General features: G+C 38.8%; 2 protein-coding genes and 2 non-coding genes across 4 annotated transcripts; 3 read left to right on the top strand and 1 right to left on the bottom strand.

Annotated features, from left to right (window-relative positions):
- Nucleotides 1–28,690: 28,690 nt before the first annotated feature.
- GABRB1 (gamma-aminobutyric acid type A receptor subunit beta1) lies at nucleotides 28,691–463,388 on the top strand. Its single transcript, XM_052642080.1, has 9 exons — nucleotides 28,691–28,770; nucleotides 28,949–29,040; nucleotides 29,477–29,544; nucleotides 188,465–188,685; nucleotides 354,346–354,428; nucleotides 441,621–441,758; nucleotides 441,858–442,010; nucleotides 445,072–445,316; nucleotides 463,044–463,388. Exons 1-9 carry the CDS (start codon nucleotides 28,691–28,693, stop codon nucleotides 463,386–463,388), a joined length of 1,425 nt encoding a protein of 474 aa, XP_052498040.1.
- On the top strand, nucleotides 295,240–295,311 carry TRNAC-ACA (transfer RNA cysteine (anticodon ACA)). Its single transcript has one exon. It is a non-coding gene; the product is annotated as a tRNA-Cys (tRNA).
- Nucleotides 391,999–392,105, top strand: LOC128050135 (U6 spliceosomal RNA). Its single transcript, XR_008199644.1, has one exon. It is a non-coding gene; the product is annotated as a U6 spliceosomal RNA (small nuclear RNA).
- Nucleotides 463,389–493,864: 30,476 nt separating the features above from the next.
- On the bottom strand, nucleotides 493,865–508,627 carry COMMD8 (COMM domain containing 8). The gene is made up of 5 exons (XM_052642074.1): nucleotides 508,562–508,627; nucleotides 503,952–504,107; nucleotides 499,684–499,836; nucleotides 496,966–497,121; nucleotides 493,865–495,938 (listed from the first exon to the last, which is right to left on the bottom strand). Exons 1-5 carry the CDS (start codon nucleotides 508,625–508,627, stop codon nucleotides 495,918–495,920), a joined length of 552 nt encoding a protein of 183 aa, XP_052498034.1. The 3' UTR covers nucleotides 493,865–495,917.
- Nucleotides 508,628–538,302: the final 29,675 nt, after the last annotated feature.

The raw sequence follows: 538,302 nt of genomic DNA on the forward strand, positions 1-538,302 counted from the left end.
ATAGCATTTTACACCAGTGGTGTGAAGGTTGATTTCCTGTGTCAACTTGGCTTGGCTACAGTCCCCAGATATTTGGCCAAAAATTATTCTAGATGTTTCATGAAAGTACTTTTTAGATGAGGTTAACATTTAAATTAGGAGTTTTGAGTAAATCACCCAATCAGTTGGAAGCCTTAAAGAAAAGAAGACTGAGCTACCCAGAGGAAGAAAGGATTCAGCCAGGAGACCTTCAAATTTGAAGTGTAACTCTTGCCTGGATTGCTAACTTGCCAACCCTATCCTACAGATTTTGAACTTGCCAGCTTCCATTATTGTGTGAGCCAATTTCTTAAAATCAATCTCTCTCTCTCTCAGTTCCTATTGGTTCTGTTTCTCTGCAGAACCCTGATCTAACACAAGTGGTATGGTGATATAAGACTAAATGCTTGTTGAACCTTTGGGGTATGAGAAATATTTAATGTTGTGTCCATTCAACAAGGAAACATATTCTTGCCTTTAAAATGCCACTAAATCCTTTCCCAAATAAGTACTATGAAACGATTTTAGAGTCCTGAATATTATCTAATAATAAGATATCTTATTGCCATTGTTGTTCTTAGGATGGACAGTTTTTTTGTGATGCAAGTAAGGGTTCACTCGTGATATGTGAACACATATAAATCTTAAACATACATGAGTCATAATTGAGGCTTTAGATAAATCACTCTATTTGAATTTTGTCTTTTTGATTTTTAAATCAGTCAAATAACACATGTTCATCATAAAAATTTTAGAGAATACAAAAAACTAGCAAACCCCCCAAAATTATGTAAAATACAATTATTCAAATAAGGCACTTCTTAACTTGATTTAAGGGAAAAAAAGGGCTTAACTCTTTGAAAAAATTATTGCCATCTGCTTTATAAACTTTAACAAAAACTGAATAGAGTGAATATATTTGGCAACTTAATAAGTCCAGGTAGTAAAGATGTGGAATACATTGTGTATCTTATGCAATTTATTGTATGTACTTACATTACTTTTATTTTATCAATTTTTTACTAGTGATATGAGGAGACCCACTACTTAAAATTTATTCATAATTAGAAGAAAAATGAACCTAAAAGATGTATTTATTTTCCCTAATCATTGTAGACACAAATATTTTAGCCTTTTAAAATGCTTAATACCAAAAACCTTTGAAGACAGGCATAATGTCAGATATTTGTATGTCTTTTTTCAGTGCTTTTTTAAACTTCAGTACAGAATCTAACACATAAATCAGATACACACAAAGTAAACAATTAAAGTATCACAGGTGTATACTGACTAGCCATCAACCCAGCATTTGGAACTAAATTTTCCAAACAAACCTAGGAACACATAACATAACACAATAGCAATATTACTACATTTGGTTCACAGAAGACTACGAAGCTAGACTGCTCTTCATTACCATCTGGTGGCTACTGCATGGAGTGGCATTAACCATAATTTTAAAAGAAAGTTAGAAGAACTAAATACTTTAGAATAGAGAAAACCTTAGTATTATTGATGAATATTAAGAATGAATGAGGATAAAAACCAAAGAAGGACTTGGAACTTTCTTTACAATAAAAAAGTATACCATAAAAAGTTATTTTTGGAAACAATCGATAATGGACAAAAGTTGAATATATGATAAATAATACTTTGAACAGCATAAGAACTGTGTATCACCCAATTGTTTTACAACACAAAAGACAATGTACTTTTTTTCCTTCTAGTGGTAAATTAGATGTAATCATTTTTCTGAATTTACTAAATATTTTGGTCATCCATGTATCTTCACATGCCATTTGCCAAGAAATACTCTTCTATTTTATCTACCTGGTAAACACTTGTATACCTTTAGAAATTTAACTTAAATGGTACCTCACTTTGAGAAGTCTCTCTGTGTAGTCCTAGTTGAAGGTTCAGTTATCCATCCCTAGAAACTGTGGTTGCTAGTCTGTTATCATTTACATAATGTTTTTTATTCATGACCGGTTGAGTTCCTCAGGAGAGGTAATGGTGCCCTCCTTATCCTTTTAAGATCTGAGTTCTAAGCATTTAATATATATTTAAATAAATATATCCAGGAAGGAATAAATATTCCAGGAAGGAATAAATCCAGGAAGTTCATTGTTCTTTAGAAAATTTAAACCAAAGGAAACCTTCCACATTTTACACTCAACAGATGAAACAAGGACAGAAGGAGATTTTGGAGAAAGTAAATGGCCTTATTGACAGTTTAAATTTCCCACTTCCATCACAGAATCACAAAGCCAAACTAGAACCAGAAAATCACCTAGTTATGCTACAAAATTTCAAGTATGAGACTGAGGCTTAGAAAGAATATTGGACTTTCCCAAGTTTCTACAACTAATAACCACTGGAATTAATATTTGGACCCCCTATTAACTGACACTTCATCAGTGAGGTTTTTACTCTACTGGCTTAATCCCTGACTTCTTTCCGGAGAAATCTTAGTTCTAGAGAACTGGATTGTATAAATTAAACCCTCTTTTAGGGATCTGAAGTCTGTGCTTGATCCATGACCTGCGCTGTGCTGTGCTTAGTCGCTCAGTCGTGTCGGACTCTTAGCGACCCCAGGGACTGTAACCTGCCAGGCTCCTCTGTCCATGGGGATCCTCCAGGCAAGAACACGGGAGTGAGTTGCCATGCCCTCCTCCAGGGGTCGAACCCAGGTCTCCAGCACTGCAAGTGGCTTCTTTACCATCTGAGCCACCAGGGAAGCCCTGATTCATGACCTAAACTATACATATTTACAGGCAGCTTAAGAAATAGTTGATTATGTTATACGACAATATGAAATTCAGCTGAACCTTGAACAATATAGTGTGAACTGCACAGATTTTATGCAGATTTTTATACATTCTATAGTTCTATAAGATCCACAGTTGATTGAATCTGAAGATATGGCACTGCCATTAAGGAGGGCTTACTCTAAAGTAATAAGGGAATTTTTCACTACATGAGGGTGTCCATGCCTCCAAGCCTCTCTACCTCATCTCATTGTTCAAAGGTCAACTGTATATTTAAATTTCTTAAAGTGCTTGATTTTGTGCCAACAGTTCTGGAAATTTACCCTAAGGAAACAGCAAGTCATGCATGTCAAGATTATGAGCACAATAAGCATTAGGATATCATCATTATTAATACCTTTTTTTTGGCCACACTGCACAGGATGTAGGATCTTAGTTCCCCAACCAGGGATTGAACCCATGGCCTCTAGAGTGGAAGCATGGAGTCTTAACCACTGACCCTCCAGCTAAGTCCCCATTATTAATAATTCTGAAAAGTATAGACTCTCTAATATAATTTCTGATATCTTTCTTTGACTATTTGTCCTTTAGAGCTGAATAGGAGGTTTTTGAGATTCTCCAAACATACCTTGCATTTGCTGTTTTTTTTTTAAAATTCATTTATTTTTGGCTGCACTGTGTCTTCCTTGCCACATGAGGGCTTTTTCTAGTTGTGGCAAGCAGGGGGCTACTCTCTATTTGCAGTGTGTGGGTTTCTCCTTTCACTGGCTTCTCTTCTTGCAGTGGAGCATGGGCTATAGGGTGCTAGGGCTTCAGTAATTGTGGTGCACAGGCCCAGCTGCCCCATGGCATGTGGAATCCTCCTGATTCAGGGATTAAACTTGTGTCCCCTGTATTGGTAGTTCCTAACCACTGAACCACCAGGGAAGTCCATACCTTGTTTTTTAACCAAATCCACAGAATGTCACTATAAAAATAAATGACATAGTCTTTTGGAATGTGTTTTTAATAAGATACACCAGTTAAAATCCTGAATCCTCTTTGAATGTATATTTGCCACCATATCATCCAGTTTGTTTGTTTGTTTGTTTCATCTTCAGAAATTACATTTCTAGGGAAAAAATGTTTTGGCATTTTCAGCCTTAAAATTTATAGTTTCACTAATTTTGGCATTTCCCATGGTGTCTGGCACACAGTTATTTGTAACTTCTGTTAAAGCATAAACATAAATCGTGGATGCTGAGAGGCCAGGAAGCAGGCAGAGCCAGTCACTTTATTGGTCTAAGCCAAGCATCGTCCTCAGCTGAGGCCAAACACCATCTGATTTTGTGGTGCCAAGGGTTAATATCTCATAGACAGAAACACTCCCCGGGTGATTCAAAGTAAAAAAGAAAGTGGTTCTTGGTAAAGAATAAAATCCAGAAAGATTTTAAATTTTAGTGAACGCTAGAAATGTAGCAAATGTGATTTGAGCAGAATCTCTGGGAAGGAACCCTTTGATCCTAAAAGAAACAGGAAAGCGAGAGCCGGAAGCAGCAGAAACAATTGGTATTGATAAAGTAGAGACCAACAGTGGTCTCTCTTAACGTATGCTCTGTGTTGTGCTGCACTCAGTTGCTCGGTCATGTCGGCCTCTTTACGACCCCGTGAACTGCGGCCCTCCAGGCTCCTCTGTCCAAGAGATTCTCCAGGAAGAGTACTGGAATGGGTTGTCATTCCCTTCTCCAGGGGATCTTCTCAAACCAGGATCAAACCCAAGTCTAATGTATCTCTTGCATTGGCAAGTGGATTCTTTACCTGAACTCCTATCTTACCTTATAGTCAGCTTTTAAAAGGCTTTCTACAAGAACTAAAAGTGCCTTTTTAAATTTTCCGTCAAAGAGAACTTTACTTCTCCCTCTGCGAATTTTCTAAAATTAGGAGCCAGTGTCTCTGCGATGACTATCAGTTCTTCTACTGAAATCTGACCGTGGGTGAGCGGTAGCATATAGAGCTCAGTTAAGGGATGTTGTCATTTAATTTGCCCTCTACTCAACTTATTTGGGGCTTCTCAGGTGGCGCAGTGGTAAAGAATCTGCCTGCCAATGCAGGAGGCAAGAGACATGGGTTCCATCCCTGGGTTAGGAAGATCCTCTAGAGTAGGTAATGGCAACCCACTCCAGTATTCTTGCTGGAAGAATTCCATGGACAGAGGAGCCTGGCAAGCTACGGTTCCTGGCATCACAAAGAGTTAGACACAACTGAGGACACACACAACACACAAAACTTATTTACAACTGCATTTTGGTTTTCTAAGAGTAAAGCTGGCTTATAACTCAACAATCAAAAATCTAAGATCATGGCATCTGGTCCCATCGCTTCATGGCAAATAGACGGAGGAACAATAGAAACAATGACAGACTTTATTTTCCTGAGATCCAAAATCACTGCCGATGGTGATTGCAGCCATGAAATTAAAAAGACGCTTGCTCCTTGGAAGAAAAGTTATGACCAACCTAGACAGCATATTAAAAAGCAGAGACATTACTCTGCCAACAAAGGTCTCTGTCTAGTCAAAGCAATGGTTTTTCCAGTAGTCAGGTATGGATGTGAGAGTTGGACTATAAAGAAAGCTGAGCACTGAAGAATTGATGCTTTTGAACTGTGGTGTTGGAGAAGACTCTTGAGAGTCCCTTGGACTGCAAGGAGATCCAACCAGTCCATCCAAAGAAAATGAGTCGTGAATATTCATGGGAAGGACTGATGCTGAAGCTGAAGCTACAATAATTTGGCCACCTGATGCGAAGAACTGACTCCTTGGAAAAGACCCTGATGCTGGGAAAGACTGAGGGCAGAAGGACAAGGGGATAATAGAGGACAAGGTGGTTGGATGGCATCACCGACTCAATGGACAATAGTCTGAGTGGGCTCTGGGAGATGGTGAAGGACAGGGAAGTCTGGCGTGCTGTAGTCCATGGGGTTGCAAAGAGTCAGACACGACTGAGCGACTGAACAACAACGAAGAGAATAAATGCTCTCTCCTTTCTTCTTGCTGTTTTTTAAAAATTATTTGAAACTTGGAAATATCTGATTTGGGGAGACTTTTGTTATGTTTTTTAAGTCATCTAATAAAAAAGTAGTGATTTGTTTTTGTCTTCTCCTTCCTGGGTAAAATAAAAACTATTTTTCTAACTCCCTTAGATGTTCTTTGAAATGGAGTCCTTTCAACTAAGTTGTTTACAACAGAATTATAATAAAAACTGTGCTATTGCTGTTCCCTTCCATATCGAATAATGACCATACATTTTGATTTGATTTGATTTTTTTATTTATTTTTATTTTATTTTTTTTAATTTTAAAATCTTTAATTCTTACATGTGTTCCCAAACATGAATCCCCCTCCCACCTCCCTCCCCATAACATCTCTGTGGGTCATCCCCATGCACCAGCCCCAAGCATGCTGTATCCTGCGTCAGACATAGACTGGCGATTCAATTCTTACATGATAGTATACATGATAGAATGCCATTCTCCCAAATCATCCCACCCTCTCCCTCTCCCTCTGAGTCCAAAAGTCCGTTATACACAGCTGTGTCTTTTTTCCTGTCTTGCATACAGGGTCGTCATTGCCATCTTTCTAAATTCCATATATATGTGTTAGTATACTGTATTGGTGTTTTTCTTTCTGGCTTACTTCACTCTGTATAATCGGCTCCAGTTTCATCCATCTCATCAGAACTGATTCAAATGAATTCTTTTTAATGGCTGAGTAATACTCCATTGTGTATATGTACCACAGCTTTCTTATCCATTCATCTGCTGATGGACATCTAGGTTGTTTCCATGTCCTGGCTATTATAAACAGTGCTGCGATGAACATTGGGGTACATGTGTCTCTTTCAATTCTGGTTTCCTCGGTGTGTATGCCCAGCAGTGGGATTGCTGGGTCATAAGGTAGTTATATTTGCAATTTTTAAAGGAATCTCCACACTGTTCTCCATAGTGGCTGTACTAGTTTGCATTCCCACCAACAGTGTAGGAGGGTTCCCTTTTCTCCACACCCTCTCCAGCATTTATTGCTTGCAGATTTTTGGATCACAGCCATTCTGACTGGTGTGAAGTGGTACCTCATTGTGGTTTTGATTTGCATTTCTCTAATAATGAGTGATGTTGAGCATCTTTTCATGTGTTTGTTAGCCATTCATATGTCTTCAGGCTCTACTACAAAGCCACAGTCATCAAAACAGTATGGTACTGGCACAAAGACAGAAATATAGATCAATGGAACAAAATAGAAAGCCCAGAGATAAATCCACACACCTATGGACACCTTATCTTTGACAAAGGAGGCAAGAATATACAATGGAGTAAAGACAATCTCTTTAACAAGTGGTGCTGGGAAAACTGGTCAACCACTTGTAAAAGAATGAAACTAGATCACTTTCTAACACCGCACACAAAAATAAACTCAAAATGGATTAAAGATCTAAATGTAAGATCAGAAACTATAAAACTCCTAGAGGAGAACATAGGCAAAACACTCTCAGACATGAATCACAGCAGGATCCTCTATGATCCACCTCCCAGAATTCTGGAAATAAAAGCAAAAATAAACAAATGGGATCTAATTAAAATTAAAAGCTTCTGCACAACAAAGGAAAATATAAGCCAGGTGAAAAGACAGCCTTCTGAATGGGAGAAAATAATAGCAAATGAAGCAACTGACAAACAACTAATCTCAAAAATATACAAGCAACTTATGCAGCTCAATTCCAGAAAAATAAACGACCCAATCAAAAAATGGGCCAAAGAACTAAATAGACAATTTGATTTTAGGTCAGGATTGGCTTCCAGCAATTTCATAAGGCTTCCTAACCCTCACAAACAGCCCCCTCATTATATTATACTGAAATAGTCTGGCTCTTGGAAAAGATATTTAACATATTATAATTTATTTCATTATTCCAGAATGTATATTCCCACAAAGTTTGCAGTAAAAAATGAAAAACGTATAAAAATTACCCAGTTATAATCATAAAGATAGAATACTGCAATTTTATTGGTCTGGCACATCTACTATATCCATACTTTGTCTTAGATCATGAATACAAAATCAGTCCAAAATCAAATCGCTTCACTTGGTTCTGATTACAATGACTTTAGTTATGATAAAGCCTGTATCCTGTAGGCAAACTTCTTCTAAAATATGGAATTATAAAAGCTAAGTGTTGAAAAGTACTATATATGTGTTTGGCAGAAGATTCTATAATTAATATGTTGTTTTCAGCATATTTGACTTTGCTTGTAACACAAAATTTTGTGACATGTGAACTCAAGCAGAAACATACAATATGTGAGGCAAATAGAAAAGGTAGTAAGATGTTAAATTTTAACCAAATATTCCAATAATTACATTAAAATTTTAAGGTAAATGTTGTAACTAAAAGACAAAGGTGCTGATTCATGTTGATGTATGGCAGAGTCCATCACAATATGTAATTATCCTCCAATTGATACAAACAAATATCTCTTAAAAAAAGATAAAAGTTGTTAGACTGAATAACAAAAAGAGCTTAAGTATATGTCACTTAAAAAAAAAGCTTACTTTGAAGGTAAAACACAAATAATTTTAAGGTAAAGTATACCCCCATGTTTTCAAGTGTTGTTATATCAGATAAAAGAAACCTAATCTCCAAGAAACATCATTAGAAATAAAGGTGCATGTCTCATATTGAAAAAAGACATATACACACCAGAATGATATAAGAATTCTGAATTTGTTTGTAATTCAATCTACAAGCTTAATAACACCATAGGAAACACTGACAAAATCAAGATTTCGAATCATAGTGGGAGATTTTAACATACTTTCTCTCCAAAACTAATGGAACTGACAAAATACATAATAAGCATGTAGATGATTTCAATAGCACTATTAAGAAACTGGATCTTATAAACATGGGGACCGTTTCACCTAACAACTGCAAAGTATATATTCTTTTCAAATGACATGGGACAGCACCCCCAGTGGCCACATGCTGGGGTTTAAAGCAAACCAAAACAAATGTCAAGAGACTGAAATCGTATCAACTGTACTCTTTGATGGGTATGAAATTAAGGTAGAAATTAATAGTAAATAGACAACTAGAAACTTCATCTAGAGAAAGGAGAAAAATTGTGGAGATGGAACAAGAAACCAGAGAGATGGGCAGAATCTAGATTCTAAGAAGGCTTAAGTCATCCTAAGGTGTTCATATCCTAACAGCATTGGGAAAGCAATAAAGGATATATATCTTGGGATTGATGTAATCAAGTTTGCATTTTAAAATAGTCATTCTGGTTATGTCTGTGTTGATGGGAGGTGAGGAGGGTTAGACTGAACAATGGTTTGGAGTAAGGAAATGCTAGAGGCCAGGAGGCCTGTTAGGGTGTGCTTGCTATATTATATTTAGATGAGGCTGGTTTTCTGGACTAGAACAGTGGCATGGTACAGCTCTCAGCATGACAGCTTGGACCTTTGATACTGTTTGCTTTTCAGCCTCACAAGGATGTGCCCTGATCACTTGTGTGAGGACACTCTTCTTGATGTTAGATTTCACTAAGATGCTTGGCATTACTCTTCACCAGGACTAATTTGTTCTTTACACTTCCCAGTCTGCTTGTTCTCCTCCTGGTATCTGGGTTTTCTTTCCATCTCTGCCCATAAGCCTATTTCCACTTCCAAGGTTTCTAAGATTTGATACTTCATTGCTGCCAGGTGAGCTGTTATTAGCCCTTTCTTCTGGCTCCAGATGCCTCACATCTGTATACACACTATTTTTTCCAGAACTGAATCAGATAGGAGTCCCTCGGGGGCTCCAAACTCACTACAGATGGTGACTGCAGCCATGAAATTAAAAGACGCTTGCTCCGTGGAAGAAAAGCTATGACCAACTTAGCATATTAAAAAGCAGAGACATTACTTTGCCAACAAAGGTCCATCTAGTCAAAGCTATGGTTTTTCCAGTAGTCAGATATGGATGTGAGAGTTGGACACTGAGCACCAAAGAATTGATGCTTTTGAACTGTGGTATTGGAGAAGACTCTTGAGAGTCCCTTGGACAGCAGGGAGATCCAACCAGTCCATCCAAAGAAAATCAGTCCTGAATATTCATTGGAAGGACTGATACTGAAGCTGAAACTCCAATACTTTGGTCACCTGACGCAATGAACTGATTCCTTGGAAAAGACCCTGATGCTGGGAAAGATTGAAGGCAGGAGGAGAAGGGGACAACAGAGGATGAGATGGTTGGATGGCATCACCGACTCAGTGGACATTAGTTTGAGTAAACTCCGGGAGTTGGTGATGGACAGGGAGGCCTGGCGTGCTGCAGTCCATGGGGTCGCAAAGAATCAGACATGACTGAGCGACTGAACTGAACTAACTGAACCATATTATACTTTTTATTTAGCAAAGTTCTTGTTTCTTCTTCCCCAGAGCTGGAATATTATTATCTGGAATTTTGTAATCTTGACTCCCCCATTACCTAACTGTTGACCTTGGGAACATTGCTTCACTACTCTTGGCTTCATACTTATCATTTGCAAAATAAGGACAATGATAGTGCCTATTTTATTGCTAACAAGGATTAAATGTGTTAATACATGTTAAAACAATTCAAAGAGTGCCTGGAACAGAGCACTAACAAAGTGTTAGCTATATTAATAACTGACATATTCGATTTTTGAAACTGACAGGTTTTTTAACTCATTGCCACTGATGGAGAGAAAGTCTTTCTATAGCTAGAGGTCAAAAGCTTAAAAGTGTTAAAGCTTTAGGGAGTTAACACACTGGTGTGAATAAGTTTTAGTCAAAGTGAAAATGAGGGCATTAGACAGCTTGCAGTTTCAATGGTATACGGAGTTCAAAGGTGGCCGAGACACCTACAAAATGAAAGGAAATGAAACCGGGTGGGAAAAGTTTCCAAAAGAGGATGCAGGAGGCTCAGGCAAACTCCAAAGACTTTGCAACTTTTTTGGAGGAGGTCATAGAGATGACAGGACCACTAGTTGACCCAGGCTCCTCACCCCTTCCCTAGCCTTGAAATGTACATTCTGCTCACTATGCCCACACTGGGAGCTGTTTCAAGGACATAGCATTGAGAGAGTAAGGGGCTGTTGAGACCTTTTGATGGAATATGTACTGAACCCCATTAAGAACTCTATATAAAGCTTTAAGATTCTCAGGAAGGGGGCCAGTATCTTGTATGGAAATCTACTCATTTTGCAGCCAGACAAGTTTTGCAGGTAAGTTCCCCTGCTTATTCGCACTGTCATCTATCAATCTGAAGTGGTCAGCATTTTCTCCAGTCTCTCCTTGCCCCCCTTGTAGGGGGGCCATGAACCAACATGATTGTATTCATTGCTGCTGCAGGAATAAACCCAGAGGTGTGATTAAGGTACTCCTTTCTGACTTTATTGTGAAAACACACCAAGCCTGCAACTTTGGTCCTGCCCTGGATCTGAGGAGGCTGAGATAGACATTCAGCCCAGCTGTGAAGTGTCTGGGCAGCAAATACTAAGAAAACTGGCAGCAAGACAGATGTGGGGCTGAGCCAAGGACACCTGTGTTTTATGCTGCTTGCCGGGGGCTAAAAACTAGGTGCAGGAATGGGTGCGAGCAGGTTCTAGATAAGACCAGATGGTCAAGCTTGACTGGAGAGCAGAGATGTCCCAGACACTGGGGCCAGACTGTTCCCAGGGAAATCTGTTGGGGCATGCATACCTCTTTTGTGTGGTGAATGTGTTCCAATAACTTGTGTTGCGGTTTATGAATTTGACTCATGGTTGCTTCACTTTGTATTTTCAAACTGTTCTAACTCTGAGGCAGCTCACAGGTTTATATTTAATTTCTAAGTAAAATACATTCCTCAGTAAAGGGAAAAAACATCGCTTTTTCAAGTTTTTTGCTTAAACCTAATTTTAAATGTTTGATGAATATGTGCAAATTTATGATTTATAGACTTCTGTCTAAACTCCTCACAATCATTACATGTTGATTTTTTGATATTTCAAAATATAGGGGGAAAAAATCACCAAAAAGTAGTATAACAAACAATCTACTGTACTCAGCTCTATTCTAGCATTTTGTCAAAATAGATTCAAAACTTGTAAAATAAAAACAAAATATTACAGAAATATTCAAAATTTCCTGAGTACTTCACCATAGTAGTTCTTCCATTTTTTAAATGCAGTCATCTTTCCACAAATATTTGTGTATTGTTATATATGTATGCAAAATAACTATTATGCCTTTAACATTTTATATATAGTAAATTATGTATATAAATTTGCTTTTATATTAACATTATGTTTTGGAAATTACTCATTTTTATACATTTTTATGGTAATTAACCCGAGTTTCTATAAGAAACAATACTCAGCATAATAAGACAAAAGTTAATTTCTTCCTCAGGTAAGGTCCAATGTTGTTTACTCGTTTAAACTCTGAGTAGATTTTCTCCAAGAACTGACAGGGATCAGAGCTTCTTCCATCATGTGACTCTTCTATCTGTTACTTCTGCTTTCTCTAGCTTCACTGAAGTGGGAGAAGGAGAAAAGAATGAAAAGCACACAATTTATTTAGCCATCTTGGCCAAAAAGTAACCCCAAACTGTTTTTTCTTGACATTCTATTGCACTGAACATGTCACAGTCACACTGACTTCAAGGAAGACACTGAGTTGTAAAAATGACAATAAATGGTTTCAGAGCATTAGTCAGGAAATGTTGCCATGAATCGTGGCTTTAATTTATAGAGGTCTGTCTGCTATTTATCAACATACTATTATTAGGCATTGGTTAGTTTTGCAACATTTTTACTCTCTCTGGTTAAAAGCAGAAGAGTACTCTCTCTCATAAAGTAGAAAAGCTTATTTATTAATTCCATTCTTCATTTGATCTCCTGCAATCTAACAGGATTTTATTTTTGCCATATTCTATCCCAGATAATTTTCCTAAAGGACACACAGTAGCAGAGAAAATTTATATCCAGCTACCTATAGAACTATGGGGAAAATGTTCCAATAGAGGTTTTAAGCACTGCTAAAAAGCCTGGAGTATTAGGGAGAATTACATCTTGACTTTTTCAAGGATGAGATGGACAGAGAAGTGCTGCAGTGACAGAATCCAACATGAAAGTCTTGCTTCTGTTTATACAGAAAATGGGAAGAGTTCAGCATTAATTAAATATCAAGTACAGGGTGATGAAGGGCAATGAAAGTAAAACCATTTAAATAATATGGATTAAAAGGTTGTGCATGCAGGTATAGCATGTGGCCTTCAGTGAAATATGCTCTGGGTTGCAAAAGTCAAAGATTCTTTGAAAACACTTCACATTTTGCCCTATAAAAATTCACATTCCTGATTACCGATTGACAAGCCAAGCCTATTATTTCTAGTATTATTCCTCATTGTTAAAAATTTTCAAACTCTTTAATAATGGTTTAATAGAAATTTTTAGAAAATCATGATCAATTCAAGCCACTTGAATTGACCGCTAAGGTAACACAGTGACATTCAACGAATTACAAAACTGCTTAACGGTTTTCTGAAGAAATGGAAAGCCAAATTCAGAAATTTATCTTTTTCTAGGTGACAAAATTTCTATTATGCAGGCAATTTGATGCACCAAAAGATGTTTCCTGGTTGATGTGAGAATAGAATCAGTTTTAAAACCAGGTGTTAAAATATCTGACCTATTATTATTAGAAAATTTAAATCTTAATAAATAGCATGTTCAGTTTTAAAAGCAAGATTGAGAAATACCAGAATTAGTACAATTTTTGACTGGAGGAAGATGTCTGGAAAGAGTAATGACTGAAATTAACTCATCTTGAATGAAATTCTAGGTCTACAATTTACTAGAAGTGTGGTTTTCTGCATGTCATATAGCTTCTATATAGCTCACTATTTCTGACCTTAAAAAGAGAATGTTAGGTCAGACTCTTGAATTCCCTGCTGGTGTTAACCTCCAGTGAATCTAAAAGGAGCATTTGGCATCATGTTCTAGATATGACATAATAGTAAGAGAAAAGTTTTATGACTCTGGCAACTATTCAACATTATACACATCTTCAATGATACTTTCATAACTATGATGCTTTGCTGATGGTTGCATTATTCATGCATTTACTCAAAATCCTAGGAGAATTGTACTGTGAAAACCACTGTAGGAATATACCTAAGGGCTAAATACAAAGAAATAAATAAGAAGCAACTAGACACAAAGAGTAATATGAATATGTAAAATAGAAAAGAATAAATGTAAATAGCAAAAAATAAAACGCTTTCAGTTCAGTTCAGTTCAGTCGCTGAGTCATGTCCAACTCTTTGCAACCCCATGGACTGCAGCACGCCAGGCCGACTTGTCCCTCACCAACTCCCGGAGTTTACTCAAACTCATGTCCACCGAGTTGGTGATGCCATCCAACCATCTCATCCTCTGTCGTTCCCTTTTCCTCCCACCTTCAATTTTTCCCAGCATCAGGGTCTTTTCCAAGGAGTCAGTTGTTCGCATCAGGTGGCCAAAGTTTTGGGGTTTCAGCTTCAGCATCAGTCCTTCCAATGAATATTCAGGACTGATTTTCTTTGGAATGGACTGGGTGGATCTTGCAGTCCAAGGGACTCTCAAGAGTCTTCTCCAGCACCACAGTTCAAAAACATCAATTCTTTGGCACTCAGCTCTCTTTATACTCCAACTCTCACATCCATACATGACTACTGGAAAAACCATAGCTTTGACTAGACGGACATTGGTTGGCAAAGTAATGTCTCTGCTTTTAATATGCTGTCTAGGTTGATCATAACTTTTCTTCCACGGAGCAAGCGTCTTTTAATTTCATGGCTGCAGTCACCATCTGCAGTGATTTTGGAGCCCAAGAAAATCAATTCTCTCGCTGTTTCCATTGTTTCCCTATCTATTTGCCAGGAAGTGACGGGACCAGATGCCATCATCTTAATTTTTTGAATGATCCAATTTAGTCTGTCCCAAACCAACTTAACGACAAAACACCCATTCCCAAATTTTCCTTCCACACCTTCCCTGTGTTGGATAATGGCAGCTCTTCCATCCTCTCAGCTCAAAGACTTTGGAGTCATCCTTAATTCCTCTCTTTCCCTCACACAACATATCTAATCTGTCAGAAAGTTCTGTTAACTCTAGCTTCAAAATGTATCCAGAATATGACCACTTATCACCACCACTACTACCATTTATTTTCCACCTGGATTAGTGATGCACCTCGTTCCACCCTTGCCCGCCAGATGTCTACATTCCAGAGTAGCTAGAGCGATTTCATTAAAAAGCAAATCAGACTATGTTATTCTCCATATCAGATTCTTCCACTGACTTTCTGTCTTCTATAACTCATCTCCTGTTGCCTTTTCTGCCTCTCATTCTGCTCTAACGGCTCTGGCCTCCTTAAACATACCCAGTACTTTTTACTTCCGTATCCTTACACTTGCTATTCTCTGTTGGAAATGTTTCTCCTCTCTAGATTTACATCTGGCTCGCTCCATCTCTATCTATAGCTCTCTACCCAAATGTCATCTTTTCAATGTGATCTTCCTTGACCACTATTTCTAAAGTCTCAGCAAACACTCCCCCTCCCAAATTTTCATTTCCTAGTTTACTGGTTTTCCTCCTGTAACTGTCTACATATACAATATACTGTATATTTGCTTTTTTTTTTTGCTTATGATCCATTTTCCTCACCAGAATATAAATGTTAAAATAGCTAAGATGTATTTTTATCTATTCAGAGTTGTACACCCTGTATTTAGAATAATACTCTTGGATCATATTAGACAGTCCAGAAATATTATTGAATTTATTTGTTTATCCATTCATTTAGCAAATATGTATTCAGCAAATATGTATGTATATATATTTCATGCAGACAAGATTCTAGATAAGGGATATACATTGATGAATTAAAGAAAAAGCTTCTTTTCCTCAGAGACTGGTACTGTAAGAATGGGCATCATAGAAATGAATACAGAAATCTCAGCCACAATACTGGGCCATGTGAACATACAGGAAATGTTGAAATCCACTAGTAATAGCAGATACCCTAATGAAGTTGGAAATGGAAAGAATTCATGGCAGCTCACAAGTATGGCAGTATTTTCAGTTCCTCTGCAGGTGTGTAGATCTTCAAACACGTGCAGGCTTATCTCACTGTGTCTTACCCTCACTATTACTCAACTACTATTTCAGGTACTGCTCATCTTTTACCTGTCTGTCTACCAACTTCTGGAAGTTTCACTATCTAAGCTCCACCTTTTCTCCATCAAAAGCAGCGAATGATACTGGTTTTGGATTTTGACTTTATAAGCTTGAATCCTGGCTCTGTCATATCTAAGCTATGCGACCAACAGCAAGTTGCTTTTCCCATCAAAAAAAATCTGAAAAATGAAGACAGTTTTACCAGAGTTTAAAGATGTCAGGTATAAATGACTTAATATAAGACTTACCACAGTGCCAGACACATAGTAAGCATTAAATACATAGTAAGTTGATTTTAATTTATAATTTTTTAAAATGAACCTTATTCAAAATATCTACTCCTTCTTATTTCATCACAACCAGTCAATGTCACAGCACCTTCTCTAATTCATAAGTGTTTAATTTCTGTACCTTTTGCCTATAGCTTCATAACAATTTCATAACAATTGCTTTCAATTTCACTGCATTTAACTTAAAAATTAAATAATTTGTTTTATTCATTTATTTGCATATCACTTAATTTTATGTCTTAATTGCCTTATATTATACTGATGTTTTTCTTTGCTGTAGTAATCCTTAGGTAATTTTTGCCTAAAGGATTTGTAGGGAACAAAATTATCAGTCTTTTTACAACTAAAAACAAGTTTATATTCTCAGCACAGCTGAACACTAGTTTGTGAGAGTACAGAATTAGCACTCGAAAATCATTTTTGTTCAGAATTGTAAAAACATTGCTTCATTGATTTCCGGTACTAAATTTGTTGATAATAATTTCAGATGTACAGGTTAATAAACTTCATTTTTATCTTATCCATTAAGAATATCTGGTACTAAATTTGCTGATAAGAATGACAAGTTATTCTCTTTTCTATGGAAATAATATTGTTTTTCTTAAGACAGTTTTAAATTTACCCAAGATGTTCTGAAAATTCACCAGAATATGACTAATTAATACTGTTTAACATTCAATAAGCTTGTTCAATCTTAAAACAAGTAATTTTTCTCACTTCTAGGACATTGCTATTTCTTTAACTATTTGTTGCTCTCCTTTTTCTCTATTCATTTCTTATGTAACTTCTGACTCTCTTTTCAATGATTCTTTTGTCTTTTTGCAAGGCAGTCTTGATAATTACCTGATTATATTATCTAGTTCACTAACAAAATCTTCAGTTGTGTCATTCATCTATCAAATTTTCTTTTAAAATTTGAAATTACATTTCAAATTCCTAGAACCTCAGTTTTCGTTGTTGTTATCGTTGTTATTGTAGACGTTTGTTTTCACCTAACAGTTTATTCATTTTATTGGTATTCTGTCTATACTTAAAACTTCTCAAGCTATTATATTATAGTCTTACTGTCCACTAGGATTTAGTTTTCTGCTTATGGAATTTATTCCTTTTCCTTCATGGTGTTGATTTCGTTAAGGATGGGCTGCCCTTTGATTATCTGTCCACAGTTATATGTGAGGGTCCATATTAAACAGTCTTTCATTTCCGAAACCAACATTAGAACTGTTTCATGTATATAGTTAGCACATTTCTGATTACAGGAAGTGAAGGAGCCCTGCAACCTCCAAATACCCATCCTACATTCATTCAGTTTTAGCATAGAGTTGAAGAGACTTTTTGACTGAAGAAATCATTTTGTTGCTTAAAATGTTGAATGATTTAGACTTTATCTCCTAGAGGGAAGGAGTGAATGTGAAAGTGAAAGTCACTCAGTTGTGTCCGAGTCTTTGTGATCCTATGGACCATCTAGTCCATGGAATTCTCCAGGCCAGCATACTGGAGTGGCTAGCCATTCCCTCCTCCAGGGGATCTTCCCAACCCAGGGATCAAACCCAGGTCTCCCACGTTGCAGGCAGATTCTTTACCAGCTAAGCCACCAGGGAAGCCCAAGAGGGAGGGAGGGGTGTTGTAAATTTTTTTTTTCACTCAGAAAATGATCCTTTAATTCACAAATGACACTGTCAATATATCATTTGATGATTAGCCCAAATGTCTAGATTTTCCCAATTTTCCTTCAAATTCCTCTTAAAATAATTGGAAGAATCTTGATAGTAACAAAATTAAAATGATAGGTTAGTTATATTTTGATCTCCATTTAGTAATGGCAAGTGTATTTAATATGGGGCAGAAAAATAGCTTTATTTTCTAACCATATCTCCTTTTTTTTCTGGTCTCTTCTTCCTTGCTTCATTATTCCTCTTGTCACTCTACTCACTCCACTCAATGTTCAAATTATCCCTGAAATATTGCCAGTTCCTTTACTGCCATAAGTTGTGTAACTTGAAGCCTTTGCTTTTGTTTTCCACCTGCCTTAACTTCTCCCAAGAGCTTAACTCTGTGAATTCAAGGTCTAGCAGAAAGTTTCAACTTCTTTAAAGTGTCTTCCCTAACACTACAGGGTAGTATGAAATGCTCTTTTCTCATTTATAGCGTTTTTGATATTATATACTGGTAATTCATATGTGTTTAACTTGTTAGTTTTTTTATCTTGTATTGTTTTATCATTCTGAAAATATTTTTTGTGTGAATAAATGAACCTTAACACTATACATTTAGGTAGAAAATTGTTCACCTGGATAATAACCTCGCTATTTATAACCCTTTTGTCCTTCAGTTAATTCCAGATACATTTAACCTATGAAATAAGTAAGATGAAAAGTATAAATAGTTCCTACTAAAAAAAAACTTGTAAAATCTCTACATATAGCAAAATTATGAATGACAACATTTTTAAATGATAGTTTACTATAAGGTAATATCTCCCTGGTAACAACTTAATAGTAATTCTCTTTGACCTTCTTCTACCCACAGACCCACATTAGTTAGTCAGAGCTCACAACATGCCAAGCACTTCCAGCTGACACTTTACAATATACCACTTGGGGAGCACAGGTCTGTGGTGCTTAAAAGAAAAAATGTCTCTAATTCTGGCTTGTTCTAAAAATGTAAATCACTCATAACATAGAATAAACCCAAAGTGCATTTAATTACATAGCAGAATTTGCCAAAAAAAAAAAATCATGTAATTATATCAACAGGTTAAAAAAAGCAGTTTACAGTGGCAACATTTTCTTCATAATTAATAGTGTGCTGGTAAAAAGTAGTATGAGGGCTTCCCAGGGAACACAGTGGTAAAGAATACGACTGCCAATACAGGAGACACAAGAGATGTGGGTTCAATCCCTGGGTTCAGAAGGTCCCCAGGAGAAAGAAATGGCAACCCACTGCAGTATTCTTGCCTGGAAAATTCCATGGACAGAGGAGCCTGGTGGGCTACAGTTCATGGAGCTGCAGAACTAGACACAACTGAGGGGCTAAGCTGTCATCAGACTACCTAAATTTGAATCCCGTCTCTATCGTTTCATTGTTTGACCTTGGGTATATTAATGAACTTTCTCTGCCTCAGTTACTTTATCTGTAAAATAGAACTAATCATAGTATTACTGCCTCAGAAGAATACCTAAAATCATGGAAAATGTCCAGTGTTTAAAATAGGATTGGTAAGTAATAACCCTATAAAACTGTTTAACTATTCTTATTAAGCATATAAAATTAGTGTTTTAAACAAAATCAATAACTTGGAATAGCTCTAATAATAAGATTTTTTAAAACAAGAAGTCATATATTTGAGTAGAATTCCTTTTAAAACAAGAAAGGAATACGCTTAGAGTATTCCACTCTCAATACTGGAAATAGTAGAAATATTGGCAATCTGAGAAGAAATTTTTTAAAAGTATAAGTGTAATAAAAGGGTAAAATATTACTTTATTTACAATAGCATAATTTATAGAATTGTTAGGACATGATTAAAAAGTAAAATGAAAACGAGATAAAAATATACCTGACTGTATCACATGATATAAGATTTATTTTCAGAAATCCACATTATAATATATGAATAAGAAGAGTGAAAAATACAAAGTAGAAAAAAAGACATTTTTCACATTAGCAGCTAGAAATCTGTTAAATAACTGGCTACTAATATAGCCTGAAACACAAGACATTTTTATAAGACAATAATAAACTTTTACAGAATAAATTCATATGCAAAAATGAAATGAGACTATCTGCATTAGCACAGATAAAAATGATACTTGTTAGTTAATAGGTTTATTGTAATAACAATGTTACATAGATTTTATAATCTTAATAAATTGATATGTTAATCTACAAAATAAAGTGTGAATGCATAACAAGGGATATATATTTCATTAATAGTGTGACTACCTTATTATTGTTGCTCTGTCACTAAATTGTATCCAACTCTCTGCAGTCCCAAGGACTGCAACATCCCAAGCTTCCTTGTCCTTGACTGCCTCCCAGGGTTTGCTCAAACTTATGTCCATTGAGTCAGTGATGCCATTTAATCATCCTTTGGAGCATGATGTACTCAGCATATAAGTTAAATAAGCAGGGTGACAATATATAGCCTTGTCGTACTCCTTTCCCAAATTTGAACCAGTCTGTTGTTGCATGTCTGGTTCTAAGTGTTGCTTTTTGACATGCCTACAGGTTTCTTAGAAGACAGGTAAGGTGGTTGGTCTGGTATTCCCATCTCTTTAATAATTTTCTACCATTTGCTGTGATCCATATACTCAAAGGCTTCAGAATAATAAAGAGTAAAACATATTTTATAATCTTAATAAATTGGGCTTCCCTGATAGCTCAGTTGGTAAAGAATCTGCCTCCAATGCAAGAGACCCCAGTTTGATTCCTGGGTCAGGAAGATCCTCTAGAGAAGGGTTAGGCTACCCACCCCAGTATTCTTGGGCTTTCCTTGTGGCTTAGCTGGTAAGAATCCACCTGCAATGCAGGACACCTGGGTTCGATCCCTGGGTTGGGAAGATCCCCTGGAGAAGGGAAAGGCTACCCATTCCAGCATTCTGGCCTGGAGAATTCCATGGGCTGTATAGTCCACGGGATCACGAAGAATCACAAAATAAAGTGTGAATGCATAAAAAAGGATATACATTTCATTAACAGTGTGACTACCTTATAATTGTTTTTCAGTCACCAAGTCGTGTCCAATTCTTTGCAGTCCCATGGACTGCAACATTCCTTGTTGCAGTCCCCTGCAGGGCCCCTAGTTGTCCTTAACTGCCTCCCAGGGTTTGCACAATCTCACGTCCATTGAGTTGGTGATGCCACTCAATTATCTCCTGAACATAATGTACTCTGCGTTTAAGTTAAATAAACAGGGTGACAATATATACAGCCTTGTCGTACTCTTTTCCCAAATTTGAACCAGTCCATTGCTTCATGTCTGATTCTAAGTGTTGCTTTTTGACTTGCCTACAGGTTTCTCAGGAGACAGGTAAGGTGGTTGGTCTGGTATTCCCATCTCTTTAAGAATTTTCTACAGTTTGTGGTGGTCCACACATTCAAAGCCTTCAGCATAATAAGAAAGTAAAACATTTTATAATCTTAATAAATTAATGTTACTTAACCTACAAAATAAAGTGTGAAAGCATAAAAAGGATATATATTTCAAAGGCAGTGTCTACCTTAGCAAACCTTACGAATAATAATTGTGATAAAAATATATCATAAATGAAAATTTGGACCCTTTCACCAGTTGTAAGATGAGAAAAATCTGGGAAAACAATGTACGTCATGGTGATTTGCTGTTGTTACTCTTTAGTCGCTTAGTTGTGTCTACCTCTTAGCGAAGCCATAGACTGCAGCACGCCAGGCTGCTCTTGTCCTTCACTATATTCTGGAGTTTGCTCAAACTCATATCCATTGAGTCAGTGATGCCATCCATCCATCTCATCCCATGTTACCCCCTTCTCCTCCCGCCCTCCTAGCATCAGAGTCTTTTCCAATGAATTGGCTCTTTGCATCAGGTGACCAATGTATTGGAGCTTCCTCCTCAACATCAGTGCCAATGAATATTAAGGGTTGAATTTTCTTTAGGATTGCCTGGTTTGATCTTCTTGCTCTGCAAGGGACTCTCAAGAGTCTTTTCCAGCACCACAGTTTGAAAGCACCAATTTTTTGGTGCTCAGCCTTCTTTATAATTCAACTCTCACAACCATACATAACTACTGAAAAAATCATAGCTTTGACCTTTTTGACTATAAGGACTTTTGTCAGCAAAGTGACGTCTCTGCTTTTTATTTTGCTGTCTAGGTTTGTCATAGCTTTTTTTCCAAGGAGGAAGTGTCTTTTAATTTCATAGCTGCATTATAGATAATAGTCATTGCATATATAATAATAATCAATATAGATAATAATCATTATCAATGATAATCATTCAATAATCATTGAAATCTAAGAGATTATATTTTAAGTGTTTTCATTACACCAACGCACAAAAAGGTAACTATGTGAGAGGATGACTATATCAACTTGGTTGTGGTAAGCATTTCATAATGTAGACATATATTAAATAATTATTAAATATTGAAATTGAACATGATATATGCATGCTGCTGCTGCTGCTAAGTCGCTTCAGTCGTGTCTGACTCTGTGTGACCCCATAGACGGCAGCCCACCAGGCTCCCCTGTCCCTGGGATTCTCCAGGCAAGAACACTGGAGTGGGCTGCCATTTCCTTCTCCAGATATATGCATAATAAGTTAATATATTATATATGATACATGTGTGTGTTTGTGCTTAGCCACTTAGTCATGTCTGACTCTTGGCAACCCCATGGACTGTAGCCTGCCAGACTCCTTTGTTCATGGGATTCTCTAGGCAAGAATACAGGAGTGGGTAGCCATTCCCTTCCCCAGGGTATTATATGATATATACATATTATATATATATGTACACACATTAGGTTAAATCAGAAACACTGATTAATTAAACAGAATGCAAATTCCACAGGTAGATTCAGAAAATTGCATATTGTATGACAATATTACAAACTGTCCTTTGAGATAGATTGTGGTGATTCTGCCCCCAAAGTGTATGAAATTATATTTCTCCAAAACATTCATGATAATTGAGGCTAAATCTTTTTTAAAATAGCAAACTAGTGAATAAAAATAGTACTTCATATATTTTTAAAAATTGTATTAATTTTGTTATTACCAAGGCTGATGTTTTTTAATATTACTTTTGAAACTTTCTTTTGTGAGAGTCCTGTTAAAATCGTTTGCCCATTTACTTATTAGGTTTATTTCTTTCCCTTATTGATGTGTTTCAATATTTTAATACTATATGTTGCAGATATATCTTCCCAATTCATAATTTATTAGTCTTAATGAATTTTTATAGAATATTTTAAATACCTTGAAATATAGAGAGAGCAGAATCATATCTATATATATATCTCATGTTTTGATTAATTTGCTTGAGATTTTTTTTTTCTTGGATTAAGTATTATAGATAGAGTTGAAGCATGTTTTATATTCTAAAACTTAGTACCCTTCCTATTTTGTTATTTATCTTTACAGTATCTATTATCCAAAATCTGTGTTATATGCATGCTGCTGCTGCTGCTAAGTCGCTTCAGTTGTGTTTGACTCTGTGCAACCCCAGAGAAGGCAGCCCACCAGGCTCCCCCGTCCCTGGGATTCTCCAGGCAAGAACATTGAAATGGGTTGCCATTTCCTTCTCCAATGTGTGAAAGCGAAAGTGAAGTTGTGTCTGGCTCTTAGTGATCCCATGGACTGCAGCCCACCAGGCTCCTCCATCCATGGGATTTTCCAGGCAAGAGTGCTGGAGTGAGGTGCCATAAAGTAATATATATTCTGATTTTTTCACTTAATGTTTTTAACTTTACTTAATGCTGTCAATTTGTTTCATTCCATATCTAGCTCTTTTTATTTTGTCTTGTTATGGTTAATGTTTTATGCTGGGATTTATCTGTGTAATAGCATATAGATTTTTTATATATTGAGTGTTTTATTGTGTTATATAACTATATATTTATTCTGAATAGATAAATATTTAGGTTGCTGCCAGTTTCGTACTATTAAAAGCCACACTGCAATCAACATTCTTAGACTGCATGAATATATCTCTAGGGTGTGTTCCTAGTGCTGGAAATTCTGAGCCAAATGGTTTGTGCATCTTTGACTTTATGAGACATGCACAGATTTCTTTATAAAGTATTCAGATCCATTTATATCCCTCCTGAAAGTACTTATATGAGCATCTCTAACCAATATTTGACATTCTTAAGTTTTTCATACCTGATATATTTAGAATGGTATATCATTGTTTTAGGGCTTCCCTGGTAGCTCAGTTGGTAAAGAATTCACTTGCAATGCAGCAGACCCTGGTTCGATCCCTGGATCAGGAAGATCTCCTGGAGAAGGAGATAGCAACCCACTCCAATATTCTTGCCTGGAGAATCACATGGACAGAGGAGCCCGGTGGGCTACAGTCTATGGGGTCACAAAGAGTCAGACAACACTTACAGACTAAACCACCACCACCACATTATTGCTTTATTAGCAATCCTTCATTTAGAGAGGCTCTTTGTCTTTTTTATTCTTTCTTTCTTTCTCTTTTATTGACTTCTAGAAAACTTTTTTTTTTTTTGATAATTTCTTCATACTAGTATTTTGGCAATTAAATTTGCTGAAAATACTTTTTGGTTGACTTTACACTATATTAAATGATCTTTTAATTTAAAGGTTACATTTTCTGTAGTTATCACTACTAGTCTTTCCTTTTATAATTTATATTATACTTTCATTTATCTTTAAATCTTTGTGCTCAAGTGCTCAGTCGTTAGCACTCTTTGTGACCCATGGACTATAGCCTTCTGGGTTCTGCTGTCCATGGAATTTTCCAGGTAAGAATACTGGAGTGGGTTGCCATTTCCTCCTCCAGCAGATCTGCCCAACCTAGGGATCAAACCCATGTCTCCTGAGTCTCTTGCACTGGCAGGCAGATTCTTTTACCACTGAGCCACCTGGGAAGCCCCTTTTAAGTCTTTCCCTGAATCCAAATCGTAAATATATTTCTTATAAGATTTTTCTAAAGTTTTGGTTTTATATTTCAGTTATGTATCCACCTGTAATACATTTTTGTGCATGCAATAATGTAAAGGTTTACTTTTTTCCCCCTTTATGAATAATAAATTGTCCCCATAGCATTTATTGAATATCTCATCCTTTCCTATCTTCCCTAAAATAGAAGAATATTTTATGCTATTTATTTGGCTGTGCTATTTTCTGTTTTACTATATCTAAATGAATTTCAGACTTAACAGAAACTGTTTTAATTTCAATGTCTCAAAGATCTTGATATCTATTTCTTATTTTCTTCCAAATTTTGTCTTTTTTTTCACTCTTTACTCTTATGTTTTTCACTCTTTACTCTTGCATTTATATTTTAGAACTGATGTCTTAATTTTCACAATAAATGTAGGAGTTTCAATTCAAATTGATTATATTTCTTATATTGGATAGAATTAATATCTTTATAATATTGACTCTCCCCAGCCACATAGTTTTCATTTAGCTAGGTCTCATGTCCTTCAAAAATATTGTATAGATTCTCTACAAAGCTCTTACACTTTTTTCTGTTATTCCTAGATATACTAGAATTTTTCCTATTATTGTAATAGAATGTTTCCCATTTTATGTGTCTTTTTGGTAGGAGTTACGTACAGGAATACTACTAATATGTACTTAACGTTATTTGATTTTGAAGTTAGAAGTCTCGTTTAACTCACTGTATTCTTATATGTTTGGAGACCTCATTGGATTTTTCTCTCTAGATAAATGTAACATATGGATATAAGGATAGCTTAATTTCTTCCTTTTTTATTCTTTTAAAAAATTATTGTCTCATTGCAATATCACACTTCTACTATAATTAGATTGCAATATCATACCTCTATATAATTAAGTAGTCCTACACTTCAACTGAAGTACCTCATAAGTATCATGATTAATTACTTTACAAGTATATGTTTTAAAAATAACTCTAAAATGATATATTCAGCTCTATCAACATTTTCGTTTAATTGTTCAGCTTTTGTAAGCATACATCAAGAGAAAAGATGTTTAGTAATCATTTTGTAAATGCTGAATTATTATATTATAGGTACTTATCCATTATTTTTGACCTTTTGGCAAATACTGCTAAATAAAATCCTAGTTATTATTCAAAAATAATGATTGAGGTTTATAACCAACCGGAGAACATATATCCCAGTAAAAGCTATATAAATTTTAAAAATATAGCAAACATCTAACCAATAACATCTTTTACAAATTGAATTTGACTACCAAGGATAACAATTTGCAATTTCCAATAGATGAGTCAGTTAACAAATTCCATGTGGAAGGAGACTCTGTATGCTCTTTTCTGCTGTTGTACCACCAGTATAGAGTCTGACACTTAGTACAGTGTTCAATAAATATTTGGGGAATAAATGAATGAAATAAACTCTCCATATATTTTATTTTCTCCAGTACAGCTTTTGCAAAGAGTTGTGCAGCACAGAGAGGTTCTATGCTTCAACAAAGACCTGTAGCATAAACAGATCTTCTCCTTTACCCATTAAAAGCAGATCCACATGGATTAAAAAAAGGTAGAGGACATACTTTTAAGTCAATTAAGAAAATTGATTGAGTTAATGCTGGTCCCAGAAGAAAAGGCCATAGTGTTTAAAGTTGTCATGAGCCTCAAAGAAAAAAATGAAATTAATGTATACATTGAATGTCAAGATCTACACATATGTAAATGTATGTATCATTGTTTAGGACACTTTCAAAAGTCTGCAGATCCTGACCTTCACAACTACTTGATGATTCTATTATATTTCTGGAAACTTGTACTGGTCCATCACCTCCTCTCTATGCTAAACACTATCTGACTTCATTTCTTTTTGCTTGGTGTTACTGTAATAATTCTTCTTCCTTGTTTTCAGTATCTCTGGTTCTTTCTCTTGGGATCTATGCTTCATAGAATACAGCAGATAGGTCCATAGATTCGGAGTTAAAATGCTGATTTCATCATTTATTAACAGTTTGATTAAACTAGTTACATTATCTTGATTTGTTCTTAGTATCATCTATAAAATTATAATAATAGTAATATCTAATAATAGTAATAGTAATAACATTTGGATTGCTACCAGGTTTAAATGAGATCATCTATGTAATGTGCATGATAACCAGCAAATAGTCCACAACTGATGAAGGTTAATCACTCTTACCATGTTTATTCTATCAGAACATTCTAAAACCTAAATCTGACCCTGACCATTGCTACTTAAAACTCTCAGTGATTTCCAGAAGCTTAAAAGTGCATAGTGGAGAATGTACCTTTCCCTGTAGTCTAGCCTTGGTTTCCCTTTGCACCCTCACCACCCTCAGGTCCTCCCTCCCTCCCTCCTTCCAGCCTTTTATATTCTGCTCAGTCATTTCAGGGTTCAGCTACTTAAGCAGACCACAGGCTTTCAGGTCTCATAGTCTGTCAAAGTCTCTTTCAAGTCTCTTTGGCATATTCTCTTTCCTGCTTCTGGAATTACCCTCTTTCTCTGCTCTGGCAAAATACTTCTTTCTCCAGAAACCCTACCTACCTCACTTTGGTAGAATTAACAACCCTCTTGCCACTATGTAAACTATATAGAGATATATTGAATTTACATATATTTACATCCATCTTCCCCAACAGCCTGTGAATTTCCCAACGTCAGAAATCCTTTTAAAGTTGTCTTTGAGTCCCAGAATTCCTAGAACATAGCAAAAGATTTAATATATGAATAAATGCCTAGCGAAGGGATTCCTGCCTAACATATGCTCAGTGACTTTTATCGAATTGTATTGACTGAATTGAATTTAATTCAAATAGCTTTTGTTCCTACAGAACCCCAATCTACTAGTAAACAGAGGTTAGACCCTCTCGGTGTTTCAGGGTCCTATTTTGGGTTACTGACACAAGCTTGACACTTGGCAATAAAAAATATATTTTCTTTACTAGAACCTAGAAGAAAATGCGACCAATGACTCTGGAAAAAGAATTTCCTGTCCAAGGCGCTGCCTCATGGCCGGCTTCTCTCACCTCTCTTGCCTGGTGAGACACGAAAGGGGGAGGGAAGACAAGTGGGGAGAGCAACTGCAAAAGTCGACCAGCTCCTCTTCCTCCTCCTGGGAAAGAGAAAGAGGACGCTAAGCCAGACATCCTAAGAAGCCTTTCAAGAGAACCTGAACAAATAAGCCTGAGTTTCTTTCTCTGGCTCTCCCTCTCCACTTCGTCCCCCTTACTCCCCTCACCCCATCACTCACACACACGCACACAGAGAACCACCTCGCCTCCAGACGCCCAGTTCTAAGATTACCGTGACTGTCAACGAAATATGCCAATCACAGGCAGCCTAAACCAGATCCTTGGGAATTGAGTAAAAAAACCGGTTTGGAGGCAGAAAGGAAATGAACATAGCCACCTCCAATGCACAAAGAGAGATTCCTATTCATATGCACGTAGGATCCGAAGCAAAGAAACAGCAGGATATCTTTTACTATCGGAGAACGCGGAGCACCACAAACAGGAACTTTAAAGGAATTGAAATCTGTTGCCTGTTCCACTAGGAATATTGTTTGCAAGGCACAAGGTGTCTTTTGGTAGTGAGCACCCTCTGCGCATGCGCAGGTCCATTCGGGAATTACTGCCCTGCCGCCGACTAAGTTGCATTCCTTGAATCTTCGCAGAAAAGACAATTCTTTAATCAGAGTTAGTAATGTGGACAGTACAAAATCGAGAGAGTTTGGGGCTTCTCTCTTTCCCTGTGATGATTGCCATGGTCTGTTGTGCACACAGGTGAGCAGCTGTTGTTGAATCTCTCTTTTTTTTCCCTAGGTGTTTTCTTTTTACTTGCTTGCTGGATCATGTAGCTCGTTATTTAGGAGGGGTGGGGGGTGTAGGTGTGCCTGCCTATTTTTATGTCTGGTTGCAGTTTGTGCTCATTCTGAATCCGGTCCCTACTTCTTCCCTTCAGCGCCAACGAGCCCAGCAACATGTCATACGTGAAAGAGACAGTGGACAGATTGCTTAAAGGATATGACATTCGCTTGCGGCCGGACTTTGGAGGTAATGCTTCATCTTTTTTTTTTTTTTTTCAACCTGTAACCCATATCTAGTTCTCCTTTCCTGTCGAAGACACATGTCAAAAAAATTAGAAGGAGAAGCGTGCCATTTTCATAAGCGTGCACTACGCCCTCTGCTCTGGCCGAACACGCGCGCGCTCGCACACACACTCACATTCACACACACGCCGGACCCCTAGGCTCAGGTGGATGAACCCCAGGCAAAGCCGACCTTTCGCGGCTCCACACACCCTCTGCATAGTCACTGCATCATGCGTGTGCCCACACCTGTTCTCTCAGGCTGTACCCTGCAACGGGGTGGAGGGATGGGGGTGGTGGGAACCCATTCAGAATGTAGTAAGCGCAGGGAAGCCCTTTGCCCCTCCCCAGCCTGTGGCCGCTCTGAGATTGTGTCCACAATGTGCCCCTGTCCCCCGCAGGGCCTCCCGTGGACGTCGGGATGAGGATCGATGTCGCCAGCATAGACATGGTCTCCGAAGTGAACATGGTGAGTGGCCCCGCTACTGGCCCGGCGGCCGCGCTTACGCAGATGCGAAACGGACCGGTCCCCGTGCCCTCTGCGTTTGGTTGGCGGTCACCTCGCCCAGCCCAGGGATCCCGCTCCAAGCGCGCTCCCTACTCTGGCACACACGCCCTGCTGGCCCCGGTTTGTATTTTCAACACACACACGAGCTACTGCGGGTGTTCAGGAGGAAACGTGCTCGGCACTATTTGGGGAAGGACGGGTGACTGTGGCGCCGGCGGAGCGGGTGGGGCCGAGTCAGCGGTACTTTCGCAGGGTTTCCTTGGGTGTTGCGAGGCGCAGGGCACCATCTGCCGGCAGCCGGGTGGCCTGCACCCGCGGGCCCCCGCACCGTGGTCCGCAGCCACCTCCTCGCCAGTCGCGATTCCCGCAGCGGACAAGCCAGACCCCCCCCCCCCCCCCCCCCAACCAGGGGCCCGCCACCAAGCACCCAAGCACAAACATGAGGTTTCCTAGTGTCCTCTCCCTTTCCAGGCCCTCGCACACGGAATGGCATGAGCAACAGGCTAAGATCACGGTCCCTGCTGGCTAGCTAACACGAAAGTACTCAAGCCAGCTTCTGGGGAGAGGCTTGTATTGTTCCCACGTGGGGGTTGATGAATTTGTCTTGCTGCATCTTGCGAGCTTAAGTTGAAATCGAACGGTTCGAGTTATTGCTTTGTTTTGCCTTAGACACCGAAGCATGCGGAGGAAAGCCTGATCATCAGTTACGGTGGAAAAGGGAGAGAGCAAGGGAGAGGGCCATAGTAACGTGTAGTGAACCTAGCGCAATCTTTGCATTGCGGAGTTAACATTCTTTTATTTCATATTGCCTCCTTCCTTCTGAAGCTGTTTCAACATCGATTGAAATCATAGTGTCTCTTTCTCTATTGGCTGTTTCCAACCACTGTGGGGTAGCAGTTTTCTAGTTAGAGTTTCTAACTGTTGCTTCTTATAAGGCAGGGGGAAAAGCCTGTTGCTTTTCTAGAACAAACCACCCAGCGAACAGCTAGATCTACCTGAGAAAAATGCCATTTTCATTCCACTTACGGGAAAAAAAAATGTATTGTGGCAGTGGAAATGTAGATAGCTTTAATAATTTAAAGACTAAAGCCTTGGGAATTTTATCACTGTGTAGCTGTAAAGGCTATAGAGTGATAGGTTAAATGAATTGCCAGTTCATTCCATTTCATTACTATTGTGTCATTTTATTTTAGCATGTTAAGGCTTAAGAATTTCTTTTTTTAGGGTATGTCAGGGAAGAAATACGTATATTTAAAATATATTGAGTTGGAGTAGATTAAAAAGTGTGACTATTACATTTTGTATTTTATAGTTGTCCCTTCCCCTGCTTTAAGTAGCTTATTTTAAACAGTATTTTCATCTGATGGTGGTATTAGAAAGACAATTTTGAAATATCAATGCACAATGAATATTCTCTGACTTGAAAAAGGTTCTTAATAGCCGCATTTATAATATTCTCTCATATACATGTCCCTGCTAGAAAGCAACCCAAAGGAACTATTTACAGACACTGGGGAATGTAATAACATGGGCACATATACAAACCATACCCAATCTATGTCATTGTGACTGGATAAACTAGGCAGTGAATTAGTTTAACAAGCTGTTTGTATCAGGTAGGTAAATGATGAAAATATTTTCCTTTTCGGTCATTTATTTGGCACCTTGTAAGTACCCACACAGATAATTTATAAAATAGGAGAAGACTGGGAAAGCTTAAAAGGCAAACAATGTCTTTGCTAGCGGTCTGCTTTTCAGAGTACTATGCTTTTCAGAATTTTTCAAGTGTGTAATTTTGTTAACTATGTTTACAAACAACTTTTCAGTTTAAAAACAAACAAAACTGAAATGAATAGGAAGTTGCTATTTAACCAAAACAACCACCATAACAAAAAAGGTCTGTATAATCAATTGTTCAGTGGAATTTGTACAGAGGCTCAGAAAAAAAAAATATTGAATTTAATTGCTTTACCATTGGAAATACCTCTTTATTATGGAATAATATTTTAAGAAAATCTATTTATTCACTGTACCATGTGTGTATGTACTTGATTTTTAAAAAATATTCACCCAACAGATAAACCCTTAAAAAATACATTCTACCAAATTACCCATTACCTTTCCACAATGGTGTTAGAGACATGATAGGAAAATAGAAACCACTGAATATAGAAAAATAAACCTTCATTTACTTAATTTCTCTTCTGTCATCAATGACAAAGCATTGAAATTCATAGATTGCAAATAACTCCAAAAAAAAAAGAAAAATGGAAATAAGGAGGAGTTTAGGACCAAGCGTTCTATAGAAACACAATCTGAATAGTTAGCCCTGATTAAGAGCACTGTCTGTGATGTGTTTTGATTTTTAGACAAGACAGTAGAGTTGAAAAGTCAATGAGCAATAAGACTTATTGCTTTTATATTTAGCATGTTTCAGAACCCTGATAGGCAATAACTTATGAGATTATTTAATAGGGAATTTTCAACAAAATTAACAACAAATAAGAATGGATATTGCATATAACAAAAATAGTTTTAAAGAAAATTCAGATTAAAATCCATTGCTAAAACATTACTCATTTTTATATTTTTTATTCATTACCATTATTACCCACCCATTTCCACAATTGGGAAAATGGCATAACTGTACATTATATTAATGCTTTTGAAAACTATGTTCTGTTTTGAAAACTAGGTTCTTTTAACTTTTATTCTTTTCATATGCTATACTAAGTGAAATATAATTCCAGATTGGTTTCTAACATTGTCTGTTTTATTAAAGACTAACGTCACATCAAGAGTATTTTTGATTCATGTCCTTCAGGATTTAAAAATATTTTTCCTAAATTTAAAAAAGAGAGAGAGAGCCCTGTTAGTCAAGAATCTCTATAATCAAGAATTGTTGGTTTTGAACAGTGAATGGAAAACCTCTGAAGAATAATTCTGATGCAGGGGAAAAAAATCTATATTTGAGAGCAAGACTTTTCTTTTCAGGCAAAAATATTATTGATTAAATCAGGAAGGACTTTTTCTTTTGGCATCATGGGATAGATTGTGCTTGTGATAGCAACTACAATACTGTTATTTTCTGAACAGTCATCTTTAAAAAGCTACTGATTTCCATTAAATTAAATTAAATTTAATGTTTTAAATTAAATCTCTAAAACCTTCTTTTTTTAACAATTTCTGCGAAATTGTATACCTACACACATACACAAACACATACACAAATGGCTGATCAACAGTTGGAACAAAAAGAGGCAGTAGCCCTCAGAAACTGCCTTTAAGTAACCACTAACATTTACTAATAGAAGTCCAATAAAACACAGATAATAATAAGCAAGTCTTAGAGCAATTGACTGGAAGGAACATGATATTAAATACCTGTAACAAAAGGTTGCACCCTTGTATTTGATTCCAATGACTAGCGGTTCCTTCTTATTAAAGAGGTAGCCCCTAATCATCAAAGAGGAGCTTCAACCACACAACTCTCTGTCTCCCATTGAAAGGCATGGTGGTCTGAGAGTGGCCACCCCCAGAAGATTTGACATCTATTGAGCTCTAATCCAATGAAGGTCTCAACCCAAGCTGTTCCCAGAATTGGCTCCCTATCGTGTGTTCATTGCTTCCTTCCTTCATACATACGTAGATGCCACAGTGAATGCTCTTATAGGCATTAAAATTGACATAAGAACACCTGCTCAAAAAGCTAAAATGAGTTTAATTGTCTAAATAATACCCCAGAGAAAAACAAATCTTTTTTATGAAATACCCTCTGTTGTTAAATCCCACTGTTATTTCAATAGTTGATTCCAGACATTTCTGGTATACACTTTATTTATGTCTCACGTATGTCTAGTTACCACCCTCCTGATGATACCCAACAGGAACCACCTATCAGAAATCTCCCGCCCCCATTTCTCTAAGCCAGTGCTTCTCGTTCTTTAATGTTTATCTGAACCATTCTGGCATCTCAAAATGCTAAAATGCAGTTTCTTATTCAGAGGTCTGGGGTGAGGTCTGATATCCGACATTGTTGACAACTCCCAGATGCTGTCAATTGCTGGTACATAGACAGCACCAGGATTTCCCTGGTGGCTCAGATGGTAAAGCATCTGCCTACAATGTGGGAGACCTGGGTTCGATCCCTGGGTTGGGAAGATCCTCTGGAGAAGAAAATGGCAACCCATTCCAGTACTCTTGCCTGGAAAATCCCATGGATGGAGGAGTGTGGTAGACTATAGCCCATGGGCTTGCAAGAGTTGGACACGACTGAGCAACCTCACTTTCACTTTCAGACAGCACTTTGAGAAGCAAGATTGCAGGACATTATTCCAAGGCCTAGCATTATTAAGAAATGAACCTTTTATTTTCTCTTAAATTTCTCTAAGGATGGTATTTTCCCAAGGTTTCAAATTAAGTTTCAAATTAATTTCTGGGTAGTCAAACAGGTAGCTGTGCTCAAAAGCAAAAATTAGTGTAGTTAATTGATGATAAGGAACAGGATAAAGACAAGAGCATTGTTGGTAGGGCTCGACTTAAAACTGATACGCAGTCCTGCTGTGTCAGTACTTCTGAGTCATCCAACCTTAAATGATGGCTATGAAAATGTTACTAAGCAGAGCAACTTGCACAACACTATCCTGCGACTTTACAGAGCACCAATGACTCTTCTTTTTCAGAATAAAGAACATTGCAAACTGGGTTTCCCCCCACTAACAGCCTCCAATAGCTTTATAAAATAGCTTAAACATACTCTTGCTGCTGTCGGTAAATTTTCTGAGGTTATAACAGAATTTCTTTGCAAATAGAGTAAATAGGTCAGTACTATTTAAAGGCATGAACAGATATCAGCAGTTAAAGATATAAATATGTTTTTCTCATATTAACGAGGTCTCACTTTTAGGTGTTGGGTTACAATATTGTACCATCTAGAGAAGTTCAAAGAGGGAAAACTTCCCTTTACCTTTCTGTTTGGAGATAACAGATCTTTTTATTCTCTAAGCCACATCAAAGCAAACCTATCCAGATTTTTTAAAGTTTGAAGTTACATTTGAAATACTATATTCCTAGTGATACATGGCCAGACTAGGAATTAAAGTGTGTAGTACGATGAAAATAAATAATGGCATTTGTTGAATGCTATTTGTTGAATATCTTATGTAGACGACATGGTTATCAAATCCTTTTATTAGTAACTCATTTTGTTATTTGTTGTTCAGTTGCTAAGCCATGTCCAATTCTTTGTGACCCCATGGACTGCAGCACATCAGGCTTCCCTGTCCTTCACTGTCTCCTAGAGTTTGCTCAAACTCGTGCCTGTTGAAGGCTCTGTAGTCACCATCCCCTATTATAAAAGGAGAAACTGAGGTTGAGGAAGGGAGAAAGTTAGGTTGAAAGAGGTTAAATAACTGTAACAACTCAGAAGTTGCAGATCTAGTCCGTGGCAGAGTCAGGAACCCAGGCAGCCTGATTCCAGAACCTGGCTCCTATTTGTGAGGCAAGTGAGAAAACATTGCTGGTATTTAGCTTTGGGACTTTGAGTAAGTCCCTTGACTTCTCCAGTTCTCAAGTTTTTCTTCTGTAAAATGAAGGTAAATGACCCAGTTACTAAATCTTTTCCAGTTCAAATATCTACTGTAGAAACTTAGACTCTGTCAAAATGCAGATTCTTCCCTTCCTCTGTATTCTCCTATTAGATTTCATCTTATTCCATTTTGTTCTTCTGTTAGATGTGTCAGTCAACAAGCATTTATTGAATTCCACTGACTGCAGACTCCAGATGTCTCCTGGGAACATTGCTGTAATGATTGTGTGCAATCCGGGGCCCCTTGGATTACCATTTTAATCGGTCATGACATAATCATCCATTTTTTTCCTAGTTAAACACATCCCTAAGACAACAACAAGAAATGTTGAATCAATGGCATTCAAAATGAGATTTGAATGATGCTGGGTTTATATTGTATTGCACTTTGGTGCCCAGAGTGTATTTGAAGTGTTTCCATCCAGTGCTGTCCATTGTATTCATACTGGGAACTTTGCTCAACTGTTGCCAAACTAACAAATGTTTCAGCACAATGTGAAACAGAAGAAGAGCTTTACTTTCCAAGATCTGGGTATCCCAAAGGATTTACCCAAATCATTTAAAATCTTTCCATCAGGTGGTCTGGGAGCAAGAGGTGAAGCCAAGATGTCACCTGAGCTGAACATCGCTTGGTATCAATTCTATAAATATTTGGTGTTTTTGTCATGGCAGACCCCCTAAGTTCTTGATAGCACTCTCAAAACACACATGAATCAAATCTTGCATTATCAGGGAAGGTAAAACATGTCAAAAGAAAAATATATGATATTAAATGTTCTTAATTGATTTGAGTTTTAACAACTCAAATGAGCATTATCATACTTGAGGATAGTGGAAAGATAAATGCAGTTGATTAAATGTTAATACAATTTCCCCATGAACCTTTTCAAAACACTGAATCCTATTTTTCATAATAGCAGGATTGACTTTTTGCATTTTAGAATACATCTGTTTTCAGAAGATCATGCATTTCATGAAGTCTCTTGACTTCTGGTTGTTGAAAGTAGTTATAGTTAGTAGCATAAAACAATCTATTACTCAGCACTTGACAGAAATGCTCAAGAAAGGTTTTAAATTAATTCCTATCATTGATGATAACTTAGGAAAAAAAAGACTGGTCATAAGATGAGTGAAAGATGAATAGGTTTTCTTTAGTGACCTCAGTATCCCTTTCTTAAAATCCTCATATTCCTCTCTGTTTTTCTGCTAATAGTTTTTTTTTCTTCTTCTACACTTCCATTAAGTGCTGAGTGTATTTTGTCTCTTACAATCCCAATAAAACTGTCATTGTTTTGCATATTTAAGATTAAACGCCTTTTCCCAAAAGCACGCATTCAACCATTTTAGTGATTAAAGCAGATAAGGTCTCTGTCTTTGTGGAGTTTATAGTCTTTAAAAAACAAACAAACTAAGATCTCTATACCTGAAATAATTTTTTTTTCCTTTTTGGAAGATGTTGAAACACTCATAGTTACCTTGATGGTGGGCTGTTTTGGTTCAGCACATAGAGAACAGTTAGTCTTTTATCGTGTCATGAACTCAGTATTAGGAATGGAAAAATGACTAAGATGTGTTCCATATCTTCAAATACTTTCTAGTGTAGAGAAGAATGCAGAAACAGTGACTTTAAAACAACGTGGTAGGGGCTGTGATAGAGAAGTGCATGTCCGTGTCCTATGGAAGCATGGAGAAGTAGTTTCTAAGGAATGGTGAAGGGTTAATACTTGGGGTGAATCCTAAAGAGGACTAGTAGTGAGTGGCCTGTGTAGGCTGCAAATGAGAAGAAATACTTTTCAAGCAAAAGGAAGGGCATAAGCATTGGCAAGTGTGTCTGCAAACACCATGGAGTGTTCTGGGAACTACAGGTCATTCACTATTGTGAGAACTTAAAGGGCACAGGGAAGATTGTCAAGAGATAAAATAGGATACTCAAAGCAAGATGTAGGACAGTGTTATTGAATGTTCTCACTTCTGTAAAAAGAAGCCTCTTTAGAAATGTGTGTGTATGTGTGTGTGTGTGTGTGTAGTATATGCACTGACCCCTTCTGGAAGAATGCTCAGGAGAGTAACAGTGTCTGCCTCTTGCAAGTGGAACCAGCACTAGGAGTATGACTTGGAGGGATACTTAGCGTTCTTTATATGCCCCTTTGAATTGTTTGACTTTTAAAACTTATACACGGTTTACATTTTCACTTTAAAACCACAGAGAGAGAGAGAGAAAGAGACAGAGTTAGACAGACAGAGAAACAGAGAGAAATGATGGAATGTGCGCATTAAGGAAATGAGTCCTAATTCTGAAACAGAGGAAACCTGCTACAGATTTTAACAGATAGCTACATTTTATTTTCAGATAGATCATTTTGATGGCTTCGTGGAGAGTAAAGTAGAGAAGGCTAAAACAGGGGCAAACATTTCTAATTAAGAAGGATTAGAGGGTGTTTTAAACTTCATATGAGATGATAAATGTCTCAAATAGAACACTAGCTTTAGGAATGGAAAGGAAGAGAAAAAAAGATTCAAACAAGTCAATCAGAGGGATTTTGTGACTGGTTAGACATTGGAAGTTAGAGAGGCAGTGAGCCTAAGATGCCCTGTGGCTTCCATATTGAATGATGGGCACATATGGCACCATCTGCCCAGGGAGGGAAACAGGAAAGGAAGTACCAGCTATCTTGTTCACTAAAGTAGAAGTCTTTACAGATTCTTTTAGAAAAAATATCAGAGCATATTGTTACAAGATACCGTGGGAACGTGCTAAGTCACTAAGTCGTGTCTCCCTCTTTGCAACTTCATGGACTATAGCCCGCCAGGCTCCTCTGTCCTTGGAATTTCTCAGGCAAGAATATTGGAGTGGGTTGCATTTCCTCTTCCAGGGGATCTTCCCAACCCAGAGATCAAACTCGAGTCTCCTGCGTCTCCTTCCTTGGTAGTCTGCTTCTTTACTCCTGAGCCACCTGGGAAGTCCCTCTTGTGGAAATATAGAGGTAGAGTATTTTGGAGGTTGGCCTACCCTGAAAAAAACTAGTTTCTTGGTGACCCTTCCAGTTCAGTTCACAAAGAAGGCAAGTTCTACATGGAAAATTTCTGAGCCTATACATGTGGTGGCTGAAATGACCTGGTTAGAGATGAGGAGAAAAGGTGCTGGCCAAAGAGAGAATGTTCAGTGCAGTCAACTTTAATCTGTAGCAACATTGTTCTTTATCTAGGAGGACCCAGACCCTGATAAGATTGAGAACTTACTTTTCAAAATGCCCTAAAGAAGTGACCTTTGTATGCTGTTTCGTTTGCTTTTATAAACCCTATAGGTGGGGGAAAAAAGATTTGTGCGGAATTCACTTACACAGCATCTGCTGTCTTCTCCATCGAGTCCCTGGAATGATTCAGAGTCCTTCTGGAACACTGTGTTTCCATGGGAAATCACATGAAAGCAGTGTGAGTTCTTGTAGAAAGTGCATTTGGCACTGAAATGAGACGGGGTATAATAGACAGCACAAGTGGGGCCAGCAGAAGTGAAGCTTAGCTGCCAGAAAATTCAAAAGTGACTCCCAGGAGCTTTTCAGAAGAGCAGAAACATTTAAATGGTTTGGTGGGGTTGATTTTAAACAATCTTGTTGAAACAACGTTTCAACAGAGCCCTATCCCCACAAATGGTCTCCTGGCAAGTGGATACCTATTTAAGCAAAGGTGTATTCATAGATTGCGTCATTGAGTTCAGAGAAAGAAGGCAGAGGAGCAGATAGAGAAATAGACTTAAACAGAAGAGGGTTCAGACGGAAGGCAGCTGTTAGCAATCCCTACCGCAGTGGAAAGAGTATGGGTTAAGGCCCTTGGGATGCAACCAGAGAGTTAGAGGCCCGGAGTCTTGTTCTGGTTGCTGAATGGATTCATGAGGGAAGTTGCTAAGAGAGAATCTGTTTGAATGAGAAGGTTTATTTGGGAACCTTCCTGAAGGTAGAGGAATAGATTTGTTGAAAGTTCAGGGTCTCTGCCTACTCTAACCCTCTGTGACTCATGGGGAGGTTGTTTTTTTTCCTTTCAATCTATTTTTTTCAAGAGAACACTATTCAATTCTCTAGTCAAGAGAAACCCCTTTGTGGTTTCCATAGAGACAGTTCAGTGACATTTATTTGAAATCCTACCTGTGTCTAGAACATTTTCTCATGTCAGATGCCATCATTTTTCCCTTCTCCCACCTGTAATCTCTTTCCACACAAATGCATCTGAATCTACTTCAGAATCCATAAGAAATCATCTTTCTTCTATAGTCTTGTCTGTAGCCACACGGAAGAGGAATCTACTGGAGGAAGAATGTCTGGGGCATAGAAGCAAACCTCTGAAAAGTCTGAGACTCTGAAAAGACAAAAGACCCAATATAACATAATGATTTTCTTTCAGTTCATATACAGTTTTTATTAGCCTTGTCTTCCACCTCCTACCCTCCTCCTCCTACCTATGTTAGCTACAGGAAGTTTAGGATTATACTCTTTATGCTCTGTATATAGTTCTTAGCATTTAATAGAGACTTAATAGCATTTATTAGGATTATAAAAGAATTTTTCTAGACATAAAATAGTAATAATTTAAATTTAAATTCAGCATTTAAATTTTCTAATTCAGAAATTAATATTTCCTCTGTCAGGTCTACCTTTTACTTTCATATGTAATTTTCTTTTATGTTGATCGTGAATCATGAGCCATTTCCATAGAAACAACTTTATCAGGTGGCACAGCCCGTTTTAGAGACACAAAATCATTTCATGACAAATCTCAAAATACATATATGTGCATATATATGTATACACACTTAAGTATTCATTGTCTTTAAAAATTACTGAATTCATTTTTCAAAATGTAATCTGTATGTTGGTACCTGGACTTTCAATATTTCTGGAAACATTTAAGAAGTTACAAAGAATAACTGGATTGATGACTACAAAGTGAATGGCATTTAAATAGAAGAAAAATAAAACATAAAAGGAAGCGTATGAAAAAGGTTTTCTCGGGCATTTGGGGTGATTTTGGAGGAGCCAAATTAAATTTTAAATGATAACCAAGGAATTTAATCAAATTTGAAAATATGAAGTAAATGATATACCTAATTCAGAAATATATATTTACTATGGAAGCATATGATATCTATTATATTTCTTATCTAGTCATATTTGCTGTAAATGTATCCTTACCCTAAACATGAATATTTCCTTTCAAACATCAACTTTTGTCTGAAACTTCCACACCCACACAGTCATTTGTCATAACCAGCAAATGTGTTAAATCAACTACCACATTAAATGGAGATGAGAGATTTTTTCCCACTGACATCGCCACTTTTCTGCTCGCCCCCACCTGCAACACACACACACACACAATTCAGCACATCCCAAAAGAACAATCTAGAGAACAAAAATCCTAGTTCAAACTGACCATGGAGTTGAGGCTGATGAGAGGAGACAAAGAAGATTCACTATGAAGATTCATGTTGGTCAGCTGAAAACTTTTGGCTAAATGTGGTGGGAACTGATTTTCAGATGTTTCAAAGTTGCAAACAGAAGGAGGAGGACAGGATGAAAAGTTTGAAGAGTAAAAGATACTCACAAAACTGGAAAGTCATATCCAGTTTTTGGTGGGTTATTGGTGCATATCTCCTATATCCATGTCTACCTTACTTTGGGAAACACCCCTACAAGCTGTGCTATCATGAAGTATGAAGAGAACTTCATAACTTGCTTCTCTGAATTTGTGGAAGGGAAAGACTTTTGAGATATTACAGACATCTGCCCTACTGTGTTCAAAATCCCTGTCATAGGACATAAGCATAACTTGCTGAATTATAGTTTTGCCTCATTCAGTTTCAGTTCAGTGGCTCAGTCGTGACCGACTTTTTGCAACCCCATGGACTGCAGCAGGCCAGGCCTCCCTTGTCCATCACCAACTCCCAAAGTCTACCCGAACTCATGTCCATTGAGTCCGTGATGCCATCTATCATCTCATCCTCTGTCGTCCCCTTCTCCTCCTGCCCTCAATCCTTTGCTGCATCAGGGTCTTTTCAAATGAGTCAGCTCTTCATATCAGGTGGCCAAGTACTGGAGTTTCAGCTTCAGCATCAGTCCCTCCAATGAACACCCAGGACTGATCTCCTTTAGGATGGACTGATTGGATTTCCTTGCAGTCCAAGGGACTCTTAACAGTCTTCTCCAATGCCACAGTTCAAAAGCATCAATTCTTCGGCGCTCAGGTTTCTTTACAGTCCAACTCTCACATCCACACATGACTACTGGAAAAACAGTAACCTCGACTAGATGGACCTTTGTTGACAAAGTAATGTCTCTGCTTTTTAATATGTTGTCTAGGTTGGTCATAACTTTCCTTCCAAGGAATATGCATCTTTTAATTTCATGGCTGCAGTCACCATCTGCAGTGATTTTGGAGCCCCCAAAAATAAAGTCAGCCACTGTTTCTCCCTCTATTTACCATGAAGTGATGGGGCCGGATACCATGATCTTAGTTTTCTGAATTTTGAGCTTTAAGCCAACTTTTTCACTCTCCTCTTTCACTTTCATCAAAGGCTCTTTCGTTCTTCACTTTCTGCCATAAGGGTGGTGTTATCTGCATATCTGAGGTTATTGATATTTCTCCCGGCAATCTTGATTCCAGCTTGTGCTTCATCCAACCCAGCATTTCTCATGATGTACTCTGCATATAAGTTAAATAAGCAGGGTGACAATATACAGCCTTGACATACTTTTCCTTTTTGGAACCAGTGTGTTGCTCCATGTCCAGTTCTAACTGTTGTTTCCTGACAGGTTTTTCAAGAGGTGGGTCAGGTGGTTTGGTATTCCCATCTTTTGAAGAATTTTTCACAGTTTATTGTGATCCACACAGTCAAAGGCTTTGGCATAGTCAAGAAAGCAGAACTAGATGATTTTCTGGAACTCTCTTGCTTTTTTGATGATCCAATGAATGTTGGCGATTTGATCTCTGGTTCCTCTGCCTTTTCTAAAACCAACTTAAACATCTGGAAGTTCACGGTTCACGTATTGCTGAAGCCTGGCTTGGAGAATTTTGAGCATTACTTTACTAGCGTATGAGATGAGTGCAATTGTGTGGTAGTTTGAGCATTCTTTGGTATTGCCTTTCTTTGGGATTGGAATGAAAACTGACCTTTTCCAGTCCTGTGGCCACTGCTGAGCTTTCCAAATTTGTTGGCATATTGAGTGCAGCACTTTCATAGCATCATCTTTTAGGATTTGAAATAGCTCAACTGGAATTCCATCACCTCCACTAGCTTTGTTTGTAGTGATGCTTCCTAAAGCCCACTTGACTTCACATTCCAAGATGTCTGGCTCTAGGTGAGTGATCACACCATCGTGATTATCTGGGTCATGAAGATCTTTTTTTGCCTCATTACCATAGAGCTTTCACACATTTTAAAGGATGTGTACTTTGGCTTCTGCAGAATGGACAGAGATATGTGAGCCCAACCTCAAACCAAACAAATACCAGTATTCTTTTTCAATATTATTCAATCTCACTGAGCAGAGGTTTAGTTTTGAGTGGAAATGTGGGACTCTTTCAGTAGTTCGGTAGGGAACAGCTATGGAAGGTGGTTTCAGAAGCTACCTGCTTGAAATACTGTCATCAGATCTCTATATCCTCTGTTTTGATTCCTGATGAAAGGCAAATAACTCCCAGACAGGCACTAATCATGCTAGTTTTTATTTCTTGTATTTGCACCAATGTGTGAATGAATGATTGAATGACAGAACAGGTTTGCTTAAGAGAAAGATTAGAAAAGAATAAGAGAAAAGTGAGGAAACAGAACTTACTTCATACTTTCCCAGAATCAGCAGTTTCCTTACTTTGGGAACCAATACAAAAGAGTTCAGCACAGTTGCAGAGTGAGATGTGCTGACCCAGCATTTGTGCTGTCCGCTCCGCACTCAGAAAGAATTGTGCTTTATCTGACAGTGATACTCAACATTCTGTACCCCAAAATGTGAAATCCACAAATTCACTTCCATTGTCTGAAGGCTTAGTATCTATGCTGATGGGGCCAGGTGGCAATAACATCTTACAGTTTTAATAACCTGATGAATTGCATAGTTAAAATCAGTGTCTAGTGGGCAGCACACTGGCAATTTTTTGAGTCCAGACACTCCCCATCTGGTGTACATAATTTTGGTTTTTCTCCTTCAGTACATTCCCCTTGAATATGCTTCTGTCAAGTTATATTTAAATAATTTAAATCACTTTAAAATGTCAGGATGAGATTGTATTCTAATTTATACTCTCAAGTATGAATTTCATGACTTACTTAAGCCTTTTGATTCTCGGTTCCATGTAAAATGGAAATAATAGTGTCTGTTCTACTTATTTCAGGGAGCAGGAAGAATCAAAAGAGATTAAATCATATATAAATATGTGCTCTGTATATGTGATGTAAAACTGTAAACTATTATGAATGTTAAATACTGGTGTTTTTATTGTTTTACTGTTATCTCTTAGGCTGGTAATGAATTTCTCCTGCTTTAATGCTAGTATATCAAGAATAACATTAATTCACATCTTGCATAATCAAATATGATGATATTTTTGTTCAGTGCTGGGATTTTCATCAGGCAGTTGAAATTCACAGTACTACCTCTAATTGTGAAACTATTCTGTGACATCTGACAGAAAAAAAAAAATGGAAAGAGTTTCTCACACCTTTCCTCCTGATCATATTCTCTTGGTGCTCACTCTAAGACCTCTCACATTTTAAAATTTCAACCTGTGTATGGTCCCCCATACCTCTCTAACTTTCACATTTTGTGTTACTTCCTGGTCTGTGAAAGAAATGGGTTATGTGGTTTTCCATGAGCTTAGCCGAGACAATGAGGGTTCTGGAGTTGATGTGTTTTAATTGCAGCCCCTGCACTTACAGGCCCTGTTACCTTAGTATTTTTAACTCTAGAATAATCATATAGTTGATTGTCCAAACATGAACCATTGAGAATGAAAAGGAGCACTATTAATAATACCTGGATTAAGAAGTGTAAACTGACACTGTCTTGGGAAAGCCAGGATTTATGATCACCCGCATGCTACTCAAAACCTGAATTTCTTCATCTTTAAAACGGGGATAAATTATATTTTCTTCTTAAGTCATTAAAGGCTTAATGAGATAATATGCTGTCTGATTTGGGGAAAATATCAGTTATTTTCTTCTTTCTCGTTTTCCTTTTCCTCCCTCTTTACTTCTCCTTCCCCTTCCTTCACTGAACACATATTATATACCAGTCACTGTTATAGGCACCTTATATGAACTTCAACAATGGACGTAAAGTAGAGTAGATAACCTAATAAGAGTTTTTATACTAAAGTTTGAGATAATCAAACAGATAAAAATATCATCTATCAGCTCACCTTTGTTTATCAAGAGTATTATAAGAGCAAAGAGACTTGCTAGGAATTGGGAAGTGTTATTAAAAATTGTAGGATTTACTTTATTCATTCAAGGAACAGCCAAGAATATCATTGAGAGAGTAGGTTATTAAAATATAACAGTCTTCATGGGGTCATTATTGACCACAATTAACACTAAAAAAGGGCCCTAATGATGAGATCTTAACTTATGACATCACAGAGAAAGTACTACCAAGCTGAGATGTTCAAGAGGAGAATAGGTAGGAAGGTGATGATTATTCCACATAGGGAAAATAGTACAAAGAAGTTTGTAAATATAGTATTACCAAGACTAATCAGATGTGAATCTTAAGGCCTAGAAAATCATCTTGGAGTCTTCAGTTCAGTTCAGTTCAGTCGCTCACCTGTGTCCGACTCTTTGCGACCCCATGCATCGCAGCACGCCAACCCTCCCTGTCATCACCATCTCCCGGAGTTCACTCAAACTCATATCTCTTAAGTCGGTGATGCCATCCAGCCATCTCATCCTTGGTTGTCCCCTTCTCCTCCTGCCCCCAATCCCTCCCAGCATCAAAGTCTTTTCCAATGAGTCAACTCTTCCCATGAGGTGGCCAAAGTACTGGAGTTTCAGCTCTAGCATTATTCCTTCCAAAGAAGTCCCAGGGCTGATATCCTTCAGAATGGACTGGTTGGATCTCCTTGCAGTCCAAGGGACTCTCAAGAGTCTTCTCCAACACCACAGTTCAAAAGCATCAATCCTTCGGCACTCAGCTTTCTTCACAGTCCAACTCTCACATCCATACATGACCACTGGAAAAACCATAGCCTTGACTAGATGGACATTGGAGTCTTAGTAATAATAATAATACTTACTGAGTATTTCTACAAAGCAGGTATCACTCTAAGCATTTTACAAATATTAATCCACTTAATCCATAATGCAGCCATATGAGGGGTGTATCATTATTATCTCAATTTACAGATAAAGAAACTGAGGCATAGATAGAAAAGTAAAAAAAAAAAAAAAAAAAACTTGCCCAAAGTTGTACAACTAGTAAATGATAGAGCTGTGCTTTGCACCCGGGTAGACTGACTTCAGGGTCTATGTGTGGTAGTTAGGTCACTAAATCAATTAGATCATAAAACACTGTTATTTCTGATAACATTTAAACTAGATAAGTTTTGAAGATTAGGAGGCATTAATACTTGGCAAAATGGGTCCTAGGATGAAATGTATTAGCAATTAATATTATTTAGTCCAGAGTTAAACTTTGTAAAGCTTAAAGAGTAGCTTGATTAATGTCTTCAGGTTTACCAAAGCATTGGATCCATTAACTGGTTTAAATCACATTCAACCTATTTGCATGCAAGATATTACTTAAAGTGCTGTGTTAGGTGCTCATTGAAAATAAGAAGAGAGCATGGATTTTATGCCTCTTCTGAGAAACTCTTAACTTGAAGAAAGAAGCAAAGTTTAAATTGGACATAAGGAAGAACATCTTGACTGTAATGAGTGAGAAGATGCTGGAAGCAGCTATAGAGAGTATCTGGGAAGTGTCCATCCTTAGAAAGCTTCAGAACAAGAAAAGATAATTATATCTGTCCTACTTGGCATATAGAGCTCTTCTATCCAAAGGCAAGAGGGTGACCAGAGAAATAGTGCTTCACTAAGACCCTTCCCAATTAAGGGATTTGAACTGCTAAGACTTTTACTTGATATTAACTATCTATTGTAAGATATTCAAAAATCCCCACATTTTGATCACCTGCTTCCCTGGTGGCTCAGATAGTAAAGCATCTGCCTGCAATGTGGAAGACTTGGGTTCGATCCCTGGGTCGGAAAGATTCCCTGGAGAAGGGAATGGCAACCCACTCCAGTACTCTTGCTGGAAAATCCTGTGGACAGAGGAGCCTGGTAGGCTACAGTCCATGGGGTCAAAGAGTTGGACATGACACTCAGAGTATATATAATTCAAGAAGAAGACTACAGCCGTACACTTAGAGATAGTGATGGGGCACTTGACTAGGCTATCATTAATTCAGTGGCTCTTTCTGGAGTAACCAACTTATTGACCATATACTGGGCTTCCCCTTGGCTCAGTGGTAAAGATGCTGGCTGCCAATGTAGAAGACACAGGAGACTCGTGTTTGATTCCTGGGTTAAGAAGATCCCCTGGCAGAGGGCATGACAACCCACTTCAGTATTCTTGCCTGGAGAATCCCATGGATGGAGGAGCCGGGCGGGCTATTCCATGGGGTCACAAAGAGTTGGACATGACTGAAGTGACTGAGTGCACACATTGACCTTACCCTACTCACACTTATAGCTCAGAAAAATTTGCCACGTCTCTAACCTTCATGGTGGTTAGTGAAGAGGAGATTCAGGAGATGTTAAATCCTCAAATGCCAAGGGTGTTCTGTAACGGGAGTGTCTTGAAGACTTTGCCTGATAAGTGCGTTTTGCGTGGGGTAGGCTGTGTAAAATCATGTTGAATTGAATTTAAATGCAATGCATTCAATTCAAGTCTGTGTATACTTCTGTACTTCTTATAGGAAAAAAAAATCCCTTAATGTCAAGAATAGAAATAGTTATTAAAATATAATGAAATGTTTTATGTATCAGGTTCCAAAATAAATACTTGACATCAGTTTTTACAAGAGCCACCTGGGTTAGGAATATCTAATATCTCTGTTTCACAGATGGGACTTCCTTGGTGGCTCAGATGGTAAAGAATCTGCCTTCAATGCAGGAGACCCAGGTTTGATCTCTGAGTAGGGAAGATCCCTGGAGAAGGGAATGGCAACCCACTTCAGTATTCTTGCCTAGAGAATCCCTTGGACAGAGGAGCCTGGCAGGCTACAGTCCATGGGGTCAGATAAAGAACTGAGACCAGGAAAGCTGATTTGTTTTAGAGTTGTTTTTAGAGATCAAGCCTGTTTAAGAACCACACATCTAACCCCTTTTGGGTCCTGGGACTTAATTCCAATGTGTGTGTATGGGGGGAGGGGACTGGAAGGCTCCCCAACACATACAACAAGCAATATTCTGGACACTAGCTGAGTGTGGTACAACACAACTCAATTCTGACACTGTTTATCCAGAGACAGCATCAGATTCCACAGGTTAAGTGTTCAGGTCTATAAGATGTCCCCTTCCCCACTTCAGATGCCAGCTGCAAGACTAGGTTGTTACCTGTACTCATGACTAACTGGCTGTAAATCAGAGGTTCCCACAATCTCCACCTCGGGTTTGATTATATTTTGTTAGAGCAGCTCACAGAACTCAGAGAAACATTTTACTGACTAGAGCACCAATTATTATAAAAGGATATAAGTCAGGAGCAACCAGATGGGAGACATGTATAGAGCAAGGTGTGGGGAGTGGCCACAGATCATCCACACTCTCTCCAGGTCCACTCCTCTCCCGTTTCCAAGTGTTCACCAACTGGGAAGCTTTGAATCCCTTTCCTCTTGGATCTTTATGGAAGCTTCATTATATAGGCAGGATTGATTAAATCATTGGCTGTTGTAGATTGAACTCAATCTCCAGCCCCTCTCCTCTCCCTGGTGGTCAGGGGAGGGGACTGGAAGTTCCAGTCCTCTAGTTACTCAGTTGGCTGTGCTGGCCATCAGTCCCCAGCTTTAGATACTTTCTCAAAGTCATCTCATTAACATAACAAAAGACAGTGTCCCTCCCACCCCCCCACCCTTCCCTAGGCTTCCCTGATGGCTCAAATGGTAAACAATCTGCCTGCAAAGCAGGAGATCCTGGTTTGATTCCTGGGTCGGGAATATCCCCTGGAGAAGGGAATGGTAACCCACTCCAATATTCTTGCCTAGAGAATTCCATGGATAGAGGAGCTTAATGGACTCCATGGGGTCCATGCATCCATGGGGTCGCTAAGAGTCAGATATGACTGAGCGACTAACACTTTCACTCTTCACTTAGAAATTTGAAGGATTTTTTTTTATGAGTTGTTCGATAAAAGTTGAGGGGAGTGGGGAATAGGAGGACCAAGTATATATTTCTTATTATAAATCGTAATATCACACTCGCTTTATCTTTTTTTTTTTTTTTACTTTTTGGCATGTGGGATCTTATTAGTCGGTCCCCAGCTAGGGTTGGTACCTGCGCCCCCTGCAGTGGAAGCCTGGAGTCTTAACCACTGGATCCCCAGGGAAGTCCCTCCCCGTGTCATTTTATCTAGCAATCATTTCTTTCCATTTCAGAGTTTACTCTGGTCTGAATTGTGCTGTTAAGAGATATCTTCTATTTCTTTTGAGAAGGATCCCACCAAAAAGAATTGAATTTTGAATTTCAGGCCTCAAAACAAGCAGGAGCATGAGGGGTAGTTGGTATTCTTGCTCCAGTTCTGTGGAATTACTTCCCTGGCCAGAACTTTACCTCTTCATTTTTTTGTGAAGGAAGATGAAAGAAAAAAGATGACTCTCACCAGAGGAGAGGGTTGTTTGGTGGGAGCCCAGGTTCTTGTTTCTCCCTCCATTGCTCTCCTTGTCATGGTCCATAAAGCAGGCAACACAGCATTTTTCCTGTCAGATTTGCTTGCAGAGGGGATTTGTTTGTTGGAGTCCAAGACAAAGACTCAGAAAATCTAAAATCTGTTATTTTTCAATTTACGGGATTTCCTGCCAGTGAAAAGAAAGAATTGCCCTCCACTTCAGAATTCTCTAAATGGGAGCAGGCATCAACCCCTGGAAGTGGGAAGCATGCCGGTTGTTTCTTGGTGGGGAGAGTAGGGAAGCTAATTAGACAACCCATTTCTGGGTAGAAAAGACAGAAGAGGCTCAGGTATATTTAGCTTTTCTTATTTTTCCGACTGAACACTGAGAGAGAAATCAAACAGCAATGTGTAAAGGTCACATTTCATCACTGTCCTTTCAGAAATGGGGAATTACATTATGAAATGCAGATGGCATCTTGAGGTTAAAATAGCAAGTTATTATTATCACATCACTTACAGGAGAGATTTTTCATTTTTCTGTCTCTTGAAGGAATATACATTTTAAAACTTTATTTAAAAAAAATTAAAGGCACACGCCTTTAAAAAATTTTAAACCTCTGTTTCTTCCGGCTTGGTTGGAATGATGCAATATAACAATCACTTAGCTTGCTTCTATAGAAATATAAAGCAGAGGATTTACTGCTGAAGGACAGTATATTTATAAAGTACAAGACATTCATGGGACATAGTTTAGGGAGAAGCAACTTGCTTGAAATAAACTATCTTGCTGTATTTCAAAAAATGCAAAGTGAGGCTGAGAGAACACTAAATTCTGCTAAAGCCATTACAGGCTTGATTTTTTTTTTTTTTTTTTTTTTGGTGTGTACTACATAAGGCATGGTACTGCTGATCACCAACATAGATCTTGCTGCATTTCTTCGTCCCTGGGGCTTCCCTGGTAGCTCAGACGGTAAAAGAATCTGCCTGCAATGCAGGAGACAGGGTTTGATCCCTGGGTTAGGAAGAGCCCCTGGAGAAGGGAATGGCTACCCACTCCAGGATTCTTGCCTGGGAAATCCCATGGACTGAGGAGCCTGGTGGGCTACAGTCCATGGGGTCACAAAGACTTGGACATGACTGGGTGACTTTCATTTTTTTCACAGGTAAAGAATAACCTGCTTTTACATCTCAGTGGGGAGTTAAGCAGTTAACCATCTTTGTGCTGTCACTAAAGACTGGGTCCCACACAGGCTCAGCCACACACAGGTCAGGTCAAATCAGAACTTTATTATCTTTGGTTTAAGGATAAGACTAAGTTCTGGATGTAGAGGGGTGAGTGCAACACAAAGTGGGCTTCAAGAAAAATTGCAATTTAGCATCATGTACTGTGGGGTTTACTGAGATCTGAAAATACATAATTTCAGAATGCCTTCCATAATTGAAATCATCAGACCAATACATTGTTTTGTAACTTCTCAACCCCTTTAACTTCTGATTTTATTGGAGATTTTGTAGAAAAGAAAGATTCATGTTAGTCAGTAAATATATGTATTTTTAAAAAGATGCTAATTAGAAAGCCCCAAGAGGTTTGTTTGTTTATTATGGAAATTCAGATACAAAGGGAAAAATAAAGGCCAATGAAAAAAAGTTCAGGGAAGCAAAGAATAATTTTGATGAAATTTAATTTCAAGAAGAATCTAGAGACACTTGCCCATCCTCATTGTTGGCAAGCTGCTTTGGAAATGCCTTGCCAAAAGTAGAATATCACTGGGATAAAGACTGTTTTTCCCCAAACTGGCTCTTTTATGTTGAGGAGCAAATTAACAGCAAATGCACCATTCTATCTCCTGCCTCCTCACATTCTTTGCTTCTTACTATACATTAAAAAAATTAACATTTCCATCACAAACTCAATTTCAAGATCATTGATAATTCCTCTTTCTTCTACCTTTTCTTCCCTTCTATCCTCTTCTACCCCATATTTCCTTAATTTAGCAGTGAATAGAGACTTCTCTGGCCACCATCTGTTCTGGAAAAGCAACATGGTGGAAAAGGGATGGGTCATTACCTGGCATGCCCTGGTATGTATGCTCTGTTAATATCCTTATCTCTGATGTTGGATCAATTAAAAAAAAAAAAAAGCATTCACACCTGCAAGCCACCTTCTTTCTCAAGCAGGGAGACATACTTTATGTTGGTAGGAAAATAAATCTTTGGGCTGCTCTTTGCACTTGCTGAGAACAGAGGGGAGTAGGGGAAGAGGGATTGGGATTTTAAAGGCTCTACCAATTACTCCCTGGTGGCTCAGATCATTCAGAATCTACCTGCAATGCAGGAGACCAGGGTTCAATCCCTGGGTTGGGAAGATTCTCTGGAGAAGGGAATGGCAACCCACTCCAGTATTCCTGCCTGAAGAATTCCTGGACAGAGGAGCCTGGTGGGATCACACCTGAGCGACTGACACCAATTACTCTGTGATGTTAAAGGATAAGACCCAGAATAACTGACTCTTTGTTTAGGGGAAATATTAATGACTTTTAGGAATATATCAGATGTCTAGATTCAAGAAGGGAAAAAGAGCTAAAATTCTCGGTGTAATAAGTAATAAAAGGAGAGTTGAGGACAGAATAGATAATAGTGGACGAGGATGACGAGGAAGACCGGAACCGAAAATGCTGAGAAACTAGACAAAAAGTTGAAGTTCTTAGCTAATAATTCTCAGAATGGCTGAGAGACTCAAAAACAGAGATTTTATTATTCAATAGTATACTATTTTTCATTATTTTGATAGAAAACCTATTTTTCATTATTTTGATAGAAAACCGTGTTGCTTCTTCACTTTTTTCAAAAAATCCTATTTGTAGAAATATTTTGTTGGAGGATTTTATAGTGCTGAGTTCCGCCTCTGGGTCAACATGGAGTACAGGGAAGAGAACAGCCAGGTACTTAACAGCAGAATGATGATAAGAGTTCAGAGGAAATGAGATCTGAGCCAGAGGTGACCATGAAAATGTACCTGGACATGTACAGAAAACCCAGGGAAAACACTGGACTTTGAATAGTACAAGGATAAAGGGCTTGGGTTAATTGATTTCATTCTCAAAGGATGCCAGCTGACACCTAGCTATCCAGAAAATGTCATTAAAACCACCATATGGGAAGCAGAAAACCTGCTATCTAGTGGGTGCTGAATAAACCTGAGGCCCCTTCTTTTCACAGAAACAATATGGAAACCATGCCACTATGGGGAAGGAATATGGGAAGACTTGAATTAAGGGCAAAGAAGGACAAGAGCGTGGTAGTAAAGCATGATCATTGTTTCCTCCTCCAGCTTCCTACCTGAACTCCCATGAAGGCTGCAGACTCGTGGTGAATATGGATGTGCCTATTCGGATGTGGGGCTGAAGGGTTAGGGAGAGGGGCTATCCCGCAATTCAAACCCTGTAGCATATGCACAATTCATTCAAAACATACAGACCACCAATTAAAGTTGTTTTGCAAAATTCTCAGAAGCATAGAGCTTCTATTCCCACAATATGCCTTAAGACTCAGGGCTTCCCAGGTGGTGCTAGTGGTAAAGAACTCACCTGCCAATGCAAGAGACAAAAGAGACATGGGTTTGATCCCTGGGTCAGGAAGATCCCCTGGAGGAGAGCATGGCAACCCACTCCAGTATTCTTGCCTAGAGAATCCCGTGGACAGAGGAGCCTGGTGTGTTATAGTCCGTAGGGTCGCAAACAGTTGGATACGACTGAAGCAACTTAGCAGGGCACGGCACGGCCTTAAGACCCAGTTTGTGCTGTGGTCTGGTACTTAAAAAAGTACCAGTGGTGGTGAAGCAGAGGATTCTGAACTAATGAGTGCTTTGAGCTCAGCAGAGGCACGAACCCTGTTCCTGGCCTCTTGCTGGTTCTGCTGATCCTTCTGATTGTATTCTGTGCTTTCTCATGTTCAGCTCAGTTCTCTCATTCTCTTCTCTGACTTTATCATAGCATTATGAATCTTCCTGTGATTCAGGAATACCATGTGATTAAAATTAGCTATCCTGGTGGAAATATAGCAGCTGCCCAGTGCCACGTTTGTTGCTGAGCGCTGAGTCTCCTAGCCAGACAGACTCTATTTGACAAAGTGTTTAGGATAAAATAGCTTGCATCATTCGTTAGGGGATGCGCATGTGGACAGGAAGATGCAAAATGTTAAGATAAATCCAGGGAGGCAAATGAGAGAGCTAGACAGAACACTTTCACATATAAACTGAACTAAATTGAGATGCTGGGAGCAGCCAAAGAAGGGGAGGCAGAGAGAAATTTGGGACCAGGGTGAGTTTAGAGGGTGCAGTTAACTTCTGTGGAAATCAGAAGAAATTTGAATATGAGAACAAGAAGAATGAGAGGAGTAGAATGTCACCCTGGTGCAGGTTGGGTTCTCCTGAAACAAGGAAATAGAAATTTGTTTATGGGATGTATTGAAGATCGCTCCCAGGAACAACTTCTGTTGAGGAGTGAGTGCAGTAGCATTGATCAAAGGGGGAGCTGAAACTCTGAATTGAATGAAGATGTCATTGCTACAAATGGGTAACTAACCCCAAGGAGAGCTCGGAGGCTAGAATTATCCTTCAGAATGGTCTAGAAATGAGTGGCCTGGGTCTTCATATCCTACCCCCAACCATGCACTCCAACATCAACCAGCCATATGATATGGGCTGTCCGTGAAAAACAGATGTGACCGACAGTGAGAAGGGCCAGTCTCCAGCTGGGAGACTGCTGAAGAGGGACTCGACTAAGAACATCGGCCGCCACTCCTGGAAGCTGGAGGAATGAATGTTTCAGCCCTGCAAGGGATGTGAAATGTAAGCTGAGTCTCACAGTATCTCTCTCACAGCCCTAGAGTCAGAACACAACTGAAAAGGCTGACCTAAAGTGAATTCCCCTCTGAGACCCTATGGAATTTATTCTTGTACTGTTCACTGATTGTTTCATGTGCATTGGTCTTGTCTTTTTACCGAAATTCTGAGCATTCTGAGTGCCGGTATCACATTTCACATGTATTTTTTTCCATCCCTTAATAATTCCTTTAGCAGGGTAATTGGCCTAATCTAAGATTGATGGAAAAACAAGCCCAATGGCCTGTTGTGTAATAAAATGATACGGAAATAATAAAAAATTATTTCCTCCATATTTTGGAGAAAATAAGGTTGACCTCTTATTTACCACTTTTTTCATTCATTCCTATAACTGTTTCCTGGGTGAACTGTTATGAAGGTCTGTAACAGTTACAGGCAGTCCTCATCTTGAAAACTTGAAAGACAAGGCAGGGAAGACCTACAGAATGTGGGTGTAAAAGTAAGAATCTAGGTAATTCAGTGGAAAAGGTACTGGGCCAGAGTCTGCAGACTGGCTTCTGTTTCTTGCTGCCCTGTTCCTTCCATGTGATCTTGAGAAAAATCAGTTGAGCTCTTTCAGGTGCACTTCTTTTTTCGTGTAATGATTAGGCATAAATTGTTTGTTGCACCTTCTTTAATAGAAGTGGGTATTGTAATGAAGGACTTGATGGGAATTGATAGATAATGCCTGCCTTGTAGGTTTGATGTCTAAAAAACCACTCAAAAGGAGCTTCATTTTTTTTTCAGTAATTACCTTTTTATTTCTAGTACATTTTTATTATTAGCAGTTTATAGATGACATTTCTAAAATTTGTTTCACACCTTGTATTGTACTAGGTGATTTGGCTTTTTTTTTTAATCAATGACTATAATAGAAGAAATATACATAATTCATAATGGTTGACTCTGAATTGTTACACTGGCATTTAGATTCTTCATGTCTATAGTGAAGGGTGGGGTGAGTAAGATGATCTCATATATGTTTGGTTTCTAAACTTCATAAACATGTGTTTTCAAAACTGACGTTCCCACCCATCAACTAGGGGAAATGAAATATTGATACTTCTTGTGTCTGTTTAAAAAGTGATTTGTTTGTCGGGAAAAAAAGTATTATAGATGAATATGAAGCATAGAATCTGGAACAGAAATGTTTGGGAAGAATTTCAAAATGTTCAAGGAAGAAAGGCTGACCTCAAATAATTTCAGGCTGCCAAACTTAATTATGGGTTGGAATTAAATGTTCTCCATTAATGCAGTTATCCATCAGTTGATATTGAAGAAGCTCAGTAGTGGGCTTTTTAATGACCTGTTTTGGTGTAGATGGCACTCAAGTGGTAACCAGACAGACACCATTTACATGGGCATGTACTTTCTCTAAATATTGTTTAGAATACTAATTACTTTCCCAAAATGGAATAACTTTTTTTTGCTGATTTTAAGTTAAAATACCCATCCCCCATCGCCACAGTCACATACCCCATAGCAAAGGCAGAGATGCAGGGTGGAAGGTGAGAGTCTCATGGTGGCAGAGCTTGGCATCATTGTTAGCATCCTAACAGATACCATTTGCCACAAGTCAGGAAAAATACCAGCTAGAAATCAGGTGACCCTTGAGCACAATTCTCTTTTTATTCCTACTTTCTGTTATCTGAGCTTGCTCTTCCCATCCTTCTGCGGGCACCCAGAGTTTTCATATTTTTATACCCAGTCTTCTATTAAAGAAAAAATAAAAGCCTGCTTCCAAGATTGGATATGAAACTCATTTATAACCATATTCAACCCACTGAGACGGTTTATTCTATGAGTCCTCCTAAGGGCATTTGGCTCTGACACAATGCAAAGGCTGAAGTCCAAGAATGGGATTTTAATAGTGAAATTTCTAATATTATTGAATTGTAGGCCAAGGAATTCAAATCACTGATGAACACATCTTAAGTATCTTCCAAGGGGATGGCATTGACTATGCTTTGTTGACACATCTAGAGTCCATCTCTTATTCCATCCATGGCTAAGTCTGGGAAACAATGGTGGCATTTTAAAAAATTCTACCTGATCCCTACTCTTATTGAAAAATAGAGTTTAAATTGATTGGAAACAAAGCCATAGAAACATAGGAAGAACCATTCCCTCAGAGACCTTCAAGTCTGTCTCCTTTATTTGTTGAAGAATATTTTAAATCAACAATTTTCATTGTGTTCTTTTGGGAAGTCACCCTCTAACTCCTTTTAGAAAGCATTTCTTCAAAATCAGTGTTTTTACTTCACTTGAGTCCGCTTGGACCAATCGATACTGCATTTCCCAACCTTTCACAGTTGGGTTTCTGCAAGACTCCTGAGACCCTAACATGTCAGGGGATTGAGTGAGGAAGGGTGGAGTCTCTGATCACAGATGAAGATACACATGCCAACCAATTCCTTTCTCCTCACTTTAATCATCCAAGGCAAACATGATGAGAAAGAAAACCAGAGGAAAACACATTCAAAATGGACATGTTTCTTGGGATCAGTGCCCTGGACACTCAAGCTTCAGTATAAGCCGATAAGAAGGAAGGTTGCTTAAACTAATTCACAGAGGACTGAAAGGAAAGAAAAAGATTTGAACTGGTATTCTAATGTGGTCTGAACCCGTTCTGAACTGTCTGAAATGAAAGCAGAAAGGAGAAAGAGGGAGATGGAGTAGAGACTGAGAAATGGTTTATATGAGTGTAAGGCATGGTCCAAAACATGATTATTTGTTCTACATTTATCTCCAATGTAAGAAGAGAGAGATGAAATGAACTAAGGAACATCATTCTTTCCCATTGTGTGTCTGATGAGTGTTCAACCTGGGAAGAAAGGATATGATTCCTTAACGATTCCAGCCCACAGATTTTTCTATTAAATAGTGGTCATTTGTGGACTTTTGAAAATACCATGCAATTCATTGAAGAAAGTTATTTGTTTGTGGGGAAAAGAGGTAATATAAATGAATATGAAGCACAGAATCTGAAAAAGAGATTTTTTCAAAGAATTTCAAAATGTTCAGGGAAGAAAGTTTAGCTTCAAATAATTATTAAGAACATGATTATTACCACTTAAAATGATTTCTCTAGAATGTTGAGGTTAGATGCAAAACAAAGGATTAAATACGAACATCTTACATAAACTTAAAACCATGAAAAAAGAATCTAGATAGGACAATTCTAGGACATTTAATGCTTAGGCTAATGATGAATTCCTTTGCATATTAACATAATGGGAATTTTTCTGAGAAAGTAGCATACACAGTGGACATCCAGTGCCATTGAAATCCAGTAACTAGTTTAGGTATACAATTTGTCAACATCTTGCACAACCACCCTGGCTAACTGCATCATAATTAAATTTCCAGAATCAATCTACATTCTGTCCTCATCTCTTATGATGAGCTGTGAGTCTGAGGCCACTCCTGAGAGAAGTGAGTACCTTTGTGCAAATAAGGTCAGCAGTTTGGCGATGGCCTCACCCAGCAAGTGCAGTCACTAAGAGGGAAGCTATGCATGGTGTTTTGCACGTGTGCCACCTGCTGGAGATCGTACGCAGAATATCAAGGACTGAAGTAGGTTCCTGATAGGGAGTGACTAGCTCTGGTGGGAAAGTGACAAGATAATGATCAAAGGCAAAAACCTGAACAAGAGACAGCAGTCTGGAACCCACACAATGCGCAGCACAGATGTGTCATGAAAATAAGCACAGCAGTGAAAACTACCACCTGAACGAACTACACAGAGCTGCAGGCAGGTGACTCATGGAGGATATAGCCTGTGAGGGTAAAAAAGGCTGAAGGTTCGTGAGACATAAAATGCTGGTAGGATCTAGAGTTTCCATTTAGAAAACAAAACATTCATTTCTGTGCAGAAGGGTTCATCCTCACTCAGGAAGCTCTTATTAATCGTTGACCCGTACATAGAAGCCAGTCATTGAACAAATGAGCAAATAAGACTCTATCAGGAAAAAGCCTGTACAGTTTCTATAAGCAGAAATCACACATGACTAAAAAACCTGAGTTTTTCTCAGGCATAAGCAGATCTTTTAAAAAATAAACAGATGCCTTGGAGACAAGGAACTACCAGTGGAAGTAATTTAATTAGACACATAGAGCCTTTGGCAAGGAAGACCTTGAGAGATATGTCACTAGAGGGACTTACAAAATGTTGGCTGTTCATGCATCCATGCTGGGGGATGATTCACATGTCCAGTAGAAGGTAATATTACCTAAGAATGTTCAAACTACATCCTTTGAATTTTCGTGGATTTGGAAGGTAATGGTGGATGCTACTTCAAAAGGGCAGTTCTAGGCTTATTTTATATATTCCAATTTCTACTAAGCTTTCATTCCAATGGCTTGAAAACAGCTCTATCAGATTACCTTTGAAATCTCTTCTACTTTTATGAAGAATCTGTAATTGTCATTTTTATCTATCCCAATGGATATACATTTTTATTCACCAAGGAACTTGGATAAATTTCTGAAACAGAAAGCTGTATTTAAAGCAGGAAACAAAGCGCAGTAATAGTGGCATATTTTCTAGAGAAAATAAATAAATAGTGGTGCCTCCTTAAGGCCAATGCCGAGGTCCCTCTTCTTAATTGATTAATCAGTTGTTTGTTGTATAGTTGCTAACTCATGTCTGACTTTTGTGACCCCCGTGGACTCTGTCCATGGGATTTTCCAGGCAAGAATACTGGGGTGGGTTGCCATTTCCTTCTCCAGAGGATCTTCCTGACCCAAGGATCAAACCTGTGTTTCCTGAATTGCCAGGAGGAGTCTTTACCACTGAGCCACCAGGGAAGCCCAGATTACTCAATTCACTTGTATTCAATATGAAGATTGCAATATTCAGTTTTGAAGGTGAAAAAGTGACCCCATGGGCTATACAGTCCATTGAATTCTCCAGGCCAGAATACTGGAGTGGGTAGCCTTTCCCTTCTCCAGGGTATCTTCCCAACCCAGGTCTCCCGCATTGCAGGTGGATTCTTTACGCTCAGCTGAGCCGCAAAGGAAGCCCAAGGATACTGGAGTGGGTAGCCTGTCCCTTCTCCAGATGACCTTCCCTACCCAGGAATTGAACCAGGGTCTCCTGCATTGAAGGCAGATTCTTTACCGACTGAACTATCAGGGAAGCCCAATTCAGTTTTGAAGTTGAGTTTAATTTATCTTGGATAAAAGTGTCAGTTAAGTCCCAAATAAATGCCACTTTAATATTTATGCTAAGCAAAATCAAGCAAGAGTGCTAGGAGCTAATTAGTAAGGTAGAGCTTAAAGTTCCCTACATTATGGAAGATTTAGAACTACTCTAAATAGGAATCACTTCCTAGTACTTCCACAGTGCAGTTTTATTCACCTGTGGCTGATTGGGGTGAGAGAGCATACTATTGACCCCTAAGTTTGCTTTGCAGTATCTGACATCCTGTATTAAGACTGAACATTTTTCCTCTGTTTTGTGTGGTAAGTTCCTAATGTGTGTGTGCACGCTAAGTCACTTCAGTTGTGTCCAACTCTGTGTGACCCTGTAGACTGTAGCCTGCCAGGCTCCTCTGTCCTTGGGATTCTCCAGGCAAGAATACTGGAGTGGGTTGCCATACCCTCCTCCAGGGGATCTTCCTGACCCAGGAATCTAACCCAGGTCTCCTGCATTGCAGGCAGATTCTTTACTGTCTGAGCCACTAGGGAAGCCCGAGTTACTAGATTTTACTTCTATTAGTGTAGTTTCCTGCTGTTTTAGATCTAAAAGCTATTTAAGTGTAGAACTTTTTGTGTTGTTCTAAAAATATTTTCTCAGTGCAACATAAAAACCCAAGAAAACATATAAGAAATATCATGTCAAATAAAATCTATGATACGTCGAGTCCAGTTTTCCATCTCTGATAGCCAAAGATAAGTTGTGGAAGGCTAAGTCACCCCCCTAAAATATTCATTTTAGTTATCACACCCAGTTGAAAACTTACAATAAAATCTGTGTGCTGGTGACTTACAATTATGTCGCTCTCACCCTGACCCATCCTTCATATATTTAGTCCTTTTTTCAGTTCCCTGCTAGTCATTTCCAATTGTAAAAATGACCAATTCTCAAACGCGCTAGTCCACAAATGGACTTAGAAGCCTTTTTTTGTTTTTTTCCAAATTAGCATTTCCAGTATTCTGTTTCTGTTAATGCACTGATCAAGCACCAAAGTGTGGACTCATTACTGATTCCTCACATATGTTTTTTCTACTGTCTTCTGGTGAAAGAAAGTGAAGTCACTCAGTCGTGTCCGACTCTTTGTGACCCCATGGGCAGTAGCCTGCACCAGGCTCCTCCATCCATGGGATTTTCTAGGCAAGAATACTGGAGTGGGTTGCCAGTTCCTTCTCCAGGGAATCTTTCCGACCCAGGGATCGAACCCAGGTCTCCCACATTGTAGACAGACGTTTTACCATCTGAGCCACCAGGGAAGTCCTAAGATGGTTTCTACTATCTTCTGCTGTCTTCCAATAAATACACTTCAATGACAACTCTCTGGGGTCTTCCCCTTAGGAAATGGTTCACAAACTCTGTGCTCTATAATTCATGAATTTATATTTGCCAGAACTTTCTTTAAAAAATAAATATGACCTCACTGGTAAACCTATATTCTACATAGGTGGCAGTCTATAAACCAAATAAAACACCATGCAGAAAATAAGGGAACTGGAATATAAATACAGGCCCACCAAACTCTGAATGTAAGACTACCCCTAAAGTCATCATCACATGCTGAATCTCAGAGCAAAACTGTTGTTTAGTTATCCAGAAGTGAAAGGGGAAAACAAAAAAAAACCCACAGGAATATCTCAGCTTCCAGGGGTTTGCCTTATAATTACAGAATGAAATCAACCCTTTGAACATTTCTGCATATACAATGGTGAGGATTATTTGTTTTTCTCTCAGTGGAATTTATTTCCATATGTCATTTTCAGTTATAGTAAATACAAGAATTGTAAAGAGGGTTTGCAGTTTGGTAGGATGCATTTCTTCTTTTGACTTTTAGGTCTCTCCTGAATCCAGTGGCATGCTTGTGACCCTTCAGAATTTCCCACCTTAACACTCATCTCTAGAGAGGGCAGATTGCCAGGCTGGCATTAGTGGATTCAGCACCTTCAATTAATTTCCAGTATGGAAATGCCTTAGAATGAGTAGTGTAAGCTGCACAAGAAAGATGGCACTTTAAAATGAACGTCCATGGTTAGCCCTCACCATTTTCCCATTTGTTCTTCATTACATTATTCATAGTTGGTTGGATAAATCATACTATTATTCATCTTAAGCATTTTGCTGTTAAAAGTAAATGTCCAATTTCAGGATTTTATGGTTTCAATCGAAGAATTAATGTCCCATGGTGAATCTACAATAAACATATTTAATCTTGTCTCCCATCATTATGAAACACAGATTACTAAAACATAGCTATAAAATCCATTTATTCAAAAATATTTTTCTAACAATATAGTAATGTTTCACGTATGCCTATTTTTCAAAAGGCTCTGACATGTGATTTGAATTTCCCTTTGGGTTGGAACTCTGTCCATCTGTAATTGAACTGTCAATTCTCCAGGGTAATATTCAATTCTGAAAAAAATGACTTTTTAATTATTTTTCCCTATTCCATTCATTCTAAGGAAACTAACAAGTGAACTACCTGTATAGAGCTTTATTTGTTGCCTTATTGGCCTCTCCTATGAAAATAATTCAAAGGTTTAAGAAGTCTTGTAGGCAAGACAAACAGTTGACTAAAATTGTTACTTTTTGTCTGCTAGACTCACACTGTAATGGAAAAGGGAACAGGCTGGAATTTGGAAGCAGCTGGGCTTTCTTAGTAGATCCTACCAAGAAAATAAGTTGTTTTTCTGCTACTAGCTGGGTGGATTATCTGCAGTTCCTCAAACAGAGTTTTGATGAATAAACGGAACTAAAAGAAATGTCATGTCTTGAGCAATGTATGCATGCATGCTAAGTCGCTGCAGTCGTGTCCAACTCTTTGCAAAGCTATGGACTGTAGCCTGCCAGGCTCCTCTCAAGGCCAAGTATAAAATGCCTTTTCTTCATTCATTCAGGAGCTACATAGAAAGCATTTAACCCAGTTCTGGAAAACACCTCATCTTCAGAGTAATTCCTCTGGAGAGGTGGTCATCTTAGAGTCTAATCTATAAACCCATGGCTTCTCCCCAAAATGGTCATCAGTCTGTGACTACGTTGCAGATAATTTCTTCTGATTCATTTTGTAATGTGCGCTCAGTAGAATTTGTCACAGGAGACTGGTTTCAGTTTAGCCCCTCTCAACTCTCAAATGGTAATATCCATTCTTATTTTTCTTTCCCACGTTGAATTCTGCATTCTGTAATAGTGACAGATATGATGCTGCCAAGGTAGATCAGAGTCATATTTATCTCCTCCTTGGAGACCTTATTGCATTAGTATTATGAGGTCTTTTCATTTCTGCTGCTTTGCCCCTTATTGAGTCTCAAAGTCTGGGCCAGTTCACCCTGATCTAATGTGACACAGCTGATAACATTTGAACTGCATCACATTAAGGGGCACTCATAAGCGATTTATACCAAATTCCACTAAGGATGGAGCAAAACCCAGACAGGGTCGTTTTCGCAAAAGGATTTTTCCAGTCCTGAGCTATCCCCATCAGATTTCCAGTGACTCCTTCAGGTCAAGCTTAAAGCAATGTCTTTTTTTGACAAGCCAGAGATTAATTTAATGCTTGGTGTTTTTGCTGACATGATGGAAACCTGTTTCCACCAGAAAAAATTACAAAGACTTTCTTTGGAAATTTGGCCTACCTAGAATGTTCTTTGATGGCATGTATATTTTAAATGTCCATTTCTGAAAATAGATGAAACAATTTATTATAAATTAATTATGTGACAAGTGTGCTCAGTCCAGTTCTTTGTGATCCCATGGACTGTAGTCTGCCAGGCTCTTCTGTCCATGGGATTTCCCAGGCAAGAATACTGAAGTGGGTTGGCATTTCCTCCTCCAGGGGATCTTCCTGACCCAGGGAACAAATGCATGTCTCCTATGTCTTGCTCATTGGCAGGCAGATTCTTTACCAGCAAGTCACCTAGGAAACCCAGATATGTGACATAACTTGATTTAAATATTCAAGCATTGTATATCCTAGGAAGAGTATAATATTTTACTTTTCTTCCTCTAGTGCAAGATATTCTTTTTCCATAACATTCAGGAGATTTCCTTTTTATCTTTCTAATTATCATAGAAATTGTGTATAGAAAGAGTACTCTGCTTGAAGTCAGGAGACTTGGTATTCTCCTAGTAAGCAATGAGTCCATTCCATATTTCTTCAACTCTGTACAGGTTTCATCACCTACTGATAGTCTTATCCAGTCCATGTCTTGAAATATCAACAGTAGTACACTGATGACAAAATTTATGAAACCAATATCTTTTGGGTGTATGGAGAATATTTCACATTTTATATACACAAAATCTTGAGTTTACTCCAAACTTCTTCCTTCCTTACTTCAACTTCTTCCATTTGAAATTGTTTTCAATTTCAAAATACGGAACCACCATTGGCTTTGTGACCTAGGCCAAAAATCTTGGAGTAATCTATGACTCTCTCATACTTCACATCTAACCTGTCAAGAAATTATGTCGGGTATGCTTTCAAATATATCTCACATTTGACCACTTTCACCACATTCATGGCTATCACTCATATCAAAGCCGTATCATATCCTTCCTGAATCATTGCAAAGTCATTTAACTGGTCTCCCAGCTGCCAGTCTTGCCACCCTCAAATTCATTCCCTATATAGAATCCAGAGGGCCATTTTCAAAACGCCATTCATCATATATCACTTCTATCTATTTTTTGGGAGTCTCTTTTTATTAAATGAAAGACTTTAAATTCTATACTGCTTTACAGTCTTCAAAAGTTTCACACACATGATTTCTTATAATCCCATAATAACCCATTTTATATCGACCCTTATACTGCCCCTCACCTTTCCCTCTCAACACTGGTAATCTCTGGTTTATTCTCTATATCTGTGTCTGCTTCCTGTTTGTTTTATTGTAGAATGAAGGAAATGTTGCCTTTTGCAGCAACATGGATGCACTTGGAGGGCATTGTGTTAAGTGAAATAAGTCAGATAGAGAAAGACAGATACTGTAAAATGACATCATACAATAAGTGAAAGTCACTCAATCATGGCCAACTCTTTGTGACCTCATGGACTATAGAGCCCATGGAATTCTCCAGGCCAGAATACTGGAGTGGGTAGCTGTTACCTTATCCAGGGGATCTTCCCAACCCAGGAACTGAACCCAGGTCTCCCACATTGTAGGTGGATTCTTTACCAGCTGAGTTACCAGGGAAACCCAGTATTTAAAGACAAATACTGTAAAATAGTATCGCTTATATGTGCAATCTAAACAATATCACTTCCCTATTTAAAACCCTCTAATGGCTTACTCTCTTACTTAAACCAAAGCCCAGAAGTTTTATACTACTTTCTAAGACCCTAAAAGGAATCTCCCTGGCAACCTCTCTCACCTCTCATCTTTCTCCCTCTTACTCACTTTTCTCTAGCCCTGTTGATCTCTCTTTATGTGGGTGTTCAATGTGCCAAGCACACTCCCCATTCAGGGTCTAACAAGTGCCATGGGCCTGACATGGACAATTTGGGTGATGCTTTTTACTTGCTTTTTGTTTAAGAAAAACCAAAAATAAGACAAAAAAGTGAATATTTAGAATAAAAAATAAATCGCTGCAATTTACAAATTTGGATAAGCTGACGAACACCTTATCAGTGTTTTTATTAAGTACTGGCTGCTATCCCTCAGTACAATGGATGTAGACGTTCACTTGGATTCCTACAGGGGGAAGTTAAATATAGCTTATATCAATAACTTAAATCAAAAGTGACTGCAAACCACACGATCCCACTAAAATCAGGCTAGATTAGTCTCCTCAGGATCCCAGCAATGCTAGGGGCTATTCCAACATGACCTGACAGATAGGAGGGAAGGTAGGAGGAGAGCTAGGAATCCAAAGAGACAGCACACATAATCCATGGGATCCGCATTCTGTGCTGTGCAAATCTCATAAGAAATATGCGGCCCTGTGAACAGGAGGCTAGGGCCCTTCTCAAAGCTTTGGTGGTAGTATAAAGTACTAGTCGCTCACGCATGCACACACGCTGTCGCTTCAGCTGTGTCCGACTATGTGCAACCCTATGGACAGCAGCCCACCAGGCTCTGCTGTCCACAGGATACTCCAGGCAAGAATACTGGAGTGGGTTGCCAGTCCCGTCTCCATAATGGTATCAGTTCAGTTCAGTTCAGTCATTCAGTCGTGTCCGATTCTTTGCGACCCCATGAATCACAGCACGCCAGGCCTCACTGTCCATCACCAACTCCCAGAGTTCACTCAGACTCACGTCCATTGAGTTGGTGATGCCATCCAGCCATCTCATCCTCTGTCATCCCCTTCTCCTCCTTCCCTCAATTCCCCCAAGGATCAGGGTCTTTTCCAATGAGTCAACTCTTCACATGATATGGCCAAAGTATTGGAGTTTCAGCTTCAGCATCAGTCCTTCCAATGAACACCCAGGACTGATCTCCTTTAGGATGGACTGGTTGGATCTCCTTGCAGTCCAAGGGACTCTCAAGAGTCTCCTCCAACACCACAGTTCAAAAGCATCAGTTCTTCAGAGCTCAGCTTTCTTCACAGTCCAACTCTCACATCCATACATGAAAACTGGAAAAACCATAGCCTTGACTAGACAGACCTTTGTTGGCAAAGTAATGTCTCTGCTTTTCAATATGCTATCTAGGTTGGTCATAGGAGAAGGCAATGGCAACCCACTCCAGTACTCTTGCCTGGAAAATCCCATGTGCAGAGAAGCCTGGTAGGCTGCAGTCCATGGGGTCGCTAAGAGTCGGGCAAGACTGAGCGACTTCACTTTCACTTTTCACTTTCATGCATTGGAGAAGGAAATGGCAACCCACTCCAGTATTCTTGCCGGGCGAATCCCAGGGACAGATGAGCCTAGTGGGTTGCCGTCTATGGGCTTGCACAGAGTTGGACATGACTGAAGCAACTTAGCAGGAGCAGCAGCAGGTTGGTCATAACTTTACTTCCAAAGAGTAAGCATCTTTTAATTTCATGGCTGCAGTCACCATCTGCAGTGATTTTGGAGCCCCTCAAAATAAAGTCTGACACTGTTTCCCCATCTATTTCCCATGAAGTGATGGGACCAGATGCCATGATCTTCATTTTATGAATGTTGAGCTTTAAGCCAACTTTTTCACTCTCCTCTTTCACTTTCATCAAGAGGCTTTTTAGTTCCTCTTCACTTTCTGCCATAAGGGTGGTGTCATCTGCATATAAGAGGTTATTTATATTTCTTCCTGCAATCTTGATTCCAGCTTGTGTTTCTCCAGCCCAGCGTTTTTCATGATGTACTCTGCATATAAGTTAAATAAGCAGGGTGACAATATACAGCCTTGACATACTCCTTTTCCTATTTGGAACCAGTCTGTTTTTCCATGTCCAGTTCTAACTGTTGCTTCCTGACCTGCATACTGGTTTCTCAGGAGGCAGGTCAGGTGGTCTGGTATTCCCATCTCTCTTAGAATTTTCCACAGTTTATTGGGATCCACACAGTCAAAGGCTTTGGCATAGTCAATAAAGCAGAAATAGATGTTTTTCTGAAACTCTCTTGCTTTTTCGATGATCCAACAGATTTTGGCAATTTGATCTCTGGTTCTTTTGCCTTTTCTAAAACCAGCTTGAACATCTGGAAGTTCACGGTTCACATACTGTTGAAGCCTGGCTTGGAGAATTTTGAGCATTACTTTACTAGCGTGTGAGATGAGTGCAATTGTGTGGTACTTTGAGCATTCTTTGGCATTGCTTTTCTTTGGGATTGGAATGAAAACTGACCTTTTCCAGTCCTGCGGCCACTGCTGAGTTTTCCAAATTTGCTGGCATATTGAGTGTAAAAAGCAATATTGCATAGGAACCTGGAATGTCAGGTCCATGAATCAAGGCAAATTGGAAGTGGTCAAACAGGAGATGTCAAGAATGAATGTTGAAATTCTGGGAATGAGCAAAATGGATTAGAATGGGTAAATTTAACTCAGATGACCATTATATCTACTACTTCAGGCAAGAATCCCTTACAAGAAATGGAGTGGCCATTATCGTCAAAAAAAGAGTCCGAAATGCAGTACTTGGATGCAATCTCAAAAATGACAGAATGATCTCTGTTCGTTTCCAAAGCAAACCATTCAATATCACAGTAATTCAAGCCTATGCCCCAACCAGTAACGCTGAAGAAGCTGAAGTTGAACGGTTCTATGAAGACTTACAAGACCTTTGACAACTAACACCCCAAAACTATGTCCTTTTGACTATAGGGGACTGGAATGCAAAAGTAGGAAGTCAAGAAACACCTGGAGTAACAGGCAAGTTTGGCCTTGGAGTACGGAATGAAGCAGGGCAAAGGCTAATAGAGTTTTGCCAGGAGAATGCACTGGTCATAGCAAATACCCTCTTCCAACAACACAAGAGAAGACTCTAGAGATAGACATCACCAGATGGTCAACACTGAAATCAGATTGATTATATTCTTTGCAGCCAAAGATGGAGAAGCTCTATACAGTCAGCAAAAACAAGACCAGGAGCTGACTGTGACTCAGATCATGAACTCCTTATTGCCAAATTCAGACTTAAATTGAAGAAAGTGGGGAAAACCACTAGACCATTCAGGTATGACCTAAATCAAATCCCTTATGATTATACAGTGGAAGTGAGAAATAGATTTAAGGAACTAGATCTAATAGACAGAGTGCCTGATGACCTATGAACAGAGGTTCGTGACATTGTGCAGGAGACAGGAATCAAGACCATCCCCATGGAAAAGAAATGCAAAAAAGCAAAATGGCTGTCTGAGGAGGCCTTACAAATAGCTGTGAAAAGAAGAGAGGCAAAAAGCAAAGGAGAAAAGGAAAGATATAAGCATCTGAATGCAGAGTTCCAAAGAATAGCAAGGAGAGATAAGAAAGCCTTCCTTAGCGATCAATGCAAAGAAATAGAGGAAAACAACAGAATGGGAAAGACTAGAGATCTCTTCAAGAAAATTAGAGATACCAAGGGCACATTTCATGCAAAGACGGGCTCAATAAAGGACAGAAATTGTATGGACCTAACAGAAGCAGAAGCTATTAAGAAAAGGTGGCAAGAATACATAGAAGAACTGTACAAAACAGAGCTTCATGACCCAGATAATCACAATGGTTTGATCACTCACCTAGAGCCAGACATCCTGGAATGTGAAGTCAAGTGGGTCTTAGAAAGCATTACTACGAACAAAGCTAGTGGAGGTGATGGAATTCCAGTTGAGCTATTTCAAACCCATAATGGTATATTAGTAAGTAAAAGTAAAAAGTCATTCAGTCATGCCTGACTATTTGCAACACCAGGGACTGTAGCTTACCAGGCTCCTCAGTCCATGGAATTTTCCAGGCAAGAGCACTAGAGTGGGTTGCCATTTCCTTCTCCAATATGTCCCTCAGTCGTGTCCAACTTTTTGCATTCCCATGAGTGATCCCGCCAGGCTCCTCTGTCCATGGGATTCTCTAGGCAAAAATATTGGAGTGGGTTGCCATTTCCTCCTCCAGGGGACCATCCCAGCTCTACATAAAGGAGACTTCATTAATGTGCATTAGAGGATACCCCAGGTTAAACTGTCATAGAAAACTGTCTCTTGAGTCTCTAAATTTTATATCAGTTCTACACCTCTGGTTGTCCTATTGTTTGTTTCTTTATATTGGTTTTAAGGTGAATGTTCTGGGGCTATTTGTTTCCATCAACCTGATTGGAGGATTCCTATTGATATATGGTAAAACCAATATAATATTGTAATTAGTGTCCAATTAAAATAAATAAATTTATATTAAAAAAAGAAATGTCTATTTTTCTTGCTATCCTCAGAAGAGATTTGCTGCAAATCTACTCTATGATTTTCATTCTTTTCAGTTTACAATACAAATAGCTTATTATTTTTTGCAACCTATGTCTTATAATAAAGCAGTGCTGAAAAATTAAATAGAAGAAAGTTAGTTGCCATATAGGCTACAAAAATGATTTGCTGGTGGTGATTTTTAAGTTTGATTCTAAATAGATTTATGAAGAAGGGCACTTGGAAGACATGGTTCAAATTTTGTTATTTAAAGTATCTTGAAATTATAGGCTCACTCTCCCTAAAATTTCAAAAAGTGTAGAGCTTAGGCTCTTAAGGGTATAGCAGGATAAAAGGCAACACTTCATAGTTTTCTCTCTCCAGTGGTTCTCTAATATACTTGTAGAAGGAAGGCAACAGAAAACCAAGAATAAAATGAGGGGTCTTAAAGCTTCAGCTCATTAGCTTGAAGGTGGGTCTGCATCTGGCCTCGGCATTTGCTTTTTTCCTTCTTGGAATGGAATGCCTTCATTTAGTTCTCTCTTTAAATTACCCTAGTTAAATAAGGACTTTCCGTCTTCTAACTGAAGCAGCAAGCCCTGTCACTGTCTCTTCTTTTCCTCTTCCTTTTCTTCATAGCATTTACGACTACTATTACTATTATACTATGTACCTACTTGTTTATTCACTTATAGTTTGCTTCCCCTGATAGAATGGGAGCACCAAGACTGCAAAGACATGCTTTGGCTCACAGATGTATCCCCAAGTCTACAACAGTGTTTGGTATGTAATAGGTGTTCAGTAAACATCTATTGAATGAAATAATGGATGCATTATCTTTCAAAATGCTTGTGAAAACCAGTGGGATTAGGGTATTTGAAAATGGTATGAGAACAGAAAGGTCTCATTGTTATAAAGACATTAGTGATTCAGTTTTGGCATTGCCAGAAGCCTGCTTTCTCCCAGAAAGGATATTTAATTGGGAAATACACAAGAAGGACTTTGGCAGTGCAAGCAAAGATTTGGCTGAGTTTTAATTATGAATTTGTTAAAATTGGCTTGTACTCTGTGAAGTGGTTAGAATGCCGTTCCCATGGTTTAACCTAGCCACTAGGAAAAACTGGTGACATTTTAAATGGCAGTAGATCTTGGAAAGACAAATGGCACATTAAAACCCGCACACCAGTGAGCAGTCCTGCCTCCAACCAATAACAACCCTTAGTAAAAACAATGTTTCATCTCTTGCATAATGATGCTTTTTTTCCCCCTTGCACTCAAATGGACACTGTCTAGTTCATGCAGACATGTGATTTTTTTGTCCGTTTAGCAATAGTTGGAAAACTGCTTCCTTGTTGAAGCTATGCAATTTCCCAGTTCTCCTAGGATAGCTAGGCAGCTCGTCACTCATGATGATAGCTCCATTCACAAACTGACATCATAAAAACATGAAGGAAGATAAAGAAAGTATTGTGCGAAGAACTTTAAGCCAAGAGAAAAATAAACCCTTTGATATTTCAGAATAGAATCCCAATGTACAGTGAAAGGCAGTGACTCAAGTGAGATTCTCCTGTTTTAAACTCCTGTTGACATGAGAAATCCAAATTGTTGGGTTCAGTCAAAGACTGCCAGTCTTCTGGTTAGCCAAATACTGAACAACTCTTGCAAACCAAATACCTGAGGGTTTTTCTGCTTTGTTATCTCTAGGCTAGAAATGAGGGAGGAAAGGCTAGCCCCATTAAATTACCTGGAAGAATGAAGCAATTAATGAACCAGGGATCACATAGTCATTTAGGCTTTTAAAACTAGGTTAACCCAATCAACACTGAAAAAGTTATTTGTTAAGTAACTTTTGTAGGGAAAACCACTAGACCATTCAGGAATGACCTAAATCAAATCCCATACAATTATACAGTGGAAGTGACAGATAGATTCAAGGGATTAGATCTAATAAAGTGCCTGAAGAACTATGGACGGAGGTTTGTGACATTGTACAGGAGGCAGCGATCAAGATAATCCCCAAAAAAAGAAATGCAAAAAGGCAAAATGGTTGTCGGAGGAGGCCTTACAAATAGCTGTGAAAAGAAGAGAAGTAAAAGGCAAAGGAGAAAAGGAAAGATATGCCATCTGAATGCAGAGTTCCAAAGAATAGCAAGGAGAGATAAGAAAGCCTTCCTCAGCAATCAATGCAAAGAAATAGAGGAGAACAATAGAATGGGAAAGACTAGAGATCTCTTCAAGAAAATTAGAGATACCAAGGGCACATTTCACGCAAAGATGGGCTCAATAAAGGACAGAAATGGTATGGACCTAACAGAAGCAGAAGATATTAAGAAGAGATGGCAAGAATACACAGAAGAACTGTACAAAAAAGATCTTTCTGACCCAGATAATCACGATAGTGTGATCACTTACCTAGAGCCAGACATCTTGGAGTGGGAGGACAAGTGGCCTTAGGAAGCATCACTATGAACAAAGCTAGGGGAGGTGATGAAATTCCAGTTGAGCGTGAAAGTGCTACACTCAATATGCCAGCAAATCTGGAAAACTCAGGAGTGGCCACAGGACTGGAAAAGTTCAGTTTTCATTCCAATCCCCCAAAAAGGCAATGCTGAAGAGTCCTCAAACTACCACACAATTGCACTCATCTCACACACTAGCAAAGTGCTAATGCTCAAAATTCTCCAAGCCAGGCTTCAACAGTATGTGAACCATGAACTTCCAGATGATGTTCAAGCTGGTTTTAGAAAAGGCAGAGGAACCAGAGATCAAATTGCCAACATCCCTTGGATCATCAAAAAAGCAAGAGAGTTCCAGAAAAACATCTACTTCTCTTTTATTGACTAAGCCAAACCCTTTGACTGTGTGTATCATAAAAAGCTGTGGAAAATTCTTAAAGATTTGGGACTACCAGACCACCCAACCTGCCTCCTGAGAAATCTATATACAGGTTAAGAAGCAACAGTTAGAACTGGATATGTGAAAACAGACTGGTTCCAAATCAGGAAAGGAGTATCTCAAGGCTGTATATTGTCACCCTGTTTATTTAACTTATATACAGAGTACATCATGAGAAATGCTGGATGGGGTGAAGCACAAGCTGGAATGAAGATTACTGGGAGAAATACCAATAACCTCAGATATGCAGATGACACCACTATTATGGCAGAAAGTGAAGAAGAACTAAAGAGCCTCTTGATGAAAGTGAAAGAGTAAAGTTAAAAATTTGGCTCAAAACTCAACATTCAGAAAACGAAGACCATAGTATCTGGTCCCATCACTTCATGGCAAATGGATGGGGAAACAATGGAAACAGTGACAGACTTAATTTTCTTGGGCTCCAAAATCACTGCAAATGGTAACTGCAGCCATGAAATTAAAAGACGCTTGCTCCTTGGGAGAAAAGTTATGACCAACTTAGACAGGATATTGAAAAGCAGAGACATTACTTTGCCAACAAGCTCCATCTAGTCAAAGCTATGGTTTTTCCAGTAGTTATGTATGGATTGAGAGTTGGACTATAAAGAAACCTGAGCCCGAAGAATTGATGCTTTTGAACTGTGGTGTTGGAGAAAACTCTTGAGAGTCCTTTGAACTGCAAGGAGATCCAGCAAGTCCATCCTAAAGGAAATCAGTCCTGAATATATACTGGAAGGACTGATGCTGAAGCTGAAATTCCAATACTTGGGCCACCTGATGAGAAGACCTGACTCATTTGAAAAGAGCCTGATGCTGGGAAAGATTGAAGGCAGGAGGAGAAGGGGATGACAGAGGATGAGATGGTTGGATGGCATCACTGACTGAATGGACACAAGTTTGAGTGGGCTCCAGGAGTTGGTGATGGACAAGGAAGCTTGGCATGCTGCAGTCCATGGGGTTACAGAGAGTCTGACACGACTGAGCGACTGAACTGAACATTTAGTTATCTTTTAAAAGGGGAATTTTGGTTGGGGAGGGAGGCAAAATAGGTTCCAAGGTTCCAAATCATTTCTTAGTAGTGTGTGTGGCACACTGCGATTCATGGGGTCGCAAAGAGTCGGACACAACTGAGCGACTGAACTGAACTGAACTCTGTGTTAGGGTAAGCATGTTAAGTAGTTGTACTTGTATCTCAACAAAGTATCTTCCATTTCGAGTCACCCTATATAATAAATCAGCTCTTAAGATTCATGGGTCAGCTGTCAAGGCCTCTGAGAGCTGTTGCTTAGGCTCCCATAACAAAGAAACCCTAAATTTGGGAAGGTGAAGCAATTAACAACAGAGAGAGATGCTGAGCCTGGCTTTCTTAAAAAAAAAAAGTCACAAAGATTTCTCCAAGTTTGCCTTTTTATTCCTCCGAATTTTTGTTTCAATCTATCTCTTTTCTAAATTTTGTCTTCTTTCCTCTCATCTCTACTTTTGGAGTATGCATAGAATCTTCCCATGTAGGATTAATTTAGATCAGCTTTGAACCAGGAAACCTGGCATGAAATACAACTCCACTCTTCCCAAACCCATATTTTCCTCTTCTGTTACCCCAGTTAAAAGCATTATCAGTCTTCCTAAACCCTACAGAAACATTGGTCTTGTCATCAAACTCCTTCTCTCAAACTCTGCTTTCTAAAATTTTCTCAGATCTGTCCTATTCCTGTCTCCTAATTGAGGCTTCCATTCCTCCTCTTCAAAAATGAAGTCATTTTCTAATTATTTCCACACGTTCTATTCATTCCTCCTATGTACCTTCCAATCCAGATAGTCTTTTAGAGTCACCATTAAAAATGCATACCTGTTGAAAAGTCTCTGCGGAGTCTCATTACATCGCTTACATGCTAAATTCCTCAGCCAATATTCAGTTGTTTCTACAATTTGACCCTCACCTACTTTCTCGGTGTTATCTTTTTCTTCACCCCAGTTCATATCCCCAGGAACCACACTCTCTAGACATTTATGTCGGGATGTTCCTAAAATATTTTTGTGCTTTAAAGATCCTCTTCTGACTAGAAAGTTCACCTTCCCAAGCCTGTCCATCATAATTCTTCATACTGGGACTTCCCTGGCAGACCGGTGGTTAAGACAGGGAGCACAGGTTAGATACATGGTCAGGGAACTAAGATCCCCCATGCCTCACTGCAGGGCTAAAATAAATAAATGAATAAACACATAATCCTTTGCATTGTCACATTTTTAGAATCTTCCATTTCTACTCTCAGGCAGGGGAGGGGGGTGGGGAACTTCCCTTCCCCTATTTTCCATGGTAAATTTTATCTGTAATGTAGTCCCACATCTCCCTTTTTCTTTACAACAAAAATTCTTAAATATATTGACTATACCCACTACCTCCAATTTCTCCCCAAACATTTCCTTTTGAAGCTGTTGAAATTACTCTGCTATTCCCAGACAATTCATATCTGGATCAAGAAAAACATCGACCCTGCTGTACCTAAGCATAAGTTCCAGGACATCTTACTCAGCAAGAAGATTGCATTTGCCCTTCTTCTTGAAATATTTTGTCCATTTGCCTTCCAGTATAGCACTCAACCTAGGTTTCTCCCTACCCTGTCAACTACTTCTTTTCAGTTCCCTTTGGTGTTATGCATTATCTTCCATTTTTCAGATCTTTGCTTTTTTCAGCCTACTGCACCTACTCTGATAGCTTTAAATATCAACTTCACTCTAAGGACTCTCGAAGTCAGAGATTTTAAGCATGAATTCCAGACTTCTGACTCAACTACCACTTGATATCTCCATATAGAAGTCTAATGTGCATCTCAAATTTAACATATCCAAAAACAATCAAGATGCCCAACCCCCATTGTGACCTAGACTTTTACTCCAGTATGAGGCTGAAGCTCCAATACTTTAGCCACTTCATGCAAAAAGCCAACTCTTTGGAAAAAACCCTGATGCTGGGAAAGATTGAAGGCAGGAGGAGAAGGGGATGACAGAGAACGATATTGTTGGATGGCATCACTGACTCAGTGGACATGAGTTTGAGCAAGCTCCGGGATATGGTGAAAAACAGAAGCCTGGCGTGCTGCAGTCCGTGCAGTCACAGTTGGATATGACTGAGTGACGGAACAACAACATTTTTTAATCTCAGAAAGAAGCAATGCCATTCTGAGCAATTCAAGCAATTGCTCAGATCATCCATGAAATGGGATCATCCTTTCTTCCACATCCCATATCAGATCCACCTGCAATTCCTAAATGCTCTATTTTCCTAGTGTGTTCAGAAACTGATTAGTTCCTACATCTGCTGTTCTTGTGAGTCCTGGACTATGACAAAAATTTCTGAACTGATTTCACTGCTTCTATACTAAACCTACTGATAGGTAGGTTGGTAAAGAATAGCTGATAGCTCAGTTGGTAAAGAATCTGCCTTTAATGCAGGAGAGCCCTATTCAATTCCTGGGTCAGGAAGATCCACTGGAGAAGGGATAGGCAACCCACTCCAGTATTCTTGGGCTTCCCTTGTGACTCAGCTGGTAAAGAATCCACCTGCAATGCAGGAAACCTGGGTTTGACCCCTAGGTTGGGAAGATCCGCTGGAGAAGGGTAAAGCTACCCACTCCAGTACCCTGACCTAGAGAATTCCATGGACTGTATAGTCCATGGAGTCACAAAGAGTTGGACACAACTAAGCGACTTTCACATACTAAACCTTCACAATCCATACTACTACATAAAGCAGCAAGAGCTATCCTCTTAAATCCCAAGTCAGGTGATTCTCCTCTTCTGCTCCCACATTTCAGTGATTTCCCTTTTCATTAAAAATAAAATCCCAAACTTTAATGTAGCCAACAAAATCATTCTGGCCTCACCTGATTTCCTGATATCATGTTTTCCCACTCTTCCCCATACCCCTCTGGACCCAGTCGTACCTGCCTCCTTTCTATTCCTCAGACGTTCCATATACTCCCTTCACAAGGCCTTTCTGCTAGTTCTCTCTGTCAGAAATATGTGTATCTGGATTCTTGAATGATTTTCTCTCTCTTTTACTTCAGGTTTCTGTTCAAATATCATTTTCTCAGTGAGGCGTTCCCTAAGTGCCCTGTGTAAAATAGCACATGCTCCCCACCCAGCACCCTCCGAGCCCACCCAGCACTCCTTATCCTCATTATCTTGTTTTTACGATATCAGTGGAACTTACCATCACCTGAAATGTTACATATTTGCATCATTTACCTGTTTTCTTTTCCCATCTCTCCTCAGGAGACAATGCTAGCTCTAAGAGGGCAGGGACTTGTGTCTATTTCGTTCTTTGTTGTATTCCCAGTGCCTAGAACAGTGCAAAACATATGGGTGGTACTTACTAGATATGCATTAAATGAGCTCTATCCCATTTTTAAATTCTTAACTTTCAAGCCAACTAGTAAAAACATAATACACATATAACTGATTTTTCAACAAAGCATAAAATTCCTGTTCTATTTTAATTGGGGAAGATGAAGCTGAGGTTAGACTATCTTGACAACCACTATGTGATTTTAAATTACCTTAAACAGTTCTACAATGTATGCAGGAAGTGAAGTCATAATCTCTCAGTCATGAGTAGTTTTTTTAAAAAAAGCAACTTGAAGTAATATAATACAAAATGTCATCTTGACTGGATAGAAACAGAACATACTTTCCTGCTTTGGAAAAGATTCAAATTGCTTTTTTAAGTTGTACCCTCTCAAACAAACTTTGACTCTCAAGTATATTTATTCAATCAAAAAGATTGCTATTACACTGTAGTACCTAAGGGTAGTATCTTCCTTTGGGTTTACCATTTTAAGTAACTGATGACATTTACCGTAGAGATTGCACACGGACCGCAATTCTGGAAAACAGATTGTCGAGGTTTTCCTTTGGTACCACAGTCTAAGGAGGAAAGTTAAGAGTTTAACATTTTATAACTCACAGTATTTTACATGGTCAAGCTAAACTTGTTTTAGTAACAATGCTTCAAGCTACCAAAGGTTATTGCTACCAGAGAAAAAGAAAATGCTAGTTTGCTACAATTTCCTATAATATTTAGCTAAGTACAACTTTTGTTCAGTCACTCAGTTGTGTCCAACTCTTTGGGACCCCATGGACTGCAGCACCAAAGGCTTCCCTATCCTTCACTATCTCCTGGAGTTTGCTCGAACTCATGTCCATTGAGTCAGTTATGCCATCTAACTATCCCATCCTCTGTCACCCCCTTCTCCACCTACCCTCAATCTTTCCCAGCATCCGGGTATTTCCCAATGAATTGACTCCTTGAATCAAGTGGCCAAAGTATTGAAGCTTCAGCTTTAGCATCAGTCCTTTCAATGAATGTTCAGAGTTGATTTCCTTTAGGATTGACTGGTTTGATCTCCTTGCTGTTCAAGGGACTCTCAAGAGTCTTCTCCAGCACCACACTTCAAAAGCATCAATACAACTTTTATTATGTAATATCATATTTGATAATATTTCTCTGATGTCTACCTGAAAATATAAGTTTGCACAATGATCAGGCAATGCCATAAATTTTAATCTGCTCATAAATTGGTTTCTAAGAATGGTATTTCTGCAGCACTTGGCTGTATACTGTATCACATTAAAAAAAAAAAGAAGATGGATTTAGTAAGCTGGTTTCTGCTTTCTCTTGTGGTAGGTTTCTTGAAATCTGTGTTATTTATGTGTTGTCACCAATTTAATTAAATTAACATTCAGAAATTATACAGCCAATTTGGCAGTACTGTAAATTGATATAAAAATTTATCTAGCATTGTTAATGTGCTTTTAAATGCTGACATGGCACCAATATTGAATATTTATTAAACATTTGTGTTGTTTAGCACACTTACAAAACTTTGTCTTTTTAATGTAGACAGTTTTTATTATAAACCTGTACACTATGACTTATCAGAAAGTATTAAAACACAGATATATACAGTTAATCTCAAGTGTCCAGAATTGAATTAAATGCATGCTCTTGATGGCAACAGCTGTTTTAAACACCTAGACTGTTTCTTTTATCCTTGTTTGCTTTGAAAATAGGTATCTCTGACTCTCTTTTATCTGGGGATTATTATTAATTTTATTATTATTATTAATTATTTCTAAATTACATAGACTATGTGTAAGATAAAACTTTCTTCAGATATAATTTTATAAACAACATTGTTCTTGTCAAAGATCTTTTAATGGTATTTTAAAACAGTCTTTTCTGCAAAAATCAGACAATGAATACATTTCACACAGAAATGCATCTTTACAAGCAATATGCTAATAGTATATTTTTAAAAACAATAGTGTATTTTTTTAATGCTGGTATAAAAAAACCAAATTAAAGAACATATACAGTATGCTCAAATGTATCTTTGAAGCTTGTGTCTAAAAGTGGCACAAATTAAAGAGCTTAAAGTATTTCGTAGCTCCTGGAAAATAGATCCTCTATGTAGCATGCAAGGCAAATGTTGGATTTCCTCACATTAAATTTTATAAAATAGTTCCTGAAAGATATCAAATAAGGAGTCAGGGACCTCCAGGGCAGAGAAGCTGGAGGCAAAGCATTTTCTATAAATTAGGGCTACTAATACTACATTTCTCATAGAATTCTTGTGACGATTAAGCCATATCATGGCTGTAAAGTGCTTAGTATGGCTCTTGGTGCATAAGAAGTGCTCAATAAATGTTAGTGATTGTTATTATTGGGCTTCTTAGGTGGCTCAGTGGTAAAGAATCTGCCTGCCAATACAGGAGATGTGAATTTGATTTTTGGGTCAGCAAGATCCTCTGGAGAAGGCAATGGCAACCCACTCCAGAATTCTTGCTGGGATATTCCCATGGACGGAGGAGCCTGGTAGACTACAATCCGCAGAATCACAAGAGTCACAAATGAGTTAGCAGCTAAACAACAGACAACAAATGTTATTATTACTAGTACACATACAACATGCAAAAAGTCTGTGAGGCAGGAGTAGCTAACAGAAAGAGGACTTCAGAAGAGGTGACATCTAAGTCTCATCTATAACATGAATATGTGTAGTTGTCATGCAAAGATAGAAAGGAGCTAATGCTGGAAGAATTATAATTACCAAAGAGGATGCAATTGTTAATTAAATTTTAAACCACTTATCTTTTCTGTGCAGTGTACCTAAAGTAACTAAGTGGCAGATGTAGCACTGGGAAAATCTCAGGATTATCTTAGCATTTAAGGGCAAATCACTTAAAATAGCTACCTTACTGAAATGGAGGAATTTCCTTCCTCTCTTGCCAAGGTCTGGTGAGGAAGAGCTGTTTTTAGATAAAGTTTCTTCCAAAATTAACAATGGCTTCCATGAGGATTTTTGCTGCCAATATGAGGCTATATAAGTCGTTTCTGTTTCACCGAGGAGCCACTAGCTCATGGAGTGAAATTGGTTGAAATCAGAGAGCAGGGAAAGCTACTTGAGAATGTTCCTCTTGTGGCAGCAAATCAGAAGCATCCTGTGATATTTTTTTCCTACCCGTTTCAACCAAAGCAACACCCAGATTCCACAGGTACCAGCTGAATTAACTTTTACAAATGTTATGAGAATTTAACCTTAACTCTGAAATATACAGAAATTGGAGACAATACATGACGCTGTAATAGTCATTAATTCAGTGGTGCAATGGGAAATAAAGCCTGCAATCCAAGTAGAGTTGTTTTCATGAATGCCAGGGGTCTATGGTTGGCCTTTCTGTCTGTCACAACAGGTGAATCAAACAAGGGAATCATGTGTTAAGTGTCTCCAAATTAATCAAGGAAGGTGTGAAGCTTGCACCCCATAATCTGACCAGCAAGTATGTGGTATATAGACATTTCTTTTGGGTGTTATATTTTATGGCTATTTCAGTAACAAGGGAGTTTATCTTTTGAAAGATGTTTGTTCACAGAAATCCCTATGTGCCACACCAACATGGGGTCCTATGCAATATTAGAAAAATGTGAAAACAGCCTAAGTTAAAATGGAGGGGAAAGTCAGCACTTCCACGGAGGCATCTTCTGGCAGTGGATAAGTAATAAGATTGGGATTGGGACTTCCAAGAGTTTGTCATCTCCCTTTCAAAAAATTCAGGAGTCACTGAGACCTGGCAGCCTGTTCCCCATGGAGCCTGCCTGGGTCAATCCAGAAACTATAGCTGCAGATAAAAATCCAGTAGCCAGTGAGGTCTGAAACGAGTTTTAACTTCTTTAGTCTTTGTGTGGAGGGAGGAGCTAACTCCGTGCTCTTGAGTGTTTCCCAAGCCATAAATTTGTCCTTGTCTTTATTCTGTTTCCTTGATGAGATGCAGCCTTGCATTGCTTGCTGCATTCCGATGCTCCAGGTGGGACTGCCTGTCTCCTTCAACTGACTCCAGCAATGTAATGGACCCTGACCTCGGTCTGGTCCTCCCTTTCCTACTCAAAGGCAGGTGTTGGTCCTTGTTCCTTCAGCCACTGGTGGAAGTGATCCTAAAAAGCTTTTGACCCAATGACCCACTTGTCTGGAAATTCCCATTGCTTTGTCTCCCAATTTAGACTGACTAGATGCCCCTTGAATACAAACCAGTTTAGATCAAATAGGATCTCCACATGTTCTTTCAAATATGAACTCAGGCTTCTCCCTTTGGGATTCATTCCTACGACTGGATTAGTTTACCAGCCCCAGTTTAGGCTGTTGGTGTCCAGCCTAGACCACTGGTTGGGGGTGCTGGTGGATTCACTCCCAAGCAGCCATGAATGTTGCTGTGACGGCTTGCAGCACCTCCTTTCTCTTCTCCTTTCTCAAGGGTAACAGATTTTGCCCTTGCTCCAGTGGGATTCTTGCTTGAGAGGTTACCCACCACCCTCCCTAAAGCCAGCAGTCTGTAATTTTTAAAGAGGAAATTTCCTGGCCTCAAGGTGGGACCAAATGTCTGGTGCAATTTCTGTTCCAGGGTATGGGTCAGACTAAGGCTTTTCTCCACCAGAGATAACACATTTGCTTAGCTATTCTTTTTATCAGTTCCCTGTTTTCATTGCTTCCTTTGTCTAAAAAATGTTTCTTTCCAAGAAGCCCCATTTTAGGTTCTTTGCTTTGGAAGCAGACCAAAGACCACTTTCCTTTCTGTTTGGGCCAGTGCTGGGATCCCAGGCTTGAGATAAAATCATGAGTTAGCCACCTCTCAGGTCATAAGATAGGCTTATAAAATTATCTCATTGTGGCATACCATCTGCCAAGCCCACCAAGCTTGTTCTTTTTCTCTCTAAATATCACCTCCTCTTTACCCACTCCCCAAGCAAACCTTGTACAACATGAAGCTTGTTGTATAAACCTAGATGTAAAATGGAATTCTATCAGAAATTGAAATGTATCTGGGTCCGAAAAGTGTATCTTAACATAGGCATCACTGGATCCTGGTTTAAAGAACTGAGTTTCTGGAGTTAATATTGGCTCACTTATTCCTTAGCTTGTCAGGAGCTAGATTTGGTTTTTGAATAGACTGGTCCTTGAAAGACTTTAGGCCACCAATTGTTCTAAAAAGTTTTACACATAAGATGCATTAATCTGTCCACATTGCCAGGGTGACCTCCTTACCACCCACCTGGAGCAGGGAACATGAACTAATGAACTAAAGTAGAACATAAAATATCCATCAGTTCAGTTCAGTCACTCAGTCGTGTCTGACTCTGCGACCCCATGGACTGCAGCAGGCCAGGCTTCCCTGTCCATCACCAACTCCTGGAGCCTACTCAGACTCATGTCCATCGCAGTGGTGATGCCATCCAACCATCTCATCCATATAATAGTTATTTTCTTATTCCATGTCATCTCTATTATGTCCCTTTGAGGCAAATATATTTTGAGTAGAATGTACAATCAGCAAGTTTTCTATTATTTACAAATTGCTGAATATATCCTGTCAAAACAGTCACTAAAAATACTTCACATTCTCTCAATCATGCTAAGAAAAACACAATCACTCAAGGAAGAGTTTGCCTACAGAATATCACACCCTTCGAAATAAATTTTTAGAGAAACCATGTGAGATACTTTGCTCCACTTTCTCCTTTTGTTAAAAATTAGCTTATCAAAGACCTGCAGAGCAGTTTTTTTTTTTCAAAGTCTTATTGTTTTTTTTAATCAGTCACTGGAAAAATTTAAGAGACGCATGACTAATTGCGTGTATAGGTGGCTCTTTACCTTTTTTTTCTTCACATTTTTCTCTTATCTCATATTCTTACTCTTTCCTATCAATTGCCACTTCCACACCCTAACTTTTCACTATTTACATAGAAAATGATCTTAATTTAAATCCTTTCTAAAATACTGTCCTTGAGCAAAGTTGTAAGGTGGGTGAAAGAGGGCAATATATCAAGCTGGGAAGCCTGACTTTTATTTCAGCTCTTATTTCCTTCCTGCATGTCATCTGGTTTGTTTCTTAGTCTTTCTTACCGCCCTCACTTGGATCATCTGTAAAATGAATTGGTGAGACCAGGGAGCCTGAGAATACCTTCCAGCTCTAACACCCTAGAATACTATAATTTCATCTCCGGAATCTCCTCAGAGAGGAGAAGACTCTTGAGAGTCTCTTGGACTGAAAGGAGATCCAGCCAGTCCATCCTAAAGGAAATCAGCCCTGAACATTCATTGATGTTGAAGCTGAAACTCCAATACTTTGGCCACCTGATGCAAAGAGCTGACTCATTGGAAAAGACTCTAATGCTGGGAAAGATTGAAGGCAGGAGGAAAAGGGGACAACAGAGGATGAGATGGTTGGATGGCATCACCGACTCAATGGCCATGAGTTTGAGTAAGCTCCAGGAGTTGGTGATGGACAAGGAGGCCTGGCATGCTGCAGTCCCTGAGGTTGCAAAGAGTTGGACACGACTGAGCGACTGAACTGAGCTGAACTGGACCTCTCCTCCTTGTCATCCTAGACCCAGCTTTTCTTTGTCAGTGACTTATCAGTCACTTGCTCTGGCCCAAAGTCTCTGCATGTTTTTATCCTCCAGCTCATCTTTTCCATCCTAAGTGTCCAGAGTTCTATTTCTTCAGGGTACCTACTCTCTGTACAGAAAGAGACATGGTCTCTCAATAGAAATCTAGGGCCCTAATTAGCTCCACATAAATGGCAAATGGCAGACACATCCTGCTCCCATGTGTGAAATGAAACTAATAATAGTATCCTGTCAATTTTGAAATGTTAGTTCAGACGATGAGAGAGAGAAATGAGTGTGAAGTATTAAAGTGTCATAGAAAAAAAATAAAGTGTCATAGAAATGCAGTGTATCATGAAAAATGAACACATTAGCAGAGCCTGCTGTGTAATCTCTCCTAGGTAACTCTTGTTCTTCTTTAATAAGACGTTCAAGAGACAAAATTCTTAATCAAAACCAATGACCCTAAAGGTCTTGTGAGTACTCTAGCATTCTGGTGGAGGAGATGTTTAGGCTACTGGAGGAGCTGGGGAACTCCCACCTCTCCACGGAAGCTGTACTCCCATTTACAGATTTGTGGTTAAACACAAAGGAATTTGCCTAGATGTCTGTCTTTATGGATCAAACTGCTCTAGCTATACTTAAAGTGGGTGTGAAACCCACTCAAAATGCAAAATTGGTACATCAGGTGGGTATATCATGATAGTTTGGACTGTATCCAAAAGCCAGGATGAAAGAGAACAGGATTTAGCTCTAATCCTTAAGATTATGTTTTACAATGAATGGTGATCCTGAGGAATGAAATATTGTGAATTAAAAATCATCCCAGCTTAAGATGACATAAGGCAGCCTTTGATACCTCTGAAAAACCGTCCAGAACTAAGACCCAAAGTATTTAATGGATCAGCCATAGCCAAAAATATCAGGTTTTTCTTTCTTCAGATCATTATGGAGATAGAGCCAGGGGGCCATGTTCATGCAAATATTGAGGCACTATTCAATAGATCTTAGGCCTGGCATTTAAATTCATTTTCTTCATTTGCAGAATTAAGATAACCTTCAATGAGGCAATGCATATTAAAGAAGCTTGTAAAACTTGACACAAGGCAGGTGATTCGTCCAATTCACACATTTATTATTACATATAAATATTTTAAATTTTCTTTATTTATTTTTGGGTGTGCCGGGTCTTGGTTGCTGCACAAGATTTTTTCTGGTTGTGGTGAGTGGTTGCTTCTCTCTAGCTGCAGTGCACAGGCTTCTCATTGCAGTGGCTTCTCATTGCACAGGCTCTAGGGCGCACAGGCTTCAGTAGTTGAGGCTACCCGACTCTAGAGCACAGGCTCAATAGCTGTGGCGTGCAGGCTTTCTCGCTCCTGGGCGTGTGCGATCTTCCCGGACCAGGGATCAAACCTGTGTCTCCTGCACTGGCAGCTGAATTCTTTACCACTAAGCCACCAGGGAAGCCCTATTATTATATCTGTTTCTATGTATTCTCTAAATTTTATGCAATATATTTTCTCTGTGCAGTTCTATAAATATTCCAATAAAGTGCATGATTTTTGTGGTCAACAATCATAGGGTGAAAGCCTTTCTTATTATCCCAGAAGTTGTGCTGACGTAGTCTCACTGCCCCTCAGAAGTTGATCAATATCAAACTTCTCCTGTGTGGGGTATGTTCACCTTCTAGAAACCAAGCAAATAAACACACCCAAATAAACCTCCCCATGATGTCATGGTCAGAAAAGAAAAGAATCATGTAATGCTTTAAAAAGTATTGAATATATCTATTCTTTAATCTCCCTCTTACTCAATGGTTGATGAATCTCATTTTCAGCCCATTAAAATCCAATTTTATGGGTTGAGTATTTCAGACAGAATGTACTATAATGTCTAATGGTATTAGACATTAGAACACATGAAAATTCAACCAATAGCTACTGGCCCTTTTGTAGAGCAAACTTCCCATTTTCATTAAGTGATGGGACAAGAGATCTTCTGCTACAAGAATGGGCTATGTGCCAGGCAGAATAACCTCTGGAGAATGTGAATTTAACTTTTCTTGGGGCTCTCTCATTTATTTGTTTTGTGATCATATATAAGCTGTTTTATTTTTCTTCCTTTATAAAATAGAGATGCTAATGTTATGCAAATAACTTTAGATAGTATATGAAGTTATTAAAATACAATAATTTGTAAGTTTAGAGCTAGCAGTATAAATGATATTGACATATATGGTTTCACTCAAGTCATCTGATGTCGCTTTCATGATTTTTACAGTGGCTGAGGATCACTTAAGCTATTATTTACATAATATTTTAAATCAACTCTATTTTCTTATAAAATTAATTTATTTTTAAAAAGAGACTTTATATTAATATTACCATTGTAAATGGAAAATACCACTTGGAGAAATAGAAGATGACTTCAAAAATAAATTTAATAAAAAATAATGTCATTAAGTTCTAGCTAGATGCTGCTGCCTACTATGCCTCTGGGGCTTCCCTGGTAGCTCAGCTGGTAAAGAATCCACCTGCAATACAGGAGACCCCCGTTTGATTCCTGGGTTGGGAAGATCCCCTGAAGAAGGGATAGGCTACCCACTCCAGTATTCTTGGGCTTCCGTGGTGGCTCAGATGGTAAAGAATCCACCTGCAATGCGGGAGACCTGCATTCGATCCTTAGTTTGGGAAGATCTCCTGGAGAAGGGCATGGCAACTCACTCCAGTATTCTTGCCTGGAGAATTCCCATGGACAGAGGAGCCTGGTGGGCTACAGTCCATGGGGTCGCAGAGTCAGATATGACTGAGTGACTAAACTCAGCACACATACTATGCCTCTGACCTATTCTCTTTGTTAAAATTAGCTATCACAGAGCATTAAAATTACACTGGTTTTATACAGAGGCTTTCTACTAGATGTAAACCAGAAGTACTGCAGACTGTTTAAAAAGAGTAATTTTCTGTGTCATTCTCTTCTGTTTCTTAAATGACTTAAAATGATCTTACCACCCATCTGTATGGCATGCCCCTCATTTCGAGGGAAATTAGTGCAGCAGGAAGTGTAATGAGCAATAGCAGTCTGTGCTCTGCCCCAGACCTTGGCATGTCACTAATATCTGTGAGCCTTATTTTCTGAATTTCAAACACAGGCATTGAGATAGAGTATTTCTGAAATTTCCATTCCCTAAAATACTTTGCAGTATCCTTCATTTGTACATGCAGAATAGATAGCACATCATTTAGTAAATATCTGAGAATGTCTAGATTCTCATTACTAAAAGAATGATCTTGTTCATCACAATGTTCTATCTTTATAAATAAGGTCAGTCTGAACTTCTATCGACATCACCAATTCAAAAGATAGTCAAGCTTATGGGGAAATTGGGGAATTCACTTTAATATTGCCTGTAATGGAAGATTAGGTGCAATAGAGTATGTGAAATTATCAGATATTCATGAATAATAGGCTACTCTGATCTCTCCTGCTAAAGTGCTACAGAAAAGTCTTGATTGATAGTACACTATTACAAAGGAAAAGAAAAAAAAAAAAGACAGATACTCCTGCTTCCTACAAGTCTTTTGAAAGCACACCTGTATAAATACAGCCCTAGATGAAGTGAGGAGACCATTAGTCTTGCAATAGATGGATTCCCAGTGATTTAGTAATGACTCAGGCCATGATCCCTGGAGAAGGAAATGGTAACCCACTTCAGTATTCTTGCCTGGAAAATCCCCATGGACATAGGAGCCTGGCAGGCTACAGTCCACGGGGTCGCAAGAGTCAGACATGACTTAGCGACTAAACCACTACAGGCCATGATAATGTCCTCAGTTCTGCACAGCATAGTGGGCAACACCAACTTATGCTTCCCATTGCAAGTTTTACACTTTACATTTTGAAGACTATCACTAATTATACACATGAACACACACACACGAATTATGTATAACTACAAAGGAGTAGTAACTTGTGATTTGTAACTTCCAGCATTTCTTAATGTCTAGTTTTGTGAAATGTATGATCTTCTAAAGCTGATGATTATATATGCCACCTGATTTTCCCAGTGAGTATTGTAGTAAAGTAATGAATGTGCATCAAAAGCTTCACATTTAAGTCCTGAGATTAGAGGCTTACCCAGGCCAGCTGATCAGGAGCTAAAGTGGGGCTGTCCTCTTTCAGATCTTCACTGTATCTTTGGTCAGGCACGCCAGAGTTGGCTAGTGTGGCTTCATCACATTGCTAGCTACCCATCCCTACCCAAGATTCTTCATCTTCTTGCTTGACACCAGAACTTAATAAGAGCTGGCTTACTTGTCCTTTGGAATTTTGAATTCCACCCTGGGAATCATGCTGCCCTGTGCTCACTCTTAGTACTTACCACTCAATAGTTCTGGATTTTCTCTAGGCCTCTATTCATCTAGTCTTATTTTTTGATCAGAGATATACCTCAGTAGGGGCTTTCCTGGTGGCTCAGATGTTAGAGTCTGTCTACAATGCGGGAGACCTGGGTTCGATCCCTGGGTTGGGAAGATCCTCTGGAGAAGGAAATGGCATCCCACTCCAGTGTTCTTGCCTCGAAAATCCCATGGACAGAGGAGCCTGGTAGGCTACAGTCCATGGGGTCGCAAAGAGTCAGACACGACTGAGTGACTTCACATACCTCAGTAGAGTCTGCACAGCCAGCCACCTGCTTTAGGTCTCCAGTCAATTCACTCTTGTCTCCCGAGCCCAGAGTATGGACTGTAACAATGTATTGTCTCATAGAAAAAAAATTATCAGCTGTAAAGGAGAAAAAAAAAATTAGAAAAGGAATACAGTTAGATTCCTTTAAATTAAAACCGATTATTTTTTAATTAAAAGGAATTCTCAGAGTAAGTTATCAATATGAATATAAAGTAACTAAGGTTTCTTTCATGGAGGATAAATTAAATTAAAAGTCTCAGGGACAAACATCAATAACAGCTTAAATAAATAGAATGTGTTGGACTGAAATGTCATGCCGTTTCTATTTCAGTCTTCGGCAAGTATGTTTCTGCCAATATGTGGTTTTGGCTTTATAAGGCAAATACGGGGAGGCTGTTTTTTGTTTTCTAGATCTTTAACTGGTTATCAGTATAACCTAGCACAACTGAAACCTGATCACTGTCTATTTTCACGTTATGCCTTCAAACTAGACATCCCTATTTTTGCATTTCAAGGTCAACATCCCATAAAAGTAAATGCAAGATACGAAAACATCTCTGATGCCTGTTCTCTCTCTCTCTCTCTCTCTCGATGTGTTTTAATGCACTGAATAACCAGATCTGACATCAATAGTCTTTCCCTAGAGTCCGTTTATACAATTCATAGAAGCATTTAGCATAGCACTTGGCACAAAATAGAATTTTGTAATGGTAGCTATGATTAGTTTGGGGCTTCTCACACTGCCTGATTCTGAGCCTCTCATCCCTCAGGCTTTACTGTTTTCTTGTTCTAAGGGATTTAGAATGAGTCATAAATAGCATAGCTCCGACACCCGGAGTGTTCCCTGGCAGAGCCAGGAAAAGTCCACTTCAAGATGAGGCAGGACAGTGACCCTCCATTTGCACCTTTAAACTAGCCTCTGTGCCCTTGGGTTCTACATGGACAAAACTGATTTTAGCTGGCATTGTCAATTACCAGCTTTGGGCTATTTATAAACATTGGGTAATTTATAAACCCGTGAGTCTCTGCTTCTCTTCATTCGAGATGGCTTTAGTAACTTATTAGATGATCTGGGGTGAGATGCCTAGCTGACTCTTCCTCACTTTCCTCATCACTAAAATGGAGTTGGACTTGTCACTATTAGATAATCTCTAAAGTTCCAGCTAGATCTAAAATTTTGTTAAATTTTTATTCACTGCCAGATGATTAAAAATACCTGTAATAAAAACCACTTATATATTTTTCCCCTTTTGAGATTGAAAGTTTAATGAAAATAATCTATGGTAATATTCTGTATTAGATTTTGTGGCTTTTGTCTATATTTTAATCTGTGAACACTTTTTTGGCTTCCAAAACAAGTGAAAATAAGATTCACAAGCAGACAAAATTCACTCTGTATTAATGCGACACTTAATTCTCTGTGTTCCTTGATTCACAGATCTCTTATGACAATAAAAGCACTTTCCATATTGGCACTTGAGAGAGATGGAAACAGTATATTGAACTAGTGTAAATAACAAAATTAGAACAGCAGAGTCTTTGCAAAAAAGAAAAAAATTTCTCAGATCTTATTTTTCAAGGGAAGGACAGATTATACTGAATTATTTTTGTTATTGTTGCTGCATCACTGTCCAAAATTTGGTGTCTTAAAACAATTGTTCTTTCTCTCAAGGTTCTCTGGTGGATTGGTGATCTGGGTAACTCTTTGGCTGATCTAATCCGGAGTCACTCCCTTGGCTGCAGTTATCTGATGACCAAAAGGAAGGCTTCAGCCACATTTGCAATTTGAGTTGGCTCTACCTGTCATATCCAGCTGGCCTGTCACCTCCACAACCTGGTAATCAAGGGTTCTGAGGAGGCTAGAACAGAGGCTGCAAGCTCTCTTAAGGCCTAGGAGAGCTTGCATTGTGGCTTCTGACACATCCTATTGGTCAAAGCAAGTCACAAAACTAGTATGGCAGATACAAGAAAGTGAAGAAATAGACTCCAGATTTTTAAGGGAGGAGTAGCAAGTCACACTGTCAAAGGATGGGACACAAGAAGGAGTCATCTACTGTAACAATCTGTCATGACAATATACTGTTTCCATAAGGACAATTTGGAAAGAACTCTTTTATCCTCATGGTCGTAATACCCTTGATTTTACATACTATGTTAAATGAATAAGAGTTCTTATCATTAGCGAAACTCAACTCTCAGACCACCATATCTGATCACCTTACCTGCCTCCTGAGAAACTTATATGCAGGTCAAGAAGCAACAGTTAGAACTGGACATGGAACAACAGACTGGTTCCAAATCAGGAAAGGAGTACGTCAAGTCTGTACAGTGTCATCCTGCTTATTTAACTTATACGCAGAGTACATCACGCAAAATGCCATGCTGGATGAAGCACAAGCTGGAGTCAAGATTGCTGGGAGAAATATCAATAAGCTCAGATATGCAGATGACACCACCCTTATGGAAGAAAGCGAAGGGGAACTAGTGTCTCTTGATGAAGGTGAAAGAGGAGGGTGAAAAAGCTGGCTTAGAACTCAACATTCAGAAAACTAAGATCATGGCATCCAGTCCCATCACTTCATGGCAAATAGATGAGGAAACCACAGAAACAGTTACAGGCTTTATTTTGGGGGGCTCCAAAATCACTGCAGACTGTAACTTCAGTCATGAGATTGAAAGACGCTTGTTCCTTGGAAGAAAAGCTATGACCAACCTAGACAACATATTAAAAAGCAGAGACATTACTTTGCCGACAAAGGTCCATATAGTCAAAGCTAGTAGTCACGTATGGATGTGAGAGTTGGACCATAAAGAAAACTGAGCATCGAAAAAGTGATGCTTTTGAACTGTGGTGTTGGAGAAGACTCTTGAGAGTCCCTTGGAAATCAACCCTGAATTAGAAGGACCGATGCTGAATCTGAAGCTCTAATACTTTGAGCCACCTGATGTGAAGAGATGACTCATTAGAAAAGACCCTGATGCTGCGAAAGATTGAAGGCAGGAGGAGAAGGGGATGTCAGAGGATGAAATGGTTGGATGGCATTACTGACTCAATGGACATGAGTGTGAGCAAGCTCTAGGAGACGGTGAAGGACAGGGAAGCCTGGCGTGCTGCAGTATCTGGGGTTGCAGAGTCGGACATGACTGAGTGAACAACAGCGATGTATTCAGATAGTACAGAGACATATTAAAGATAACTACTTTCCATTTTTCAGATGTCGAGGATTGTTAGTCAGACGTTTAGTTGCTTCAAGATAAATTTGTGGTCTTTGGGAATTGGCTAGTTGTTCTCTTGTATTGTAAATGGAATTTCCTTCCCTCAAATCTTTTTCAGTTTCCTTCAGGAAGATCACTGGTCACATAATTCTTAAGCTGTGTTATCTAAAACAGCCCATACTTTAAAAAGAAAATTAAATCTTTAGGACAGCCTTTTGTATTAGGAGGCTTTTCTTGTGCTGTGTGCTATGCTTAGTTGCTCAGTTGTGTCTGACTCTCTGTGATCCCTTGGACTGTAGCCCTTCAGACTCCTCTGTCCATGGGGATGCTTCAGGCAAGAATACTGGAGAGGGTTGCCATGACTCCTCCAAGGGATCTGCCCAGGCCAGAGGTCGAACCCAGGTCTCCCACATTGTAGGTGGATTCTTTATCATCTGAACCACCAGGGAAGCCCCAGAAGACTTTTTTTTTTAAACACATGTTTAAAAGGTAAACAATACAGAAAGGATAGTATTGTTGAAAATGATTAGTTTATAAAGATAAATTACAAGCATGCAGCTAATCAGAACTTCGAACTCCATCAGTGAAGAAGTCAAAAGTCATTGAAGTATCAATAACGGATGTAGGGCAGAAATTCATAGCACAGGTCTATGGATTGACTACGAATCCTCCTGTACCTGTCAGATTATACCACGCTTAATTCTCCAGCTCATTACCCACCTCTGTGTTGTGTGATGACCTGCAGTCCACAGGGGTCTCTCACGTCATCACTCAAATAGGTTCTTATTTCTTTCAAGACAGACCTCTTAGTGATCTTTTCAGGAAGGGAGACATTTCCCCTCTATCTCTTGCTTTGTTGTGACTGGACTAATAATAGAATTGACATATGACAGATTAAAAGAAACAAATTGTAATATGTGTGCATGGTGGTCTCCTAGAAATGGGAGCAAAGAAGTGGGCAAAGCAGGAAGCTTTTATATTTTCCAGACAGAGGAACAGTACAGTTGTAGGGAACTGACAGGAAAAAGAAACCTGAGTTTGGGGTAGTTAATTTATGAAGAATGCAAACAGTATTTGGGTTCAGGGTAGTAAACTGAAGGAGTAACAATTTCAGCCCCCAGTCCCCTATTTGTGGTGGTAAGAGTGTCCTTCTGCCACCAGATGTAGGAAGTGCACCTTTCATGTGAGGGACTAATTTCCTGCTTTTAAGGGGACTGGAAGGAGGGTGAGAGTGTCCCTCTTGCATTGGCTCCTAAGTAACTAATTCAAAGTAATCAATAGCCGCTGAGGCACATTTTGGTGGGCAGCCTGCTCTGGGTCCTATAGTCCTCAGTGCCTGGGAGCCTACTGCATTAGCCTCAGTCCTGCTTCTAACATCTCCATGGCTTTCGTATTCAAAATGCCCAAGTGTTCTGAGGTTTCCCTTTGTCCTTATGGTGCTGGGACCATGCTTGATGCCACGTGGAAGTACGCAAATGCTGCTTGCATAGCTCATAAAACACTTTCTGGATTTTCATAGTCACTTCAATTTTGGTTGTATTAATTCTCTCTGAGAGGTTTATACTTAATCCATGAGGATGGCATAGGGTCACTGTATTAGTCATGGTTCTCCAGAGAAACAAAGGAAAGAGGATGTACATACATAAAAGTTAGAGGAGATTTCTCATAGGAATTGACTTGCACATCTATGGAGGCCAAGAAGTCCCTCATTCTGTCATCTGCAAACTGGTTTGGAGACCCAAGAAAGCCTATAGTAGTGTCAGTCTAAAGGCCTGAGAACTAAGGGAGAGCCTTGTGTATGTCCCACAGCTCCAAGGCTCAAGAAACAGGAGCTCACTTATCCAGGGGTTGGAGATGGACAGTGCAGCTCAAGAAGAGAGAGATTTCTCGCTTTGCCTTTTGTTTTCTTGGGGCCCCCAGTGTATTGGATGATGCCTATCCACATTTGAAAGGGCAAATCTCTTTACTCAGTCTACTAAATCAAATGCTAAACTCTTCCAGAAACTCCTTCCCAGCACACCTAGATATTAATATTACACCTTACCAGCTCTCCAGGCATCATGAGCCCAATCAATTTGACACTGAAAAGTAACCATCACAGTAATGAAACCAGGCTCTTGTTCCCAATGGCCATTTTGATCTCTATTTAAGGAAGCACACAAGAAACCCCTTTCCACACAAGCAAATTTTTTTACTAGAAAAAAGCAGGTAGATTCTCCATAAGAAAAGAGACATTGAGGAAAAATGATTACTGGTGACCTCACCAACCCATGAGCTGTGCCAGAGTTTGTCTGAAGTTCATTCAGTTTAGGCTCAGTTAGCACACCAGACATATGACATATAAAACATGATAGCATTAATATTTGATTTTCAGGGTTTCCCAGACAAGAAGGTCAAATTCTATAATGTCCTGTTTTAAACACTGTGATTATTAATCCTATATCATCCCGTAATATTATAAAAATTTCCATTGAGTAAGCTTTTTGAAAGTGCCTTGGAAAAACAGCATAGTATGGTGAAAAGAGCCTGCAGTCAGACATATCTTTATAAACAAGCATTCTCTCAAATTAGCATCATATTTTAAGGCTTGTTTTCTGCATTTGAAAAATGAGGATAATAAAATTTAATGTAGGCTTATTTGAGGGGCTGAAGAAGAAAATGTGTGTAAAGCATTTAGCATAATATCCAATAGGAAATAGCTGACTTTGTTACAAAAAACCTATCATTGTTTTTGAAACTAGGAACCTACTTAGGGACTGGGAGAGAGGTCCTTTCTTGATTTTCAGTTCAGTTCAGTTGCTCAGTCGTGTCCGATTCTTTGTGACTCATGAACTGCAACATGCCAGGCCTCCCTGTCCATCACCAACTCCCAGAATCCACCCAAACCCATGTCCATTGAGTTGGTGATGCCATCCAACGATCTCATCCTCTGTCGTCCTCTCCTCCTCCTGCCCTCAATCTTTCCCAGCATCAGGGTCTTTTCAGATGAGTCAGCTCTTTGCATCAGGTGGCCAAAGTATTGGAGTTTCAGCTTCAACATCAGTCTTTCCAATGAACACCCAGGACTGATCTTTAGGATGGTCTGATGGGATCTCCTTGCAGTCCAAGGGACTCTCAAGAGTCTTCTCCAACACCACAGTTCAAAAGCATCAACTCTTCAGTGCTCAGCTTTCTTTATAGTCCAACTCACATCCCTACATGACTACTGGAAAAAGCATAGCCTTGACTAGACAGACCTTTGTTGACAAAGTAATATCTCTGCTTTTGAATATGCTATCTAATTGGTCATAACTTTCCTTCCAAGGAGTAGGTGTCTTTTACTTTTATGGCTGCAATGACCATCTGCAGTGATTTTGGGGCCCCCCCCAAAATAAAGTCAGCTACTGTTTCCACTGTTTCCCCTATCTATTTTCCTTGAAGTGATGGGACTAGATGCCATGATCGTAGTTTTCTGAATGTTGAGCTTTAAGCCAACTTTTTCACTCTCCTCTTTCACTTTCATCAAGAGGTTCTTTAGTTCTTCTTCACTTTCTGCCATAAGGGTGGTGTCACCTGCATATAAGAGGTTATTGATATTTCTCCCGGCAATCTTGATTCCAGCTTGTGCTTCTTCCAGCCCAGCATTTCTCATGATGTACTCTGTATATAAGTTAAATAAGCAGGGTGACAATATACAGCCTTAATGTACTCCTTTTCCCATTTGGAACCAGTCTGTTGTTCCATGTCCAGTTCTCACTGTTGCTTCCTGACCTGCATACAGATTTCTCAAGAGGCAGGTCAGGTGGTCTGGTATTCTCATCTCTTTCAGAATTTTCCACAGTTTATTGTGATCCACACAGTCAAAGGCCTTGGCATAGTCAATAAAGCAGAAATAGATAATTTTCTGGAACTCTCTTGCTTTTTTGGTGATCCAGTGGATGTTGGCAATTTGATCTCTGGTTCCTCTGCCTTTTCTAAAACCAGCTTGAACATCAGGGAGTTCATGGTTCATGTATTGCTAAAGCCTGGCTTGGAGAGTTTTGAGCATTACTTTACTAGCATGTCAGATGAGTGCAATTGTGCAGTAGTATGAGCATTCTTTGGCATTGCCTTTCTTTGAGATTGGAATGAAAACTGAACTTTTCCAGTCCTGTGGCCACTGCTGAGTTTTCCGAATTTGCTGGCATATTCAGTGCGGCACTTTCACAGCATCATCTTCAGGATTTGAAATAGCTCAACTGGAATTCCATCACCTCCAGTAGCTTTGTTCATAGTGATGCTTTCTAAGGCCCACTTGACTTCACATTCCAGGATGTCTGGCTCTAGGTGAGTGATGATATCATCGTGATTATCTGGGTCATGAAGGTCTTTTTTATACAGATCTTCTGTGGATTCTTGCCACCTCTTCTTAATAGCTTCTGCTTTCTTAGGTCCATTTCTGTCCTTTGCATGAAATATGCCCTTAATATCTCTAATTTTCTTGAAGAGATCTCTACTCTTTCACATTCTATTGTTTTCCGCTATTTCTTGGCACTGATCACTGAGGAAGGCTTTCTTATCTCTCCTTGCTACTCTTGGGAACTCTGCATTCAAATGGGTATATCTTTCCTTTTCTCCTTAGCATTTTGCTTCTTTTCTTTTCACAACTATTTGTAAGCCCTCCTCAGTCACCTATTTTGCTTTTTTGCTTTTCTTTTTCTTGGGGATGGTTTTGATCCCTGTCTCCTGTACAATGTCACAAACCTCCGTCCATAGTTCATCAGGCACTCTATCGGATCTAGTCCCTTAAATCTATTTCTCACTTCCATTGTATAATTGTAAGGGATTTGATTTAGGTTATACCTGAATGGTATAGTGGTTTTCCCCACTTTCTTCAGTTTAAATCTGAATTTCACAATAAGGAGTTCATGATCTGAGCCACAGTCAGCTCCTGCGTCTTGTTTTTGCTGACAGTATAGAGCTTCTCTATCTTTGGTTGCAAAGAATATAATCATTCTGGTTATACATATATTAAAATGTTAATTTCTATATGTCATGATGTTATATGGAAATATTAATATGAGTATCATTTTAATTCTTCTTCACTATGGTTGTTAGAGGGAGTGATGGAGGACAAAAAATATGAATTTCTATAAGATATCCACTCCATGAATGCACTCAAAATTCGGAAGTACTACTTTTTCTACTTTCATAAAAACTTGAGACTTAGCATTCCTTCAGCAGACATTGTTGAGCACTAAGGGAGTATAATCCCTGCTCTCATGGAAGGGGACAAACAATAAACAAATACAATACTGAACATAGGACGCTAAGATAAGAGCATCCAATTCAAAGAAAATGACTGGGGAGATGATAAGGAAGTGACTCAAAGTGAGATCTGGAGAAGGACTCAGTGAGAGTGCCATACATATGACATATTAATATGATCTAGCTGCCGTCTATGGGGTCGCACAGAGTCAGACATGACTGAAGCGACTTAGCAGCAGCAGCAGCAGCAGTCTAAAGACATATGGCATATGATCTAGCAATGTACAGACCAGGAATACTAGGCTAGGAGAAAATCCAATGACAAATCCAAGTGGAAGAACCTGGCATGTTTGCATGGCCAGGCTTAGGAAGAAGAAGAAAAGTGGAAGGAATGAGGCTGGCAAAGCAAAAGCAGCTATGGAAGAACAACGTGGGCTTAGACTTGAACCCCAAAGAAGACCTTGTTTCTTTTCTTTGCAGCCTATGTCATTAAGAAGGTCAGTTGATATTACAAGGCCCCACAGCATGTGGAATTCTTATTGCACTCAATAGTTAACAAATGATGCATTAACCACAGAACCACCAACTGCTATTGCCCATCCAAAGACTAAGGTGCTGACCATCATTCCGTCAGCCTGCATGATTTTGAAATGAGCAAGTAACCATAATCTTTCCTAGCTGTAGCCAATGTTTGCAGAATCTGTCTTGGTAAAAAAAATAAGACATTTGTATTTCACGAAAGAGAAGGCAATAGGGTTATCCCTGCAAAGCATAGCAAGCTTTCTCTGCTCCTCAGCCTCTCAGTCCTTTCCCAGACCTCAGCTGACTTCTTTGCCTTGAATGAAAACCAGAGATACCATTCTCTATTTTGCTTTTCTTTTCTCCTTCTAGTTCCCAATTGCCAAGTTTTCTTTTGTTTTGTTTTGTATTTTTGCCGGGGGTGCTGGGTGGTAATCTTTATCTTCAAGCCTAGATGATAAATATGATCTTCTCTAACTTCTCTAACTTTCTTCACTTAGTATGATAACCTCTAGGTCCATCCACGTTGCTGCAAATAGCATTATTTCTTTCCTTTTATGTCTGAATTATATATATGTAATTATATTATAATTATATATTCATAATTATATTATATTTATAATTATAATATAATTATATTATATTTATAATTATATTATATTATATATATATGCATCTTTTGAATTAGAGTTTTTGGTTTTACTAACTGTATACCTAGGAATGGGATTGGTAGATGATATGGTAACTATAGTTTTTTCTTTTAAAGAGCCTTTATTCTGTTCTCCACAGTGGCTGAACCAATTTCTATTCCCTCCAACAGTGTAGGGAGGATCCCTTTTCTTCATAGCCTATTCAGCATCTATAATTTGCAGACTTTTTGATAATAGCCATTCTGACCAATGTAAGGTGAAACCTCATTGTAGTTTTATTTTGCATTTCTGTAACAATTAGCAGTATTGAGCATCTTTTTGTGTGCCTATTGGTCAATCTGTCTGTCTTCTTTGGAGAAATGTCAATTTAGGGTCTTATGCCAATTTTTTGATTGGGTTATTATTATTTTTTTATATTGAGTTTTCTGAGCTTTTGTATATTTTGGGAATTAGGCTCTTGTTGATCATGTTGTTGGCAAATATTTTCTTCCAGTCTTTTCATTTAGTTTATGGTTTCCTTTGCTGTGAAAAAGCTTGTAAATTTGGTTAGGTCCTATTTACTTATTTTTGCTTTTATTTCTTTTGCTTTGGGAGATTAACCTAAGAAAACACTGCTCTGACTTATATCAAAGAATGTTTTGCTTATGTTCTCTTCTAGGAGTTTTATAGTTTCATGTCTTGTATTTAAGTGTTTAATCTTATATTTAAGTCTTTAATACTCCAGCTTTTCTTTTTGAGGCACAAAGAAATTTTCATGTGATTGATTCACTACTAATCATACTGATTGACAAACACTGGGATGGGGAAGAGGTAAAGGAAAGATTATTAAAAACTTAGATGTTTTTACCCTCTGGAGATCTCTGGTCTCCAGCTGCTTTCTACTACTAAGGTTCTGAGATGATTTAGTGGACTGGGTACTTAGATTTTATTTCTGAAAGTTGAGTTCACCATTCTCCCTTCCTGCCTTAATAAGTCTCCATAATCTTATGGGGGAAAGCTTTGACCTTAGGAATCAAAGAGCTGTGTTCTAAGCCAGTTTCACTTCAAAGTGCCAGTCTGAAGTGGGCTATTTGTAACTATTTGAGACTATTTTCTCATTACAAAAGTGAGAATAGTAATCCCTAATCTTTCATAAAGTTTAGAAGGAGAATATACGAAAATTATATATATATATAGTTATATTTATATGTTAAAATAGATAGCATTAAGAGGTTTTAAACAGAAGGTCTGAAGCATACAATATTTTATAAATAAAGGAAAAAATTATAAATTAAGAGTTCCGGTATTACTTATAATCAGATAGTCAACAATGAGATACGTGATCAATTTTGTCTGATGGATAAAAAAGAATTATTACCATATATATTATGGTTATTTTTTTATACTGTTACAATCTGGGAGGATGACAGAAACTATATGAAAGTAGGTTGTATAAAAATAAAACTGTAAAGTAATTATAGTTAAAAAATATATCTTAGGCTCTTTTCAATCATAATAAGAACAATTGAAAATATCCCAATTGTTATCAAGTTATTTGCAAATAGTGAATTTAGAGAAGAAACCACACTTCTTCCTTTGATAATTCTAAAGAATGATTTCTGCCTAATGTCATTTTAGTTCTATCATATTTGTGACTGTTATTGCTTCAGTACATTTTTTCTCAGGAAACTGCTAATGTTATCAGACTTCTTAGTTGAACATAAAAACAATTGCTGCTATGACTGGGAAAGTTATTAATGCCATACATGACCCATCTGGGGATAGGAAATTGAAAATAAGTTGTTTACTTTTATATCCTGTTAGCAAAGAAGTTCGAATGACATGCTATTAATTTTATGAAATAGAAAATGTCTAATACAATCAATTGTAACCAGCCTTTCCCGCAATAGACTTATCTCATCCCATCTATTTTAAATTACAAAATTGCATAAAATTTATCATACAGAGTCATTTTACAGTGTTTTCTTTTAGTCATCTGAAACAGTAAATCCAGGAATTGTGCAGAACTCGAATCTGATGGTAGGAGGACAAGGTAAAGTGGAGAAGCTGGGTGAAAATCAAACTGATGGATATTTCTTGCAGCTGATCTGGACAGACACAACATTGGGCAAATTATTGAGGCATTACACATCCCCAGTGGCTCAACGGTAAAGAATCCATCTGCAATGCAGGAGATATGGCAGGAGACTTGGGTTCCACTCCTGAATTGGGAAGATCCCCTGGAGTAACACATGGCTTAGTAAACTAACAACAACAAATTATACAGCCATAGCATATTGAAATATTTTGGAGTTGGTATGACCCTGATTATCTTTTCTCTCCCTCAAGAATTAAGGACAGAAACATTGGCTTGTGCTGACGCTTTCTATTTTTTTAGTTTTCTTTTAATTAAATTTTTAATTTTTTAAGAAAAGTTTTTGGCCTTGCCAAGCAGCACATGGGATCTTGGTTCCCCAACCAGGGATCAAACCCATGCCCACTGCATTAGAAGCATAGGGTACCAACCACTAGACCACCAGAGAAGTCCTTGACCCTTTCTGTTAATCTCAAGCCTTCAGGGAAATAAAAGTTCTGTCTCACTAACTATTAAAAATTAGAGAACTTAATACCATAAAAGTGTGGATATAAGCAAATTTTACCAGGGAACCTCCAAAAGATGAGTGGATGGAATTGAAAGTATGGACAGTGACTACTCACCCCTATGTAGTCAAGCATTATAAGTCAACCATTGATGTTGTTGTTTAGTCACAAAGTTGTGTTCAACTCTCTTGTGACCCTGTGGATGGCAGCCCACCAAGTTTCTCTATCCATGGGATTCACCAGGCAAGAATACTAGAGTGGGTTGCCATTTCCTTCTCCAGGGGGTCTTCCAGACCCAGTGATCAAACCCAAGTCTCCTGCCTTGGCAGGCGGATTCTTTACTACTGAGCCATCAGGGAAGCCCATATATCAACTATACCCCAATATAAAATAAAAGTGTTTAAAAGGAAACCTTTCTTGTGACTCTCTCCTAGAACTAGGCTCTTGGCCCAATAAGTGGCACAACTGTCCATTCATTCTGCTTCTCAGGACTACGTCTAGTCACCATGGTCTCCTCTCATTTCCCTATTTCTAGTTCAGTACAAAGTCCTGCTTATTTGTCCTGCTTTCCTCACATCCTACCTACTAGGCATGAATTATTTTTTTCCTCTGGATTTTGGCTGCATTTAGGATGAACACTAAATTCTTCCAAGGTATTTCATGTTATTTTCATGTTCCTCCCCTGCTTCTCCTCTAGGCTCACTGTACAACCCTGGTCTCTTTCTGCCCTCCAACCACATAAGCCTGCTGTTGAGTTCTTGGCCTGGTATTTCCCATCTTTTGGCCTTCCTACACACTCTAGTCTCAGTTTTAGCTTTATTTCCTTTCCCTTTTTTCCCTGATTTAATCCCACTCATCATACCTATCTCTGTTCAATTATTTCTTCCTCTGATATGTTTCCTCTGGTCACACTGAGTCTGTTCTCCCCATAGTCCCTCAGAATCCCTTTCTTTGTAGCACTTGTCACTGTAATTATACCTTAATTTGCATGATTATATTTGCTTTTGCTCACCATTAATCTCCAGAAATTTGGAAGGGCATGGGATGTCTTCAGAATTTATTAAACTTCTGTTGAATGAACAAATAAAGAAAGAAAATAATATGTGAATCTGAGGTCATATTATAGATACCAGTTGGCAAAACCAGTTTCTGACTTTATTTACAGTTTAACTGTAATTGCCCTGTTGGTAGTAGTAGCAGTAATGTAGTAGTTATTGCCCTGTTATTTCCAATAATAATTGAGCAACACAAAAGGAGATCAGTGATCCACCACAGGTCTTACCATTATCTTAAACAACTGGTTTTACAGAGAACTGTTCTCTTTTGAAAATTTAATTCATAATGCACATGCTGAAGTTTGTGGAGAACTTTTTCTTAAAAAGATACATGTTTTGATTTCATTATAGAGAAGCTGAATTTTTTCTCATTTCTGGTGTTAAAGAAAATGTGTAATAATTTACTTGCCTTACTTTAGAGACATGTTAATAAGAAACCTCTGAAATAGATTCCACAAAGTCATCTATTTCTTAATCAAAATCCCCTTTAAATAAGAAATAAAAATACTTCTTAGAGTACATCCTGAATAAAATACTAAAAGTTAAGTCATTTTTATTTATTATATTTTGCTATGGTTGCCCATTGTTTTCACATTACTTTTCAGGTCATCAATTGGCAATGTTCCTCATAATCAGTACTATCATCTCCCCAATGCAAAAAACAACAATAATAACAAAAGGCTATAAGCTTGACCTTTAGTTTTAGTTCCACATGCTTCCATTTGCTAATTGTGGGAAATTACAAAGTTGTAGGCAGTAATTATTTACACCACCATTTTTTCATGTGTACAAAAGAAAAAAAAAAAAACTCATGTGTTACTTATCACAGTTCCAAATGATTACTTAAATGAAAAAAGCAAGGGAATCTAAGACTCAAACATGACTTCCTAATCAAAAACTAGGAAAACTGAAGGAAAAATAATTTGTCTTCTAATGTGTGTATTAGAACCTTAAGAATTGATAAGCCTTTGTAGTGCCACAAATGTGCATTAATGATTATGGTAAAATTTCTCTCAAGATACAGATGAAATAATTCTATGAGACAATTTTATGTCCTAAAATTCCTAACAGTAATAAAAAGATTTCCGTGTAATCTTTTTTTAGTATGGATACATTCTAGTGAAAGAACAGCTTTATACATTTGCCACCATTTCTACCTTGATTCAGAAGCTATTGAAAAGTAATGATCAAATTGCCTTCCATCTGTCCCTAGTGTTTGGCAGTGTCCCCTAGGGGGATGTAGCTCTGGGAGGGAGAGTGGGTGAACACACCAAGCAGGCAAGATCTCTGTCCCAGCCTTACCTCAGCCAGAGGAGTTCAGTGCACTGTAGTTGAAAAAACCTGCTAGGAAACAAAACAATTTTTAAACACTGTTTTGAAAAAGTAGGAATGAAAAAATGTTTTATTCTAACCCCATCAGTGTTAAGACTTCACTGTTTAATTAATCTGAGTCTTTTACATGTATACAGGTCCAAGCTTTAGCCTAAGCTATAGCTCCCAGTAGGACTGAAAGTCTGGAGTGCCTCTGTTGAACTGGTAAAACCACACCTGCTCGTTCAGTTCAGTCACTCAGTCATGAGCAACCCCATGGACTGCAGCACATCAGGCTTCCCTGACTGCTGCCAACTCCTGGAGCTTGCTCAAACTCATGTCCATCAAGTTGGGGATGCCATCCAAGAACACCTGCTAGAGGTTACCTTGAATGAGGATTTGAGAAAATGCTTCAAGGAAAAAGAATATTAAGCAGAAAAACTTAGCCTAGAAAAAAAAAAGTCCCTGATAGATCACAGGGGTTTGTCTGAGGGTTTGGTAAAAATGGGTTGCTAAATGTAAATTTTAAAGTCATTCCACTAATCGAAGTAAGACGTAGGGCCATGCTGTGGAACCCTTGCAAAAAAATATTGAACAGAATTTACATAAAAAGGAGGAATAAATGCAATTTCTTATGTTGATAGAACTCCAAACAACTCTGCTGCTGCTGGCTGCTGCTAAGTCGCTTCAGTCGTGTTCGACTCAGTGTGATCCCATAGATGGCAGACCACCAGGCTCCCCCGTCCCTGGGATTCTCCAGGCAAGAACACTGGAGTCGGTTGCCATTTCCTTCTCCAATGCACGAAAGTGAAAAGTGAAAGTGAAGTCACTGAGTCATGTCCAACTCTCAGTGACCCCATGGACTGCAGCCCACCAGGCTCCTCCATCCATGGGATTTTCCAGGCAAGAGCACTGGAGTGGCGTGCCATTGCCTTCTCCACCAAACAACTCTAGGAACTTGAATGTCCCAGGAGCGGGGCTAGGCAGGTGCCAGCAGAAGTGAGAGACCAACAGAAGCACCACAGGAACCTGGTGGGCATACCTGGCAAGGGCGACAACAGTCTGTGGATGGGACAACACGTGAGCAATTCTACAGTTCCCAGAAAAGAGGACCAGAACAAGAAAAAAGGAAAAGTACTGTGCTCAATAAATGAAGACTATAGCTGAGAAGTCTGGTTCAAGTGCATGTGTGAAAACATTTAAGGGAAGGGGGCTGTCATGTACATGCAAACAGGGAGCAAGAGCCTTTGGAACATGATGACTGCTATGAACCATTTGTACCTGCAGGCTGGCAAGGCCTGGGGGAAACACTGTGAACATTTATGAGTCATGAAATTCATAAACTGATTCTTGATTCATACTTATCCTTCAATCTTCACATTCTTCAGTCACTTTCATTAGCAGTCACTGTTGAGTCACCCTCTCTTGAAATATCACAGATGTGTATATTAATGTATTCTTTGCAAATTATGCTTAGTCTTCAGTGGAAGTGACTATTATCTTTGATAACTTAATGAGAACTTTCATTTCAAAGATCAATCACATGCGTCAAATTCCAGAAGTCATGGGTCATCCAAACCTGGAATTTAAATGAGAATCCTTACTTTATATAAAACTGTATCCTGGGGAAATAAAAACATCTGATAGACTAACCATATGTTTGAGGAACAATGAAAAATCTTTGAAAATATAAAATGTTTAGAGTAGACTAGTGACTAGTACTTCACTATGGAGCCCATTTTTATTCTATTTAAGGGACTTTTGTCATGGAGTCATAGAGCTGGAAACATATCTCCATATGCCATATAGTCTGTCCTCCTGCCTTCACACAGATGGTGGTCTAGCAGACATTCAGGTGTCTTCAGGGATACCTTTCTATGCTCATGCCAGTGTGAATGTAAAAATTCCTATGTATGGAGAGTAAATATAGCCTCTAATATTGATTTTAGACCCTAGAAGTCTTTGTGGTGGCAGTGGTTTAGTCATTAAGTCATGTCCAATGCTTGCGACTCCATGAACTGTAGCCTGCCAGGCTCCTCTGTCCATGGGACTTCCCAGGCAGGAATACTGGAGTGGGTGCCATTTCCTTCTGAAGGGGATCTTTCTGACCCAGGGGTTGAAACTACATCTCCTGCATTACAGGCAGTCTCCTGCATTGCAGGTGGTTTCTTTACTGTTGAACTACAAGGGAAACCCAAAAGTCTTGGGATTCCATCCTTATCTTTTGTTATTGTTATCCATTGTTTTCCCTTCCCACTGATTAGAATGGAAACTCCAAGCTAAGTAACAGTGAGACAGGCTGGCCAAGAAGTGACAAGGGATTGGAAACAAGACATGGATACTGAGGTGAGATAGACCCACCAAGTCTAATCCTGCAGAGAATGAGTGGTTTGGAAAGGGAACAAAGTACATGAACACTTAAGAATAATATAAGCAAAAAGTAGATTGTGGTAAATGTCTGTGGTAGGCAGAATCATGTCTCTCCATCCTGTTTCCTAAGATGGTGAAGTTTGAATCCTTAGAAGCTGCAGATATGTTACCTTAGGTGCTAAAAGGATTTAGCAGATTAAGTTAAGGACCTTGAGATGGGGACATGATCCTGAATTACCCAGGAAATGGAATCTAATCACTGGATCCTTAAAACTGGAGAACAAGAATGATCAGAGTGAGCTATCAAGAGAGATACAGCTTTGCAGGCTTTGAATGTGGAGGAAAGGTCCATGAGCCAAGGAATGAGGGAAGCCACTCGAAATTGGAAAAGGCCAAGAAATGGATTCTCCCCTAGAGCTTCCAAAAAGAACCAGCCCTCCTGACAACTTGACAACCAGCCCTGCAGTGAAATGTATGTGCTCTTCTAACCTACAGAACTGTAAGATAATCAAACTGTACTATGTTAAGCTATTAAGTTTCTTGCCATCCATTTAGCAGCAATAGAAAACCAAGATGACTAATAAGTTTAAATCTCCCTTATTCTGCCCTTGACTGCTTACATTCTGTTCTCAAAACAGCATCCAGAGTGATCCTTTTAAAACAAACAGAGCAAGTCTCTTTTCTGATCAGAATCCTCCAGTGGCTTTCAGTCTCAATCAGAGTGAAAAGAAAAATCCTCATCATGGCCTCCAAGGTCCTATGCCTTCTGTCCCATCATTTACTCTGACTTTATCCCCCACTGTTCCCCCTCTCGCTTGACGGACCACCTTGCTCTTCCTGGAACTCACCTGGCATACTTCTGCTTTAGGACTTCAGGAGTTGGAACTTGGTATCCCTGTGATTGAAAATCTCCTTTGATAGCCACATGACTCACTTCTATACCTTGTTTAGGCCTTTGTTCCAATGCAACCCATTGAGAGAGCATTCTATGATCACAAATAAATTGGATTTGAAACCTCCCACTTTCACACATTTCAATTTTCTTGCTTTATTCTTTGTCACATCACTTTTACAGATAATATAAAAAACCATTCTATGTATATAGTACTTATTTACATTATTCATTACCTATCTTTTTCCATTAGAACTGAAAACCTATTAGTTCATGGAGTTTTTTCTATTGTATTCATTGGTGATCCTCCAGTGCCTAGGATGTTGTCTGGCACGGAGTTGGTGCTTAATACATATTTATTAAATAGATAAATGAAAATGATATTAGAATTAAAAGAAGGAATGACTTTAGATGTCTATTCTCTTCTTGATCTCACAGTGACATTTATATTCGATGGAACATTTATATTCGATAAAAGATTTTTAAAAACAACTTATAACTGTACACAAATCAAGAGCTTTATAGTTTATCTTGGGTTACTTAGATTTAGGATTAGTCTTTATCGGTTTTTCCAGTAGTCATGTATGGATGAGAGAGTTGGACTGTGAAGAAAGCTGAGCGCCGAAGAATTGATGCTTTTGAACTGTGGTGTTGGAGAAGACTCTTGAGAGTCCCTTGGACTGCAAGGAGATCCAACCAGTCTGTTCTAAAGGAGACCAGTCCTGGGTGTTCTTTGGAAGGAATGATGCTAAAGCTGAAACTCTAGTACTTTGGCCACCTCATGCGAAGAGTTGACTCTTTGGAAAAGACTCTGATGCTGGGAGGGATTGGGGGCAGGAGGAGAAGGGGACGACAGAGGATGAGATGGCTGGATGGCATCACTGACTCGATGGATGTGAGTCTGAGTGAACTCCGGGAGTTGGTGATGGACAGGGAGGCCTGGCATACTGCGATTCATGGGGTCACAAAGAGTCGGACACGCCTGAGCGACTGAACTGAACTGAATCCAAGATATCTCAGTACTTCCAGCTTAATTCTCAAACTTATCAATGCACTAGTGACTGTGATTATGAAATTTGCCTTGGCACAGTGTTTGTATCACTCATTTGGTTTTGTCAAATTGGGATATGCTTAGTGGCACATGTGGTGTATTTCCACAGCCTCTTCTTAAATTAAAATACATTGGACACAACTGCTGTAACTCATGTCTCTATCACTAAAAATTAGCATGGTAATCTGGAATGTAGTTTGTCAGCACACACACATGCACATAGAATTGTTTTTCAAGTGAATTTCCTTCTTCCTTCTACCTTTATTTCCATGTAAGCTTCATTAAAATTTGCCAAGCCTTTCCTGGAGTTGTCTCCCCGTCTCACCCTAAATCAATACTAGGTATCATTTACTTTGGGGTGGGGGAGGGCTTATTGATTCACTTAACCTAGTTCAAAGAATTTATTACTTTGAATTTTATCATAAAACTGCTTAAGTGAATGTTGTCATCCTCACAGAGGAATAACCCCAAACTTCTCTGCTATCTGCCATTTGGAACTGTTTCTTTCCCTAATTAGATTTTCTACCAAATGTTATTTTATTGCTTTGTTTATTTTTTTCCAAGTGAGAGGCCTAACAAGATAAGATATTGATACTGATTTTGTAACATAAGGCTGAAGATGCATTTTATTTATTTTTAATTTTTTTTCTCTTTTGGCCACACCACCAGCATGAAGGCATGTGGGATCTTAGTTAGGGATGGAACCCACATGGCCTGCCTTGGAGGCCTGAAGTCATAACCATTGGACCACTGATGCATTATATCCCATAGCATCCAATGGGGCCAGCTTCCAAAATGAGCATTAATATTCATTATCTCACACTGTACAGGCATTGCTGTTGTTCAGTCATTAAGTCATATCCAACTCTTCTATCCCATGGGCTGCAGCATGCCAGGCCTCCCTATCCTTCACTATCTCAAGGAGATCACTCAGACTCATGTCCATCAAGTCGGTGATGCTATTCAACCATCTCATCCTCTGCCATCCCCTTCTCCTCCTGCCCTCAATCTTTCCCAGCATCAGGGTCTTTTCCAATGAGTCAGCTCTTCACATCAGGTGGCCAAAGTATGGAAGCTTCAGCTTCAGCATCAGTCCCTCCAGTGAACATTCAGGGTTGATTTCCTTTAGGACTGACTGGTTTGATCTCCTTGCAGTCTGAGGGACTCTCTCTCTAGAGTCTTCTCCAGCACCACTTTGAAAGCATCAATTCTTCGGCACTCAGTCTTCTTTATGGTCCAACTCTCCATCCATACATGACTATTGGAAAAACCATAGCTTTGACGATACAGACCTTTGTTCACAAAGTGGTGTTTCTGCTGTTTGATATACTGTCTAGGTTTGTCATAGTTTTTCTTCCAAGAAGTGAGCATCTTTTAATTTCATAGCTGCAGTCACCTTCTGCAGTGATTTTGAAGTCCAAGAAAATAAAATCTCTCACAGTTTCCATTTTCCCCTATCTATTTGCCATGAAGTGATGGGACTGGATGCCATGATCTTAGTTTTTTCAATGTTGAGTTTTAAGCCAGTTTTCCACTCTTCTCTTTCACTTCATCAAGAGGCTCTTTAGTTCCTCTTCACTTTGACATTAGGGTGGTGTCATCTACATATCTGAGGTTATTGATATTTCTGCTAGCAATCTTGATTCCAGTTTGAGCTTCATCCAGTCCAGCATTTTGCATGATGTCCTCTGCATATATAAGTTAAATTAGCAGGGTGACAGTATACAGCCTCGACATACTCCTTTCCAAATTTGGAACCGGTCTGTTTTTCCATGTCAAGTTCTCTTGCTTCTTGACCTAGGTTTCTCAGGAGGCAAGTAAGGTGGTCTGGTAGTCCCATCAAAGTACTATACAAGCACATATAGGTTAAAAATTGACTGACTCACTTTGAGTCAGGTTTATTTAAATTGACTAAGGTTAAACAGGGCTTCCTTGATAGCTCAGTAGTAAAGAATTTTCTTGCTAGTGCAGGAAACATGAGTTTGATCCCTGGGTTGGGAAGATCCCCTGGAGAAGGAAACGACAACCCACTCCATTATTCTTGCCTGGTAAATCCCACGGACAGAGGAGCCTGGTGGGCTACAGTCCATTGGGTTGCAAAGGAGTCAGACATGACTTAGTGACTAAACAACTACACAACAACAACAACAACAACAACCACTAAGTTAAAAAATAGTTTAAGAATTTGATGTGATGGTGAGGGGGTGAGGTACTGTGAGGTTGCATTGTATTGTGGCATTTAGTATTGTGATACCAATCTGGAGTTTTCCCAATGGGCCATGTTCTTTTTCTATAATTACCCCAGGCAGATGTCACATAGTATCTTCTTAAACATTTTCATTGACAGACAATGCAGCCCTACAGAAGCAATTCTTTCCATTATTGGTTGGTCTTATTGTTGAGCAGCTTTGTATATTCATGGGGGAAAATGCTAAGTTCCAGTGCTTTTCATTGACTGGTTCTAGTTCTGGCTTCTGAGGCAAACCAAAGAATTAATACTTCCTACTCTTCTTCACATTTGACAATATCAGTAAAAAGACCATATAGGTACAGCCATGTTAAATAATCTCCATCATGGTGTGACAAGTCCATCAAAAAAGAAAACATTTAAATAAATTAGAGAACGGTGTTTCTCAAGTAGTAAGAACATGCCAATATCATGATCTCAAGCCACTCTGCTAATGTGCTCAGTCGTGGCTGACTCTTTGCGACCCCATGGACTGTAGCCCACCAGGTTCTTCTGTCCATGGAATTTTCCAGGCAAGAATACCGGAGTGGGTTGTCATTTCCTGTACCTGGTGGGAAATAGTTTGATCATATTCCTCAGGTGTATTAAATAGAAGAAAGAGTGAGGGTCGCTGCTATAGTGAATGATTTCCATTTCTCCAAGGACAGAAGATGAACTCTATTGGAATCTTCATTACTCTGCTTTTGAGGGCTGTCAGTCATATTTTTGAAATGCTCCTGATAGCAAGGTATTGCTACCCAGTTACTTGCTCTTTCCTTGAATTAGACAAAGATATTTACCTGCTGATGGAATTTCATAATTATCATTAAAACTGTACATCTCCGCTTTTGTTTTCATTCTTATTTATTTATTAATTTGGCTGTGCTGGGCCTTCATTGCAGCATGCAGGCTCTTCACTGCAGCATGCAGGCTTCTCTAGCTGCAAAGTGTAGCCTGCTCCACTTGTGGCTCATGGGCTTAGTTGCCACAGGGCATGTGGGATCTTAGTTCCCCAACCAGAAATCAAATCTGAGTTCCCTTCCTTGGAATGCAGATTCTTTACCAGTGGGCCACCAGCAAAGTACCCACACTTCTCCTCTTAAATACAAATAAAGTTCATGATAAAAATAGACTAAAAAACATTTTTTGAGTGAATAGATTGCTCCTTATCTGAGGCTCTGAGAAACCTTTATCTTTTAGATGCTACAGAAGCAAGAAATATTTCAGAGCTAGATTTAAAAAAAAAATTTCACTCACCAAACCTAATAAAATTATTTCTTAGGGTTTCTGGGTAGTTTTTGAGTAAGAAACTTGAGGAAATCACTACAGGATGAAGAAAGAATTGTGCACACCTCTGCAAGTGTGTTCAAGACTGAGATGTCTAGTGCTGTCAATACTCTGATTTATTTTTAAAAGTCAACCAAACACTTTTATGTAAATAAAATTCTAAGTTATATGCCTTATTTAGTAATTACAAAAAAAAATTTAGTGTAAGTTCACCTATATGGTTTGATTTAATAATATTTGCATTCTATTTGGCTAAACAGTAACAACAAGAAACAACATTCTATTTTACTCTGGAAACCACATTTGGAGATTATAAAAAGATGAATCTGTTAAAGCAAGTGGATTGTAGATATATATTTCCATAATATTTTGTATTAAGATTATATGCTCAAAGACTTCAGAGGCTATTCAAGAGACTGCTATTTATATTTTGTTTTCTATTTTCAGAGAATGGGGACTTATTTCTAATTAAAGTGCAATAAAATCATATAATGATAGTTATTTCTAGATTTCTTATTAAAGAAAACATTAATAACATTTTAAAGATAACTCATGCAGAATCATGTCTAGTGTCTATTATTAATTTATAAAATATATCTAAGAGCCTAAACACACTGATATAGGTTTCAAATATGTTCTTATTTCAGGAAGCTGTTTGGCTCTTTAAGATACAGGATCTGAGCAGAAAAATGTCAAGAAATGGTGGTTCATGAGGAGAAGGGGCAATATAGCGTCATTTTCCTGGTCCTTTAATTAATATCATAAAGGAGTCTGAAATATTTTGATTACCTTTGTATACAAATAATTTTGGATTTGTTTAAAAATTTCAGTGCAATTTTATGTAAAATAGGTCCCTTCCTCTTTGAAATATTTGTTAATTCTTCTTCTAGAATCAATTATTCATTTCTATGCCCCTGTAGCATTTCACTGATTTAAATAAAACTTTAGTTAGCTCTGTACTTTGTTTTTGAACCATATGTCATGGAAATCAGGGATGGGAAGAGTAAAGGAAAGGACCAATTAAAAATAGATATTAAAGAATATACATATAAATAATTACTTGTATATCTATAAATAATTACTTGTATATCTAAATAAATAATTACTTGTATATATATATAATTATAGTAAAGGGTAAGAGAATCAAGTATATATTTATTATGGTACATATATAAATATATATGCATTTTACAGTACTTATAGTAAAAATAAATAGTAGAAAGATAAAAGTGAAAGAGGATAGTGAAAAAGGTGGCTTAAAATTCAACATTCAGAAAACTAAGATCATAAGCATCTTGTTCCATCACTTCATGACAGATGGGGAAACAGCAAATGGGGACTGCAGCCATGAAATTAAGACACTTGCTCCTTGGAAGAAAAGTTATAACCAACCTAGACAGCATATTAAAAAGCAGAGACATTACTTTGCCAACAAGCTCCATCTAGTCAAAGCTATGGTTTTTCTAGTAGTCATGTATGGATGTGAGAGTTGGACCATAAAGAAAGATGAGTGCCGAAGAATTGATGCTTTTGAACTGTGATGTTGGAAAAGATTTGAGAATCCCTGGACTGCAAGGAGATCCAATCAGTCCATCCTAAAGGAAATCAGTCTGAAGATTCATTGGAAGGACTGATGCTGAAGCTGAAACTCCAATAATTGGCCACCTGATGTGAAGAACTGACTCATTGGAAAAGACCCTGATGCTGGGAAAGATTGAGGGCGGGAAGCGAAGGGGATGACAGAGGATGAGAGGGCTGGATGGCATCACAGACTCAATGGACATGAGTTTGAGTATGCTCTGGGAATTGGTGATGGACAAGGAAGCCTGGCGTGCTGCAGTTCGTGGGGTTGCAAAGAGTCAGACATTACTGAGCGACTGAACTGTACTGAACTGAACTGATAGTACAAGTGAAGAGTAGAAAGGATCAAATCTTAACTGTGGGAATACTCAACCCTCGAGGCCAAATCTACCTAAAGATCAAAATCAAAAAAGAAACCTTAAAAGAGGTGACACTAAGTTCAGTTTAGTGCCACATTTCAGATCTTCGTTTTCTGAATGTTGAGCTTTAAGCCAACTTTTTCACTCTCTTCTTTCACTTTCATCAAGAGGCTTTTTAGTGCTTCTTCGCTTTCTGCCATGAGAGTGGTGTCATCTGCGTATCTGAGGCTATTGATATTTCTCCCGTAAATCTTGACTCCAGCTTGTGCTTCATTTAGCCTGGCATTTCGCATGATGTACTCTGCATTTAAGTTAAATAAGCAGGGTGACAATATACAGCCTTGACATACTCCTTTTCCTATTTGGAACCAGTCTGTTGTTCCATGTCCAGTTCTAACTGTTGCTTCCTGAGCTGCAAGGTTTCTCAAGAGGCAGGTCAGGTGGTCTGGTATTCCCATCTCTTTCAGAATTTTCCACAGTTTCAGTCAAAGGCTTTGGCATAGTCAGTAAAGCAGACATAGATATTTTTCTGGATCTCTCTTGCTTTCTTGATGATCCAGTGGATGTTGGGAATTTGTTCCTCTGCCTTTTCTAAATCTAGCTATGTAGGTATTATTGTGGACACAGCAGGGAAAGGAGATGATGGGATGAACTGAGAGAGTTGCACTGAGATATATATACATACTGCTGCTGCTGCTGCTGCTGCTAAGTAGCTTCAGTCATGTCCAACTTTGTGCAACCCCATACACGGCAGCCCACCATGTGTAAAATAGATAGCTAGTAGGAAGCTGCTGTACAGGGAGCTCAGCTCAGTGCTCTGTGATGACCAAGAGAGGCAGAATGGGGTGGGGGTGGGGGGCAAGGCTCAGGAGGGAGGGGATACATTTATACTTATAGCTGACTCACACTGTTTTACAGCAGAAACGAATACAACATTGTAAAGCAATTATCCTTCAAATAAAATAATAATACTACTAATAAAGAAATAGGTCCTAAAATATAATACAGGGGGCTTGCAAGTATTTCTGAGACACGTCAGATTGCATAAAGTTATAGAAGCATATACGTATGAGGGGATCTAAACATCGGACACTGTATCTGTAACATAGATACATACAGAGATGGACTTAAGTGAGGCTCAAAAGTTAGGTTGCACTAAAGTTGTTCACAATTTCACACCCATGTTTAGACGTTTAGATTTAATCCTGCATATAAGGAAAGTTTTACATGGTGTTCACCTCCAGTAGAGTAGACTCCCTTAGGCAGAGACTGAACTCACATATTTTTGAGATCAACACCATGTCCCAGCATATAACACAATGCACAACACATGATTAACACCCTGTGAATATTTGAATTCATGAATTGTGCACAAAATTAGATTATTGCCACAGAGTTAAAAGCTAGATTGCAAGAGCCCCAGAACAGGAGGAATAAAAATGCGGAGTTAAAAGAAGTTTTGCTTTGTAGGTGATTTTTATGTGGAAAAAGGGGGTTATTAGAAAAGGAGCTTTACATGGAAATTACCATTACTTTGTTACATTTTGGTGGAACATGTAAAATATATAGGGGCTTCCCAGCTGGCCTGGTAAAGAACCCACTTGCCAATGCAGGAGATGTAAGGGATGAGGGTTTGATCTCTGGGTTGGGAAGATCCCTTGGAGGAGGGCATGGCAACCCACTCCAGTATTCTTGCCTGGAGAATCCCATGGACAGAGGAGGCTGGCAGGCTACAGTCCATAGGCTTGCAGAGTTGGACACGACTGAAGCTACTTAGCATGCATGCAGAGACATACAATATACAATTTCTGTAAGCTGTATTTAATTAAGATGAATAATACCTTTATTTTAACCTCCTTTCTTTAGGCTAAATTCGTCACCACCACGGAAACCAACAGCTTCATTTAACAGTAGAACTAAAGAAAAAAATCACTTCTGACTGAGATCATCTCTGTTGACCCCTATCTGCAATGTTTAGCAGCTATTGTTTGGTTCTCTCTAAATGCTGTATGTAAAAAAACCAGGCAGATGTCATGGCAGCAAGCATCACAGCAAAATGAAGACACATTTCTATTTTAAGAGCCAAAATAACCAATCAAATGATGGGGAAATGTACAGGTATAAAGTGTTTTATATTCTGGTTTTGAAAATTTGGTCCTTACATGTGGAATGCTTATTTCTGAAAGAGAGTGAAATAGCAGATGGGTAAACTTTTTTTTTTTCTTTGAAGTTAGGAAGGCATTTTCACAAAAGCACCTCCTTCATCTCTGAAGTGTATTTCTAGACAGGAAGAGGGAGAGTGCCGTTCTTTGTAGGAACTGCAAATAAACTCCAGTCTGCCATCTTAATTAACAGAGAACCTAGATTTTACTGCAGAAATGGAAAAAATAAAATTCTCAAGAGACAACCAACACTTGGCAAGTTGTCATAAGGACTTGGCTACGAAGGTACGTGATAAAAGAACTCCACAGTTCACAAACCTTGCTAATCTGCATTTACAAATAGGGTTGGCAGTTAAGGAAAGCAAATAGGGAGGGAGAATTTGGGAATTTAAGTCAAGGTGTAAAATTTTGCTTATTTTGTGTGTTATTCAACCACAAACCATTAGTAACAATTAACCATTAGTATTTACCCTCAAGAATACTCTTCCAAGAGATATAAATCTAAGAATGAACAAGATCTCACCCCTGCCCTCAGGAAGTCTAAGAGATTCTTGTGGAGATGGACAAGTTAATAGGTAAATTAGATTGCAGAGTGAATTACAATAAAAGTCAAGATTATAGAGAACCATAAGAGTCGCTATAAAGAGTCAAGTTACCTCACCCAATCTCGGGTTAAAGAATCAGAGGAAGAGGCAGAGAAGTGAAGTCTAAGCTGAGTCCTAAAGATGGGTTGGGATTATTCATTTGAGGGAGGGGAACGATGGCATAGCAGAGGCGAGTGAGAAAATGGCAAGCTCTGAGACCTTCAAACTGTAGAAATGCGGCAGAAACATAAAGGGTCAGAAAATGTCAAGAGATGAGAGTCAAGGAAAAAGCAGTACATGGAGGACAAGCAGCTTAAAACATCAGAGTAGGATAATCAAATTTGTGCTTAGCTATACTCCTAAAATTGGATTGAAAAAGGCCAAGACTAGGGTCAAGGAGGGTCAAGAGATTATTTCAGTAGCTTAAAGGAAGAATGATGACTCTCAGTCACATCCATGGTGGGGAGATCTTCAAAAATATAAGGGAGGTACCTTGAGGCAAGGGAGAGTAGAAGTTCAAGATGACTTCTAGTTTTGCTTGTTGACAACTGGGTGAGTGGTTGTATGTTCTTAGAGATCTGGAACAAGGCAGATGAGCGTGGAGGCTAGTGTGTGGTGGTGGATGGAGATGAGGAGGGAGGGGATTAGCTGAATTTGTGAAATCTGTGGGATACCTGATGAAGAAATTCAAGACAATGAGTTTAATGTAAATAGCTTATACAGACATACGACTAAATATGTAGAAACAAATGAGGGAAAGGGTATTCTGTTTTTTTCTAGAGTTAATTGACTTATTTTTGGTTGCACTGGGTCTTCATTGGTGTGAGTGGGCTTTCTCTAGTTAAGGTGAGCAGGGGCTACTCTCTTGCTACGCGTGGGCTTCTCGTTGCAGTGACTTCTCTTGCAGTACATGGGCTCCTGGGAGCATGCGCTTCAGTAATTGTGATATGTGGGCTTAGTTGCCCCATGGCATATGGAATCTTCCCAGACTGGGGATCAAATCTGTATCCCCTGCATTGGCAGGTGGATTCTTAACCACTGGACCACCAGGGAACTCCAGGGTCCTCTGTTCTTGATATTCTAGAGTCATTTTTATTACTTATCTGTCAGTAGCAAATGTGAAAAACAAACCTATGGCTTCCAGGAATATTAAAGAGGTATTTTATAGTCTTTTGGTACAAATCTTTTCCAAAGTGGTAGCTTTCTACAGGTATCTTGAAAAACTATGATGCAAATTTATTTCAGCCCAGATTATTTTACTCATTTTTTGTGTTAAAACTGTTGTGTGGTAAGTTTAATACTTACACTCAAAAAGAATTTTATTAGATTATTTTGTTATTCTATTTAGCTATATCATTGTATGTGTGGTTAAAGCAATTATCTTTGCATGATACTGTTTTTATTCAACACAAGACAGTTTACTAGTTCAAGCTGTTTACTGTAAAATTCAAATCATATTTTATATTTCTATATAGAAGCTAGTCAATGGCTAAGACCAAAAATCATATGAATTAAATTGGAGTAGTAATAGAAGTGTTTAAAAATATAATTTGTTTGGGGTATAAAAGAATGCTTGAAGGAATTGTACATAATTACCTTTGCAACTTCCCTGGTGGCTCAGATGGTAAAGATTCCTCCTGCAATGCGAGAGACATGAGTTCAATCCCTGGGTTGGGAAGATCCCCTGGAGGAAGGCATGGCAGCCCACTCCAGTATTCTTACCTGGAGAATCCCCATGGACAGAGGAGTCTGGTGGGCTATAGTCCATGGGGTTGTGGAGTTGGACACAACTGAGTGACTAACACACACCTTTGCAACTATAACATGTAGCACATGTGCAGAGAAATAAGCCAAACTTCTGACTAGTGGTCCTCCTACTCCTTGTTATGTCTTCTATTCTCTGTCACACAATGGTGATTGGTTGCTTTTTAGTAGTCAAAAGACCTTCCTGCTGGAATATTACTGGGGAAAATCCTCCATGGGGCAGGAAAATAAACTGTCGTTTACAAGCTAAAGAGCATGTGTGGAACTGTAAGCTTTGCAAGGTAGCCCGTTGTATGTACACCACAAAATCTGGCCTGAGAACATCAGCTCAACAAAGAGACAGAATATTCCTATTTCTTTTACTTATGATGAATTCTTTATGCAACTGACCCTCACCAAAATTTAGTGATGTACTCAGAATCTTAGTTTCTCAGAGTTGGATAGAGCCCCTAGGAGCCTTACTACACCAGTTCTCATGAGTTGATGTCTGCTGCTGCTGCTAAGACGCTTCAGTCATGTCCAACTCTGTGTGACCCCATAGATGGCAGCCCACCAGGTTCCCCCATCCCTGGCAAGAACACTGGAGTGGGTTGCCATTTCCTTCTCCAATGCATGAAAGTGAAAGGTGAAAGTGAAGTTGCTCATTCGTGTCCGACTCTTAGCGACCCCATGGACTGCAGCCTACCAGGCTCCTCCGTCTATGGGATTTTCCAAGCAAGTGTATGGAGTGGGGTGCCATTGCCTTCTCTGTGAGTTGATGTCTTGTGTCTACCTGATGCCTCTCTCAACTACTCATTGACTTGATTACTTGCCTCTGGACAAATTCCAGTGTATTTGTTCCACTGAGATTATCAAAATATCGATTGCACTCATTTAAATTGGGAAAAATAATAAGGAATAGTATTTTCAGTGGGTTCATTGTTTTCAGCTTAACTATAATGACATCTTGACTATAGTACTCTCTAGTGGTGTAACATTAGGAAAATCACTTAACCTGTATTTACTCATCTATGAAATGAGTCAATGATATTAGTTTAATTCTTATAATAATATTTTAGGTTTGTTGTAGGAAATAAATGAGTTAACATAAATAAAGCCTTTAGAACAATGTTTGGCACATAGTGATTTAGAAGAATCAGCTAATGTTTGTGGAGTAGGATGCAAATCAATCTGGAGAAAAGACAAGTAGCTTTCTATCAGTGATTCCAAATATCCACAGATTTTTTTCTTAAAGCTTAGAATTTTCAAAAAACTGGAAAAACACCAAAGTCCAAAAGAGAATAGCTTTTGGGTAGTATTGTTTTATCTTTGAAAATAACAGAGGAAACTAGAAGAAAGTTAATTAAAGCTGCTAAAGGTCGAGATATTTTTGATCAGTAATATTTTGTTTTTGTTCTTATTTTCCAGTATCTGGAAACCAGAAATTGTGTTTACAATAACCCAAATCTCCTCTCCTTTCCAATTTAAATGAATCCACTTTGAATCCACTTCAGATCCATGGTTTTATAATTTTATATTCACGATATGCTATTCATCTTCTCTGAACTTGCCTCACTACCTCTGACAATCAGAATCCCCTCAGATGAATTTCACAGACACTTGAAAATTAATTCTGCAAAAAGGTTAAGGAGGCCATTGAATTTTTTAAAGAATACTCTTAACTTAGATCTCAATAGTCATCTGAATAATATCCAGGCTTCTTTCCCACTTTTTGAATAATAAGTATATCCATGAAAGAGATGGGAAAGGATCAATGGAGAAAAACTTTGAAAAACTTCTGGAGTAGATGCCTCATGGTTTTATGTTGAAATAATTCTAAAGCCATAAGGTAAATACAAATCTTATAAGAATCACATTGACATAAATAGTAGGCTATAGATTATTGACATTTCATTGCTTCTTTAATAAAAAAAGCATTTATGTTTCTGGCTATTATTTTCAGAGATTCATCCACAGTTATAATTATTAATTACAAAGAAAAAACTAAGAGAATTTTCCATCTAATAAAATTTTAACAAATAATCTGTTACTCTTCAGCTATACTGTCATATTAATTAGTTTAGAATTACATGTTATAATCATTGTGATTATTGCTTTTGGCTTGGATGAGGGACCTTTTGAGTAATAATTAGTTTTTTTTTTGTTTTTTTTTTACAGAAAGTAGTGAAACAATGGCATGATTTCCTTTTAGGTATTACCTTAATAGTCTTATTTTTTCACAAGTTAATATCTGACAAAATAGATGCATTCCTATAGTCAGGACACTAAAGTGGATTCTGTGAAAAATAAACATCATTTCCCACAGAGTTCAAATGATCTACCTTCTCTATTATCTGGAGAGATTAATTTAGCTGCTGGAGTCAAGTCTGATTGGCTTTTTTAAAAGCATTTGCTTTCTGATGTGTCAGGTGTGAAGAAACTGTTTATGTCTTTGAGCTACTTTGAGTATTAAGATTGCTGAGTGAAAATTTCAATGAAATAATATGTGAAAGCTCTTTGTAAACATTAATGCACTAAAAAATGCAGTTTTTGTTGGCTTATGGTGTATCATTAATATATTTAGCAAAGTGGTGATAAAATCAGATTTATTTTTGGATTTATATGAATGTAGGTTAAAGGATGACCTATAGTGAGGGAAGACTACAGTCTGGGTGATGAGATAGAAAATTATTTGTAATAAAAATTACTGGCTTGTGAGCAAATCAATGGCAACGGAAAGGATAGGACAAATAATATGGAGGTAGGGAACTTAGGTGGATATTAAAGTTCCTTTTAACATTAACATTCAATTAGAATTTGATAAAAAAGATAAAAAGATGGATGCCTTGCCATCCATATGCTGCTTCTGCTGCTGCTAAGTCACTTCAGTCGTGTCCGACTCTCTGCGACCCCAGAAATGGAGGCCCACCAGGCTCCCCTGTCCCTGGGATTCTCCAGGCAAGAACACTGGAGGGGGTTGCCATTTCCTTCTCCAATGCATGAAAGTGAAAAGTGAAAGTGAAGTCGCTCAGTCGTGTCTGACTCTTAGCGACCCCATGGACTGCAGCCTACTAGGCTCCTCCGTCTATGGGATTTTCCAGGCAAGAGTACTGGAGTGGGGTGCCATTGCCTTCTCCGAAGAAAAAACTACTCAGATATAAGGAAATGAAATCTTGTACCAACATAGATGGACGTGCAGGGTATTATGCTAGGTGAAGTAAGTCAGAAAGACACATCCTGTATGCTATTACTTATATGTGGACTCTAAAAAATACAACAAACTACTGAATATAAAAAAATAAGAAATAGACTCACAGATATTGAAAACAAAGTGGTTACCAGTTGAGAGAGGGAAGAGAGGACAATATAGTGTTATGGGAATAAAAGGCACAAACTACTAGATACAGAATAAGCTATAAGAACATATTATAAATATTGAGAATATAGCCAATATTTTACAATAACTATAATGAAGTATAACCTTTAAAAATTTTGAATCAACTATATTGTATACCTGTAATTTATATAATATTGTGTCAACTATACTTCAATAAAATTAAGAATTAAAAATAGAGACTTACAAGAGAGGGTTTGGGGTGGAATATAGGGAAAATGTGGTAAATAAGATTTCAGATTTCTTTTTTAAATATTAGAGTCTAAAAGGATATAAAAGGGGAAATATCTATCAGGCATCTTGCTCGGGGCCTTGAAGCTTATGAGGGTGGTAGATTTAGAGTGAACTCTAACTGTTAGAGTCGTCTGCCTACAGAAGATGAAAGTTGGGATTTGAAATCTCCTGGAGTATTTCATGTCTGATCTTATGGAATTTTATTTCTTTCAAACCCAAGAATAAAACAGGGGCTTTGATTGTTCATTTCTAGGTCCTTATTATTAGTGGCATACTAGTTTCCAGGGCTTGTGTTGATGTGCAAGGCCCTGTGAGCTGAATCAGAGCAGCCAGAAGCAACAAAAGAGTTAGTGCTGTAGTGGAAGAAGGAAGCAGGAAATCAGAGGTTAAGGACCAACAGAGAGATTCGAAGTATCAAGAAAAAAGCTGCTAGTTAAGATATAAAAATGAAATTAATTAGTTCAGGGATAGATGGGAACCCAAGGGGTCTGTAAGTTGAGGTTAATGATTCTGGACTACTTCTGGGAACACAGCAGGTTGCTAGGAATCACTTTTTAAAGATAGTGGGCCAAATCTAATAATATAAAATATTTACCCAGATAATTAGCCAATCTTCCACTTCCCTATGTTCCTCTTCAGCGTATCCCTTAAATAGACTGTGAATTATGTACAAATTTCATGAGACACTGCTAACCTTATCTACTGTTATCTCACAGCCTTTTCCCAAAAGTAGCAGTAAATTCATTTTCTTGAACACAGACTATGCTCTTTTGTTTTGTTAACTGAATTATAATACAACAGGGAAGATGTACAAGGCCCAAGTGTACGTATTTCAAATAATATTATTTTTGATACATATTTGTCAAATCTTTACTTAATCAAAAATTTTTAAGGAATCTCCACACTGTTCTCCATAGTGGCTGTACTAGTTTGCATTCCCACCAACAGTGTAAGAGGGTTCCCTTTTCTCCACACCCTCTCCAGCATTTATTGCTTGTAGACTTTTGGATCGCAGCCATTCTGACTGGCGTGAAATGGTACCTCATTGTGGTTTTGATTTGCATTTCTCTGATAATGAGTGATGTTGAGCATCTTTTCATGTGTTTGTTAGCCATCTGTATGTCTTCTTTGGAGAAATGTCTATTTACTTCTTTGGCCCATTTTTTGATTGGGTCATTTATTTTTCTGGAATTGAGCTGCAGGAGTTGCTTGTATATTTTTGAGATTAGTTGTTTGTCAGTTGCTTCATTTGCTATTGTTTTCTCCCATTCAGAAGGCTGTCTTTTCACCTTGCTTATAGTTTCTTTTGTTGTGCAGAAGCTTTTAATTTTAATTAGGTCCCATTTGTTTATTTTTGTTTTTATTTCCAATATTCTGGGAGGTGGGTCATAGAGGATCCTGCTGTGATGTATGTCGGAGAGTGTTTTGCCTATGTTCTCCTCTAGGAGTTTTATAGTTTTTGGTCTTACGTTTAGATCTTTAATCTATTTTGAGGAAACCAGAATTGAAAGAGACATGTGTACCCCAATGTTCATCACAGCACTGTTTATAATAGCCAGGACATGGAAGCAACCTAGATGTCCATCAGCAGATGAATGGATAAGAAAGCTGTGGTACATATACACAATAGAGTATTACTCAGCCATTAAAAAGAATACATTTGAGTCAGTTCTAATGAGGTGGATGAAACTGGAGCCGATTATACAGAGTGAAGTAAGCCAGAAAGAAAAACACCAATACAATATACTAACGCATATATATGGAATTTAGAAAGATGGTAACAATAACCCTGTATGCGAGATAGCAAAAGAGACACAGATGTATAGAACAGTCTTTTGGAGGGTAGGATGATTTGGGAGAATGGCATTGAAACATGAATAATATCATATAAGAAATGAATCGCCAGTCTAGGTTTGATGCAGGATACAGGATGCTTGGGGCTGGTGCACTGGGATGACCCAGAGGGATGGCACAGGGAGGGAGAAGGTAGGGGGGTTCAAGATGGGGAACACGTGTACACTCGTGGCGGATTCATGTTGATGTGTCACAAAACCAATACAATATTGTAAAGTAATTAGCCTCCAATTAATATAAATAAATTTAAATTAAAAAAGTATTATTCAAGCATCAAAAAAATTTTTAAAAAATATTGCTTTAATTAAACAAGTTTATTATAGTCAGTTGTAATAAACCATAGTGATATATTTTGTTCCAAAAGGCATTAAAGGGAATCTGTTTTATAAGTGAGAAATATTTTTGTTCATTGTAAATAAGATAAGATTTAATGTTCATTCAATAAAAAATATTCTAAAGTATTAATGAAAGACAAATTTGGGAAATCATATCTGCTTAGATACTGGTAGAATGATGGTTTATTAAATATAATCAGTTTTATCAGTGGAATCTAAAAGATGAAACAACATTAATTCCTTATTTAGAGAAGCAATTGCCAAAATATGAAAGTACGTGAGTTCCAATTTATTCAACAAATATTTGCTGAGCTCTCACCATATGTCAGGGACTTTTTAACCTATATTTCTCTATGGAAGCTGGGTGAGTGTCAATTATGAGACAAATGAATTCTGACTACAAATGCAAACAAGGTTTACAATAAAGGATACTATAACATGAAGCAAAAATCTTTTATTCTAACAAGAACAAAAATAGATTAATCTAGTTACAGATATTTCTCACTATGATTTGAAAAAAATGATAAATTTATTTCCAATTGTTCCTCAAAAGATTGTATGTCTGAATACTAAAATAATAGAAGAATTTCTAGGTAAAAATTAGTTTTTCTTTTAGTATGTGGTCTTATAGCTCTGTGACTTAAAAAGTGTGGTGGTTCAGTGTTAGAAGAAGGTCAGGCATGTCCGACTCTTATGACCCCATGGACTGTTGCCTGCCAGGCTCCTCTCTCCATGGGGATTCTCCAGGCAGGAATAATGGAGTGGGTAGACATTTCCTACTCCAGGGGATGGTGGTATAACTGACAGAAAAAGAACACTTTTCACAAACTTCTCACAAATGATTTGGCTTTATTAAAAGTTTCTGGGGGAAAACAGTGCAAAGTAAGATCAGTTCAGTTCAGTTCAGTCGCTCAGTCGTGTCCGACTCTTTGCGACCCCATGAATCACAGCATGCCAGGCCTCCCTGTCCATCACCAACTCCCGGAGTTCACTCAGACTCACATCCATCGAGTCAACGATGCCATCCAGCCATCTCATCCTCTGTCGTCCCCTTCTTCTCCTGCCCCCAACCCCTCCCAGCATCAGAGTCTTTTCCAATGAGTCAACTCTTCGCATGAGATGGCCAAGGTACTGGAGTTTCAGCTTTAGCATCATTCCTTCCAAAGAAATCCCAGGGCTGATCTCCTTCAGAATGGACTCGTTGCATCTCCTTGCAGTCCAAGGGACTCTCAAGAGTCTTCTCCAACACCACAGTTCAAAAGCGTCAATTCTTTGGCACTCAGCTTTCTTCACAGTCCAACTCTCACATCCATACATGACCACTGGAAAAATCATAGCCTTGACTAGACGGACCTTTGTTGGCAAAGTAATGTCTCTGCTTTTGAATATGCTATCTAGGTTGGTCATAACTTTTCTTCCAAGGAGGAAGCGTCTTTTAATTTCATGGCTGCAGTCACCACCTGCAGTGATTTTGGAGCCCCCCAAAATAAAGTCTGACACTGTTACCACTGTTTCCCCATCTATTTGCCATGAAGTGATGGGACCAGATGCCATGATCTTCATTTTCTGAATGTTGAGCTTTAAGCCAACTTTTTCACTCTCCACTTTCATTTTCATCAAGAAGCTTTTTAGCTCCTCTTCACTTTCTGCCATAAGGGTGGTGTCATCTGCATATCTGAGGTTATTGATATTTCTCCTGGCAATCTTGATTCCAGCTTATGTTTCTTCCAGCCCAGCAAAGTGAGATAATCTCTTTTAAAAAGTAAGTTGTGGGCTTCCCTGTGGCTCTGCAGTAAAGAATTTGCCTCCAATGCAAGAGACACTGGTTCAAGGGATCGGGGAAGATCCCACATGCCTAGAAGCAATTAAGTCCATGGGCCACAACTATTGACCTTGTGCGCTAGAGCCCAAGTCCTGAAACTACTGATGCCTGTGAGCCCTAGAAGCCATGCTCCACAGCAGAAGAAGTCACCATACTAAAGTCACCCTGGGCACCAAAACTAGAGAGCAGCCCCTGTCCTTCACAACCAGAGAAAAGGCTGAGCAGCAGCGAAGAGACAGTGCAGTCAAAAGTAAATAAATTAATTAAATTTTTTAAAAAACTGTAAGGGCCAAAATAGAAATGTAAATTTCTGATACATAAAAATTCATGTTTTTAAGAATATATATCAAAGTTGATTTCAAATTAGAATTAATCTTTCTCAATCTCAATAAAGAAAGTGGCAGTGAAACTGTACACTTGAAATTGATACCTAGGCTGGCATTCCATTGCCTATCATTTTCTTCTTAGAAATCTAATGGAATCGAACAATCCCAGAGGGTTTCTGCTTATAAATAATTTGAAAAATTATTTGGAATATTGGATGTCCTATTTTCTCTAGCTTTCTTCAGTGAACAGTATTCTACTATTCTATTACTACATAGCAGAAAGTACATGACCTTTGAAGGGTGTCAAGGCAGGTCTTGTTTGGATTGTAAGATCCTTCCTGTGATCTTGGTCCAGTTATTTAAACTCTTGAAGCCTCATTTGTTTAATAAATACTCATAAGCCTGAGGATGAAAAGGAGATAATGCATAGGCCATAACAATGTCTGTCAATTCCTTTCCTTTTCTGTATGGGGTATCCAGTATCCATGATTCATCTATTTAACCAAGGAATTCAATTTAATCAATGAACATTGGTTAAAGGCACTGTATTAAGTACTGATATTTAAAGACTTCCCTGTAGCTTAAATGGTAAAGAATCTGCCTGCAATGCAGGAGACCAGGGTTCGATCCCTGGGTCAGGAAGATCTTCTGGAGAAGGGAATGGCAAACCACTCTAGTATTCTTGCCTGGAGAATCCCATGGACAGAGGAGCCTGTCAGGCTACAGTCTGTGGGTTGCAAAGAGTTGGACACAACTGAGCGGCTAACAGACATTAGGTATTGAGGAGGCAGCAGTGAAATTTAAAAAATCCTAACCTTATGGAACTTATCTTCTTGCAAAATGTAACTGCATCCTTATTAAGAAAGTTAATTGCAAACTTGCCTCTGAATCTATAAACGTATACAATTATATGTTTAAAAATTCTATCTCTGTATTCACCTTTCTTTTATCTCTCACTCCCTTTCCTAGATTTAGCCCTTTCTGTCTTCTCTCCAACTACAAAACTTTTTCCATTGTCTACCTCCACATTAAGTTTAGATGGGGCTGAAGAGGTGCGGGAGCAGGGAATACAGAAGAGAGAATCCGTATCTTAAAAGAAGGTGAATGTCACAGCAAGGAAAGAAAACATAAAATTATGAATAGTAGCCTAATCAATCCACATGATAAAACATAACCATATGTTAAGTGATAAATGGCCATAAAGCCTATGAAAATTCAAAGGGAGAAATAATTCAAAAGAATTTGTCAAAATGAACTTCAAAAAAAGAGGTGAAAATTAGGTCGACTTAAAAGATCAGTAAATTTTAACGACACAAGAGGAAAAAATAATCATGAAAGGGTAACATTTTTTTCTCAACAGCAAATGCCCAAGTTTTTAACTAGTATCATTATTCTAGTTGTGACAGATTTCAGGTTAATTTTTTTTTAACTTGTAAATTTAGCAAAGTACAACCTGCAAATCGGGATTTTTTGTTGGCTTAATCAAAAGTAAATCCAGATTTCCCAAGTACCATTTCTGATTACTTAATTTATTCAGCCATAGAGGAGAGAGATACCTACAGTTGTTTTTCAGTAACAGGATACATAGAGTGCCCTTATACCTCCTGTGGTCAGTAGGATTCACTCTCCTCTACTCTCTTTTCCAAAGAGTAAGGTCCACAGCTTTTTGGCAGTTCATTCTGACGGCCTTCAGTCTCTTCTACTTCAATGGTTAGGGTTGTCTACCTGAGTTAGAGACGCACATGCAGGTTGCAGTTATTTTTTCATTCTGAAATACTCTACCCCATCTCCCCAGCAGCAAACAGTGTTCCCTGTCATCTTTACCCCATCGGCAATGGTTTCCTTAGGCTAAGCCATCCAGGGTGTACCAGAAGAGGTGTCCACAGCTCTCTTGCCACCCTCTACTGCCAACACAGGTCATTCTCAGAATTCTTCTGGAGTACACACAGTGTTTGGGAAAAACTATTTGGCTCAGAAAGTGTAAGCTCTCGCTTTAGTTCATTTTAAAGATAGTTTCTAAATATTTAGGGAAAGAAGGCCTGTTTCTCTCTAGTCTCGTAAGTCTCTTCATACCAAGGTTAAGTACTAAAGTGTCAATGAATCAAAATGTTCATCTCTATCCCTACCTATATTTTTTGTGACCATCTGCCTGACCATAATTCTGGGCATGCAATGTTAGGTATGTTGTCCAAGAACGTGCTTTTCTATTCATCTTCATCAAGGAGGCAGATAATTGAATTTCTGCCAAGATTTTTGGCAGGTGGCTTTTCTTCTTTATGATTTTGTCTCAATATTGCCAGTTTTTTTGTCTGTTTTCTTGTAATCATATTTTCATGAGAATTCTAGGTGACATTGCAGTTGCTTTCCATCCTGGTGGGAAGTTCTTCCAACTTTGCTTTTTGAAACTGGACCAGATACATAATTTGCAAAGGCCCAATGTAAAGTGAAAAATGCAGGGTCCCTTGTCCAAAAATTCTTGCAAAAGACTATGAAAACAGAGTGTTAAGCCAAACAGGGCAACCTCTTAAGTGCTAAGTGAGGCCTGCATGACTGCACATCACATACCCAGGAAGCTGGCCCTGATGGAAACTTTCTCTAACTTCAGGTTTGATGACATTGCTGGCTCCTGAGGTTCCTTTTCTCTTTCCTAGGGCTTCTCTATTACTTGACCGACTTCTCCGATCTTCTTTCTTAAGCCCTCTAAATAAGAAGAAACCAAGATTATGTCTTCAGTTCTCATTCTTTTTCTGCTATGCAATTCTCAGAAATCCCCACTATTTTAGTAATCTCAATCACTCCTTTCTGAAGATGGCTGTCAGCTTACTATTAATATTTCCCATTCTGATGGATCTTATCTTATTTGAGGTACAAACCTCTAATTGCAAACAGACATTTACACTAATAGCTTATACACCTACAGTGGAATCTTTCATCTCATCTCTCAACTACTGACACTTCCATGTGAATTTTCTTTACTCTGACTCTTTGATTATTCCCTCTCCTTGGCTTCACAAATCTAAGTGACAGTTAACCTTTGATTTTTTAGAAATTTGGAGAATTAGCTGATTTATTATTTCCAGACATTTTTCACTTATTTTATTTTTCACATTGTTGGATGCTGTAAATACTTTTAATCTCTCTCTTTTTAAGAAAGGAGGAAGGTAAGACCATATAAATAAGATCTTGACAAAAATGAGTTGGAAAAATAGATTAAAACATCAAAAATATTGCTTTTCTTTAAGAGATGTTTAACTTACATCTTCTTTGCTGCTGCTGCTGTCACTTCACCTGTGTCCGACTCTGTACGATCCCATAGACGGCAGCCCACCAGGCTCCTCTGTCCACAGGATTCTCTAGGCAAGAATACTGGAGTGGGTTGCCATTTCCTTCTCCTACATCTTCTTTCAGTTCAGTTCAGTTTAGTCGCTCAGTCATGTTCGACTCTTTGCGACCCCATGAATCACAGCACACCAGGCCTCCCTGTCCATCACCAACTCCTGGAGTCCACCCAAACCCATGTCCATCAAGTCGGTGATGCCAACCAGCCATCTCATCCTCTCTTGTCCCCTTCTCCTCCCACCTTCAATCATGCCCAGCATCAGGGTCTTTTCCAATGAGTCAACTCTTCGCATGAGGTGGCCAAAAGATTGGAGTTTCAGCTTCAGCATCAGTCCTTTCAGTGAACACCCAGGACTGATCTCCCTTTGGAGAAGGCAATGGCACCCAACTCCAGTATTCTTGCCTGGAAAATCCATGGATGGAGGAGCCTGGTAGGCTGCAGTCCATGGGGTCACTAAGAGTTGGGCACGACTGAGCGACTTTACTTTGACTTTTCACTTTCTTGCATTGGAGAAGAAAATGGCAACCCACTCCAGTGTTCTTGCCTGGAGAATCCCAGGGGCGGGGAAGTCTGGTGGGCTGCTGTCTATGGGATGGCACAGAGGCAGACATGACTGAAGCGACTTAGCAGCAGTAGCAGCAGCAAATCTCCCTTAGGATGGACTGGTTGGATCTCCTTGCAGTCCCAGGGACTCTCAAGAGTCTTCTCCAGCACCACAGTTCAAAAGCATCAATTCTTCGGTGCTCATCTTTCTTCACAGTCCAACTCAAATCCATGCATGACCACTGGACAAACCATAGCCTTGACTAGACGGACCTTTGTTGGCAAAATAATATCTTTGCTTAAATCTTGACAAATACACCTGATTTTCACTTTTGGCATTAAATTCTAGGAAACAACCCTGTTAAAAAAAATCAACTGAAAATTATTTTCACATAATGCATTTTTCATATGTTGAAAAGAAAGGCATAATTTTTATAATATATAAATAGTGAACTGGAAAAGGCTCTTTCAGGTATATCAAAAATTTTTAATCATGCAAAATTACTGTGTTAACAAGATGTCATAAAACAAAGTTATAACAAATGGAAATTTCTCTGATTATTTGGGACAGGAATATCACTTCTCATTTCCTTATATATTTGATCCAATTTCACATTAATGTTGAAACAAGCTACATGGTACTATGCCTTTATTTGTGTTGTACTTTCTAGCTTCTTGTTTTGTTTACCTGATTTTATTTTTACTATGAGTAACCATAATAATTGGTATGTGTCACCTTGCCAAGGACAACTTCAAAACATTTTCTACATTTAACCACTCATAACACTGGTGGTGAAGAGGAACTAAAAAGCCTCTTGATGAACGTGAAGAGGAGAGTGAAAAAGTTGGCTTAAAGCTCAACATTCAGAAAACGAAGATCATGGCATCTGGTCCCATCACTTCATGGGAAATAGATGGGGAAACAGTGGAAACAGTGTCAGACTTTATATTTCTGGGCTCCAAAATCACTCCAGATGGTGATTGCAGCCATGAAAGTAAAAGATGCTTACTCTTTGGAAGGAAAGTTATGACCAACTGAGACAGCATATTCAAAAGCAGAGACATTACTTTGCCGACTAAGGTCCATCTAGTCAAGGTTATGGTTTTTCCAGTAGTCATGTATGGATGTGAGAGTTGGACTGTGAAGAAAGCTGAGCGCCGAAGAATTGATGCTTTTGAACTGTGTTGTTGGAGAAGACTCTTGAGTGCCTTGGACTGCATGGAGATCCAAGCAGTCCATCCTAAAGGAGATCAGTCCTGGATGTTCTTTGGAAGGACTGAGCTAAAGCTGAAACGCCAATACTCTGGCCACCTCATGCGAAGAGTTGACTTATTGGAAAAGACCCTGATGCTGGGAGGGATTGAGGGCAGGAGGAGAAGGGGATAATAGAGGATGAGATGGCTGGATGGCATCTCCAACTCGATGGACATGAGTTTGGGTAAACTCCGGGAGTTGGTGATGGACAGGGAGGCCTGGCGTGCTGTGATTCATGGGGTCGCAGAGTTGGACACTACTGAGCAACTGAACTGAACTGAACACCAGTGGTTTGTCTTGCTAATTTGAGGAAAAGCAAGCATCAGCGTATGAAAATATTTTTGCAAGTTTTTTATTTTTATTTTTTACCTTTTTATTTTATATTGGAGTATAGCTGATTAACAATGTTGTGATAGTTTCGGGTGGACAGCCAAGAGCCTCAGCCATAGGTATATATGTATCCATTCTCCCCTAAACTCCCCTGCCACCCAGACAGCCACATAACATTAACTAGAGTTCCCTGTGCCATAAAGTAGGTTCTTCTTGGTTATTCATTTTAAATATAGCAGTGTGTACACACTTGTCAATCCCAGACTCCCTAACTATCCCTTCCCCTGCATTCTTCCTGCTGGTAACCGTAAGTTCGTTCTTAAGTCTGTGAGTCTGTTTCTGTTTTGTAATAACTGTTAAACTAATCTGAACATTTTACAACAAAATGAATTGACTGGGTTGGTATATTCTACAGCTAGTTACTTAAGGCAGTCTTTATGGTCTACACAACGACAACGGTTTGCTTTGTCTTCCTAAGTACTATTTTTCTGTTCTGCTGGGGAAGTGTTTGAAAGTTCATTTCTAGCCCAAGACATTCATCTCAATTATTTGAATTGGCTCCCTGCAGATAACCCGTAATATGGAGTATCACTCACTTACAAAATAGTTGCCACAGACATGTGCCAGTGCTCAACCTGGCAGCAAAGATGTGTAAAATACTTTTCAAATTATGTTTTTGGACGCACAGAGAATATCACGGTCGTATAAAGTTTAGTGCACTGATTTGTCTCCATTCAATCGCTCTACTTATCTGTTCTCCAAAGTCAGCAGAATTGTCACAACCAAGTATGCTGAAACATGTACTAGTGAATTAGTTTGGTTGGTAAAGTTGGGAGACTAAAAGATACACATTTACTAATTTTTCCTTGGATTTCTAATTAGATATTATGACTCATTGGTCCTATAGTTCTTACTATTTTGATGCTGATGTTCTAGAGCCTTTATCTGGACAAGTAGAATCAAATGTAAGCTGTTCAAAACTCAGAAACTACCGCTTTTGTCTATTTTGGGAGATCACTAACAATTTTTTGTTTTTTTCTTATGAGAGAAGCAAGCTCTCTGAGTTTTATAGAAAAATAGTTGAGTTGCTTTTAAAGTCCATGTGCATCAAAGTATGCACATTAGACATGGGGCTCAGTCATACAAAAGTGCTTACAGACCCCATCTGACCTGCCCCATCAGGTGTCCAGGTCTTCCCATGAGTAAGCCTTTCTGCCCTTGAGACTTTCTGATTGCTGGTGGGGGTGCTGTTTTTCACTGGATGTGTCATTCATCAAAATTCTGTTTGGATACATTCTCCTCTATGCAACCCTTTTGAATATCAGTATCTTTTTATCATCTACACATTCCAACTCTCAGACTTTTATACAGTAATCTATTTAAGATCATCTTGAGCTCAGGGAATGACGATGGTTTTGCAATATCTCTGGTTCTACCACTGAATAACACTAACATTAGTAACTATAGGGTTGCTTTTCGGTGTTAGGCTCCAGGAAATATCCCTGTTAAAGAACCACCTGATAATTCTTCTTAAATAATTAGAGTCGGTTATGAAATACTCTTGTATTATGAAATACCTTTTATATAATAAAGTTTGATTATGAAATGCATTGGGGGGAAATTATTTAGACTACTTATGTTCCAGATTCATCATTTGTTATGTTAACGGGAACATGTGTATAGGATTTGGAATATTTTAGATTAAGAAACAACAGAAAGCTTCTAGCATAATGAATGAATGTTCACTATTGTAAAGTCATCTACCACATAATCTAGGTATTTGTTTCCATTTCTTGTGAAATTCATGGAGGTGATCTATGACTTACCTATATACTCCCTGCAACTAGAACAACACCTGGCAACCAGGTGATGCTAAATAATATTTATTAAAATAAAATATATAAGATATAAATTATAGACCATAAGTAACTTTTTCATTACTGATTATGGGCTGAGTCCCAAAAAGATGTTTTAAATTTAGTCTTGGTATTTAAGCTTATGTGAAAACAGATGAAGATGAGTTCATAGTGAAAAAATCAAAGAGTTAAATGCCAATGAGTTTAAAGGACATTTAGCCCTTTAAAAATGTTAGTCTGCTTTCATGTTCGCCTACTAACTTCAGTGACTATAGCTAAAGAAACTCATCATTCATGGGACTCAATGAACAATTCATTGATGGAAAGGATTCAGCCTAAGGTCATAAAATGCTGTGCTTCTTGCGGTTATGTAAGCAACTTCATTCTCTTTCATGTGATGAAAGTATTTGGCATTTTTAAAATTACTTTTGCTGTTTTTCAAAATGAATAAAAATCTTGTCAAAAATATTATTGATTTTCCAGTTGCTATATTGTTCTCTCAGATGTAACAAAAAATACTTTGTCTGAAATAAAAGCAATATTCAGAATTGTGTACATAACTCTTAGTTATGCACATGTGACCTCTTATGAAATACTCTCCCAACCTTTTCTAAGAAGAAATGTTCTATGATTATTGAAGTAGTAGCCTCAGAATGCATGTAAATACACAAACACACACACACTCACACAATCACACACCCTAAAGTATACATGAAAATATATGCATTTACCTGTTTCCAAGTACATCCAGAAATAAGGATCAGAAACTTGTGCCAACAGACTGACTCGCTGAACAGAAATATGCCAGGTGGATGATGCATTTCTAAGTCAAACACCTGCCTCAGATAATTACCAACCACAAGTTACAATTTGGGCAGGTGTCATATACACTGAAAGATAAGAAAGAGAGAGCGTTAATAAAAATAAACCTGGGACTGACTGGAGACGAAATGGCTAGATAAGTGCTAAAAACGAAGCATTCAATTTTTAGTAACCCTGTAAGATGTAAAGGCATATGAAAACATGTACTACCAGATTTTAAAATTTATAAGATTTCTGAATTAAGACAGTGTGATATTGATCTCAGAGGAGGCAAACCAAGGAATGCAAATATTTGTATATATAAACACATTTGTCTACACATGATTGCAAATTTGTTATAAAATAAAGATAACATTACAAATGAAAGAAAAAAGACTGAGTAATAAAAGATGCTTAGAAAACTGAATATAAATATGAGATAGTATAAAATTATATTTTAATTCATGGTGTGTGTGTTGTGTTTAAATGGCCAAACCAATGCAAAGCAGTCTAGAGATTTAATGTGATCCTTATCAATTTACCATGACATTTTTCACAGAACTAGAACAAATAATCCTAAAATTTATATGGAACCACAAAAGACTCAGAATTAACAGCAATCCTGAAGAACAAAGCTAGAGGCATAATCCTCTCAGACTTCAGACAATACTACAAAGCTACAGTAATCAAAAGAGTATGTTGCTGGCACAAAAACTGACGTATGGATCAATAGAATAGAGAGCCCTGAAATAAACCCACATACCTATGATCAATTAAGCTTTGGCAAAGGAGGCAAACGTATATAATGGAGAAAAGTCTCTTCAGCAAGCGGTTTTAGGAAAGCTGGACAGCTGCATGTAAATCAATGAAGTTAGAACAAAAATAACTCAAGACATACAAATACCATTAAGCAAGATGTACTTAGATATTTATCTATGAAAATATATGTTGCATGTAGAAATCTCATCTCCTAGGATGTATTTGTTGTTGTTCAGTCGCTCACTCATGTCCAACTCTTGGCAAACCCAGGGAATGCAGCATGCCAGGCTTCCCTGTCCTTCACCATCACCTGAAGCTTGCTCAAACTCATGTCTATTGAGTCAGTGATGCCATGCAACCATCTTGTTCTCTGTCATCCCCTACTCCTCCTGCCTTCAATCTTTCCTAGCATCAGGGTCTTTTCTAATGAGTTGGCTCTTCAAATCAGGTGGCCAAAGTATTGGAACTTCAGCTTCAGCATCAATCCTTCCAATGAATATTCAGGGTTGATTTAGGATTGTTGACTGGTTTGATCTCCTTGATGTCCAAGGGACTCTCAAGGTTCTTCTCCAACACCAAGTTCAAAAGCATCAATTCTTTGGCACTCAGCCTTCTTTACGGTCCAACTCTCACATTCATACATGGCTACTGCAAAAGCCATAGCTTTGACTATATGTCCCTTTGTTGACAAAGTAATGTCTCTGCTTTTTAATAAGCTTCTAGGTTGGTCATAGCTTTTCTTCCAAGGAGTAAGCATCTTTTAATTTCATGGCTGCAGTCACCATTTGCAGTGATTTTGGAGTCCAAGAAAATAAAGTCTGCCACTGTTTCCATTGTTTCCCCATCTATTTGCCATGAAGTAGTGGGGTGAATTGTCATAATCTTAGTTTTTTGAATGTTGAGTTTTATGCCAATTTTTTCACTCTCCTCTTTCATCTTCATCAAGAGGCTATTTAGTTCCTCTTCGCTTTCTGCCATAAGGGTGGTGTCATCTGCATATCTGAGATTATTGATATTTCTTCTGGCAGTCTCGATTCCAGCTTGTGCTTCATCCAGCCTGGCATTTTCCATGATGTACTCTGAACATAAGTTAAATAAGCAAGGTGACAATATACAGCCTTGATGTACTCCTTTCCCAATTTGGGCCAGTCTGTTGTTCCATGTCTGTTTTTAACTGCTGCTTCTTGACCTGCATACAAGTTTCTCAGGAAGCAGGTGAGATGGTCTGGTATTTCCATCTGTTTAAGAATTTTCCACAGTTTGTTGTGATGTATATACAAATCAATTATCTAAAGTGTTATTTTATTTAGTTATTTTATGTAAAGTAAAGAAATTTGTTTGGTATTTTACAGTAGATTTCTTATAGTAGGAATTTATAAAAATAAACAATTATGCAAAATAAACATGTCATTTGACTTCAATACATCTCAAAACATTAAATTTCTTAAAGATTCAATTTTTGACAGTTAACTCTAAATTTGTTAAGCATGATCTTTTTGTGAAACAAAAAGAAAAATATATAGGCATTTTTCTTTTCTCTCGTTTTGTCATCCATTTCCATGATGTCTGCATCTTCAGTTCCACTCCTGACTACTGTTTGGCTCATGGACTCCACAAACAGCCTAAAGCAAACCTTCTGGGAAAGCCCTGTCAGCATTTAATATGTGATCATCCTGTCACTGTAATATTGCCCAGAGCTGTACCTCCAAAATCACATAACTGGATTTATGCTTGAAAATGGAATCATCAAAGGGCAAGGAAACACTGTTGTGCAGAGAGGTTTAAAATTTTAGTTGACAATATTGAATCTCAATTTGTTGAACTCTTTCTGGGTGAAATAACTCAGACTGCTTGATTCTTTTCTTTTTTTGCAGTCAAAGTCTTCCTTTTGAGTTTGATAATTAGGCAACTGAAAGAGTAAAAAGAGATTTCTAAGATATTATGAATGTAATAATTTCAGGAGGCAGCTATTACCCTCGTGGTTGGTGAAATACTCAGACACTTGGAGGAGGAGTCCCATGGAACTGAAACTACGGCCTCTGAAGAGCAGTCCCTGTTCAGCTGGAGCTGGTTTCTTGGAGAGGCAGCATAATAAAGCAGATTCTACAAGTGTTGAGAAAACTACAACAGCTGCTGTCAAAGGACAAAACCATCACTGCTGCAGTGAAAAGAATCTTCCTGCCTTGCAGCCTCTTTCTGGCTCCCTCTACTGGCAGAGCTTAAGATGAATTCGCTGGCCAAGCGGAAACATGTTTAGTGGAGTCATAGTGTTAAGCAAGGAAACTTGGGGTGGGAAGCCCACTACATACTAAACCTAATATCTATCATACTGTCTGTATCAACATAACAAAGAAGGAGGCTGTCATTCTACAATGGTCTGAAAGCCAATAGGTGGATTACCCAGAATTCTCCTGACTTCTTCAAATCCTTTGCATATCATCAGTTCAGTTCAGTTGCTCAGTCGTGTCTGACTCTTTGTGACCCCATGAATTGCAGCACGCCAGGCCTCTCTGTCCATCACCATCTCCCAGAGTTCACTCAAACTCACGTCCATTGAGTCGGTGATGCCATCCAACCATCTCAACCTCTGTCGTCCCCTTCTCCTCCTGCCCCCAATCCCTCCCAGCATCAGAGTCTTTTCCAATGAGTCAACTCTTCGCATGAGATGGCCAAAGTACTGGAGTTTCAGCTTCAGCATCATTCCCTCCAAAGAAATCCCAGGGCTGATCTCCTTTAAAATGGACTGGTTGGATCTCCTTGCAGTCCAAGCGACTCTCAAGAGTCTTCTCCAACACCACACTTCAAAAGCATCAATTCTTCAGCACTCATCTTTCTTCACAGTCCAACTCTCACATCCATACATGACCACAGAAAAAACCATAGCCGTTACTAGATGGACCTTTGTCGGCAAAGTAATGTCTCTGCTTTTGAATATGCTATCTAGGTTGGTCATAACTTTTCTTCCAAGGAATAAGCGTCTTTTAATTTCATGGCTGCAGTCACCATCTGCAGTGATTTTGGAGCCCAAAAAGATAAAGTCTGACACTGTTTCCACTGTTTCCCCATCTATTTCCCATGAAGTGATGCACATCATAAGAAACCCAATTCTTTATTCACTAAATCCCAGTATTTTTTCAAATATGTAGTCATTTATTTGGATGCGTCAGGTCTTAGTTGCAGTACATGTGCTTCTCTAATTGTGGCGCATGGACTTAGCTATCCCATAGCATGTGGGATCTTAGTTCTCCAGCCAGGGGTTGAACTAGTGCCCCTGCATTGGAAGGCAGATTCTCAACCACTGAACTACCAAGGAAGTCCCTATATCCAATATTTTTTAATTCACTTTTTAAAATGAAATTTATTTACAACCATTTTACAAAAGACATTATTCTGGGCTAAAGATGAAATAAACTTATTTCCTTTTTTCAGAGAATTTAAAATGTGAAAAGCAAGATAAAAATACATATGTAAAAATCAATAGGAGAATGAAAAGCTATACAGTCTAACTACACAGCCTAAGATCACAAGGGCTTCAACTAGGTCTATCAGTTATTTCGACTAATTAATAGAAGAGTTCAAAAACCTCAGGGATCATTTGTAAAAGACTTTGTTGAAGAGACCACATGGTCACAATGAGTGGGTAAGAGTCTAAAATTAGCTGTTGGCATTAGAAAAGCTTTACAGAGAGAATGGCAGGTTAAATTTGGACTGGCAGGAAAGCAAAATTTACATTTTAAAATGGCAAAAATCGCTGGATGCACATTGACTATGATGTTGATGTAATAGAATATTGAAAGAGAAGTCTGGAAAGGAAATTAAGAGTCAGACTGTGGAGCTTTTTAATGCTATACTAGGAAGTTTGTTATTTATTTAGTGGATAAGCTCCTGGAAATTTTTGAGCAAATAGGTAAAAAGCTTCACAAGATTAAGCTAATGACTGTGTACAGGTTGAGTCAAAGGAGGAAGAGCACACTGGCAAATATTGTAGGAAGATCAGTAATGAAGCCGAACCATCAGAAAGAAGGGAATAAGGGATCTGAACAAAATATGAGTTTTCTTTCCACCTATTTTTTTCTACAGTGAGCTTCCATTTCTGCATAAGCTAGATGAGATGCTAAAAATGTTTTCTATGTAGGTGGTTAGCCTCTGCTTCCACGTTCAGAATACAGCTGTCCCTTTCCATGGTATTTTTTAAGAATTATAAAAATAGGCCAAAATCAGATACAGTTTGAGTAGAAAGAAAAAGAAACATAGGAATACCTTCTTATATTGTCTCATTTCCTAATTACAGTATCTTGTATGGATTAAATATTTATAGTATTAATTCTGAGAACAGTAGACTGAAGAACTTTATTTCGGTCAAGCATATAAGGATGATAGCCATATGTTCATATTGATCATCTTTTATAAAGGTCTAGAACTGGACTGAAAAAAATTACAACACAAATACGTATGGACATATGTCTGAAATAATTTAGTATTAGAATATTTGGCTATACAAATTAAATTGGCCTCAACTAGTTTCTGTGACCAACATTGCCCATAAAAACAAACAGAAATATATTTAAGGAAACGTTTTCTTCATTGGTATCACAGTTTCTAAGACCTTATCTTTTCTTTATGAATTAGTTCATTAGCCATGAAAGTATTTTGCTATGTATTTTCTTTCCTCTAGTGTTGTTTATACATGTTTTCTCACTATCCCTTTGCTTATATTCTGTTCTGCATGTAAATTACCCCATCTAAGCTAAACTCTATATTTCTGTTTCAACATTTTCTTTTCCTCTTGCAAGCTGTATGATCTTGAGCAAGTATATAAAGCTTTCTGTGCCTCTAATCTTTTCATGTGTAAAATGAGACTTAAAATATTGCTTCCCACTGTGACTAATTAAAGATGCACATTATCCTATACAGCATCTTTATAGCAACCAATAAAAAATTAAATGAGGATGACATTAGTAATACAATACTGAAATAAATAAAATACTAAAAGTTTAATTAATTAACCTAATGAAGGCAGGAAAAAAACAAAGAGGAAGAAACAAATAGAAATCAAATAGAAATAAGATTGATTTCTACTTAGCCATATCATTAATCACATTGAATATAAACCATGTAAAAACATGCCAATGAAAAGGCAGAGAGTTTCAGAAAAATTTCTATGAGGAATTTATTTTAGATATAAACATACAAATAGGTTAAAGTAGAGTAATGGGAAAACATTCAACCTTTACACTCTGAAAGTAACAAATCCAAAGTAGTTGTATTTTAGACTAAATACAAACAAAAATTCCACAAATCAAAATTATTAAATTAGCTAAAGCAGTGCTGAGGGGGAAATTTCAAGCTTTAAATTCTTGTACTGAAACAATAGAAAGACCTAGCATCCGTGATCTAGGCTGCCATCTTAAGAAGCTAAGACGAGAAAATAAAATTAAACTATATAAAGTATAAGAAAGGAAATAATAAAAAGAAAATCAGTGAAATAGAAAAATAGTCTGTACCCAAACTAAGCTACCTAAACTAACCAAAATGAAAGATAAGACACACATTATCAATGTTAGATAATAAAAGAAGATCCATTACTTTGTCCCCAAAAGATGCTGAGCAGAAGAGACAACACAAAACCCGGGTATTGTATAATTCCATTTATATGGAATCTAGAATGGGCAAATCTAATCTAGTGTATATAGGAACCATGCCACAGAGCTGATTTCGTGAATATATTTCTTGTTTTATCATATTTTAGATAGTTATCATGTTTCAATGCTTTTTCCCTTCTGGGATGTTCAGACATAACTGGGAAGTGGGGCAAAAATATTTATTTCTTGGAAAGGGGAGCAGTGTCCCAAATTAGTTCTTTTCATCACTATGCGGGACTCACCTTTTCTTTCTCTGTTGATCTTGACAGCTGGGAGTCTTTCATCTGCTGTTTTTAGTCTGTATCACACCAGAGAGGGTTTGATTGTATTGACTTGATTAGGTCAGTTGCTTGAGTACAAAACTTAAATGGCAACTCACTCCAGTACTCTTGCCTAGAAAATTCCATGGATGGAGGAGCCTGGTAGGCTACAATCCATGGGGTCACAAAGAGTTGGATATGACTGAGCAACTTCACAACTTTATGACTGGCAAAAACTAAAGCTATTAAAGAAAAATAAAATAACACCAGCAATATTAATATACTTAATTAACTAAGACTTCTAATGTACCACAAAAATGCTGCAGTACATTTTCCCTAGCATTTGGGAACAAAGATTGAGTCAACTCTTCTTAGACCAGCCATAGAATTAATGATTTTCCGATGCTGGTCATGAATTTCCCCAAGCATAGAATATGCTTTAACAGACTACAATATCATAGTATATTTCTTACATCTCTTATAAATATGTATTCAGTGTTGTTGTGATGGATTTATGGCAAAAAAAAAATGACTGATTTCTCATATTTTTAAAGGGAAAGTCATACATGAATGAAATCTGCCTAACTCCAGCAGAGAGTGACTCTGGGAGTTCTTTAGCTAAATTTCAACTCTTAGCACAATCATCAGTTTTGCAAAACAATCACAACATAGCAACAGCTCTAGTGTATGACAATTAAAGATGGACTATCTCCAGAAGAGCTAATATGTCTCATAAACTTTAAGCCTTAAGCAGAGCTATTGGTAGTGATTGGATTTTCCATAAGGGTACCTTTGCCAAACAGCAGATCACATGTACACAATGTCAGAATCACTCCATAGACAATGAACTTGAAACATCACTTACTTCCAAATATATTATTCCTACCCACCTACTGCTCTCTCTCCTTTCCCATCCAACAGTACAGAAATTAAATATCCTCTTTGATTAACTGTAGGTCCATGCCAGTCTGCTTTCTAGAGTATTCACCTGAAAAGAAGCATGATAGATAATCACCAGCAAAGCAGACTCAAAATAGTTCAGTTAGTAAAGAATCTGCCCGCATGCCCCGGGTCAGGAAGATCCGCTGGGGAAGGGAAAGGCTACCCACTCCAGGATCTGGCCTGAAGAATTCCATGGAGTCGCAAAGAGTGGGACACAACTAACTGACTTTCACTTCACTCACCAAAAAACCAAACCAAATACCGATATTCACTGTCAAAAATCCGGCTATTTCAAAGATAAATGTGGATTTCAGCTCAATTCAGTTCAGTCGCTCAGTCATGTCCAACTCTGTACAACCCCTTGGATTGCAGCAAGCCAAGCCTCCCTGTCCATCACCAACTCCCAGAGTTTACTCAGACTCATGTCCATTGAGTTGGTGATGCCATCCAACCATCTCATCCTCTGTCGTCCCCTTCTCCCACCTTCAGTCTTTCCCAGCATTAGGGTCTTTTCAAATGAGGCAGCTCTTCACATCAGATGGCCAAAGTATTGAAGTTTCAGCTTCAGCATCAGTCCTTCCAATGAATATTCAGGACCGATTTCCTTTAGGATGGACTGGTTAGATCTCCTTGCTGTCCAAGGGACTCTCAAGAGTCTTCTCCAACATCACATTTCAAAAGCATCAATTCTCCAGTGCTCAGCTTTCTTTATAATCCAACTCTCACAATCATACATGACTATTGCAAAAACCATAGCTTTGACTAAATGGACCTTTGCTGGCAAGTAATGTCTCTGTTTTTTAATATGCTGTCTAGGTTGGTCATACCTTTTCATCCAAGGAGCAAGCATCTTTTAATTTCATGGCTGCAGTCACCATCTGCAGTGATTTTGGAGGCCCCCCCCCCCAAATAAAGTCTGTCACTGTTTCCACTGTTTCCCCATCTATTTGCCATGAAGTGATGGGAACAGATGCCATGATCTTAGTTTTCTGAATGTTGAGTTTTAAGCCAACTTTTTCACTCTCTTCTTTCATTTTCATCAAGAGACTCTTTTAGTTCTTTTTTACTTTCTGCCATAAGGGTGGTGTCATCTGCCTATCTGTGGTTACTGATATTTCTCCCAGCAATCTTGATTCCAGCTTGTGCTTCATCCAGTCCAGCATTTTTTATGATGTACTCTTCTTGTAAGTTAAATAAGCAGGGTGACAATATACAACCTTGACATACTCTTTTCCTAATTTGGAACCAGTCTCTTGTTCTAAGTTCAGTTCTAAGTGTTGCTTCTTGACCTGCATAGAGATTTCTCAGGAGGCATGTCAGGTGGTCTGGTATTCCCATCTCTTTCAGAATTTTCCACAGTTTGTTGTGATCCACACAAGGGCTTTGGCATAGTCATTAAAGCAAAAATAGATGTTTTTCTGGAACTTTCTTGCTTTTTCCATGATCCAATGGATGTTGGCAATTTGGTCTCTGGTTCCTCTGCCTTTTCTAAATCTGGCTTGAACGTCTGGAAGTTCATGGTTCACATACTGTTGAAGCCTGGCTTGGAGAATTTTGAGCATTACTTTACTAGCATGTGAGATGAGTGCAATTGTGCGGTAGTTTGAGCATTCTTTGGCATTGCCTTTCTTAGGGATTGGAATGAAAACTGAACTTTTCCAGTCCTGTGGCCACTGCCGATTTTCCAAATTTGCTGGTATATTGAATGCAGCACTTTCACAGCATCATCTTTCAGGATTTGAAATAGCTCCACTGGAATTCCATCACCTCCACTAGCTTTGTCCATAGTGATGCTTCCTAAGGCCCACTTGAGTTCACATTCCAGGATGTCTGGCTCTAGGTGAGTGATCACACCATCATGATTATCTGGGTCATGAAGATCTTTTTTGTACAGTTCTTCTGTGTATTCTTGCCACCTCTTCTTAATATCTTCTGCTTCTGTTAGGTCCCTACCATTTCTGTCCTTTATCGTGCCCATCTTTGCATGAAAATTTACCTTGGTATCTCTAATTTTCTTGAAGAGATCTCTAGTCACTTCACTCACCAAAAAGACATAAACCAAATACCAATATTCACTGTCAAAACTCTGGTTATTTCAAAGATAAATGTGGATTTAGTCTTGTCAAATAAGTTTTATTGTATTGCATTCATTTAACAAATAAATAGTTTTTTCATGTCTATGAGAGGCTATAAGTTTGTAATATAAAACGATGATAAAATAGAGTTCCTGCCTTCAAGCCACTTACAGCTGAATGAGAGAAACTAGAATTAAATGAGCAATTATATGTAAGCCCCATGTCCTATCTGGTGCAATGGGAGTCACTGTGAATGTATTCAGTAGCTACCTTGGATTTTGAGAGTCAATTTAAGGCTTCCTGGAGAAAGATGTCAACTAAAAAATAAAGTCATGACATGAAAGTAGAGTTATTTTATTTGGTGGGAATGTTTAGGACTCTGAGCCCAAGAGACAGCACCTCAGTAGCCCTGAGAAAACTGCTCCAAGGAGGCAGTGGGGAAGATAAGCTATATACAAGTTTGCAACAAAGGGAGCAGGCGTTCTGAACATCAAAGATTAGGCATCAAGTTAAGGAATTTGCATTCTATGTATGGAAAGATGCAAGCCTCTCGGCTCACTGAATTCATTCTTTCATATATACCTCAGCTAACCGGGACCAATCCTGTTTCCTTGTTCATCTTGCTTCTTACATTTCCTGGACTCCTCAGTAATCAGCATGGGGGGGCGGCAGCATCCGCCGGATCTTAGTTTTGGGAGCTCTCATTTGTATTTGGAGGCCAGAAATTGCTGATGGCCATCACATTTCTTGTTGATTAATATGGCAGGAAATATTTTCATTTCACAAAGATATACTTAACAAAGGCCAAGAGGTTTCCCAAGTGGCTGTAGTGGTAAAGAACCCAGCTGGCTACATAGGAGACATAAGAGACTCAGGTTTGATCCCTGGGTCAGGAGGATCCCCTGGAGGAGGATCCATGGCAACCCATTCCGGAATTCTTGCCTGGAGAATCCCATGGACAGAGGGACCTGACGGGCTGCAGTCCATGGAGTTGCAAAGAGTTGTACATGACTGAAGCGAATTAGCACACACCCAGCACACAAAGAGTGGTTCAAAGAAAATTTTTTTTCTGAAAAAGGATACACGAAGTGTTATTCAAAGACTCACTCTAAGCCAAAAAGAGATAATCAACCTTCCAGGAATGGAAAAGCATTAAAGAAAAAAAAAATTAAAGCAGGAAAATAAATGTAGAAATAGGTGAACAGATAGATATAAACAGTCTAGCTTTACTTTTCAAGTGTATAAATCATTGTCTCATTTTTAAGCATCGATTTTTGGAAAGTGTGTTGAAAAGCCTGCTATAATTTTCATATCTCTTGCCTGGATGATTGTTTCCTATATAATCTCTTAACTGATCTCTTATACCTCTTGTTCCCCCACAGTCTACCCCTTCCACACCAAGGTGTGGGTTTTCTTTCAAAAATCCAAATTTGATCATATCACTCCATTGATTAAAAGAATCCATTCCCTCAGGATAAAGACCACAAATCTTAACCAGTCCTGTGTGGACTGGTCCCTGCTCATCTCTGCAGCCTCGAGTCACTGCATGTTCTTTTCCCCATGATGCCTGGTTTTATCTACTATGGCTTTTCCTTCAGTTTCTGGGAAATGCATCGCTCCCTACTGCAACATGGCTTTTGCACAACTTGTCTTTTCAGCCAGAAGCCTCCTTCTGCCTTACTTTTATTTACTCTGCTACTGCTAAGTCGTTTCAGTCGTGTCTGACTCTGGTGATGCCATAGATGGCAGCCCACCAGGCTCCCCTGTCCCTGGGATTCTCCAGGCAAGAACACTGGAGTGGGCTGCCATTTCCTTCTCCAATGCATGAAACTGAAAAGTGAAAGTGAAGTTGCTCAGTCATGTCCAACTCTTAGCGACCCCATGGACTGCAGCCTACCAGGCTCCTCCGTCCATGGGATTTTCCAGGCAAGACTACTGGAGTGGGGTGCCATTGCCTTCTACTCTGGTTCCTGTCAAATATGCCTTCTTTGTGAAGTCTTCCTAACACCCACATCCCAAACCAGGAATGATCAAATCCTCCTATTACATGCTTTTCTAGAGGCATACAGCTTCTCTTTCATGACACCAAGTACCATTTCATTTATCTATTTAGCTGTATAATTATTAATTAGTGCTCCTCTCCTGCAGTAGCTCATGAGTATAATGAGGGCAGGGACTCCATATGCTCTAAGGGCCAAAAGGACAGGGATTCTTTTATGTCTTACTCATTACTGTATCCCCAGCACTCAGCACTGTGCTTAATTGTTGTTCAGTCGATAGGTCTTGTCCAATTCTTTGCAACCCCATGGACTGCAGCATGCCAGGCTTCCCTGTCCTTTGCTATCTCCTAGAGTTTGCTGAAACTCATGTCCATTGAATTGGTGATGCTTTTTCTATGAACCAACAGGTGCTGGCAATTTGATCTCTGGTTCCTCTACTTGGTGCTCATGTTCACTCACTAAGTCGTGTCCAACTCTTTGTGACCCCATGGACTGTAGCCCATCAATCTTCCCTGTCCATGGGATTTCCCAGGCAAGAAATGCTGGAGTGGGTTACCATTTCCTTCTCCAGGGGAATATTCCTCATCCAGGCATCGAACCTGTGTTTTCTGTACTGGCAGGTGATTCTTTACCAGTGAGTCACCTAGGAAGCCTCCTCTACTTTGTACTGTCAATGAAGGAAAAAAAAAAAGTGTTGCCTGGTCTTTTCAGTAAAGACAAGATGTTACAGCTATCAGGCCTTCACATTACAGATGCCCTGAAGGTGAGCCCTGAGGGAAGTCAGGATAGAAACAGGATGCCCACCATCTAGCAATCAAGTACGGCGACCACCACCACCGCCCCCTCCCCAGCCTCCAGTGTGCACCCTGAAGAGACTCATTATGAGAAAGCTCAGGATACTGGCCCCAGATGGCTGAGATACATATCAAAGGAATGATTTCAATGATCCCAGACTCTTGCATCTTCCCATATAAATAAAAGTGCTAAATTCTTTAACATGAGATGTCTGGTTTTCTTTAATTAACAGTAATCTTTGGTGGTCTGACTACATGGTATTTGTTGCAAATACTCATCCTGGCTACTTCCTCCCCTGTGGTATCCTGGGCTTAAGTCCTCAGTTTTGTTGGGTGAATAAAACATTGCCATATTTTTTTTTCTGTCGATAGTATGTAGTTGGGGCTCAATAAATATTTCTTGACTGAAGGAATTAGTGTCATATTCAAGAAAGCTAGTTTTAAGTCAAGTTTTCAATGTCCTTTAGGATAAATTACAGGAAACAAGGTTGACCCATGGCAGACTGACAAGTGGCCTAAAAGCAGAGCTGAAGTTCTATCTATGTTTCTGCAAAACCAGCTCCACTCCCCCGGTTAATGTCTCTGTGTGCTCACATTCATGCAAAAACCCTGCTGTCCTTGGCCCTGGAAGAAAACTGAGAGGACTGTTTTCTGATTGTTTGAGTCCAGTGTTCCTTCTGGAGAGTCTTGCTATTTTTGAGTGCAAGTCAGTTTTATGTAATGTATCCATTACTTGCAATTTCATCATTACCTGTCTCTGAAATGCTAGGGAGGGAGTAAGCAAATTTACCGGAGTTTGGATGTAGAAAATATTTATTATTTTCAAATAGGTCATGTCGTGTTATGATGCAATGAAAGAATCAATACCTGGGGTTTGATGGCCCAGTGTATATTTCCATTATGCCACTAAATCTCCAGAAGCCTGTGCAAATTACTGAACTTTCAGATAAGGTTAACTATCAAGAGGGATTTCAGGTCACTGCCTGTCTTTGAGTTGAAAAGTGCAATACCTGAAAACCATTACTGAATTCTCTGACAGAACAAAACAATCTTATAGCTCACAGAATCAGAATTCCATATTTAGATATAATGGTTTCCTTTTTTCTTTTTTTAAAGTTTATAATTTGATTTGACAAACAGCCTCTGGACTATTGCCTCAGAAATAGAAGTTTAATGAGTTTTCATATATTTGGAAGTTAGGTTTATTTTATTTGCTTCGATTTATTAAATCATATACTTATCGAACCTTTGATTATGGTGGTATTGAATCAGGGTAAAAATCAGTTTATAAAACATGGCATTGAGTTGATTTCATCATTCAGTTTTAATTCTGCTTTTTAAAAAAAATTTGTTTTATTTCCTTTTTTGACAATATGAATCACTGTTTATACATTATATGCTAACTTTCTCTCGATATTTTTCCATTGATGTGAGAGATAGCTTAATGACACAGATCCTCATCTTAGCGTTACTGTTAAATCCTACAATACCCTTAGACTGACTTAGAATTTCATGTAAGTGTTGCCTCTTTTTGGTTCGTTTCGAAATTGCTTTTTAAAAAACGATGAGACCATTTTAAGAGAGGTTATAGGTTTTTAATTTAGTTTAAGATGGTAACTGAGCCCACTCTGTTCCTAAAGAGTTCATTAAAAATTTTTGTAAACTAAAATTTCATGGCAATGAACAAAGAATGGAGTCATTAATGAAGTAAAAACTCACCAAAGTTCTGGAATGAAGGAAAGTACATGAATAAGAATAGCTGATGCAACTAGATGGAAATAGTCACCACCTAGAATACTTTCTGAGGACCCCACCACTGAGTAGGTAATCAGCATGCCTGCACAACTGTAGAGAGATTCCAAGGCAAGAAGAAGTGTCTATAACTCCTTCAAGGAAAAATCCCATCTTGCTTTGCATTCTTGGTCCTATTGCTTACCACATACTTTCTTTTAATATCTTTGTGTCTACCTCATTTCTCTCAAGTCCCTACCCAGTACCATTCTATCAGAGATATTCCTTAACCACTCTATCTAAACAACTATCTCTAGCCTTTCCCTCAAACCTGTCACTCTATATCCCTTCTTCTCTGTTTTAATTTTCTTCACAATACCTAGTATGTTCTAATTTGCTCAATGCTTCTTTTACAAAAAAAGTAACTTTGATAAGAGCAATTTGTCTGTTTAGTTAACTAATTTATAGACCATCAGTACCATTCTGGGGATTGATTAAGTGAATGAATGATTGAACTGTGGCTATAAATTTTTGTTGTGATCCTCACCCCAACTTCATACTTTTCCACTACAATATTTAGAGTATTTAGTAGCCAGATATTTACTCCTAATTTGGTTGTGTGAAGAAAGGGAATTCTCTAAAAAATGAATAAACTATCAAAAGCAAACTGGCCACTGGTGTTGATGTTTGTGCTTTGTGCTTTGTGTATATGAGAGCTTCCCAACACAATGGCCAACTCCTCATCAATTTACCAAAGTCCACCACTGTCCTGTCATCTTACTTACTTCATTCTTAAGCAAAACAGTCAAAACTTGCTGTATAACTGAAGAAAGAATATGGGATAATAGTGGTCAAGCAAAACAAACAGAAACATCTTACTCTAAAAGAAACAAAGAAAATAAATTAAAAAATTTTAACAAAAATCTAACTCATATCCTTAGAGAGGTTTGAGAAGATATGACATCCTCAGAATTAGGACAAAATTCTGTGGAACAGAGAACAAAAGGAACAAAAACAATAAAAAGCCCTTAGTAATTAAAAATAAACCAGCTATAATTTAAAAAGAAAGCCAAAACAAGGAAAAACATAAAATCAAGGGAATCCCCCAAAATATAGTTAAGAAAGAGAGGATAAAAGGTAAAGAAGATTAGCCCAAAAGATTCAAGTTTCAACTTTTAAAGATTCCAGAAAAGAAAATGAAAGAAATGAGATTCTTAATATGAAAAATTAGCATTCTAGAAATGAAGAAAAGCATACACTTTTAAATTAAAAAATACTAATATATATAAAGAAGAAAAAATACAAAAGTATCATATGTTAAAGTAGCATGTGGAACATCACTGTGAAACTGCAAAACAATAAAAATAAAGAAAAATTCTTCAAAGCCTCCACTGAAGTGAAAAACAAAACAATTGCAACAATAACAACAACAAAAAGTGGTCACCACTAGAGAATGGGAATCGTAAGAAATCATAAAATTCTCTGCAACAGCACAAGATTCTGGCACACATAGATAATAGACTGTACAGAAAATACAATGCTAAAATACAATTTGGCACAATTTTGAGTTAGTGGTGCTGTGTTGGAAAGGAGAATCCACTGATCATTCCTTTGAACTCTGGAGATTTGATATTTAAACATGAGATAAGAAAACATAACCATAGTACACGACTTGCCTCTGCTTTTTCTTATACTCATGAAAGAAAAGATACTGTTTTTAATTTTTAGATTCGATACATAGACAAAGGAAAAAGATTTAATGATGTCTATCGAATGTAATGTAAATAGAATCAAATCAGCCCTGTCTAGGGAGAGCAAAACTACAACTGACAAAGATGGGAAGGTAGATAGAGGCGACATGGAGATAAACACAGTAAACACATATCCTTATTTTACAAAGAGGAGTCAAGAGACACTGTGCAGAAAGTACGTAACAGAAATATAGGAAAACATTTCAATTTCAAAGATAACTAATAGAAGAAAACAATTTCAAAATTACATTGTGAGGAAGGGGACACAAATGTGAGCTAAATCTTAATTTACAATAGCAAGAAGTCTGTAGAGGGCATCTAAATTGATAAATTAAGAGAGGAAAAAGATGGGCATATTATTTAGAAATTAGGAAGCATCAACAAAACTAAAAATTGAAATGGTTAAAAATTTGGGAGGAAACAAGACAGGGAAAATGCTTCCATTTTTTTACATGGATACATTTCAAATGTATTTAAATTCTGTTGACAAATTCTAATTAAAGTAAAATACAAATAAATAAAGCATGCAAACGGCTTTCACCAAGTGCTAGACTACTAGAAAAAGCCAACATTCTTTTAAAAATAAAGAGAAAAATTATGATACATACAAGGAAATATATTTGTGTAGTTTTTTTATTTTTATATAATTTCAAACTTACAGAAATATTTTGAGAATACCAAGAATTCCTATTTTGTTTACATTTTGCCTGTCTCTTCTGTTATTTGTTCTTTACACGTACATGCTCACACACTTTTTTCTGAACCATTTGTGAATAAATTTCAAACACTGTGTTCTTTTACTAAACACTTCCGTGTATATTTTTTTAAGAACAAAGATATTTCCTTTCATAGTCACAGTACAACTATCAAAACCAGGACATTTAACATTGACATCTTGTTGTTATCTATCCCAAAGGTCATATTGTTTCGTTTTTGTCACAAGTGTTCCCCAACTCAACTGTCTTTCTTTGCTAACTATATTTTCACATTCTAGTTTAATTGAGGATCATAGATTGCAGTTAGTGATCATGTCATTTTAATATGGGACAGCTCATCAGTCTCTCTATTTCATGACCTTGACATTTTTCAAGAGGCAGGCAAGCTACTTTTTCTCTCACTTTGAATTTGTTTGATGTTTCCTCAATACTAAATTCAGGTTATTATTTTTTTGGCAGAGATGTTACAGAAATAAGATTGTGTTTCCAACAAGCTCGTACTGTACAGCACATGGAATTCTGCTCAATGTTATGTGGGTGCCTAGATGGGAGAGGGTTTGGGGGAGAGTAGATACACATATGTGTATGGCTGAGTCCCTTTGCTGAAAATGTCATAGTTTGTTAATTGGCTATATCTCCAATAAAAAAATATTTATTTTACAAAATTACTTACAAAGTAATTTATTTTAGAAAATAAAAAGTTAATAAAAAAGAAGTCTGTGTTCTCACTGCATCCCATCTGAAGGCACATGATGTTGATTTGTTCTATCGCTGGCAACATTATCTGTGATAATTTGGTTAAGGTAGAGGACTCCAGATTTCTCCAGTATAGATTAGATTTTTCCTTTCTGCAATTGCAGAATAGTTATTTGACACTATATAAATATCTTATTTCTCATCAAATTTTTATCCACTAGTTTTAGCATGAAAAATGTGGTATTTTACATGGAAAGAATGTAAAAGAATGTTTTGGGGAATATTAATCTTTGATTTTTATTTCTGTATTCAAGAACCTTCAGTAAATGTCTCAATACTTCAAGAAAATTATAGGGAGACTTAAAACCACCAGTGTTGATTTCACCCATTCATTGCAATTTGTAATTTTTAAAAGGCATTTCTTCTACATGTATGTTTAGTAATCTAGGATTTTTCTAGCAATAGGTTGATAATCAGTTGTTTCTAATAATACTCCACTGAATCACTGAAAGCTGAAAATAAAGGTTATATTACAAATTTTATATGTACTTTGGAAAGGATTATTAGTGCTGTTTATCTTATCAGTACAAGCACTGGATAATTGTATCCTCTATTTACTAATAATTAGGGGTAGATTTATATCACAAGAAATATGCACAATAAAACCAGTCATAACTTAGCTTGGCTTGTGAAAAAAATAAAGGAAAACAAGATAATAGATTGATGTCACGAAAAGCAATGGCAATTAAAAATAAAATTCTCAAATACCAGCAACAAAACAATGATAGACGTGTTTGGAAAAAAGAACAAACAAAATTTAAATGTATAAAATTAGATTTATTGTCCATACACAATTGTATTAGATTCTTTTAGTAAGCAAACATCCTACAAACTTTAAACTGTTCTTTCAAACTTATAGATAGATGTGATTTGACACCCTAAAAATTTGGAGTTGCCATGAAATAGTGATACAAAGTTTTCCATTTTCCTAGTGTATAACACACTATGTAGAAAAGGGCAGAAAGGGACATTATCAAAAAGGTTTGGCTGGAAATGCAATGAAGGACAACTAAGGCTAGAACGTGTACTAGATGTAATGAGTATAGGCGGGTGTGTGCGTGCTTAGTCATTCAGTTGCGTCAGACTCTCTGAGACCCTTTTGACTGTAGCCTCCAGGCTGCTCTGTCCATGCAATTTTCCAGGCAAGAATACTGTAGTGAGTTGCCATTTCCCGCTCCAGGGTATCTTTTAAACCCAGGGATCAAAGCTGTGTCTCCTGTGTCTCTTGCATTACATGTGGAGCCTTTACCCACTGAACCATCAGGGAAGCCAAAAATAGTAAAAAGAGCAAAATATCATCATTCTGGAAAAATCTAGAGCATGACTATTGGATTTTATTTTTAACGGTAATGGTGAGATGTTACTTTTAGTGGGGAAGGTGTTGAGCTTCATTTTATCATGGTAAGCTTCAGAAATTGGCAGCACAGTCCTGCAAGGTAGCCTACCAGCAGTTGGTTGAAGAGACAGAAAGGTTAGTCTTATTAACACTGAGTCATTTCTGTGTGTGTGTGTGGTTCTTTTTTGGTTTGTTTGTTCCTTTGTTTATTTTACATGTATCCATGCTTTCTTAGATTCTTTTCCCATTTAGGCCATTGCAGAGTTCTCTGTTCCACAGAGTAGGTCCTTGTTATCTGTTTTATATATAGTAATATGTAAGAAAAAGAATATTCACAGTTGTCTGAGATGGCTATTTAAATACTTCTCCCTTTGCCAACTATCTTGGTGAAGCCAAATTTTCTTCAAATAATTCAACCAAAACAATATAGTACAACACACCAAATGCAGAAAAAGAGATGAGAACCCAGTCTTCCTTTATTTAGCCAGAATTGAAGACACAGGCAAAAATGTAAACCAATGTCAGTCTTCTCACTATTTTGGTTCATTTTTTAAAATACAGCTAGTTTTGATTTAAAAAAAAAAAACAGTCTTAAAAAACACTGTCATTTTTCATGCAGACAAATCTATGGCAGTCCAGACAACTTCCAGGGGAAACAGACATAGAAGGAGGGCACATCAGGGATTTCATTTTCTGCACAGCTAGCCTACGTGTAGAAAAAGAAGAGAAACCACTGGATACAGACCAGTGGTTGGAAGAGAAATAAGTCACATCTTCGGTCACTAAAGTCTAAATGATACTCCCTTCTTGTATCTCTCTCATCTGTCTTATTTCTTCATCCCTACTCCCTATTCTTTGGTGTAAGCCTGAATCATCTCCTGACTCAGTCAACTAGTAGCCTCTGCCTGTAGCTTCTTTGACCTCTCTCTCTAATCTATTTTCTGCCCCACTGTGCTACCACAGTGATCTTTATAAAATGTTCAGCCGACCAAAGTTTTCCTCTGATAAAAATTATTTACTAGCTCTCTTATGCCTTCAGTTTAAAATCTAAATTATGATTCAGACAAATTTACTTCTAAAAATTCTCAAGTTTCCTCTGTCATTAAACACCCTGGCTCTTCTAAAAATGCTGGATACTTTACCTGAAACAACATCTCCTCTCTTTCTCACCTTATTAATTCATACTAAATTCCTTTTTAGGCTTCCTTGGATCAAATGCCACCTCTAGAAAGCCTTCCTCTTCCCTAAAATAGGTCTCCTTCCTAAGTGTTGTTGTAACTTTATAGGCTTTCCTCTGTCCTACCTTCAGTCACACTGTGATTACCTTGAGTGACTTGCACAGCCTGAAAAATAATAATTTTCAGTAGCCTTGTTGAGTGAAAGAGGGAAGCTAAAAAATAAAAGAATGGATAGAAAGCAATCTTGGGGGGGTGGGGCTGAGAACAGAGGGTAATTCTGTGTTCCAGAGATTAAAAATAAAGATAGCTGATTAAAACAAAGAGTAAATCAAAATGACTGCTGAATTTATCTAGAAGATCAGGGAAGACTATTACAGCTTTTCTGAAACAGAAAGTATAGCATATTCTAGGGAAATAAAAAAAGGATATATATACAATTGATCTGCATTGATTCATGGTAGAGACCATCACAACATCATAAAACGATTATCCTCTAACTTGAAAAAAAAGTATGCTAAGTTCCCTGTAATATGGCTCAATCATAAAATCTTGTTGTTTAATTTACAGATTCTTTTATACTTGTAATAATATCACACATAGTAGCCATATGGATATGCATAGACCCATCTGTACATACTTTATCTCTCCAAACTAAAATATCAGAGCTATTTTAGTCTGGTCTTCTGTGTTATCAAGCAATTGGAAATGAACAAAAAATGTTTAGTGCCTATATACATATAAGATTACTAAGAAGTACATCATGATAGTAAAGCCTAGAGTGTAGAGGGCAAAGTTTCCAACCAATTTTTCCCCAAAATCAACCACCTGTAAGGAAATAATCTAAAATTATTATGCAAAGAGAGAATAGGATTAACTTTATTATATAAAAAAATGGAGAAAGGGATATAGGAGGTTAACATGCCATGAAGGTTAATTTATAACCAAATCCTGCCCTAGAGTTAACTTGAAGAGCCAAAGCTTGGTGACCCATTCCAAAATGACCTTAAGAAAGATGAGAGAAAGAAAGGTTTCTGATAGATATCAGGAAGCAAAGTATGAAAACGTAGGCTAACCAGGGATCAAAGAGCTGGGGTAGAAGAAGGAACAGCAGGAGAGAGGGATCTGGAGGTTGACTGGTGAGTATCAGGGAGTTTCATGAGTGTCCACTTCAAGCCTCTGCTTGGTTTTTAGCATGGGCTGTGGGCTGTGGGCTGACTTGACCGTTTAAAGAACTGTGATCAGAATGGACGGGTGATGGGGTATCTCAAGTAAAATTTTAGAAATAGTAGATTTTGTCAACTAGAATGGAATGTTATATTTACTATTGTTCACCAAACTGTCCATCTAATAAAGAAGTCTATGTCCTATTGAGATGCGTTAAGCAGGCACCATTAATTAGAAGTTGTCATGAAGATGATCGCCTTTCTACTTTGAATCATTTAATGCTATTTGGAAATTAAACAAAATTCTTTGCTAATAATGAGAAACAACATTTGATTCCTAATTCCAAATAGGCTGTGACATCCACCAAAGACTTGTCAACCTTTCTTACTTAGTGACAAGAATTTAATGCATTTGGTTATTTGACCAATCTTCTTGAAAATCTACTAAAATTTGAACCATACAGTAATATGTAACCAGTAAATCAAATGGAACATTGCAACTGAAATGAAATTAATCTATTTCACTTCAATATATATATGTATAAACAAAAGAATGCAAAAATTAATTTGACTCAGAAAACTACAGGAATAGAAATATCCATATACACCAAAGCAACTGTGAATAAATTAGCCAGGTCCATTGTATTGAAGTAAGTTGTCCAGAAAAAAATATTGAAATGTTCCTGGAACATAAACGGTATGTAGTTAGTATGGATTGAAGTTTGCATGGATAGTAAGTTGCAACTTACTTATTGATTCTCTATGAAACAAAACTGATGAGACTTTATGGTCTTCAGTTTTTAATAAAATCCCTGCTGGGCACTTACAGAAGAAGTAAATTTATGGATTCAGGCCACTGGAGTAACACAGATGATGCTTCAAAAGTAAAAGGAGTGTGTCTATTAATCTGAAACTGATTTGGAATCAGTAGCTTAAGGGTGACCTTCATCGGTTAGTATCATATGATATTGAGCCAGTTCCACTGCAGTTGACATACATGTGTTTATCCAAAACTCCTTGGTCTTAGGGAATCACTTGCCCCTCTGATTTGGTAGTTCTTTTTATTTCATGTGGTTTTAATAGGGCTGACAAAGTAAGGCTTGTCCCAGACCTGACCAATCTGAGTTCTTTCTCAAGCTGATCAGAGTGATTGCTTGAGACATCAGAGTATAACTGAAGATGGACAAGTGAGAAGCTTCCTAGGGACTTTTGCCAGAGCTGTCTGGAAAAACACTCCCTTCTTTGGGAATCACAGGCTATAATGACTTCATATTGCTGGTGTTGCCAGAAGCCATCTTTCAAACATATGAAGTGCTGTCATTTGAGACTGAAGACAAGCAGAGATAAGCGAAGCTGAAAAATGGAGCGAGGCCAAAGTATGACATCATTTGATACCTGGAGCTAGCTGAGGTCTACATAGGAAGAAATTCCTTTTGGTCCTTTCAGCCGAGAAAATGGGTGAATTTCTTTATTTAAATTTAAATGAGTTTGAATTGGATTTCTGTCATTGAAATTAAAGAAGGCCTGATTAATTCACCATAAATGGCTAAAATCAATGGCTCCCAAACATTTATAACAATAATAATAATTCAAAGACCAACTTCCTTGTACTTCATCTTCTGAAAGTGTAAGTCACTCAGTCATGTCCAACTCTTTATGATCCCATGGAATGTAGCTCACTAGTTTCCTCTGTCCATAGAATTCTCCAGGCAAGAATACTGGAGTGGGTTGCCATTCCTTTCTCCAGAGGATCTTCCTGACCCAGGGATCAAACCCAGGTCTCCTGCACTGCAAGAAGATTCTTTACGATCTAAGCCTGACCAACTATTTCTACTCCTTCGTTCACTTGTGCATCTGGTTTCTCTGCAAAGGTAAATTAACGTTTTCAATTGATCAGGATTGTGAATCTATCATTTTCCCCACAGACTTTGAGTTCTTCATGCAGACCTGCAAGTAACACTGAGAATGGATAGTCTTCAAGACAGCAATGATTCTAAAACAGTTCCCAACAGTAAATAAATACATCAGGTCTAACATCCCTCATTTAGCAAATCGTATATGTAGTAAAGGCCTGAGACAATGGTCTCTATCACTTGTAGGGTCCCTATCATCTCAGTCTTTTTGTTACTGAGCCCAAGTTTGTTCTGCTTACCACATCACGAACTAATGAATCAGAGACGAGATGTTGAGGCAAGGAATATGACTTGATTCAGAAAGCTGGCTGACCGAGAAGTTGGCAGACTAATGTCTCAAAACAACCATCTTCTGAGGTCTGGATGCCTGGTTCTTTTACAGAACACAGAAAGGGAGACGGTGAGGAAAGAGAGTAAAAAGGCCATTAATCTTGCAAATATCTCTTGGAATGGCTAGCCTCCGGGGCAGAGTATGTTAATTTCATCCTTCCTGTAGCCATCTACAGGTGGACAAGGTCATGAACAAAGGCATTTTGGCTTAACTCTCAGGCAAAAGAGCAAGGTTCCCAGAGGTAGGCCATTATGGATAAATGGTATCCTTTTAGTAAACAAAAGTAATGGGAAATAAAGTTTAAGTAAAAGAAGCTGATCCCGCCATGGAATCAGTTTTCCTCTGTAGCACTTTTGTTTATAACTCACCACCAATTTATATATTTACATAATTTATCCACCTCTATTTATCCATCTTAGAAAAACTGAGGAAGCATTCTAGTGGTTGACTTAAGTCCTTAAGTGGTTGATGTGATTACATAAGGTATTTTGACAACGTATCCTTGAAAAGGCAAAGATCTCTTAAGGCTTAAGCCTGTGTTTCAATCCCAGTCATCAGAAGAACTTAACAAAATGTAGGCTCCAGGGTCTCAGTCTGGCCCTGCTGGATCAAAGTCTCTGAAGCTGAGGTCTAGTTCATTTTTAATCAACTCCCCACTTGGCTTAAGTCCATAATTTGAAACTACCAGTACTGAAACCAGTACATAACTTTGACCACCAACTTAGATAAATTTAAGTTAGTTTATTCTTATTGCTCTACCCAGATATTTTTTAATTTTAATGTCAATATGAAACAATTGAATCTTGTTACAATGCATGTGCAACAGCTCTGAGGTATGGCCTGAGATTCTGTATTTTCAACAAGTTCCAGGTAATGCTGATAGATTTTGTCTAGGGATATGAAAAGAATCAACAAAAATACATACAATTGAAAAGAATATGTAGCACTATTGTTTGGGATTAACATATACACATTACTATATATAAAATATATAACCAACAAGGACCTACTCTACAGCACAGGCAACTCTACTCAATATTTTGCAGTAACTTATAAGGGAAAATAATCTGAAAAAGAATATACAGATATAGATATCTGAATCACTGTGCTGCACACTATAACTAACACAACACTGTAAATCAACTTTACTTCAGTTAGAAATAAAGAATTAGTAAATCTGGCCTATGGAAAAATTAAAGTAGAACAGAGATAAGAATATCACATGAAAACACAGTTTACCCTCACGCTATGCAGTTGTAGAAGAAGCCTGCGATTCTCTTTTCCTGGCAGCTAAGTCAAATAAGAAAAACCACGTTCTTACATTCTTCCCAGGATGCATAAAAAGCAAAACAAGCCTTAAAAAGAAGCACACATTCTGTGAACACTGTGAGATGCAATGTATATGATAATTCTTTTGTCTGTCTTTTTCTTACTTTACCTTTCACATCAGGTCTCAGAGCATAATAAGGAAATGTAATTGAGAAAGAATAGTTCTTTTGGAGCCAAAAACTTCTGATCAAAATATGTAATTCTCCGGTGGCTTTGCTTCATACAAATGTAAAATTTATAATAGCTAGAGAAATGGATTGGAATGCCTTCCAAGCAGGTTAGGTGCCAGGAAAATTTGGTAAATACCAAAAGGGATCTTTAGCTCTTTTTTTCTACCATGAAAAAGAGGACAGAATTGTCTTAGCACATTTGATCACATTGGCCCAGTAAAAGGTAAAAATAGTACTTTGGCAGTGACACGTAAAACAAAATGGGCAGTCAGATCACCCAAGCTCTAAGTTATTTAGCTCTGACGTTCAAGTTCCCCACTGCTTCTTTTCTTCATTCACACCAAAAGAAGGGACTGCCCTCTCCTCTTCCTCTATTTTGGGTCATGTATACATTCCCCTATTATTTCTTTTATCTGAAGTGTATGATTAAGAGATCTTTTGTTCTAAAAAACCAGAGCCAACTTAAGCTAGTTTATCAAAAAAAAGGGCTATTTTCTATATGAATATAGGGACACATCTGCTATTCAAATTATTTTCACATCCTTGTTCTGTAGGCTATAAAGCAGAGGGTTTAACATGGGAATCATAAGGGTGTAAAACAATGAGGTCATTTTGTCTTGATCTAAAGAGTAGGTTGAACTTGGCCTGAAGTACATAAAAAGCAAGGTTCCCCCAGCCTTCTTTGCCAAGAGACTAAATATTCCTCTAATGATTGTATATAAAATATTTCATCTTCAATTCCTCAGAGTGTTTGTAAGAAAGATATTTTTTTAAATGAGCAAGACTGGAGGGTAGAAAACATTTAAAAAGAAATACAGCATGTGTGCCAATCACTTTGAAAGAACTACAGTCATAAACAAATTGAAATTGATGCACTGGTGTATTCAGGAGAACTCCAGCCTTATGAAGGGATATCAGATACTCACCACGACTGGGCCTCCAGGAAGGAATGGAATCTGGTATTGAAAATCCATCAAGCCTCCAGCTTCATCTCTTGTAATTGTTCCTGTCCACCTGCCTTCTTTTTTTCTTTTCTCTCTGTATAACTTTCTGCTTCTTAGTCTGCAAGACAAGTAGAGGATGAGCATGCACACATTCTCAAATTAAAATCTCCCAAGGAACAATAACTTCTTTATTCAGATACAGAATTTCAGAAGAAAGTAGTTGGTCATCCTTGCTTAGGCCAGATGATTTTCTGTTAGTACAGTCAAGTGTGGCTAGAGATGCTGATCATATTTTATTTTAAAAAAAGGCTACAAAAATTTCAAGTGGTTATCATGCATATTGTATTCTACATACCATGGAATTTATTTCTTGGCCGATTTTTATTTACTTCTTTTATCTTGATTTATTCACAAGCCTATATTGTTATTTTATAAAGTTCTACAATCTTCCCTGATTTTTCTGAAGTTGGTAATATCTGAGAAACACTTCTTATCTTTATTAATAGCTTTTAAGCTAGGACTGAAGAGCCCATTCTCTTGGATACATGTGAATCTCACATGAGATGCATGTTAATTTAAGTAAATACAAATATCTATCACACTGAAAAGCATCCCAAGACCATGTGTAAATAAGTAACGAATCATTTAAAGACTGTCCTGAGCCTATAACTCAGACAACACAGGAACAGATTCTATAGCCATCTGCCCCCTTATAAAATGACTTGTTTTGTTTGCCTGACTTATATCTCAGTTAATTCAGGAGATAGTTCTTGAGGATGATAATTATGAGCTAAGCATTGGTTAGATGCTAGAATGAATGGCAGTAAGGGAATCTATATTATAGACAGAGACATTAAGGAAATAGGTAATTTCAGTAAATGTGATAAATGTAAAATAATGTTAAGCACAGGGTGCTATAAGATCTCCACTCTTGTGAGGTAAAGACGTTATCTCCATCATCAATTTAAGACTAAATGATGGGAGATGGAGATGAGGCACAGACAGAGTGTAGTTTCAGGACTGGGGCACAGTCAAAGAGAAGTAGAAATGCTAAAAGATGTATTCAGAGTGTTAGTGAATGAAAACAGGAGAGAGATGGTATAAGAAGAGCATGGTCCATTCAAAAGATAAGTAAGATTTCATGACCAAAGAGCAGAGTTCACGATGGAGAAAAAAATGAGAGATGAGACTGGGCATATAAATAGATCATACGTGGTCTAAGAAATCATATCAGGACATTTGAATTTACTCCTGAAGGCAACGGGAAGCCATATGAAAAAAGGAGGACCTGATTGATTCTCATTGTAGAACATGATTACTCTGACAATAATGTGAAAAAAGCAATGAATTTGAAAGATGGGTGAATTGAAGGCAGGAAACCGGTTAGAATTGTACAGTTATTCAGAAGAGAGGAGACTCTGGCCTGAATTGAGATTTCGGCAGTAAGGAAGAGAGAAAGGGATAGTTTTGAAGTGTACATTTGAGCTTTGCACAACATGGGTTTGAACTACATGGCTCCACTTTTATGTGGCTTTTCTCAGTAGTAAATGCCGTGGTACTACATGATCCAAGGTTGATCGAATCCAAGGATTCAGAATGTGGATACAGAAGAACCTCGATACAGAGCATGGAATGTAAATTATATGCAGGTTTTTAATTGCATGGAGGGTCAGCACCATGCAGTTGTTATTGTTCAAGGGTCAACTGTGTTTAGAAGTTGTAAATGAAAGGAATTCATAATTAATTGGATTAGTGGGTGACCTGAATACAGGAAAAGAAGACAAAGTCAAGGATGATACTCAACTAAATTGACAACAAAGATGGTGCCTGAGATGTGAAAAGTAAATACCCACCATGGGATGCTTTGATGTTCAGTCTCCTTAGTTAGCATTCACTTATACATTATAAGATAAATACATTTCATCTTTATCAATTTCCTCCCAGTAAGATCATCTCAGCTTCGTAATGACCTATTCCTCATGGAAAGCATGATTTTTCTTTGACCTTCCTGATGGTAGCCAGAATTGTGATGTATTTTTCATTAAAAACTAAAAATATGCTGTGAACTGCATTCAGAAAGTCTGTACCAAAACTTTTAGTAGCAATAACTTGATTGTACTTTTCTATGATGCCATGGAATAGAAGAACCAGCTAAAATTCTTCCTCCACCCAGTGTCTGGCAGGTCAAAACAGGAAGTAAGGAGGATGTCACTAAAAATAAGGAGTCCACATTTTTTCCTCTATTTTAGCTTGTCAATTGAGTGAGCCATACCCTTCCAGCAGTGCTTACCTCAGGCACAATGTGAATTGTATAAAATGTGTCTTCCATAGTAGCACTCATTTTCTTTATATTATTTACTTTCCTTTTAATTTTTCTTTCTTTATTTTTAATTGAAGGATAATTACAATATTGTGTTGGTTTCTGCCACACATCAACGCAGATCAGCCGTAGGTATACATATGTTGCCTCCCTCCCACCTGCCACCCAATCCCACCCCTCTAGGTTGTCACAGAGCCCCAGTTTGAATTCCCTGAGTTATACAGCAAATTCCCACTGGCTATTTATTTTCCATATGCTAATGTATATGTTTCCATGTTACTCTTTCCACTCCTCCCTTCCCTTTTAGAGTGTCCTGTTCTAAAATGTCAAGGGTTTCTTTTGATTGCTCTATCTGGACAGCAGAAACACACTTACATACAAACACTTTTAGGTAAAGATTTTAGAGTAAACCATAGGGACAAAACAATGTAATATTGTATGTTCATATTTACTGCAGTTTTTTCCCCCTAGAATACTACATATAGGGTGGATATACACATGTACATGGCACATGGATGGAGAGAATATGTGGAGATGCTTGCCACATCAGACCCCATAAGCAATCGCCCGGTTCATTGCGGCATCAGACTGACCCTGTTTCTTGGTGTTTGCAGTTGCTTATTAAAAGAAAATTAACATTGGGTTACGGACATGAGTTTGAGCAAACTTAAGGAGATGGTGAAGGACAGGGAAGCTTGATGTGTTGCAGTCCATGGGGTTGCAAAGAGTCAGAAATGACTGAACAACAATGACATTGGGTTTTGGTCAATAAATTCTAAATATACGACTTACATACTAGTTGGGTGAAAAATATTAACAATAACAATAATAATGTCAACTCACATCTATTGAAAGATTTAATAAGAGAGAGGTCTTTTTTTTTGTTCCTCTAGCCCACCAAGCTTGTTTCTGCCTTAGAATGTGAAACTACCCATTGTTTCTCTCTGGAACCTCACTGAGTATAGGGAAGTTTTCTATCTTGTTTATTGCTGCTTTAGCACCTGAAACTATTTTTGCTGCATAATACATACTGAATATATATCCCTTAGAATATGAATGGGTACTATTCATTAATTGTTTTATGTGTTTCATCTTTTCTCCCTGACCACACTGAAGGTAGGGGCAAAATAACTTCTATATTCCACATAGCAGCTAATATTCTAGACCCTAAAACTCTAAGTACTAAAATATTACTGATGAGGCTGACAGAATGACTACATATATTAGTGAATATCCAAAAAATTAAAAAATTCAAAAGAGCAGATAAAGAAGGTATGTTAGTTTCCTATACCTGCCATAATAAATGACCACAATTCAGGTGGCTTGAAACAACAGAACAACCCTCAGTTCTGATGGCCAAAAGCTTGAAATCAAGATGTCAGCAGAGCTGTGCTTCCTCTGAAAATTCTAGGAGAGAATTCTCTCTTGTTTCTTCCAGCTTCCAGTGGCTCCAGGCATTCCTTGGCTTGTGGGTGCATCACTCACAGCTTGGTTTTCATCCTCACATCACCTTTTCCTCTTCTCCCTTGTATCTCTCCCATGTATGTCTCTTACAAGGACACATTGTTGGCTTTAGGGACCATCTGAATAATCTAGAATAACATAGAATGATCTTGTCTCAAGATCTTTAATTATATCTGTAATATCCCCTTTTCCCAATAAGGTTAAATTCTAAAGTTCTGGGAATTAGGAAATGGATATATATAGATATATATATGTATATACATGTATATATCTTTTCATTTGTCACCATTCAGCCCACTACAGCAGAAAATGCACAACCTTGATATCATGTCTGACTCTTTGCGACCCCATGGGCTTTACAGTTCATGGAATTCTCCAGGCCAGAATACTGGAGTGGGTAGCCTTTCCCTTCTCCAGGGGATCTTCCCAACCCAGGGATTAAACCCATGTCACCTGCATTGCAGGTGGATTCTTTACCAGCTGAGCTACCAGGGGAGTCCTGATGTCAGGCATACATGAATTCAAACTCAGCTCAGACATTTACAACTAGCTTGTTAAATCTCTTTTAACCCCAGTTTTCATTATCATTATATCTGCTTTCATGAGTTGCTGAGACCACTATGTGAGATGTTGCATATGGAATGAATAGCTATGTATCTCATCCACTATGAATGCTCCAGAAATGTTCCCATTCCTTCTCACTTTGTAAGCTCCTTAACCAAAAGTACATCCCTAGTTAAAGGCTTTCTTCTAAATACCAGTTGTAGCTTTTACAGTTCTTTACTGGATATTTCTCTTGTCAAAATATTCTCAGAAATCCATTCCCTATTGAATCTTATAATCAAATTTGTCAAATAATACAATCTTACAATGAAGTACAGCAGAAGCCCTTTTATGTATGTATGTATTTGTCACTCAGTCATTTCCAACTTTGTGACCCCATGGACTATATAGCCTTCCAAGCTCCACTGTCCTTGGAATTCTCCAGGAAAGAATACTGGAGTGGGTTGCCATTCCCTTCTCCAGGGGATCTTCCTAACCCAGGGATCAAACCCAGGTCTCTCATATTGTGGGCAGATTCTTTACCATGTGAATCACCATAAGTTTGAAATCTACATTCATTTTCAGATACCTGAAGAGAATTAAAAGTGGTGGGGTTGGGCCATTGTTCCTTGATGTTGCTGAGTGGAAAAAGGATTATAAGTGTACCATAAGTACATCACTGTGTCTTCTAAAGCAGTGTTTCAAAAGAATAGTTTCTGTGAAATATCTGAGATGTTTGCCTCATGTCCTCATTTCAACTATGCCAAGAAGTAAAGTCTGTAGTCTTTACTTAGAACAAAATTAAATGAGTATTAGTGAGGTTAAAAGCTTTAATAAAGGGGCAAGACATGGAACTCTCAGACACATAGAACTTCAAAAATCCTTATGTAAACGCCAAATCAATTAACATAAGAGCTTGGATGGTGGGGGAAGGCTGTGTGTTCACAACTTTATAGCCAAAAATAAGATAAGCTGAATCTTTATAACTGTCTTCAAAAACTTACATGTGTCACTAAGGAATCATTCAGCACTGTTTGATCAGTTTATTCGTCAATGCAAACATCCAAGATTGTTAAATAATATCTATTCTATTTCGGACATTGTGCATGATGTGGTAAACACACACACACACAAACACACACACTAACACACACATAAACACTGCCTTCCTGGAAGGCAGCATCTAGGAAGGGGTACAGATATGTACATAGAGGAATGCCTTGTGGTTTATTAGGTTTAATATTAAGGAACAAGAGGAGCATAGAGGAAAGAGGGAGTCATTCCCTGGGGTTCCAATGCCTATCAGAATGCCTGGCACATAGTAACTATTCAAAAAATACTTCATAGATGAAAGAGTGATTGCCTTCAGGTAAGTTTTAAGTGGTAGACATGTCTAAATCAAAACTTTTGAGATCCTAAGTGAGGAACAGTCAGGCTGTGAAGAGCTGAGTTCCTGTTATTTGAGTTGATAACCTGTGGAGGCATCTATAAGAATTGATAGCAGTGTTAGCACTCACATGGTTGAGCTTCGCTGGGAAACGGAACCCACATCAGGATTATCCCCTGCATACTGCTTCCTCTCTGTGTGTCTGTTTCTGCTCCGTGCTACTACCTGTGTCCCTTTCTGTGTGTCTTAACTTTCAACCCCCAGAGTCTCTATCCAATACAGAGTATACATAATGTGTAGAATGAATATTCAAGGACCTTTCATAGCCCACTGCCCAGTTTTTTTGTCTTTCTTTGCATCAGAGTGTTGTGGCTAGCCTGGGGAAGTCTTGTGATCAGAGTATGGTCAAATAAGTATAAAAAATAATGGCTGTGGACATGACTCACCCTCAGAAGACTATTTTATGCACAGTATGACAAGTACAAAGGGGTATCCAGTGGTATCGGAGAAGGCAATGGCACCCCACTCCAGTCCTCTTGCCTGGAAAATCCCAGGGACAGGGGACCCTGGTGGGCTGCTGTCTATGGGGTCACACAGAGTCAGACACAACTGAAACAACTTAGCAGCAGCAGCAGCAGCATCCAGGGGTATCGTGGAAACAGCTGAAATAAAACAACCTCTTGGGGGTGATCTCTAAGTTATACTTGCAGTAGTTAACTATTTGTTGAATGCATAACTGTATATTACGTGCTGTCATAAACCTTTCATTTTACTATCTCAATTAATTATACACTCATGGGGAGAAAGCAAGACCTCCGAAGATTAAGTGAACTGGAAAGAGAGCTAGTAAAAAATAAAACTGAAATTGAATTCAGGTCTATTTTACTCCAAATCCTATGTTCTTTCAAATAATTGTGATACTACATGACTGCAGTTTCTAGAAGGGCAACTCAGCCATGGATTTTAGGAAAAATTATCACAACTGACAGCTCATCATACTTAACTCAAAAGTGGACTACTCATACAGAGTACTATACTGTATGAGCACTCATAGAGAGTACTCACAGACACCAGCCTATGCACATTACGACTGGTTTGTTATGTCATGAGCAACCAGAACCCCAGAGCTCCTCAGCTGGCTGTTTTCCTGAGTGAGCATTATGTATTCAGTTCACATTAATATATTTAAATCTAGTAAATATCTGCTGGTGTCTACGTGCTAGATACTGTGGGCATACAAAGACGAATGAGACATGGGCTACACCCTCAAAAGCATGGAGTGGGGATCCAGGTGAAAAAGCCAAATTATGACCATTCTGAGTAGAAAAGGTAAATGCTGTCTGTAGTAGAGAACTTAACAAAGTAACAAAGAGCGGAGTAAGGGGAAGATTAGTTTGCCTTGGAGAGGGGATTAAGGAGTTCTTTGTAGAATTCAACTAGTATCAACTTGGGTCTTGGAGATAAGTAGGATTTTGATTTTTAAGCAGAGGAAAAAGCACAACCAAAGACAGAGATATGGAAAAATACAAGAATGTTAAGGAAATAGCCTTTCGTGTCAGCAGGAGGGTACACTTGAGTGGGCAGGTAGTCAAGGGACAAATGATTTTAGAAAAGTAGGTTGAGACAGATTATTGAGAACTTGGCTTGACCGAGTCTTGACTTCTCTTTTAAGAGGAATGGCAACTATAAGCAATTTTATTCTGCCAAACAAATCTTCCCTGGAATATGAATCAGGAAACCTCACAAATGCTTCCCAAGGTGACTCCATACTCAACTACAGCATTATCTGCCTTCATGTACAGCTGTAGTGTGGCAACCTGCTAGTATTTTCAACCACTCCCTTGGAAACTGGAGCTCATGACTACCATCTAAAGTGTCCTCTTTAAATATTTCAAATATGAAGGCCACTGATTGTACACATACATGCACATACACACTTATACCTAAGGAAGGGGATGGAGAAACAGCGAGCGAGAAAGAGATGTGCTGTGAGCACAGGAAGGATTTTTATAAGCTTGTCTTTCATCTTGTAGAAGAAACAAACATGACGTAGCATGTCTATTTATAGATCTCTAAAAATGATTTCTAGTCAGGTAATCTTGCAAAATCAGGGAATGCGTATATAACATAATGAATATTTAAATGTAATGGGAACTTCAGATCCTCTTGAAACTAAGGTATTTCAGTGGCAACATCAGAAGGTACTGATGCTAAGGGGATGAGAATCGTTACCATGGCAACTCCCAGGCTGACTCACTCATAGATAATGCCTTAAACTTGTGACATGAGAGAGATTGCTTGAGGATTTTTAACACTGTACTAAAATACACATTGCTTCATGCAGATGAGAAAATATATCAGCATAGCATTCCCCCGCCCTCCCTAAGGCTTTCTATGACATTTCTAGACAAAACCTATCTTGTCCTTCAGTTTCTCCATGTTTGGGATGGAGAAATGGCTCCAGAGGAGGTGTGGAGAATTGAAGGAAACCTAAACTGCTCTTCAGAAATCAAATTCTGCATTCTGCTGGCAGATATCATTTTAGTGGTCATACGACTTCCTGATCTTTGATTTCCACTCACATCTGAGCTGGGGATTCCACTTCCAATATACTTCAGAACTACATGTTGTAGAAACAAATGTGAGAAGCCAGAAGTAAGTGACTTGGAGGGCTAGGAAAACACACAGTACCAGAAATTAAAGATAAGAGAACTCTCTCTCTCTCCCTATTCTTCTTCTCCTCCTTTAGTATTCATGAAAATGTTTTTATAGGCGACACTAAGAGAAGATTCCAGGTTCACATTCCTGTTGCTGCAGTGGAAAGAGAGGACTGTAGGGAATTGACTAAATATAAAATGACATACATGGAGTCAGGAACAGATTTTATAGAACTAATGAAAATATAGATATTGTTCATTTAGGATTTTGAAGAACACTGAGGGAATATCGAGGTCACTGTTTCTCAAATTAAGATCTGAAAATTAATAGCATAATAATCTCCTTGAAAGCATCAATCAAAAAAATGTAGATTCAGAACTGTACTCCTCAGAAATCAAACTCAGTGGTCCAAGCAGTCGTGGTGGTAATTATGTACATTGAAAGTGAGAATTGTTCATCTAGTCAACCTATTCATTTTATTGCATGTAAAAGCTCCCTGTTTGAGAGTTTGATTTGCCAAAGATTATCCACAGGTCTCAAACTCACTTCTCCAAATCCTCAGATTCATTTTCATTAGTAAACCAAGTTTCCCACATGAATTTTTTAAGGAAATATATTAAATTTAAACATTTTTATTTTATTTATTTATTTTTAGTGAAATATAGTTGATTTACAACATTGTGGGGGCTTCCCTGGTGGCTCAGATGGTAAAGAATCTGCTTGCAATGAAGAAGATCTGGGTTCAATCCCTGAGTCAGGAAGATCCCTTGAAGAAGGAAATGGCTACTCATTCCAGTATTCTTGCTTGGAGAATTCCTTGGACAGAGGAGTCTGGCTGGCTACAGTCCATGGGGTCACAAAGAGTTGGCCATGACTGACGACTAACGCTTTCACACTTTCAGTTTCATTTTACAACATTGTGTTAATTTCAGGTATACAGTAATATGATTCAGTTTGGATAAATAGACGGATAGATGTAAATATTCTTTTTTGAAATTTTTTATTACAGGATATTACAACATAATGTTTTTAATAATATAAAACTTATTATATGACTGCATTAATACCCTTTAAATATCCTTAAAATGAATGCAGTGGAGTGTGATGCCACAGTTTAAGTAGAATTTTGATTGACTGGGTAGTGAATTATTCACGGAGATTTCTTTTGGGGATTCATTTTGTTGCTGAAGACTAACTTTGAAATACATACATCCCCTAGTGGGTGGATAAGGCACACTAAAAGTAAACAAAATAATGTAATTTAAAAAGTGAGTCTTACTAGTCATTTACCTCATATTTTAAGAAAACAGTTTTTACAGCTAACGATTGAAAGTTCATTATCATGGTTTGGGGATTCATCGATAGATTTTGATGCTGAAACTATTCAGTGTCACTAATACCCCATTCCCTCCTTTGTGTGATAATGGATCAATTGCTTGGATTCATACTCTGAAAGAGCATTTTGATTCTCAGCCAGTACAAAAAGACTGATATGCACTAAGCTTATGTCTTAGGCCCTTGTCTTGCCTCAATCTCTGAATTTCTTTGATAACCTCATTTAATCTCATAGCCATGGTGTTGATGAGGATTCATTAATCTATATTCTCTGTATCTTTCTACAACTTTGTCAGCTAATATATCTATATCTGCACTTCAAGCACTTCAGAAAAATATCCAATCCAAATACATCAATTTTCCCCTAAATTCCAGTACTTGTGTAGTGTCTGCATTTTTCCTTCATCTCCCATATGTACAACAACGAGTTTAAATCCATTCTCTTTCCTTTCCACATTTTATCTCTACTCCTCCTTTCACCCTACCCCTACATTTTCTGCCTCCATTCAAGCTCATAGTGTGTTACACTTGTATTGCAAAGTTTAAATGTTTTGTAACTTAGCTGTCTGCCTCAGGCTTTTTCCTCACTCCAATCATTCAAAAAGTAGTTGTTGAGTACTTACTTACCTCCTGGAATAGGAAATGGCAACCCACTCCAGTATTCTCATCTAGAAAATTCCATGGACAGAGGAGCATGGTGGGCTACAGTCCATGAGGTCACAAAGAGTTGGATACAACTGAGTAACTGAGCATATGCTCACTAATCCGCAGGCCCTGTACTCAGCACTAGGGGATAACCAGATAGATATGCCCTCATGAGACTCACAGTCTAGTAGTGGAGGAAATAGACAGGCACCAACTGTGGTGTTGGAGAAGACTCTTGAGAGTCCCTTGGACTGCAAGGAGATCCAACCAGTCCATTCTAAAGGAAAGCAATTCTGGGTGTTCATTGGAAGGACTGATGTTGAAGCTGAAACTCCAATATTTTGGCCACCTGATGCAAAGAGCTGACTCATTTGAAAAGATCCTGATGTTGAGAAAGATTGAAGGCAGGAGTAGAATGGGAAAACAGAGGATGAGATGGTTAGATGGCATCACCAACTCAGTGGACATGACTTTGGGTAAACTTTGGGAGTTGGTGATGGACAGGGAGGCCTGGCATGCTGTGGTTCATGGGGTTACAAAGAGTTGGACACGACTGAGGGACTGAACTGAACTGAACTGAAACCAATTTCCTTGTAGAATGATTCAGGCTACAATGAGAAGGGACTGTGGGAGCAGAGTGGCAAATTCAGACTTCCTGGTTCCTGATTAGGGAGAAAAAGGTGCAATTTGGCTTCCAATCTGAGACCTACATCAGTTAGGGATAGTCAGGCAAAGAAGAGAGAAAGAGTGAGTGTTTTAGGCCCAGAATAAGCATCATGTGTCTGAGGAACTGGACGAGTCAAAGAGGAGTCAAGTTAGAAATGTGGCTGGAAAGAGAGGAACAGATGAGGTACATCATTTGCCTTAGGGAATTTTTCCTCATAACACTGAAGATACATTAAAGCTTAAGTTGGAGCAATATCATCATAATTGTAATTTTTTTAAAAATTGGAATATCCATTTATCAGCCATACAACAAATGATCTAGAGAAGAGCTAAAGGCAGATGATTAGTCAGGAGCCCTACTGCAGTAAATCAGGTAAGAAATTATAAAGGCCAAACTAGATCATGCTGCTAAGTCGCTTCAGTCGTGTCCGACTCTGTGCGACCCCATAGACGGCAGCCCAGCAGGCTCCCCCATCCCTGGGATTCTCCAGGCAAGAACACTGAAGTGGGTTGCCATTTCCTTCTCCAGTGCATGAAAGTGAAAAATGAAAGTGAAGTCGTTCAGTGGTGTCCGACTCTTAGTGACCCCATGGACTACAGCCCACCAGGCTCCTCTGTCCATGGGATTTTCCAGTCAAGAGTACTGGAGTGGGGTGCCATTGCCTTCTCCGAACTAGATCATAGAAAACTATAAATAGAATATAGAGATATTTTTTATGGAATAGAAAGACCAGGTTTTATTGATTTATTTAATGTGGAAAGTGAGGAAGAGAAAAGAATCAAGACTCCTTCTAGTTTCTGATTTGGACCACAGGATAGATGACTGTACCATTCACTAGGAATAACAATGGAGACGGGGGACCACATTTAATTGTGAATGGGCATGATTCTATTGGGGACCATGGATGGTTCTTTCATTCAGCATCCTCTCATCTTGGTGCTGGAAGCATAGAAGTAAACCATAATATCTCTATTCTCAATGAATTTATGCTCCCCTTCTCCTAGAGGGTTATCATGCACAATGTTAAATAAAAGATCCTTAACCTGTAGGCAATACCCATGTTTGCCTTTCATCTTACTGTCACTTAGAAATAATTTCTAATTTGGGAAATATGTTTCTGTTGTTGCTGTGTCCAATTCTTTGCAACCCCATGGACTGCAGCACACCAGGCTTCTCTGTCCTATCTACTGGAGTTTACTCAAACTCATGTCCATTGAGTCAGCAATGCCATCCAACCATCTCATCCTGTCATTCTCTTCTCATCCTGCCTTCAGCCTTTCCCAATAAGTTGACTCTTCATGTTAATTCAACTCAGTCATGTCCGACTCTTTGCAACCCCATGAACCACAGCATGACAGGCCTCCTTGTTCATGAGCAACTCCCGGAGTCCACCCAAACCCACGTCCATTGAGTCAGTGATGCCATCCAACCATCTCATCCACTGTCATCCCCTTCTCCTCCTGCCCTCAATCTTTCCCAGCATCAGGGTCTTTTCAGATGAGTCAGCTCTTCACATCAGGTGGCCAGAGTATTGGAGTTTCAGCTTCAACATCAGTCCTTCCAATGAATACCCAGGACTGATCTCCTTTAGGATGGCAAGGGACGCTCATGAGTCTTCTCCAACACCACAGTTCAAAAGCATCACTTCTTCAGTGCTCAGCTTTCTTTATCATCCAACTCTCACATCCATACATGACCACTGGAAAAACAGGTGGCCAAAATATTGGAACTTCAGCTTCAGCATCAGTCCTTCCAATGAATATTCAGGGTTAATTTTCTTTAGGATTAAGTGGGTTGATTTCCTTCCTATCCAGGGGACCATGAAGAGTCTTATCCTGCACTAGTTTGAAAACATCAATTCTTTGACACTCAGCCTTCTTTATGATCCAATTCTCACATTCATACATGACTACTGGAAAAACCATAGCTTTGACTAGATGGACCTTTGTTGCCAAGGTAATGTCTCTGCTTTTTAATACTCTGTTTATGTTTGCCATAGCTTTCCTTCCAGGGAGCAGTTCAGTTCAGTTGTGTCTGACTCTTTGCAACCCATGGAGTGCAGCACACCAGCCTTCCTTGTCCATCATCAACAGCTGGATCTTGCTCAAACTCATGTCCATTGAGTTGGTAATGCCATCCAACCATCTCATCCTCTGTCATCTCCTTCTCCTGCCTTCAGTCTTTCCCAGCATCAGAATCTTTTCCAATGAGTCAGTTCTTCGTATCAGGTGGCCAAAGTATTGGAGTTTCAGCTTCAGCATCAGTCCTTCCAATGAATATTCAGGATTTATTTCCTTTCTGATTGACTGGTTGGATCTCCTTGCAGTCCAAGGGACTCTCAAGAGTATTCTCCAACACTACAGTTTAAAAGCATCAATTCAAGGAGCAAGTGTCTTTTAATTTCATGGCTGCAGTCACTGTCTGCTGTGATTTTGGAGCCGAAGAAGATAAAATCTGCCACTGTTTCCACTTTTGCCCTATCTGTTTGCTATAAAGTGATGGGACCAGATGCCATGATCTTAGTTTTTTGAATGTTGAGTTTTAAGCCAACTTTTTCACTCTCCTCTTTCACCCTCATCAATAGGCTATCTTCACTTTGTGCTTTTAAAGTGGTATCATCCGCATATCTGAGGTTGTTGATATTTCTCCCAAGAATCTTGATTCCACTTCTGATTCATATATATGGGAAATATAGCTGCTACCATAACTCATGGCTAAGGAGGTTTTTCTTTGAAAGTGGTAAAATGCTTTGGCAGGCTTTTGAATGTGAATGCCATGCCACCAAAAGAAATTTATTCTATTTCCTGTACTTGAGGATTATTATGGAATAAACATGTTGTCTTTCCTTCAGCTAACATTTGAAGACTCATCCAGGAAAGTGAATAATGATTGACTGTATTTAGCATTCCTTGGGGTTTTCAACAGCACACAGATAAGAGTATGGCAGCTGTGTTCATTACCATCACCAACTGATGAAGGGGAGTTCGTGGATAAAACATCAGAGGGCTGAAAAGTCTACATTAGAACTGAATGTTAGTGATTAATAGGTATCCATGAAACAGCAAGACAGAAGTCAGCCTTAGACAAGAGATAAACCTTGTCCTAGGAGCAAAGTTTTTTGTGCTTGTTTTTAAGCCCTTGTTTATTATGTGATATAGTGGAAAGAACTAGGAACTTGAAGTCAGACAGATTTGGGTTCAAATTACAGCTCCAACTTTTTCTGGTAGTCATTTTGGGCATCCCTTAAACTCAGAGTCTCTGCTTTATAAAAAGGGAATATTAATTTCAACTTCATAGAGCTGTTATGAGGTTTCAATAATATAACATGTTGAAAGCACCTAGCAAATTGCTGGTCTTAAAGTTAAACATTTGGTAACAGATAGCTCTTATTATTTGGAGAAGGCAATGGCAACCCACTCCAGTACTCCTGCCTGGAAAATCCCATGGATGGAGGAGCCTGGTGGGCTGCACTCCATGGGGTCCCTAGGAGTCGGAAATGACTGAGCGACTTCATTTTGACTTTTCACTTTCATTCATTGGAGAAGGGAATGGCAACCCACTCCAGTGTTCTTGCCTGGAGAATCCCAGAGACGGGGGAGCCTGTTGGGCTGCCGTCTATGGAGTCGCACAGAGTTGGACACGACTGAAATGACTTAGCAGCTCTTATTATTCAGTATTTAGTGGAGAAAAAATAAGTAACTTAGTTAAAGAGAAGAAAAATATGCATAGGCATTGCATTGTCCTCTAACCTGCTTCAGGCTACTTGATTTTCCTTATTTATTCAATGATAGTTTTACAGTTTTCTGGGACTATTATATACATTATTTCAATTCATTGTTTCAACAATCTTGTTGACAGTTTTACAGCCCATCACACAGGTAAGGAGACTGAGTGTCAGACTAGCTGAAAAACTTGCTCTAAGTTCCTAGGACTAATGAACAATGAATCTTTAACTAGATTCCAACTCTCCCAATTCAGTTTTACTTGCAGACTTAATTGATAGCTCTGTTTGTTTTAACATGGTGTTAGCCTAGAGGTTTTATTTCTGAATGGATCTACTCTATATACTTAATGCAAATCTACTAAGATATGCATATTTGTTATAGGTCCAAGGATGATTTTGAAGCTATATAAGAGGAAAAGTAAGCTTATCAAAATTATTAGCTTTAAAATTCACAAACCGTTTTTTACACACTGCCAAAGGAATTCTTAAAGTGTTTTTTGGTCATTATGCGGTACAAGGTTGCCAGTGTCTTCTGTAGCAATATGTGCCAAGTTACTTTTTAGCCAGATCCAGTCAAAGATTAACAGAAGTTTGAACAGATGCTCAATGAGGTTAAGCCACTGGAGATGGCCAGGATGGATATTTATGTAGCTCTTGGGTTTTATAGACCTGACTTTAAGGCCTTAGTTAATGCTTTCTATAAGTTTAAATTTTAATTCAATATTTAGAAAATTATTGTACCAAAGGAACAGTCTATGATTTTATTTTTATTTCCTTTAGCAAGTTATTATATTAAGCTCCAGAGTATGGTATCATATAATACAAAGGGTGCAGTGAAACACCAGTACTTATGCTATTTATATCTCTTATCTGTCTGTCTGTCTATCTACAAAGAGAGAAGAGTTATTGCAACACTATTCTTAAGTTGTAGAAGAACCTGAAACAACTTCAATTACCATTAACATAATAATGACTAATATGTTATTCTATACTGTGTAGCCGCTAAATGGAATGAGTCATATCTTTACCCATTGATTTGGAGGATGTTCTGAGTTGTCATTAAGAAAAGAAGATGCAATAAGCATGGATTTATTTCAGAGAGCTTTCATAAACATACATTTTAGGGAATTGAATTAATGGCATAGATATCAAAGGTAAGCTGTTTTGATTTAAAATATTTTTTGTCAAACTGGATCAGGGAAAGGAAAGCCAGCTCTCTTTCTATTTTTACCTCCTCCTTGAAAACTCATGGATTCCAGTTACCAGGTCCCAGAATTTAAGGGCATACCATTCAAACATCTCAACCAATTTATGGGTAAATTAACTTTTGAAGACTGACCTAGGAATACAACCACTCATTATTATGTTATCACTACAAAGACATTAATGTCTAAAGTCTACATAATCTTTTTACAAATGCCGTGTAACAATATATAAACAGAGCACCAGGGAAATTTGTATAATATACAGTTTTTGCACTGCACAGATACATCTTGTCCGCTGAGTGAATGATGTGGAAATCTAATCTCTGAGATAGCAGGAGGAAGAAGAGCTATTGTGTAATACCTACAAATCCTTTTTTTTTGTTTTTACAGACTTCATAAAGGTAGATAAATGAGTCAAAGTATAATGGAGAGTCATGGAATAGCAAAAGGTAATTGGGAAAGAAGACAAAAAGAAAATCTATGCTTTTCTGAGGAAAGGCAGATATAGATTATGACGGCCTTAAATCAGTGGTTATCAACAAGGGGGAATTTCACCTCCCCTCCTGCCATCCTGGGGATGTTTGGTAATGTCTGCAGCCATCTCTGATTGTCATGGCTGTGGGGCTGGTCCCGGAATCTAGTGAATAAAGGCCAAGGGTGCAGCTAATGCTGTATCCTAGAATACACAGATGCAGCCTCCTACGTAGAGTAAGTATTCAATCCAAAATTTTAATAGTGCTGCAGTTGATAAGCCAAACTCTAAATGAATACACATTCTACTTAAAAAGATACTAAAATGTTAGGAAGGATTGAAGGCTTGCTAAAGGAGATTGGCACTAAAATTGCATCTTGCCTGATGCATTATTCTTCCTGAAAGTTAAATATTTTATTATTGGAGCCATTGTTTCATGCTTCTCAATCAGCTGCCAAGTAATGTAATTTTAATGTGGAAAAAAAAAAATGTCTCCTAGTTCCAAAATTTTTCTTTCTCAAAAGTGACTTGTTTTATCTGATGTGAACTTTTGTATGCCATTTTCTAAAATTTCTGCACAAATAAGAAATCTAAATCTTTAGAGAATTTTTTCTTGATATTTTGTTCCATCCATTATTTATATCAAATTGTTACTGAGAACTCTTTCCTGTACGTCTAAATTACAAAATATGAAAGTCACAGAGGATGTTGTCCAAAGATTTTCAGTTTCTTGTACAGACACAATGAATGTTTTTTAAAAAAGTATGATTCACAAAAGTGAATATAATATACCGCTATTTTTAAAAACAATGACAAAAGTTCTGGAGTCCCTGGAATAGGAAGAAGCAACTCACTCTGGTATTCTTGCCTGGAAAATTCCATGGACAGAGGCACCTAGCAGGCTACAGTCCATGGGGTCTCAAAGAGTCAGACATGATTGAGCAATTGAGCATGCCTGCATGTATATATGTTCCTAGATAGTTGCATCAGCAAACATAAAATGTTGCCCACCAAGTTACTAATTAGTGAAAGAAAGTACAATGGAGGAAGCAAGATTGCTCAATAATAAATAGGCAAATAAATAAATAAATAAATAGCTGTGGAAAAGGTAACAGTGTTTATGATAAAAAGTAGGTTATATAGAACGATTCTTTTTTCTTTTAAAGCAGATGGAAAAAAAAACTAGATACCAAATGTTGATGGTGATTATCTCTGAATGGAAAATTAAAATAAACAAAATCCAAAGCACCAACACGTTACAGAAAAAAGAGGATGGAATAAAAGAATGAATGTGCTAAAGTTGATATTTGGGCATTATAATTGGCTACCTATTCTATTTTGAGAGTTCCCCAGGGACTCCCCAGAGATCATTACCTACCATCTCTTTAAGATGATAATTTGATGGAAATCAATCTTCCTGTTAGAAAAATCTAAAAATAAGGTTTCTGAGAGTGTGCTAATGATTCCTTTCCAGGAACGTAAATTAAAGTTTTAAGAGATATCAGAAGTGCTTGATTCTAGAGATATTACTGTAGCCCTTTTAAGAATCCCTCTTATTCCACCCTATTAAATTTAAGCTAAGAGTTCCTTATATCTCACTCTCCTCCAACAAAATAGTATCAGACCTAGAATTTTTGCTATTAACTGTGCCCTTTACACTCTCTATATATTACAAGATCACAAATTACAAGAGAAAACTACCTTCCTAGGCTAGAAAATGCTTAAATTTTTTTTCATCTCTTCTAAGTCATGTGTTCTTGATAACATCTTGGTTTAATCCTGATTCCCATATTCTTTCACAGTTCAGCTCAGTTCATAGCTCGACTTTTTCAAGTTGTCATGCATACCACACGTTGATTTCTATTCTGGTCATGGATTCATAGTCCAGCTCAGCGTGGTCAGGCAAATCCACCCCATTCTGCATTAGATCCTCCATGGAACTGATTTTATTTCTACTCTTACTTCAATATTGGGGAAAATAGAAACAGTAATTCTCTTTGAACCTCTGGAACTCAAGAACTTTGAAAAATAGTGTGTCATAACTCATTAATTATGTGGTTTTAAATGTCAGTGGTTTATGAATCATTCTCCTGATAAATTAATCATTAATATAATATTTTATTGAGAATTTTTAATACTGACTAACTTGTGAATGAATTTGAAAGTTGTTCTGAATAGAGATCTATTTTTAAAGCTTTAGTATATATAGGCTTATACTTCCAAAATGACTTGTGATATAATGCAAAATATATCTATTAATACTTTGTAGAAGGTCAATATTAATTCATTCCTAAAGAGTACGTTTGTTTCAAATGCCATATGGTTTTATCATCTCCCAGAAATTCATCAATTTCTAAATTTGTGGGAATTACAGGCTCACTAGGGAAGCTCACTCCATGGTCAATCTCGAATGGTTAGAAAATGGAAACTCTGGGTTATTAATTATTTTGCCTAACTGAGAGTCTCCACGTATTTTTAAAAGATATCCAATATTTCAAAATTTACGATGAGTTTGCACTAACACACTTAGTGCTGATATCAAGTGCCCCAAACAGTACTACTTAATTCATATACAGCTAATATATTTGAGCTCTTGCTATTATTGGTGCACTAAGCTGAAACCTAAAAATATAATCTTTTGCTCTTGGGGGAGTTTAAAATCTAGTGGGACTGAGAAATAATTACAATATAAGTACTACAATCAAAGTAGAAGAAGACTATTCTGAGAACTCAAAGGAGGATTAATCCCAGAATCAGATTTCCCAGGGGTGCTGTCCTCGTCTCACCTCCACTGTCTCCATGGTGCATTGACCCATTCCCACGGCTGCATCTATCTCTCATGACTCACTTAGCTTTGTTCCTCCCGGAGCGCTGCCTTCCTGTATTTTTTGGCTCATAACTACTTACTCGGCACCTTGCATGCAACTGCCACTGACACCCACAACACAAAGTAGCCTGTAAATGAGTAAATGAATCATCCTCAGTCCCAAATCTCCAATTCTTACTATTTTAATCCATGCACTCTTTTGGGTCAGAAACTCTATAGTCATCCTTGATGCCCTCTTCTCTCTGTCCTCCCGTATCAATGTCACCATTTCCATTTTCTTTCCTCCACCTCCCCGTTAGGACTAACTCTGACTTCGCTATTCTCTAAGCAAATGCCAGAGCTTATAAAACTGATAACCTCCTACTCAATAATCTTGTCTCCAGTGATAGGCTGCCAGTGAAAAGAAGTGGAGTTTTCTGAGTATCTGAGGTGGAAGGAATTTCATGCAGGGAGCTGGTTACGGAGGTGATGGAAGGACTAACAAGCCTATGGAGGCCCGTGGGATAGCTTGGAAATGAACGACGCTCAGTCTCACCTCCTGGTTTAGGAGTTCTTTGAGGTAGGCAGGGAAAATGTATTATGCAACATTTTCTCTTAATCATTTGGCATAATACAGTATTTTCAATCTAGTCAACAATGGCAAAATGCTTACAGAATGAATTAGTCATTCTCATAATCTAAGATCTTTTGACTTAGAAGTTTCTAACAAATTTTCCCTGCTTTAGGCCCAACTTTTCAATATATCTTACCATAGAAACAATTTGAGTTATTTGTTCTTCTGATTAATTAGGTTCTAGATAAGACATTTAAACTGTCACTGGATGAAATACAAATTTTATCATATCGTTTTTAGGAAATCGGGTTCATTGTAAAGAAAAAAAGCATTTTCGTTTTTTTAAAAAAATAATTAATCTTTACAGCTTATAAAGTAGATATTAGATCACAGATGCTGAGATTTTTAAATCGTACAGTCTCAGTTTTGTATAGTGAGAGTCTCCTGCAGTTCATTGCATTGGAACACAAGGTCATACTCCAGTTGTCATGTTAGTGTCCTGTGTGCCCATGTGACTTCCTTAGATGACTCCCATTGGTATAAACCTACAGCTCTCAATGTTTTTGTTCACCCAGAAGATCACTTCATTTCCAGATTGTTCAGAACACTACACAAGACTGACAAAAATCTGACTATACAGATGGATAAGCCACATGGGGCTATTAGGATGAGATAAAGATAAAAGAAGATTATGAAGCATAGTACAAGCTGCAGTTGTTGAAAAAAAAAACAATAAAAAGAAAAACATGGGCTTTGAAAAAATGAGATTGTATGTATTTTAAAGATATTAAAACAAAACATGGCTAAGGAGTAAGCACAACAAATATATATTAATAGTTAGCATAATACTAGATGATAAGATGAAAGATCAGAAATGAACAGAAAATCTGGAAATACAGCGATGCATTTCTGCTGCAGAATGTACTTAATGGTGACACTGATACACAAAACATTCATTTAAGCAGGAGTCTCAATTAGAAACAGATGTTGTGCGATTCTTTTCAATTACAACCTAAATTGGCTTATTTATCAGGCAATTTTTCACTAAAGTTTGTTTTTGTGAGATGAGTTTGTTTTGTTTTCTCATCCTTGTAAGAAGTACTGTTCATTGCCATCTTATGCATTTAGTCTCCAGGTTACATTTCTGGATAATTGTCATTGTGTTTGATAGAGAATTGTCTCCATAGAAGTAAATATATCTTCTATCACTTTCCTTGCTCTCTTGGTTAATAAACAATATCAAATATGTCTCTTCCCCCCTTTTTCCCAGTCATTTATCATCTCTGAGTGTCAGATTTCTCATAATACCTCCCTTTTTCAAAATCAGCAAAATGTGCCAGATGATTTTGATTTTCTTGGGTTTTTACAATATGTATAATTATTGCTTAATGAAATTCTCATATGGACATCAATCTGCATAATCATTATGGCTTATTTTGGTTTGAGGAAATAAAGATGAAATCAATTTAGCGCAAGGAAAGTGAAGTTTCTTGTAATAATACAAAGGTTTATAAGAAGTACGGAAGTTTATATATAAACTTTATATAAGAAGTTCATATTGAAGTATAGAACATTTCCAGACCTCAGGAGAGCTAGAAATCAGAAACAGGAAGTTCTTTATGAACTTGGCCATTCATTCTCTAACAATGTCAGACTCTTTCTCCTATGGTTCTTTTCTGCATCTTTCTCCATTTTCTTTCTTCTTTTGCAAGCTGGCTTCTTCTTTTTTATTCAGGCTCCCCTCTCTTTTACTTCATACAAGCAGTGTAGCCCTAGTTCTATGTCATGACCTTTGCATTTGGTGCTACAGCTGCTGTATCAGATCCTTTTGTAGTCACTAAGTCATTTCTAACTCTTTGTGACCCCATGAACTGTAGCCGAGAAGGCTCCTCTGTCTATGGGATTCTCCTGGCAAGAATACCTAGAAAACTATACAAAAAAGATCTTCATGACCCAGATAACCACAATGGTGTGATCACTCACCTAGAGCCAGACATCCTGGAATATGAAGTCAAATGGGCCTTAGGAAGCATCACTACGAACAAAGCTAGTGGAGGTGATAGAATTCCTATTGAGTTTTTTCATATCCTGAAAGATGATGCTGTGAAAGTGCTGCACTCAATATGCCAGCATATTTGGAAAATTCAGCAGTGGCCGCAGGACTGGAAAAGGTCAGTTTTCATTCCAGTCCCAAAGAAAGGCAATGCCAAAGAGTGTTCAAACTACCGCACAATTGTACTCATCTCACATGATAGCAAAGTAATGTTCAAAATTCTCCAAGCCAGGCTTCAACAGTATGTGAACCATGAACTTCCAGATGTTCAAGCTGGATTTAGAGAAGGTAGAGGAACCAGAGATCAAATTGGCAACATCTGCTGGATCATCGAAAAAGCACGAGAGTTTCAGAAAAACAACTACTACTTCCTTATTAATTACGCCAAAGCCTTTGACTGTGTGGATCACAGCAAACTATGGAAAATTCTTCAAGAGATGGGAATATCAGGCCATGTGACCTGCCTCCTGGGAAATCTGTATGCAAGTCAATAAGCAACAGTTAGAATTGGACATGGAACAACAGACGGATTCCAAATCGGGAAAGGAGTACGTCAAGGCTGTATATTGTCACCCTGCTTATTTAACTTATATGCAGAGTACATCGTGCGAAATGCCAGGCTGGATGAAGCACAAGCTGAAATCAAGATTGCCAGGAGAATTATCAATAACCTCAGATATGCAGATGACACAGCCCTTATGGCAGAAAGCGAAGAACTAAAGAGCCTCTTAATGACAGTGAAAGAGGAGAGTGAAAAAGGTGGCTCAAAACTCAACATTCAGTAAACTAAGATCATGGCATCCAGTCCCATCACTTCATGGAAAATAGATGGGGAAAAAATAGAAACAATGACAGACTTTATTGCTCCAAAATCACTGCCGACGGTGACTGCAGCCATGAAATTAAAAGACGCTTGCTCCTTGGAAGAAAAGCTATGACCAACCTAGACAGCATATTAAAAAGCAGAGACATTACTTTGCCAACAAAAGCCCATCTACTCAAAGCTATGGTTTTTCCAGTAGTCATGTATGGATGTAAGAGTTGGACTCTGAAGAAAGCTGGGCACCAAAGAATTGGTGCTTTTGAACTGTGGTGTTGGAGAAGAATCTTGAGAGTCCCTTGGACTGCAAGAAGATCCAGACTCTCAACCCTAGAAGAAATCAGTCCTTCATATTCATTGGAAGGACTGATGCTGAAGCTGAAACTCCAGTATTTTGGCTACCTGATGCAAAGAACTGATTCATTGGAAAAGACCCTGATGCTGGGAAAGATTGAAGGTGGGAGGAGAAGGGGATGGCAGAGGATGAGATGGTTGGATGGCATCACTGATGTGATGGACATGAGTTTGAATAAGCTCCAGGAGTTGGTGATGAACTGGGAAGTCTGGTGTTCTGCAGTCCATGGGGTTGCAAAGAGTTGGACACAACTGAGTGACTGAACTGAACTGAACTGAGCCATTCCCTTCTCCAGAGGTTCTTCCAGGCTCAGGAATTGAACCTGATCTCCTGCATTAGCAGACAGATTCTTTAGTACTGAGCCACCAGGGAAGCCCGTCAGATCCTTTATCCAGTAGCAAATTTCTGGGAGAGGATTCTGATTGGCCCATCTCATCTTCTTGAGTCAGGCATAAGTTTATCATCTGCCTATAAATCATCTGGTCTTAGATTAGATATCTACTCTTCATTCCAAAGGTGGGAGGAGGGCAGAATCCTGTGATATAGAACATGTTCACACTTAGTTAGCAGGAACTGTAGGCAGGGCAGTTTAACCACAGAAGTTTCTGTAGAAGTGATGCACAGCTCGGCTACAATCAGTTTTGGAGGAAAGCAACCTAAGTTTTGGAAAGAGAGGACCTCAGAGTTCAACTAAGATGGCATAAAAGTTTTATAAGGAACAGAGAGGTGTGCTTGGGACCCCTTGTGATGCATAATGTGCAATCAAATCAATGAAATATAAGATACAGATGTGTGCAAGGGCTTTGGTTCTTATATATATAAGTTCTCCCTCTTTGAAAAGGAGTTTGAAAAGGAGGGATTGCTCATATGATCCTTCTGAGTAAATGCAATACTATTAGATGTTAAATCAATATTTTGTCTCTTCACTATTGAATTAGTTTGAGTTGTGTGCTGATTGTGGAGGCAGCTAATAAGAGACTTTCACTTTTCTAGCCCACTATGCAGTCTTCTTAGAGCTCATTTTATTAAAATATATACTTCAATATATTTTCCAAAACCATATAACTTTTTCACTCTTCTGATGCTAGATAATTAAGGAATTTTTGTCAATGATCTCTTATGTTATAGTGGCAAATTATGAACCATCTAGTGTTAGCATTCCTTACACAAAGTTTTAAGGAATATATTAAAAGTTTGAGTAGACATGTTGAAGATATTATTTTACTAATAATACAGTTATCTTACTGATACTAGAAAGGAAGATATTTTCATTTAAGGCAGAGTTCATAACCTTGACACTATTGACATTTGGAGTCAGTTAATTCTTTGTTATAGGGGATGCATAGTGCACTGTTTTAGGCTGGGGAGCATACCTGGCCACTACCCACAGATGCTAGTGTTACCAAGTCCAAGTTCTTACTGGTCGCAGCACAACAAACCAATAAATCAAAAGGTGAAGTATTAGGGCAAGGAATAGTGGCTTCATTCAGAAAGCCAGAAAACTGAGAAGATGGCAGACTAGTGTCCCAAAGAACCATCTTATTTGAATTAGAATCCAGGCTTATTTTATACTAAAAGGGGAGGCAGTGGGACTGGTTGGTGTAGACTTCCTGATGCCAGAATCCTTTGTTTTTTCAGCTGTCAACATATGTCTGGTCACCATGGTTCCTGTAAACCTCCAACAAGACAATTGTTATGCTCTGCTCTGCAGCTTTTCATCTCAGTATAAATGGAAAAGTGTTAAAGCTTCAAAGGTCAAGCCTATGAGGCAGATTATGAAGAAGGGCTATTATGTATGTTTCATGCTATACGAAACAGTCTTTTACAAAGGTGCAGAGCCAGCATGACTCAGCACCAGCAGCAGAGCACAAAGATTAAAGCTGAACGAATAGATCCCGTATGGAGTCAGGTTTGTTCTTCTCTGTGATATTAGCTGCACACAGAGTACTCTCAGTTGTGACAACTAAAACTGTCTTCAGACATTGTGAAATATTCTCTGGCTAACAAAATCATCCAGAGTTCAAAACTACTGCGCTAAAATGAATGTTCCCCTTTTCTATCTGACTCGTTTCACTAAACATAGTACCCTCTAGGCTCATCCATGTTATAAATGGCAAAATTACATTCTTTTTATGGCTGAGTGACATTATATATATATATATCCATATCCATTTATCTGTTGATGGACACAAGTTGATTACATATCTTGGAAAGACAAATGCTGTATGTTGTCACTTATGTGTGGAATCTAAAAAATAAAATAAAGGAATATAACAAAGCAGAAACAGACTCACAGATATAGAGAATAAACTAGTGGTTACCAGCAGGAAGGGAGAAGAGGGGAGGGGCAAGAAAGATAGGTGTAGGGGATCAAGAGGTACAAACTTCTGTGTATAAAATAAATAAGATAGAAGGATATATTGTGCAGCACAGGGAATATCACAAATATTTTGTAATAACCTTAAATGGAATATAATCTATAAAAATTTTGAATCATATGCTGTAAACCTGAAACTAAATTGTGAATCAACTGTACTTCAATAAAAATAAGTATATAAAAGAATATTACCTTTATTCTCCAAAAGGACTGCTTTCATTTATTAGAAATATTTTCTTATTTCTTTAAGCATTTTTAGATTTAAAAAGGATGGGTTTTGGAGATTACTGACTTGATATTGTTTATCCTGCTTTTCTTCAATGAATCAAATTCTTTCATGCCTGAATTAGCCTGACCAATTTCATTAGGAATCTCATACCAGTTAATCCCATTAATTTGCTTCAGTGTCAAAGAATCTCCTATGGCCCATAGTTTCTAAATATGCCACACTTTTGTCAAGGAGTAGCTTGCACACTTGAGAAAGGTAGTTGAACGATATCATACACCTGAAAGAAAAATGATTTTAGAGTTCTTGGCCAAAGTATCAAAACCTTTCATTTCTTTATGAAAAATTTCCATCCTCCCTGGAGTGCTTACACTTTGACCTAATGAAAAATTAGTAGAAAATCTGTTGTATCAGAGAAAAAAAAATACAGCAATTTTAAGCCTTTCTTTTCCATCTAAAAAATAGACTATACCAAAGAATATTTAGGCTTTATTATATGCAGATATGACTGTAAATATTTATACTAAAGTGCAGATAGAAAAAAAATAATTTATTTAAAATTCAGTAAGTAGTTTCCTAGAGATGTAAACATAAATTCTCTTAGGGAGAATTTGCCTATCTCATGAGGTGGTGAGAATGAAATGTAATAATAGATATGAAGCTCTATGGAAACCACAGAGCATATAGCATTTTCTAGAAGGAAATTATTATCATGCTTGTGGTAAAATATGCATAGGAAGGATATATTACTCTGTTTTAAGTCTTTCCACATTGTGCATAATTATCATCACAATTATCATTAGTTTCAAGAAGTTTTTTGAAGGTTATCAAACTCATGGGTCCATATTTGCATTTATCATAGAATCAGGTCCTAGATTAAGATGATAACCCTAGAAATGCATAAGAAGAAAAGTCCTAAAAGGTACTTGTTCTGCATCACCCACTTCCTAGAGTCAACTACTAGCATCCATGGACCAGAAAGAAGGCTGAGCACTGAAGAATTGATGCTTTCCAACTCTGGTGCTAAGGAGAAGACTCTGGAGTGTCTCTTGGACTGCAAGATCAAACCAGTCAATCCTAAAGGAAATCAACTCTGAATACTCGTTGGAGGGACTGATGCTGGAGCTGAAGCTCCAATACTTTGGCCACCTGATGCAAAGAGCTGACTCATTGAAAAAGACACTGATGCTGGGAAAGATTGAGGGCAGGAGGATAACGGGGCTACAGAATATGAGATAGTTGGATGGCATCTTGACTCAATGGATATGAGTTTGAGCAAACTGGGAGATGGTGAAGAACAGGGAAGCCTTGGGTACTACAGTCCACGGGGTCACAAAGAGTCAGATACTACTGAGCAGCTGAACAACAACATAAATTTCCACTGAATGATTTCTCATTGCACATAGAGTAAATTACTGCTTTAATTGGGAAACATGGTGTGATGTTTAGTCAATATTTATTGAAAACAGAGTGAGTTGTATAGAGCAAAGATCTCAGTACATGTGTATAGTTCTTTCCTTACAGAAAACAAGATTTTCCAGAAAGGGAAAGGGAAAAGTACACACACACACATGCATGCACTTAATTTATGCGGAGGTCACTCAAGTTGACGTTATTTTCTCCTTCCACTCGCCATTGTTTACTTACCACAAGAATATTTTAATTATAACATTAGTTAATAGAATATTATGTCATTATAATCATTTGTACTTTACAATAAGTTTTTCCTCATCACACATTAAAACTCCTTTTAATGAAGAGAATGTAGTATAAGGATTTTTCCTCATAGTCTTATTGTGAGGAAATCCTCTGCAGCACTTGAGAGAGCTGGAGGTTAATGAGTCTTCAGCATGAGTAGTGAAACATGTAACCCGTTGCTGGTCATGCTGATGCCTGTGACAATGTTTACAATAATGTATCTTGAGATAGCTATTAGTTGTATTACATTGTCTGAATTACAAACAAGACCCCAACAAGACTTACAACACAGACAAGCGCTTATTTTTATGGTTACTGGGGTCTTTCTGCCTACAAGTTCTTTTATAAACATCTCTTTAAAAGTGGCAGTGCCTATGAAAATAAATATGTACATTACAAGTAGTTTGGAAGTATATTAATCTTTAAACAGCAGTGAATAATTCTGAAGATAATATATTTGTTTAGCATGCTAGTTTCTAAAATACCTGCACCCTAATTTTCCTAAGCAATGTTTTCAATAAGCCAATAAAATGCTATTATTTTTATTTTAGAAGTGAGACATTGGAGATAACAGTGGGTTAAGTTAGTAGCTCATGGTTACATAGCTCTACAAGTGGTAGATTTTGGCATCAAGATGTTTTAGAATCTAAGGCTCAGAATCTGTCCAATCTATTATACTCCAAAAAGGTATGATGTTTACAACTTGAAGAGGATGCAAATGAGAATGTCAGCAATTGAGAAGAGAAGTGTACATAACCCTGTAGGTTCTCTTTTTCTGTTCTCCTTTAAGTGAAGGTAGGGTGGAAGGAAGTTTCAGATCTATAAAAGGGATATTGTATGATTAATAGTGAGCAAATGTCCTTCTCATTGAACATGAAAGCATTAAATTATTGTAAGTTTGTTTCTGACTAAACAATATAAACATTCTCGAATATAGTGGTTAAAGGACATTGGAACTCATTGTCCAGAATAAATATTGAAGACAATATCATTTAGGATATTTCACAAATGCATTAATATCCACATAGGAATCTAGATGAAGTACAGTTGACCCAGATGTAAGACATGAGCAGAGTCAGTGAACCAGTGAAGTCGCTCAATCGTGTCTGACTCATTGTGATCCCATGGACTGTAGCCTACAAGGCTCCTCCATCCATGGAATTTTCCATAGTACTGGAGTGGATTGCCATTTCCTTCTCCAGGGATCTTCCCAACCTGGGGATCAAACCCAGGTCTCCCACATTGCAGGCAGATGCTTTACTGTCCGAGTTACCTGGAAAGCCTGAGCAGAGTTAATGTTTCTCAAATCAGTTCAGTCACTCAGTCGTGTCCAACTCTGCGACGCCATGGACTGCAGCATGCCAGGCTTCCCTGTCCATCACCAACTCCCGGAGCCTACTCAAACTCATGTCCATTGTGTTGGTGATGCCATCCAACCATCTCATCCTCTGTCATCCCCTTCTTCTCCTGCCTTCAGTCTTTCCCAGCATCAGAGTCTTTTCCAGTGAGTCATTTCATCACATCAGGTGGCCAGTGTATTGGAGTTTCAGCTTCTGCATCAGTCCTTCCAGTGAATATTCAGGACTGATTTCCTTTAGGATCAACTGGTTGGATCTTCTTGCAGTCCAAGGGACTCTCAAGAGTCTTCTCCAACATCACAGTTCAAAAGTATCAATTCTTCGGCACTCAGCTTTCTTTAGAGTCCAACTCTCACATCCATACATGACTACTGGAAAAACCATAGCTTTGACTAGATGGACATTTGTCAGTAAACTAATGTCTCTGCTTTTTAATATGCTGTCTAGGTTGGTCATAGCTTTTCTTCCAAGGAGCAAGCGTCTTTTAATTTCATGGGCTTCCCCTGTGGCTCAGCTGGTTTCTCAAAGAGTTGTATGTGTATATATATGTGTGTGTGTGTGTGTGTGTATATATATATATATATATATATATATATATATATATATATATATAAAACAATGGCAGTATACAGAGTTGTGCAGGAGTTATATTGTGTTTTCTTAATTGTTGCTAATGCATTCAGCTAAAGCTATTGACAGATAAATGTCCTTTAAAAGAAAAAGTGAACCATCTTTTTTAATGATATTGGGACCCACAACTTAAGCCTTTATGATGTTATTGTGACCTCATATTCTTTTAATGGACAATTTGCCTGGTGGCTCAGATGGTAAAGAGTCTGCCTGCAATGCAGTGGACCTGGGTTCCATCCCCGGGGTTGGGAATGTCCCCTGGAGAAGAGAATGGCAACCCACTCCAGTATTCTTGCTTGGAGAATCCCATGGACAGAGGAGCCTGATGGGCTATAGTCCTTAGGGTGGCAAAGAGTCAGACAAGACTGAAGCAACTGAGCAAGCACACACACCGCTCATGTGCGTTCTCAGGCCAAATGAGTATCTCCATCCACATGTTCTACATAAACTACTTTTTACGATTGATAGACAAGTCATAATTTGCTATAAAAATCCAGATAATGGAAACTGATAACCTTTATAAGGCAAACAACACTATTCATTCAGAAGGTATTTGCAGTTTAGAGCACATCTTTTCCTTATAAATGCACCCATTTTTGGTTATTATTTAACAAACATACTCCTTCAAAACAGTACTAGAAATACAACATCCAGGGGTAGATATTTGTGAACATAAATCTCTAAGTACAACTTCCCTTAATAGCCTTCCCTGTGATTTCATGACCTTAACTTCAAATGTTAAAATTCAATTAAATGGATTTACTCTATATTGGTACAAATGCTTCTGCATGCTCTAGCACTTCTAACCTGTTGGTTGCCTGATACTTGGAGGTGCAACTCACAGCATATTCAAATGTAACCTCATAGCAGGCCTGAAGAATGTTGAGTCTCTGGGCATCCACAGTACCACATACCATCAGGTTCTTAACAAAAAGGCTTTTAGATGAACTGAAGAAAATGATGATGATGATGATGGTAAAATTCTTTTTTTTTTTTGGTTTCCTTTCTTTTACAGGATTATACTCTCACCATGTATTTCCAGCAGTCTTGGAAAGACAAAAGGCTTTCTTATTCTGGAATCCCACTAAACCTCACACTAGACAACAGGGTGGCTGATCAACTCTGGGTACCAGACACCTACTTTCTGAATGACAAGAAATCCTTTGTGCATGGGGTTACAGTGAAAAATCGCATGATCCGCCTGCATCCTGATGGAACAGTTCTCTACGGACTCCGGTAAAAAGCTTTGTGTTTCATATTTTATTGCTGTTGTGCATGTCGTTAACTTTTACTTTTGGAAATGTGCTGAAGGGAGAAAGGCAAGTAGGTAAATATGTAGACTCTCTAATCTTGATAATAAAATTATATTAAAGTTCAGAAAAATCTCTTTAGAACTATTTGAGCTAAAGCTAGACAACTTTGTCCATCAAAAGTAAATGATTTGTTCTTATCTTTAAATAATAAACATAGTAATAGGAATATGTTTTTGTTAGATAGATTTCACATCTAGTTTATTCTTGGTTACATCTTCTTTAGGCAATTGCTTGATTATCTCAGGTCTACCCAGACTGAATGTTTTCTGGGTATTCTGTGTAGCTACTTGATTATGAAATTATTATGAATTTGGAAACAATATTCTGAAGAAATTGGAAAATATTTTGTTGGTGACTCTGAGAAAATTCAGAGTGATTTCATTCCCTTAAATTTATGTGTTTCCACTTTTTTTTCATATATATGATCCACTTTAAGTTAATTATTCTGTTTCTTATGAGGTAGGGGTTGAAGTTCATTTCTTTTCCATATGGCTATCCAGTTATTCTAGCCCTATTTATTGAAAAGTCTTTGCTTTTCGCATTAGATTGTGTTGGTACCTTTGGCTGGATGAGTGGGGTCTATTTTTAGGTCCTATTCTGTTCCTTTGTTCTCTATGTCCATCCTTAGACAGTATCACACTATTTAATTACCATATCACATCATTTAATTACAATATCTATAAGGTAAGTCATGAAGTCACATAAGTCTTTCAATTTTATACTGACTGTTTAAGATTGTTTTGGAAATGCTAATACCTTCGCATCTCACTATATAACTTCTAGGATCAACTTCTCGATTTCTATCCAAAAAAGTCTGCTGGGATTATAATTGAGATTGTATTGAATCTCTACATCAGTGCAGAGAGAATTGATTTAAAGTTATGAAGCTTTTTAATCCATGAATGTTTCTTTATTTATTTATCTTTTTCTCAGCAATATTTTTCATCACACTGTGTTTATTTTTTTAAGAATCAAGTATAAAAGAGGTCTTGTACACTGATAGAGGTCTATTAGTAACCTTCATGTAATTAAAAGTTTACTAAAATTTTTAGGCTACAATTCAAATCAGCTTCCAGTTTTACCAGAAAATATCTGAATTGTAACTTATTATTGTAGGATATGAAGTGTGCTGGTTCTTTAATCTTTGTTGTCACCTTTTGTGATCCTTTTGAGAAGCTGATGAAATTCTCCTATTGTTTCAGAGTGGTCATAATTCCCCTAAAATCCTTTTATATAGCATCAATGCCAAGGTAAAACTGTACTTAAGGGCCAAAAGTGTATAATTAACGAGTATCTGATATCTGAAAACATGCAAGTGAATAGAATGCATCTGTGATAAAACTTTTCAATTTAACCTAATGGTTGGTTATTTAGTTGATAGCTTTGGTCCTCCTTTGCACAGTGACATAGTATCAATTGATCTTGGCAAAATGATCTTTGGAATTTTCTCACCCTTTCAGTACTCAGTTCAGTTCAGTTCAGTTCAGTCGCTCAGTCGTGTCCGACTCTTTGCGACCCCATGAATCGCAGCACGCCAGGCCTCCCTGTCCATCACCAACTCCCAGAGTTCACTCAGACTCGCGTCCATCGAGTCAATGATGCCATCCAGCCATCTCATCCTCGGTCGTCCCCTTCTTCTCCTGCCCCTAATCCCTCCCAGCATCAGAGTCTTTTTCAATGAGTCAACTCTTCTCATGAGGTGGCCAAAGTACTGGAGTTTCAGCTTTAGCATCATTCCTTCCAAAGAAATCCCAGGGCTGATCTCCTTCAGAATGGACTGGTTGGATCTCCTTGCAGTCCAAGGGACTCTCAAGAGTCTTCTCCAACACCACAGTTCAAAAGCATCAATTCTTCTGTCAACTCCAGTTGAAAATCTCTGACCTAAAGTCTTCTCAGAAAAAATGATGAAATAAACGAAGTCTCTTGAGTGTATTGATATTATTACAGATAAAATCTACTAATGCAAGAGCACAGTGGTAGTCATTAGTGATGGTCATACAATGGAAATCAGGTGTGATTTTTCTATTACCTATGTAGCTTCCATTCTATATAACTAACATACAAAGTGATGAATTATCCTTATAAAATTTTCTGGGAGAATAATTATTTAACCCATGACCCAATTTAGTAGGCTGATGGGCCGCAATGTGTATATTCACTGTATGTGATTTTTCAACTGTATATAAAAAGTTGGTTTTTTGTTTTTTGTTTTTGAAGCAACTAGATGTTTTGCAAGTAAGAATGTGGGTGGCAATTTCAAATTTTTTCTAAATTATTGGCAGTCTCTACCAATGGCAATGCTGCAAAAGAAGAAAAATAGTTGAGAACAATGAAGTTGAATATTTGAACCTCATTTTAAATTAAGATAACTGAGGCCCAGAAGGGGAAAGGGCCTGATCTAAGGGACAACAAATGATAGAATTAGGATTAAAGTCCAGATCTTGATTCCCATAAGAACGGTGTGCTTTTCTCACCCCACTGTCTTTCAGATACACTTAAAGTCAATCCCTTCTTCCAAGTTACATAGCATTGCTTTCTCCTCTTTGGAGCCAACCCATGACTTTGTAGCTAGGAGCCTGACAACAGATCTCTCAAAGAAAACACAAATCCTTCATCTGTTACCTGATCTCCGATCTCTTTCTGGCATCAGTTTTCTCCGTAAAAGCCTCACATTAGTTCTAATATTTTTCCCCTCCTCTGTCTTTCTATCTTTTCCCTCACAGATTAGGTTTTCTTTTCCCTAGAGATTATAAATGTCCTGGAGAAACCATCAGGTATAACAAAGACAGCATGGCCATCTGGAGTCAGAGGATCAAAGCTGGGTTCATTCTCTGACTGCTTGACCTTAAGTTATAAACTGACCCTTACTTAGTTTTATCAGGTGCAACAATGGGCTAATAACATCTGATTCATTATTGGGAAGCTTTTATGAAATAATGAATATGTTGCTGCTGTTACTGTTGCTGCTGTTAAGTCGCTTCAGTTGTGTCTGACTCCGTGCGACCCCATCGACAGCAGCCCACCAGGCTTCCCCGTCCCTGAGATTCTCCAGGCAAGAATACTGGAGTGGGTTACCATTTCCTTCTCCAATGCGTGAAAGTGAAAAGTGAAGTCGCTCAGTCGTGTCCGACTCTTAGCGACCCCATGGACTGCAGCCTACCAGGCTCCTCTGCCGTGGGATTTTCTAGGCAAGAGTACTGGAGTGGGCTGTTAATACATGTAAATACTAAGCCATATTTCGTTAAAGTTATTGTGCCTGATATAGCCTTACTATGTTATAAGCCTTAGTGGAAAAGCTGTATAGTAAGGGTGTTTCTCTAACTCCTGCATGTGTCAGAGACAGAGATACAGTTGTTCAATTAAGAAAGCATTCACTGAGTGCCTAATACGTAACAGTATACCTATTATTTTGTCCCTGGGATTAATTATCCAGAAACTGGGTAGAAATTTGTCATTGTGGCAGAGTGGAGACACCTGGGACTTTGAGTCAAAGACACATGTGGCCTGACTAGTTTGTACTCTTCAATAAGCTATTTCCTCTATGAGTTTCAGATTACTCAGCCTTAAAGAGACAGGGATTGGACAAAATCATTCCTAAATTCTCTTTCAAATCTCAATTTCATTGCTTCTATGATTCTATAGCATGGCTTATTCATTTTCAATCCACTGATATAACATTTCCTAGGCTTAGACAGGACAATCTTCACTTTTTTCTTTGTAGTTGCCTTTTCAGGAATAATTGCCATTGTCACTTCCTAAGCCCATGATGCACCAGAAAATCCTTATAGTATAACATAGGTATTGACATAGTTATGACCATACCGATTCTAGACAAAGAATCAGGAGATTGAAACTTCTTGCCTTATCCATAAGTCCAGCTATAGTCATCATGAATTGAGACCATGTATCACTGGGTTTTTTTTTTTAAGCAATTATGGTGTCAATGGGATTTTCTGAATGTACCTGAAAGGCCCTTTAATCAGGAAATCCAAAGTCATAAGACCATATCATTAAATGGATTCCACATTTTGCTATATTCAAACTCAACGTGAGATGCTATAACTTAGTTTATATAAAGGACACAAGAATAGAGTTAGCTGTTTGCTATTTTTGTGAACTATGTCAAATCATATTGTACACACCAGAGACGGCACACAGTTCTGTAAAACCTCTAAAATAAGAGAGTGGTGTCTGAAGAGGTCTGCTGCTACTGTGCAACAGGCATTCAGCACAGAGAAAAAAACTACATTCTGTTGTGCTTCTTAAGCTCAGATTTCCCTTGCTGCAACAAAATGTGTCACACCAAAAAATAACCCTGCAATCATTATTACTTCCTCTTCCACTTTGCCAGGAATACATATAAAGGATGGAGGTCTGTGATGTGCTGTAAGATATGGCAGGCAGTGGGATTTGTCCATGAGCCATGAGCTCTCCACCCTGCTCCTCTCAAGGCATATAATGTCACTTCCTTTCTTACTCAAAGTGGATACAAAATATCAGCTGCCTCAATATCACACATCAAATCCTTAAAATTCTGTCTGTTCTCCCTTTCTTTCATTTAACTCTGAGGAAGTTTCTCTCTTCTTTCTAAGGCTTCTCTCTCCACATCCGCATTTAATCTTCTTGTTGGACGCTCTTCAGATTTTGCTCTCTTCTTTATTAAATCTTCCCCTGCTGGCACCTTCACTTCTCTTTTGTCTTCAAGCATGACTCCTTGAATAGCTTTGGTTTCCTCTATTTCCTCACCATCCACCTATTCTGTACTCTTCAAAGGCATGGCTCCCACCCGTGTTCCATTCCTAAAACATGTCAAAAATTACCAGAACTATTGCTGGTTCTCAGTCTATAGTCTTGACCTCTCTGGATGATTTTAAGAGTATTGATTGACCCTGAGTTCGGAATTTCCAAGAACAATTTTTTTCATTATTCTTGTTCTTCTGTCTTTTTGCTGTTCTATCAATGTTTTTCCTCCCTGGTTGTGAACTAGAGGGGTTCCTTGAATTTTGAGCAACTCGTTGAATTTAACAGCTTAAATACCTTAAATATGAAATCATTGAGATTAGAAAAATATTTTTGTTTGCCGAGCATCTGTATGTGGAGGCTTGCCCTGACAGTTATTACTGACATGACCCCTATTTTGCATTATCTGTTTTCCCTCAAATCAGCTTTTCCTCCTTACACAACTACTAATAAAAGACATCAGCCTCATAGTCAATAGACAGAGACGTGTAGGCATCTTTGACTCTCGACCTCTTTTGTCCCAAGATCCAGTCTGATGCTTCCTCTCTATCTAGACCATTGCCATGTCCAAACCACTTCCATCACCTCAGTTAACAGCTCAACCCTCTGTTACTTCCTGGCCAATTTCCTATTTTAATTTTACTTGTTCTCATCATTTTCATCATATTCTTCTTACCATGCATGTCAGATCATATCAATCCCACATTAAAAAAAGATAAAAACAAACCAAAATATCTCTGCAGTCCCCATAAAATTAAGTTTTCATTCTCCTGTCCGGAAGCTGAGACCCTCTGCTTCTGCATATGACCAAAATGTCTTTCAAACATTTCCTTTCTTTATGAAGCCTAAACTTTTATAAAACAACTATTTCTCTAAACACATCTAGTGCATTTCAAATTCAAGTAGATCCCAAATTTTTTATAGATCATTTTATACTAAAACTATTAGTTCTTGACTTGAAATTCACATTTAACTGGGCATCCTGTATTTCATGGGACAACCCTCCAGCCCTGCTGAAATGTCCTCATCTTTATTCCCATATAGCTTCCCGTACTCCATCTCTCTTCTTTCCTTAGAAGCCTCTCTCAAACCCTATTTTTTTTTTCATGAGGATTTTTACAGTATTCTCAACCACATAAAAACTTGTTCTCATCTGATACCTTATTTCACTTTAATCTACTAAATGCCCATGAGATTTATAACTCTCTTAGGATGTATTATCTTCCCATGTCTTATTTTCCTGTGATGCAAACAAGATTGTATATTTGTTGAAAATGCAAACTGTATTTCTTTCACCTTTGTATCCTCTTTCTCAAACCAAATAATGTTTGAAAAATTGAAATGAAAATTTGTAAGATGCAGTAACCTAGCTCATGATAGTGGTCAGCTGCAACATTTCCTATGTCAAAATGATGGCTTTTAACCAAAGGGCCATTATCACTATTAATGACCAGATGTGTTCTGCCTCTTGTCCAAACATGATCCAGCTGACTGAAAAGCACAGATTGTCTCTGAGGCCTTGCCCTGTGGGTGCTAAAAGATTGTGTTTATCTTTCCTCAAAGATAGAAGGCATGGAACAACCTAATTCTCAGAAGACGTTTAGTGGAGTATTTAACTGCCTTAAAATGCTCTTTGCCTCCCTCTCCTAACCCTTGCCTTGGCTTTTCTTTCAGACTTCCACAATGTTATTTTCCTGCATCTCCTATCAAAGGTGACCTTTCAAGGGCTACATGAGAATGAGGAATGGAAGGGGTAGTTTAAAGTCTTCCAGCTCAGTGTAGGCTCACACTGAGACTCCATATGTTGCAGAGTGTATGTGGGCTTGTGTGCACCCGCTGTAAGCACATACAGAGTAGGATGTGCATGGCACATCATTCTAACTAATACTGATAACAACTGTATCAGGAATTCGAAGAATACTCAAGTATATAATTGAAATTATCCTATACATCAAGCACTGTGCCAAGTGCTCTACCCATATTTTCATATTTAATTTTTACCATAACACTATGAACTTTGTACTATTGTTATTTTAACTTTACAGATGTCAACAGTAAGAGAGTGAACCTAATTTTTCCTGCCTCATAATTTGTTATTAACTTTTTTAAAGCAGGTCCAAATATGTACACACCTTGCATTTGGCTGGTAAATTTTTCTAAATTTTCTTTTGCTCTAAATGTTTCCTATTCCTTTATTTTCTCCCTAGAAAGTTTTTTTCTTAAAGATGTGTGCTGTTTTTTGTGATTGTTTTCGCTTGTTGTACATGTGTTCTTTTATGCCCCATATATGAGGCTTAATCAGATCCAGATTAGTTATTTTGTTGTGCTTTGGTGAGACTGCTTCATAAGCCAGGTGTATTATGTACTTTTATCAGAAGACACAAAATGCCTGCCTATCTCTGTTTTTATGATGTGAATGAACTTTGATATGCTGATTTAGGCAATGACAACCTGCAGTATCCATTATCAAACTTCTATTAATTTTATATAACAGCATTTGTTTGCTAGGGCTGCTGTAATGAAATGAGTGACTTAGAAATTTATTGTCTCAAAGTTTTGGAATCAGAAGTGTTGATTCCTATCAAGGGCTGTGAGAGATGGATCTACTCCAGGTCCCTCTCCTTGGCATACAGTGACCAACTTCAGCCTATGTCACTTCCTTCTGGTGCCATCATGTCCCTTTTTATATAAGGACACCAGTCATATTGGATTAGGGCTTACCTTAGTGATCTACTTTAATTTGACTACTTCCGTAAAGACCTTATCTCCAAATAAGGTCACATTCTGAGGTACTGGGAATTAGGGCTTCAACATATGAAATTAGGGGGACACAATGCAGCCCGTAACAGTAACAGTTTTAGCAGCCACTAATAATCTTTGCCCAAACCTATTTAGAGCTTACATAATGACTATATTCTACCACTCTTTCCTTATTTATTAACTAGATTATTCTCTAAAGAACTTCCTCTCACCAACTGTTTGACTGTCTGGAGGCCAAGTTGGTTCAGTGAAGGTAAAATCAATGCTTGATGGCTCCCTTTATTTAGCAGTTTTCAAAACAAGTTGTTTCTCTACAACTCCCCACACATGACCACTAGGTGTGGCATTTTGTTGTTTGTGTGTTTATCATTATGAAGTCACTGGTAATAACAAGTATGTCTGTATCAGTCCACTGCAGCTATTGTTATTTTTGATCCTGTTTGTCTTACCTTTGGCCGGCAGAAGCCCCTTTGAGTTGGCACCTGCATTCTTTGAGCATGACCTCAATAGTCGTTGATAGCTTCCTTGCCTTCTAGCACACTGGTTTGTATTGATAATTCTGTGTTCCAGAAGAGGACAAAATACATCAGGAGCTCATATTGATGTTTCTAATTCAAATTTAGAATTTCAGGGCTTTTATTCAGCCTCTTTGATTTTTTGTTTCTTTTTTCTTCATTGAACACATTGATTCTTAAGGTAATAACATGATTATTTATGTTGTCCTGCTAATTGTAATTATATCTATATATGTATGAAAGTGAAAGTTGCTCACTTATGTCCGACTCTTTGCAACCCCATACACTGTAGCCCACCAGGCTCTTCTGCCCATGGAATTTTCAAGACAAGAATACTGGAGTGGGTAGCCATTCCCTTCACCAGAGGGTCTTCCCAACCCAGGTCTCCTGCATCGCAGGTAAACAGCATTGCTATTTACCATCTGTGAATAGCTAATAGTATTTATAGTAGCTTCTAAACAGAAATATCAATTGTTACTGTCCTGTATTTAGCATTTTTTCCTGAAGATCATTTCTAGGAAGACAGTTGTCCATAGAAGATGCTTTTGCTGCTTACCATCATAGAAACGGAAATTATTAGAAGGGGTACACAGCATAAATGGAAATAGTTCTGCCAAATGTGTGCACTTTATGAAATGTACACAGCTTTGTCGGGTTCTCTCATACATATCAATGACTCCAAACTCCAAAGAGATGCTTCTTAAGCTTCAGGTTTCAGAAATGAATCAAATGTTTACCGAAAACTTGTGGCCTGATGGGGATTTTGGGAACTCCATTGCTGTATTTGCTTACTGGCTCTACTCTGAATCGATTTTTGTGATGTTCTTGACACTCCCTGACCATGAGCTGTGCATGAGAGTAAAATCAATGGCTACGCTTAATGAATATAAAAGAAAAACAGGGTTTCTGACTATTCCTTGCGGGATCATCTCTTCCTGCCTTGTTTTTCATGATAAAGCCAAGTGAAAATTAGAAGCAATTATCTTGATAATATAGATTAAAAAACAACAACTCACTACTATTGATTTTTAAAGCAGTTGAGGGGTCCTAAATGTTTTATATTAACTTTCTATATTGATCGTACACCCTGAAAAAAAATCTCTTTCTTATAGAATTTCCGTGTAGAGACAGTTATGATTACATTTTAGACTCCTGGGTAGATCTTACAGGGCTGATTGTGAGATAGGCTGGGAAAAAATATTGTTGAGTCGACTTCAGGGAATAAATATGTGGGCTGATGCAGTGTTTGCAGAGGAGGACTGGTTGATATTGACAAATGCGTTCTGTTAAGAGAAAGAAACGAGTTACTTCAAATGGAAGAGAGAAAAAGCAGGGCATGCATAAAGAACAGGTAGCTCACTTTATTAGAAGGAATGCCTGCAGACTCTATAATTCCCACGAAGGAAGACAGTATTTTTATTCCCCTCACGATGTGGTTGACTTATATTTTAGAATTTCATCAGTGGAGTACAGAGAAAGCTACTTAAAATGTTCTCCAGTGAATAGGCTGTTATTTTTGCCTCTCAAAGTTTTTATTTTTAATACTCTTTATTCACTTATATATGAAAAACTTTATGATTTAATGATTTTTGTTAGGGTCTCCTTTTTAATAAATATGGTATTATGACTAATTCAAATACTAAATGAGCAATTTAAATAATTATACACTACTGATACTATTTTGTGGTCATGTGACCTGTGGATATGCCATTATGATTAAACCTCCATCATTAAATTGATGTAAAAGATTAAGTAAAAACAGTGACCATAAATTATCTAAAAAAGAACTACATCTCCTCAAATTCTTAATCTTGATTGAGTCAAGATTAATGTGGAATAATGTTAAATGTATATGCTCAGGAAAGAAGAAAAAATGAAAGAAAGAATGAAGGAAAGGAGAAGGAAGAAAGGAAAGATGATAAGAAGGGTAGGTGGGAGGGTGGAAAGGGAGACAAAAAAGGCAAGTAAACCCAGTATCTTAGAAATACATCATGAACTTTAGATCTTTGCTATAATGTTACCAATGACACCATTTCCAAGAATGGTGGAATATTAGACTTTGATAATCACACTTCATTTACTTTGGAATTTTCTACCTGGCTTCTTCTATTCTCTTCTCTTAATTCTATCCTGCAGCCCACTAGCAGATTTTTTTTGTAAATAAAGCACCATTGTGTAACACCTCTCTCCTGCTCAGGAACTTATTGACTTCCAATTACCCACCACACCAAAGCTTCTTTCCAGATATTCATGACACTTTACAATTAGATTACCCTTGCCACACAGCCTCATTTAAGATCTTGCCCAAGCATGAAGCTTTACACTGCAGTATGGTTTTCATTTCACTTTCCCTAATTATTAGACTGATTCTTATTTCCTAGCCTCTGGTCAGTTGTTCCCCTTCTTTTTAATTCAACAACGAAAAGTGTTTCCCTTTATTTTTAACTGTATATTGCTCATAGTCCAAGACCCAATTGAGAGATCACTTTTTTTCTTAAAATCTTCGGTACTTTAACCCTCATAGGTGTCCTTCTCCATAGTTATACAGATCTTGGAACCTCTTTCAATATAGCAGTTATGAAATGTCCTCTCCAATTATCTATTGTTTCACATGTGTTAATCTCATCTCCCCCCAAGCTGTGTAATATTTTTTTAAATAGTCCTTTTTTTATATTTCTTTTCCCAAAGTGTATACAACAGTTAGCATATACTGAGGTGGCTCGGTGGTAAAGAATCTGACTGCCAATGCAGGAGACACGGGTTCCATCCCTGGATCAGGAAGATCCCCTGGAGAAGGAAATGGCAATCTACTCCAGTATTATTGCCTGTGAAATCCCATGGACAGAAGAGCCTAGCGGGCTACAGTCCATGAGGTCACAAAAGAGTTGGACATGAATTAAACGACATTAGAGCAAATGGTACACTTACCATTTTACTTATTAATTTTTAAACCTCAATCTTGCTCTTAACAATATATCTCCCTAACTATGGTTTTTATATAGTCAGGTTTGCTAAATTTTAAGGAGAAAGCTTACCCCTTATATGAAAATAGAAACAGTATGAAAATGAAATCTTTACATGAAAAAGGTTAATTCTAACGCTTAAGATTCTGCTGTACCTTATATGTAGAGGGCATCTCTATAAGAGTGAGTGTAAAGCATGTTGAGATATGAGGAATATATACAATATTATGGTGATATTTATTCTCTTATTGCCAGCCAATAAGTATGTGCATGGATGTTTTCTCTCCAGAATATTTCTTTTAGAAAGCTATATGGTTAGTCCATTCTAAGAAAATATTCAAAGTATTTTCACAACTTCTCTTTAGGAATTTAATTTGAACCCTGTCTAAATTTAAAGTAGTAGCAAATCATGACCTTGAAGGTGACTATTAGAAATAAATAAGAGTGGGAAATAAGTGAAAGTGGGGCTTCCCTTGTGGCTCAGCTGGTAAAGAATCCACCTGCAATGTGGGAAACCTGTGTTCGATGCCTGGGTTGGGAAGATGCCCTGGAGAAGGGAAAGGCTAAAAGTAGTAGCAAAGCATTACCTTGAAGATGATTATTAGAAATAATAAGAGTAAGAAATAAACTTATGAATAATATTGTTGGTCAAAGCTGGGTGATACACACACATAACTAATTTTTGTTGTATTTCATCAAATAGCTATAAGTAGCTATATTCCATGGAGAAGGAAATGGCAAACCACTCCAGTACTCTTGTCTGGAAAATCCCATGGATGGAGGAGCCTGGTAGGCTGCAGTCCATGGGTTTGCTAAGAGTCGGACACGACTGAGCGACTTCACTTTCACTTTTCACTTTCCTGCATCGGAGAAGGAAATGGCAACCCACTCCAGTGTTCTTGCCTGGAGAATTCCAGGAATGGGGGAGCCTGGTGGGCTGCTGTCTCTGGGGTCGTGCAGAGTCAGACACTGCTGAAGCGACTTAACAGCAGCAGCAACTATATTCCAAATGAGAACTGAAAAGTGTTTTTAGCTAAGGAAGTACACAAGTCAAATAATATTATATTTCATCAATAAGATCAATTTTTTTCAACTTTTAATTTTGTATTGCAGTGGTAAGGAACACACCTGCCAGTGCAGGAGATGTAGGAGACTTGGGTTTGATCCCTGGGTTGGGAAGATCCTCGAGGAGGGCATGGCAACCCACTCCAATATTCTTGCCTGGAGAATCCCATGGACAGAAGAGCCTGGTGGGCTATAGTCAATAGGATTGCAAAGAGCTGGACATGACTGAAGCGACTTATGTGCACACACGTAGCCGATTAACAATATTATGCCAATTTCATGTGGACAGCAAAGGAACTCAGCCATATATGTACATGTAGTCATTCACTCCCAAACTCTTCTATCCAGGCTGCCACATAACACTGAGTAGAGTTCCCTGTGCTATACACTAGGACCTTGTTGGTTACCCATTTTAAATATAGCAGTGTGAACATGTCAATCACAAACTCCCTAACTATCTCAATAGGATCAGTTTAAGAGTCTAAACTTAACTATATTTATTATACTTATTCTTTGCTTCCCCAGTAGTTCAGGTGGTAAAGAATCTGCTTGCAATGCAGGAGACCCCGGTTCAATTCCTGGTTTGGGAAGATCCCCTGGAGAAGGGAAAAGCTACCCACTCCAGTATTCTTGGGCTTCCTTGGTGGCTCAGCTGGTAAAGAATCTGCCTGCAGTGCAGGAGACCAGGGTTCGATCCCTGGGTTGGGAAGATCCCCTGGAGAAGGGATAAGTTACCCACTCCAGTATTCTGGCCTGGAGAATTCCATGGACTGTACAGTCCGTGGGGTTGCAAAGAGTCAGACACGACTGAGCAACTTTCACTTGCACACTTTCATACTCATTTTTCAGTTCACATGATGTAATATGACCAGAACCAGATAGAACTATTCAACTTCTGCCTTACTTCTATCCAATCAGATAAGATAACTACTAGAAATAGCACTGTTCTAACAGAAATGCAGGGTTCAGCACAAGGTCAGGTCTCATCTAGACTATTTTTTCCAGTCCTCAATAATTCATTTTGAGAACAACATTGTCAATCCAGAGACACAGAACTAGGATGGCAAAGGCTTTGGTACTCTGTCAATATGCAGATGATGAGGTTTAAATATGCTTTGAAAATTATCACTTTTAGATCTTTTTATCTTTAAAGCTATAGATGAAATGCTAATATAGTCACTTGTGTTTAAAAATGCAAAAACACAGAAACTACGGTTTTCAATAATATTTGAAAAAAACAGGAGGAAAACATAGAGGAACTAGGGAGGAAACTCGTTTCACCCATGCTGAAAATAAGCCTAGATAAGGAAGAAATATGATAACACACCTGAAGTATTTGAAAATCTGCTATTTCAAGGAAAGCTTAAATTTACCATGTATTGCTTCCAACAGAAGATCAATGGCCAACATGTGAAAGTTTCAAGGAACATCTCAGTTCTATCTGCCTACCTTGTGAGCCTATGTGGAAAAAGTTCACTATAAGCATTTATCTTATATTCAAAAATGGAATTAATGCCATGTTACTAGTATTTCTTCAGAAGTAGGTAGGCTAGTGGAAGGAAAAGACCTTGAGCTTTAGAACCAGAAGAACAAGCCTCACCACTTACTGACTACATGCCTTAGGACCACTTACCCAACCTCTTTGAATCTCTCAACTTCCTCATTTATAAAATGTCTGTGATGGTATATCTTTCAGATTTTTGTGAGAATGAGTATGTAAGGTGACAAACAGTGTTTGTGTGTGTGTGTGTCTGTTTTGTTTTTCTCTTTCCCTTCTCTCACACTAGTGTCTCCATTACTAAAAATGTTTAGACAGAGCTAAAATACAGAGCTAAAATAGAGTATAAATACATGTCAAAGATACTACAAATGGGGTTCCACCCTGAATGTGAGATTGATTAAGTGGATTACTAGGTGTATTATAACTCCACATTGCTATAGAACTAAGGGAAGCATTATTCATAGAGATTAAAAGCATGGGTGCTGGAGACATGCAGTCCGTGGATAAAACCATGTACTTCTCCTCACTATTCAACCTTGGACATGTCAATCAACTTGTCTATGCCACAGTATATCCAATCGAATTATTATCTAATGGGGCATGATTGCTGATATAATTAAATGAGAAATGCATTTAAAATGCATAACAAAGGGCTTGTCATATAGTAAGCACCCAATGAAAGTGAAAGTGGCTCAGTCGTGTCTGACTCTTTTCCTGCCAGGCTCCTCTGTCGACGGAATTCTCCAGGCAGTTCCCTTCTCCAGGGCATCTTCCCAACCCAGGGATCAAACCCAGGTCTCCTGCGTTGCGTCTGACCCACCAGGGAAGTCCAAGAATACTGGAGTAGGTAGTCTATCACTTCTCCAGGAGATCTTCCCAACCCAGGAATCAAACCGGGGTCGTCTATTGCAGGTGGATTCTTTACCAGCTGAGCTACCAAGAAAGCCTGAAGCACTCAGTAAATGGAGTCTATTCCTGCGCAGGTTCTTCACCACTAGCACCACCTGGGAAGCCCATTCCTATCCTTAGGGACTGCTCCATGGGCTAAGAACCTATCTCTTTACAGTCTTGTCCCATTTCCTTGGGAGGTGCTGCTGCTTTTGTGATTAAAGGGAAAACTCTTTCATGGCTCTAATAGAATCATTTGGATTAACTTTAGTGATATCTGGTCCTGGCCCTTTAGAATCTAGGTTTGTTCAAACTGGACAATGAAGAGGCATTTCATTTTTTTCTATGCTCTGAGTTTTTTGAGTCATTGGATTAGTGGAGCCAGAGAAAAATGAAGCCGTTATCTTCATGCAGGAAACTGTTATTGCTCATTATTTTCAGTATTATGTACTTTTCTCTTTTGTGTCACAGGATAATTCTGTACCAAGGATACTGTATGTGCTGAAAATATAGAGTCACTTTTATTCACCCCATATAAAAAGGCAATGAGGGATGCCATTTTTAGGAAAAGATAATCTTTGAAGATCAGCCTCCTTTGTGTCTTTTATCTGGAAATACACATGCCAAATGAGATGCCAAAAGATTTGGTTTCTGCTAAGAAGCTTAAGAAAAGTAGGCACTATGGTTGAAAGTATACAGCATTTATGGTTTAATAAATACAGAGAAAATGTAGTGTAAGTTGCTTTGTTCCATGCTCCACTTTCATGTTCAATTTTATCTCCAACTTTATTGTCAAGAAATTTAAAATATTACTACTACTTCATGACTGTGAGAAAATAGACCATATTCTTGTCGTTTGCCTTCTCTTAAATGGATGTTTTACTTGTTTTCAGTGTCTGAGGAGGAGACGATAGCAAAATAATTAGCCTATATGATATGCCTTAAAGAAAATAGACAACTAACATTCAGTCAAGTAGGTATGGTGCTAACAGGGTCATCTCTGGAATACCCCAGGGTCTGAAATGGTTTTGACCTTTAGGAGCTGCAACAAATTTGGGAAGAGGTACCTGAATGCTCACCAGTCTGTGCACTGATTCAGTTCCCTGGTTGTCTTCCCTTTCCCTAGCTCTGTTAAGGGACTCAAAAGTTGACATTGGGATCAAATAAGCCTAGACTCTGAATCACGGTGCATCTGCTAGGACTTTGGGATCCATCCACCAAGGGAAGATTATGAATTCCATTTCAGGTTTGGAATTTAAGGAGATCTCAATCCTCCTCTATAAGCCAGAGCCACTGATGAACACCTTGAACACAGCAAAACATGTTCCCCCCTGTTGTATATTCTGTATTTTCTTTCTATTCGAAATGTTGTACAAGCAGAGTTGAAGCTCCTTATTGTTCTAGCAGCACTTCAGGAACAAAATCATAGGCACCGGTGGTAGTAATGTGGCTTCCTCTGAAATTACAATAGAATACCACAACTGGTATGGCAAATGAAGTAGAAGGTAATTCTAATTAAGTTATCTGGGCCTCTGCAGGGGACCATGCCCCTGCTTATTGCTATGTGCCTACTTTTAAGAACTGGGGGGCAGCATTCAGCAGTAATTACAAGCAAACCCTCAGCAGAAGACACAGAAAGGTTTAACCTGGCCCTGCTGCAAGGTAGGTGATCAGCTTTTGGCAATATTCTCAAACTTTATGAATCCCAGCTTTCTGCTTTGAAATGTGGAAACTGAAAATAGCAGCTATTTCATCGGGCTTTCCAGAAAATTAAAGGTGAAAATGCATGTAAAACAGTATATAGCCTGGAACGTTAGTAAAAATTCAACAAATAAGTATTGTTATTATCATTAGCTGGTTCATTATTTCCATCCTAAGATTGTTCAGTGGAAATAAGAGATGCGCTTTATCCATTAACTAGTCAGTTAACCTATGCATTTGTTTAATAGTTCACTCTCCAAATACTGTTGAGAAATCACTGTACTAAGTGCTGTCATAACAAAAAGTTTCAAGATCATTAAAAAGGAGAGGAAAAAAAGAGTAAGGCATCTTGTTACTTGGGTGCCTCTTCATCCATCACCCAGCAGCATAGAAGAGACACTCCTTATGGTTAAATCATCTCTTCCCCACAAGGAAAATGCATTGAAATCCCAAGACTGGCATTAACATCTCTGATGCTCTGAACAGACACTCTACTCCAACCCATGCAGTAGAGGGCAGGTACTTTTATATTATTTTTTCTTGAGAGTTCAGGTGCTAACAAAGAATGGCTAACACGTTTTAAAAGGATCTCCTTTCACAGATACACACAACAATAGCACGGAAGCACAGGGGTTAAGTCACAGTCGTTTGTTCTGCTTAAAATTTTGTATTCAAAGAAAGAGACTGACTCCCTGATAGAGGGAACATACTTTTATACAGGTGTATTGTGGTCACAGAGCTGCTGACCTAGTAGAAAAGATGTCTTCCAGCAAACACTGTTCCCAAGTAAATTTCTACTGTGGATACTCTGCTTTCTCATTGACTTACTTGGCTGGAAATATTATTTTTTGGATGTAGTAAGCATCATGTTAAAATTGAAGCAACACATCAAGATGTTATATGTTCAAATGGAGAAAAATACTTCTGATAAAATAATATTAATGTTAAAAAAATGACTAAGGTGTCATTATAAGAATATCATAAGGTATTCACATCACAAGACAAAAATAATAACAACTATCCTCTAAAAAGTAGCCATTTGCCCCATATTATTTTCATACTGTTTCTATTCTAGAGAAGGCAAACCTCCAAACAGTTATTTGGCTGTCTTTTAAATTCTCTTTGAATCAACTTAGCATTTGGAAGTTTACATTTAAATGGGTTTATCTTTCAGAGATTTCATTTGAGCTTTATGATGATATCTTTCTAAATATCTTATTGAGTTCTCTATAGTTTTGGATGGGAAGTAATAATGATTACAATAGTAACAGCTACTTTTATTAAGTGATATTAATTTCAAAGCATAATTATAAATTTGTTAATATTTGCACCAGTTCTAGGAGGCAATATTATACTTCCTCTTACAACAAATGAAGAAACTAGAGTGCAGATAAGTTATATAACTTACTCAAAGACACTTTACTACAAAGCCCACGAACTTTACCAGAACAGTATCTGGTCTTATATTGGAGGTTTACCTCATTGTCTGTGAAAGTATCATTACCTGGCTATCAGCTAGTATACATCTGAAAGATTACAGATGAATAATTTATCATAGATATCATCTGCTCTCTTTCTAGTTTAGTTATTAAGCTATTGACCAGTATTTTCATCAGAGATTGTTAAGCCCTCACACATTATTAATCTTATCAAAGTTCATTTCATTGAAAGACATTAGCCAGCTTCTAGAATTTGTCTGTGATCAATCACTCCAAATGCTGCTAGTCATGTGTTTGAGCAGTGCTGATTCTTTAGCTTATTCTTTTAGCTCAGAATCCTGAATTAAATTATCCAAAACTAAGTGTAAAGTGTTCAAAAAAAGGCAGTTTATACACTGTATGTCAAACCTTCAATACTCTGACAATCAAGTCTCTTTTGATTTTAGGAAAGTTCGTGAAAATAACAGAGTTTTCTGATGTTCACTTTGTAAGCATCTGTGAATGAGACTTTAGCATGGTAACTGTCCTAAGATCACTGCACATATTTGTTATATTATTACTAATTTATGTTGTGTTCACTCTTGCTTCTTTAAATCCTCAACTTCGCTTTCATCTTATTTTTCTTCTTACTGGAATATAAGCAAAAAGAGTCTGGTTTATACATCAGGGAATATCTTTATTTCATCTGGTTCCTTTGGGTATAGAATTCTACTTTTAAAGATAATTTTACTTGGCACTTTGGAAGTTCTTTTCCTCTGTCTCTTAAATTGTATTACTAATTATTTTAAAAGAAAACCTCATTCTTTTTATTACACTTTAGAATTTTCTCTGTGTCATTGATTCTACACTGCTTTGACTATAATGTGCCTTGGTTTTGGGTTTTTTTGGTGATAATTTATTTTTTTTAAGCATACTCACATTCTAAGATATTTTGTTTGTGTTGAATATTTTATTAATTCTAGTAAGTTTTCAGTTATTTTATCTCAAAGTATTAGTTTCCCACTACTCTCTTCATTCTCTCCTTCTATAACTTTTATCAGGCTTATGAAGAAGTTTCTGAGTTTATTCTATTTATGTTTCTTAATATTTGTATTATTTCTGTGCTCCTAATTTTATACTGAATTCTAGAGCATTTCCTCAACTCAATTTTTCAATTCAACAGTTCAGGCCTCAGTTGTGTTCAATGCTCTTTGGCTCATTATTTGGAACTTTCATTTCAAAAACAACATATCTTTAATTTCCATTTTTTCTAATGATTCTTTTTCATAATAATCTAAATAATTTTTAGCATTCCATCTATCCTTTTTCTCTTTTACCTATTTATGGTAATAATTATATATATACATATATATATATAATATACACTAATTATATAAACTGAAGTCCTTTCAGATTGCAGTAGAACACAGTGGCTAAAAATATGGACACTGGACTTAGAATGCTGTGTTCTAATCTTGGTTCCACAGTTTAGAATCTTTCCCCTCTTGAGTAGTTCTCTTTCAGTTTCCTCATCTATAAGAGAGTGAAAGTACTAGTATCTATCTCATATCGTTGGTAGGACAAGGACACACACATACACACACATTTATATATACAGTACATAATTAGTGCTCACAACTAGCTGCTATTATGTTTATTATGGGGTTGCAAAGAGTTGGACACAACTTGGTGACTCAAGAACAATAACTGTGTTTATTATTATGATTATGGTTACTGTTTCCTCAAGTGTAATCTATTTATACTATGTACACATAGTATTTGTTTTCTCCGTGTTTTTAGTTAAGTTTGATTGTTGGCTCATCTTCCAAGGAGGAATACTCCTTTAGGCATCCTGGGTTTGAATGACCTCACAGGAGAGGCATGTAGAAACTTCAGTCCCAGACTTAATAGAGGGGAGTGGCTATATCCAGAAAGTAATCACATTTCCCTCTGTCTTCTGGACCAGGCACAATCTGCTTCTCCTCTAAAAGCATGGAGAAGAAGCAAATTATTCTTCCACTCATTTCTTCCATGGAACCCCCACCTTTCCTCATTCTCCTAAACTTTGGAAATGGAGGGCCATGTAAATATTTTCATTTCCCCCAAATGCTGCTTATAAATAATTGGATGGCTCCTTTCTTTCAATATCTGTCTATACCATCTTTATTCAGTCCTTACTAACATTGACTTATATCCCCATGAAGTTATGGGTACTTTCCAACACAACTCACATTTTCACAATTATGACTTTTCATTCTAGTCTACCTTCAATCCAATAGGTTCTACATCCAATTAGATAATACTATGGACCACTTTGCTTATTTCTTTGATAGCAATAAGCATGCATAATAAATCATAGCCAAATGCTTCCATGTATAATCAAGTTATATGTAATTATAACTGAGGGTTGGCCTTTTGGATTAATGTTTAATCAATGATTAATACTTAAAAGTATAATGTGCAAAAATGAATTAAGACAATTTTGTTCATTGTTCAGTAGGCATATAGAATAATATACTATACTATGCACAATGAATTATAGGTCTCTCAGGCAATGGCACCCCACTCCAGTACTCTTCCCTGGAAAATGCCATGGATGGAAGGAGGAGCCTGGTAGGCTGCAGTCCATGGGGTCGCGAAGAGTCGGACACAACTGAGTGACTTCACTTTCACTTTTCACTTTCATGCATTGGAGAAGGAAATGGCACCCCACTCCTGTGTTCTTGCCTGGAGAATCCCAGGGATGGGGGAGCCTGGTAGGCTGTCGTCTATGGGGTTGCACAGAGTCGGACACGACTGAAGCGACTTAGCAGCAGTAGCAGCACAGACCATTTAGCTTCTAAGTTCGTTGACCTCCACCTCAATTCATATCAAAAGCATACCAGAAAGTCTATAATTGATCTACATCCCTTGTCACTTTAATCTCTTCATCCAGTTTTCTACAAGTCCTCAACTGGAAATTCTGCCTTAATAGTTATTCTAGTTCTTGGTCCCTTCCTGATTACTCACATCAGACTCTCATTCAGTCAGGATGCCACGATTCTCCACTAAACCTTCTACCCTATCCAGAAGGCTAGTGGCCAACCTTGGTTACTCTAATAATCTACTTCCTTTGTTTCCATTCCTAGACACCAAACCAACATTGGAGGAAATCACTATTTATCATCCACTTTTTCTGTAACTCCCCCACTCTACCAAAACAGGAATCCTTTTACTCATTAGTCATCTCATAATATGTTAAGTCTCCAACTAGATTATCCAGATTCCTGAGAGCAGAGACTCTATTTATACACATCTCTATCTCCTTAAGAATTGGTATATTAAAATGTATATTGCTTTTAATGAATAAATGAATGGTTACATGATGAATGAATGGTTGGATGGACAGAGGAATAATTGGATTTTCCTCCAAAACAATAAGAACTTTGATGTTCCACCTCACCTTGCTTCCACCTCACAGTGAGTCATGCACAGCAGTGGTAGAACAGCTTTTAGCCCTACACAAAAGCCATGTCAAGCCCTGCTCAGCTCAGTCCTTCCTCTGATTTAGTTTGGTTCCTTTTAACAACTTTGGTCGTAAATCTGTGAACTAGATCAGACTACAGAAGCTAGTCCCAGTTCAAAGGGTCAGATAGAAGATAAGCTATACTCAGCTGAGGTTACCTTGACTTGGTTTTGCTCCTTGATCAGCAAACCTTAAGGATACGGTTTGGTATAACCGTGGTTTCCAGGTGTCTCCCTTAACCATTACAATGATATAAAGTTTGGTGGCCTCAATGGTCCATGATGTAGAAAGAAACTTAAGACTAGAGAATCCCAGACATGCAGGGTTTTAAAATATTACATCTCTTAGGCAGTGTAGTTGGAGAGCATGTTAGGACTTGAAGATCCATCCTGTTACCACAAAATAACTACTTTCCTGCACTGTAGATATGTGTTTCACTTTTTACTCCTTCCTGAGCCATAGCTTGTGTTACAGGGCAGACAAACAGACCTGCTTTCATTCCTCTAAGCATTAGATTCATTTTTAATTTAGTTTATTTACATCGTGTCTAAAAGAATGTTCTGCTTATGTTCACAATGTTCTTTTCATTTTCTTTTGCCAAGGAGTCATTTTCTTAATGCTTATCTCTGTGAATCTCTAATGATGACCAGTCCTTAGAACATAAAAGTTAACAAGATCCTTCAATTTTTCCACTGGGCATGATTCCGCACAAAATCATTCACACTGCAGAGCTCCTCCAGCTCTTGCAGGATAAAAAGGATTATCTTCCTTATCTTAACCCTGTTCCTTCCTAAGTAAAGATCTAGAAGGAAGTAAGAATATTGCTTCTTGGAGAATGTTTGTACCTCCATTCCACTGTGGAGTAAAAGATCATGAATTCCATGAGATCAGTCATATAAAGGAATGAATTCAATTTCAGTCTCAAATCCAAAGAGAATCATTAAAACTTTTTGATAATATATGGATATATAAATGGAATCACCCACTGTTCACTCGTCTTGGTATAAGAGACAGTGTAGTGTATTACTAAGCACTGTGACAGAATCACATTAAGCTATGTTCAAGTTTTAATTCTTATTACCTGTTAAACTTCTGAGCACAGGTTTTCCTGCTTTCTGAAAGTAAAATGTTCCTATGAAATTTCTCATAAGCCAGGAAGCAATTACCTTAGGACACATCTTACTAATGGATGCCCAAAATCAATCAAGATAGAGCACAGATGTTCACACACACAGTTAAAAGCGATGGCAGCCTGATGCTGAGATGCGGAGTGTAGTTCCCAGGGAAGGGGCTTGGTGTTACCATTCTCTTTACTTAGATGTGGCTGCCTTTATAGGCTGCTGCAAAACCTTTGCTGAATGCTGTTTTACCTTTTTGCCTTTTTTTGTAAAAGCAAAAATCATCTTCAAATTTATTTTGGTTAGTGAAAATAAGAGTTGATGTAGATCTTTCATGAAGTGGCATAAAATGAACCTTGAAAAAGTGGGGAATACCTGTATTCATTCTCCCAGCACTTCAGTTTTCTCATCTGAGGATGCTAATAACATCAGATCACAAGATCTTATATATCATGTTCCTTAGAAGAAAAGCTATGACAAACCTAGACAGCATACTAAAAAGCAGAGACATCACTTTGTCGACAAAGGTCTGTATAGTCAAAGTTATTATTTTTCTAGTAGTCATATATGGATGTGAGAGATGGACTATAAAGAAGGCTGAGCATTGAAGAATTGATGCTTTCCAACTGTGGTGATGGAGAAGACTCTTGAGAGTCCCTTGGATAGCAAGGAGATAAAACCAGTCAACCCCAGAGGAAATTAACACTGAATATACATTGGAAGGACTGACGTGACCTTCTAATACTTTGGTCACCTGATGTGAAGAGCCAACTCATTGGAAAATACTCTGATGCTGGGAAAGATTGAAGGCCAGAGGAGAAGGGGCAACAGAGCATGAGATGGTTGGATGGTATCATCAATTTAATGGACATGAGTTTGAACAAACTTCAGGAGATGGTGAATGACAGGGAAGCCTGGCATGCTCCAGTCCATGAGATTGCAGAGAGTTGGACATGACTTAGTAACTGAACAACAACAACAATCATATGTAAAACATCTGGCAATTGGTAAGAATTCCATGCGTGGTAGTTATCAACCCCTCTTTTAAAAAAATGTCAAGGGATGAAAACAGTGATCAAAAATTGGCCTGCAAATCCCAGCTCTTAAAATGGCGCAGCAGAATTCCTGAGAGCTGACAACAGCAGCTTGCTGGTCTCTTTGGAACATGGTCCTTCTGTTCAGATGTCTCAGAAAGGAGTATCATGCATGAATATGCCGTACTTAACCAAGGGACAGCATCAACTGGTCATGACTGGCTTATATATAGCTTTTTACAGAAGGTCCCCAAAGTATTTAACTGAATGTCTTTCAAGCACTGCATGAATCCCTAACATTGCACCAAAGCTGGGCATATCTCTCAAAATGTCATAATAAAAGGTTGTTGCTGAGCCATGAAAGGTGTTGGGATTCTTAGCCTCTGGAGGAGAGGAATTCAATCTGGGGCCAGTGATGAGGCTTGATCGCTCAAAGCTTTAGTGTAATAAAGTTTTATTAAAGTACAAAAGAGAGAAAGCTTCTGACATAGACATCAGAAAGGGAGCAGAAAGAGCCCCCCCCACCCTGCTAATCTTTAGCTGGATGTTGCATAGCTACCAGCAGGCTGCTAATTAGAGAAAGGAAATATCTCAAAACTCAGAGTGGCACCAGACCCCTCACCTTCAACGTGCATTTTGAGATAACATTGGCACAAGGTAAGTCATCCCGGGCCATAAAATGATTGACATGAATCTTGAAGAAAGGCAGGTTTCCAAGCAAATATATGGTTTCATTAACATAGATTAGGAGAACAATTGTATGAGTGAAACATACTGGTTAGTCAAGTCTGTGAGTCTTAAGTGGAACCAACTTGAAGACAGAGTCTAGGGTAAATACATAGTTCATTTAACATAGCTTAAGAAAAATATTTCCGTAAGAAAAATGCATTGGTTAGCTCAAGGTTTGAGAAAAGTTAAGTTCAAGTGGAACCAGGTGTCCTCATGGCAACACAGACTTTTAAGAGAAATCTTTTAATTCGTATAGAGAAGAGAAAAAAAATCTGACACTTGTAGTTTGTTTCTTCCTGCTGCTTAAGAGAGAGATTAAAAAAAAACATCTGACACTTACAGCCTATTTCCTGCATTTGGAGATCTCTAGCTTTCCTGCCTGTTACCCTCTTAATGACAGCATTAAATTCTATTCCAACAGTAGAATTTTTAACCAAAAATTCCTGCATGTACCTTCAGTTTTACAAAATCAAATAACTAACTGGTAGGAGAGTGTTTCAAAACATACATCACTAAAGTAAATATGGGAAGTCAGTTCTGACCTCTCCCTTGTAATCACTGTGCTTAGATGATGGTTCAGTGGTCTGTCAGGAAGTCTGGTATCCTGAGCACACCAGTTTACATACTAACCATTGGAACATGGACCCCAAATTACAGAAAGGTCCCTCTTTGTAATTTTCAATTTGGCTAAAATTAGAAAGGTTATTTGATGCAGGAAATTTGTCTGAAAACTTTTTGGTGGCCTCAAGTGTACTTGAAAAGATTTCTAACAATTCTGGGGGTCTCATGTCTAATAACAAGAAACATCACTGAAAATGGTCACAGATAGTTTGGAGGTCTCATGAAATTATGCATATTTCTAATCAAGTTATTTTTATGAATCTTTAAAGAACCCCACTTTTCCCAAAGTGACAGTTATACACAGGCAATAACCATGGAGCTCAGAAAATTATCTATCATGGAAAAGTAACTTAAAAGTAACATCCTACTTAGCAATAACATTTTAACTAAAGAAGACAATATTAACTCTTTTATATTACTTATAGCAAGTCCCCTCATTAGAGAGACACTTTTGACATGGTTGTTGATTGGCTCTTAGAGATGCTTTATCCAAACTATGAAAGCATAGTAGCTAACAACTGAATAAAATATTAGAATTTATAAAATGCTTGCTATATGCCAGACACTATTAAAAAAAAACATTTATTTATTGCATTCTCACAAAATTCCTCTGAGGTGAACTAATATCCTTACTTTAAATGAGGAAATAGAACATATCTATGAAATAGAAACAGACTCACACACATAGAGAACAGACTTCTGGTTTCCAAAGGTGAAGCAGTTGGCAGAAGGATGGAAGGTTGGAGATAGTAGATGTAAATTATTACATGGGGAATTGGTAAGTAGCAAGGTCTTACTCTATAGCACAGAGAATTATTTTCACTGTCCTCTTATAAACCATAATTAAAAATAAAATTAAAATAAGAATGGATATATGTGTATAACTGAATCACTTTCCTGTACAGTAGAAATTAATACATTACAAATCAACTATACTTTAATTAAAAAAATAAAAGAAGTAAAGGTTAGAGGATTATTAAATAGCTTTCAAAGGTTGTACATGTATGCTAAGTTGCTTCAGTCATTTTCAACTCTTTGCAACTTCATGGAACCTTGTGTCCCACCAAGGTCCACCGTCCTTGGGATTTTACAGGCAAGAATACTAGAGTGGGTCGCCAAGCTCTCCCCTAGGGAATCTTCCCGACCCAGAGACTGAACCTGTGTTTCACGTCTCCTGCATTGGCAGGCGGGTTCTTTACTGCTAGAGCCACGTGGGAAGCCCTGAAATTTGCACACGTAGTAAATATTGGAAGCACTACTACAAAGATGTAGGAACTGTGAGATTCCAGTGCTTTCAGCACTGCATTCAACCTCTATACTAAACAACTTCTCCAGTCTACAAAGCACACTTACCTGTAGGGTACACATGTTCCTCATAACAACCTAGTTTATAGTTAAGAAAGTTTAGGTCAATGGATGGTAGGATCACACAGGTTGCCAGGGGTGAAGATGGACCCAAGTCCAACTTTCACTTCAAGTCACTCCAAATTATTAAGAAATTGGACTTTCCTGGCAGTCTAGTGGTTAAGACTCTAAGCTTCCACTGCTTGGGGCTTGAGTTCGATCTCTGGTTGGGGAACTAAGATCCCACATGCCTCACAGTGTGGCCAAAACATTATTATTTTTTTTAATTTAAAAAATAAAAAAAGAACACTTTTAAGAAACAAACAAGCAAAAAAACCAAGTTATTAAGAAATTAAACTAACTAAATCCATAACCCAGGTGTCCTACATCACAGGCAGATTCTTTGCCGTCTGATCCACCAGGGAAGCCCAACTAAATCCATGCTGCTACTGCTGCTAAGTCGTTTCAGTCGTATCCGACTCTGTGCAACCCCATAGACGGCAGCCCATTAGGCTCCCCCATCCCTGGGATTCTCCAGGCAAGAACACTGGAGAGGGTTGCCGTTTCCTTCTCCAGTGCATGAAAGTGAAAAGTGAAAGTAAAGTCGCTCAGTCGTGTCCAGCTCTGTGCGACCCCATGGACTGCAGCCTACCAGGCTCCTCCGCCCATGGGATTTTCCAGGGAAGAATACTGGAGTGGGGTGCCATTGCCTTCTCCGAACTAAATCCATACTAGGAAATAAATGCTTCTTTTTAGTGGGACGCACTGCATATACACATTAAAGATGACTATAAATTAAGTATATCCTCAGTGCATCCATCTACATGTTAACACCTATCTTGTTATTCCCCTCTTGTTGGAACCACTATCATTACTCACCTGAACATGGCTGCCACCCTACAGCTGCACTCCTTTAGAGCCATAGATACCTCTGAGAAGCTAGTATAAGAAATAAACTTTGCCCTCCATGACAATAACTGTTTACGCATTTTCACATATGCAGGTGTGTGCACAATGTAGCATGGCATTTTACAGAGCTTCCCCAGTGGGGAATCCTCCTTGAGGATTTCAGCCCCCCTCCATCATCTATTCGAAGAAGGCCATGGCACCCCACTCCAGTACTCTTGCCTGGAAAATCCCATGGATGGAGGAGCCTGGAAGGCTGCAGTCCATGGGGTCACTGAGGGTCGGACATGACTGAGCAACTTCACTTTCACTTTTCACTTTCATGCATTGGAGAAGGAAATGGCAACCACACTCCAGTGTTCTTGCCTGGAGAATCCCAGGGACGAGGGAGCCTGGTGGGCTGCTGTCTATGGGGTCGCACAGAGTCGGACACGACTGAAGTGACTTAGCAGCAGCAGCAGCCATCATCTATTAGATGCACAGCAGCCATGGTGATGGTTGAAACAGAAGTCAGGTCATGTCGTTTCTCGACTGAAAACCCGCTGATGACTTACCTCACTCAGAAAAGAATCCAAAGCGAGACACCACATAGGCAGACTCCACAGTTCCTCACTTCCTGGTCCTTTCCTTCAACCACTTTGCTCCGGTCACAAAAGTCTTCTTGCTTACATACATCAAGCTGACTCCTGACTAGCACCCTGGTTCTTAGGATTCCTTCTGCCTTGAAGGCTCTTTCTCCAGAAGTCCACAAAACTGGCTCCTTCGTCCAGATCCCCTGGTTTCATCCGATCACAGAGATCCTCTAATCACTTTCTCACAACCATTTTTCAAATCATATCCTTGTTTCATATTCTGATCTTTTTCTCTGTACACTAAATGCTTTGTACCCTGAGTATACAAACTTTGTTTTGCTAACTGCTATAATCCCAGTGACTAGATCATGGTTGGTATATGCTGAGCACTTGTGAAGTATCTGTTGGATGAGTCATGAGCTACATAAACAACTTAATAAATATGACACAAAGTATAAATATAAATAAGCCTCTTCACAACCAAGTTAGCCACATTTTTTTAAAAAGACACTGTTATGTATTTATCTTCAAAACTAGTTCAGAATTGGTTCACAGACCATTCAATGGGGTTGATTTCATTACTTTATAGTCACATTTAGAGTTCTTAAAAAGTGTAAGATGGTATTTTTTTTTTAGATTGATAACCCATTCTACTCACCAGCTGTGTGTCTGGTTGATCTTTCCCCTGAAATCTAATTGACCTTCTAAAAAGAATATTGTATTTTGGGTACCCAGTTAAATGACTGTGCTTGTTGGACTCTGATCAATAGTTCCCTCTGAAAATTCATATATATAAAAAATACTGTTACTCTTCAAGTTTGCTGTTTGTCAGAAATTCAATATACTTTAGAAGGAAAATCAAGAAATCATTCCCTCTGTTCCCTCTGCTATGGTGTGTGACATTGAAGACTTATCCAAGAGTCTTTAAAAAGTATAAAGTATACTACTGAGCCAAGGTAGACTTCATCAAATAATAAAATTTCATCAATTAAACATGCTTAAAAATCAGTGATCATACAGAAATAATATATGCAAACTTCCTTTGTGCTGAGATCAGTAACTTTCTCACGTATATAAATTTAACCCACTTTGTGTTTAGGGGTTACAATGTGTCGATCTATATCAGGGAAATACCCTATGTAGTTAATCTCTGGTTATCCATCCAACCCCATCCAACAAACTTATAGAGAATCAACTGTGTGCCAGCAGCATTACCAGTTGCTAGATATACAAAGCTGAGTGATACACATATTTTAGAGAGAAAGAGAATCTAAAGATGAAATAACTGCAGTGCACTGTCAAAGTATCCTGGAAACGGAAATGTACAATATGGAATGGGACCACAAACAAACAGGAGCCCAAGTCTTCCAAAGGAAATGAAGAAGAGCATAGAGGCTTTTAAAGAAAGTAAAATTTGAGCTTAATTTTGAAGGATGCTGAAAAGCTTCCTCCAAAAAGAAGAGGTCAAAGGAAGGAAACAACTATCCAGGCAATGGAAGTGCTTGGAAAATCTTGGAGGAAATGGAGAATACATTGAATGGGTGAAGTGGAGGAGTTAAGCCTATAAGGAGAAGTGCTGTCCTTACATAAAGTATTATGGCCATGATGAGCAATCCAAGTTGAAGAAATAGTCTAATGACTGTTTCTGAATCATTTTTGAACAAAGTCCTTTCTGGGAGCAACATGGACGATGCAGTATAGGAAGGGCAAGGCTTTGCTGGAGTTTTAGTAGTCATCTTACATTTTGAAGGAGGAAAAGGGGACGACAGAGGATGAGATGGCTGGATGGCATCACTGACTCAATGGGCGTGCGTCTGAGTGAACTCTGGGACTTGATGATGGACAGGGAGGCCTGGAGTGCTGTGATTCATGGGGTCGCAGTCGGACACGACTGAGCTGAACTGAACTTACATCTTGAAATAGGAGTTTTGTTAGGAGCTAGACATTTTTATCCACAGACTCAAAAAGGTCTGCCTCCTGTAAAACATTAGAGGATGAGTTCCTTGTGGTAAAGTACCTGGTCTTATTCATCTTTCTTTCCCCAGAACCTGGCAACAGGAACCACAGATGCTCAGTAAATAATTTTCAGTTGAATCAGACTGTGTTTTGTTAATGCAGCGAGCTTTCAGGCTCTGTTGTATAACACACTCTAATGCAAAGATGGAGACATCCATAAGTCTTTCACTGGTGTCCAATGGCCTATCTTTGGTAAGAAGGTCTCTCTGCTGGCACTCGTGATCCAAGACAGCTGCACTGGAAAATGCAAGAAAGCACTTCAGTCCACCTCACTTTGCTCTCCCTTCTTCATAGGATAAAGCCAGAACAAATGTTTCAACCAGAAGCAACTTTGATTTCCTACTCAAACTGAATTCCATTTATTATGTTCAAGGAATAAAATAGCATGGATATACCTAACAAAATTTCTCCAGAAAAGCAGCTGGAGTCATCATTGGGAAAATTTAGTTAAAAAAATAATTATATGTGTCATATGGCACTTCTTCCAGCAGCTTACTGTAGCTCAACAACTGCAGTAGTAAGTACTGCCCACCCATTCTCTACTAACCCTGTTCAACTCTATTTAAATCAGTTAAATTGATAGTTAATTTTTAATTGATTTAACAAATAAGAGACATTTAACTATCATGTATTGTGCACATGCTGTAAACAAACATACATTATGTGTTAATAGTTTTATGCATGTTATCTTATTCAATCTTTCCAGCAGACTTGATCATTGTCAATGCCCACACATATTCCCCTGTGTGTGCTTTTGAAAGCCATCACAACAATTTTCAAAGGGTTTTAAATCCATTAACTTTAAAGCATAGTGAATATACTCTCTTGAGAATAAAAGAGAAAGGATACGAAACTACAATTCAGAAAGGTTTAGGTGTATAAGACCACCTAGGTGGTAAGAAGTGGGACTAGGATTTAAACCCCAGCCAGTCTGACTCCCAATCCCCCTGGTTCTCAAAACTTACCTTCTTTCTCAGTTTTATTGAGAAATAACTGACATATAACATTATATTAGTTTGCAGTTGGTTTTGTTCAGCCACAAAGTTGTGTCCGACTCTTTGCAACCCCATGGACTGCAGCACACCAGGCTTCCTTGTCCTTCACTTTCTCCTGCAGTTTGCTCAAACTCAAGTCCATTGAGTCACCGATGCCATCCAACCATCTCATCCTCTTCGCCCCCTTTTCCTCCTGCTTTTAGTCTTTCCCAGCATCAGGGTCTTTTCCAATAAGTTGGCTCTTTGCATCAGGTGATCTAAGTATTAGAGCTTTAGCTTCAGTATCAGCCCTTCCAATCAGTATTCAGGGTTGATTTCCTTTAGGATCAAGTGGTTTGATCTCCTTGCTGTCCAAAAGACTCTCAAGAATCGTCTCTAGCAACACAGTTTGAAAGCGTCAATTCTTCAGTTGCTAAGCCTTCTTTTTGGTCCACCTCTCACATCCATACATGACTACTGGAAAAATCATAGCTTTGACTATACAGACCTTTGTCTGCAAAGTGATGTCTCTGCTTTTTAATAGGCTGTCTAGGTTTGTCATAGCTTTTCTTGCAGTGAGCAGGCATCTTATACATGATGATGTGATATTTGAATACACTGTAAAATGATTACCACCATTACTTTACATCCATCAGCTCGTAATGTTGCAATTTTTTTCTTGTGATGAGAATTTTTTACATGTACTCTTCTAGCAAGCTTCAAGTATACAATATAGTGTCATTAACCATAGTAACAATGCAGTAGGTAATATTATTAGGACTTACTTATTTTATAATTGGAAGTTTATACCTTTGACCCCACCAAGAACCCCAGCCTCTGGCAACCTCCAATATATTCTGTTTCTATGAGTTTGGGTTTTGTGCATTTGAATCACCTCAGGATCTTGTGAAAATACACGTTTTGACTTAGGAGTGCTATAAGCTTAAGGCGAGGCCAGAGATTCTGGGGACCATATCTTGGTTATAAATACTAAACCACTATGGTTCTAAACTATACTGGACTTGAGCATAGAAAATTCAGCCTGTGCCAATGCCTGTAACAGATATTTGATTGTTATCTCTGCAAGTTCTGAACTTATACAGGTCTAATTTATACATGCAGGTTTTCCTTGTCCCGACATTGTATATTTTATTCCCTGAATTTTCAGGTTTTTAAAACAAAATTCAGGTCTTTTTGAAGCATTAAACTCTCAGCAAAATATGATCCACTTAATGTTCTTCTACTCTCCTGGAAAGAAAGTGTTTGCATAGAAGACAACTGGAGAATTAAAGAAAAGATGATCTGATAAGCAATTTCACTATTGGGTATATAGTCAAAGAAAATGAAAACATGAAATCCAAAGGATACATGAACCCCAATGTTCATAGCAACATTATTTACAATTGCCAAGATATGGAAGCAACTTAACTGTCCTTCAACAGATGAATGGATAAAGAAATAATGGTGCACATATACAATAAAACATTATATACATATATACATAAAATGCAATATTACTCACCCATAAAAAGGGATGAAATTCTGCCATTTGCAGCAATGTGGGTGGTCCTAGAGATTAAGTACTATGTTTAGTGAAATAAGTCAGACAGAAAAACAAATGCTCTGTTATCACTCAGTGTTAGTTGCTTCTGATTTAAAGAAAAGAGTCATTAACTAATTCATTAACTTAATAAGTGAATATTAATTCATTTAATTTTTATAGAAATCATATGCTGTGAGTATTGGAAAAGGCAATGCAACCCACTCCAGTACGCTTGCCTGGAAAATCCCGTGGACAGAGGAGCCTGGTGGGCTGCAGTCCATGCGGTCATTAAGATTTGCACACGACTGAGCGACTCCACTTTCACTTTCATGCACTGGAGAAGGAAATGCAACCCACTCCAGTGTTCTTGCCTGGAGAATCCCAGGGACGGCGGAGCCTGGTGGGCCGCCGTCTATGGAGTCACACAGAGTCGGACATGACTGAAGCGACTTAGCAGCAGCAGCAGCAGCATGCTATGAGTACTAGTTTTGTTTCTGTTTTACAGATAAGAAAAATGAGAGTAAAAACAGTTAAATAGCTTCCAGTTTACATGGCTGAGCAAAGAAGCTAGAAAGTCAAAAGGAGGTGCTAAGGCTTCAGAGCCCATATGACTAACCATGTATGGAGGAAGTTTGCAATCCACATGGTACCAGCCTGGCATAAAGAAAAACGAACTTTCTATGCAATATGTGATGTTATCCTATTTTACAAATGAAGAAATTAGGACTCAATTCAAGTTCCATACAGTCTGTTAGCCCTGACAATTATTCTCTCAAAGGTTCAGTTTCCTCATTTTTAAAATGAGTTAATCTCAAATAACTCCTACAGTTTGGAAGCAGAATTAAAAGAAAGCATATATATATAAGGTGTTTACCAAGTAATAGATTCTCTATACATGGCCTTATATTGAAGGTGTTATCTGAGTGTCTCCCCAAGAATGTCTTCCTCAGGACCTGGGAGCCATCCCTTTGAAATTGTTATCATCCAAGAAAGAAAGAATCTGCTTGCAATGTGGGAGACCTGGGTTCGATCCCTGGGTTGGGAAGATCCCCTAGAGAAGGGAAAGGCTACCCACTCCAATATTCTGCCCTGAAGAATTCCATGGAGTGTATAGTCCATGGGGTTACAAAGGGTCGGACACAACTGAGCAACTTTCACTTCACTTCACTTTAAGAAAGATAGGAGCCCTATCTTCCAGTCTCTGTGGGAGGGTGAGAGCTTACATAACTTCTATAAGTGTCAATTAGGAAACATCAATAGCTTAAACACCTTAGACAACCCTACCAAAAAGGTCCTCTTGTACTTTTCCACTGATTCACCTGGTCGCTTAAAAAGTCTCCCACCTTTTCTTTCAGTGGAATTATAGTCAATCTCTCCCCCCATTGCAAAAGTATTGAATAAAGTCCTCCTTGCCTGTTTAAAATCAATCAACCAACCTAAGTGATTTTCATGATGAAATAGTCGACATTGAAAGCATTTAGACTATATCAATATAATAGTTTGTACAAAGGGGAAACTGCACGTGTGTGTGTGTGTGTGTGTGTGTGTGTGTGTGTATAGTTAATTTAAATTAAACTATTTACTTATTCCACATTTTTTTCATTAGAGAGTCAGGATTTTCATCATTTGACCACGATAAGGAAAGATTATGCTAAATGTGATTGGTATCTTAGTGCCATTTTTATGACCAAGAAAAAGTCAGCAGCTTCTTTTTATCAGCTAAATTCCATGTAAAAATGCATTATTTCACTTACAATATTCAGGAATGAGATACAACAGATTATTATTTTGAAAATGATAGCATTAAACTGCACTCATCTTCTCTTAAATGTTCACTAGTTTCATTAACTATAAAATGATTTCTTCTTTGACTCTGGCACTCTCATCTCAAGCTCATTAATATACCTCTTTTATTTCTTGTAAAACTCATGTCAAACTGATTACACCAGGACACAAGTTCAACAATGCAGAATAGAATTGACATCATTTTATCAGATGGCCTCCTTGCCTGGAATGAGAAAAGAGCCTGAGCCATATATTCCAAATTTGGGATGTGTTTCATTAGCCAGCCTTAGGACCACACAATATGTATATTCTTTTAAACACACCTACTCTTTTTTCATTGGCTAAACTCTATTTAAAATAAGTAGTTGTGCTAGTCTCCTTGTTTTGCCTTTCCCATCTGCCATTTCTGTTGTTAAAAATGAGTGAAAATAGATACAGCTATCATTTGTATTTATTGTATCTCTTCTCCTCATTCCAGAAATGTTGTGCTAAACTTCTAATTTTCCTTTGGCTTGCTTTATTTTAATAATGCACTGATTCTAAATTCTTACAGCAAATACTATTTTTCCCATAATGAGTCACCAGGTAGGTGTTATTCAAACCAGCACATTCAATGTATAAAAGTTACCAAATAGAAGTATATTCTTAAACACTTAATAAAAGATTTTATTGAAGATTTGCTCAAAGAGGGCCTTTTCAAGAGTCTCTGTAGAACTTAATAAATATACTCCAAAGAGAGAGGATTTGGTGGAAGTGAGAACTTGACCTGTGATTCTTTAATATGTGATATACTTAGCATCTCAAGGATATAGAGATCTTTGAAAAGCCACAGACACAGACTAAGAAGAGGCTTGAGGCTAGGGCAGAGGCATAGCCAGGCTTTAGGAACCCCAAAGTTGTACAACTTGACATAATGCTAGGCTCTTTCTAGGGTGTTAGAAAGGGTCCAAAGAAAGTGAACAACCTTAAGTGATAGTTTCATTAGTTTCACTGAGAACCTATCTCTTGATTCCTTACCATCTGAGCCACAAGGGAAGTCCAAGGTGGGCAAAAGTGGGTGGCAATTATGCCTCACCTACATAAATTAATATCCTAAAGTATGAGCCCTCATTTTTAAATATTCCCATCACTTACTGCTTTAAATTGTCTAAATGTTGGTAAAAATTAAAATTTTAGATCCTAATATTTATATTCAATATCCTATATCAAAGATCTCTATATACCTGAGATGCTAAGGGACTATTCTCATAGAATTCTATATTCACTAGGGCTCAAGCCACCAAATGTAACACAAAGATTTCATATATTTTGCATGTATGCACTTATTTAAGCATACGTGCCAAGAGTGCAAGCATTAAACACTTAGTAGGTTCAAGACATTGTCAAAGACTCTAACAAATTTTTTCATCTAATTCTGTCAGCAATAGATGAAGAAACATGATTTTTTAAATTTTATTGTTGAGAAATTAAGACTAACAATTTAGGTAATTTGCTTATGGTCACCAGTGATTCAATGGCAAACTCTATCTAATGTCAAAGTCTATGGTCATGCCTTCTCTGGCCCAAAAGGCAATAGTGCTTCTGTAGTACAGAGTGAATAATGAAAGTAAACGCAGACGCTGATAGACGTTCCTAGTTGTGTGGAAAGCTCAAGACATGTAACAGTAGTGAGTGTTTTAAGACTTTTAGAACAAAATTGATTGCATTGACAGCTGTTTAGGGCTTCCCTGGTAGCTCAGATGGTAAAGAATCCACCTGCGATGCAGAAGACCTGGGTTCAATTCCCAGGTTGGGAAGATCCCCTGGAGAAGGGAAAGGCTACCCACTGCAGTATTCTGGCTGGCCTAAAGAATTCCATGGACTGTATAGCCCATACATTCTCAAAGAGTCAGACACAACTGAGCAACTTTCACTTTCGCCAAATAACAAATCCTAAGAGATTCCCCACCCCACCTCAAACTGACGTAACCCTGGAAAGCAAGGGACTATGGATTTGAATAATTGGGATGATAAACTATCAAATATTCATTCCCTAAGAGGTAATTCTTAGGTTGAAAGTAGATGTTTTGTCAGAGTGAACAACTCCTAAGTGAAATTTAAGTGAATTCTCATAATCTGAGTTGTAAGATCAGCTTCTTTAACAGTTTATTTTCAAAGACTTTCAGAAGTGTGCAGAGTCTATCTAGACCCAGGTATTTGGGGCTGGGTCTTCACAGGCTTGTACACTAATCACCATGCCCATGGCAGAAGCACCCAGAACTAGTACTGGTTAGATCCAGCCTAGCATCTTGCAGGCTGACACAGGAACGGAGCTGGTGGAGCATGGAGGGCTCTGTGCATATGCAAACAAGAAAGCAAAATGGGCACAAAAGGAATAGTGGCAAGGATCTCCTTTCTGTCCCAGAATAGACCCAGATATTTCCCCAAAACCCCTTGGAATTCTAGCTTAGCAGAGAAAAGAGGTATCTTGGGGAGAAAAGGTGTGTGTATACAGACTAGAACAAAGCTCAGATATGTTATTAGAGTTCTAGGAAAATATATGCCCAAATGAGTAAAAACTGAATATTATTATTAAACATTGTTATCAGAATGCTATTATTTAAGTAAAATTTTAAGTACTTTAAAATTTTAAGTACTTATTAGATTATTGTACAGTCAGAATAAATATACTCTCAGTATTATTTCTGTACTTGGTACATAGATTTTACATAAAGCTCATCGTGGAACATTTCGTTGTTTCTTTGTTTTCACTCCCATGGGAAGTCCTTGAGGGCAATGTTCACAACTCCTTATTTATAGTGCTTACGTCCTTCACATGTAAACTTTCAGTGTGTTCTTGATGAGTTACAGGCAAGAAACTGAGGCCCAGTGATATCTAAGTATATTTATATTTATTGATATTTATTCGAGGTGGTAAATTAGAACTTGTTAGAACAAAGCTTATGACCCTTGGCCTGGGGTTAGAAGAGTCAGATTATTAGAAGATGACCTGTGGAAAGAGCTGGCTGTCCTCTGGTGGTGACCAGATGTCACTAAGAAGAGCTAGCATTATCTGAAAAAAGTGAAAGTCGCTCAGTCATGTCCGACTCTTTGCAACCCTGTGGACTATACAGTCCGTGGAATTCTCCAGGCCAGAATATTGGATGGGGTAGTCTTTCCCTTCTCCAGGGGATCCTCCCAACCCAGGGATTGAACCCAGGTCTCCTGCATTACAGGTGGATTCTTTACCAGCTGAGCCACAAAGGGAAGCCCAAGAATATTGGAGTGGGTAGCCTATCCCTTCTCTAGCGGATCTTCCCAACCCAGGAATCAAACAGGGGTCTCCTGCATTGTTGGCAGATTCTTTACCAACTGAGCTATCAAGGAAGTCTGAGGCAACCAGCATCATGATGTGAAAACATTATGTACTGTCTTCTACATAGTTTGTTTTGCTGCAAAACCTACGACTTTCTGTATTCATGCTTCTTTCATAGTTGGTTTGCATCATTTGAGTGTATGTGTTCATTGGATTTTATTCTTCCTGAATTACTCCACAGGCTCTGATCCCTTCCACTCTGCCCCCAATTCATTGATGGCAACGTGGCACAATAAATATGCCCCATCTGCTGGCAAATTTTTGTTGACCTCACCGAGAGGCTCATTAGATCTGTTGATGGTCCTTAATATTCAAACTTAATCCATTGAAGGCAAATCATGCTAAACTGTTCATTTTCCCAGGCTGAATCAATAGGGCTGCTGCCATATTGCAGGCTCTAGGCTCATAACTCTATCACAGTGCTTTCCAAGTCATATTATTGATACCATATGTCTGAATATAAAAGCTATGATTTCCCCACTAAAATATAAGCTTTCATGAGGTAAGAGATCATGTCCTGTTTACCTTATTATTCCTAAGCACTAGCCTAATGCTTAGCCCATAATATGTATTATGTGTTTGTAGAGAAAAATTAATGTCTTACTATTTTGTCCATTTATATGGTGTGCATGCATTCATGATAAGTCGTTTCAGTCATGTCCAACTCTCCAACCATTTGGACTGTAGCCTGCCAGGCTTCTCTGTCCATGGGATTCTCTTTGCAAGAATACTGTAGTGGGTTGCCATGCCCTCCTCCAGGGGATCTTCCTGACTCAGGGATTGAATCCTCATCTCTTAACGTCTCCTGCATTGGCAAGTAGGTTCTTTACCACTAGCACCACCTGGGAAGCGCTTACATGGTATAATTCAATACAAAAGCCTCCTATAATGTTATGAATGATTTTATTTGTGAAAGAATTTGTGATATTTTTCTCATTCTGGGTATGTCATTCAGTGTGCCTGGCATACCCTCAAGCCTTAATTTTGTATAGCATATATTTTCCAATATAAAATGTCACCATTACTAAACTTTAATTATAGCACACCTCAACTCTGCTTTTTTCCCCCCTTCCCAGCCACCTATTCACATAAATCTGAATATCTGAGAGGACATAGAGAGATGTTATATTGAGATCAGAAATATTTCCTGGACAAGAGGGCAGGATAAAGGATATAAAAATCCCTATCTTTGTCTCACTATTATTCTATTGGAAAGGTTATGTATTAAACTAATACAGTAACAATATTTTGTATAATACATAGGAGTAAATGCTTAGGAGAAACATAAAGAAAGGGAACTTGATGATAGCTAGAAGCATGTTTATTTGCAAATGGCAACAACCTGATTCTGAAGGAAAAACTGAAGATGGAGGAAAAATAAGGGAGTAATGTCTTCAAGGAAAGATATAAGCATCTGAATGCAGAGTTCCAAAGAATAGCAAGAAGAGATAAGAAAGCCTTCTTCAGCGATCAATGCAAAGAAATAGAGGAAAACAACAGAATGGGAAAGACTAGAGATCTCTTCAAGAAAATTAGAGATACCAAGGGAACATTTCATGCAAAGATGGGCTCGATAAAGGACAGAAATGGTATGGACCTAACAGAAGCAGAAGATATTAAGAAGAGGTGGCAAGAATACACAGAAGAACTGTACAAAAAAGATCTTCATGACCCGGATAATCACGATGGTGTGATCACTCATCTAGAGCCAGACATCCTGGAATGTGAAGTCAAGTGGGCCTTAGGAAGCATCACTACGAACAAAGCTAATGGAGGTGATGGAATTCCAGTGGAGCTATTTCAAATCCTGAAAGATGATGCTGTGAAAGTGCTGCACTCAATATGCCAGCAAATTTGGAAAACTCAGCAGTGGCCACAGGACTGGAAAAGGTCAGTTTTCATTCCAATCCCCAAGAAAGGCAATGCCAAAGAATGCTCAAACTACCGCACAATTGCACTCATCTCACACGCTAGTAAAGAAATGCTCAAAATTCTACAAGCCAGGCTTCAACAATATGTGAACCATGAACTTCCTGATGTTCAAGCTGGTTTTAGAAAAGGCAGAGGAACCAGAGATCAAATTGCCAACATCTGCTGGATCATGGAAAAAGCAAGAGAGTTCCAGAAAAACATGTATTTCTGCTTTATTGACTATGCCAAAGCCTTTGACTGTGCGGATCACAATAAACTGTGGAAAATTCTGAGAGAGATGGGAATACAAGACCACCTGACCTGCCTCTTGAGAAATCTGTATGCAGGTCAGGAAGCAACAGTTAGAACTGCACATGGAACAACAGACTGGTTCCAAATAGGAAAAGGAGTATGTCTAGGCTGTATATTGTCACCCTGCTTATTTAACTTATATGCAGAGTACATCATGAGAAACATTGGACTGGAAGAAATACAAGCTGGAATCAAGATTGCAGGGAGAAATATCAATAACCTCAGATATGCAGGTGACACCACCCTTATGGCAGAAAGTGAAGAGGAGCTAAAAATCCTCTTGATGAAAGTGAAAGAGGAGAGTGAAAAAGTTGGCTTAAAGCTCAACATTCAGAAAACGAAGATCATGGCATCTGGTCCCATCATTTCATGGGAAATAGATGGGGAAACAGTGGAAACAGTGTCAGACTTTATTTTGGGGGGCTCCAAAGTCACGGCAGATGGTGACTGTAGCCATGAAATTAAAAGACGCTTACTCCTTGGAAGAAAAGTTATGACCAACCTAGATAGTATATTCAAAAGCAGAGACATTACTTTGCCAACAAAGGTCCGTCTAGTCAAGGCTATGGTTTTTCCAGTAGTCATGTATGGATGTGAGAGTTGGACTGTGAAGAAGGCTGAGCTCTGAAGAATTGATTCTTTTGAACTGTGGTGTTGGAGAAGACTCTTGAGAGTCCCTTGGACTGCAAGGAGATCCAACCAGTCCATTCTGAAGGAGATTAACCCTGGGATTTCTTTGGAAGGAATGATGCTAAAGCTGAAACTCCAGTACTTTGGCCATTTCATGCGAAGAGTTGACTCATTGGAAAAGACTCTGATGATGGGAGGGATTGGGGGCAGGAGGAGAAGGGGACGACTGAGGATGAGATGGCTGGATTGCATCAGTGACTCGATGGACGTGAGTCTGAGTGAACTCCGGGAGTTGGTGATGGACAGGGAGGCCTGGTGTGCTGCAATTCATGGGGTCTCAAAGAGTCGGACACGACTGAGCAACTGAACTGAACTGAACTGAACTGAATGTCTTCACTGTAGATGAGGAGGGCTGGGATCCACTGCTCAAGTCTTAGGTAGCTGACATATGCAGATCATCTGCAGTTACAAGGTGAGATAAAGTCCATGAAACAGAAGCAGGGAAGAAGGATATGTGGTCTGAGAGTGTGCAAGTTCTCTTCTGATGGCTTCTAGTTGCCAGGTGAATAGGTAGGTACATCATCAATTGAGGAAAAGAATTGGAGATGAACTTTCAATGTTGAGAGAATGAAGCAGAAAAAAGTTTCAATCATCCAGAAAAAAATGGAATATACTTAGACTAGATAAAGAGAGGAGGATTGGTTAGGCAGCATAATTAGGCTCATTCTGTCATCATGAATTTGAAAGGAGATTGATCAACTTGGTAGTTGTTTTTCTCTATCCATTTTTTTGCTGCACAGGATGCATGGAGTTAGCAGATAGAAACCTTTAACCAAAGTTCTACTTGAACCAATGCAATTCAACAAAGGGAGACATTGGGAAGAGAATTTGAGACGTATGTAAAGGAATGATTATAATGACTGAGCTTATAAATTAAGCTGAGCAGAGAGAAAAATGAAGACGTAGGGGAAAAAAACATAGTGAAAAGGATCAGGATATTGTTGTCCTGGTGGGGTCAAAGAATTGTTGAGGGCTTCCCAAGTGGCACAGTGGTAAAGAATCTGCTTACCAGTGCAGAAGATGCAAGAGACGCGGGTTTGATCCCTAGATTTGGAAGATACCCTAGAGAAGGAAATGGCAACCCACTCCAGTATTTTTGCCTGGAAAATTCCATGGACAGTGGAGCCTGGCCAGATACAGTCCATGGGTCTCAAAGAGTCAGACACGGCTGAGCTTGTACATCACATCACATCAAGTGGATGGTGGATATTTAAAGAATATGGAATTTGAGTCTGACTTACAAAGGGTTTAATCCAAAATGGCAGTTTTGGGGTTTTCTTTTTTTGGAGGGGGGGTTGTTTTTGTTTTTAGTAAAGGCATTCAACACTCCACAGCAAAATGGCTTATCTTTGATTCACTTTATTTACAATTAGTACAGCCAAAAACCAAGACAAAGCTTTATATCCGTAGACTTTATGTTGCGGGAATGACTGCTGGATGAATACCATTAATAATAGAAGCATCACCCCTGAATTCAGAAGCTCTTTCCAAACAATTGGATGCCCAGAGCTTTACACAATGCCAGGAAGTAGTTATCCAGTGAATATGTGCTATTTTAATAAAAGTATGTCTGATGTACTGAAAGTCTCAACTTTAGCTAAATTTATCTCATGTTAACCACATCTTTAGAAAGTCATTGCTAGTACATTAATTTTACATAAAGAATTTGCATAATGCAATGCACATACTTAATTTCTCCCTGTTACTTGCATTTCAAGTGCTAGGCTGGTTAATAATGTATTAGTCAGCTAGTGTAGTCATTAGTTTTGTCATTTAAAATCATGTCTATAATTAGACATACTGCTGCTGCTGCTAAGTCACTTCAGTCGCGTCCGACTCTGTGCGACCCCATAGACGGCAGCCCACTAGGCTCCTCTGTCTCTGGGATTCTCCAGGCAAGAATACTGGAGTGGGTTGCCATTTCCTTCTCCAATTAGACATACTACATTTCAACAAATATAAATCACTGATATTTAATTAAAGAAATGTTTCTCTTACACTGAATAAAGTTGATAGGTAATCATTCTTTATAAAATACATCTGAAATCACCTGCTCTAAATCATACAATGTCTTTTAAGTATGTTAAATCTTATGAAAATGAAATTATGCAAATTTTGGAAGGATTATAAAATACTGAATAATAAAGGAGACCATCTCATACAGCCTATTATCTTGTATTTTTGAGTTGAATTTATCAAACAGCCAATAGAAAAAAAATTTTAGGTCATTAAAGTTTAAGGAGAAACTCCATCTGCAAGAAATTGAAAATTAAATCTGCTTTTGGACACTAACTGCTTTTGCATAGCAAAGATAACAACATGCTTATCTGGATTGACTGTCTCACCAGATTGAAAAATTGACACTTTCTAACACAGAGCCAGTGAAATACCATTTATTCTTTTGTATTCTTTCCTATAGACCAGAATTATGAGGAAAATAACATAGAACACACTCCTCCCGATAGTTACCTCTTAGGAAGAGACAGTGGATTCACACAGGTGGCTTCAGTCAAATTGCAAATTTGCTGTTTCTTAAGCTAGGTTATGGGTATAGCTGTTTTATTATTATACTAATAATACATAAATGTATAAATAATAAATAAAGTATGGTTTGTTACAAATATTTTAAAATCTATGAACTATTTCATAATTTAAAATTGTAAAAACAAAAATAATGTAACTAAAACCCTAGACATAATAGATCAAAGAAGAAAAATACTAACCAAAAATAGCATATGTACATGTTTTTGGTGGCCTATAATAGTGCCCCTTCTGTCCTGCCTGTTTCAATCTTTTGGAAGAGTATAAGCACCTTCTGCTTCATCCTGTTTTAGACTAATTGGCATAGAAGAGTATCCTTGTAGCCTTGAAGGAATTGACATGGTTCCTCCCATCCTAATCTAACATATAATGCCTTCATTCCATTAAGGCTGCTCTGTCTCTAGTCTCTACTCTCAACACCTTGGGTTCAAAACAGGTGGTAGAGATCATGACTCAATCTTCATCCATTTAATAAATATTTATTGAAAATCTCTCTTTTTTAACTTGATAATATTGTATTGGTTTTGCCATACATCAACATGAATCCGCCACGGGTGCACACGTGTTCCCCATCCTGAACCCCTCTCCCTCCTCCCTCCCCATACCATCCCTCTGGGTCATCCCAGCGCACCAGACCCGAGCACCCTGTATCATGCATTGAACCTGGACTGGTGATTCGTTTCACATATGATATTGTACACGTTTCAATGCCATTCTCCCAAATCATTCCACCCTCGCCCTCTCCCACAGAGTCCAAAAGACTGTTCTATACAACTGTGTCTCTTTTGCTGCCTCGCATACAGGGTTATCATTACCATCTTTCTAAATTCCATATATACCCATTAGTATACCGTATTGGTGTTTTTCTTTCTGGCTTACTTCACTCTGGATAATAGGCTCCAGTTTCATCCACCTCACTAGAACTGATTCAAATGCATTCTTTTTAATGGCTGAGTAATACTCCACTGTGTATATGTGCCACCGCTTTCTTATCCATTCATCTGCTGATGGACATCTAGGTTGCTTCCATGTAAATCTCATATGGATAAGTAAGCACAAGTTTTGAGATCCTTTCCATCATATGTGGATAATCCACTTTGGGTTTAATGACTATATAAACTGTTTTAGCAGCCAACTGATTCCTGCAGAAAAATGGGATAATTGGAATACATTCTGAGAACAGAGCTAGTGACGGAAAAAACAAGCACAGAATTGACAAACTGTGTCAAACAGGTCATTTCCTTTGGGTGAGGCAAGCACTTAATTTCCAAGGAGTGGTCTGCACAGCCTTCTCAACCAGTGTGAATAAAACACTCTCTCAGTTATGGAAACATCCTATTTTAGAACTCTCCCAGGAACTCTCAGTGTTACACCAACACTTGTTCTTTTGAACTGACCACCTCTTCACAAAAAGAGAGGCAGACAATGGCTGACTGGTGGGGTGTCTGTCCATGTGAACAAGACAAGCCCATGGTGTCCATTAGTACCAGCGTCAAGGGCCCGAAGGACAGTTACTCCCCTCATTCTCTCCCTAACAGGACACATGTCATTGGCCTATGAAGTGGGCACACACAAAGCTTGGAACAGAAAAGAAATGAGACCTCTCTCATGTGGACACCCTCTAAGCAGACTTTGCTAGAAAAAACATCTTGTTCCTGTAAGTATGTCATCCATAGGCACTCCTTGGCAGATTATGTCATTTCAGAAAATAAACAATCCCAAACACTCCTAACTACAGATAAATTATTTTCTCTGCCTCCCCACTCCGAGTCATTTAATCAGCTTCAAAATCTACCCCCTGTCCTGCCTTCTCACTATAGGAAGCAATTTTTGTGCTTCTCCTTTTTAAGGAATTGTTCCATCTATAAAGTCATTGTAATGCTTCACATCTGTTGGGCAAATGCCACTAAGTGCCTCTCCCTAAATCTGATCAGGGATGTCTGTCATTTTTATTATTTCAGTCAATAGCTAAGTTCTCCATCCCCAAATCCATTTCTTTGCTGAATACCAAGACATGTACAATGATGATGGGGTGGGGGCAGGAGGATGAGGAGGAATTTTTGAAGCAAGTGAAGCGAGAGAGAGGTAAAGAAATGGGAATGTCTGTTCCCACTGTTAAAACCATCATTCCTTCCCTTCAGTGACTGTGTTGATACAGAGATGCCTTGGTTGCTGGTGGCAACCTTCCTTTATGACACAGTGATGGCATGCAGCGTTATCTTCCCTCCACAGTCTCATGGGCACCACACCAGATTGCCATACATATTGATTTTTCTCTCATCCCGTGGAGACATCACAGCTGCCCCCTCAGAGCGTAGGTTGGAGGCAAAACCTCATTCCCCAGCAAGACAAATGCATGCTCACAGCTCTGCTTTTGGAACATCTCCATGCTGCTCTGAGTCTTTTCCATTTGCTTCTTCTGGGGTTGAGAAAATGAAAGCAAAGGCCTCAGAGGACCTTAGACAGGTCTGAAGCATAAACTAAAACAGCTGGGTTGAAACCAGCTCACTCATGCATCACTTTGGACTCTCCTCTTGAAACTCTGGCTGTGGAAGACACTGAGAAAGAGAAAATGGAGTGTGGCCTTGAGATTAAAGGAAGCAGATGCATCTGAATTTAAGGGGTAAATCACTGTGGGCTTCTTTATGAGATGACTAAATTATCCAAAGTGGATGCTTACATAGTTAGTGTTAGAACATGCCAGGCCTGGATCTGCGGTTGCATGCTGGGCAGCCATGTGATCTTGTGTCTCTGCTCATAGCTGGCTGCATATTGTGATTTCAGTGTCTGATTTTGAAGATCAAGATCAGACACACAGGCAGGGAATATGGTGGCAACTGGTACTGACTGGTCAAGTCTTTTAGCCTTTCCAGGGCTACAAAGTCACAGTGATGTTTGGACCTCAGACCACAGATCAAATATTTAAAATTATTTTGGGGTAGTTTTACCCTGATTAAAAGGGATCTTGAGAGGATAATTCTTCTCAGTCTCCTTCCATGAGAAGTCCCCAAATATATTCAACAAGAAAATTGTTCATTTCATCAAGCACAACAAATCAAACAAGCCCTTCTCTTATCTCAGGCTTTAATCTGTTGATAAATCAGTAACCTCACACATAAGTGAATAAGTGAAGTGAATGAGCACCTGATAGACCTTAGGGACAGTTTCTCTGCCTTTCCTCTACTCACCAATTTCCATGCACATAGATACATGTGTACACACACTCAGGCACACAAAGGCAGTGTTATTAGGTTGCTAGTGTATGAAATCCCTTACCGGGGGCTTCCCAGGTAGCTCTGATGGTAAAGAACCTACTTGCCAAAGCAAGAGATATAAGGGATGCAACTTCAATCCTGAGTTAGGAATATCCCCTGGAGGAGGGCATAGCAACCCACTCCAGTATTCTTGCCTGGAGAATCCCATGGACTGAGGAGCTTGGTGGGCTACAGCCCATAGGGTCACGTAGAGTCAAACACAACTGAATCAATTTAGCACACACACACATACATATGAAATCTCTGTAGTTATAGACTCTACTGTTTATTCCAAGGCTTAACTTCGAAATACTCCTGAGCAAGTTAATGCAAATTTACACTGATTGATACTAGATTGAGTTATAATAGTTTTTATAGAAAGAAGGCTCCAAGATTATCACAGGATAGAGAAAAATGTGGCAGAGAAGATAAAAGCTATTTCCTCATTTTCTCAGAAATAAACAGATCCAAGAAACTATGATCAAGCCACATGTCTAGGCTTGGTTTTATGTCATTTTCATAAAGTATGTTGGCTTGTAAGAATTATGAGACATCTTTGATGTCCAAGTATTCAATTTTTCCTTAACTTTTTTTTCCTTTAATGGTTTTGTATAAATAAAACACTTGAACACATCTTGATACTACTTCAAATTTTAACAAGAGATCCAGTTTAAGGTTTCTGTATGTTCTGAAATATCTTCTTAAATTCTACAAAATGCTTTGTGGGGATGATTCTGGAAGTTGTACTCTTAAATTTTGGTATCACAGCCTCTTGACTGTTTTCAAATCCCATTTACCATCTAGAACAGAGGCTAGCAGTTTGCTTTGTCCATTACCACCCAGTTCTTTTCTTTTTGAGCCACTGCAATTTTGAGACCAGGAAGAGTAATGCTAGAAAAGAAAATATCTTCTAGTGTAGTGCTAGGCCAAACATTTTTAAAGGAGTTCTTTAAGGGAATTTTGCTAAGCAAAAGGTATTTGGGGGAGATGAATGATTTTGATCAGAAATGTCTTTACTGTTCTCCAGATTTTTGCTCACTTTATCTGTGACTGCCTCAAAAGAGTAGCACAGAGCATATTCCCAAAGCTAGCTAAGATCTTGTAGGCTTAACTATAAAAGAAACTTGGGGATTTTCTTTAAAAAGACCACGTGTGAGCATTAGGGTCACTGGATTTAAACAAAACAAAACAAAACAATGTCTTAAAATCATGACTTGACCTAGAGGCTATATAGGCTTTCGCTTTGTCAGGATGGGGCTTGTTCAATCTTTTTTTATTCAGACACTCTGATGGAAAAAAAAAAAAAACAGCTCAGAAAGGATTAGTTAACCTGGCAGGCAGGTGTAAAAGAGGTAAGGTGAGAATGCTTGGTGCTAGGTTTTTGTTCATTGTTTGTTTTAAAATTCCTAGAGGCTCTAAATTCTGTCACAGTCTAGAAATAATTCTAGTACAGAATGCCAAGGGTAAAATGGATTTCTCTACACAGAAGATGGTTGGCATTTGATCCTTTTAAATACACAGTGATCTCACGTGTCTTTTAAACATATATCTATTTCTGTTCAACTTTTACAACTATGTTTTAATACCATGGCCAATAAGATATCTAAAATACATTTATTTAATCCTTATTTTCAAGTGCATTTTCAATGAATATTACCACTGAGAAACAGAGTAGCAAACTGTTTTTACTGCTCCCTGGGCGCTTCCCAGGTAGTGCTAGTTGTAAAGAACCCATCTGTCAATGCAGGAGACATAAGAGATGTGAGTTCGATCCCTGGGTCGGGAAGATCCCCTGGAGGAGGACATGGCAACCCACTCCAGTATTCTTGCCTGGAGAACCCCATGGACAGAGGAGTCTGGCTGGCTACAGTCCGTAGGGTTGCAGAGTCAGATATGACTGAAGTGTCTTAGCATGAACGCATGCATACAAAGCATAACCTTTACAACACCAAAGATCTAGGTTTTTATTATTTTTCTCATTTAACTGAGGAACCTGAAGGATCAGGGTTACTTACCCAAAGCTACAGAGCTAATGAAGAGCAAATATACTGCCCATACAGTCTAACTGACAACCAAACCCACAAACATTTTAACACAGGCCCAAATAGTGCACATTTTAGTGCGCTAAGAGGATAGATTTTAGTTTATTGAATTGTAATTTCTATATATGTACTTCTCAGGTTACAACAGAACAAAAAGTGTCCTGAATTTAAAATTCTGTTCAGAAGCCTGAATGGCATTAAGCCACCACGACGACATCTTCTGTGAGTTGATTTTCCATCTTCCCAGCAACCTATGATTCTTTGAGATGAGTACAAACCTCTTTCCTGACAGGGAAAGGAGGAACAAGGTTTTAATAGAGTTGATTAGAATTCACTAGAATATACCAATTGTTTTTGACAGGACATGCCGAAATTTGTTGCATCCTGACACAATTTGCACAAAGCCCATGTAAGTTTAGATCATTTATCTACATAGGCAACCCATTAACTTGATGTTAATATGGCATTACATTAACTTGTGCTTTTTTTCTCTCTCTTTTCCTTAAAAGGTCAGCTTGTGAGTTTGTTTACTTATTAATATGTGAACCTTGATTAGGTAATAGGAATAAAAAGCTATGCCAAGATAATGATTCTCCCAAAGTTAGTTGCTATCATTTACTTTTGCCATAATATTCTGCATCTTATACAAGTGAGAAGAGCAAGTGTATTTCTAAATTGTATGAGCTTTCACAATTCTCATACTCTTAATGCTTTTTAGGCTCTACATACAACTAAGAGCTTCCCAGGTGGCTCAGTGGTAAAGAATTCGTCTGCCAATGCAGAGACATGGGTTTGATTTCCAGTCGGGAAGTCTCCTGGAGAAGGAGATGGCTACCCACTCCTGTATTCTTGCCTGGAAAATCCCATGGACAGAGGAGTCTGGCAGGCTACAGTCTATGGGGTCACAAAAGATTCAGACACGACTTAGCGACTAACCAATAACAACAGCTGACTAAAAATTGGCTAGCAGCTAACCTTTGTTTTATAAAATCTGGGTATTGCAGTTATTGAAAGCATTTTGCTGATGCTTTGATCCCGTGATTTCAAATGTGTAGTATTTTTACATTATGAAAGTATTCACAGCAGCCTGTTTTACACATTGATTTAGAACGGGTCTCTCTTCACCTACTTGGCCAGAGATTAAACTGCACTCAATTCATGGGGTCACAAAGAGTCGGACACGACTGAGAGACTGAACTGAACTGACACAGCTTTCTACTATAGGTCACATCTCTGTAACACATGGCACTCTAACCCATTTTGCCCCAAAGGTACCCAGGTAAATTTAATTGTGTATTTTCAATGAGGTTGAGAAAGTGGAGTGCAATAGAGATACAGTCTTCAGATATTTTTCCTGGCTATGCCTCTTCAAGGATCTTGAGAGAGTTACTTAACTCTTAACCTGTTGGGCTTCCCTGGTAGTTCAGCTGGGAAAGAACCCACCTGCAATGCAGGGGACCTCGGTTTAATTCCTGGGTCAGGAAGATCCCCTGGAGTACAGTCCATGGGGTTGCAGAGTTGGACACGACTAAGCATGCACACATGCATAACCTGTTAAATCTATACATGTATGTAAGTAATTGGATAATGACTATAAAAATGGATTGTTCTGATCTGTACAACAACATTCATAAAATATTATTCACAAAGTCCAAAAGATAAAAATAATCCAAGTATTCATTAAAAGATAAAATATGCTGTATACAAACCATGGAATATTATTCAGCCATAAAAAGAAATGAAGTTCTAGTGCATGCAACAACATTATGAGCTTTGAAAACATTATGCTAAATACAATAACCCAGGCAAAGAAAGACAAGATATTATATAATTCTATTTCTACATTAGGCAAATAGAGAGACAGGAAGTAGATTAGAAGTCATCAGAGCCGAAGAGAGTTGGTGGTGAGGAAGGCAGACTTAATGCTTAATGAGCAGAGTTTCTATTCGGGATTACTTAAAAATTTTAGAAATAGTGGTGATGGTTACACAAAATTATAAATACAATATTATTGTCACTGAAGTATACACTTTAAATACCTCAAATGATAAATTTTATGTAATGTACAATCTTACATAATTTTTGCCACTCCAAACATTTTAATTTATATTACAAATGTTAATATCCATCACCAATCACTGTTTTAGTTTCAAAATTATGGAGCAAGACAATTAAGGCTTTGGAATTTTCTTTGGTTTTAACCCTAGAGAGTTCATATCACTTTTTTATGTCTCCTTGGATTGGATGTCAGTGAACTAAAATGGACTGGAATGGGTGAATTTAACTCAGATGACCATTATATCTGCTACTGCGGGCAGGAATCCCTTAGTAGAAATGGAGTAGCCATCATGGTCAACAAAAGACTCCAAAATGCAGTACCTGGATGCAATCTCAAAAATGACAGAATGATCTCTGTTCGTTTCCAAGGCAAACCATTCAATATCACAGTAATCCAAGTCTATGCCCCAACCAGTAATGCTGAAGAACCTGAAGTTGAATGGTTCTATGAAGACCTACAAGACCTTTTAGAACTAACACCTGAAAAAGATGTCCTTTTCATTATAGGGAACTGGAATGCAAAAGTAGGAAGTCAAGAAACACCTGGAGTAACAGGCAAAGTTGGCCTTGGAATGCGGAATGAAGCAGGGCAAAGACTAATAGAGTTTTGCCAGGAAAAAACACTGGTCATAGCATAGATGACCCCCTCTTCCAACAAGACAAGAGAAGACAGGGCATGGCTTAGTTTCATTGAGTTAGACAAGGATGTGGTCTTAGTGTGATTAGATTGACTAGTTTTCTGTGATTATGGTTTCAGTGTGTCTGCCCTCTTGCAACACCTACCGTCTTACTTGGGTTTCTCTTACCTTGGATGTGGGGTATCTCTTCATGGCTGCTCCAGCAAAGTGCAGCCGCTGCTCCGTACCTTGGATAAGGGGTATCTCCTCACCGCCGCCCTCCTGACCATGAATGTGGAATAGCTCCTCCAGGCCCTCCTAGGCCTGCACAGCCACTGCTCGCTCAATGGACGCAGGGTTGCTCCTCCCCGCCGCTGCCCCTGACCTCAGACTTGGGGTAGCTCCCCTCGGCTGCTCCTGCGCTGTCGCAGCCTGGCACTCTCGGCCGCTGCCCCTGACCTCGGATGTGGGGTAGGTCCTCTTGGCCACCGCCCATGGGGCATGGGGTCCTCCCGGCTTCTGCCCCTTATCTCAGACGTGGGGTAGCTCCTCGCAGCCGCCTGCACCTTGTGTGCAGTCTCAAAGAATGCTCAAACTACCACACAATTGCACTCATCTCTGCTAAGTCACTTCAGTCGTGTCCGACTCTGTGCAACCCCATAAACGGCAGCCCACCAGGCTCCCCTGTCCCTGGGATTCTCCAGGCAAGAACAATGGAGTGGGTTGCCATTTCCTTCTCCAATGCATGAAAGTGAAAAGTGAAAGTGAAGTCGCTCAGTCATGTCCGACCCTTAGTATGGACTACAGCCTACTAGGCTCCTCCGTCCATGGGATTTTCCAGGCAAGAGTACTGCAGTAGGGTGCCATCGCCTTCTCTGGCGCTCATCTCACATGCTAGTAATGCTCAAACTTCTCCAAGCCAGGTTTCAGCAATACGTGAACCGTGAACTTCCAGATGTTCAAGCTGGTTTTAGAAAAGGCAGAGGAACCAGAGATCAAAATGCCAACATCGGCTGGATCATCGAAAAAGCAAGAGAGTTCCAGAAAAATATCTGTTTCTGCTTTATTGACTATGCCAAAGCCTTTGACTGTGTGGATCACAGTAAACTGTGGAAAATTCTGAAAAAGATGGGAATACCAGACCACCTGACCTGCCTCTTGAGAAACCTATATGCAGATCAGAAAGCAACAGTTAGAAGTGGACATGGAACAACAGACTGGTTCCAAATAGGAAAAGGACTACATCAAGGCTGTATATTGTCACCCTGCTTATTTAACTTATATGCAGAGTACATCATGAGAAACGCTGGGCTGGAAGAAACACAAGCTGGAATCAAGATTGCCAGGCGACATATCAATAACTTCAGATATGCAGATGACACCACCCTTATGGCAGAAAGTGAAGAAGAAGTAAAGAGCCTCTTGATGAAAGTGAAAGAGGAGAGCGAAAAAGTTGGCTTAAAGCCCAACATTCAGAAAACTAAGATCATGGCATCTGGTCTCATCACTTCATGCAAATAGATGGGGAAACAGTGGAAACAGTGTCAGACTTTATATTTTGGGGCTCCAAAATCACTGCAGATGGTGATTTCAGCCATGAAATTAAAAGACGCTTACTCCTTGGAAGGAAAGTTATAACCAACCTAGATAGCATATTGAAAAGTAGAGACATTACTTTGCCAACAAAGGTCCGTCTAGTCAAGGCTATGGTTTTTCCAGTATGGATGAGAGAGTTGGACTGTAAAGAAAGCTGAGCGCCGAAGACTTGATGCTTTTGAACTGTGGTGTTGGAGAAGACTCTTGAGAGTCCCTTGGACTGCAAGGAGATCCAACCAGTCCATTCTAAAGATCAGTCCTGGTATTTCTTTGGACGGAATGATGCTAAAGCTGAAACTCCAGTACTTTGGCCACCTCATGCAAAGAGTTGACTCATTGGAAAAGACTTTGATGCTGGGAGGGATTGGGGGCAGGAGGAGAAGGGGACGACAGAGGGTGAGATGGCTGGATGGCATCATGGACTTGATGGACGTGAGTTTGAGTGAACTCCAGGAGTTGGTGATGGACAGGGAGGCCTGGTGTGCTGTGATTCATGGGGTCGCAAAGAGTCGGACACGACTGAGCGACTGAACTGAACTGGATTGGATGTACAGTTTTCCCACACAAATATTTTTTATCATTGACCACACTGCCTCTATTTTTAAAAGTTTATTCCAGATCTGATTTTTTTTAGTTAATAATGTCATATGCAAATACTTATTGAATTGTACACTTAAATAAATGAATTGTATGGTATATCTGTTGTATCTCAATAAAATGCTTAAAATAGCAAAAATGTATAGTTCTATGGTTCAGGTGAATGTCAGCCACTCAAAGAGTGAAAGGGTGTGAAAGAACTTAGGGACCACATAGAGAGGTCAAAATAGTACTTGGGTGAGAGCTGGTACAGTCATAATCCCATAAAAAACTTGGGTTTGCCTCCAACTCTTTTCTGGGTGTGCTTTATATTCTTGTGGCATTTTCATATCCACCATCAAGATAGGTCCATTCTGGGAAGGCAATCATGACCTAACGGCTTAAGACCAACTACTTTGCCAAACTCTTGGTACCATCCATGTTATACCTTATTAAGAGTTGAGGAACTGACTCAATATTGACACCTCCTATCTCCTCAGATGTAACTGTCCTGAAAGCAAGGATAACATTGCTCAGGCTTGCCTGCCTGTCCCGTCAGTTATTCAGACCTCACTTCAGATCACAGACAGAGTTGACCACCATCGAAATCTTGACAGCATTTGTTATTATTTTTAGACCTCTCCATTTCCCCTCTTAACTGAAATATCCCTGGATACTTTATAACCTGGCAGCTGCAACTCTTTTCACTAAAGAAAGAAAATATCCAGAGCTATTAAGTCTAACCTCATATTTTATGCATTTGGAATCAACTTTGATTCTATATTCCAAGTTGTTCAGTAATCCATTGTTGTTTCTAAGTTAACAACACCTCCTGCCACTCCTTCGTTAGACTATTTCTATATCATGTAACATTCACAATACCATCATAGTATTCATCTCATTGCACAATTTTTGACATATCTGTCAGTCTCCCCTAGTAAACCATGAAATTCACAATGGCAAGGCCCATTTGCTTTTTATCTTCTTACTTGAGTGTAATGGGTCTGTAGTAGATGAACAAAAATAGTGTTAGCTAAATAAATCAGAAATGATCCAGTAAATGAATGGTATTAAAAGAGCCCAGTAAATAAAATAAATTCTTTACTGATTTTTTAAAAAGGCATTTCAGTGACAAATGTGTTCAAGTTTGTGACTAGTGAGACCTTGGCCTCCAGTGCTTATAGTGGGACTTGGGTTCCTAGCCAGAGACTGGGCTGGTTCACAGCAGTGAAGGCAGCAGACCCTAGCCACTAGACCAGTGGTCAGTGACAAGGGCCTTTGGGCCTTTGGTTTTGCAGAAAAGAATTTCTACAAACTGAAAAGTAGGGAAGCAAGTTAAGTATCTATTAGGAGGGAAAAAAGTATAATACGTGTAGATAGACACATGGGCAGACGCAGAGAGTCCCTGAGTTGTGCTCTTATGCAGTTTGAATTACTTTTATGGAGTACTTCTTTCCAGGTTTCCTTTGGCCAATCATTTTGACTTGCCTGGTTTGCAATCCATATTTGGTGTATCTCAGGATCCTCCCATTTGTGTGCATGCTTCTTTTAGCCGAGAGAGATTTACTGGAAAGGCATATGGGTAGGGAACGTCTTTTGGCATAACTCTTCTTTGGCTTCCAAGGAGTTTTTCTGCATATGCGTGGTTGGGGAGATCTCCTGACTTCAAGAATAAGAAATATGTGGTCTGGGCAGGGCCCAGCCTCTTTCCTTAATTGTCCTGCAACTCTCATCTTGGAGTTTCAGTCGGTAGGAAATGAATCCCCAATCACTTTACCCTGGGAGGGCCTGTCTACCTTCTGCCTCAATTTCACAGGACAATCATCAGTCACATCTGTAGAGATGTATATATATATATGTATATATATATATATGTATATAAATATGCTTTCCTGGTACCCCTTGCAGCCTCTGTAGCTACAATATGCCTTCCTTACTGGTTGTGTACACAAATTTACAGTCCAAAGTTTGCAGTCATATTAAGTAAGAGCAAAGCATTGTCTTTCAAAATAAACATAATTTCCTGCTGATGGCATAACAGAAGTGGATCAAAGTCTAGTTAACTACTTTTTGCCAGGTCCATTAATGGTGTTTACCTTACTCATTTAAACTATTACTCAACTGATGTGCCACTAAGTATAAACCAGGAAGGATAGAATGCAGAACTCCTGATAAAATCCTTAAAAATCCTGTCACTCTTGTCTAAGAAATACTGCATATTAACTATGTGCTCCAGATTTTTGGCCCACTTAATTCCAGTAGAAAATCTATGCAAGTTATTCAACCTTCTAGCTTGAACATTCACTAAAGCCAAGAGCTGAGATATACACAGAGCCTATAAAACATGTGAATGAACCAAAGCTGGAATGTATTTATAGAATGACAAATTATCCACATCAAATTTAGATAGCAGAAGGGGAGTCTCTCAGGGATCTACAGATTTTAGATTTCATATGAGCATTTGTTTGATTCTGATGTTGGCCTGTTCCATTTAAGATAACTATTTTTATAATGCGGCATTTCCCCAGTATTATTTTTGTTCTATTGAATAAGACTACTTGGGACTATTAAAAACTGTTAATGTCAACTCCTGAATGGATAAAATTTAATACTGGGCATAGTGATGCTTATTGTGTAAATACTGATTTATGCAAATATGATATAGATTTAACTTTAGATGTTGCTTATTATTCACTCACAAAGAATTTATTAAGTATTTATTGAATCTATTTGCAAAGCAGAAATAGAGACACAGACATAGAGAACAAATGCATGGGCACAAATTGGGTAATAGGGGGTTGGATAAATTGGGATTAACATATACACACTACTATGTATAAAGTAAATAATGAGAACCCACAGTTATAACACAGGGGAAAAAAGAAGGTATCAATACAGTTTGTTCATAGGACATATATTAAGTTAACCTTAAAAATGCATTCCAGTATACATTAGGTGCAGACAAATACCATTTGATTGCACTTATACAAGGCACCTAGAACAGTCAAATTCGTACACACTCAGAAAGTACATTGATGGACAGTAGGGGCCCAGGGATTGGGAGGCAGGGTGGGTAGTTAGCGTTTAATGTGGAAAGAGTTTCAGTTTAGGCAGGTGAAAAATTCAGGAGATGGATGATGGTAAGAGTTGCAAAACAATGTGAATATACTTAGTGCTCCAAACTGTACAGTTAAATATAGTTTAAAAAGTATGTTTTATATTGTATGACTTTTACCACAATAAAAAATTATTTACTGAGGCTTTACTATGAACCAGACACCATGTTAGGTATTAAGGACATGGAGATAATGGACATATTTTTATTCTGAAAGAAAAGAATTCACAATGTACTGGGGAGAGACAGGTAAATTAATAAACAGTTCCAATATTTGATCAGCAAAGTGGAGATAATCACAGGAAGACTAATAGAACATTGCAAGTGGACACCTAATTAAACCTATGGATCATGGATGGCTTCCAGGAGGAGGTGGCAAATAGGAATTAGGAGCAGAGAAGAAAGCAAGGGCATTCTAGATAAAGAGACAGCATGGAAGAAACCCAGAGACATAAGCAAACCATCCCCAGTGGCAGAATATGATCCTTTTGGTCACTCAAGAGGTTCTTAGTGTCAAGCATTAGTTAAATCAGCTGCTGTTTTCTGTGCTTGGGCTTGATTTCTTTTCCACATCATCAGATTAATTTGCCTCTTCAGGTTTGTCCTGAGAGTCTTAATCAAATCTATTCTTGTGATTTGGATCTGGGCCTAATATGAGCAAATGACACCTTTATATCTATTCACTCTAGCTTGATTATCTATTCCAGGTGACTATCCAAGCAAGTGGCACCCAACAGTATGAAGCATGCAAAACATTTTCAGTTGAAAAATCTACATTACTTTATAACTTTCAAACACGTGCTTACCTCATCAGCTCATTTGCCCTCATAGCCATCTTGGGTGATATGTATTATTAATGATCATACCCACTTTTAAAAGTGAAGAAAAAGGAAATTCATAGAGGTTTCTGACAGAAAACATATGGCACATTCAGAATGGGTGAATCAAGATAGTTTAACATAAAGATTACTTATAAAATGTGGACAAAGTTTAGGATCACCAACAAGGGAGAGTGTGCCACCCTGGGCTATTGAAGCCAGTAGGGAGCCTTTATTATCCTAAGCCTGGGTATTAGTATCCTACTGCTGCTGCAACAAATTACCACCAATTTAGTGGCTTAAAATAACACGAATTTATTATCATACCGGTCAAGGAGTCAGAAATACAGTATCATCATGCTAAGTCATGAGGTCGACAGAGACAAGTTGCTTCTGGAGGTTCTAGGAGAGAATCCTTGTTCTGGCTTTTTCCCGCCTTTAGAGGCGGCCTGCATTTCTTGGATCAGGTCCTCACATCACATCTTCTTTTCTCCCTGTTTCCAGGTTTCCATAGTTTCTGTGGTACAGCAAAGTGAGTCAGTTATACATGTACATATATCCTCTCCATTTTTAAATTTCTTTCCCAGTTAGGTCACCACAGAGCATAAAGTTCTCTGTGTTATGCAGTATGTTCCCATTAGTTATCTATACATAGTATCTATACATACTATCTATACATACTATCATAGTATCTATACATACATACATACTATCTATACATAGTATCAATAGTGTACGAAGTCCCTTTTAAGGTACAAGGCAATGGTCATGGGTTCCAGGGAAGAAGGTTATCTTTGGGGGCTGTCATTCAGCCCGCCATGACCAGAGAGACTAGGGAAGGGAAGGTGATCAGAGCTCAGAGAGAGCTGTGTGGAGAGGTTACCTGATGCACGATGCCTGTCTTCTTCAGAGAGAGACAGCTGAACATGCAGACGTTCCAAGGAGGGCCTTGAAGAATAAATACCCTGTCTTCATGTGCTCCCACCTCTGACCTCCTTCCTAGCTCTCCTGTTGGCCAAGCTCAACCAGTAGCCAGAAGGCAGTGAGAGCCCACTAATCACACCTGCGCATGTCGGGCTCTCAGGTGCACAACCCGGTGGAACAGAGTAAAGAGAGGTCCTCAGGGCAAACGAAAGACATCCAACAATCTTCCTTCTGTAAAACTCTTCTTAATTTTTACTTGTTCTTGTAAAAGATATATGTGCTCATTAATTCAAATGCCTAATAGTAAAGAAGGATAAAAAATAAAATAGAAATCCTACCCCCAAACCTACACCAACATCCTCCATACACACTTCCTAACTCAACCTCCAGTTGACAGGAGACACAGATGTCTGTATCAGAGGAAGAGTAGGTGTGAAAAAACTGATTACATACATAAAATCTTCTCTGACCTTTTTCCTGATGCAAAATATGCAACAATGCTATTCTTTCTGCCTGAAACTCATCTCCCTTCATTATTGTCTGCTGAAGTCCTACCCACCTCTCAGGTCTCATCTCAAATAGTGCTTCTTCATGAAAGCTGTGCCTAACTTCCCAATATAGACACCCATCCCTATATACTTTATACTCTTCTTCAGGATCTGGCATTTTCTTTTAGTCCATAAAGGTACTTTTATTTGACTGTTTAATTGATTAATGCAAGTATGTTTATCTCCCCATCGGTTTCTGAACTCTAGGAGGCCGATACCCTGTAGCACCAGCAGTGGTTGACACGTACTAGAAATGAAATGTTTTATTTCTATGTGTATACCTTAACTTAAAATTTCACATCTACAGCAAAAGTTCAAAGTTAAGTACAAGCAAACTCATCAGTATTTCACATATTTTCACATCTGTTCTTTCTCTGTCTGGCTCATTCCCTCTTCCTTTCTCCCTCCCCCATTTTTGTCTCCTCTCTCTTTTTCTCTCTTGTTGATTTATGTTCTAAATATCTTGATTTCTAACTCATACTCTATTTTGACATCTGAAAATGTTAAATAATACTTAACTCAGCCTGGGGAATTTTCTTACTGTTTTCTGCTGCTTCATGGTGGGTTTTGGGGAGACTGTTTATCAGCTGACATTGTATGATTCACATTTCTGTTTTCTTCTTATATTAGCTTTGATTGCCATCTTCTGTTCATTGCGATGAAGAAGGAAATGGCAACCCACTCCAGTTCATTGCGAAATTCTTTTATTTTTCCGGGCCAGAGAGATAATGGTGTGGGTGGCTGAGCTGAAGAGAGCTTTTTTCTGTCAGTCTGGGGAAGCGCAGTTTCTAAAATCAATAGTGCTTTCTTTTGTTCTTTATAGAAAGTTTCAGTGTATCTTCTTACTTTGTGATTCTTTTATATTTTGGTAAGACTCTTGATTTTCATTGTTTTTTCCCCTTTTTCTCTTCATCAGCAAACCTTCAAGGTTGCTCCTCACCTTCAGATAGTGTCTTAATGAGACTCCAGCCTCTAGTCTTGTATATATTTTCAATCTCTTTACCGTCAGTGCTGTGAGCTATCAGGTCTTGGTCCTGTCCTCAATATTCCCCCTCTCACGGTGGGACTCCTTTTGTCCAGAGTTAGTAATATTTGTGTTCTGTCAGCCCTATGCCCCTGTTACCTCCTTCTCTGTTCCTTGCAGCATGGGCTGTGTTGCTGGTCTGGAACTATTTCCCTACTTACGTGTAAACTGTGGTTGCGGCATTCTCTATCTCCAGTCAGATTATAGCCATAGATTCTGAGTAATTTTCTCTGTTCTCCTTGGAAATCTGTATTGCTTTTTGGAGAATGTCTGGAGAAATTTGGATTTAGAAGCACTCCTTATATCATGGGAAATGAGAATTTCCATTGTGTTTTGAAAAAACTTTTGAAAAAATAGATATTAACAGCTGCTTTAATGCCAAATATGACCATGAAATCGGACTTCCCTGATAGCTCAATTGGTAAAGAGTCTGCCTGCAGGAGACCCGGGTTCGATTCCTGGGTCAGGAATATCTGCTGGAGAAGGTATAGGCTACCCATTCCAGTCTTCTTGAGCTTCCCTTGTGGCTCAGCTGGTAAAGAATCCACCTGCAATGAGGGAGACCTGGGTTTGATCCCTGGGATAGGAAGATCCCTTGGAGAAGGGAAAGGCTATCCATTCCAGTATTCTGGCCTGGAGAATTCCATGAACTGTATAGTCCATGGGGCCCCAAAGAGTTGGACACAACTGAGTGACTTTTACTTTCAAATGGCCAGGGAAGTATTCAAGTATCGGATCTTGGATGAACTCTTATTTTTATTAGTAAATTTAAAAAACCCTTTCCCCCAAATTGATCTCTACCTAAAGGCCAGCCACATCAATATCAGCATCTTCTCCGACCCTTATTTTTTCTCCAGTCCTTACAGAATTTTTCTGTAATAGTAGAGAGCTAATCAGTGTTGTTGTTGAGACTTGTAAAAGTCCTCACATATCTGTTCTTTACTTCCTGTTTGTGAATGGAAGCCTGTTTTAGCTAGGCATATGTCTGTGCTAAGTAAAGACTATACTTCTTAGCTTCCCTTGTAGAAACATAGGGTCATAGAACATGTACTCAATGGTATGTAACTGAAAATATCATGGTGTGACTTCTGTAGAGATCCCTAAAAGAAATGGGTACACTCTTATTTAGCATTCCTCATTTCTGCTGGATGGAATACCGACATAATGGTTGGAGCTCAAGCAGCCATCTTAAACTAAGAGGTGAAATCCCACATGTTCAATATAGAAGAATTACAAGATAGAAATAACATGGTTCATTGATAATTGTAGAGCTGTCATATCATTTTAGGAATGCTAAATTGTAAATTGCATTTAAGGAAGGGAAAACTAAGTATCTGTGATTTTAAGCCACTGTAATTTTGTATATCCTGTCATTTTTAGCCAGACCTAATTCTAAAAGTAAGCTGGAAATATAAAAGTAAGCAGATACAGACAACTGCTCTGTATCAAGTGTAGCTGCTAAATATAGTACTAAAATTACCTTTGGCTCATATAAGTGTAGTTCCTTTCTGAGTCATCAAGAATAGCACTGCTTCATTTTACGCATGGAACTGTTTATATTATGTATAAGTTTTCTCCATCTTCTTGTTTATGAAATTGATTCTATATTATAAGATTCAGTTCAGTTCAGTTGCTCAGTCATGTCCTACTCTTTGCGACCCCATGAATTGCAGTACGCCCAGGCCTCCCTATCTATCACCAACTCCCGGAGTTCACTCAGACTCACATCCATCGAGTCTGTGATGCCATCCAGCCATCTCATCCTCTGTCTTCCCCTTCTCCTCCTGCCCCTAATCCCTCCCAGCATCAGTCTTTTCCAATGAGTCAACTATTTGCATGAGGTGGCCAAGGTACTGGAGTTTCAGCTTTAGCATCATTACTTGTCCTATTATCTTTACCTTATAATTACCATAATTTCTCCAACTTTGTTTCTTTAAAAAGCTCATGGATATTTTGTAAGATTGAGTCTTAAATACTTTATAGTATATGTTTCCAGTGAAAATGAATGCTTTTTTCATCTATTTTATAATTACTTATTGCTGTTGCTTTGTATAAGTTGGTTCAATATCCAACAACCTTGTTAAACTTTTATATTAATTCTAAAAGTTGCTTGTAGATAACTCAATTCTGTTTTTAAAGTGTTTAGGAAACATCACTGTAAATTAATTTATTTACTGTGCAATAGCCAGTCCAAAAGACTAAACTAGGTCAATGGAGAAAATTAAAAGATGGAAAAGTAAACAAGGTATACCCTGAATCAGTAAAAAGTTAATACACTTTAATGCACCATAAGATATTGAATTTCTCTATTTCTATAAATTAGCATAAGAATAAAAGAATCAGTCATGTCCTTAAAATAACCATTAATTTTTATTCCTCATAGATTTCAATAAACTGATCAACTTAATTTTTGGAATTCCTTTGGGTCAATATAGAAGCTTATTTATAGGGAATAAGCCCACTTTATAAGTTTTGTTGACACTGGATAGATGATCAAACAGCCTAAAATAGTCTTGGTGAAGGAATGAATACTAGCACTTCAAAAGCCAGCTCAGTCAAATTCTTCATTCATATTGGATGACACAGTTCCTCTAAAATTACTCACACAGGAGATTTGCAACAGCATAAATTATTTTAAGTGGCTGATATCACATTCTATGAAATCTTTTACCATCAATGAATGGCTGGTGTGCCTGTCTGCTTTTGACAAATGAGAATGGAATATATTAGTCATAAAGAGGAATAAGCTCTCCAAGTTAAAAAATGGAAATAAATAAGAAAGGCAAATCATGAATAAATATCAAGCTTTGAGAAGAAAGTTGAAAAACTGCCAGATTTCATGAGAAACTTTTCTCTGTTTTACAGTTCAAAACAAGTCTTTTCAGTGATTCGATTGTTTTTCACCCTTCAACTCATCCAGAGTCCATTTTATTATCTTATATTGTTAATTTAATTTTACTATATTTTATATTTTAGCATTGCTCTAGCAGAGAGGAAAAGGTATCTTTGGCCTGTGTCTGAGACCAATCATAAAGTGACATACTATTGTTTTATATTCCATTAAGAAAAAAAATCATGGTGATTGTAGAAAACATGTGATGGAAAGTAACCACTTATCTTCTAAAACAATTTTCCTTTGAATTAACCTTGGTGATAATGTTGACCTGCAGAGGAACCACCTTGAGCCTCATTCAACATCAGTGTTTTTTGCAATGTATAATGTGTAATCTGCTGCTACTTTTATTCATATAAATAATTAATTATAATAATAACTGTGATCAGAGTCATATCTAGGTCAGGAGTCAAAAATCACTCATAGATTTCTAATGAAAATTAGAGAATTCCAATGGCAGGTGGACACACAATAAAAAAGTCAACCCTGCTGGTAATTGAGGAGTTAACGTTTTATACCCACTTGACAAATTTTTGAAAAGTCTGTCAATAATATGTTGGCAATAGAGACTCTCAGGCATTACTGAAGGGGATATACCTTTGGGACAACCTCTTTGATAAGCAAGTAATTCATACCTAACAAACTGAATTTATGCACTCAACCCATGAGTTCTAGCCCTAAATTTGTCTTCTCACATATGTTTAAGAGCAAGTGCAAAAAAATGCTTATCACCAAACTGTTTAAATAGTGAAAAAAATTGTAAACAACCTAAACATCCATCAACAGGAGACTAGAAAAACAAAAATGTGATATAATCATACAAAAAAACCACTGTACTAAATAATAAACAAGCCTAAACAGATAAAATAAACAAACTAGGTTTACAGATTATGATATGTATAAATATTACTTTAAAAACTCATTGTAAAGAAAATGTTTAATATGAAACAATTTTCATATAAAATTTAAAAGGTGAACAACATACTGCAGTTTATGATTGTATACTTGAAAAACGAAGACATTCTAGAAAATTATAGACACCAATGCCAGCAATGGATAAAGAATAGCAGTGTGATAGAAAACAAGTATACAGGAATTTTCAACTCCTGTAGTATTACACATCTGATATGGCAAATGAATGAATACGTGCCTGTTATTCTCTATAATTCCTCATATTTGATTATAATTATAATAATTCATATAACCTTTATACCTCAAGCTGATAAGAAGCAGTATACATCTCAGAACCCTATACCCCATTGAGTAGGGTATAGGGTTTCTTTTTTTCTAATTAATTTTTATTGGAGTATAGTTGCTTAACAATGTTGTGTTAGTTTCTGCTGTACAAAAAAGGGAATCATCTTCTTTGGATTTCCCCTCTTCTTTGGATTTCTTTCCCATTTAGGTCACCAGAGAGAACTGAGTAGAGTTTCCTGAGCTATACAATATGTTCTCATGATTTTTCTATTTTACACATAGTATCAATAGTGTATATATGTCAATCCCAATTTCCCAATTCACCCCACTCCTCCTTTCCCCTCTTGATGTCCATATATTTGTTCTCTGCTTCTGCTTCTATTTCTGTTTTGCAAATAAGATTAGCTGTACCAGCCTTCTAAATCCACACATACGCATTATTATGTGATTTTTTTTTCTGTTTCTGACTTACTTCACTATGTACGACATCTCTAGGACCATCCACATCTCTACAAATGATCCAGTTTTGTTCCTGTTTATGACTGAGTAATATTCCATTGCATATATGTACAACAACTTCTTTATCCATTCCTCTGTTGGTGGACATTTAACTTGTTTCCATGTCCTGGCTATTGTAAATAGTGCTGTAATGAACATTGGGGCACATGTGTCTTTTTGATTTATGGCTTTCTCTGGGTATATGTATATGCCTAGTAGTGAGATTGCTAGATCATATGGTAGTTTTGAGTTCTTTAATGAGGTCTCCTGAAGACCTCCCCCTGGAAGCTGAGAATTCCCAGAGGAAAGGAGGGGATACTACTTATTTAGACTCTTCTACCAGCTCAGGCCACTCTCTAGAATCTACCTAGAAACTTGACTTAGAAGCAATATAGGAACACCACAAATTCCATGCTTGAGTCCTAAAGCTCAAGCATTACTTCTATAAGTAAATAGTAGGAATTTTTCCCATGCCTCTCTGTATTTCCTCATTTCCATCTCTGGATAACTTGCTTTCATATCTGCTTTACTTACTTTAACAGGAAAGAGTGGCTTTTATTTTCTCTATAGATGTGATATGTTTGGGCATAGAGAAACTTCTGCCTTTGTGCACTCTATTTTTCTAATGTCGAAGGAAAGTAGAGTCGATGGTCAATAGACCTGGTTTCAAAACTTGGTGCTATATGTGATTAATGAGCTGAGTGATCTCTGAAGTTTTTGACAACCTCTTATCCTGCTTTATTTTACAAAGAAGAGTGGGAGACTCTACTCAGTGCTCTGTGGTAAGCTATATGAGAAAAGAAGCTGAAAAAGAATAAATGTATGTATAGGTATAACTGAATCACTTCGCTATACACCCGAAACTGCCACAACATTGTAAATAAACGATACTCCAATAACGTTTTTGAAAACTTAAAAGGAGTAGTATTTGTGGGATTCTTATGAAAATCAGAAGAAATTAAACAAGCATTTATTAGAGAATATATTTTAAAATATTTTATGGTACCTTGTATAGTTATGGTGACCATGTTAAAATCTGATTATATAATATTAAAGTTCAGTTCACTGAACACAATTTTATAAGAATCCAGCTAAGCTAATAGTCATATGGCTTTCCAGAGTTCCACAAATATGACATTCCCATACTCCCTGCAGAAGTTAGGTATACTCCCTGCAGAAGTTAGGTACATAAGTACTTAGGCTACTACCCAATTAGGTACAGAAGTACCTAGCTTACAGATGTATTATAGATATGAAGCACAAAAAGAAGTTATAAGTTATTATTTTCATTCCTCTCACTTGCTCCTATTAACCTGTAAAGCTTGTGAGCTATCATGCCTGAACTCATTCATTACAATCAGCCACTGCAAACTCTTTTGGATTCAGTGTTGATCACTTTTGGCTTATGATCCTCTCCTCAATTCTCTTTCAGTTGTTGTCCTTTACTAATGGTCTTAATGACTTCAACATGTATGTTGTAACCTTCCCTAAACCCTGATCTCAAGTTCTTCAATCTAGTGTCTGTGATCTCTATCTTATTTTATATGCACATCAATATACCTGGAATTACTCTCCTTCCAAAATCAAAACCTAAGAAGTCTCCTCACTGAGTCAACCCTCAGGCTATAGTTTTTATTTCTTTTTCTTGATCTCACTGAATCGACTTCTTATCCCCAGTGTGCCTTTGATCTGGGTCTCTTTCAGTTCTTTCAGACTATCCCATCCATCAAGAATTACTTATCTTCCTACCCCAGCCTCAGTTTCATGATCAATCATTTCAGAATTGCTCTCATCAGAAACATAGAGTTCTTTATAGTCTTCATGCCAACTTTTCACTTTCTAAATCTGATTAAACCCATTATGTTATTCATCCTCCTCTGTCCTTAAACCACAAAATACATCTTCTACCCTGGTTCTGAAGGAGTCACTTTCCTAAAGAAGCTTCCTCAGTTGAGCTGCCATACTGTCTTTTTTATTAAACAGCAAATATTTCTCAACCTGTTGCAATCTGACCTCTCATTCCAGTATTCTTAAGCCCACTTCTTTATGGTTTTCAAAGACCTTGTGCTCATCCAATCTTTCCTGGGTAAACTGTTATAACTTGACACTTTCCTACTTTTTGGCTGTCTTTTACTTTGATGCCTCTATTTCACATTCTCCTGCTTCCTTCTATTCAGTGAAGGCATTCTTTATACATGTACTCTTGATCCTCTTCTGCAATTGCTCCAATTTTGCAGATCATCTGTAATCATGGTCTCACTAACTGCCTCTCAACAGATGGTTCCCAAATCTCTGCCCCCAGCATAACTTCTCCTGAATTTCCTACTTGCTAATGATTCTCTCTTCCTAGAGTTCTACTAGAAACACAAATAGGCATCCCCCTCCAGATCCTGAAACCCTCCTAAAACCTCATCTTCCCAACTTCAGTAAATGCTGAAGTTGAATCTATTATTCAGATAAGCCCAGAGCCTCTTGTTTATCTTTTATTACTCTCCTATTCTACCTTTCATCCTCAGTTTGTGCATTAAAACTCTCCAATGTCTGTGGAATTCTCACCCTTCTTTTGGGTCCTAATGCCCCTTTTATATCTTTATCTGGCTCTTAGGATAATATGCTGTTTGCTCTTTTCCCTGACCCTCTTGTGGAAACTTCTTTCCAATTATATCTAATCCAACCTCTGCCAAAGGGAACTTTTGATCAAAGCATGCCTCTGATTAGATTACATCTCTACTCAGAAATCATCAGTTGTCTATGTATTACAGTTGACTTTAAAAAGTATGGAATTAAAAACCCCTTATGATCAGGTCCAACTCATCTTCTCTGGCCTCCTTATGGAACTCCTCTCTGAAGTTGTTGTTGTTCAGTTGCTAAGTTGTGTCTGACCCTTTGCAACCCCAAGAATTGCAACATGCCAGGCTTTCCTATCCTTCACTGTCTCCCAAAGTTTTCTCAGACTCATGTTCACTGAGTCAGTGATTCCAACCAACCATCTCATCCTCTGTCACCCTTTTCTCCTCCCACCCTCAATCTTTCTCAACATCAGGGTATTTTCCAATGAGTTGGCTCTTCGCATCAGGTGGCCAAAGTGTTGAAGCTTCAGCTCCAGCATCAGTCCTTCCAATGAATATTCAGGGTTGATTTCCTTTAGGATTAACTGATTTGATCTCCTTGCTGTCCAAGAGATTCTCCAAAGTCTTCTCCAGCACCACAATTTGAAAGCATCAATTCTTCAGTGATCAGCCTTCTTTATGGTCCAGCACTCACATCCTTACATGACTACTGGAGAAATCATAACTTTGACTAATGGACCTTTGTCAGAAAAGTGATATCTCTGCTTTTTAATGCACTGTTTAGGTTTGTCATAGCTTTTCTTCCAAGGAGCAAGGATCTTTTAATTTTGGGGCTGCAGTCACTGTCCACAGTGATTTTAGAGCCCAAGAAAATAAAATCTGTCACTGTTTTCACTTTTTCCCCTTATATTTGCCATGAAGTGATGGTACCAGATGCCATGATCTTAGTTTTTTGAATGTTGAGCTTTAAGCCAGCTTTTCACTCTCCTTTATCACCTCCATCAAGAGGCTCTTTTGTTTCTCTTCACTTTCTGCCGTTAAAGTGGTATTGGTTTCAGTCTTGGCTCTACTACTTTACTGTTGTCTTACGTATTGATCATATTGATCAACTCCTTATAGTCCTCCAGAAATTATTTAGAGAGCTGGAAATACATAAGTGAGCAAGAATACAAGGTTCCTGCTCTCACAGAACTTGTACATTCTTTCAATAAGTATTCATCAGGAATCTTCTGTGTGCCACAAAGGTCTATTGCTATTTGGGTACAGGGGATACAGCTGTGAATAAAACAGACAGATAAGTAAATAAATAAATGAATGGCTGAATATACAAACACAACTATATAATGGATAAATAAAAATCATTATAATTAGTTTCAAGATTTGATAGGCCATTTAGGGAAGGCCTGTCCAAGCTACTGACACTTGGGTTGAAAGGTGGGGAAAGACATTTCAGAAGAGGGATTAGCAAGTGCAAATGCCCTTGGCAAGAATGTCAAGAATGAGCCTGGACTTATCAGAGAAATAGGAAAGGATTATGTGAGGGAAGGGTGCTGTGACTTTAGGCAAGTTATACGCTGTCTATGCCTCAGTTCCTTCACCTCTGCAATGCTACTGTACTGAAATGATACCAATACTACATTTCATCATTTTGTAGTGAGAATAAAATGAAATAATACATGTGACATGCTTAAATTAACTGCTCAGTAAGTGGTGACTGTTACCACTTTTGATGCAACCACTGCCCTAGGACTTCATGATACAGTCACCCCTCCCAAGTGCTCCAAACTTCCTCTCCCCATTTCAGCATATCTTTTGTTCCTGATGTTCTTTTCTTAAATACAGAAATTTCATTTCCCGTCAACTTTGTTTATGAAAATACCATCCATATTTCAATATCATCTCTTCCATGAATCCTACTCTGGTTTCACCACCAAATGCATTTCTCATTTCTGGGCTTCCTTAATACTTTGTGGACTTTCTTTTCTAGCCTAGATCACATTCCCTTCTGCGTCACTTCCTTTACTGGATTCTGAGCCTTTTTACGATAAAACCAAGTGTTCAATATTGTCCCTACTCTAACACCTATATGTGACATTACCTTGCCCAATTTTGTAAATGCCTCATAAATATTTAGCAAATTGCTTTGGAATTGAACTAATTCAATTCACTTTGGGCTTGTCACTTGATCTTTTTCATTACTGCTTAATTTATCAAAAGTAATTTATGATTTATACTTTTCTTAGAAATAGTATAAGCATACTACTCTACACTAGATAGGAACGAATACACTGTTGCATATTGTGAATCCTCATTGTTCATGGTGGTTATGTTCTGTCAGTTCAGTTCAGTTCAGTTCAGTCGCTCAGTCGTGTCCGACTCTTTGCGACCCTATGAATCGCAGCACGCCAGGCCTCCCTGTCCATCACCAACCCCCAGAGTTCACTCAAACTCATATCCATCAAGTCAGTGATGCCATCCAGCCATCTCATCCTCGGTCGTCCCCTTCTTCTCCTGCCCCCAATCCCTCCCAGCATCAGAGTCTTTTCCAATGAGTCAACTCTTCCCATGAGGTGGCCAAAGTACTGGAGTTTCAGCTTTAGCATCATTCCTTCCAAAGAACACCCAGGGCTGATCTCCTTCAGAATGGACTGGTTGGATCTCCTTGCAGTCCAAGGGACTCTCAGGAGTCTTCTCCAACACCACAGTTCAAAAGCGTCAATTCTTCAGTGCTCGGCTTTCTTCACAGTCCAACTCTCACATCCATACATGACCACTGGAAAAACCATAGCCTTGACTAGTAAAGTTCTACAAATACCTGGTTAGCAAATACTGAGTCACTGCTCCCAGAAGTAATACAGGGTTAGGTTCTTGTGAATCTCTAGCTACAACTTTTTTGTCAGCCAGTTGAGGCATAAACCTATTTAATGTGGATTGATGATTAAAGACACCATAGTGAGTATGTATTATTGGCTCATTAACATTCAACTCACAGCCAACAACACTATAATGCATGCCTGGATGAAGTTTCTCTAGTGCACCTATTTTTTCCGTAAAGCACCTCACAGCCTTCTTGCATTTAGGATTACCAGACAGCACTTCAGCTGTATGATTGAGGACCATGTTAAACAGCAACATCACCAGTGAAACACAAAAATATGAAAGATATGACACTAAATATATTACCAAAAAAAACACACTTGTTTACAGTATGAGCTGAAATGAAAAGACAATTCATCGACTTATTGAACCTAAACTGGGACTCAAATTTTTCTCTGTTCTGCACCAGTCCACAAATCATCATGAAAACACTGTGAGTTTTGATCTGGGGGTTACAAATTTTTGCAAGTAAGCAAGTTCACAAATACAAAATCCATGAAAAAATGAGGTTTGACTAGATTGCCTCCATGGTGTGTTGTTGCAGTCATGGTCCCACATTAATTCATGTGAGGAAACCAAGACTATTGTGCTAGAGAGGAAGGGCAGCATCCCCCACAAGACCACAACGTGACTGCAGCATGTAAGTCACTCCAGGACACTCAGTAAGAAAGTTGACCAGCTCAGACCATTGTAAATTGCTGAGTCACAGACTGTAAGTAAATAAAATGCTGGGTGCTTTAAGCCACTAACAATTGCAATAAGTTGTTTAAAAATTGTTTCTAATAGATAACCTGTACAGCCTCTATTTTCCTCAAGTTTTTAATTTTAAGAAGATTTTTTAAATTGTATATTTCAAAGAAATCTGAAGTTTATTTGGAAACATCTCAAATAATCTTAAATAATTTACTTCTCTCATATGTTGCATATTAGAATGATTCCTTCTAGATTTTCAAAGAAATCAAATGACATCTTGCCATCCAGATTCATCTTAAGCAATGTGATTGCCCAGGTTTACTATAGTTGTCAAGGAGAGCAACATCCCCAAGGCCATCGCTTGTTCTTCTGATATCTCCCACTGGGAGCATTTCTGCAGTAAAGATTGCATCCATCTTTCTTCCTTCCCTCTCCCCTCCCTCCTTTCCTCTTCCTCCTCCCCCTTCCCATCTCCTCTTCTTCCTTCTACTTCTCTCTCTCTCTTTCTTTCTATCTGCAACAGTAAGCCAAGCCTCTCTGACTTGTAAGAGCATTTCTTTTTTAACTGTCTTAACTCCCATCCAAGTTAGATTGTTAATTATAGACCTAACAATGTCTTATTTTACTATAGGACTTCCTGCAGTGCCTACACTAATGATTTTCATTTGTTATGGATGCGTGTGCATGCATACACAATAAAAGTTAAGAGGAAAAAAGATCTAGGACTTCCTTTTCAAAAATGAAATTTGGAATGTAGGTTGATAAGAGGCATTGTGACATAAAATATGTACATTTATATCTGACCATAATAGTGAACTATTATTTAAAATCTTGCTTGTAAACTGTTCATACTATTTTCTTTATTTTCACTTTTAAAAGTTCTTTTATATTAAGCCTGACAAACTACAAACCATGCTAAAGATTGCTGTGCTTTTATGCTCATTTCTTGTAAAGAAAGGGCTATGAAGGGAATTAAGAAGGACATGATGTTTGGAACGCTCAAGAACAGACTTGTAGACTTTGGAATTTCAGGACTCTGTAAGAAAATGCCCATGGTATAGGAGGTTGGGGTTCTAGCCCATGTAGTTATGAATTCAGTTTTCTTTTAATACTCTGTGTGTTTAGACTATGATGTTTGGAAGTCAACTCATACAGAAAATGGAGAAGAGTGAAAAATTATAGAAATAAAAAGAAATAAAGAAATAAAAATTATAGAAATAAAATAAAAATTATAGAATAAAAAGTTGAGAAGTCTCTTCCTGACAGGAGTTTCCTTTCTAGTAAAGCAAGACATGACATTGTAAACCATAACGAATTTCTTATAAATCTCTCCTCTGTAGTCGCTATCTTATAGTTTTGAGAAGTACATAGGAGACTTAAAAAAAAAAAAAAATCTCCGCATAATTTCTTCACAGATTGGCTAAATGTATAAAACTTGGCTAAACCTATAATTTTGAAAGTTGAACACTCATAGCAACAATTTAAAGACTTCATAAATTGAAAGTATTGAGTGTACGTGAGTCCTGTACTTTCAGAAAAGAACAATCATTGAGAAATCTCCCCATCATCATTTTGCCTTCCAAACTCCTCTCACCATTTTTTGCTTCAGGAAATGGTCAATGATAAATAATCCCTCCCCATGTGACTCAAATAGGACTCACTGTCCACTCTTTCCCATGACTCCCTAAATAGTCCAGATGACTCCTTGTTTATCTGCCTATTTTTAAAGAAAAAAATTTCTTACACTTTAAGATAAGACTTTATCACAATAGGTAAGGAAGAGAGATTGTGCTCAACTCCAATTCCAACAAGGATAAAGGGAGATTTGTAGCAAACAAGCAGGGTGAGAATATCAGTAGATGTAAAATTACTAAGAGGAAATATCAAGGGTAGAGGGACTCATGGGGAAAACTGGCCTAACAGTATTCTTGCTAAAAACAAAACAATGTCTTATGCATCAGAGGTGGGATGAAAAACTTCATCAGATATCAAGGGTGCTCTGATATCCAGGTTGAGATATTCTGCTTTGCTGACTTAGCAGGATTCTTACTAAAACTGGACTCAACAATAACAAACACAGAGGCAAAGGTCAAGAGTCTACTTAAGAAGAGGGCTCAGAGGAGCCTAATTCAAGTTTGGTCAAGAAGTATCTTTGACACCATACAAGACTCCAGACTGCTCTTCCTTTTCTTTGGGGCATATCTCACTAGTGAAATTTCTCTACAGTATCATAACCTGAATAAAACCATCTCCCTGATCTGTCCATTCACTTTGTCTTTAATGATAACATTGGCATGTTTATCTGTTTCTATTGGAGCTTGTTCTCCTTGAAGCAGAGGTTCTCAACTCCAGCTCAGGGATAGGCTTCAGGAGTCCATGGCTGCTGGAGCTGGAGACCTGAATGATGTGAAGATGCAAATTTGGGGCAGTAAAGTGTCGTGCAGAGTGTTCATCAAATTCTCAGACAAAGTGTGTCTCCATAACAATTTCAGAAATACCAATAGATGTTTTTTTTAATGTTTTGGTTTGAGTGTGGGATGGAATTAGTTCTCTGTCATTTAACTCAGAATGGAAGAGATGGGTTCCCTTTCTCCTTCAGTTCAGTTCAGTTGCTCAGTCGTGTCCGACTCTTTGCGACCCCATGAATTGTAGCATGCCAGGCCTCCTTGTCCATCACCATCTCCCGGAGTTCACTCAAACTCACGTCCATCGAGTCGGTGATGCCATCCAGCTATCTCATCCTCTGTCGTCCCCTTCTCCTCCTGCCTCCAATCCCTCCCAGCATCAGAGTCATTTCCAATGAGTCAACTCTTTGCATGAGGTGGCCAAAGTACTGGAGTTTCAGCTTTAGCATCATTCCCTCCAAAGAAATCCCAGGGTTGATCTCCTTCAGAATGGACTGGTTGGATCTCCTTGCAGTCCAAGGGACTCTCAAGAGTCTTCTCCAACACCACAGTTCAAAAGCATCAATTCTTCGGCACTCAGCTTTCTTCAGTCCGACTCTCACATCCATACATGATACTAGAAAAACCATAGCCTTGACTAGACGGACCTTTGTTGGCAAAGTAATGTCTCTGCTTTTGAATATGCTATCTAGGTTGCTCATAACTTTTCTTCCAAGGAGTAAATGTCTTTTAATTTCATGGCTGCAGTCACCATCTGCAGTGATTTTGGAGCCCCAAAAAATAAAGTCTGACACTGTTTCCACTGTTTCCCCATCTATTTCCCATGAAGTGATGGGGCCAGATGCCATGATCTTCATTAGCAGGGCTCAAATTCACAGGCATCTCTTCTCTTTTATGGAGGAAAAAAATTGAAACATTGGGTAGGAAAATAAGTTAATTGCATAAATTCTAGGTGTCTCAGGCACAGAATTAATGCATATGCTTAGTCAGTTGTGTCCGGCTCTTTGTGACCCCATGGACTGTAGCCCATCAGGCTTCTCTTCCATGGGGATTCTCAGGCAAGAACACTGGAGTGGGTCACCATGCCTTCCTTCAGAGGAATTTTCCCAAACCAGGGATCAAAACCAGGTCTCTCACAAAGTCAGGTGGATTATTTACCATCTGAGCCACCAGGGAAGCCCAGAATTAATAAATCTGTGCTAATATTAAGAGGCTAAATAACCCTCATAAAACAGTTTAGATGAAGTAAAGGTGAAAGTAGCTCTCTTCAGGATGCTAGACAATAGAATTTTATTCCATGTGTATGAATGAATGATGGTCATCATTATGAATGAATGGATGGTTATCATCACCCATTTAAATTCTCACTGGCCCTGTTAATTCCTGTGAACTCTTTCAACACAATTTAATAGTTCATGCAAATTTATTTCACCCTTCCACATAAGGTTCTTCAACTCAATGTTTATGCAGTGGGGTCTCAGTATACAACCACAAATCTTAATCAACAAAAACTGTCAAGTATTTCATTTTCTTTAAATCAGGATAAATCTAACTCAAACCCCCATCCCAGTGGACTGGGTGAGGATTCAGTCTTGTACATTTCCAGGGCCACGCTCACTCCCCAGGAATGGACAACAGTGCAGGGATTATGTCCATTCATTCAATACCTGCAATTAAGCCTGCTACCAAATATAATGTAATCCTCACTATCCAGCATTGCATGTTCATGAAATACTTTTTCTCCATGGTATTCATTTATTTTTATGATTTATTTCCCCACTCTTGAAATGTAAGCTCTTGAGACCAGAAGTGTTTCTTATTTTACTCTCCATTGTATCCACACTACTTAGTAGCAGGCTTAATAGCAGATATTGAATGAATGGGCATTACACCTGCATTGTTGTCCATCCTTGGAAAGTAGAGATAGCCCCGCAAATGTAAGAGTTTGAATTCTTACCCAGAATCTGACTACAGATTCAGTTGCAACAGAGTAATGAGTTCAGCTCAAGGAGCCCTGGAACTGAGATGGCCCTGAGTTCAGATTTGTCCAGAGTCATGCCAATGGGTTTGGGCCTTTGTACCTCCTGGTAATTGAAAGACAGACAGTGTCTTAGTTTGTTAGAACTGCTATGAGAAAATACCACAGACTGAATGGTTTAAATATCAGAAATTTATTTTCTCACAGTTCCTGAGGCTGGCAGTCCAAGGTCAAGGTGTTGGCAGGTTCGGTTCTTCTTGATGCCTTTCTCCTTGGTTTGCAGGTGGCCACCCTCTTACGGCCTCTTTCCGTGGTTGTACCTCTTATGTACATACATCTGTGTGTGTGTGTGTGTGTGTGTGTGTGTGTGTGTGTGTATTATAATCTCTTCTTCTTTGGCCCAGATTGGATTAGGGCCCACCCTAATAGCTTCATTTTAAAATGATTACCTATTTACAAACCTGACCCCCCCAAAACAGTTACATTCTGAGGTACTGGGAGCTTAGTGCTATGACATAAGAATTTGAATACAACACAATTCAATCCATAACACTCAACCATGTGTACTTCCCAAATTCACATCCTTTGCACATGAAAAATAAATGCATTTTATGCCAACAGCCCAAAATCTTAACCCATTCCAGCAACACTAGGTCTGAAATCTCACCTAATTATCTAAACGGAGGATGGAAGAGATCCATGATTCCTCTTCAGGCAACATTCTCCAGCTGTGAACCTGTGAAACCAGACAAGATATCTGCTTCTAAAATACAATGATGGGGCAGGCATAGGAGAGACAGTCTCACTCCCAAAGGGAGAGACTGGAGAGAAGAAAAAGGGGCATGGGTCCCTCGTGTGTGGAATATGCCACCTCCAGAATGCAGGAAAACCTACCAACTATTTCCCTTCTTTCTCAGTGATGAGAAATGTGAGATGGATAATCCCTCTTGGGTTGGAGGGGATGTCCTTGCATACTAGACTAATAGGCCTTTAAAGCTTCACTGATGTAGTAGCTCCCTGGATATTTGTAAGTCTGCCAATGACCCTTTGAAGGGTATGTATCTTATAAAAGTCTCCAAAGTACTCGCTACTTGTCACTGGTTAACATGATATCATAAAATAGGACTGGGCAGAGGAACAAGTTGAACTGTCGGGCAGTTGCAAGAGTGGCTTCAGCTAATTCCACAGGATAATCAGTGTTGTATGGGCTTTCAGAATTGACCTTGTATCTCCCCATGGTGTTGAGCAGTAATTAGAGGCTCCTGGTGAGGGTGGTAGAACCTTGGGTCACCCAGTTCACTTTCTGAAGATCAGTTCCTGGTGGGGGACCTGTGGATGAGTCCCTTGGTCCTAAAGGAACATCTCTGTGATGCAAATGTATCCACTACAACATGGATTCATGCTCTTACTCTTTATGGTCAATGTGAGATAACAAACCATCATTTTAGCGAGGCTAAATAATTTGTCCCAGGCTATGCAACTAGTAAATGACAGCTGCATCTCTTGCATGGGCAGATAGTTTCTTTACCACTAGTGCCACCCAAGAAAACTCTCAAGGAGGGTTCAGGTATTTAATTGGGAAAAAAAAAAAAAGAAGACAGAATATTTTCTACCTATTCCCACCATAGTGTTTTCACTATGATGAATTTTTTTACATTATTTCTCCTCCCACCTCAAACCCAAGATCCTTTTTCAGATTGTGGCTTAGGGCCGAGCTAATGTGTTTCTGTTGTAGACACAGTTTTATTAAGCAGTATCTCAAGACAGAGAACACTGGAGATCAGAGGATCTTCCTTCAAGCCAAGAAATCATCTGAATATCCAAGGCCCTTGTCCACCCTCTGGAGCAGCCAACACTTTAAAGATAATATTTAAATGTTCTACGTCAGTAAACAGCACATTCAATATAGGTTATTTGTAGAGTTTAATTGAGGGACTTTTCAAAGATGAGGCAGAGTTAAGGAATGTGTTAGTTGCTTAGCTGTGTCTGACTCTTTGTGACCCCATTGACTATAGCCTGCCAGGCTCTTCTGTCCATAGGATTTTCCAGGCAAGATTATTGGAGTGGGTTGCCACTCCAACTGGAGTGGGTTGCCAGTTCTTACCACTCCAATTGGAGTGAGTTTCCAGTTCCTTTTCCAGGGGATCTTTCCAACTCAGGGATCTTCCTAACCCAGGGATTGAACCCAGGTCTCCTGCATTGCAGGCAGACACTTTACCATCTGAGCTACCGAGGAAGCCAAGAGTTAGGGAAATGTAAATAGTGCAGTGCCTGGGATTAGCAGCAGGGGGGACCCTGACACTTGAAGGATGAGGTGAGGGAGAGAGTGGCTTTATAAGGGGGCCGCCTGATGCCCTCAACCAAGGACGCCCACAGGGAGGGAGCTGGAGTGACCCACACCTGGCTTCCCTATCCGCTTCCAGTCTCCTGAGGCTGCCACCCCTTAACCAGCACCAGAGAGACCCTCAAGGGGCGTGGGGGCCCTCTGAACAGTTCATACAGGGTAGCATCCTGGAGCATGGAAAAGGGTAGCAGCTGGGTTTGGAGGAGCAAAGTTTTTAACTCTATGATAATGTGCCTCAAATATCATCAGTTTGGGCATAATGGATCTTACAAGCCTAGTCCAAGTGGAGACACACCTAGAATTTTCTTACGGCCAGCATAGGTGTGTGTGTACACAGTGTGGTAGGGGAGGGAGTGTAGGAAGTATGAAGGAGATGAAGAAGAGCAAAAGGAGACATCCAAAACTCGAATACACTATACTAAGAAGAGAACTGAGATCGATGTATGCTTAATTCAAGAACAAATGTCGGATAGGTTTTTTTTAAGGAGTTGTCCTTGACCAGAGATATTTGTGTCACTCTGTGATATTATATGATATAATATAGGTTCTTCTGGTTCTTGGACTGCAACCCACAGAAACACTCTATCAGTGATGTTGAGTCTTAATGAGATTCTTCTGGAGTGATGCAGTGAACACAGCAAAGGCTTAAGGTAGACACCTCTGGTAAAAATTTTAAGACAAAATTAAACAGATCACTTAACCCCTCAAATGAGCCTAATTCCTTCTCCAAATGAGTGTAATAACAGCAGTCACCATTAATACGGCATAGCTAGGCACTTTGCTGGAGAAGTGGATGTTCATATGTTCACCTTACACATGAGAAAACACACTTGGAAAAGTGAATTAATTCTCCCCTGGCTAGTAAAGGGTGCAGCCAGGATTTGAATCCAGTCTGTTTGACATCAAAACCTTAGATCTTTTTTTTTTTCAACTGGAAGCTTATTACTTTACAGTGTTATGGTGGTTTTTGCCATACATTCACATGAATCACCCATGGATATACATGTGTTCCCCATACTGAACCCCACTCCCACCGCCCTCCCCATCCCATCCCTCAGGCTCATCCCAGTGCACCAGCCCTGAGCACCCTGTCTCATGCATCAAATGGGACCTCGTTAAACTTAAGAACTTTTGCACAATGAAGGGAACTATAAGCAAGGTGAAAAGACAGCCTTCAGAATGGGAGAAAATAATAGCAAATGAAGCAACTGACAAAGAATTCATCTCAGAAATATACAAGCAACTCCTGCAGCTCAACTCCAGAAAAATAAATGACCCAATCAAAAAATGGGCCAAAGAACTAAACAGACATTTCTCCAAAGAAGACATACAGATGGCTAACAAACACATGAAAAGATGCTCACCATCACTCATTATCAGAGAAATGTAAATCAAAAACCACAATCAGGCACCATCTCACACCAGTCAGAATGGCTGCTATCAAAAAGTTTACAAACAATAAATGCTGGAGAGGGTGTGGAGAAAAGGGAACCCTCTTACACTGTTGGTGGGAATGTAAACTAGTACAGCCACTGTGGAGAACAGTGTAGAGATTCCATAAAAAACTGGAAAACCCTAGATCTTAATCACTACGCTGAACTCTGGTTCAAATGGCTTTGGGAAAGATTAAGTGAACTAAATTTTTTCAAGTGTTTGACTCAAACCTGACATGTGACTGATGTTCAATACGTTTGCGAAAAGAAATTTAATGAATGAATGGAACTCATACTGAAAGCCCATTCAGTTTATTCAGTAGGAAAGGCCCAATGCATGAAGAAGAAAATGGGTAAAGAAAGTAATGTTTACTTGGCACTGATTGTACCACATGCATTAGATATGTGCAGTTTATTGAAAGGTTGGTGTGACCCAAGTGTCAAATAATTCTGTATTGATTTCTGGCAAGAAAATGAGTATGTCCAAGTAAAAATGGACTTTTGGTAACCATAATGTCTATGGTAGGCTGCAAGTAATGCCCCCTCAAAGATACAGTCACTTCCCAATCCCCCAACCTATGAATATCACCTTATTTTGCAAACAGTATAACGAAGTTAAGGATCCAGAGAGAAATTGTTTATCCTGGATTATCTAAGTGGGCCTAAAATGCTATCACATTGTAGCCTTATGAAGAAAGAGACTGGGAGTTTTGAGACAGACACACAGAGGCAGTGTGAAGAGAGGGTGATGATACCACAAGTTAAGGAACAGTTGACTCTAAGAGCACCAGAAGCAAGAAGACATAGGGAATGAACTCCACACTAGAGCCTCAGGAGGGAGTATGGCCCTGCCACCACTTTCATTTCAAGATTCTGGCTTCCAGAAAATGTAAGAGAACAGATTTCTGTTGGTTTAAGCCACCAAATGTGTGGTAATTGGTGATCACAGCAGTAGGAAACTAATACACTGTCTTTACAAGTGATTAGACTGTGCTAGCTTTCAAAGGTAATATTTGGCAAAATAAATTATTGTCACTATAATAAAGACTGAATTCTTCAGAAAATGTATTATTAATTGCTACAAAACATAGACAACCCAAATATTTTGTTGAACAACTGCTTTTCATTTCCCCAAAGCTTTGAGGCTAAATGAGAGGAAGACGATGCTACCCATGAATTACATAAGTGTGTGGTGTCGGGGAGGGTTAGATGATAGAAAAGAAGGAATTTGAGTCTTAAAGTAGGCAGGGCCAATGGGGAGCTAAATGGAGGGGACTGAGCATTAAATCTTTCCATAAACCATGGCCAAGAGCTCAATGCTGTGGTTATCTGTGGAAAGTGACAAAAAGATATTCGTCCATAAAACCAGAAATTTCCTGGTTGATATCTGAAACTAACACCCAGACATGGTAGGCAAGGAGAGACCAAAGAAAGAAAGAGGCAGACCACTTCAGATTGGTAGGTGACAGTGTTAATAAGCAAGGAAACTTACTTATGAAGCTTGTCCTGGACAGCCACGTCTGCACCTTTCCACCAGAGTCTTAAACATTTGTACAGAGGTCTTAACTGGGTTCAGTAGTATATTCAGTCCAGATGGTCCCAACAACTCCTTGCTCTCTCAAGGTTGCATCTGTGAAAATGCAAATGGTGAGAAAAAAAAGCATTTCAAAGATGGGGAGGGGGAGGAGTCTCTGCATGCCTGGGTCCAGTTCATGGGTCAACCAGCAGCCACATCCTCTCAACAACTTCCTCCAACAGAAGATCACCCAAATTCATGCAAAGAGATAAGAAGAATCTCAAGCTTTTCAGTGATGGGGGATGGGAGCTTGGGGAGATACTCTGTCAGTGACTCTGATGACACACTTTTAATTCTGATCTGAACAGAGAGATACCATTTGGAAGAAGTTGACCAGGGGCACAGTTTCATGGGTCAAATCAAAGAAACCATGTATACCAGTGCTTAACATTGAGCTTGCTGAGTATTTTCTCTCATGAGCCTCTTTATCCCATATCAATGTGAGGAGACTGCTCTACATTCCACTGATTAGACATAAAGTGAAGTGAAAGTCACTCAGTTTTGTCCAACTGTTTGCGACCTCATGGACTGTAGCCCACCAGGCTCCTCTGTCCATGGAATTCTCAAGGCTAGAACAGTGGAGTGGGTTGCCATGCCCTTCTCCAGGAGATCTTCCTGACCCAGGAATCAAACCCAGGTCTCCTGCATTGCACATGGATTCTTTACCATCTGAGCCACCAGGGAAGCCCTGGTTAGAAATACCAGTGTCTAAAACAAGGCTTGGAACCTGGAAGCATTCATTAATTATGCATTGATGGAATGAACTTCCAATGGAATCCATCTGGGGAATTTGTGTTACTGGGATGGGGAAGGAGGTTCTAAAAAGAACCTCGAATGAGGGACCATTATCTAGAATCCGGCCTTTATTTTCTTAAGAATACCTTCTGAATATTCAATGGAAGGCAGTCAAAGTGCTGTCCAATTTTATATAATGGATCCTCATTTTGAGGGTTTTGTCAGACTAGGACTCTTATCAGGGCTATATTTATAAGGTAAAAAGTGTTTAAGATTTCCCATTCCTACCAGTTCAGTCTACTGTTAAAAAACAGAATCTCTAGAACTAGGGATAAGCATCGGAAGGCTGAACCAGAAGCCAAAGTCCTTGAGTCTCAATCCTTCACTCCACTACAGCCACACTGGCATTGGTGAGGCTCCCGGAAAATTACTATCATTTTACTAATAATTATGTTAAAACAACAGGGCATGATGTTTAATAAAACTAATTTTTTTCCATAAGAAGTTTAAAATAAATTAGGTATTTCAAGAGACTTATAGAAATATTGTACACTTAATTCATATCACAGTAATGCTCTGTGTTAGTCATTTGATTTCTTTGGATCTCAGTTCTTTCATCTATAAAATAAGGAGGTTGAAAAATAATTGTAGCCATGTTAATAGTTGCCAATGTCTAGAATCTATGACTCAATCACTAAAAGGTGGAAATATTCTGCTTTTATGACGATAAATCACTTCCCTACTGCTGTAAATATACTTAGAAGGAAATCAGAGAAAACTATAGTTTCTTACAAATTTTTGGCCTTGTATCCATGCACCACTCTGTTCTAGCTGTAATAAAGGTTTTTCATGGCAACACATAAGGTCTTCCCTGGTAGCTCAGCTGATAAAGAATCTACCTGCAATGCAGGAGACTCCGGTTCAATTCCTGGCTTGGGAAGATCCACTGAAGAAAGGATAAGCTACCCACTCTAGTATTCTTGGGCTTTCTAGGTGGCTCAGCTGGTAAAGAATCTTCCTGCAATGTGGGAGACTTGGGTTTGATCCCTGGGTTGGGAAGATCCCCTGGAGAAGGGAAAAGCTACCCACTTCAGTATTCTGGCCTGGAGAATTCCATGGACTGTCGCAAAGAGACATTGATGATGGTCATAATTATAGTGCATTGTATTTTTTAAATATTGCATCCAAGTTCCAAGTATCTTCAAGCTCTGTGTATAGAAAATCTTATTTTTCCAACAATTACCAGGAAAGTAATGGGTATTATTCTTCTAGTCTACAAAAATAGAGGAATCAAGCTTCAAACAGAACTGTGAATTTAAGGTTTGTCCATGGTGTTGAAGTTAACTGAGCTCTCATCTGTCACAAAGGCATCAGTACTAAAGGCCCTCCTGGTGCTTTCACCAAACGTTCAGCTCTAAGACCCCATAACCAGAACCACTTTCCTCCAACCTTCAACATAGTAGTCACCAGCTTGGTCCTTAAAATGTGATAAGACTGACTTCTGATAATTCTTTCACTGAGGTCACCAGGGGCTCTTAATTTCCAATCCAGATAAAAATTTTTAGTTCTCATTCTTTTAGGCATATTTTAGACATTTATATATTTATCTATTTTTACCATTCTTTGGCTTTTGAGGTAGAACTTTCTTAATTCTCTGCTTTACTTTATTGCCTATTCCTCATCCTCATGGCTCAGAGGTTAAAGCAGCTGCCTGCAATGTGGGAGACCTGGGTTTGATCCCTGTGTTGGGAAGATCCCCTGGAGAAGGAAATGGCAACCCGCTCCAGTATTCTTGCCTAGAGAATCCCATGGACAGAGGAGCCTGGTAGGCTATAGTCCACGGGGTCGCAAAGAGTGACCTCACACTACTGAGCGACTTCACTTTCATTTTCATCCTCTAACAATCCCTCAACTGTTAATCTCCAGGTGTCTTACCAACCCTCTTATCTGAGCCCTCTACAATCACTCACTTCTGTGACTTTAAGAATCACCTTTTTCCTAAGAATTCTGGTCTGTCATATGAACCCCAAACTTAATACACTTATCCCCATCTGTACTCCTTGCATGCATTTCAGATTTAGCACTTGATGTACACTGTAAGTTCCAAGATGGAACTCTTAAGTTTCTCCTGGAAGCCTGCTCCAGCTCCAGCAAAATACACTTCTATGTGAGTAACCTCCTCTATCCTATCTTCCAGACATCTTCATCAGGAAAACTCAACTCCTCATGGCACATCCCATGGATACTCAAATTTTTCAGATTCTACCTCAAAAATTCTCAAATTACTCTTATTGTCGCCATTCTCACTTCCTCTGCTATGACTCAGATTACCATCTCTGTTTTTATGTTTTGATAATCCCTGTCTTCTTCCCATTCTCACGCTATACTCTTGACAGTTCTCCACACTGCTGACAGTCACCGTCCTACAAAATGAAGCCAATGGCATTAGTCTGTTACTCTAAAACATCATAGAACCTTCAATAATTTGGAATAAAACTCTTCTGCTCTTGACGTGAGCAGGTTGGCAATCCGGCCCCACCTCTTTCTAGCATCTTCTTTTGCTGCATTGTCATACAGAACTACTAAGAATGAACTTCTTTAACTTTCTACTCATATACAAACTTTTTCAGGGTTCTACTTTTTTGAACAAAGTCTTTGTTCATGATGCATCTAACTTCTCAATAGAGCATTTTCTTATTATTTGGGAAATGATCAGTTGCTCCTCTAAGTTTTTGGAGATATTTTTAGCTCTTAAATATATGTAAGTGCTAACTTACCAAATTTTACTATAATTTCTTCATTTATGTCAACTCCCATGACTAAATACTGTTAATTTATTAATGTCTATGTACAAGATTCTTGACAAATCTAAAAAGTGAAACCTGATACGCAGTATCTTTTAGAAATTACATGCTAATTACATTTTAGGATGTGTTAAAAATACTATGGTTTCAAATGGGACCTGATTGAACTTAAAAGCTTTTACACAGCAAAGGAAATCATAAATAAAATGAAAAGGCAGCTCACAGAATGGGAGAAAAATATTTGCATACAATATAACCCATATGGGTTAATTTTCAAAAGATACAAACAGCTCATATAATTCAATATAAAAAAAAGTGAAAAAAATGGCCAGAAGACCTAAATAGACATTTTTCCAAAGAGGACCTACAGATGGCCGCTAAGCACATGAAAAGATGACGAACATCATTAAGTATTAGAGAAATGAAAATAAAAATCACAATGAGGTCTTACCTCACCAGTGAGAATGGCTATCATCAAAACATCTACAAATAATACTTGCTAGAGGAGATGTGGAGAAAAAGGAAACTCCCTATTTTATTGGTGACAGTGGAAATTGGTGCAGCCACTGTGGAAAACAATATGGAGGTCCCTTTAAAAACTAAAAATAGAGCTACCATATGATGCAGCAATCATACTCCTGGGTACATATTGGAGAAAACTATAATCTGAAAAGATTCATGCACCTCAATGTTCATAGCAACACTATTTACAATAGCCAAGATATTGAAGGAAACTCAGTGTCCATTGACAGATGAATGGATAAAGAAGATGTGGTGTGTATATATATATATGGAATATTATATTGGAATAGTCAGTCAGTTCAGTTGCTCAGTCATGTCCAACTCTTTGTGACCCCATGGACAGCAGCATGCCAGGCCTCCCTGTACATCAACAACTCCCGGAGTCCACCCAAACTCATGTCCATTGAGTCAGTGATGCCATCCAACCATCTCATCCTCTGTCGTCCCCTTCTCTTCCTGCCCTCAATCTTTCCCAGCATCAAGGTCTTTTCCAGTGAGTCAGCTTTTCACATCAGGTGGCCAAATTATTGGAGTTTCAGCTTCAACATCAGTCCTTCCAATGAACACCCAGAACTGATCTCCTTTAGGATGGATTGGTTGGATCTCCTTGCAGTCCAAGGGATTTTCAAGAGTCTTCTCCAACACCACAGTTCAAAAGCATCAATTCTTCAGCACTCAGCTTTCTTCACAGTCCAACTCTCACATCCATACATGACTACTGGAAAAACCATAGCCTTGACTAGACTGACCTTTGTTGGCAAAGTAATGTCTCTGCTTTTTAATATGCTGTCTAGGTTGGTCATAACTTTCCTTCCAAGAAGTAAACATCTTTTAATTTCATGGCTGCAGTCACCATCTGCAGTGACTTTGGAGCCCCCCAAAATAAAGTCAGCCACTGTTTCCCCATCTATTTGCCATGAAGTGATGAGACCAGATGCCATGATCTTAGTTTTCTGAATATTACTCAGCCATAAGAAGAATGCAATAATGTCATTTACAGCATCACGGATGGACCTAGGGAATATTATATTTAGAGAAGTAAGTCAGACGAAAACAAATATGATATGACAGTTATATGAAATTTAAACCATCTTATTTACAAAACAGAAACACTCATAGACAAAGAAAGTAAACATAAGATTTCTCTGGTAGCTCAGTGGTTAAGAATATACTGCCAATGCGGGAGACACAGATTCAATACCTGGTCTGAGAAGATTCCACATGTTACAGGGCAAGTAAGTTGTGCACTACAACTACTGAGCCCACATGACCCAGTACTAAAGCCCATGCACCCTAGAGTCTGTGTTCTGCAACGAAAGAAGCCCCCTCAATAAGAAGTCCATGCACCAAAACTGGAGAGTCACACTTGCTTGCCACAGCTAGAGAAAGACTACATGCAGCGACAAAGACCCAGCATAGCCAAAAATAAATAAATAACTTTTTAAAAGAAAACAAATTTAAGATTACCAAATCCGACTCTGGGTGACCCCATAGACAGCAGCCCACCAGGCTCCCCCGCCTCTGGGATTCTCCAGGCAAGAACACTGGAGTGTGGTTGCCATTTCCTTCTCCAATGCATGAAAGTGAAAAGTGAAAGTGAAGTTGCTCAGTCATGTCCGACTCTTCGTGACCCCATGGACTGCAGCCTACCAGGCTCCTCCGTCCTTGGGATTTTCCAAGCAAGAGTACTGGAGTGGGGTGCCATTGCCTTCTCCGCTACTACACACTACTATATATAAAATAACAAGGTCCTACTGTGTAGTCCAGGGAATTATAGTATCTTTTAATAACCTATAATGGCAAAGAATCTGAAAAATAATATAAAACTGAATCACTCTGCTGTATACCAGAGGCTAACTCAACATTGTGATTCAGCTGTGTGTGTGTGTGTGTTCATCCAGCTATATATCAACTTAAAAAATACTATGTTTTCAAATAGTGTAATTAATTTATTAGACATTTATAGCTTATAAACCTCAGACAAAAGTATTTAATGGTTAATCAGAAATTACATTTAACATTACTAATGTACTCTTAAAGAATAAACTCCATTATCTTCTTTTTCCCTGAAATATTTACTTTTTAAAACCTATAATTGCTACAAAATACTACTTGAAGTGTGACTTAATAATAACATATTAACCATAGAACATCTTATTCCCTGGTTTTAATAGATTTCTTTAAGAGTTATAAATTACTTTGAATGCTAACTGCAGTTATTCATAAGAAAATAATAAAACTAAAAATGCTGAAGCATAATGCAATGTGTCTTTACTCTAAAACATGACAGAAACTCCATCATTTAAGGTTTGCTTTGTTTCTCCAAGTTCAAACACAAATGCTATATTTAATTCATAGGCTTCATTTTTTTAAAAGAAGTCCATTTTCTATTTCCGCAAAATTTTTCTTTGCTTTTTCTGTTTTGAATGACATTGTTGATGATAAAATTGCTGGTTTACCCTTAAGTTACCTAATTCAAAGTATCTGAAAAGGAAGAAAAAATTTTCCCCTTACCCCCATTAACATCTTAGATTGGAGAATGTATTTTGATATTGCCAAGACGAACATCCAAAGTCACCCACAGATGATTGATGATAGATTGACTCTTAATTTTACAAAATATCTCAATATTGTAATAGAACCCTACATGCTGTTAGACTTTTAAAAATTAGGAGGAAATGTTTAATGGAATAAGAATCAATATTTTAAATATATTCATTCTTTTATAAGCATTTTAGCAAAATTGACATAGCAGTGAATAATATTACTTTGCAGTTTTGTATAATTGAATATTCATATGGAGAGTAATTAATTTGGATTCATATTTCACATTTTACATTACAATAAATAACAACTGAATCAAAAACATAATTAATTTTGTAAACTATAGAGGGAAATATAATAGCATACTTAAATGATATCAGAAAAAAGAAAAAGTCTGTTCCAGACATGAAGATTATTAGAGGTAAAATTTATATGACTGTACATATAAACTTTTTGTAAGGCAAAATGCCATAAAATAAAATAACAAAATGAAGAAATCATAACAGGTAAACATAGTTGGCAAACTTTCACTATTCAAAGTATAGAGAAAACTGAGATTAATATGTGTGGTAAAAAAAATCTATTTAATAAATAATCAAAAATAGTACATTAATGAGAAATACAGAACTGTAGCTTATAAATTACCTATGACAGCATGAATAGAGCCAACCTTTTAGAAGAGATATAGCATTAAAACAGACTCTCAGAATCCACTTATGACCTTTGTCTGAATATATACCTAAAGAGATAAGCAGAGAACAGAAAACCAATGGCATCTGTTTATTCTGAATGAAAAACTGAAACATTCTAATGATAGAATGGTCAAATAATGCATAAGAATGTGTATGTGTGTGTATGTATGTGGCATGTACATATGTAGGTATGTAGATATAGGTATCACACACATATATGTATATAGATATACATATATATTTGATTTGGGAGAATGGCATTGAAACATGTATACTATCATGTAAGAATCGAATCACCAATCTATGTCTGATGCAGGATACAGCATGCTTGGGGCTGATGCATGGGGATGACCCAGAGGGATGTTGTGGGGAGGGAGATGGGAGGGAGGTTCATGTTTGGGATCGCATGTACACCCGTGGTGGATTCATGTCAATGTATGGCAAAACCAATACAGTATTGTAAAGTAAAATAAAGTAAAAATAAAAATTAGAAAAAAAAAAAGAATGTCTATACACAGAAATAAGCTTCCCTGGTGGCTCAATGATAATAAAAAATCTGCCTGCCAAGTAGGAGATGTGGGTTCAATCCCTGGGTCAGGAAGATCCCCTGGAGAAGGAATGACAACCCACTTTAGTATTCTTGCTTGCAAAATCCCCTGGACAGAAGAACCTGGCAGGCTACAGTCCATGGGGTCTCAAAAGAGTTAGACACGACTTAGCAAAGCAACAAAATGACATACAGACAGTAAAATGCACACATACAGTAAAGCCAATATCAAGTATTTGACGTGAAGCAGTTTTCCAGATTCAAATGTCCATATATCCACACTCAGATCAAGATATTGAATATTTTCAGCACTGTAGAGCATGCATGCCTTGTAACCCTTCCCAAACAATACTCCACCCAAAGAAGTATCCACTATTTTGACTTCTGGCGCCATCTGTTGGTTTTGCTTGTGCATGAGTTACTTAAATGCAATCATATAGTCATTAGTCCTTCGCATTTGTTTTCTTTCAAACCAGCACGTCTATGAGAGTTATTCATATTATTGAATGCATGAGTACTTCATTCTTTTTCAAGGCTGTTTAATATTTCATGACTGTGTATGAATATACCACATTTTAATAATCCATTTTACTATTAGTGAACATCTCTGGGTTAGTTCCAGGTTTTGGTAATTAAGAGTAAATCTGCTTTTTAAATGGCTTTTGGTGAACATAAAGACATATCTCCTGGATATTCACTTGGGATATGCTTAGGAAAAGAATGGCTTAAATGAGAGCTAGGTGTATGTTTTGATTTAGTAGTAACTGGTACATTGTTTTAGGGGAAAGAATTAGCAATATTGCTAATAAATAAATTTCTAATGGGACCCATTGCTAACCGGCATTACTTTATTTATTTATGGGTTTCTTTTTAATAGTTTACTTATATTGCTGAATCAAAAAGGCTTTGAGCTTGCAATTCCTAATGGAAAAATAATTTAGCACACTGATTCACCTGAAATTATAAGCATCACATTTTCAGTGGTAATGACTTGTAAGTACTTCAGTTTGAGAAAAGTGAATTTTTCCAAATGTGCTCAGTCCATCTTCTCAGGAGCCAGGTTACCTCAAAGACAAGAGCAATGGTTGTTTTCACATTCCCAGTGATGTGCACAGCGTGGATGCAGTCGTGTGCTCTAGAGCCAAGCCTTCCTGTGGCAACGCAGCCCTGGTCCTCACTCTGTACTGTGGCACAGCCTGATGAGCCAGCCTAATTGGCCTTGCTCAGTCTGTACTGCCACAGGGCTCAGTGCTTAGGCCAAGGCAATCATCTGTGTGCACATTATACTGCAAGGATCTTTCCTTTTCTTGTATTTGACTTAATAAAATTAGTCACTACGTATGGTGGATTATCAGCAACAGCAGCTCTGCTTCCTTGGATTGACATGAATTTATTCTCAGTGGAGAGATCAAGAAGCAATTTATTCAGTTCTTGGCCTTGTTAGGAGCTGTCATCATCCAACCCTGCAACTCTGTCTGAATAGCACGTTTGTGATTATTTATTATGTGGAATGATGATTCCCACTTAATCAGGCAATCATTCCCAGATCCTAAAATTTTCTAAGCTATTTTTATCAGAGGAAGAGGGAGCAAGAGCATAAGAGGGAAACATTTTAAAGAGTGGGCTAAAATGTCAAAAATCTGATCCCAAAGTACTTCTGGAAGTCTCTATTTTTGCCAAAGCAACTATCAAGATATTTCTCTGAGTGATGGCAGCTGTTTTCAAATACACCATGTCTATACCCCGTGCATGAATATTTAATAAATGGGAAATTCAGCTTTTCAAGAATGGCAGATGTAAATATTGTATAGCTAAAGAAGGAGCAGCCTCCCTGAATGCCTACAGCAGATGAGAACTAGACGGGAAGGAAAAGGTGATAGAGCATCCCTCTCCTCTCCTCTGGCACACCTAAAGATATTTCTGTAGTGAAAAGAGCTGAATCCAGGACCACCAAGGACTAGATTACAAAGGTGCCTCTCCTTTCACAACTTCAGAATATACAGAAAGGCAGGCATGTAATTTAAATTTTGGTGCCTTAGTCTTCTCACGTATGTGTATAGAAATAAGACCAACCTTATAGAGCTGATGGAGATTAGATGGGCTCAGGCCCTTCAGGGGCAGAGCACAGGCCCTGGTGCTTAGTATATTCGTAGTCTAAGATTCAGTAATGTTAGCTATCACTATTCTTGTGACCATAACTGTCCTTGCCTTTCCTTCCCATCCCCCTCCTCCCATTCCTGTTCCTCCTCTTCCAGTCTCCAGTTCCTGCATAAAAGAACCATGAATTGTACATACTCATTAGAGAGGTCTGGATGACTAGAAAGAACCAGATATATAAACTCTAGCTTTGGGGGGTATATAACAAATCCAAATTCTTCATATCCCTTCAAACCAGTTTCAGACTTTCGCAGTTCAGAAAACTGTTACTTCCCTTCTTGTGTTTTAGCTCTACAGCATTATTTATGGTTTTACAGATTATCTTTCTAGTGAAAGGGACTGAAAATCTGTGTACAGTGATTTCTGGTGGTGGGTGGCAACAACAGAGCTTTCGTGTTGAAAATGACATCTTATTTTTCAAAAGTAATTTGGGCTAAGAGGAAAAGTGCTAAAATGTTGTGGGATGGCACTGGCATTTTCATTCCTTTTCCCTTCCCCTTAGAGCGTGTTAACCAATTTAAATGATTATTGTGTGCTTAGCCCTGGCTAATGAGAGGAATGTTCAATTGTACGGTCTTGGCCACAATTCTATGGAAGGCCACATATGTCCCCACCTGACTGTGAAGTGAGCAGACTGGCACACGATAGGTATGATCTCACCTTGATGCACACCATCTCTCAGGCTTCTTCTTTAATCTTCATTACTGTAAAGTATATTTGTTTAAGAGTACAGAATCTGAATCCACACAAGATCTAGCTTCAAATCATGGTTCCCTGCTTCCCAGCGGTGTGATTGGAGGCAAGTTATTCAACCTCTTTGTGTATCACTTTGCTCATATGTAAAGTGAAGACAGTCATTGTAAAACTTTCTGAGGTTACTGTGAGGATTAAATAGTCAATGTATATTGACTATACTAATATATACTGAGTGCTATGAAAGTGTTTGCTATTATTATTTTTTTATGACATTGTGTTTGAGTTTCTCCAAGTGATTTCTAAAAATCTCCCTTTTTAAATTGTCAAAAAAAATAGTATGTGGACACTGTAAGCAATTTGAACAATAAAGAAATATGTACAATTTAAAGCAAAGGCAGCTACTGGTAATAGTTTCTCAGATATTCTTCTGGAGTGTTTCTATGCTACCTTTTTCTTCCTTCCCTCCTTCCTTCTTTCCTGCCTCCCTACATCTTTCCCTTCCTTGCTTCTTCTTTTTTTTTTCTTCTCCTTCTCTGTATACTGTACAGTAATAAAGATAAAAGAAGACTGAAAGGTGGCGATTTTCATCCTTATGCACATGAAGAATTTAAAAGGGAAGGAAAATTTATTGGCTGTTTTTGTCCACAGAAACTGCATTTGTAATACATGAGCTCTAATTAAAGCATAAACAAATGAATTTTATGTCTGAAAGAACTTGTCAGTGGAAGAAACTCTGGAATGGCAAACCAAGAAGGTGACTTTGAAAACATAGCATTTTTATTATTAAAAAAAAAATCTCTGTAGAGTAATTGCGGTAATTAAACTGCCCATCCTCACCATTATCATTGTCTTTTGGGGGAAGCAATGTGCCTCATCTTCAAATTTCATTTCCTTAGTTTTATTTACAAATTGTTCCCCTCCAATGATCAAGTATATTCAAATGCCTTAAGGGATAACATCTTGAACACTATCCACCTTACTTTATTATAGAAAGAATTTCATTTGATTGGTCCCATTTCTCTTGCAAGGATGAAATTAAGATGATTAAATAAAACATGTAAAACAAAATCATTAGGGTATCTATGTGAAGTACACACAGGAAAACTAATAAAGGGATATTTGAAGCTCAGTTTTTTAGGACACAATTTTCCAGTACATAAGGAAATGGCTACAATAGTCATGTTTTCAAAAAACATGTCATAATGAAATTTATTTAGTAAAAGAGCTAATGGAGTGGTCATTGTATGCTTTATTGAATATACTTTTCATTAATGTGAGCCACAATATGAATAGTATCTGACTTTATTGAGATTTGAGTAGTGAATGAACTAACAATGTTAAATAAAAACACAGACTATTGCATTGACAATCAGTTCAGTCACTCACTTGAGTCCAGCTCTGCAATCCCATGAACTGCAGCATGCCAGGCCTTCCTGTCCATCACCAACTCCCAAAGTTTATCCAAATTCATGTCCATTGAGTTGGTGATGCCATCCAACCATCTCATCCTCTGTCGTGCCCTTCTCCTCCTGCCCTCAATCTTTCCCAGCATCAGGGTCTTTTCAAATGAGTGAGCTGTTTGCATCAGGTAGCCAAAGTACTGGAGTTTCAGCTTCAGCATCAGTCCTTCCAGTGAACTCCAAGGACTGATCTCCTTTAGGATAGATTGTTGGATCTCCTTGTAGTCCAAGGGACTCTCAAGAGTCTTCTCCAACACCACAGTTCAAAAGCATCAATTCTTCAACACTCAGCTTTCTTTACAGTCCAATTCTGACATCCATACATGACTACTGAAAAAACCATAGCCTTGACTAGACAGACCTTTGTTGGCAAAGCAATGTCTCTGCTTTTCAATATGCTATCCAGGTTGGTCATAACTTTCCTTCCAAGGAGTAAGCATCTTTTAATTTCATGGCTGCAGTCACCATCTGCAGTAATTTTGGAGCCCCAAAAAATAAAGTCTGTCACGGTTTCCACTGTTTCCACAATTACTTGCCATGAAGTGATGGAACCGGATGCCATGATCTTAGTTTTCTGAATGTTGAGCTTTAAGCCAACTTTTTCACTCTCCTCTTTCACCTTCATCAAAAGGCTCTTTAGTTCTTCTCTTTCTGCTGTAAGGGTGGTGTCATCTGCATTTCTGAGGTTATTGATCTTTCTCCCAGCAATCTTGATTCCAGCTTGTGCTTCTTCCAGCCCAGCATTTCTCATGATGTACTCTGCATTTAAGTTAAATAAGCAGGGTGACAATATACAGCCTTCACATACTCCTTTCCCAATTTGGAACAAGTCTGTTGCTCCACATCCAGTTCTAACTGTTAGGGGGCATCTTTTTTTAGAAAGAGGAATGCTTTGAAACTCTAAGGTTTTGCTAACATGATAGATCATTTCCTCTTCTGATTTTCTCTAGAGCCCATGATCAAGATGGTTGAGTCATGCCATTTCTGCACCAGAGAAGGTACTATCAGAGAATCTCCCTGCCTTTAGTGAGAAAATAAAACTGAGCAAGGTTTTCTCTATAACCCTGACATCCCTGACCTCCACCCTATTAAATACTAACTGGTTCTGTAGCATCATGCCTGACAGTTTTCTCTTGCTAGAACAAATAAATGATGGATTATCCATATCCATAGTGATGGATGCTGTTCCTACGCCCACAAATTGGCTGTAATTTTTGCACGATACTTTACCCAATACCTATACTGCCAACTTCTCTTTCTTCCCTTTACAAAAGCATATTGAAATGCAATAATCTGGGAAAGACATTATTTTATAGATAACCTTGAATCCTTCTCAGTGCATACAAGGATAAGTCATAAACAAAATCTTTTATTTTAAATATTTTGTGTGGGAAATCTTATATGTAATCATTTTAAAGAACTAATCTGTCATGACATTAAGAGAGAACTCACACTAGACCACATCTTAACAAGTCACCATTTGCTTAGTGATCAGCTGGAACTATAATCCATTGCCTGCAAGAGAACAATGTTCTTTCTCTCTCTACTTTGCTTGAATTAAAAAAAAGATGCCTTGAGAGAAAAATGGAGGCAATTTCTCTCTCTGTATTTCAAAGACAATGTGTTTAAATACCTGATCTTGGAGGTCAGAATACCTGAGTTCCAGTCCTAGCTCTTCTGCTTGTTAGATTTGTAATTCTGAACAAGTTACATAACCCCTCTGAGCTTCAGTTTCTTCATCTATAAAATAAGGCCAATTAAATAGAGTTCAAACCATTAACTGTTATTAGTAAGAAAAGGAGTAGTTATTCATCATTGTCTGGCATGTTTTCAGAAGAAACCTGATTACATAAAAGCTCCTTCCTTTTTTCTAACAAATGTATCAACCCTTCTGAATAAATATTTGTACAAAACTATTTGCTTAAAAAGTTACCATAAAAGCTATGTTCATTCTTTTTAAGCACAAGAATTATCTGAACAAATTATTTCAATTCAAGGAAACTAACATTAATTTGTTACCAACCAATGAGTAAGTCAATCCTGGAGTCTTTGATATCTGAACTAAGTCTTGAACCTGGAGTAAGCAGAATAGACATACCAAGAAGAGATTACGAGCATGATCCAAGACTAAGAGGCATGGCAGAAGCTATTAAACCCAAAGGTACACCAGAATCACCTGAATGGCTTCTTAAAACACAACTTTCTGGGCCTCCTCTCCAGAGTTTCTGATTTAATAGGATTCAGATAGAGTCCAAGATTTTACTATTTTAACACTTTGTAGTTGATTTCGGTACTGCTGGTGGGGACAACACTCTGAGAACCACTGGAACAGGATGATGCATGGGGAACTGCTGGGACTGTGTTACTAATGAAGTAGTGCAATAAGCACTTAGCCAGAGATGAGCTAGAAAAGAAAGGACCCAGAGCATCAAACAACTTTCTGAAATGGATGTAAGTTTAATCCAGTTTAAAAGGATCAGTACTATAGGAATGGATTGGGGAATGGGAAGTTGGAAATCCAGTTAACCCATTGAGAAGTGGGTGTAATAATCCAATGGAGAGATGACAAAGACTTGAGTTAAGTCAGAGTGGGGATGAAGAGGAAAAAGAACTTGATGAAGTAAAAGGTCGGAAGAAACATAGCTTGAAGATGCTCTTCAAGGATTCATAGTGGACTCAAAACCTATAATAAACCATATTAACTATAAACTTTCTAATATACATTATGCATTAAAATTGTGTTTAATTATTTCCATATTTGAATTCATAATAAAATAGAACAGGTTTGAAAGAATTTATTAAGCTCCAATCAACTACCGACCACTTTGATAACATTTATCCATTTGGTAAAGAATTCCCAAAGAATAAGAATGATAGTTAATGAGAATTCAGTACTTGCTTTGCACTAAGAACTTGTACCAAATACTCTAGTCTTAGTATTTTACTTAATTCTCATTTCATAATGTAGGTCCTATAGCTAGCTCCACTTTACAGACAGAGGGATTTCCCTTTTGGCTCACCTGGTAAAGAATGTGCCTGCAGTGGGGAGACCTGGGTTCAGTCCCTGGGCTGGGAAGATCCTCTGGAGAAGATAAAGGCTATCCTCTCCAGTATTCTGGCCTAGAGAATTCCATGGACTGTATAGTCCATGGGGTCCCGAAGAGTCAGACGTGAATGAGTAACTTTCACTTCACTTACAGACGAAGAGACTTGTGACTCACAGATTAAATCATTTGCTGTTTCTTCCATTTGTCCTTCCAGATATATTTTCCATTTTTTTCTGCCTGCTTTCTGTCCCAGGAAGCTGACCTGTGTGGTCTAGCTTCCAGCTGGATATAGCCAATGACAGAACCCAGCAAGAGACTAGAGGTAGGGAACAGAGAGAGGTCAAGTTTTATTTCCTTCTCAAATGTTGTCTCACGCTGGCTATGTTACTCAATAAAATGTCATGGAGCCTCTGTATATGGCCCCGTCTACACAGCTTTCTCCTTCCTAGTTCCAGGAACCAACTCTTCCCCTCCAGTGACATCTCTTCTGTTACTAGGACTGGGGTACTACACTATCTCTCATAGTTTCCTTACAAGATACTTACACTTTTAATATCAGTCCCTTTATGAATTTCTCATCACATTATTCTACTTTGAGCTTTGAGTGCATTATCTCTTTCCCACGGGAAGCCTGCCTGATGTAATTGCTCAAAGAACACAAGGAATGGGTAGGGGAGGCAGGAATTAGAAATCCCACAATCTGACTCTGGACACCAAGCTTCCAGAAGTCTGAATGGGGGACGGGGAGAGGAAAATTAGTAACTCTCCCCTCTTTTGGATTGAGTACAGAGGAAGGCAAAGAAGGATCATCTAGCTAAATGGGTTTCTGCAAATTAAGAAAATCTAAGCTTCTGGAAAGATACTGATGAAAATCCTCTTTTTGACCTCTTGACCGGTTCACCCTAATTGGGAAAAAAAAAAAAGAAGACGACTCTGCTCAGTCCTCAACACCTTTATATGAGAATAACAGCCTATTTAAAAATAGATAGGGTCTAAAGTACTGCCACTGGGAAGATAATAAGTGGCAGCCCTTGCTTTTTTCCATCTCACACCTTCCTCGGGTGCCTGCCCCTTCCATCAGCAAGACAAGCAATTAAAATAGTGTGGTGAGCAAAATGAGGCAGGGTAGAGTCAAAGCTTCTGTGAGGTTTTGAAAAGGCTGTTTAAACTAACAACCTGTATATGATGTAGGTGACGATTTTTTAATGGGTGGAAGTACAGTTAGAGGATGAAAAGAAGCGCTCTGGAGTATATCCTTTTATCCTCTCATGTTCATGTCCTGTTCAGCTCAAAGAACTCATTTTCTTCCAGTGTGTGGCATCTTATTCTCGATTATGGAGCATCACATAGAGTGATATATACAATTATATGGAACAAAAGTTAATATACACAAAATCATCAGAAAACAGATCAATGTTCAATTTTCCAGAACTGATTAGAACTGTTCATCAGAGTTCAGAGAGGAGTGAGGGCAGTCTCAGCCAAGATAACAGTTCCACAGGTTTATGATAAGTTTCTTAACAATATAATCCTGTTCGAGCCATAGATAAGTTTAGGTTATGTGCCTACCATTTTACATTTAAATATATTAGTTCTTTAAGCTATGGGGCTGTTGCTGTAACGTTAAAAGTTAATATCGAAAAATGGCAATCGTGACCACCATTGAGGAAATGATAAGGACTTGAGAAAATGAGAACAGATGAAAGTTACTCAATGCAGATAATCTAATTTTTCTAGGAAAATTGTGAAGTGAAAACATATATATATATATACGAAAGAATTTCAAAAATTAAAAATTCAAAAGAATGGCAATTTACTAGTCTAAATGATTTCTTAATGAGTTACAATATTTAGCATATTTTTGTGCACAAAAAATTCAGCTTTCTACAAAAATGCTGTGAGAATCACTATACATATGTATACACAAATGGTTCATTTTTTTTCCTCAGAAAGCATCTTGTTAAGTTGGAAATGAGTGATAACCAGTGCACCATCAGCATCTAGATTTAGATCTCTTGCTTTCTATTCTATTTCTATTCTAACAGATAACACAGAAACAATTAACAGAACGTCTTTGTTTCCGTATCTTACTTCACTTTCTGCCTGTTCCCCTAGTTCTAATCAAGTGAATCTATTCCGTGTCATGCCCATATGCAGCTAGCTTAAGTGGACCGCAGCCTTGAACTTGACTTTCATTGCTTTCAACACTGTGATCAGTTCAGTTCCCAGAGCCAAACTGATCATGTAGCAACGGACATCCATCTTTGAGACAGTCACATTTAACATCTCTAGTGTGCCTCTCTTTACTCTCAGCCACAGATAAGTCTGACCCTCACATTGGGCAGGAGGTTTATGTAGGCAGGAGAGATGGATGCAGAGTTACCCCCAAACTCTGAGGTTAACAGTTTGGATGATCTACCATGTTTATAAACATAAACATGGCAAATGAGAGGGAAAAACACAAAAACGATAAGAACAGTGAGCAAACCAAATCTGGTCTCTGAAGTAACAAGTAATTTTTTTTCTGCAAAACTTGTAAGGTATGTTTGTACATTAAAAATAGCTAATATATAATGTACCCTTTGGGGGAGTTTTGTCACTTATAATCTTATTCAATTTTCTCAACATCCTAATGTTTTTCATTATTTCATTCAGTGTGCTCAACATCCTACAAAGGAGGTATTATTAGCACCAGTATATGTTGGGGCTAATGGAAGGTTAAATAATGTGCTCGAGGTCACATAACAAGTGACTGGAACTGGATTTAAACCCAGGTCTGAAAAGTGCCAGAGCAACATTGGGTTTTAGAACTGCAAACCTCCCATCATAGCTGAGGTCACCATCACTCTCCCTTGTGGTGACATACACACCACTGTTTGTGGCTCACCTTCTTAACACACTCAACTCCAGCTCCTACCAAACCTTGCAGAAAGGTTGGAATTTAATCCAAATTTTAAATAATGGGGAGGAACATAAATGATCAATAAGATTCAAATTTTTAAGGCAAAATTAAATCTGATGTGAAGCATGGTTAGAGAGCTTTAATGGAGGAAAGGAGGATATCCTTGAACTGTTAAAATGCCCCATTAAGTGGTCTTCTCTGGTATGAGAACAAGTAAAAAGGTCACCGGGAAGGGAGGATGATTAATATTTTCTTGGAAGGACAGAGACCAGAAAATGTATGTTTGACTCAGCACTTCACTTTGAAGACGTCCTAAATATCAAACTACTTTTGCTGTTCTTCAGTCACTCAGTTGTGTCCAACTCTTTGCAACCCCATGGACTGCAGCACTCCAGGCTTTCCTATCCTTCACCATCTCCCAGAGCTTGCTCAAACTCATGCCCATTGAGCCAGTGATGCCATCCAAGTATCTCATCCTCTGTCATCCCTTTCTCCTTCTGCCTTCAATCTTTCCCAGCATCAGGGCGTTTTCTAATGAGTTGGTTCTTAGCATCAGGTGGCCAAAGTATTAGAGCTTCAGCTTCAGCATCAGTCCTTCCAATGAATATTCAGGATTGATCTCCTTTGGGATTGACTGGTTTAATCTTGCAGTCTAAAGGACTCTCAAGAGTCTTCTCCAGCACCACAGTTCAAAAGCATCAATTTTTTGCACTCAGATTTCTTTATGGTCCAACTCTCACATCCATACATGACTACTGGAAAAACCATAGCTTTGACTAGACAGACCTTTGTTGGCAAAGTGATATCTCTGCTTTTTAAAACACTGTCTAGTTTGGTCACAGTTTTTCTTACAAGGAGCAAGTGTCTTTTTGTTTCATGGTTGCAGTCACCATCTGCAGTGATTTTGGGCCCCAAGAAAATACTAAATCATTTCAAAAGTGTGGATTTTTCTTTCAAATTCTGGTGAAATATGGGGAATGAATACTTGAATCTACTTTTGCTTGCTTTTTTAATATCACCAAAATGAAAGAGGAGAAATAAAAGAGTAAAATTCTTCAATGACAATGCAATAAAAATCTGGAGAGGAAACAACAGCAGGAAGGAAAGAAAGACTATGGACAAATATTTTGTAGATAAGAAGGTTGATAAAAGATAGCTTACTGGCTTAGCTGAGAAGAGAAAGCTAAACTCTGTGTGTCTATACAAGGAGATAATGATGAAGCAAAATATACAAGCCCTCAGAACCCAAAATGGAGCTCAGTGTTCCATTAAATGTCAGGTAAAGCTTAGGGCTGAAGAGAGCAGAGTAGGTGGAAAGCCTTCATAAAGAGTTAGACCTAGATTTCTTCCTGCAACTTTTGCAACCAGTCAAATATTCATTCTCAACTCTCAAAGACCAGAAGAGTTTTAGTCTAGTCTCTCAAGAAAAGGAACCAGAAAATTTAAACTCAAGATCGCTGTGTGATGCCATAGTGATGTACCAAACAGAAAGCAGGGAACTAAAATGAAAGTCTCCATAGCTTCATGCTAGAACTCCCAGCTCCATTCTCATACCTCTGCTCATAGGCCATTGGCATCCCAAAGTATATATACTGCTTAAGGATTTGTCTCTGAAAAAATTCAGAGAAAACTTACAATTAGTAACATGTAGAATGATGTCTGAATCCAAAAGGCAAGTCTCATATGTAAACCATCTGCTGAGAAGCCATGGTTTTAAAATGAACAAGCAGCAAATAATAAGAGAGCAATATAAAGAAATTCTTTTTACATTAGAGACAGAAAAGAGAAATGGAATTTAGAAGAAATAGGCAGCACAAAGGACAGAAAATAGTTACAAAAAGAGAGGTATTTAAGAAGAGATTGTACTCATAAGACAAGAATTGGGGAGCTATTTTTTAAAGAACAAAACAAAAATAGCTAATATAAACATTGTGCGGCTCTTGGGGAAAAATACCAGCAAAAGAATAGAAAGAACATTCATGAAAACCTCAGAGAAAGTGGAATACAAAGCAAAAAAGAAAAAGGAAAAAGTGGACAATGAGACAAAAAGAAACTCAAGTGTTGAGGTCAATCATCAAAACAATTGCTCCATAGAGAATGAAAAAATAATGGAATGAAGAAAATTATCAAATTAATTCAGAAAAGTTTCAAAGACTAGAAAAAATAGTTTTCAGTTCTTCCAAATTCCCAGATCAGTAAACAAAAAAAAAGATGCATTCCAAAGCCCACAAGATTGAAATTACAGCCTCCTGAAGCTAAATATAATCCCTGAGAGTTCCCATGAAGGAAGTTTAAGTCATATGCAAAGAATAAGAATCAGAATGACATCTGATTGGTATAGTCTATGCGGTCGCAAAGAATTGAACACGACTGAGCTACTAATGCTTTAACTTTCTTTAGACAGTTGCTATAGCTGAGAATCCCAGGGACGGGGGAGCCTGGTGGGTTGCTGTCTATGGGGTCTCACAGAGTTGGACACGACTGAAGTGTCCTTTTCCAAATAGGAAAAGGAGTACGTCAAGGCTGTATATTGTCACCCTGCTAATTTAACTTATATGCAGAGTACATCATGAGAAATGCTGGGCTGGAAGAAACACAAGCTGGAATCAAGATTGCCGGGAGAAATATCAATAACCTCAGATATGCAGGTGACACCACCCTTATGGCAGAAAGTGAAGAGGAGCTAAAAAGCCTCTTGATGAAAGTGAAAGAGGAGAGTGAAAAAGTTGGCTTAAAGCTCAACATTCAGAAAACGAAGATCATGGCATCTGGTCATATCACTTCATGGGAAATAGATGGGGAAACAGTAGAAACAGTGTCAGACTTTAGTTTTGGGGGCTCCAAAATCACTGCAGATGGTGACTGCAGCCATGAAATTAAAAGACGCTTACTCCTTGGAAGAAAAGTTATGACCAACCTAGATAGCATATGGAAAAGCAGAGACATTACTTTGCCGACTAAGGTCCGTCTAGTCAAGGCTATGGTTTTTCCAGTGGTCATGTATGGATGTGAGAGTTGGACTGTGAAGAAGGCTGAGCGCTGAAGAATTGATGCTTTTGAACTGTGGTGTTGGAGAAGACTCTTGAGGGTCCCTTGGACTGCAAGGAGATCCAACCAGTCCATTCTGAAGGAGATCAACCCTGGGATTTCTTTGGAAGGAATGATGCTAAAGCTGAAACTCCAGTATGTTGGCCACCTCATGTGAAGAGTTGACTCACTGGAGAAGACTCTGATGCTGGGAGGGATTGGGGGCAGGAGGAGAAGGGGACGACCGAGGATGAGATGGCTGGATGGCATCACGGACTTGATGGACGTGAGTCTGAGTGAACTCCGGGAGTTGGTGATGGACAGGGAGGCCTGGCGTGCTGCGATTCATGGGGTCACAAAGAGTCGGACACGATTGAGTGACTGAACTGAACTGAACTGAACTGAAGTGACTTAGCAGTAGCAGCAGCATAGCTCCATGCATGGGTGCCAAGTTGCTTCAGGCCTGTTTGACTCTGTGCGACCATACCGACTGTAGCCCGCCAGGCTCCTCTGCCCATGGGATTCTCCAGGCAAGAATACTGGAGTGGGCTGCCATGTCCTCCTCCAAGGATCTTCCCAACCCAGGGGTCAAACTCTCATGTCTTAGGTCTCCTGCATTGGCAGACAGGTTCTATACCACTAGCACCAGCTGGGAAGCCCTAAAGCTCTTGCTATGGTGAAGTGAAATATCTAAAATAATAAAATAGAGTGCTAATGATAATATAATAATAGCAATAGTGGTAAAAATGATAATAATAATTTAAAAGAAACACATGCAATATAAGTGAGATAATAGACCCTGATAGGAAAGACTAAATGAAGTGTGAGAAGTCTGAAGATGACTGGTTTGTGCCAAACCTGGAAAGCAATTGGCCTACACTGAAACAGAAAGAGCTGTGAGAGGGACTGACTGGGATGTGGGCATGCAGAAGGAAGAGCTATTTGAGTGTTTAAAAATAGTATAAATATTCATGGGACAAATAGTAATGGAATTTTAAAAAATATAAAAGCAGAAGAATTTTTTTTAATGAGGCAATTAATAAAGAAGAACACAACTTGTACAAGTAAAGAAGTGAACAATATTTTTATTACTTATAAAAATAATAATAATACAAACACTAACCTCTAATTTAAACTGGTGTGTATATATACACACCAGTTTAAAAATAATGGAGGTGGGTATAAAAGCTAAACAGTCAACTATGATACAAGGAAAGAAATGGAAAATCAAATAATATAAATATATAAAATATATTATACCATGTAAATACATAAAATAATAGATAAATATGTAAATATAAATATTCAGCCAGTAAAGTATCCACTGGCCAGGAGACCCTGGTTCGATTTCTGGGTCAGGAAGATACCCTGGAGAAGGGACAGGCTTCCCACCCCAGTATTCTCGGGCTTCCCTGATGGCTTAGATGGTAAAGAATCTGTCTGCAACGCAGGATACCTGGGTTTGATCCCTGGGTTGGGAAGATCCCCCAGAGAAAGGAAAGGCTACCCACTGCAGTGTTCCTGCCCGGAGAGTTCCTTGGACCAAGGAGCCTGGCAGAATATAGTCCATGGAGTCGCAAAGAGTCCGACATGACTGAGCTGAGCCACTGTTCACTTCAAGTGATAGAAGTGTCTTTTGTTTCTCATATAAAGCCTTTTTCATTCATCCCTGAGTTTATGCTAATTAGACAGATTTCCTAAATAGCTTTGAGATGGGGCTGATTGGCATAAGAAACAGCTAAGTAACTAGAGCACTAGAACTTTCATTCCCATCGCATGACCTCCAGAAACAGTTCAATCACATGACTAGTGACATTAACCGATCATGCTTCATAAGAAAAATCTGATAAAAACTCTGGTCAGTGAGGCTCAGGGAGTTTCTGGGTTGGTGACCACATGGATGTGCTGGGAGGGTGGTATGCACAGACTCCATTAGAAGAGGCCATGGGGCCTCTGGGGCCTCCCTCCACAAGACTGTATCCTAGTCATCTCCTCCATTTGGCTATTGTTGAATTGTATCCTTTATAATAAAGCTGCAATTGTAAGTATGACGCTTTCAGTCAATTCTATAAGCTCTGTTAACAAATTTTCAAACATAATGGAGAGTTATGACACTGTCAAATTTGTGGGCAAATAGGAAGACGTGCAGGGGACTTGGGGACATCTGCACGTGGGAGCAAGTGAGAGCAGTTGTGTGGGACTGAGCCCTTCAACCTGTACTAATTCCAGATTTAATTGAATTGTGAGACATTAAATCAGTGTCAGAGAATTTCCTTTGGAAATGCAGTGGTAGAAGTATATTGTTTAGAATATGAAAGTTAGCACCAGAAGGAAAAGACAAAATGGTTCAAAGTTATCTCTCTAAAGAGCTGAGCTAAAGGATGGAAAAGAATGGGCAGAGGCTGCTTTATTTCCTTAAAATCTTTAAATTTGTTTTTACTATTGTATGTATTACATGGATAAAAAGGAAGTTTGATTTGAACAAGAAGTGAAAGTATCATTTCTAAGAAGTAGGAATATCATTTTATTATTCACTAAGCTCAAATCATAATGCTTATTACATAGCCCTTCATTCATTCATTCATCATACCATATTTATTACCTTACATTCTGTGCTCAGTGGGAATAAGGAGATTTGAGGAATGTGTAGTTTGATTTAGAAGAACCATGTGAAAAAAGTAAGAGAATAAGTGCAGAGTATATAATAAATGATATACTATAATATTATAAAACATTAATACCATTAATTATTATTATTAACACATTATCAACTGCCAGGAGCAGGCATTTTTTTCTACCTGGAAAACTTCCCTAACATATATTGGCATAGAATGATTGATTAAGTCATGAATAAAATTTGTATTATACAGATTATAAATTATTATTATGCAAAAGTCTTCAAAAATTATCAAAATGTGTTTATGAAAAATCATTTTATAAGACAATTTATGTTTCATAAAAATTATGAACCCAGGCTATTTTATTTTCATGCCTAGCTCCTCATTTGGCATCCACTTTTTAGTTTTATGGGCTTCCTTCATAGCTCAATTGGTAAAGAATCTGCCTGCAATGCAGGAAACTCCAGTTTGATCCCTGGATTGGGAAGATACCCTGGAGAAGGGAAAGGCTACCCATTTGAGTATTCTGACCTGGAGATCCCTTAGACTCTATAGAACATGGGCTTGCAAAGAGTCAAACACGACTGAGTGACTTTCACTTTCATATTCTTTTAGTTTTATATTGAAATTGTGATTTGTGTTACAATTTGTTTTGATGGTTTCCAAAATCATTGAATTTGATCCGGTTTTGTGCATTCTTCAAGGTTACTTAGTGACATTTATGCTGCTTTCTTTTTTATCCATTTGCATCATTCAATTTATTACTTTTAGCTTGCAAGAATGTACAAATGTATTTTTCTTCACTGTTTAAACTCCCAGAAGAAATATAATTCTTTTATGATAAGGCTGAAACTCCCTCATCCCAAATCTCTTCTGCCCTATTGAAACAAGGGTTTTTGTTATGCTCTTCTTTATCACCTCAAGGTGTCTTTGGCAAGAGTACAGAACAGGGATTCAAACATTTAGGAACACAAAGCAGATAATGAAATAATGGGTAATAGATAATGAAGACCACTGTGTTAGTCCAACAAATTTTGTCAACTTGTCTCATTTAGTTGCATCCAGTAAGAGATGGGATGCAGTTGGGTCTAGAGCTGGGGCAGAAATTTGCGCAACATCCAATAGCTGAGGTACCTGGTAGTGATACTGCCTTATGGCAAGATGCACCTCATTCCTCTATGGTCCTTTCCCTCTCTTTGTTTTCAACACTATCTTTTATTCTTCTTTGTTTCCCATTACTCCCTATCCCCTATACCTTTATCCTGCCAAACATTTCAGTTCAGTCACTCAGTCGTGTCCGACTCTTTGCGACCCCATGAACTACAGCACGCCAGGCCTCCCTGTCCATCACCAACTCCCAGAGTTTACCCAAACTCAGGTCCATTGAGTCAGTCATGCCATCTAACCATCTCATCCTCTGTCGTCCCCTTCTTCTCCTGCTTTCAATCTTTCCCAACATCAGGGTCTTTTCAAATGAGTCAGCTCTTCGCATCAGGTGGCCAAAATATTGGAGTTTCAGCTTCAACATCAGTCCTTCCAATGAACACCTAGGACTGACTTCCTTTAGGATGGACTGGTGGTCAGGGCTGATAAGGAGTATATATGTATTAACTTATTAATCTTCACTACAGCCCTATGGAATAGGTGTTATCGATTTTCCATTATACTGATGAAAATAAGAGATTAGATGAACTCCCCAAGTTCATGCAGCTGGAAATCTCACTTTCTTGATTATCATGTGTGTGCTCAGTCATGTCTGACTGTTTGTGACCCCAGGGATGGTAGCCCTCCAGTCTCCTCTATCCATGGCATTTTCCAGGAAGGAATACTGGAGTGGGTTGCCATTTCCTCCTCCAGGGCATCTTCCCGACCCAGGGATCAAATTCGTGTCTCCTGTGTCTCCTGCATTGGCAGGTGGATTCTTTCATTGTTACTTTATACACTGCTTAACAAGCCCGATATTGTAAGGTACCCTTTCAGCTCCTTCCCCCATATATACATAAGGCTTCTGTGTCTGGTGACACTTACAGAAACCCAACAAATTCCAGCTTTAACTAGTTCACTCAAAGTGGTCAGTCCTTTCCTGCAGTGCAGTTGGTTTTCCAATGTGTCTCTGGATTCTTAGACCACTTCTATCTTCTAAAGCAATGTGATGAGCTATTAGAGACAAATAAGAAGTCAGGTTTGCTGAATCTGAATTTACCCATGTGACGTGGCTGTTTTGGTTTTAGCCTTAGGGTGCCTACTTCCTAAAGCTTACCTGTGCTTTATAAGCTAGTGTGGGCAGACGGTTGCTCCTAAAATAAGGAATAATTCCTGCCTATTAGCAAGTGAGTTTACTCCAGGAAACCACTGAAAGTCAGTACAAATCAGAAGAGTTTCAGCAGGAGTCTAAATTAACCTGCAGGAGTCTTTGAGAGCCGTGAGCAGTATTACTCCCAAGCACAACAAGGTCAGCCCAGTCATGATTTGACTCTGCTTCTCAAGTGGGAACGATTTTTGAAAGAGAGCTTGCCTGTTGCTTTATGTTGTAGAAAAGAAAGAAAACATTAAGAATATGTGACTAATCAAGGGCTAGAAGACTTGAAAACAGAAGTTTTCTGATTAGTAATGCAAAGCTGGGATCATGTCTTTCTGTATTTGTCAAAGTGGGGAACATAAAATCCTGATAACCTATTCAGCTAGCTAAAAAGGTTTCCATGACAACTGTGGGAACGTGGAACATTCGGTACTCTTGTCTTCAAAAATAACCTTTCCGTATAGGCAAGAGATTGTTAAAAGCACTAACCTGCTTCACCTTTCTAGTCCAAGGTAACTACCTGACCATTACATTGGTCTCTTCCTACCCTAGAAGAACTTCAAATGTTCTGTTTGCCCTATAGCACAGGGATAAAAATTCAGATAAGTAGCCCAGGATAAACTGTGTTTAATCTCAGCAGTTATAGCCTGTTATAACGCACTCATTAGTTTTTCTGGGGGAAGGTGAACTTACATCTGTGCACGGTATTATAGATATAAAGGTTGTTCTTTCTCTCCTTTTAAAGTCAATTAAGTTGAAAATAGAAAATATAGTTATCTTTTATAAAAACTTTTTCCTGAAAAACCAGCAATACATTCTCATGATAGATAATATAAGAAATATAGAAAAAAGCTAAGGAAAAAAAAATATTCTCTCTCAGGGCTTCCCTGGTGGCTCAGATGGTAAAGCGTCTGCCTACAATGCAGAAGACCCGGGTTCGATCCCTGGGTTGGGAAGATCCCCTAGAGAAGGAAATGGCAACCCACTCCAGTATTCTTGCCTGGAAAATTCCATGGACTGAAGAGCCTGGTAGGCTACAGTTCATGGGGTTGCAAAGAGTCGGACACAACTGAGCAACTTCACTTCACTTCACTTCATTCTCTCACAACCTAGAGAGCCTAACCATTGCTAATTTTTTTTTTACATATTTTCTTTTAGCGTTTATATCATATCTCATCTCTATTTTGTTTGTTCACTGTTTTAATGGAACTGTTCTTTAAGTTAGACCCACAGAGATAATGGAGGGTTTATTGCAAAAACAAAAAGAAACACATAATAGATGGTCACTTGGGTGGCAGTGCCTCTAAGACCGACTCCTTAAAAAGCCAAACCAATAGCTTTATGAATACTCAGATGTAAGTAACATATCTTATCTGAGAAATGGCATTCGTATTTCTCTAGAAACAAGTTCTAATGGTCCATTGGCTCTTATCCAGTATGGACTATCACTCTCTTTGGTTTATTCCATCCTTGTCCAGGTTACATGTTTAGTGTCAGATATCATAAATGGCACAAGCTCCAGACAACTCATGGACCATCTGAGACTTCCTTATGCAGAAGGGAGACTCCAAGGCCCCTTACCAGTATATATTATATACAATTTTATATCCCTTTCCCCCCTGAGATTTATCATCAGTGGCATTTCAGGAGGGGAAGTATAAAAGTGGTTCACTCCAGATGCAGGTAACAAGGGAGTGGGGAGGGCATAACAGAGAGATTAAAATTAATAATTAATAAATAAAAGGGCTTCCCTGGTGGTGCAAAGGTTAAAGCGTCTGGCTGCAATGTGGGAGACCTGGGTTCGATCCCTGGGTCGGGAAGATCCCCTGGAGAAGGAAATGGCAACCCACTCCAGTATTCTTGCCTGGAGAATCCCATGGACAGAGGAGCTTGGTGGGCTACAGTCCACAGGTCGCAAAGAGTCTGACTGAGCGACTTCACTTTCACTTTCTAGCAATGATTCAAGGGTGGGCTTGTTGATAATATTAGGGTGTGTGCACTGCCAACAAGGGAGTGGGGAGGGCATAACAGAGAGATTAAAATTAATAATTAGTAAATAAAACCTACTAAAGTTTCAGTCAGTTCACTTGCTCAGGCATGTCTGACCCTTTGCTACCACATGGACTGCAGCCCAGCAGGCTTCCCTGTCCATCACCAACACCCAGAACCTACTCAAACCCATGTCCTTTGAATCGGTCATGCCATCCAACCATCTCATCCTCTGGCATCCTTTTCTCCTCCAGCCTTCAATCTTTCCCAGGATCAGGGTCTTTTCAAATGAGTCAGTTCTTCGCAAAAGGTGGCCAAAGTATTGGAGTTTCAGCTTCAGCATCAGTCCTTCCAATGAATATTCAGGATAGATCTCCTTTAGGATTAACTGGTTTGATCTCTTTGCAGGCCATGGGACTCTGAAGAGTCTTCAACCTCAGAGTTCAAAAGCATCAGTTCTTCAGTGATCAGCTTTTTTTATGGTCCAACTTTCACACCCATAAATGACTACTGGAAAAACCATAGCTTTGACTAGGCAGACCTTTGTCAGCAAAGTAATGTCTCTGCTTTTTAATATGCTGTCTAGCTTTGTCATAGATTTTCTCCCAAGGAGTGAGCATCTTTTAATTTCATGGTTGCAGTCACCATCTGCAATGATTTTGGAACCCAAAAAAATAAAGTCTGTCACTGTTTCCATTGTTTCCCCATCTATTTGCCATGAAGTGATGGGACCAGATGCCATGATCTTTGTTTTTTGAATGGTGAGTTTTAATCCAGCTTTTTCACTATCCTCTCTCACTTTCATCAAGAGGCTCTTGAGCTCCTCTTTGCTTTCTGCCTTAAGGACACTGTCATCTGGGTATCTGAGATTATTGATATTTCTCCCTGGAATCTTGATTCCAGCTTGCGCTTTATCCAGTCTGGCATTTCACATGATGTACTCTGCATATAAGTTAAATCAGCAGGGTAACAATATACAGCCTTGACATTCTCCTTTCCCAATTTTGAACCAGTCCATTTTCCCATGTCCAGTCTAACTGTTACTTCTGGACCTGCGTGCATATTTCTCAGGGGGCAGGTAAGATGGTCTGGTATTCCCATCTCTTGAAGAATTTTCCACAGTTTGTTGTGAATCACACAGTCAAAGGCTTTGGCATAGGCAATAAACCAGAAGTTTTTCTGGAACTTTCTTGCTTTTTCTATAATCCAACGGATGTTGGCACTTTGATCTCTGGTTCCTCTGCCTTTTCTAAGTCCTTGAACATCTGGAAGTTCACAGTTCACATACTATTGAAGCCTGCCTTGGAGAACTTTGAGCATTACTTTGCTAGCGTGTGAGATGAGTGCAATTTTGCAGTAGTTTGTTTCTGTCCTTTATTGTGCCCATCTTTGTATGAAATGTTCCCTTGGTATCTCTAATTTTCTTGAAGAGATCTCTGGTCTTTCTCATTCTATTGTTTTCCTCTATTTATTTGCACTGATCTCTTAGGAAAGGTTTCTTATCTCTCCTTGCTATTCTTTGGAACTCTGCATTCAGATGGATATATTTTTCCTTTTCTCTTTTACCTTTCACTTCTCTTTTCTCAGCTATTTGTAAGGCCTCCTCAGACAACCATTTTGCCTTTTTGCATTTCTTCTTTCTGGGGATGATTTTGATCACCGCCTCCTGTACAATGTTATGAACCTCCATCCATAGTTCTTCAGGTCCTCTGTCTATCAGATCTAATCCCTTGAATCTATTTGTCACTTCCACTGTGTAATCATAAGGGATTTGATTTAGGTCATACCTGAATGGTCTAGTGGTTTTCCCTAAAGCTTAGCCTGCTTTATATTATCACAATGATTCAGCAATTCTAAATATCAAGAATAAAATACTTCTCCCAAAATATGTTTTGTTGGCCTAATTTCTAAAGAATTAGTGAAGGCAAGGATGGATTTTGCTTATATAATATATACTTAAGCTTCAGATTAGCACATTTTAGTTCTTACACTTTAATTAACTTTGTGATCTGGGAGTTAATTCAAAGGATTCCCTGTGTGGTGTGACAGAGAATTAGCTACTATGTTCCTCTCCTCTCAAAAATAAGTTTCATAGTGTTCATAATCATTCAAGCTCACTTGGAGGGCAGTTAATGTATTCAAGTCTTATGCCTTGTACACTTCTGGATTCAGTCAATAGATTTAAAGTTAAAAGTGGTAGCATAGTCGTAGCATAGTGGCTGTAAAAATAAAGTAATAAAACTTAAGTTACTTCCAGTCTGCCATTCTATCCTCTGAAACAAGGAATTCAACCTTCTGGAAGTATTTCTCCATATCTTTTGCCCACTTTCTTCCAAAAAATAGAACTTTAAAATTATTAATTTATTGCTTTTTCTTCTTTGTACCATAATATTCATTTTAAATTATACTTTACTCTGCTTTCCACATTGGGGTGTAACCATATAAATGTCAATATTAGAAGAATTTTACTGTTCATATTTCTGGCCATTGTTACTGTTTGCTACACTTGATGATTATTACTGAAAATAATTTTGTCCTATAGAAGAGGAAAGGTATTTAAAATGATTCACTGCAGATGTCAAGATAGTCCATGGTCTATCATATTTTAAGCATTTAATCATACTAGGTTTTCATTATAAACACTATTTTATTATAATAGTATTCCTTTATCCAGAGATGCCAAAAACTTATTTATTAATAACAATTAATTTGTTATTGGATAATTTAGCTTGTCCAGGTTTCACTTTTATAAATAGTGCTATATTGAATATCTCTGTACACATTTTATTTCTACCTTCTGCCTTTGCTTCAGTCTAATTTTATGGACTGCTTATAGACAGTAAACAAAGCCAAAAACCAGGACAAGAGGCCCACAATCGATTATCCTCAAACTAGATGATATGACTCACCACTGCGGTGAACTCTAGCTTATTCAATAGTTAATTATCCACAAGTCTAGTATTCATAATTCATATGACCTACCTACAGCATCCTAGAAAACAGCAAAAATACAAAAACAAAAAATCTGATGGTGTATTGTCTTTAAAAACCCTTAAGAATCTCCCTTTTTTTGTACACACATCTATTATTTATGTGCAGTATTCTTGAACATTTCCATCTATCATGTTATGCAGAGATTCTCCTGAATAAAATCCTCCCAGGCAGCTCCTAGTCATCTAGGGCATCCTAATCTGCTCTATTTATTCATGTTTCGATGCACATGCTAAATAAGAAACTGGCAAGATGATGCAAGAAGCTATGGATACTTGGCTTTGTTCTTATGCTCAGAATCAGGCAGCATTTCTCTGGGTAATTTATTCCCTACCAAACTTATCTGAAGAATATAAGGGGAATCTGATTTACATCCACACCAAAGAAGTAGCCATGCCCTAAAATCACTATTCAGTGCGTTCAGGAGAGGATTGTTCTGTAAGAGACATGACAAAGTCATGGGAAAGAGTTTGGCTCTAGTGCGAGATTGCCTGAGTTTGAATCCCATTGGCTGCTTGGGTGACCCTGGGCTGGTCAGGTGCTGTACTAAGCTCTGGGATAAAAGAATAGACAAGTTATACTCATTGCCTGATGGAAACTTACAGTTTGGAGAGAGAGTCAGACAATTAAAAAGATCATTATATAAGAGATTGCAGTCATTTCATCCCTCTAGACTCAGGACATCTGCCGTTATTATTATATTGAGATTGATGTTACCTTCCACAGAAGATTAAATCTCTTTGAAAGCAGACCATAGATTCACAAACACTGAAGATAGCTCTCCTCTCTCCCTCTTTCCATGTATATGCTGTGCTTAGTCACTGAGACTCTTTGCAGCCCCATGGACTGCAGCCCGCCAGGCTCCTCTGTCCATGAGAATTCTCCAGTCAAGCATACTGGAGCGGGTTACCAGGCCCTTCTCCAGGGGATCTTCCCAACCCAGGGACTGAACCCAGGTCTCCTGCACTGCAGGCAAATTCTTTACCATCTGAGCCACCAGGGAACCCCAAAACTATTGTAGCTTATCCCTTCTCCAAGGGATCTTCATGACCCAGGAATTGAACCAGGGTTGCCTGCCTGGCAGATGGATTCTTTACCAGCTGAGCTATCAGGGAAGCCCAAACTGGAGTAGGTAGCCATTCCCTTCTCCAGGGGATCTTCCCAACCCAGGGATTGAACTCGGGTCTCCTGCACTGCAGGCAGATTCTTTACTGTCTGAACCACCAGAAAAGCCCTGAAGCTCCATGTATATATATTTGTATATACACACACACACATATATATATATATATATGTGTGTGTGTGTATACAGACATACATATAGAAGATAAAGTCTCTCTACACATGCGCATACACATGTGAATTTTCATATACATATACACATTTATATGCATACAAGTATGTACACACATACAAAAATATATTTTTTTTCTTCAGGAAAAATGGATGGATGCTCCCACCATCCCCCTTTAATATGTGACCTTCTTATTCATTATTTTTCTCCTTCTTGCTCAACCAAGAATACCTGACTCAAATCCAAATTCGGCCTCTGGCCAGTTTTATGACTTCTGCTAAATTTACATGACTTTACAAAGCCTCAGTTTCTCCATCTATAAAATGAAGATTATAAGCAACATCATCTCATAAGGATTTTATGGCGATTATAAGCAATCAGTTCAGTTCAGTCGCTCAGTCGTGTCCGACTATTTGCGACCCCATGAATTGCAGCACGCCAGGCTTCCCTGTCCATCACCAACTCCCGGAGTTCACTCAGACTCACGTCCATCGAGTCAGTGATGCCATCCAGCTATCTCATTCTCAGCCGTCCCCTTCTCCTCCTGTCCCCAATCCCTCTCAGCATCAGAGTCTTTTCCAATGAGTCAACTCTTTGCATGAGGTGGCCAAAGTACTGGAGCTTCAGCTTTAGCATCATTCCTTCCAAAGAAATGCCAAGGCTGATCTCCTTCAGAATGGACTGGTTGGATCTCCTTGCAGTTCAAGGGACTCTCAAGAGTCTTCTCCAACACCACAGTTCAAAAGCATCAATTTTTTGGTGCTCAGCCTTCTTCACAGTCCAACTCTCACATCCATACATGACCACTGGAAAAACCATAGCCTTGACTAGACGGACCTTAGTTGGCAAAGTAATGTCTCTGTTTTTGAATATACTATCTAGGTTGGTCATAACTTTTCTTCCAAGGAGTAAGCGTCTTTTAATTTTGTGGCTGCAGTCACTATCTGCAGTGATTTTGGAGCCCAGAAAAATAAAGTCTGACACTGTTTCCACTGTCTCCCCATCTATTTCCCATGAAGTGATGGGACTGGACGCCATGATCTTAGTTTTCTGAATGTTGAGCTTTAAGCCAACTTTTTCACTCTCCTCTTTCACTTTCATCAAGAGGCTGTTTAGCTCCTCTTCACTTTCTGCCATAAGGGTGGTGTCATCTGCATATCTGAGGTTATTGATATTTCTCCTGGCATCTTGATTCCAGCTTGTGTTTCTTCCAGTCCAGCATTTCTCATGATGTACTCTGCATAGAAGTTAAATAAGCAGGGTGACAAGCAATAATCTATATAAAATGTTAAGCATAATGCCAGGCACATAGTTAAGAATTCAATTGATGTTAGCTACTTTTACAATTAGTATGTAAATTACCTTAGTCAGTATAAGATCATCCGTAGACTTGGGCTCATTATTATTACCCTCCCTCTGGGACATTACACTTATTAGAAAATAATTATTGAACATTTAGAGGGAATATAAAATTATCTATGCACGGAGGGGATTATCCTCCATGATTGTTTATGAATAATTAGATGTTGCACACTGGTTCCAATCACTGCACATTGCCTAGAATAGAAGTTTGTTTCTCCAAGCAACTTCATCACCCCTGTGAGTGTCACATGATGTCAGTGCTCAATTCCAGCATGTGGAGAAGATTTTCACCCACTCAGTTCAGTTCAGTTAAGTCACTCAGTCATGCCCGATTCTTTGCAACCCCATGAACCACAGCACACCAGGCCTCCCTGTCCATCATCAACTCCCGGAGTCCACCCAAACCATGTCCATCGAGTCGGTGATGCCATCCAACTATCTCATCCTCTGTTATCCCCTTCTCCTCCTGCCCTCATTCTTTCCCAGCATCAGGGTCTTTTCAAATGAGTCAGCTCTTTGCATCAGGTGGCCAAAGTATTGGAGTTTCAGCTTCAACATCAGTCTTTCCAATATACCCAGGACTGATCTCCTTTAGGATGGAATGGTTGGATCTCCTTGTAGTCCAAGGGACTCTCAAGAGTCTTCTCCAACATCACAGTTCAAAAGCATCAATTCTTCTGCACTCAGCTTTCTTTATAGTCCAACTCTCACATCCATACATGACCACAGGAAAAACCATAGCCTTGACTAGATGGCCCTTTGTTGGCAAAGTAATGTCTCTGCTTTTTAATAGGCTGTCTAGGTTCATCATAACTTTCCTTCCAGAGAGTAAGCATCTTTTAATTTAATTGCTGCAATCACCATCTGCAGTGATTTTGGAGGCCAGAAAAATAAAATCAGCCACTGTTTCCACTGTCTCCCCATCTATTTGCCATGAAGTGATGGTACCAGATGCCATGATCTTAGTTTTCTGAATGTTGAGCTTTAAGCCAACTTTTTCACTCTTCTCTTTCACTTTCATCAAGAGGCTCTTTACTTCTTCTTCACTTTCTGCCATAAGGGTGGTGTCATCTGCACATCTGAGATTATTGATAGTTCTCCCGGCAATCTTGATTCCAGCTTGTGCTTCATCCAACCTGGCATTTCACATGATGTACTCTGCATATAAGTTAAATAAGCAGGGTAACAATATACAGCCTTGACGTACTCCTTTTCCTATTTGGAGCCAGTGTGTTGTTCCATGTCCAGTTCTAACTGTTGCTTCCTGACCTGCATACAGGTTTCTCAAGAGGCAGGTCAGGTGGTCTGGTATTCCCATCTCTTTCAGAATTTTCCACAGTTTATTCACCCACTCAAGTTAGCCAAATGGAGGGGTGAACACATCTTAGGGACATAGACAGGCATTGCTCTAACAAGAAATTTAAGACAGTGCACTGGCTGTTCTCTCTGTGGAATTCTCACCAGTGGGAGATGAGAAGAGGAGCTGAAAGCCTGGGTTTTGTCCATGTCCACTCACAAGGCCATGGAGTCTCATCGCCAGTGTTGCTGGCCAACAGTACCCACTATGCAGAGTTCGGCGATCCTTCCTTTTGGACTGACCAAATGGGTACCCTCATTCAGCCAAAGAAGACTGCTTTCTCAGTCTGAGGAAGAAGGTCCGAAACTAGATTATTGTTTTCAAATAAGTTCTCAAATTGTTTTGATGTCTTACTTGAGATAAAGTCTTTGAAAAGTCCAAGAGCTAAAATATGCAACTTTGTTCTCTGGATCTATTTTAACAACTTCCTTTAAAAAGCAATGAGTGGTTGACATCCAGCTACCTGCCCAAAGAAGTGAGGAAGGACTAGGCTACAATTCAGTGAAGCATGAACAGAAGAAACCACGAAGGGTACTATTGGCGTTTATTTCCTCTTCACATCTACAGTTGCCCTTTGTGAGAGAAACAATCGCTCCAGAGTGGTCGAGCCCCTGCACCCTTAGTCCAGCTGCAAATGCAGTACCTAAATAGTCACAGCATTGCTGGGGCAGGGAAGAGACATAGGGTGAGATTAGGAGAGGTGGTCTTTAGTAGTGGCTAAGACCATGTACTTTCAAACCAAAAAGATCTGGGTTCTAATCCTCCTTCAGCTACTTACAAACTAAGTGACCTTGGGCAAATTACTCAACGTCTCTGAGCAACGTCTCTGAGTTGATAAAGTGGTGATAGTTCTGACTTCACACGGTTATTCTGAGAACTAAATAATAATAAAATCTTGGCATAAAAAAGCCATCAGCAGATGCTAGCTTCTGCTACTCTTAAGGGAGGTGGAGGGAGGTTAAGTCAAGAAAACTTTACAGTATCTGTTCTTGGCTGTGTCGACTCTGTGTCATTAAGTTTCTGAGATTAGGAAACCACTGGATGCCTTGTCTAATGTAAGCAACTCATTTTTGTTGTGCAAAATTCACATCTGCAGACCTCCCAGAAAACTTTACAGAATGAAGCACATAAAAGATTCATACGCATTCGGCAGTTACCTCCCCAATAACACTTCTCAAGGGATTGATTAAGGAATTTAATTTAAACCAACAGAACCAGTAGTATTTCTGCTGATCCCTATGTAACTGTGTTAGTGAACATAAATATACATGGACAGGCTTTGGGTAGTCTGTGATTCTTACAATTATCTAGTTCATAGGAAAGCAAACTGATTACCATATGCATGAAAGGGAGAAACAGAAAGTTCTGTTCTGTGTCAGCAGTAGGGGGAAAAGGTGGTTTTGAAATATGAATGTCTTGCTACTTTTATTTGATGTGTTTCCAGAGCTTGTAAAAGAGAATAATCACCAAAATATGACACATGGAAGCAAATTCAGAGAGTAGTTTTCTTCTCAAGTTGCTGTGTTCAAACTTTGAACAAAAGGAACGCTAGCTAACGTAACCTTTGCAGTAGTATGTGCATCCAAGGGATTAAATGCTAAATAAATGATCCTTTTCTTATATTTGGTTATCATGATTTATTTCATAATTATGTCTATGTTCTATGGGGCTTTCCTGCACATCGTAGAATACTTAGCAGCATCCTTGGCCTCTACTCACTGGAAATCAGTAGTCTACTATTCCTGAAATCAAATATGTCTCCAGACATCACCAAAGGTCTCAGACACTGGGATGAGGGGACAAAATGGCCCCACTGGAGAACTAACGCTCTTAATCTAGTGTTCATGGACCCTGGAAGAGCCCATGGATAGGACTCTAGGGGTCCTTGAACTTGGTGGGAAAGATTTGAATTTCATTTTCACCAACCTTTATTAGAAATTTAATATGTCTTTCCATAATATATGTAAGTAACAGACCTTAATTTTGAATTATCAAATATAGAATTACCAGTATATGGTAATTTTTAACCAGATAAAAAGCACTAATACACCAGATTTTCTGTCTAACTTCCATTAGTACAGGTAATTCAAAATATCATTGAAAATTGAGGTAAATGTCATGACATATTCAGTGTAAAAAGCAGTTTCCAAAGTATACTTTAAAAGCATTTTGTTAAAAAAAAGAAAATCCTAGCTGGTTATATAGCAGAGTGTTAATAGCTTTCTCTGAAAGATGAAATTATAGATAAAATTTCCAACTTCAAGATTTTTGCATTGCTTGAATTTTAAAACAAGAATGTATTAAGTGTGAAAAATCGGTAAAATGTTTTTATTTTTTTAAAAAGAAAATTAGGCTTAATGGCTCTAATTACTAGTTCAAAATTATGCTAGATATTTGACCCTCTGCCTGATCTTATTTAAAATATTACCAAAGAAGTACATATATTACTATATTTCTTAAACTTTGCTAATTATATTTAACAATGATTGTTTTGTAATTCTTTCTTTGCATTTTTGCACCTACACCTTATCTGAGAAGGTGTCCACAGGTTTAACTTGACCATGAATAAAGTCCACGACACAGAATTTACCAAGTCCTACTATAAAACTTCTGCATTTTACCAGTTATATTTGGGAAGACATGTGGCAAAGTTGTATAGTGGCTCAGAGCACAGACTCTGTTCTTCCTTCACTGAAATTACTGGCTGTAAGCTTAACCAGATTAAGCAACTCTCTAAACCTCAGTTTCTTCATCTGCAAAATGAGATTAATATTAGTATGTGTCTTATACTGGCTTTCATAAGGTTAACTGTTTAGTAACACTGCCTGGCACATAGTTGACACTTAATAACTGCAAGTTATTATTATTACTGCTTTAGTATCTTACAACATGGCTTCTTCAGAAATAATTGTCTAGTAAGTATTTTGCCAGAGGCAGGGGCATTGACAAAGCACAAAAATCTCTGAAATATATGCTAGGGAATATAAAATACTTAGTCTCTCTCCTGGCCAGTGGTGCTTAGCATTTTTCATTTGTAGGAGATATATAAGAAATTCATTTTCTTTAAGAAGGATTTGAAAGTGCTCAAAATTTCATTTGTTCCTGGACACTGTGAGGATGGAAACAGCATTCATTTCAAGTGTAGGGCTTGAAGGATAAGAACACAGCAGGAACAATGAAGACAGAAGTCAGCTAGGAATTGCTGGACTGGGTGGCGCTTCAGTCCCCAGGTTTCTGCCTTTTACCTGCCCCTCAGTGCCAATTACCAACAAACCCCCACTGATCACACTTTTCCATCCCTGCCTGATTCACACTTGAAAGAATTTCTTTTCCCATGTGATGCCAATTCATGATAAATGTTCACAAAGGCATGACAATTTCAATTGCCAGACCATCTGGCTACTGGATATTTTACCGTGGTTTTTCGAGCCAAGAGCTTTACCAGTTGCCCTGTTTCTAAGGAAACAGAAGCTATGGTAACAATTCGTGACTTAGATGAACTGTCTCATTGCTCATTAAAAACGGCCTCTGGGGGTCAGCAAGCACAAGCTGTACTCCTGTTCTTGCAGCCAGAATACTAGGTACTATATTGCTCGTTTTCATTATTCTTATTTGCATCTTCTTTTCTGAATCACTTGCAGAACCAAGCTGAAGTGTGATCTGAGCATAGAAAAGTCCATATTCTACCTACTTTTTCTGGGATCTTTGGTTGAGTGGATGAATAGATGGATGGAAGGATGGATGGATGGTTCAATCATTCATTCAGTCAGTCAACAAACAAATACTGAGCATTTGAGTATCAGGTCACGCCTATGCTTAAACATTTCAGGGTGAAAAGTCCAAAGTTCTTAGTTTAGTAATAAATAAACAAACAAAACCTAATGTGGGTCAAAATGCAGCCACTCATTGATGAGTAATACTAATTTAGTCGGTGATGAGAAGCATTTTTACAAATGTGTGAAATAGACTAGGACAGAAGAGAACAAAGCGCATTTTAAGTATTAAGGGTAAATGTTGCTTCATGAAACTTTTCTTAAATATGTTTTGTGAGTTTTATTGAGTTAAAAAGTAAAATGCATTTCTTATTAGAGAGTCAAGTTATGAAAAATTTTTAAAATCACTGACTACAAAAGCCCTTTTACCTAACTCCCAGTCCCATCTCTAACTGCTGCATCAAAATTCATTTTCTAATCATGCTGCACTGCTCAGGTTCTCTAAAAGCACACTTTTTTTTTTTCTTTTGTAAATCTCTTCAATGTCCATCTTAATAGAATATGGTTGGATTCTCAAACTGCTACTGCTTTTTTAAAAGTTATTTATTTATTTGAATTTTAACAATGTATTTTATTGAAGTATAGTTGACTTATAATGTTATTAATTTCTGCTATACAGCAAATTGATTCAGTTTTACATATATATATATAATATACATATACTCATTTTCATATTTTTTTCCATTATGGTTTATCACAGGATATTGAATATAGTTCTTTGTGCTATACAGTAGGACTTTGTTGTTTATTCACTTTACATATAATAGTTTGCATCTGCTAATCCCAACTCCCAATCCATCCCTCCCCCATCCCCACCTCCCTCCCCTTTAGCAACCATGAGTCTGTTCTGTATGTCTGTCAGTCTATAAAACCACACACTCCTGTGGTTCTAGATGCTTGCACAGGGCACTTTTACTTTATGTTACAGTGTATCCATCAGTTCCTGCCTCACTGCTCTTTGTCCCACTTACAGCCTCCTCCAAGAAGCCTCTCTCACATACCGCTCCCCTCCACCACCCAGCCTGGATCAAGTCCCCATCTAAAAGTTTGTAAGATCCTCATGCATACCTTATGACTGATGTTGGCTTGTCTTTCATCTTTTCAACTATATGTCTCTCAGAAATCACAACTAAGTATAATTGGTTGTTGTAGCTGCAAATTTTAACTTCCAAAGGTGACCTAAAGTGCAGACAAACCTGAGAGATAATATCCAGTTCAGTGTTGTCAAAGTGTGAGCTGCTTATTAGTGGTGGTGGACACTGCGTGACTATAGTCTGGAGAGTGAATTCTAGAACATTAAAGGACAATAATATTAAATAGTATTGAAACACTCAGTGAGGAAATTTTCCATTTGCAAGACTTACCCATCTTTCTAATAACAAAAGGGAAAAAAATCTGTTTGATGTGTTGAAGGACAGATTTTGTAAAAAGTAAAATGATGACTCTTCTACCAATATGAATGATGCCTTTGAATTATGTGCTGAAGACTCCTGAAAGTCCCTTGGACAGCAAGGAGATCAAACCAGCCAATTGTGAGGGAGATCAACCTTGAATATTCACTGGAAGGACAGATGCTAAAGCTGAAGCTCCAGTATTTTGGTCATCTGATGTGAACAGATGACTCATTGCAAAAGTCCCTGATGCTGGGAAAGACTGAGGGCAGAAGGAGAAAAGGGCATCAGAGGATGAGATGGCTGGATGGCATCACCAATGAAATAAAGATGAACTTGGACAAACTTAGGGAGATGGTGAGGAACAGGGAGGCCTTTCGTGCTGCAGTCCAGGGGGTCACAAAGAGTCGGACACGACTGGACAACTGTACAACACCACCACCACCAATATAAAATGAATGTATGTGAAAGATTTAACTTATTGATTAATAAGGGAACCAGTCAGATGCTGCAACCAGTTCAGAGGAATGTTCAAAGAACTCCACATATATAGACAAATACGGAGTGCTGAAATGAAATTACAAGTAGAAGCAAAACGGGTCTGTTCACTAGGCAATAACAATTTCAGTTTGCTCGACACAATCAATTTGTGTTTCTGTGGATCAGAACCATTTGCATTATCATCATTTTCTACAATTTATTAAGTTGTAAAGTAACTGAAAGAACAATACAAGGCTGAGATAACACAGAAAGGTTATCTTTTTGGCCCATTTCAGTCTTTTGTAATTTTTCCCAACCTGCACAAATCTTTCATCTCCCTCCGACAATTGCTAACCTTCTTTTGTAATATGTAAAAAGCAAGCCACTCTCTCTGAGCCTTTGGTATATAGCATTGACTAGCTGCTGCTGGTGAAGATTGAAGGCAAAAGGAGAAGGTGACAGAAGATAAGATGGTTAGATACCATCACTGACTCAGTGGACATATATCTAAGCAACCTCCGGGAGATACCAAAGGACAGGAAAGCCTAGTGTGCTGCAGTCCACGGGGTCTCAAAAAGTTAGACGTGACTTAGCAGCTGAACAACAAACAACAACAATTGACTAGCTGAAATTGGAAAATATTGTTATTTCTATTATGACCACCTTACACTTACCTTTTATTATTTAAAATAAGTTGTTTTTATTCGGTGCAATGGTGTAAATTTTTGTTAAAATGTATTAATATAATGAGGCTATTAGAAGAAAATAATGAGAAAATCACAGCACAGTGATAAAAATATTTCAGTTCAGTTCAGTCGCTCAGTCGTGTCCGACTCTTTGTGACCCCATGAATCACAGCACACCAGGCCTCCCTGTCCATCACCATCTCCCGGAGTTCACTCAAACTCACGTCCATCGAGTCCGTGATGCCATCCAGCCATCTCATCCTCGGTCGTCCCCTTCTCCTCCTGCTCCCAATCCCTCCCAGCATCAGAGTTTTTTCCAATGAGTCAACTCTTCGCATGAGGTGGCCAAAGTACTGGAGCTTCAGCTTTAGCATCATTCCTTCCAAAGAAATCCCAGGGTTGATCTCCTTCAGAATGGACTGGTTGGATCTCCTTGCAGTCAAAGGGACTCTCAAGAGTCTTCTCCAACACCACAGTTCAAAAGCATCAATTCTTCGGCGCTCAGCCTTCTTCACAGTCCAACTCTCACATCCATACATGACCATTGGGAAAATCATAGCCTTGACTAGACGGACCTTAGTCGGCAAAGTAATGTCTCTGCTTTTGAATATGCTATCTAGGCTGGTCATAACTTTTCTTCCAAGGAGTAAATGTCTTTCAATTTCATGGCTGCAGTCACCATCTGCAGTGATTTTGGAGCCCAGAAAAATAAAGTCTGACACTATTTCCACTGTTTCCTATCTATTTCCCATGAAGTGATGGGACCAGATGCCATGACCTTCATTTTCTGAATGTTGAGCTTTAAGCCAACTTTTTCACTCTCCTCTTTCACTTTCATCAAGAGGCTATTTAGCTCCTCTTCACTTTCTGCCATAAGGGTGGTGTCACCTGCATATCTGAGGTTATTGATATTTCTCCCGGCAATCTTGATTCCAGCTTGTGTTTCTTCCAGTCCAGCGTTTCTCATGATGTACTCTGCATAGAAGTTAAATAAGCAGGGTGACAATATACATTCTTGACGCACTCCTTTTCCTATTTGGAACCACTCTGTTGTTCCATGTCCAGTTCTAACTGTTGCTTCCTGACCTGCATACAGATTTCCCAAGAGGCAGGTTAGGTGGTCTGGTATTCCCATCTCTTTCAGAATTTTCCAGTTTATTGGGATCCACATAGTCAAAGGCTTTGGCATAATCAATAAAGCAGAAGTAGATGTTTTTCTGGAACTCTCTTGCTTTTTCCATGATCCAGTGGATGTTGGCAATTTGATCTCTGGTTCCTCTGCCTTTTCTAAAACCAGCTAGAACATCAGGAAGTTCCCGGTTCACGTATTGCTGAAGCCTGGCTTGGAGAATTTTGAGCATTACTTTACTAGTATATGAGATGAGTGCAACTGTGTGGTAGTTTGAGCATTCTTTGGCATTGCCTTTCTTGGGGATTGGAATGAAAACTGACCTTTTCCAGTCCTGTGGCCACTGCTGAGTTTTCCAAATTGGCTGGCATCTGGAGTGCAGCACTTTCACAGCATCATCTTTCAGGATTTGAAATAGCTCAACTGGAATTCCATCACCTCCACTAGCTTTGTTCATAGTGATGCTTTCTAAGGCCTACTTGACTTCACATTCCAGGATGTCTGGCTCTAGATGAGTGATCACACCATCGTGATTACCCAGGTCGTGAAGATCTTTTTTGTACAGTTCTTCTGTGTATTCTTACCACCTCTTCTTAATATCTTCTGCTTCTGTTAGGTCCATACCATTTCTGTCCTTTATTGAGCCCATCTTTGCATGAAATGTTCCCTTGGTATCTCTAATTTTCTTGAAGAGATTTCTAGTCTTTCCCATTCTGTTCTTTTCCTCTATTTCTTTGCACTGATCACTAAAGAAGGCTTTCTTATCTCTTCTTGCTACTGGAACTCTGCATTCAGATACGTATATCTTTCCTTCCTTTGCTTTTTGCTTCTCTTCTTTTCACAGCTATTTGTAAGGCCTCCCCAGACAGCCATTTTGCTTTTTGGCATTTCTTTTCCATGGGGATGGTCTTGATCCCTGTCTCCTGTACAATGTCATGAACCTCATCCATGGTTCATCAGGCACTCTATCTATCAGATCTAGGCCCTTAACTCTATTTCTCACTTCCACTGTATAATCACAAGGGATTTGATTCAGGTCATACCTGAATGGTCTAGTGGTTTTCCCTACTTTCTTCAATTTGAGTCTGAATTTGGTAATAAGGAACTCATGATCTCAGCCAGTCAGCTCCTGGTCTTGTTTTTGTTGACTGTATAGGGCTTCTCCATCTTGGGCTGCAAAGAATATAATCAGTCTGATTTCAGTGTTGACCATCTGGTGATGTCCATGTGTAGAGTCTTCTCTTGTGTTGTTGGAAGAGGGTGTTTGTTATGACCAGTGCATTTTCTTGGCAAAACTACACTGGTTCAGACAAACATTTCAAACCAGACTCTCTGGGATCAAGTGACTTTAATAAGTTATTTAAACTCTTCATGCCTCAGTTATTTTACCTGTGAAATATATTTATCTGTAACATGGACACAATTGTAGTATCGACCCTGGTAACTCATCTATTAAGGAATCCGCCTGCAGTGCAGGAGACCTCAGTTTGATTCCTTGGTTGGAAGATCCCCTGGAGAAGGGAAAGGCTACCCACTTCAGTATTCTGGCCTGGAGAATTCCATGGACTGTATAATCCATGGGGTTGCAACAAGTCAGACACAACTAAGCAACTTTACTTTCATAACATTATGGTGAGGATTAAATTATTTAAAGTTTAGAATAGTATCTGCATATAGCAAATACTGAATACAAATTATCACTATTATTATTTTTATTATTATAATTATATGGCAAAAACTGTGAAGATAGTATACATGTGACTATAGTTTGGGAAATACTGATATCTATAGCAACAACCATTTTATAGGATTTTGTCTCTACCTGAGAGTGCTTCCAAAGAACATCAAACTTCTTAGAGTTTCTCTCTGCTAGTTAACAAAGTCAGTAACCTTATATCTCTCTAATTCCTCCCAGCATTCCAATAAAAACTCTTCAGTAATCAGTCTCATCGACCTTCAAATTCATTGACCCTCCTCCCAACAATGAACTCAATTTGCTTCTTACCAAGCTTAGAATTCATTGTTCATCACTCTGATCATTCATTTACATATGTACTCAACTCCCTTATTCCTGTTCCATAATATTTGCCTAGAAAAATCTCTAACCTTGAATAAACACGATTACCCCAGGCCTGTATGAATGAAGAAACATGACTTAGAGGGAAAACCTAACAGTAATAACCAAATTATAAATGTCTAATCGAACTCTAAGAAGCCTTTAGGGCTGCCCAGCAGTCCTACTGCTTTTTCTGAAATGCCTCTTCATTGCTCTGAGACTGCTATTTCACATCTTTTCTTCTCTCCTCAAGTCTTTAATATTCACCCACTTGTAGCACTTCTTCTTGCCTGTATTTCACTGAAAAGCGAAGTTAGAAAACAATGACTACATTTTTTCCAGCAGCAAATTTACCAAGTCTTTGAAAACATCCACACACAGACTGACACTGTACAGTTATGAGGGATGAAGAGTATGGGCTTCAGTCATCTAAAGACAAGGGCTCTACATAGGCACTGGCTCCTATCCCCTCTGTCTACCCAAGGACTTAGATTCTACAGTACCCCCCTCCCGTTTTTCTAAATCACCAACTTTCCCTTTTTCTACTGGACTACACCTTACATAACACAGAATGCTGTAAAATATTTCTGACTCCCCGCATACTCCAACTAGCACCTCACACCGTATAGCCAAAACCACTGAAAGAGTTGCTTCCACTTCCTCTGGATATTCCACTCACCCACAATCCACTTATCAAGGTGATAGTGAAACTTCATCTTGCTAATGTCAGTGGAATGCTATCCATCTTCTTACTAGACCTCTGAGGAGCATTTATTCAAACTCTTTCTCTTAAAATATTATATTCTCTTGCTCTAAAGATGCCACACTCTCTAACCTTTAATTATATCTTTCTAACTGACTGACCACTTCTTCTCAATATCCTTACTGATTCTGTATCCTCTGCCAGATCTGTGAATACTGAACTCCCCTTCAGTGCTAAACATTGTTCTCACTCTACAACCGGTTCCATTCATGGCTTGAAATTTCACCTACCCTCACCTCTCTCTGAGACCCAGATTTGATGAGTCACCAGTTTATCTCAAATCTTCACGTCAGTGTCAGTAAGCACCTCAAATCAATATGTCCAAAATCATCATCATTATCTCTTATTAATAAAGATACAGATTAGATTCATGTATCAAAGAAACTCAAAAATATGCTGCCTTAATCAAGAGAAAGTTTGTTTGTCTCTCACATAAAAGTCCAGCTAGGTGATTAAGTCAAACAAAGTATAAACAAAGTTATGAGTATTGGGGAATAAGGGATTTATTAAAGGAATAAGGCCTTACTCATTTCAAAGAGATAGTGTGGAAGTTAGATTCTAGATGGGAATGCTGGAGCATCACAGAAGTCTCTGATAGGGTCTCCTGAAGCACTGCTTGAGTTGACGAGTTGAAGATTACTGGGGAATCTGGAAAGCCGGATACTTTCAGAAGCCAATGTGGGACAATGAAGAGGAGCTGGTGAAAAATGAGATTGAAATATGTTATTTCTGCCAAAATATTACTTCTGTAGTTCCACACACAAGTATTTAGTGTTGGGCCTGTGGCTACTATTGGTAAATATGGCCATTAATCAGGAAGAATAGCCAAATGCAGGGCAGGGGAGAGCAAGCAGAAAATCAAACCTACCATTACTTAGAGAACAGATGTGTACAGGATGAGCAGTGGGCCGGCGAGGACACTGAGGGGAATGTCATCATTTGAAGAATAGACAAAACAGAGTGAGTTCACTGCAAAAAGCAAAAAAGAAATGGGAGAGTCAGGAAAACAATAAGAAAGCAGTAGAATGTAAACCAAGAGAACTGCGAGTTTTGTGAAGCAATGAGTCACCAAGCAAGTCCTGTCCTTCACAGAGATTCATAAGGGAAGAACTGGAAGGCGGCCTTGGAATTGGCAGTAAGACAGTCAGTGGTGACCTCAGAGTACAGAAGGCCAAGTGCAGTGATTGAGTTGGGTGTTAGGAAAGCTACTTCCAAGAAGGGTAGGAAAGAGAGAAGGCAGTGGCTAGGACAAGAGGCATGGCCAAGAGAATAGTTTTGTTATCATTATTTGCAGGTGTTTGTTTATGTGTCTATTTGCTTGTATTGCAAAGCCTGGAACATGTTTATAGGATATAATGAAGGAACTATTTCAGAAAAGGGCAAGTAGAAATCTGAAAGACAGGATAAATAATTGACTGATTAAAGCCCTGGCATTGGTGAGAGGGGGTAAGAATTCTGGAAACAATTGAGGGTTTTACCTCAAACAAAAAACTAAAAATGAGTATGCAAGCATTGTAAGGAAGGGAAGAGGATCCCTTTTCTGGTGTAGATTATCTGATAGGCAACATCCAGTATGTAGTGGCTATCATCCAGGGAACTTAAGAATAAAGGAGATATGGAATAGCCGCTTGAATTCAGTAGGAGAGAGTTCACCAAACATAACTGAAAAGAGTATGGAATGGATTCATGGTCTGACTGAGGTTGACAAAACTGTAGTGGAACTGTACTGAATAATTGTGCCACACTGTCCTTTAATATTTGGCCAAAGTGTAAAGATGGATCTTCATTCCAAGACTAGTGCTCTTCTCATGGTGGGTTCAGTCAGTTAGGATGGATTCTTCTTGCAAGAAATAGAAAATGGAACAAGGTTTTTAAGCAAGTGAGTCTGTTTTTCTCACACAATAAATCCTAAAGGTAAATGGCTATGGACGCTGGTTTTTGCAACTCAGTGAAGGTCCTACAGCTGTTCTCTGTAATTCTTTCTCCTTTTTGACCACATTTGCATTTGATCCAGTAGGAAAAGAGTGAAGGAGGTTGGTGCTAATTTATCAGTGCCTCAGTCGTGTCTGACTCTGCGACCCCATGGACTGTAGCCTACCACGCTCCTCTGTCCATGGGATTTTCCAGGCAAGAGTACTGGAGTGGGTTGCCATTTCCTTCTCCAGAGGATCTTCTCAACCCAGGGATCGAACTCAGGTCTCCCACATAGTAGGCAGATGCTTTACTGTCTGAGCCACCAGGGAAGTCCGTTAGTAGGAAGGCAAAACTTTCCTAGAAGTCCCAGGCTTGCTGCATCTCAGACTCTCTTAGAGGAACTACAGTACCTCCAGCAAGTCAGGGAGAGGCTGGCAACAGGCTAAATGTGTACCACCAAGCAGTGTCTACTCTAGGATTCAGAGAAGTTGAGTCTAGATGAAAAAATTTATTCAAATGATAAGTAATAAGATCTGGATAAAGAGAGAGGTGGCCAGTACCTTAACCAAGTGATCTCACTTAGCACCAAAAATAATAATATAAATTTATACTAAATGACTTTTAGTTTGACGCAATGGGAAGTACATATCCCTCAAGCTGTTTTCTTACTAAGAGTGTGAAAGCTGTACGTAATCTTGCAAAACAATAAAATCAATCTCAGATTGTGAGACATTTTATAAAAAAGCTGACCTGAACTCTTCAACTATGCCAATGTCCAGAAAGGAAAAAAAAAAGGGGGGGGGGTGAAGTCTCAAACTAAACTAAAAAGACTAAACTGGCAATAAAATACAATATCTGATCCTTGATTCAATTCTGAACTGTTCAAAAAAGCAACAGTTATAAAAGTTTTGGAGTAACTTGACAATTTTTAGTATAGATGAAACAATCAAAGGTAAATTTCTTGGATGTAATAATGGTTGTATTATTTTGTTATAGTGTGAAATATATTTATTCTTAAAGGATTCATGCTACTGCATTTAAGAGTAAACCATCATGAACACTGCAATTACTTTCAAATTGTTCACAGAAATACTATCTATATTGTATGATTACACACACACACGCACGCACACACACAGGCATAGAGAGAAAGAGAATGAACAAATGTGGTAAAAGTTAACAATTGTTGAATCTAAGGGAAGAGAGCAGGTGTTTGTTGAACTGTTTTTTTAACTTTCATATAGCTTTTTAATTTCTCTAAAGAAAGCTAGAGATACAAGAGAAGAAAAGGGAATTTTGGAATTTCCAATTTATTATATGGAGTGCTACTTGAATTATTCTTGCTGTGAGCATGAGTGTGAGTGGTTTAAAGTAGAAGTAAGTGTCAAGAGCATTTATATAAAACGTACTCAGGCCATAGGTCTTAGGTTCAAATCTTGGTTTGGCAACTTGTGCTGGGAAAACTGGACAGCTACATGTAAAAGAATGTGATTAGAACATTTCCTTACATCACATATAAAAACAAACTCAAAGTAGATTAAAGACCTAAATGTAAGACTTGAAACCATGAAACTCCTAGAAGAAAAGAAAGAACAATCTTTGACATGAATTGTATATATTTTGGATTTGTTTCCTAAGGCAAAAGAAATAAAAATGAAAATAAACAAATGGTACCTAATTAAACTTAAAAACTTTTGCACAGCAAAGGAAACCAGGAACAAAAGGAGAAGACAACTGATTGAATGGGAGAAAACATTTGCAACTAATATGATCAATAATGGTTAATATTCAAACTGTATAAACAGCTGAAAACAAAACAAAACAAAATTGATTCAAGAAAAGAGCAGAGAACCTGAATAGACATTTTTCCAAAGAAGATATACCAACGGCTAATGGGCATATAAAAATATGCTCAACATCTCTCATTGTTAGAGAAATGCAAATCAAAACCACAGTGAGATATAACCTCACATCTGTCTGAAAGGGTATCATCAAAAAGAAAACAAATACCAAATGGTGGTGAGGGTGTGGAGAAAAGGAAACCCTTGAACACTGCTGGTGGGAATGTAAATCAGTGCAACCACTGTGGGGACCACATGCAGGGTCCTCAAAAACTAAATGTAGGACTACTACATGATCTAGCAATTCCACTTCTGGGAATACTTTTTTAAAACCTGAAAACACTAATTTGAAAAGATAAGTGTACCCCAGTGTTCATAGAAGCACTATTTACATTTGCCAAGATATGGAAGCAACGTAACCTAACCTCACAAGATGTCAGTCTCTCAAAGATGTTGTGTGTGTGTGTGTGTGTGTGTGTGTGTGTGTACGTATGTATGTATATATATATATATATATATATATATATATGCAATGGAGTATAATTCAGAAAAAATGAAATTCTGCCATTTGTAACACAGACATATTAGAGAGTATTATGCTTAGAAATAAGTCAGACAAAGAAAGACAAATACTGTAGGTTATCACTTTTATGTGGGATCTGAAAAATAAAACAAATGACTGTATATAATAAAACAGAAGTAGACTCACAGATATAGAAAGCTGACTAGTAGATACCAAAGGGGAGAGAGTAGATGGGGCAGGGGCAAGATAGGGATATGGGATTAAGAGATACAAACTACTATGTATAAAATAAATAAACAACAAGGATACACCATACAGCACAGGGAAATATAGTCATTATTTTGCAATAATGGAGCATAATCTATAAAAAATACTGAATCACGATGTTGTATACCTGAAACTAATATTCCAAATTGACTATACTTCAATATTAAAAAAACAATGTCAGATTTATAATGCAGTGAATTATCCATAACTGTTGCCAAATTCCTTTTTAAAAGGTCCCAACTGTGAAGTCAGAGGGTAAGAAGTGACCTTATGGCATCTTGTGACATGCTGCATTATAACTTTCACAAAGACATCCAGGTCCTAATCTCCATAACTTATAAATCTAGGAATATATCACCTTCCATGACAAAAGAGACTTTATAAATGGAGTACGATTAACTTTGGAGAAAGAAATGGCAACCCATTATGGTAGTCTTGCCTGGGAAATCCCATGGACAGAGGAGCCTAGCAGGCTACAGTCCCTGGGGTCACCAAGAGTCAGACACGACTTAATGATTAAACAACAACAGTGACTGAATTTAGTTCAATATTCAACCTGCAGAATCCATGATGATGATACGTTTGTCACCCAGTCGTGTCCAGCTCTCAAGACCCCATGGACTGTAGCCTGCCAGGCTCCTCTGTCCATGGAATTCTCCAGGCAAGAATACTGGAGTGGATAGCCATTCCTTTCTCCGGGGGATCATCTCAACCCAGGGATTGAACCCAGGCCTCCTGCATTGAAGGCAGATTCTTTACTGTCTGAGCCACCTCAAAGTCTCAAAGTTCATACCAGTCCTCAACACAGTACTATTTAGACAAGAATATCTATAATTTTTATTTCTCTTCTTCCAAGCAGGAACTTATTTTTCCCTTTTGTCTGTATAGTTTTGTATCATATAATTCTGGATGACCAATATTAATTTTATTGTACCATTAATGTTGCTTTTTCTAAGAAATTCTAAAGACCAGAGCTAAAGTGGTTTTCCAGCTATTTTCTTTTGTCAAGGTCTTACAACCTAAGCCAAAGAGCAACCATACTTGGTATTCCCTCTTGTTTCCTGTCAGCTTTGAATCTAAATCTCATAAAGATTGGATGGTGAAAGCACAACATAAACAGTCTCATAATTAAACAGATATTCTTAGAGCAGACTGCTCCCAAAGACTAAATAAAACGTTTATTTTGTAATGAAGAAAAGAGTTAATTGGCTTCAAAAATACCTAACCAAAATGTATGAAGCAATGGCACTTTGTAAGATGTGTCATATGGTAATATTTTAGAACGGACAACAGAATTTGGAGGCTGGCATCTCACCAAACAAGGATTTCTACTATCAGCATGTGTGAGTAGGTCTCCCTCTTTCTGAAAGTATCTTGTAAACATTCTGACACAATATAAGAGTAGCTGTGGAGAAGATTTTGTTCTAGGTACTAAAAGTAGCCTAGGTTTTTTCTTTTTAATTGAGATTATAAAGTCTTCCTTAATAGCTCAGTTGGTAAAGAATCCACCTGCAATGCAGAAGACCCGGGTTCGATTCCTGGGTCAGGAAAATCTGCTGGAGAAGGGATAGGCTAGGCACTCCAGTATTCTTGGACTTCTCTGGTGGCTCAGCTGGTAAAGAATCTGCCTGCAGTGTGAGAGACTTGGGTTCAGTCCCTGGGTTGGGAAGATCCCCTGGAGAAAGAAAAGACTACCCACTCCAGTATTCTGGCCTAAAGAATTCCATGGACTGAGCAACTTTCACTTTCAGGGAAATAAATGATGTACAGTAAAGCCTGAGGCTCTCCACAGCATAAGAGTTGTAGCTGACTGGTGTGCTATGCTCACTACCATCAAAGACCCTTGGCTTACATAAGAGAAAAATTGTCCCCAATTCTTAGAGAGATAAAAGCTTGTTTTTCTCCAGATCACATTCCTGTAAGAGTCTCAAGTTCACTATGCATAGCTTTCTCACAAGATTTTAACTGAAGTTCTAGTTCTTATTTTACAGATTTTTTAATTGCCTCAGAACTCACTAAGATGGCTTTAAAAATCAATGGTTACATTTCTTTATATATCATATGAAGTATTATTTCACAATGGATTTATAATCATCTTGTTAATTTTACTTTTGTCTTTCAGTTTATATAAACTTTTTAATAGCCAGCCACCAACCATTACTTTCTTAGACCTCTTCACCTTCTCTTCACTTCCGCTGCCAGCACCAACTGTGGAAGGTTGTTTTGCACAGGGATTAAGTGCCGGACTATAGCATCAGACTAAGTCCAAATCCCTACTCTTGCATTTCCTAATTCTGTGATCTTGGCCAGTTCACTAGACTTTCCCATCTTCAGGTTCTTTGGCTACTTGTAAGGATTAATAAGATATACAACATCTTAATACAACTGGTACATGGTTAAAAGTGTTCAATGTTTTTGGAGGTCCATCTTTTACCTTAGTTCAGTTCAGTCGCTCAGTCATGTCCAACTCTTTGCGACCCCATGAATCGCAGCACGCCAGGCCTCCCTGTCCATCACCAACTCCCAGACTACACTCAGACTCACATCCATCGAGTCCATGATGCCATCCAGCCATCTCATCCTCTGTCGTCCCCTTCTCCTCCTGCTCCCAATCCCTCCCAGCATCAAAGTCTTTTCCAATGAGTCAACTCTTCACATGAGGTGGCCAAAGTGCTGGAGTTTCAGCTTTAGCATCATTCCTTCCAAAGAAATCCCAGGGCTGGTCTTCAGAATGAACTGTTTGGATCTCCTTGCAGTCCAAGGGACCCTCAAGAGTCTTCTCCAACACCACAGTTCAAAAGCATCAATTCTTCAGCGCTCAGCCTTCTTCACTGTCCAACTCTCACATCCATACATGACCACTGGAAAAACCATAGCCTTGACTAGACAGACCTTTGTTGGCAAACTAATGTCTCTGCTTTTGAATATGCTATCTAAGTTGTTCATAACTTTTCTTCCAAGGAGTAAGCGTCTTTTAATTTCATGGCTGCAATCACCATCTGCAGTGATTTTTGAGCCCCCCAAAATTAAGCCTGACACTGTTTCCACTATTTCCCCATGTATTTCCCATGAAGTGATGGGACCAGATGCCATGATCTTCATTTTCTGAATGTTGAGCTTTAAGCCAACTTTTTCACTCTCCTCTTTCACTTTCATCAAGAGGCTTTTTAGCTCCTCTTCACTTTCTGCCATAAGGGTGGTGTCACCTGCATATCTGAGGTTATTGATATTTCTCCTGGCAATCTTGATTCCAGCTTGTGCTTCTTCCAGCCCAGCGTTTCTCATGATGTACTCTGCATAGAAGTTAAATAAGCAGGGTGACAATATACAGTCTTGACATACTCCTTTTCCTATTTGAAACCAGTCTGTTGTTTCATGTCCAGTTCTAATTGTTGCTTCCTGACCTGCATACAGATTTCTCAAGAGGCAGGTTAGGTGGTCTGGTATTCTCATCTCTTTCAGAATTTTCCATAGTTTATTGTGATCCACACAGTCAAAGGCTTTGGCATAGTCAATAAAGCAGAAATAGATGTTTTTCTAGAACTCCCTTGCTTTTTTGATGATCCAACAGATGTTGGCAATTTGATCTCTGGTTCCTCTGCCTTTTCTAAAACCAGCTTGAACATCAGGAAGTTCACGGTTCACGTATTGCTGAAGCCTGGCTTGGAAATTTTGTGCATTACTTTACTAGCGTGTGAGATGAGTGCCATTGTGCAGTAGTTTGAGCATTCTTTGGCATTGCCTTTCTTGGGGATTGGAATGAAAACTGACCTTTTCCAGTCCTGTGACCACTGCTGAGTTTTCCAAATTTGCTGGCATATTGAGTGCAGTACTTTCACAGCATCATCTTTCAGGATTTGAAAAAGCTCAACTGCAATTCCATCACCTCCACTAGCTTTGTTCATAGTGATGCTTTCTAAGGCCCACTGGACTTCACATTCCATGATGTCTGGCTCTAGATGAGTGATCAGACCATCGTGATTATCCGGGTCGTGAAGATCTTTTTTGTACAGTTCTGTGTATTGTTGCCACCTCTTCTTAATATCTTCTGCTTCTGTTAGGTCCATACCATTTCTCTCCTTTATCGAGCCCATCTTTGCATGAAATGTTCCCTTGGTATCTCTAATTTTCTTGAAGAGATCTCTATTCTTTCCCATTCTGTTGTTTTCCTCTCTTTCTTTGCACTGATAGCTGAGGAAGGCTTTCTTATCTCTTCTTGCTATTCTTTGGAACTCTGCATTCAGCTTGGGGTATAGCTCAGTGGTAGAGTGCATGCTTAGCATGCATGAGGGCCTGGGTTCAATCCCCAGTACCTCCATCTTTTACCTACTCATCACCAAAATAGTTTTGCTTTAGTTCAGTGAAAATAGTACTTTCCATGCAGATTCCATGGCTAGGAGAAGGAAGAAGTAAGTCAACTACTTAATTTACACATGACTTAAATTTGGGTTAAGTTAGAAATTAACAACTGGAAGAAACCCCTGTTATTTCTGGGGAAAGTGAAGTCTCTCAGTCGTGTCCGACTCTTTGCAACCCCATGGACTGTAGCCTACCACACTCCTCCGTCCACGGGATTTTCCAGGCAAGAGTACTGGAGTGGGTTGCCATTTCCTTCTCCAGAGGATCTTCCTGATCCAGGGATCGAACCCAGGTCTCCCACATTGTAAGCAAGACGCTTTACCATCTGAGCCACCAGGGGAGTGTTTCTGGGGAAAAGAAGTCAAATTCCAAAGAAAACGTAGACAGAAAACCATGATGGAACAAATAAGAGGGTAATTTACAGAAAGAAATAGATAGAAAGATGAAAGTCTTGATCATCAATTGACAACTACAGTTCCCCCAAATTTGCCACCCATTAACACTCTAAACACTTGTTTTGGCCCCACCTGTGCTCTATTTCAAGAAATACAAATGAAACTCATGGCTGGTCAAGGAGCTAATTGCCACGACACGGCTGTAGCAAGACATGATCGCGGAGATATATATGTTCTGTATCTCTCCCTCTACTTCATAGGCCCAGAGTACCTTCTGAGGACTACCTTGCTTGTACCTCAACTCTGTTCTTCATAGTCACACCACTAGTGCGGGAATCTGAGGTGGCAAAGAGAGAAGGTATATATGAACATTATATGTTCTATAACTCAGATAGTGAAATTCTTACACTTACTTACACCCTAAGTGTAGGTTGCCCCATTTCTTTCCCTGTGATTTTCACTTTTATTTGAAACTGACTTAATATGTCATGTAACTCAAGTATTTTAATTTAGGTGTTCCATGACCTCTGGGAGGTTTTCTTATTAGCAAATGTCAAGATAATCCCTAACATGATATCTGATCACATAACATTCTTTCATATGCTTTTGTGAATGTTTTATTCTTAATACTAAAATGCTTCTCCCCTAAATCTTTTTGTGAATAATAATATGTGCTTTAAAACCCAGATCATACTGGTCTTACATTTAAAGTCTTTCCACAGAGATGTTATGGGGAGGGAGGTGGGAGGGGGGGTTCATGTTTGGGAACACATGTAAGAATTAAAGATTTTAAAATTTAAAAAAAAAATAAAAAATAAAGTCTTTCCAGCTCTGATTTTTGTTTCAGCACTGTACTCTGTGCAGACATCCTCTAAAAGGAATCTAAGTGAATCTCATTTCCTAGTAATTGACATCATGTATAATTCCCTTCCCTTGAGTATGGCCCTACCGAGTAACTCACGTCAAAGATAAAGAACATAGCAAAAGTGATAAGATGTAGGTTTCAAAGTAGGATTCAAAAAGACCTTCTACTGTCCAGCTGGCCCTTCTTGCTATTTCTCACTTGCTCTAAGGGAAACCAGTTGAGAATTACCTCATGGAAATGTCTTTTTGACAAAGAACTGAGGGAGCACTCCAATGAACAGCCAGGAAGGAAGTGAAACCCTTGATCCAGGAGTATGTGAGGAAACTGAATCTTACCTACAACAATTTGAGTGAGCTTAGGAGTAGCTCCTCCTTCAATCGAGCTTTCATAGAAGACCAAAATCCCAGCCAGCACCTTTATTGCAACCTTGTGAAAGGCCTAGAAGCAGAGACATTAAGCACAGATTTCTGGCCCACAAAATCTGTGAGATAGCAAATGTTCGTTGTTTTAAGCAACTAAGTTTCAGGGTAATTTGCTATACAGCAAGAAATAGCTAATACATTCCCTATGCAGCAGACCTGGATATGGCATAAGCCCTCTTGGAGGATGTCACCATAAACCCCATCATAGAGCCACCAGAACTTACACAGGACAGGGGAAACAGACCCTTGGAGGGCACAAACAGAACCTTGTGCATACCAGGACCCAGGAGAAAGGAGCAGTGACCCCACAAGAGACTGACCCAGACTTGACTGTGAGTGTCAAGGAGTCTCTGGCAGAGGCATGGGTCAGTGGTGGCCTGCTGCAGAGTTGTGGGCACTGAGTGTAGCAGGGCCTGCATGGGACCTTTTGAAGGAGGTCACCATTATCTTCATTACCTCCACCATAGTTTGCTGCTAAGTCGCTTCAGTCATGTCCAACTCTGTGTGACCCCATAGACGGCAGCCCACCAGGCTCTGCCGTCCCTGGGATTCTCCAGGCAAGAACACTGGAGTGGGTTGCCATTTCCTTCTCCAATGCAGGAAAGTGAAAAGTGAAAGTGAAGTCGCTCAGTCATATCCGACTCGTAGTGACCCCATGGACTGCAGCCTACCAGGCTCCTCTGCCCATGGGGTTTTCCAGGCAAGATTGGCCCCAGGTAAATAACAGGGAGGGAACACAGCCCCACCCATCAACAGAAAATTCGATTAAAGATTTCCTGAGTACGGCCCCGCCCATCAGAACAAGACCCAGTTTTCCCCTCAGTCAAATCTCTCCCATCAGGAAGCTTCCATAAGCCTCTTATCCTTCTCCATCAGAGAGCAGACAGACTGAAAACCACAATCACAGAAAACTAACCAATCTGATCACATGGACCACAGCCTTGTCTAACTCAATGAAACTATGAGCCCTGCTGTGCAGGGCCACCCAAGACGGATGGGTCATGGTGGAGAGTTCTGACAAAATGTGGTCCACTGGAGAAGGGAACGGCAAACCACTTCAGCATTCTTGCCTTGAGAACCCCATGAACAATATGAAAATGCAAAAAGATAGGACACTGAAGGATGAACTCCCCAGGTCGGGGGTGCCCAACATGCTACTGGGGATCAGTGGAGAAATAACTCCAGAAAGAATGAAGAGACAGAGCCAAAGCAAAAACAACACCTAGTTGTGGATATGACTGGTGATGGAAGTAAGGTCTGATGCTGTAAAGAGCAATATTGCACAGGAACCTGGAATGTTAGGTCCATGAATCAAGGCAAATTGGAGCTGGCAAGAGTGAACAGTGAACTAAAATGGACTGGATTGGGTGAATTTAACTCAGATGACCATTATATCTACCTCTGTGGGCAAGAATCCCTTAGAAGAAATGGAGTAGCCATCATAGTCAACAAAATAGTCTGAAATGCAGTACTTGGATGCAATCTCAAAACTGACTGAATGATCTGTGTTCGTTTCCAAGGCAAACCATTTAATACCACAGTAATCCAAGTCTATGCCCCGATCAGTAATGCTGAAGAAGCTGATGTTGAATGATTCTATGAAAACCTACAAGACCTTCTAGAACTAACACCCAAAAAAGATGTCCTTTTCATTATAGCAGACTGAATGCAAAAGTAGGAAGTCAAGAAACACCTGGAGTAACAGGCAAATTTGGCCGTGGAGTACAGAATGAAGCAAGGCAAAGGCTAATAGAATTTTGCCAAGAGAATACACCAATCATAGCAAACACCCTCCTCCAGCACCACAAGAGAAGACTCTACACATGGACATCACCAGATAGTCAATACAGAAATCAGATTGATTATATTCTTTGCAACCAAAGATGGAGAAGCTCTATACAGTCAACAAAAACAAGACCGGGAGCTGACTGTGGCTCAGGTCATGAACTCTTTATTGCCAAATTCAGATTTAAGTTGAAGAAAGTGGGGAAAACCACTAAACCATTCAGGTATGACCTAAATCAAATCCCTTATGATTATACAGTGGAAGTGAGAAATATATTCAAGGGATTAGATCTGATAGACAGAGGGCCTAAAGAACTATGGACAAAGGTTTGAGACATTGTACAGGAGGCTGTAATCAAAACTATTCCCAAGAAAAAGAAATGCAAAAAAGTAAAATAGTTGTCTGAGGAGGCCTTACAAATAGCTGAGAAAAGAAGAGAATTCAAAGGCAAAGGGGGAAAGGAAAGATATAAGCATCTGAATGCAGAGTTCCAAAGAATAGCAAGGAGCGATAAGAAAGCCTTCCTCAGTGATCAATGCAAACAGATAGAGGAAAACAATGGAATGGGAAAGACTGGAGATTTCTTCAAGAAAATTAGAGATACCAAAGGAACATTTCATGCAAAGATGGGTTCGATAAAGGACAGAAATGGTATGGACCTAACAGAAGAAAATATTAAGAAGAGGTGGCAAGAATACACAGAGCTATACAAAAAAATCTTCACAACCCAATCACAATGGTATGATCACTCACCTAGAGCCAGACATCCTGGAATGTGAAGTCAAGTGGGCCTTAGAAAGCATCACTATGAACAAAGTTAGTGGAGGTGATGGAATTCCAGTTGAGCTATTTCAAATCCTGAAAGATGATGCTGTGAAAGTGCTGCATTCAATATGCCAGCAAATTTGGAAAATGCAGCAGTAGCCACAGGACTGGAAAAGGTCAGTTTTCATTCCAATCCCCAAGAAAGGCAATGCCAAAGAATGCTCAAACTACTGCACAATTGCACTCATCTCACATGCTAGCAAAGTAATGCTCAAATTTCTCCAAGGCCGGCTTCAACAGTACATGAACTGTGAACTTCCTGATGTTCAAGCTGGATTTAGAAAAGGCAGAGGAATCAGAGATCAAATTGCCAACATCTGTTGGATCATCAAAAAAGCAAGAGAGTTCCAAAAAAAAAAAAATCTACTTTGCTTTATTGACTATGCCAAAGCTTTTGACTGTGTGGATCACCACCAACTGTGGATAATTCTTAAAGAGATAGGAATACCAGACCACCTGACCTGCCTCATCAGAAATCTATATGCAGGTCAGGAAGCAACAGTTAGAACTGGACATGGAACAACAGACTGGTTCCAAATTGGGAAAGGAGTATATCAACACTGTATATTGTCACCCTGTTTATTTAATTTATATGCATAGTACATCATGAGAAACACTGGGCTGGATAAAACACAAGCTGGAATCAAGATTGCCAGGAGAAATATCAATAACCTCAGGTATGCAGATGGCACCACCTTTATGGCAGAAAGCGAAGAAGAACTAAAGAGCTTCTTGATGAAAGTGAAAGAGGAGAGTGAGAAGTTGGCTCAAAACTCAACATTGAGAAAACTAAGGTCATGGCATCTGGTCCCATCACTTACTGGCAAATAGAAGGGGAAACAATGGAAACAATGACACACTTCATTTTCTTGGGCTCCAAAATCACTGCAGATGGTGATTGCACCCATGAAATTAAAAGACTCTTGTTCCTTGGAAGAAAACCTATGACCAACCCAGACAGCATTCTAAAAAGCAGAGACATTACTTTGCCAACAAAGGTCTATCTAGTCAAAGCTATGATTTTTCCAGTAGTCATGTATGGATGTGAGAGTTGGACCATAAAGAAAGTTGAGCACTCTTTGCTTTTGAACTGTGATGTTGGAGAATACTCTTGAGAGTCCTTTGGACTGCAAGGAGATCTAACCAGTCCATCGTGAGATTACATCATGGAAAGGAACTCAGTCCTGAGAATTCATTGGAAGGACTGATGCTGAAGCTGAAACTCCAATAACTTTGGCCACCTGATGCAAAGAACTGACTCATTTGAGAAAACTCTGATGCTGGGAAAGATTGAAGGCAGGAGGAGAAGGGGATGACAGAGAATGAGATGGTTGGATGGCATCACCGACTCAATGAACATGAGTTTGAATAAACTCCAGGAGTTGGTGATGGACAGGGAGACCTGGCGTGCTGCCGTCCATGGGGTCGCAAAGGGTCAGACACGACTGAGCGACTGAACTGAACTGTATACATATCCACTATAACACTAATCACAGAGCACTGATGTGATATGGCTGTACAACCCATGGAATTATTTGTACCCCAAAGCTAGGCTTTTCATCTTTGTGATATTTTCCTAGGGTCTAGCAGTTCCTGGATGGAGAAGGCAATGGCAACCCATTCCAGTACTCTTGCCTTGAAAATCCCACGGACAGAGGAGGCTGGTGGGCTGCCGTCTATGGGGTCACACAAAGTTGGACACGACTGAGCGACTTCACTTTCACTTTTCACTTTCATGCATTGGAGAAGGCAATGGCAACCCACTCCAGTTTTCTTGCCTGGAGAATCCCAGGGATGGGGGATCCTGGTGGGATGCCGTCTATGGGGTCACACAGAGTCAGACATGACTGAAGTGACTTAGCATCTGCAACAGCAGCAGCAATTCCTGGAATGTATTAGGTCCGTGACTGTGATGTTTATGATTTGGAAGCTCTTTGTGGTAAGTAATTTAATCATAACAACAATAACAAGAATTTATTGTGTCCTTTTAGAAGAGGAAATGAGAACCCACTCCAGTATTCTTGTTTGGACAATCCCATGGACAGAGGAGCCTGGCAGGCTACAGTCCATGGGGTCTCAGAGTCAGACAAGACTGAGTGACTGAGCATGCACACACATTCAGTCCTTGCCTTTCAATGCAATTCATTAAATATTTTACAAGTATTATTTATCTGATCCTAATGTTAAACCTACAAGACCTTGTAGAACTAACACCCAAAAAAGATGTCCTTTTCATTATGGGGGACTGGAATGCTAAAGTAGGAAGTCAAGAAACACCTGGAGTAACAGGCAAATTTGGCCTTGGAATGCGGAATGAAGCAGGGCAAAGACTAATAGCGTTTTGCCAAGAAAATCCACTGGTCATAGCAAACACCCTCCTCCAGCAACACAAGAGAAGACTCTACACATGGACATCACCAATGGTCAACACCGAAATCAGATGGATTATATTCTTTGCAGCCAAAGATGCAGAAGCTCTATACAGTCAGCAAAAACAAGACTGGGAGCTGACTGTGGCTCAGATCATGAACTCCTTATTGCCAAATTCAGACTTAAATTGAAGAAAGAAGGGAAAACCACTAGACCATTCAGGTATGACCTAAATCAAATCCCTTGTGATTATACAGTGGAAGTGAGAAATAGCTTTAAGGGCCTAGATCTGATAGATAGAGTGCCTAATGAACTATGGAATGAGGTTTGTGACATTGTACAGGAGACAAGGATCAAGACCATCCCCACGGAAAAGAAATGCAAAAAAGCAAAATGGCTGTCTGGGGAGGCCTTACAAATAGCTGTGAAAAGAAGAGAAATGAAAAGGAAAGGAGAAAAGGAAAGATATAAGCATTTGAATGCAGAGTTCCAAAGAATAGCAAGAAGAGATAAGAGAGCCTTCTTCAGTGATCAGTGCAAAGAAATAGAGGAAAACAACAGAATGGGAAAGACTAGAGATCTCTTCAAGAAAATTAGAGATACCAAGGGAACATTTCATGCAAAGATGGGCTCGATAAAGGACAGAAATGGTATGGACCTAACAGAAGCAGAAGATATTAAGAAGAGGTGGCAACAATACACAGCAGAACTGTATAAAAAAGATCTTCACGACCTGGATAATCACGATGGTGTAATCACTCATCTAGAGCCAGACATCATGGAATGTGAAGTCAAGTGGGCCTTAGAAAGCATCACTACGAACAAAGCTAGTGGAGGTGATGGAATTCCAGTTGAGCTGTTTCAAATCCTGAAAGATGATGCTGTGAAAGTGCTGCACTCAATAAGCCAGCAAATTTGGAAAACTCAGCAGTGGCCGCAGGACTGGAAAAGGTCAGTTTTCATTCCAATCCCAAAGAAAGGCAATGCCAAAGAATGCTCAAACTACTGCACAATTGCACTCATCTCACATGCTAGTAAAGTAATGCTTAAAATTCTCCAAGCCAGGCTTCAACAATATGTGAACTGTGAACTTCCTGATGTTCAAGCTGGTTTTAGAAAAGGCAGAGGAACCAGAGATCAAATTGCCAACATCCGCTGGATCATGGAAAAAGCAAGAGAGTTCTAGAAAAACATCTATTTCTGCTTTATTGACTATGCCAAAGCCTTTGACTGTGTGGATCACAATAAACTGTGGAAAATTCTGAGAGAGATGGGCATACCAGACCACCTGACCTGCCTCTTGAGAAATCTGTATGTAGGTCAGGAAGCAACAATTAGAACTGGACATGGAACAACAGACTGGTTGCAAATAGGAAAAGGAGTGTGTCAAGACTGTATATTGTCACCCTGCTTATTTAACTTCTATGCAGAGTACATCATGAGAAACGCTGGGCTGGAAGAAGCACAAGCTGGAATCAAGATTGCCGGGAGAAATACCAATAACCTCAGATATGCAGATGACACCACCCTTATGGCAGAAAGTGAAGAGGAGCTAAAAAGCCTCTTGATGAAAGTGAAAGAGGAGAGTGAAAAAGTTGGCTTAAAGCTCAACATTCAGAAAATGAAGATCATGGCATCCGGTCCCATCACTTCATGGGAAATAGATGGGGAAACAGTGGAAACAGTGTCAGACTTTATTTTTGGGGGCTCCAAAATCACTGCAGATATTGACTGCAGCCATGAAATTTAAAGACGCTTACTCCTCGGAAGAAAAGTTATGAACAACTTAGATAGCATATTCAAAAGCAGAGACATTAGTTTGCCAACAAAGGTCTGTCTAGTCAAGGCTATGGTTTTTCCAGTGGTCATGTATGGATGTGAGAGTTGGACTGTGAAGAAGGCTGAGCGCCAAAGAATTGATGCTTTTGAACTGTGGTGTTGGAGAAGACTCTTGAGAGTCCCTTGGACTGCAAGGAGATCCAACCTGCAGAATAGAAGATCAGCCCTGGCTTTTCTTTGGAAGGAATGATGCTAAAGCTGAAACTCCAGTACTTTGGACACTTCATGCGACGAGTTGAGTCATTGGAAAAGACTCTGTTGCTGGGAGGGATTGGGGGCAGAAGGAGAAGGGGACGACCGAGGATGAGATGGCTGGATGGCATCACGGACTCGATGGAAGTGAGTCTGAGTAAACTCCGGAATTGGTGATGGACAGGGAGGCCTGGTGTGCTGCGATTCATGGGGTCGCAAAGAGTTGGACGTGACTGAGTGACTGAACTGAACTGAACTGAATGTTAAGCCAGCTTAAAAAGAAAGAAACAGAGTCACAGAAAAGTCAGGTAACTTGTAACATGCCCAGCATCAAAAGCTAAAGGAGCCTAGCTGTAAAAACAGACAATCTACATAGAGTTCACATTCTCAACCACAAAGATTACATAGATACCTTGTATTTCTAATATTACATATCCTTTGTATACATCTTACATGTTTTTATTTCACACACATTCACCAGCACAGTGCCTTGCATGTGTGCTTGTGCTAAGTCACTTCAGTCGTGTCTGACTCTTTGCAACCCTGTGGACTTTAGCCTCCAGGAGCCTCTGTCCATGGGGATTCTCCATGCAAGAATACTGGGATGGGTTGCCATGCCCTCCTCCAGGGACTCTTTCTGACCCAGGGATGAACCTGAGTCTCTTACATCTCTTGCACTGGCAGGTGGGTCCTTTACCACTAGCACCACCTGTGAAGTCCCAATATCTTCCATTGAAAGGATCAATAAATATGAGTGAGTGAAGAAATCAATACCAGAAATTTTCTATTCTGGCTGTTTTTATCTTCTGAGCCAAGGAGATAAGCACATCAGCCACAGAGGAATTCTCTGACTGTTCCCTGAGGATCCATTATCATCTGTGATGATGTGAAATAGAGACCAATAGTCCACAGAGACCCTTTCAATTCCCCATTCTGTCTGAATGGAAAACTAGAGAAATGCTACATTTTTTTTATTAGCCTTTATTTTTGCTCGTTTTCCATCCTGAGACCATTGCTTTAAATGAACTCATTCAGAAAAATAAATAAATAAATAATGCATTATCTCCAAAAAAAGATGCAAGTGCCATGTAGCAATTTCATTGCATCATAGTTATAAGTCAAATCTGAAGTGGTGGAAATCACAAATTGAAAACTTTTTCTATTACTGTTAAGGATGGGGACAGTTTCTCATAGACTGTAAGAGATCAAATGATGTGTGCAACCTACACATTCTGTTCTCAACCTTCATTCTGGTTGCTGCTGCTGCTGCTGCTAAGTCGCTTCACTCGTGTCCAACTCTGTGCAACCCCATAGACAGCAGCCCACCAGGCTCCCCCATACCTGGGATTCTCCAGGCAAGAATACTGGAGTGGGTTGCCATTGCCTTCTCCAATGCATGAAAGTGAAAAGTGAAGGTAAAGTCGCTCAATCGTGTCCGACTCGTAGCAACCCCATGGACTGCAGCCTACGAGGCTCCTCCGTCCATGGAATTTTCCAGGCAAGAGTACTGGGAAATTAAACTCCACCACAAGGAATTCATTTTCTGTTGCTCTTTTATCTGTGACCACTATGGTAAATTGGCTACTGCCTAAAATAGTATACACCTTGTTTTTAGTAGTTTAGTTTACCAAAGTAGATGCAACTGTCAAATTATAGAGAAATACTAAGTGAGTGATGGAAGCCTGGCTGTGCCATATGGCAGTTTATTGGCTTTACTGCTCCTCTATGTGGACTAGGTCGGTGAGTTAAATCATAACAAGAGACAAAGTACCTGGAAACCTGACCCCACCAGTGCTTTAATTCTTTTTGTTTTGAGGCTTTTTAAAGATATCCAATTTAAACTATGCTACAGCTCTGCATTACCCAGAAACAGAAATGAGACAACAATGAATATTGGGAGCCTTCAAGGAATGAGCCTTCAGGGAACGGGACTCAGTTGTGCTGAGATTGGGATGATCTGCCTGGGAGGTATCTGCCCTCCAAATGCAGTGGCAAATGCAGAAAGACTGTCATCTCTGCTTGACAGTTTTGTCTAGGAGAACATATCCATAGCACGTGCGGAATCAGAATGAGACCTTACTGTCTAGAAGATGCTTGATTAAAATTAATGAAGGAAGAGTGTGGAAAAGTAAACACTTGTAAATAATACTTGAAATTATGACTGAAAATACTAAACTTTTGTTATTTAATATCTTCAGGCAAAGCACCATCAGGACTCTGGTAAAAGTAGGAAAACTAGAGAGAGCTATTTGGTAAGTTTTCAGTAGTGTTTCTCCTGAGGTTGACATATGTTATGGAAAGTGCGGGCACTGACAAAATTCCAGGGTCTTACCATAAATCCTGCGCTTTCTGAAATATTTATAGTAATAACATTTTATCTGTAAAAATTTAATTGGGGGCAGAATGAGAATATCCTGTTACTTGACACCTCTTCACATGTGATTCTTACAAAATTACTCAGTGGTTTTTTTCAGAGGCCTTCTGGGGAAACAAGATAGTTTTGCATGTAAAAGATTAGATACAGGCATAGAGGATATAGATATAGATTAGTTTACATTATATAAAAGGCATTAAATCAGTAAGTCAAGTAAGCATACCTCAGTCGGTAAAGAATCTGCCTGCAATGCAGGAGACCTGGGTTCGATTCCTGGCTTGGGAAGATACCCTGGAGAAGGAAATGGCAATCCACTCCAGTATTCTTGCCTGGAAAATCCCATAGACAGAGGAGCATGGACAGGGCTACAGTCCATGGGGTCGCAAAGAGTCAGACACGACTTAGCGACTAAACCACTAAACCACCAAGTAAGCAAATCCATCAAGGTCAGTCAAACTGCTAAAATTTTATTACATTTCACAGCTTATTTTCAGACTCAGGTATTATGAATAAAAGCAAATAAATTCACTTTTTGAGTTTTCATGCTCTTTCATTTTCCAGAATGTACATAGAATTCACTTTGGTATGGTGCTTCTTTGTTTTTTCTTCTTTCTTTTTTATTTTTTTGAATTATGAAAGTAACATAACAGATACTTATCAAGAGACTTGGAAATTACAGAAGAAAATTACATGTAGTTCCACTATATATGACACTTATTTTTTAAGTAGATTAACTAAGAGTTTACAGTTGGAATTTTAATGTCAAACTCTCAAAAATTAATAGAATGAATATGCAGAATATAGTAGACCTGAAAAGCACTATAAACCAATTCAACATAATTAAGATTTATACAATTTTCACACAATAGTAGGGTACAAATTCTATCCAAGCTCCCATAGACTATAATCCAGAAGACACTGGAACATATCCGGGAACATAAAATAAGTTGCATAAATTTCATGATCTAAAAGTATTGCTGGAGAAGCAAATGTCAACCCACTCCAGTATTCTTGCCTGGAAGATCCCATGGACAGAGGAGCCTGGTGGTCAGAGGAGTTCATGGGGTCACAAAGAGTCAGACACGACTGAATGACTGAGCATGTGAAAGTATTGAAATCATACAGAGTCTGTTCTCACCGTGGAATTATGTTAGAAATCAATATCAAAAGATATTTAAAAATAACCCACATATTTTCAAGTGCTGTGTGACATTCACCAAGAGAGATCTTTGACTTAACCACTGAAAGCCTCAATAAAATCAAAAGAATGAAAAAACACAGAGGGTGATTTCAGAGAGGAACGCATTTAGATGAGAAGTTGATAACAAAGATACTTTAAAAACTCCATGTATTTGGAAATTAGACGTCCACTTTTAAATGATAGGTGTATCTAAGAAGCCATAGCAAAAAAAATTTAAAAATATTTGTAACAGAACAAAAATGAAAAGAGAATTTATAAGAATTTGTTGTAGCTGAAGATGCTCAATGCAACTAAATACAATACAGAATCTTGACTAAGGTATGAAAACAAATAATGGACCCTAGTATATCACTTTGTGAAATTTGAACAAAATTACTAGAGTGCTTCTTTATCAAAAGGTCTATACAGTCAGAACTATTCTCATAATAACACTAAAACTTTAACATGCAATGCATTCATCATTGCTCATGAATCAGTAAATGCACAAAAAAAATTTTCTTAGTTTTAATTTCAATTATAGTAAATACTGATGAGATTTAAGAGTGTAAATGGATCAGGAGACCAAAAAATTTGAGTACCATGGCTTTAGGATAAAACTAATTTTTTCTTGAATAGGACACACATATACATGTGTATTTCTTTGTCACTATTATTCCTAGAATAGTCTCAGCAATCCCTATAAATTATAACTGTTAACTCAAGGAAATGAGGTTGTATTTCACAAGGAAAAGTAGGGAATGGAAAATTGACAGCTGTGTGTCATTTTAAATGACTACAGCAGAGTAGCAGAGCTCATAAACACATATAATACAAATTTTACAAATATTTACATTTGCTTTAACACCGAAGAATTGATGCTTTTGAACCTGTGGTGTTGGAGAAGACTCTTAAGAGTCCCTTGGACTGCAAGAAGGCCCAACCAGTCCATCCTAAAGGAGATCAGTCCTGGGTGTTCATTGGTAGGACTGATGTTGAAGCTGAAACTCCAATACTTTGGCCACCTGATGTGAAAAGCTGACTCATTTGAAAAGACCCTGATGCTGGGAAATATTGAGGGCAGGAGGAGAAGGGAACGACAGAGGACGAGATGGTTGGATGGCATCACCGACTCAATGGACATGGGTTTGAGTGGACTCCGGGAGTTGGCAGTGGACAGGGAGGCCTGGCATGCTGCAGTTCATGGGGTCGCAAAGAGTTTGACACAGCTGAGCAACTGAACTGAACTGAACATATTTTTAAAGTGGCAAAAATGAGCACATTTGTTAACATCCCCAAATCTATAGCCACTCCATTGCACAAAATAATAAGAAGCAAAGGTATGTGCTGTGCTGTGCTGAGCTGTGCTATGCTAAGTCGCTTTAGTTGTGTCCGACTCTCTGCAACCCTATGGACTATAGTTCACCAGGCTCCCCTGTCCATGGGATTCTCCAGGCAAAACACTGGAGTGGGTAGCCATTTCCTTTTCCAGAGGACCTTCCCAGCCCAGGGATCAAGCCAGTGTCTCCTGCATTGCAGGATTCTTTACCACTGAGCCACCAGGGAAGCCCTAAGCAAAGGTATATAAATTTTAAATTATGCTTAGAAATCAATGTTTAAGTATTTCCTTAGAAATTATATGGGTATTCAATGACTTAATTAGCTCAATTTAATATCAATCCAAGGTTTTAAGCTAGATATCATGAAGATTTTCTCCAAGCTGACATATTACAGAACATAATGACTGTTGAAGAAAAGTTTGTCAGAATAATGATATAATTTATTTGAACACAAATTGCCATTTTTATGATCATGTTTAAGGAGTACTGTGTAATGTCAACCTATTTGATCTGGATAAAATGTATACTTGTGTTATATTTAATACTGAAAAGTTGAAAAAGACATGGCTGTTTTATATTAAACCAAAATTATTAAACTAGGCATGTTTACCAAAGGTTTATCTTAGTTAGGTGAACTTGCATCTTTAAAATGTTTCTGATTTAGCTTATATAAGAAAATATTTTATTTAAGTGTAGAACATTTAAAATATTTGAGGTACAGTTTTCCTTTTTCTGGGAATTTAGGAGCATTTGATTTTTATTAACACTTATTTATCTAAACAAATCAATTAGAATAGAGCACTATCATATCAAGACTTTGTACCCTAATTTATTAACACTCTCATGCAATGAGTGATAAAGCCCTTTCTGAATTATAGGCACAAAGAAAGAGTGTTTATAAATTCAGATCTACATTTCTGACACAGGTTGAAAGCAAATATAGAAACACACAAAGTCATGGTCCAGATATTAAATAGCTGCTTTCCATTCCACTGGACATAATACTCTTAATTGAGCGCAAAATGGACAAATAGATAAAACAAACTAAAAAGACTAACAAACCAGACTCTCTGTTGTCTCTCATCCAACAGAGTATAGAACTCTAACTCTATTATTCATTAGCCTATTTACAGAAATCATTGAATGGTCAGACCATGAAATCAAATCCTCAATCATTGCTGTCACTAGTGGGGAATAACTGGCTGTAAGCAAACTAGAAACAAAAACAAAACAAAAACGTCAGTAGATGGCGGTGGTGGAGGGCGGGGAGAGAACCAGAAAAGTTATCTGCTTGGGTTTCACCTTAAAATCAATCAATAGATATTGAAATTACACCCCTGGGAACAAAGAAAAGACATGCCTAAGCTAAACGCCGAAGAATTGATGCTTTTGAACTGTGGTGTTGGAGAAGACTCCTGAGAGTCCCTTGGACTGCAAGGAGATCCAACCAGTCCATTCTGAAGGAGATCAGCCCTGGGATTTCTTTGGAAGGAATGATAATGAAGCTGAAACTCCAGTACTTTGGCCACCTCATGTGAAGAGTTGACTCATTGGAAAAGACTGATTCTGGGAGGGATTGGGGGCAGGAGGAAAAGGGGACGACCGAGGATGAGATGGCTGGATGGCATCACTGACTCGATGGACGTGAGTCTGAGTGAACTCCGGGAGTTGGTGATGGACAAGGAGGCCTGGCCTGCTGTGATTCATGGGGTCGCAAAGAGTCGGACACAACTGAGCGACTGAACTGAACTGAAGCTTAAGTGAGCTGTACACTTTTCTGGCAATATATTTTCAGTTCAGTTCAATTCAGTCACTCAGTTGTGTTCGACTCTTTGTGACCCCATGGACTCAGTATATTTTATCTGTCTCTATTAGGTAAATTCATCAGACATCTGATAGATTATCTCCAAAACTATTTAAGGGCAATCATTCAAAAAAACGATAAAATCATGTAAAAATATAAAACAAACAGGAGTCAAAGATTTCAATAACTCATTAATTAATGAGAGAACTAGTGAGATATTGTAACTAGTTTCAAGGAGAATCCAAGGGATGAAAGTGAAAGTAAAAGTGAAGTTGCTCAGTCATGTCCAACTCTTTGCCACCGCATGGACTGTAGCCTACCAGGCTTCTCCGTCCATGGGATTTTCCAGGCAGTGGGTTGCTATTTCCTTCTCCAGGGGATTTTTCCGAACTAGGGATCGAACCAGGGTCTCTCACATTGCAGGCAGACGCTTTACCCTCTGAGCCACCAGGAAAGCCTGTGTAGTAGACATACTGAAAAGGCATAATATAGCGAAACTATATCACAAATAGATGTAAACTGGCAAAATTGGTCAGTACGCACAGGGCAATATCAATACTATTGCAATTCTATGAGTAAGAATTATTTGCATTACCATCACTTTTCTATAGTGCACAGTATTGCAAAATAGGTCTCAGACAATGAAAGGTGAGATGACCCTAACCACTAGGCAAAACTTCCAGTAATCTTTCTGATTCATTTCAAGTGTTAGTCACTCAGTCATGTCCAACTCTTTCTGACCTGATAGACTATAGCCTGCCAGGCTCATCTGCCCATGGAATTCTCCAGGCAAGAATACTGGAGTGGACAGCTTTTCCCTTTGCCAGGGAATCTTCCAAACCCAGGGATGGTACCCAGGTCTCCTGCGTTGCAGGCAGATTCTTTATCATCTGAGCCACCAGAGTTCATTTCAAAATCTTTCACAATTTTCTCTACGAAAGGAGAGGTAAAGTCCTTTCTGAATTATAGATACAGATACACATAGAGTGCTTATAAATTCAGATCTACACTTTTGCCACAGGTCAACAATAAACTTAGAAACACAAAACTAAGGTCATAATACATTTGCCTCCTTTGACAGAACAGGTTTTTCTTCTGAACCCCAAACAATTCCCAACACAGAGGGATACTGTGGAGACCTGAAGAGATATATATGCAAGATGGCGAGTACTGTTCTTTGCACTCTGATATTTCTATTTGCACTATTAAGTGTGCATTAAATTTATCTATTAAATATAGCAATTTATTTGTGGAAACTTGAAAGTGAAATTTAAGAAATGATTCTTAAGAGGGAGCTGTTACTTATACCATCTTCTATTTGCATTTGTTGTTCAGTCGCTAAATCATATTCGACTCTTTATGACCCCATGGACTGCAACACACCAGGCTTCCCTGTACATTCACTATCTTCTGGAGTTTGCTCAAACTCATGTCCATTGAGTTGGTGATGCCATCCAACCATCTCATCCTCTGTCGCCCCCTTCTAGTGGGCTACACTTTGTGGGGTCACAAAGAGTTGGACATGACTGAGTGACTAACACTTTCATTTTCTATTTACATAAGTGATATTAAAAGTTGTGAATGTTTTCAAATGCACCACTTACTATGTTATTGATAATTAGTACAAAATTCAGAAATAGTAAGCCAATAAACTGCATTCAAACATTTAAAAATATATAAAATTCAAAAATTGTTTACTATGAGGCGTCATGTTGTCTAAACCTGTATTATTATACATATGAAATATTCAAAATTAGGTTTTATATGTTTATTGCACAATATTTTCTTAATAAATAATCAGAATTTAAATACAAGATTTATTGGGTGTAGCATTTTGAGTTTACTCAGTAGGATAATGGTCTCTACTAAAATGCAGTTCTAATTTACACAGTTTATAATAGGGATAATAAGACTGTACCATTTGTTTATTCATTTAAATGGTCAAGGTACCAAAACAGCCTTTGTTCAGAGTAAGTAATTGCCACAGTTAATTGGAACACTCAGTTTTCCATAAACCTGAAAATGGTCATAATGAATTTCATTATTCTCGAGAGTAATGGTGACAGGAATTACTTTGTTTAATGTAACATAGGCAAAGCTCTATATATCATTTCCCTTGTTTAGGAGAATATATTTTAACTTCAAAAATCCATATATATGCTCATATATGCTTCCTGAATTAAGTGTATTTAGAGGGATTTTGTTTTGTTAATTTTTATTTTGTGGGGTGGTGATGGAAAAGGAAAGATAAGAAGAAATTTACATTTATTGAATTTCTAGGGACTAAAACTTTCTGTGCTTAAAAGAGGACTACTCTTAAAATGTAGGTAATTCATGGAATTATACAATTTGCTTACACCTGCCTTAGTTTAAGTGTGCTTCAAGCATCTTCATAACCCTAGAAATTACCTAACTGACAATAGTCTGTGGTTGTTTTTCTAGCAAATACACTCAAGATAATCTCTAGTAATAAACTGAATTCAGTGGAGGAAATGGATCTTTATCTTAAATCTATATTTCAAGCAACACTGGCATAGTTTTTTTAATAAACACAGCACACTGTTCTTTTTCTGTCTTCTTTCAGTTCAGTTCAGTTCAGTCGCTCAGTCATGTCCGACTCTTTGCGACCCTATGAATCGCAGCACACCAGGCCTCCCTGTTCATCACCAACTGCTGGAGTTCACTCAGACTCACGTCCATCGAGTCGGTGATGGCATCCAGCCATCTCATCCTCCGTTGTCCCCTTCTTCTCCTCCCCCAATCCCTCCCAGCATCAGAGTCTTTTCCAATGAGTCAACTCTTCGCATGAGGTGGCCAAAGTACTGGAGTTTCAGCTTCATTATCATTCCTTCCAAAGAAATCCCAGGGCTGATCTCCTTCAGAATGGACTGGTTGGATCTCCTTGCAGTCCAAGGGACTCTCAAGAGTCTTCTCCAACACCGCAGTTCAAAAGCATCAATTCTTCGGTGCTCAGCCTTCTTCACAGTCCAACTCTCACATCCATACATGACCACTGGAAAAACCATAGCCTTGACTAGACAGACCTTTGTTGGCAAACTAATGTCTCTGCTTTTGAATATGCTATCTAGGTTGATCATAACTTTTCTTCCAAGGAGTAAGCATCTTTTAATTTCATGGCTGCAGTCACCATCTGCAGTGATTTTGGAGCCCCCCAAAACAAAGTCTGACACTGTTTCCACTGTTTCCCCATCTATTTCCCATGAAGTGATGGGACCGGATGCCAAGATCTTTGTTTTCTGAATGTTGAGCTTTAAGCCAACTTTTCCACTCTCCTCTTTCACTTTCATCAAGAGGCTTTTTAGCTCCTCTTCACTTTCTGCCATAAGGGTGGTGTCATCTGCATATCTGAGGTTATTGATATTTCTCCTGGCAATCTTGATTCCAGTTTGTGCTTCTTCCAGCCCAGTGTTTCTCATGATGTCCTCTGCATAGAAGTTAAATAAGCAGGGTGACAATATACAGCCTTGATGTACTCCTTTCCCTATTTGGAACCAGTCTGTTGTTCCATGTCCAGTTCTAACTGTTGCTTCCTGACCTGCATACAGATTTCTCAAGGGAGGTAATGATTTCACTGCTTCCTTAAGTTACGTATTAATATCATTAATTTACACATTAATTCTATGCTAGACACTGGTTTGGACATTGGTAAATGGCTCATTGTGAGGTTACTTCTCTTGCAGTATTACCATCTATTCAAGAAGCACACAAGAACAAGTTATCAAACAAATAAATATAGAGTTATGATGAGAAATGTATATATATTTCTCTATATATATCATTTATAAGGAATGATACACACACACATACATATATATATATATATATATATATATGGAACTATATATCATTTTCAAGTACCAAAATCTATCCTGTTTCAACAATTTAGGAATAAACCTGACCAAGGAGGTTAAAGACATATACATGGAAAACTATAAAACATCAGTAAAGGAAATTGAAGATGATTCAAAGAAATGGAAAGACATTTCATACTCTTGGACTGGAAGAATTAATAATGTTAAAATGGCGACTCTACCCCTACCAATCAATAGATTTAAAATAATACCTATCAAAATACCCGTGACATTTTTCACAAAATTAGAACTAATAATCCTAATATATAGAGAACCATGAAAGACCCAAATTGTCAAAACAATCTTGAATAAAAAGGACAAAGCCAGAGGCATAACCCTTCTGGACTTCAGACATTATTACAAAGCTATAGTAATCAAAACAGCGTGGTATTAGTATATACCATACAGATCAATGAAACAGAATAGAGAGCCCAGAAATAAACCCAGATATTTACAGCCAATTAATCTATAAGAAGAATACAAGAATATAAAATGGAGGAAAGCCAGTCTCTCCCATAAGTGGTGCTGGGAAAGCTGGACAGGTACATGTAAATCAATGAAATTAGAAAATTACCTGACACTATATAAAAAATATAAACTCAAAATGGTTTAAAGACCTAAATATAAATCATGACACCATTAAACTCCTAGAAGAAAACACAGGCAAAATATTCTCTGACATAAATCATAGCAATATATTCTTAGATTAATCTCTCATGGTAAAGAAATAAATAAAGCAAAAATAAACAAGTTTGACCTAATCAAATTTAAAAGCTTTGCACAGCAAAGGAAACCATCAGTGAAACAAGGAAACAACCTGCAGGGTGGGAGAAGATATTTGCAAACTGATGAAATGGAAAACCCCTTAAATGTCCATGATGATGCAGTTTTCTACTGAAAAATGTGCAATCCTGACATATTAAGATTCGAAGGGAAGAAGAGAGAACCCTAAACATAGTTACAAGCATACAAAAGCCCCACAGCCATTGGGAAGGGGCGATGAAAGTATATATACCACAATGCTGTTGGTAGTCATATTAAGAGTAATATTTCCCTACTAATTTCAAAATATTTTTAATGTTTACTTGTTTAATGAAAAAAAAAATGATTTCACAAGCCCTTCTCTTAGTCTCATGGGGAGCTAGAAATTTCCCACAATTTATGCTATTGCCTTACTTGTATTTAAGTGGGGTTCTGTTTTGCTCCTCTACAAAAAGCCATTGTCCCAAGACAATGCAGTATTTTAATGTTCTATTGCTCTTGAATCTTATTTCACTCCTTCAATAATATTTGGAAATTATTTTGATTACCTTTCACTAAATGTGTCAATTCTTTGTTCTGAGAGAAATTGTCATGTGGCAGAGCAACAAAGCAGTTCTGCAAATAAGCCAAAAAAATGAATAGCTGTAAAAGTCCATTTGCTTTATCTCCTAATTCTGAGTCCTTATTTAACTATCCTGCACTTATTGATTACCAAATCATGGCATTCCATCAAAAGTAAACGTTTTCTTTGAATTTGACTTTTACTATAATTTCTAAGTCCATTTCACTTGCCATTTAAGGGCTTATTATTTTAATTGCTCACAGTTTGTCCACTACAGATATTGCTGCTTATCAAGATAATGACAAAAAAGATGTTATAATTTAGAAGTGACCTTGTTTTTTCTGCCACCTAACACATATCTCAACTGACTGTTATTAGGAAACATTAAGCATGGTAGAAATTTAACATATGCCTTTATACTCCACAGATATGTGAATATAGTGATATAATTTGGGAAAATAGTCTATTTTGAATTCAGCAATACATCTATGTAAAACATAACTGAGATTATCACTGGGTCCTTGACAAGGGTCTATTAATTACTATTGCCCTGTGAGTACTTTCTGTTATTGCCCCTGCCCCAGGCTGCTGATTTATGAACAGCTTTTCATATTCACAAAGTGGCTCATGAATCACTCTGGCCCAACAGAAATGAATAAAAATGAGCCCATTTACACAACATTTGGTATATAGCTAATTACCTGAAAATGACTGCTTGGGATTGCACTGAGAAGAGTGTCATTAACATTCAGCACAAAGAGTACAAAACGGAGGGAGAAAAGAAAGCAGAATCAAAAAAATAAAAATATAAGAGGAGCAACAAGAATGCTGTTGACACAGTGTGAGTAAAGTAAAGTGTTAGTTGCTCAGTCATGTCTGACCCTTTGAACTGTAGCCAGCCAGGCTTCTCTGTTCATGGGATTTCCTAGGCAAGAATACTGGAGTGGGTTGCCATTTCTTTCTCCAGGGGATCTTCCCCACTGAGGAATCAAACCTGCATCCCCCACATTGCAGGCAGATTCTTTACTGTCTGAGCCACCAGGGAAGCCTTCAAAGCATCACCAAAGAGTACCTAATGACATCATCCAAGAGAGGAATGGTTAAGTAAACAGCAGTAAATGTAAAGATTCAATACAGTGTAAGTTCAACTTTATCAAACAATATACTTAGAAAAAAGGAAATTACTAATCAGATCGTGACACTGAGACTGTGGGTCATCTTTATTCTGCGTATAGTTTTCTGTGTTTTTCAGATGTCTTACTATATTGTTGTTTAATCACTCAGTCGTGTCCAACTCTTTGCCACACCATAGATTATAGCCCATCAGGCTCCTCTGTCCATGGGATTTCCCAGGCAAAAGTACTGGAGTGGGTTGCCATTTCCTTCTCCAAGAGATCTTCCTGACCCAGGGATTAAACCCACATCTGTTGCTTGACAGGTGGATTCTGTACCACTGAGCCACCTGAAGTCTTTTGTTTTACTATGACCCTGCATTAACCTTACAATGTACTTGTGTTAGTGATCTTACATATTATTGCTGTTGTACAGCCATTAAGTCCTGTCTGACTCTTAGAGACCCCATGGGCTGCAGCACACCAGGCTCCCCTGTCCTTCACTATCTCCCGGAATTTGCTCAAATTCTTGTCCATTGAGTTGGTGATGCTCTCTAACCATCTCATCCTCTGCTGACCCCCTTCTCCTTTTGCCTTCAATCTTTCACAGTATCAGGGTCTTTTCCAATGAGTCATCTCTTGGTATCAGGTGTCCAAAATACTGGAGCTGTAGCTTCAGCATTAGTCCTTCCAATGAATACCTTATATGTATGTATGTAATGTATTTAGAAGCATACAGTTTAAAAATAATAATGGGGCTTCCCTAGTGGCTCAGATGGTAAAGAATCTGCCTGCAATGCACAAGACCCAGGTTTGATCCCTGGGTCAGGAACAGTCCCTGGAGAATGGAATGACTACTTGCTCCAGTATTCTTGCCTGGAGAATTCCATGGACAGAGGAGCCTGGTTAGGGTTAACTGAGAGATTATTATGTACCAAGCATTGAATGTGATTATTCATATGATAACCCTCTTCTTCTTGCCTGTTCCATTCTATATTCACTTACATAATACCTCTGTTTGTGGAATACAACAAACTTAAGGCATCCAAAAGCTAACCAAACACACCAATCAAATAAGAGTAGGATTGAACCATCTCCTTCCTGAGTGATTGTCATGCTTTTGTGATAACATATACATTTGTCTAAGGTGATATATTTGTATTTCGAGAAAAATGGCAGAGCTAGTAGTCCCAATTGAGACATAAGCATGTTCTCCCTAGCTATTTCATTAAATCAATAGACGAAGGCTCTGTCTTCTTTCTTCTGCTACCTGACAGTATTGAAAAACAACAACAAAAAATTGTGACAGCAGAAAGGTGCAGCTGGATATTTGTAACTGCTGTAGCTTCCATGCTTACAGTATTGCATGATTCCTACTAAGTCTTCTATCATTTTTATACCCATTATTGAGTGGCTAAAAGATGCCCTAAATTAGTGATAACTAAATGAATACTGAAAATATATAATAAGGTCAACTCTTAGTTGTTTAATATGTTTTACTGCTTATGGGAGAAATTTTACTGAACCAGTTGTTCTCTGCTTAGATTTATCTGACCTGAATATAATAACTGGAAATATAATAAAATTTAGCTCCTGGGTCTAGAGTATCTGAATTTGAATCTCCTTTACAGACTGTGTCAACTTGGAAACATTTTCTAACCTCATCAGATATCAGTTTCCTTATCTTTGAAACTGGCATAAAATGGCATCAACATAATCAGGCTTTCATAAATAATAAATTAAATAATGCTTATATGGTAGTCAGAATAACAGCACCCTAAAGAGGTCTATGTCCTAATTCTCAGGACCTGTAAATACATTTCCTTAGGTTTCAACAGGGATTTTGCAGACAGGATTCATATAAGGATTTTGAAACAAGATTATCCTGGATTATCTGGGGTGAGCCCAATGTAATCACAAGAGTTCTTATGCAAGGAAGGCAGGAGAGTCAGTGGGGAAGATGTGAGGACAAAAGCGGATGTTGAAGTGATGGAGGAAGATGGAGGAAGGGGACCTGAGCCAAGACTGCAAAGCAGCCTCTAGAAGCTGGAAAAGGCAAGGAAATGGATTCTCCTGGAGAGCCTCCGGAGGGAACACAGCCCTACTGAAACCTTGATTTTAGAACTTCAGATCTCTAGAATGTAGGAGCATAGATCTGTGCTGTTTTTAACTACTAAATTTACGGTAACTTGTTGCAAGAGCAATAGGTAACTAATATAGTAAGTATGGTGCTTAGCACAGTCCTGTCATGGAGGATTCTAACATAGTATTATCTAAGATCACTCTGCCTCTTAAAATCTAAATAAAAGTAGTTTAAACACACAACCCATTACTTGTGGGAGTCCAATACCTTCTGCAGGGTTGCTGAGGCTTCCCAAAGGGCTTTCTGATTTGACCATCTCTGGCTTTGAAGTTCCAATTTGGCTGAATTTATTTGATTTATAGAATACTGTTTCATGAATGTTATCAAAATATGGAATTCAGTCATTTTACAAGAATGAAAATAAAACATTTACATAAGACTTTACTGGGCTGGGAAGTATTGGGGAAATAGAGAAAAATTTTATTATAATAGCAGTGTAAAAATCTTAAAGTTGAATACTGTCTTACAAAATGCTTTGCTACTCCATCATGTTGTTTTTCCACACCTAAATTCCTCACAAATCTCACAGCAGTTTACCTCCTTTTGTTTCTTTATCATTCATGTCTTTTTTTCTCAGGATTTCACGTTTAAATACCAAGGTATTTTCCTAAACATAATAGCTTACCAAAAGCAAAATTTGGTGCCAGTTATGCAGATGGTGACTGCAGCCATGAAATTAAAAGACGCTTGCTCCTTGGAAGAAAAGTTATGACCCACCTAGATAGCATATTCAAAAGCAGAGACATTACTTTGCCAACAAAGATCTGTCTAGTCAAGGCTATGGTTTTTCCAGTGGTCAGGTATGGATGTGAGTGTTGGACTGAAGAAAGCTGAGCACCAAAGAATTGATGCTTTTGAACTGTGGTGTTGGAGAAGACTCCTGAGAGTCCCTTGGACTGCAAGGAGATCCAACCAGTCCATTCTAAAGGAAATCAGCCCTGGGTGTTCTTTGGAAGGACTGATGCTAAAGCTAAAACTCCAGTACTTTGGCCACCTCATGCAAAGAGTTAACTCATTGGAAAAGACTCTGATGCTGGGAGGGATTGCGTGCAGGAGTAAAAGGGGACGACAGAGGATGAGATGGCTGGATGGCATCACCGACTCGATGGATGTGAGTCTGAGTGAACTCCAGGAGTTGGTGATGGACAGGGAGTCCTGGCGTGCTGCGATTCATGGGGTCACAAAGAGTCAGACACAACTCAGTGTTAGCTACAGGAAAATATCTATGCACACATGGGTCATGACTTAGGCTAACCCATCCATCATCTTTCATTGGTTTCTTTGGATGATGAATCTAACATGGACTAAGGGTACAGCCTAGAGGCCAGAGGCAGCCATGGGACATTCTCCAAACAAACTTGCAGAGGGATACTGATATCATTCTATACTGCTACCCACTATCACTCTCAACAATCTTGGGAGTATGATTAGGAAATAGAATTTTCAGGCTTTTTTCCTCTCTACTTTTTCATATTCATTTTATATGTGCATGTTAAGTCAATTCAGTCATGTCTGACTCTTTGCGACCCTGTGGACTACAGCCGTCCAGGCTCCTCTGTCTGTGGGATTCTCCAGACAAGAATACTGGAGTAGGTTGCTATACCCTCCTCCAGGGGATCTTCCCAACCCAGGGACTGAACCCGAGTCTCCAGCATCTCCTGCACTGGCAGGTGGGTTTTTTTTTTTTACCACTAGTGCCACCTGGGAAGCCTCCTTTTATATAGATTATGTTAAGTTGTACAGTTATACTCTACAGAGATCATGTTTAAAACCTGGAGCTCCTCCCTATAAGATTGAAGATTATAGGAAAATCTCAACATAATTCATTCATTTACTTAAGTCTCCATTCTTACTTGCAAAAATGCACAGTCCATATGTATATATGTATACATGCTTGTATGTGTATATGTGTGTGTGTGTGTGTGTGTGTGTGTGTGTGTAGCTTGGTTTTAAGCTACTTAAGGACCAGGACTTCCTGGATGTCTTATCAGCAATGAGAGTCATGTTGCTCTTGGACATCAAATATACATGAATTATGATTACAGTGATTCTTGGGGTAAATGAGCATGCAGCACACAAATTAATACATAAATACTATAGCAACATGATTTCCATTCATTCCAAAGTATCATGGGGCCATAGTTTAACTAACAGCCTATTATAGTGTTCTGACCTAACCTTCAAAATGTCAATAAATTGGATTATAATGTAAGTCATTCTAAATGTCTTTGAAAGAAGACAGATGAGTGTTATGCCATCATGAATCTGTACCTCTGGAAAGTCTGAGTTCAGAAAAACAATCATTTGATACTTTTGCCTTTTGCTGGTTCTACCCTATTGTACTTTCATTTGCCAATAGCCAATAGTTATATCTTCACACACTGAGAATGAATGATTAAGTGTGAACATTTTTAAAAATTCAAAATATGCTTCAGTTTCAAAGCCCTCAACCTATCCAGTTTTGTGCTCTTTGGCACCTTTAACTCTGTAGATTTTTAATATCAGACTGCTTCACAATGTTGGGAACATTTCCATGAGGATGTGTTAATTAGTTGTAGAGGTGACTTAACCACTGCTGAGAAATCGCAAACAAATGGAAACATAAAGAACAGTCATTTTTCAGGATGTTCATTGTTGCCTCACACCCAAGACAAGAGCCGAACAGCACTCTGCCCAACAAAATGACATCGTTTTGTTGATGCTCCTGAGACTTCTCGCTGAGTAATTTTTCTCACAAAGAGTTCAGGATTGTCAACTCACTTAGCCATATGTATTACAAAATCTAGAGACACCAAACTCTTAAATTAGCAGAGACTGGCATTCTGTTGCATAAATTTCTATGGGTCACAACATGAATTTATGAGTACCTGCTTGTATAAGGGTCCCTGTCTGAGTTTTAGTAATTCCTCTCTTGTTAGATGAAAGACCCTTTCTGGTCCCTGGTGATAGCATTTGTTTGTGCCTAGCTTTCTTTCCTGCCCTTAACAATAATTTGGGGAGTGTTGGCACATAATCCAAGTTGAGCCAGTGAAATCCTCTTGAGAATTCAAAATTTGGAACATCTAGATTCGAAGAAGGACGTTGTTCCACTAATGTCAGTGCTCTGTAGAGGAAGTCAGGAATATCGCACAGCTCGAGTTCTGGAAGCTGCCTTGATCTCCTCTTTCTGAATTGTGATGACTTAGTTCTCTTTGGTATCTTAATGGGATTTGGGGCAGGAGAAATGAACTCACCCAAGCAATCACAGTTGAAAACTCATCAGGTTATAGGTAGAGTTCTGGTGTGGTATACAGATTTCCTATGTGATATCAAAAAAATTCTCATATGTATTGATTGCTGAATGGATTGATCATAACAGATAGCAATGGTCAATTCCATTATGCTTTCCAAAATTCATTTTTCATTTTTTTTTTTAATCACTCACAACTGTAGTACCCATAAGCATGAGACATGTTATTCATTTTACTGACAATGCTTTGTTGGCATTTCAAACTGCTTTGTAAAACCTCCACAGCCTTACAATGTGTGAATCAGTGGTTCAGCATGTCCTGATGTTGATATGATGTGGTAAACTAACCATATGACATGTCAAAAAATGATGTCAATTAAGTTAGAAAAGCTGACAAGGGGGTTCATGTAGTGTTCTTAAGTATCCCCAAAGTTGCTTTGTTCCACACATATCTTATTTTAATTTTATTTAAATATTGCATTTATCTTAAACTATAAGCATGTACACTATAATGTGTCCTATGCCACATTTTAATGCATTCTAGGCCATCATAATATCAACTTGTGCTGCCAGGTTAGTTTATGCGGAGCATGGAACACCAAGTAGTTTCCATTTTTTTTAGCTGGAGGAAAATTGCTTTACAATATTGTGCTGGTTTCTGCATACAACAACACAAACCATATATATAAATATATGCCCACCCTCTTGAGCCTTCCTTCCCTTCCTCCCATCCCACCCCCTAGATCATCATCACAGACACTAGGCTGGGCTCCTTGTGATACACAGTAGCTTTGCACTAGCTACCTGTTTTACACATGATAGTGTATATATGTCAATGCTACTTTCTCAGTTCATTCCACCCTCTCTCTCCTTTTAATCAGTTTCTAAGGAGAAGGCAATGGCACCCCACTCCAGTACTCTTGCCTGGCAAATCCCATGAATGGAGGAGCCTGGTAGGCTGCAGTCCATGGGGTCGCTAAGAGTCGGACACAGCTGAGCAACTTCACTTTCACTTTTCACTTTCATGCATTGGAGAAGGAAATGGTAACCCACTCAAGTATTCTTGACTGGAGAATCCCAGGGACAGCAGAGCCTGGTGGGCTGCCGTCTATGGGGTCACACAGAGTCGGACACGACTGAAGTGACTTAGCAGTAGCAGCAGCAAGTATCTATTAGAGATCAACCACCTATGCTGCTGCTGCTGCTGCTGCTGCTAAGTCGCTTCAGTCATGTCCGACTCTGTGTGACCCCATAGACGGCAGCCCACCAGGCTCTGCTGTCCCTGGGATTCTCCAGGCAAGAACACTGGAGTGGGTTGCCATTTCCTTCTCCAATGCATGAAAGTGAAAAGGGAAAGTGAAGTCGCTTCTTTGTGTCCAACTCTTAGCGACCCCATGGACTGCAGCTTACCAGGCTCCTCCATCCATGGGATTTTCCAGGCAAGAATACTGGAGTGGGGTGCCATTGCCTTTGAATGTATCTAAAACATCTGCAAAGGTGTCATTGATTATACAGGTGATTACAAAGCAAATGGATATTTTTTCTCTGAATTCAGGGTAGCCCATGACTGGTCATGTAAGATTTTAGAGGCAAGTGTTTCCATATTTGTGAGGATTTTCTCAATACCACACAAATAAAATACAAAACAAAAATAACTGGCACTGAGGAAGATTGAAGACCATAACTCTTATCATAATTCCTGCTTTCATGTGTGCTCACATTAAGACAGATGTCAACATTTGAACTTATATAATAAATCTGCATTAACAACATATGGCTTTCACTTATTTCATTTGTATTTTATATATTGAGGTTCTCTGTAAGTTTCCATTTTGTTAAAAGTCTCCTTAGAGGAAAAATGTTTGAAAGCACCATTATAGCAGGGTATTTCCACTGTGGCACTACTGACATTTTGGAACATTGTTAATTGTTGGGGAGGTACTGCACACTGTAGGATGTTTAGCTGCATCCCTGGTCATACCCCCACTAGACACCAGTATCAACCCTCCACCCCAAGCCTGATAGTCAAAGCTGTCTCCAGATGTTGTCAAATGTCCCCTGTTGGTAAAAGCAATTCCTGGTTGAAAATAATTGGCTAAGTCATAGGATCATAAGGATGGCTGCACTTTAGTAATTCCTAGAAAACATTCACATTTTCACAATCCTTTTTATTCATAAGCAGCAGTTAAACAAAGAATATGGTAGAGAGATGATGTTTTTAAGTGCTTTTAAATATTTATTATGTTGTCTTATTGAAGATGTTTGAAACATTTAGTGTTAGTTTATCAGTTGTATCCAACTCTCTGCATCCCCATAAACTATATTCCCCAGGCTCCTCTGTCCACGGAATTCTCCAAGCAAGAATACTGGAGTGGGTTGCCATTTCCTCCTCCAGGGGGTCTTCCCGCCCCAGGGATCAAACCCTGGTCATCTGCATTGCAGCCAGATCCTCTACCATCTGAGCCACCAAGGAAGCCCCCACTATGCAGACCAAAAAAGAATGTGGTGGAATTGTATTTTCAGACAATGAAAGCTATTCATGATATATTATGAAATGAGAAAAATCAATCAAGTCACATGATTATGGGAGCAGAAAGCAAAAAGTAATCTAGTAAAACCCTTTTATGTGCTAATTCTAGAATACAACCACAACTTTTGTAAAACATTTGAAATTCTTTAAATTAAACTTTAAAATTCCTTTTACTCTTGCCTAATACTCAAATAAATCTGATTAACTGACCAACATTTTATCTAAGAGAGGCTTAAAAGAGAATCTTCACTTTTAACTTTCACAAAGAAACCCAAAGAAAAATTAGGATGGTCTAAGGTTTATGCCTAATACTGTTTTAAGGAAGAAGGTGCCTGTTAGTTTAACACAAATCACCAAAACAATAACTTGCCTTGACAGCTTCACAAAACACAGGTATGAAAAGAACTTTTTCAAATTTACATACACTGTTGATGAGCAGCAATGTTGCAAAATTTTAAATGCATATACCTTTTTTTCTAACAATTCCCTTTCTAGAAATAGCCAGTCAACATACTCAAGTATCATAGAGTACACCAGTATATTCAGAGCACCTCTATTTATAAAAGTAAATGATATTAAACAACATAAATTCCCACTAGAGGGTGGTGAGGAAAATAAATGATGGTATTTCCATACAACTCAATACATTGTAGTAAATTTTTTACAGATGGCTTATTGTAGTAAATTTTTTACAGATGGCTTATTATTTACTAATATAGAACCAAATCCAAGATGCGTCATCAATGTAAACATGCTAGGTTCAGAACACGGTGTGCAGTAGTCTTCTAACAAAGAAGTTCCCCCATAAGAAGATATAGCTGGACTTCTACTTATATTTGGGAATTTTCCAGTGCTGTAACTCCTGGGCCTTAAGATTAAAAGGAAAGCTTATTATTAAGTTTGAATCTTGAATTTTAAAAAAATCATTATTACACCTTATTTTGTGAAAAGAGGACAAGGTAATTCACTTTTTTTAAGAAAAATATTTTGTCAATCCCAAAGTGATATCAAATGTATGTGTGAGTGGACTAGCCATAAGATTTCAGTTCCTCTCAAACACTCAGCACAGTCCACGAAACTAGCCCAGCTGAGAAAATGGAGGGATCGTGGAAACCCAGGTAGGATATCTAGAGTCAGGATCCCTGGGTTTGCATAAATACATAAGCCAAACTGTAGTTGGTAAATAGGGTGTAAGCACTAGGATAGTATTTCTTTACTGGCTATATGCTATGGGCCAGGGACTCAGAGATGAATCTAACAAATCTCTCTAATAGTGGAGAGTGCGAGGCATTAAAAGTCATGAAGGACAAATTTTGTTGTTTTTTTGCTTTTGCTGTTTTATCATTAGGTTGTAGCAGGAGAGGGAGGTAGGCTTTGATGCATAACATAGATAGATGTTCTCCTCCTTGTAAAGCCAGCCATGCTGCAGATATTGACAAAGACATTGCTAGGATGCTAGTGAATATAGGAAGGGCTGTGGGATAATTTATAGCTATAATAACGGCCATCCTTCATGGGGCACTTACTAAGTATGAAGCACTGGGTTAAGAGCTTCATACCCATTATCTCTTTTAATCTTCACAGCCATTCTGTGCAGTAGGTGTTTTGATTGATGGGTGAACTGAAGCTCCTGGAGATATATTAACTAGCCCAACCTCACATGGCTAGTGAGCAGCAAAGAAAGACTCAAATTCAATCTGCCTGTCTTCAATTTTTATCTTTTATTTACTTTTATTTTTTAGATCATTTTACTATATTTCTTTTTTAAATTTTTTAATTGGAGGATAATTGCTTTACAATGTTGTGTTGGTTTCTGCCATACAACACCACAAATCAGTCATAACTATATATCTGTTGCCTCTTGAGCCTTCCTCCTTCCCCATCCTCATCCCACCCCTCTATGTTGTGATAAAGCACCAGGCTGGGCTGCCTGTGTTATATAGAAACTTCTACTAGCCTATATATGAAATCTAGAAAAATGGTACTGATGAACCTATCCCAGGTAAGGAATGGAGATGCAGATTTAGAGAACGGAGTTTTGGATACAGAATGGGAGGGAGAGGGTGGAACAAATTAAGAAAGTAGCATTGCCTATCTTTAAAATTTTTTAATCACAAAGCTTTGATGCCATCTAGTAGGCATGATTCAGGGCTAGAAAGCCTGGAAATGAGAGTCACCATCTTTACAATGTTCTTTTCTCTCTCTCACCCTGACAGGATCACAACCACAGCTGCGTGCATGATGGATCTACGGAGATATCCTCTGGATGAACAAAACTGCACCCTGGAGATTGAAAGTTGTGAGTTAACTTGGACAGGGGGACAAAAAAAAGAGGGATGTTTGCTTGACCTAATTGAGTGCAAACTCTCACTGAGTAATTGGCACCGGGATAATTTCAGCTACACTCCCCTGCCGACTTTTCAAAGGGTTCACAGGCTAGTAACATTTTCCTCTGTATTGGCAGTTATCTTTTTGAATCATTAAAGAAAGTCCACTCCTTTTAGCTGGACAATTTATAAATTCATGCTTTCTCCTTCTCAAAATCAAGTTTCTTCCAAGACATTCCAATACTCAAGCTGCATTAGAGAAGGGAAATATTTAGTTTGAGAAGACTTTGTGAGATTGTCTTTGGTTCTATAGTCTGTCTGCCTGAAGGACTGTAAATTGTTGTCTAGAAAAACACTATGGTAAAGTCTTTCTTCATGGAAGGATGAGATGATAAATGGTATTGTCCATTTCTCATCTTGTGGCTTGTAGTCTAGGTTTGTCCTCTTGGGCTGTTTTTCATTGATTAACAGTTAGAATATTTTAGTCACTAAGAGTTAATCTGATTGATTATCTTTGTTTCATTGTTTCTCAGTCATCAACATGCAGACATTTGATTCCATTTGTTGTGAATACAAGGCCAAGGCCATTTCCTGGTTTTCAGGGACAGAGAATGTGCAGTAGGTAATTCAGAGCATTGTAATACAACTTAATGTAATGTAAGAATAGACAGATATTTATTTAGATCATTTAAAATGCTTTCCAAATCTAAACTTCAAAATGGTAAAGAAAAATGGGATAATTCCAAGTGATCCTCTAGTATTATTGAACAATGAATGTATTCCCCATTGTCTGACTATTGAGTAATTACATTCATTTTCTAGTTTTACTGAATATAAACATAGAACTAGATAAAGAATGCTTATGTAGATATAGATTCAGATATAAATATTGATCTATTACCTCTAGAACCTGGAATGAATAACATTCATCAGCTGTTCTTTAATTAATATTCTAATTTTAAAATATATAAATATGTTGGCTGAAAGGTATTAATATATGAAAGTATTAATAGTGACTTTTGGTTTAAATGCCAATGACAAGCAAATTCAAACTATAGGAATGAAATATAAACCCAGTCATTTGTTATTGGCTAATAATGTTTTACAAATAAGACAGAACTTTAGCTAAGCAGGTAAACCATTAGCTGTTGGAACTGACATGGAAAGAGAAAGATGCTCATTTATATAGGTAGCCTTTTACCCTCAGTCTCCTTCCACTGATTGTGATTTTTCTTTTTTTTTGCCTTTGCTTCTGTTGAACCACGTTAGGATATGACAATCTGTTAAAATTCTAACATCTTATGTTTACAGCATGCACTTAAAAAAGCAATGAATTTTGACAAGTACTGGAATTGATTTTGTGGATAAATTGCTAGTGCTAAAGTTATCAACATTCTCTCACCCAAAATATTTTATTTTATAATGCATAGTGAGTCTTTCTATTATTACAAGTTTACATTTTTCTTTAAGTAGGCAATTTTTTTATTCCTATTTAGAAAATAGATTACCTTTAGGACCAGTTATCATATCATATCATGAGCCAAACCAAAACTATAAATGAGGCAGAATTAACCATAACTTCTGTGCGGCAAAGATTGGGGGAGGCCCAAACAATCAAAGAGTCCAAAGTTATCATAAGATATGATGTCAGGCAATAAGTAGTGACCCAGGCATATGATAATCTTTGAGGCAACTCAGTAAGATGCAATCAGTTGTCTGGGTAGATGGATGAGGCATGGTAACTGGGACCCTAAAATCGGTTAATATATAGGACTGTACAGAATTACCATCATCAAAAAAATCTACAAAGAATAAATGCTAGAGAAGATGTAGAGAAAAGGGAACCTTCCTACACTGTTGGTGGGAGTGTAAAGTGACACAGCCATTTGGAGAACAGTATGAACATTCCTTAAAAAACTAGGAATAATCTACCATCTGACCTAGCAACCCCATTACTGGGCATATATACCCTGAGAAAACCATAATCAAAAAAGACATATGTGCCCCAATGTTCATAGCAGCACTGTTTACAATAGCCAGCACATGCAAGCAACCTAGATGTCTCTTGAGAGATGAATGGATAAAGAAGATGTGGTACATATATACAATGGAATTTTATACATATATACTCAGCCATAAAAAGAATGAATTTGAATCAGTTCTAGTGAGGTGGAAGAACCTAGAGCCTGTTATACAGAGGGAAGTAAGTCAGAAAAAGAAAAACAAATACAGATATTAATGCATATATATGAAATCTAAAAAAATAGTATTGATGGACCTATTTACAGGGAAGGAATGGAGATGCAGATGTAGAGAACGGACTTATGGGCGCAGCGGGGGAGGGAGAGAGTGGGACCAATGGAGACAGTAGCATCAACATATACATACTGTCAAGTGTAAGATGGATAGCTTGTGAGAAGTTGCTGTGTAGCACAGGACGCCCAGTCTAGTACTCTGTGACGATGTGGAGGGATAGGATGTGGGAAGGGGAGGGAGGCTAGGGAAGGTGGGCTAGGTGTATATAATTATGGCTGATTTGCATTGTTGTAGGGCAGAAACCCGGCTTCCCAGGTGGCACTAGTGGTAAAGAAACAGTCTGCCAATGCAGGAGACGTAAGAGGCAGGTTCGATCCTTGGGTAGGGAAGATCCTCTGGAGGAGGGCATGGTAGCCCACTCCAGTATTCTCACCTGGAGAATCCCATGGACAGAGAAGCCTGATGGACTACCATCCATAGGGTCGCAAAATGTCGGACACAACTGAAGCGACTTAGCAGGCATGATGGCAGAAACCAACACAACTTTGTAAACAAATTTTTAATATTTAAATTAAAAATAGAAAAAAAAAAAAGAAATAGAGTCACAGATGTTAAAAAAAAAAAAAAAAACTTAAGCTTACCAAGGGCAAAAGAGGGAAATTGAGAGACTGGGATTGACATATACATGCTACTATATGTAAAATAGGTAACTAATAAGGACCTGCTGTATAGCACAAGGAACTCTGGTCAATACTCTGCAATGACCTTTATGGAGAAGGAATCTTAAAAAAAAAAAAGAGTAGATATATGCATATGTATAACTGATTCACTTTGCTGTACAGTAGAAGCTAAGTCAACATTGTAAATCAATTATACTTCAATAAGTTAAATATACACATATAGGACTGTGTGGGCAGACTGTGCCCATCATAAAGTGATCCAACAGCAGGTCACAGAACTCTAGTCCCTGAAGAACCTAAAGCAAAGAAGTAATTCATTCAGTAAGAATTTGTGTAATGAGGAGTCTATGAAGTCAGGAACTCGGGAGAAAGGGAAAAGAACAGGGAACTGCATTCTATTTGCCAAGCAAAAGCTAGGCACTAATCTAACACCTCCATAGCAGAAGATAGACCTGTCATCTCAATGACTAAAGGTCTATCTCTAACAGCATTTGAGAGATAATGTGAGTTTCAGAGAAGTCAAATAACTTCCCCAGGGCCATAAGGCAAGGATAGTGGTGAAGTGGAAATTCAAACCCAGGTAATCTATTCTCTATAATAGAATCCTGCAATTAACAGGTGAGCAAGGAAGCAGGACATCAATGATTAGAATATAGCACCAGTCAGAACCACTCTCAGTTAGACTGAGGGTGCTAAATCAACCAAAGATGGGTTGAAATAATCCCTAATAAAAGTCGATTCTAGAAGCTGAAACAGAATTTAGCTCTTTGGTCAAGGGTCAAATGATTGCAACTGTGGAGAAAGCATAGTCTGTGGATACAGGAAACCAAGTACTCCTGATTCCATTGGTGTTGCTGCTGCTGCTGCTGCTGCTAAGTACCCCACCCCCCCAAAAAAAAAACTAAAAGCTTCAAATGACAACATTGCTTAGCACCAATACTTTTCTTGAAATGTATCTCTTCTTAACAATAGATAAACCGATATAAAGAGATCTTAAATCTTAAGAGGAATAACTCCCAGCAACAAGGTAACATATGGCAATAACAGAGAGTCCAAATGAGCTTTGTTTGTTCCTGCCATAAGTACATAATCAATATATGCTAAGCATTAATAAATACTGAATCTATTATCTATTTTTTAACTCTTCAAGAAGAAATGTGTGTTGCATTATTTACTGAAACAGATCTCCCTGAATTGTCATTTTATGAAGACCATAACTGAGCTTTATTTATTTTTTAAATGTAACATTGTGTTTACTTAAGTCATTAATTAGTATCAATGATAATGATTTTTTATATTCTTAGATATCCAATACATTATTCATTTCTCCTTTGGCTGATATATGGGAAAAAACAGAGGGACAAGTTTTTATGTAGTGACATAGGAAAAATAGATTATTCATTAAGATAATAGGTGAATGTTAAATGGAGGCATTGTTGCTTCACTGTTTATTTTTCCTGATGGTTTGTCAAGCTTCTTTACTGTTCCTTTTTTTCTCTTTTAATAACTTAATGTCTTCATGTGAAGTTGAGGGTATAATGAGTGTGAATTTCAGTATCTTTACTGGATATATCAATACCTTAAGTGGAAGTTCAGCTCATAATAATTTATGTGGCCTCTTGTACTAAACTTTTCATATGGGTTAGTGCATCATGAAGCTAAGTAAAGAATTAATAATTCCTTCTTAGAAGTCACAAGTGATTTGTTTTGCTTATTAAAAGTAAGTCTACTGCTAGAAAATTGGGATACTTAAGTTATTGGTCCCTAAATATCTTTCCTTGAATATTAAAATCTACTTATTTTATGTCAGCTTCTTTGACAAATCATTTTCTGTCATCTTTAGTTTTCTTCACTTCCCAGTGTGTTCCATTTATTCAGTCACTCACTGCATTACAAAAGGTGTGATCAAGACTACTAACACAGATAAACCATTCAGTTTGAAGCTTCTACTTGCCAAAATAGTTCACTGCAGATGGTGACTGCAGTCATGAAATTAAAAGATGCTGCTTACTCCTTGGAAGAAAAGCTATGACAAACCTAGACAGCATATTAAAAAGCAGAAACATCACTTTACCAACAAAGTTTCATATAGTCAAAGCCATAGTTTTTCCAGTAGTCATGTATGGATGTGAGAGTTGGACTAAAAAGAAAGCTGAGCACCAAGAACTGATGCTTTCAAGCTGTGGTGCTAGAGAAGACTCTTGAGAATCCCTTGGACTTCAAGATCACACAGTCAATCCTAAAGGAAATCAATCTTGAATATTCACTGGAAGGACTGATGGTGAAGCTGAAGCTCCAATACTTTGTACTCCTGATGCAAAGAGTTGACTCAATGGAAAAGACCCAGGTGCTGGGAAAGATTGAGGGTAAGAGGAGAAGTGGGCGGTTATCATATCGTGTACATGAATTTGAGCAACCTCCAGGAGATAGTGAAGGGCAGGGAAACCTGACGTGCTGGAGTCCATGGGGTTGCAAAAAGTCAGACACGACTTAGCAACTGAACAACAAAACTGCTGCTTGCTTCTGATATTTCAGGAGCTTAAGCTAGAAGAAGCTCAGACTTTAGGACAAAGAAACAAATAACCTAGCTATAGATCTTGTATTCTCTAGTTTATGGTCTTGTAGTCATAATGGAGCTTTAAAGGGATTACAAATGAAAGGGCCTAGTGTCAGTTGGGGAACATGATTGATAAAGTAGACATTTCACCAATGTAAGATTGAATTGACTAGTTTTCTGTGAGTATGGTTTCAGTGTGTCTGCCCTCTGATACCCTCTTGCAACATCTACTGTCTTGCTTGGGTTTCTCTCACCTTGGATGTGGGGTATCTCTTCACAGCTGCTCCAGTAAAGTGCAGCCACTGCTCCTTACCCTGGACGAGGGGTATCTCCTCACCGCCGCCCCTCCTGACCTTGAACGTGGAATAGCTCCTCTAGTCAATCTAATCACACTAGGACCACAGCCTTGTCTAACTCAGTGAAACTAAGCCATGCCCATGGGGCCACCCAAGACGGATGGGTCATGGTGGAGAGGTCTGATAGACTGTGGTCCACTGGAGAAGGGAATGGCAAACAACTTCAGTATTCTTGCCTTGAGAACCCCATGAACAGTATGAAAAGGCAAAATGATAGGATACTGAAAGAGGAACTCCCCAGGTCAGTATGTGCCCAATATGCTACTGGAGATCAGTGGAGAAATAACTCCAGAAAGAATGAAGGGATGGAGCCAAAGCAAAAACAATACCCAGTAGTGGATGAGAGTGGTGATAGAAGCAAGGTCTGATGCTATAAAGAGCAATATTGCATAGGAACCTGGAATGTCAGGTGCATGAATCAAGGCAAATTGGAAGTGGTCAAACAGGAGATGGCAAGAGTGAACATAAACATTCTAGGCATCAGTGAAATAAAATGGACTGGAATGGGTGAATTTAACTCAGATGACCATTATATCTGATGACCATTATATCTACTACTGCAGGCAGGAATCCCTCAGAAGAATGGAGTAGCCATCATGGTCAACAAAAGAGTCCAAAATGCTGTACTTGGATGCAATTTCAAAAATGACAGAATGATCTCTGTTCGTCTCCAAGGCAAACCATTCAATATCACAGTAATCCAAGTCTGTGCCTACCAGTAGTGCTGAAAAAGCTGAAGTTTAACGGATCTATGAAGACCTACAAGACCTTTTAGAACTAACACCAAAAAAAGATGTCCTTTTCATTATAGGGGACTGGAATGCTAAAGTAGGAAGTCAAGAAAAACCTGGAGTAACAGGCAAATTTGACCTTGGAATGCGGAATGAAGCAGGGCAAAGACTAATAGTTTTGCCAAGAAAATGCACTGGTCATAGCAAACACCCTCTTCCAACAACACAAGAGAAGACTCTACACATGGACATCACCAGATGGTCAACACTGAAATCAGATTGATTATATTCTTTGCAGCCAAAGATGGAGAAGCTCTATACAGTCAACAAAAACAAGACCAGGAGCTGACTGTGGCTCAGATCATGAACTACTTATTGCCAAATTCAGACTTAAATTGAAGAAAGTAGGGAAAACCACTAGACCATTCAGGTATGACCTAAATCAAATCCCTTATGATTATACAAGGAAGTGAGAAATAGATTTAAGGGACTAGATCTGATAGATAGAGTACCTGCTGAACTATGGACTGAGGTTTGTGACATTGTACAGGAGACAGGGATCAAGACCATCCCCATGGAAAAGAAACGCAAAAAAGCAAAATGGCTGTCTGGGGAAGCCTTACAAATAGCTGTGAAAAGAAGAGAGGTGAAAAGCAAAGGAGAAAAGGAAAGATATAATCATCTGAATGCAGAGTTCCAAAGAATAGCAAGAAGAGACAAGAAAGCCTTCTTCAGCGATCAATGCAAAGAAAGAGAGGAAAACAACAGAATGGGAAAGACTAGAGATCTCTTCAAGAAAATGGAAACAACCTAGATGTCCATCAGCAGATGAATGGATAAGAAAGCTGTGGTACATATACACAATGGAGTATTACTCAGCCATTAAAAAGAATTCATTTGAATCAGTTCTGATGAGATGGACGAAACTGGAGCCGATTATACAGAGTGAAGTAAGCCAGAAAGAAAAACACCAATACAGTATACTAACACATATATATGGAATTTAGAAAGATGGCAATGACGACCCTGTATGCAAGACAGGAAAAAAGACGCAGCTGTGTATAACGGACTTTTGGACTCAGAGGGAGAGGGAGAGGGTGGGATGATATGGGAGAATGGCATTCTATCATGTATACTATCATGTAAGAATTGAATCGCTAGTCTATGTCTGACGCAGGATACAGCATGCTTGGGGCTGGTGCATGGGGATGACCCACAGAGATGTTATGGGGAGGGAGGTGGGAGGGGGGTTCATGTTTGGGAACACATGTAAGAATTAAAGATTTTAAAAGTAAAAAAAAAAAAAAAGAAAATTAGAGATACCAAGGGAATATTTCATGCAAAGATGGGCTCAATAAAGGACAGAAATGGTATGGACCTAACAGAAGCAGAAGATATTAAGAAGAGGTGGCAAGAATACACAGAAGAACTGTACAAAAAATATCTTCATGACCCGGATAATCACGATGGTGTGATCACTCATCTAGAGCCAGACATCCTGGAATGTGAAGTCAAGTGGGCCTTAGAAAGCATCACTACAAACAAAGCTAGTGGAGGTGATGGAATTCCAGTGGAGCTATTTCAAATCCTGAAAGATGATGCTGTGAAAGTGCTGCACTCAAGATGCCAGCCAATTTGGAAAACTCAGCAGTGGCCACAGGACTGGAAAAGGTCAGTTTTCATTCCAATCCCAAAGAAAGGCAATGCCAAAGAATGCTCAAACTACCACACAATTGCACTCATCTCACATGCTAGTAAAGTAATGCTCAAAATTCTCCAAGCCAGGCTTCAGCAATACATGAACCATGAAATTTCAGATATTCACGCTGGCTTTAGAAAAGGCAGAGGAACCAGAGATCAAATTGCCAACATCTGCTGGATCATCGAAAAAGCAAGAGGGTTCCAGAAAAACATCTATTTCTGCTTTCTTGACTATGCCAAAGCCTTTGACTGTGTGGATCACATTAAACTGTGGAAAATTCTGAGAGAGATTGGAATACCAGACCACCTGACCTGCCTCTTGAGAAATATGTATGCAGGTCAGGAAGCAACAGTTAGAACTGGACATTGAACAACAGACTGGCTCCAAATAGGAAAAGGAGTACGTCAAGGCTGTATATTATCACCCTGCTTATTTAACTTATATGCAGAGTACATCATGAGAAACGCTGGGCTGGAAGAAGCACAAGCTGGAATCAAGATTGCAGGGAGAAATATCAATCACCTCAGATATGCAGATGATACCACCCTTATGGCAGAAAGTGAAGAGAAACTAAAAAGCCTCTTGATGAAAGTGAAAGAGGAGAGTGAAAAAGTTGGCTTAAAGCTCAACATTCAGAAAACAAAGATCATGGCATCTGGTCCCATCACTTCATGGGAAATAGATGGGGAAACAGTGGAAACAGCATCAGACTTTGTTTTGGGGGGCTCCAAAATCACTGCAGATGGTGACTGCTGCCATGAAATTAAAAGATGCTTACTCCTTGGAAGAAAAGTTATGATCAACCGAGATAGCATATTCAAAAGCAGAGACATTAGTTTGCCAACAAACGTCCTTTTAGTCAAGACTATGATTTTTCCAGTGGTCATGTATGGATGTGAGAGTTGGACTGTGAAGAAAGCTGAGTGCCGAAGAATTGATGCTTTTGAATTGTGGTTGTTGGAGAAGACTCTTGAGAGTCCCTTGGACTGCAAGGAGATCCAACCCATCCATTCTGAAGGAGATCAACCCTGGGATTTCTTTGGAAGGAATGATGCTAAAGCTGAAACTCCAGTACTTTGGGCACCTCATGCGAAGAGTTGAGTCATTGGAAAAGACTCTGATGCTGGGAGGGATTGGGGGCAGGAGGAGAAGGGGACGACCGAGGATGAGATGGCTGGATGGCGTCACTGACTCGATGGATGTGAGTCTGAGTGAACTCTGGGTGTTGGTAATGGACCAGGAGGCCTGGCGTGCTCATATTCATGGGGACGCAAAGAGTCAGACACGACTGAGCAACTGAACTGAACTGAACTAAACTGAAGATTGAATTAATTATACATTTATGACCAATAGAGTAGAAATTTTACCTACCTTAAAACATTTACTAGTTTGTATTTTCTTCCATTACAATCTCAAAGATGAGGAAATGTTTTCCTTGGTTAGGTCCTTTGAGACAAATTAAAGATGTTGTGTTTAGACGTTGTGTTTTTCTTTAATGTCATCTAATTGAGTAAAATTAGGAAAGCCATAAAGCCTTGTTAAATTTAAATTTTATTTGAACTTGGTGCACATTAATGAGTTCATAGCCCTGGGATGCTTCATAGCCCTGGGATGCTACAAAATGAGTTAATGGCACATGGAAAAAAATCAAAAAATTTAGTATTAGGAGGATTTGGAATTTGAAATCAGTAAAGCTATCACTTGAAGGTTTGAAGCCATATGGAAATATAGAAAGACTTTGGGACAACAGTCATGAAGGTGTCTAATGTCTTTTGCAATATATTTTTGGCAACAACTGTTGAAGAAAATCCACCCTAATCCTACCCTCTCTCTGTCAGCAGATAGTGCCAACTCTCACTACCTGCCCTCCCACCCCCAAATTGAAGCCATTTTGGGTCTGAAATCTCTCAGCAGACTCATCCCTTTTTCTAAATGTCCTTATATCCTCACCATTCTAAGTTAGCCCCCTGTATTTAAGAGGAAGAGGTATTCCTCTTTCTTTTACAGACTGATCCTGGCGTGCTCAGGACTTTCATTTCTTTCTTCCTCCTCCGATAAATGATTTTCTCAAGTTAATACACACCTCCACCCCTGATTTTTCAGATCCTCAGTCTCACACTGTCTGCTACCTCTTTTTCCACAGTTTAAAAAACAAGCTGAAAACTCACAAAACATGGCTACTCTACTTCACCACTCCCCTTAAGCTTTTCCCAATCTCTTACTTCCTTTCTCTCAAAACTTCTTGAAAGAATGCTACAAAATGCTTGTAGATACTTCCCTGGTGGTTCAGACAGTAAAGCATCTGTCTACAATGCAGGAGACCGGGGTTTGATCCTTGGGTCGGGAAGATCCCCTGGAGAAGGAAATGGCAACCCACGCCAGTACTATTGCCTGCAAAATCCCATAGATGGAGGAGCCTGGTAGGCTACAGTCCATGAGGTCGCACAGAGTTGGACATGACTGAGCCACTTCACTTCACTTCACTTGAAAGAATGGTCTATCTCTGTTAAGATAAGGTTCTTTATTGAGCCCATCTTTGCATCAAATGTTCCCTTGGTATGTCAAATTTTCTTGAAGAGATCTCTAGTCTTTCACATTCTATTTTTTTCATCTATTTCTTTGCACTGATCACTGAGGAAGGCTTTTTTTAATCTCTCCTTGCTATTCTTTGGAACTCTGCATTCAAATGGGTATATCTTTTCATTTCCCCTTTGCTTTTTTGCCTGAACTTTAGACTGAGACTTTCCAGTGTAAACTTGATATTTCCACCTAGAAGTCTATTTAGAATGTCTAAAAACTTTTCTGGGCTCTACCTGATGCTGTCCTCAATTCAGCAGATGGCATGTCCATGCTTCCACTTTCTTAGAATTTTGATTCAGAGAAGACCATTTACTTATAAGGGTAGATCTTTACTGTCTAAGATAGAATGTTCCACAGAAAAGATGCTTCTCCTGTGAATTCTTTGGGGCTGATGTGTAAGTCTCAGAGCTGGTGTTCTATATTAACTTTGTCATGTTTAAACCTTCTGTGTGCATTCATGCCTCCAGGTGTACTCAACATACTGTCACCCTGACCCAGGTGGGCTGCTTTTTTCATGGTCTAAATTGTGGCAAGTGAATGTAGTATCTGAGACATCCTGTCTCAGCACTCTTTTGCTTTATATCCTAACACTTCTATTCTTAGTAGTAGTAATCATTATAGTATTCAGTTATTATTATCCTTTGATTATTATCATAGTTCAGCCCCAAGTGGAACAAAATATGGAATTTTAAATAGTGTATATGCATAAAATTCACTTCAAAGTAAAATTTTAAGAAGAGTAACTATGACCAGGTATCACAGTAGCAGAAGGATACTTCTTCCTAAACTTCATGTGACCTAGGAAGAAAATTTAATTTTATTATAATTCCACACACTGGTTAGGAAACTGAAAATTTACCAAACTCAGGCTTGACCCTTTGATTATGCTATTAAAGTTTTGAAGTAAATAATCAGTAGGACAATTGGGAGAGTATTATTTTACATTTCTTTGGGGAGACATTTTTTAAAACTTCCCCTCTACAATCAGATGACGATTATGCAAAATACCTTCCCTCTAAAACCAACATACTGTTTTGGCATATAGAGCACATAAAATTCAAAGAGGAAGAGAAAAAATAATGGCACCACCAGTGAGGATAGGATATTAAATGTAAAAAAAAAAAAAAAACCCTGTGTAACTCAGTAAATGGACAGTGCATGAATGCAGATGACCTAAGAACACATCACTGTGGCAGTCAGGATGAAGGAAGGTGATGAGGGGGTGACACTGAGGACCTAGATAATGGCTGAGACTTTGAAATGAATGATTCACAAAGAGCCATTACTATCCCTAATGAAGAGGCTATGTTACCTAAAAGGAGAACTTTGCAAGGAAAACACCTTTTTGAGCTGTAAAAATATGCTTAATTGACTAAAGATGTACTTTTTTTATTGACATTAATTATGTAGAAAGGCACCCTCATCACTCCATGAAGGAAGACACAAAAAGGTAGGTCTTAAATTAGGTCATGGTGAGGATCAGAGTGCAAGTCCTTATACCTCCTTTTTCTTGAGATGAAGTTAGACCTTCAACACATCATAAAAGATAATCAGTTTTGACCCCAAATCATCAGAAAAGAATAAATGATTTTAGAACTCTCTACTGGGAAAGGTTTGCATCAAAATAATTAAACTAAAGTCTAGCAAACTTGGGTTCCTCAGAATGACTGGTTAAGTCTCAGATCTCTAGACAGTGAAGGCATAACTATATGCTCCTTCCATGAAAACCTCTAATTTGCAGAAATGAAAATCAAATAGAATAGTTTTCATCATTTTTTCCTTCATCAAAATTAAATTCTAAATAAAAAAAAAATCAACAAATTTTGTTTTTAATGTGGGCTTGAAAGTACTAATGACCTATTACATCTGGGAATCTTCCATATATTAAAGAGAAAGCCAGGAATGTTACATGCCCAGGGTGACTACCAGCAACTAAGCCATTCAGATTTCAGTGTATGGGAATTATTCAGGTCATCTGAAAATTACTTTTCTGCCTCAGTTAATTTAAAACTTAAAACTCTTAGATTAAGTGCTGAGCAACCACTGTGGCAATGGCTAATTATTTAAATTTCAGTAGGAAGCAAATGGACTGGGAAAGAAGATTGAGGAGGAAAACAGATGAGACAGTGTTTTTTGTTTTTCATTTTTGTTTTATTAATTTTTGTGGGCATACAGTTGCTTTAACATTGTGTTCATCTCTGCTGTACAGCAAAGCGATATACATACACCTCCTCTTTCTTGAATTTCCTTCCCAGTTAGGTCATCACAGAGCACTGAGTAGAGCTCCCTATGCTCTACAGTAAGTTTTCATGAGTTATCTATTTTACATGCTATTTACCCGCTAAGTTGTTTCTGACTCTTTTGTGACCCCATGGACTGTAACCTGTGATGCTCCTCTGTTCATGGGATTTCTCAGGTAAGAATACTACAATGGATTGCCATTTCCTTCTCCAGGGGATCTTCTTGACCCAGGAATTGAACCTGTGCCTCCTACATTGGCAGGAGGATTCTTTACCAATGAGCTACCTGGGAAGCTACCATTGTATACATAGCAGTGTGTATATAGGGCTTCCCAGGTGGTGCTAGTGGTAAAGAACCCCGCTGCCAATGCAGGAGATGCCGGAGACTCGGGTTCAGTCCCTGGGTCAGGAAGATCCCCTGGAGGAGGGCGTGGCAACCCACTCCAGTATTCTTGCCTGGAGAATCCCATAGACATAGGAGCCTGGAGGGCTACAGTCCATAGGGTCACAAAGAGTTGAATATGATTGAGGTGACTTAGCACACACTCAATGTGTATATATGTCACTCCCAATTTCCTGATTCATCCTGCCTCCCCTGCCTCTCTGGGTATCCATAGTTTGTTCTCTATACTGATATCTCTATTTCTGCTTTGCAAATAAGTTCATGTGTACCATTTCTCCAGATCCCACATATTAGCAATATTATATTTGTTTTTCTCTTTCTGACTTATTTCACTGTGTGACAGTCTCTAGGTCCATTTATGTCTTTGCAAATGGCACAATTTCATTCCTTTTTATGACTTTAATATTCCATTGTATATATGCACCGCATCTTTTTTTTTTTAATTTACTGTGGATTTCTACTACTCAAAGTGTGTTCCATAGGCCAGTAGCTCTAGCATTACTTGGGAACATGTTAGAAACGCAGACCCTCAGGCCTCAGCCCAAGCTCATTAAACCAGAATGCATCTTAACAAGATCCCTGTAAAGGCATGGCCATTTGACAAGCACCTCAGGGAGCATATCAGACAACAGATGGATTTCCACTCTGACAGTTTTTAAGGTAAGAGCAGGCAACATTTTGGCTCTACTCAGTGAGACTGCGTTTCTGAACTATAGGTTTACATACTCTCAGTACTTGGGAATACAGTCTATTTGGAATCAACAGTCATCTAGTGAGAGCTCTGTGACAAATGTGCTTGTTCACACAATAAATGAGGACAGTCAGTGCCTGTGAGACGGGTGTGGGAGATGAAGATGAACACCAAACTTGTTATTTCATTTTTTTAAGTTTAAAAGAAATAGACTTTGCTCAATTTTGGTTTGCTAAAACCATTCCTATAAAAATCACCATATGATATTGCTTATCATGTAAAATCTAAAAAAATACAACAAACTAGTGAATAAATCAAAAAAGAAGCAGACTCACAGATATACAAAGAACAAACTAGCGGTTACCAGTGGGGAGAGGACAGGAAGAGGGGCAATATAGGGGTGAGGCAAAAAGGGTTATTATGAGATTATATGAAATCATGTATGTGAAACTTTTGAAAATTTTAAAGCACTACAAAATTTTTTTAAATCTTTCATCAGATTAAAAGAATAAAATAAAGAACAGAACAAAAACTATTTCTCTATTTCTGTAAAACCTGTTGTTATGTATTCATTCAAGAGTAAATTGTAAAGTATTGTAGCTTATCTTTTGACATGATTGATAATGTTATGAAAACAGCTGATGCCTATTCATCTCTTTCCCAAACAGATAATTCCATTTACCACAGCATCATAATACAAATTAAAGTTTCAATGATTGCATTCGTATCAATATGTGGTATATATATATCAAGGCTTTTAAAATAGAGTAGTGTCTTGGAACAGCTTATTATTACATGGATTTGAAAATCTGACTGAAGCACTTAATTCCAGTGAAAGACACGGTCTATTGGTCTACCTATTTATTTTAAGGCACATACTTTGAAAGAAAAATATTGGAGACTTATGCCTGAGGGAAGAAAGGAAAGAAAAGTTTAAATTTTTTCCTTTGATCATTTCAGTGATTTTTTTTCTTTGAAAGAAATGATGCTATTTTCTGTTCTTTGCTGTACTTTCTTCTTTCACTTCTATGTTTCCATTCTGTTTCCCATTTAGAGGACTGGGTCCACTAGAAGCGATGGTGAAAGAAAAAGAGAAAAGCAAAAATTTAAAGCATGGCAACCTTAAAGCAGTGACTGTTATACATGGAGAAAATTAAAATTAAAATCACCTGGGGAGTTTAAAAAATGCTGGCAGAAGGGCTCACCTTCTATAAATTCTGACGTTATTGGTCTGGGGTGGGGTCACAGTATCAGTTGTTTTAGAAAATCTCCCTTCTAAAATCTTTGATCTTAAGAATAAAACAATTTAAACGTGGATATTGACACTGAAGTGAAAATTAAATTATCTGTATTGACACAGGATTTCTATATGGATGTGGTTCACAGAACAAACCAAGTCAAGACCTCTCAGGAGAATATGTCCATTTTCAAGGTTATGGATGTTCATGCATCACACAATTATGAGTAATGAATGGACTTTTTGAAACTACAGCACTAGTGCAGTCAGTCAAGCCTAACAGTGTACTAAAATGCTTTTGGGAAGAGTATCTGACTATTGTATGATCTATTGCAATTGTAGAAGTGACCTGGTAAAATAAGAATTGTTCTTAAATTATATATCAGTGTTCAGCTTCATTGACAGGAATGTCAGAAAATAAATGCTCATGAGGAACTGAGTTTAGACTGATTCAGTAGAGAGGGGAAGGACCAGTTAAAACCTGCTTTGTTCTCAGGTATCTGCTTTGCATTCAGATATAGCATCTTCCCAAGTCACCCAAATCCCACATTTTGGAAGTTAGAAGATGAACACAAAAATTGTTATTTCATTTTTATGTTTTAAGGACACTATGGGGTGGGGGGTGGGGGGCAGCACTGGTAAATCTTAGAAGTTCAAGTCAGATTGCTTGAGTTTAAATTCCTTTTGGACCACTATAGATAGTTTTGTGAGCTGGGCGAGTAACTACCATGGTCCTTTGATTTCCTTCTCTATAAAATGGAGTAAAGCAATTGGGTTTTGGTGAATATTCTATAGGAAATTTCTGTTAAGGGCCTGGTCCATAATATATAGTCAATAAATATTAGCAGTCATTATTATCAAGTTTGGATCCTAACTGAACCAAACCTTTGGTTTAGCATGGATGTTCAGTTCTAGAAGATCAAAGTTCCATTCAAAATTGTGGCTTAAAGTGTTTGGTTAATACCTAAAGCCTTTAGACAAAACAATGCACTGTATTTTGACTTCCTCTAAGGAAGTTGGAAGCAAAATGGTCATCCATCAGAGCATCAAGAAGAAACTTATGGAAATCTAACTGTAAATCCAAGATTTTTTCATCTATCTACATAACCACTTAGCTATGCATGGAAAATAAATAGTCTATATGGTAGAAGTGAACAGCTATAAGGCTAACTTTATAGACAATTTGATTGTGAAACCAATTTTCATAAAAGGAAGTCCACTTCCCACTGCCTTTATAGCCAGGACATGGAAACAACCTAGATGTCCATCAGCAGATGAATGGATAAGAAAGCTGTGGTACATATACACAATGGAGTATTACTCAGCCATTAAAAAGAATTCATTTGAATCAGTTCTGATGAGATGGACGAAACTGGAGCCGATTATACAGAGTGAAGTAAGCCAGAAAGAAAAACACCAATACAGTATACTAACACATATATATGGAATTTAGAAAGATGGCAATGACGACCCTGTATGCAAGACAGGAAAAAAGACGCAGCTGTGTATAACGGACTTTTGGACTCAGAGGGAGAGGGAGAGGGTGGGATGATATGGGAGAATGGCATTCTATCATGTATACTATCATGTAAGAATTGAATCGCTAGTCTATGTCTGACGCAGGATACAGCATGCTTGGGGCTGGTGCATGGGGATGACCCACAGAGATGTTATGGGGAGGGAGGTGGGAGGGGGGGGTTCATGTTTGGGAACACATGTAAGAATTAAAGATTTTAAAATTAAAAAAATAAAAAACTTAATACTAAAAAAAATAAATAAATAAATAAAGATCAGAGAGTTCAGAAAGACTGCTTTTCCACAGTTTCAGAAAAGCAGCCTGGGAAAAGGAATAAATTAATTCAGGAAAGATTCCCTTCTTCCTACACCCACCACTCTACAGATCAAAAAAGCTACGGGTACTAAAATTCATTAACATTTCTATGAACATAAATGTGAAATATTCATTTTCATTAAGTAGTCTACTGAATATAGCAAAATCAAATTTATCTAAGGAGATATCCAATGCTGCTAATTTCCTTGACAATGGGGACATAAAGCAAGGGAAACCATGAATCATTCATGAAGTTCAATTTACTTCTGTTATTTTGGGTGTTTAGCATCCATGAATAGATATTGTGCAGCATGTTGTAGGTGCTATTTTTAAGTTATTTCAGATCAGAATTAATGATTTGGCAGGCAGCAATAAAGTAAGAATGATTCAAAGGCTTTGCTTGTAATTGTCCTACATTGCATATTTTCCTGCGAGTATATGTTCATGTATTCATAACTTTTTTATTGGTCCAATGTCCTTGATAAATCAGAATCACTTTATAACCAGTACTTTAGGCAAGCACATAAAGTAATTTATTGGTAATGTTAGTAAATTAAAGAAACTCTTAGAGTTCTGGATTTTAGGGCTGAAAGAGATCTTCACGGTTATATAATTAACAGCCCTCTGCATTAAGACTGGTAGGTGGCCATTTACAATTAATTGAAGTGTCTTGTAGGAGGGGAAATCTTTCTTAAGGAGGGACCAGTTCCATGAATGGGCCCTTCTGCTCATTGGATAGGATTTTCCCTTTAGTTCCACATCTACCTTCTGGCTACTTGTTACCTGTCAGCTTGGTTGCTGCTGTATTACAAGCACTTACTTATTTGCATACAGAGTGGCTTGTGGTCACCACTAAAAAAGTGCTATTTGAGTTGAATGGGTCCAAGTCTAGCACTCTGGGTGTGATGATTCATTTTATCTGTCAACTTGACTGGGCCACAGGATGCCCTGCTACTGGTCAGGCATTATTCTGTGTATTCCTGTGAGGGTGTTTTTGGATGAGATTAGCATTTAAATAGGTACAATGAGTAGATTGCTCCCCTAATGTGGGTGGGCCTCACCCAGTCAGCCAAATGCCTGAATTAAAAGGAAAAGACTGACCCACTACAGAGTAAGAGAGACATCCCCTTGCCTGTCTATCATTGCATTGGGACTATCAGCTCTTTCCTGCTTTCAGACTCAAACTGAAGCATCCACTCCTCCTGAGTCTCAAGGCTACTGGCCTTCAAACCTGAAGTGTATCAGCTCTTTAGTTTGCTGACTCATCCTGCAGATTTATGGTTTATCAGCTTCCATCATCACATGAGCCAATTCTTATAATAAATCTTGTTTTCTCTATATATCCCATCGGTTCTTTTTCTCTGGAGAATCCTGACTAACACACTGGAAAACACCAAACATAAGATTTCTCTTTTATGATAGCATTTAAAACATTCAGAAATGGTCATTATGCCTCCCTAAAATTTTCTTCCCAGATATCTTGGTCTCCTTCTCTGAAGCGAATTATCTTTATATGGCATTATATGTGGATTTGATCCCTGGGTTGGGAAGATTCCCTTGGAGTAGGAAATGGCAACCCACTCCAGTATTCTTGCCTGGAGAATTCCATGGATGGAGAAGCCTGCTGGGCTACAGATCATAGTGTCTCAAAGAGTTGGACAAGAATTAGCATGCATGCATGCATGCACACAAGAAAAGGACACAGTTCTCCACATGTGACTTTACAAGGGCAGACTTTTGTAGAACAGCTCCTGCCTCATGTCTGGACACTATACTTACATTATTTTCAGGTGATAAGGTAACACATTATATAAATAAAAATTAGCAATTCAACTCTGTAAATAACACATTTTTTACAGAGAAGTTTCTATAGTTAAGTTAAACCTATTTTCATTCCGATCCCAAAGAAAGGCAATGCCAAAGAATGCTCAAACTACCGCACAATTGCAGTCATCTTACACGCTGGTCAAGTAATGCTCAAAATTCTCCAAGCCAGGCTTCAACAGTACGTGAACCGTGAACTTCCAGGTGTTCAAGCTGGATTTAGAAAAGGCAGAGGAACCAGAGATCAAATTGCCAACATCCACTGGATCATCAAAAAAGCAAGAGAGTTCCAGAAAAATATCTACTTTTGCTTTATTGACTATGCCAAAGCCTTTGACTGTGCGGACAACAACAAACTGTGGAAAATTCTGAAAGAGATGGGAATACCAGACCACCTAACCTGCCTCCTGAGAAATCTGTATGCAAGTCAGGAAGCAACAGTTACAACTGGACATGGAATAACAGACTGGTTCCAAATTGGGAAAGGAGTATATCAAGGCTGTATATTGTCATTGTGCTTATTTAACTTAAATGCATAGTACATCATGAGAAACGCTGGGCTGGAGGAAGCACAAGCTGGAATCAAGATTGCCGGGAGAAATATCAATAACCTCAGATGTGCAGATGACACCACCCTTATGGCAGAAAGCGAAGAAGAACTAAAGAGCCTCTTGATGAAAGGGAAAGAAGAGAGTGAAAAAGTTGGCTTAAAGCTCAACATTCAGAAAACTAAGATCATGGCATCTGGTCTCATCACTTCATGGCAAATAGATGGGAGAACAGTGGAACCAGTGACAGACGTTATGTTGGGGGGCTCCAAAATCACTGCAGATGGTGATTGCAGCCATGAAATTAAAAGACGCTTACTCCTTGGAAGAAAAGTTATGACCAACCTAGACAGCATATTAAAAAGCAGAGACATTGCTTTGCCAACAAAAGTCTATCTAATCAAAGCTATGATTTTTCCAGTAGTCATGTATGGATGTGAGAGTTGGACTATAAAGAAAGCTGAGTGCTGAACAACTGATGCTTTTAAACTGTGGTGTTGGAGAAGACCCCTGGACTGCAATCCTTTTGACTGCAAGGAGATCCAACCAGTCCATCCTAAAGGAAATCAGTCCTGAATATTCATTGGAAGGACTGATGTTGAAGCTGAAACTCCAATACTTTGGCCACCTGATACAAAGAGCTGACTCATTTGAAAAGACCCTGATGCTGGGAAAGTTTGAAGGCAGGAAGAGAAGGGGATGACAGAGGATGAGATAGTTGGATGGCATCACCAACTCAATCGACGTGAGTTTGAGTAAGCTCTGGGAGTTTGTGATAGACAGGGAGGACTGGTGTGCTGCAGTCTATGGGGTTGTAAAGAGTTGGACATGACTGAGTGACTGAACTGAAAAGTACAGCATAGAACTGAAAGTTGCACTGAAAACTGAACTGACAGTTCAGGGTAGAGGTCCTTTCTGGAAATGTAAATTTATAATTCATGAGCTTCTAGATGTATGTAAAGCCATACATCTAGATGAGGCCACCAAGGTAATTAGTGTAGCTAGAGAAGAAGTCCAGTGCTGACCCTTGGCCAAATTAATAGAGTTTAGAAAAATGATAGAAACACAGGTATGGCAATTACTATGTGCAAATACATTGCATATAATAATTCATTTAATCTCAACCATGATTCCTTCATTAGGTACTATTATTGTACCCATTTTACCAATGAGGAAACTAAATCACAGTGGCATTACCTGATTTGTCCATGTTCACATCTAGTAAGTGGGAGAATCACATCACTAGAGGAGACTGAAAGGGGTGATCAATGAGGCAGAGGGAAGCCTAAGAGAGAAGAGTGTTCAGGAATCAAAGTAAAAAGTATTCTAGAAAAAAAGAGGTGATCATCAGAGTCAAATACACATGGTAAAACAATATTGCGTTTGGCAACATGAAGGGCTGGGAGTGAAAACCTAAATGCAGCAGATGTAAAGGAGGATAGGAGAAGAGAATGTGATCTTACATGTGAAGTGCTTGGTGCAGTGCTTAGCATAGTTTTCAGTTCAGCTCAGTTCAGTTCAGTCGCTCAGTCGTGTCGGACTCTTTGCGACCCCATGAATCGCAGCACGCCAGGCCTCCCTGTCCATCACCGACTCCCGGAGTTCACTCAGACTCACGTCCATCGAGTCGGTGATGCCATCCAGCCATCTCATCCTCTGTCATAGTTTTACTACTCAGTAAATAGTAGTCACAACCATCATCAAAGTACAGAGCAAGCAGCTATTTGCTCTCAGAGCATTCTGAACTGCTCCAACTTTTGTTATCAGTTGTAAAAACCCTTTTCTTCAGTTCTGTCACATTTATCATCACTCTGTTGTCACTGTTGTTGTCAAAGTCATCATCACTTTCCCTTCTTCATTTCCAACCATTTTCTCCCATCTCTTGGTGTTCACCTTAAAAGCTGATTTTGTACATCACTAGCCAATCAAAGCTCTCTTCTCCTCTCCTCTTGAGCTGATTGATGACAGAGTGCCAGGAGCAACTGCTTGTCTCACTCTTGTTGGCTCTATTTGTCTCTTTCTAGGTTTCTAGAGGTTTCTGATTCTTTCATCATATCCAAGTGTTTATTATTCACATACCATTCCTGACACTGTCAATACTTCTGGGATGGCAAAGAAGACTATATCATAGTCCCCCAAGGCTCATTCCTAAAGTAGCATTTGTATAAATGCATGAATGCCATTCTCGGGAGTTTTAGATTATTAATAGAAGCTAGATCATTCACCAGCAGCATTCTGTTGCTATTCTAACTTAGCATCAAAGTCCAGTGTATTTTTTGTCAGATTTATAGTCCAATGACTCAATTCCTTTTAGATTAAGTTTGGATCACTTGAAAAAACTCTGTGGCCACCTCTCTCTCCCTAACATTGGCAGTTTAAACACAGCTACTGGTTTCAGGATACTCCTCTGCACCTCATTGCTAAACAGAATATTTTTGAACATTCTTTTGTGTGAACTATGGAGCACCATACAGATAATTTATCAACCTGCTTTATAGACAAGGAAGTGATGTGGCAAAGAATTTGACCCACAGTTCCTCTCCCTAATTCTCAGGAAGGAAATCTCCGTTATCTGTTGCATTTGAAAAACTGTGGCCCCTGTACAACTATAGGTAGAGTCTCCATTTCCTTAAGTGAGTAAAGGGGTGGCCCAACCACTGGTAAACTTTTCAAAAATGTCTTTTTGTTGGTTTAAGTCTTTACCTAAATGTTTGAGGAATCCAGCAGAAAATCAAAAAAACTAGGTTAATAATTCAAATGTTTATTCACCCACACACTTTCATTATTAACTATCCCAGGCAGAACAAAGTCTCTCTCCAGATGTACCTTACAGTAGATTGTAGAAGGATGCGGAAAAAATCAAAACAAAGTCACCGATATAAAATATAATGCAGGAGTATGATATGCTGTGACAAGTATGCTGAAGAAGAGAAAGATGGGGTGGAAGGATGGAGAGGCATGTGGAGAGAGGCAGACACAAACACATGCTGTTTGTGGATCAGGAGTTATACAAATCCAATAATGTTAGCACAAAGAAAAACAAGCCAAAGTGTATCTACATTTCATAGGCACAGGTGTTGAAAGATCTGTTCAATGCCAGCAGACACTCAGCCATTACCAACCATGGGCTCCTGTCTTCCTCTGGCTCTTGTCCATTGCCCTGTCTTGCCTCATTGCAATGAATTAACAGGGTCCACTTTTAATAAATCACATGTGTGAAATCCTAACCATGATCATTCAAAAACTTCAGGATAGCATAATTGCCAGTAAGGATGGAAAATTAAAAGTCATGTCATTGGTTTTGGGAAGGTGATTTGATGTATTCCTTCCCAATACTCAAGATCAAGTATGACTACAGCAGTGACCTTCTGAGTGGAGAGCAGTTTGCACCTCCATTCTATGGGTTCTGAAAACCATCCTATGCTGAAGCAATACAGATTTTCTCAGTTGTTCCATGGAGTCTCAGCCCCACAGTATGACACCCTCTCTCAGTCACTGCCCTGTTTGTTGACAGCCACGCTGGGTTAAGTCTCCCAGAGGTGGGTGTGCATGTGATCGCCATATTTACACTCAGGCATAGTAGAAATGCTTTAGTTCTCTAGAAGTTACTTTTATTGAACTTTTATCAATCTCCATTATTATATGCATTTAACTAGTATGTGAATGTGAGTCTAGAGAATAATAACATATATACACAATGCTTTCATAACATTTTCATTTGACTGCCCCAGACCACACTCCTAAAGTAGCATTTGTACAGATGCCTGAATGCCATTCTCAAGGGATCTCAAGAAATATAGATGTCATGACTCCCATCATGATGATACAGTCACCAAGCCCAGGAGAAGTTAAATGAATTTGCCAAATATGCAGGGCTAAAAAGCAACCAAGTCCAGACTGAATTATGGACAATATGAGTTGAGAATCTGTTCTTTTCACTCTAGGAACTTGTGCCCTTTTGAACTGAATTCTTCTAAGAGAGCAAAATAAGACACTTTGAAAAGCTTCATCAAATTTCTTAGGCCTCAAAGATATTGCTGAATGTTGAAGAGCAATTGTTTACTAAATAATGCCTAGAGCTCAGTTGCTCAGCCAGGCTCCTATGTCCATGGGCTTTTCCAGGCAAGAATACTGGAGTGGATTATCACTTCCTACTCCAAAGGATCTTCCCCACCCTGGGATTGAATCCACATCTCTTGCATCTCCTCCATTGGCAGCTGGATTCTTTACCACTAGAGCCACCTGGAAAGCCCAAATAATACCTAGATGGGTTGTTAAAAAAAACTCATGGTTTTCCCCCTTAGGTGCTAACTATGTATATAAATGCATTTAGTTGAAGCTTGAAAGTGAAAGTGAAGTCGCTCAGTCATGTCCTACTCTTTGAGACAATCCCATGGACTGTAGCCTACCGGGCTCTTCTGTCCATGGGATTTTCCAGGCAAGAATACTGGAGTGGGTTGCCATTTCCTTCTCCAGGAGATCTTTCCAACCCAGGGATTGAACCCGGGTCTCATTGTAGGCTTTGCCACTTTACCGCCTGAGCCACCATGCTCAAATTTAACATTTGAGATTCTATTTCTAGTCAAGTTTCTATCAAGAAAACAGAAGAGCTATTCAATGTATTCAAGATAACGTAGGTTTTAACATAGAGAAGTGAGCATACATGAAGACTGGAAAAGCTGGTGAGCCAAGGTGAAAGAAATCAACTGCAGCAATTTCAGCCTGAAGCACCCAAGCAGAAGAAGGTGTTGCAAGACTCAGGATCTCTAGGAAGACCCCACCAATTATCTCTGACTCTTTATTAAAGTAGAGGTACTCAAGAGCTCCCCAGCAAGTCACTGAATCTCACATCTACCCATGAATCTAGCAGCAATTGTCCCCATAAAATGATGGTCTCTCCTCCTCCATCTTCCAATGCTGACACGAATGTCTCTCTTTGGTAAACTCTGACCTGGATCAGAAGATTCTGGGGAAATTGTTCTAGCTTCTCTTCTATGATAATTGGTGTTGTGATGTCAAGTTGACAACAGATGAACAAATACTGGCATTTCGAAGTGATCTCAGAATTCTGTGTCTCACTATGTATAAGTTTTCTGAAACACAACCTGGAATCTTGTGCCATAACTGAAATAGGAAAGGAGCAAGACACACTGCCATGGAGGGTACCTCATCATTCATCCAGCTTCCCCTCCATGTAGTCAACAAATGTTTGACTTGATCTTTTATGTCCAGTGAACAAAATAGACATGGATCCAGACCTTGTGGTGTTTATATCTTGATAAGACTTTGTCCTCAACTCTAATGAAGTTGTATTGGGAAGCAGGGAGATATATATGTTGTTGAGTCATTCACAAATTTGGGAAACACCAAGAATCTGAGATTGGCTCAGCCATCTCAACCACCAACTTTGCAAAATCATCCAATTTAGTCAAAAGCAATCCAAAAATACTCACTGAGTCATCAGAGGTCATCTCTTGACTCATGGCCATCCACACATATACAAATGTATATAGCAGTTTGTACTTATTGAATGGGGTTATCTAGCACTGTCTTGCTTGACCCTCACAAATCATCTTGCAGGTATGGGCAGATAATTTTTCTCTTTTCATTACTGAAAAATCAAGGACACAGAGTCAGGCAATCTATTGTTTCTTTGATTAATGACCAATGTTGGACTTGAAACTAGGTCTCCATTTAGGTCCCCTCTGCAACATTCCCCAGCCTCTTTTCTACTAAAAGAACTGGAATCTGCACTTTCTAGGTATGAAACTACAGAATTAAAAAGGCCTAGGAAAATGCCATGGATGGAAGAGCCTGGCAGGCTGCAGTCCATGGGGTCGCTGAGGGTCGGACACGACTGAGCGACTTCACTTTCACTTTTCACTTTCCACTTTCATGCATTGGAGAAGGAAATGGCAACCCACTCCAGTGTTCTTGCCTGGAGAATCCCAGGGACGGGGGAGCCTGGTGGGCTGCCATCTATGGGGTCGCACAGAGTCGGACACGATTGAAGTGACTTAGCAGCAGCAGCTGGCCTTCTAAATCATTTTTATTACCCATTTGTAATTATTCTTCCAGCTTAAATTCTGAACCAAGTGTCTGGAAGTGTCCTCTTCTTTGTTAATGAAAAAGTGAGTAAATCTCCCTTACACAGATCCCTTCTCTTTATGGACATCTTCTGCAATAAATAGGTCACTTGGTCATATTCATATCTGCGAGTAGTTTACTAAGTCAGACCTATCTTAAACTATCTTGTGTCAAGAACGTTTTTTAAGAACTCAGGCAATTGTGACAGAATCTTAGGACTAGAAAAGGTCACTGAAGATTACTTCAGGCCAATTTTGTCAGATACAGATGAGGAGAAAGAAATTCTGCAAGTTTCAGTGACATTAAGGTCAAGATCACACAGCTAGTTACCTAGAAGCAGACCTTTATCCAGAAGTCTGATTTAAAGATTCAGTGAGCATATGCTATGCTGCCAGTGTGTGGAGGGATATAGGAAAATTTTAAGAATATAATCTGGATTAAAACCAAGTTCAGTTCAGTTTAGTTCAGTTGCTCAGTCGTGTCCAACTCTGCGACCCCATGAATTGCAGCACGCCAGGCCTCCCTGTCCATCACCAACTCCCGGAGTTCACTCAGACTCACGTCCATCAAGTCAGTGATGCCATCCAGCCATCTCATCATCTGTCGTCCCCTTCTCCTCCTGCCCCCAATCCCTCCCAGCATCAGAGTCTTTTCCAATGAGTCAACTCTTCACATGAGGTGGCCAAAGTACTGGAGTTTCAGCTTTAGCATCATTCCTTCCAAAGAAATGCCAGGGCTGATCTCCTTCAGAATGGACTGGTTGGATCTCCTTGCAGTCCAAGGGACTCTCAAGAGTCTTCTCCAACACCACAGTTCAAAAGCATCAATTCTTTGGCGCTCAGCCTTCTTCACAGTCCAACTCTCACATCCATACATGACCACAGGAAAAACCATAGCCTTGACTAGATGGACCTTAGTCGGCAAAGTAATGTCTCTGCTGTTATGGAGACATAAAACAATGAAAGAAAAATACAAGTCAGGAAATAATTGAGGAATAATGATCTGTAAATTATAATTGCTATAATTCCCTAGAGGAACAGATCAAGAATTTATTTTTAATCTCCAATGGCAACCCACTCCAGTATTCTTGCCTGGAGAATCCCATGAATGGAGGAGCTTGATGGGCTACAGTCCACGGGTCGCAAAGAGTCAGACACGACTGAGCTACTTTCACTTCACTTCACTATTCTACTAAAGATATGAGGCACTTAACAAAACATAGTTTTGGTGTAAAAGGATTAAAGTAAACAGCTGTGGTGACCAGGACAAAGAGAAACTATGGGTGGAAAAATATAAAGCAAAACTTTTTACTAAGGTGGAGCATACAGTTGAGAGAAATGAACCCCAAATTTATCAGTAAGGTTTTTAATGGCCAAAGCAAGGAAACACAATCAACTTATAAATTTCAAATTGTCCATAAAACCAAACCTAATTTACTATTCTATAGTATTTCTCCAGTAGATATTCAGAACAGGGGCTCAGAGATTTATCTAGTTCTTTCTTATGCAATCATCAGTGTGGTCTGCTGGCATAACAACAAAGTACAACTCAATAAGGCAATTCTATTACATCTAAAATGATGCTGCTAAAGGATCCAGCAGTCTTGTGGTGTGGCTGGATTCAAAGTCATCGTTTAAGGCATGTAGAAAAATGGGTCAATTACCTGACTCCGTGGTATTTCTTCCAAAACATTATTTATGTGATATGGAAATCAGAGAGTTTATGGTATATATACTATTTGTCAAGAGCCACTGGTGTGTTTAGTCTGTCATGCTGGTTTGTGGATGCTTCACAAGCTAGTTAATCAACCAAGCAGAGTTTAGTATCATTAAGAGCATCTGTGAAAATGGAAGAGGCGAATTATGTTTAATGTCTTGTACAGAGCCAAATAAAATCAAAACCACACTTAGAAAAAGATATATAATATATTTATTACATTATAATATATTTTGCATACACACACACACACACACATTTATATAAATGTCCTGTTCTGGGTCAAGAGCAAAGCAGACCCGAGACCAAGGATAAAATAATTTAGAAATGGCTTACTAAAGGAAATGGGACTTCAGACTTGGATGGACAGAGGAAAAGTGAGGAAATTTTAGACTGAAAGAATCACATGATCACATGGTGAGGGGGGTTACAGATAGGAAATGAGTTGAGTTGCCATCAAAATTTGTGACTTTAAAATGTAGCAACAATAGAGCCAATCTAAACATAATTTAGCTTCATTTTTTAATGGAAATACTGCGAGTAGAAAGTGCTTTAATTTAATACGGCAGCACTGGTTTGATAGGATTTCGAGCCAATGAATTCAGTAAGTGGGTTTGTTTTGATGACCTTTGCTAATTTGTTGAACGCCGTGAAAAATCCCCTGCAGCTTTCTAACGGTTCCAAAGCTAAAAATAATGACCTCACTGAAGATTCTGTCAGCTGCTCTGATTCAGAGAATGGCTGAGAATGACTGATAGACTCTCGTTGCAAAATGCGGCTCAGAAATTTGCAGCCTGACACGACTCATGGATACCAGAAAACGAAGTCTGTCTTACTAGAGAGCAAACATAGGGTCAGAGGTGCCATAAGCACTATCTCTTTTAAATAAATGTTGTAATTACATCAGTGCTTCATTGTAGGCCGGCTCTGTACCAAGTACTGTATTTCACCTGTATTACATATTTCATATTATCCTCACAATGTCTCCATGAAGAAAGAAGCATCACTAGCTTCTAGACGTAGTAACAAAGATTCATAAGCTTTAAAGTAACTTGCTTAAAATTACATAGCTCATTAATGCCAAAGGTTTTGAACCCAGGTCTTTCTGATTCAAAAGCTAGTGTTTTTCACTTCTACATAATATAGATTCTCAGTCTTGTAGGGGTTGTTGCTTTAGATTATATCACTAAAGCACTTTATTTGGCAGTGTAAGGCATAAGTTTTAAAAAAAAAAAATCAAATCCTTGGTGAAGAATCAGGGAATTTGAAGGTTAACTAAGGGCCTCTAGAATCATTAACACAATCCTCTAATTTGGGATTCGAGACACCAAAGGGTAATACCCAGTGTGAGCTGTCAAGAAATGTGAGGGCTTCTCCATTTCTAAATAGGTTTAGGAGATTCACATGCTTCATTTCCAAAATGTTTCTGCAGAGATTCAGTTGACCTAAAATAGATGGCGGAGTAGAAAGACATGTGCTCATCTTCTCCTGTGAGAACTCCAAAATTGCAGCTAACCACTAAACAACCAGTAATAGGAGAATGTTGGAAAAGAAAAGAAAGAGTCACTCAGTCATGTCCGACTCTTTGTGACCCCCATGGACGGAGGAGCCTACCAGACTCCTCCATCCATGGGATTTTCCAGGCAAGAATACTGGAATGGGTTGCCATTTCCTTCCCACCCAAAAAAGATATCTGACATCCAAGGACAAAGAAGCTCCAACAAGACAGTGAAAGTGAAGTCATTCAGTCTTGTCCAACTCTTTGTGACCCCATGGACTATAGCCCACCGGGCTCCTTCATCAAGATAGTAGGAGGGACAAAATAGTGTTTAGAATCGAACCTATACCTTCCAGAGACACTCAGAGGGCTCAAAGAAAATCTTGTGTGCACCAGGAACCCCACAAGAGACTGAGTCAGACGTGTCTTTTAGTGTCTGTGTGTCTCCTGTGGAGGCATGGGTCAGCAGTGGCCTGCTGTGGGGACAGGGGCTCTGGCTGCAGCAGACCTGGGAGGCATGCCATGTGACATAAGTCCTCTTGGAGGAGGTCGCCATTAGTCCCACCACAAAGCCACTAAGCAGACAACACCCAAACTGGAGAACAATTCTACCAAAGAAGTTCTTAGACTATTGCAAAAGTTCTAGGGCTCACAACAGATTTCCCAACCTGGGGATTCAACAAAGGGACTGAGAACCCCCAGGGAATTTGACTTTGAAGGTCAGTGGGATTTGATTACAGTACTTCCACAGGATTAGGGAAACAGATTCTTGGAGGGCACACTAGGACCCAGGAGAAGGGAGCAGTGACCCACAAGAGACTGAACCAGACTTGCCTGTGAGTGTCCCGGAGTCTCCAATAGAGGCGTGGGTTGACAGTGCCATGCCTTGGGGTCTTGGGCACTGAATACAACAGTCCTTGGAGCCACAGCATGCTGGCATAAGTCCTTTTGAAGGAGGTAGCCATTACCACCATTACCCCTACCATAGGTTGGCCTCAAGTCAAACTACAAGAAAGGAACAGAGCACCACCCATCAATAGAAAATTAAATTAAAGATTTACTGAGCATGGTCCCACCCATCAGAGCAAGAACCAGATTCCCCTACAGCCAGTCTCTCCCATCAGGAAGCTTCCATGAGCCTCTTATCCTTCTCCATCAGAGGGCAGAATGAAAACCACAATTACAGAAAACTAACCAAACTAATTACATGGATCACAGCCTTGTCTAATTCAACGAAACTATGAGTCATGCCATGTGGGGCCAACCAAGACAGATGGGTCGTTGTGAAAAGTTCTGACAAAACATGGTCCACTGAAGAAGGGAATGAAAAACTACTTCGGTGTTCTTGCCTTGAGAATCCCAAAAACCATATAAAAAGGCAAAAAGATATGACACTGAAAGATGAATTCCCCAGATTGGTAAGTGTCTACTATGCAATGGGAGAAGAGTGGAAAAATACCTCCAAAAAGAATGAAGAGGTTGAGCCAAAGCAAAAACAATGCCCAGTTCTGGATGTGACTGGTGATGGAAGTAAAGTCCAATGCTGTAAAGAACAATATTGCATAGGAACCTGGAATGTTAGGTCCATGAATCAAGGTAAATTGGAAGTGGCCAAGCAGGAGACAGCAAGACTGAACATCAACATTTTAGGAATCAGTGAACAAAAATGGACCAAAATGGGTGAATGGAATTCAGATAACCATTATATCTACTACTATGGGCAAGAATCCCTTAGAAGAAATGGAGTAGCCCTCACGGTCAACAAAAGAGTGCAAGATGCGGTACTTGAGTGTAATCTCCAAAATGACAGAATGACTTCTGTTCATTTCCAAGGCAAACCATTCAATATTACAGTAATCCAAGTCTATGCCCCGACCAGTAATGCTGAAGAAACTGAAGTTCTATGAAGACCTAAACAACCTTCTAGAACAAACACCCCAAAAGATGTCCTTTTCATCATAGAAGACTGGAATGCAAAAGTAGGAAGTCAAGAGATACCTGGAGTAACAGGCAAGTTTGGCCTTGGAGTACAAAATGAAGCAGGGTGAAGGCTAACAGAGTTTTACTGAGAGAACGCTCTGGTCATTCACAGTGTGTTCATTTCACAGGTCAAACACCCTGTTCCAACAATACAAGAGATGACTCTACACATGGACATCACCAGATGGTTGATACCAAAATCAGATTGATTATATTCTTTACAGCCAAAGATGGAGAAGTTCTATACAGTCAGCAAAAACAAGACCAGAAGCTGACTGTGGCTCAGATCATGAATTCCTTATTGGAAAAATCAGACTTAAAGAAAGTAGAGAAAACCATTCAGGTATAACCTAAATCAAATTTCTTATGATTGAATATACAGTGGAAGTGACAAATAGATTCAAGGGATTAAATCTGATAGATAGAGTGCCTGAAGAACTATGGACAGAGGTTCAAAACATTTTACAGGAGGCTGTAATCAAAACCATCTCCAAGAAAAAGAAACGCATAAAGGTAAAATGGTTGTCTGAGGAGGCCTTACAAATAGCTGAGAAAAAAAGAGAAGTGAAAGGCAAAGGAGAAAAGGAAGGATATATGCATCTGAATGCAGATTTTCAAAGAACAGCAAGGAGAGATAAGAAAGCCTTTTTCAGTGATCAATACAAAGAAATAGAGGAAAACAATAGAATGGGAAAGACTAGAGATCTCTTCAAGAAAATTTGAGATACCAAGGGAATGTTTCATGTAAAGATGGGCTTGATAAAGGACAGAAATGGTATGGACCTAACAGAAGCAGAAGATATTAAGAAGAGGTGGCAAGAATACACAGAAAATGAAAGTCTCTCAGTCATGTCTGACTCTTTGTGACCCCATGGACTGTACAGTCAATGGGATTCTCCAGGCCAGAATACTGGAGTGTGTAGCTTTTCCCTTCTCTAGGAGATCTTCTCAACCCAGGGATCGAACCCAGGTCTTCTGCATTGCAGGCACATTCTTTACCAGTTGAGCCACAAGGGAAGCCCAGAATACACAGAAGAACTATACAAAAAAGATCTTAATGACCCAGATAATATGATAGTGTGATCACTCACCTAGAGTCAGACATCCTGGAGTGTTACGTCAAGTGGGCCTTAGGAAGCATCACTACGAACCAAGTTAGTGGAGGTGATGGAATTCCAGTTGAACTATCTAAAATCCTAAAAGATGTTGCTGTGAAAGTGCTATACTCAATATGCCAGCAAATTTGGAAAACTCAGCAGTGGCCACAGGACTGGAAAAGGTCAGTTTTCATTGCAGTCCTAAACAAAAGCAATGCCAAAGAATGTTCAGACTACCACACAATTGCACTCATCTCATATGCTAGCAAAGTAATGCTCAAAATTCTCCAAGCCTGGCTTCAACAGCATCTGAACTGAGAACTTCCAGAAGTTCAAGCTGGATTTAGAAAAGGCAGAGGAACCAGAGATCAAATTGCCAACATCTGTTGGAGCATAGAAAAAGCAAGAGAATTACAGAAAAATATTTATTTGTGCTTCATTGACTACATTAAATCCTTTGACTGTGTGGATCACAACAAACTGTGGAAAATTCTTCAAGAGATGGGAATACCAGACCACCCTACCTGCCTCCAGAGAAATCTGCATGCAGGTCAAGAACCAACAGTTAGAACTGGACATGGAACAATGGGCTGGCTCCAAATTGGGAAAGGAGTACATCAAGGCTATATACTGTCACACTGCTTATTTAATTTGTATGCAGAGTACATCATGCGAAATGCTGGAATGAATGAAGCACAAGATGGAAGCAAGATTGCCAGGAGAAATATCAGTAACCTCAGATATGTAGATGACACCACTCTTATGACAGAAAGCAAAGAGGAACTAAAGAACCACTTGATGAAAGTGAAAGAGGAGAGTAAAAATGCTGCCTTAAAACTCAACATTCAAAAAACTAAGATCATGGCATCCATTCCCATCACTTCATGGCAAATAGATGGGGAAACAATGGAAAGAATGATAGATTTTATTTTCCTGGGCTCCAAAATCACTGCAGATGGTGACTGCAGCCATGAAATTAAAAGATGCTTGTTCCTTGGAAGAAAAGCTACAACCAACCTAGACACCATGTTAAAAAGCAGAGACATTACTTTGCTGACAAAGTTTCATCTATCAAAGCTCATTTTCCAGTAGCCATGTATGGACGTAAGAGTTGGACCATAAAGAAAGCTGAGTACCCATGAATTGATGCTTTTGAACTGTGGGGTTGGGGAAGACTCTCAGGAGTCCCTTGGGTAGCAAGGAGATCCAGCCAGTCAATCCTAAAGAAAATCAACCCTGAATATTCATTTGAAGGACTGATGCCGAAGCTCCAATCCTTTGCCCACATATGTGAAGAGCCAAACTCATTGGAAAAGACCCTGATGCTGGGAAAGATTGAAGGCAGGAGGAGAAAGGAACAACAGAGGATGAGATGGTTGGGTGGCATCACCGACTCAATTGTAAATTAAGTCTGAGCAAGATCCGGGAGTTGGTGATGGACAGGAAGCCTGGCGTGTTGCAGTCCATAGGGTCACAAAGAGTTGGACACGACTGAGTGACTGAACTGAACTGACTAAGCCGTCCAGAGTTCTGCAACTGGTTAATCAGGCCATCCAACTCACAACATGGTGCTCCTGATTTCCGCCTCCTGCTGTCTACTCTGGGGCAGGTCAACAGTAGTAAAACATGAGAAAAGAAATGAACCTGCGTGTAAAGGGAAACCTAAACTTTTACCATACTCAGGTTCCACTGTCTAGTATTATATGGTTAGGGTACTACAAGTTGGCTTTCTGCTTTTTTACTGAAAACACCCTGAGGACCAAGAGAATACTAAAGGATAATTGTTAAGGATTTGGGTTAGGGAGTGGGGAACTCACATGCGGAGAATCTTATATAATCTGGTTAAACTCTAACTTACTGATCTGCTTCAGGCCTCCATGTCTTTGAACTCAGCAGTGAACATGAGCATAAGTGCTAATTTTCATGGTTGGACTAAAAAATTCTTAAAATCTTCTTAAGTGTCAGTAGGGCATCTCCAACCTACTCCTGTTACTCAGCATTCTCATACATGAAACCCTCAGTATGTATATAGTCTTTCAGTGCCTGGTGAAACTTTCATCTACATTATTAAAATGTACATCTGATCTTACCAAAGTACATGACTTCCTTCCTTCTCTGAACAATTGAATATCTTTTCTTAGAAACATACATAGTTTCTAGAGTTGGTATCAAACAATCAGAAATATTTGGTTAACTAGGAAATTATTTCAGTAATCCATTCAGCAAGTACATCGCAGCCTGGGTGGTACCCAGTACTGTGCTTGCTAAATGCTAAATCGCTTCATTCGTGTCCAACTCTTTGTGACCCTGTGGACTGTAGCCCACCAGGCTTCTCTGTCTATGGGATTCTCCAGGTAAGAATACTGGAGTGGGTTGCCATGCCCTCGTCCAGGGGATCTTCCTGACCCAGGGTTCAAACCCACATCTCTTACGTTCATGGTGAGCAAAAGTAAAGAGGGTCCCTACCCTCCCTAATGGCAGAAAGTGAAGAGGAACTAAAAAGCCTCTTGATGAAAGTGAAAGTGGAGAGTGAAAAAGTTGGCTTAAAGCTCAACATTCAGAAAATGAAGATCATGGCATCTGGTCCCATCACTTCATGGGAAATAGGTGGGGAAACAGTGTCAGACTTTATTTTTAGGGGCTCCAAAATCACTGCAGATGGTGACTGCTGCCATGAAATTAAAAGACGCTTACTCCTTGGAAGAAAAGTTATGACCAACTTAGATAGCATATTCAAAAGCAGAGACATTACTTTGCCAACTAAGGTCTGTCTAGTCAAGGCTATGGTTTTTCCAGTGGTCATGTATGGATGTGAGAGTTGGACTGTGAAGAAGGCTGAGCGCTGAAGAATTGATGCTTTTGAACTGTGGTGTTGGAGAAGACTCTTGAGAGTCCCTTGGACTGCAAGGAGATCCAACCAGTCCATTCTGAAGGAGATCAGCCCTGGCATTTCTTTGGAAGGAATGATGCTAAAGCTGAAACTCCAGTACTTTGGCCACCTCATGTGAAGAGTTGACTCATTGGAAAAGACTCTGATGCTGGGATGGATTGGGGGCAGGAGGAGAAGGGGATGACAGAGGATGAGATGGCTGGATGGCTTCACTGACTTGATGGACGTGAGTCTGAGTGAACTCCGGGAGTTGGTGATGGACAGGGAGGCCTGGCGTGCTGCGATTCATGGGGTCGCAAAGAGTCAGACATGACTGAGCGACTGAACTGAACTGAACCCTCCCTAATGGAGCATCCAGGCAAGGGAGGGAGAGAGCAATAGTTACTTTTATTGCTGTGTTTGGTAAATGCCTATGCACTAGTGATACTTTATGTTATAGAGGGCAAATCAGGGGGGATGGACTTATGAAGGTCAAGAGAGTTTCCTTGAGGATGTGTCTATTGTTTATAGGCTGAGTAAAGAAATAACAAGGGTTTCCTTGGTGGCTCAATGGTGAAAAAATTCCACCTGCCAATGCAGGAGACACTGGTTGGATCCCAGTGTCATATTCAAGACTCTGTAGCAGGAGGAATGCTGGCAAACACGGTGGCCAGAAGTACATATAATGTGGCTGTAGCGGCAAAAGAAAAAAGACCACAGTATGAGTGGAAGCTGGAAATGTAGGTAGAGGACTTGCCTTGGAGGATCTTATATTAAAAAAAAAAAAAAACAAACAAACAAACAAGTTTTATCTTTATCCTAGGAACAGTGGATCACTGGTGGATTTTTGACCTGGGGGAAGGAGGGTTGACATGGTAAGATCTGTGTTTGGAAAATCACTCTAGCTGTAGTACTGAGAACAGACTGATGCAGGTAGAGAAAGGAAGTATACCGTTTTGAAGACTAGCAGAATGGATCAAGGAGAGAAAGATGCTAGCTTGGATCAGGATAGAAGTGGAAAAGAGTAGATAGATGCAAGGGAGAATTGGAACAATAGATGGGATTTAGTGAAAAAGTCAATATAAATGAGAAAGAGAGGAATGAAAAATGACCCTTATGATTTCCAAGGATTTTTGCTTGGATTAGTACGTAAATGAGGATGTCATTCACGCAAAATGAGAAGAATGAGAATGTTTTAGGTTCTCTGCATGTGCGTGCATGCTCAGTCTCTTCAGTCATGTCCGACTCTTTGCAACCCTATGGACCACAGCCCACCAGGCTCCTCTGTCCATGGGGATTCTCCAAGCAAGAATACTGGAGCGGGTTGCCATGCCCTCCTCCAGGAGATCTTCCACACCCAGGGATCGAACCTGCAGCTCCTGCGGTTCCTGCATTGCAGGCGGATTCTTCCCATCTGGGAAGCCTTTAGATTCTGAGTGGGGGGCAAGGAAGAAATCACAAGTTTAATTATTATTTCCTGATGTATGATACAGGTCTGGAGCACACAGAGAGCTTTACCCTGAAGGTATAAATTTGTGAATCACTTGAATATTTTGATAATTATAACTATAGGCATATGTGAATTTCCATGAGGAGTTGATGCAGAGTAAGGAGTGAAAACTTAGGAGGCCTGAGAAACTACAATATTTAATGACTGGGTAGAACAAGATGTGAACAGAAAAGAGACAAGAAAGGAACAGCCAGAAAAATAGGAGGAAAACTGTGGAGTGTAGAGCTGCAGAAGCCGAAGAAAGGAAGTAAAGTAAAATCTGGGTTCAACAAATTCTAATCTAAAAATATATATATTTATATGGTACATATGGCTTTTTCTCCTTAGGAACACTGCACAAACTTCTAGTCAAGTTCAAAATGGAATAGAGCAAAAAGGGTGGATTTTTAATTCCAGTTCTGATACTCTCAGACAGTTAAGTCTCTGTGATATATTTCTCTCATTGGAATTATGAAATAAGTCAGAATACGTTTACACAAATACGCACATCTTATAATCCTCTCCCATGTAGTGATCTTTGCCTCTGTAAGTTGTTTGTCAACTTTAGAAATACTCCTGACCTTGTGTCCATGAAAGTGCTAAGGATGGAATATAATAAACTATACTTTTCAGAATATGAGAAACTCTTTTGCGGGATGACTACAATGTGCTTCATTGGTCTCACCTAACTTAATGCTTGAAAATATATATTTCATTTATTACTTTACATCAGTTCTTAGGTTTTCACTTAAAATGTTTCCCTCTTGGGCTTACATATATACATTATGTAATCTAGATTACATTACATATATATATATATATATATATATATGGGCTTCCAAGGTGGTGGTGATAAAGAACTCGCCTGCCAATGCAGGAGACACAAGAGATGCAGGTCTGATCCCTGGGTCAGAAGGAAGTGGCAACCTACTCCAGTATTCTTGCCTGGAGAATCCCAAGGACAGGGGAGCCTGGTGGGCTACAGTCCATAGGATCACGAAGAGTCGGACGTGACTGAAGCAACTTAGCAAGCACACACACACGTACATATATATATGTAAAAACGAGGGTTTAAGGTATGAGTATATATATCTAAGTCTTTTAAAGATAGAGTTTTCAACATATATTTCTTTTTAAAATCTTTAGTTTATATTACTGTGTTTTACTTTTGTGCTAGCTTCAGCAGCACATATACTAAAATTGGAACAATACAGAGAAGATTAGCATGGCCCCTGCACAAGGATGACATGCACATTTGTGAAGTGTTCCATATCTTGGGGGCTTCCTTTGTAGATCATCTGGTAAAGAATCTGCCTGCAATACAGGAGACCCCGGTTTGATTCCTGGGCCAGGAAGATCTGCTGGAGAAGGGATAGGCTACCCACTCCATTATTCTTGAGTTTCCCTGGTGGCTCAGTTGGTAAAGAATCTGCCTGCAATGTGGGAGACCTGGGTTCAGTCCCGGGGTTAGGAAGATCCCCTGGAGAAGGGAAAGGCTACCACTCCAATATTCTGACTTGGAGAATCCCATGGACTGTATATCCATGGGGTTGCAAAGAGTCAGACATGACTGAACAACTTTCATTCACATAGCCAATTAACAATGTTGTGATAGTTTCAAGTGGACAGCAAAGGGACTCAGCCATAGGTATACGTGCATCCATTCTCCCCCAAATTCCCCTCCCATCTAAGCTTCCACATATCATTGAGCAGAGTTCCCTGTGCTATATAGTAGGTCTTTGTTGGTTATCCATTTTAAATATAGCAGTGTCCACTTGTCAATCCCAAATCCCCTAACTATCCCTTTCCCTACTTCTTTAACTAAGTTAAACTTTTGTGTATAATTTCAATATATCTGGGCTTAATTTATTACAAAGATCACAAGCCGTACAGGCCAACTCCTATAGATCATAGTAGAAAAGGCATGGGATAAGAATCAGACATCACTGGGTTTCAGCCCAGATTTGCTACCTGGACAGGTTGTCAGTATACCACTCTGTGTACCATTTGCTTCTTCTGTGAAATATGGACAATAATACTTACCTCATGAGGTTGCTGTAAAGAACTGTCTACAACATACAAGCACTCAATAAATGTTAGTGCCTTCTTGACATCACAGTGATAATATAGAGCTAGAGTATTTGCCACCTGAAATCATAACCAATTATGACTGTAGTGTAAGCTGTTGTACTAGCATACATGTCATCCAGAAAAACAGTCACATGTTTTTCAGTATATTCAGAGTGCTATGAACTCTGATGACATAAAAATAACAAATCAACCTTGGGTTTATGGTCATCTCATAGCTTATGAATTGAAACATTTCATGATCCTTGTCAATGTAGAGAGTTAACTTCCCTATGATTTGAGAGAAAAAAGAGATGATTTCTCCTGTACTAGTTTTTAGTAAAAAGATGCCCACCTAAGAGGCTTTCACAGAGAATTCCTTCAATAATAATGTGCTGAATAAATGAATAGAGTAAAATGGAAGACGATAAGAGTTCATTTTCATGTTTTAGGAAATGTATTGAAATTAGAGATTATGATTATTTTTGCAAATTAACAGTTCTCTGGAGGAATTAGTGTTATGCTGGGCTCTGCAGTCATTTGTTTACTCAATAGATAAGGTACTTTACTATGTTGCTATGCTATTAGGTTCTATGATGGTCAAGAAAAGAGTCATGTCTATAGATCACTGCCCTACAGATTTATAGCACCAGATAGGAAAATCATGAACCAGATAATCATGAGATTATTTCCAAAACTAGTCAAATAAAGTAGACCCCTCATCTAATCTTCATCTAATCCTTCCATTTGGGGCCAAGAGTGTCTATTGTGTTTCCCCAACAAAACAATATTCAATCCAACCAAACCAAAAGTCAAGATGAATTGTTGATTTTTTCTTTTAACTTCACCGTATGTATCATCCTGTTTAAAATACAGTTTTCTTCTCGATTCTGAGCATATACGTACATTCTAATTTGCCTATTGCCTAGCTGTTACATTACATTCACATTTTTTTGGCTTGCATGTTTAGAATTGCTTATTTTGGATATTTTGTTTATTTTATTATAGTAGTAAGGGGGAGAAAATATAGATGGTTCAGAGATCTTTCCTGTCATACTTCTCAAACCAGTTTCTTTTCAATGTTTTTTATTCAAGCAAAAACTACGAAAAATATAAAAATGTAATATGGAATTCCATCAAAGTTCCTCCCACTTAAGTATTTTTTTCCCAATAATGAGGTGAAACTACATCTCAGGAGGTTTCATGTTAAGTGATTCCTTTGATATATCCATCACAGGAACATAACATAGTTATTACTAACTTACTTTAAGGTGAATCACGATTAATCTTGAGGTTAATGCTTTTGTAAGCCTTCCTGCTATAAATGCCTTGAATTTGTCTTCTTATATGTAAAAGAATATTCCCTTTCCTGCCTTTATTGTCAGTAAAAATAGAACTTGGTCTGCACTACTCTCATCTTAGGACCTCTGTTCAGATCATCCTAAGGATTTATTGTCTATCTTTTGCATGGGATCTTCTGTTTTCTGAGTTCCACAGCATCTTCTTCCTTAATTTACATCTTAGTGGAGCCTTCTCCTGTAGCTTCCTGTGAGTAGCTGAGGGAAGATAAATGTTTTGAGATCTTGCCTATCTAGCAATGCCTTTATTCACTCTTGACAATTGAATTTTTATGTATATATACTCCTGTGTAAGAAAACAATTTCCCTTGGGTTTTCTAAGGCAATATTTCAGTGTCTTCTGGCTTTGGATATTGCTTCTGAGACAGTCAATGCTATTCTGATGTTTGAATTTGTATATATGAATAGTTTCTACCTTTGTGACATTTTGGAATATTCTCTGCTTCCTAAGATTCTAAATTTCATAATGGCAAACCATATTGTGACCCTTTTTGATCATATTAAGTATCAGATTGGATGTCCAGTGTTGACACACCTAAAATGTCATACGCTTGGAATCATAAATATTTCAGTCCTTTGGGTTGTTTTAACAAAATACCATAGACTGGATGGCTTACAAACAATAGAAATTTATTTCTGACATTCTGGAGACTGGGAAGTCCAAGATCATTATGCCAGCTAATTTGGTATCTAGTGAGGGTCTGCTTCCTGGTTCAGGTGGCCATCTTCTCTCTGTGTCCTCACAAGGTGGTAGGGTCAAGGAAGACCTTTGGAGAATCTTCTGTAAGGGCACTAATGCCATTCATGAGAACTCTGCTTTCATGGACTAATCACCTCAGAAGAAACTGCTTCTTTCACTTAGCAATATTGGCTTGACAGCTCTTCTCTTTTTAGCACTGAGTAATATTCCATTTATAAATACACCACAGTTTATCTATTTACCTACTGAAGGAAATCTTGGCTTCTTCCATGTTCTGCAATTACAAATAGAGTTGCTATAAACATAGATGTGCAAGTTTTGTGTGGATGTAAGTTTTTAGCCCATTTTGGCAAATACTGAGGAGTGCAATTGCTGGATAGTATGTTTAGTTTTGTAAGAAAATACCAAACTGTCTCCCAAAGTGGCTGTACCATTTTGCCCACTAGCAATGAATAGAAGTTCCTTTGCTCCATATCCTTACCAGCATTTCGTGTTGTCACTATTTTGGATTTTAGCCATTTCAGTAGGTGCCGTAGCATCTCACTGATGTTTCAATTTGTAGTTTTCTAATAACATATGATGTTGAGCATCTTTTCCATATGGGGCTTCCCTGGTGACTCAGACAGTAAAGAATCTGCCTGCAATGCAGGTGACCTGGGTTCGATCCCTGGGTCAGGAAGACCCCTGGAGAAGGGAATAGCTACCCACTCCAGTATTCTTGCCTAGAGAATTCCATGAACAGAGGAGCCTGGTGGGCTATAGTCCATGGGGTCACAAAGAGTCAGACACAACTGAGCATGAGACTCCTTATCTTGTCATACATCTATATTCCTTCTGTGTTTCTTCTTTGGTGAAGACTTCGAGATCTTTTGCTCATTTTTTAATTGAGTTGTCTGTTTTCTCATCACTGAACTTTAAGAATCTTTATGTGGAGAAGGCAATGGCACCCCACTCCAGTACTCTTGCCTGGAAAATCCTATGGACGGAGGAGCCTAGTAGGCTGCAGTCCATGGGGTCGCTAAGAGTCGGATACAACTGAGCGGCTTCCCTTTCACTTTTCACTTTCATGCACTGGAGAAGGAAATGGCAACCCACTCCAGTGTTCTTGCCTGGAGAATCCCAGGGACGGGGGAGCCTGGTGGGCTGCCGTCTATGGGGTCACACAGAGTCGGACATGACTGAAGCGACTTAGCAGCAGCAGCAGCAGTTCTTTATGCATTTTAGACCACTCCTTTATCAGTAAAGTTGTGCACCACTTTACTTTCAAATTTTAAAAATAGTAATGCATTTACATAGCTAAAACATAAAAATGAAGTTAAAAGGTAAATATTGGGAAGTCCCACTGTTCCCACTCCTTCCAAATTTATCCTTTTCCTTCACCATTTTTATTTGTTTCTGACTTATCCTTCTCAAGTCTCTTTATATTGCACTGTGCTATGCTGATTTGCTCAGTTGTGTCCAACTCTTTGTGACCCCAGGGCCTGTAGCCTGCCAGACCCCTCTGTCCATGGGGATTCTCCAGGCAAGAACAGTGGAGTGGGTTGCCATGCCCTCCTCCAGGGGATCTTCCCAACCCAGGGATCAAACCCAGGTCTCCCATACTGCAGGTGGATTCTTTACCATCTGAACCACCAGGGAAGCCCTCTCTTTATACAAGTACAAGCAAATACAAATGTACAGTTTACTTTTCCCATTTCTTAACAAAAGTGGCATTTCACATACATTATTTTGAACCTTGATTTTTCACTTAACACTGTATCATGGGCATCTTTCCATATCTTATCATAGAGCTCTTCCTTATTTTTTTAACAGCTGTATAATGTTCCATTGTGGGGATATACCACAGTTCAGAAATTCCTTGTTGCTGGACACTTATCACCCTGACTTTTAAAGGTACCTGGTGCTCTCAATCTATGAGATTTGTAAGGCTCTATAATGAAAAGTGGGTGCTTCTTAATTTTCTTCCACTGCCACCTTAGGTTCTGGTTTCTTGCATGTTATAGGACACTTTCCACTTAACTCTCTGCTTTATAGCTTCCAGAATTCATTTTGTTTACCACTCAGTAGCACAGCACTATCATCTTCAAACTGAAGGAACAATTCCTTGATTGTCTAGACTCTGTAAGTCTTCTCTTACCTTGTATACTTCTCTTGTACCTTTCCAGACTTAGTCACACCCTTTCAGAATAAAGACACTCAGTTATCACAAATGAAAATAATCTTGGAAAGAACTGGAAGGTGGGGCATAAAATTGTTTCCTTTTTCAGATCCCCCCCCCCAAAAAAAACCCCAACAAAACAGAGAAATAGTATGGTCTAAAGATCTCCTGGAATCATTTAATAAGGCAATGGATTTCTATGTTTTTTTCCTCCCTTCTAAGGCGGTAACTATTACAAAAGCATTTCTGTCCCTGGATTTCAACTTGGTAGGCCTGATGACTGTTTTCCTAATTTATAGGCACCATTAGCATCATCAGTCCTGGTATCAAGGGGCCCTGAGGGGTCAGCAATTCTCCTGCTGTACGCTTCAACTGATATAGTCATTTGTTTCAACTGTATGAGTCACAAGATGGACCTCTCTTGTAAGGCTGTAAAGCAGTGATTGAGATTTGTGCCCTTCACTCAGAGAGAACCCAGAACTCTTCCACTTTCTATTTATGCAACCTTCAGCAAGCTATTCAACCCTTCTAAACATCTATAAAATAACATGCACTTCATAGGTTTGTTGTGAAGATTAATCACATATAAAACAGCTAGTACAGAGCCAAGCAATTCTCCAACACCAGCCAATGTCCTACAACTCAATTCTGACACTATTTCCCTGGAGATCCTGCAGATCCTACAGATGAGGAGCTCTTCAGCACCAGTCCTTTCATGGTTTCTTAGAGGCTTCATTACATAGGCATGACTGATCAAATCATAGGCATTAGTGATTGATTCAACTTCCACCTCTTTTCTCCCCAGAGGTGGAAGAATGGGACTGCCTGAAATCTCCAACCCCCTAATCTCATGGTTGGGCTTCCCTGCTGGCTCAGACCGTAAAGAATCTGCCTACAATACAAGAGACTTGCTTGCATTCAATCCCTGGATTGGGTAGACCCCCTGGAGGAGGGCATGGCAACTCACTCCAGTATTCTGGCCTGGAGAATTCCATGGACAGAGGAGCCTGGTGGCTACAGTCCATGGGATCACAAAGAGTGGGACACAACTGAGCGACTAACACTTTGACTTTTCAGTCTCATGGTTTGCTTCACTGGCAACCAGTCTCCATCCTTAGGTGCTTTCCAAAAGGCAGTATGTTAACAAGAACCCGGTTTGAGAACTGTCTTTTGTGAATAATAAGACACTCGTTTCACCTTTAGGGTTTCAAGAACTGAGGACTAAACACTAATTATTATAATAAAAGATGCTCCCATGGCGCTTATCACTCAGGAAATTCCATGGCTTTGGGGAAGTAGGAGCTAGATGTGAACCATGAACCATGACAAAAAAATATATGAAATATATTTGGTCATTTAAATGATCGAATATGCATTTCTTATAAATAACATTATTGTCATTTGTTTTCCCGACTGGTCTAAAAACTCTGTAAATAAAGAGATACTGTCTGTATTCCTCCTTTTGTCTCCCAATTGTCGAGCAAAGTGCCTGGTTCATAGAAGAAATTGACAAATACTCATTAAATGATTCTTTCAGTAAAGGGATGAGTAAATAGATATATCTTGTTCACATTAATTCTCAGGAAACGAAAAAAAATTTTTTTCAAGAAAATTATGGAGTGCATGTATATATTTAAGAAAGTCAGCTTGTTTTTATAGGAAGATCTGCTATTCCCCCAAATTTGGTCTGCAAACACTCTTCCAAGGAGTAAATTTTAAGGAAATATTTCTTGACTGGCCATGGCCTAACAGTTATCCACTTCGTCTTGTGTACTATGTCCTCTAGCTGCATTTATGCCTAAGACAAAAAGACAAATGGCAAAATGCTATGTTTAGTAGTTGGAAAGTATCTGTCATAGGTAAGATGACCTTTGTGCTGGTTTGACTTGGCAGGGGAGAGTGGGTCATAAACCTTAATAAAAATGCCTTGGGAGATGTTGATCTAAATGTTGATCATTTATTTTTTAAATGGGATTTTTAACCAGAGAGATTCCTTCATGTAATGTTCGATAATAATGCCATCTAGAAAAAAAAGAAACCACTCAAAATAAGTGACATTTATTTGACCTTGTCTTGTAGGTAAACATCTGATGAAATCAGATTTAAAATATTGTTTCATTGGCCTTTCTGATACCCCTGAAGGCTAAAAATCATTACAATAGGTCCTCTTTTTGCCCAGTCCTACACTTCATGATTATGTCTGATTCTCACAAACATGCTTCAAAATCAGCAGTTTACTGTTATTCCTATTTTACAAATAGAGAAACAGAGACCCAAGGTTTAAAAACTTGCCACTAACCATTATAATGCTAAGCAGAAAGGCAGGATACAAAGCCTGTTCTTTCTGATCCGAAAACTCATGTTTTTCAATACTTTCTCTCTTGCAATGGGGTGTTTTTCCCTAGCAATCATAACAAAATATCTTCATAGGCCATAATATAATGTTAGACCCTTTCATGTCACCATTATGACAACAAATTTCCTAAACCAAGTCAACACATACAAAAAAGATATGTTTAGGAGTAAGAGTTTGGGAGTCGTCATAGGTGGTAGTGGTTATAGAAGGAAACAGAGAGGATTAGAAAGCATTATAAAAAAAAAAACAGAAGACTTTCTGTGATTAGAGGTCGCCTGATTGTAGTGTCCATTCATATGTGGTGAATATTGGTCACTTTTTGAATATCCAGCATTCCTATGTCTTATGTATCCCTGACTCCTGTGTATCAAATAGAGCTTGTCTCTCACTATCAAAACAGAAAACACCTGATACCTTCCCAGGACTCCTTGCATCTGGGAATGAGACAGACATAGGTTCCACCATTCATTCACTCATGCTTATGGCAACCATCAAATCAAAAGTTAGTGATTAAAAAGAAAAAAGTTAGTGATGTAAAGAAGAAAGGAGCACAGAGAAACCCATCATGAAAAGACTAGCATCATAACACAGCTGATGGAGTGATTCTGGTCTCCAGGCTCAGTGCTGTTGACTGTAGGAGTGATGTCGGAGTAGAAGCAGCGGGGCCTCAGAGAGTCAGTTCTACAGCGTCGATTTTGGCAATGGTTTCTAGCTTTATGACCTCAAGCCTGGATCCCTGATACTCTCAGGGAACCTGTGAGGTTCCCATCATTCTTTCATTAAATTACTTTTTATTTAACTTAGTTCCTACTGCCTAAGAATCCTGACTGGAAAAAAAATGTATAATAATAATAATAATGACAGTAACTAGCATATCTTGAGAACTTATGATTTAATTCTGCTAAATGCTTTAAAAACATTTTACTCCTTAAATTCTCACCAAAACCCAGTAGTTTCTATATTACAGATAAAGAAATTAAGAGATTAAGTGGCTTGAGCCAAGACATCTTGCTGGAAAGTGGCAGAGTCAAGATTTGAACCCACTATCTCTATCTATCCCTGGGTCAGGAAGATCCCCTGGAGAAGGAAAATGGTAAAGCACTCCAGTATTCCTGCCTGGAGAATTCCAATCCATGGGGTGGGCAACTAAACATCAATTCTAGCTCCAAAACCTAGTCAGTTCAGTTCAGTCACCCAGTCATGTCTGACTCTGTGCGACCGCATGAAATGCAGCACACCAAGCTTCCCTGTCCATCACCAACTCCCTGAGTTCACCCAAACCCATGTCCTTTGGGTCAGTGATGCCATCCAACCATCTCATCCTCTGTTGTCCCCTTTTCCTCCTGCCCTCAATCTTTCCCAGCATCAGAGTCTTTTCCAATGAGTCAGCTCTTCACATCAGGTGGCCAAAGTATTGGAGTTTCAGCTTCAACATCAGTCCTTCCAATGAACACCCAGGACTGATTTCCTTTAGGATGGACTGTTTGAATCTCCTGCAGTCCAAGGGACTCTCAAGAGTCTTCTCCAACAGCACAGTTCAAAAGCATCAATTCTTCGGCACTCAGCTTTCTTTATAGTCCAACTCTCACATCCATACATGACCACTGGAAAAACCATGAACATTTGTTGGCAAAGTAATGTCTCTGCTTTTGAATATGCTGTCTAGGTTGGTCATAACTTTCCTTCCAAGGAGTAAGAGTCTTTTAATTTCATGGCTGCAATCACCATCTGCAGTGATTTTGGAGTCCAGAAAAATAAAGTCAGCCACTATTTCCCCTGTTTCCCATCTATTTGCCATGAAGTGATGGGACCAGATGCCATGATCTTAGTTTTCTAAATGTTGAGCTTTAAGTCAACTTTTTTCACTCTCCTCTTTCACTTTCATCAAGAGGCTCTTTAGTTCTTCACTTTCTGCCATAAGGGTGGTGTCATCTGCACATCTGAGGTTATTGATATTTCTCCCAGCAATCTTGATTCCAATCTTCCAAGATTCAAGATTCCAATCTTGATCTTGCGCTTCCTCCAGCCCAGCGTTTCTCATGATGTACACTGCATATAAGTTAAATAAGCAGGGTGACAATATACAGCCTTGATGTAGTCCTTTTCCTATTTAGAATCAGTCTGTTGTTCCATGTCCACTTCTAACTGTTTCTTCCTGACCTGCTACAAGTTTCTCAAGAGGCAGGTCATGTGGTCTGGTATTCCTATCTCTTATAGAATTTTCCACAGTTTTTTGTGATCCACACAGTCAAAGGCTTTGGCATGGTCAATAAAGCAGAAGTAGATGATTTTCTGGAATTCTCTTGCTTTTTCAATGATCCAGTGGATGTTGGCAATTTGATCTCTGGTTCCTCTGCCTTTTCTAAAGCCAGCTTGAACTTCTGGAAGTTCATGATTCACGTATTGCTGAAGTCTGGCTTGGAGAATTTTAAGCATTACTTTACTAGCGTGTGAGATGGGTGCAATTGTGTGGTAGTTTGAGCATTCTTTGGCATTGCCTTTCTTTGGGATTGGAATGAAAACTGACCTTTTCCAGTCCTGTGGCCACTGCTGAGTTTTCCAAATTTGCTGGCATATTGAGTGCAGTACTTTCAGAGCATCATCTTTCAGGATTTGAAAGAGCTCAACTGCAATTCCATCACCTCCACTAGCTTTGTTCATAGTGATGCTTTCTAAGGCCCCCTTGAGTTCACATTCCAGGATGTCTGGCTCTAGGTGAGTGATCACACCATCGTGATTATCTGGGTCGTGTAGATCTTTTTTATACAGTTCTTCTATGTATTCTTGCTACTTCTTCTTATAGCTTCTGCTTCTGTTAGTCAGCCACTAAACTTGAATATATAATTCAGGAGTAGTTTGTACAGTATGTCTTTTTTAGAATATTAACATCCAAAGGTAGTTGTTCAAAGGTTTTCCAAAGAAAACAAACTGGATGTGTGTACATATATAAAAGAACTGGTTTATGAAATTTTGAGGGCTATCAAGTGTGAAATCTGCCAGACAGACCAACAGGGCCGAGGTCCCAGGGGAGGATTCATATTGCAGCTCAAGTCCAGAGGTGGTTTGGAGCAGAAGTCCCTCTGTAGGTGCCTATATCCAAATCTCTGCTTCTTAGAAGGACATCAGTCCTATTGGATTAGTGTCCACACTAATGACTTCATTTTAACTTAGCTACCTCTATAAAGACCCCTGTCTCCAAATACAATCACATTTTGAGATACTCAGGGATAGCACTGTAAAATATGAATTTTAGAGGGGACATAATACAGCCCCTAACAGTAGTAATTTCAACACGACATTTTAGAAAGTGCCCTGTATGTCCATGTAGTCTCAGGGACTTTCTAAGTTTGTATGACACATCTGTAGAGTATTTGGGGGCCTCTTCAATTTTTAAAATACCAGTCCTGCCCATAGCCAACATCAAAATGATAACCATAATATTATCTGTAACCAAAGTCTCTTATGTCTTAGCTTAAAGATGATGATACCCAGCTACAAGGAAATTTTAGGTTGTGTTTCCCACCGGAAGTACAAAAACTGGTTGCACTACAGTTTCCCAGTACTTAAACTCATCAGAAGAATCAAATGAAATAAACTGCTCCATGGTAAAGTGACACAGCTCCTAAAAATGTTCTTCTCCTTCAAGGACTGATGGCTTTTGGCTGTACTCACAGTTTTTGCAAAGATTTCAAACCTCGAGGGGGCCAGATAGCACTGTGAGGTCTGCAGTGTGCCTGTTAGCAATGAACATCATAATGGGAACACTTGTCATTTTTTTTCACCTGGAGATTTCTTATTCAATGGTTGAAAGTGAAGGTGGAGTGCTTGGAAAAGCCATCTTAACTCCTCCATCAGTTATTTAACAGCAGTCACACCATCTTGCATTTGTAGAACTCTTTGTACTTCTTAAAGTACTTGTACATGGTTTAGTTCATTTCATCTAAATGGTCCTTGATTGGCCTAAAATTTAAATCAGCTTCCCAATGTGCCTAGCAATCTTAGAGGGCACTTTATGAGCTGAAAAAACATGACCCAAAGTGGAGAAATTGCTCTGAAAGCATTCTGTAAAATCAAGGCACCGTTATTCTACACATTCATAAATAGTGAAGCTAACTGAGTTAAATCCTTAAAGGAATTGTGGGGATTATCCAAAGATTTTCAATCCTTTACAGTTTACTTTGTTTTTAACACCATTTTCTATAGGGCTAAGCTCTTAAATCCAATGTTACCTTATTAAAAATTTCAGACAAAAACATGCCTCCATCCTCATTCTGTCTTTAAGAGTCAAATCTACATATTCCCTTTAAAGAAAAACTGAAGGTAATTTGTTGTCAAAAGATCCTGAACTAAAAATGCACGTCACAATTAGACAGAGCCTGAATAGTTCTCCCTACACAGAGCAGATGGTAATCTCTTTTTAAAATAAAATGGTGATCTGTGTTTCTGACTGTGTGCCTTCTACATCAGGCATGAAGTAAAAATGAATTTCTATTTTGTTTCACTCTGGGAGCCTATTACATTGACCAACATGGGTGGTGGGGAGGGAGGGAATCACCTAATTTGTTCAAATATAATCACACAGTGACAACAAAAGCATTGGCTGCTTCAACTCTCTGCAGGAAAGCTTTTTAAAAAAATGAACAGATGCAGAATAATCTTGAGAATGCTCTTGTTATTCTGCTGGTAATGTCTGTAGTTAAGGAGACATCTGTGATGGGGGATAAAGAAGATCATTTTCTTTTCTGAAGTACAAAGTGTGGAGTAAAAATATCATTTCGGGGATTTAAAACCTAAGAAATAACCTGACTCTTTACCTATATGTTTTTTAAATGATTGATTGTAGGAGTACTGTAATTCAGAGTTGATTTTTTTCTATTTATATGGTGTTAGAAAGTAAAAAATGAAACTCAATCTCCTAAAATATGTAAGGAAAGAGCTAGGTTCATATAAGAATGTGGAAAACACTGCCTGTGCTGATACAATATAATGATATATGATGTTAATATAATATGGTGGTGGTTTGGTTGCTAAGTCGTGTCTGACTCTTTACAACCCCAGAGACTATACCCCATCAGGTTCCTCAGTCCATGGGATTTTCCAGGTAAGAATACTGGAAGGGGTTGTCAATTCCTTCTCCAGGGAATCTTCCCCACTCAGGAATTGAACCTGGATCTCCTGCATTGCAGGCAGATTCTTTACCAACTGAACAAGCCCATAACATAATGACAATAAGATAATGATAATATAATGTGTCTCTAATCCTGGTTCTAAATTAGGGTGTGCAGCCATATTTCTATTGAGGCCGAAGTGCAGATATACCATTGCTTCAAAGATATTTTCTGCCTGTGTTTTGATTATACAGTTCTATGGAGCAAACCATAATGCCTTTACCATTAGTCCTACAAATAGCATCTCTCCCATTTTTTCATTTTTATTGGAATATAGTTGCTTTACAGTATTGTGTTAGATTCTGCTATACAGCAAAGTGAATCAGTTATATGTATACATATATCCCTCTTTTTTAGATTTCCTTCCCACTTAGGTCACCACAGAGCATTGAGTAAAGTTTCCTGTGCTACACAGTAGGGTCTCCTTATTTATCTATGCTATACACAGTACTACTGTGGGGAGAGACCGAATTAGCCAGGATGGTGTGTTCAGGCTCTCTTGCCCCACGTTCTGTAAATATTGACCAGTAACAGCTGAGATCACTGATAGCACTGCACGCGCACATCACAAGATACTCAGTTGGTCATGGGTTACTTTGTGCAGTACGCATATGGGAGCTCCACCTAGAAAGTGGTGGCTTTCTGCTGCAAAGTGGTTACTGCTACATCACGGTTGTGTCCATTGACTCAGCCATGAGAGGAGAGAATACTGTTATGGCTGCTGTGCCAGCCAGGAGAGAATAAATATGTCTGCAGTTCCTATAGCTCTTTGTGTCTTCTTCCAACCTCTTAGTTCATGCATTGCGTACTCTGGATTCAACAAACAGTGTGCAAAGTGTGAACAGCAAGACAGTTGGCATCATGAACAGCATAAGCAATACAAGCATATATATGTCAGTTCCAATATCCCAATTCATCCCTCCCCTTACCCACCTTGGTATCCATTAGTTTGTTCTCTATATCTGTGTCTCTATTTCTGCTTTGCAAATAGGTTCATCTGTACATTTTTCTAGATTTCACATGTAAGTGATATTATATGATATTTGTTTCTCTTTCTGACTTGCTTCACTCTGTATGACATTTTCTAGGTCTATCCACATCTCTGCAAATGGCACTATTCTGTTCCTTTTTGGGACTGAGTAACATCCCAATGAATGTATGCATCACATCTTCTTTATCATTCTTCTGTTGATGGACATTTAGGTTGCTTCCATGTCCTGGCTATTGTAAATAGTGCTGCAGTGAACACTGAGATGCATATATTTATTTACATTATGCTCTTCACCCAGTATATGCCTAGGCATGGGATTGCTGGGTCATATGGGAGCTCTATTTTTTAGCTTTTTGCGAAATCTCCATACTGTTCTCCATAGAGGGTGTATCAATTTACATTCCTGCCAACCGTGTAGAGGATTCCCTCTTCTCCATACCCTCTCTAGCATTGTTTGTAGACTTTTTGATGATAGCCATTCTGACCAGTGTAAGGTGATAGTTATCACATTGTAGTTTTGATTTGCATTTCTCTACTAATTACTGATGTTGAGCATCTTTTCATGTGATTGTTATTTGTCTATATGTCTTCTTGAGAGAAATGTCTGTTTAGATTCTCTCTCCATTTTTTAAATTGGGTTGTTTTCTGTTTTGTTTTTTTTTTTTCCTTTTATATAGAGCTTCATGAGCTGTTTATATATTTTGGAGATTAATCCCTTGTCAGCTGCTTTATTTGTAAATATTTTCTATCATTCTGAGGGTTGTCTTTTTGTTTTGCTTATGGTTTCCTTTGCTGTGCAAAAGATTTTAAGTTTAATTAGATCTCACTTGTGTATTTTTTTGTAATTTTTATTATTCTAGGAGGTGAACCAAAAAAGATCTTCCTGCAATCTATGCCCAAGAGTGTTCTGCCTATTTTTCCTCTAAGTTTTAGTGCCCAGTCTTACATTTAGGTCTTTGATCCATTTTGAGTTTATTTTTGTGTATGGTGTTAGGAAGTATTCTAATTTTATTCTTTTGCATGTAGCTGTCCAGTTTCCCACACTACTTATTGAAAAGACTGTCTTTTCTCCATTGTATATTCTCCCCTTTTGTCATAGATTAGTTGACCATAGGTGGGTGGGTTTATCTCTGGGCTTTCTATCCTATTCCATTGATCTATATTTCTGTTTTTGTGCCAGTACCATACTGTCTTGATGACTGTAGCTTTGTAGTATAGACTGAAGTCAGGGAACCTGATTATTCCAGCTCCATTTGTCTTTCTCAAGATGGCTTTGGCTATTTGGGCTTTTTGTGTTGTCATGCAGTTTGCAAAATTTTTTGTTCTAGTTTTGTGAAGCATCTCTCCTATTTTAATATAAAATGTCTATTATTACAATAGGGAATCACATGTATTTCCTTAGAATCTGAATCTGAATTATCAAAATTATTCATCAAATACTATACATGTTATTACATACAAAGTATCATAGAGCTTTGAGCCAAGAATTCATGCATTAAAACCCAAAAGTCATTTTCACATGAAGCACCCTGGCAATTCAAGCTGTGCTGATATCAGTTCAGTTCAGTTCAGTCACTCAGTCATGTCTAACTCTCTGCGACCCCATGGACTGCAGCACATCAGTTTTCCCTGTCCATCATCAATTCCCAGAGTTCACTCAAACTCATGTCCATTGAGTTGGTGATGACATCCAACCATCTCATCCTCTGTCATCCCGTTCTCCTCCTTCCTTCAATCTTTCCCAGCATCAGGGTCTTTTCAAATGAGTCAGCTCTTCACATCAGGTGGCCAAAGTATTGGAGCTTCAGCTTCAACATCAGTCCTTCCAATGAACACCCCGGACTGATCTCCTTTAGGATGGACTGGTTGGATCTCCTTGCAGTCCAAGGGACTCTAAAGAGTCTTCTCCAGCACCACAGTTCAAAAGCATCAGTTCTTCAGCACTCAGGTTTCTTTATAGTCCAACTCTCATATCCATACATAACTACTGGAAAAACCACAGCTTTGACTAGACGGACCTTTGTGGACAAAGCAATGTCTCTGCTTTTTAATATGCTATCTAGGTTGGTCATAGCTTTTCTTCCAAGAAGTAAGCATCTTTTAATTTCATGGCTGCAGTCACCATCTGCAGTGATTTTGGAGCCCCCCAAAATAAAGTCTGTCACTGTTTCCACTGTTTCCCCATCTATTTGCCATGAAGTGATGGGACTGGATGCCATGATCTTAGTTTTCTGAATGTTGAGTTTTAAGCCAACCTTTTCACTCTCCTCTTTCACTATCATCAAGAGGCTCTTTAGGTCTTCTTTGCTTTCTGCCATAAGTGTGCTGATATAGGAAATATCAGCTGACACACAAAATAATAAAACTACTAACTTTTATTAAGTACTTGTTATGCATCAGGCACTATTTTAAATGCTTTATACCTGTTAATGTATTTACTTCTCACAACAACCATTTGAGAATAAATATTGTTTCTGGGCTTCCCAGGTGGCTCAGTATTAAAGAATCCACCTGCAATGCAGGAGATTTGGGTTTATTCCTAGGTCAGGAAGATCCCCAGGAGAAGGAAATGCAACCCACTCTACAATCCCGTAGATCAAGGAGCCTGGAGGTCTACCGTCCTGGAGGTCTGGAGGTCTACAGAGGGTCGCAAAAAGTAGAACAAAACTAAGCAACTGAGCACCCACTCATTATTATCTCTATTTTATAAATGAGAAAATAAAATCATAGAAATATTAAGTAACTTGACAAAAGTCAAACAGGAGCCAGAATTCAAATCTAGTTAATTTAGTTCCAGAACCCAGGCCATTAACCATTACCCAGTGCAGACAATGTGAGAAGCTAGTGGCAGCAAGTAAACATGGTACGTTACATGATTCATCATGTCTGCAAGATTAAAATAAAACAAGGATATTGAGAGAACTCCAATGATTTTTGGGGAGAGGAGGGCTTAATAGCCAAAGAAACTTCTCCTGGGGACTTAATGAAAATTAGCCTATGAAAATATCTTATGGCTTGATAGTAACCTAGCCAAAGGGACCTGTAAAAAATTCCATATTCAGGTATAAACACCAGCATGTGCAAAGGACCTGTGGCAAGAAGAAATGTGGGTGTTTGAGGAGCTGAAACTGAAGCCAGAGTGGCTGGAGGCAGAGTGAAGAGATCCTTAGGAAGAAGAGGCTGGAAAAAGGGGGAGCATTTCACTCAGGGATTTGGGGGCTATGTTAATGGCCTTGGTCTGTGTCCTGAGAGAAGTAGGAAACCACTGAGAGAATTTAAGCAGAGGGCTAACGTGAACAGATGTGCATTTGAAATCAGTCACCTGGCTGCCACCTTGGAAAACAATTTGGAGAAGTCTAGAGTAGAAATTGGACTTCCTTCATAGCTCAGTAGGTAAATAATCTGCCTACAGTGCAGGAGACCTGGGTTCAATCCCTGGGTTGGGAAGATCCCCTGGAAAAGTAAATGGCAACCCACTCCAGTATTCTTGTCTGGAGAATCCCACGGACAGAGGAGTCTGGCAGGCTACAATCCATAGGGTCGCTAGAGTTGGACAGGACTTAGTGACTAAAGAGAGGGAGAAAGAATAGAAGCAAGTAAACCAGTTTTAAGAATATTGCAGTAGTATTAGCTAAAAATAATAAAAGCAGAGGTGTGAGTGGGGGTGGAGAAAACTGAACTGATTCAAGAGATGTTTCTGTGTTAAAATTTTTAAATGATGACAAATTAGATGTTGGAGATAAGGAGGAAAAGGTCAAAGATGACTCTCAAATTTATGACCAGTGCAACTCTGTGGATGATAGGTTTAGATGAGGAGGCTAAGAGATCCTGTTGAAGATACTGAACTTGAGGTGGCTTTAGTTATCCAATGAAGTCAAGTTCATAGTGATACTATGGGTCTAAAGTTTAGAGGAGAGGTCTAGGCTGTATGTATACATTTGGAGTTTATCCAGGCAAAGAGAGTTGTAAAATCCACTGGCCTGAATACCTCATCCAGGGACAAAATACAAAGTAAGTGAGAAGAGAGAAATGCCTAAGACCAGTTCTGGGGAAAAGATAAGTCTACAAAGAATTATAAGACAGAGGTTCCAGATAAGTAGGAGCATGACCAGCAGAAATGGCATCAGGAAACTTAAAGAAGTAGAATTTCAAGAAAGAAAACAAAGACAATGGGGTCAAATACTGCTAAGAAATCAAGTAAAAATGAGGACTGAAAAAGTGAATATAGCAAAATGAGGGTAAGGGTCATGGTTGTATTAACATAAACTATTTGGAGGTGATGAGGCTGGAGGTCAGACCAGAGTGGGGTGAATGGAAAGCAAAGCAATGCAGGACAACTGTGGACAACTCTAGAAATTCTGCTGTGAAGCAGAGAGAGGGATTAGAGTAGCAGCAAGAGAGAGATAATGGGATACAGAGAATGACCATAACCACCACAGAAGGGACCAGAAGAGGCTTTACTGCGGTAGATTGTTTTCTTTTTGAGAATTCTGGAGTGAGGCTTTGAGGAAGGTTATCATTTAATGAACTGAGAGGTCATTGCTGCTGCTGCTAAGTTGCTTCAGTCGTGTCTGACTCTGTGCGATCCCATAGATGGCAGCCCACCAGGCTCCTCTGTCTCTGGGATTCTCCAGGCAAGAACACTGGAGTGGGTTGCCATTTCCTTCTCCAGTGCATGAAAGTGAAAAGTGAAAGGGAAGTCGCTCAGTTGTGCCCGACTCTTAGTGACCCCATGGACTGGAGCCTACCAGGCTCCTCCATCCATGGGATTTTCCAGGCAAGAGTACTTAAGGGATATTAATAGCAGAAAAGTAGCTGCAGGACAGGTGCAGGGAAGAAAACCATTCAATTTATTCTATGAGTTTTCTTCATGTTGCCAAGCTTCTTGCCTTCTTGTGATGACAAAAGCAAATTACAAAATAAAGTAAGAAGAAGAGGAGGAGGAAGAGGAAGGGAGAGGAAGAAGTTGGAGAAGAAGGAGAAAGAAAAGAAGAGGAGGAAGGAGGAGAGAGGAGGAGAACTGATAACATTACAGTAAAATGATGAAGGCAGAGAAGAAATTTCAGGGGCAAATCAAAGCATGAAATTAAGTCTAAGAATAAAACTAAAAGAATAAAATAAAGGAAAAATTAGCCTAAGCAATATAAAGTTCAAAAAAGATTAAAGGCTAGAAGGAAAGAAAACCTAAAACCAGTGAGATTTTTTAAAAAATCAAAACATGAAAATAAGAGGGATAAAAGATTAAAAATAAAACCAACATAAACAAAAAACATAAAAGGGCTAGAACCAGTGAGATAAAAAGCTGAAAACATGAAAGTCAGAGAGTTGAAAGATAAAAGCTAAGACAAGTGCATCCAAGTTAAAAGGATTACTTAGAAGTTGAGAATAAAATTCTTTTAAAGACTGTTGAAAAGTTCTTTTCTTCTTAAAATAGAATAGAAAAAAAAGAATTTGAGATAGAAAGTGAAGACAAGGGAAGAACAAGAAATCTAAAGAATTAAGCAAAACAAACTAAAATAGAAATAGGGAAAAATTAAGTAATCAACATATACCATGGCAACAAGAAATTCTAAAATAATATTGAGATGCTGATTTATACCTCAGCATATGTTCCTGATATAATAAGGAAATAAAAGTAATCAGCCAAAGAGAAAGAGGTGAACTTCTATAACCACACCTCTGAAAATTTATTCTTGGTTCCTGTCCATTCCTCTACCTCTCCAGTCCTCATCTGAAAAAAAAAAAAAAAAAAAAAAAACCTTACTATTTTTCTTTAATCTTCAGCTTAGCCTTCACATCTGCTTACAATAAGAAACACAGGCTGATGAAGTATGGCTAGCCCTTGTAAAATTGCAAAATATAGAGTCCGTTTTGTTTTTTGTTTGTTTATACTTTGAATACCTTCCAGTCCTTTAATCTATTGTTCATTCTTTCATTAATTACCACTTAGCTTGAATTACTTTAATTCTATCATTTCCAGGATAACTTTCACTTTAAAAGAAGGTCCACTGGATAGATATTTTGGACAAGTATCCCTCCTTCTTATCCTGGTTTTTGGTGACTAGCAACACCACAAAGATTTCTGTTAGATGTCTTCCCTTTTGCTTTACCCTCAACACCCACTCCCACCTCCCACTCTGCTCTCTCTCTACCCTTCTCCACTGTGCTGTGTGTTCTGGGAGACTGACTTTTATGGACTGTTTCCATGGATTTGCTTACTCTCAGCCTTCTGGTTGACTTTACCAATGGGAGGCATGGGCAGGATATCAGAGAATGAGAGAGTGAGATGAAGGTATTTACTCCTGTGGTTCCCTTACTGCCATGGATTGACTCCATTCTCCTAGAAGCCCCCATTCTCCTGCCCCATGGCCTTTCCTACAGCTCCTCCCTCTGGATTCTACTGCATTATCCAGAATGTGTCTGACTTCCTCCTCCATCTAGACTCATCTGTACATGCGTGCTAAGTCGCTTCACTCGTGTCCGACTGTTTGTGACCCTATGGATAGTAGATTGCCAGGCTCCTATGTCCATGGGGTCCTCCCAGGAAGAATACTAGAGTGGGTTGCCATGTCCTCCTCCAGGAGATCTTCCCAACCCAGGGATTGAACCCACATCCCTTACATCTCCTGCATTATTTCTTTACCACTAGCACCAGCTGAGAAGCCCCAAAACTTATCTGTATATTGAGCCATTTTCCTAAGACCCAGATCTCTTTGGCATGTAAGCTGATGAATCCATAGAACTAATCTCTGCCAGAAAATGAATTTTCTCTTATCCAGGTAAGCAGAATGTTTCCTAATGGCCTTCAAATTACCTCAGAGTGAATTATTGCAAAAAAATTTTAACTAGCATTTCTTCCTCCAGTTTTGTCCTCCACTCATTTATTCTAAGCAGTGAAACTGGATTAATTTATCTATAAAGACATTCTCTTATGCTCCCCACTGATTTTAAAAGCCTCAATTGTTTCTCATTGTCCATGGGATAAATTCAAGCACTTAAGATCCACAGTCTGACTCCAACCAAATCTTCAACTTCGTCTATCACTACAGAGCATCCTAGTGTGTACTCTGAACAGAAGAAGGTGGATATAGGAAAGAATCTGAATATTACCCCCAGTTCCCCAAAACATTTTCTCCTTGTTTTCTTCAATAACAGAAGAATAATTATGTAGCAGGGATGGAGTAAGGTTTATACTGTCATGGAGCAATAGTACTGTGTCTTATGCTTCACAGTTTATCTAACTGATTCCATGTGCTATCAAGTTTCAAATTATATTGTTTTTTAAACTGTTTTTTATTAAATTGTTTTCTGAGATTTCATGACATTAGGTTGGCATTATAAGGGAATTATAATCTGCGGTACCAAGGTTGTGCGATGTCTCCCAAACCCACCACTGCATAAAGTCTTCTTTCAGCAAAATCTGGACATACCTATCAGGTACATTCTGACATCCTTCCTTCCAAGACCTGACATGTATTATCTACTCCTCAGCTCCATGGGCTCTGACCTAATACTCCAGGCCTGTTGTTGCTCAACCAGAGCACTTTTGCATGCTGCCCCCACCCCCCACCACCCCCACCAGGGGACATTTGACAGTGTCTGGAGACATCTGTGGTTGTCATAACTGAAGAAAGAAAGTACTACTGACCCAGGAGGTTGCTACTATACATCTTACCATATACCAGAGAGCTCCCCCACAACAAAGACACATCAAGCAAAAAATGCAATGGTGTCAAGGCTGAGAAAACTTGCACCAGCATAATTCTGATCCTTCCCTGATATCTCACAGGGAGCTAGGCCCATGTTCCCAGCACCATAGATTCTTGTAGCTGGCAATGTGCTTTTTATCCACATTATGGCCTGCTTTTCTCACCATACATTGCTTCAGACTTTCAGTCTAGGTTCTTACAAAAGCTAATAATTTCAGTGGTCTACAACAACAACTATCGTGTTTAAGTAGGTCCTTTTTAGTGAAATAAAATTGTATTATATTTTAGGGAATATTAAAATTTGTCCTCAGGGCTAACAAAGAAGGAATAACAGTTTGGTTAGTGGATAGAGCACAGGTCTGGTGGCCAGGTTCTTGAACTTGTTCTTCTATGAACCAGCTAAGTGATCATGAGCAAAGCATAGTCCTTCTGAGCTTAAGTTTTCCCTTTCAGTGAAATGAAGGGTTGGACTCATTTAAGACATCAAATTATTCTTACAGTGTCTAGTCCCCAGTTGCAATATTTACCGCTTCACTTCGCTTTATTTTCTATTTACACACACACACATCCTCTTTTCTACAAAAGAGGTTAATTTCCTCAGTTAAGTTTACATCCCCTAGAATTAAACCAGCAGCAGTTTGCAACAGCAGTTATTAAGGCAACAGTCAAGGCTACCCATATCCTCATCTGATTTTTCTTTTTTTCTAATTTCAAACTTACCATTCCTTAATTTAATTGTGTGAGCTCAGTCAAGTCTTAACTCTCTCTGGGCCTTGGCTTCAGTGAGAGAGTTAATTTCCAAATTCCCTTCTAGTTCTAATATATTTTTCCTACCCAGAACTTCTTCTGGCTTAACCTTGCACCCTCTTAAGTATGTGTGATGATTAGTGTCATGAAAATATAATAACACAAGTGAAGATAGCAGAATTCTATAAAATGGTAATGGAAAAAAAATGCTTATTTTTCATAACTTTAAGAACAAAGACTGATCATAAGCAGGCAAAAAGAGGCAGCTATTTTGTGACTTGATCTTTTCAGTTTTTGTTTTCCTTTTTACTGTATTTTACAGCCCACACTAAAGAAACAGCAAAAATTCAAATTTGAGTACAGACATATCTTAGAGATGCTTCTCTTCAATTTCCTAAATAACTCACCCCAAACTGATTTCCTGTATCATAAAAAAATGACACACATATAATTTTATTTCTGTCCTCAAGCTACACAAAAACAGTTGTTTCAAATTTGGAAAATAAATCTTTCTGCCTCCCAGTAACTCCCCTTTAGTTTAAAGCTATATCACCAAATCCCTGGGTCGGGAAGATCCCCTGCAGAAGGGAATGGCAACCCATTTCATATTCTTGCGTGGAGAATCCAGAGGAGCCTGGCAGGCTATAGTCTATGGTTTTGCAAAGAGTCAAACACGACTGAGTGACTAACACTTTCATTTTTCATATCACTGAAAGCTTCAGGTGATGCTAGGAATAATGATTAGGTTAAAGATTAAACTGGCTAAAATTAAGGCTAATGACAAAAGAAATGTCACAATATTTGTGACATCTGGGTTTCTAGGAGGTTTCTGGGTACATCTGGTAATGAGCAGGTGTGTTCTGAACTCCAAGGTGGGTAAACATCTGGGATATAACAGACAGCAGTGCTTAACAACTTCTCTTTCAGCTTGTCTTGGTCCAGTAGAATTAGGCTGTTGCCTCTAAATTTGGGGGCTTGATCTCCCAAGGACAACAGCAAGCTACTTATAAGTGGGTCATAATCAATGAATAAGAATGAGTTCTCAGATGTTCCCCTAAGGAGAACACAAAAGTTTCTTCCACATTCCACTAATTCCATTAAATTCACTTTATGTGAGGCAACCCAGGCTATCACTTTAAGTCTGCTTAGGTGCCTAGTTAGATGAACAGACAGAACTTAATTGGATACAAAGGAGAAGTTCTATTTTTCCCCCAGTCCTAAACCCCTGCATGCTAATAAAGCTCTCTTTACTATTCTTGCACCTCAAGCCAGATCTATAACATTCCAGCCACTTTCAGTCATTTACCAAAAAAACTCAGTCCTGTTTAAAATTCAAATTCTCTCCCCACTCACCCCACTTATGCATGCTGTAGCTTAAGGAACTACAAGAGGGAAATGGGTGAGGTCTGTCAGCTTGCCTTCCTCCCAGGACTCCAACAGTTTTCGGTCCCATGGACTACTCCAGGCAAGAATGCTGGAGCCGGTTGCCATTTCCTATTCCAGGGGGATCTTCCCAACCCAGGGATCAAACCCTCACCTCTTGTGTCTCCTGCATCGGCAGGCAGATTCTTTACCACTAGTGCCACGTGGGAAGCCCCAGAGGAAGACAATAGCCATTGCTTAATGGCTGAGTGATTGCAGTCCTGTGCCAAATATCAGTGCTCCTCCAACTAACCCTGTCTGATCAAACATGCCGTTTGTATGGCAGGCACCCAAGGACTGGATCTGTCTTTAGGTATGTGAGTGAGCTCTGGGCAGGTGTGCGGCTTCCTCATTACACAGTTTCTTTATATGAAGATGAACAGCTATTGCCACTAACTACCACCTTCCCCAACCTACTCCCCATACACACTCACACACACACACACACACACGCACACACACACACACACACTGACCCTAGGAATCACCAAACTTCTTTCTACTGTGTCCACTTCATAGATGGGCCGCTTAAGCTGCTAGAAACCTAACATTGCAAAATAGTGGAGGGCAGGCTCCTCCCCTGCTGACCCTCTTTCTACCAGGATAGCAAGCTCACAGCCTTTTCCCTACCAGCACAGGGTCAGGCATATCAGCGAGTCTGTGCCTAAGCAAACAATCACTACAAGGAAATGAGGTGCAGAGTGTCCCTGACTTGCGGGTATTCCCAATCTTTGAATGATTTTCCCTTTTCTCTCCTTAATGAAGTGAAGAGAAAGCCAAAACTTTCTTTACTAGCTAACTTACACCCTGACAATTTTCTCAGTCTTTCCTTTCCTCATGTACTTCCTCTCTCTTCATACCCTCTTTCTTCTTCCTTCCATTCTATTTATTTGGTCTGGTGCAGCTATGGTGATTAAAATTACGATCAGCTGCCTCCCAGGAGACCCAGGAATGGACATGCAGTCCCACCTGCTTGTGGTTATCTTCAGAATGTATGATGATTTGTTCCTCTTTTCACCCCAGTTTCAGATTCCATTCACCACCTTGGGGACAAAGGAAAAGTCTCATTTGCATGAGTTTTATTTTCACATCACCAAACCATTTGGCCCATTGCAGACTCAGTGACTGAGCAGTTTATCCATCTACATATAAAGATGACAGTCTTAAGGGATATACCTGGGCCATGATCCAGTTCCGCCTCTTAACATGTTATATGGTCTTAAGGCAGATTGCTCAGTTTAGGTTCAAATTCCTCATCTCTAGGACAAGGGACAATATCAACCTTGTGGAGCCTTGAGCTGTGGCTTGTAGAAGTGCTCAAAAGATATGTTATTTAATATTTTCATCAGATTCACAAGCAGCACTGCAGCAACAAATTGCAAGCACTGGATAAGTAAGGTCTGGTGTCCGACATCAAGGAGTTCACACTCTAATATAGAGACCAACACGTGAAGACACAGTTACGATGAAATGTGGTGAGTCTAAAGAAAGATACATACAAAGTGCTAATGGGGCCAGAGTGAACTAGATACGAAATCAGATGTATAGAAAGGTCTCTGTTTTAATCGCCTCCTATTCATTCTGTTGGCAAGGGAGATATTCCTGCAAAAGGGCATGAACATGTGACATCTGACAGAGGACTGATGATGTCAGCAGCAGTTGATCAGTCACTTAGGGGAGGACACCATATACTATGCAAGGCTACATGAGGATTTCACTCAGGAGCACAGTGAACCATCAGGGGCTGTGGGAAGCAAGCTTTGTAGTATTAAGAGGGTGAGATGTCCCTGGTTTCCACAGGGTGGGGTGGACATGACTGGCTTGTTTGAACAACTCCACAGGCCGGCAGGGAGCCACAACTCATTACTCAGGGATGTGTAGGACCTTGCCTGGTCCCCATGATGAAGAGGGTTATTTGTCTAGGGGATCTTATCCACAGGAGCGGATCAAAGCCCTCCTGATTTCATGAGATGTCAAGGCAACACACAATATAGAGCTTTAATTTTAGGTCTTACATGACATCTTCCTGCAGCAAACATCCTCTAAATTCAGTATGAAAGATTAACCATGAGATATGTGAGTGACTGGCATGGGGTTGGGGTCACCATGTTCCAGTTGAAGTAAATAGCACTGCCAAATGCAAACTTCTTCCATGGACAGTGTGTGCAAGATCTGCACACATTCAATGTTGCTGAAACATAAATGGTACAGTAGAAGGTGGTAGAAAAAGACCCTCAAGGCACAGACAGAGGGTGATCATAAAAAGCCTTGAAGCCAGGGAAAGAGCTTAGATAATATTCTGCTACCCTGGTGCTAGAAGGTATTCTTCTAAAATGATTAGGGGTCCCATAATTGAGGGAGAGGACTATTGAAAACAAATTATACTAATGTCTTACTTCACGATATTTTAATATCCTACTACAGTACATTTGTAAACCTCTAAGATGATGTGCATTACCATACAATCTTCTTGAACCTGGGGACATAAGTCTTTTAGGAATTTTTTTTCCAGATACCAATTAACTGTTCCAGGGAACAAACTTTTTAAATTACTGTTATAGGTAATGAGGGATCATTAAAAGATTCAAGCTGCAAGTGACATTGTCATATTTGTATTTTAAATTAAGCACCCTGGTAGATGTGTAGAAGATGAATCTGAAAGGATAAAAATTTGACTATTTAGTGAAACCAGCTAGAAGGTTGTTGAAGCTATCCAAGAAAGCACTGGTGAATAGAAGTAAGAAAATAGAGACAGGAGAGGAGGAAATTTGAAAGATGAGGTTAAATGTATCAGTGGGAAAGCTAGGTCATGCTGCAGTCAGAAACACACCAAAATTTCAGTGACTTACAGCAGAGGCTTCTACTCTGTTTACATCGTCTATCATAAATTGATATGGAGGAGGGGTTCTGCTCCACAGAATTACTCAGGGACCCAGCTGATGGAGATTCTATAATCTTGTAGCAACACCATCTTGAAGAGAATGCTTCTTGGGTCATTACAGAAAGGGAAAAATCGTTCAGACATTGGCTTTGGCCTGAAGAATACGTATCATCTCTTTGTTCTTGTTGGTATAGCCTACTGACTAGAAGTAGTCACGTGGCCCTAACTAAGTGCAGTGGGTCTGGGAAATAAGATCTTCCACGTGTCCAGGAATGGAAAACAAACAAACAAACAAATATTTGTAGGATCATTCACAGTAAGGGACAAAACAGAATCAAGGATGGCTCGCACAAGTGACTAGTTGAATGGCAGTGCCATGAACTGGGAGTGTGGGGGTACCAGAAGAAGGACAGAGTGTTTAGGAGATGAAGTGATAAACATTTTGAGTTTTAAAGGAGGAATTTTCATCTGAGGATGACAGGTGGATTGTGGGAAATTTGAAGTCTACGTCTCAAACGAGAATTATATCCTAGAAATATTTAAGGCTTAGGAATCATTATCAGTAGTTAAAACCAAGAGCGGAAGCACTACCCAGGAAGACTAGGATATTCTCTAAGGATGATCACAGTTTTTGATTTGAGAGAAAACCCCAAAAGGGAGAGAAACTGTCAGAGACAGACAAGAAGAGAGCAGAAATGTTCTTTCAAAAAACTGAGAAAAGGTGAGGTTCTGAGAGAAAGTAATCAGCAACAATAAGTACACCTAAGAGATCAGGTAAGATAGAAGATTAAAAGGGCCCAGTTGATTTCGGAATTAAGCCATTAATTCCACATGTGAGATCAGGTGATATTTGTCTTCCTTTGTCATTATTTCATTTAGCATAATATCTAGCAGGTTCATCCTGTGCTCACAAATGGCAAACAGTATCTAGGTACGTGTGTGTGTGTGTACAATGAACATGGGAATGCAGATATCCCTTTGAGATAATGAGCTCATCTGCTTTGGATAATACCTGAAAGTGAAATTTCTGGATTGTAAGGTATTTTCTTTTTTTTTAATTTTTTGAGAAAACTCCATAATATTTTCCATATCATACATATCAATATACTTTCCCATAAACAGTGCACAAGAGTTCTTTTCTCCCCCCCACATCCTCACCAAAATGTATCTTTCTTTTTGATAAAAGCTATTCTAACAGGTATGAGGTGGTATGTCCTTGTGATTTTGATTTGTGATTCCCTGATAATGAATGATGTTGAACACATGTTCATATATATGTTAGCCAATTCTATGTCATGAGAAAATGTATATTCAGATTCATTGCACAGTTTTTAAATTGGATTATTTGGCATTTTGCTATTGAGTTGTATGAATTCCTTGTATATTTTGGATATTAACCCCTTATCCAGATATATGATTTGTAAATATTTTCTTCCATCCTGTAGGTTGCCTTTTTTGTTCTTTTGTTTTCTTTGCTGTGCATTGGAAGTATTTTCCAGTCTTGCCAGTTTAAAATCATACCAGGAATACATTTTTCTTCTTTGTTGAATTACCATAAAACATAAAACAAGCTATTGCAGAAAGAAGTTCATGAGAGGAGGAGAGAGACACCAGTTAGGCTGACATGATTTGACTAGTGAGAGGACAGCGAGGATATGAAAGAGGCAAAGAAAAGTTTTCTTCCCAATCTTCTTCCTCAACGTCCATGAATCCTTCATTTATTCAACCAATATTTAGTAAAAAGCTTATTAGAGTATGAACATTCAAAATCACTGCAAATGGTGAATGCAGCCATGAAATTAAAAGATACTTGCTCCTTGGAAGAAAAGCTATGAGAAACCTAGACAGCATATTAAAAAGCAGAGACATTACTTTACCAACAAAGGTCTGTCTAGTCAAAGCTATGGTTTTTTCAGTATTCATGTGTGGATGTAAAAAGTTGGACCACAGAGAAGCCTGAGTGATGAAAGATTGATGCCTTTGGACTGTGGTGTTGGAAAAGACTCTCAAGAGTTCCTTGGACCGTAAGGAGATCCAACCAGTCCATCCTAAAGGAAATCAGTCCTGAATACTCATTGGAAAGACTGATGCTAAAGGTGAAGCTCCAAGACTTTGGCCACCTGATGTGAAGAACTGACTCACTGGAAAACTCATTGGAAAGATTGAAGTCAGGCAGAGAGGGGACAATAGAGGATGAGATGGTTGGATGGCATCACTGACTTGATGGACATGAGTTTGAGCAGCTCCAGGAGTTGGTGATGGACAGGCAAGCCTGGCGTGCTGCAGTCCATGGGGTCTCAGAGAGTTGGACGTGACTGAGCAACTGAACTGAACTGAACTGAATGACACTTGAGCTTTCCACACTCAAGTTGCCCTAGTGGTTGACTGTTACATTTCCTCCTTGCTGCTTCTGTAATATTTTGTACATTCCATTATTTGAGCACTTTTAACATTATATTGTATTTATTTATTTCTCTTATCTCTGATAGTGATGAACTCCTTTAGGATAAAAGGCAGAGTACAGATTTTATTGATCTGTGTACACCAAAAACTCATCCCAATGCCTGGGCATAGTAAGCATGCAATAAACACTTTTGTTTTTAATTGAATCTTTCAGTAATCACATCTCTGTGAGATCATTATGATTAGCCTCATTTCACAGAAAAGGTAGCTGAGATTCAGCATGGCTCCACCTTAGGAGAGGTCAGAAGCAGTAAGTGGCAGAGCTGAGACCAGAATTCCATGTCTGTTTCTCTCCATCACATAAGAACTGCTCCGACATCTTTTCCTTCTGCGGTGATGGATTCAAAATGACTTACACATATCTTTCAATTCCTCATTCTATTCAAGATTACAGATTAGCACTACAATCTAAGATACGAATGGGGTAATAGATCAAAACCAGTCCACAGACTCACACTTTTTTACCTGAGCTGAGCCACTGCATGCTGTACTATAATAAGATTACATGCATGAAAGTGCTGGCTTTGGTCCATAAAAGGTCAAATATCAGCACTTTCATAAGCTTCAACCTAGTAAGGTACAGAGTCATTCTTTCTATAGCATATAACTAGAAGTATGAATTCAGAGAAAGCAATGGCATCCCACTCCAGTATTCTTGCCTGGAAAATCCCATGGACGGAGAAGCCTAGTAAGCTGCAGTCCATGGGGTCGCTAGGAGTCGGACACGGCTGAATGACTTCACTTGCACTTTTCACTTTCACGCATGGGAGAAGGCAATGGCAACACACTCTAGTGTTCTTGCCTGGAGAATCCCAGGGATGGGGAAGCCTGGTGGGCTGCCGTCTCTGGGGTCGCACAGAGTCAGACACGACTGAAGCGATTTAGCAGCAGCAGCAGCAGCAGAAGTATAAATTAGTAGTATAAATTAACAAGAATGAACCTAGGCAGTGTGGTAGGGAAGAAAGATTTTAGAAATGCTGCCCTAACATGGTTTGTGACTGTGTTCCCTAAACAGACTAAACCTCAGCATCCTAATGATTACTATGGAGATAATAATGTCTTCCTCACTGGCTGTTGAATGGGTTGAATGACATGTATTGCTTGCCTCAGAATTAAAAGGTCTTACTTCATGGAACATCTAATCAGGTATCAACAAACAGTTGCCTACTAATACTTTTTAGTAAAAAGTAATCTTCAACAAGAAACAAATAGGCAAGCTCTGGGGTTTTAAGATGAATGTGATATGGAATTTCTCAAAGAATTCTCAAGAGGATAGACTGGTTTCACCTCTAGAAAAAATAACCCAGCTAAAGACTTCCTTTAGAATGAAAATTAAAAACCAGTGTACCTGCTTAAAAGCAATCTAGATCAGTGGACACCATTATCTTCAGTTTCAGGGTCCTTTGGGCAGCATCATGTGGGTTAAACCAAAGTACAGCTGAAAAATTCCAAAGTGTAGCATAAAAAAAGGCTATGCTAAAGGATTCTTCTAGTACAATTTTAAAATACATATTTTGATAGCATGAACTTCTGGAAACTGAGCACCAATTCCTAATATTGAAAACATCTAAATGGAGATTCTTTGGGAAGAAAATTTCACCCATTCCACTCTTACAGCCCCAGCTATGTTGTTTTATGAGATGCTAACTAACTGTGCATCTTTTTGCTCAAGTTCTAATGTGGCCTTTAGATATTGTGTAGAGTAGGAACAAGACGCTAGACTTCGTAATCTCTGTACTTTTTTCCACCATAGATACAGCTAATATAAGTAAAAATTTCAATCTATAAACTAAAATGTACCCATTTAATTTTAAACTGTATAAATTTAAAAATTTATTTTAAATTTAAATTACTCTCATAATTTCTACATAATCCCTCAAGTTCAGCACTTCTTCAGACACTCAGGTGTAGACTCAGGAACACCAGGACTGTTTCTTTCTTCCTGCTCTTCCCTGGATGTTGACGGCGAGCTCGGAAGACACCAGAGTAAATGCCAGGGGAGCGGAGGGGATGTGACTTGGTCTGTCGGCAGTGTCGCTCTTTTGTGTCACTCCTCCCCCTGGGGCTGATCCTAAGCTCTGAAAGTACTTAGGGTACATTGCACAGGGGGTCAGAGAGGAGCTGTTCTACTTTCATGCTCCATCGTTGGGTCCTAGGCCAGCCTCTGACCTCAGAGGTAGCTTTTCCTGTTTGCATCACAGCCCACACATGAAATCAGGTCCCACTCTAATGGCAACTAGGCATTCTGTGGGTGCCAGCCCAGGTACCACAGAACGCTTGCAGTGCTAGCGACGTGCCCAAGACTTAACTGGGTCTTCGAGCCCTGTCCATGCTCTATCCTTCCAATGAGGTAACACTGAGATGTCTTTCTTGACCACAAGTTTTCTCCCAGGGCACATGTCCCAACCACAACCCTCTCCCGCTATTAAAAACCCACAAGAAACTCAGATGGAGCTGTCTCTAGCACTCTGCCGCTTTAACAAAGCACTGTTGTCATAAATAGTGGGATGAATAATGCTTTCTGCAATACTTGCTTGCCTTCAGCATAAAGCACAGGCTCTACTCCTATCCAGAACTTTAAAACAGCTGTCTAGCATCATACCCCCACCACAGAACCCAGCATGAAGGGGCAGAGGCAACCGGGGCTTCCCAAATTCACATCTGATTCTTCCTTCCTCTCTGCTCTTTTCCCCCGTTCCCTTCCTTGAAGTGTCTTTAAATTATGTTATGTGTTGGGAGAGTTGAGGGTAAAAAGAATTCTTCAGAAAGTTTGTGTATATGGACATCCTTCTTTCAGGCTGCTGCTGCTGCTGCTGCTGCTGCTAAGTTGCTTCAGTCGTGTCCGACTCTGTGCGACCCCATAGGCAGCTGCCCAACAGGCTCCCCAGTCCCTGGGATTCTCCAGGCAAGAACTCTGGAGTGGGTTGCCGTTTCCTTCTCCAATGCATGAAAGTGAAAAGTGAAAGTGAAGTCGCTCAGTCATGTCCGACTCTTCGCGACCCCATGGACTGCAGCCTACCAGGCTCCTCTCCGTCCATGGGATTTTCCAGGCAAGAGTACTGGAGTGGGGTGCCATTTACTTCTCCTCTTTCAGGCTAGTATCTTTTAAACCGAAGTCAAGAATTTGCCATGCTTGTTAGTCAGGTTACCCAAGGGTCAATTTTCCCTCTACCCAGCCCTCGGTAGCATGTAACCACAATCTTACTGTCTTGGCCTGAGGCCCTTAGATTATAAGAAACTCTATTTGTGATTTGAGGACAAAAGAAATCTATATCTTCCTTTCATGAAAGATCTGTCTGCTTAGAATGAAATCTAAGTAAATTATGAACCAATTGCCATATCATCAATACAAATAGCTTTTTCTTTTTTTACCTCTTAAGAAACTTTATTATTAGCTATATGCTAATAATATGCCGAGAAGGCAATGGCACCTCACTTAGTACTCTTGCCTGGAAAATCCCATGGATGGAGGAGCCTGGTAGGCTGTGGTCAATGGGGTCACTAAGAGTCGGACTTGACTGAGCAACTTCACTTTCACTTTTCACTTCATGCATTGAAGAATTTGAAATTCCTTTTCATATTCTTTTCCAGTCTAAGTTAGTATTAATACATAATATTGAGCAGAGTTCCCTGTGCTATACTGCAGATCCTTTTGGTTATTCATTTTAAATATAGCAGTGCATCCATGTCGATCCCAAACTCTCTATCCATCCCTCCCCTCCCCCATAGTCTTAATATGACCTTCTACCAACCACATTCTACCCTCTAGCTATGGACCAAAGTGTCCCAATATCAGCATTACTGGCATGCTGGGCTGGCTAATTCATGCAGAGCACGGCCCTGACTTTTGCAGAACGTCAAGCATCATCCCTGGCCTCTAGTCACTGGATGCTAGTAGCATCCATCCCACAAGTTGTGACAGCCAAAATGCCTTCACCTGTCGCCACCTGTCCCCTTGGCAGAGGAAGCCACCCTTGGTTGAGAACAAAGCTACAAACCTATCCAGAAGCAACAGGTGATGCCTGTGTAATGCTTTAAGTATTTTGAAGATAGATTGCTTCTAAGAAGCACTCTGTAGCTGTAACTTTGCAAAAACAACCTTTTTTACCTTCCCTATGAGTCAGATACAGCAGATTATTGGCCCCTTTTCCACAGATAGAAACTTGGAAGCATTCAGCTTTCCCAATCAGGTCATGGTAATCTGTACTTTCATTTCCCTCCTCTGAAAATGAAAATGATACTCACTGTATTTCTTCCCTGGCCTGAGATAAGGCAATAACATTAGAACAATGCCCTTTCCTAACTGCTGTTCTCAGACTTCTACATCAAGCATCTTCACAGATAAATTTATATTTGCCTATCTCCTTATTTCATGGACATCAGAAATAAAACCCTCAACATAAAAAAATGGCAGCGAGCCACATGTTTCATCAGTGTAACTGCCAAGTTACAGGGAGTGAAAAATCAATTCCAGCAAAACCAGTACTAATCTGATAGTTTTTTTTTTTTCCATCATGCCCAGACACAACGCAATTTTTAAAACACAGATATTAATGTGCCCAACAAGCCTACCACAATAACCTCCATGACACCAATCTAGCACTTGGGAATGAGCACAGATAAATTGTAGATACAAACAACTGTGAACTGTCAGCTCTTCAACATTCTATTCACAAGGATTTCAAAAGCCAAGAAATTATACAAAAACATATAATAGTTTATGAGCCACAAAAGCACATGGCCTCCTAGTTGCTAGAGCTATCCAACTTGATCCTAAAGGAAATCCAAAAGAACACGGAATATTCAAAAATGGTTGAGAACTGCAAGAGAAAAGCTATCTTGTTGGAAAATAAAACCAACCACCTTTAGACACTAGAGCTTGGTTGTTGTTGTTGTTGTTGTCCAGTCACTCAGTTGTGTCTGACTCTTTGCAACCCCATGGACTGCAGCATGCCAGGCTTCCCTGTCCTTCACCAACTCCTGGGGCTTGCTCAAACTCATGTTCATTGAGTCGATGATGACATCCAACCATCTCATCCTCAGTCGTCCCCATCTCCCCATGCCTTCAATCTTTCCCAGCATCAGGGTCTTATTTCTAAAGAGTCAGCTCTTCACATCAGGTAGCCAAAGTATTGGAGCTTCAGCTTCAGCATCAGTCCTTCCAATGAATATTTAGGATTGATTTCCTTTAGGTTTGATCTCCTTGCAGTACAAGGGACTCTTTAGAGTCTTCTTCAACACCACAGTTCAAAAGCATCAATCCTTCGTTTCTCAGCCTTCTTTATGGTCCAACTCTCACATCCATACATGACTACTGGAAAAACCGTAGCTTTGAGTAGATGGACCTTTGTCAGCACAGTAATGTCTCTTCTTTTTAACAGCTGTCTAAGTTGGTCAAAGCTTTTCTTCCAAGGAGAAAGCATCTTTTAATTTCATGGCTGCAGTCACCATCTGCAGTGATTTTGAAGCCCGAGAAAATAAAGCCTGTCACTGTTTCCATTTTTTCCACATCGATTTGCCATGAAGTGATGGGACCAGATGCCATGATCTTTATTCTTTTAATGCTGGGTTTTAAGCCAGCTTTTTCATCTTCCTCTTTCACTTTCATCAAGAGGCTTTTGGTTCCTCCTCACTTTCTATCATCTGCATATCTGAGATTATTTATATTTCTCTCAGCAATCTTGATTCCAGCCTGTGCTTCATCCAGCCTGGCATTTCGCATGTTGTACTCTGCATAGACATTAAATAAGCAGGATGACAATATACAGCCTTAACGTACTCCTTTCCCACTTTTGAACCAGTCTATTGTTGTATGTCTTGTTCTAACTGTTGCTTCTTGACCTGCACAGATTTCTCAGGAATCAGGTAAGGTGATCTGATATTCCCATCTTTTTAAGAATGTCCCACAGTTTGTTGTGATCCACACAGTCAAATGCTTTAGCATAGTCAATGAAGCAGAAATAGATGTTTTTCTGGAATTCTCTTGCTTTTTCTGTGATTCAGTGGATGTTGGCCATTTGATCTCTGGTTCCTCTGCCTTTTCTAAATCCAGCTTGAACATCTGAATGTTCTCAGTTCATGTACAATTGAAGGCTAGCTTGGAGAATTTGAGCATTACTTTGCTAGCATGTAAGATGAGTGCAATTGTGGGGTAGTTAGAGCATTCTTTGGCATTGCCTTTCTTTGGGTTTGGAATGAAAACTGACCTTTTCCAGTCCTGTGGCTACTGCTGAGTTTTCCAAATTTTCTGACATATTGAGTGCAGCACTTTCATAGCATCATCTTTCAGGATTTGAAACAGCTCAATTGGAATTCCATCAGCTCCACTAGCTTTGTTCATAGTGATGCTTCCTAAGGCTACTATGCTGCTGCTAAGTCGCTTTAGCCGTGTCCGACCCTGTGCGACCCCACAGACGGCAGCCCACCAGGCTCCCCCGTCCCGTCCCTGAGATTCTCCAGGCAAGAACACTGGAGTGGGTTGCCATTTCCTTCTCCAATGCATGAAAGTGAAAAGTGAAAGTGAAATCATTCAGTCGTGTCCGACTCTTAGTGACCCCATGGACTGCAGCCTACCAGGCTCCTCCATCCATGGGATTTTCTAGGCAAGAGTACTGGAGTGGGGTGCCATTGCCTTCATATTTATTACTATATGTTGTGTGCAACACATTTGTGAAAATCCAGGCAGGGACTACATACTCTTCATTCACAAATGTAGAAGGCATCATTTAGAAACTGAATGGAATGAGACAGTAAACGGTGTCTGAATGTAATTGATATGGTATATGAGACTGAAAGACATAGCTTATAGATAAAAGAAATTAGGAACTAGGCAAGTTAGTTAATATAAATTAACTTTGACCTGATAGAAGGCTGATTTTTAGTTCAATGCATTTTATTGCTACCAGTTGCATAATAATAATAATAAGATATGTGAAGGATGGGTCCATTTTCTACACATAAATGTTTGTTAACTCATGTGCATGGCTAAACTAGCATAGGGTGTACTTTTGAAGATGTAGTGAGATTACAACTTAACCATTAAATATACCAAAACAAGTCATTTGTTATAGTCATTCTAGTAACAATTAGAGTTGTATGTATTCAAATACAAATAGATATTTCTAGCTAAAAATATGAATCTGTGACTAGATAAATTAATCAGAATTGTTCTAGTGTTATTTAACATAAATGAATTTTAAAATAAAACCTTGTGGGATCAGTGATCCAAAGCTAAAATAGTCAGGAAAAATGTAAAACTTCTGCAATTGAAAATAATAAACTGTTCAGACAATATCCTGTCTCTGCCTATAAATCTGGAAGGTCTTGACTGCCCTCTACAGGGCATACAAATAATTTTCACAGATTTGAACTTACATTTAGGCATTTTTTAGAACATTAAAAAAAAATAATTTACTGGGGTTTTATTTTTAAAAGATTTTTATATATTCACCACATAAGATTTTTAAAATAAAAAATCCATTGTCAGCACATAAAGAGATACCACTATTAACTACATTGAAATTAATGTAAGTTAAAAAGAGATGGATAAGAATTTTTTGAGATATAAAATATTCTCCTTTGACTATTAAGACAATAAAATGTAGATGGCTAGTAGTTGTTTGTACTGAGTAACTTCCACTGGTAAAAAAAAAAAACACATAAGACAAACACTTAATAGTAAGATTTCAGCATTTCCAAGTGTGATTATCTTTTACTTCACCAGTGATTTTGGCCATACAGTAACCTTGATTCTGATCTTTAACCAATAATTTGCCTAAAACATATGCACCCACATATATTAATTCAATATAGCTCCATTAGCTGGGCATTGTGAAGGGAAAGTTATTATCAGGAGCCTACACACCATTAGTACACTAAACAAGTATTAGTGTTGACAGAATGGAATACACCACTCCATGTTCCAGAAGGTTAGAAAGAGAAATTCAAAGGCATTTAGGCTGATGAGGCTGATTCGGTCTGGGAAGGATTCTAGCCCAGGAACCCATAGAAAAGTTCTCAGTAATCCACAGAAGCAGCTTGATTTCTCCAAACACAAGTCAAAATAGACTTGACACTGATACATATGGAGATACAGGCTCAAAGCTAAAACCATTAGGTGAATATTAAATGAATAGATGATGATGCCACCCTGCAAAATGCTGATTAAAGATTTTTTATATCAATCTAAAGGAACATTGCCAATAAACTATAACAGAGCTCTATCTTTGTCTCTGACATCCCACATTTGTCTTAATCAAGAGAATAATAAAAAGGCATGTTTATCAAATTTGAAGAGAACATGAAGCACAGGTGAGCAAATAAAAATTTTTTTTTTAAAGTCTCAACAGCAAGTCAAATTGAATTAGATCAATTTAATGGGGACTATATTAGACTATACTAGATCCATTTTGAGGGAGATCAACCCTGGGATTTCTTTGGAAGGAATGATGCTAAAGCTGAAACTCCAGTACTTTGGCCAGCTCATGCGGAGAGTTGACTCATTGGAGAAGACTCTGATTCTGGGAGGGATTGGGGGCAGGAGGAGAAGGGGATGACAGAGGATGAGATGGCTGGATGGCATCACTGACTCGATGGATGTGAGTCTGAGTGAACTCCGGGAGTTGGTGATGGACAGGGAGGCCTGGCATGCTGCAATTCATGGGGTCACAAAGAGTCGGACATGACTGAGCGAATGAAATGAACTGAACTGATATTAGATCCTGTGTTTGAATCCAAAGGAAAAAAATAATGTGACTGTCAAAAAGCTCGTTTAAACTTGTGCTGCTTTAACAGGTGACTAGAATAAGAAAAGTATTGCTCTTTGCTAGCTAGCTATACCAAGAATACTGTGATTTGGACAGGTAAGGCGGAAAGCATGTACGAACTTCATCAATATGAGGCTAGAAAAAATCGTAGGGGAAAGAGGTCAGACAGGGTCAGACAGGCTCAGCCTCAGAGAGGGCACCTGAATAACCCATGGGGATGGCTAGAGCATGCAGTCCAACCTGCCAGACAATTTCATCTTGAGAAATTCCAGGTCGGGGCCAGTTTAGAGTCAGGACAGGCCACAGTCAAGATCAGAAGATCTGATGATGGCAGCAGAATTCCCACCAGTGGTAAATTTAGGAGAAACTGGACGTATTTCAAATAAAGAAAGCATAGAAGGGGAGCTTAGGCAGTGTACTAGAGCCCAGTTGGTATCTAGGCTCCAGCAAAATCATTTCACCATGAAGTACTATAGGCAAAATGTATACATACTATGAGTTTATCAACGATCTTAAATTATTGGATCCAAAATACATTAAGGAAAAGTGAAAGTGAAAGTCACTCAGTTGTGTCCAACTCTTTGCAGCCCCATGGACTGACTCTTAGTGACCCCATGGACTGCATCATGCCAGGCCTCCCTGTCCATCAGCAACTCCCGGAGTTTACTCAAACTCATATCCCATTGAGTTGGTGATACCATCCAACCATCTCATCCTCTGTCATCCCCTTCTCCTCCTGCCTTCAATCTTTCACAGCATCAGGGTCTTTTCAAATGAGTCAGCTCTTCACATCAGGTGGTCAAAGTATTGGAGTTTCAGCTTCAACATCAGTCCTTCCAATAAACACCCAGGACTGATCTTTAGGATGGACTGGTTGGATCTCCTCATAGTCCAAGGGACTCTCGAGAGTCTTCTCCAACACCACAGTTCAAAAGCATCAATTCGTCAGTGCTCAGCTTTCTTTATAGTTCAACTCTCAATCCATACATGAATACTGTAAAAACCATTGCCTTGACTAGATGGACCTTTGCTGGAAAAGTAATGTCTCTGCTTTTTACTATACTGTCTAGGTTGGTCATAACTTTTCTTTCAAGGGGTAAGCATCTTTTAATTTCATGGCTGCAATCACCATCTGCAGTGATTTTGGAGCCCCCAAAAATAAAGTCTGACACTGTTTCCACTGTTTTTCCATTTATTTGCCATGAAGTGATGGGGCTGGATTCCATGATCTTAGTTTTCTGCATGTTGAGCTTTAAGCCAACTTTTTCACTCTCCTCTTTCACTTTCAACAAGAGGCTGTTTAGTTCTTCTTCACTTTCTGCCATAAGGGTGGTGTCATCTACATATCTGAGGTTACTGATATTTCTCCCTGCAATCTTGATTCCAGCTTGTGCTTCATCCAGCCCAGCGTTTCTCATGATGTACTCTGCCTATAAGTTAAATAAGCAGGGTGACAATAGACAGCCTTGACGTACCCCTTTCCCTATTTGAAACCAGTCTGTTGTTCCATGTCCACTTCTAACTGTTGCTTCCTGACCTTCATACAGATTTCTCAGGAGGCAGGTCAGGTGGTCTGGTATTCCCATCTCTTTCAGAATTTTCCACAGTATGTGGTGATCCACAGAAAGGCTTTGGCGTAGTCAATAAAGCAGAAATAGATGTTTTTCTGGAGTTCTCTTGCTTTTTTGATAATCCAACAGATGTTGGCAACTTGTTCTCTGGTTCCTCTGCCTTTTCTAAATCTAGCTTGAACATCTGGAAGCTCTCGGTTCATGTATTGTTGAAGCCTGGCTTGGCGAATTTGAGCATTACTTTGCTAGCATGTGAGATGAGTGCAATTGCGGGATAGTTTGAGCATTCTTTGGCATTGCCTTTCTTTGGGATTGGAATGAAAACTGACCTTTTCCAGTCCTGTGGCCACTGCTGAGTTTTCTAAATTTGCTGACATATTGAGTGCAGCACTTTCACAGCATCATCTTTTAGGATTTGAAATAGCTCAACTGGAATTCCATCAGCTCCACTAGCTTTGTTCATAGTGATACTTCCTAAGGCCCACTTGCCTTCACATCCAGGATGTCTGGTTCTAAGTGAGTGATCACACCATCATGATTATCTGGTTGATGAAGATCTTTTTTTCATAGTTCTTCTGTGTATTCTTGCCACCTCTTCTTAATATCTTCTGCTTCTGTTAGGTCCATACCATTTCTGTCCTTTATCAAGCCCATCTTTGCATGAAATGTTCCCTTGGTATCTCTAATTTTCTTGAAGAGATCTCTAGTCTTTCCCATTCTGTTCTTTTCCTCTATTTCTTTGCCCTGATCACTGAGGAAGGCTTTCTTATCTCTCCTTGTTATTCTTTGGAACTCTGCATTCAAATGGGGTATATCTTTCCTTTTCTCCTTTGCTTTTCGCTTCTCTTCTTTTCACAGCTATTTGTAAGGCCTCCTCAGACAGCCGTTTTACTTTTTTGCATTTCTTTTTCTTGGGGATGGTCTTGATCCCTGTCTCCTGTACAATGTCACGAACTTCCATCCATAGTTCATCAGGCACTCTGTCTATCAGATCTAGTCCCTTAAATCTATTTCTCATTTCCAGTGTATAATCATAAGGGATTTGATTTAGGTCCTACCTGAATGTTCTAGTGATTTTATTTTTTTATTAGTACTTTTATTAGTGACACATAAATTAAGTTTAACATAGAATGTGAATACATTTTAATATATTGAAAATAAAGTGAGAAGCTGTCTCTAAAAGCCAAGGTACTTGGGATCTAAAAGGCTTTAAAAGGGGATGACCAAGTATAGACCACATTAATGGATTATGCAGTATTAAACAATCAGTTATGAAGGAACAGGTCTTTTGGAAAGTCATTCTTGAAATTTACACAGTGGGCAAACATAGGAACTGGCCAGGTTTGACCAGCATGAGAAGACTGAGAATCCTGACTCTGCTTCTTGTGCATCTTATATCTGGCTGGAAATAGTGGAGGGTCTCTCAAGGAATGCTTAAGAAACCAGCAGACAACCCTAGACTTGAAGATTTCAAATCTAAGGAAGTGACATAATTCCAAATCTGATGCTGCTAAATTTCTAAATCACTCAGGAGTGGCTCAATGACCAGGGCAGGTTTAATCTTGGGGGTGAGTCAGTTCAACACGAAAAGTTGCCAGATAATGCAAAAGGAGGGGTAAGGGATGAGGTAGACATGGCCACCCCTCAGTTGGGGTTCCCATGGTTCAAGGAGTATATCAGCAACCTGGGAACTACTGAGAGGAAACGTTTCATAGGTTGAGTATATCCTGGGGAGGACCAGAACCTAAAGAAGGAAACAATGAAAGGGATGACAAGATGTGTGCTCAAACATAAGAGGTACTGCCATGTAAGAAATGTACTTGGCTTGTTTTCTATTGGCACAAGGGGTAGATAAAGATCAGATGGTGAATGCTCTCAGAAAAGATGAATTTTTACTTATTATACAGACATATTTTCTAATGATTACCTAGAAATCTAATTAAATGTTGAGTTGACTAAGAAAATAGCAAGAGAGCCATCCCTAGGGACAGGATGACCACTCAAATGGTGAGTCATCAGGAAGGAGTCACTTAGAAAGTGGCTTGTTGCCTAGATTTGTACCTACAGTTTCTTAATACTTGTGAGAATGCTTTAAAAATCTGGCTTCCCTGATTGCTTTACTGCTTCTTAGGATACAGAGATAAGTGAGAAAAGAATCCCAAGTAGCCTTTAGAGTAAGTGCTACAATAGACTTGGAGCCACTTAAAGGATTAGATCCAACTAGCTTTCTAGTGGTTTAGATGGTAAAGAATCTGCCTGCAGTATGAGAGACCTGGGTTCAATTCCTGGGTTGGGAAGATCCCTTGGAGGAGGTCATGGAAACCCACTTAAGCAATTTTGCCCATGGACAGAGGAACCTGGCAGGCTATGGTCCATGGGGTTGCAAAGAGTTGGACCTGACTGAGCGAGCGACTAAGAACAGAGACAGGTTTTTTATCTGCTTCAGAGATGCACCATTACAAATATCTAATAACTTTGTAATAGGAAGGATCTACACAGCTCCTAGACCAGAGATATTGATAAATTCCTAATATTTTGGCCTTCATGTGGAAGATAATAGAGAGGGGCAGACTACTAAATCTATTTCAATAGGTCAACTAAAATCTTGATCATGAGTGATTTCAATTAGGTGCTAATAATGACTGGCATAAACAAGAAGGGAAGAAACCAGCTTTTATAGCTAGACTGGCCTCCCTCCACTGAGCATTTCTTGTTTACCTACAGCTAAAAGAGAAAGAGAGAACTTCTCTCCTCCAACTTTTAAACACAATTCCTAGCTTTCTCTAGGACAGGACCAACTTGGGTCACAGGCCTATTTCCAAGCAAAAAAGGTGACCAGGAGACTGCTATAACCTAATTGTTTTAGACGTGACTTATTGCTTAACCCTGAGCCAATCACCATAGCAAAGAGGATGATGGAGTTTTAACAATTGGCTTAAACCAATCAAACCTCACACTGTGAAACTTGTGATAAGGCTGTGGCCACACCACAGAGGAAAATATATTCACTTATGTCCACTTGTGGATTAGAAGCTGAAATCTCTCTATTCTCTAAAACACAGTTCAGTACAATTTCAGACCATCCTCCCAGCTCTATTAAGCACAGCAGGGAGTAATTTTTATTTCCAAGTTAGAAAATGCATCCAAAATAGAGTGTTTCAAGAAGTGAAGAGAAATACTAGCAACCAGTTCCTTGGACATTTATACTAGCTCCCTGCATCTTTATCCACTGACATCAACTTAATTTTATCTGTACTTTCTGCACCACTAAGAAGTCCCCAGGGACTGAGAGGAAATTTTGAGAGCTTCTGTGTAGTTATTGTTGCTAGGAAACAATATCCTTGGTATCCAAGTGTTCAGGCTTTGAGACACTGTGTGAAGTCACTGGTTCATAAAGGGAACCTTTGGTAAATAGGTTGTTTGGGTGTGAGTAAATTGATGTTCGCTTTCTGTGGCAAAATGTTCTTGTGTAATCTTTGAATAATAGTTTATTTCTAGGCCTCTCTTTTTTCCTTTGGATCCAGCTGCCATTATTGTTCCCATGAGAACTCACTCACTCACACTTGTACCTAAAATGGAGTGAGCATTATTTTTCCCCCAAATCATCTGTAATTATCTCAGTGCCTTGAACACTAAGCCTACGAGGTTTTAGTTAAACAAAGTCAAGTGAGCTTGGGAATACAGACCCAGACCACTAACTGTATAAATCATTAAATGCTATTAAAAGTCACAGTGATTGACAGCCATACTCCTGCTCTGCTATTGGGCATGGCACTGAAGGGTTCTGCTGCTCTGCAGAAGAGGGGGCAATGAGAAGTTCTCAGCTCACTACTATCTTCTGCCCTCTCAATCCCACACTGAACCATCTCTGGTCCTTCACCTCTAGATATTGCTTACATATTTCTCCCATAGAATCCCACAACTTGAAGATCAGTCTGAGGTTGTAATTTATCACCTAGTTACTCAATAAGCCTAAAATTAATAAGCAGCTTTTTCTATTTCCTTGGGGCCCAGACCCACCTGTAAGGCTCCTGTAGGCAGAATCACTGTAATCAAGAGTGTATCAGGCTCACGAATGCTACCAAATAAATTATATATCAGGTTACCAGTTTGAGACAATAAATTCAGACCCCCTAAGCAGCAAACAGCATTCATAAATTCATTTATTCACAAATACATATATTGGATGCATAACTATGGGCAAAATATGTTCTAGGATTTGAGAATTGCTTTAATGAATAAAAGAAGGTCTTTGTTTTCAAAAAGTACATAATATAATGAGAGATGGAGGAGATAAAAGGCAGAGATAAATACAAAACTATGTAAACAGATAAAATATTTGTACAATAAGATGTACTATGTGTTGACAGAAACTCAGTGGGAAAGCAGAAACCACTCAAGGTTTTTCAAAAAGGGAATGAGGTAGATGGAACTGGAGCCTATTATACAGAGTGAAGTAAGTCAGAAAGGAAAACACCAATACAGTATATTAATGCATATATATGGAATTTAGAAAGATGGTAACGATGACCCTACATGCTAGACAGCAAAAGAAACACAGATATAAGGACAGACTTTTGGACTCTGTGGGAGAAGTTGCGGGTGAGATGATTTCAGAGAATAGCATTGAAACATGGGTATTATCACATGTGAAATAGATGACCAGTCCAAGTTCAATGCATGAAACAGGGCACTCAAAGCTGGTGCACTGGGACAACCCTGAGGGATGGGATGGGGAGGGAGGTGGAGGGGGGGGTACAGGATGGGGGACACATGTACAACCATGGCTGATTCATGTCGATGTATGGCAAAAACCACTACGATATTGTAAGGAAATTAGTTCCAAAATAAATTAATTAATTTTTAAAAAGGGGAACTTAATAGAGAGAACTGATCACAAAGACTGGAAGAGCTGGAAAAGCAAGAGAGAAAATAGAAAAGAGTGTTAAGGGAGCAAAAGCCAGAAGCAAGCGCCCATGAGCCTAAATCTGTTGGATCCTATTAGAAATGCTGTCCTGGCTGTTTGTGGAGGTGCCAAAAGAGGTGCCGTGAGAGTCTGGAATCACCCCCACTGTCCCAGCAGTGATTGCCAGCAACAGCAACACTGCCACCTTGTCAGAGACAGAATCAAGGGCCTTTCCTTCCCCTTTTACCTTCTAGTCTTCAGCCCATTCTTCCTAGGGGCATCTGAGGGAAGCAAGAGAGACGGAGAGTCCACCCCCGAGGTACAGAACAGAGTTTAGAAAGCAGGATGTGAGACATAGAAACAGCGAATGAATGACCAGCAGAGGCCACAGCAGAGGTTTTAATGGAAAGCTCTGGTAATCCCAAATCTGGAGGAAATCTTCCCTAGAAGAGAAAGACAATGTATAGATCTAGATTTTTGTTGCAGAATTGTTATAGAAGCCCATTTGGCAACAAGCAGAAAGAAATTTAATAAGGAAATGCTGCTTACCAAATTAAAAAACAGTAGTAGGCTAGTCTAGCCCAGGCAACTAGAAATGACTCCCAGCACCACGGTGCAGACTGGCCCTACCATGGGGAATGAGCGCTTCACTACAGTCAGGAAGCTGATGATCAGGTAGCTTCCGCCATCATGTTGATTCCAGAACCACAGAAAGTTAAAACCAGGATTCCTGGCTCCAGAGCCCTCTCTATAATGTATGAGCTGCACCAGAATGAATGCTCAAATATATCACCTTTGCCATCACTTAAATTCATTTAATAAGGGTACCTATATCTTTACCTTGGGAACTGTAGTTTTTAGCTTTCCTAAATATTAGAACATGTACTAAAGGAAGCCAATCCACACAGATTCAGAAAGGAATTTTGTGGTGAAATATGTTACATTTTACATGAAATATGCAATCTCCAAGAGGGCAGGAGCCAGGTCAGTTTTATTCACTACTGTAACCATGGTAACTTTCCATTCCCAGCACATAGTCTGCACTCAGTAAATACCTACTCATCCAATGAGTAACACACACGTAGGTTTGTGCCTGGTTGTCAAGCTGTTAGTAGCACGAAGTCAAGAGTCTTAATTTTTACAGTTGTCTTAGATGGTCTAATCTGTTTATTTTAATTTTAGAATCGCTTTTGTCTAGTTCCACCCCCCACACACAAAATAAAGCCCATTGGTATTACTAGGCAATCACATTAAAGTATAAATGAACTTATGCTGTTGTGTCTTCCTATTTGAAATATGGTATGCCTTTTTATTTGTTCAAGGCTTCCTTTGTGCTTTTCAAAAGTGTTTCAAATATTGCTTTATGTAAGTCTTGCCTGTTTCTAAGTTTATTACTAGATATTTCTTGTCTCTGTTTTAAAAACAGTCATTGTAAATTTTTGTTTTTATATATGAAAACCAATCATTTCTGTGTAGTAATTTTGTACCCCATAATCATACTAATTCTATTGTTTGTAATAGTCATTCAGTTAATTCTTTAGGGCTTACTGGATATGCAATTGTATAATTAATCTTAATACTTTAACCAGCAATTTTCCAACTTTATAGTTCAAAATTTTTATTCACTTACTTAACGGCTAGTTTTTCCATAACAATGTTAAAAATAATAGCAATGACAGTGGACACTCTTATTTTGTTCTTAACTTTCATGGGAATAGTCCACTATTTCCACAATAAACATGATTCTGGTTTTGAGACTGAGAAAGTTATATCTTACCACATTATGGAAATATCCATATAGTCATATTTATTGGGTGGTGTTGTTTGTTTTATTAAAAAAATTAAAAATTAAAAAAAAACAGACTGGCTATTAAATTTTGTCAAATGCCTTTTTAGCACCTGTGTATATAATCATATGCTTTTTTTCTCCTTAGATCTGTTAATATTATTACTATATTTTTCTAATATTGAATCATTTGCACTCCTGGAATAAGTATTGTTTATTTAATTATGTTATGCATTGTTATTTAATGTCCTGCTGGATCTTGTTTCACTAATATGTTCTGTTTATGAAAATAATTTGGAAGTTTTTATTCTCAGCTTATACTTTGGAATTATTTAAGTAGAAATAGAATTATCAGTTCTTAAATGTTGGAATCTGGTGCTTGTTTGTAAGGGGTAACATCAAGCTTTTTGTTTGTTTGTTTGTTTGTTTAAATTATTTTATTTTATATTGGAGTATGGCTGTGATAGTTTCCATGGACATCAAAGGGACTCAGCCACACATATACATGTATTTTGATCTTCTATCTCTCCTGATTCAAGCTTTAGCGAATGCTTTTCTTATAAAAAAATTATGTTTTATTCAAATTTTCAAATGTCTTTCCATAGATTTGAGCAAAGTTGTCTTAAAATTCTTCCCCCCTGTTTCCAAAGTGCTTTCCCTGATGATATCCTAGTTATCCATCCTGATTCCTTTGTTTGACTGGAGTCCTCTGTAGAATAGTTTCCTCAGATAGGTTCCTGGGTATTGTTCTCGGATCTTTATATGTCTTCTTTTGAAGGAAGTGGTATTTCAGCAGAGAATGGGACACTTGAGTCTCTGAGTTGCTGCCCTTTTGCCTTTGCACTAGCTGTTCTGAATTGTTATCCTATAATCCCTTCCTTTCTAAAGCTGTATCTCTGAAGCCCAATAGCTTTTCCTGTGAAAACACCCTCTATTCTGTGTCTGGAAGTTTGTAAACTTATTATTTTACCTTGGAGTTCAGGAATGATATCAGGGTTGCCTGATATAATGAGCCCCTCAATAGACAAAATAATTTAGTTGTTAAATTCAGGGAAATTTGTATTTTGGTTTTATGTGTAACAGCTCCTCTTCTTCTTTCACTCATGCCCACTATTCTTATTTCCACTTCTCTGTAATTTGTTCAAACTGTCGTCCAAGCCACTAATCTGGCCTCATCAGTGGCATCTTCTCGTCAGTTCATCTAACACACTTTTTTATTAAAACCTATGGGTTTCAGAACAAGGAAGTAAGGAACTTTTTCCATGCTAATCATATATCCTTATGTGTTCTCAAATTTTGAATAAGGGTGGGAAATGAGAAGTTCACACTCTTGTCTGCTCTCTCCAACGGTTCTTCTCATGAGATGACATCTATTTTGAATGTTCTGCTTGTTTTGCTTCCCTAGGATGACTGGGTTTTCTTACAAATATTGTTGTGTTTTTCTTGCATATCCCTTGGGGTTTGGACCCAATAGCCAGAGCCCCCTAAATGGAAACAGTGTTCTAAGTGGAAAGCATGGTGGGCTCCAGGCAAGCTGTCATTCCCCTACTGATGCACAAGAGGTAGTCATCTCTCCATTTTTAAAATTCTAACTCTTATTAAGGGAATGGCTCAAATGGTAAAGAATCTGACTGCAATGCTAGAGACCTAGGTTTGATCCCTGGGTCAGGAAGATCCCTTAGAGAGGGGAATGGCAGTCCTCTCCAGTATTGTTGCCTAGAGAATTCCATGGACAGAGGAACCTGGCAGGCTACAGTCCATGGCATCGCAAAGAATCAGACACTACTTAGCAACTAACACGTTCATGTTACATCTTATTAAGAGCTTCCCAGGTGGTGCTGGTGGTAAAGAATTTGCCTGCCAATGCAAGAGACATAAGAGATATGGGTTAGATCCCTGGGTTTAGAAAATCCCCTGGAGGAAGGCATGGAAGCCCACTCCAGTATTCTTGCCTGAAGAATCCCATGGACAGAGGAGCCTAGCAGGCTATGGTCCATAGGGTTGCAAAGTGACTTAGCACACACACACACACATCTTATTAGAGGACTGTGAAAGCATCAGTTACTCTAAATAGTCACACAAGTGGTAGCAGTCTTCATTAAATAGGCCCCAACAAATCCCCACACCCAGCTTTCCTCCTTAATCTCACTGTTCTAACCCCCATCCAAGTACCTAAGCTTCTAGTCCCTGGTTCTCTCCTTTCTAAATGGAAAAGAATTTGATGCTTTTTTTATTTGAGGTGAATATAAATAAAAAATAAACTTATCAGGTAAACATATTTATACACAGACCCCTTCCCATAAAAAAAAGCTCAGGAATTGCCTAATTAAATAGCTTTGGCAGGAGGGATGAAGGTGGGACTGTTAACAGAAAAGCAGAGAGTCTAAGCAATCAAATCTCCAGGCTCCTGGTCCCACATGGAGGTCCCAGGCCTCCACTCCATGACCAGAGGCTTCTACTCTGAAGAGAGGAGAACTGCAGGTCTTTGGGATAGGTGGATATCGGTGCAGAGCTTGAAGATAAGAATATAGGCTGAAAACAAAAGGACTGAATAAAAAAGAAAAGAAACTTAGAAAGATCCTCTTTGTCTCTAGAAGATAGAAAGATACAAATATAGCCTTCTCTATGTTTTAAGCGAATTTTAGACTTTTGGATATATCAATTCATTGTTTTTATGCAAGCTATTCTATGATAATATATGGTCTATTCAATAACCTTAAATAGACTACTGGCAAGTGGGAGCAAAAAATAAAGGGAGAATAGATTTCAGGATAGACCCTTCTGCCACAATCTATAATCCTCTTCACATTCTCCTTAAATTACTTAAAGCTCACTCTCATAAGGGTTACAAATATCATCAAAAGATCATATGGTTCCTAAAATTTTCACATATATATTAGCCATAATCAAAAGATATAAATAGAAGCTTGCCTAAGTTTATTTTTTTTTAAAGAGACTGCTATCTTGAATGTCTTGATCATTTAACAGATCTGTACCAATTTGCTCTTTCATTATACTTCATCCCTTTATTTTGCTCTCTTAACAAACATGTGCTCTATTATTATACTTGTTGTGATTAAATGTTGTTCAGTCACTAAGTCGTGTCCAGCTCTTTGTGACCCCAGGGACTGCAGCACACCAGGCTCTTCTATCTATCCTTCACTATCTCCTGGAGTGTACTCAAATTCATGTCCCTGGAGTCAGTGATGCTATCTCACCATCTCATCCTCTGTTCTCTCCTCCTTTTGCCTTCAATCTTTCCCAGCATCAGAGTCTTTTCCATTGTGTTGGATCTTTGCATCAAGTGGCCAAAGTATTGGCACTTCAGCTTCAGCATCAGTTCTTCCAATAAATATTCAGGGTTGATTTCCTTTAGGATTGACTGGTTTGATCTCCTTGCAGTCTAAGGCACTCTTAAGAGTCTTCTACACCAAAACACCTAGAATCCAGGTATCCTCCAATCTACATTGGTAGACACAATGAGAGTAAATAAGCAGCAGTGATAGTGGATATCAATGAATGATCACAGAGCTTATGTTCACCAAGGCCAGCTGTGTCCATCTGCTCAATGCAACCACAACCAACCTATCAAAAAGAGCACTCAACAAATCTCTTTTGTCGTCCTGATTTAACACATCATCCTATCATCAATCACTGGGAATTTTTTCTCAGGTCCCCGACTGTCTTCAAAATGAATTTCTAGCCAACTGAACTCTATCTAACTATGCTGTTTCTTCATTTCAGATGGCTACACCACTGATGACATTGAGTTTTACTGGAATGGAGGAGAGGGCGCAGTGACAGGAGTGAATAAAATTGAGCTCCCTCAGTTTTCAATTGTTGATTACAAGATGGTGTCCAAGAAGGTGGAGTTCACAACAGGTGAGAAGTTTCCCCCCAGATGTACTAGGGGTGCTGAGAAAGAAGATGGAGCCAACCAAATGACCATCTGATTTTTTTCTTTTATTTTTTTCCATTCAGGGGCATACCCACGACTGTCACTAAGTTTTCGTCTAAAAAGAAACATTGGTTACTTCATTTTGCAAACCTACATGCCTTCCACACTGATTACAATTCTGTCCTGGGTGTCGTTTTGGATCAATTATGATGCTTCTGCAGCCAGAGTTGCACTAGGTAATGCATTCCAGCACCCCAGAGGGCTGGTGGGATTTCACCTCAAATAACAACCAATGAGAAGCATTACGGGCAAGGGCTTCTCACATAGAGAGCCAAAGGATGAGAGTACCCTAAGGGTGCTTGGTAATAAAACATCTCCATGTAAGCACTTAACAGAGTGCATGTTTTACAACATAACATCTTTTTATCACTTTACCAAAATTAAAAAATTAATAATCTTGGAGTACATTCAACCATATATAAGTGCTTCTTAGAGCATATTTTAAAATTCTCATTACACTAATTTTTACTAACTTTGTGATTTCTTCCTTGGTTCCTGCTTTCTTTGGTGAAGAACATTATTACATTATTCTCAAATGGACCTGAAGAAAGCTAAATCTTGTAACCATTCACAAGCTATATCAATACTATCTTTTGAATATTAAATGTAGTTAAATTGTATCTATCTGAATTTCCCTTAAATGGAGCTTCTTGCACTTGAGAAAGGTACAGATATTCATCAGCTGTATTAATGATCTGTAATCAGGACAGAATAAAAATGGTTTCTTTCCTGAAGAACAAAATTCAGAATTAATCTTGCCATGACTGAATAATTGCTCCAAGCTGAAGGGCTGTATTTAATTTTAAAGGATTCCTTGGAAAGTTAGAATATGTACGATCTGTCTGATGAATCTGGGTATGTGTGGGTCGGCCCTATTATTTGACCCAGAGCCATTTCATTTATCATCTTCCAGGATTATTCATGCACGTGCACACACACGCACACACACACACACACACACATGCATATGTGCACGCAAAAGAGCATCATTTGTGATTAAGCTAACACGCCTAGGTCTTCTGAGACTACAGAACTAGATTAAATAATCAGCATAACCTTTTACCCCTAGACTAGTCATCATGTCTAAAGCTCATTTCTATTGGTTGAGTATTTAAGGCTCACAAAATCAAGTGCTAGCAGCCCCTCATCAACCTTTGAACATTCCAAGACTAAGGAAACTAGACAAACAGTTTATCATATCATACATATGTATGTGCACATATTATTTGAATGTGAACATGAATACATATATATGCCATGGTTAAAGAAAACCACTGGACAATGTCCACAGCAGGGAATAAGAACCATCAAGGTCATGAATTGCAGTTCTTTTTTACACATCTCTCCTCAAAGCTAACAATATTTTGATTAGATGTGTCAGAATATAAAGATAATGAATAAAACTGTCTTTTGAAATGTAAAACCTAAGATAGTTTAAAACCTAATTAAGTAGAAAATAAATTTATTTACCACCCCCCACCTTGCTTAAAAAAATTTAAGCCAAGGACTAGAAGCAGAAGTGGAATTGACGTATTTTAAATGAATTGTTTGTTTCTGTATCAGAGGTTAGGTAGAATTATACTATGAAAAACTTAAAATTTTATTCAAAAAAGTAAATAGGACCACTCATGAGAGCATTTCATATCAGTCCAGACATTAAAATCTATTACTGATGTCAACGATTTAAACTTTTTGTACAGTAGTTCTGACTACCTCTGTTCTCCTAAAACTGGGCAGTCAAATCAGGGAATCCAAATAGAATAATCTCACTCGCAAATGAGGTTGAAACTACTTTATTCCCTTTTCATTTTTGAACTTCTATGCCCTTTGCCAGTTCTCCTTTGTCTTTAGTATCCATTTTGCACTTCTTGTCTTTATTTTTAAGAAACTCCATCAAGTTTTAGGTTTTGCTTTTATTTTAAATGCCTTTGCTTCATATCTCCTTGCCTTTTTGCCCCTAGATCAGAGATCTACAGTAAAATAGCTAATCTCAGAGTCTCTGTTTACTTAGCTATAAAATGGGAATAATATACCTGCCCTATCCCACTCAGCAGGCTGTTACGACTGCATAGAATTCAGAGACGTGTTCACAACTGTAAAATCACTATGTGTGTATATTAATCATTCAGTCATGTCCAACTTATTGTGACCCCATGGACTGTAGCTCACCAGGTTCCTCTGTCCAGGCAAGACTACTGAAGTGGGTAGCCATTCCCTTCTGCAGGGGATCTTCCCGTCCCAGAGTTCAAACCTGGGTCTCCCACATTGCAGATTCTTTACCATCCGAGCCACCAGGGAAGTCCTATACAGGTGTGCAATATCAGTATTACAGCATAGTTTAGGATTCAATAGGAATATCACTTCTTATTTTCCCCAATCATTGTTTCATCACCATCATCAACACAAAATGTTATACAGACACACACAGATTATACTGTTAAGAATGATACATTTAACAAAGTAAACAAAGCAAAAATCTTCCTTCTAAAAGACTACAGTCTTAAATTTCTTTAACAAGTTGAATTTTTAGGAAGTCTTTTCCTGACTCCAGGGAGCTAACTCACTCTAGTCTCTGGAATCAAAGAATTAGAGGTAATATTTGAGGGGGGAAAGTCAGTAAGATTTTATTATATTTTCAAATGCATATATCAAATAATTGATGCAAATCATGAACTTTATTAGTTTCTTCTTTCCATGTCAACTCACTATAAATGTTGCATTATCCTTTTAAAAAGCAATATTGACCCTATGACCTGGGTATATTAGTTTCATGCAATGAAATGGTTCTCCTTAAACTGGTCACTGACTTTCAGTTTGGTAGTGCCTGCCGTGGGGATTAGTATTACAAGAACAGATTTAGGATGGACATGACAGATGCTGAGAGAAGGAAAGAAAGAAGATGGCATGTAGCAGAATGAGGGGCATGTGACAGTAAACAGTGGGTGAATCAATGAGATTTTAATATTTCCATCTACCTTTCTTTCTCCTTTGTGCATTATTTTTTAAAACACAGTTTTCAACCCAACACTCACAAAGCATCCTATTTTATGATTCACTCATGAACTACGTAAGGAGCCTGTAGCTTTGTCTTTTAAATTGTTTGCTCTTTTTGCCCCGTGGTTTGTTGTATCACTGCTGTCATTCTGGGATACTAACAAGAGAATGGCGTCCGTCATCTGTCTTCAATAGGAAACTTAACAAGTGCATTCAGCTGAGCTGTGTTTTTCTGTTTCATAGGAATCACCACAGTGCTGACAATGACCACCATCAGCACTCACCTCAGGGAGACCCTGCCAAAGATTCCTTATGTCAAAGCGATTGACATTTACCTGATGGGTTGCTTCGTGTTTGTGTTCCTGGCTCTGCTGGAATATGCCTTTGTAAATTACATCTTTTTTGGAAAAGGCCCTCAGAAGAAAGGAGCTGGCAAACAAGACCTGAGCGCTAATGAGAAGAACAAACTGGAGATGAATAAAGTCCAGGTAATCTATTAAACAGGGCTTCCCTGGTAGCTCAGCTGGTAAAGAACACACCTTCCATGGAGGAGACCCTGGTTTGATTCCTGGGTAGGGATAACGGATAAGCTACCCACTCCAGTATTCATAGGCCTCCCCGATGGCTCAGATGGTAAAGAATCCTCCTGCAATGTGGGAGACCTGGGCTCTATCCCTGGGTTGGGAAGATCCCCTGGAGGAGGGCATGGCAACCCATACCACTATTCTTACCTGGAGAGTCCCCATGGACAGAGGAGCCTGGCAGGCTACAGTCCACAGAGTCGCAAAAAGTCGGATGTGACTGAGTGACTAAGCACAGCACAATCTATTAAATATCCCTAACAATCTTCTTCTGCAATTTAGCAGCAGTATGGTACTCAGGGCTCCCACGAGAAAATACAATATCATAAAATACTAGTTTATCTTTAACAAGGCTCAAAGTGCCCTTCATGTTGCATAACTGGAAACTGAGAATCGGAGATGTTCGGTGGAATTTTACATAGATAAATAACATACATGGGCCTGCAACTCAACTGCAAGTCCATGATTCCTTATTCTAAACTATATAGCTGTGAGACTATATGCAAAATAATTCCAGCTCTACTTTATAAATAAATGAGAGAACTAAAGAAGCAAGAACAAACTCTTACTCCTAAGTGGCAATGAGGCACGACAGCACAGCGGTCACAACCACAGAATGGAATCCAACTGCTTGGGGTTAATTCCCAGCTCTGCCACTTACTAGCTTTAGAGAGTGAAAGTGAAGTTGCTCAGTCATGTCTGACTCTCTGCGACCCCATGGACTATAGCCCACCAGGTTGCTCTGTCCATGGGATTTTCCAGGCAAGAGTACTGAAGTGGGCTGCCATTTCCTTCTCCAGGGGGATCTTCCTGACCCAGGGATTGAACCCGGGTCTCCCGCATTGTAGGCAGATGCTCTTACCGTCGGAGCCACCAGGGAAGTCCAGTTACTGGCTTTAGAACTCCAGGCTAATCAACCTATGTTACTCCTTATCTAACTCCTGTTCTGTGTTATCAACCAGAAAATGATGACTATAGTATACCTATCTCTCAGTTACCATAAGGTCTAAATGAGTTTTGGTATTTTTTTTCAAAGTCTAGTATTTGATCGTTTATATTCTAGTATTTTTAAGGTCTAATCTAGTATGCAGTAAATACTCAATAAGTACACACAGTAAATACTCAATAAGCTCCAATGTTTTGGCCACCTGATGCCAAGGCCTGCTGCTGCTGCTGCTGCTAAGTCGCTTCAGTCGTGTCCGACTCTGTGTGACCCCATAGATGGCAGCCCACCGGGCTCCCCCATCCCTGGGATTCTCCAGGCAAGAATACTGGAGTGGGTTTGCCAAGGGCTGACTCATTGGAAAAGGTCTTAAGGCTGAGAAAGATTGAGGGCAGGAGGAGAAGGCAGGGAGAGAGTATGAGATGGTTGGATAGCATCACCAACTCAACAGACAAGAGTTTGAGCAAATTCTAGGAGATAGCGAATGACAGGGAAGTCTGGCATGCTGCAGTCCATGGGCCTGCAAATAGTCTGATACTAATGAGCAACTGAACAGCAACAATTATTATATTCAAGGCACTGCCAATATTTCTCCTTTGCTTTTCACTGGTAGATTCTATGACCTGTGCTCTCACTGTGTAATTAAATTGAAAATAATGCTTTGTTTATTCCTTTGAAAAATCCCTGCTCCCTAGTCCCTACTTTCATGCCATTTATCAGTAAAACCGTTTGACAATTATGTGCATTGAAATACTGGATCCATGACAAATTGTTTTGAAGATGGCACACAGTTGGGTGACAACTCAATATTCATTCACAGTTCTGAGCATTGAGGATACTGCTGTTAATGAAAGGAGTTTCCTTGCCCTCCTGGAGTTTAGACACTAACATGGGAAGACAGACAGGAAGCAAACAACCAACTATCGAGAGAATAATTTCAGGTAAAAGGAAGTGCTACAAAGAAAGTGGGCTTTCCTTGTGGCTCAGCTGGTAAAGAATCTGCCTGCAATGCAGGAAACCTGGGTTTGATCCCTGGGTTGGGAAGATCCCCAGGAGAAGGGAAAGGCTACCCACTCTAGTATTCTGGCCTGGAGAATTCCATGGACTGTATAGTCCATTGAGTCACCAAGAGTCAGACACAATTGAGTGACTCACTTTCACAAAGAAAGTAAAACAAAGTAATAGGCAAGAGAATGTCAGGGGAACATTCTCTTAAACAGGGGAACGTTCAAGGGAACAGGAAATATTGATCAGGTGATCGGGAAAACCTCTCTGAGGAATTACCATTGGGTCTGACAGATGGGTGATGAAAGTAGCAACCATGCCATGTCCATTCTAGGCAACGAATTGCATGATATGTAAAAGTACTGAAAAAAGACCAATGTAGCAAGAGCATGGTAAGTGAGGGAGAAATAAAGTAATATGGCCTGTGGCTGAAGAATCAGGCAGAAGTCAAATTACTAATCTTCAAGATGCATCTTCGTGCTGTTTAGTAGGATATCAAAATTTGACAAGCAATGTCAAGTAACTAGAAAATTATAAATGAAGAAAACCTATAGATTCAGCCAAATGGTCAAAATTCAAAGCAACACACTCAAATATAATTTTACTCCTGTGTAAAGCACTATGTTCAGTCCTACAGGGAAAGGGGTTGTCATGATCCTTGCCCTCAAGAATCTTCTGATCTCGCTGGAAAGAAAACTATGATTGAATTATAAAATAAGACAGGAAAGCATTTATCTTGGATAGATCTGAAAGGAAAAGCTTCCTATTATCTGATTGTAGCCAGACCAGCTTTAGAAGTGTCTTAGCAGTGGTTTTCAAGGCCACCTCTTTTCTACTCCCATTCCCGTCTCAGTTACTTCTAATCTACTGGTTGGTCCTCTGCAGAGCTTGAAATGTGTGTGAACTGATTTATCATGAGTAAAAACCCTACATAGATAAAATGGTAGAGATTCCTTGGTAGGAAAGTTCAGAAGATATGAACTGGATGAACACTCAAAGGTACATAGCATTTGGAGTAATGAAAAGAAGAAAACAAGGTCTTTCAATTGGCTAGAAAAGCAACATTCTCTAGAGAGAGTAACTAGATGGGTAAGTCAAGCAACCTGAAGTCAGATTATTCAGATAAAAGAAAAATATTATAAAACAAACTTTAACCACACTCAGCCTTGATTCTATCCCAGGATATCAAAGAATTTTCTAAGGTGCTAAGGCTTCCCAGGTGGCTCAGGGGTAAAGAATCCACTTGTCATGTAGGAGACATGGATTCAGTCCCTGGGTTGGGAAAATGCCCTGGAGACGGACATGGCAACCCATTACAGTATTCTTGGCTGAGAAATCCCATGGACAGAGGAGCCTGGCAGGCTACAGTCCGTATGGTCTCAGAAGAGTCTGACACAACATAGCAACTAAACAACAGCAAACAGACAAATAAAGGCTGGCAGAAAGGCTCATATGCCATATCAAATCTAGAGGTATAACATATATTGCTCTAAAGGGGACTTACTGACTAGCTAATAAACAAGTAAAATGTTTCCATCTAACTGACCTTTATCTCATAAGCAGGTGTTTTGAGCAACACCGGGCTTAAAGTAAGGTTTCATTGGATCTCAAATCAACAAATGTTTATTTGATTTTTAAATTGACTTTTTAAATTTGACTTCCAAGAGAAATTACAGAAAAATCCCTCAGTTGTCAGAAGACGAAACATATAAAGAAAATAAAGATGTATTTTTATCCATGGAAAGCTAGACTTGGAATGCCATAGATGCTCTTCATAGAAACATAAGTAAACACATTTATGCCAAAATTCAAAAATAGATCATGTTAAGTAAGACATGGAAGAGTTGTTTAAATCAAATTGACTCTTTGATAGATTAAAAATCATGAATCCTGAGAAAAAAAATTTTTAATCTGCTTGAAGACATGAGAGAGTAACTGAAAAAACAAGCAAAAACTAGGAGAGAATCAAACCCCAATGAAGGGAATCTCACTGTATAAATGAGTGTCTATACAGCTTCCTCCGTGAGGGCTACTCCCCAGTCTGGAAGATGCAGGGCAGGGAAATATCAGCAAAAAGTGCAGTTTTGTTGATCTGATAAAGCAGAGCATGGAGTATGATGCTTCCAGAATTCCTAGAAATTTTAGGAGGAAGTGAGCCACAAGAGAAACTCAAAATCTAAGTATAAACTTCCCGTGGGTCCTTGGTTGATCCTTGAATTACAAATGTAGGTAAAATGCCAAGAATGCCAGAGAGAAAAAAAAGCAGCTGAAAGGCTAGGAGAGGGGGAGAGATGAACAGAGATTTCAGCTGTTATCTGCCATATGGAAGTCAGGTTGGAGTCTGAATCCCGCCATTTAGGGCAGTCGGTAAATACGTTAAGCTTCCCATTAAAACCCCTAAAAAGATCACACCTTAGAAAGACTAAGTCACAAGAAAAAGAAATTCCCTTTGAATTGAGGGAAAAATAGACTCAGCCTAACAACTCATAAAACCAAGTCTACACATTCTAGGGGATCTGTCAGTAATTTAACTTAATTTCAAAACAAAACTCAGGAACTGTCAGGGAGGATAACAAAATCCAGTCTCTATGGTATATCACCAACATGTCTAGTTTAATAATAAAAGATTTCTGGACATGAGAAGACATAGGAAAAAAAAAATGCCCATAATCAAGAGAAAGAAACTTACTCAATAAAACAAACCTGCAAAAATCTCAGATGTTGGGTTAAAAATAATGGGTATAATTAATAATAATAACTATAATTAATATATTTAGAAGTTCATAGGAAATAGCCAAAATATCCTATAAAAGATAAAGGGTTGGGCTTCCCAGGTGGCACTAGTGGTAAAGAACCCACCTGCCAGTGCAGGAGACGCAAGAGACGTGTGTTCGATCCCTGGGTCAGGAAGATCCCCTGGAGGAGGGCATGGCAACCCACTCCAGTATTCTTGCCTAGAGAATTCCAAGAACACAGGTGCCTGGTGGGCTACAGTCCATAGGGTCGCAAAGAGTTGGACACTGAAGCAACTTAGCACGCATACAGGTGAATGGTTAAACAAACTATTATACATTCACACTGTGAAGTAATAGCCCAATAAAAAGTAAGAATCGTTGATACAGGCAACAACTTGGCTGGATCTCAAGGGCATTATGCCAAGTGAAAAAAGCCCATCTCAGAAGATTACATATGTATGATTGTATTTATATAATACTTCTGAAATAACAACACTATAGAGATGAAGAACAGATCAGTGGTTTCCAGAACTTAATGACAGTGGTGAGGAGGGGTCAGTGGATGCGACTGATTATAAAGTGGGAGCAGGAGGGAAACCTTTGCAGTGGTAGAAGACTTTTGTATCTTGGTTGCAGTCATGGTTACGTGGAACTAATGTGTAGTAAAATTACATAGAACTATACATATTTTATATTAATATCAGTTTCCTGGTTTTGATATTGTACAACAGTTAAGTAAGATGTGCTCAGTGGGAGAAACTGGATGAACATGGGCTCTCTCTCTGCTATCTTTGCAGCTTTCCAGAAATCTACATAATTTCAAAATTAAATGTTTAAAATAAAGGCCATAGGAAAAGTTTAACATAATACGTGAAGAGATGAAAAGTCTTAACTTCTCAGACTCTTTTGTGACTCCATGGACTGTAGTCCACCAGCCTCCCCTGTCCATGGAATTTTCAGGGCAAGAATACTGGAGTGGGTTGCCATGCCCTTCTCCAAGGGATCTTCCCAAGCCAAGGATCAAACCCAGCTCTCCTGTATTGCAGGTGGATTCTCTAATGTCTAAACCAAATAAAGAGATGGGAAGTATCCAGGTAGGAATTAGTTTATATTGGTGCCCTTGTGATTTGTTCTCATGACATTCTGTACTTTTCCACCTTAAGACTTACCATAATATTGAGTATGTGTATAATTAATTCATTTGTGTAATTATTTTCATAACCTCTGTCTCTTTATTAGACTCCAAGCTTCCCCAGGATAGACTCCAGGGTCCAGTCTACTATCTTATTGTTCTTTACTCAGTGACTAGTATTGAGAAAATACCAAATAAGCACTTTTTGTATGAATGACTGACTGCCAGAGAAGGCTTTTCCAGTCAAGATGAGTTCTTAGTTACCACACAGGGTACTGAGTGTTATATCAAGTACTTATGTGTTTATAATAAGCAAGAAAAAGACAGTCTCTATGGTTCATTTTAGCTTCTACTCCAGACTTACTGTTTCTATCAGTTTGATTTTTAACATTTCTTTAAGTGTACTTTCTATCAACCTCTGCTATTCTTTCTGAATCACAGTGATATAACATCAGAAAAATAGAATCTTCAAAGGAGTGTTATGGATAAGATTTTATAAACTTCTTCAGATTTAAGTGGAATAATAATAGGCCAGTACCATCTCAAGGAAATTATAGGTATCCCTGTGGCTACTTGGGTTTTCCAGTTCCTGACTCCTTTGTCCTCTTCTAAAATGGGCACAGGCAGACAATGTGTCAGTAACAAAGCAAGTGTATCACTTCGTCTCTTCAGCGCGTCATCTCCAGCAGTGATGTTAATAATACAACCTGAATGGTATTTTAAAATGTTACCCTCTGGTTAAATTTAAAAAATAGAATATATTAGATTTTTCCTTTAATATAATGGTTGGATGATCTCCCCCTTTCCTTTTAGATGCTTATAAACAGTTGCATTCAAATGAAGTATATATTCTAGTCCCAGACACTTTTTATTTAATAATGGCCTTGGTACCCTAGAGCTTTGACAGGCATTGATCATTTATCACACATTACTGTCAGAGTCACAGCTGGGCAGTACTGTCAAGGAGTATCTGTATTGAAGCTTCAGAAATACTTCCTTTATCTTGATTTATATCTCTACCACTGAACTGAAGCATCTTTTCATATGAGTACAGATGCTCAATCCAGACATTAGGAGAGTTTCAACCTGTTAGGCGATAAAGACTGCAGATTCATAAACCCCTCAGGCATCATTGAAATAAGGGATGGTATTTAGAGTTTTGAAGGACAGATTTCTCAGTACAAAGAAGTTGTAAGTAAACTACTTCAGAGCCACTTTTATACTAACTTGGAACAAATATGGTTATATTGCTAGCCACAATGCCCATTTGCAAATAGATCCACCCAAAATGGAATGATTGCATGGGTGGTCTTTGACAAAAAACTGAGTCAGAATCATTCTAAGTCATGGAGGACACTGGTGGAATCTGCCAAAGAATCATGCCCAATGGGCAGGTGGAACCCTAGTCAAGAAAGAATTTTTCCCTTCACAGCCAGATGTTGATACTGTAATCTGGCCTGTTTCCTCCCATTCCTATTCTCTATAGTTAATCATCTACACTTTCAGACCACTTTCTAAATGTAAATAAGCTCTGTATTGTGATTAATTCCAGAATATAAAATGCATGTAAAAACAGGCTTCATAAAGGTAAACAGCTCTCCTTGGACCAGCTTGATATGCATATATTAGCCTTTGAGCCAGGGCCCCACCCCACATCACTGCCTTGCCCTCAGCCTTCAATGAAAATTTAACTATTCCAATTTAGCAGCTTGGATTCTAGAGAAATCCAGACAGGGCCTTTGGTTTCTGATAGTTCATTTTAACAGTTCACAAACTTCTGTAGCCCTCAGACCCCTGCCCAAATCTAGTGTGGTCCATATTTTGCTCTCTAGTCTTGACTTGACATACCTAATCACCAGAGCCTTCAGCAGTTTAACAGTCTAATTTTCTCCAGAAATGTCAAAATCTCTCTGTCACACATACCTTCTTTCTGGCATCTAGCCTCCAATTTCTTCTACACTCAAACAGCTAGGATTCTTCTGTGAATGAGAGAGAAATCTAACATACTGGCTTAAGAAAATCTAACTGGCTTAAAAAAAAAAAAAAATAGAGGTCGGAGGACTTTGGGGGCCCACACAACTGGAAGGTCCAGCAAAGGTTTTAATTTTACATGTGGCTAAGTCCAGATGTTTAAGCAATGTCATCAGAGAGCATGTCTCTTCATATCTTAATATTTCTTTCCTTTATATTAGTTTTATTTTAGTAGATCCTTCTTTCGTGGTGTCCCCAAAGTTTATAGTATCAAAGCTCTTCAACCTCAGTGCAAAAGTACTTTTTTATACCAGATAGTTCCAACCAAAAAAAAGTTCCAGGATTAAGTCTTTTGGCACCAACGTGAGTCACATTCTCGTGCAGAAATCGATCCCTCTGACCAGGAAGATAGAAAACTAAATACCCAGGTCTAGGTCAGAGGTCTGTCCCCAGAGCCTAGGAGATGCAGTCAGGCCCTCCTCAGTCACAGGCAACAAGTGAATGTCCAGAGGAAGGGGGAATGGACTCAGACAGGTCAAACCTACAGGCATCCAGCAGACCCATCCTGACCCTTTGCCTAAAGAAAATATCTAGACTCCTCAACATGGAGTCCAAGGCCCACTGCGATCTCCTTCTGCTTTCCTCCTCTGCCATACTTCTCTTTCCTCTTCTTTTCACCAACACACTCTTTGCTCCAACAGTACAGCTCACAGTTTTTCCTAAATGCCTTGTTTTCACTCTTCAGAATCTCTTCATGACTTGCTCCATACAGAACTCTTGGCTGAGGGTTTTTCTCATTCCTCAGGCTGAACTGGTTCTCCTCTGCTATCTTTCCACCACACTTTATGCTTACCTATTTTTAAAAACAAATATGTTTTAAAACATATGTTTTATGTAATGACTTTATACTATATGAACACTCTGTGCATTGGGGATATGGTCAGCAATGAACAAAACAGAAGCTTACATTTGGATGAGGGAGATAGGTAATCTCACACACACAGCTATATCACCCATCAACAATGAACATTACATACACAGAAAAAAACACACATAATGCCAGGTAATAATAAATCCATAAAGAAAAATAAGAAGGCCTCGATGCAGTACTGTCTTCTATCTTTGATATTCCAGTGCTTATCATAGAACCTGCACAAAATAGGCATTTAAATGACTTTTAAAATAATAAGTAAACTAATAAATTTATTTTAAAACCAAACAGGCATGACCTTAGAATTCATGTGTAATTGGTAACTTTTTTCCTGTTATATTCCAATAACTACAAAAACAAAAATTAACCCTTTCTCAATATGAGCACTACTCGGCACTTTGTAGAATATATATATATATATATATATATATATATATATATATATATAAAATATTTTTTAATGAAGGACCTTTATTCTAATGAGGGACTGTTAGTGGTAACAATAATGTATGGTATCAGTGGATACTGTGGACCTGTGTTAACGCTTTAAGTGGCCCTAACAAAACTTTTCCTAGTAATTTCCTTCTCCTGAAGTCCTTATTTAGAATCCAAGCTGATTGATAACTCCTCACAGCCTTTCTTCCATTGTCCTCTCTGATTGGGAGGAATAAAGTGGAGAAGTGGTGGGCTGATTGCCTTGGGAAGCCTTGGCTAATGCAGTAAGAAGATTCTATCTGATGAGATGCAGTAACAAGGACTTATTCACTTAGATGTCATATCCACAAATCCCAAGATGTTCACACACATAAGGACATTACACACTCTAAATATCTCCTTAACAGCTGTGAGAGAAACAATTATTATTCTGGCCAAAATCACTTAATCACTCTCTTCTACAACTGAAAAGTACAATACTACCTTTGACATTTTAAATGAATATCTAAAGGAATTTCACTGAAGATGAATAAAAAAAGAAGGGCCCTTATTTGCATCATTCGAAATAGACTGAATTTGCTGGTTATAAATTTTATATTTAATTGTAAAAAGCAATCATCTCAAACATTGGGCCTCCCTAAGCAATTAGTCAATGCTTTATCTAGGTACAAAATGCTTCCATGTATAAAACAGTTTCTACTTTCTTGTTTCCCTCATTTTCCGCTCAAGCTCAATAAATTCCCACTAACATCAAGGGAAGATTTCATGCAAAGATAGGCTCGATAAAGGACAGAAATGGTATGGACCTAACAGAAGCAGAAGATATTAAGAAGAGATGGCAAGAATACACAGAAGAGCTGTACAAAAAGGATCTTCATGACCTGGATAATCACTATAGTATGATCACTCATCTAGAGCCAGACATCTTGGAATGTGAAGTCAAGGGGGCCTTAGAAAGCATCACTACGAACAAAGCTAGTGGAGGTGATGAATTTCCAGTGGAGCTATTTCAAATCCTGAAAGATGATGCTGTGAAAGTGCTGCACTCAATATGCCAGCAAATTTGGAAAACTCAGCAGTGGCCACAGGACTGGAAAAGGTCCGTTTTCATTCCAATCCCAAAGAAAGGCAATGCCAAAGAATGCTCAAACTACTGCACAATGGCACTCATCTCACACGCTAGTAAAGTAATGCTCAAAATTCTCCAAGCCAGGCTTCAGCAATACGTGAACTGTGAACTCCCTGATGTTCAAGCTGGTTTTAGAAAAGGCAGAGGAACCAGAGAACAAATTGCCAACATCTGCTGGATCATAGAAAAAGCAAGAGAGTTCCAGTAAAACATCTATTTCTGCCTTATTGACTATGCCAAAGCCTTTGACTGTATGGATCACAATAAACTATGGAAAATTCTGAAAGAGATGGGAATACCAGACCACCTGACCTGCCTCTTGAGAAATCTGTATGCAGGTCAAGAAGCAGCAGTTAGAAGCGGACATGGAACAACAGACTGGTTCCAAATAGGAAAAGGAGTACGTCAAGGCTGTATATTGTCACCCTGCTTATTTAACTTCTATGCAGAGTACATCATGAGAAATGCTGGACTGGAAGAAACACAAGCTGGAATCATGATTGCCGGGAGAAATATCAATAACCTCAGATATGCAGATGACACCACCCTTATGGCAGAAAGTGAAGAGGAACTCAAAAGCCTCTTGATGAGAGTGAAAGAGGAGAGCAAAAATGTTGGCTTAAAGCTCAACATTTAGAAAACGAAAATCATGGCATCCAGTCCCATCACTCCATGGGAAACAGATGGGGAAACAGTGGAAACAGTGTCAGACTTTATTTTTTGGGGCTCTAAAATCACTGCAGATGGTGACTGCAGACATGAAATTAAAAGACGCTTACTCCTTGGAAGGAAAGTTATAACCAACCTAGATAGTATATTCAAAAGCAGAGACATTACTTTGCCAGCTAAGGTCCGTCTAGTCAAGGCTATGGTTTTTCCTGTGGTCATGCATGGATGTGAGAGTTGGACTGTGAAGAAGGCTGAGCGCCAAAGAATTGATGCTTTTGAACTATGGTATTGGAGAAGACTCTTGAGAGTCCCTTGAACTGCAAGGAGATCCAATCAGTCCATCCTGAAGGAGATCAACCCTGGGATTTCTTTGGAAGAAATGATGCTAAAGCTGAAACTCCAGTACCTTGGCCACCTCATGCGAAGAGTTGACTCATTGGAAAAGACTCTGATGCTGGGAGGGATTGGGGGCAGGAGGAGAAGGGGACGACAGAGGATGAGATGGCTGGATGGCATCACTGACTCAATGAATGCGAGTCTGAGTGAACTCCAGGAGTTGGTGATGGACAGGGAGGCCTGGCGTGCTGTGATTCATGGGGTCGCAAAGAGTCGGACATGACTGAGTGACTGAACTGAACTGAAGGAAATCACTTTCTATTTGCAAAGTAGATTGAACCTGGAGGTATTTCTTAAAGGAGCTTTTAAACTACCAGTGAAAACAAGATTATACTTTATTCCAACTATACTGTAATGAACTCAGTTATTGAAAATATCCAGAACAGTTCAATTCAGTTAGTGGCAACATTTTTAACAACCCAGGGACTCTTTAGGAACTTTGGGGGCAGAAAGAAGCAGAGGGTGAGTGAGATGAAAGGGGTGGGATAAAGGTTAAACCCAAACTAGAAAATGAATGTGTACATTCACTTGGGGTTTCTGCTGAGAGAAGAAACACAGCCAGCAAGTCAGTGTTTCCTGGGCTATAGTCCCTCCTGATTTTTGTCATCCCTTTCGTATCAGTCAGGGTTCTCCAGAGAATTGGAACCAATAGAAACAGAACCAACATATTTGCAAAAATAGATTTACTTTAAGGAACTGGCTCATAAAATTGTGGAGATTGGAAAGTCCAAAAACAGTAGAATGTGCTGAAAACTCAAGTGGGATTTCCGTTTCAGGTTTGAGACAGAATTTCTACTCTGAGAAACTTCTGTTTTCACTCTTGAAACTTTTAAGGGATAGGATAAGGCCACGCAGATCATCAAGCTGAATCTCCTTATTTAACAGTAGTTGGTTGAAAATGTCAATCACATTTACAAAATACATTCACAGCAACATCTAGACAAGTGCTTGACCAAATAACTGGGCACAACCTAGTTAAAAAGCATATTAAAAAGCAGAGATATTACTTTGCCAACAAAGGTCCGTCTAGTCAAGGCTATGGTTTTTCCAGTGGTCATGTATTGATGTGAGAGTTGGACTGTGAAGAAAGCTGAGCATCAAAGAATTGATGTTTTTGAACTGTGGTGTTGGAGAAAACTCTTGAGAGTCCCTTGGACTGCAAGGAGATCCAACCAGTCCATTCTAAAGGAGATCAGTCCTGGGTGTTCATTGGAAGGACTGATGCTAAAGCTGAAACTCCAGTACTTTGGCCACCTGATGCGAAGAGTTGACTCATTGGAAAAGACCATGATGCTGGGAGGGATTGGGGTCAGGAGGAGAAGGGCATGACAGAGGATGAGATGGCTGGATGGCATCACCGACTCAATGAACATGAGTTTGAGTGAACTCTGGGAGTTGGTGATGGACAGGGAGGCCTGGCGTGCTGTGATTCATCGGGTCACAGTGTCGGACACGACTGAGCGACTGAACTGAACTGAACTGAACTGATAGACTGGTCACGTTGACACATAAGATTAACCATCATTCCCCTTTATCCCATTTACCATCATCCATTCATTCAGTAGATATTTACTGACCGTGCATATAAGTGCCAAGCACTTTTCTCAGGTCTGGAGAAACAGTGAATAAAACAAAGTCCCTGCCCTCCTGGAGTGATATTCTAGTGGGACATTGGGTGAGGGGAACCAAGAAGAGAGAGAATCAAGAGTTCTGCTCTAGCCTGAGATACCTTTGAAAGTGAGAGTGGAAGTCACTCGGTGGTATCCGACTCTTTGCGACCCCATGGACTATAGAGTCCATGGAATTCTTCAAGCCAGGATACTGGAGTGGGTAGACTTTCTGTCTCCAGGGGATCTTCCCAACCCAGGGATTGAACCCAGGTCTCCTGCATTGCAGGTGGATTCTTTACCAGCTGAGCTATCAGGGAGACCCTTTAAACATATATAAGCTGCCCTATGAGGAGGGCCTTGCAACCCACTCCAGGATTCTTGCCTGGAGAATCCCGTGGACAGAGGAGCCTGGGCTACAACCCATGGTGTTGGACACGACTGAGCAACTATCACTTTCACTTCACAGGAGATAGGGGCCAGTCACAGGGTTTGTAAAGGAGAATACAAGATTAAGGAGCTTTATTAGTAACAATTTTTAAATTCTAAAATGTGGAGTGTGATGCTCTATTGCTTGTGGAGGAACTAATTCCTTCATCAGTGTCTGGAATAGTGCCCAACACAAAGTAGGCACTCAATAAACATTTACTAGATAAAGAGCACAGTAATGTTGATTTAACTATATAGTAATGAAATATGCCTTCAATGGGTAGCTACAGAAATGGACTCAATATTTTATATGTCAAACCACTTAAAGCTATGATTTCTATCCAATAACAGAATACTTAAGGGATATGCACAAACTAATAAGCCTCATGCAATTTAAAATTGTTAATATCTTTGAGTTTGCACCAAGGTTAACAAAATATCTTAATAAAATGTACCTTGTTTGCAGTGACTTGTGCTTAATGAGCTTTGGAGAAGGCAATGGCAACCCACTCCAGTACTCTTGCCTGGCAAATCCCATGGACAGAGGAGCCTGGTAGGCTGCAGTCCATGGGGTCGCTAGGAGTCGGACATGACTGAGCAACTTCACTTTGACTTTTCACTTTCATGCACTGGAGAAGGAAATGGCAACCCACTCCAGTGTTCTTGCCTGGAGAATCCCAGGGACAGGGGAGCCTGGTGGGCTGCCATCTCTGGGGTCTCACAGAGTCAGACACGACTGAAGCGACTTAGCAGCAGCAGCAGCAGCAGTGCTTAATGAGCAGCATCTGTATGCTTCACTGGCTGATTCTAAAATTCTAGAAACTTGTTTACTTTAAAGGGATTTCATAGTAATGTACCTTAATGATGCATACAGTACAGATCAAGTGATTCCATTTAACAAAAATATTTTTTTTTAGAATGCTGTGTCTTCTGCCTGGAATATTCTCCATAATCAAAGTCTGTCAAAAATTAGAAACAAGCCATGAGATAACCTAGTGAAAACCTCTCACTTATGGATGAGGAAACTGAGTTAATAACAAAAACAAAATGAGAACAGTTTTCAACTCCTAGTCCTTTGTTCTGTCCTCTCCCCACCTTCTAAGATTCAATACAAGCCCCAGGTCCTCATGAAGCCTTCTGTGAACCCCAATGATTTCTCACTTTTATGAACCCCTGATCATGGTCAATACTATACCATTGAGCATTTGCTTAAAAACTTTTGTCACTTTCAATATTATGTCTTATTCTTGTATCTCTAAGGAGATTATTATCTCAAGGACAAAATGCATGTTTGACGATTCTCTTGACTGTTTCACCATCAAATCACATGCATTACCTTATTTTCTAATGTACTTGTCCTTTCTTTAATGAATTCAAGACTTTTCTCTTTGTCACTTCAACTCCTGCTACCCTCTTTAGTATCAGAAACTTCCACATGCATGACTTTTTCAACCATAAATTTACACTACGTTATGTGTGTATGCATGTGTGTGTGTGTGTGTGTGTGTGTACACATCCTTGACACCTAGCACTACAGCTGGCACATAGTAAGCAGTCAATAAAGGTTGGGAGAGACGGGGAGAGAGAGAACATTCTTGAGGTTACTATCACAGCTACACAGAGGAAGTAAAATTTAAATTGAGCCTTGAAGAAAGAGTTGGACACGATTTTGTGACTGAACAACAACAATCTGCAAAGAGGAGAAAAAAATGATATTTGAGATAAAGAGTATTCTATGTTTTAACTCTAGATTGGTTGCTTATTTTTTGTTAAATCTTAGGCAATTTACTTAACCTGAGTCTCAGTTTCCCCATCTACTGAACTAGGAAAATGTTATATATTTCATAGTGTTTTGAAAAATACTGAGATAAGTTACACAGTAGGATTTAATAAATAATAGTTACTAACAACAATATCAAAACATAATAATAATTCCTTGAATAAAGAAACCAATAGATGTCCTGGGTGAGGGCATAGTGGGGAGGCTCATTATACTACAGCAAAATGCTTCACAGAGAGAAGTGATGACAGATGAGAATGAGAGTGAAACAGAGACCAGATTCCATCACCATTTCTCTCTCCAACCAACTAAAAGCTTAAATCTATCAATTGCATCACTAAACTCACTGCAGGATGTGATGATGGTCAAGGACTGTGAAGTGGTTCATTCTTAGCAAAAACCACATGAACTTTGAATCAGACAAAACATGGGTTGTAATCTCAGGTCTGACACCTACCAGGGTGTAAACTTGACACCAGGTGTTGTTGTAAGACTAAATGAGTAATATAGTGAAGCATCTACCATAATGCCAGGTACATGGTGGACACAATAAATCTTAGTCATCTTGTCTGTGATACACCACGATCACATCTCACCTTCTGTACTTTTCTTTCTCCCGTTTGTCTCTGCCTCTTCCCAAGGTTTTCTCTATCTCTCTTCATGACCAGGTTTGCTGCTTGCCTACTAAAACCTTTCAACAGTGTTTACTGAGGTCAATGTCATTGATAGAGCATTTATAGAGCACTGACTGTAAGTCAGGCACTGTGCTAATAACTCTAAATTTAGAGTTTTTATTTATTTACTTACTTATTTACCTGCTATATTGTCCTTGGAGGTACTTTAGACTCATCTGCATGAATGAGCCATGTCCCCTTCAGGTAAGTTAGTTTTCAAGTACATCAGTTTAAAGTTAAAGCCACAACGTGTTAGGCCAAAGATATTCACAATTCTTGTAGTTCCAAAAGTGTGTGTCTGGGCATAGCATAGAGAAAAACCAGGAAACCTGGATTAGGTATCCGTGGAATGCTAGGAAGCAACAATGAACAACAGTGGAAAGATAAAAGTCAAAGTATAGCCAAGCATATCCTTTTGACTAATGAATCCGTTCCACTTCTGGCAATTTAGTCTGAGGAAATAATGATGGGTATGAACAAAGATTTAGCTAAAAGGTGTTCTTTGCAGGCTTACTTTTATTTATTCATATTTTATTGGAGTATAACTGCTTCACAGTGTTGTATTGGTTTCCGCTGCACAACAATGTGAATCAGTTAAATGTATACATATATCCCCTGCCTCCTGAATCTCTCTCCCAACCCCCAACCATCCCAACCCATAGGCCATCACAGAGCACCAAGCTGAGTTCCCTGTGCTATACAGCAGGTTCCCACTAGCTGTCTATTCAGGTTTGTTTATTTAATAGTATGAAAGCAAAGCAAGCCTTAACATCTAAAAATAGATTGATTCAGTTATGGTTTATCCATCTAGGCTATGAATACATTATGTCACAGAGGAATATTTATTAACCAGGTTATACTATTACCTGACAAAAGTAGATTGCAAGATAAAATATACTAGCTGAACTTGTGTCTGTAAGCATAAATGAATTAAAAAGAAGACTAAAGGTTTAGCAAGATATTAAAAATAATGGGCACTGAAGGTGAAATCATGAATTTTTAGTTTTTGTTTTAGTTTTGTTTCCTGATTGCTTTCTAGTTTTGAATGTTTCCATGTATCACTTTTGTAACAAGGAAAAATGCCATGTATATATACACATATATGGTTTTTTTTCACATACATATGGCATGTTTTGTTTTATATGTAGTGTATTTCTATGGATTCAATGAATGGTAGTCTTGAAAACAAAAATTACATAATTTATATATAGCATATATATATATGCACATTCTATATATGTGAATATATATTCTATATGCACATAGTGTTTTGTGAGTCCAGATAAAAGATGGATGGGTGGATGGATTAGAAGAAACTGTAGATTATATTGATTGATAGATGATGGATTCAATAAATAGATGGTAGATAGACAACAGGTAGGTAGATAAATGATAGATAAATGTGCTAAATAGCTTCAGCAGTGTACGACCCCTTAGACTATAGCCCACACGTTAGACTATAGGCTCCTCTGTACATGAAATTTTCCAGGCAAGAATACTGTAATGCGTTGCCATGCCCTCCTCCAGGAGACCTTCCTGACCCAGGGATCGAACTCGTGTCTCTTAAGGCTCTTGCATTGGCAGGCGGGTTCGTTACCACTAGCACCACCTGGGAAGCTTAAATAGATTAGATAGATAGTTAGATAGATTAGATAGATAGATAGATACCCAGGGGACATGCAGAACCAGATGTCTAGCAAAACAGTGTAATGAGCCCGACTCAGTATCATTAGTTGCCGGTTAACTAAAACAAGCGAATGTCCTGGCAGCTGTGCCTGAGGCTTTTTCTCTCGGTCAGGTCGACGCCCACGGCAACATTCTCCTCAGTACCCTGGAGATCAGGAACGAGACGAGCGGCTCGGAAGTGCTCACGGGCGTGGGAGACCCCAAGGCCACCATGTACTCCTACGACAGCGCCAGCATCCAGTACCGCAAGCCAATGAGCAGCCGTGAGGGGTACGGGCGCGCGCTGGACCGGCACGGCGCGCACAGCAAGGGGCGCATCCGCAGACGCGCCTCGCAGCTCAAAGTCAAAATCCCCGACTTGACTGACGTGAATTCCATAGACAAGTGGTCCCGAATGTTCTTCCCCATCACCTTTTCTCTTTTTAACGTCGTTTATTGGCTTTACTATGTACACTAAGGTCTGTCCCAATGGTTCCTAAACGACTTCTTTCCTCTTCTTTTGATTTTTAACCCCACAGGTCCCTAGCAGCGATACTGCTGTGCTTTTTGAGGTAAGAGATTCAGCCATCCAATTGGTTTTCGGTCTTGCATATCAATTTTATTACTGCACCATGTTTACTTCAAAAAGAAACAAAAACTATTTTCCAGTCTACTGTGGTCCAGGTTATTGGCTCTTTCAGAGCTTTGTTAATTGCCATGTTTACAAACACATACACACAAAGAGAGAAATTAGATAGGTAGATCTTTAGCAGTTCTAGTCGCCCTGGATTTTATTATTTTTTAAATGCAAATGAAAAGAGGGCTTAGCTCTCGGTATGCATGGCCTCCTGGTAAACTGTAACAATCTCATGCTGCCAAAAAACAATACAATTTCCAGGATCTCAGAAGAAAAAAAACAAAGCCATTGATAAGTTACAGATTTCCAGGAAGAAGGGAAAACAAAAAGGAGCCCAGAAGAAGAAGGAAGATTCCTTTCCACTCTCCATCTTCCCCAGGTCCGTTGTAGGAGTCGCTGCTCCACAGAGAAAGAGGGAGAGATAGGCAAGCTGGAACCCAGCTTATACAAACTCAGCCTGCCATCTTCAACCCACCTTTAAGCTGGATATTCTGAAAAAAGCTTCCTTCTCAGCCCTCCAGGGAGATTTTAAAAATTAACATGAGAATCCAACCTGGTAGCCATTGGGAACATTTTTCTTCTCTTGTTAAGAATGAGTTTTGGGGGCAGTGACTAATTTTGTAAACTATTTCAAATGAGCAGCCCTGAACTTATTTCCTTAGCCTGGAATCACTTGACCTCATGCCATGAAGCTATGGCATCACATTGTCCTAGTTCCTCCTTCAGAGATTAAGAGAAAGGGGGCTGGGGCAGGTGGGCTTTGAAGAAGGGAGTGGTAAGAATTTTTGCTTGAGAAAAATATTGCCCTTTCCATGAGGAAGGCAAGACTTACGTGCTGTGAAAAGGGTGCCTGGGCAGTTACCTGAGCTGCCAAATCTTTAATCAAATAGTATATATTTCTTAGCCTTCCAGAGAGCAGTATCTAATGGTGACAAGCTAGTTGCACAGCGCTAGTTTCTCAGCTAGCACAGTATGCCTCTGCTCTCTGAGCTCTGCATTCCAACATATGAAATGAGTGAGTCAGGAAATGCACATATACCCACTTTAGTATCATTCTCCTTTAAGGCCAGATTTCTGTTTTAAAGAAAACCTTCAAAACAGCAAAACCACAGATAACAACATCACTGAGCCTTCAGACATTTACAACAGCCCCTAAATGACAGCCCTTCATTACTGCTTCTGCCTTATCTCTGCTCATGGGTTACTTTGCTCATCATAGAAGGAGTATTCCCTCAAGAGCTCAACACAAAATTCTAATTAAATTCAACCAACTACAGTTAAGATTCACCTCATTTATGTCATTAAAGCCTCATTATTTTTGTGCAGTGTGTGTTCAGCCTGAGTATGTATATAAGAATTCTATATATTCATTTCCAAGACTGAGTGAAACCCAAAGTTGACCGACTAGTCATAAAGGCAATTTAGGACCTGATCTACGAATGTGGTATGAGTTGAGGTAGTAATAGGGAGGTTTGCCTCATTTGATGACCTGGCTTTCTACCTAAGGCTGATGAGGGCCCCTGTTTACAATAGCATCAGCTGCTAGAGATTATAATCTTAATTGAAAAGAGGAGGCTGAATTTGCACTGATAAATCCAAGGAGAGAGAGTTATAAAATGTTCTTTTAGAAAGCAAGAGGAAAAGAGAACCCTCAAATTTAAAATAAAAATGGTTATGCTATAGATAATATGTGTTAGTAAGAAAATAAAAACACTGCTTTTAATTGGACAAATCATTTCAGTGGTTTCATGAGAAATGTATCAGGCATGGGGACCAAATTTCGTTTGTTTTCAGTTGTACAATCATAGTTCCCTGGTCTAGGAAACCTCCATCCTCTGGGGATTAAGCGATCCATTTCAGAACTCTGATTAGTTAGGTCCTTGACAGGGTGAGATGCTTTTCCATAGTGAAATGTCCAAACAGAGTGGGATGTAGCCATACCAGTGATTGTAAGGTTAATATTCCCAATGACCACCCAGGAACCACCATGTAGTCATTTATTTAAAACACAGGAAGGAAGACTTTTGGCTGATACCTAACAGGAATGAATCATTTTGAAATAAAAACTCTTTTAAAAAGTGTTTAAGGATGAAATGCTAATTCAGAAATCTGTTTTTGAATATCTGTTGATCCATGTTCCATAGCAAAACAATTTCTCTTTATTTACTTCTGTGGCTCACTCTTCTTGGAAAAGATTGAGTAATTTATAATTTTATTATTATGATCTTGCCTTAAAAGTCTGAAGAATTTGATGCTTGTAGTTTTAGATGTAAAGAATCTCAGAGAGAAAAAGAACATTTTGAATTCTTATCTCTTATCCTTTGTAAAATGTAAAACTAGTAAGCCTGAATCTATTATCAGGCACAAAATGCTGTTGCAGTATGTCCCTCTGAATGTAGACAGGCACACAAGTAAGACACAAATCCTGTTAAATATCTCTGATTTTAGAGGCCATGACAGCCAGAAAAATTGAAAAGGTGCCCTATTGCTAATTAATAACCTCTTTCCCCACTTCCTTCATCTGGATACTTCCTAGCCAAATCCTCTCCTCCTTGGCCCCCCAGCCCGCTCTCTTTCCAGGCTGAACAGTACAAAGAAAAAAATTCTTCTCTGCCTGTCTGCCTTGTCTCGCCCAAACTGATGGACATAAAACATAAAAGTTGCTAGACTTTCTTAAGTACACTCAAACTGGCCCCCATTCCTGAAAGATTCAGATCATTACCTTTTAGAGGTGTTATTGTTTAAAGGTTGTTTTCTTTTAGCCATGAAAATAGCCATAGTCTCCTAAATTATCCAAGTGGCAGTAGAGGCTAAATATTGCATGGACTCACTCTCTCATGCCACAGTCATGTCCAGGGGACCCGATGTTCACAAACTGTGATATAAATTGTCATAGACTTAAGCTGTGTGGACCCAGCAGAAATCTCATCATTCATTTGACAATGATGACTACACACTCATTTCTACCAGTCAAGTTTCTTGACTTAAAACACCAGGGGTGACATGTGCGTTATACTCACCAGCTTTGCGAGGCAAAGACCCAGGTAAAGACATATTTTGGGCTTGAATTATCCAGGATTGTTGCCTCCATCCTCTCCATTGCCAAATAGAAACAGCAGACTGGTTGGTAATTCTGTTGACTAAATGATATGTATTTTCATATATGCCATGTTTATTGTGCATTACAATCAATGAAGGATCTTGAAAATGCAAAGAGAAAATGTGGTGCAGAGAATAAAGTTTGGTTTATGGATCCAAGGATAGGCTTTCCTTAAAAAGCACTATGTACAATACACAGAAATGTTGACTAAATCCCATCTTTCTAAAATCAATGACTACTTTATAAATATTCATTTCAGAAAGAGCTCAATCAAAATTTGCCAAGTGAAACAAACAAACAAACTAAAAAAAAAAAAAAAAAAAAGATCTATTTATAATGCTAGAAGGAAAAGATCTCCAAGATTTCTTATATGGACCATTTTGAATAGTATTTTACAAAGGGTGGTGTGCCACAGTTTGGTTTTTTTTTTTTTTCCTTTTTTGAACAAAATGTAATCAAATATTTATCCCAGGAGCTAGGGTAAAGAAATGGGCAAGCATTTGTTCATGTTGGCTCAATCAGCAGTTACTGGGATGAGGAGGACAGAAAAACAAACAAGATCAGATGCTTGAAAGCAGTCAACACAGAGGTGAAGTTGTTAATGGAATGTAGAATATTATGTAAACTTCCTTGTAAATTCTGTACATAGTTCATTGAACTGTTCCTTGTGGTGTGGTGGTCCTCTGCTTCTGGGTGGATGTCTGAAAACTCTGAGCATTGTAAATAATGTCAGCTTAAAAGGCACTTGCTTTTTTTTTCCTCAAGTGAAATGACTAGTGATTTGGGCCCAAACCAGAATCCTTTTAGCTCTTGCTCTTTCTCTGCCATTGTGTGTATGCAGTTGTGTGATTCTGCCAGGTGTCTCTGATCACTGCCTCATGCTCCAACCCCACTGAAAGGGACTGGAGCTGCCGAGAAGGCTGCACCCCTATGGGCCTTGGGAATCGCACACCAGCAGAACCTTAGTGAGCCACTCCTGGAACTATGCCATGAAAAGTAGACGTGTTTTTATCACTCATCCATGGCTACTCATATATTCAGATGCCGAATTACCCAAGCTCTTGAGGGGGTCAGGAATGGAAGATGTGGTCAAAATCCGCAGGGAATCCAAAGCTTCATTTGCACCAATAGCTTTAGCTTCTACCTTCTTTCCTTCCACAAGGTTTCCCAGAACTTTTAACAAGAATATAAATGGATGGATGGTTGATCAGGGTAAACAGTCAAATGTACAAATGATGGGAAGGAGAAAAGGAAGAGATGGCCAACAACACTGATAACACCAACTGGCTGACTCAAGCCTGAAAGATCCAGAGGTAACCATGTCACTGGTTTTGAAAGGTAAAAAGAAATACTGGTATAAATGGACTGGGTATTAAGACAAGTCTTTTTCAACTGCTGTGTCAAAGATCTGTTTGGTATATGCTAGTCAAATTTAAGAGAGAATCTCGTAATTAGATGTTCTCAAATATATTTCTCCCAAGACCTGGTATTCTTGAAAAAGCCTTCAGAATGGTGGGATTTTATGCCATAAGATGTGTTTCCATGCAAACTGGCAGTCTCATAAAGGGTGATGGTGTCTTCAGAAATTCCGAGCAAGGAGGGGCATAGATTGGTTTCTTGGCAATATTTGAGGGCAAACAACGTTTTTCTTCCAGGTAGGAATTTAGCAAGGCAAGGCTTTTATTGTCAGCATTTTGAGTGCAAGGAGTTATCATGAGACATTTTGACTCCAAAATGTACCACCTAGGATCCTCCATCGATGGAGTAAGAAAAATGCCCTACTTAAACTAATCAAGTCAGTTTCTAGGTACAGAACACATTATGATTTTGCCTAAATCCTGCTTTTTCCAAATAACTGAAATCAACTGAACTGTCAGAAAACTTCATTATTAGAGGCTGCAATTTCACAAACATTTGAAAGGAAATCCTTTTCCTTAGACAAATTGCAAACTAGAAAATACTAAGTGCCTGTAAGGATATGCATCATTTTGTGTTTGTTTTTATTTTTCCAAAGCAAGAATTCCCTTATTCAAACTGAAGAAGTCTAACAGTTCTTTGTTTTGTTTCATTTTTCCTACTTCAAAAGTTCTTGGTACATCAAGGGACTGGCAACCATTCCTAGTTGGCCTCTGTACTTTGCACACCCTAGAGCAATTAGCATTCATCACCAAGGATTCAATAGGAATTCAGTGTGGGGGGAAAAGGAAGTATGTTTCTGAATCAGTTGGGTTAGAAGCCAAAGGATAAATAAGAGCAACCAGTATTACAGTCTGGCTCCTACTTCTCCCTGGGTTTCCTTTTGAAGAAAAGCAGGGAAGGGGGAACATTTTCTACTGTAATTTTTTACAGGTGAAAATTGTTCAAATATAATATGTTTATGCATTTTGCAAGTCTGGCAATGAAAAGCAGATTACCTCTTTTGTGTCCATTCCTTCTTGGTGCCACTGCCATCATGCTGCATGCCTTAACCCAATGAAATCAGTTCATTTATTTTTCTTTTTTCATTTCCAAATCCTCATAAGCTGTCTTGTCTGTAAATAGCAGAAAGCTTAAGCTTCTTTGGACTTACACTGCAGATCTTCAATGAAATCTATAGAAACAATGAATGTTAATAATTTCCCCAAATTCTGACTCTTATTGCCTTTGACAGGGCTGTAGAGGTAGGCTGCATAATCACGGCAGCCTCTCCTGAAAGGCCTTGGATCATTTCTCTTTTCTGCTTTCCTGCCCCTTATATGAAGAGTACACATGTTAACCTAAACCTTCTCTCTCCCAGGCTGATTTAAAATAAACTGTAAATAAAAATCATTAGCTCAAACCTAGAAAAATTATCTACACCAAAGTTTGATGACAGGACCATCTCCTTACAGTTGTAATGTGGGGGATTCACACTCTATCAATTATTTTTTTTAGTGTTTATTTATTTGGCTGCATGAGGTCTTAGTGGGCAGTGCTCAGAATCTTTGTTGCATCGTGTGGGATCTTTCACTGTGGTACAGAGACTCGCTGGTTGTGGCACATGGACTCAGTAGTTGTGGCATGATTGTTACTTGCCCACAGGCATGTGAGATCTTAGTTCCTGGGGGAGGGATTGAACCCGCGCCCTCTGCATTGCAAGGTGGCTTCTTAACCACTAGACCGCCAGGGAAGTCCCTGTATCAATTCTTTTACACCAAACTTGTTTATTCATGTACTTCTTCAGTCTTAATTGTACACCATTTAAAAATCTATTATTATTCCTCCCAGAATGTCTAAACATGTACATAGCATACCACCAGTTACAGGCTATTCTCTAGGAACTTGACCTGTTTCCTCCCTTCTGTATCTGATTCCCATTACAGATTTCCACTTCTATGTATTACCCTACCTTCAGCCTTCTAGCAGATATTAAATATAGTTAGTAATTGGACAGGTCATAATGCAAACTGTCTAAAGCGGCCTGATAAAATATGTAGAACATCTTTTTCCTCCAGACAACATTTCTACATTTCGAGAACAGAAAGTTCTCCAAACATATACCAAGTGATATGTAGCCTAACATTAAAAAGTTAAGTACAAATGAGCTGCATGGTGGGGAGAAGGAAATTATAGTCAACAGAAAATACCTTGGAATTAGGATTTTGTGACCTTGACTTTACAGGCCAGTTGTGTAACTTTGGACATATTACCAGATGACCTCCAATTCCCCTTCCAGAACTAAATTTCAAAGGGAATTTTAGGGAGGTGCGTTTGTACAAGAGGTTACCAGAAAGATAGAGGCGTCCCATGGCCCCTGCTAACACAGCCCCACGAATTTAGTAATAGTCCTTGTCTCATGTCTTTGGGAGTAAGCCATCTGGTGTAAAGTGAACTGAATGCAAAACTTGTTTACATTCCTCTAAATATATATATAGAGAGAATATACAGTTAAATTTTCAGGCAAGTGGCAAAAAATATTTTTTGATTTTAGTAATGATCTCCACTACAATATTGCCCTTTCATAGCACTGGAGAGTCTCAGATAACATAAATCACCATGCTCTCTATTTTCCGATATCTGAAAGATGTTGACTCCTTAGACCATTCTTTCTCATTCAGTCAGGAAGTGGTCATGAAATGCCCCTCCTGAGTGGAAAAGCCAACTTCTAAGCCTCATCTGAGCAGAAATACTGTTACAGCGCCCATCAGTGTCCCTTCCCCTCCTAGACACCATTGCTGTAATGTAAGGGGAATAAGCAGATAGGGCTGAGTTCTCAGGCGAGAAACAGCTGCTCCTCTGTTGGAAAAGATTTCAGGTCTGTTATCCACTCTCTTTGCCCCACTTCTCCCACCTCTTCTCATCCCCCACTTAAATAATTAAATCTGCCAAATGTTTTAGGCACAGCCATGGCAAAAACTGAGCATTTACTTACTGAATTGCAATCAGCATCTCTAGCTATTCATATTTTTTAGAGCATGCATCCTCCCCATTCCAATCTCTGAACAAGATCCTCGTTGAGCTTTCTCCACTGGGATGATCTTAACTTTTTTTCCCTATTTTATAAGATAACTTTCCACCTCTCAACTTCCCTGATTCTCCTGAGAGCCCCTGGCCAATCAAAACTGTTAAGATTGCCTAGAAATTCTTCCCTTCCATCATCGTAGGCCAGTCTATGAAGGAGACAGTCTCTTTTTTGTAAAGTTAACTTAATATTCTGCCCTTCAACCTCATATATTCTATAAAAATTTCCTATGTGCAGGTGTACTTATCACTGGGGCTTCCCAGGTGGCTCAGTGGTAAAGAATCTACCTGCCAAGCAGGAACTGTGGATTCAATCCTTGGGTTGGGAAGATCCCCTGGAGATGGAGATGGCAACCCACTCCAGTATTCATGCCTGAACAATCCCATGGACAGAGGAGCCTGGCGGGCTACAGTCTATGGGGTCGCAAAAGTGTCAGACATTACTTAGGGACTAAATAACTACAACTCATTAGTTCTCTTAAAGAAGTGAGCAAATACTACTTTTCCTGGTTTCCCTACTTTTTACCTAGAGATGGTTTCATATTTAATTTTATCTTTTTCAAAAAGAGAAGCAGTCCTAAATCTTCACATTTTCACCAAGTTGAGATTAGTGCTTATTAACATGTATATCAATTAGAATTCATTCAGAAGCAAGTTAACAAAAGATACTAAAAGTAACTTTAGCAATCAAAATATTATCTCATATAACAGTAAGTTAGAAGTAGGGTAGTTACTGGATTCATTGTTTCAATAGCCCAATGGTGTCATTTAGGACCCAAGTCTCTTCCCTAACCAGCTCTTCTTAACCCTGTATGTTATCAGCACCCATTATGGTTGCAAAGTAGCTACATTCATGCACTCATCTCAAGTGGAATAAATATAGGAAAGCTCTGCTTTGGGTTTCTTTTTAAGAGCAAGGCCATCTTTCCCAAAACACCTCCCCCACCCCCCAACAGTTTTCTCTTTTGTCCCATTTGCCAGGGTTGGAGTACACACTCATTCCTGGACCAGTCTCTGGTGAAAGGAATGGGATTATCATGACTGGTTTACAACATTAACCACCCCAGCTCCCACCTACCCCACCCCACGCCCACCCCTCCACCGCATCCCCGTCTGGGGCAAAGGGGTGGGATAGAAAATATTTAACAAAAAGATTGAAGAATGGCTTTTGGCTAGATACCTAATAACTGTCACACATTGGTCTAAGGCATCAGAAAATACTTTCCCACCCATAATTTCCTAATATGACCTTCACTACAATGTTGTGAATATGATGACAATACCAGGATCTGGAAATAGAGGCTCAAATAGGCTAAGTGATTAACTCAAGATCTGATAACTAGTTACTGATGGAGTTAGTATTCAACCTGTTTTTATTGACTCCAAAGGCAAAGATTTTTCCACTCACTACACTGTCTGGAATTAATCTTTTTACCATGATGATCCAGGTTGTGGGCAGTCCAAAGATAGTGGAGAATAGGGGGAAAGAGAGTAATTTCCCCTCTCAACAGCTCTATACTATGCCCAGTAAACATTCTTGCTCTTTTTTTTAATCCTTCTCCTCCATCCTTCCTCCATCCCTCACACAAAGCCTTTCATTATTCTCTTGAGGGAACATGCAGGACTAGTTTGTGCCACAGCTAAGTAGCCTGAAGTGTGCCCATTTGCTTGAGATAGTGCCAACGTGTAATTATTAATAGATCATTTCATTCTCAAAACTGTCCATTTAGATGAGCTATACAGTCATGCTAATTATGAGGTCTCATAATTCCCACATCTGGAGGGTATTATCTGGTGTTAACATTAACACCTTGGAGGAAATGTCCTGGCTCCCTATGAATCCTTCATTCATGATTGACCTCAGTCTTCTTCATCACTCACGCTCACTTCATTTCTCACCATTCCCCTTCCTCAGCTTCAAGCAAGCTAACCCTCAGGCTATCCCTTCCTTTCCAAAGCAAGGGTCACCTATCATCCCAAAATGTTCTCTTTGCTGTGCCTGAATTTTTACATTTGCCTGCAATGCCCAGATTTGTCTCCTCCCGGCCCCTCCTTTATGTTGGAGTATGAATCAGGCCAATATCATCATACCATCTGTCCTACTGTCTGTCCATGGTAGAATCTGTACCTGCTTATTTAATAACTTATGTTGCTAAATGCAGCCATAGAGAAGCACATTTCCATAACGGATGTCCAGTTCAGTTCAGTCAGTTCAGTCGCTCAGTCGTGTCCGACTCTTTGCGACCCCATGAATCGCAGCACGCCAGGCCTCCCTGTCCATCACCATCTCCCAGAGTTCACTCAGACTCACATCTATCAAGTCCGTGATGCCATCCAGCCATCTCGTCCTCAGTCGTCCCCTTCTCCTCCTGCCCCCAATCCCTCCCAGCATCAGAGTCTTTTCCAATGAGTCAGCTCTTCACATGAAGTGGCCAAAGTACTGGAGCTTCAGCTTTAGCATCATTCCTTCCAAAGAAATCCCAGGGTTGATCTCCTTCAGAATGGACTGGTTGGATCTTGCAATCCAAGGGACTTTACTTCAGGATTATATACAATACCTGTGAGACACGTGCCACCTACACCCTCCCCCAAGTTATTTTTAGTTCCATAGAGCCTATGTCTACAACCTCTAAATGGATTTTTTTTAATGCAGTCAAAATTGCAATTGAATCTATGTTAGGGTCTGTGCCAAGTGGTCACTGAGATTTTTTTCATTGTTTATGACTGTACAAATCCTAACACCACCATTCTCGATCTTGCCAGTCTAGCAGATCTTGACTTCCTAGGATTATTACTGCTGCTTTTCCTTTATGGAAAAAGGAAATTTTTATTCAAAGTTTCATTTTCCCCTAATTTACCCAAGGCTGGCTTATTAAAAGCTTTGAATTTAGATTCTATGAGGTGTTTACTCTTGAAGCTGTGACTATACTGCATAATCAGAACATTCCAATGTGAATTCTAGAGAATCCTCCCAGAGTATGGCATACCAAATTCCAAGAAATAAATAGAAGGTTTAAAACTATCTAAGGGGGATGGGCAGTTCTTGACATGCACCACTGTCCCTCAAGACTGCATAAAATAGATGTGCAGAGAAATACCTTTTCTGCTCCTCTCCTTTCAACTGGTAACTTCCCTGGTCTCCTGTTACATATAGTATTTACTTATTTGCATAAAAATATCATCTGCAAGCCTTACCTCAGAGTGGCAACCAGCTATCCCAGTTTTACTAGATAATGTATTTTTCCACTTGATATTTCCCCAATTACATTGAATTGCAGTATATCCGCTTTTTTTTTTAAGCTAATCAATTTCATGTTAATACATTTCCTACATCTTTTGAAATACTCACTGGATAAAGCTTGAACTATTTTGTATTTTGCAACAATGTCCCCAAGACCCTTAGGGGGAATCCCTTGATTATGCATATATTCATTGACTGTGTTGCTCAACTCCTTACTTTAGAGAGGATCAATAACTACCTTGATAAAAATAAAGTGGCATTCTTACAAAGTCAAGGTTCCATGAGGGTTTTGGAAATCCCAAATGATATTAATGTTTACAGGGACTTTTTTTTTTTTACATCTTTAAGTAAGCTTTTTGTTTTTGACCACCAGGCAGCATTTTGTGCCATTGTGATGGAATCCTACTAACTAATGTGAAATAATGTGTCATGTCATTTAAAAGGTTAATGAAAATGTAAAGTGGAAGCTTTAATACCGTCTCAATACAAATAAAACTGTTTTTGAGAGAAACTCATCTCGGTTAGGGTGGCTTGCTTGAAAATTCTCCTGGCTGTCGGTCATCTCTGAATAATTGTTTCACTCCTCTGATTTTACCCAAGGAAACTCAACTTGAGGCAAAGATCTTTATATGATGATTCAAGAGGTTTGGGAAAGCAGGACTCATTAGGGTAAAGATTGGGAAAATTACTATCTTGCCAGCAATGGAACACCTCTTTGGCTACCACCCTACCTAAAACTTGATTGAATCCAAACATGAGCTGAACTTTCCTGCTATTTTAATTCACAGCCCACTGTACTACATAGCTGGATCTTTCAAAAGCAGGTGCTACATGTATACAGAAAGAAACGCATACCTTCTGTTGCCTCTCAAAATCCATTATGCTAAACTCACCAAATATGTTAGAATATGTTACATGTTTTGATCCTTGTGTTTTTTTCAGTCTCCACTAATCATTTTGCTGAATTGTCTACTACCCTGCTATTGAACAGGAATTAGCTAATTCATTTCCTGAATGGTATTACAGTTCTTGTAAATAACCCCTTTCTCCATCTCTATTTTTCAGCTGGCAGAACTTTAATTACAAAGGTATATAAATTATACTATTTTAATGTTCTTTTGCTCTTTCGACATAAGCATTTGCTTTCATACATAAGCAGATATTTTGTATACCTACCAGACCACTAAAAAGCTAAATGGCAAGAATGAGTATTTCTGGAAACTTATAAAAATCTTAATGCAGTGAGACAGGTTTAACCAATGTCAAGAAAGAAAAGGTAGACTCCTTACTTTTATAATTCAACTTTCTATTTTGTATCAGTATATGCTGTATTTTCTGATTGAAACTGCTGTTCTAATGAAACTTGTGATTTTCTGTAGTTTGCTTTATACATTTGAAATCAAACTTTCATACAGTGTGCTTGATTTGTACCCTTTCTGTTAGGGATTTGATTAAATATCCTAACCATTTCCTTAATTCCTTTTTACATGCTTAAAGTATTTGACATTAGGCTTTCTCAAAAATGATCTCTGGATAAAATCCATGAAGCCTGTAGACTGTGATTTATACACATGTAAGAAATAGGTTTTCCTCTTAGCAGTGAATCAGTGACTAAGAAGCGGTTCAGTGTCTTCTGATTCCTGACCCTTCTACCCTTCATGGCCTTTTTTTCTATTCATCACTCATTGAGTAATCGTGTATTCTTCTAAAATGCAAACTCAACTTCATGCAATCAGGTATGGACACAAGAAATGCTTGTGCTCTCGATTTCAGGACTAACAGTCTCATACCCTAGCAGTCAAGGGACTGTAGTTTACTCAATATTTTGTTAATAATGTGGCTTTGCTATAAAATAAGTTGCTGTTTTCTTTGCTTTGGTACTACAAGGTTTTCAATGTTGCAGCAAATGAAAGGAAGAAAACATGTTTCAAGGCTGGTGTCAAAAACCATCAGCTATACTTAACAAAAGCCCTTGTGCAGCTTCTGAAATGTAGTTTACTGCTGTAAATATGTACAATTTATGTTAGCCTGTTAATTCCTAAAACACAAATAAAACTTTTTTTTATTAAAAATGCCTACATATAAAAAGTTTACTTTGTACTGTTTAAAAACATGCAAGATTTCAGGCATATCTTTTTATAATCCTTAAAAATGTTTAGAATTCTGAATCTATTGTTTAGGAGCTTTTATTATAAAATTTAATACAAAACAAAATCCCTTTATTTGGAAGAAATCATTTGCAGTATTATCCAACAATTGGGAAAAAAAATACCAGCACTTTTCCAGGAGCTTATTTCTATACCACTTTGATTTTTTTTTTTAATATTCTTTAAGATAACATGCCTTACAAACATTTGAACATATGAAGTGTTTATATATTAGGGAATTAAAAAGAAGAAATGAAGTTTCCTTGTATTTAAAAAATGATGCCTAAAATGAATTTTAATAGCATCCATTTGTGAGGTGCATTATGTCATTTTTCTTTTAAAAATCTCCACTGTAAATAAGAATAGTAGAGTCGGCCTATTTGTCAGTCTTTCCTAATTTGAAGACTTCCAACTTCTGAACTCATTCTCTCCCTTCACAAATAATAATATGTTGACAATAAAATAATGAACTGACAAAAGGTGTGAAGCTCATTTATCCATTAATTGGTGATTAGTAGAACAGCTTTTCAGTAAGAGTTTAAATTCCAGCCTAGAGATAGATGGCTTTAACTTCCATCCAGCAAAAACTGAGAATCCGCACTTGTATCATCAGAGATTTGACCTGCAGAGTGACAGGGTTTAGACATTCAACACTTTGCTACTATTTCCCGAAGATGACGTAATACAATGGGAGAAATAAATGGCCACCCAGTTTTTTAAACTAGAAAATAACAAGCATATATGTAGCATGTTTAGGAGTTACTATAAGGATTATAGATATAAGAAGCTACCGAAAGGTAGGTATTTGTGTGTGTGTGTGTGTGTGTGTGTGTGTGTGTTGTCACTAGTACCAGCCAAGGATATGGAGAAATTGGAACCCTTGTGTACTGTTGATGGCAATGTAAAATGATGTCATGGTTATGGAAAACAGTATGGAGATTTCTTAAAAACAGACCTACCATGTCATTCAACAATGTCAAGGTATTTATCCAGAATAATTGGAAATAGGCTCTTGAAAAGATATCTGTGCTCCTATGCTAACTGCAGCATTTGTCACAATAGCCAAGAGGTGAAAAACCACTTAATTGTCCATTGATAGACTAATGGATTTTTTTGTAGTATATACATATAAAAGGATATTATTCAGCATTTCAGAAAAGAAGGAAATCCTGGAGACATTATGGTAAACATATGAAATATGCTAGTTATAGGACAAAGGCTCATGATTCCACTTATATGAAATATCAAAAAGTAGTCCAATTCTTGAAGCAGAAAGCAGAATGGGGATTGTTAAAGACTGGAGGAGGGGGAAACAGGGAGCTGCTGTTCAGGGACAGTGTTTCAATGCTGTGCCGCAATGCAGGTAGAGTTAACGATACTGTGAAAAAGTAAGTCACTCAGTCATGTCCAACTCTTTGCAACCCCATGGACTGTAGCCCACCAGGCTCCTCGGTCCATGGAATTCTCCAGGCAAGAATACTGGAGTGGATAGCCATTCCTTTCTCCAGAAGATCTTCCTGACCCAGAGATCAAACCTGGATCTCCTGCATTTCAGGCAGACTGTTTACCATCGACATGTATTGCAAGCTTAAACATTTGTTAAAAAGAGTAGACTTTTTGTTTATGTTTTTTAACCACAATTTTTTTTTTAAAAAAAGAAAGAAATGCAAAGTGGTATGGCCACTTTGAAATAGTTTGACAGTATCTTACAACATTAAATACGGTTGTGCAAAATGGTCCACCAATCACATTCCTGGGTATTAGTTTGAAAACTTATGTCCACATAAACACCTGCCTGTGCATGGTTACAACAGCTATATTCATAATTGCCCCCCAAATGAAAAGAACCAATTTCCTTCAATAGGTGTGTATAAATGGTGGTATATCTATACAATGAGGTATTATTCAAAGGGAAAACAGAAATGAATTATTGAGGCAAAAAGACCTGGAAGAAAAGCATACTTACTGCTAAGTGAAAGAAGCCAGCCTGAAAAGACTATACACTGTATGATCCCAATCACATGACATTCTGAAAAAGGCAAAACTATAAAGACTTTAAGAAAAATCACTAGTTGTCTGGGGAGCAGAGGAAGGTGGAGAGGGATGAATTGATAAAAACATTTTTAGGGTGTTGAACTATTCTGTAGAGTCAGAACATGTGTTAGTTCACAACCTCAAGTGCAATCTGAAACCAGCCCCCCAACTCCCATCCACACAGGGGAAAGAGAGAACTATGAAAGAGATGAACCACTCCAGAGTGGCAGGTGATGGCTTCAACAAACAAGGCAATGTATGGGACTTGTCCTGGGCAACTCGATCTCTGCAACCCACCCACATCTTAAAAGTTAACACAGAAGCTTTAACTGAGTTTAGTCACATATACCATCCAGGCAGTCTCAATACCTCATTATCATCTCTAGGCAGGATCCTTGGGGCCGCTTCTGGCAGTGGAAAAAGCAAGCAGAATGCATATTCCAAGGGCAGGGGTAGGGGTAAGGAGACTCTTGTTTCCTGAGTCCAGCTCTCAGATCAACAGGTGGTCACATCCTCTTGATGACCTCCCTCAGCAGCATGACATCAGGCATTCATCACAACTCAGAACCATTCAACACAAAGAACAAACCTTAATATATGCAAATTTAAATTTAAGAAGTTGGAGGATCCCAATAAAGAAGATAGAGTATGGCTAAAAAAATCTCACCGTATTACAAATGTATACAACCACCTCAGGAAGGCAGTGGGAAGAAAAGGTATTGACCTCAGTGGTTTAGAAATGAGTGAAGTCTGTAAGGCTAAAGCCAAAAAGAGTATATCCTTCTAAAAAACAGTTCTCTCCACCAAAGGGGTACAGATTAACAATTTGAATACTGCTATGTACATTCTGGAGTTGAACAACTAAGCGAATGGCTGGTGGATAATGGGAGTCAGGTTTCTCACTGCTGGAATGTGAATTTATGGATAAGGAAGGGTAGCCAACTAGAACCATCCCTGTGCTAATGAATTAGAGTTGGAGGCATCAGGATGAACTCACATGCAGCTTAATATACAGATGATTAGATAAAGAAATATTTCTAGATATATGCTTATACATAGGTTAGTTTACATTCATGTATTTTTTGTTCGTCAGCTGAGAGGACACAAAAGAAACAACAGTGAGCACACATCTCGTTCGGTTTCTAATCCCATTCTTCAGTGAACTGAACCAGTGCTTTTGGAAGAAATGGTTGATTCTGGGACTGAGCAGGACACTGACAAGATGAATGTGGAGCATCTTGTATTGCCAGAAATACAAGTAGATAATATAAAATACAAGGAGATAATATAAAACAAATAGATAAAATCCAGCTCCACTGACAGGAGTACATCAAAAGGACGAAGGAACCAAGTGGAGAGCTCCAAATGGCTGATGCTGGAACAATTTAAGTAATAAAATAAGTGATACCGGATTATAACCCAAAGTATAAAATAAATATCCATGAGTCCATACTATATAAGTAAATGATCAAATTAATAAATAGGAGAGAAGAGACAAATCTATGTAGAAGAAACCCAAAAGATTTATGTAAATATTCTGACTCAAGGAGAGAGAACCCAATTCCTTTAGTTTGAGCAACAGTGACTTCCTTCCAAGAAGACAGTATGGAAGGAGGATAAATAAAGAATAACATAACAGTGAAAAAAACTTAACAAACACTACCTCAGCCAGGTGATCAAGGTCAATGTCAAGTAGTAAATATTATTAAGAGCATGTACCCTTGAAATGATGTGATGTAAATGGCATTTTACCTCCGAGATCTTCCTCCCCAAAACCCATAACTACAGTGTAAATAGGAGAAAAATTTTAAACTCCAATAGAGAAGCATCCTGCAAAGTATCTCAGCCACATTCTTCAAACTGTCGAGGTCATCAAAAACAAGGAAAGTATGGGAAATTATCACAGCAAGAGATGCCTAAGGAGACATGACAAACATGAAACGGAATTCTGGAACAGAAAAAGGATATTAGGTAAAAACGTAGGAAATCTGAATAAACCATGGAATTTAGTTAATGATAATGTACTGAGATTAGTGCATCAACTATAACAGAAAGTGAAAGTTGCTCAGTCGTGTCCGACTCTTTGTGACCCTGTGGACTATACAGTCCATGGAATTCCCCAAGCCAGAATACTGGAGTAGGTAGCCTTTCCCTTTTCCAGGGGATCTTTTCAACACAGGGATTGAACCCAGGTCTCCCGCAATGCAGGCGGATTCCTTACCAGCTGAGTCACAAGGGAAGCCCAAGAATACTGGAGTGGGTAGCTTATCCCTTCTCCAGAGGATCTTCCTGACCCAAGAATTTAATCGGGATCTCCTGCATGCAGGTGGATTCCCTGAGCTATCAGGGGAGCCCAACTATATCAAATGTACCATAACTTGTATAAAATGTTAATAATAGTGGAAACTAGATGTGGTGTATATGAGATCTCTTTGTAATATATGCTTGATTTTTCTATATATCCAAAACTATCCTAAAAAATAAACTATTAGAGAACAAGATGGTGGAGGAGCAGGTGGAATGGAGTACATCTCTCTCCACGGATACATCAGGAATACACCTTCAGACACAGAAGTGCATGCAGGACACCAGCTGACAGCGGACAGGAGTGCCTGACCAGAGGAAAAGGATATATAGAACCACGCAAAACTTGGCAGGACAAAAGAACCAGGGGGAAGAACAGGAGTGTTACTAGGACTGGACCTGCCCTCAGTGGGTGGGGGAACTGAAGCAGGGGTCCGATGCCCACATCGGGGCAACTGGCTGAGTCAGAAGAGAAACATTTAAGGCTGAGAGTGAAACAGCTGATCTGTGGCAGCCTAAATGGAATGAGAATCAGACAGTCCTCACTGCAGCCATATGTACCCAGGGATGCAGGGCCCCTAGAAGGCAAAGCGGCTGGGAGCTGGAGCTTAGAGATTGAGGAGCAATCCCAAGGCAAGGGCTACTGTTGACTGCTGAGAGATGGACAGAGGGGATGTGAGGGAGGAGACTGTGGAGGGAAATGCCTGTGGAGGAAACCAGACAGCCAAGGAAGCAAGGCAATACTGCTGAGTCACGAGTAGAGGGTAGAGCCATCACCCTAGCCTCTCTGTCCCCACACGCCAGCACTGGCAGCTGAATCATAGAGGTTGGACCATCAGGAGCCTGACACACCCAACTATAGACTAGAACCCCACCCAGTTTAGTTCAGTTTAGTCGTTCAGTCATGTCCAACTCTTTACAAGCCCATGGACTGCAGCACAGAGGATTCCCTGTCCATCACCAACTCCCAGAGCTTGCTCAAACTCACATTCATCTACTCAATGATACCATCCAACCATCTCATCCTCTGTCCTTCCTGTCTCCTCCTGCCTGCAGTCTTTCCCAGCATCAGGGTCTTTTCCAATGAGTCAGTTCTTCACATCAGGTGACCAAAGGATTGGAGTTTCAGCTATAGCATCAGTCCTTCCAATGAACATTCAGGACTGAATTCCTTTAGGATTGACTGGTTTGATCTCCTTGCAGTCCAAGGGACTCTCAGAGTCTTCTCCAACACCACAGTTCAAAAGCATCCATTCTTTGATGTTCTTTATGGTCCAACTCTACATCCATACATGACTACTGGAAAAACCATAGCTTTGACTAGACAAAACTTTCTTGGCAAAGTAATGTCTCTGCTTTTTAATATGCTATCCTAGGATGGTCATAACTTTCCTTCCAAGTAACAAGTGTCTTTTAATTTCATGCCTGCAGTCACCATGTGCAGTGATTATGGAGCCCAAGAAAATAAAGTCTCTCTCTGTTTTCCCTGTTTCCCCATATATTTGCCATGAAGTGATGGGACCGGATGCCATGATCTTACTTTTCTGAATGTTGAGCTTTAAGCCAACTTTTCACTCTCCTCTTTCACTTTCCCCAAAAGGCTCTTTAGTTCTTCACTTTCTGCCATAAGGGTGGTGTCATATGCATATCTGAGGTTATATATTTTTCTCCCAGCAATCTTGATTCCAGCTTGTGCTTCATCCAGCTGGGCATTTCACATGGTGTGCTCTGCATGTAAGTTAAATAAGCAGGGTGACAATACACAGCCTTGACATACTCCTTTCTGATTTGGAACCAGTCCATTGTCCCTGTCCAGTTCTAACTGTTGCTTCTGGACCTGCACACAGATTTTTCAGGAGGCAGATCAGGTGATCTGGTATTCCCATCTCTTTCAGAATTTTTCACAGTTTTTTGTGATCCACACAGTTGAAGGCTTTGGCATAGTCAATAAAGCAGAAATAGATGTTTTTCTGGAACTCTTGCTTTTTCGATGATTCAGCAGATGTTGGCAGTTTGATCTCTGGTTCCTCCACCTTTTCTAAAAGCAGCTTGAATATCTGGAAGTTCACGGTTCACGTATTGTTATATTCTGGCTTGGAGAATTTTGAGCAGTACTTTGCTAGCGTGTGAGATGAGTACAATTGTGCAGTAGTTTGAGCATTCTTTAGCAATGCCTTTCTTAGGAATTGGAATGAAAACTGACCTTTTCCAGTCCTGTGGCCACTGCTGAGTTTTCCAAATTTGCTGGCATATTGAATGCAGCACTTTCACAGCATCATCTTTTAGGATTTGAAATAGCTCAACTGGAATTCCATCAGCTCCACCAGCTTTGTTCATAGTGATGCTTACTAAGGCCCACTTGACTTCACATTCCAGAATGCCTGGCTCTAGGTGAATGATTACACCATCATGGTTATCTGGTTCATGAAGATCTTTTTTTTTTTGTATAGCTCTTCTGTGTACTCTTGCCACCTCTTCTTAATATCTTCTGCTTCTGTTAGGTCCATACTATTTCTGTCCTTTATTGTGCCCATCTTTGCATGTAATATTCCCTTGTTATCTCTAATTATCTTGAAGAGATCTCTACTCTTTCCCATTCTATTGTTTACCTCTATTGCTTTGCATTGATCACTAAGGACGTCTTTCTTATCGCTCCTTCTTATTCTTTGTAACTCTGCATTCAAATGGGTATACCTTTCCTTTTCTCCTTGCCTTTTGCTTCTCTTCTTTTCTCAACTACTTGTAAGGCCCCCTCAGAAAACCATATTGCCTTTTTGCATTTCTTTTTCCTGGGGATGGTCTTGATCCCTGCCTCCTGTACGACGTCATGAACCTCTGTCCATAGTTCTTCAGGCACTCTGTCTATCAGATCTAATCCCTTGAATCTATTAGTCACTTCCACTGTATAATTGTAAGGGACTTGATTTAGATCATACCTGAATGGTCTAGTGGTTTTCCCTATTTCCTTCAACTTAAATCTGACTTTCATGGCCTTTTAGAGCACTATCACTTCCTGCTGCCGAGCAGCCAACTCCCTTGAGGACCTAGTGCCGCTAGATTCCCTGTGGCCCAAGCAGCTGCACCACCTCTGCACCTGGCCCTCACTGGGGCAGACCCAAGTCCTCCAGGGAAGTCTCTGGAGCAAACCCCATTGGACGACCCACATGCAGAGACGGAAATAAAACCACAACTGAAACCCAGGTGCAGTGTGGCTAAGGAAGAAGACCCAAAACCTTCCCACCAGCTGTATAAGCTACAGATTAAATCCACATGATCAACTAGGCAGACTCTGTGTTTACAGAATATATAAAAGAACACTGAGAGCTCACACAAAAGAAAATGCACTCGTTCTGATAGCTGTGCACATTGAAGGCAAGAACACACAGGAGTAGGACCAGCTTAGAATCTGAGCTGGCCCCACAGCAGGTCCAGAGACCAGCAGTGTTGGAGGGCATCCTAGGGAGGTGAGGTGGACTGTGACTTCCAGCAAGGGAAATGATCTGACAGCAGTGACTCAAGAAAAACATTTACTATTCTTTTGACTTGTTCTGTAGTTTATTTTGGATTTCTTTTTCCTTTTCCCACCACCCTCTCTGTTGTACCTGTCAATTTTATTGGCACTATGAAATTTCACTGAGCTTTTGAGTTTTTTTTTTTTTTCGTTCAATCACAAGTTTTATTGTTGTTATAAACCTCTGCCTCTACATTGGGCTTTTGTAGTTTTGTGGAGTTTCCTTTTTTTTTTTTCCTCTCTTTAATTTTTTTAAACTTATTTTTTTACATTTATCCCTTTGTTTGCTTTTCCTATTGTTCTTTTCCTCTTGCAGTTAATCTTTTATGTATGTAAATCTTTATTTAATTCTATTTAACTTTGCATATCTATTCTTTTTCTTTCTTTCCTTTCTGCTCAACATATTTGTTAGTTTTGCTTTCACTGCTTTATTCCCCACTCAGCACCTTGCTTTAGTTTTGTTTTCCAGTTTGTGCTTTAGTCAGTTTTGTTCTTAACTGGTATATGTAAATTTTGGTTTCCTTTGTTTGCTGGGTCAATCTATTGTACTTTATTTTTGTTGGATCATTTTGATTTTGCTTATGGATGTGTATGTGTATATTCCATTATTATAATTCTTGTTTGCCCAATTTTCTAACTGTCATTTCTCTAGGGTTCATCCTTGGTTTCTCATTTTGGGTATTTGTTTTAATCTCACTTAATGCCATAACAAACCATTTGTAGAATCTCCGTACCTCACCAGAGATCAAGCCCTGACCCTTTGGAGTGGGAGCACTGACTCCAAGACCCTAGACTACCAGAGAACTAACCGTAGGGAGTATCAAATAGTGAGAACTCATACAAAGGAAACCACTTGAATACAAGACCCTGCATCATCCAACCACAAGTAGTGCCCTGTAGAGAAGGCCTCATCCAAAGAACGAACAGAACAAAAATACAAGCCCAATCATCAGCAGACAGGATTACCACCTTACTCAGCCTGGCTCATCAGAAGAAAAAAAAAAAAAAAAAAACCTCAGCACAAATCTCCCCCTATACGAAGCTTACACAAACTACTGCACCAACCTTCAGTTCAGTTCACTCATTCAGTTGTGTCCGACTCTTTGTGACCCCATGAATCGCAGCACACCAGGCCTCCCTGTCCATCAACTCCCAGAGTATACCCAATCTCACGTCCATTGAGTTGGTGATGCCATCCAACCATCTCATCCTCTGTCGTCCCCTTCTCCTCTTGGCCTCAATCTTTTCCAGCATCAGGGTCTTTTCAAATGAGTCAGCTCTTCACATCAGGTGGCCATAGTATTGGAGCTTCAGCTTCAACATCTGTCCTTCCAATGAATATTCAGGACTGATCTCTAGGATTGACTGGTTGGATCTCCTTGCAGTCCAAGGGACTCTCAAGAGTCTTCTCCAACACCACAGTTCAAAAGCATCAATTCTTCAGCGCTCAGCTTTCTTTATAGTCCAACTCTCACATCCATACATGACTACTGGAATAACCATAGTCTTAACTAGACAGACAATTGTTGACAAAGTAATGTCTCTGCTTTTTAATATGATGTCTAGATTGGTCATAACTTCCCTTCCAAGGAGGAAGCATCTTTTAATTTCATGGCTGCAATCACCATCTGCAGTGATTTTAGAGCCCAAAAAATAAAGTCTCTCACTGTTTCCACTGTTTCCCTATTTGCCATGATGTGATGGCACCAGATGCTATGATCTTAGTTTTCTGAATGTTGAGCTTTAAGCCAACTTTTTCACTCTCCTCTTTCACTTTCATCAAGAGGCTCCTTAGATGTTCTTCACTTTCTGTAATAAGGGTGGTGTCATCTGCATATCTGAGGTATTGATATTTCTCCTGGCAATCTTGATTTCAGCCTGTGCTTATTCCAACCCATCATTTCTCAGGATGTACTCTGCATAGAAGCTAAATAAGTAGGGTGACAATATACAGCCTTGACGGACTCCTTTTCCTATTTGGAAAAGTCTGTTGTTCCATGTCCAGTTCTATGTGTTGCTTCCTTCTCAAGAGGCAGATCAGGTGCTCTGGTATTCCCATCTCTTGAAGAATTTTCCAGTTTATTGTGATCCACACAGTCAAAGTCTTTGGCATAGTCAATAAAGCAGAAATAGGAACTCTCTTGCTTTTTCCATGATCCAGCAGATGTTGGCAATTTGATCTCTGGTTCCTCTGCCTTTTCTAAAACCAGCTTGAACATCTGGAAGTTCACAGTTCATGTATTGCTGAAGCCTGGCTTGGAGAATTTTGAGCATTACTTTGCTAGCACGTGAGCGCTACTGTGTGGTAGTTTGAGCATTCTTTGGCATTGCCTTTCTTTGGGATTGGAATGAAAACTGACCTTTTCCAGTCCTGCGGCCACTGCTGAGTTTTCCAAATTTGGTGGCATACTGAGTGTGGCACTTTCACAGCATCATCTTTCAGGATGTGAAATAGCTCAACTGCAATTCCATCAGCTCCACTAGCTTTGTTCATAGTGATGTTTCCTAAGGCCCACTTGACTTCATAGTCCAGTATGTCTGGCTCTAGGTGAGTGATCACACCATCGTGATTATCTGGGTTGGGAAGCTCTTTTTTGTATAGTTCTTTTGTGTACTGTTGCCACCTCTTAATATCTTCTGCTTCTGTTAGGTCCATACCATTTCTGTCCTTTATTGAGCCCATCTTTGCATGAAATGTGCCCTTGGTATCTCTAATTTTCTTGAACAGATCTGTAGTCTTTCCCATTCTGTTGCTTTCCTCTATTTCTTTGCATTGATCACTGAGGAAGGCTTTCTTATCTCTCCTTGTTATTCTTTGGAACTCTGCATTCAGATGCTTTTATCTTTCCTTTTTTCCTTTGCTTTTCTCTTCTTTTCACAGCTATTTGTAAGGCCTCCTCAGACAGCCATTTTGCTTTTTTGCATTTCTTTTTCATGGAGATGGTTTTGATCCCTGTCTCCTGTACAGTGTCCTGAATGTCCATCCATAGTTCAGCAGGCACTCTATCAGATCTAGTCCCTTAAATCTATTTCTCACTTCCACTGTATAATCGTAAGGGATTTGATTTAGGTCATACCTGAATGGTCTAGGCATCAACCTTAGGAGGGCAGAAACCAAAAGTAAAAAACAATTCAACCCTGAAGCCTGGGAAAAGGAGAGCTCAAACAAAGTAAGTTTAAAGATATATATATATATATATATATATATATATATATATATATATATACACACACACACACATAGAAAAGGCAGAGATATAATGCACAAATGAAGGAACAAACTAGAAGCACAGAAGTCCAGATAAATGAAGAAGAAATAGGCAAAGTACCTGAAAAAGGATTCAGACTAATGAGAGTAAAGATGACCAAAAACCTTGAAAACAGAATGGAGAAATCAATTAACAAAGACCTAGAAGAATTGAGGAATAAACATACAGAAACTAACAACACAATTACTGAAATTAAAAATACTCTCTAGAGTATCAAAAGCCTGCTAAGGTTGGAGGTATACCTCATTCAGGTATGACCTAAATCAAATCCGTTACAATTATACAGTGGAAGTGAGAAATAGATTTAAGGGACTAGATCTGATAGAGTGCCTGATGAACTATGGATGGACGTTCGTGACATCGTACAGGAGACAGGGATCAAAATATCTGAAGAAGAACGAATCAGTGAGTTGGAAGATAAAATGGTGGAAATAATTTCTGAACAGCAGAATAAAGTAAAAAGAATGAAAATAACTCAGGATAGTCTCAGAGACCTCTGGGTCAATATCAAATGCACCAACATTCAAATTACAGGGGTCAAAGAAGAAGAGAAAAAGAAAGGGTATGAGAAAATTTTTGAAGAGATTATAGTTGAAAATTTCCCCAACATGGAAAAGGAAATAGTCAATCAAGTCCAAGAGGCACAAAGAGTCCTATACAAGATAAACCCAAGGAGAAACACACAAAGACACATACTAATCAAACTAACAAAGATTAAATACAAATAAAGAATATTAAAAGCTGCAACTGAGAAGCAACAAATAATATACAAGGGAAACCCCATGCACTTAACAGCTGATCTTTCAGCAGAAACCTTGCAGGCCAAAAGGGAATGGCAGGATATATTTAAAGTACTGAAAGGGAAAAATCTACAACCAAGATTACTCTACCCAGCAAGTATCTCATTCAAAATTGAGGGGAAAATCAAAAGCTTTTCAGACAAGCAAAAGTTAAGAGAATTCAGTCCCACCAAACCAGCTTTACAAAAAATCTTAAAATGACTTATATAGTCAAGAAATACAAGAGATGAAAAAGATCTGAAAAATCAAAACCCCAAACAATTAAGAAAAATGACAATAGAAACATATATATCAATAATTACTTTAAATGTAAATGGATTACATGCTCCAACCAAAAGACACAGACTGGCTGAACAGATACAAAAACAAGACCCATATATATGCTGTGTACAAGAAACCCACTTCAGACCTAGGGACACATATAGACTGAGAGGATGGAAAAATATATTCCATGCAAATGGAAAGGAAAAGAAAGCTGGAGTAGCAATCCTCATATCAGACAAAATAGACCTTAAAATAAAGAAGATTACAAGATATAAGGAAGGACACTACATAATGATCAAGGGATCAATCCAAGAGGAAGACATAACAATAGTAAATATCTATGCACCCAACACAGGAACACAGAAGACAAACACTAACAGACATAAAGGGAGAAACTGACAGTATACAATAGTAGTACTAGGAGACTTTAACACCCCACTCACACTAATGGACAGATCATCAAAGCAGAAAATTCATAAGGAAACACAAGTCTTAAATGATACATTAGGTGAGGTGGATCTCACTGATATCTTCAGGACATTCCATCCAAATGCAGAAGAGTCCACCTTCTTCTCAAGTGCACATGGAACATTCTCCAGGATAGACCACATCTTGGGTCACAGATCAAACCTCAGTAAATTTAGGAAAATTGAAATTGTTATCAGGCATCTTTTCCTACCACAATGCTATAAGACTAGATATCAATTACAATTTTAAAAAAACTAAAAAACATGAATACATGGAGATTAAACAATACGTTTCTAAATAACCAACAGGTTACTGAAGAAATCAAAAGGGAAATAAAAAAATTTATAGAAACAAATGACAATGAAAACATGACAACTCAAAACCTATGGGATGCAGCAAAAGCAGTTCTAAGAGGGAAGTTTATAGCAGTACAGCTATACCTCAAGAAAAAAGAAAAACATAATAGACAACCTAACTTTACACCTAAAACAACTGGAAAAAGAACAACAACAAAAAAAATCACAAAATCAGTAGAAGGAAAGAAATCATAAAGATCCAAGCTGAAATAAACAATAGTAAAGATTAATAAAACTAAAAGCTGGTTCTTTGAGAAGATAAAGAAAATTGACAAACCTTTAGTGAGACTCATCAAGGGAAAGAGAGAAGAATCAAATCAACAAAATTAGAAATGAAAAAGGAGAGGTTACAACAGACAATGCAGAAATACAAAGGCTATAAGAGACTATTATGAAGAATTATATGGCAATAAAATAGATAATCTGGAAGAAATGGACAGATTCCTAGAAAAGTTCAATCTTCCAAGACTAAACCAGGAAGAAATAGAAATTATGAACAACCCAATTATAAGCACTGAAATTTAAACTGGGAACAAACATCTCCCAAAAAACAAAAGCCCAGGACCAGATGGCTTCACAGAATTCTATCAAACATTTAGAGAAGAGCTAATGTCTATCCTTCTAAACCTCTTTCAAAAAATTGCAGAGGAAGGAACACTTCCAAACTCATTCTATGAGGGCACCATCACCCTGATATCAAAACCAAAGACAACACAGAAAAAGAAAACTACAGGCCAGTATCACTGATGAACACAGATACAAAAATCCTCAACAAAATTTTAGCAAACAGAATTCAGCAACACATCAAAAAGTTCATACACCATGATCAAGTTGGGTTTATTCCAGGGATGCAAGGATTCTTTCATATATGTAAATCAATCCATGTGATATACCATATTAACAAACTGAAAGATAAAAACCATATGATTATCTCAATAGATGCAGCAAAAGCCTTTGACAAAATTCAGCATCCATTTATGATTAAAACTCTTCAATAAATGGGCACAGAAGGAACCTACCTCAACACAGTAAAAGTCATACACGATAAGCTTACAGCAAACATTCTCAGTGGTGAAAAACTGAAAGCATTCTGCCTAAGATCAGGAATAAGACAAGGGTGTCCACTTTCACCACTATTATTCAACATCGTTCTGGAAGTCCTAGCGACAGCAATCAGAGAAGAAAAACAAAAGGAATCCAGATGGGAAAAGAAGAATTAAAGCTCTCACTGTCTGCAGATGACATGATATGGTACATAGAAAACCCTCGTGTTAGAAAATTACTAGAGCTAATCAGTGAATTCAGCAAAGTTTCAGGATACAAAATCAACACACAGAAATCACTTGCATTTCTATATACTAACAATGAAAAATCAGAAAGAGAAATTAAGGAATCAATCCCATTCACCATTGCAAAAAAAAAAAAGAAATATCTAGGAATAAACTTACCTAAGGAGACAAAAGAACTGTACACAGAAAATTATGAGACACTAATAAAAGAAATCAAAGATGACATAAACAGATAGAGAGATATTCCATGTTCCTTGGTACGAAGAATCAATATTGTGAAAATAACTACACTACCAAATGCAATCTATAGATTCAATGTGATCCCTACCAAATTACCAATGGCATTTTTCACAGAACTAGAACAAAAAAATTTCACAATTTATATGGAAATGCAAAAGACCCCAAAGAGCCAAAGCAGTTTTAAGAAAGAAGAATGGAGCTGGAGGAATCAACCTTCCTGAGTTCAGATACTACAAAGCAACAGTCATCAAGACAGTATGGTACTGGCACAAAATCAGAATATAGATGAATGGAACAAGACAGAAAGCCCAGAAATAAACCATGCACCTATGGGTGCCTTATTTTTGACAAAAGAGGCAAGAATATACAATGGGGAAAAGACAGCCTCTTGGGAAAACTGGACAGCTACATGTAAAACAATGTAATTATAACACCTCCTAACACCACATACAAAGATCAACTCAAAATGGATTAAAAACCTAAATGTAAGACCAGAAACTACAAAACTCTTAGAGAAAAACACAGGCAGAACACTCAATGACTTAAATCAAAGCAAGATCCTCTGACCCATCTCCTAGAGTAATGCAAATAAAAACAAAAGCAAACAAGTGGGACCTGATAAAAGCTTTTGAACACCAAAGGAAACTATAAGCAAGGTGAAGAGACAGCCTTCAGAATAGGAGAAAATAATAGCAAATGAAACAACTGACAAAGGATTAATTTCCAAAATATACAAACAGCTCATACAACTCAATACCAGAAAAACAAACAACCCAATCAAAAACTGAGAAAAGACCTGAACAGACATTTCTCCAAAGACATACAGATGGCTAACAAATACATGAAAAGATGCTCAACATCGCTCATTATTAGAGAAAAACTACAATGAGATATGACCTCACACTAGTCAGAATGGCCATCATCAAAAAGTCTACAAACAATAAATGCTGGAGAGGGTGTGGAGAAAAGGGGATGCTCTTGCGTTCTCTCTTGGTGAGAATGTAAATTGATACAGCCACTATGGAAGACGGTATGGTGATTCCTTAAAAAACTAGGAATGACCCAGCAATCCCACTTCTAGGCATATACCCTGAGGAAAACAAAACTGAAAAAGACACATGTATCTCATTTTTCCATGCAGCACTATATACAATAGCTAGAACATGGAAGAAACCTAGACGTCCATTGACAGATGCATGGATAAAAGTTGTGGTACATATACAGAATGCAATATTACTCAGCCATAAAATGGTACACATTTGAGTCAGTTCTAATGAGGTGGATGAACCTAGAACCATTATACAGAGTAAAGTTAATCAGAAAGAGAACGATAATATTGTAGATTAATGCATATATACAGAATCTAAAAAGATGGTACTGAGAATTTATTTGCAGGGCAACAGTGGAGAAACAGACATAGGGGCTCTGTATCAACCTAGAGGGGTGGGATGCAGAGGGAGATGGGAGATTGAAGAAGGAGGGGATATATGTATACATTAGGCTGATTCATGTTGAGGTTTGACAGAAAACAACAAAACTCTGTAGAGCAATTATCCTTCAACTAAAAAATAAACTATTAAAAACGAAAAAAAAAAGCTACAAATTAGAATATTTAAATATTTTCAAGGCATATATGTGATAAAATTTATATTCAGGCTATGTAAAAAATTCCCCAAATTCAAAAATGAGAGAACAAATTTTAAAATGGCAACAGATCTGAACAGAGACTTCACCAAAGATGTACAGATGACACAAAAGCACATTAAAAGACATTCAACATCATTAGCCATTAGGGAAAAGAATATTATTAAAACCACAATGAGATACCACAACACACCTATTCGGTTCAGTTCAGTCTCAGTCGTGTCCGACTCTTTGTGACCCCATGAATTGCAGCACGCCAGGCCTCCCTGTCCATCACCAACTCCCAGAGTCCACCAAAACTCATGTCCATCGAGTCAGTGATGCCACCCAGCCATCTCATCCTCTGTCGTGCCCTTCTCCTCCTGCCCTCAACCCCTCCCAACATCAGAGTCTTTTCCAATGAGTCAACTCTTCACATCAGGTGGCCAAAGTATTGGAGCTTCAGCTTCAGCCATCAGTCCTTCCAAAGAACACACAGGACTGATCTCCTTTAGAATGGACTGGCTGGATCTCCTTGCAGTCCAAGGGACTCTCAAGTCTTCTCCAACACTACACTTCAAAAGCATCAATTCTTCAGCACTCAGCTTTCTTCACAGTCCAACTCTCACATCCACACATGACCACTGGAAAAACCATAGCCTTGACTAAATGGACCTTTGTTGGCAAAGTAATGTCTCTGCTTTTGAATATACTATCTAGGATGGTCATAACTTTTCTTCCAAGGAGTAAGCATCTTTTAATTTCATGGCTGCAATCACCATCTGCAGTGATTTTGGAGCCCAAAAAAATAAAGTCTAACACTGTTTCCACTGTTTCCCCGTCTATTTCCCATGAAGTGATGGGACCAGATTTTTTTTTTTTAACACACCTATTAGAACAGTTGAAATTAAAAAGACTGACCATACCAAGTATTAGCAAGGAGGTGGAGGTGGAACTCTCATAGACTGTGGCATGGAATATAAGATGGTAAAAATTAGTTTGGAACAGTTTGAAGTTTCCTGAAAAGATAAACATACACCTACCGCATGATCCAGCTATTTCACACCTAAGTATTTACTTCCAAAAGAAAGCATATGTCCATACAAAGACACATACAAGAATGTTCACAGCATTCTGTGTATTTTAATAGCCAAAAATTGTAAACAATCAAAATATCCATTAACAGGTGAACAGATAAACAAATGATGGTGGAATTCTACAACAGAATAGTTCTCAACAATAAAATGGAAATCAACTACTGTTAAATGTTGTAATATGGAAGAACTCAAAATAATAATGAAAGAAGCCAGATTACACACAAAAAAGAACATGCTGTTATGATTCCATTTAAATTCTGGAAAATGTGAACTTCTATAGTGGCAGGAAGTGGATCAGCGGTTGTCTAGGAGCAAAGTGGGCAAGAAGCAAGGATTACAACGAAATAGGATGACACTTTCAGGAATGACTGGTTGCTCCCCATCTTGATTGATGTGATGCTTTCCCATGCTCAGGTGCTCTGTCATCTCTGACTCTTTGCAGCCCTGGGGACTGTAGCCCACCAGGTTCCTCTACCTGTCGTATTTCCCAGGCAAGAATACTGGAGTGGGTTGCCATTTCCTACTCCCGAACCTTTCCTGGGTATGTATATGTCAAAACTGCTCGGACTGTCCACTTTAAATGTGTGTAGTTTATTTCAGTCATATTTCAATAAAGTATTTAAATATGCTAATATAGTAATAACGTAGTGAGAGGACTAAGAAGAATAAGGTCGTTTTCCTTCTCAAAGGAAGGACTGTGTGGAGCGTTGAAATTCAGAAGGACCAGTCAGTATTATTGGAAGTGCTTGTCTGCAAGCTGTTACTGGTGGTGGTGGTGCTTTAGGCACTAAGTCCTATCTGACTTTTGTGACCCCATGGACCGTAGCCCACCAGGATCCTCTGTCCATGGGATTCTCCAGGCAAGAGTACTGGAGTGGACTGCCATTTCCTCCTCCACTGTCATAAGGAATTTGCACAAGAAGGTAAATCAACTACTACCTCCCTAAGCACACTGGTTAGTTCAGCTGATATTTTTTTTTATGGCCTAGATTTCTCAATGAAAAAAAGCAGTATATTGAAGAACATTCTGGCACAAACTCCACATCTAATCACCAAGCTGTAACAAATGGTTCAGAGTGGCATTATCTGGACCACACTGACATTTATTACTCATCTGTATGAGAATAACAGGGATTGCTCTGGACACCTCAAATAGCAGTCTGATGCTCTAATGAGTTATAAAGCTTGCAAAACAGCAGGTACCAATGATGCATCATACTGCATTATGTAGGAATTAATTTGAAAATACAGCAAAACAAAGACAATATATTTTTATTTGCTCAGAATGCTTGTTTCTAAAGGTCACTGAAATTAAAAATGGTTTGCTTTCCAATGAAGTTGTTAACATCCAGAACTTCATTAAGTTTACACCAAATTAAGAATTTACAATAAACAGGGACCTATATAGTCTTAGCAGATATTGGAGTAATAAGGTATACACTATACAGTGACACATATTCTTTTTAACAGAGCATAGTCTCCTGAACAGACACAGAAATGCAGAAGTAAGTTAACAGTGTTGTTTTCACTTTTATCTATGCTCGAATATAATATTTTAGTTCCTAGAATTCAAAATTGTTCACCCAGATTTAGTTGTTTTTTTTTTTTTCCTTCAAGTCTGGAGAGCTTCTCTATAAAATTTTACATTTTATAATTTTCCTTTGAAATATGAGAAAAACATGGAATCTCCTGAGTTAGACGTAGCTTATACATTCTTTAAAAATTACTTTTAAAAAACATCACAAGTGAACAACCAAATATATCCATAACAAACATCCTTGCTATTCACACAGTTCTTTAAGCAATACTCAAGTATATTTGTGCTTGTATGTTTACATTAGAGTCTATTTTTAGCTTACCATAAAACTGTATCTATAAAGCCTTTACAAATATTTAATAAATGAAGCAAAACAGTCATTATGAAAATATAAACTGTGTTTACAGCCTTTTCATCTTTCATGTTTTTATGCATTTCCTGTCAACCATATAATTTCCTTTTCTTTAGGGATGCTGATAAATTGTTGTCTTTGTAATCTCAACACTGCTGCTTTCTCAGCTGGCCATTCAGATTTTCTGAACACATGGTATTCTCTCAGTGCATCAGTTGTACCAGTGGAATCTGATAAAGTTGGTATTCATCATTTCCAGTTATTTCAACTGCAGGACCACCTTCAAACACAAAATGGAAGGGCAGCAATCAGATTATACCAGAATGATGCCAGTAGATGCTGAATGAGATGCTTTGAAATCTCTGAAGAAGGGCCTGGAGAACTGACAAGAGTAACACAAAAAACACAGGCCTGCAAGGATCCACGGTTCAGACTCATTCAACATTTACACCAGAACCTGCCACACACCCCTTCAGACATGCAGCCCCATCAAAAGGCAAGCCAGGCTACCAGTTTATTACTGGGCATGTGGACAACTCATCAAGGCACTGTGCTGCCCAAGTGACTGCAGAAGATGAAGTATACCGGGGTTTCAAAAAGATAGAGACAAGATGGGTTAGTGTCAAGAGAGGTGCTAAGAATAACTGAATTTAGTCCTCGAGACACAATCACTAGAGATGATGCTCAGCAACAGGGAAAGAACATATATAATGCAGATAATTATTTTTTATGTCTTCTTCACAGCAGCAGTTTCTACTGTTTAAATATCATTGTTCTCATTAGTTAAACATCAGAACTATTACTGTTATTTAGCCATTCCTTTGTAAATGCAAAGCTTTTGGTCCTTCATTAGTTTATCTCAAACTGATATTTTCATAACTATAAATGATATTTTGTCTCCCGAACTTAAATTATCTACCATTTGTCCAGTTAAATAAAACAATCTTGTCTTCAAAATCATAACTATTTTTAACCATTAACTCTCTTCAGAACTAGCTAATTTCACAGCCCCAAGATTTAAAAAAAAAATTTTATCATTAATGAGACTAGAGCAAAACAAATTTAGCTGTTATTCCTTAAAATATAACTACTTGACAAATTATGTTCTATAATGCAAATCAATAATAAATGTAATATCTAAAATGAGAGATGCAGAACATATCAACAAAGCATCTTCTGTGCTTGACTTAAAATATCAGGAACAAAGCCAACTTTAAATGCAAATGATTAGCTTTTCTTATATTGCTCCAGTGGTATCAATCAAAACTTAAACATTCTGAAGCACACAACAAAATTAAAACACATACCTTATTAGCTGCTTCCAAGGAATTTATTAGCTTCTGCAGCTCTTCTTTACTCATTTCAACAGAATATGGCTTGACTTCACCATTTTCTTTTACGTCTAGATAAAGGTTTAAAAGTGGCATTTGTAATGAAGCAATCTTGTCACTAGAAAGTGCAAGCTGTTTAAAATGAAAGAAATAGTAATTAATAAGTAGTTTTAAAAAGGAATATACTAAATATGCATCAGAGCTTATGAACAACACATTAAAAAAAAAGTACTCTTGTTTGCTATGAAGTACAGGAAAATATGAAAGGGATAAAGGGAATTAAATGCATGCCAAACCAGCATATATTTGAACAGAAAAAGAAAGGACAGTGAATGAAAACAAGACAATAGTTTAGGGACAACTAGTTGGGATTCTGTAGTAGTAGATAGCTAGAGCAGTGCTATGGCTCAGAAGTACCAAATGGGTCCAAGAAACAGAGAATTCTTAAAGAAGTGTAATGATACCAAGAGGACCGAAGTCCACGTACAAAGATAAAACTAAAAACATGGTGCAGCTCAGAAATTAAGATGCATAAATAATGAGTAGTTAACTCTCCATTAAACTACTGACAAATGTTATCAAGATACCACCTTCAATTAGAGCCAGTTAACAAAAATATGACACTTTTCCCTCTTACACTCTCTGTCCAAAATCAGTAGCTGAGAAGAAACGGAAGAACCAAATGTTTATGATACTAAAGCTTTCTGAAACAAGCATCACTGGCAGATGGCAAAGAGAAACTTAATTTTCCTGGAATTTGAGCCAGGAACCCCATAATAACTGAATTTTGGAGTGCAACCACTTGTAAAAATTGACTGGGGCAATGATAAAGGGCTCCTTCTCTGTGGTATATACACTACAGGACCAAATAAACCTTCACACAACTCCTCCATCTTCTCTCCCCAAAATACAGGACTCAGCATATCTGAGATCACCTTCAGGTCGCCCACCTCATCGTTAATTCTCTTCAGTATTTCCAATAAGTGATTTCTTAGCCTATGCTTGAGTACCAGCAAGGAGGATGAGTGTGCTAACTCAAGAAGAGGTTAGAATAATTTTCAGACACTCATAGGGGTTAGATTATTATTTCTTAAGTTGAAATTCAACCTATTTCACTGTAAATCATATACTTTAGCCCTGTCCTATCCCCCAAAGCCACAAAGCACATATCTATTCCTTCATCCACCTGTCTTAAAACTTCAGTTAATTAAATTCATTATAATTGTAATGTTATTATACAGGGTTCAGATGTCTGCAGTGCAAGTTAACACAAAAGACGTAATTTTAATTATCTTTGATTTATTTTTAAGAAAATGTATCTCAAAAACACATTTTAGGTATCAGTTCAGTTCAGTCGCTCAGTCATGTCCAACTCTTTGCGACCCCATGAACTGCAGCACGCCAGGCCTCGCTGTCCATCACCAACTCCTGGAGTTCACCCAAACTCATATGTCCATCAAGTCAGTGATGCCATCCAGCCATCTCATCCTCTGTCGTCCCCTTCTCCTCCTGCCCCCAATCCCTCCCAGCATCAGAGTCTTTTCCAATGAGTCAACTCTTCGCATGAGGTGGCGAAAGGACTGGAGTTTCGGCTTTAGCATCAGTCCTTCCAAAGAACACCCAGGATTGATCTCCTTCAGAATGGACTGGCTGGATCTCCTTGCAGTCCAAGGGACTCTCAAGAGCCTTCTCCAACACCACAGTTCAAAAGCATCAATTCTTCGGTGCTCAGCTTTCTTCACAGTCCAATTCTCACATCCACACATGACCACTGGAAAAACCATAGCCTTGACTAGATGGACCTTTGTTGGCAAAGTAATGTCTCTGCTTTTGAATATACTATCTAGGATGGTCATAACTTTTCCTCCAAGGAGTAAGCGTCTTTTAATTTCATGGCTGCAGTCACCATCTGCAGTGATTTTGGAGCCCCAAAAAATAAAGTCTGACTGTTTGTTTCCACTGTTTCTCCACCTATTTCCCATGAAGTGATGGGACCAGATGCCATGATCTTCATTTTCTGAATGTTGAGCTTTAAGCCAACTTTTTCACTCTCCTCTTTCACTTTCATCAAGAGACTTTTTAGTTCCTCTTCACTTTCTGCCATAAGGGTGGTATCATCTGCATATCTGAGGTTATTGATATTTCTCCTGGCAATCTTGATTCCAGTTTGTGCTTCTTCCAGCCCAGTGTTTCTCATAATGTACTCTGCATATAAGTTAAATAAGCAGGGTGACAATATACAGCCTTCACGGACTCCTTTTCCTATTTGGAACCAGTCTGTTGTTCTATGTCCAGTTCTAACTGTTGCTTCCTGACCTACATATAGATTTCTCAAGAGGCAGGTCACGGTGGTCTGGTATTCCCATCTCTTTTAGAATTTTCCAGTTTATTGTGATCCACACAGTCAAAGGCTTTGGCCTAGTCAATAAAGCAGAAATAGATGTTTTTCTGGAACTCTCTTCCTTTTACCACGATCCATTTTAGATATATAATATTACAAAAAAATTACGTATTCAAAAAGTGAAACAGAAAGTGTTCTCCTCCTGAAAACACTCCTGTCTGACTCTTTGTGATTCCAGGATCTGTAGCCCACCAGGCTCCTCTGTTCATGGGATTCTCCAGCAAGAATACTAGATTGGGTTGCCATTTCCTTCTCGAAATAAAAAATATACTCATAATTAAATATATTCTCACCTTTATCTGCCAATCAAAATCCTGTAGTTGTGCAGAGGAAATATCAACTATTTCTGCCAAAAGAGTCTTCTTGATTTCATCTTTCCTACTTTTTAAGCATTTCATGATAGCTTCTTGATGAGATGAATTCAACTGATTCAACTGTTGAGATATCTATGAAAATAAAAAATGGTTAGAAAATAAGTGAAAAGGCCTTTCTGTTTAAAATGTAAACAACAGTTACATTCTCATTTCATGTAATCTTTAAAATGGTAGTAAATGGGGGAAAATACTAATATAACTATAAAAAGAATAAGATGAGAATGCATAACCAGTAAACAAGAAGTTTTAACAAGGTTTTGCAAAACAGAAAGGAAGAGGGCTGATTGATGAACCAACATGGGAGCGAATACATTGAAAACCACTAAAGCTGATTTACCTATATTAATATATAGGACAAAATAGACTTTAAGGCAAAAAGACTTACAAGAAATAGAACAAGATAGTAAAGGGGTTGTTCAACAGAAATAAACAACAATCACAAATTTGTGTTCACCTAATAACATGGCCTCCGAATATATAAAGCAGTGAAACTCGGCAGAAAAAGCAAAATGGGTAAATCAACTTTCATAGAGATGCTAACACACCTCTCAGTAATGGATGGAAAGAGAAAGCACTGTAAAGATACAGCACTGAGAAACACTTTCTACTTAATCTAACTACACACAGAACACTACACCCTACAACTGAAAAGTACATATTATCTTCAAATATATATGGAACATTACCCGAAAATGAACCATATGTTGAGCCATGTCACAAATCACAACAGATTTCAAAGAACTGGTATCATATTAATTATATTTTTGAGCCATTGTGTAATTAAATCAGAACTGAACAAAACTTTTCCAAATATTTAAAAATTAAGCAGCATGGTAACACAGTACTAAGTGACGAAGTAAATCTTGCATAAACTCTTTCATAGAAAAAAGAAAACAAACAACAACAACTTCCTAATTCATTCCACAAGATGGGAATAAAACTTGATATTTTGACAAAAACATTATAGGCAAAAAATTATGGGCCAAGATTACTCAAACATAGATGAAAAAAATCCTAATGAAATATTGGCAAACCAAAAAAAATTTTAAAATAATAATATATCATGACCAAGTTGGATTTATTTTGGTAAGGTTAGTTTAACATTCAAAAATCAATGTAAGACATCACATTAACAAAATAAAGGTGAAGATATAAATTCAGGAAAAAAACAATTTTATAAAATTCAATACCTATTAATTCTCAGCAAAGTAAGAATCGGTGGAAGCTTCTTTAATCTAATCACTGATACCAATAAAATCATACAGCTAACATATTAAATTGTGAAATACTGAACATATACATTCTCCCTAAAGTTAGACGAGGCACTGCTTTTTTTCTTCTTTTCTTTTCTAAAACTGTCCTGAAGACATTAGGCAATGCAATAAGAGGGAAAAAAGAAATAAAAGCTATTAAAATTGAAAAAGAAAATGATTACATACCAAAAAAACTCCCCCTCAAATTTATAAACCATTATATATAGTAGATAGGGGCTTCCATGGTGGCTCATATGATAAATAATTTGCCTGAAGTACAGGAGACTTGGGTTTGATCCCTGGGTCAGGAAGATACTCTGGAGAAGGGAATGGTTACCTACTCCAGTATTTCTTGCCTAGAGAATTCCATGGACAGAGAAGCCTGGTGGGCTACAGTCCATGGTATTGCAAAGAGGTGGACAAGACTGAGCAACTTACACTTCTATATAGTAAATAAATTTAGAAAGATTGTTGGACACAGAGTAAGTATACAAAAACCAACTTGGGTTTCCACATACTAGCAATATGCAATTGGAGAACAAAATTTAAGAACATCCGAAACATCAGTTACTTAGAAATAAATACAATAAAACATTTGTGAGACCTCTACACTGAGAACTACAAAATATGAGAGAGAAACTGAAGCTAATCTAAATAAACAGAAGGTAATACCAAGCTCATAGATCAGAAGGCTCAATACTGCTGTCAATTCTCTCCAAAATAGTCTAGAGACTCAGTGCAACCCATGCTGTGGACTTAATGTCCCCTCAAAATTCATATTAAAACTCTGACCCTCAAGATAATATCTAGAAATGGGACCTTTGATACAAAATCAGGCTTAGACGAGGTGATGAAGGTAAGACCCTCATGATGGGATCAGTTCCCTTGTAAGTAAGAAACATCAGAGAGTTTGCTCCCTCTCTCTCTGCACCTGCCCCACGCCCCCCACAGCCATCAGAGGACACAGTGAGAAGGCAAAAATCTTCGGCAAGGAAAAAGCCCTCCCTCATCAGGGGCCAGAATCAGCCAGTGCCTTAATTTTGTGCCCCTAAACTCTAGAACTGTGAGAAATTAATTCCTCTTATTTAAGCTATCCATTTTAAGGTATTTTGTTGTGGCAGCCCAAGCTAATACTCTCCATCAAAATTCCAGCAAGTGTTTTGGTTAAAATTGACTGATTTTAAAATGTACCTGAAATTATGGAGGATATAGAAAAATCAAAGCTATCTTGAAGAAATACAAGGTTGAAGGCCTTCTACTATCAGATATCAAAATTGAATGTAATGCAGCTCTAATTCTACCATAATTTAAGCCATTGTGATATGGGTAAATACAGGCAAACAGACTCATGGAGTAGAAAAAGAGTCTAGATACAGACCCAAACATATATGGTCACCTGCATTTCCAAGAAAGGCTGCACAGCAATTCTATGGGGTAAGGATGGTCATTTCAACAAGTGGATTTCATATGGAAAAATCTCAACTTAATACTTACTCCATATACCAACAGTAATTCAAATATATCACTGACATAAATAAAAGCTAGAACAATCAAACCACTACCAAAAAATATATGAAAATGTTTTCATGATTTTGGCACAAACATTCTTTAAACGCAGTATTAACATCACCAACCATCAAAAGAAAATATTGACAAATTGGACTTGATTAAAATTCAGAACTTCTATTCAACAAAAGACACTAGGAAGAGACTAAAAAGACAAGCAACATAATAGAAGATATTTAAAATACACATATCCAAGAACTCATATTCAGAATATCATCCAAATCAAAATGATAAATATATGTAACTTCATTTCTCCCCAAGTGGGCAACCTACACAAACATGCCCAAATTACTTTTGACAAAGGTACAAAAGCAGTTTAATGGAAAGATACGCCGTGACCCTGCAGTTTTACTTTAAGACTTCTAGAAAAGCTGAGCAATTTATGTATGACAAGACACATACAAAATGTTTGCAGCAGCACTATTCATAATAATGAAAGGGGCAATGATCCAACTGGTCATCAGTAGGGAGACAGAAAAATAAGTCTTACTAATGCCTATCATCAAATACTACAAGGAGATAAAACACATAAACCAGATCAATACTTTTTAACATTGATAAATCTAAAACACAGTATTGCTGAAAAAATTATAAATGTATACATACATTACCACTCACAAGTTACACATTTAAACAGCTCAAATAATTGTATATATTGCTTAAAGATGCAAACATTCACACATTAAGGAATACGAAACATGCATACAAATTCACTAGTGGTTTTTTCTATTCGAAGAGTGATATTTACATGTATCTATAATGCCTTGTTTCTAACACACACACACACCCCTGAAATACATAAAGTAAAATGTTAACAATTGTTTAATTGTGGTAATGGGAATATAGGTATCACTTATATACCTTTTAATTTTCTTCCACGATTTTAATGTTTCACAATTTAACATAAGACAACCAATCAGAAACAAAAGTACAAAACCCCAAAACTTCCACAGATTTTTCCACTTACTCACAATTAGGTTTTTATTGCTATCACAAAGAGTCGGACACGACTGAGCGACTGAACTGGAACTGATTTTATACACTTGGACCTCCCTGGTGGCTCAGATGGTAAAGAATCTGCCTGCAATGCGGGAGATGTGCATTCAATCCCTGGGTCGGGGAGATCCCCTGGAGAAGGGAACGGCTACCTACTCCAGTATTCTTGCCTGGAGAATTCCATGGGCAGAGAAGCCTGGAGAGTTATAGTTCATGGGGCTGCGAAGAGTCAGATAGGACTGAGTGACTAACACTGTCACTTTTCATTATACACTTCCTGAGGCTGTATTACACGGTACCCTAAACACCAAAATTTAAAAAAAAAAATCTGAACATGAATTATCAAGGTATCGAAATCTGGAGCAAAGGTACCTCTTCGTCAGATAAATTTTTACCAACTACAGCTTTGAAAAAGGTGGTAATGTCTTCTAGAACATGCATCCATTCTGTTGAATCCCAAACACTGTGATAATCCTGGTAGAGAGGATAAGTTCGGCCACAAATGCCATCAATTATTTTGTGAAGAAGCTAGAGAGAAAAAACAAGAGAGAGTAATAAATGTAATTATAAGTAAAATTATAAAACAGATTTATCTTCCTTGTAGCAAATAAACGTTATTGGCAGAAGTTCATGTTATCTGCAGAAAAGCTGAGGCTGAAAAGCAACTATCTTTAACATTATTTTATTAACTAAAAGTCAGACACACACACACACACACACACACACACACTCTTTCCATAATTTTGTCCACCTTCAGAAACTAAAATAACTTTATAGACACACTGTTGTTTCTCCAATGTTCCTAAAAGGAAGATGGTGAGTGCAGCAGTTTCTCCTTGGGATTCCTTAGACTTCATATTTATACCAATAACCAAAATACAAGGTATGAGTCTTAGAGCAAAGTCTTTCAACTGTAAATCTACAAACCCCTTCTCTCCATTTTCCATAGCACCCATACTTAACTTCTTTCAGTCCACTCCAAAAAACCTTTCATTGACTTACTTTCTCTTTTCCACATTTCTTTCTCTCTACCCTAGCTTAATGCCAGCAATGGAAATCCTTACACATATATAACTGAACATGTGATTAAATCTGTGGCTTTTGGAACAAAACTGGCTAGTCTGAATCTTATTCCCACCATTTACTACTTTTGCCAAGTTACTTAAAGATTCTTTGCTGGTTTCCTCATGTGTAAAATGAGGATATCATCTACCCCCATAATGTTGTTTTAAGGATTGAAAAAGGATACATGCAAATCACTTGGCACACTCCTGACATTAAACATTGCTTCCCACTGTTATCCTTCTTCTTTTTACTAGTTGTAATTATCATCATCACTATTACTACTGGTACTATCATAACATCCACACCTCTAACATATATTAACTGAGTACCTACTGTATCACCACTACTCTAGGCAAGTGATCAATACAGTTTTCTTTCTCAAGAGATATTGGTGTGTTGTAAGAAGAGTACCTGAATCCAAATAACTTGGAAATGCATTTAAACAGCAAGGAGGCTTCCAACTCTTTTCTCCTGGATCATGTTCCAGTGCATTTTAAGCAAAAACTCCTTCTCTGTAACACCATACTTATTGGAACAGAGATGAGTAATTGGTGACCCTAATTCCAAACGATGGCTAATGCACTGTGAACAGAACTTTTATTTACCATAAATTAACCAACAACATTTTCTATTTGAAATCATTCAAAATTCTCTACCTACACTTCACCTTATCCCAAACTGTCCCCAATGCTAAAGTAAAACCCAGAACTCAAATTGAAAACTAAGAGCACTATGTTTTTGGAACATAGTCTTTTTAAATTAATTCACAAATATGTAATGAGCACTTCATTCCAGTTACTAAACAGGTAAATACAAAGAAAAAATAACTATAATAGCTAGCATTTATAGAGCCCTAATTATATACCAAACACTGTGCTGATCTTCACTACAACCCTGTAAAGTAAATCTTGCTATTATCCCCATTTTACAAATGAGGAAACTGAGGATAAATAAGATAAAGTCCTATCATATCAGAGCCTCAGGCCATTAGAGAAAACTAATATAATCAATAAGTATATGTAATTTAGGATGATAGGAGTTATAATTAAAGTTTACAGAGGGTACAAAGGAGCACAGAAGAGAAAAGTATGCCTTAAAATAATGAATAGTTAGCCAAACAGGAGCAGGGTATTTCTAGTCACAACAGCTGCACGTTGACAGGATAAACTGCATGGCGCAGTTTGGGAGATGGCAGCATACAAAGCTGGAGAGGTGGCAGAGACCAAACCATAAAGGGCCTTGTATACAATGCAGAAGAGCCCAGACTGTAAGCAACCTAATTCACATATTTGCATTATGTTTCTATAAATCTGCCAGCAGGTCAGGAGATATAAGGAAAGAAAAGGGCAAGAGGTTGAGTCCAAAGACCACCCCCCACTTCCATTTACTTACCATCAAGAAATTAAAAGGGAGGTGATAAATTGTTAGGGACACTCACACTGGAGGCAGCAGAGAGGTAAAGGAGATCTGAAAAGGATGATACTCAGAATTTCAGGTTTAATGACAGTAAGTGGTGGTATCACAAACCAAATTTGAGGCTACAGCCACAGAAGGAGAAAGTCAGGGAGAAAGACAAGAGCTAAGCCAAGTATACACTGAATTTGAGGTACCTGTGGGTGTATCTAGGCAGAAGCCTGATACTCAGAAGAGATTTTTAGATCCAGAGATTCAGGAGTCATCCACGTACCTGGCAGTGAAGGTTACGGGCCTATCTAAGTAGTATGCAGGTAGGATGAAGACAGGAGCAGAAAGCTAACACAAGACTTAGAGTCAACAGATCTGAGCATCTGTTTCCACTTTGCCACTTACTAGTTTGATAACTTTGGGTACGTTACCCAAACCCTCTATAGACATTTCAGTTTTCTCATTTATACAGTCAGAGAAAAGTTAAGACTTTTTTTTTATCCTGGCAAGATAAGTAAGTTTATTACTTTCTAGCTCCTCCACACTATTCCCATTATAAATTGAACAAAGAAAAAAAGAAAGGCAGAGATTTAGGGCTTATAAAAGCTGGCTACCACATAGCCCTCTATCACATTAGTAGGCTAAGCCCTCGTCCCAAGCAGGCTAAGCCCTTGTCCCCAACTTTCACCCACTGTAAATGAAACAGATTTGGGATTTATTCAAAATTACATATCATAGAAACTAAAAGCCATCCCACCAGAGCCTGGGATCCAGATCTTGGTCACAATGATAAAGCTGAATTTAGTAAACATTAATCGATTCCTTCCTTTAGCAAATACTGATTAAGAACCCACCTGGGGCCAGACATAATTCTCAAGAACCGGGTATATAAACAAAGTATCTACCCTGAAGAGAGACTAGTGGCAAGAGGACCAGTTAGGAAGTTGTGTTCAAGGAAGACTTGATTAGGCTGGAACTTCTGGGGAACAGAAAAAGATGGGAGTAAGCACAGTAACATATTAATAATAATACAAAGCTTTAGTCAGTTCTCTGAAGTCAGAGGGCAAAGGACCACAGCTCCCAGAGCTCGGGCTGAAACTCTATTCTGCATACGATGCCTTTTCTTTTACAGGGCTGGCAAATTTCTTTCGAGTCTTATACTTGGGGCACCAAGGGTTTTTTAACTTGAAAGTTCAAGGGAGAAAAAACACTTCTCAGTTAGATTTTCCTCTTACAGTAACCACTGGGTTTTCTTCCTTTCACAGTTCACAGACAAAATTCCGCTGTATGTATTTACTGTCTCCACATTGCTCTCACCCTTCAAACTAAAAATCCGCTGCTGTCAAAAACAATTATACACTGCCAGTACCTTTGGTATTAAGGCTAAACCCAGGAGTATAGTATACAGAGGCTCCTGACTGCTCCTCACTTGTTCAGCCAGTCTCCCTGCTCTACTTCTCACTCTGAACTTTGGCCTCTAAAACTACAGCAGGTCCTAAAGCTCCCTGGGGCTGCCTTTCTTCTAGTCTTCATAAGTGCTGTCCCTTGGCCTGAAATTCTCTCTCCCCCCAGCCCATCTGGTTCCTCCTCATCCTTCAGGAACTCAACGTAGAAACCTAGGCAGATGCTCTACAAAATGTTCCCTTGCCCCTTCTAACCAGAGTTGCTACCCCTCCTACAAACTGATTACTGGATAAATCATTAATTCAGTTATCCATTTATTCAGTTTGGTTTCCTCATTAGTTGACAAGGTCCACCAGGGTGTGGGCTGTCTCATTCACCATTTTACCTTATCCCATAAGGCATTAAGCACATAGTTCAGTGAAGTGTTGGCTGAACAAGTGAATAAAGCTGCTTTTTTCCGGATTCTCATAAACTAGGTTCCTTCCTAGACTGGAGGGGCCGACGTATATGTCACGTCTTGAAGTAAGGTCCACGTTGGACGACCCTACCTGTAAGTCTCCCAGTCTGGAGTAACACATCAATTTTTTTCTGCCCCTCACAAAGAATTACGGCCTGCCTCTCTAGGTCACCACGGTTATTCCCATCACCTAGCACCAGTGTTCCTGGCGCATGGGGAATGTTGTGGAGGTTTTGCTGAAACAGTGAATGAATGAATGAAACATGTACAAGAGGTCTGTAAACCACCCTCCAGCTTTCAAGCTGGCGACTCCGCACTCCCCAGTCCAGGGTCACTTGGTCCCGGCCGCTCCCGAGGAACGGATAGGTGGTCCCCGCTAGGGTGCGGGCGCGGCCCGGCGGGCGTCTGCATGCAAAACCCCTGGAGGGGCCACTGGAAGCCGAAGCACGGACGAGGCGTCCCAAGCCTCGGACTTCTCCAATCTCCAGAGAACACGGGGTGGGGCGAGGGAGCACCCAAAATCACACCCGGTCCTCTTCCCCTCCCCGGGCAGCAGGCGCGAGCCTCCCAAAGGCATCGGGATGAGGCCTACCCTTCACGCCAGGCCTTCCAGGAGCCTGGCCCGCGCAGCCGGCCCCTGCGCCCTCCTCACCTGCAAGCCCCGCTCTGCGGGAAGCTTCTGCAGCCGCCACAAGGGTGTCCCCTCTTCCGGCTCCATCCCTGCGAGAAGCCTAGGGCTGGGTCACATGACCAGTCCCGGCGTAAGAAAGGCTACGGCTCGTCCACGTGACCAGCCGGGCCGGATGGGCGGGGCGGGCTCGGAGACGCTAGAGCCCTTGTGCGCGTGCGCAGAGGAGAAGGCTTCGCTTTCTCCGAAATCAAAGAAAATCCTTTCCGCCTGTGGCAACGTTGGTTAAACACCCTTGTGGTATTACAATGAAGATGCATTCGCAAATCTCAGGGCAATTTGGCACCTTTATTCAGAGCTGTATTAAACTTTCTGTGCACACTTAGAATGCGAAATAAGGGTAACTATATTTGGAAGGCAAATTGATTTGGAAAATATCCTGATTTGGAAGGTCAATTTGCCTCCTACCGTGCGCGAGGTTCTTCATAGATTATCCTATGAAGTTACTCTTTTCATCCTTATTTCCAAATAAGACCAGAGAAATTACTAGGGTTGTCAGATTTAGCAAATAAAAATACCAAATTCCCAGTTAAACACGAAATTTCAGATAATATTTTCTTATAAGTGTGTTTTAAATATTGCATGGGACATACACTAAAAAAAGTATTCTTTATATGAAATTCAAATTTAACCAGGCATCTTGTATTTTATCTGTCAACCCTAAAAGTTCCCCCCAAACCCGAGCTAAGAGCTCAGGCTGAAGTAAATGAAATCAGATTCTAGAGCCAGAACCAAAGTTGGACTAAACCTAAAACCCAGAGCGCCTGGGATTAACTCTCATTATAGCTTTTACTTCAATCGGATTCTGGAGAATTCGGTAATAAGATAACCTCTGCGAGCCAGAAGTTTCCAGGAGCACAGTAAATAAACAGGAATTACAATCTAAACAATAGTAAAAGTGGTACAAGCTGCTAAAGCATACGGCTGGAAAGTATTTTAATCTGTGGATTATACAGAAAAAGAACTACTTAATGACATCCTTCAAAGGTTAGCACAAAGGCTCTTTCTCTACTTTATGCCCACCTCTTGAATTTCATGGCTGCCTCTCTCTTTAAAAATTTACCACTTTCTAGTTCTTAATATAGGTAGACATATATAACCTTCATTGACCTAGCTGAAACATAATTACTTGTCTTTATGCATAGGTGCTCCCCGAGTAATAGTTAATAAGTGAGAAAGAATCTGGAAAATGAGCTCATATACATCAATTAGTAAATCTGAGGGTGGGGTCTGTTTTCAAAAAAAAAAAGACAATGTTATATGTTGTAACAATAAAAATATTTATCAAGCGTCTACTATATGCCAAAAAATTATATATTTCATCTTATTAATCTTCCCTACAACCTTGTGTTGTAGATATTCTCCCAGTTTTAAAAATGAAGACTGAATATTGGTGACATACTATCAACCCTGTTCAAGGTCACAAAGGTAGTACTCATGACCTATTTTATATCCACGGACTGATAAGGCCTATGACCTTGAGTTATAATCCTAATGGCAAAGAATAAAAAGCAAAATTATAAATATAAAATATCAATGAAACTTTGAAACAGCATTCCCACATATTGCTGTTGAAAATATAGAATAGTAACATTTTCCTGGAGGGTTGTGATTGCATATATAAAGCCTTCAAAATGTACCTACTCTTGGACCCAAGAATTCCAGTTTTAGAAATATAAGAAATGTTTCGCTCTGAGGATATGGGTCTGTTAGTTACTATAGTAATAAATTATTGGCCTAATAAATTACAATGCAGCATAAAAAATCCACAAAAAAGTGATTATGTAGAAAAATATTTGGTAAACTTGCTTGCTCTACACTACTGGGTAAAAAGTTTAGTTTCAAAACTACTTGTACAATGGTATGATTTGTACTGTATATGGTATGGCATGGATACTTGTAGTGTATAAATTCCTGGCATAGGAGTACACTAAATATTAGTTATGGTGATCTTTCATTTTGGGGATTACGGGTGACTTTCACTTTTAGTTTCTCTAAACTTTTATTCAAAGTTTTATTTAAAATGGTGTAATGGTAACTATGATAAATTATAATTCCATCTATTCCCTTTAATTTTGGTTTGAAAATTAGACAAATCTTACCGGAACTTATCCTCTTCTTTCAGCATCTTGCTAAATACCACCAATATACCTTGATAGTAATGTTTTCCGATCTCATTGCCTACAAGAGTCTCAGTTGGCTCAGATTCTGCCTTCCAGAGTTTCAAAGGCACTGCATAACATGAATTGTAGCTTTTCAGCCTGCCGCCATCCACTAACCATAAATCGAATATTCTAGCTGATGTTACAGTACCTCTGGGGTCTCCCCAGGTGGTGCTAGTGGTAAAGAACCCACCGGCCAGTGCAGGGGACAGTAAGAGACTCAGGTTCAATCCTTGGGTCTAGAAGATTCCCTGGAGGAGGGCTTGGCAACCCACTCCAGTATTCTTGCCAGGAGAACCCCATGGACAGAGGAGCCTGGCGGGCTACAGGCCATAGGGTCTCAAAGAGTGAGACATGACTGAAGCAGCTTAGCACACATGTATAGTACTTCCTGCTCCTCATATTGATTTCTGCCTTTGTCAGAGTAGGTTAATTACTTTAACAAAACAACACCAAAATTTTAGCAGTTTATCATAATATTTATTTATTTATTCCTAAATGTATGTCAGTTTAATACAGGTATCAGTTGTTAGGTGGCTCTTTTATTCTCTAAGACCTCAGTTCTGTCTGTTCAGTCAATGGGGAAGGAGCATATGAAAGATCATAAAGGAAATGTTTATGTGCCAGATTTAGAAATGGGAAACATCATTTCTACCCATTTCTATTAGCCAGAACCCATCCAGTTTCATGGCAACAGTTAACTGTTAGAGAATCTGGAAAATATAGTTTAGCTGTGTGCCCAAAAAGAAACGGAGTTTGGCAAACAGTTTCTCTCTACTACAATCATGGTTTTTAAAAGACAGCTGAGAATTTCTAACAGATATGTCAGCAGTGTTATCATTCTCCTTCACATTTTTATTTGGAACAATCATGCTTGATAGCTTCCTGTTAAAGTGGAATATAAAACCAGGCTCCAACTGGCATCTATACCTGCCTCACATTAGTATGGATTCAGGTTCATATTAAGAGGAGGATCTGAGAGGTTAATAATTCAGTCGACCCCTTTTTGTGTTATTGCCACAATCAGGTTAGATTAAAATCTGTGATTCTAGAAGTTATATCTGAGAGATATCAAGAAGGTGGAACTGACTAGTTGGCTATTAAGGTAAAGCTCTGGGTTATACTTATTTCGAGTTATTTCAACAAAAGTTCCAGTCTTCGATTTTTTTTTAGGTCCCCAGACTGTATTTTGTCTTTTCGCTCAGAAGATACTGACTTACTCTAACTGAACTCTCGAGAGACTGATAAACCAGAATGTTACACAATAGGAATTCCTTCTCCTCAGTGTATTCTCTCTTGAAAAGAATTTTTTTCTTTGGATCGTCTTTCCATTAAATGCCATACCCTTATCATTGCTTCTTATAGACTCTTAACCAAGATTTAAGAAATACTCTGTTCTGAGGGTTATTCTGGGAATTTCTGTTCCCCATCATTGTGGGTCAAATCTTACTGGTAAATTTCAAATCATAACTTTCTATTGTCCCTAAATTCTGAGCTCCCTACTTTCACCCATGAACTAGCATTAGCTTCAATAATTACAATTCCTGAAAAATGTTTTGAGGAATCAAGAAAAGCAATTAACTCATTATCCAGAGTTGAAGACATCCTTATCCTTTAATAAAAGACATTGTAAATTTCCACATCTATTTCTCAGCTCATAGCTGCTTTTCAAGTTATCCTATGCCTTAAAGTTGACTAATTTGTTCATCTTAATTAAACATGTTACAATCTAGATGTGCTTAGTGATTTGCATTGCAATCTGTGTAAAATTATTCCTGTTCATAAATTTCTGAAAGCAAAGAGGCTTCACGTTTAAATAAGTTTAATTACTACCTTATAACTATACAGGAAATATTTAACTGTTATGTTGGTATTGGTTCTATTACACTGAAATAAGTTATAGATAGCTCATTTGTAAAGATTTGAAAGATATTGGGTTTCATTTTGTCTCTATAAACTCAGATTTGACTGCCTAGAAAAAGTTTCTTATAAGTCAACTCAATAAATATCTCATTTCATTCTGGTGAATGAGCTTAATAAATGGAAAGTGTCTTTCTTTTTGACCTTTATATAATTAAGAAATCCTTTTTTGTGTTAGTCGCTCAGTCTGACTCTCTACAACCCTATAGACTGTAGCTTCTGTGCATGGAATTCTCCAAGCAAGAATACTGGAGTTGATTGTCACACCCTTCTCCAGGGATCGTCCCCACCCAAGGATTGAATCTACTTCTTTTATGTATCCTGCCTTGATAGGCAGGTTCTTTGCCACTAGCACCACCTAAGAAATGCTTTTGTGTGTTAGTCACTTAGTTGTATCCAACTCTTTTCAACCCCTAGGACTGTGTAGCCCACCAGGCTTCTGTGTCCATTGAATTCTCCAGGAAAGAATGTTGGAGTGGGTTGCCATTTCCTTCTCAAAGAAATGCTTTTAACATTTCCTTGAAAGTGAAAGAGGAGAGTGAAAAAGTTGGCTTAAAGCTCAACATTCAGAAAACGAAGATCATGGCATCTGGTCCCATCATTCCATGGGAAATAAATGGGGAAACAGTGTCAGACTTTATTTTTTTGGACTCCAAAATCCCTGCAGATGGTGACTGCAGCCATGAAATTAAAAGATGCTTACTCCTTGGAATAAAAGTTATGACCAACCTAGATAGCATATTCAAAAGCAGAGACATTACTTTGCCAACTAAGGTCCATCTAGTCAAGGCTATGGTTTTTCCAGTGGTCATGTATGGATGTGAGAGTTGGACTGTGAAGAAAGCTGAGTGCCGAAGAATTGATGCTTTTGAACTGTGGTGTTGGAGAAGACTCTTGAGAGTCCCTTGGACTGCAAGGAGATCCAACCAGTCCATCCTAAAGGAGATCAATCCTGGGTGTTCATTGGAAGGACTGATGCTGAAGCTGAAGCTCCAGTACTTTGGCCACCTCATGCGAAGAGTTGACTCATTGGAAAAGACTCTGATGCTGGGAGGGATTGGGGGCAGGAGGAGAAGGGGACGACAGAGGATGAGATGGCTGGATGGCATCACCGACTCAGTGAACATGAGTTTGAGTGAACTCCGGGAGTTGGTGATGGACAGGGAGGCCTGGTGTGCTGCGATTCATGGGGTTGCAGAGTCGGACATGACTGAGCGACTGAACTGAACTGAACTATAACATATTTATCAAAGAAATATTCTTGTAACTTAAGTCATCTGAGTTCTCCATTAAAGTGATCTTTGAAACAAACAGACATTTCGTTTGAAATAGGGCAATAAAGATTGCACATAACAGTTATTCCAATGTAGCACTAGAGGATACAGAAGACTAAAAGCTTTGAAATCCTTCTGTTAAAGTGAAATATTTGAGTGAACTGCAATTTTGGATCTTAGACGTAATACACTGTAATCCACACTTTGTCCTCGAGGGTTGGCAGTCTTAGAATGGCATGTCAAGTGCTCCATTAGTCTTTCTGATTAAGGTTCTGTGCCTGCAAGAGCTCCCTTTTCTCAGTTGCCACCGCTTTTAATCACTGTGCTGAAAGCCTCCACATCTGTGAGCTGTTATGATTTTAGCCAATGGTTCTTAATCAAGATAGCTCGTTAGAGTCACCCTGGAGAATTTTTGAGTGATGCATTTTTTACTTTAAATGTGCTATACTTTTGTTTTTGAAATAGGTTTGTCACTTTCATACCATATATTTTGCCACAGTTCACTGGGGCTTTCCAAATTTGTACAGGTCTGCAATCAATACCACAATTTAGTTTGAGAACACTACCATGGCCCCCCAAAATGTCCTTTGTGGCTGTTTGTAGATAATCAAATGCATGTATGTGCTGACACTTCAGCCTGGCTGGACTTTTGCGACCCCATGGACTGTAGCCCACTAGGCTCTTCTGTCCATGGGATTTTCCAGGCAAGAGTACTGGAGTGGGTTGCCATTTCCTCCTCCTGCCATGGGATCCTCCTGACCCCTGGATCAAACCCACGTCTCCGGTGTCTCCTGCATTGGCAGGCAGATTCTTTATCCTCAGTCATCTGGGAAGCCTGGATAACAGTGTGAGGGCTTTCAAAAAACTAATAGCCAAACCTAACCCCTAGACCAACAACATCAGAATCTTTCTGTGGGTAAAACACCAACATTATTTTGTTGTTACAAAACAGCCCAAATTATTTTAATGTAAATCAGTAAATCCACTGATTTGAACAAAACTTAGTAGAAGAGGTGAGGAACTGGAAAATGTAGTGCCTGCCTGTGTGCTTAGTCACTTCAGCTGTGTTCGACTCTCTGCCACCCATGGACTGTAGTCCGCCAGGCTCCCCTGTCCATGGGATTTCTCAGGCAAGAATGTTGGAGTGGGGGGCCATTCTCGTCTCCAGGGGATCTTCCTGACCCAGGGATCGAACCTGGATCTCTCGCATTGTGGGCAGATTCTTTACCATTTGAGCCACCAGGGAAGCCCCAGAAAGTGTAGACATGACCCCATACTAACCCAGAGATCTGGCCAACTTAGACCAATGTTGTCTCAATAAAAGCAGAAGCACAGTAGCAAAAACCTATAGAACATCAAGGGACCGGTGGTGTTTTTGTTGATCACGCTAGGTTTTTTTTTTTTTTCTATTGTTTAGTTTGCTTAGAATCTTCTCTCCATCCACCTGCAGCTCCCTCCATGCATATTTAAGTGCACAAAATGAAGTCAGACACATTCCCCAGAGAATTTTAATTGCTGCCTCACCTGTGTTTCCATAACTCTCTTAGCAAACTTTGCTTATCGTCTTTTGCATTGCACTGCAGCTGTTTGTATACAGTTTGCTTCTCTCATTTTTCCCAGAGCTCCTTGAAAAGCAGAGGCCATGACACATTCATTTCCATATTCCAGACAGTGTCTGGCATGAAGCAGACTCCCCATAAGTGCTGAATTCAGAAATAGAAGAGGAGATTAAAAAGAGAAAGTGCGAAAAGCTTAGGCAGTGATTCAAGTGAACCTTAACTGCAAATTAGAATCAACTTAGGAGCTTTGCACACTCCCTAGGACCAGATTGCACCCAGATAATTAAGTCAGAATCTCTAGGGAGGGAACTGCCTGTTCCTCCAGCAGTATTTTTTTCAGCTGCCCATGTGATTCTCCTGATGTGTAGCTGAAATTGAGAACATAGGTTAAAGACTTAAAGCAGCAGTCTTTAACGTTTTTGGTACCAGAGATAGGTTTCATGGAAAACAATTTTTCAACAGACCGGGGGTGGATGGAGGGAGATGATTTGGGGATGATTCAAGCACAAAATATATTTATTGTGCAAATTGTTTTTATTAGTATTACATCAGATCCACCTCAGATCATCAGGCATTAGATCCCAGAGGTTGGGGACCCCTGCCTTAAAGGATGGTCCAAAATTGCCCCCTTGACCAAAATAATCTGCCCCATTGCCTGAGATGCTTATATTAGTTGCTGTTAGTTTACCAGAAGTGAGCTCAGAAATATAGGTGGATTAATAGATATCTGTTTAAAGTATATAAAAACCCCTAGAAAGCCCAAGAAAGAACACTGGGATTCATATAAATTACTAAAGTCTGAGTACATCCCATCTGACATCTCAAGAACTGTTATGAGACAAATAGGATAGGAGTCAACTTTGGTAGAAAATTGAAAGTGTCAAAGCAAAAACTGCACAGAACAATGTTGAGCAGGCAAAGAAGACTTTATTCAGGGCTGTTACAATAGGAGAGGGAGAAACCAGAATTCAGCTCCACTGACACAAAGGGCAGGAGGATTTTTAACTGCTAGAGTGTGAGTCAGAACACACGACATCTGTATTTGCTAATGGGCTTTACCCAAAGGAAAAGTAAACTTTCTTGTACCTTTGCGACAAGAGGCAGTTCTTGAAATTGGGCTCCTACCCTTTTACAGAGAAGGAGAGATAGTAATACTGTCTCTTTTAATGATTACATCCCAGAGAGATGGCTCACAAGCTCTTATGATATTCCTAAAATGTAAAATTGCCAAGAGACTTTTTCTTTTTTTTAATTACGTCTCAATGGGAAGAGAGCGTAACTATAATAATAACAAGTTTTCTAAATAAAATTCTCTCTGAAAGTGGAAGTCAGGGGCTTCGTCAGGAGGAAGCCTCTCTCAAGCTTAGCCAAGCTGGGGAATTTTAAGGCTGCTGCTGCTGCTGCTGCTGCTGCTGCTGCTGCTGCTGCTATGTTGTGTCTGACTTCAGTCGTGTCCGACTCTGTGCGACCCCATAGACGGCAGCCCACCAGGCTCCCCTGTCCTTGGGATTCTCCAGGCAAGAGTACTGGAGTGGGTTGCCATTGCTTTCTCCAAATTTTAAGGCAGTCTTGGTCAAAAGACTAACAGATCACTTTGAAACATGGAGAGTGAGAAGCCCAGAATGGCTGCCCAAGAAATGCCTCCAGACAGAGCTTGCAGCAGCAAAGTGTAGCAATGAGAGTGTTGGACAATCGGAAGAACCAGGAGAGGTTCCCTGGTGGCTCAGACAGTAAAGAATCCGCCTGCATTGCAGGAGACCTGGGCTTGATCCCTCGGTTGGGAAGATCCCCTGGAAGAGGGCATGGCAACCCTCTCCAGAATTCTTGTTTAGAGTATCCCCATGAACAGAGGAATCTGGTGGGCTGCAGTTCATGGGGTCACAAAGAGTCAGACTTTGCACACTAAAGGGGAAGCCAGAAAAGGACTTAGGAGACTTTTGGAAACAAAATATTTTGCGGTTTTCCTCTCCCTGCTGCTTCTGCTGTTAAGTCGCATCAGTCGTGTCCGACTCTGTGCGACCCCACAGACCGAAGCCCACCAGGCTCCCCTGTCCCTGGGATTCTCCAGGCAAGAACACTGGAGTGGGTTGCCATTTCCTTCTCCAATGCATGAAAGTGAAAAATGAAAGTGAAGTCGTTCAGTCATGTTCGACTCTTAGCGACCCCATGGACTGTAGCCCACGAGGCTCCTCCCTCCATTGGATTTCCCAGGCAAGAGTACTGGAGTGGGGTGCCATTGCCATTGCCTTCTCCTTCCTAGTCAGGTTGATATCCAGCAAATGCAAAAAGAAATGCTTCCTTTCTCACCTCCTTCGTGAAGGAACTCTCAAGTTTACATTCCACCCTGCCCTTCAGCTGTGCAGGAAAATACTCACAGCTGTAGTCACCAACTAACCTGAAAAGGTCATTCTAGCTGGTTAATTGGTTTACTTGGTGAGGTCCATTCAAATGTTGTATCCGTCCCCATACTCATTCCAAGATTGGTTTGACAAAAGAGGAAGTCATAAGGAAGTCTGCTCTACACTTGTTCCAACAGTGTGAGCTGTTGGGGAGACTAATTTTGATTTTATTGCAGAATCGTTGGAGTTTTGTTTTTATTTTTTGTAGGTTCTGATTGTTTCCCGTCTTCTGTCTTCCTGCTTCTCCTTCCTCATGGATGATTCATGATACTACTGATACATACTCTCTTCTGCCTGAGTACATCAGTTTTTAACCTTTAATCAGCTTCACTCAGCATTCCTCAAACTCAGTTGTATGTCTTCAGGGGTATAATCTTTCAAGCCAATTTACTATTCTTATTTGCACTTAAAGATATTTTGTCATTTTAGTTCAAGCTAGATTTAGTTAGGGATTCCCTGGTGGCTCACTGGTAAAGAATCTGTCTGCCAATGCAGGAAATGTGGGTTTGATCCCTGGATCAGGAAGCTCTCCTAGAAAAGGAAATGGCAACTCACTGCAGTATTTTTGTCTGGGAAATCCCATGGACAGAGGAGCCTGGCAGGCTACAATCTATGGGGTCACAAAAGAGTCAGACATGACTAGCAACTCAACAACAACAAATAACAAATTTACTTAAGGAAAACACTATTTTTGTTTTTCTTCCTGGGAAAAATAGATTATTCAGCATATTTTTAAAACTCAAGGAATTGCAGTAGGGGAGTTTTTGTTTTGTTTCAATGAACTAATTACCACAATGTAAAGAGCATTTCATCAATAGAGGAATTATAAATTAAATAATGTATAGTCATATACAAGAATGCTGTATGTACTTTAAAAAATGAACTCATTTATTACATCAGTGAGAATAGATGTCAATTTTAAAAATATACTGTTCAGTTGAAAAAAAAGGATGTGGAACTTGTTTACATACCACATAACCATCATTTACAGTAAAGTACAAAAAAGTAGCAACATATATGTATATATGGATGTGGAAGGTTACACAACACATACATGTAACTTCTGGAAATTAGACTTCAAGTAATATTAAAAAGGACTTTAGTGATCACTATGAAAAGAACCGAGATTAGGAACACATAATCCAAAATGGTAATTATAATTCATTCCAAAATGTAGGATAGGTAAATCTGTTCTACAACCTTTGTATTTTTCTAGATCACTTAAATTTTACAAAAAGAAAACCAAAATGAAAACAGAGCTCACATGATAGATCTAAGCCAGGAACTCAGAAGAAGGGAAACTCACTATCAAGATGACCAGAGATGTTCTGGTAATGGAATAAGCAGGATTTGGAAGATGGATAGAATGTCCACAGGCAGAAATGGATGAACACAGCAATTAGGTTGCAAGGAATTATATGAACCAAAAAGGCAGATAATAAAATCCCATGTCAGTCTATATCCCAAAATTAGTAATTTTTAAATCAAAATTTGATACTAAAAATAAAGAAATTTCTTTATAGAGTATTAGGAATATTTAGGTCCAAAGTGAAGCAGATAATTTCCTAAGCTAAAACTTCTTTTCGCATTGTGGCTAAATTATAGAGCAGAGCAAGAGGAAACAAAAACTCAAATAATTATAGTGTGAGAAGCCAAACTAACCTTGGAAGGCATCTAATTCAACTTACTTTTACAAAAGAGGAAATACAGGCCTTCAGAAGTTCAAATCACCCAGTGGTCCAGGCCAATACAGACTCAAAGTATAACACCAACATCAATTGAACACAGTTCAATAAGGCTAATCATGTCTTGACTATCTTTGATGGTAAAGTAGTTATCCACTTGACATGCTGGAATGTAGGGAGAATGATGAGGAGTAATTGTAGTGTATGCCATAGTAAGTTTTAAAAGTTTATGGATAAAACACAGACACTTTTATAAATTCATTTTTGTTAAATTCACTTAAATCTGTTTTAGGCAAAGAAAGATCATTTTAAAATTCAGAGATTTTAGCATAGATTAAACTATGTAAATTGAGAGAGAAAAAAGGGTCATAATATAAGCCCTCTGTCTTAGCATCTATAAAAGCTTATTTAATGGAATTGTGTACATTATATAATATTTTTAAGAATTCTTATAAAAACTCTATACCAATGACAGCAAATGGATTTTATGCAAACAGTAATAACCTATCACAGCTTTCCTGGTGGCTCAGTGGTAAAGAATCCACCTGCAATGCAGGAGTGAGAAGGCAATGGCACCCACTCCAGTACTCTTGCCTGTAAAACCCCGTGGACAGAGGAGCCTGGTAGGCTGCATTCCATAGCATCGCTAAAAGTCAGACATGACTGAGCAACTTCACTTTCACTTTTCACTTTCATGCATTGGAGAAGGAAATGGCAACCCACTCCAGTGTTCTTGCCTGGAGAATCCCAGGGATGGGGGAGCCTGGTGGGCTGCCGTCTATGGGGTCGCACAGAGTTGGACACGACTGACGCAACTTAGCAGCAGCAGCAGCAGCAGGGCAGGAGACGTGGGTTTAATACTCAGGTTAGATCCCTGGGTCAAGATCCCCTTGGAGAAGGAAATGACAACCCACTCCAGTATTCTTGCCTGGGAAATCCTATGGACGGAGGAGCCTGGGGGGGCTACAGTCCACAGTGTTGCCAAGAGTCAGGCACGACTTAGCGACTAAATCACCAAATAACCTATTGAGAGACCATGTGAAAGATCGCTCAGAACCTAGCAGGCCTGAAAGGCACACTGCACATCATTAGTGCCTTCTTTTAAGAAAAGAAGCATTAAAAAATCTGATATAGTAATAGGATTCATTACCAGGCTCCTCTAGTAATGAAGTTCTCTAGGGTATTTGAAATAAAATTTGACATACGGAAATTCAATAAACACAATTTTTAAGAAACATTGTTTTGGTAAAGAAATAAATATTGAGAAGGCAATGGCAACCCACTCCAGTACTCTTGCCTGGAAAATCCCATGGATGGAGAAGCCTGGTAGGCTGCAGTCCATGGGGTCGCTAAGAGTCAGGCACGACTGAGCGACTTTACTTTCACTTTTCACTTTCATGCATTGGAGAAGGAAATGGCAACCCACTCCAGTATTCTTGCCTGGAGAATCCCAGGGACAGAGGAGCCTAATGGGCTGCCATCTATGGGGTCGCACAGAGTTGGACACAACTGAAGCGACTTAGCAGCAGCAGCAGCAGTACTCACTGTGGGTTCAGTATGTGTCTCCTTGATGAAAGATGGTTCAAATTAGTCTAACATTAAACACTATACCTTGGGTGAACTTAAGCAGTAACCATTTTCAGAGGAGTAATCAAGGCCAGCATGTGTCAACAGAAGCTGTCTCAGGCCCAGCAAGGGAGTGAGCCCCTTGATGGTCTAGCCAGCCTTCTTTCTGCCTCTCAGTTCTGCCTGTTTCATCTACAAAGGCAATTGTTAGGATATTTTTTAGATTCTTTCCCTTCTTCACCTAATACTTCAGCAGATGCCCTGAACTTCCAATTGGTAGCTCATTAACAACCTTTTGAATCAATTAGAGATAAAATAAGGGGTCATATCCAGCATGTGAGAATACAATCAGTTCAGTTCATTCGCTCAGTCATGTCCGACTCTTCACGACCCTATGAATCGCAGCACGCCAGGCCTCCCTGTCCATCACCAACTCCCGGAGTTCACTCAGATTCGCGTCCTTCGAGTCCGTGATGCCATCCAGCCATCTCATCCTCGGTCGTCCCCTTCTCCTCCTGCCCCCAATCCCTCCCAGCATCAAAGTCTTTTCCAATGAGTCAACTCTTCACATCAGGTGGCCAAAGTACTGGAGTTTCACCTTTAGCATCATTCCTTCCAAAGAAATCCCAGGGCTGATCTCCTTTAGAATGGACTGGTTGGATCTCCTTGCAGTCCAAGGGACTCTCAAGAGTCTTCTCCAACATCACAGTTCAAAAGCATCAATTCTTCAGCGCTCAGCCTTCTTCACAGTCCAACTCTCACATCCATACATGACTACTGGAAAAACCATAGCCTTGACTAGACGGACCTTAGTCGACAAAGTAATGTCTCTGTTTTTGAATATACTATCTAGGTTGGTCATAACTTTTCCTCCAAGGAGTAAGCGTCTTTTAATTTCATGGCTGCAGTCACCATCTGCAGTGATTTTGGAGCCCCCCAAAATAAAGTCTGACACTGTTTCTACTGTTTCCCCACCTATTTCCCATGAAGTGATGGGACCAGATGCCATGATCTTCGTTTTCTGAATGTTGAGCTTTAAGCCAACTTTTTCACTCTCCTCTTTCTCTTTCATCAAGAGGCTTTTTAGCTCCTCTTCACTCTCTGCCATAAGGGTGGTGTCATCTGCATATCTGAGGTTACTGATTTTTCTCCCGGCAATCTTGATTCCAGCTTGTGTTTCTTCCAGTTCAGCGTTTCTCATGATGTAATCTGCATAGAAGTTAAATAAGCAGGGTGACAATATACAGCCTTGACGTACTCCTTTCCCTATTTGGAACCAGTCTGTTGTTCCATGTCCAGTTCTAACTGTTGCTTCCTGACCTGCATACAGATTTCTCAAGAGGCAGGTCAGGTGGTCTGGTATTCCCATCTCTTTCAGAATGTTCCACAGTTTATTGTGGTCCACACAGTCAAAGGCTTTGCCATAGTCAATAAAGCAGAAATAGATGTTTTTCTGGAACTCTCTTGCTTTTTCCATGATCCAGCAGATGTTGGCAATTTGATCTCTGGTTCCTCTGCCTTTTCTAAAACCACCTTCAACATCTGGAAGTTCCTGGTTCACGTATTGCTGAAGCCTGGCTTGGAGAATTTTGAGAATTACTTACTAGCGTGTGAGATGAGTGCAATTGTGTGGTAGTTTGAGCATTCTTTGGCATTGCCTTTCTTTGGGATTGGAATGAAAACTGACCTTTTCCAGTCCTGTGGCCACTGCTGAGTTTTCCAAATTTGTTGGCATACACTTTCACAGCATCATCTTTCAGGATATGAAATAGCTCTACTGGAATTCCATCACCTCCACTAGCTTTGCTCGTAGTGATGCTTTCTAAGGCCCACTTGACTTCACATTCCAGGATGTCTGGCTCTAGATGAGTGATCACACCATAGTGATTATCTGGGTCATGAAGATCTTTTTTGTATAGTTCTTCTGTGTATTCTTGCCATCTCTTCTTAATATCTTCTGCTTCTGTTAGGTCCAGACCATTTCTGTCTTTTATCGAGCCTATCTTTGCATGAAATGTTCCCTTGGTATCTCTAATTTTCTTGAAGAGATCTCTAGTCTTTCCCATTCTGTTGTTTTCCTCTATTTCTTTGCATTGATTGCTGAAGAAGGCTTTCTTATCTCTTCTTGCTATTCTTTGGAACTCGGCATTCGGATAGGCCAGCCTATACCTTGCTCTTCTGTTTTAGCAGTGCTTGTTTACATATCTGATCCCCTTGCATTCCACAGGGCCCTTGATTTGCATATCTTTAAAGTCTATTTTCTTATTGTTGGCCCACATGGGCTCTCACAACTGTCTCGGCCAATCTTAAGTAAGATCTTATGTTCCAAACTGTAATCTCAGTGTCCAAGAGGAAGAAAGATACTGATTTTGTTTTACTTTTTAATGTGTATTTACAGTTTAAAAGCAATAATAAAAAGAAGACCCATATACCCACCTGTTAGGGTAAATTTTATGTGTCAGCATAGCCAGGCCACAATACCCAGATGCTAGGTCAAACATTAGTCTAGGTGTTTCTTTCAAGATTATTTTTTAGATTTGATTAACTTTAAATCACCTTACTTTGAGTGAAGCAAATTAACCTCCATAATGTGGGTGAGCCTCATTCAATCAACTGAAAGCCTTAAAAGAAAAACACTGGTCTCCTGCAAAAGAGAGAATTCTGGAAGTAGACTGCCTTTGGACTCAAACTCCAACATCAGCTCTTCCCTGGATCTCTGGCCTGCCAACCAAACTTGCAGATTTGGGATTTAACAGCCTCCACATTCACGTGAGCAACTCCTAAAAATCTTTCAACCTCTCTCTTTGCCTCATTATGTATTTATATCCATTGTATTGGCTCTCTTTCTCCCCAGAATCCTAACACAGCACCGCTGAGTTTAAGAAACAATGAAACATCCTCAGTACCTTTGAAGTCCACTGTGTGCCCTCCCCCTGCCCCAGTTTTATTGACTTTCTGTTGTAATTTTCTTAGTAATGGAATTTTTTTTAAATATATTTAATTTTTGGCTGTGCCAGGTCTTCATTGCTGCGTGGACTTTTCTCTAGTTATGGCGAGTGGGGGCTACTCCCTAGCTGTGGTTCAAGGGCTTCTCATTGTAGGGCTTTCCTTGTTGCAGAGTTCAAGCTTTAGGGCACAGAGGGTTCAGTAGTTGCAGTGCGTGAGCTCCGTAGTTGTAGTTTGTGGGCTCTAGGACACAGGCTCAGCAGTTGTGGCGCTCAGACTTAGTTGCTCCGTGGCATGTGGAATCTTCCTGGACCAGGAACCCAATCGGTGTCCCATGCATTGAAAGGCAGATTCTTAACCCCTGGCCCACCTGGGAAGCCCCAGTAATGGAGATTCTTGATCAGCAAAATCACTCAAAGAAGGAGTTTGCTATTTTATCCAGTAGATGACAGAGAAGTCACTAGATTCAGCGTGGAAACTTGCACTATTTAACAATATTGTGTTAGTTTCAGGTGCATAGCAAAGTGTTTCAGTTATACATATACAACTAGGTTATTACAGAATGTTGGGCAGAGTTCCCAGTGCTATACAGTAGGACCTTGTTGATTATGTATTTTAAATATAACACTGTATACATATCAATCCAAAACTCCCAATCTATCCCTCTAGCCAACTTTCTCCCCCCTCACCATAACCAAGTTAGTTCTCTAAGTCTCTGAGTCTGTTTCTGCTTTGTAAATAGGTTCATTTGTATCATTTTTCTTAACAGATTCTGCATATAAGCAATATCATATGATATTGTCTTTCTGTCTGCCTTATTATAATAATCTCCAGGTCCATCCATGTTGCTGTAAATGGCATAATTTCATCCTTTTTAATGGCTAATACTCCATTTTATGTATGTACCACATATTCTTTATTCATTCATCTGATGATGGACATTTAGGTTGCTTCCAGGTCTTGGCTATTGTAGACAGTTCTGCAATGAACATTGGAGTACATGTATCCTTTTGAACCATGTTTTTTTCCTGCTGATAATGTCACTTTTTAATCACCACTTAAGTTGCATATTATCTGTCAGACCAAAAGTTCAGCAGCTAGAATTCTGCTTGTCAGCCTGCCCAAGTTGGGGTTCTTCCCAAGGGCTCAGGACCGTTTGAATGACCCCATTACTCAGAGCAGTATCATCCCTGCAGGCCACACAACCTCGATTGTCGGCTGGAGCTCTGACAAGAAAGAAACAAGAAAGATTGGACCGTGCAAAGACTCTCGAATGCACCACTTCCTTTCCACACCACTTCCTTGTTTCAGGCCTCCGTTTCATCTCTCTCTGCAGTATCTCTCCTGCCCATCACTTTTAGATCAGCTTATTATAGCACAGGTGTGACCATATTGCTCACTCTTCTTGAAACCTTCAGAGTAGAGTCCTAATTCTCTTTCTCTCCTTCTCTACTGGTCACATAAAACTTAAAACACACACACACACACACACACACACACACACACACGAATGTGCCATATATGCCACTGTCTTTGTGTTTTTCCTCTTGTTTGTTTTGTATTTTGTCAGAGGTGGCATTCCAACTCATGATATCCATTCAGATGACATCCCATATAAAATTTTTGCTAGTTCCCTATCATTTACGCTCCCATAACACTTGAATCATACCTCCGTTATAAACACTTACTCTATTAGCACCTTGCAAACTGGTGTTAAAGTTCTGTGGTGGTATTTAAAGGGTGAGTGTAGAAGATGACCCTTAATGAAAAACATCATGCTCTACTTGGAATTATCCAGCCCTTACAAGGGTTTTTTTTATTTTATTTTTTTCTAGGCCAATCAAGTGGGCCTGGAATTTTCTTTTCTAATGATTAGTCCCAAGATGTTCCAGGGTCTCTTGCTAATCAGCTTCTAGTGTGCTGCCCCACTAGTTGCCAGGGCTGCATTGACATGAGTGAACCCCAACCATGGGAGTCTCAGAGCCTGGTAGAGATATGGGAAGGAGAAACAAAAGCAGCAGGGTAGAAAGAAGGGGACACAGCCTTGGAGGTACCAGGATGACTTTGCCATCAGGAAGAAGTGGTGGGCTGACAACTGGAAATGTACATATAAAGCTCAGTAGAGGGTAAAAGAAGTTTGGAAGTCCTCAGCCTAGAGACCAAAACTAAATTCAAGAGGATGAATGAGATTATCAGGGTAGTCTTTAGAAATAGAAATATCACTTTGTTTTTGTTGTTGTTTAGTTTCTAAGTCCTGTACGACTCTTTGTGACCCCCCCCCCCCCGCCCCGCCCCCCCATGGACTGTAGCCCGCCAGGCTCTTCTGTCCATGGGATTTCTCAGGCAAGAATACTGGAGTGGTTTGCCATTCCCTTCTCCAGGGGATCTTCCTGACCCAAGGATCAAAACCATGTCTCCTGCATTGGCAGGTGGATTCTTTACCACTGAGCCAATAGGGAAGCCCCAGATATATCACTTATATCTAGGATAAAAGAAGATGAGCCAAACAAGTCTAATTTTTTTTTTTTCTTTAAAGTCAGAAAGAACACCAGAAACTCCTTGGGGGAGGAGTTCCTGTAATGTAGAATGGTTATCAGTGAGTTCTGACAATGGAGACTGTGAGAAAGACAGTGAATTGGACAATTGGAATTGTGACTTTTGATAAGTTTCAAGGGAGAAAAAAGAAACCAGACCACAAGGGCTTAAGAAGTTAGGAAGTCTTTAAGACATGTTCCAGTGAACTTTGGTAAGGTAGTAAAGAGATTTAAAAAAGAGATAAAAATCAGTTTGTTCTGAAGGAACAGCAGAATCAAGAGAAAGATTTTTTTCTCTCTTCTTTCAATAAACTTCCTGCCTTCTCTTCCTCTTTCTTTCTTTTTTCTCCTCTTCCTCCTTCCCTTCAGTGTGAAAGTGAAGTCGCTTAGTCGTGTCTGACTCTGCGACTCCGTGGACTGCAGCCTGCCAGGCTTCTCCGTCCATGGGATTCTCCAGGCAAGAATACTGGAGTGGGTTACCATTTCCTTCTCCAGGGGATCTTCCCGACCCAGGGATCGAACCCAGGTCTCCTGCATTGGAGGCAGACGCTTTGACCTCTGAGCCACCAGGGAATCCCTCCCTTCAGTGTAGAGAACCTATATATTCCACCTCTAAATGAAATATTTGTAGGCTGATGGGAATAATCCAGAGAAAAAGTAGAGAATGAAAGAGAGATTATAGTTGATAACATAAATCCCTGGCCAAGAGCTGGCAGCCAGAGATAATCAACTTCTTTCTCTAAATAAGGAAGGATACTTCACATTGAAATCTAGGCATCAGCAAGATTCCCACACCAAGGTGTCTTAGATCCATTTCAGTATATTGCATAATTGCCTGTCATGAATGAAGATGGTGAGACTGGGTTTAGACTGGTGCCTGGCACTTGATGGTGCTCAGTAAATATTTGTTAGAGGAGGAGGGCTTGGCTCAGAATGTGATAAGGAATTATTTAAAGACAAAAGCAAAACCAAAAAGAGTGTGGATTCTACTGAGTTAACTGAAGTTTTCAGAGGAGCCATTTGGCTTATTTTCATCACGTTCTCCTGCAACACAATCCAGAATCATACAGGGAAAAGCAGCTGGTAGTCTCCCCAGGGTTGAGGACTGACAAGGTAGATTTGTGTCAAAGAAAAGGGGTAGTGGAACCAGGAGCTGACTGTGATCCTGTAGGAAGTCCTTGAGATACAGAGCCAAAACTGTGAAACCATCATGGAGATGACCAACTTTGTCAGGCCAAAGTCACCAATACCTGTAAAAATCTCCATGCTGATCACATGAAGATAAATGTAAGTCCTGCTCTGTGGGAGAGGGCAAGGGTAGGATGATTTGGGAGAATGGCATTGAAACATGTATAATATCATATGTGAAATGAATTGCCAGTCCATATTCAATGCATGATACAGGATGCTTGGGGTTGGTGCACTGGGATGACCCAGAGGGACGGTATGGGAAGGGAGGTGGGAGGGGGGTTCAGGATGGGGAACATGTGTACAATCATGGTGGATTCATGCTGATGTATGGCAAAACCAATACAATATTGTAAAGTAATTAGCCTCCAATTAAAATAAGTAAATTTATATTAAAATAAATAAATAAATAAAATATTCTGATCAGGGATTTTAAAATATGCTGGAATTTTAAAATAAAAATCTACATTAAAAAAATGTAAGTCCTAAATATGATAGCCATATAACTTACTGAATGTTTCCTCTATCTAAAATACTTCCTCTTATTTCTCCTTTCATTTGGCTGATTTCTTTGCATCCTACAGATATCAGGTTAGGTATCATTTGCTCCAGGAAGTCTTACCTGCCCATATCTAGCACATAAACTTTTCCCATTATAGCAGTTTTCATAATACATTATGATTGGCTGACAACTGCTCTTGTTTTTGATGAGGCTACATGTTAAAGCTGAAACTCCAGTACTTTGGCCACCTCATGTGAAGAGTTGACTCATTGGAAAAGACTGATGCTGGGAGGGACTGGGGGCAGGAGGAAAAGGGGATGGCAGAGGATGGGATGGCAGGATGGCATCACCGACTCAATGGACATGGGTTTGAGTGAACTCCGGGAGTTGGTGATGGACACGGAGGCCTGGCGTGCTGCAATTTATGGGGTCGCGCCAAAGATTTGATGCTTTTGAACTGTGGTGTTGGAGAAGACTCTTGAGAGTCCTTTGGACTGCAAGGAGATCCAACCTGTCCATTCTGAAGGAGATCAACCCTGGGATTTCTTTGGAGGGAATGATACTAAAGCTGAAACTCCAGTACTTTGGACACCTCATGCGAAGAGTTGACTCATTGGAAAAGACTGATGCTGGGAGGGATTGGGGGCAGGAGGAGAAGGGGACGACCGAGGATGGGATGGCTGGATGGCATCACGGACTTGATGGACATGAGTCTGAGTGAACTCCGGGAGATGGTGATGGACAGGGAGGCCTGGAGTGCTGCGATTCATGGGGTCGCAAAGAGCGACTGAACTGAACTGAACTGAAAGAGTCGGACACGATTGAGTGACTGAAGTGAACTGAACTGAACAAGCCAATGACATCAAAGACTTCTTTTACTCTTGGGTCCTTAGCACTTAGCCAGCCACACAGTAAGCTATTGGCAAGTATTGAATAAGTATATGAAGCCCCTGCACACTTTTTGCTAGCTGGAAAAGATAGTCAGTGCGAGGCTCCCAGAGAGGGAGATATTCTAAACCAGGGGTAATGAAACAAGAATTATGAGGTTTAGATATCCTCCTGGATTGGGGCTCAGTCTCTGGCAGTGTAAAAGGAGACCTCTTCCAGGGTAATAGACTCCCACATAGAACTGTATAAAAGAAGACCACTTCCAGGAGGTCTCCAACATGGAACTGAAGTCCATTTTTCCATTTGCAAAGTGCCCATCTCCCAGTGGTAAGTATAAGAGCTTGAGTTTGAAGAACAGGGAATCCCTGTTAACTTCACAAAGCTTCAGCCTTGTCAAGAAAGCAAGGGGTATGGCTGAATTTGGTCATCTTTCTCTCCTCCTAAGAGTGGGATTACCTTGACATACCTCATTTTTTAACGTTCTGGTATTGAGGTATATACATATAAGTCAATGCATCTGGCCCTCTGTTTCATTTCTGAGCATCTAACTTTAAAAAAAAATCTCAAGATGTCTGAAATCTACATTTGTCCCCACAATACTTGTGCTTTGAATGTGTCATTGAACTGCCTGATGAGTGTCTAGGCTGGGAAGCAAGTGAGGTTCTGAAAATGTTAATAAAGGAGCAGGATATATGAGTCTGTGGCTACAGATGGTGATTTTCAGAGTTCAGAACTTGGATCTTTTCACCTCCAATATTGACAGGATGATGGAAACTAAGGCATACAAGGGTGACAGTTCTGCAAACTTCACTTTGAACTTTGAAATCATTTTTAAATTTTGGTATATTTTACAAGATTCAGTAAAGATAATAGGTTTAATTGCTAAGTCATGTCCAACTCTTGCAAACACATGGACTGCAGCCTGCTAGGCTCCTTTGTCTATGGGATTCTCCAGGCAAGAATACTGCAGTGGGTTGCCATTTCCTTCTCCAGGAGATCTTCCCAACCCAGGAATCAAACCCGAATCTCCTGCATTGCAGGCATATTCTTTACTGACTGAGCTATGAGGGAAGTCTTAAAGATAATCAAAGACTGAAATATTTCTTAACTTACTAAGGTACATAAATGAGAGATAGAAGGCAAAGTAAAAATTTACAACTATATAATAGGCAATCCCAGCTGGTGACATTGCTTCATGTTTATCATCTTTTCTCTGGTTGCCTCCTCTCAGGCATAGGCATTCCTCTTCAATTCTCCTGATTCTATTAAAATAAGCCAGTGAACATAACAGACTTTTTTTTAAAATAAAGGTTGGAGGATAATACAGTACAGATTTTTGTCACTTTTCATGTGTTGCATACACAGAAAATAATACTTGTACAGCCTAATGAGATAAAACAATTTGATCTACATAGGGCTTGGCACAAAATTCCATTGCATTTTAAACTATAACAGAATCATAACAGATTTTAAAATTCCAAGTATTGGGGAAGATTTTTGAGACTTTGACTTTATATAAAATTTTTATGAAAGATTTAAAATTTTTATTGAGTATCTCTTGCTTGATTTGAACCTTTTTTTCCTTGTAGATATTTTTTAGTTGGGACATAATTCAGGTAATATAAAATTCACTTGCTTAATGTAAATATCCCTTTTAAGTATTTTTAGTAGACTCGTACAATCACCATCACTATATATTTTCAGAACATTTTTTTTCACTCCAGTTAGAACTCTTGTCCTATTCGCCTCTCTTCCCAGGCCCTGGCAACTACTGTTATACTTTCTGCCTCTGTGGATTTACCTATTCTGGGCATTTCATAAAAACAGAATCATACAATATGTGGCCTGTTATGTCTGGTCTCTTTCTATGAGCATTTTTATAAAAGGTTTTCTGTTTGAAATGGTTACATATAATTTTGGGTAAATGTACAATTTCTTCAAATTCTTGATAATTGCCATCAGTGAGAAACTATTTTTAAAACCATATAAGAATTTGTAAGAGTAGAAATTATATTTCAAGGCACTGATAGTTTCCCCTTTAATTAGTCTAACCATATGAAATTGCTATTTTAGGATGTCAAAACTGATTGAATATTGGCAGTTGCATATGGATCAACCTTGTATTTCACTGGAAAATGTTGAAATTCTTTGTGATAATGTGAATGGATTTTGCATCCAGTTCAGTTTTTCATGTCAAGCTCTAATTTGCAGAACATATGTCTTAAGGACCACATGGGCCACAGCCTTTTCTAACTCAAACTATGAGCCATGCCGTGTAGGGCCACTCAAGATGGACGGGTCATGGTGGAGAGTTCTGACAAAACGTGGTCCACCGGAGAAGGGAATGACAAACCACTTCAGTATTCTTGCCTTGAGAACCCCATGAACAGTATGAAAAGGCAAAAAGACAGGACACTGAAAGATGAACTCCTCAGGTCAGTAGCTGCCCAGTATGCTACTGGAGAAGAGTGGGGAAATAACTCCAGAAAAGAATGAAAATACGGAGCCAAAGTGAAAACAATGCCCAGTTGTGGATGTGACTGGTGACGGAAGTAAGTCTGATGCTGTAAAGAGCAGTATTTCATAGGAACCTGGAATGTTATGTCCATGAATCAGGGTAAATTAGAGGTGATCAAACAGGAGATGGCAAGAGTGAACATCGACATTTTAGGAATCAGTGAACTAAAATGGACTGGAATGGGTGAATGGAATTCAGATGACCATTATATCTACTACTATGGGCAAGAATCCGTTAGAAGAAGTGGAGTAGCCCTCATAGTCAACAAAAGAGTCCAAAATGCAGTACTTGGATGCAATCTCAAAAATGACAGAATGATGTCTGTTCGTTTCCAAGGCAAACCATTCAATATCAGAGTAATCCAAGTCTATGCCCCAACCAGTAATGCTGAAGAAGCTGAAATTGAACGGTTCTATGAGATCTACAAGACCTTTTAAAAATAACACCCCCAAAAAGATGTCCTTTCCATCGTAGGGGACTAGAATGCAAAAGTAGGAAGTCAAGAGATAACTGGAGTAACAGGCAAATTTGGCCTTGGAGTATGAAATGAAACAGGACAAAGGCTAACAGAGTTTTACGAAGAGAATGCATTGGTTAGCAAACACCCTCTTCCAACAGCGCAAGAGCAGACTATACAAATGGATATCATCAGATGGTCAGTACCAAAATCAGATTGATTATATTCTTTGCAGCCAAAGATGGAGAAGCTCTATACAGTCATCGAAAACAAGATCAGGAGGTGACTGTGGCTCCAATCATGAATTCCTTATTGCCAAATTCAGATTTATGTTGAAGAAAGTGGGGAAAACCACTAGACCATTCTGTTATGACCTAAGTCAATTCCCTTACGATTATACAGTGAAAGTGACAAATAGATTCAAGGGATTAAATATGATAAACAGAGTGCCTAAAGAACTATGGATGGAGGTTCCTGATGTCGTACAGAAGGCAGTGATCAAGACCATATCCAAGAAAAAGAAATGCAAAAAGGCAACATGGTTGACACCACCCTTATGGCAGAAAGTAAAGAGGAACTAAAGTGCCTCTTGATGAAAGTGAAAGAGGTGAGTGAAAAAGCTGGCTTAAAACTCAACATTCTGAAAACTAAGATCATGGCATCCAGTCCCATCACTTCATGGCAAATAGGGAAACAATGGAAACAGTGGCAGACATTATTTTCTTGGGCTCCAGAGTCACTGCAGATGGTGACTGCAGCCATGAAATTAAAAGACACTTGCTCCTTGGAATAAAAGCTATGACCAACCTAGATAGCGTATTAAAAAGCAGAGACATTACTCTGACAACAAAGGTCCATCTAGTCAAAGCTATGGCTTTTCCAGTAGTCATGTATGGCTATAAGAGTTGGACCATAAAGAAAGCTGAGCACCGAAGAATCGATGCTTTTGAACTGTGGTATTGAAGAAGACTCTTGAGAATCCCCTGGACTGCAAGGAGACAAACCAGTCAATCCTAGAGGAAATCAGTCCTGAATGTTCATTTGAAGGACAGATGCTGAAGCTGAAGTTCCAATACTTTGGCCACCTCATGAGAAGAGCTGATTCATTGAAAAAGACCCTGATGTTGGGAAAGATTGAAGGCAGGAGGAGAAGGGGACAACAGAGGATGAGATGGTTGGATGGCATCACCGACTCAATGGACATGAGTTTGAGCAAGCTCTGGGAGTTGGTGATGGACAGGGGAGCCTGGTGTGCTGCAGTCCATGCAAAGAGTTAGACATGAATGAGGGACTGAATTGACTGACGTCTTAAGCAGCAGTGGGCCTCCACATCTGAAAATGGAGAGAGGTATCAAAAGAAAGAACTGGGAACAGGCCTATGCTTCCTTACCCTCCTCACCAGCACCACCTAACATTCCCTGAGGCCAGCTGCTGTGTTTTTTGAACCTTGCAAACAGGTTACCCTTTCATCAGCTCCATGGGTTCCTATTCCATGATGAGTTCTAGACCCCATAGGTCCCATGGAGCTGCTCAGCGGCCAAGAGATTATCTCACAGTACAACCATAGCCTACTGTCTGGGGAACTCTGATTTGTAAGGTATATAGCACCACAGCAAAGGAAACAGCTTAATAGTGGGTTTTAGATATCACTTTCTTAAAGTCTATCAGTTGTAGCTGCTCACAGAATTTGTCATTGGCCTTCTTACACATCTGACTCAAGATTGTATGCCATTCCTTAGAGGCCAGATCCTGTCTTCTTTCTCTCTGGGTAGAGTTATTGCTTATCCTCTTATCTTTCCAAAGCCCTCACACTCCTACCTGGTCTGGGCAGTGGGGGAAATACATCATATTTAGAGAAATGTATATGTACTTCTTTATCTCAATTAAATCTAAATTCAGAATAAAGCTCTGGAGTCAACTTTTGTATAAGTAAGGGACTGAGGAATAGTCTTCATTGCAGGTGAATTCTTGACCACTGAGCCACCGGGAAAGCCCAAATTATCTTTCTTAAAGTAAAAGACCATCAATCCATGTGAGGAATTCTGCTACCATCCTATCAGGCACTTTTCACATTACAAACAGTTTCCAGAAGGAGTTAATGGACCTATCTAGAAGTCTGAGACCAGCTTGAATCACTGCCATTATGGAGATTCTCTTGTTGATATTCTGTGCGATCATTGCATTTTAAGGGTTTTTATAAGATGAAAAGCCAATGTTCTCATGTGGAACAAAGTGATTCAGCTGATGAACAGGGAAAGTGAGTGTTAGTCGCTCAGTGGAGTCCAGCTCTTTGTGACCCCACGGATTGTAACCTGCCAGGCTCCTCTGTCCATGGGATTCTCCAGACAAGAATACTGGAGTGAGTTGCCATTCCCTTCTCCAGGGGTCTTCCCCACCCAGGGATCGAACCAGGGTCTCCTGCATTTGCAGGCAGATTCTTCACCATCTGAGCCACCAGGAAAGCCGATGTAAAGGGAAGGAAATGTGATTCCTCTTTTTAACAAATGCACAAATATAAAATTAAAGCATAAGTTTATAATCAGTAATAATGATGTATATATTGTTATTTCTTAAAAATATAGAATTTCTACTCTCATCAAGGCAGTTATAGCCACAGCATGGTTTTCACCTCTCCCTGTCCCCCAAAATCATTTAATATGCACCTTCCTAATTCACCGAATGCTATGCTGAATAGTCCACAATAGAATATGGGTTCTCCAGCTTTTCACTTACTAGCTTTTCTGTCTTGGGGAAGTCACTTTATCTCTCTGTACCTCAGATTCTTATCTCTAAATAAACACTGAACTCATAGGGATAATATGAGGATTAAATGAGGTAGTAGATGTTCTCAAACTCTTGAGAACAGTGCCTAAAAGAATTGTTTTTACTAGTGCTCAGCAAATATTAAGGAAAAGAAAAAAGAGAGAAAAAAAAATCTGGTGATGATGTGACCAAAATCAGGGCTTATCTATGAGGCATAAGCCCTTATGGCTTGAGGCATTGAACTCTTTTTTTTTTTCGGCCAAAAGTTGGAAAGCCAATCCTGGGAAATACTCATCTGCGCTTGAGTCATACTTTGTTAATAAGATAACTAATACAGAGAAGAAGTGGTTGATGAATCCTGAAAAATCAGCTGTGTCACTTTAGGGAACACTGTTACATGTGAAATATTTGGAGGCAAACAAAACACACACACATAGTTTCACATATTACATGTTACAGTAGTGGTCTGAAAGGATGAATGTTTCTCTTTCACATCTATCTGGATAAGAGGCGTCATCAGTCATAGGAAGAATCATGATTACTGTTTTGTTTAAAAAAAAATGTTTTCTGATAAAGTCTAATTCAGTTCACTGCTGCCATGATAATCTTTGAGTATGTTTAAGAGGGGAAAGGAGAAGTCAGAGAATTGATAACTATCATATATTACATTCCTACTTTTTGCTTTACACAGTGATAAGCACTGCAGCTATATGACTTGATGTAATCTTACACTGAGGTAGGTATTATTGGAATCATTTCACCTGTGGAGCTTAGCGATGGTACCCAAGAATATACATCTAAAATTAACAGAGCTAAGATTTAAAGCCAGGTTAAACCTAGGCACTTGACTCCTATGCCATGTTTCCTTCTGGCAGTTAGTTACAAAGTTGTTGATACTGACGTACTACTAATTACAAATAATTTTCCAGTTGGAAAAGATGAAATTTCCTTACATCCATACTATATATTTTGAATATTTTCTCCTAAAACTTCATGAGGAGATGTGCACATAAAATTGGAAAATATTTCTGAAATTAAAAGAAAATAAACATTTTAAGTTTAGCAATGGTGTTTGGATTAATACTTACATTGTGGTAGCCAATGTATTTAATCAAAGATTTTATGGAATTTTTTAACAAAATGGAAGCAACCCTATGAGAAATGTTAGATACTAGAGGAACATTTGGAAAAAAACTGAAACTCACATTAATCGTGGTTATTTGCAAATATATTCATAAGTATTGATTTCTTCTTCCAATTTTACTGAGACACAATTGACATACAGTGTTGTATAAGTTTATGGAGAAGGAAATGGCAGCCCACTCCAGTGTTCTTGCCACAGACAGAGGAGCCTGGTGGGCTACAGTCCATGGGGTCTCAGAAGAGTCAGGCACAGACATAGGGACTAAACGACAACTGCAACAACTGTATAAATTTACGGTGTGCAGCATAATGATTTGACTTACACACATCATGAAACGATTACCCCAATAAGTTTAGTGACCATCCATCATCTCATATAGGTAGAAAAATAAAAGAAAAAATTCTTTTTTCTTGTGATGAGAACTGGTAGGATTAGCTTTTAACAACTTTCATATATATAACATGCAGCCATGCAGCCATGTTACATGTATTAATCATGTTGTTCATTACATCCCTAGGACTTAGTCATCTTATAATTGAAGGTGGTACCTTTTGACCACCTTCATCACCATACAAAGATATTACATTATTACTGACTATATTCCCCCTACTGTGCATTTCATCCCTGTGATTCATTTCATAACTAGAAGTTTGTACCTCTTAAATTCCCTCAACCATTTCACTAAAGTATTAATTTTTAAAACTTAATTAAATACATTTAAATCAAATGGGACACATGCTCCTTGCATTCAGTCAAATGTTACAGAAACAAAAAGAAAGCTGGTAATGTCCCCTCTTCTACTTCCCCTCATTCTTCATCCTTTCCCTCTGAGTAAACAATTTTGTGTGTCTTAACATCATATTTTATGTTTATATTAAGTTCCATTTATAATACATTTTATATTTAATATACATTTAAATTAAATATATAAATATATATCAACAAACTGTATTACGAAGTGTTTTACATTATCCTGCTACTGCATTTTTTAACTTAAATATAATGTAGAATTTCATCTAAGACAATTTAAATCTAAGCCAGTGATTCTCAACCTTTGCTGCAGATTAGAATCACATGGGGAGCTTTAAACAAATAAAAGAGATTGCTTGAAGTCCATCCCCAGAGATTCAGATTTAATTGGCTTGGGTGGGGCCTTGGCATCAAGCTCCTCAGTTGACTCTGATGTGTAACTTGTTAGAACCCGATTTAAGCAATCCAAACTGGCTGCAAATACCAGCTCCCTGCCTGAATTGTCCTGGTATGCATCCTCTCAAGAAAGCCCTCCACTGAGATTATTTCAGCATTAGTGCTGAGGGGAAATTACAGAAAGCTCTCCTCAGGAAGTTTGGCTATCAGAAAAATTGCTTCATCTTTTATAATCATTTAGAGAGAGTCTAATGACTGTAAAAAGGGTTACCAGGGCCAGGAATTTCAGAGACCACGAGATTGACACTCTGGTCTACTAGGCTAGGCTTATCCCAGAACTGAACAAAACTTGCCTGCAAGAAAGAGTTTCCTGAATTGGCCATCGCAGGAAGCCACACCCAGAACTTGTTTCTCCTTGTCTGGGAGAGGCACCTACTCTGTAGGTGCAGGAACTTGTTCGGCCTCTCCAGCTTGACCTTGCAAGTCTCCTAGCTCCATGGTTCTGTCCTGATGGGCTCTTCACTATTAGGGAAACGTTCGTACTATCATTTAGTTTTCTTCACTCTTGCCACGTATTTAAACATTTGAGAAAATGGAAGAAAAATATACAAAAAAAGTTGTGGAGAGATTTGCCCCTCTTTATCTTTGTGGGATAAAACAAGTGGCAGCCAGTGATTCTTACTATTTGGTCTGAATTATTGTTCTGCCTTCTCTGCATCCCCTTTCTCTTTCTCAAGGCACTTTGCAGGTGAGAAGTGTTGAGAGAGTTGACGGGTTGTTGGAATTTACTTGGAAGTAAAATATATTTTTTAAGCTATCAGTTTTAAGCTAGCAGACCATGGCAGCACAAAGCCACATCATTCTGGGTGAAGAAGGGGATAGAAGGTCAAGGAGTGAGGAAAAAAGACCAAATAGTTTTTCTTTTTTTTCTCAATCTCTCTTTTCTAGTTAACATCAATATTAAGTATTTAGATTTGACCCTTTTACCCTCCAAAAATAATTCCCAAGAGTTTCAAGTTTAGGTAAATGAATGAACTGTTAAAACAGAATTTCA

This window comes from Budorcas taxicolor, chromosome 6, assembly GCF_023091745.1.
Source record: "Budorcas taxicolor isolate Tak-1 chromosome 6, Takin1.1, whole genome shotgun sequence".
NCBI classification, from domain to species: domain Eukaryota; kingdom Metazoa; phylum Chordata; class Mammalia; order Artiodactyla; family Bovidae; genus Budorcas; species Budorcas taxicolor.

Bases quoted from the DNA above. Each gene is read 5' to 3' on its own strand.
- GABRB1 (XM_052642080.1), top strand. From the start codon at position 28,691: ATGTGGACAGTACAAAATCGAGAGAGTTTGGGGCTTCTCTCTTTCCCT. The intron at 442,011-445,071 runs GTAATGCATTCC...TCTGTTTCATAG, and splicing joins TGCAGCCAGAGTTGCACTAG to GAATCACCACAGTGCTGACA. The intron at 445,317-463,043 runs GTAATCTATTAA...TCTCTCGGTCAG, and splicing joins TGGAGATGAATAAAGTCCAG to GTCGACGCCCACGGCAACAT.
- COMMD8 (XM_052642074.1), bottom strand. From the start codon at position 508,627: ATGGAGCCGGAAGAGGGGACACCCTTGTGGCGGCTGCAGAAGCTTCCC. The intron at 504,108-508,561 runs GTGAGGAGGGCG...TTTTCTCTCTAG, and splicing joins CCGCAGAGCGGGGCTTGCAG to CTTCTTCACAAAATAATTGA. The intron at 495,939-496,965 runs GTATGTGTTTTA...TTGTGTTTGAAG, and splicing joins CCTTGGAAGCAGCTAATAAG to GTGGTCCTGCAGTTGAAATA.